General features: G+C 47.0%; 2 protein-coding genes across 10 annotated transcripts; both read left to right on the forward strand.

Annotated features, from left to right (window-relative positions):
- The first annotated feature begins 52,717 nt into the window (after positions 1–52,717).
- On the forward strand, positions 52,718–318,709 carry LOC147114887 (oxygen-regulated protein 1). 9 transcript variants are annotated; one of them, XM_085992954.1, is made up of 17 exons: positions 54,338–54,861; positions 80,629–81,335; positions 103,165–103,336; positions 140,878–141,041; positions 203,376–203,462; positions 207,169–207,301; positions 223,368–223,519; positions 241,521–241,599; positions 244,334–244,412; positions 258,079–258,155; positions 258,292–258,323; positions 258,508–258,637; positions 271,130–271,233; positions 279,459–279,635; positions 294,985–295,197; positions 297,574–297,751; positions 318,422–318,583. In XM_085992954.1, the coding sequence occupies exons 2-17, from the start codon at positions 80,691–80,693 to the stop codon at positions 318,559–318,561; spliced, it is 2,562 nt and encodes an 853-aa protein (XP_085849080.1). In that variant the 5' UTR covers positions 54,338–54,861; positions 80,629–80,690; the 3' UTR covers positions 318,562–318,583. The 9 variants fall into 9 exon arrangements, with proteins under 9 accessions (XP_085849079.1, XP_085849078.1, XP_085849077.1 ...); XM_085992955.1 differs by lacking the exon at positions 318,422–318,583 and having other exon boundaries at positions 54,340–54,861; positions 297,581–297,717; XM_085992956.1 differs by lacking the exons at positions 80,629–81,335; positions 140,878–141,041 and having other exon boundaries at positions 54,327–54,861; positions 318,422–318,709.
- An 85,341-nt stretch (positions 318,710–404,050) lies between these two features.
- LOC147114888 (lipoxygenase homology domain-containing protein 1-like) lies at positions 404,051–446,063 on the forward strand. Its single transcript, XM_085992957.1, has 6 exons — positions 404,051–404,136; positions 407,899–408,037; positions 416,433–416,584; positions 443,813–443,970; positions 445,288–445,346; positions 445,966–446,063. Exons 1-6 carry the CDS (start codon positions 404,056–404,058, stop codon positions 446,046–446,048), a joined length of 672 nt encoding a protein of 223 aa, XP_085849083.1. The 5' UTR covers positions 404,051–404,055; the 3' UTR covers positions 446,049–446,063.
- Positions 446,064–576,716: the final 130,653 nt, after the last annotated feature.

The raw sequence follows: 576,716 nt of genomic DNA on the forward strand, positions 1-576,716 counted from the left end.
AAAGCGTCCTTAGTGTTGAGGAATGCCTGGTCCATCTGGGGTGTCCAGCCGATGGGGTCTTTACCTGATTTACCTTTTAGAACCTCGTACAACGGTTGCATTAACAGGACCGCCTTGGGGACGAAACGATGATAAAAATTGACTATCCTCAGGAATTCCTGGAGAGCCCTGACGGTCTGAGGATGTGGGAATGAGGTAACTGCCTCCACCTTCGTAGCCAGTGGAACGGCGCCTTCTGAGGTGATTCTGTGTCGCAGAAAATCAATGCTTTGTAAGCCAAACTGGCACTTGGCCGGGTTGATAATAAGGCCATGCTGGCTGAGACGAGAAAAAAGGGTGCGCAAGTGCGTAATGTGCTCTTTCTTGCTGGTACTGGCGATGAGGATGTCATCGAGGTAGACAAAGATGAACGGCAAATCGCGCAACACAGAATCCATGAGATGCTGGAAGGCTTGCGCTGCGTTCTTCAACCCAAACGGCATACGAAGGAACTCAAAGAGCCCGAAAGGCGTGATGACAGCAGTTTTGGGGACGTCCTGAGGATGAACGGGCACTTGATGATACCCCCGGACAAGGTCTACTTTTGAAAAGATGGAATTCCCTTTATGTGAGGAATCGGGTACCGATCTGGAGTAGTAGCTTCATTCAGGCATCTGTAATCGCCGCATGGTCGCCATCCGCCGCCTGGTTTAGGAACGATGTGTAATGGTGAAGACCAAGGACTATTCGATCGTCGAATAATTCCCAGGCGCTCCATGGTATAGAACTCCGTCTTTGCAGCTGCGAGTTTACCAGGTTCCAGCCTTCGAGCCCGTGCATAAACTGGGGATCCTGTCGTGGTAATGTGGTGCGCCACACTGTGCCTCGCGACTGAAGAAGAAAAAGTGAGCCTGGTGAGCTCCGGAAACTCACCGAGAAGATGAGAGAACTCATCTGGAGATGGGACTGCACAGGCAAATGACCAAGACACAGTGGTGCTGCGGTGGCAGGGGACCGAATGAAAGGTGGCCGCATTGATTAACCGTCAGTGCCGGACGTCGACGAGAAAACCATTGGCGCAAAAAAAATCTGCCCCCAGGATGGCCTGTGAGACTTTCGCCGTGATGAACTCCCAAACGAAATGCTGGCCGCCAAAACGCAACTGGACCCTACGCTTTCCGAATGTGCAGATGGCCGCACCATTGGCTGCCTCGAGGGAGGGACCATGACCGCCGGATTGAAGATCGAGCTTCGACGCTGGTAGGATACTGCACTGGGAGCCAGTATCACAGAGAAAACGTCGACCTGACAGGGAGCCTGTGATAGAAAGGAGTTTCCCTGCGGAACTGACGGCCATCGCAACTCCAGCATGTCCCTCAGGCCCTGTCGCCCTTCTCAGAAACCGCTGGTTTGAGGTAGGTTTTTTTGGGGGGGAAAAACTGCAGGGAGGGCGGCAGCATCGGGCTTTCACGCGAAAACGAGCATGGTATGCACACCAGCCTGCCGGCGGAGGAGTCGGCTTCACCCTTGTGGGGGATGGGCGCCTCGTGGTCGCAAAACATTGTTGCGTGACGGTGAAAATGTTATCCGCTTCTGCAGCGAGTTCAGCACAGTCCGTGATCGCGGAATTGGCCAAGGCCGTCTGTATTGGCTCTGGCAACTGGCAGAGAAACAACTCCCGGAACAGAAAACATTCCGATTCCGAGGCCAAGAGCGTGAGCATCTGGCTCATGAGCTGTGATGGCTTTGAGTCCCCGAGGCCGGGCATGGAGATAAGTCTGCGAGCGCGCTCCGACTTGGACAGACCGAAAACCTGCAGTAACCGTGTTTTTAAAGCTTCGTACTTGCCATCGTCCGGAGGACTCCCAAGGAGGCTGATGACCTGCGAGGCCGTGGCGCTGTCGAGGGTGGAGACCACGTAATAATAACGGGTCGAATCCGCTACTACTCCCCGGATTGCAAATTGGGCTTCCGCCTGGAAAAATCACGCGGCTGGTTGTTGCTCCCAAAATTGCGGCAGTTTGAGGGTGACGGCGTTCGTGTCCATGATGTAACTTCAACGAAAATTGTTCGAAGAAATCGGGGTCACCAATGTAGGAACGGAGGTTCCTAGCTGAAGAATTGAGATCGACGCAGAGAATCAAAAACAGTAAAATTTAATGAACAAACGAAGTTAAACAGTAAACTGCTGGATACAATGCAAATAGGTCTGGTCTGGTTGAAAGCCTCTCTAGAACTGCTAGAAGGTTCTGAGCACTGACGTCATGACGTCGTCACGTTCTTCCCGCTGTTGAGGGATCACGTGACGGGCGGCATGACGTCATCACGCGGAGTAAAGGAAAGAAGCCATAGTACAGTTAACAGATACATTAAAGGTGCAGCCCCCGGTTGCAATACATTGCTGTTAAAGGAATTATAAACAATTGTCCTGAATCCCCTGGTGGCTCCACCACAATATTATCAATTGATTTGATATTTTGACAATTTAGGGAAGCCTTAAATGGAATACTGTCTCTTTAAAGACACAATGCAATTACATCTGAAATAATTCTTCATTGGATGTACAGCTGTCAGTGTTGGGGCTGGTGATAGGCAGCTTGCGTGACAAGAATGCTCCTAATCTATCTCTTCTCTCCAGATCTGTGGCTTTTTAGTGAATGACAGGCACCATTCAGCATGTAGCATTTTTCTGTGGCAGCTTGCTAACAAAAACATGAGAGATCAGCCCTTCTGCTCTGTTTCCGCTGGCTGCTCACTGTGATTTATTTGAAATCCCAAGAACAGCTTATCAGCCAAGTTTGAGGAATGCAGACTTCGTGCCTACCTGTTTACTCTAGGCGCTGGGTCTATTGTTCTGTCATATGCCCTGAATGATTATGGATGGTTGACCTTGGCTGGTAAATTGTGATGATTTTACAAGTATCAACATGTTTCTAAGATAGTAAGCCATAGGTTCATTTACTGTTTATAATTTGTATTTTATGCTCACAGAAATCTGACTGACTGATTCTTTGATTTAACACTGATGTATATACTATTTGGAATTCAGATATATAACTCGGTTAAGTGTCTTGGGTGATGAACAGCTGAATTACTGCTGAGTTTTTTTTTATCAAGTTCGCTTGTGAATGTGGGATTATTGATGTAATACCCTACTGCTATTAAGAGATTTTTGGTTACATTTATTAATAACGTAACAGAAATGTCTTTTATTCAAAGAAAATTTTTGATATTAAGACCTAGAAATTGGTTCACAAAGGATACTGGCGCTAGAACGGGTAGGCCCGAGGAACACCTGATAGTGAGTCTTGGGATTCATCTTCTTGAGACCAGCGAACAGTAGATGCTTGCTGGGCTCCCCAGGCAGTTCGCCAATGAAGATGATTTCAATTCCTGGACAACGTGTCACCGGGAGTGGCCCTCAGATAGGTCCTCGGAGTGGGGAGAGGTGATCAAGAGGGTGGGGGCAATTGGGAGAGAGGTAGAAGATCAGCCATGATTTTCCTGAATGGCGGAGCAGACTCGAAGGGCCAAATGGCCTACTCCTGCTCCTATTTCTTATGTCCAATTGGAAGAGGGAGGGCTCACTATCAATACATAATGATCCTTCACCCATGAAACTATGCTGGATTCATGGCGGGGTTGGTGCAGTGGGTGGAAGTATCATCCTGATCCTGCAGGGTAAGATTAAGGGAAAACGCAACTGTTTCAAGGCACTTTTTGCCAGCAGTCACTATTTTTTAAATTTTTTTACTCAAGCTCCCTTTATTGGCACCAACGAGTTGGCCAATATGGATCCTCTGAGTTGACGTGTTCAGAGGAAGGAGGGAGGGGCTGTGGAGGAATGTCAAGCAGTACAGGCCGTCCAAGAGGAGGTACGCGTTCTCCTGCCACTAACTGGACCCTTGAATCTGTAGAGAGAGATAACATGCCTCACTTTAGCAGGCATTGGACTGGTCGGGGTTCCTTTTTCCGAAGAAAGTTCTGCCATCAAACCCTTGGCGGCATCACAATGAGATGTTAATGCCTGACTAATTGATATGCTGAAAGGTTATTCAGAAGCACCTGAATCAGAACATGCCATGCTTTACACTGTACTGTACAGTAGTGTCAGCTTTGGCTCAGTGGGTAGCACTCTCTAGGTGGGAGGGGCTAGGAGTGAGCCAGGTGTTACTGGTTGCCTGATTGCAGCTGGGAGTTGGAGGGAGTTTTGTAAAAAGTTGGTGGTGGGTTTTGGGGTTTGGTTTTCAGGTTTTAGGGCCTTTTGGGACCACAAAAACAGCCAGATGGCTGCTGAGGGGTCCGGAGTGCCGGGCCCCTCAGAGGACAATGTTCCCGAGAGGAATTTAATTAGGGAAGAAACTGTGGTGGGAAAGGAAAAAAAAAGGCCCAAAGATTTGGGCTGGGACCTCAGGAGATTTGGTGAAGAAAACACGGTGGTGGTGCAGTGTGAAGAGAAGAAGATTCGAGCTTGGGATAATATCCAGGCGGTTCATGAGGACTGTGGCGAAGGAAGCTGCTTTGCCTGCCGACCTAAGCCAAATGTGGGATTCGAAGTGACGGTCAGTGGTCGTGAGGAGGTGGAAAGACTGTTACTCAGTCTGAAAGTTGGTGAGAAATTCTTGGAGGTGACTCTGCTATATTCAGAGGAGGTGGTGGTTTCATTTTTAAACTTGCCAGTTTAAATTGAGGGTGAAGTACTAAGTGTTGGATCCGTGATTCAGAGGATATGCTGTTATTAAATAATCACACGGATGCTGTACATTAACAATAAACAGGTCTTTACTGGAGGAGGGTAGTCTCAAGACTGGGGGTACAGGGGCATGCGCAAAGCTTATATACCGGTGTGGTCACTGCCGGTACTACAGTATACAGGAGCTGTAAAAGTAGTTCTGACTTAAAGGCACATACACTACAATTCCTCCCCTTTTAGATTAGTAGTACCCGTAATATTCAAATAACAATTAACATTTCAACATGTACATTAAACAACAAAAGTCCATTTATAGATTCAGTCTTTGGGGCGGCTTCCTGACCCTTTCGGGATAGCGCCTTTCCGGAGGTTCTTGTTCTTGGTGCAGAGGCGATTCTGACCCCTTTTCATCGGGTAGTTCATTGGGTTCCACTGCTACTGGGTCTGAAGTAGATGCTACCGGTGTGTCGGGTTCATCCCCAGGTACTCGAGACATGGGGTTGACGCGTTCCTGCGACGCTAAGATCTGATCGACGTGGCGTCCCACAATGTTCTCCCCGACATCCACTGTGTACATTAATGGCCCCTGCCTTGTACATATCGTTCCGGGTTGCCATTTCTCTGTTCGATAGTCACGGGCCAAGACTGGTTGCCCTACATTGAAGCTCCTTGTCGGCTTCTCATTGATGTGCTGGAATTGTTTGTCCTCAACATTTCTTCGCACATTTGGTCTGAGCAAGTCCAGACGAGATCTCAACCTTCGGTTAAAGAACATCATGGCCGGGGTCTGGTTGGTAACTGCATGTGTCGCGTTTCGGTAGGCTAATAAGAAATTGTCCATCTTATGCTGTAGTGGAATTTCATCATCGCACATGGCCTTTATCGCCTTCTTAAAGGTTTGTACAAACCTCTCAGCCAATCCATTTGTGGCTGGATGATACGGGGCGGATGTGTAATGCCTTACCCCATTCCTATAAATTTTTGGAACTCGTCGGACACAAACTGTGGTCCATTATCAGAGCAAATCTGCTGTGACAACCTGTTTCTGGCAAATATGGTCCGTAGGACTGCAACCGTTTTCTCTGTAGTGGTTGAAGACATTTTTATCACCTCAGGCCGCTTTGAATGAGCATCCACTGCTATTAAGAACATTGAGTCCATGAATGGACCAACAAAATCAATATGCACCCATTGCCATGGAGAGGATGGCCACTCCCATGGGTGTAGAGGGGCATGTGGTGGTGCATTTTGGACCTTCTGGCATCCTAAGCAGCACTTAGTTAGGTCTTCGATTTGTTGATCGATTCCCGGCCACCACACATAAGCCCTAGCTAGGCTTTTCATTTTACTCCCCCCAGATGACCTTCATGTAGCTCATTTAGCACTCTCTCCCTTAACTTGGGTGGAATCACCACTCTGGATCCACACATCACTGTCCCCTGGCATACTGACAGCTGTTCTCTTCTGGGTGAGAATGCTGGCAACAGTGAGTCGCCATGTGTTGGCCATCCCCTCACCGTCAATTCATATACCCATGACAGCGTCGGATCATTGCGGGTCTTGTTCTCTATATCCGCGTTTGTTACTGGCAATCGTTCAATTATTGGCGAATAAAATATCTCGACAGGGTCCACTGCTGGTGCTTCCTCCACAGTAGGCAGTGGCAGGCGCAATAGCCCATCAGCGTTCCCATGCTGTTTCGTGCCTTTATATTCTATTTCATATTGATTCACCCCTAGAAACAGGGACCATCTTTGTAACCGCTGTGCAGTCATCACTGGAACGCCCTTCTTAGGATTAAAGATGGAGACAAGTGGTTGGTGGTCAGTCAGAAAGGTGAACTTCTGCCCATGCAGATAGTGGTTGAATTTTTTTACTCCCCATACTAGGCTGAGGGCCTCGCTGTCAATCTGGGCGTAGTTGCGCTCGGCTGAGGTTAGTGACCGAGACGCAAAGGCTAATGGCCTCTCCAACCTGTCTGGGAATTTGTGCGACAGCACCGCTCCAATACCATAGGGTGATGTATCACATGCCAAACGAATTGGTAGTGCTGGGTTGAAATGGGCCAACACCTCTTTTGATGTGATCAATTCTTTACACTTCTGGAAAGCTCGTCTACGTTCGTCATCCCACTTCCATGGTACCCCTGTTTGCAGTAGGGTGTTCAGTGGGTGTAATACCATAGACAAATTTGGTAAGAACTTGTGGTAGTAGTTTACCAGCCCGAGGAACGACCTCAGTTGTGACACATTTTCCGGTGCTGGAGCCTTCACTACTGCCTCAATCTTGTCAGGGGACTTATGTAACCCCTCATCATCGATGACGTGGCCACAATATGAGATCTGTTTCTGGAAAAACTCGCACTTGTGGCGATTAGCTTGTAGCCCATACTCCTTTAATCTGGTGAGCAACTTCTCCAAGTTGGCGAGGTGATCACAGTCATTTTCGCCCGTGACCAAGATGTCGTCCAAATAACACTGGGTCCCTGGAATCCCTTGCAGGACTAGATCCATTGCCCTTTGCCAAATAGCCGGAGCTGATGCTACTCCAAACACCAGCCAGTTGTATTGATAGAGACCTTTATGAGTGTTGATCGTAAGGTATTTTTTCGAAGCTTCTTCTACCTCCATTTGCAAGTACGCCTGGGCTAGATCAATTTTGGTGAAGCGTTTACCTCCAGATAGCGAAACGAAAATATCCTCAATTCATGGAAGCGGATATTGTACCGTGTGAAGGATTGGGTTCACTGTCACCTTAAAATTCCCACAGATGCGGACCTTCTTTGGTTCCCCAGGCGTATTACTCAACGACCTCTTCATTACAGGAACGATGGGTGTAGCCCACTCGCTCCAGTCCACTTTGGACAGTACTCCTAAACGTTCCAACCCTTCCAGCTCTGCTTCAACAGCTGGTCTGATCGCATAAGGCACTGGTCTGGCCTTCAGAAACTTTGGGCTTCCATTTTCCTCTATTTTAATCATTGCTGTTATTCCTTTTAGTGTTCCTAGTCCCTCCTGGAACACTTCTTTTGCGTCAGTTAGCATTTTTGACAGTCGTCCAGGTGTGACGTCGTCATCCTTTTTGGCCTCAACCTTCAGTGCCTGTATGGAATGCCAATCTAATTGTATCTTCCGGATCCATTCACGTCCTAGCAGTGGTGGTCCTCCATCTGGCAATACATATGTATCCATTTGAAGTATTTCCTGGACTTTATATGTCACTTTCACCCTTATTTTTCCTTTGGGGTAGACTTTTTGCCCCGTATATGTCTTCAAGACAATCTCTGTAGCTTTCAAGGGTATGTGTGAAAATAACCGCTTGTAGTCTCTTTGATTTATGACTGTTAGAGCTGACCCTGTGTCCAATTCCATTTTCACTTGGACTCCGTCTATCTTGAGTGTAACCCAGATAGTTTGGTGATCCTCCATTTCGGTTACCTTATGTAGTTTCAGACAACCCAGCTGCTTGCTTCCGGAGTCTGTGTCACTTTTCTGTTCGTCTGAACCACTGTCCATCACCTGGTGTACCTTTTTGTACTTCTCCTGTGGAGATTTCTTACTGTTGGTTTTCTTCCCAGACCTGCAGACTCTTGCTATGTGTTCTGCTTTCCCACACTGTCTGCACACTTGGTCCTTGAACCAACAATCTTTCTGGTCGTGTGTTGTTCTGCTGCAGCGATAGCACTTCCCTGTTCCATAGGACATTTCATTGGTGCCATGTTCTTGCAGTCTCCGTTGTATCTCTGCAGCGCCCCTTGCGGCTGCTTTGTGTGATACTGCCATTCTGAAAGCTTTGTCCAGCGTAAGATCTTTTTCCGACAGAGGCCATTTCTGGGTTCCTTCACTCTGTAGCCCACACACAAACTTGTCCCTTAACGTATCTGCTAGTCCCGCTCCAAACTGGCAGTGTTTCGATAGCTTGCGCAGTTCCGTTAGGTACTCAGCATTGCTTTCGTCTTTGTGTTGGTTCCTTTTATGGAACGTAAATCGTTCTGCTATCAGCAGCGGTGTGGGGTTTAAGTGGTCCTGTAGGATTTCTGCTATGCTTTCAAAATTCTTGTTTACCGGCTTCTCTGGGGTTATTAGATTTCGCAGTAACCCATAAGTTTTTGCACCATTGGAATTTAACAGAACCAGTGCTTTATTAGCATCTGGCACTTCATTCGCCCTGCAGTACACCTCAATACGTTCCACATATGTTGCCCAATCTTCGACTTCATTGTCGAACGTAGAGATACTGCCACTCTTCGGCATCCTTGGGTGTGAGTTAACTGTCAAAAATGGCACCTCCCACGCTTCCCCTTCTTCTCCACTGGCACGAAATGCGTCTCCCGCGCTTTCCTTCCTTCCTGCGCTCACCCTTGTTCTCCACTGCGGCTTCTAAAAATGGCATCTCCCGCGCTCTTCCTTCTTCTCCGTGGCTCAATGGCATCTCCCGCGCTCCCCTTTCTTCGCCCCGTGGACCCTGTTCAGCCCGTGAGCCCTGGCTGTGCTCTGCGCGTTCTTCTTTTTATATTTTTCGACGCCGCTCAGTCTAGAACCCGACTGTTTCTTTACCCTCTCTCTCTCCGGTTTGTTTTCTTTTTCTCGACGCCGCTCGGTGTTCAACCCCCGGCTGCGCCCTGCGCTCTTCACCCTCTGTCTTACCCCGTCGACGCTGCTCGGCTTTCTCTCCGCCGTCGGTCGGCTCCAGCCGCCGCTGCTCGGGAAGTGTCTGCGCTGGACCTGTCGTCGGACTCTTGCTGCTCGTCGTGGCTGGGGAACCAAGCCCGGCTCTCCACACCCTCCCCTGTGAAGTTCAATCTCTGCCTGACGGCTGGGCGGTTGCTCATGTTCGACGCCCATGTTCCTGGCCTCGACTATTTTTTTTTTTATGTTGCAGGTAGATTCGAATCGACACTCGTCGCCACTGTTGGATCTGTGATTCAGAGGATATGCTGTTATTAAATAATCACATGGATGCTGTACATTCACAATAAACAGGTCTTTACTGGAGGAGGGTAGTCTCAAGACTGGGGGTACAGAGGCATGCGCAAAGCTTATATACCGGTGTGGTCACTGCCGGTACTACAGTATACAGGAGCTGTAAAAGTAGTCCTGACTTAAAGGCACATACATTACACTAAGCATCAGAAGTTGGAGTCGTGGGACATAAAAATCTGTTCTGCAATAAAGAGGTATTATCCGGGAACACAGGTAGCAGACGGAACCCGGTATGTAAAGGTGCGGTTCCCAGAGTGGGTGAGGTCATTGCCGTACAGTATGAAGTTCAAGACACTGGAAGGAGTGCAGTACTTTCGTGTGCTGCATGATAACCAAGTAAAGGTGTGCTATTATTGTCTTGGACATGACCATCTCGTAAGAAACTGTCCAGATCTGTATTGTTACAATTGCGGTGAGTCGGGACACATTGCTCGGAGCTGCAAGGCGGAGAGCTGTGGGGTGTGTCACAAAGGCCCCACCTGCTGTGAGTGTGTGGCAGAAGGGAGCGATATGAGTGATGAGGAGATGGGAGAAGGAGCAGGAGATGAGTGTGGAACAGCCGGAGGAGCGGTGCAGTCGGAGGACACAGCCGGTAAAATGAAGGAGAAAGGAGCACAGGAAGAGGCAGAGGATGGCGGAGCGGAGAACGGGATGGAGATGGCGGAAAACACGCCGAGTGCTGTGAAGGTGAAAAAAGACAGCAGCGGGCAGCAAGGGTCGAGTGCAGACTCGAGCCTTAGTGCAGTTCGGCTCCCCCTGGGGAGTCTGGTGTCTGCGGGGGGAGAGGAGGCGGGAGCGGGGTGTATGGTGGGTGTGGGTACTCCGGTGAGAGGCGGGGAGTCGGATATCTTGGTGAGTGGGAGGGGGCAGGACGGGGAGAGGGTGCAAGAGGCAGGAGCCTTAAAGGGGCAGGAGGACGGGATCGGTGAGATAGAGACATCAGAAGAGAACAATTTAGGTGCGCCATTGTCCCATGGAGTGAGGGAACAAGGTGTAAGGGTCAGAGGTGGAGATGTGGTCGAAGGGAGCAGCACAGTGGGAGAAACTGCCATAGCAGGAAGACTCTCTATGGGAGATGAAGTATCTGACGGGGAGCAGGATTATGTATCTGACATGGAGTAGGCACAGGGGGTTGCAGAAGAGCTTGAGTGTGAGGAATTAGAGGGGGGCAGAAACATGGAAGTCAGGGGTGGGGTGGCATCATGTGGAAAGCGAAATGTTAGTGACGGGCAGAAGGAGGGAGAAAGGGCAGCTCCTGGGCCCAAACTTAATGCAAGGAAGAGGCTGAAACAGCAGGGAGGGGTCAAACAGGAGGTGAAAAAGAGCCGGAGGCTGCAGGAAAAAGCAACAGCTGCCCAAAAAGTTGAGAAGGAGCATGAGAGGAGGGAGGAGCCAGAGATTAAATGATGGTGAGATTATCGGGCATAATTCCCTTCTTTGGAGCCATGATTACATTGGTCTCGATTAATGTGAACGGACTGAGGGGTGAGAAGAAATTGCAGCAGTTGTTGCAGGGTTTTAAAGGTTTGGACTTGTTGGCCCCGATTTTCGGCTTGTGTGGGAAATGGTCGGGTTTCCCTGAATGTGGGGTTTCTGACACACATAAAAAAGTGTCAGCCAGCTCCATGCAATTTTCCCTTAATTGGCCAATTAATTCCCAGCATGTGAGAAGCCTTGCTAATTGTCCAATTCGAGTCAGAAATCCCCACAGTATGATGTCATCATTCGTGGTGCTTTCAAGGTCCATAGCAAGTACTGCATCCTCTGAAGGCTTCCAAATGAACCATACAGGATGGCAGAGGAGCCTGCAGCAGCTGTGGCCAGTGCCAGACCCCGAGCTGCCTTCAAATTCGACGAGGCTTCATTGCAGGCATTATTGGATGGGGTTAGGGCCCACAGGGAGGTCCTCTTCCCTAGGTCAGGGAGGAAGAGGCCTCCCACTGAGACCAATGCTGCATGGATGCAGGTGTCAGCAGATGCCAACTCGCTGGGAGTCACCAGAAGAACCTTGGCATTATATCTCTAACTCCTTCCTTTACTCCCCCACAGTACCATCCAGAGCCCCCGTCCTCACTGTGGAGGAGGAAGAGGCTGTGCAGCCAGACTCCTCAGAGGAAGCTCCAACTTCTGAGGGCACAGCGTCAGCAGAAGTAAGTGCACCCAGCACTAGCGCAGGCACTCACACCTCGGGGGGGGACCATCGGGACATAGAGTAGTGTTGTCACCTGATGTTTCACAGCTCACAAGTGAGCCTCAGCAGATTCTGGAGACAGGGACAGCAGTGGAGAGTCCTCGTCGGAGGGCGCAGGACTCTGCCAGCTCAGCTCAGCTGCACTGCATGTCGACCCTCTGCCTCTGGGTCCATCCGCAAGAGAAGAGGTGATGGATCTCCATGCACAGATGCCGGAGTCTCTGGCATGCTTTGTCTCCAGGGTCGCTGCGAGTGTGGAGTGAATGGAGAAGTCCATAGTGACCATGAGCAGAGCCTTTCTGGAGTCATTGGCGCATGAACGCATCACCATGGAAAGGTTGGCAACCTCCATGGAGGAGATAACTCGCCAGGGTACGGAAAACATGGTGAGTGCTCATAAGAGAATGACATCTCTTGAGGAGTGTTGGCCATCTGTTGAACAGAGTTACCAGATCTTCATGGAAGTCCTTCTGAGTACGACTGCCAGTGCAGAAATGGGTCCCCATGGCCCCCTAAAGCGCAGCAAGGTGCACTCAAGCTACTTCCAAGCGCTGGCCCCTTCTGGCCTGTGCAGCTTCAGGTGAGTGAGCAGCAGCCTGGTGCTCCTGTTGCTGATCCTGCTGTTCCTGGTTCTGCTGCTGCCGCCTCTGCTGCTGGAGATCCTCTAATGGCAAGAAGGGAAGGAAAAAAAGGCGTCCCATGCTTCTCGTAGATGCCTCCGCTGAGGAAGCGCTGAGTGAGGGTGGCGAGAGGGGCTTCCCAGGAGATCATAGAAACATAGAAGATAGGAGCAGGAGTAGGCCATTCGGCCCTTCGAGCCTGCTCCGCCATTCAATGTGATCATGGCTGATCATCCAAATTCAGTACCCTGTCCCTGCCTTTTCCCCATATCCCTTGATCCCTTTAGCCTCAAGAAATATATCCAACTCTTTCTTGAATATATTTAATGAACTGGCCTGCACCGCCCTCTGTGGCAGAGAATTCCACAGGTTCACCACTCTCTGGGTGAAGAAATTCCTCCTCATTTCAGTCCTAAATGGCTTACCCCTTATCCTTAGACTATGACCCCTGGTTCTGGACTCCCTGGCCATCAGAAACATCCTTCCTGCATCTAGTCTGTCCAGACCTGACAGAATTTTATAGGTTTCGATGAGATCCCCTCTCAATCTTCTAAACTCCAGTGAGTATAAGCCCAATCGAGAAGTTGGGAGAAGTGTGTGAGGCTCCAACCTTCCACAGCTGTGCCTAAGCCTTGAAGAAGTAGCCCCAAACCTGCAACAACAATGTACTTCAACATACAAGTGCTGGCCCTTTAAATCTCAGCTTCTCCTGACCTGCAGCTGACAGCTAGCAAGCCGGCAAGCTTCACGCCAGCTCTCAGCAGCGGGGTTCCCCGCAGGCGTGTTTGATGTGGGGAAAGCCCCAAATTTGCAACGGCCCCGGAAAATCGACTTCAACGAGTTAATTATTGATAATTAGTGTGCCAACGACCAGTCCCGCCAGCGGCGGCCGGGACTGAAGCGGGGCGTGGGGAAACGACGGTCTGAAAGTCGGACGGGGCGGGGAATCAGGTGGGGGGGGTCCCGACCCGCTTTTTCGCCGATTTTCGACCCCCGGCTGCATCAAAAGCCGCCCGACGGTGTTATGTTCATAAATAAATAGACGTTTTCATTATGAACAGCTAGCTTGAGCTAGTCATTTATTCAGCCATGTGGACTAGTGTACAGGCATCCATCTTGACTACTGCCTTGTGGGTAGCCCACTACTGAACATACAGCTCCACCTAGTGTACCATTCTAGAATGACATGTTACTGATCATTACATCCCCCTTCCTTAGAGGTTAAACAAAATCAATATCAATCAATCATAACGACATAAACATCTTCACAACAGTCAACATATTTTCAAAGCTTTACTTTATGAACTCTAAGCTTTTCATTCTTTTATTATAGTTTTCTTTGTACTCAAAGATGAAGTCTATCAGACTTTTTTACTTCACGTGTGGATCTTCTCAGCACAGGTAAGTCTGATGTGTTTTCATGAGAGCCTATATGTGTGTTGGTGTTAGATTGTTCTGGTGGTGAGTGACAAGATTCAGTTGCGGCATTGTCATCGATTTGCTCTTGGATTGTTTCTTGTGTTTTCAGGAGGGAACGGCGGTTCCTCCTGAGAATCTGTCCTTCCTCAGTTCTAACAGTGTATGACCTTGGTCCTACTTCCTCAAGAACTGTAGCTTTCCTGTTCCATGCATCTAGATCCTCAATCCTGACATCATCCCTTGTCAATGGTTTCAGAGTTTTGGATGACTTGTCATAGTTTGATTTCTGTTTCAGCTTTAACAGTTGAAGTCTGTCTCAGTTCCTTACTCTGCTTTTCTTTTGCACAGCAGGGTAGCGTGGTGCGCAACTTGCGACCCATTAGGAGTTCAGCAGGTGAAGAACCACTGTCTAAAGGGGAGGCTCGGTAGCTCAGCAGGGCGAGATAAGGATCAGACTTGCTTTCTGTTGCTTTCGTCAGTAGCTGTTTGAGAACTTGAACACCTTTCTCTGCCTTACCATTCGACTGAGCATACAGAGGACTGGATGTGATGTGTTGAAAGTCATAATGTGCTGCAAACTGTTGCCACTCCTTACAGTTGAAGCACGGACCATTGTCGCTAACGGCAATCCTGGGAATTCCATGTCTGGCGAAGATGGATTTAACATGCATTATGACACTGCTTGCTGATGTGCTTGAGAGCAGTGCCATCTCAGGATAGTTAGAATAGTAGTCAATCACTATTAGATAGTCTTTACCATTCAAATGAAAGAGGTCCATACCAACCTTTCGCCATGGTGCTGTTGGTAAGTCAGCTACTATCATTGGTTCCTTTGCTTGTTTGTTTTGGTGTTTCTGACATGTCTCACATATGCCTATCATGTTCTCAATGTCCTTATTTATGCCAGGCCAATAAACAGTGTCTCTTGCTCTCGTTTTGCATTTTTCAATTCCGAGGTGTCCCTCATGAATCCTTTTGAGCATGTCTCAACGTAGAGCCTGTGGAATGACTATTCTGTTCTGTTTTAGTAATAGTCCACTTGCGACACTCAACTCTGACCTGATGTGATAGTACTTTGGGCAGGAACCTTTTGGCCAACCATGATGAATGTTCTCTATTACTGTTTGTAACACTGCATCTTTTACTGTTTCTTCTGCTATTTGCTTTGATTTTGTGTCTGGCACAGGCAGCGCAGCAGTGACCATACTCACATGAACATCCACGTCTTCCTCAGTAGAGCTCACATGACTCATTGTGGGTGCTCGGGATAGTGCATCTGCTAACACTATGGGCTGGATTTTGCTACGGGGGCGGGTTGGGGTCGTGTTCCCCACATTTCGTGTTTCCCACACGAATCCTGAACGATGTGGGAAATTGATGCAATTTTGATTTTATAGCCCAATTGATTCCCCACGTGTGGGAACCCCTAGCCAGTGAGCTTTTCAGGTGGGAAGCTCGCCTCCGATGACATCATCACTGCTGCTTCATTTAAGGGCTTCCACAAGCCTTGCTCACTTCAGCAGACTGCCAAGCTTCTGGCCCTGGCAGCTGCTGCTACCATCATCAATCATGGCGACACATCGGAGTAAGGCATCCCCCAGATTTGACGAGGCAGCCCTCCAGGCATTGGTGGAGGGATCGACAGAGAGCAGGGAGGTGCTCTTCCCCTCCTCGGGGAGGAAGAAGCCACCCCAGCAAACCAAGGCTGTGTGGCTGAGGGTGACAGAGCAGGTGAACGCCAGCTTGAATACCAGCAGAACATGGATCCAGTGTCGGAAACGCTTCCATGACCTTCTGCGCACTGGAAAAGTGAGTATGATGTTCCCATCACTCTTAATCTGATCCCCATTGCCTTTCCTCACCAGCTCTCAGCTTTACCAATCTCTTCCTCCACATCCCACTTGACACTGACATCCATGCACCCTTTCCCACTCCCTCTCTCTCTATGGTCACATTCACCTAACTAATGGACTATGCAGCCCTCACACTCCCTATCACTGTCATGCTATGAAAACAACTTACATCACATAGGGAGGGCCCTTGGTCTTGCCATCTCACTCCATCTTTCTCTCCTTCTAAGCATCTATGCCATCGATTCTCTACACTCACTCCTTCATTCTCGCTCAAACTCCACTTGTCTCCCCCATTGCAGGAAAAGAGAGCTCACAACCGAAGAGAGCGAGCCAGGACAGGGGGAGGGGCAGCCTCCTTAACCCAGCTGACCCCATGGGAGGAGGCGATCCTGGAGATCGTCGGCATCCAGGATGACACACAAGTGGGGGACGGAGAGACCGGTGCAGCAGAGCAAGCTGGTGACAGAAGAGTTTTCCAACTCTCTCAATTGCATTGCATGACTCGCTGATAATGACTTGGAAGCTCTAGCAGATGGACCTCTGATCATCTGCAATAAGCACTGTGCAGGTAACCCTGGCCTCTCATCTCTGACACTTTCCTTTACTCCCCCACAGGACCATCGCAAGCTCCCGTCTCCAGGACGCAGGAGGAGGTTCAGCCTCAGCATCCAGACTCCTCAGAGGAAGCTGCAACCTCTGAGGGTGCAGCGTCAGCAGAAGGCAACGCACCCAGCACCAACGCAGACACTCACACCTCGGTTGGACCTTCGGGACATAGAGTAGTGTTGTCACCTGGTGTATCACAGCTCACAAGTGAGCCTCAGCAGATGGTGGAGACAGGGACAGCAGTGGAGAGTCCTAGTCGGAGGGCGCAGCACTCTCCCAGCTCGGCTCAGCTGCATGTCGACCCTCTGCCTTTGGTTCCATCCACAGTATCAGCGGTGATGGCACTCCAGGAAAATATGCAGGAGTCTCTGGCAGGTTTTGTCTCCCGGGTTGCTGCGAGTGTGGAGCGAATGGAGGAGTCCGTCGCTAACATGAGCAGAGCCTTTGTGGAGTCATTGGCGCATCAACGCATTACCACGGAAAGGATGGCAACCTCCGTGGAAAGGCTGGCTACGGCCATGGAGGAGATAAGTCGCACGAGTGTTGAAAACATGGTGAGTGTTCAGACTAGACTGACATCTCTGGAGGAGCGATGGGCAGCTATTGAACAGAGAAACCAGACCTTCATGGCAGTCCCTCTGAGAAGGACTGCCAGTCCCGACACGGGTCCCCATGGCTCCCCTGATGTGCAGCAAGATGCTCTCTCGCCACTTGCAAGCGCTGAGGGGGGCCTGACCCATGAGAGGGATGATGGTGGCAGGGAACAAGGAGGTGGGGGCTCCTCTCCAAGCGCTCAAACTTCCATGCCACTGACAAGTCCTCGGTCAGAGCCCCACCTGAGTCAGCACCCAAGTGAGATCAGCGTCTCAACCCCTGCACAGCCGCAGGAGCAGCAGACTGTTGCGCAGCCCTTACAGGCTCGCAACCCCAGAGGACGCCCGCCAAAGGTGTCCAGACAGGAGCAGCAAGGAAGTGAGCAAGGGGCCTCCACATCTGCTGATGCCACTGGGGAACCACTACGTAGGAGCACGCGTAAGAGAAAGAAACTGCACAAATAGTCACAAGGGTAGTCACTTGGGTGGAATTTAATGTGTTACGGTTGAAAGCCATCAGAATAATGGTAATAAATCATCTGTTGGCTACTGCTGTAGTTGTGGCGTGTGTCATTTCACGAATGGGACTTTCACTTTGAGGTCAGTATGGTGGTCACATCGCTAGAAGTCAGCTGGTTCCTGGCTATTGTCAGTGCTCAGGTAAAAGGATGCGAGGCAATAGTCCCTCATGGGCGAGGCTCAGCAAATCTGCCCAATATGAGCGCGTTCCTTGCATGCCGGCCACCAATGTTCTCGTGCACTGCTGCCGCTGGTTGATGAGCCTCTGCAAGATGTTCGTCTTCGCTCTCCTCCTCCCCCTCCTCCTCCTCCTCATCTGAGGAGGATATGTCAGGAGCCACTTGGTCCTCGGCCATCTGCAAGCCACGACGCTGTGCCATGTTGTGAAGCACACAGCAAACCACAACGATTCTGGAGACCCTGGCTGCTGAGTATTGCAGGGCTCCACCTGATCTATCCAGGCATCTGAAGCGCATCTTCAGCAGACCAATGGTCTGCTCGATCATGGCTCTGGTGGAAAGGTGGCTGGAGTTGTAGTTCTCCTCAGCTGCGTTGGATGGGCTCCTCAGCGGCGTCAATAGCCACATCCTCAAGGGATAGCCCTTGTCTCCAAGTAGCCATCCGTTAAGTTGGTGTGGCGGACTGAATAGCGGAGGCACAGTAGACTGGCGCAGTATGAAGGGGTCATGGCAACTGCCAGGGTACTTGGCACAAACATGCAAAATTTCCTTCTTGTGGTCACACACCAGCTGAACGTTGAGGGAGTGGAAGCCCTTGCGGTTGACAAAAATACCAGGATTGCGATGGGGAGCCTTAAGGGCCACATGTGTGCAATCAACGATGCCCTGCACCCTTGGAAAGCCTGCAAGATTAGCTAATCCAACCGCTCTCGCCATGACACTTGCTTGATCCTGGGTGAAATGGATGTGATTGTGCGCGATGGCAAAGAGGGCATCGGTTACCCGCTTGATGCAGGTGTGTGCGGCCGCCTGGGAGATGCCGCTGATGTCTGCTGCTGATCCCTGGAATGAGCCTGAGGCAAAAAAGTTGAGTGCGATGGTGACTTTGACGGCCACTGATAAGGGGTGTCCAGCTGCTCCTCTGGGCTCCAGGTCTTGCTGCAGCATTGCGCAGATGTCAGCCACTATCTCTCGCGAAAGTCGGAGCCGCCTTTGGCACTGCTGCTCAGACATGTTGAGGTAGCTGACCCTGCGTCTGTAGACCCTGTTTGGGGGGTATCTCCAGCACCGATGGCCTTCCATGCGCTGGCCCCTTCTGGCCTGTGCATCCTCAGGTGGGGCAGTAGCAGCTTGGCGCAACTGTTGTTGCTGCTGCTGTTGGGCGGCCTCATGTAATATCCAGAAGGGCAGGGCAAAAATGGCTCCCATGCTTCTGGTAGATGCCTCAGTTGAGGAAGCGCTCAGTGAAGGTGGTAAGAGGGGTTTCCCAGGAGGTCACACTGGAGATGGTTGTCAGGCTGCAAACTTCCAGAGCTGTGGGTATGCCTTCTGAAAGATCCCCCAGACCTGAGAGAGCAAAGTTATGCCACCTGCAATTAAAGCCTGTTCAAATCTGCCATTTAATGGTTGAGCTGCAGCTGCTACTCCGCAAGCCAGTTGTGCTCCCGCCAGGTTTCAGATGTGTGTTTCCCACCAGGCGTGTTTCACGTGGGAAAATGAGTAAACTTGCAAGTGGTTAGGAAAATGGGATTATAGAGCCAATTGAGGGCTTGTTAAGGGCCTTAAGGGCTTATCTCGCCTCCTGGAGGCGGGACGGAGTCGGGACCAGCAGACACGAATTTAGGAAAATTGCGTGGAGGCGGGATGGAGGCGGGTTTGGGCCCGCACGCCAGTTTTGCGATTTTTATCCCCCACACGCCTCCAATCCCGCCTCCCCGGCCCTAGCAAAATCCAGCCCTATGTGTTTGCCTGGTGTGTAGATCAGTTCAAAGTCATATCTTTGCAGCTTCATCATGAGTCGTTGAATACTTGGAGACATCTCATTCAGGCTTTTTTTTTATGATGGCAACCAGTGGGCAGTGGTCTGTCTCAACTGTGAAGGTGGGAAGTCCATATATTTAGCCATGGAACTTTTCTAGTCCAACTACCAAGCCTAGACATTCCTTTTCAATCTGGGCGTATCGACACTCAGAATCAGTCATAGACCTGGAGGCATAGGCAACAGGCTTCCAATCTTCACCCTCTGCTTGTAGCAAGACCGCACCTAGGCCATCTTTTGATGCATCCATTGACACTTTGATTCTCTTTGTTGGGTCAAAGAAGGTGAGTACAGGTATGGTTGTCAGCACTGTTTTGAGGTTCATCCACTCTTGTTCATGTCTTTCTGTCCATGCGAACTCATTTGTTTTATGTAGCAGGTCTCGCAGACAGGCTGTCTTGGCTGACAAGTTAGGAATGAACTTTCCAATTAAGTTTATCATCCCCATGATGCGTAGCACTCCTTTTTTGTCAGTGGGTCAGGGCATGTTGAGTATGTCGTTTACTTTTTCCATATGTGGCTCTATTCCTTTACCAGATAGATTATCTCCTAGGAAAGTGACTTCCTGGACGCCAACCTGACACTTGGCTTTGTTGAGCTTCAGTCCATTCCGGCGTATGCTCCATAGCACTTTAGTCAGTCTCTCATTGTGTTCTTTCAGTGTGGAGCCCCAGATGATGATGTCATCAACATAGACCCGAACTCCTTCCAGACCTTCAATTGTGTGTTCCATCGCTCTATGAAAGATTTCAGATGCAGATATTATCCGGAAAGGCATTCTGAGGAAGCAATACCTGCCAAATGGTGTGTTGAAGGTACAGTATTTGGTGCTCTCTTCATCCAGTTTTAGTTGCCAAAATCTTTGTGAGGCATTGAGCTTTGTGAAGTATCTGGCACCTGATATTTCACTGGTGATTTCTTCTCGCTTGGGAATCTGGTAGTGTTCATGTTTTATGTTTGCATTTAAGTCCTTTGGATCCATGCATACTCTTAGATCATTGTTCTTTTTCTTTACACATACCATGGAGTTAACCCAGTCTGTTGGCTCTTCGACTTTCCTGATGACTCCTAGCGTGGTCATTCTGTCCAGTTCTTTCTTGAGTCGGTCACGCAGGGGTGCTGGAACTCTCCGTGAAGCATGTACCACTGGCTGAGCATCCTCCTTTAGCTGGATCTTGTAAGTGAATGGTAGAACTCCAAATCCTTTGAACATATCCTGGAAATTACTCACTACAGAATCCACTGAGTGATCTGGTCTGCTTATGGCACAGTTTATACGGTAGACTCTCTTGACCAGTTCTAAGTCCTCACAAGCTTTTTCATCTAATAGTGAATCAAGTCCTTCAGCAACAACAGAAAACATGAGATGATGCACTTTGTCATTGACTGTCACTTTGAGTGTGCATACACCTAAGCTATCTATTTTCTGTCCATTATAGTTCTTCAGTAGTACTGACTTTTTCTGTATTTTGGGCTTTTCTTTCATATTTTTAATGTCACTCATACTGATTAAGTTTGCTTTTGCCCCAGTGTCTAGTTTCAATGTAACTAATGCTCCATTTACCTGCAGTGGCATCATCCATTTGTCCTCTTTTACTGCATTAACTTTATGTTCAGCATTGTCCATTCCTGAGGGCTGCACATTTTCTGTATCCTTTTCGATATTGTCATATGACACCATTCCTACAAAAAATGTCTCACTTAAATCAGTGTCCTCTATCACATTGACTTGTTGCCCTTTCTTTGTTTTTACTTTTGAAAAGCATTGTTTGGCAAAGTGATTCTGTGCACATTTTCCCAAACGCAGGGCATTGTCTTGACTGGTGCTGGTAACCACAGCGTTTACAATTAAAAGTTCCATCCTCTGATTGCTTTGCATTTCTGTTCTGCCCATGTTTCTTCCCCTTGTAGGACACAGCACCGACAGCAGCACAGTCATTCACTACAGTCGCATTATTATTAATTTCACTGAAAGTCTTTGCGTGCTGTTGAGCTAGTTCACTGGCATGGCATATTTTCACAGCATCCTCCAATGTTAGTTCGGTTTCTCTCAACAAACGTTCCCTGACTTTTTTATCATGAATACCAAACACAATCTGGTCACGAATCATGGATGATTTCAGTTCAGAGAAATTACATGTCTGTGCTTTCAGTTTCAGATCGGTCACAAAGCTATCAAAAGTCTCATTTTGCTGCTGTGTCCATGAATGGAACACGTACCTCTCATAGGTCTCATTTGTTTTGGGAGAACAATGTGTATCAAACTTCTTTAGTACATCGTCCATTTTTTCTCTGTCCTCCTCTTGATCAAATACAAATGTATTAAATACCTCTATCGCCTGTGGGCCTGCAACCGTGAGCAGCAACGCTATTTTCCTTGCGTCTGGCTTTGTACCGAACCCGATGGCAGCAATATAGAGTTCGAATTGTTGTTTGAAAGTCCGCCAATTGCAGTCGACATTCCCCGTGAGTTTCAAACCCTCCGGTGGCTTCAAATTCTCCATGTCGCATTTCACAATATTCAGCAGATATTACCAATCCTGGTACCATGTTATGTTCATAAATAAATAGATGTTTTCATTATGAACAGCTAGCTTGAGCTAGTCATTTATTCAGCCATGTGGACTAGTGTACAGGCATCCATCTTGACTACTGCCTTGTGGGTAGCCCACTACTTAACATACAGCCCCAACTAGTGTACCATTCTAGAATGACATATTACTGATCATTACAGACGGCGGCCAGAAAATTGACCCCGTTGTGTCTGCAAGAAACCTTTTGGAATGAGGAGATCCTAGAAAGTGTTCAGAAGGTTTGTAAGGGAGAGGTGTTTGCAAGTTGTGCAAACAATAACCATAGAGGGGTGGCTGCTTTGGTGTGTCCGTCCATAAAAGAGAATGTTGCCTTGGTGGACAAGGACACTGAGGGGAGATTTTTACGGCTAAGGGTAAAAATGGAGGGATTTAATTGCGATCTCTTTAATATCTATGCACCGAACGACCATTGCAAGTGTCGCGAGTTTTTTCAGTGGTTATTCACTGAAGCGGCAGAGGTGGAAAATCCTTGTATAGTGGGGGATTTTAATGTATTTTTATCTCGGATAGACATTTCAGCCCAGATGACCTTTAAGGATGATAACTCCAGAGGGATGATTGTAAAAATGATGGCAAATTTAAATTTGAGAGACTTATGGAGGGACCGGAACCGCATAAAAAGGGAGTTCTCCAGAGCAGGTTGGGTGAGTGATGTTTTAAAACAGAGCCGAATAGATTTTGTGTTAATGCGGGAAGGGTTAAGTTCGGAGGTGATGGAGATTTATTATAAAAAAGTATTTTTTAGTGATCACTCGGCTTTGGTTCTTAGAATTAGGAACAGCAGAGTTAAGATCGGTTTAGGGGTGTGGATTTTAAACAATCAATACCTGAAAGAAATTGCTTATAAAAAAGGGATTATAAATATAATAAAGAATGCTCGGAAGGAACCTTTGTACTTGAAAGAAAGAAGAGTTTGGTGGGACAATTTCAAATATGAGGTAAAAGTTTTTTGGTACGTTATGGGAAAAAGAGGTCAGCAGCTAACCGGCATCGAGAAGAGAATATAAACAAAAGGTTTATGGATGTCTGTAAAGCAGTTGACGGAGGGGATAAGGGAGCTGAGACTAAGTTCCGGGTGCTAAAGGAAGAGTGGGAATTATTGCAAGCTGAAAAATGCAAGGGGGCCATTCTCCGTGCAAAGGCTAGAGATGCATTGGAGGGCGAAAGATGCACTAGATATTTTCTAGAGCAAGAGAAGCTGTGACAGAGATTATCGTTAATTGAAGAGTTGAAGGTTGGGGAGAAGATCATTCATGAAAGTGGGGAGATTTTAGAGGCGGCTAGCAGCTTTTATCAAGAGTTATATACAAAAGAAGACATTTCCAATTTGGCGATGGAGAAGGTTACTGCTTTTATTGAAGAGGGTTTAAAGGAGGATGAGGGAAGCATGTGTGACAAAGAAGTAGGATTAGCAGAAATAAAAGTAGCAATAAGTGGAATGAAGGGGGGGAAAAGCCCAGGGTCCGATGGACTAAGTGCAGAATTTTATAAAGAATTTTTCGAGATTTTAAGTCTATTGCTCTTAGAAGTTTTTAAGGAAGTTAAAATTGAGGGAAGCCTGGCCCCATCTATGAGGAGAGGTATCATAAGCTTAGCTTATATAAAAATAAAGGGGATAGACGGGATCTGAAGAATTGGAGGCCCATCACATTATTAAATGTGGATTATAAGATCTTGGCGAGGGTTATGGCAAATCGTTTGAAGGAGGTGTTATCAGAGATCGTTCGGCCCTCTCAGTCCTATGGAGTCATAGGCCGGGACATCGCAGACTCTGTGGTCTCAATCCGAGATGCGATGGAGCTCATGGAAGAGAGTGGGAGGGAGGCTTATGTATTAAAGATAGATCAAGAGAAAGCCTTTGATAGGGTCTCTCATGAGTTTTTATTGAAGGTTTTAGAAGCATTTGGTTTCAAAGAAAATTTCATTCAGTGGATAAGGATTTTTTATTCAAACATATTTAGCTGCGTTAAATGTAATGGTTTTTTATCCAAGTATTTTCCGATACAGAGATCAGTGAGACAGGGTTGTCCCCTGTCCCCATTGTTGTACACATTGGTAGCAGAACCATTAGGTTACATGATGTGAAAGAAACAAGGTGTAGTTGGGATTGTGGTCCCCAGTTCTGGGCTGGTGTCGGTGATACACCAATATGCAGATGACACAACCTTAACATTGAGAAATGGGGAGTCAGTGAGGAAACCTATGGATGTAGTGGAGGAATATTGTAGAGCTTCAGGAGCCAGAGTGAATTATAGTAAGTCCCAATGCCTGGTTGCAGGGAGGGGTAGGGGGGAATGGTTGGGGGAATGTCCCTTTAAGGTGGTGGAGGTTTTGGAAGTTCTGGGGGTACATATGGGGTGCAACAAAGACAGGGATGAAGTGGATCGATTAAATTGGGAACCAAAGGTTATGAAAATTAAAAAGATTTTGGGAAGATGGGAAAGAAGGTGGTTGAAAGTGCAAGGAAGAGCGACAGTGTGTCTGCTCTCCTGCTATCTAAGCTATGGTACTTATTGACAGTGGATGATATTCCTGAGTGGGCAGAAAAGTCCATCTGAGAGGCTTGTGTGACGTTTTTATGGGAAGGGAAACCAGCCTTGGTGGCATACAATACCATCATTGGATGGAGAAATCAGGGAGGACTCAATTTTCCAGATATTGATTTGAAGAAGAAATCCTTTAGAATCAAATGGGTGAAGAGATTTCTTCAGAAGTCAAATACAAGTTTTTGGAAGAGTTGTTCTGAGCATTTTTTTAAACGAAGTGGGATAGGAGGGCAGGGGAATAACATGTTTTTGAAATCGATTAAACTTCTCCCTAGGTTTTATAAGGGGGTTGTAGAGACTTGGGCCCAATTTTTAAAGGGTGTGCAGTTTATGCCCAAGGGGGCTGAGGAATTTTTAGAACAGCCCTTATTTTTGAACAGGTGGGTCAACATCGAAGGAGAGGTTTTATTTAATCAAGCTTTTATAAAAGCTGGGATTATATCTGTGAAAGATGTATTATACGAGGTAATTCCAGGTTGGTTGCCGGAAGTGATAGTGAGGGACATGGTGTGGGAGGAGGATCAGGAGGTAGAAGGAAAAGCAATAGGAATCATGTATGAGAAGATTGTGAGGGCAATGCCACAGGATTGGATGGAAGAAATAAATGCGGAAATCTCCAAAGGAAGTAAAAAGTGTCCTGCTTTTCCAAGCTTTGTACTGGAGAAATGGAGAGAGTTGGTCCAATTTGACAACTGTAATACTCGAGATTTCTGAGGTATTCAGAGAATGGAGATTCAAGACACCTGCTGGTCAGGGGTTTTGGCAGAGTATATACCCACAGCTGGACTTCAACAGGATTTGGAAGGGAGTGTGGGTGAATTTTAAATGCCCAGAATGGATTGAACTGGATTTCAAATTGGCTCATAACCGGATTTTTACCATGACGGTCTTGTGCAAGATTGGACGAGTGGAGGCGGCAACTTGCCCAATGTGTGGGACACGGGATGAGACTCTGTCCCATTTACTGGTGTTATGTCAATTCAATTCAATTTTATTTGTCATATATGTAGCAGACGTGTGTACTGCACAATGAAATGTTGATTTTTACGAGTCCTCCGCAGTTAAATGACTTTAAGTACTATGTTCGATAGTTGTGTGAAGCTTTTCTGCTGGGTGGGGACCGAAGAGCGAGAGTGGGAATCCTGTGGGACTCAATTTTGAGATGGGGATTGCAGGAGAGTCTGCCAGAGTCTAGCGGAGTGGCAATTAATTTAATGTTCAGTTTGGCTAGATTCGTGATTGTGCAAAGAAGGAATGCTCCTCTTTTTAAGGGGAGGAGAATCAAACTAAAAGAGTATTTTAAATATAAGCTAAAAGATCATTATAAGGCGCTGTGGATGTTTTATTCAGAAAGGAATTTAAGGACAGTATTTTACAACCAATTTTTAAAGTACAATTGATTAAAATATGTTACAGGTGACAAATTAAACTTAGGGTTTTGATGTTAAAATGTGGTGGCGGAATGTCTGTGCAGAGCGGTGGAATTGATTTGTATCATACAATGTAATGATCACGATGTTGTAAATGTTCTTAATGTTCAATAAAGTATAATATTTTTAAAAAGTGGGTAGCATACTCGCGTCTGAGTCAGAAGGTTGTGGGTTCTAGTCCCATTCCAGGGACTTGAGCACATAAAGCTAGGCTGACATTCCAGTGCAGTGCTGAGGGAGTGCTGCACTGTCGGAGGTGTCGTCATTCAAATGAGACATTAAACCGAGGCCCGAATGTACTCTCAGGTGGACGTAAAAGATCCCACGGCACTATTTTGAAGAAGAGCAGGGGAGTTATCCCCGGTGTCCCTCAATCAACATAACAAAAACAGATTATCTGGTCATTATCACATTGCTGTTTGTGGGAGCTTGCTGTGCGCAAATTGGCTGCCGCTTTTCTCGCATTACAACAGTGACTACACTCCAAAAAAGTACTTCATTGGCTGTAAAGTGCTTTGAGACATCCGGTGGTCATGAAAGGCGCTACATAAATGTAAGTCTTTCTTTTACTGTGTGAAAGAAGGTATACCAGGGTCATCTGGAGCCTGTTTGGCCATACCTGCCAGGAGGCAACCAGCCATTTCTGTAGCCTGTCAAAACTACCTGGGAATATACATGGGAACCTGCCACCTCAGGGTCTGGGTCAGTAAAGGAGCAGATGCCAAGTTGTACCATTTCCTATAAGAACACTTCTGGCTACATAGGAACATAGAAGATAGGAGCAGGAGTAGGCCATTCGGCCCCTCGAGCCTGCTCCGCCATTCAATGCGATCATGGCTGATCATCCAAATTCAGTACCCGGTCCTTGCTTTCTCCCCATACCCCTTGATTCCTTTAACCTTAAGAAATATATCCAACTCCTTTTTGAATATATTTAATGTATTGACCTCTACTGCCTTCTGTGGTAGTGAATTCCACAGGTTCATCACTCTCTGGGTGAAGAAATTCCTCCTAATTTCTGTCCTAAATGGCCTACCCCTTATCCTTAGACTGTGACCCCTGGTTCTGGACTCCCCGACCATCGGGAACATCCTTCCTGCATCTAGTCTGTCCAGTCCTGTCAGAATTTTATACGTTTCAATGAGATCCCCTCTCATTCTTCTAAACTCCAGCGAGTACAAGCCCAATCGATCCAATCTCCTCATACATCATTCCTGCCATCCCAGGTATCAGCCTGGTGAATCTTCGCTGAACTCCTTCCATGGCAAGAACGTCCTTCCTCAGATAAGGCGACCAAAACTGCACACAATACTCAAGATGTGGTCTCACCAAGGCCCTGTATAACTGCAGCAAGACATCCTTGTTCCTGTACTCACCCTCTCGCTATGAAGGCCAACATACCATTTGCCTTCTTAACTGTCTGCTGCACCTGCATGCTTACCTTCAGCGACTGGTGCACAAGGACACCCAGGTCTCGTTGCAGTTCCCTTTCTCCCAATCTATTGCCATTCAGATAATCTGCCTTCCTGTTTTTGCAACCAAAGTGGATAACTTCACATTTATCCACGTTATATTGCATTTGCCATGCTTTTGCCCAATCACCCAACCTGTCCAAATCATCCTGGAGTTTCTCGGCATCCTCCTCACAGCACACACGCCCACCCAGCTTTGTGTCATCTGCAAATTTGGATATATTACATCTAGTTCCCTTGTCTAGATCATTAATACATATTGTGAATAGCTGGGGTCCGAGGACCGATCCCTGCGGTACCCCACTAGTCACTGCCTGCCACTCGGAAAAAGACCCATTTATTCCAACTCTTTGCTTTCTGTCTGTCAACCAGTTCTCTATCCAAGTCAATACCTTGCCCCCAATCCCATGTGCCTTAACTTTACATGTTAATCTCTTATGCGGGACCTTATCGAAAGCCTTCTGAAAGTCCAAATACACCACATCCACTGGTTCTCCCTTATCTATTTGACCAGTTAAATCTTCAAAAAATTCCAGTAGATTAGTCAAGCACGATTTACCTTTTGTAAATCCATGTTGACTTTGTCCGATCCTGCCACTGTTTTCCAAGTGCTCTGCCATTACATCTTTTCTAATGGACTCTAGCATTTTCCCCACTACCGATGTCAGGCTTACCGGTCTGTAATTCCCCGTTTTCTCTCTACCACCTTTTTTGAATAGTGGGGTAACATTAGCTACCCTCCAATCCATGGGTACTGTTCCAGACTCCATCGAATGTTGGAAGATGATCAGCAATGCATCTACTATTTCTAGGGCCACTTCCTTAAGTACACTAGAATGTAGATTATCAGGCCCTGGGGATTTATCGGCCTTCAATCCCATCAACTTCCCTAACACCATTTCCCTACAAATACTGATTTCTTTCAGTTCCTCCCTTTCATCAGACCCTATGTTCCCCGACATCTCTGGGAGGTTATTTGTGTCCTCCTTTGTGAAGACAGAACCAAAATATGTATTTAATTGGTCCACCATTTCTTTGTTCCCCATTATAAATTCCCCTGATTCTGACTGCAAGGGACCTACGCTTGACTTCACCAATCTTTTTCTCTTCACATATCTATAAAAGCTTTTACAGTCAGTTTTTATGTTCCCTGCAAGCTTACTCCCATACTCTATTTTCCCCCTCTTAATTAATCCCTTTGTCCTCCTTTGTTGAATCCTAAACTGCTCCCAATCCTCAGGTTTACTGCTTTTTCTGGCCAATTTATATGTCCGCTCCTTGGATCTTATGCTATCCCTAATTTCACTTGTTAGCCACGGTTGAGTCACCTTTTTTGTTTTATTTTTATGCCAAACAGGGATGAACAAATTCTGTAGTTCATCCATGCGGTCTTTGAACGTTTGCCATTGCCTAGCCACCATCAACCCTTTTGAGTGACATTCCCCAATCAATCCTACCCAACTCGCGCCTCAGACCATCATAGTTTCCTTTATTTAAATTTAGGACCCTAGTCTCTGAGTCGACTACTTCATTCTCCCATCTTAATGAAGAATTCTATCATATTATGATCGCTCCGACCCAAGGGGCCTCGTACAACAAGATTGCTAATTAATCCTTTCTCGTTACATAATACCCAGTCTAAGATGGCCTGAACTCTGATTGGTTCCTCGACATATTGGTCCAGGAAATCATCCCGTAAACACTCCAGGTATTCCTCCTCCACAGTATTGTTACTAATTTGGTTAGCCCAATCTATATGTAGATTAAAGTCACCCATGATGAATGCTGTGCCCTTATTGCACGCTTCCCTAACTTCCCTTTTAATGCCATCCCCAACCTCCGCATTACTGTTTGGAGGTCTATATACCACTCCCACTAACGTTTTCTGACCCTTGGTATTTCTCAGTTCTACCCATAGAGTCCACATCATCAGAGCTAATATCCTTCCTTACAATTGTGTTAATCCCTTCTTTAACCAGCAATGCTATCCCACCTCCCTTTCCTTTTAGCCTATCTTTCATGAATATTGAATACCCCTGGATGTTGAGTTCCCAGCCTTGCCACCCTGGATCCATGTTTCCGTAATCCCAATCAAATCATATTCGTTTACCTCTATTTGCGCAGCTAATTCATCCACCTTATTACGAATGCTCCTCGCATTAAGACACAAAGCCTTCAGGCTTGTTTTTTTAACGCTCTTAGACCTATTAGAATTATTATTTACTGTGGCCATGTTTGATTTAAACCGTTGATTTCTCTGACTGCCACTTTTGTTTTTCTCCTTCCTATCTTTTGCTTTTATCCTTGTTTCCCTTTCCTCTGTCCCCCTGCTCAGGTTCCCAACCCCCTGCCATTTAGTTTAACCCCTCCCCCAGAGCACCAGCAAACACTCCCCCTAGGACATCGGTCCCAGCCCCGCCCAGGTGCAAACCATCCGGTTTGAACTGGTCCCACCTCCCCCAGAACCGGTTCCAATGTCCCAGGAATTTGAATCCCTCCCCTTTGCACCATTCTTCTCGCCACGTATTCATCCACGTATACCATCCAACATGGAATCTGCATATATGCAGGGACAAAAATGTTCAGTTGTGTTCTGAAACTTGGCTGCACCTTTTGCAGGCATGCTACAGTGCTGGCTTACCAGTGGTGTCATCCTTAGATCCATCTGAGTTTGCAACTGTAATTGTGAATTAGGCCCTGAATTTCCAAAGGGTTCTCCCAACCCTGTAATTTTGCCAGGAGATCAGTGGAACTCTTGGTGGTCGATTTTCCCGAAGCTGTCGGGAAGAAAGCCTGACTACAACTTTCGGGTTTTAGACCCGCCTACATCGACGTCCGGCCAATCCGCGCGATTTTCCCTTGATTGACTTTGTTGTGCCCACCCAGCGGGCTCAGCAGGCCAATTAAGGGCCACCCGGCAACAGGTGATGTCACAGACTGCAATTTCATCTGTCAAGAGTTCTTGACAGATGAAATATCAGTGTTTCACAGCTGTTTGAAGCTGCCAAACACTGACAGTCTGAGTTCTAACATGCATCCTTCTGCACAGACTCAGTTAGAACTCTCAGCAGCACTCAAAGTTGAAGGCTGTCACTTTTCACAGATCGCAGCCATTCAGCTTTAAGTGACGGCTGAGTGATGCGCTCCCGACGCCTAAAGGAAAAAAGGCTATTAAGGTAAGTACAGGTAAGTAAAAGTTCTTTACACACTTTAGACACACCAAACACACTTACCTTTGCACTCATGCACCCATCACTCACGTGAACACCGACATCGCGACCCCTTCAACTCCTTCAACCCGACAGCCCGCCTGCTCTAACCTGGCGTGGTTTGGAGCCATCTGGAATACCACACGCCACCCCTCAAAATAGGGATTAGGCTAAAAACTGCCTGTTAACTACCTGTTAACAGGCAGTTAATTGGCACTAATCCCTTCCCGCCTGGGGTCGGCGGGTCCCAGTGGGGGTCGGGTACCCGCCGCCTCTGAAACTGCCGTGGAGCGGGGTTTTGGGCGGGATGGTGTCGGGACCCCCGATTTCGGGATTTCCCCCCCCCCCCAACGCCTGAAACCTCGCCTGTCGGCTCCAGGAAAATCGACCCCTTGGTGTAAATGGCAATTTTTTAGCCATTTATGCCATTGCTTAGAGGGGTCCACTGATCTCCTGGCAAAAGTTCAAGGTGTAATTATGCAATTGAGTTTAGAGCTGAAAATTGATTGCTCCCTGCACGAGATTCAGGTGGGTTTTAAAGCAGTGCAAACCAAATTAGAATTGATTTGTAACTAAGCATTTACTTTCATGTTTCGGAAGGTCTGGCTTGGAATTATGAGCAGAAGATTTCTCAATGTAGGATAGGACCTGGATGTGTACAGAGAATAAAGGTTCAGTTGAATCCTAGCACAGCTTGTAGTTTTTATTAACTTGATGTGTGAGATTTTGCTTTGGGCAAAGTAAAAATTAAAGGCACAGCCCCTGAAGAGTTTAGATTTAATTTTGAAGTAATTAAAGCTAAAGGAGCTGATTTTAGGTAAATTTAGAACTTTATGCATTTCCAAAAAAAGTAAAATATTTTTTTGTCATGTCCTTCTTTTGTTGCATATCAGAGGTTCTTAATGGCCTGCTTTTACAGAATGTTTTGAAAATTTGAAACAAGGATGGCAACTGTTCATGTTAGAATCTGAAGTCAGTCATTTGATGCATAAATAGTGCTCATCAATCACTGCAAAAGGATACAGCCTTTACAATGTTTAAACCCTTTTGTAGAGGGTTGACAAAGCCATGTAACAATTCTTCTGAAAAGAACAAAGATGTTTGAGGAAGAAACTATGAGGAAAAGAGGTCTATACGTAGCCAGATCCAGTAGTGTGGGGTAACTTGAATGGTATCCGGTAATGCAAGGATTCAATAATAGAGTTGGAGAAAAATGAACTGATGATCAGGTATGCCGACAGTCTTTTTATAGAGACAGCAACAACCAACCAGGTGTTGAAAATAACTTTGTCATCACGGTTTTCAAATTTCCCACCTGATTCCCTCGGACCAATAAGACAGATTCCTGCAGTGTATTAAGAATGCAGAAAAAATAAGGAATACTTTCCAGTGGTTGAAAATCAAAACTTGGATTCTCAAATTTTTTTGCAGATCCATTTTCCTCTTCATCAAGCCAAATGCAGTTTCTCAAGAAAAAAATTGTGATATTCACAACTAAAAGGCAGATCCTGTTTGACTAATCTAATTGAATGTTTTGATGAAGTAACAGAGAGGATTGATGAAGGGAATGCAATGGATGTTGTCTACATGGATTTTTGGAAGGCGTTTGACAAAGTACCACATAGAAGGCTGGTTAACAAAATTGAGGCTCACGGAATAGATGGGTCAGTGGCAGCTTGGATAAGGAATTGGCTTAAGGACAGAAAACAGCGAGTTGTGGTAAATGGCTGTTTTTCAGTTTGGAGGATAGTAGACAGTGGTGTTCCCCAAGGATCAGTGCTGGGGCCACTGCTTTTTTTGACATATATATAAATGACCTGGATATTGGAATACAGGGAAGAATTTCTAAATTTGCCGATGACACTAAACTTGGGGGTGGGTGGCAAACAGTGAGGATGGTACCAATCGACTGCAACAGGACATAGAAAGGCTAGCAGAATGGGCAGACAAGTGGCAGATGGAATTTAATACAGAGAAGTGTGGGGTAATGCATTTTGGCAGAAGGAACAGGGAGAGGCAAGATACACTTAATGGCACAGTTTTAAAGAGTGTGCAGGGACAGAGGGACCTGGGAGTTAATGTGCATAGATCCCTGAAGGTGGCGGGACATATTGAGAGAGTGGTTAGCAAAGCATATGGGCTCTTGGGCTTCATAAATAGAGGTATTGAGTACAAAAGTAGAGAAGTTATGCTGAACCTTTATAAAGTGCTGGTTAGGCCACAGCTGGAGTATTGCGTCCAGTTCTGGTCACCACACTTTAGGAAGGATGTGAAGGCCCTTGAGAGGGTGCAGAGGAGATTTACCAGAATGGTTCCGGGGATGGGGGATCTTGGCTATAAGGACAGGTTGGAGAAGCTGGATTTGTTTTCATTAGAGCAAAGAAGGTTGAGGGGTGATTTGATCGAGGTGTACAAGATTATGATGGGTTTGGATAGGCTAGATGGGGAAACGACGTTCCCACTAGTTGAAGGAAGAAGGACTAGGGGACACAGATTTAAGGTTTTGGGCAAGAGATACAGGGGGGACGTGAGGAAAAACTTTTACGCAGCGAGTCGTGAGGACCTGGAATTCGCTGCCGACGGAAGTGGTGGAAGCGGAGACACTCAATGTTTTCAAGGGGAGACTGGATAGGCATTTGAGGGCAATAAACTTGCAGGGCTACGGGGATAGAGCGGGGGAATGGGACTGACTGAATTGCTCTACAGAGAACCGGCATGGACTCAATGGGCCGAATGGCCTCCTTCTGTGCCGTATGACTCTATGACTCTCTGACTATGTAAGCAATTATTGAAAGAGTGATTTTATTATTTGCAAAAGAAATATTAAGCTACTATTTCTGTACAATTAAAACTAATCTGCCATGTCAATAATCTTGAAATTTAAAATGTTTGTCCTAGAGAGAATGCAAGCAGTCTGGGTACATTGGTCTCGCTTTAGCTGGCCCCAGGCACTAGGAATGTGATAATTTCCTCTTCTATTTGATAACAATTTCCTGGTCTCATACCTTACATAAATGTTAAGTGCATAAAATAATGGAGGTGTACAGGGTCAGCAGAATTTGGAAGTGTACGGCATGCCACAGGCATTTGCTTAGGTCATTAGGCTAGCAGTAAGTGGTTTGTTTCAATAACGTTTTTTGTAAGAAGTGATTCATTCAAGAAGAATGAACAAAATTTATTTCTGTTGCGATAATTATAAATTACAATGAACATGAGGAACACTTTTACAATCATTCAATACTAACTGCAAGTAATTATGCATCTTCCTGTATTAATGCCTCTATTCTAATTAATTCATTAATGTCCTTAGTTGTTTAAACTCAGGCACATGTTTGGGCAAAAATACTAACCGATTCACTTGACCTCAGCTTTACGGTGTTTGAATGGTTACAACTTGGGCAAATACTTATGGTCAATTCAGTACTAAAGACATGCCATTGAAACAAAATAAACTAGCACTAAACCACAATGAGACTTGAGAACAGCAAAGAAGCATCTTGGGAGTGAGGGCGGGGGAGGAATATGGAATGAATACGGAAAAGAGGAAAAAGGGGGAAGCAGAACTAGAGCTTCTTGCTTTGCCCCATGTACATTCGCTCAAAAATACATTTTCCTCTCACATAGATGGGATTTTCTATGATCTAGGCCTAGAAATTGGTTTGCCCCCGAAGACAGGCATGGAGATCGTGATGCGCGATCAACCCGCGCCTGTTCAGAGGAATTCAGGCAGCACGCAAACTTTGTGCTGCCTGCTCGCTTCCATGATTGTAGTGTTCAAACCAGCGCTGAACAAGCTGCTGAGTAGCTGAATGCTCAGCAGGGGGCCCAAGTTTGTGCAAGGCTAGCACCACTTAAAGCTAGCCTGCACTACTTAAAGGAAGTCTGCATCTCTTAAAGGGAGGTGCATTTTGCCTGTAGCAGTTCATTGAACTGGCTGGGGAAGACAATGAAAAACAACTAATGACGGCACAACAGGGGAGACAGCGTGTACCAAGATTCTTGGATACAGCACGGGAGGTCTTGGTGCAGGAGGTGGATAGGAGGAGAGAGGTCCTCTTTCCACAGCGGGTCAGGAGACCCGCCAACCAACAGTGTAATGTGCAGTGGGAGCATATAGCCGCCTTGGTGAATTTCAGCAGTGTAGCCCCGAGGATGTGGACGCAGTACAGGAAGAAGTTTAATGACCTCACATGAGTGATCAAGGTCAGTGAATTCATCCTCAAATACCATATCCCACCATCTGCACCACTAGCCTCACACACTGCTCAATGCACAGCAACCCCATCACTTGCCTACCAACAATCTCTACCAAACATGACTCATACCTCACATTCAAAGCTTCATCTCATCCTCACACACGTACCACTGCTGCAAGCCCCACACCTTGCGCACACACTGCCAGCTATTCAATCATGACAGGCACATCACCCAAACACATTGCGCTACACTCACTGACACACTTCCCTTTCTTTTGCAGAACAAGGTGGTTTATTTATAAGGTTGCTTAGCACCTAACTGGCGGGGGACAGGCATGCCTGCATAACCTCACCCCCATGGAGGAAACGGTGCTGGCCATTCTTGGGAGGGACATGGCTGAACCCATGGCCAGCGGCGGGGCTGAAAGAATACAAGTTGCTAGTATCCTCCATATTTAATCCTCCTTCTCACATCCTACTTCCCCCTCATCCCACAAACTCTTCTGATTTACAAGATGCACATGGTATAAGCATGCACCTCTTGCTTTCTCCCCCTTCCCCTCACCACAACCCTACCCTTGTGACATTCTCATTTCGGAGACCCAAGAAATCCAGCCTGCCCAGCCAGTGGTGCAAGAACAAGAGGGAGAGGAGAGTGATGATGAAGGAAAAGCACTGTCACTTGATCTGACACTCGCAGCCACCAGCTCAGATACTGGCACTGCGCAAAGTTTAGAGGATAGCTTAGAGGTGGGATCTGCACATGGTGAGTCACCGGACACAAGTGGGCTGCAACCAGGGTGATGGGCCTTCAATAACCACAAAACTAGAAGTTATAGACAAACAAGTTGGCTTTTAATCACTAAGATCAGAGCTAACATCTCAACACGCCGACTGGTTCACAGGAATGAGTCATACAGATCCTGGGATCTTTATGTAAGAGAAGTCAGGGGCGGAGCCAAGAGCCAAGACCTGGAACCTCCCAGGTTAGTCGAGAAAAAGGAAGTGAAACTATACACAGTGGGGGAGGGTAATATACATGAGTGCAAAACGAATACAGGATCAAGACAAACAGATTTCATTACATTCACCCCTTCTATAGATTTAGTCCATCGGGGTGATGTTTCTTAAAAGTTGGTATAAGTGGGTCTGTCAGGAGGTTTTGCAGTTCTCAGTGATCGGCGCAAAGCCGGTTGGGGTGCCTCTAGGGGAGTGGATTCTGGTTCCTCCGCTGTCCGGGCCTCCGCAGTGTCTTCCAGGTTATCTGCAGTGTCCTCCAGGTTAAAGTTGGGTATTGATACCTCTGGGCGTCCTGTCTCTTTGTAGTGTAGTTCTTCATCGGGTAGTCTCCCATCGTTCTCTCCGCTCCCTGAGGGAGCGAGGTCTTTTATGGAAACAGTGTCCTCTCGCCCGTCAGATTATTCGATATAGGCGTACTGAGGGTTTGCATGGAGGAGCTGTACCTTTTCCACAAGGGGGTCCATTTTATGGCCTCTCACGTGCTTCCGCAATAGTACTGTCCCCGGAGACGTCAGCCACGCGGGTAGAGATATGCCCGAGGTGGATTTCCGGGGGAAAACGAACATCTTTTCGTGAGGGGTAGTGTTAGTGGCAGTACATAACAGAGACCTTATGGAGTGGAGCACATCTGGGAGGACTTCCTGCCAGCGGGAGGTCGGAAGGCCTTTTGACTTTAAGGCTAACGTGACAGCCTTCCAAACAGTAGCATTCTCCCTTTCCACTTGCCCATTACCCCGGGGGTTGTAGCTAGTGGTTCTGCTAGTGGCTATCCCCTTCGAGAGCAAGAACTGGCGCAGCTCATCACTCATGAATGACGTCCCCCTATCGCTGTGTATGTAGTTCGGCATGCCAAACATGCAGAATAGATTACAGAGACACTTGATGACCGTGGCACTGGTCATGTCTGGGCAGGGAATGGCGAAGGGGAAGCGGGAATATTCATCAATGATATTGAGGAAGTATACGTTACGGTCAGCAGAGGGAAGGGGTCCCTTGAAGTCCAGACTTAGGCGCTCGAATGGCCGTGTGGCTTTGATAAGGTGTGCACGGTCAGGCCTGTAGAAACGAGGCTTGCATTCCGCACAGATGCGGCAGGCTCTGGTCATTGCCCTGACCTCCTTGATGGAGTGGGGCAGATTGCGGGACTTTATAAAATGGTATAGTCGGGTGACCCCTGGGTGACAGAGGTCGTTGTGGAGACCCTGTAATTTGTCCGTATGAATGCTGGCACACATTCCCCGCGATAGGGCGTCTGGGGGTTCATTAAGGGCTCCCGGCCTGTACATAATATCATAGTTGAACGTGGATAGTTCGATCCTCCACCTGAGTATTTTGTCATTCTTGATTTTCCCCCTTTGTTTGTTATTAAACATGAAAGCCACCAACCGCTGGTCGGTGAGCAGGTTGAAACGTTTGCCGGCTAGGTAGTGTCTCCAGTGCCACACTGCCTCCACTATAGCCTGTGCCTCCTTCTCGACAGAAGAGTGCCTGATTTCAGGTCCCTGAAGGGTTCGGGAGAAGGCCACAGGTCTCCCAGCCTGATTGAGGGTCGCAGCTAAGGCAAAGTCTGACGCATCGCTTTCGACTTGAAAGGGAATGCATTCATCCACTGCACACACTGCAGCCCTTTCAATGTCCTGTTTAATACTGGTGAAAGCCTCCCGAGCTTCAGCTGATAGTGGGAAGGACGTCGATTTAATGAGGGGTCGGGCCTTATCAGAGTAATTGGGCACCCATTGGGCATAATACGAAAAAAATCCCAGGCACCTTTTTAAAGCTTTGGGATTGTGTGGCAGGGGCAGTTCCTTTAGGGGGCGTAATCGGTCAGGGTCCGGTCCAATTACCCCATCTTCCACCACACAGCCGAGGATACAGAGACGGGTTGTGTTGAAGACACATTTGTCTTCGTTGTAGGTTAGATTCAGCTTTAGGGCAGTTTTTAAAAATCTCGCAAGATTTAGATCGTGGTCTTGCTGGTTGTGCCCGCAGATAGTGACATTGTCCAGATAGGGGTAGGTAGCTTGTAGTTTATTCTCGTCAACCATGCGGTCCATCTCACGTTGGAAGACCGAGACCCCATTTGTTACTCCGAAGGGCACTCTGAGAAAATGGTAGAGGCGCCCGTTCGCCTCGAAGGCGGTGTATGGGTGGTCCTCCGTTCTAATGGGGAGCTGGTGATACGCGGATTTGAGGTCGATAGTCGAGAAGACTCGGTATCGCGCAATCTGGTTGACCATTTCTGATATGCGGGATAAAGGGTGGGCGTCCAGCTGGGTATAAATATTAACAGTCTGGCTGTAGTCAATTACCATCCGTTTCTTTCCGCTATTTTTAACTATGACTACTTGGGCATGCCACGGGCTGGTACTGCATTCAATAATGCCTTCCCGCAGGAGTCTGTCCACTTCCACCTTGATAAAGTGTCTGTCTTCCAGACTGTACCGTCTACTTTTGGTCGCTATGGGCCTACAGTTCGGAGCGAGATTAGCGAATAAAGAGGGCGGGCTGATTTTTAAGGTTGATAGGCCACAGACTGTGAGTGGCGGCTGGGACCCGCCATATGCTAGCGTGACACTTTCGTGGTGGCACTGGAAGTCCAGGCCCAAGATTACATTAACACAGAGTTCTGGCATCACGAGGAGTTTAAAATCCTTGTAGTCCGTGCCTTTTACAGTCAGTGTTACCACGCAGTAGCCCAAAATGTCCGAAGTGTGGGGCTTAGCAGCCATAGCAATTCTGCTCCGTGTAGGGGTTACTGTTAATGAGTGCCGCCATACCAGGCTAGGGTGGATAAAACTCTCGGTACTCCCACAGTCAATTAAACATTTCGTTAAATTCCCGTTTACCTGTATGTCCATCATGGATTTTGTCAACGGGTGTGACCTGGATTGATCCACCGTGATCGAAGCCACTGTTGGGCCCTGGGCGGCCGTTGAGTCGGGAAAAGATGGCGGATCCCAAGATGGCGGCCCGCACGGCACGCACGAGGCGGTGACGGAGTTGGAAATCGGATTCCCCCTGCAGACTTTGCTAAAATGCCCCTTTTTCTTACATTTGAAGCATGTAGCGTCCTTCGCTGGGCATCGTTGTCTGGGGTGCTTGGCCTGGCCGCAGAAGTAGCATTTCGGGCCTTGAGACATTGCCGCTGTAGTAGGACTCCTGGGTGAACTTCTGTGTGGGGACTCCGGTGGCGTAGAGCTGGTCTGAGACCTGGATGGGGAAGATGGCTGATTCCAAGATGGCGGCCCCCTCGGCGCGCACGAGGCGGTGAGGGCCGCATGGCCGGAAGAATAAGAGTCAGCGTTTTTCTGGGCCACGTCCAGCGATCGCGCAGTGGCCACTGCCTTTTTTAAGTCCAGGACCTCCTTCTCCAGCAGTCTCTGCCGGATATAATTCGATTTGAGGCCCGTGATGAAGGAATCACGGACCAATTCGTCAGAGTACGCGTTGGCCATCACGGCCTTGCAGTTACAGTCCCGGACCAGGTCCTTTAGGCCCTGTAAGAAATCGTCCATTGATTCCTCTGGTCGCTGCCTGCGTGTAGCCAGCAGATGTCTGGCGTACACTTCGTTTACCGGCCTCTGGTATTGGGCCTTCAGGATAGTGATGGCCTCCGTGTAAGAGGTGGCGTCCCGGATGAACGAATAAATCCGATGACTTACGCGAGTAGTCAGTAGACTCAGTTTATCTACCTCACTAGCGGATGAGGCCCCAGCGAAGAGTTCGAAGCATTTGAGCCAGTGTCCAAATTGATTTGATGCTTTAGCAGAATGTGGATCCAAGTCCAGACGCTCTGGTTTTAGGAGTCGATCCATCCTAGTATTCTTTAGTGATTAAAATTGATGGGCCTTCAATAACCACAAAACTAGAAGTTATAGACTTAAACAAGTTGGCTTTTAATCACTAAGATCAGAGCTAACATCTCAACACGCCGACTGGTTCACAGGAATGAGTCACACAGATCCTGGGATCTTTATGTAAGAGATGTCAGGGGCAGAGCCAAGAGCCAAGACCTGGAGCCTCCCAGGTTAGTCGGGAAAGAGGAAGTGAAACTATACACAGTGGGGGAGGGTAATATACATGAGTGCAAAACGAATACAGGATCAAGACAAACAGATTTCATTACACAGGGCAAGGGGAAAGGGTAGCACAGGTGCCAGCTCCGTGGAAGGCAAGTTCGCACACATGTTCTGCTGCAGAGGACTCGGATGAGGACTTTGATGGGGTGGCCTACAGAAGAACGCTGATAGGTAAGCACAATGAAATGCTTGGTGTATTAGCAGGCCTGCCAGAAAGCCTGAGTGCAATGTCAAGGAGCATGGAGGAGTTCAGCACCAACCTTGCACAGGGCTTTGCGCAGAGCTTGGAGCCCATGATTTCCAGCATGGAAGGGGTGGGCAGATTCATTAACACACTGCTGACATTCACCAAGGTGGCTATATGCTCCCACTGTACTTTACACTGTTGGTTGGCGGGCCTCCTGGCCTGCTGTGGAAAGAGGACCTCTCTCCTCCTATCCACCTCCTGCACCAAGACCTCCAGTGCTGTATCCAACCATGATGCAGTGTCTGATGGCCGATATCTCGGCTTCCATTGGAGCACAAGCTCGGGAATTTAAATTCAGTTAATTAAATAAATCAGGAATAAAAAAGCTAGAATCAGTAAAGAAACTATCGGATTGTCGTAAAAACCCATCTGGTTCACTAACGTCCTTTTAGGGAAGGAAATCTGCCATCCTTACCTGGTCTGGCCTATGTGTGACTTCAGACTCTTAACTGCCCTCTGAAATGGTCTAGCAAGCCACTCAGTTGTAATAAACCGCTATGAAACACAATAATAAGAATGAAACCGGACGGCCCACCCGGCATTGACCTCGGCACCAGCTATGGACATGGCAACGGCACACCCAGCCCAGTCGAACCTGCAAAGTCCTTCTCACCAACATCTGGGGACTTGTGCCAAAATTGGGAGAGCTGTCCCACAGACTAGTCAAGCAACAGCCTGACATAGTCATACTCACAGAATCATACCTTTCAGCCAATGTCCCAAACTCCTCCATCACCATCACTGGATATGTCCTGTCCCACCGGCAGGACAGACCCACCAGGGATGGCGGCACAGTGGTATACAGTCGGGAGGGAGTGGCTCTGGGAGTCCTCAACATTGATTCCTGACCCCATGCAGTCTCAGGGCATCAGGTCAAACATGGGCAAGGAAACATCCTGCTGATCACCACCTATTGACAGCCGTGGCTCAGTTGGAAGCACCCTCGCCTCTGAATCACAAGGTTGTGGATTCACAGTCCCACTCCAGAAACTTGAGCACAAAAATATAGTCATTGTGAAGACGAAGTCCTGTCTTCACACTGAGGACACCCTCCATCGTGTTGTGTGGCGCTACCACCGTGCCTCATGGGATAGAATCAGAACAGATCTAGCAGCTCAAAACTGGGCATCCATGAGGTGCTGTGGGCCATCAGCAGCAGCAGAATTGTATTCCACCAGAATCTGTAACCACATGGCCCGGCATATCCCTTACTGTACCATTACCATCAAGCCAGGGGACCAATCATTGTTCAATAAGGAGTGTAGAAGAGCATGCCAGGAGCAGCACCAGGCATACCTAAAAATTAGGTGCCAACCTGGGGAAGCTGCAACACCAGACTACATGCATGCTAAAAAGTGGAAGCAGCATGCTATAGACAGGGCTAAGCGATCTCACAACCAAAGGATCAGATCAAAGCTCTGCAGTCCTGCCGCATCCAGTTGTGAATGGTGGTGGACCATTAAACAACTAACGGGAGGAGGAGGCTCCATGAATATCTCCATCCTCAATGATGGTGGAGCCCAGCACGTGAGTGAAAAGACAAGGCTGAAGTGTATGCAACCTTCTTAGTCATAATGGCACAGAAGGAGGCCATTTGGCCCTTCGAGTCCATGCCAGCTCTCTGTAGAGCAATCCAGTCAGTCCCATTCCCCCACTCTATCCCCATTGCCCTGCAAGTTGATTTCCCTCAAGTGCCTATCCAGTCTCCCCTTGAAAACATTGAGTGTCTCCGCTTCCACCACTTCCATCGGCAGCGAATTCCAGGTCCTCACCACTCATAAAAAAGTTTTTCCTCACATCCCCCCTGTGTCTCTTGCCCAAAACCTTAAATCTGTGTCCCCTAGTCCTTGTACCTTCAACTAGTGGGATCAGCCTTTCCCCGTCTAGCCTATCCAAACCCATCATAATCTTGTACACTTTTATCAAATCACCCCGCAACCTCCTTTGCTCTAATGAAAACAAATCCAGCTTCTCCAACCTGTCCTCGTAGCTAAGATCCCCCATCCCCAGAACCATTCTGGTAAATCTCCTCTGCAACCTCTCAAGTGCCTTCACATCCTTCCTAAAGTGTGGTGACCAAAACTGGAAGTAATACTCCAGTTGTGGCCTAACCAGCGCTTTATAAAGGTTCAGCATAACTTCTTTACTTTTGTACCCAATACCTCTATTTATGAAGCCCAAGATCCCATATGCTTTGCAAACCATTCTTTCAATATTTCCCACCACCTTCAGGGGCCAATGCACATTAACTCCCTCTGTGCCTGTACACTCTTTAAAACTGTGCCATTAAGTGTATATTGCCTCATCCTGTTCCTTCTGCCAAAATGCATCACCTCACACTTCTCTGTATTAAATTCCATCTGCCATTTGTCTGCCCATTCTGCTAGCCTTTCTATGTCCTGTTGCAGTCGATTGGTGTCATCATCACTGTTTGCCACATCCCCAAATTTGGTGTCATCGGCAAATTTAGAAATTCTACTCTGTATTCCAATATTCAGGTCATTTATATATATATTAAAAAAAACTGCAGTGGCCCCAGCACTGACCCTTGGGGAACACCACTGTCTACTATCCTCCAGTCTGAAAAAGAGCCACTTACCACAACTCACTGTTTTCTGTCCTTAAGCCAATTCCTTATCCAAGCTGCCACTGACCCATCTATTCCATGAGCCTCAATTTTGTTAACCAGCCTTCTATGTGGTACTTTGTCAAATGCCTTCCAAAAATCCATGTAGACAACATCCATTGCATTCCCTTCATCAATCCTCTCTGTTACTTCATCAAAAAATTCAATTAGATTAGTCAAATATGATCTGCCTTTTACAAATCCATGTTGGCTCTCCTTAATTAGCTTAAACCTCTCCAAGTGCCCATTAATTTTTTTCTTGACTATTGTTTCTAAAACTTTACCCACCACTGATGTTAAACTGACTGGCCTGTAGTTACTAGGATTGTCCTTACACCCTTTCTTGAACAATTGTGTCACATTTGCCACTTTCCAATCCTCGGGCACCACCCCCACGTCTAGGGAAGATTGGAAAATTATGGCAAGTCCTTCCGCCACCTCCTCCACCAATTCCCTAAGCCATCTGGACCAGGCGACTTATCCACTCTAAGCATGCCCAGCCTTTCTAGTACATCCTGTCTATCAATTTTCACCCCTTCCATTGCTTCTACCTTTTCCACTTCTACTGATATTTTGTCAGCATCCACCTCCTTAGTAAACACCAATACAAAGTACTCATTGAGTATTCTAGCCTTGCCCTGCACCTCTAAACATATATCACCTTTTTTGTCCCTAATAGGCCCCACCCCGCCTCTTACTACCCGCTTACTGTTTACATGCCGGTAGAAGATTTTTGGGCTTCCTTTTATGTTAACTGCTATTCTACTCTCATATATTCTCTCTTTGCCAATCTTATTTTCACCTTCACTTCCCCTCTCAACTTATTGTATTTGGTCTGGTTCTCCCTTGAAGCATTAACTGACATTCATCATACACCCTCTTTTTTTTTGTTTCATTATCTTCTCTATCTCCCTCGTCATCCAAGGAGCCCTTGCTTTGGTTCCCTTACCCTTCCTTCTTGTTGGAATATACCAAGCCTGTACTTGGAACATCTCCTCCTTAAAGATCTCCCATTGTTCCGTTACAGTTTTTCTTGTCAGTCTTTGGTTCCATTTTACTCCGGCTAGATCCTTTCGCATCCCATTGAAGTTAGCCCTATTCCAGTTTAGAAGTTCCACTCTAGATTGTTCCTTGATCCTCTCCATTGCTAATCTAAATCTTATGATACGATGATCACTCATACCCAAGTGTTCTCCCACAGACACTTGGTCGACCTGGCCCACCTCATTCCCCAGCACCAGATCCAGCAATGCCTCCTTCCTAGTTGGGCCAAGAACATACTGGTCAAGGAAATTCTCCTGAACACATTTCAGAAATTCCTCCTCCTCCTTTCCCTTTACCTTAGCATTATCCCAATCGATATTTGGGTAATTAAAGTCCCCCAATATCACCACTCTATAGCTCTTGCATATCTCTGCGATTTCCCTGCAGATTTGCTCCTCTACCTCCCTCTCACTATTTGGAGGCCTGTAGAATACCCACATTAGAGTGATCATACCCTTTTTGCTCCTCAACTTTAACCAAATGGATTCTGTCCTTGTCCCCTCAAGAACATCCTCCCTTTCCAACACTACACTGTCTTCCTTAATCAGCATTGCCACCCCACCTCCCTTTTTTCCTTCCCTATCTTTTCTGAACACCTTGTACCCTTGAATATTAAATGCCCAGTCCTCACCGTTTTTAAGCCACGTTTCCATTATTGCCACATCATATTGCCACACGACTAATTGTGCTTGTAGCTCACCAACTTTATTCACCACACTTTGTGCGTTTACGTACATGCATTCTAAACCCATTTTTGAATTTTTCTTAGTCTGCTCCTATCTAATATGGTACTACTTCCGCCTTCTACAGCCAGAAGTGCTGAGTGGATAATCCATATCGGCCTACTCCTGAGGTTCCTACCATCACAGAAGCCAGTCTTCAGCCAATTCGATTCACTCCATGTGAAATCAAGAAATGGTTGAGCGCACTGGATACAGCAAAGGCTATGGGCCCCGACAACATCCCGGCTATCATGCTGAAGGCTTGTGCTCCAGAACTAGCCGCGCCTCTAGCCAAACTGTTCCAGTACAGTTACGACACTGGCATCTATCTGACAATGTGGGAAAACTGCCCAGGTATGTCCTGTCCACGAAAAGCAGGACAAATCCAACCCGGCCAATTACCGCCCCATCAGTCTACTCTCAATCATCAGCAAAGTGATGGAAGGTGTCATCAACAGTGCTATCAAGCGGCACTTGCACACCAATAACCTGCTCAATGATACAATAGCAAAATACTGCGGATGCTGGAAATCCAAAATAACAACAGAAAATGCTGGAAAAACTCAGCAGGCCAGGGCAGCATCCGTGAAGAGAGAAACAGAGTCAATGTTTCAGGTCAATGACCTTTCGTCAGAACTGGAAAAAAGCAGGAAATGGAAAGCAGGTTTAGGGGCTGGGAAAAGGGGGAGGGGATGAAAGAACAAAAGGGAAGGGCAGTGATAGGATAGAAAGCAGGAGAGATTAAGAGACATTGAGAGACATTAAGAGATATTCAAGGCGAGAGGTGGTGGTAATAGGATAGGTTAAGGAACAAAGGATGGCTCTAGATGGGGTGTGAATTGCACTGGCAGAATGAAGGACAGCTGCCATGTGGGAGGGAAGAAGAAAGAAGGGGGGGCCAAACAAAAATTGTGGATAAAAAAAAGAAAGTATGTATATGTGATAGGGGCCGAGGTTATGATCTGAAATTGTTGAACTCTATGTTGAGTCCGGAGGGCTGTAGAGTGCCTAATCAAAAGATGAGGTGCTGTTCCTCGAGCTTACGCTGAGCTTCCGTGGAACAGTGCAAGAGGCCGAGGACGGTGAAGTCTGAGTGGGAATGGAGCGGAGAATTAAAGTGACAGGCCACCGGGAGCTCGGGGTCCCCCTTATGGACTGAACGGAGGTGTTCCACAAAGTGGTCACCCAATCTGTGTTTGGTCTCCCCAATGTAGAGGAGACCACATCGTGAGCAGCGAATACAGTATACTAAATTGCAAGAAGTACAAGTAAATCGCTGTTTCGCCTGAAAGGGGTGTTTGGGGCCCTGGACAGTGGGAAGGGGGAAGGTATAAGGGCATGTGTTGCATATCCTGCGCTTGCAATCCCTCTACACCTCCATCCCCCACCAGGAGGGCTTGAGGGCGCTCCGCTTCTTCCTTTAATAGAGGCCCAACCAGTCCCCAACTGCCACCACCTTCCTTCACCTGGCTGAACTTGTTCTCACATTGAACAACTTCTCCTTTGACTCCACTCATTTCCTCCAAATCAAAGGTGTTGCTGTGGGTACCCGCATGGGTCCTAGCTATGCCTGCCTTTTTGTGGGATATGTGGAACACTCTTTGTTCCAGTCCTACTCGGGTCCCCTCCCTCACCTCTTTTTCCGGTACATTGATGACTGTATCGGTGTCGTCTCCTGCTCTCGCCCTGAACTAGAAAATTTCATTCACTTTGCTTCCAATTTCCACCCTTCCCTCACCTTCACATGGTCCATCTCCAACTCTTCCCTTCCCTTCCTCGACTTCTCCATCGCCATCCCTGGGGATAGGTTATTGACTAACATTCACTACAAGCCCTTGACTCCCACAGCTACCTGGACTACACTTCCTCCCACCCTGCCTCCTGTAAGGACTCTATTCCATTCTCCCAGTTTCTCCATCTCCGCTGCATCTGCTCCGACGATGCCACCTTCCATACCAGTGCTTCCGACATGTCTTCCTTTTTGCTCAACCGAGGATTCCCCTCTACTGTGGTTGACATGGCCCTCGACCGTGTCCGTTCTATCTCCCGCACTTCTGCCCTCACCCCGCTCCTCCCTCCCGGAACCACCATAGAGTTCCCCTTGTCCTCACCTTTCACCCCACCAGCCTCCACATTCAACGGATCATCCTCCGCCATTTCCGCCACCTCCAGCATGATCCCACCACCAAACGCATCTTCCCCTCTCTGAAGGGATAATTACAGTCCTAGCCCTTTTGGGCTATCCCAGATCAGGCATATTCCCCAGACGTTCACCCTCAACTTAAGTTAGAGATAACCGAATTGCATAAGACGCTTAAATGGGTCTAAAGGTTCAGGCTATCTCTCCCTAAAGGAAAGGAACGACTGAAGATATTACCGTCCTCCAGATAGTACTTATAATAAGTTGAACTAGACTGTAACCTTCCGGATATTATGAGGGTCTGGAATACCCCCCAGAATTCTGCAACTCCTTACAAAAGAGTGTACAGAATTTGGGTTCGCGAGTTTATACAGAATTACTCTTTGAGACAATTCTAAAAATATATTGTTTTATTTAACAGCCGACATTCATTTAACATCTGCTGAATCAGTTGCAACATTAACAATTCAAAATGCAATTAGCTTACATTTCTTATTACTCAGAGATCCTTATTCTCAAATCTTTACTTCATTACATTTCTTATTTCTTACTTATTTCTAAATCCAGAACATCCACCAAAATCAATCACTTTGACTGCCCGAGACTCATAGTTAAAGACTTACAGAGATGCCTCTGAAGAGTTGAGAAACGCTTTGCCCGTTCAGCGAGTTCTGCCTTTCTGTTAAAAAGGTCTCTGTTTTATACTCTTTTGGCAGTGGTTTCTTCTTTGATGTTCTCTGCTGATGTCAGCTAATTTGTCTTTATTGATTCCTCTGTTTGAATGCTTTCTATTTTACTGTCTATTCAACGATTGTATGCATAATTATTTCTCTACCTTTTAGGTGTTCCAAAAACCATCATAAAAACAATGACAGCAATGGTTTCTGTTTGATGTCATTCTTATCGAAGATTCTTCATTCAATTCTTAATATTGGCTTTACTGGTTTTTAGCAGACATTGTGACTCTCCTTACTGCTCCAAGTTCAATACAAACACAATGTAATTGCTTGGTGCATCTATTGAAGTCATATTTTCAAAGCCTTCTTGTTGGTATTATATTTACAATATGTAAATCAAAACCACTTTAACTGTGTTTACTTATTTTCTAGCTATCTCAATTGGTTGCATATTTAATCTTATGGTTCCTGACTCCCAAGTTTAACATAAAAACTATTTGACCAGCAGGTGTTTCTTTTACTTGATGTCATTCTTTCAAAAGCATGTGCCTCTTTTAATGTTTGTGTTTCTGTTTTATGTGTTAGTTTTTATTACTTTAAACTGGGCATTCTCATTGTGTTCATTGCAAACCATAGACCTTTCGGAAGCACCAATGGTTTGCTTCAATCTTTCATTGTTTTAGTATATTTAACTAATTCCCATTTCAAAGCTTGTTTACAACTTTGTTATCAACTGATCTTTATCTCAGGAGCCTGTATTCTGTTTGCAGCCTGTATCTCCGAGGCTTTCCAGACCTTTAAACCCAGTATATCATGTATTAATATTAGAAATCTGTTCATGGTATTGTGTATTTCTCTGAATCATGGCTATTCCTTCACATCACCTCCCCTTTCAGCATTCCGTAGGGACCGCTCCCTCCGCGACACCCTTGTCCACTCCTCAACCAGCCCCAGCACCCCTTCCCCTTTGTTCCGGCACCTTCCTGTGCAAGTGCAGGAGATGTAACACATGCCATTATACCTCCCCCCCCTTCCCACTGTCCAGGGCCCCAAACACCCCTTCCAGGTGAAACAGCGATTTACTTGTGCTTCTTGCAATTTAGTATACTGTATTCCTTGCTCACGATGTGGTCTCCTCTACATTGGGGAGCCTAAACGCAGATTGGGTGACCGCTTTGCGGAACATCTCCATTCAGTCCGTAAAGGGGACCCCGAGCTCCCGGTGGCCTGTCACTTTAATTCTCCGCTCCATTCCCACTCAGACCTCACCGTCCTCGGCCTCTTGCACTGTTCCACGGAAGCTCAGCGTAAGCTCGAGGAATAGCACCTCATCTTTTGATTAGGCACTCTACAGCCCTCTGGACTCAACATAGAGTTCAACAATTTCAGATCATAACCTCGGCCCCTATCACATATATATATTTTCTTTTTTTTAATCCACAATTTTTGTTTGGCTCCCCCCTTTTTCTTCCCTCCCACATGGCAGCTGTCCTTCATTCTGCCAGCACAATTCACACCCCATCTAGAGCCATCCTTTGTTCCTTAACCTGTCCTATTACCACCTCCTCTTGCCTTGAATATCTCTTAATGTCTCTCAATGTCTCTTAATCGCTCCTGCTTTCTATCCTATCACTGACCTTTCCTTTTATTCTTTCATCCCCTCCCCCTTTTCCCAGCCCCCAAACCTGCTTTCCATTTCTTGCTTTTTTCCAGGTCTGATGAAAGGTCATCGACCTGAAACGTTAACTCTGTTTCTCTCTCCACGGATGCTGCCCTGGCCTGCTGAGTTTTTCCAGCATTTTCTGTTGTCATTACCTGCTCACTGATGCTCAGTTTGGGTTCCGCCAAGACCACTTGGCTCCTGACCTCATTACAGCCTTGGTCCAAACATGGACAAAGGAGCTGAATTCTAGAAGTGAGGTGAGGTGAGAGTGACTGCCCTTGACATCAAAGCAGCATTTGACCGAGTGTGGCATCAAGGAGCCCCAGTAAAACTGAAGTCAATGGGAATCGGGGGGGAATAACGCTCCACTGGCTGGAGTCATACCTAGCACAAAGGAAGATGGTTGTGGTGGTTGAAGGTCAATCATCACAGCCCCAGGACATTGCTGCAGGAGTTCCTCAGGGCAGTGTCCTAGGCCCAACCATCTTCAGCTGCTTCATCAATGACCTTCCCTCCAACATAAGGTTACAAATGGGGATGTTCGCTGATGACTGCAGAGTGCTCAGCGCCATTCACAACTCCTCAGAAAATGAAGCAGTGCATGCCCGCATGCAACATGACCTGGACGACGTTCAGGCTTTGCGCAACAGAAATGCCAGGCAATGACTATCTCCAACAACCGAGAGTCTAACCACCTCCCCTTGACATTCAATGGCATTACCATCACCGAATCCCCCACCATCAACATCCTGGGGGGTCACCATTGACTCGGAACTTAACTGGACCAGCCACATAAATACTGTGGCAACAAGAGCAGGTCAGAGTCTAGGTATTCTGCGGCAAGTGTCTCACCTGATTCCCCAAAACCTTTCCACCATCTACAAGGCACAAGTAAGGAGTGTGATGGAATACTCTCCATTTGCCTGGATGAGTGCAGCTCCAACAACACTCAAGAAGCTCGACACCATCCAGGACAAAGCAGCCTGCTTGATTGGCACCCCATCCACCACCTTAAATATTCACTCCCTCTACCACCAGCATACCGTGGCTGCAGTGTGTACCATCTACAAGATGCACTGCAGCCACTCACCAAGGCTTCTTCGGCAGCACCTCCCAAACCCGCGACCTCTTCCACCTATAAGGACAAGGGCAGCAGTTGCATGGGAACACCACCACCTCCAAGGTCCCCTCCAAATCATTCATCAGCCTAACTTAGAAGTATATCGCCGATCCTTCATTGTCGCTGGGTCAAAATCCTGGAAATCCCTACCTAACAGCACTGTGGGAGTACCTTCACCACACGGACTGCAGCGGTTCAAGGCGGCGGCTCACCACCACCTTCTCAAGGGTCATTAGGGATGGGCAATAAATGCTGGTCTTGCCGTGACACCCACATCCCATATAACTAATTTAAAAGAAAAGCAGATGACGTTTGAGTGCTCTGGTGCACGCTTAGGCGGAAAAATTCAGTTCGCTGGGGCACTACTTTTAGCGCCCCGAAAAGGTTATCACCCCTATGCCATAAATTCAGTGGTAGCGCCCCAAGCAGGAGGCAGGGCACTACTGGAAGCGCTCCCCCTCCTTCCTGGGGCGCTACAAGTGAATATCATGGGGCTACTTGCAACAGCGCCGCGTGTGTCAGCGCAACAGCGCCGCGTGTGTCAGCACATAGCGCCCCTCGAGGAGTGCCGGGCTGAGCGATTGTGGCCGGCATCCCGAATAAAACAGGGAAAGGGGGCTGGTGCTGACGCCGCGGCGGCGGCAAAAACTCCACCCTGACCCTGTCGGACACATCGTCCGACGATAGCTCAGGGGGCGCAACTGAAGCTTGCGGCCGGGCGGGAGCAGGGCGCTGCACACGGCGATGATGTCATCATCAGCGACGCAGCGCCGTTACTAACCTCCCGCTCAAATTGGGTTGCTTTGCGCCCCTTTAGCGCCCTCGGGGGTGCTAAGGGAGACACAACGCAACCCAATTTTTCCCTCCTAGACTTCTGTCATGCAAACTCAGACTGCTCTCATGCAGGCTCAGCTTGCTGCCGCTGTGGCTGCATTTACCAGTGGGGAAAGGGGCTTGCAGGATGACACAGCAGTCCAGCAGTCTGTCCTCCAACAGAATGCTAGGAATGCTGAGGTGCTGCCCCGGGGGAGTACCAGTGGCATGGAGCAAGAACCTGCTGTCCTCTCTCAGGATCACAGTATTCATCGTCCCACCACTGTGAAGAGGGCAAAAATTGGATTGGAGGGAAATGAACAGGAAACCTTGAAAGTGATGAGTATGGAGCTGATGACACAATCGAAGACTGAAGTTACATCGACCAATCAGCTGGCTTTAAAACAACACTTGGCCTACTTGTTTTTTTTGAACAACATATATAGAATCAATCTGGACAGCATCCTAATATGCATAGTTATATCACTATGGTGCCATAATATGTTATTATAAGATCAGAAACTGAGAATTTCTTGTTGGTCTTAGTCTCAGCAAATATAATCATATCATAAAGCTGTCGCATGGAATCACAAAACAGCTTAAATGTTGTCCTTCAGTCTCCAGATTTATTTTGAAAGTAAATTTTAACTCGTTTGTGATGACATTGTTTCTTTATTACATTGGTGTGTTGCGTTGGTGCAAGGAGATTTTTGTGCTGCACTGATCCAAGATGAATATAACTAGTCAAACTTTTCTGAGCTTTGCATTTGGAAGTTTGGTAGTGATGCGAGAACAGATGAGGAGTGTAATTTGCCAGTATTTTGGCTAAAATGCACCTGATTAGTAATAAGATGTATTTTGAAATTTTAATGCTAAGATTCAATGGATCAGCTGCACTTTAAAAAAAATAAAAAGCTGGTGGGATAGTCAATTATTTTCTAAAATTAGAGACTTCAACATTTCCCTGTCACTTGGGAGTTGAAGGGCAGAACTCTTTCCCTGATTGGAGATATATATGAGCATGATTATAACTTAGTGGCATATATTTTGCATCACAAGGACGGTCCAGATTCAGCTTAACCACCTCAGAATTCACAGACCTGCTGTCCTTTTGTGTAAAAAAAAGTAACTTCTGTGTGTCACTGTAAAATAAATAACATTAGCCCTAGTTACTACAACAAATTTACAATGTCACTGTTTATTCTTTAAAACATATACAATTAACTCACCCTTTCCAATTGTATGACCCTAATAATAGTCAGAGTCTACTCTACTTCTAAGACTTCCCTCTTCATTTAAATAAAACACAAAAGAAATGCATCTTTTAGAAATCTGAAACAAAAACAGAAAATGCTGGACACACTCAGAAGTCACAGTAGTTGTTGGCAGAACAAACAATAACTTGCATTTATATAGCGCCTTTAACGTAGTAAAACCTCCCAAGGCGCTTCACAGGTGCGTTATCAAACAAAATTTGACACTGAGCCACATAAGGAGATATTGGGGCACTTGGCTAAAGAGGTAGGTTTTAAAGAACGTCTTAAAGGAGGAAAGAGAGGCGGAGAGATTTAGGGAGGGAATTCCAGAGCTTAGGGCCTTGGCAGCTGAAGGCACAGGGCAATGGTGGAGCGATTAAAATCTGTGTACACGAGGCCAGAACTAGAGTAGCACAGAGATCATGGAGGGTTGTATAGCTGATGGAGATTAATTACAGCGATAGGGAGGGGCGAGGTTATGAAGAGATTTGAAAACAAGGATGAGAATGTTTAAATCGGGATCCAATGTGGGTCAGCTAACACAGTGGGTGCTGGGGGAATGGGATTTGGTGCAAGTTAGGATACCGGCAGCAGAGTTTTGGATGAGCTGAAGTTTACGGAGGGTGCAAGGTGGGAAGGCTGGCTGGGAGAGACAAATTAACCTCTCGGGTATAATAATCCTTTATCATAAGCGTCGAGGGACCTGCAACGTTAACGTCTGTTTCCTTCACAAATGATGACAGACTCGCTGACTGTTTCTAGCATTTTCCGTTTTTGTTTCCTACCTGATTGGTTGCGAGGGCTTCCTTAGTAGGTTCAACTTTTTTTTCTGGGCTGTTACCTTTGCTGCATTGCAAGAAAGTTGAAAGTCAAGGCCTTGTATTGTTGAGGAGAAATAACCCCTCCCCTCGTCTCGTCTCGGCTGCACATTGTGAAGTCACAGTGCCGCGTGCCGGAGTGACAATGGGAGCCTGCAGAGCGTGACCCGGGCCAATGTGCCCGCGCTTTCACCTGGCTCCAGGGCCCGACCGTCAGTTCTCTTTCATGGCAGCTGGGCATTCTCCGAAAACAAAAGCAGCACTGCCGCTTAGTTACTATGGTGAGTCTATCGAGTATGTTCAGCCACCTTAGCTCCATTTCCAGAGAAACCGGCGAAGCTTCAATATACACGCTGAAAAGTAATCATAGAGGCACACAACAAATGGTTTATATGGTTCATGCAGTACAAAATCTTTATTAGTGTTGAACAGAAGATAGACTTATGTGTTTATTTTATAATGTATTTAACTTCTAATAACTTATAGTTGGTACAATTCACGCATTTAAAAAGTACTGCATTCATTTGCGAACACATAATATACAGTGATGTGAATTGTGTAAAAATACATCATTGCTTCTTTCGGGTGTGAGATTACCGTGATGGAAGTGTTGTACTGCTCTTCTGGTTCTCTTTCCAAACAAAAGAGGTTTGTCAAAACACCCTTTCATGAAAAGAATACCCTTGTACGAATTATAGTATATGTATATATAAATAATTCTTTAAATCAAATTAAAACATATGTACATGTACTACAGACCATGTGCCAAAGTATACTAATGATGTACACCTCTGCTACAATAAATACCTACATCAAAAGTGGGCGAAAAATATGACAGTGATTAACATTCTTGATGTCCAGTAGATATTGTATAATAACAAAGTAAGAAAGCCATATGGTGTGCATTGCCTTTTTCTGAAGGATATTCTAAAGTAATACTCTGTAATCCTGATTAGTAAAAATGCAACAAAGCAGATTACAGTCTTCAGAGTAATTCAACATCTGCTGTTCAGACCGACTATAGCTTTTTTTTTTACTGCCAAAATAATGTGCGGCTACATTAAATGTTGCATCAAGAGTAAATGATGGCTGGGATTATGTTACAGTCAGTCAGAAATACAACCAAGGGTTTTGGATAAAATCATAACCAGTAAGCACTTTGAACAGTGGTTTACAGAGTCATCCAAACCTAAAGTAGGTATTATAGCTTTGTTCACACTCTGAAGTGGAACTTATTTACATTTTTGAAATTCTTCTGTTTTAGATTTGATATTGGTGTTTATATCTTTCATTACTGACACTGATTGTAAAGCATACCACGTGATAAGAGTAGAAGGAATGGTTTAAAACTTGTGTTGCTATAGTCCAATTATTTAACAACGTCATGAACCAGTTTAAAATAAATATATTAATGCCTCTTAAAATAGCAAACAAATGAATTTGATATGAATCTATGAAGTGTTTGTACAGTACTATTGCATAGCAACATTTTCAGGCCGTAGAGTTTTAGGACAGTGTATATGAGCTTTAGCTGTCGAGATTAGTTTGAGACTGGATTAAGCAAATTAATTTTGTTGTTTCTTGGACTGTGAACCTTGAAATAAATCTTTCAGAGCAATCATTCAAGATGACACTGGGTATTCGACTGTAGTTACCAAGATTCCGTATAAGAATCGAAAAACAATGTTAAATGTATTGGACTCCAAGAGTGTCTGTTGATTGCAGTGTTGTGTTGGGTAAGCACCTGCATTTAAAAAAAATAAACTGAATGACTGAACTGAATTTCTGGCACTGTGAATGGATAATATAATGTACATATGAACGATGTTATTAGTAGCATTTGTATTTATTTATTATGCTTTAATGAGTTAAACAAACAAGGTTTATATTGAAGGGTTGGTCATAGTGCCTAGTTTCAGTGTCATGTTTACCTCGGTATCAAGCAGCCTGTAAAATGCTATATGTTGAATTATAAATGACTAAAAAAAGCCTTTGCTCGTATTAAATCTATAACTGCAGTTTCAAAGTAAATTAGGTTTCTTTAGCTCAGTCACTGTTCAGAGTGGCAATTATTAACAATGATATCACTCCGCATTTTTCAACTGCTAATAATACTTTATAGTATGTGATTCCAGAAACTTGCGTATTTTACCTTCTATATTTTTCTGGTCCACTATCAGATATTTTACTACATTGTGTGGTGTAAGTGGTAAAAATCAAATGACTAACTCTTTTATGTAATTGGTAACTTGACTGTCAAATTTGGTCATTTAAATTGAAAGAATAGCGGTGCTGCAAGGATCAGTGCTTGGGCCTCAGCTATTTACAATCTATATTAATAACTTAGATGAAGGGACCAAGTGCAATGTATCCAAGTTTGCTGATGATACAAAGCTAGGTGGGAAAGTAAGCTGTGAGGAGGATGCAAAGAGCCTGCAAAGGGATATAGACAGTTAAGTGAGTGGGCAAAAAGGTGGCAGCTGGTGTATAATGTGGGGAAATGTGAGATTATTCACTTTGGTGGGAAGAATAAAAAAAACAATATTTTTTAAATGCTGAGAAACTAATAAATGTTGGTGTTCAGAGAGATTTAGGTGTCCTAGTACAAGAAACACAGAGTTAGCATGCAGGTACAGCAAGTAATTAGGAAGGCAAATAGCATGTTGGCCTTTATTGCTAGAGGGTTGGAGTACAAGAGTAAGGAAGTCTTGTTAGAATTGTACTTCTTAGGCAGTCCCTTGGAACCGAGGATGACTTCCACATTAAAAATGAGTTCGCAGATGACTGATTAGTCCAATGCGGGACCTACAGTCTCTGTCACAGGTGGGGCAGACGGTGGTTGAAGGGGCGGGTGGGTGGGGTGCTTGGATTGACGTGCGCTCCTTGCGCTGAGTGCGCTTGGCTTCCGCTTGCTCCCGGCGAAGAGACTCGAGGTGTTCGACGCCTTCCCGGATGCTTCTCCTCCACTTTGTGCGGTCTTGGGCCAGGGATTCCCAGGTGTCGATGGGGATGTTACACTTTTTCAAGGAGGCTTTGAGGGTGTCCTTGAAGTGTTTCCTCTGCCCACCTGGGGCTCTCTTGCCGTGCCGGAGCTCCGAGTAGAGCGCTTGTTTTGGGAGCCTCGTATCGGGCATGCGGACAATGTGACCCGTCCATCGGAGCTGATTGAGCGTGGTCAGAGCTTCGATGCTGGGGATGTTGGCCTGAGCAAGAACACTGACGTTGGTGCGCCTATCCTGCCAATGGATTTGCAGGTTCTTGCGGAGGCAGCGTTGGTGGTACCTCTCTAGTGCTTTGAGGTGCCTGCTGTACATGGTCCATGTCTCTGAGGCATACAATAGGGCGGGTATCACTGCTGCTCTGTAGACCATGAGCTTAGTGCCGGGTTTGAGGTCCTGGTCTTCAAACACTCTCTTCCTCAGGCGACCGAAGGCTGCACTGGCACACTGAAGGCGGTGTTGGACTTCGTCGTCTACATCTGCCCTTGTTGACAGTATGCTCCCGAGGTATGGAAAGTGGTCCACGTTGTTCAAGGCCTTGTCATGGATTTTGATAATCGGGGGTCAGCACTGTGTGGCGGGGGCAGGTTGGTAGAGGACCTTTGTCTTACGGATGTTTAGTGTAAGGCCCATGCTCTCATATGCTTCGGTGAAGGTGTTTACGATGGTTTGGAGTTCGACCTCCGAGTGAGTGCAGACGCAAGCATCGTCTGCATACTGTAATTCGACAACAGAGGATGGGACGACCTTGGATCTGGACTGGAGGCGACGGAGGTTGAACAGTTTCCCGTTTGTTCTGTAAATTAGCTCCACTCCAGGCCTTTGATGAGACCACACCTGGAATACTGTGCACAATTTTGATCTCCTTATCTAAGGAAGGCTATACTTGTCTTAGAGGCAGTGCAATGAAGATTCACTAGATTGATTCCTGGGATGAGAGGGTTTTCCTATGAGGAGAGATTGAGTAGATTGGGCCTATACTCTCTGGAGTTTAGAAGAATGTGAGGTGATCTCATTGAAACATATCAGATTTTGAGATTGATAGGGTTGATGCTGAGAGATTGTTTCCCCTGGCTGGAGAGTCTAGAACTGGGGGACATAGTCTCAGGATAAGGAGTCAGCCATTAAAGACGGAGATGAGGAGGAATTTCTACACTCAGCAGGTTGTGAATCTTTGGAATTCTCTGCCCCAAAGGGCTGCGGATGTTTACTGGTTGAGTATTTTCAAGGCTGAGATACATAGATTTTTGGACTCTAGAGGAATAAAGGGATATGAGGATAGAGCAGGAAAGTGGAATTGAGGTCGAAGATCAGCCATGATCTTATTAAATGACGGAGCAGGCTCGAGGGGCCACATGGCCTCCTCCTGCTCCTAATTCTTATGTTCTTTACAAACAGGTAAGAAACTCTCGGAAGCCCCAGAGGCCTGATGTAACTGAGTCCCCTTTTGTTTTCTGGGGGTTCTGCTGGTGTTCCACAGGAACCCTTGAGGAATTTTGTTCCCTCAACATTGATTCACACAATCGGGAAAATACATTTCACCTCATTTGTTACTAAATATATGATAATAGGCATAATTTCCACTCTAGCCCTAGGGAGATACTAGATGGTGTTATTATGGAAACTGTATAGAGTGTGGTATGACAGGTGACAGTGTCATAACAGTGTGTAGTGAATAGTAAGAATTAGTAGGGCAGGGTTCTATTTTCAATAGGCTTTTACATTTTTTTTTACATACTTTTCTTCTGAAAAAGGAAATGTTAATGCAAATATAAATATTTGATAGAAGCATAAGGAAAAAAGGAGCCAAAGAAGGAGAGATTACGTGGGTGACCAAAAGCTTGGTCAAAGATTTACAGAGTTACATCCTGTTACATAGAGACTACAGCACAGAAACAGGCCATTCGCCCCAATTGATCTATGCTGGCGTTTATGCTCTGCACGAGCCTCCTCCCACCCCTTACCATCTAACCTTATTAGCATCTCCTATTCCTTTCTCCCTTGTGCTTATCTAGCTTCTCCTTAAATGCATCTATGCTATTCGTCTCAACTACTCCCAGTGGTAGCAAGTTCCGCATTCTTACCACTCTTTGGGTAAAATAGTTTATCCTGAATTCCACATTGGATATATTGGTGACTAGCTTATATTTATGGTCCCTAGTTTTAGTCTCCCCAACAAGTGGGAACATATCTACGTCTACCCTATCAAACCATTTCATAATCTTAAAGACCTCTATTAAGTCACCTCTCAGCTTTCTCTTCTAGAGAAAAGTGCCCCAGCCTGTTCAACCTTTCCTGATAAGCATATGTTTTCAGTTCTGGTATCATCCTTGTGATTTCATTATTGCACTTTCTCCAGTGCCTTTATATCCCTTTTTATAATATGGAGACCAGAACTGTTCACAGTACTCCAAGTGTTGTCTAACCAAGGTTCAATACAAGTTTAACATAACTTCTCTGCTTTTCAATTCTATCCCTCTTAGGGTTGCAAAATTCTGGGAATTTTTAAAAGAGGAAACTTTCCATGGGAATTTATGGGAATTTTGAGTTTTTTTGCACACTGATGGTTTTTGTCTCTGACCCTTATATTATCTTTGTCGTCAAAATAGACATACTGTTCCATACAAATAAAAACAGGCTTTCAAAACTTTATTTAGGTTATAATTTTGAACTTTATTGAACCCCCACAAAAAAGACCCATCTAAAATAAAATAAAAAGAGCGTCAGCTTATTTAGCCTGTAATTTGTCCTTATTTTGTCCCTTTGAGTCTTCTACTCATGAGTCTTCTGAGTCTTCTACTCCTCATTGCTCCTCCTGATACTCTGGCTCTGACGTGTCCATTTCCTCCTCTGTGTCAGTGTCTAGCTGTGTGGTGGACACTTCTGTATCTGGCTCAATAAGTTGTAGGTTTGCCCGGATAGCCACCAGTTTCTCCACTCTCTTGTTAGTCAGCCTGTTGCGCACCTTTGTATGCATATTCCCAAAAAGTGACCAGTTTCGTTCAGAGGCCGCTGATGAAGGTGGGATTTGGAGTATCACCGATGCAATAGGTGACAGGGCCTCAGATGCACAAAGTCCCTTCCACCAGGTATGTGCACTGATATGCTTGCATGATTCCCATATCCCATCCCCATTCCAAAGACCTTGCTTGGTAGAGAACTTTGCCAGACTTCCCAGAACTTTGCCCACATCCAGATTGAGATGGTGTGAGAGGGTAGAAATCACACTGTAAGCGCTGTTGATCTGTTCTCCAGAAAGTATTGGTCTCCCAACATGCTTTGGGTCCAGCATGTATGCTGCAGCATGAATCGGCTTGACACAAAATTCTTGACGCGTCTGTATGAATTGAACAATTGCCTTCTCCTCTGCTTTGAGCAGCAGGGATGTGGGTAGGGCAATGCTGATTTGTTCTTTTAAATCAGTAAAAAGCCTGAGAACATCTGACAAGACAGCGTCATCTCTCTTTCAATCTGAGCAATTGCAGATGCTACTGGTGAGAGTAGTTTAAGGCTGCTAACCACTCCCAAAACACATCATCCAGCAGTATTTTCTTGATGGTGGTTTCCATATCCCCAGACTGGGATATTGCCATTTCTTGCAGCGACTCCTTACCCTCCAGAAGGCTGTTGTACATTATGACAACACCACCCCATCTAGTGTTGTTGGGCAGCTTCAGTGTGGTGTTCTTGTTCTTTGTCATTTGCTTGGAGTTGTAGGTTGCTGCAACTACCTGTTTTCCCCTGACATACTTAACAACTTGCTTGGCTCTCTTGTACAGTGCTTCCATGGTTCTCAAACCCATGATGTCCTTGAGGAGCAGGTTAAGCCCATGAGCTGCGCACTCAATAGATGTAATATGAGGGTAGGCCTCCTCCACTTGAGCCCAAGCAGCCTTCATATTCGCAGCATTGTCAGTAACTACTGCAAAGACCTTTTGTGATCCAAGATCGTTGATGACCGCTTTTAGCTCCTCAGCAATGTATGTGCCTGTGTGTCTGTTGTCCTTCGTGTCTGTGCTCTTGAAGAACACTGGGAGAGGAGTGGAGACGATGTAGTTTGCGATGCCCTCCCCTCGTACATTTGACCACCCATCTGAGATAACTGCAACACAGTCTGCCATTGCTATTGTTTCTTTGAGCTTTCCTTGGACTCTGTTATACTCAGCCTCCAGCAAATAAGTAGACAAAGCATGTCTGGTGGGAGGACAGTATGCAGGGCGAATAACATTGAAAAATCTCTTCCAGTACACATTGGCTGTGAGCATGAGGGGTGAGCCTGTTGCATATACAGCTCGAGCAAGGCACTCATCTGCATTCTTCTGGCTATGGTTATCCATTGTATCAAAGAACCTTCCAAGTGGGCCAGGAGTTGCTGATGATAAGGAGCCTGATACTGAATGAGAACCATCATCTTCTTGAATGGAAGCAGAGGAACTCTGGGCTGACTGCTGTGAGCTTTGAGTGAAGTTGTTGCATTTGGATAAATGCTGCTGCATCTTTGTGGCATTCTTTACATATGGCTTTCTACAGTGTTTGCACATGTACACAGTCTTTCCATCTTTAATGCCTGGGGTAAAATGCTTCCACACATCCGACGGTAAACGTGGCATTGTTCTATGCAGAGAAATAAAGGACATTCATCTCTGTCGAACTGCGGTCGATCAGCACGATTGCAACAGGGTGAGTACATTTTTGCTGATGCTCCATGTGATGGAAGCATGACCTGTACACACATGACGCTACATCACCAATAGTGTATTATTTTGTATATTTTAAATTGAAGGACAACAGAGTTCAACAAGTAACTGGTTTATTTGGTATAAAGTCTGATTTACTTACTGCATCATCACAACATCAGCAGAAAACAAAATGACTTCCCTCAGGACCCCTAACCTGGATCTTAAAAAAACTATAGCAGTCTTACAGATGCCTGCAGGCCAATCACAATTTGATATGCAAATATTACAAATAGAGGGAGCTAATCGCTCATCCACCCAATCAGGACACATTTGTTCACAGTCACACACAAAACTTGTAATTATTAAAACAAGCCAAGTAAGAAGATAAACATATATTGATTAAGAAATTCCTTAATAATTAAGATTCCATCTCTTAGTAATTTTAAGAGAGGACCTGTGGGGGAAAAAAAAGAAAGAAATACAAAAAAAACAATATTATGCTAGCATGTGCTTTTTTGGGCAAAATTCCCAAGCTAAACTTCCCGTGGAAAATTTCTGGAAATTTACCGGAAACTTTCCACCCCTTTGCAACCCTAATCCCTCTAGAAATGAACTCTAGTGCTTGGTGATGTAAGAAAACTACTAGGCACTTGGTCTGAGTATTAAACAAGGTTTTAATCAACTGTTTTTCAACATGTAGATCCAGTTGTGTCGTTCACTAGTTTCTGTTAAAGAATGTCCTGAGCAAGCTGGGCCCATGCCTGAGTATTTATACTCTCCCTGGACAGCGCCATCAGCAGGCCGCCCAGTATTACTTCATAAGTCATTTCCACATGAATGACAAGATTCCTGTCACTTGGTTTGCCTTTTTTTATGGCCTTATTGACCTGTGTCACTACTTTTAGTGATTTGTGCATCTGTACCCCAGATCCCTTTGCTCCTCTAGCCCATTCAGACTCTTATTATCCAAGCATTATGTAGCTTTCTTATTCTTCCAACCAAAATGTAATACTTCGCACTTATCTGTATTGAAATTCCTTTGCCAATTACATGCCCATTGTGCAAGTGTATTAACGTTGTCTTATATTTTCTTGCAGTTTTCCTCAGTATTCACTGTACACCCTACACCCAAAATCAAGATGTACAATCAGTCTGGGTGGAGCTAAGAAGCACCAAGGGGCAGAAAACATTGGTGGGAGTTGTATATAGGCCTCCAAACAGTAGTGGTAATGTAGGGGACGGCATCAAACAGGGAATTAAAGATGCATGTAACAAGGGTACTACAGTAATCATGGGTGACTTTAATCTACATATAGACTGGCCAAACCAAATTAGCAATAATACTGTGGAGGATGAATTCCTGGAGTGTGTACGAGATGTTTTTTTAGAACAGTACATTGAGGAGCCAACTAGGGAACAGGCTATCCTAGATTGGGTATTGTGCAATGAGAAGGGGTTAATTAATAATCTTGTTGTGCGGGGTCCTTTAGGGAAGAGTGACCATAACATAATAGAATTTTTCATCATTAAGATGGAAAGTGAAGTAGTCCAATCCGAAACTAGGGTCCTAAATCTAAACAAAGAAAACTACGAACGTATGAGGAGGGAGTTGGCTATGATAGATTGGGGAGCGTCATTAAAAGGCATGACGGTTGATAGGCAATGACTAACATTTAAGGAACGAATGCATGAATTGCAACAGTTATACATTCCTTTCTGGCGCAAAAACACAAAAGGAAAAGCGGCCCAACCATGGCTAGCAAAAGAAATTAAGGGTAGTATTCGATCCAAAGAGGAGTCATATAAAGTAGCAAGCCTGAGGATTGGGAGCAATTTAGAATTCGGCAAAAAAGGACCAAGAGATTGATTAAGAGGGGAAAAATAGAGTATGAGAGTAAACTTGCAAGGAACATAAAAGCGGACTGTAAAAGCTTCTATAAGTATGTAAAAAGGAAAAGATTAGTAAAGACAAATATAAGTCCCTTACAGTCAGAAATGGGAGAATTTATAATGGGGAACAAGGAAATGGCAGAGCAATTAAACAAATATTTTAGTTCTGTCTTCACGGAAGAGGACACAAATAACTTCCCAGAAATGCTAAGGAACCAAGGGTCTAGTGAGAAGGAGGAATTAAAGGAAATTAGTATTAGTAAAAAAAATAGTGCTGGAGAAATTAATGGGACTGAAAGTTGATAAATCCCCAGAGCCTGATAATCTCCATCCCAGAGTACTAAAAGAGGTAGCCATGGAAATAGTGGATGCATTGGTTGTCATCTTCCAAAATTCTATAGATTATGGTACAGTTCCTGCAGATTGGAGGGTGGCAAATATAACCCCACTATTTAAAAAAGGAGGGAGAGAGGAAACCGGGAACTACAGACCGGTTAGCCTAACATCAGTAGTAGGGAATATGCTAGAGTCTATTATAAAGGGTGTGATAACAGGACACTTAGAAAATATCAACAGGATTAGACAAAGTCAACATGGATTTAAGAAAGGGAAATCATGTTTGACAAACCTACTAGAGATTTTTGAGGATGTAACTGGTAGAATAGATAAGGGAGAAGCAGTGGATGTGGTGTATTTGGATTTTCAGAAGGCCGTTGATAAATCCCACATAAGAGGTTAATGTGCAAAGTTGAAGCACATGAGATTGGCGGTAATATACCGGCATGGATTGAAAATTAGTTAACAGACAGGAAACCGAGATTAGGAATAAATGGGTCTTTTTCGGGGTGGCAGGCGGTGACTAGTGTGGTACCGCAGGGATCAGTGCTTGGGCCCCAGCTATTCACTATATATATCAATGATTTGGATGAGGGAACCAAATGTAATATTTCCAAGTTTGCTGACGACATGAAACTAGGTGGGATTGTGAGTTGTGAGGAGGACGCAAAGAGGCTTCAAGTCGATTTAGACAAGTTGAGTGAGTGGGCAAATACATGGCAGATGCAGTATAACGTGGATAAATGTGAAGTTATCCATTTCGGTAGGCAAAACAGAAAGGCAGAGTATTATTTAAATGGTGATAGATTGGGAAATGTTGATGTACAACGGGACCTGGGTGACCTTGTACACCAGTCACTGAAAGCAAACATGCAGGTGTAGCAAGCAGTTAGGAAGGCAAATGGTATGTTGGCCTTCAATGCCAGAGGATTTGAGTACAGGAGCAAGGATGTTTTACTACTGTTATACAGGGCCTTGGTGAGACCACACCTGGAGTACTGTGTGCAGTTTTGGTCTCCTTACCTAAGAAAATATATACTTGCCATAGAGGGAGTGCAGCGAAGGTTCACCAGGCTGATTCCTGGGATGGCAGGACTGTCTTATGAGGAGAGATTGGGTTGACTAGGCCTGTATTCACTAGAGTTTAGAAGAACGAGAGGGGATCTCATTGAAACGTATAAAATTCTGACAGGGTTAGACAGACTGGATGCAGGGAGGATGTTTTCCCTGGCTGTGGGGTCTAGAACGATGGGTCACAGTCTCAGGATATGGGGTAGGACATAAAGAGAGAGAGACTGGGGGGGGGGAGAGAGAGACGGGGGGGAGAGAGAGAGAGAGACTGGGGGGGGGGAGAGAGAGAGAGAGAGACTGGGAGAGAGAGAGACTGGGGGGGAGAGAGAGACTGGGGGGGAGAGAGAGACTGGGAGAGAGAGAGACTGGGGGGGAGAGAGAGAGAGACTGGGGGGGAGAGAGAGACTGGGGGGGGAGAGAGAGAGAGAGACTGGGGGGGAGAGAGAGACTGGGGGGGAGAGAGAGAGAGAGAGAGAGAGACTGGGGGGGAGAGAGAGAGGCGGAACTAGGCCAATATCCATTAATAATCACTATCCAAAAAAGAGCCACCAAATTTTGGAATCACCTACAAATGAGCAACCCCCAATGCTATCACTACGACGCCCTGAAATGCCAAGAGCTGACCATAAAGAAGAATACCCTCAGTCAACTAGTCCTGGGACTCAGTGAAGTAACTACTAACAATACTAACAACAACCAGCCCCAGGACAGTGACAGGGTAACACACAGAATTCGACCCAACACAATCGTCGCTAAGCAAAAGGAAAAATATCTGACATATTGGGCAGAAACAACAAAAACCCAAAGCAAACTCAATTGCTACTTGGCCCTAAACAGACAATACAACATAGCTGATTACCTGACCATGGTAAAGGATAACAAACTGAGCAGAACCTTGACAAGGTACAGACTTAGCGAACATAGCCTAGCGATCGAAAAAGGCAGACACAGGCAGACCAGGCTGCCAAGAGAAGACAGGATATGCTCTCACTGCAGTCAGGGAGTAGTGGAGACAGAGATGCACTTCCTCACAGCCTGTGGAAAATATCAGGGCATCAGGGAGAATTTCTACCAAAAATTCTCACAAATATGCCATGAATTCAGAAATCTGAATGACAACCAAAAACTCCCATACCTACTGGGGGAGGAGAGAAGCTGTGTAACACTGGCGGCACACTATGTTACAGCTTGCCATGAACAGAGGGACAACCAGTAAACTAAGAAAAGAGTATATATAAATAATGCGATTGTATATTTATACACTCAGGGATATACCTGTTTATACACTGTATGAATAGAACTGCGTTTATGTGTTCAACCATAAATGTATTTTGATGCTTTGGCAACATAAGATGTACCTTATCACGCCAATAAAGCGATTTGAATTGAATTGAATTGAGAGAGAGAGACTGGGGGGGAAAGAGAGAGAGACTGGGGGGGAGAGAGAGAGAGAGACGGGGGGAGAGAGAGAGAGAGACGGGGGGAGAGAGAGAGAGAGACTGGGGGAGAGAGAGAGAGAGACGGGGGGAGAGAGAGAGAGAGACTCGGGGGGGAGAGAGAGAGAGACTGGGGGGGAGAGAGACTGGGGGGAGAGAGACGGGGGGAGAGAGAGACTGGGGGGGAGAGAGAGAGACTGGGGGGGAGAGAGAGAGACGGGGGGGAGAGAGAGAGACTGGGGGGGGAGAGAGAGACTGGGGGGGGGAGAGAGAGAGACTGGGGGGGGAGAGAGAGACTGGGGGTGGGAGAGAGAGACTGGGGGGGAGAGAGAGAGAGAGACTGGGGGGGGGAGAGAGAGAGAGACGGGGGGAGAGAGAGAGAGACGGGGGGGAGAGAGAGAGAGACGGGGGGGAGAGAGAGAGACGGGGGGGGGAGAGAGAGACGGGGGGGAGAGGGAGAGAGAGAGAGACGGGGGAGAGAGAGAGACTGGGGGGGAGAGAGACTGGGGGGGAGAGAGAGACTGGGGGGAGAGAGAGACTCGGGGGGAGAGAGAGAGAGAGACTGGGGGGGAGAGAGAGAAATGTCTTCACTCAGAGTGTAGTGAACCTGTGGAATTCTCTACCACAGAAGGCAGTGGAGGCCAAGTCAATGAATATATTTAAGAAGGAGATAAATAGATTTCTAGATGCAAAAGGCATCAAGGGGTATGGGGAGAGAGTGGGAATATGGTATTGAGATAGAGGATCAGCCATGATCATATTGAATGGTGGAGTAGGCTCGAAGGGCTGAATGGCCTACTCCTGCTCCTATTTTTCTATGTTTCTCTATCCCCCCCCACCCCCAATTTGGTGTTGTCTGCAAATTTTTAAATTGTACTTCTGAGTCCAAAGCTTTAATGTAAATTGTGAACAACAGTGGTTCTAACACCGATTCTTGTGGAACACCAGTTCCCACCTTTAGTCAGTCTGAGTAGCTACCCTTAAACCCTACTCTCTGTTTTCTGTTCTGTAACCAACTTGCCATCCATTCTGCTACTTGTTCCCTAACTCTACATGCTCTGTGTTAACTTATCAAAGGCCTTCTATCTCAGTGGCCCAGAAATTCGGATCGTGGGCTTCCGGGTGGAAGCCCCCGACCTGCACTTACCTTGCGCGCCGGCCATTGAGCTGTGGGCCCGCGTGGAATTCCGATCCTGGGCCTGCTCCAACTGCCGGCGTGCAGTGCTTGTGTATCCCAGGGGCGCAGTTAGTCCGATACGTCCTCTGGGATCACGTGAGCCATGGAGAGCCAATCGGAGCAGGGAATGCTTCATTCATAAGTTTGACAGGAAGGGCTGTCAAAACTTATAAATACTACGGGCCCCAAAACATCACTAAATCTTCAAATAAATTTTTTTTAAAGTCACATTTTTTAAATAAACTATAAATTACATGAAATAAATATTTTAAACAATAATTTAAATTATTGAAAAAAATAATTTTATTTTCTAACGGGGCTAAAAATAAACTTACCTTTCTTTAAAGTATTTAAAAATAATAAACCTGTGGAAAAAATGTTTTAATTTTAATTAATTCACCACTTACCTTGTAAAAAGCAGGCCTTGTGACTGCTTTTTATGTATGTAACTTCTGGAGACTTACCCTCCTGGGAAAACCTGCAAAAACAACGTAAGTTCGATGCGCACACGCAGCCTCTCCTGCGCACGCGTTCGAACTCTGAACCCCTTTGTTCAGGGGAACGGAAGTGCCGGTTTCCCGTGCATGCGCAGTGCATGCAGGAAACCTGCACTTCCATTGGGCTTACGGGTGAGTACCCCGTGCGTACTCACCCGTGGAGACCCGAAGTTCTGGGCCATTGTCTTTTTATCTTTTTTAATAATCTCTTCTAATGCAGTGCCACCTTGTTGGTCTCCCTGGTAAATACTGAGGTGAAGTAACTATTCAATATTTCTGTAATTTCACTGTCATTACCTGTGAGTTTATCTTGTGTGTTCCTTAGTGGCCCTATCCCTATTCTGATTTTTCTTTTGTTATATTTATGTTTCTGCAGAATACTTCACTAATCTCTTATATTTCTTGTTAATTTAGTTTTTTAGTTCCTCTATGCTTTCCTAATTTTTTTTGACTCCTTTCCTAACCTTCCCTTTTGTCATCCTCCTTTATTGTCTATGTACTTAGTGTATGCCTTTTTATTTAGTTTCAGTGTTTCCCTTATCTCTTTATTTATCCATGGGCCCCGATTTTCGGCTTGTGTTGGAACTGGTCGGGTTTCCCCGAATGTGGGGTTTCTGACACACAAAGAAGTGTCAGCCAGCTCCATGCAATTTTCCCTCAATTGGCCAATTAATTCCCAGCATGTGGGAAGCCTTGCTAATTGTCCAATTCGAGTCAGAAATCCCCACAGTATGATGTCATCATTCGAGGTGCTTTCAAGGTCCATAGCAAGCACTGCATCCTCTGAAGGCTTCCAAACGACCCATACAGGGTGGCAGGGGAGCCTGCAGCAGCTGTGGCCAGTGCCAGACCCCGAGCTGCCTTCAAATTCGATGAGGCTTCACTGCAGGCATTATTGGATGGGGTTAGGGCCCACAGGGAGGTCCTCTTCCCTAGGTCAGTGAGGAAGAGGCCTCCTACTGAGACCAATGCTGCATGGATGCAGGTGTCAGCAGATGCCAACTCGCTGGGAGTCACCAGAAGAACCTTGGCATTACCTTTCTAACTCCTTCCTTTACTCCCCCACAGTACCATCCAGAGCCCCCGTCCTCACTGTGGAGGAGGAAGAGGCTGTGCAGCCAGACTCCTCAGAGGAAGCTCCAACCTCTGAGGGCGCAGCGTCAGCAGAAGTAAGCGCACCCAGCACCAGCGCAGACACTCGCACCTCGGGGGGACCTTCGGGACATAGAGTAGTGTTGTCACCTGGTTTTTCACAGCTCACAAGTGAGCCTCAGCAGATTCTGGAGACAGGGACAGCAGTGGAGAGTCCTCGTCGGAGTGCGCAGGACTCTGCCAGCTCAGCTCAGCTGTGCTGCATGTCGACCCTCTGTCTCTGGGTCCATCCGCAAGAGAAGAGGTGATGGATCTCCATGCACAGATGCAGGAGTCTCTGGCAGGTTTTGTCTCCAGGGTCGCTGCGAGTGTGGAGCGAATGGAGGAGTCCATAGCGACCATGAGCAGAGCCTTTGTGGAGTCATTGGCGCATGAACGCAGCACCATGGAAAGGTTGGCAACCTCCATGCAGGAGACAACTCGCCAGGGTATGGAAAACATGGTGAGTGCTCATAAGAGAATGACATCTCTTGAGGAGCGTTGGCCATCTGTTGAACAGAGAAACCAGATCTTCATGGAAGTCCTTCTGAGTAGGACTGCCAGTGCAGAAACGGGTCCCCATGGCCCCCTGAAGCGCAGCAAGGTGCTCTCAAGCCACTTCCAAGCGCTGGCCCCTCCTGGGCTGTGCAGCTTCAGGTGAGTGAGCAGCAGCCTGGTGCTCCTGGTGCTCATCCTGCTGTTCCTGGTTCTGCTGCTGCCGCCTCTGCTACTGGAGATCCTCTAATGGCAAGAAGGGAAGGAAGAAAAGGCGTCCCATGCTTCTCACAGATGCCTCCGCTGAGGAAGCGCTGAGTGAGGGTGGCGAGAGGGGCTTCCCAGGAGATTGCATTGGAGAAGTGCGTGAGGCTCCAACCTTCCACAGCTGTGCCTAAGCCTTGAAGAAGTAGCCCCAAACCTGCAATAACAAGGTCCTTCAACATACAAGTGCTGTCCCTTTAAATCGCAGCTTTCCCTGACCGGCAGCTGACAGCAAGCAAGCCAGCAAGCTTCACACCAGGTCTCATCAGTGGGGTTCCCCGCAGGCGTGTTTGATGTGGGGAAAGCCCCAAAGTCGCAACGACCCCGGAAAATCTTCTTCAACAAGGTAATTATTGGTCATTAGTGTGCTGACGACCAGTCCCGCCGGCGGCGGCCGGGACTGAAGCGGGTCGCGGAGAAACGGCGGTCCGAATGTCAGACGGGGTGGGGAATCAGGCCGGGGGGGGTCCCGACCCGCTTTTTCGACGATTTTTTGGCCCCCGGCCACCTGAAAAGCCGCCCGACGGCAGCCAGAAAATTGACCCCATGGTGTTTCATTATTGGATAGTTTGTACTTGTTTTTTTAGCGGAATATGTTTCTCCTGCTGTTCTATCTTGTCTGTCACTTCTTTTCAGTTTACCTTCCCTAGTTCCATTCTCATCTCCTCAAAATTAGCCTTTTCCCAATCCATTACTTTGGTCTTTGTCTTAATTATGTCTTTCTCAGTCATCATTTCAACCTTATTATGTTATGATCACTATTGCTTGGATGTTCCCCGACACTTACTTCTCTTATCTGCTCTGGTTCATTTCCCATTACTAAATCCAGCAGTGATTCCTCTCTTGGGCTTCTTACGGACTGCGTAAGAAAGGATTCTTGAACACACTGTAAAAACTCTCTTCCCTTTTCCATTTTCCCCTTTCACTACTTCTTGCCAGTTTATTTGCGGGTAGTAGAAATCTTGCATCCTTATTATTAAGAACATAAGAAATAGGAGCAGGAGTAGGCCAATCGGCCCCTCGAGCCTGCTCCGCCATTCAATAAGATCATGGCTGATCTGATCCTAACTGCCAATCCACTATCACAGAACCATCTCCTGCATCTAACAGAATTAGACACACGAAATAGGAGCAGGATCAGGCTACACGGCCCCTGGGCCCGCTCCGCTACCCACAGGGCCATGACCGATCCGAACCTAGACTCATGTCCAAATTCCTGCCCTTTCCCCGTAACCCTTAATTCCCTTTACTTCTAGGAAACTGTCTATTTCTGTTTTAAATTTATGTAATGATGTAGCTTCTACAGCTTTTTGGGGCAGCATGTTCCATGGACCTACCACCCTCTGAGTGAAGTAGTTCCTCCTCATCTCAGTTTTGAAAGAGCAGCCCCTTATTCTAAGACTATGCCCCCTAGTTCTAGTTTCACCCATCATCGGGAACATCTTCCCTGCATCCACCCGATCCAACCCCTTCACAATCTTATATGTTTCAATAAGATCGCCTCTCATTCTTCTGAACTCCAATGAGTAGAGTCCCAATCCACTCAATCTCTCCTCATACGTCCATCCCCTCATCCCCGGGATTAACTGAGTGAACCTTCTTTGTACTGACTCGAGAGCAAGTATGTCCTTTCTTAAGTATGGACACCAAAACTGTATGCAGTATTCCAGGTGCGGTCTCACCAATACCTTGTACAACTGAAGCAATACCTCCCCTATTTTTATATTCTATCCCCCTAGCAATGAAAGCCAACATTCCATTGGCCTTCTTAATCACTTGCTGCACCTGCATACTAACCTTTTGAGTTTCGTGCACCAGGACCCCCAGATCCCTTTGTACTTCAGAACTTTCCAGTTTCTTGCCATTAAGATAATAACTTGCTCTATTATTTTTCCTGCCAAAGTGCATAACCTCACACTTTCCAGTATTGTATTCCATCTGCCAAATCTCTGCCCACTTACTTAGCCTGTCTATGTCCCCTTGAAGGTTTTTTATGTCCTCCTCACACTACTTTCCCCCCCATCTTAGTATCATCTGCAAACTTTGATATGTTACACTCGGTCCCCTCCTCCAAATCGTTAATATAGATTGTAAAGAGTTGGGGACCCAGCACTGACCCCTGCGGAACACCACTAGTTACTGATTGCCAGTCTGAGAATGAACCATTTATCCCAACTCTCTGCCTTCTGTTAGATAGCCAATCCTCTATCCATGCCAGAATATTACCCCCAATCCCGTGAGTTTTTATCTTAAGCAATAATCTTTTGTGTGGCACCTTGTCAAATGCCTTTTGGAAGTCTAAATACACTACGCCCACTGGTTCCCCTTTATCCACCCTATATGTTACTTCCTCAAAGAACTCCAGCAAATTTGTCAAACATGACTTCCCCTTCATAAAACCATGCTGACTTTGTCCTATTAAATTATGATTATCCAAATGTCCTGTTACTGTCTCCTTAATAATGGACTCCAAAATTTTACCTACCACGGATGTTAGGCTAACCGGTCTATAGTTTCCAGCCTTCTGTCTACTGCCCTTTTTAAGTAAGGGTGTTACATTAGCAGTTTTCCAGTCTGCCGGGACCATTGCAGAGTCCAGGGAGTTTTGGAAAATTATTACCAATGCATCCACAATCCCTACCGCCACTTCCCTCAAGACCCTAGGATGTAAGCCATCAGGTCCAGGTGATTTATCCGCCTTGAGTCCCATTATTTTACTGAGTACCACTTCCTTAATGATTTTGATCGTGTTTAGCTCCTCCCCCCCCCCCTTTAGCCCCCTGTTTGTCCAATGTTGGGATATTCTTAGTGTCGTCTACTGTAAAGACTGATATAAAATATTCATTCAGTGTTTTTGCCATCTCCATATTTCCCACCATTAATTTCCCGGTCCCATCCTCTAAGGGACCAACATTTACTTTAGCCACCCTTTTTCTTTTTATATAACTATAAAAACTCTTACTATCTGTTTTTATATTTTTTGCTAATTTACTTTCATAATCTGTCTTCCCTTTCTTAATCAATCTTTTTGTTATTTTTTGCTGTCTTTTAAAGTTTTCCCAATCCTCTATCCTCCCACTAGATTTGGCTACCTTATATGCCCTTGTTTTTAGTCGAATACTATCCTTAATTTCTTTACTTAGCCACGGATGGCTGTCTTTTCTTTTACACCCTTTTCTTCTCAGTGGAATATATATTTTTTGGAAGTTGTAAAATAACTCCTTAAATGTACACCACTGATCATGTATCGTCTTACCCTTTAATCTATTTTCCCAATCCACTCTACTCAATTCCGCTCTCATACCTTCATAGTCTCCTTTATTCAAGCTTAGCACGCTTGTTTGAGATCCAACCTTCTCACCCTCTAATTGAATATGGAATTCAACCATGTTATGGTCACTCATTCCAAGGGGATCCTTTACTAGGACATTTTTAATTAATCCTGTCTCGTTACACAGGACCAGATCTAAGGTTGCTTGCCCCCTGGTCGGTTCAGTTACATACTGCTCAAGAAACGCATCCCTAATACACTCAATGAACTCATCCTCAAGGCAGCCCTGCCCAATTTGATTTGTCCAATTAATATGATAGTTAAAATCCCCCATAATTATAGATGTTCCCTTATTACAAGCCTCAACTATTTCCTGATTGATACTCCATCCAACAGAGTTGCCACAGTTCGGAGGCCTATAGACTACGCCCACTAGTGTTTTTTTCCCCTTATTATTCCTTACCTCCACCCAAACTGTTTCATTGTCCTGATCTTTTGACCCAATATCCTTTCTCTGTATTACAGTGATTCCTTCCTTTATTAACATAGCCACCCCACCTCCCCTTCCTTCCTGATCATTAAATAACCTGGTATGTTTAATTCCCAGGCATTGTCACCCTGCAGCCATGTTTCTGTAATGGCCACAAGATCATACCCATATGTAGTTATTTGTGCCATTAACTCATCTATTTTGTTACGAATGCTACGTGCATTCAGATAGAGAACTTTCAAAGATGTTTTGTGACACTTAGTTCCTGTTTTTGCCCTTTTTATTACTTTACCTTTTACTCCATACCTTCTGCCCCTTCCTGACATGCTCTGGTTTTTAATTTCCCCACTGCTACCTAAGTCTATGACCTTCTCTGTTGTCATTTGTATTATTTGCTCTCTAGGAACCTCCCCCCCCCCCCCCCCCCACTAGTTAGTTCAAAGCCCTCTCTACAGCCCTAGTTATATGATCCGCCAGGACTCTAGTCCCAGCACTGGCCAAGTGAAGCCCGTCCCAACGGAACAGCTCCCTCCTGCCCCAGTACTGGTGCCAGTGCCTTTTACTCATTTCATATATTTGTCTACATATTTTTTCCTCCACTGCCCTTCACTATTGCGTGGTCTGTAGAATAACTCTATTAACGTGATTGATTCCTTCTTATCCTTTGTTTCAATCCATATGGAATCTGTTTCTACCTTTAATGTTAGTTCTGTCCCTTTTTTCTACTGCCATTATGTTGTCTCTAATCAGTACAGCTACCCCACCCCTCCTTCCTTCCCTATTCTTTCTAAATACATTATATCCTGCAGTATTTAACTGGCGGTCCTGTTCTTTATGTAGCCATGTTTTAGTTATCTCTACCACATCTGGCTTCTCGCTATGAATTATTGCTTCCAGTTCCCCTCTTTTGTTTCAGATGCTGTGCACATTGCTGTACAGGCAATTTAATTTGTTTTTATTAATTGTTCCCTCACTTTATTTTTAACAGTCATTTATATTTATGTTCTATAACTGTATTTGTTCCTTGACCGTTTAAACTCCTATCTGCAGTCCTAGTCATCCTTTCCGCTAAGACACTGGTCCCATTCCGGTTCAGATGGAGCCCACACCAACGGTACGGCTTCTTCCTGTCCCAGTAATGGTGCTGGTGTCCCAGGAAATGGAACCCCTCTTTCCCACACCAGTCTTTTAGCCCCACATTCACCTTCCTGATCTGTCTATCCCAATGTCAGTTAGCACTTGGCTCGGGTGGTAATCTATCCCCCTAATTATCAAATCCCTTATGAATAAAACTGTTCTATTCTACTGAACTCCCACTTGGACTGCCTCCTGCTCCACGGTCTCATGTTGGAGCAGGAGGGTTTCAAGGGAGGTCTTAAAAGAGGGGAGTGAAGTGGGAAAATGGAGAGGTATATGGACAGTATGCAGCTTTCGGGGACCAGGAGCCAAAATAGGTCAATAATGAGAGAGTGTGATTTGGTGTGCAGCAGCATTTTGGATGAGCTGAAGTTTATGGCGGGTTGAGGATAGTATTGTAGTAATCAAGCCTGGAGGTAACGGAGAATTGGACGATGGCTTCAGCGTTAGAAGAGCTGAGGTGGGACAGAGGCGATGATATTACAGAGGTGGAAGTAGACAATCTTTATAACAGAGAGGATATGGGGTCAGAAACTCGGCTTGAGTTGAATGGAAATTTGAGGTAGCAATTATTCTGTTTCAACCTGGGAAATTGGCCTGGGAGAGGAATGGAATTGGCGGTGAGGGTAGAGAGTTTGTGGCAGAGGCCAAAGAAAATGGCTTCAATCTTCCCACTGTTTAGCTGGAGGAAGTTACAGCTCATCCAGGACTGCATGTCAGACAAGCAGTCTGACAATACAGATGCTGTGATGGAATTCAGAAATTTTCTGACTGATGGCAATTTTGAAAGGTAGGGGAACAGTGCCCGAGAAGGGGGAACCATTTACAACATTGGATAAAATGGAGGCCAGGAAGGGTAGTTGGCTGATCAGGGGAGAATGAAGTGGATCTCATGGATGAAATGTGCTTGGAAAGGGCAAGGGAGGAGATGGGGGAGAAACTAGAGAGAGATGAGAGTTCAGGACTTTTGTGGGGATAGGAGTAGGGGGAGGTTGCCCTAGTGGACAAGGGGAAAGGAGGAAGCAGCAAAGGCAGCTGAATCTTGGTCTCTATTTTGGAGATGACAAAATCTCTCAGCTCCTTGCACTTGTTGGAGTTGTAGGTCGAGTCAGAGGGGCGGAGTTTAAGGAGATGATTGGTTAGAGGGAAAGAGACCTCCAGGATGATCCTAGAATAGTGGGTCATTTTGACAGCTAAGCGAGGTTGGGTAGAGTTTGATGTGGTCAAGCCAGATCTAGCAATGGATGACTAAGATAGTTCTGCAGCTGGTATGCACAAGTTTGCCCTTAGATTTCATGGACAAAGATGAAGGTCATACAAGGGCAATGACAAGGCTGGGAAGTGGTAAAGGATGTTCTGGGGAGAAGGGCATCGAAGGTGGAGATGGAGGAATGAGGAATTTCAGCCAATGTCCCAGATTCCTCCATCACCATCCCTGGGTATGTCTTGTCCCACCGGCAGGACAAACCCACCAGAGGTGGCGGCACAGTGGTATACAGTTGGGAGGGAGTGTCCCTGGGAGCCATCAACATTGACTCCAGACCCCATGAAGTCTTATGGCTTCAGGTCAAGCACGGGCAAGGAAACCTCCTGCTGATTACTACCTACCGCCCTCCCTCAGCTGATGAATCAGTACTCTTCCATGTTGGACACCACATGGAAGAAGCACTGAGGATAGCAAGGGCACAGAATGTACTCTGGGTGGGGGACTTCAATGTCCATCACCAACAGTGGCTCGGTAGCACCACTACTGTCAGAGTCCTGAAGGACATAGCTGCCAGACTAGGACTGCAGCCGGTGGTGAGAGAACCAATACGAGGGAAAAACCTACTTGACCTTGTCCTCACCAATCTACCTGTCGTAGATGCACCAGTCCATGACAGTATTGGTAGGAATGACCACCACACAGTCCTTGTGGAAATCCCATCTTCACACTGAGGGCACCCTCCACCGTGTTGTGTGGCACTACCATTGTGCTAAATGGGATAGAGTCAGAACAGATCTAGCAGCTCAAAACTGGGTACAGGAAACTTTGTGATATCCGGCACCGCGGGGCGGAGCTGTTGCCGATCTATCAAAACTGCCGGACATACAAAGTTAATGTTGAAGCATACGGAGGTTTTCATCTCCGTATCTGACAACAAACACTGTTGCTTAGCAACAGCTTCTAAACAGTCGGCTGCAGCTGCAAGCGTCTCTAGCTGAAGCTGTTGCTATAGCTACAGACCTTGGAGTGCCTGACTGGGGAAAAAAAAAGCAACGAGACCTAAAAAGACTTATAGAAAATGTCTCCTGACTTTTGCCGTTAGATCGAGTATTCCGGACATATAACCTCCGGATAAACCAAAGTTTCCTGTATCCATGAAGCACTGTGGGCCATCAGCAGCAGCAGAATAATATTCCACCACAATCAGTAACCTCATGGCCCGACATATCCTTCACTGCCACTATAATCAAGCCTGGTTCAATGAGGGGGGGTAGAAGAGCATGCCAGGAGCAGCACCTGGCATACCTAAAAATGAGGTGCCAACCTGGGGAAGCTGCAGCACAGGACTACATGCATGCTAATTAGCATGCTATAGACAGAGCTAAGCGATCCCACAATCAACAGATCAGATCAAAGCTCTGCAGTCTTGCCACATCCAGTCGTGAATTGTGGTGGACCAGTAAACAACTAACGGGAGCAAAGGGTATGGGCCCCGACAACATCCTGGTTGTCGTGTTGAAGACTTGTGCTCCAGAACTAGCCGCACCTTTAGCCAAGCTGTTCCAGTACAGCTATAACACTGGCATCTACCCGACAATGTGGAAAACTGCCCAAGCAGGACACATCCAATCCGGCCAATTACCACCCCATCAATCTACTGTAACTCATCGAAAGTGCTATCAAGCGGCATTTACTCACCAAAACCGACTCACCGATGCTCAGTTTGGGTTCTGCCAGGAGCACTCGTCTCCAGACCTCATTACAGCCTTGGTCCAAACATGGACAAAAGAGCTGAATTCCAGAGGTGAGATGAGAGTGACTGCCCTTGACATCAAGGCAGCATTTGACCGAGTGTGGCTTCAAGGAGCCCTAGTAAAATTGAAGTCAGTGGGAATCGGGGGGGGGGGAAACTCTTCACTGGCTGGAGTCATACTTAGCACAAAGCAAGATGGTTGTTGTTGTTGTTGGAGGTCAATCATCTCAGCCCCAGGACATCAGGGCAGTGTCCTAGGCCCAACCATCTTCAGCTGCTTCATCAATGACCTTCTCTCCATCATAAGTGGGGATGTTCGCTGATGATTGCACAGTGTTCAGTTCCATTCGCAATGCCTCAGATAATGAAGCAGTCCATTCCCGAATGCAGCAAGACCTGGATGACATTCAGGCTTGGGCTGATAAGTGGCAAGTAACATTCGCGCCACACAAGAGCCAGGCAATGACTATCTCCAACAAACGAGAGTCTAACCACAGCCCCTTGACATTCAATGGCATTACCATCACCGAATCCCCACCATCAACATCCTGGGGGTCACCATTGACCAGAAACTTAACTGGACCAGCCAGATAAATACCGTGGCTACAGAAGCAGGTCAGAGGCTGGGTATTCTGTGGGAAGTGTCTCGCCTCCTGATTCCCCAAAGCCTTTCCACCATCTATAAGGCACAAGTCAGGAGTGTGATGGAATACTCTCTTCTTGCCTGGATGAGTGCAGTTCCAACAACACTCTCAACAAGCTCAACACCATCCAGGACAAAGCAGCCTGCTTGATTGGCACCCCATCCACCACCTTAAACATTCACTCCCTGCACCGCCGGTGTACCATGGCTGCAGTGCGCACCATCTATAAGATGCACTGCAGCAACTCATCAAGGGTTCTTCGGCAGCACCTCCTAAACCCGTGACCTCTACCACCTAGAAGGACAAGGGCAGCAGGCGCATGGGAACACCATCACCTGCAAGTTCCCCTCCAAGTTACTTACCATCCTGACTTGAAAATATATCGTCGTTCCTTCATCGTCACTGGGTCAAAATCCTGGAACTCCCTTCCTTACAGCACTGTGGGAGTACCTTCACCACACAGACTGCAGCGGTTCAAGAAGGCGGCTCACCACCACCTTCTCTAGGGCAATTAGGGATGGGTAATAAATGCCCACATCCCAGGAACAAATATTTAAAAAAATGGCTAAACAAATCAACATCTGCAAAGTATTGTGGCGCATGGAAGGCTAGGAAGTACATAGTTCAAGACCGTGGTTGTAAGTACATGTGGGGGATGCAGTGGATACAGAAGAGGGAGAGTTGAAGGAGAGTATGGGGATGTGCGTGGTCAAGGCTACAACAAAGTGGACAGAGACAGCCTTGTCAGTGATCAGGACCATAGGGGTAGAGAGGCCTTGGGAGATGTCGAAGTCTAGGCCAAGGAGATGACCGTGAATATGGGTAGGAGAGGTTGAGGAGTAGTTCAGTGTAGAGGCTGAAGGAATAAAGAAGGGAGGATATCTTGAGGAGAAACTTAAGGTGGGACTTGGGGGCAGTCGATAAGAGGATTTTAGAGGAGAGGCAAGAGGAGTAGAACTGAGTGAGGTGCATTAAGGAGGAGGCGGTGCCTAAGGAGTAGTGGGTGGAGGTATGATTTGGTGATGAGGGCAATGCTGTAATTAAAGCATGTTAGGTGGTGGAAGGTATATCCAGATGGGAATCTTCAGTAAAGGGCAAGATGTTGCCACCTATGAACCAGGTTTCAGTCAAAACTAGGATGTCATTTTGATCATCCACATTGAGGCTGTTGCTAGAAAGGGCCTTGTTCACTATTGAATGGACATCCTGGAAGGAAATGCAGAGAAAAAGAAAGACTTGCATTTATATTGCGCCTTTCACGACCACTGGATGTCCCAAAGTACTTTACAGCCAATTAAGTACTTTTGAAGTGTAATCACTGTGGTAATATAGGAAACACGGCAGCCAATTTTGCGCACAGCAAGCTCCCACAAACAACAATGTAGTGATGGCCAGATAATGTGTGAGTGAGAAATAAATATTGGCCAGGACACCGGGAATAACTCCCCTGCTCTTCTTCGAATAGTGGCATGGGATCTTTTACGTCCACCTGAGAGCAGACAGGACCTCAGTTTAATGTCTCATCTGAAAGATGGCACCTCTGACAATGCCGCACTCCCTCAGTACTACACAGGAGTTTCAGCCTAGATTTCTGTGTTCAAGTCTCTGGAGTAGGACTTGAACGCACAACCTTTTGACTCCGAGGCGAGGGTGCTACCAACTGAGACACAGCTGATGCTGTGAATGCAGTGAATGTTAATTCATTCACAGAATCCCGGTGGGTAGATTGAGTTGGTCGGGAAGAAAGTTGGTTAGGTTAGTCCCCAGTGGGTGTGCTAGGCAGGAACATCAGGGAGAGAGGTGGAGGGAACAGTTGCTCGTATGGAGGCTACAGAGAATACTAAGAGAGGAACGGAGGGCAGGTGTGGGCTTGTTCAAGGGGTCTCAAGCCTGGTATGGTAAGAAAAAAGAAAGGCTGAGGAGTAGTGAAGAGTTTGCGATGCCTGTGTTGTTGGGGGAGCACTCATATTCCTCCTGGCTCCAGACAAAGGGTTTGAAATTTTTTTATTTTTTTTTAACTTGCCTTTAGCTGGCAGCTGTGGGGGCTGCTGAAGAATCTTGAGCAGGGCAGGCCCGATGCCTGCCTTTCTCATTGATAACTAATTTTGTGAAGGGGTCATTCAACAGGACCGGGAAACCTTAAAAAATGGACCCCATGAATTTAACAGTGGGGAACAATGCCTGCGCAAATTGGGCGCAGGCCATCCCACTGCTAATTAGGTATGCTTTGTGCTTGTTTTACACCCGAAAAATGGGCGCAATGCATACCAACTTCTATGACAGATTACTAACCAGCTTTCAAGGGGAATAAATGTGATAGCTGGGAGGTTATGAAACTCTGGGACCAAGAGTAGCATTGATAGTGGAGCCAGGATATGGTGAAAGATAAATCCAAAGGATCAGCGCCACAGAACAAAACATTAGAATATTTGGTCATCACCAGAGCTCATTATTCTGTGAAATGCCCAAACAGAAAGCTCCAGCTTTCATTTATAATTTTATAAAATCTTCCCCTCTTTCATGAATCAAATACAATTATTTATAAACCAAATTGTGCAATATCGAACTATACAATACTTAGTAAGATATTTCAACATACTGACCATTTCATTGTACAACTATGCATGGAACATTATTGAATTTTTGGGCTGAAATATTGAAGGTGACAAACTTGAAAACAGTCATATTTCAATAGGCGCTACTGTTGCCTAAAATATCAGCAAGTCACCTTCAGTGAGTGGTGTAGTAGCCTGCAGAATATGACACTGTTGACAATTGTATAGTCTTGTTAGGTGTCATATCTGTAGGTTGTATTCTTTTGCAAGATTCTTATTTTAAATGCCATTTTAATAATTAAAAATTGCTGTGTGCTGGTAATAGTTCTTATATTATGTGGCCTCTTATCAGTTTTGGACTTAAGGCAGTGTAAGACAAATAGCAGTCACCTGCAAAGACATTTGACCTAAAATGTTTGTACTGTTACATAATCAATATGCAATACTGAAGTAGAATCTCTTATATTATAGGAAACGTTTGACCCGTGGATTTTTATTTTATTACTGTATTAGAGTGCATCGATTAGTGGAAAATGGATGAGCAACAATCTTCACATCATTCACTTGAACAGGCCCAGATCTCTAAAACTGAGAAGTCTACTACTGCACATCAATTCCAAGTTCCAAGTCTTGTTACATCAAAAAAGATTTACTTTTATAAAAGTGGAGACCCACAGTTTTCTGGGATTAGGATGGCTGTCAACAGTCGTACATTTAAGACATTTGATTCCTTATTAGATGATTTGTCTAATAAGATTCCATTGCCATTTGGGGTACGAACAATTACCACACCTCGTGGTAGCAATAGTGTGACTAGTCTTTCAGATCTTAAAGATGGACAATCTTACATTTGCTCTGACCAACGGAAAGTGAAGCCTATTAACCTTGAGCTAGCTAACCGGAAACAAAATCCCTGGTTTATTAGCAAGCCATTTAATCCTGAACAACTTGTCTCACAACAGACCAGACAGAAAGTCTCCAGATCACTTTACGAGGACCTATCACAATCCACAGGCATTCCAAAGAAGCTTGTTGTCTTCAGAAATGGTGAACCTAGTTTCAAACGTAATTTAATTTTGAACAGGAACACAATGCAGAGCTTTGATGTACTACTGAATTATATTACTGAGTTGATGCAGTTTCCTGTAATAAAGCTGTACAGCAAAGATGGGAAAAGGGTAAGTAAGTTCTTTATATTGATAAGATCTGTAAAGTAATCTGTGCACAGTTTGTAATACACAATTTTGGTGCTTTAGGAGTTTGTGGGAAACTCAAAAGCTGCAGAGACTGATGTGTAGTAACAACCAACACTTATCCCAGTCATAAAAGAAAAGGAAATATTCTATTTAGCAATACATATAATTACTGAACTTCTTACTGAACCAATAACAACCTCAAACAGCATCATATGAGAATATAATTTCTACAGTTCCACCATGTTACAAACATAAAAAAGTGGGACAAGAAAAAATGATTGACTGGTCTATCTAGCCAATCCCATCCTGACATAGTGCAGCCCATGTGCACCATCAACCCATACCCAAGTACTGCAACTTCCTGAGAAAGGCAAAAATAGATTAAAACCTTAGGCTAATTTAGGAAAAAGTGTATTCAGTGGATATTCTTATTGCTACCATTCATGGATTAATATTTAATTTCATCTGCATAATTTGTCAAGTAACATTCAGGTATGCATTTTCAATTCATCAAAAGGCATACAGTAGCGAAGTGTTTCTCAAAAGTAGAGATGGACTACTGTTTCACAAATAAGTGTTAAAATTATATTTGATCAGAAAATTTACTTGGCAATTTACTATTCTCTGAGAACCATATGATCCATTCATTTTTTTTAAAGATGGGATGGGTATGCCTGAATGTTGTATCAATATAAACAAGGTCTGGATCAGTTTATACAATTTATAAAACTTATACATTAATTACAGCAGAACAAGATAAAATAAGTTTGGTTTTATTGAATTTTATTTTGAGAGACTAAGTTTAAAAAAAATAAAGATCTAGTTGATTGTAAAGTGTAAGGGAGTTACATTGAATTCAATAATTCACTGTTGCTTTAGATACATTTCAGTTATTTAATATACAGCTTCTTTGATTTCTAGTATATTTTTGCTATGCAAAGGACAAAATATCTGAGGTTTTATTTTAAATCACTTAGATGAGCTAATAATGATAAAATAGTTCTGCTTTTAATTTAAAAAAATAAAGTTTTGTAATAATAGTGGTAACATAATATGACAATGTTAAAGAACAGAGATGAGGGCTGGGGAGAACTGCTCTGGTCACCATAGGTAGCAAAATCATAGCTTCACCACATTAAACTTTACAGTATTGCTACACAAACAATTCTTCCCCATGATTAGCAATATCCTAATGATTTGAGCCTGTACACAACCAACCACAGTATGATAATTAAACCTTTAACTCAAGACCATAGATGATCAGCATTAAGATTATAATCAGTATTTACATATTCATAATATTTGCAATACTTTCACCTCAAAGGCTAGTGTAAACCTGTGTACTTTGTACTTAAGACTATTTGAAGTTGATGGGGCCCAGGTAAATGTTATCTTGGATCTAATTATTCTGTTGTACTTACGATTATTACTGTACTTTTAAACTGTTATTATACTGCACGTTTGGTATGAAAGACAGCAAGTTATTAACTGGAAAATAATGCTGATGACAGCAGATTACCTTGGATCATATCTGAATAAGGAAGTTAAGAAATACTGCAGGGTAAAGATCCCACAATTGCTTTATCCAAAGCGTATTTGTTATTAACGTTAATACTTTTTGACATGCAATGGCATAAATAGAACTGTATGCTTGGGAGCAGTAGGATATGGACGTAATGCATCTTATGTGACTTGGCAGCGTACAAGTCTTTTATTCTTTGTGCCCATGGAACACATATTCCTAACATCATTTAGTGGATTATTTTCCTACTGATAAGTCTTTAAGAGCGTCACACAGGATGTTCAGTCAAATATGTAATTATTGCAGATTTTGGAGGTATTTATCTAGATTAGGCAAGTTAATGCATTTGGTCAGTTCATTCCTTGGAAAATAGTAGCTTGATTACTTCAGTAATAAACCACAATGGTCTACCTGCAAAAACATTATCAATCTGGAAATAGTGGAAACAGGATTTGTTAGTCATTCATAATGTCACAGAGAGTACTAGATAAATGTGAGGTATCCAATTAAGGATTTGAATGATATCATCAACTGTGAAGGGGAGATGGATCATTGAAAACTTGAGATGGGATTAGATTCTTCAAATCACTCCAACTGATTTCAGTGGAGCAGTAGGAGTGAAGCTAAGCATTGTCACTTTTTATTTGTTAGTTTCTGGGATGTGAGCGTCGCTGGCAAGGCCAACATTTATTGCTCATCCCTAATTGCCTTTGAGAAGGTGGCGGTGAGCCGCCGCCTTGAACAGCTGCAGCCCGTGCAGTGAAGGTACTCCCACAGTGCTGTTAGGGAGGGAGTTCTAGGATTTTGACCCAGTGACAATGAAGGAACGACGATATACTTCTAAGTCAGGATGGTGTGTGACTTGGAGGGGAACTTCCAGTTGAAAGCCTTGGTGAGTTGCTACAGTGCATCTTGTAGATGGTACACACTGTATCCACAGTGTGCCAGTGCTGGAGAGAATGAATGTTTAAGGTGGTGGATAAGGTACCAATCAAGAGGGCTGCTTTGTCTTGTATGGTGTCAAGCTTCCTGAGTGTTGTTGGAGCTGCACTCATTCAGGCAAGTGGAAAGTATTACATCACACTCCTGACTTGTGCCTTGTAGATGGAGGAAAGGCTTTGGGGAGTCATGAGCTGAGACACTCCCTGCAGAATACCCAGCCTCTGACCTGCTCGTATAGCCACAGTATTTATGTGGCTGGTTCATTTATGTTTCTGGTCAATGATGATCCCCAGGATGTTGATGGTGGGGACTCGGCGATGGTAATGCTGTTGAATATCAAGGGGTGGTGGTTAGACTCTCTCTCTTGTTGGAGATAGTCATTGCCTGGCACTTGTGTGGCGCAAATGTTACTTGCCACTTATCAGCCCAAGCCTGAATGTGATCCAGGTCTTGCTGCATGTGGGCATTGATTGCTTCATTATCTGAGGAGTTGTGAATGGAGCTGAACAGTGTGCAGTCATCAGCGAACATCCCCATTTCTGACCTTATGATGGAGGGAAGGTCATTGATGAAGCAGCTGAAGATGGTTGGGCCTAGGATACTGCCCTGAAGAACTCCTGCAGCGATGTCCTACTACAGGTTTGTCAAAAAGAACATTTTTGGTTGATTATCAGGAAATAGTATAAAAAGTCTATGTAATAATGCATTTATTATTAATCATGATTGGAGTATTTTTAATTATGTAATTCTGACAGCAAAAACTAGATTAACCTTTGATTTCCTGCAGAAATACTATAGGGAGGTTTTTTCCCCACTTTGCCTCTGAGGCGAGCAAAGCAGAGGCTAAATTCCAGCATGTGAGTAGCTTTCTTCCGCTTTTGCGGGTCTCCGGTCAGGTGCAATCTGTTCCAATAAAAACACAGTTGCCAGGTATGAGTATGCTGCTAAGGAGGCAGTCTGAGGCCTATGTGCCCTGTTGCAGGAGGACATCTGTCAGTCACCAAGTAACTGATGCCCTTTTCCAAAGTACCAACACCTACATCAAGTTGCTCATGGAGCCCAGTAAGCAACAAACCCTAGCTTCTAAGCTTTTTAAGCACAGCAGGTTTCTCAAAGTGCAGGGAGTTACAGATGGGACACATAGCCTTTTGTGCTTCTTCTGATCCCCTAAGTGAATGGCAAGAGCTATCATTCCTTAATTTTCAAGCTGGTGTACGACTAACTGCATCGTATCCTGCAAGTGACATCCATATTCCCAGGCAGTTATCATGATACATTTATTCTAGATCAGTTTTCCATACCGCTGATTTTCAGTGAGTGAAAAACTGACTAAATGACATCTGCTGCTGAATTGGTTGATGACCCCTCTTTGACATCCTGACGCACCAGCTGAGGGCAGATATGGAGAGCCCATGCCTCCACCAGGGCAAGAATAGAAAACACCATTGGCATTCTCGAGCAATGCTTCTGGTGCTTTGACAGGTCAGAGGGTATCCTGCATTACCAACTTGCCAGAGTATTCCAAATTGCTGTGGTTTGCTACGTGCTCCATAACATAATTATAGAAAGAGGGATCCACTTGGAGGAGCTCCAACAGGAGCCCAGAGAAGATCAGCTTGAGCACAAGGCTTGGGAGGCAGAGGAAGCTGCACGTACCTTGATTCAAGAAACATTTACATGAACACACCAAGAAACCTCACCTCACCACTCCAAGCAATGTCTTCTGCTGCCAGAAATGATAATCCCCAAGATTTATTAAGAACACTCTACTGCTCTTCCATTATCACCATTCCTCTTCTATGCACATTTCTTGATCATAGATTCCCAAATGAACCTCTTCAAATGCAACAACTGTTGTGCTCAAAATCATTTATTTCTCAAAGTGTGAAGTGTCTCTGTATCTAGTTCTTGCTACCATGCTGTGTCCTCTTCCTATCAGTTGATGTGAGCTGTGCTCCACTACATATTCTGCTGCTTCTTCACAGTGAAATCTCTGTGACTGGAGCCTATGAGGTATTTTCCAGCTGTGTTGGGATTGAAGTGTCTCTTCATCTGTTTTATCATGAGCCTGCTTTAGGCTGCATACTTCTGTTTTGTTGGGGCAATGTGGCCTTGATTGCTTTCTGGTTCCTGGGAAGTCATGGGGAATGTGGGGAGAGTCAGACTGTTGTAGATGTATTGCCATTGGGAAAGACAGCAACATCTTTCCTTATTAGCACCAGCGGGCTCATGCTCCAAGTCGCCATATTACTATTCCTGCTTTTTAAAAATTCATTTTCGAGATTTGGGTGCTGCTAACAAGACCAACATTTATTGCCCATTCCTAGTTGCCATTGAGAAGGTGGTGGTAAGCTTTCTTCTTGAACTGCTGCAATTCATTTGGTGAAGGTACTCCCACAGTGCTGTTAGAAACGGAGTTCCAAGATTTTGACCCAGCAATGATGAAGGAATAGTGATACATGTCCTGGTTGGGATGATGTGTGACTTAAAGGGGAGCTTGGAGGTGATGGTGTTCCCATGCACCTGCTGCCCTTGTCTTTCTAGGTGGTGGAGGTCACTGATCACACCCCATTGCACTAATGACATCACGGAAGCCCATACAGGCAGAAACCCTCATCACATTTAAAACGTACTTGGATATACACTTGAAGTGCCGTAACATGCAAGGCTACAGACCAAGAGCAGGAAAGCAGGGATTAGGCTGGATAGCTCTTTTTCGGCCGGCACAGACACGATGGACTGAATGGCCTCCTTTCTCAGTGTTCCCTGAAAGCTGAGCGGCTGCGCACTGCTCCAGGGAACCCGTGCAGCCGGCTTACTGGCATTTCAATGTAAAAACCACCCATGTGCGGTATTTTGAATGGTCTGCGCAGTCCCTTAAAGGGGCCGCGCAGGGTCAACATTTTTTGTACAGGGAACATAGCTCCTTCTGTGTCGTAAATTTCTATGATTCTATCTCTTGTTCCATTTAGTCAACAACAACAACTTGAGTCAATCTATTCTGCTCAATAAGGAGATGTGATTGAACCCCAAACCTGTGTGGCAGTAGTCTTGAGAGATGCAAAGACTGACATAATGTCCTCTGCCATAATAGGTTGCGCTGTAAATGGCCCTGGAGCTGCCACTTGTTCCAAGGCTGCCGCTTGCTTTTGATGTCTTTCCTCAAAAAGTACCTCACAAAAGCGGGTGATGGAATCCAGCACTCTAGCTGCCATGTGTTGGAAGCTGCTAAGCACACAATCCAATGGTGCCAACAATTTCTGGTGCTTAGAAAGCATTCTTCTTTTAAAAGCTATTCCAAAGGGATCAGGATCTCTGGCCTCATCAACTACAGAAGGAACTGACTCCACTTCCTGCTCTGCTTTCACCACCTCCACCTGCTCCTGTTCATTTATATGCAGCCCTCCATTTGACTATCTTATTCCCCTGGGTGGATGGTTCTGTGCTGGTGCTCACCAGACTGAGTTTGAATGACAAGGTGCCGGTTGATGTACCAGGTGACTTCTGGTGCGAGGACTGCAGTTATTTCTGCCATACTGGGGATTGAGACAGAATGAAGAAAATTAGGTGAAATCCTCAGAATGACTTATTGGAGAGCTGCCTATGCTAAGTAGTTGGTATGATGCTGTTAATGTGTGTCAGCTTGTGTATCAGTGCTTGTGGGCATATTTAGGATGTGTGAGGGAAAGCGCATTGTAATTGAAATCCTGAGCTGAGGCCAAGCCTCTTGCTTTCCCATTTCCTACCCCCTGCTGCATGTCTTGGTCCTGAATCTGCAGGGCCCACTCCCCAAATAAGTTTAGGTCATGGAGCTGAGCTGTTCGTCCTCCAGTTGCGGAACTTCTATTTTGTGTTTTGCATTGCTTTCTCCTACGAAGGAAGAAGGATAGATAAGATATAAATGTCTGCAGGGATAGTACCTTCCCCCATGTGTGAAGGTGCACTCAGTGGGCTTTGTGAAGACAGAAATATGCAGATGCAGATCAGGGAAAGACTTATCAGTGGGTTGTTCTGGATATGCTTGCACAGAAGGAAAGTGGTGTGGACAAAGAAAGTGGTGGCAAGTGCACTGTAGAGCCTCGTGGGCAAGGTAGAGAGAAAATGAAGGAATGTGTTGGTGGGTGGTAAGAGATCATGCTAGCAGTATGCATAAATAAGAGGTAAAGTGGTACTCACCTACCTTGCTCCTCCTGGTGAGGTTTGTGAATTTCTTTCAAGACTGCAGCTACACTTTCTGAGCATTGGTGCTGGCACTCAGCATGTCAGACACCTTCTGCCAAGATATTTGGTTACACTTTTGATAACTTTTCAGCCATGGTGAGAGAAGTTATTGTTTCCTCCTCTGCTCCACTTCCTGCAGCAAGATCTTTATGGCATCGTCCTCCGAGCAGGAGGCCCTGCTTCCCCCTCCCAGTACCAGCAGACATTTCCCAGGAAAAGAAAAACATTTACAAATTTTAGGCACCTAAAGCCCCAAAAAAATTAAGACATAGCAGGAAAAATGCCTCATGGGCAAGGTAGAGGGAATGCAAGCCTTGTAAGAATGAGCATCTGCCCACCTCAAAACACACCATCATAAGGGAGTGAGACCAAGGGTGAGGACTCACTCCTGCATCCTAGGGCCTCAAAAGGTATGATTGGTGGAAGTATTCCTAGTCAGATTAGATATACCTTCCTAACAACTGGTGGTTTTAGGGTGACCTGGGGGTCTAAACCGGGATTGTGGATTGGATCCCGGAAGAAAGATGGAATATTTTTAATTAACATTTTTTAAAGTGGCCCATTTGTTGGGGGTACCTATGTTGTTTCTGAAGGGCCCCAACATCTCCCCACCCCAAGTCTAGGCACTTCCTCCGGACTTTCCAACATGTTTATAATGGCGGGTGCCCTAGATGCACCTGCAATTTGCAGGTAAATTAAGGGACCTTTGGTGGGTTAAACAATTGCGGTCCCAGACAGATGCTTCTCGGTACTTATGCTGGTATATGCTCCCTCCTCTACGATTTTCAGGGCCAGTGTCTTTAAGCCATGCGCGCCTTTAACCAGTACCTCCTCTCAATTGTGGGAGTGAACCCAAGGACAGAATGCAGTGCATGTCTGGTGTATGCCCACTGGATGCAAAACCTTTGAACACGGAAATGGAGGAGGGTTCAGGTGCACCCTGACAGGGCGCACTTCCAGTGATATCCATATGCCGCGCACCTGGCTGCAACAGCCCCAGTGTAATCAGCCCTTAAAGCTTTTCCTTTCAGTAACAGTTTTAAGTCCTCTGCTCTTTAAGAATTTAAAAGTTAAGCAAGCAGTAATGAATATGATCAAAAATATTCTAAGCCTCATTAATAGAAATATTAACAATCTTATGCCATTTTTATTTAGTCAGTTCAACAATTACGAGCAGCCTCTGCCACTCCTGAGTTTTCTGAAGGATATTTAATTAATTTATTCCCATGCATACTCAATTCCCGACCCAATCCCCCTCTCCAAGGCCACATTTCATTTGTTACTTTATGAAAACCCCACATTTCCTGAATTATTTATTAATTAACGAGCTCAGTAAATTCCACTCCTGACTTGGACACGAGAAACAAGAAAGGCGAATGAATTTTAATCTGATTCATCCCAATTTTTCTTTCTCTAAAGCATTTACTTTGCATGAAGCTCACTTTAATTAATTGATTTACTGCTAGATTTATTTTCGATTTGAACTATTGTCATTCAGACCCAATTCGTGAACTGAATACTCTTTCTTCAAAGCTGTTTTTAATTTAATACTTTGCAGAATTTATTTAATCAATTTATTGCCATGTATATCTGATTTCCCCAACAAATTCCTCTTTCTCTAAGCCACTTTTAATAAATTATTTAGCAAGAACCTTGACTTTATTTAATTATTTTATTGATTACAAAATGTTATGTATAGAATTATATAACATTTACAGCACAGAAACAGGCCATTCAGCCCAACATGTCTACGCCAGTGTTTATGCTCCACACGAGCCTCCTCCCACCTTACTTCATCTCACCTTTTAGCATATCCTTCTATTCGTTTCTCCATCATGTACTTATCTAGCTTCCCCTTAAATGAATCTGTGCTATTCACTTCAACCACTCATGTGGTAGTGAGTTCCACATTCTCACCACTCTGAATAAAGAAGTTTCTTCTGAATTCCTTATTGGATTTATTAGGGACTATCTTATATTTATGCCCCCTAGTTTTAGACTCCCCCACAAGTGGAAACATCTTCTCTACATGTACCCTATTGAACCCCTTCATAATTTTAAAACTCTCTATCAGGTCACCTCTCAGTCTTCTCTATCCTAGAGAAAAGAGCCCCATTGTGTTCAGTCTTTCCTGATAGTTGTATCCTCTCTGTTATGGTATCATCCTTGTAAATCTTTTTTGAACTTTCTCTGGTGCTTCTATATCATTTTTTGTAATATGGAGACCAGAACTGTGCACAGTACTGTTACTGTTGTCTAATCTAGGTTTAACTTTAACACAACTTCTCTGCTTTTGAATTCTGTTCCTCTATAAATGAACCCCAGTGCTTTGTTTGCTTTTTTTTATGGCTTTGTTAATCTCAGTTGCTACTGTTAATCATTTGTGAATCTGTACTCCTAATTTCCTTTGCTCCTCTACCCCCATTTAGACGCTTATTTTCCAAGGAACAGGTGGCCTCATTATTCCTCCACCCAAAATCCACCACCTCACACCTATCTATATTGAAAGTTATTTTGCCAGTTACATGCCCATTCTGCAAGTTTGTTAATGTCTTCTTGTATTTTGTCGCAGTTATCCTCTTACATAGGATATGCAGCACAGATTTAGGCTATTCGACCCAATCAGTCCACATGCTCTGTGGGACCCCATGACATTTCCTGCCCTCACAATGCCCCCTACCCCTAACAACTCGGTTAATGCTGCTAAAGTGGTGCAAAACAAAGGAAAATGTATCTAGCATCCAGTGCAGGCAGGAGCTTCTTCGCAGGAATGTAGAGAAAAATCAGATGGGAAATGGGTCTATAAAACTCTTATAATTTCATGTTATACATTGCATATATGACTCAATGTTGACGTCTTACCGAAAAGTAAATTTTCAGATTGTTATTTTCAAATGGCTACTGGGTGTCGCCACTGGTGGAGGGACAATCAGTGCGGATGGAGGTGGACACAGGCGCGACTTATGCCAGGCTTATCTACAAATGCATGTCGATGACAAATCAAAGGAGCTGCTGACAATTGTGACACACAAGGGGCTATACAGGTACTGCCGCCTTCGGTTTGGAATTACGCCGGCCCCTGCTCTATTCCAAAGGGCAATGGATCAGATTTTGAGTGGACTGCCAGGAGTCCAGTGCTACCTGGACGACATCCTTGTCACTGGGACAAATGAGGAGGATCATCTTCTGAACTTGGATGCAACACTACAGCGACTAAAAGAGTACGGACTCAGAGTTCGTAAAGACAAATGTGAATTCTTTCAGTCTTCAGTCGAGTACCTGGGGCATGTGATTGACGCTACTGGCCTGCATAAGGCACCGTCAAAGGTCAAGGCGATCGTGGAGGCCCCAGCACCCCAGAATGTGAGCCAGTTACGTTCATTTCTGGGGCTACTTAACTACTATGGGAAGTTTATTCCAGACTTGGCAACATTGCTGAAGCCGTTACATCAGCTGCTATGTCAAGGCAAAACATGGAAATGGACTGAACTGTGCAACGAAGCTTTCGCCCAAGCAAAGAAAGCATTGCTGAAGTCGGCGGTCCTGACACACTTGGACCCAAAACTACCCGTGCAGCAAGCATGTGATGCATCACCATATGGTGTGGGAGCAGCCATATCCCACATCATGCCTTCTGGGGAAGAGAAACCTATCGCCTTCGCATCACGCACCTTGAACAAGGCCGAGAGTAACTATGCGCAGATTGAGCGCGAGGCCTTGGGAATCGTTTTTGGAATTTGAAAATTTCATCAGTACCTGTTTGGGAGAAGGTTCACACTCCTGACGGACCACCGTCCATTGACTTCAATCTTCGGGCCCCACACCGGAATTCCATCTCTTGCTGCAAGCAGGATGCAAAGGTGGGCTTTACTGTTGTCAGGACACACATACGACATCAAATATCGCAAATCAGACTTGCACGGCAACGCAGACGGTCTCTCGAGGCTGCCCTTGCCTGTTACTCCCCCAGAGCCTCGTCAGATAGACATCTTCTACTTTAGACAAGTGGAGGGAGCACCTGTCACTGCAGTTCAGGTGCGAAGGTACACCCGCAACGATCCAGTCCTGTCTGAGGTAATGGATGATGTAATTCGAGGGAGAGCTATAGGAGATTCTCCTAGTTTGAAACCTTACGTTTAAAAAAGAAATGAACTCTCTGTCCAGGCAGGTTGTCTTCTTTGGGGACGCTGTGTCATCATTCTGCCACCTCTGAGGGAACCTATACTGCAACAACTTCATACAGGCCACAGTGGGATGGTTCGGATGAAGGAAATGGCAAGAAGCTACTTCTGGTGGCCAGGTCTCGATGGAAATATCGAGGAGAAAGCCAAAACATGTTCCCCATGTCAAAGGGTCCGGAATGTTCCACAGCTGGCAACCCTACACCCCTGGGATTGGCCTGAAGAAGTGTGGCAGCGAGTACATGTGGACTTCACCGGTCCTTTCGAAGAGAAGATGTTTATGGTGGTTGTGGACGCTCGTAGCAAGTGGCTGGAGGTCGCTGTGATGCGGTCTACCACGGCAGAGAAAACAATTGAGAAACTTGGTGAGATGTTCAGCCGTTATGGCTCACCGGAACAACTCGTAAGTGACAACGGTCCACAATTTGTATCACAGGAGTTTGCAACCTTCCTGCATGTGAATGGTGTCCAACACATCAGGTCTGCGCCCTATCATCCCTCTACTAACGGCCTGGCAGAAAGGTTCGTGCAAACTTTGAAGCACGCCTTGAAGGCATCGCAAGGTCAGGGCTCAATCCACCAATGTCTGAACAGCTTCCTGTTGTCCTACAGGAACGAGCCGCATGCCACAACCAAAACTTCCCCCGCTTCGCTCATGATGAAGAGGCAGTTGCGGACAAGTTTTGACTTACTCAAACCTCCAAGGGCAGAGCAGGTTGTCCATCGTCAACAACAAGCTCAAGTTGAAAAGAGAGAGAAAAGAGCCAAGGAGAGACGGTTTCATCCTGGAGAGCACGTCCTAGCTCGAAACTACAACACTGGACCGAAATGGGTTCCTGCTACGGTGATCACGCAGACAGGCCCTGTGTCTTACCCTGTTGAGACTGCTGAGGACGTCGTCTGGAGAAGACACACAGATCAACTGTTGCTAGGAGCAGAGACAGCCACAGAGGCTCCAATGACTGGTTGGCCTGAACTGTTTCCGGAGGATACTGCAAACCAGCATCCTTTGCCACAGTGCTCTTCTCCAACACAGGAAGTCAAAGAGACTGTTCCACCTGTACAAACTCCTGACTTTCGACTGACATAGGCACCTTCTCTATCTAGGCCTGTGTCAATGCCTACTGCTGTGGAAGCCAGCGATGACCGCCGGTATCCTGTCAGAGAGCGGCGGCCCCCCAAGACGCTTGGATCTGTAGGCTTAGCGACTTAACTGGGGCAGAATAAACCCCAGGGTAAAGTCAGGGTTTGAGGCAGTCTACCTCTACCCTTGGTTAGTTGAGTGCATTGAAAGTAACATACCTGTTGAGGAATAATGTGGACCTTTCACTTAAGAGGGGAGGAATATGTTATGTATTGGGTGTTCTCCTCCCACCTGCGGTGGTGCTGTCACAGCAGACAAATGGTTGGGGTTGTTCTCTTGGTTAAGTTTTAGTTCTCTTTGTTCGGTACTCTCCAGAACTTTCTTTTTGAATAAAGCACTTCATGTTTGAATCTCTGAGTTCTGAGTCCTAAATTGTGTCTAGGTAGAAAGGTACAGACACAACACAGATGATATCACATAGTGGAACTTTTTCATGTTATGGTTATAATTTTTGTAATCTGACAGTGCTTGGTGATTTTTTAATTTGGCAATCCAGCACTAACCATTGCTTATCCTGTATATATTAAATTAACTCAATCCTCCTCAAAGTTCTTTTCTCCACAGTCCACCTCCATATGCTTTCATGGTCCCACACCTACCTGTCACATTGTAGATATTACATGGCCTCCAACAGCTTCTCTTCCCATGCCCACCCAGTTATGTTTGGTGTACCTCAGGGCTCTAACATCGGGCCTCTCCTTGTGTGCCCCTGCCCACAGCCCCTGCGTGATGTCCTTGCCAGTCGCCACGCTTCCACCATCCACAAACTGCAGCTCATCTAGAATGTCACGGCCACATAATCCCCCACACAAAGGATTGCCCCGCCCCCTGTCCTTGATGCGCTCAACTGGCTCCTCCTGCTCCATTAACTTTAAGATTCTAATACTTACCATCCAATTCCTCTAAGGCCACATTCCATCCTTAGTCAGTGATATCCTCCATGCTGACATTTCAGTGCTTACCTTCTGCTACTTCAACATCAATTTAGTTCTCATTCCCCATTTGCGCTGCTCCACTATTGGTAGTTTCTTTTTCAGGAATTATGTGTCCTCCCTGCCTCAGCTTCTTTGCCTTATTACTAATCTTCCTGCTTTCAATGGTTCACTAAAATCTTTCTTTTCGACCGTGCTTTCTGCAGTGCATTCGTTCCTTACTCCCTCCTGCTCAATGTTTATTATTTTGTCTACTGCCCTATAAAGTACCTTGTTTCTGAGTAGCATTATAGCAATTTAATTCAATGTTCTTTATATAGTGCAGCAATGTAATTCAGAAACCAACAACAAAATTCACCACACCAAGTGCTTCCTATATCTTTTTGTCCCTTAACAAAAACCTTTCAATTCCACTTCTGATGTCAGACTGTGCATTAGTCCAGACATACAGTTTTCCCTCATTTATTATTTATTCATTATTTTAAATTACCAACACTTACGCCATCTGCTGAGCTAAGTGGTTTTTTTCTTATGACATTCTGCTCATACGCCTCTATTAAATTTCTCAAAAGACTATAAATATGTTGTATACCATATAAAATAACAGGTGGATGGGAAGGGCTTTGTTAGCTGCAGATGATAAGTTTGTTTTGGGTTCCTTAATACGACTGTTTTGTAAATTGAAAACCAAAAAGAAGCTACAACCATCTTAGAAATAATCACTGAATAAGGTAAAACCTGTACAAATGGACACCCCATATATGCTAAACAGCAGAAGCAGCATGCTATAGACAGCTCCTGAGGGCCCCACCATCAAAGAAGCCAGTCTTCAGCCAATCCAATTCACTCCACGCAGTATCAGGAAATGGCTGAGCGCACTGGATACAGCAAAGGTTATGGGCCCCGATAACATCACGGCTGTCTTACTGAAGACTTGTGCTGCAGAAGTAGCTGCACTTACGTGCTGTACACAAAAAGCAGGACAAATCCAATCCGGCCAATAACCACCGCACCCCCACTGCCGCGCCACCATCAGCTTGCTCTTAATCATCAGCAAAGTGATGGAAGGTGTCGCAACAGTGCTATAAAACGGTACTTACTCACCAATAACCTGCTCACCAATGCTTAGTTTGGGCCAGGACCACTTGGCTCCAGACTGCCTTGATCCAAACATGGACAAAAGAGTTGAATTCTCGAGGTGAGGTGAGGTGAGACTGACTGCCCTTGACATCAAGGCAGCACTTGACTGAGTGTGGCATCAAGAAGGCCTAGTAAAATTAAAGTCAGTGGGGATCAGGGGAAAACTCTCCATTGGCTGGAGTCATACCTAGCACAAAGGAAGATGGTTGTAATTGTTGGAGGACAATCATCTCAGCCCCAGCATATCACTGCAGGAGTTCCTCAGGGCAGTGTCCTAGGCCCAACCATCTTCAGCTGCTTCATCAATGACCTTCCCTCCATCATAAGGTCAGAAGTGGGGATGTTTGCTGAAGATTGCACAGTGTTCAGTTCCATTCACAACTCCTCGGATAATGAAGCAGTCTGTACCCGCATGCAGCAAGACCTGGATGACATTCAGGCTTGGGCTGATAAGTGGCAAGTAACATTTGTGCCAGGCAATGACCATTTCCAGCAAGCGAGAGTCTAACCACCTCCCCTTGACATTCAAAGGGATTACCATTGCCGAATCCCCCACCATCAACATCCTGGGGGTTCACCATTGATCAGAAACTTAACTGGACCGGCCACATGCATACTGTGGCTACACAAGCAGGTCAGAGGCTGGATATTCTGCAGCAAGTGACTCACCTATTTATTCCCCAAAGCCTTTCCACCATCTACAAGGCACAAGTCAGGAGTGTGATGGAATACTCTCCACTTGTCTGGATGAGTGCAGCTCCAACAACACTCAAGAAGCTCGACACCATCCAGGACAAAGCAGCCCACTTGATTGGCACCCCATTCACTACCTTAAACATTCACTTCCTCCACCACCGGTGCACCGTGGCTGCAGTGTGTACCATCTACAAGATGCACTGCAGCAACTTACCAAGGCTTCTTCAACAGCACCTCCCAAACCTGCAACCTCTATCACCTAGAAGGACAAGGGCAGCAGGCGCATGGGAACACCACCACCTCCAAGTTCCCCTCCAAGTCACTCACCATCCTGACTTGGAAATATATCGGCATTCTTTCATCACCCCTGGGTCAAAATCCTGGAACACCCTCCCTAACGGCACCGTGGGAGTACCTTCGCCTCACGGACTGCAGCAGTTCAAGATGGCGGCTCACCACAGCCTTTTCAAGGGCAATTAGAGATGAGCAATAAATGCTGGCCTCGCCAGTGATGCCACATCCCATGGATGAATTAAAAAAAACTCACACCTGCAAAAAATGGTCAAGTCTTGACAGTCCTCAATAACTTACATTATAACAGATACAAGCTGCACCATACAACCACAGACACTCGCAAATTATGAACTATGTTCAATGCAGAGCATTTATAACTGTAAACACAGAACACACAGGCAAGTGCGAAGGGGTAACGGGTGAAAAAGCGGCTTTTGTGTAATGGAGATTTATTTACCAAGCATCCATAGCGGTCGAAAAACTGCTCCATCCTTGGGATTGACTGCTTGCACGGCTGTCCCAGGGACAAAGGGGAATCTCTGCCGCTATGCATGCTGGGTAAAGAAATCCACTTTCCACAAAAGCTGGGAATTGCACCGGAATGACCGGTATTGTTGCTCAATGGGGCATGGGTCTTCAGCGCGCTGCCTCTAGATTATTTATGTGGCAATCATTACATTACATTTCCCGCTGCAGTGTGCCCACCCGCTCAGTGCCGTCACCTAATCACTGCCAAGGAAAGCGCTGTGATCGCATGGAGCGCAGTCGGAGCGGGTTGGAAAGTCGGCATTCAGGGTGGTGGGGAGGTCTCCACCTTAGGTGGGTGTCTCAGCATTTTCGGGGGGGGGCTCGGCATGCGGTGGGGGTCTTGACATTTGGGGGGGGTCTCAGCATTCGAGGGGGATTTGGAATTGGTGGAGGGTGGGGTGCTCTGAAATCGAGGATGGCTTGGAAATTAGTTGCGGGAAGAGATGGATACTGGGGAATGGGGACTCGGATGGAGAGATGAAGAATAGGGGCTTGGGAGAGATGGGAATGGGATCTTGAGCGAAGGAGAAAGGGAAGAGAAGGGGACTATGAGTCGGGAGGTTGGGGCTCAAGGGGGGTGGGCACCATCATTTTCTGCAGAGCCAGGAGCAGCAGCAACAGCATGGAGTGGGAGCAGCCCTGAGAGAAGATTCAAGATTCAAGATTCAAGATCATTTTATTGCCATATGTAACTAGTACAATGGAATGCTTACTCCCCACTCACTCCCACAATACAAGCATATAATATAAAAGCAAAAACATAAAAACAAGTATAAATAAAAACAATAAGCAAATAAGCAAAAAGTATATAGCAATAAGTCCAAGTTGCAGGATATGATGAATAGTACAAAAAAGCCTCAATTACCACTGGAAATAATAGTAATGTAATATGATAAATATATGGTAATATGAATATAATATATATATTTACATAAACATATAACTATAATATATGGGGCAGTGCGATTAGCAGTTCAGTAGGCGCACTGCCTGTGGATAGAAACTGTTCTTAAACCTGCTGGTCCTGGTTCGGATGCTGCGGTACCGACGTCCGGACCGCAGGAGGGAGAACAGTTTGTGCCCAGGGTGATTGGGGTCCTGGATGATGGAGCGGGCCTTGTTCCGGCACCTGGTCTGAAAGATCTCCTCGATGGACGGAAGTGCGCACCCGATGATCTTTTCTGCCGTATTCACAACTCTCTGGATGGCTTTCTTGTTCTGTGCAGTGGTGTTACCATACCACACATTGACACCACTCGTCAAGACACTATGGTGCCGCGGTAAAAGTTCACAAGCCACTGTGTGCTTATGCCGCATTTCCTCAGGCACCGTAGAGGGTAAAGGCGCTGGTGTGCCTTCTTCAGCATAGCCTCAGTATTATGGTTCCAGGCCAGGTCATCAGAGATCTGCAGACCCAGGAATCGGAATCAACTGACGACTTCCACTGGTGTCCCGTCTATGCTGATGGGGCGATGGTCCCCTTGGTGGCTTCTGAAGTCCACGATGAGCTCCTTAGTTTTGCCAACGTTCAGGGCAAGGTTGTTGTCATTGTACCATCTCCTCAGCTGGACTATCTCATCTCTGTACTCCGTCTCGTCATCGTTGCTTATCAGGCCAATTACTGTGGTGTCGTCAGCAAACTTGATAATCCGGTTATTGCTGTGTATGGCTGTACAGTCATGTGTAAACAGAGAGTACAGCCAAGGACTGAGGCAGCAGCCTTGTGGTGCTCCGGTGTTGAGAACCAGAGTGGATGAGGTGTTCCCTATTTTCACCACTTGAGGCCTACCAGTCAGGAAATCCAGAATCCAATTGCAGATGGGGGTGCCCAGGCCTAGGTCCCTCAGTTTCAAGACCAGCTTGGAGGGAATAATAGTATTAAATGCAGAACTGTAGTCAATGAACAACAGTCTGACGTAAGTGTCCCTCCTGTCTAGGTGTTCCAGGGCAGTGTGTAGTGTTAGGGAGATGGCATCGTCTACAGACCTGTTCGCCCTATATGCGAACTGGAACGGGTCCAAGGAATCGGATATGATGCTGCTTATGTGTGTCATGACCAGTTTTTCCAGGCACTTCATGGTTATAGATGTTAGAGCCACGGGACGATAGTCATTGAGGCCTGTTACCTTGGTCTTCTTAGGTAACGGCACAATGGTTGTCTCCTTGAAGCACACTGGTACAACAGACTGCTGCAATGAGATGTTAAAAATGTCCGTGAACACAGGAGCCAGCTGGTCTGCGCAGGACTTGAAGACACGGGGTGAAACCCCGTCTGGGCCGGCTGCCTTCCGTGCTTTCACCCTCCTGAAGGTTCTCCGGACCTCGGATTCAGTCAGCTGTAATGTGTAATCCTCTGGGTGGCTGGGGGTTTTAATGGCCGGCTCAGTGTTCTCCCTCTCAAAGCGAGCATAAAAAGTATTCAGTTCGTCTGGTAGGGAGGGATCGGTGTTGGTGACTCCCGCTGAGCTCCCCTTGTAGTTGGTGATGGCCCTTAGTCCCTGCCACATGCGTCTGGCGTCAGAGCCCCTGCCGTACTGAGACTCTAGTTTGTTCTTATAGTCTCTTTTTGCTGCTTTGATAGCCTTTCTGAGGTCATACTTGGTCTTCTTGTAGAGTTCGGTGTCCCCTGATTTGAAAGCGGTACGCCATTCTCTTAGTTTGTTGCGGATGTCTAAGTTCATCCATGGTTTGCAGTTCGGAAATAAACGGAAGAGTAAAGTAAAGCCAGTAAAGTGGAAGAACCAAGGGGGAAGGGAGGAGGAAGTTTCTTAAACTGAGGGCTATTAGACCTTGAGATGCTTCACCACATGTAGCTATTGAGGTAGAGCCTAATATTTAATATTAACGGGAAGGGGATAAATATCTGAAAAGGAGGAATAGAAAATAATCTAGGGGTTAGAAGAGAGGGAGCATGCACTGGGGGATGAAGGCCTGCTCCCGTGATGTAATTTCTCAGTTTACCCTCTTCTCCTGCTCACGGATGGCCTCCTGGTTCTTGAAACTTCTCGCACAACATAGCAGATTCTAGAATCAGGACACCCCTCCCTCAGTGGAAAAGGACTCCAGGATGGCAATGAACTGGGAAACCCCAACGAACAAAAAATAGAACTGAAATCACATCCTGCTGGCAGGGCTCCAGAATTAGGCACGATCTGAGGGGAGATCGAAAAAAAGAAGGAACACTGCAGAAGATACAGCCAATTCCTGGATATTTGGCTCATCCGATTTACTGTACATAACAATGACCATTTTGAAAATAAGGACACCTGCAAATAAAGGACACCTGATGCAAGTCCCTTAGGTGTCTCTAATTTACAGGTTTCACTGTATCTGGGAGTTTGGTACAACATGCAATAGGTTTAGAGATGTATTTTAATAATTTTGAATCACTGCAGAGCAGAGAATATACAATCTATATACTTTTGTGCCTTTATAGATCGCACTTCACAGACTGGCTACAGCAGTAATCTAGATTTGTAAAAATCATAGACCCATACAGCACATTTATTTTGATATGATGTATGAATGAATGAACTATATAAATGAACCGAGTTGAGATATAACTAGGGGAGATCACTGCGCTACGTTAGGGCAAGACCATGAAGAGATTTGAAAGGGTAACAAAGAACTTAAAGTCAATTTGCTGTGGTATAGAAAGCCAGTTGGTCCTGGTGAGGATAGGGTTGATGGGGGTGTGGGCATTTGTACAGGTGAGAAGGTGGATCATTCTGGATAAGTTTAGTTTGTGGAGAGCGGGAACGGCACAGGCCAGAAAGTGGGCAGTGGAGAAATTCATCCTTGAGGTGATTCGTATTAGAGTTTTAACAGCATAAAAAAGGAAGAGTGGGTGGGGCTGTGGGCTTCATTTTAGAGATAAAAGGGGTCTTTGTAACAGATTGGGGAAGGAAACTGAGTTTAGGGTCGAGGTCAAAAAACTATGGGAGAAAAATTCGTGGCCATCACGAGAGAAAATGGACAATGCGCTACTAGAGAAAAATTTGCGCTGGGGGCTAAAGACTTTTAGCCCAGCGCTAACTTACTGTGTAATGCCCTCCTGGTGGCGTTAGCGCAGGCATGGAAGTCGAAGTTCCCGTCCTGAAGCAGTGTTCCAGCTTCTATCAGTCTCTGGAAGCGAGGCTATGGAGTTCGCAAGGATTAAAGGGCAATGCCTTCAGAAGTAATCAAAATTAAAATGAAGTGAAAAAATGCAGTTTTCAGGCCTCACTGCCTAACATTAAAAAGAAGTCCCTAATGGGAGTCTTCAGCTCTTAAAGTTGAATTCCGTTCTGAACCTCAAAAACTGGGAAAAGTGCTTCAGCACCAACATAAATGGCTCAGCAAGCCAAGGAAGGGGTACCCAGGGTCTCACATGCAGCACTCCAACTTTGCGTAGGGTGTCAACATTGCAAAAGAGGTCCTCTACCCACAAGGGCTGGGAGGACCTCCAGAAAGAAGGATGTGGGACTATATCACAGAGACCGTCACTGCCAGCAGTGTCACCCCCACCACCTGGCTCCAGTGCCCAAAGAAGCTTCATGACCTCAGACCAGTGGTCAAGGTCAGTGAATGTATCTTCAAAAGCTGTCTCCTACCAATTATACCACTAGCCTCACACTGCTCAATGCATGACTCCCCCTCGCCCCCCCACTAACCCCAATCACTCACCTACCAACAATCTGCACCAATCATGAGGCACATTTCCCATTCCTAGCCGCACCCCTTTGGAGGAGACGGTGCAGGCCATTCTTGACAGGGGCATGCCTGAGCTCTTGGCCACTGGCTCGGCAGAAGGGATGCAAGATGCTGGTATCCTCATACGTTATCCTCCTTCTGGCATGCACATATTGCTTTCCCGCCCTCCCCTCACCACAACTGCACTCTTCGTGCCTTTCTTACTTCACATGCCCAAGAAATGCAGCCTGCCCAGCCAGTGGTTGGCCAAGAAGAGGGAGAGGAGAGTTAAGAAGACGACGAAGAAGAAGAAATACCGTCACTCGATTTGACACTCCCAGCCACCAGCTCCTCAAGGTTGACCAGCAAGGCCATTTGCAGTGTTTCGCAGTGAAAGTCAGCAGCCTTCCACCAGCCATGCTGCAACCACTGGGGTAGCACTGCGTGACAACAGTAGGATAGGCAAAGGCACACACATGGCAGTCACTAAGCGAATGCATACAGGTGATGAGTTGATTTCTTGATGTCATATTGGATGGATAGATGTATAAAGTTGGATTGGAAAGTTTGCTTTGTGGTTACTTTTATTTCAGCATTGCTGCCAAGAGGACGCTTTGATGCTCAGGAACAAAGGGAAGGTAAGGTATGTGACTAATGTTGAAAGGGAAATTGGGGTGTGGTCACTGGTACTGCAGGCAGCTGATTCCATCTCGGATATCCCGGCCAATAAGTGGCTGTCTGGGTTGAATCCTTCCTTCTGCTTCCTCCTCTTCTGTGTCTTCCTCTTTCCTCTGCGAGCGGATGCTGTAAATCTGAAATGACAGCATAAAATGCTGGAAATACTCAGCAGGTCAGGCAGCATCTTGACCTGAGACATGAACTCTGTTTCTCTCTCCACGAATGTTGCCTGACCTGAGTATTTCCAGCTTTTTCTGTCTTCTCAGAGGCCTTCCTTTACCATCCGAGGCCTTGCAAGGGCCCCGCAGCACTCCTTACACACTTAAAAACTTTTAACATCTAATGCAGCAAGCTACTACTTCAGTAAAGTCAAAAAAACTCAGTCCAAAAGCTTAAATTCAAACTTACCTGAAAGATGTGTGTGTCCCTTTAAGAGGTGCTGACAGTGTCTCTAGGAGCCTGCTTGCAAGTTGGGTTCACCTGGCGAGCTTAGGACCCAGCGCTGAACACAGCGCAAATGTCAAAGTTTGCCATGGTGACGTTAAGTCTGCGTTGCACGATGACTAACGTCACCACTCCCATTTTACTTTGCAGGGTGATGGATTTTACTGGCAGTGCTGCCGGGCCTGGGAATGGAGGACGCCACGGGACCCGCTACCAGCTGGCTGCCGCCTTTTTGCTATTTTTTGACAGTAACGGGTGGTGTAAAGCCCTGAAATTTTTAGCCTTATACTTGCTATGTATCTTTGACCATCCTTCCTGCTCTATAGTACTGGATGTATAAAAGTAAATGTTATGTGTTATCCTTACAATTCTTACATATTGTATATGTGTTAAAATGTTTCTGCTTCGATTGTTTCAGATTGATGCTCTTTACCCGCTGAAGTATAAATTTGAGTCTGTTGTTGCTGCTGGTCGAGAGGGTTTTAAGCTTAGAAAATACAATGATTCAAAATTATTGCTCCCTGGTAAATTACCAGCCATCTCAAATCGTGTTCAGCCCAAACCTCTCAGCAAAACAGAAAAGAAAAACCGTAAGTCTCTTTTCCATTAATAAATAGAGAATACACTAGTGTTACAGATAAGCATTTTTATTCTATTTTTATTTTTTCTCCCACCTCATTACAATGATAATTTCTACAATCAGGCGAGCAGGATTCTCCACAAATGTCATCAATACTGCCTCTCGGCTTATCTACCAGGAGAATTTATTGCATAGTTTGCATCTTCTTTGTTTGTTGCTAGGTGATCTGACAAAGTGGAGAAATTCACCGTCTAGGGGAAGCATAATAGCAAACATTGGCCAAGTCATTCATCACAATGTCCCACTTGCAATGCTAATGTTACAGTGAGTGGCCACCTTGAAAATTGTATGTTTATTTAAATATTCATGCATTTGATATATTTTAATTACCAAGCTTGTGAATCTCCTGTTATATTCCTCACAATGAATTGGAAGATATGAGGGCAGATTTTCCTGGGTCTGCACCCAGGCACATTGGATCACTTGCGTATCAGAAAATTGGTTGGGTTGGAACACATATCTGCCAAAGAACCCACCCAATTTACCTCTATTATTTTAAATGTAGGAAAATCAGGTTGGTTCCTTTATAAGCATGCTCTCCAACCTGCCCGATTTTCTAATATTCATTTTGCTCAGGGTGATAAAATCAGGGGAACCAAATAACTTTGATACATGCTTGAACACGTGAATGTACTGCGAAAGACAATTTTAACATTTATTGTTTTTAACATGTTTTACTTGTTTCATGAGAGTATTTACAATGTTGCTGTTATTAATTGTGATGGAATCTACAAGTTGTGCGAAATGGTATGATTTCATTCTTCAAAAACATGCCAGTTTTTAAAAAAAGTTACCCAACTGATTGATTAAGGGATTAATTTTCTAAATTTGGATTGGTGCTGGGGAACAATTTGCCAGTAGCACATACTGGAAAATCACAAGCAGCGCACCTGTGATTTCCTGAGATATGCTGCTGGTGGGCAAGCTTTTCCACTGCCAGCATGAACTCGGAAAACTAACCCCCATAGCGCTACATAAAAACAATTGCTATTTTGGTACAGTAATCCATTATATATTACAAACACTGAACAGTGGCAACATTCCAAAGGTATTGCACTGAAGGTGATACTGTGAGCAAAACATTATATGACCTAATGTGATGTGATGGGTCCACCTAAAGCAGAAAAGAGAAACTCACTCTTGGAATCATGCCAAAATTCTGGTTTTAGATAGTCAAAATATCTAAAGAAACAGATTGGAAAAGTCTTCAAGAATAATAAACTGGAAAAGAAATAATAAAATATGTAGTATAATAAGATGAAAGGCAGTTGTGGTTAGCTCCCGACGAACATGATATAACAGAAGATGGTGCTGAAAATTAATTTGCAAAATGTGGAAGACCTGGAGCTCACAAGACAAACCAAAAACATGCACCAACGGTGGACGAAGAATTGAAAAAGCTGGAAAAAAGCCAGTTGCGGCAAAAAAAAAATCACATACACACCCAGGCTTTGAGGTATTAATCAACTTTGGGACCCACAGTTGAGGCAGAAATCGGCTAACAAAACCCCACTGATTGAGAAAGGAAACAGACTCTTCTATAATCTCCGACATAGAGGCAAACTCCTCATTCTACCTCTCCTCTCACCTCATCTCCCTTTCCTCTGATCTGCATCTGTTTTCCTCCTCGCTCTACCCTCATCCTTTCTTGTCCCCTCCTTCTATCCTCCTCCTCCCCTTCCCTCCTGTTCCTCTTCTTGCTCCTATTCACTCTCTCCTCCTCATGTTCTCTCTGCCCACCATGGTACCCTCCCTCCCACTCTCCCTCTCCTAATTTGCTCCCTATCTCCATCCCTTTCCTCCCTCCCCTCTTTCCCTGTGTTACTCTCCCCTCCTCTCCTTTCCCCCCTTGTCCCCTCTTCTCTCCTCATTCCCTCCTCTACCTCTCTCCTTTTCTCCACCTCCTGGCCTTACCTATTCTCCTCGTCCCTCCTCCCTCCGCTCCTCTGCTTTGCCTTTCACATTCTTCTCCTCTCCCCTTTGCTCCCTGCTCCCTCCTCTGCCCTCTTCTTTCCCACCCTTTCCTCCTTTCTCCTCACCTTCCCTCTTCTTCCCCTATCCCTTTCCTTCTCGTCCCCACTCTTTTATACTCATCTGCTCCACTCCCTCCTCCTCCCTCCCTCTTCCCCTGTCTCTTCTCCTCCTACCACTCCTATTTCTCCTCTCACCCCTTTCCTCCCTCCCCCTTCTCACTCTGTTCTTCCCATCCCCTCCTCTCTGGCAGCCTTCTCCCCTATACACTCATCCAATTCCTGCTCCTTGACTCCTCCCCCTCTCTTTCTTCTCTCCTTTCTTCCCCTCATGTTTCCCTTTTCCCATCCCACAATACTCTTTACCCCCTTTCCTCTCCCCCCATTGCCCCTCTTCTTTCATTCCTCTTTGTCCCCTTTGCTTCCTCCTGCTCTCTCCCAATATTTCTCCTCTCCTCCCCTCCTCTCTCCCTTCTCCAACCCATTACCCCTCTAGCTCTCCTTACCTCCTCCCCCTTTCCCCTTGCACTCTAACCCTTTTCCCTTGCCCTACCCCATCTCCTTCATTCCTCCTCCCTTCCCCATCTCCATTTTGCTTTTTGAATTCTTCTTGCCCTTCTCTTCCTGCTCCCTCCTCTTCCCTCTTCTCTCCCACCCTTTACTTCCTGTCCCCTCTTCTCTCCTGACTCGCTCTTCACCATCTCCTCTCCTCCCCTGTCCATTCTCCTCCTCTTCCCACTCCTTCTTTCTCCCCATTCCCCTCACCCCCTCACTCCTCTCCCAAATCTCACCACCTCCTTCCTTCTCACTTCCCCTTTCTTTATACCCTTCTTCTCTGCCGGCCCCTCTCCCCTCCTCTCCTGTTCTCTCACTCTCTTTCCTGTCCTCAACTCCTCCCACTCCTCTTCCTTCTCTTATCTCACCCTATGCCTCTTTAATTCTTACCCCTTTCTTTCCTTTCATCCCTTCTCCCCCTTCCCTCCTCCTGTATCTCCCTCCCCTCTGACCCAGCTTGACCAGAAAAGTGCCTTGGCCTTGACTCCCCATGTGCAATACAATGGGAGATTGACTAGTTGTTTAAAAACATAAAAAGAGCTTTTAAATTGACGCTAAAAATTATAATCATAATATCTATGGTGTAAGTTACCAATTTGTCATCTTCGAGTAGTTTCTTTTCCATGAAAAAGTTTTAAAAATAGTGAGTTTTAACAAATAATTTTTCAGTAGAAAGTTACATCGGGCAAAGGAATGGGGATTGATGCTGGATCTCCATCTCATTTTCTAGCTATCTGAAAATGAAATTACATTACACTATTCTTTGATATTCTGTCTTTCATGATGCTTTGTGTTTGTTCTTCATCTAAACATTAAATTAGTATTATAAATGTTATAATTTATTTACATAATTTCGTTTCTGACATTTCTTATTATTTCTACCTTTTCTCTTTTTTTTACCTTCTGTTGTTCTTCCTCTCGGTCTGATGTAATTTGGCACTGGGAATCACCTTCATCATCTTTGCCTCATCTCCTTTGTGTGCAGACAAGATAAAGTCAGGGAGAAGACAATGGTTGATTAACTCAATATCTCCTTCTAGCTCAAAATCTCAAGTTTACTCCACATCTTCTGATAAATTGTATGTGAATGACAGTAAAAACCTCTTAGGAAGCAGTTCCTTTATATCCGAAAATGAAACAGGCTATTATAAGAATTACATTTACTCAAGAGAAGATAAGTCTGTGATGCCATCAGAAGATGATATTGAGAAGTCCATTTATATGAATGAGGATGGCAGTATGACAGTAGAAATGAGAGTACACCTTCAAATAAAAGAGGAAGAGACAATACAATGGACTACTACAATTAGCCGTTCTGGTATATGTAACAAAAAATGTAATGCTTGCAATTCAAAACTGGAATCTAATGTTGAATCGGCAGATCTGATTAATGCGCACTCTCATCATAATTCAAAAACAATGCATTTTGAGGACTTAAGCCATGAGCAAGAATTTGATGATCTTTGTACACCACAAGAATGCACAATGCATATAGAACAGGATAAAGGACATTATGACATCTGGCAAAATAGTTTTTCAAACACTAATGAAGATCTTCCTGAATCGGGGATAGAATTCAAACCATTGTATAGTTGCAAGGGAAGTCCTGGTCATGGAAAGGTAAGGCAGGACCAGGCATCTCTGGAAAGCATAACTGCAAAGTCTGACACAGAAACTAGTGCAACTATAGTTCAATTTTCAAACCTACAGGAGACAGGACTTGAAGAGAACATAATGGAGCACTGTACTGAACTTTTTTCAATATCAAATGAAAAACAATCTTGTGAAAGAAGTAGTGGTGCAGCTTCTGGGGAGCTACAAACATGTGAAGAGATGAATGTAAATACTCCGGGAGAAGGAAAAACAATCCTAGATAAAAGCACCTCTTTTGTTGGGAAAGACTCCTCCTCAAAGTATTCGGGATCATACTTTGAAGATCAATTAGTTGTACAAAAAATGATCAACTCCAGCAATGAAAGTACAAATGCAACAAATATTTTCTCTCAGTATTGGGAAAAAATTGGATGTGTTGACACAGATATTAATTTAGCAAAAATAAATTTGAGACCTTCTTCAGCAGATCCAACATACTCCATTTCAAAACGAGGAAAAAGAGATGTAAGGAGACCAATGAGTGCTTCATTCAGGTATTCTAGATCTTCTGTATCAATTCCTAATGAAACAAGTAGCTTGTCATCTAGAATGGTGTGTTCACTCACATCCACAGAAAGAAAACAAAGAACAGATGTAAACACCAACTGTACTTACAGTTCTGAGTTTTGTGAAGCCAGAATGTCTCTATTGTTGGCAAATTTAAGCAGTGTTTCAAAGTGTTCACAAAGCTCTATTGTGAGGAATCAGGACTGCACTAAAACTGCTAATAAGGTTGAAATGCCAATTAATACAGATTCAAATGATTCATCATGCACAAATACAGAAGAAACAGCTGAAGAGATAAGTCCTGTTAACAATGACTTAGCTTTGTCTTCAAGAATGAATGAGCAAAAATTCAGAAAACATACAAGTGAGAACACAAAGCTTCACCCAGAATATGGCAGTCATTCACAACCAGTTCAATTACTAGGCCAGCTTGAAAAAACTGAAGTTTTGAGTGATAATTGCACTACTCCCAGTGGTGGTCAAAGATCAGTAGAAATGGTTGACACTGACAAATGTCAAAGTACTGAATTTAATACTGTTGCGATGTCTAATGAAAGCAAAGTGACATTCCATATTGGAAGTGGTGGTGATAGTTCTATATCTCATAGCTCAACTGACTTGATACCTCCTAAAGAAGAAACTGACTCTAGTCTTTCTCAATTAGTAATAGCTTGTCCACCAGAAAAAGCACCTAGTAGTAGAGAGTCACTGGATAGTAGATTACAAAGAATGAGGGACCAAGACGCTATCACCATCAGCAACAGCTCTGTAACATCCATCAGGTCTGAAAATGTATCTGAAGTAAACTTTTGCCAAGATAATTTTTCTGAGCATAAACAGACCACTTTAATAATAGCTTGCACAAAAGAAGTAAATCTGTACCACGAGGAGGGCGTTCATTGCAGTGCAATTACCACTGAGGGAAATTCTGATTTGCCAGACAGTTCCTTACGAATAATAGAATTTGAAGCTGAATTTACTTCAGATGGAAATAAAAAACAAATTACAGGCATTAACAATAGTTCAACTGAAAGTGACATCCAGCAATGTTCTTCTAATCCTAGCAGGAAAAAATGGAAAAATCAGGGAAATAAAAACAACAAAATACTTAATATATCTGAAGCTGAAAAAAAAGATTTCAAACATGATGCTCGTTGTTTAGAGCTTTTTTCTACGTTGTTACAACAAGAGGAACAGGAATTCTATAATGCTGATATTCCACAAACTCAAAATTTTGTGCAAAACTGGCCAAGACGAATATCACCCACTTCTGATATGGTGCGCTGTGACTTAAACCTTAGATCTCACCCACCAACACAATTTGAAGAGGAAAAGACAGTTGATGATTTGGCTAGTGACATTATAGAAGAAGCAAATTACTTGCCCGATGATGATTCTGATTTCATTAATCAAACCAAAAGACATAAAGCTGAAACCGATGTTCTAGCTGAACACAAACTAATACAAACATCAGCCAAAACTGTAAGTAAAATGAAAAGGGTAGATGAAGTGCCAGAAGACTGCAACAGTGATGAGTCATTGCAAAGTCAAGTAAGTGTTGCTAAAGGAGAGATTAAACCTGCACCCATCTCAAATGAGATTCAGTACCGTACTGTTACAAAAATGACTGATATCAAAAGTAATATTATTGAATTTAAAAAAGAAACTATTGACATTGCAATTCAAGCTGATATTGGGGTAGGTTCTGAAACAGCTCATGAGACGGACTGTATTGGTGAACAGGACCTAAGACAGGTGTTATGCAAGCTGCAATCAACCGTTGATATGATCAAGACTAACTCTCATCACAGACACAAGCCATGTCTAGAGAAGTATTATGGAATACCATATGTGTCAGAACATCCTGCCGCCACATTGAGCACATCTTCAAAGGTCCTCCTTGCTTGGTTAGCAATTATGAACCTAAATGTTAATGTTCCAGCTTCACCTGACAGTGAGAATGTATTGATGAATAATTGTAGATGTTCTGAGATATTAACATTTTTGCAGTCTATACGACATCTTATTGAGGTTCAAGAAACTGATAGTTTAAAGCAAAGTATTTCAGATCTACAGAAGTGTGCCTCTCATTTAGTAAAGGTGTGGAAAAATGATCATAAAGAAGAATGTAGTTATGTTTTTGAAAATGATCCTAAAACTGAATGTCCTCTACATACTAGAATTTCGGGCAATGAACAAACTGCTTCATTTGATGCTCCTCAACGAATTAATGTTGTTGAAAGTGAAAAATGTTTTGATATACAAAATTTAATTGAACAGCTGGACCAAGGGGATGAAGCAGAGGCAAAGAAAGAAGTAAAATATAATGCTAACATCCATTCAAATAAAGAAGGTAAAACTGAAGAAGCTGGTAAAGCACAAGAAATGGGTGACAAGGAACCTGAACTACTCAGTTCGGAAGACAATTCAATTTTTGCAGACATTTTAGAAGATCAAATAACAACTGACTCCTTGCTTCAAAATGAAGGCACAGTTGAAGAAACAACAGTTATGAACAAGGAATGGGCTGAGAAAGAAACTGTTGAGAGAGCTAACTGTACAGAAGGCTGTGATCTTATAGAGGAGTTTGCAACTTTGCAACACATTGAAGATGTGAGGCCAGAAGACATTGCTAAAGATAAGGAATTCCTTTATAACAACTGCACGGATAATAATGAAAATAGACACTCGGAAAAGCTGAGTGGCAATGAAACTAATAATCACTTTACATGTGCTAATGGCACAGAAAATACAGATGAATTGTCAGCAGCTTCAGCTACAGTGCATCTTCAAAGATTCATGCATCATAAGTCAGTTTTGGCAAATGATAAGTGTGCATCAAATCACAGAAATGTTTTTTGTCAGGGGGAAGGCATGAGCAGAAGCAATAGTGGTGAAATACCTGTTAGACTGTCAACACCTGCTTCTGTAGTTTCTAACAGTGATTTTCAGAATGGAAATAAGACTGACAGCAAACAGCTGGCACAAATAAAAGAAATCTGTGAGAACCCTTTTTTTGATGGTAAAGTTGATGATCAGGAATTATTGCCATGTACATGGCCATCTGTACCATTAAATCATAATGTCAAACAGTGTTTAAAAAGACAGCAGACATCTGACTTGTCTGAAGAGGATCAAGAGTGTGCTAATAGTATTGCAAGTGATTACAATTCTCAAGCATCAAATGAAATGACTACGGAGGGAGAGGAAGATGTGTTTGTAAAAACAAAACATTTCTCTACAAGCTTCGTTAGAAAAGCTACTGAGAGACTGTATGGTAAATCACACGTTGCATTGAAAGATCTTTCACATGACCAGCCCTCAGCGGTGTGTGCAGAGACAGAACTCCATACTAGAAGGATCACAGAAAGCACATCTTTTAAAATATCCCCATGTAGTGACAAATCAACCACTGCTAGAACTTGTGGCATCGACAATGAATTGTTAAATATTTCTGACATAGATAAGCACCATACATTTCAAAAACCTCAAGGCAACAATGCACAATCTGAAGAAGATGGTGTGTTTATTGAAAAAGGGAGATGGCTTCTAAAAGAAAACCACTTAATAAGAAAGTCTCCACCTTTAAACATGGGAATGTATGGAAACCTGGATACAACATCAGTCGATACAGCGTTTGACAACACAAGTGATGATACTGCATACCCACATGTTAGAACTATGCATTCAGGTCCTCCACTGACTGAGTTGTCATCATCAGAAATTGAGGAAATGATAAAACCAGGGCCTATGTTTAATTATTTCAGCATGCCTCATGGGAGTGATTCAGAACCATTCCCAGACTTAATCGGTCTGAAAAGTAAGTGTGGCCATGTTTGCAGTGGTTCACATCTTACCAAAAAGAATGAAAGCAACAAACAATTAGCTAAAGCTTCTGTTGAGCCTCCACAGATATGTACTGAAGTTAATGACAACGATTCATCTTTTGCATCAGTGGAATTTCATATGTTTGACAACAAAGTTAGTCCTCTGCCACAGCCTTTAGCTGATGGGACTGTTGTAGAGCAACCCACTAGAGAAACTGCCAGGACCAACAGAACGCTTCAAAATCCAGACTCCCTAGATAAGCTTCATTTTATATGTGGTCAGCACTGCCCAATTCTGACAGCTGTCATTGAACCAACCAATGAGGAAAGCAGAAGATTTGTATATCAGAAAAAATCAGATCCAGAGAATCAATGGATGCTACATTCAGAAAATGAAGAAGACATTTATACCATTAGGAAATACAATGATTTAATAACTGAAAAAGAAAATTCCTCAGTATTAAACAAAAATTTAATTGATGACATTATCAGTGACATAACTGATTGGTTTAAACCCCAAAGTATTGAGAATGACATTAAAAGAATTAAATTGAGTCTTGATGCAAAATATTTGGGTGCTAATTGTAAAATCTTAAAAGTACCTTTGTACACTGAAGAAGCAGAGTTCAAGCATACAGACAAGCCATTTATTTCTAATGTAAATATTCAAGCTAAGAAAGTATATATAAAAAGCATAGTAGAACAGTGGCTCACGAAACAGGCAGTAGAAAACAATATCAAAGCAGTCAAAGTAAGGAATAATGGCTTGTCATTTCAAGCACAGAAAGTGGAAGATTCTTCAAGTAGACAGACTGATCCTTACCTTCTTAGTACAAGAAGGAGCACAGACAATAATAAAGTTACTATTCCTTTACTGGGAAACAAAGTAATAGGCCTAACCATGCCTTCTGAGAATGTCAGTATAAATGAGACTGCAGTGAATTCTGAAAAAGAACTAATCTGTGACAGACACGAGGCAATGCTTGAAAAACACAATTAATAAAAGAAAATGTGGTGAGGGGCATTATTCTGAACAGTTACAAATATTGTGATACTTATAAATGGAAAGTAGGTGAAATAAAGAATTCAGCTGGGATAATGTCATGGGATCGATGCCAAAACAAAGTCTAGCCTTTGGAAAACAAAATTACATGGAAGAAAAATACTTCTAATACTAGAAAACTGTTAAACTATGAACAAACCATGCCTTTTAAACAAAAGGTGAACTGTATAAGCTGTTAGGATTGACAATTTGGGGAACGTATTTTCTTGAGTTTTAGAACAGGAGCAACCCATCATCATACAGTATTAACTACAAAATTGTATTTTAACTTGCACCTCTCAAATTAAATTTCAGGTTGAAAATGTAATACCATAATGCTAATTTTGTGCTTTAAGCTGTTCAAAGCTGTATTTTTGTAAATGCTTATAATTATTAACAGTAGAATGAATAGTTTAAACAGTGAAGCTTGTTTGCAACCTCCAAAATATGTATACTTTCTTTGCTCTATAGCTCCAGCAAACAAGGTTTGAACTTGTTTAATGTTTGAGTAATTGCAACTTGTAGAGCCATCAACATTTCTTCATTTCACTTAATATTTCTGTATGATTTATACATAGTGTTAAGTAGTATCAGATCTGGTCATTTTCGCACCTGTCCAATGAGTATGTTGCTTTTCAATTTGGTACTTTAGGAAGGACCCAAGATATCCAAATGGGATGTCCAGTTAATATAAAATCAGTAACAAAAATTAAAAGGCTAAGGCATTGAGACACTGCCATAAAATGTTACTTGTACCCTTATTATTACCAAAGTACATTTATAAATCATGCTGAAGACATCTAAAGAGTATTGTAACTGCACCAATGTTTTCTTTCCTGTTTGACTTCTTGAATCCAGTATTGAATGCTGAACTCCTGAAAATTGAATGTGGGAGAATGATTGTAGCACTATTTTCAAGATCCTAGATATGAAAATGATCCTCTTTAGATTAAGTAGTTGATAAATGGTGATCAGGGATTTGCTGGGAGATAATTATCCAACCAGCATCATCAACATCATGTTGGAATATGGATTTCCATAGTCCTCTTGCACTTAAAAAATTATCTGGTCTAATGTTAGGGTGGTTTGAGAAATAAAGCTAACAATCTAAAGTGCTGGTGCTTCATGTAAACTCAATTGGCTCAAGATCAGGTGATATCACATTCACTTCCAAGCAGAAAATAAACACTCATAGATAAACTGTTGGAGCATGGTTTGCACATGTTCAGAAAATAATGTCATAATAACCGGTGACTGCACTCAATCCAGTGTAAACTGCAAATGCCAAAACAGAAATGAGGCAATAGCATCAGAACAGTGAATGTAGTAGAAGATTATATTTTACCCAAAATGTGTTACAGGTTTAATTAGGAATAATTTATAGCAAGACTCACGAGTAACGTCCATAATATAGGAGTAATGGAAGCTTTGGGAACAATTTGATTACATTTAAGATTAACTGACAAACTAAAAAGAAAGGGCAGAACAAAAAGTCAAATTTCAAACGAATGAGGGATAAACTAAAAGAAATTAAACTGGGAAGTACTGTTGGAGGATATCTCAGTCAAGGAAAAGTAGAACGCTGTTGTTCTTTTATTATGAGTTGTAGGCCTAATCTGCTTCAATGTGCATTTGCAAACCAACGTGATGGGGTGTACTTTGAGCATTTGAGCCTCTATATGCAATGCGTGCAAGGGTGTTTAAGGCCTCTTTATATGTAAATTTGGGAAAAACCTCATTTATAATGGACATAAAATCCTGCTGAATCTCCACACCTGAATTCCTGATGGGAATGTGAATTCATAAAATTTACCCTTAAAATATCTATAGCAGCTATTGAGGCAGAACTACAACAATATTTAAAAGGGAATTGGATAAGTTGAAAAAGAAGATTATGAAAGGATGTGGAGAAAAAGCAGGGAAATAGGATTAGAGTAGATAACTACAGTTGAAGAGCTAGTGCTGGCACAGGTACAACAGGCCCAATGACCTCCTTCAGTGTTATGATTCTACCAGAATAAATATTTAACCAATATTTTCAAAAAGATCACAGTGATTTTTTTTCACAAATTATTATGTTACTCTTTCAATCACAAAAAACATGCCTTTGGAGTGAGAAAGAAGAGAGCGAGTTTCTGCATGATGGAAATTGTGTTAATAGTAAACCTGGAAATAATATCACCATCTCGTCTCGTTTTGAATACCTCTTAATGGCTCTTCACTTCTCTTTTGTTCTCTCCCAGCCTGGCCTCTTAATCTATTTCATTTCCTGTGCTTCTTTAGTCTTGAAAAAGGGTTCACCCGAAACATTGACTCTATTTTCTCTCCACGGATGTTGCCTGGCCTGCTGAGTTTTTCCAGCATTTTCTGTTGTTATTCTGGAAATAATATTGTTGCATTGTTTTACATATTTTTCCTTTGGGAATATGTATTGTAAGTTTCTGCCAACTATTTCTGACATAGAAAAAGGGTTGTCAAAGCCTTCAGCAAATGACAACTAATGGGGGAAGAGGGTGATTAGTAAAAGTGGCAATATTGTGGTTTTCACATACGTAAAGGACCACAAGTACAACTTTGAGTTAATACTCGAGGTAGAAACTTAGCCAAATTCAATAAAAACTGAAAACTGATTTTTTTTCCTCTTAATGTGGCTGCCATTAGGAACAGAGTAACAAAATATATTGACGATACCTCTGCAGAACATGTGAACAGGAACATAGGAACAGGAGTAGGCCATTCAGCCCCTTGAGTCTGTTCCGCTATTCAATGAAATCATGGCTGATCTGCGACCTAACTCCGTATATCCGCCTTGTCCCATATCCCTTAATACCTTTGGTTAACAAAATCCTATCAATCTCAGATTTAAAATTGTCCTTTCAGATGGGGAGAGGGATGAATGGAAGGCAAGGCAAGGCACTAAGGAACTCTCCTGGGAAGACCATAGCCCAAAGAGAGGGTTTACAGGGCCATAATATATGCCTTGGGGCTGATAAAGAAACAGTATCTGAAAAGGTTAAGGCTTTCCAGGAAGACAGTTATCAAATGATGTAATAAAAGAGCAGATGGCACAAGCATCTCCTCCTTTACTATGAAGATCACAGCTATTGTAAACTTTTTTGTCACTGTATCATTACAATCATCTACACTGGATATCTTGAAAATAGGCTGCTTGTTAGGTGATTTGAGCTTTACTCAATCCACAGACAACAATGGGACAAAGACAAACAGCACACAAAATAATATGTTATCACTGAAAAAACAATTGCGTAAAAATCAGTGATTACAGTGCCCATCTAATTGTAGATATTCTTACTGTTCACAAGGAATGTGGAGAGATAATTGGAGTATTCAATAACAACAATTTGCATTCATATAGTGCCTTTACTGTAGTATAGTATCCCAAGGTATTTCACAGGAGTGTTAGTAAACAAAATTTGACACCGAGCCACATAAGGAGATATTAGGACACGTGACCAAAAGCTTGGTCAAAGATGTAGGTTTTAAGGAGCATCTTAAAGGAGGAGAGAGAGGCGGAGAGGTTTAGGGAGGGAATTCCAGATCTTAGGGCCTTTGGCAGCTGAAGGTCCAGCCACCAATGGAGGAGCGATTAAAAATCAGGGATGTGGAAAAGGCCAGAATTGGAAGAATGCAGAGATCGCGAAAGGTTGTAGGGCTGGAGGAGGTTAGAGAGAGCGGGAGGGGCAAGACCATGGAGGGATTTGAAAACAAAGGTGAGAATTTTAAAATTGAGGCATTTACCTGACCGAGAGCCAATGTAGGTCAGCAAGCACAGGGGTGATAGGTGAACGGTACTTGGTTAGAGTTAGGATAGGGGAAGCAAAATTTTGGATGAGCTCAGGTTTAGGGCGTATGCATCGTGGGAGGCCAGCCAGGGAAGCATTGGAATAGTCAGGGTTAAAGATAACAAAGGCATGGATGAGGGTTTCAGCAGCAGATGAGCTGAGGCAGGGGCGGAGACGGGTGATGTTATGGAGGTGGTGGAAGTAGGTGGTCTTGGTGATGGGAAGGATATGGGATTGGAAGTTCAGCTCGGGAAATAGGACGCCAAAGTTGCGAACAGTCTGGTTCAGCCTCAGACAGAGGGAAGCAGCAGAGGCAGCTGAACGGATGGTCTCAATCTTAGTGACAAAGAAGTCCATGAGCTCTTTGCCCTTGATGTTGGAGGTGAGGGTAGAGGGGGCAGAGGAGAGGGGTTTAAGAAGACAGCTTGTACTGGAGAAGAGAAGCCGTAGGGTTATCTTTGTATTCCAGGATGATCCTGGAGTAGTGAGCAGTTCTGGCAAGGGAAAGCAGGACCCAGTAGTGCTTTATGTGGTCCAGCCAGATCTGGCGGTGAATGTCTAAACCAGTTGTCCACCAGAAATATTCAAGTCTGCGCCCCTTGAATTTAAGGGAGCGGAGATGGGGAACGTACCGGGGGACTGACCAGGTTGAGAGAGAGTAGGGGTTATACTGGGGACAAGGGCATCAAAGGTGAAGGTGAGGGTGTGATTGAGCAGATAGGTAGCTACAGAAATGTTGTGGCGAATGGAGGGTCAAAGGTTAAACAGTTGGGACTATGAAAGTGGGGTTGGGTAGGGGAAGGAGGATATGAATGTAGAGGAATACAAAGAAGTGATCAGAGATGGCTTTATCTGTGATTGACACAATGGGAGTAGAGAGGCCACGTGAGATGTTGAGGAATACCTCGAACAATTGCTGTGGAGAACTCGCTGCTACTTCAGTGGAATATCAGAAGGATTGTGGCTAGGGCTCTGTGCCATCAGAGATAGGCTGCTGTTGGAACTTCCAAACTCCATTCATATTCTAGCACAGACACTATAGGCTGAATGACCTCCTTCTTTGTTATAAACTTCTCTGGTCCCATGCTTCTACTTAAGCAATTTGTGGTGGCACTCATTGTAGCTGGCAGTGATCTGTCTAGACAGAACAATGTGCATAGTTGACTATATTATTTCTCCAAGGCTATATTATCTTTATTATAGGGTTCTTGAGTTATAGATCTAAGACTCAGCAACTGTCGTAGAATTTTGGAGTGAAGCCATTGATAGAGATTTTCTGGCTAAGCTTGGATAGGTGAAATTTTTTCAACCAAGGCCCTGTAGTCTCTAACTAACACATTTGTATAGGTGAAGAGTTCATTTTTATCAGTTAAAAAACTAATTTCCTGCTTGTCATGTGCTGAGCTGTAACATTGGCTAGTCTGCTGTAATTGATAATGAGTTGGGAGAGAAAACTTTAGCATTCTATGTGTTCATAGGTTTTTCGCATTATACACCAAACAGCTCCCCTAGAAGCCCAAATTTCCAACATTCAGAAACTAACCTTCAGTGTACTTCAACAGGAGGTGAATGAACTAAATAGTATTCAAGATTAATATTGGTATGTTATATCTGATACTAATGCATTTAGCAACAAAACCATGACAGAGGAGTTGTGGCTGAGCCAGTGACTGAATTTCAATTCCGGTATATGTTTATTGCTGTGCTTTCACCTGTACAAACCACCTCCAGAAGAGCACCTGTGTATTTTTAAAGTGCTAGCCTTGGGATGTTCAACTGTGTTAAATGTGCTATATGAATGCAAGTTGTTATTGTTGTAGTTGTTATTGTTGTAGTGGTATATTTTTACTTTCTATCATATTGGTGAGGCCAATACTGCTTTTTAAACATTAGAAACTCCTGTCAGTTCCTGTTTCTGCTGTCTGGTTTATAATGCAAGCTTAATTTTAAACCCTGAGCTTTTATTCCTATAATGGACTTGTTTGTTTTGTTATCATGTACAGTAAATTAAGAACATATGATGTGTTTGCTGTGATTTCCAAACATACAAATTGCTTTTTATTTCTTTCAACTGTTGTCCTCTGGGCAGTTGTATTCCTCTGATTTGGATTGTGTATTAAATGGTGTACAATAAAAAATTGCTTGTTTTTTTGGCATGAATATATTTTTTATCTATATGTGACTGTGGCATATTGTTATGTGAAATACTATATTCAGCATAGTTACATTATATGGCTGCATGCTAAAATTTTGACTAAATCCTTCAATGGTTATGTAAAACTTTGGTGTATTAATTGTGATGATTAATACTGTAGCCTTGAGACTCTGGGTAAATCTAGCTATAGCAATGCATTGTGGCCCAGGTATGGGAATGTAACAATTACTTTGGCAAAGGATTTTGCTTTCTTGTTGACTATTTTCTGTGGTTGGGATGTTTGTAACAGACCAACATACTTCAAAATCAAGTCCGCTACAACTTAAGCACACTAGAAATGGAAGTTGTCATGATGATTTAATCAAGAAAATAGATGGCTCAGAAACACTCCCAATAAAATTCTGATCCATAGCACCCTTCTTTTGGGTGCCACGAGCCCTTAAAGGTCCAAAATGGCATCCGTGGCGCGCGTGCATACTTGGGCGAATCGTGCCGGACGCCATATTGGTGAGGGCTTTTGCACGCGTGCAGTGAATGCCCGCCGGAAGTATGCAGAATAGGCATATCATGGCGTCAATCAGTGTCTAATGCTGATTTGTTGCCAGCGCTGCCATTTTGGAGCTCAACGCTCCAGCTAACGCTTGCACAGCTGAACACACGATTAGCAGGAAGGACCCCCCACCAGTGCTATTTAAAGGGATCATCAACTACATACAGGTTAGTTGCTGATTGATTTCTTCATGCTGTTGAAACATGTCTACAAGTGGTTGGTGCTTTCTATGGTGTTTAAAGTTCCAAAATATACAGGGAGTGGTTTTGCAGCTGCTGAAGGACATTTTCCTGAGTTCAAGGCTTCTGGACAAACCACTTGCTGCTGGACATGGGTGCACTAGTAGGAAGTCCCCTTGGAATTCAGCATGACTTGGAGAATGAGCAGAGGGCACGCAGAGCAGGACAAGCGGCTGGAAGAGGGAGGAGGAGAAGGGGTCTCACCAGGAGGCCATATTCTCCCAGGATGTTCAGGGAGCAATTATCCTACCTGAACCTCAGAGAGGAACAATTTGTGAGACGTCTGCGTTTCAGTAAGGACGTCCTCACTGAAATCTGCCACCTGCTGCAGCCACAGCTGCAACCTCAGAGCAAGACTGCATTGCCAGTGGTTGTGAAGGTGACCGTGACGATTAACTTTTATGCATTTGGCTCCTTCCAGGCTGGAGCTGGAGATATTTGCAACATCTCGCAGATTGCCATCCACTGCTGTGTAAGGGAGGTTACAGAGGCTCTCTATTCAAAGATAGCTGACTACATTTCATTCTCTCTTGCCAGAGAGCAGCACATGGAGCGAGCAAAACATAGAAACATAGAAGATAGGAGCAGGAGTAGGCCATTCGGCCCCTCGAGCCTGCTCCGCCATTCAATGCGACCATGCCTGATCATCCAAATTCAGTACCCTGTCCCTGCTTTCTCCCCATATCCCTTGATCCCTTTAGCCTTAAGAAATATATCCAACTCCTTCTTGAATATATTTAATGAATTGGCCTCTACTGCCTTCTGTGGTAGAGAATTCCACAGGTTCACTACTCTCTGGGTGAAGAAATTCCTCTTCATTTCTGTCCTAAATGGCTTACCCCTTATCCTTAGACTGTGACCCCTGGTTCTGGACTCCCTGACCATGGGGAACATCCTTCCTGCATCTAGTCTGTCCAGTCCTGTCAGAATTTTATAAGTTTCAATGCGATCCCCTCTCATTCTTCTCAACTCCAGCAAGTATAAGTCCAATCGACCCAATCTCTCCTCATATGTCATTCCTGCCATCCCAGGTATCAGCCTGGTGACTCTTCGCTGAACTCCTTCCATGGCAAGAACATCCTTCCTCAGATAAGGCGACCAAAACAGCACACAATACTCAAGATGTGGTCTCACCAAGGCCCTGTATAACTGCAGCAAGACATCCTTGTTCCTGTACACAAACCCTCTCGCTATGAAGGCCAACATACCATTTGCCTTCTTAACCACTGGCTGCACCTGCATGCTTACTTTCAGCGACTGGTGCACAAGGACACCCAGATCTCGTTGCACTTCCCCTTCTCCCAATCTATTGCCATTCAGATAATAATCTGCCTTCCTGTTTTTGACACCAAAGTGGATAACCTCGCATTTATCCACGTTATATTGCATCTGCCATGCTTCTGCCCAATCACCCAACCTGTCCAAATCACCCTGGAGTTTCTCGGCATCCTCCTCACAGCACACACGCCCACCCAGCTTTGTGTTGTCTGCAAACTTGGAGATATTACATCTAGTTCCCTTGTCTAGATCGTTAATATATATTGTGAACAGCTGGGGTCCAAGGCCCGATCCCTGCGGTACCCCACTCGTCACTGCCTGCCACTCGGAAAAGACCTGTTTATTCCAACTCTTTGTTTTCTGTCTGGCAACCAGTTCTCTATCTAAGTCAATACCTTGCCCCCAATCCTATGTGCCTTAACTTTACACGCTAATCTCTTATGCGGGACCTTATCGAAAGCCTTCTGAAAGTCCAAATACACCACATCCATTGGTTCTCCCTTATCTATTTTACCAGTTACATCCTCAAAAAATTTCAGTAGATTAGTCAAGCACGATTTACCTTTTGTAAATCCATGTTGACTTTGTCCAATCCTGTCACTGTTTTCCAAGTGCCCTGCTATTACATCTTTTATAATGGACTCTAGCATTTTCCCCACTACCGATGTCAGGCTTACCAGTCTGTAATTCCCTGTTTTCTCTCTACCACCTTTTTTGAATAGTGGGGTAACATTAGGTACCCTCCAATCCATGGGTACTGTTCCAGACTCCATCGAATGTTGGAAGATGATCAGCAATGCATTTACTATTTCTAGGGCCACTTCCTTAAGTACCCTAGGATATAGATTATCAGGCCCTGGGGATTTATCGGCCTTCAATCCCGTCAATTTCCCTAACACCATTTCTCTACAAATACTGATTTCTTTCAGTTCCTCCCTTTCATCAGACCCTATGTTCCCCGACATCTCTGGGAGGTTATTTGGGTCCTCCTTTGTGAAGACAGAACCAAAATATGTATTTAATTGGTCTGCCATTTCTTTGTTCCCCATTATAAATTCCCCTGATTCTGACTGCAAGGGACCCACGCTTGACTTCACCAATCTTTTTCTCTTCACATATCTATAAAAGCTTTTACAGTCAGTTTTTATGTTCCCTGCAAACTTACTCTCATTCTATTTTCCCCTTCTTAATTAATCCCTTTGTCCTCTGTTCAATCCTAAACTGCTCCCAATCCTCGGGTTTACTGCTTTTTCTGGCCAATTTATATGTGCTCTCCTTAGATCTTATGCTATCCCTAATTTCCCTTGTTAGCCACGGTTGAGTCACCTTTTTTGTTTTATTTTTATGCCAAACTGGGATGAACAAATTCTGTAGTTCATCCATGCGGTCTTTGAATGTTTGCCATTGCCTATCCACCGTCAACCCTTTGAGTGACATTCCCCAATCAATCCTACCCAACTCACCTCTCATACCATCGTAGTTTCCTTTATTTAAATTGAGGACCCTAGTCTCTGGCACGCAGCTTTGCAAGGATTGCAGGCTTTCTCATGGTCCAGGGTGCCATTGACTGCATACACATTGCTTTGCGGACGCTGCATGTCAACTCTGCCATGTACCAAAACCGGAAGGGATTTCACTCCCTTAGCATCGAGCTGGTATGTGACCATAGGCAGCGAATCATGCAGGTCAATGTTCGGTATCCTGGCAGTCATGGTGCCTTCATTCTGCGGTAGTCCATTGTGCCATCTGCATGAGCCACCACGGCAAACCAAAGGGTGGCTACTAGGTGACCAGGGCTATCCGCTGCCAACATGGCTGATGACTCCGGTGCGCAACCCAGGCACACATGGGCAGCATGCACTATGCTGGCACATGAAATGTGATAGAGCAGACTATTGGCGTGCTGAAACAATGCTTCCGCTGCCTGGACAGCTCTGGAGGAGCCCTGTAGTACTCGGCAGAGTGCGTGCCAAGATTCGTGGTGGTCTGCTTCATGCTACACAACCTCGCCATCATGAGAGCACAGCCTTTGCCACCAGTTATACCCTGAGCAGCTGAGGAGAAGGAGAAGGAGGAGGAAGAGAAGGAAGAAGCGCGGAGACAACCTAGGCACCCTTTTTCTGGCCAGGCTATCAGTGAAGAACTCATCTGAGTGTAATCCCGGTAACCGCAACTCCAATTCCCCATTCACCGACAATCCCAGACTTTACCTTCCCTTTCTCACTGACCATCACTTCGTCCACTTGGCCACAATGCAAAAATAAAAGCCTCCAAACCAAATTTATAAATCAAATCATATCATATTGCATACAAACATCAACTAAGCACCCTTGTTCATTCCCTTAATGCCCGTCTTCTGTGTGCCTTTGCCTGTCCTTGTGTTCTTATGCAGTGCTACCCCAGTGGCTGCAGCATGGCTGGTGGAAGGCTGCTGACATTCACTGTAGGAGACTGCAGATGGCCTTGGAGGACAACCTCGAGCAGCTCTGGGCCTAGAAGGCCTGGCTGTGGACTGTACCATCTTGGCATGGGCAGCAGCAGTCTGGGTTGGCTGGCTGACAGGCAACAGCAAGGGCATTGGTGGAGTAGCAGTGGTGGGAGACAGGACAGCAGGTTTATGCCCCACAGAACCACTGCCACTCCCCTGGGGTGGCGTCTCGGAAATCGAAATAACCTGTTGGAGGACAGATTGTTGGACTGCTGTGGTACCCTGCAAGCCCCTTTGAACACTGGAATCCAGAGCCATGATGGCAGTACTCCGACATTGGGTGGCTGCTGCTTGTGCTGCAATGGAAGTTGAGACATCGGCCATCAGACGCTGCATATGGTTGTGTCCACAAGGGTGCTAATGAAATGAAAACAGAAAATGCTGGAAATACTCAGCAGGTCAGGCAGCATCTGTGGATAGAGAAACAAAGTTAACATTTCAGGTCTAATTTGTTTGCACGGTCCCTTTAAATTTGCTGTGTGGCCGTGCACGTGTGGTAACTTCAAGCAGCAGCAGCTAGTGGCTGTTTGGGTGCGAGGGCTGTGGGAGAGCCTGTGTGGGACCTCCCGATTGGTGCACGGCTGCATACCTTAGAGGGAACATTGATTGCAGCCATGTCCTGGGAACTAAGCTGCTGACATTGATATCCTCATGACCTCTTCCCACTGGTGGTGGAGCTGTTGCTTGGAGGGCTTCCTGACTGCCGCGCCACCCCCCCCCCCAACCTGAGAAGTACAGGGGCTCCTTCCTCCTGTGGACAGCCTCGACCAATGCTGCATCCGTGAACCTGGGTACCCTCCCTGTACCTCTTCCAACCATTTTAGCCCTTTCATGATGTTTCCCTGCTGTCTGCAGCCAGAGTGCACCTTTCCTTTAAGAGGTGCTAGTTGCCTATAAGTGCCATGAGTGAAGCCCAATAACTCTCCCATGACCCCCCCCTCCCGCACCCAAACAGGCAGGAGCCAAGAAATAGTGCTGGTATCACTGACTGGATGCCTGATTCATTATAATAAGCTACCAGCACCAATTTCCCATGGTTCCTGTGACCATGTGAATAGGCACGTATAGCGTGCGCGCCAACCCCCGCCCACCTGTTTTCAGGCACGATCGAATTTCTAGGCCTATAACCCCGTATCTCACCAACTATATGTAATAAGTATATGAATTTGCAGAGAAACAAGTAGCGTTACAGCACGTACTCCATGCTATACTTTCTATTCTTTTTGCTTACATTGCTAAAGCACCAAACACATCAGCCTTTACGCATCGTTCTTAACCTTTATTAACCTTTTATCTCTCAGGTGGTACACCTTTCATATTTCTTGCAGGAGCTTGAAAATACCAGCAAATAACTGAAACTCAAAACATATGGAATCAACTAGAAATGCTAATTAGCGTTTGCTATAAGGAATAAAACATGAGCACACAACAGGCAGTATTTGGATTGAAGGTTTCTGATAACATAAACTGCCTTGTGCAACAATAGTTGATGCTGACTGTTTGATTTTTCCTTCCTGTGGGAAATCGCCTGGCTTCTGCTTATTGTCTCTGCGTGATGTTGTGGCTAGAATCAATAGTTCAGTGTGAGGAATCTGTATATTAATTAAATAATTTGAGTTGGGCTGACAGAAATGTTCTCAAATTAATGTTAAATTATGGAATTCTTATACAAATTTCAAGTAGCTTTTGTAAAATCCATCTCGAAGTTTATAACTTCTTCGAAGCAACTCAATTATTCAATTGTATTTTTCTACTGATAATCTCTTTTCATGTATATCCCTGTTAAAATTTACAGAAGATAAAATAGTCTGATGCATGGATGGATTGAGAGTAACATAGTGGTGATAATGAGCTATGATGATATCTAACACAAAGAAAGAAAGCCCAGAACTCCATTGCGATGGTGTGAATTATTCTGTACTATGCAGCTTGTGGTGTCTCGAAGTTACTTTTGTGATACCACCATCTGATGTTATCCATTAAATGGTGTTTCAGTATATGCATGATGGCTTTTGATATTCACACATTGGAAATATTGATTCTGTGTGTAGTGAAACTACATTCTATACCAATATACTATTCAAAATAACTAGTAATGTGACAAGTACAGCAGTTCTGCCTTGTTACTTTTTTTTAAATAAATGCTTAAAAGTTATGGTTGTCCAAATTCAGCTCACTTTCTTCAATCTAAAATGGTTGTTCAGCAACACATTTGTCAGTCAGGATAGCAGTGGAAACAGTGGAGGACCGGGCAGTGAGGCCGCCCATTTCTTGTCTGCCGCAGCTAAAAATCACCAGAGGAAGATCCCAACTTTCTATCCCAGTGCAAATCTTACACCTGTCAAAATCCCTCAGGGCTCATTTCCATAGTTGCACTGATCAAGTACACCTACGTTTCCTAGGTTTACATCGCACCTGCAATCTATGTAACTTCAAACGGTTTAACAGCTCTGCCCAGCATTTCAGGCACGTGTGAGTGAGGAATTAATGAGCTGAAGAGGCACTAATTTCAATTACTGATTACAGGCTTTCGAGGAACTTAAAAAAAAAAAATCCTTTCCTTCACATTTTTAATCACTGACACCTAAACTTTCTTTTACTGTAGTGCTTTCTTGCTACCCAGAATTTTTTTTGTGACCCCCCGACTTCCTCTGTCCCAAACCCACACGCAGATCGACTTTCCCCATGGGCATGCCACTCTATGCCATCATAATGGAGGACGAGTTGCAACAACAGCGTGTCAAGGTCAGTGGAAGTCCATCAGGTACAACCCTCCCCAGCATGTGTATGGGTCACACAGGTCCTAGACTCTCCAGGAGACAGTTCAATCACGACTGTCAACGCGTACAATACCGGAACAATATTAGTGCAAGGCAACCTCGACAAATTTGCAATGGCCTTCAGGACACTGAAAAGATCAACTACGAGGGGAATGAACAGCCCCAGAGTGGCCCGCACTCCCCCCAACATTGACAACTTACCAGGAGAAAATCTGCATGGTCAAGGGATGAACGAGCCACACAGTTCAAACCAGACACTAACCCCGGGGAACCACAGCCACACGATACAACTGACAAACCCCAGCATAACTACCACGGAGGAAGCCACATATAGTTCCCCTACCATTCCCAGCCCACCAAGAGAAGAGCAGCATAGCCAGGAAGTGAGTGAGCCTTCCAGGGCCGACCAGCTTAGCCAGGAAGTGAGTGAGCCTTCCAGGGCCGACCAGACACATACCCCGCGATCACACAGCCAGATACAACCAAAAGATAAATGTAATCAATTAGAGATAGAGATGGTTAAACTTAGAGAGGAGGTCCTCAAATTGAATGACAAACAAAAGCAGGAGAGGGAGAGACACAAGAGAGAGCTGAATAGACTTGATAACCAGGTGAATCTACTTAAGAATCAGGTGAAAGAGCTGCAGGAAAAAGAAGAGAGCCATAGAGGAGAGAAAACACCATTAGACCAGCAACCAGAGACTAGAGATAAGACAAGACAGAGCCGGACGGAACGGCTGCACTCCCACACGGAACAAAAGCAACAGACACACAATACAAGGGGTGCCACACAGACCGACCAGCATACTGACTCGCAATCTTCCCCCACCACCATGGAACCACAAGCGAGCCGCTCACAAGAGGTACACACACACCAGACACCCCAGCCCAGCACACACACTATGAGTCCAGGCGAAAGCCACCAGACAGTAAACACAAACAAGGCTGACATCGTAATACTCATAGACTCAAATGGGAAATTTCTATGGGAGAAAAAGCTCTTCCCTAGAAGTAAAGTAGAAAAGATTTGGTGCCCAACAACAGACAGAGCCATGGGATGGCTGACCAAAGCCAGATTAGGCTCCCCCTAACACATAATAATACACACGGGCACAAATGACCTAAAGGCCAAACAGAAAGAGGTAGCAACATCGCTCAGAGCAATGATTAGGAAGGCAAGCAGTACATTTCCAAACACTAGAATCACTGTTTCCACAATATTGCCGAGAACAGACTTCAACAACAACACAATTCATGAGATAAATGCCAGCATAGCAACAGAATGCGAATGAAACCACAACGTACACCTGGCCCAACACCCCACCCTCGATGAAGAATGTCTTTACGACCACGTCCACATCCAAAGGCAAAAAATATCGATCTTTGCTAAAGCCCTGAAGGACGTCGCTTTTAACCGGGTCCATACCCAGACTCCAAGAGAACCCCCCCCCCGACCACCAGAGATCAGCGGGGTACATATCAGGAACACTACAAAGACCACCACCACACCAACCGAGACCGGAGAGGATCCCCATGCAAAACAACATTATCAGACCTGCACCACTCCTGTCCCACAGGGGAATAGGACCGCTACCAGCCAGACAGAGGGAGAGATGCACAGGACGTACGCAATACCTCAGACAGAAACAATCCATTAAGAGACAATAAGCAGATGTGCATCAGCATCTACTTCCGCCTTATGGATCAAGGACTAATTAATAGAAAGAACTGTAACCAAATTGTATTAACTTTTGTAGACAACTGGGGTGATCTTTTTTTTCCCCACACTTAGACACGACAAACACGTACCACTCTTTAACCTATCATAGAAAAAGATAAAACTTAACATGAAATCCTTATATATTTCGACCTGGAATATCCAAGGTCTACGCTCCTCAGTGCGAGAAGTGAAGAGTAGGACCCCAGAGTTCATAGAGGAAACTAAAGATCTAGATATTATCATTTTACAGGAAACTTGGTATAAAGGAAAAGGACACACCGGCTGTCCCCAAGGGTACACTGAGCTAGTGGTCCCCTCCAATAAATTACCAAGTGTAACCCAAGGCAGAGACTCCGGAGGCATACTGATCTGGTTTAAAACAGAACTTAAGAATTACATCAAATTTATAAAAAAGGGCGAAAACCATATGTGGCTCAAACTTGAGAGGGAGATTATCTCAAACACCCAAGATGTTTACATTTGCGCACTTTATATCCCTCCAATCGATTCCCCGTACTACAAAGAGGACACCTTCTCCAACATGGAGGGGGAAATTATCCAATACCAGGCCCAGGGGAACGTGTTGATCTGTGGGGACCTCAATTCAAGAACGGGCGAAGAACCAGACTTCACCAATAATCAGGGAAACAATTACGTATTCGGGAATAACTACTTTGACATCCCTTCCCTTCCATACAGGCATAACTGCGACAAGCAGTCAAATACCAACGGTAAACAGCTACTACAGCTCTGTCGAAACCTGGGTCTGTACATTGTCAATGGTAGGTTCATAGGAGACCTCCTAGGAAGATCGACCTACTGCTCACCTCTTGGCTGCAGCACAGTAGACTATATGATTACAGACTTGGACCCATCCTCTTTCAGAGCATTCACAGTCAAACCACAAATAACACTGTCAGATCACAGCCAAATTACTATGTTTCTCAAAAAGACAGAAACAAACAACATAGAAACACAACCCAGTAAACTGTACAACACCAAAAAATCGTACAGATGGGCCAAAAATGACACGGAAAAATACCAGAAAACAATTAGCAATGCATCAACTCAAGCTCTCTTAGACACCTTTCTGGATAACATATACACTCACAATAAAGAAGGCGTAAACCGGGCAGTTAGTAAACTAAACAATATTTTTGATAATTTGGCAACAAATGCAAACTTGAAAGCTCGCAAGAACAAACCCAAAACAAAAAACTATGAAAAATGGTTTGACCATGATTGCCATAACATGAGGAAAAAACTTAGAAAACTATCAAACCAAAAACACAGACATCCAGAAAACGAGGAATTACGCCTTACTTATTGTCAGACGCTAACACAATACAGAAACACACTCAGGACCAAAAAAGAGCAATTTATTAAGAATACACTCAACTCCATGGAGGAATCCATTGAGTCGAATTGTTTCTGGGACAACTTGAAAACACTACACAAAAAACAACACGACGATTTGTCCATTCAAAATGGGGACACATGGGTAAACCACTTTGAAAAATTATACCAGAAAAACACACTAAGACCAGAGCAACACCAAATACGCAAAAAACTAGAAAAGCTTGAAATGGCCATAAAAGATAACCAAAACCCGCTAGACGCCATAATAACAGAAAAAGAACTTCTTGAAAAACTCAAGGACCTGCGACCAGGAAAAGCTTGCGGGACAGACGGCATACTAAACGAGATGATTAAACACGCAGACGACAAACTGAAACTGGCTATCCTAAAACTCTTCAACTTGGTTCTGAGTGTCGGTTATTTCCCTGACATCTGGAACAAAGGACTCATAACACCCATATACAAAAGTGGGGACAAAATCGACCCAAACAACTATCGAGGCATCTGTGTAAACAGTAACCTGGGGAAGGTATTCTGTAGCATCATAAACAAAAGACTTATAAACTTCCTTGAAGAGCACAATGTCTTGAGTAAAAGCCAAATTGGATTCCTGCCAAACTATAGAACATCCGATCATATCTTCACCCTACAGACCCTAATTGACAAACACGTTCACCATAACAAAAGCAAAATCTACGCATGCTTTGTAGATTTCCAGAAGGCTTTCGACTCCATCTGGCATGACGGTTTATTCCTGAAACTTATCGAAAGCGGGGTAGGAGGGAAAACATATGATGTAATTAAATCAATGTATACAAACAATAAATGTGCAGTTAAAATTGGAGACAAACAAACAAAATACTTCCCACAGGGGCGGGGGGTGACGCAGGGCTCGCCAATCTCACCGACACTCTTTAATATTTACATTAATGGATTGGCAAAACTACTTGAACAATCTACAGCACCCGGCCTCACCCTATATGAATCCAAGGTTAAATTCCTCCTCTATGCCGACGACCTGGTTCTGCTGTCACCAACTAAGGAGGGTCTACAGCAGAACCTGGACCTGCTGGAGTCGTACTGCCAGACTTGGGCCCTGACAATAAATCCCCAAAAAACCAAAGTCCTTGTGTTCCAGCAAAGATCCAAACAACATGGACCCACAATAAATTTCACAGTAGGAACAACCAAAATTGAACAAACCACTCACTACACATACTTGGGCTTAAAAATCAGTTCTACGGGAAACTTCAAACTGGCTGTGAATGAACTGAAAGAGAAAGCAAGAAGGGCTTTCTATGCCATCAAAAAATCAATCCAAATAGAAATCCCAATTAGCATTTGGCTCAAAATTTTCAAATCAGTAATTGAACCAATTGCACTCTATGGCAGTGAGGTCTGGGGATCACTAACACAACAAGATTTTGCAAAATGGGACAAACACCCAATTGAGATCCTACATGCGGAATTCTGTAAAAGTATCCTCCGGACTCAAAGGAAAACAGTAAACAACGCATGCAGGGCGGAACTAGGCCAATACCCATTAATAATCACTATCCAAAAAAGAGCCACCAAATTTTGGAATCACCTACAAATGAGCAACCCCCAATGCTATCACTACGACGCCCTGAAATGCCAAGAGCTGACCATAAAGAAGAATACCCTCAGTCAACTAGTCCTGGGACTCAATAAAGTAACTAATAACAATACTAACAATAACCAGTCCCAGGACAGTGACAGGGTAACACAAAGAATTCGACCCAACACAATCGTCGCTAAGCAAAAGGAAAAATATCTGTCATATTGGGCAGAAACAACAAAAACCCAAAGCAAACTCAATTGCTACTTGGCCCTAAACAGACAATACAACATAGCTGATTACCTGACCATGGTAAAGGATAACAAACTGAAAAGAACCTTGACAAGTTACAGACTTAGCGAACATAGCCTAGCAATCGAAAAAGGCAGACACAGGCAGACCAGGCTGCCAAGAGAAGACAGGATATGCTCTCACTGCAGTCAGGGAGTAGTTGAGACAGAGATGCACTTCCTCACAGCCTGTGGAAAATATCAGGGCATCAGAGAGAATTTCTACCAAAAATTCTCACAAATATGCCCTGAATTCAGAAATCTGACTGACAACCAAAAACTCCCATTCCTACTGGGGGAGGAGAGAAGCTGTGTAACACTGGCGGCACACTATGTTACAGCTTGCCATGAACAGAGGGACAACCAGTAAACTAAGACAAGAGTATATATAAACAAGGCGAATGTATATTTATAAACTCAGGGATATACCTGTTTATACACTGTATGAATGGAACCGCGTTTATGTGTTCAACCATAAATGTATTTTGATGCTTTGGCAACATAAGATGTACCTTATCATGCCAATAAAGCGATTTGTATTGTATTGTATTGCTGTGAATCCAATGGCTCGCCTCTCTAAGGATGACACTGGGCATCTTTGCCAACTTTTGCATGAAGATTTGCAGACTCACTCCACTGCCACAACTGCTCTGTCCATGTCAATGAAAGTGATAACAGCCCTCAACTTTTAGAAGTCCTGTCCTGATCCTTCCAGGCTGTCACAGGGTATCTGTGTAACATTAACCAGGGAGCTGTCAGGGCATATATCCAGTAGATGACGGATGCCCTCTTTCATAGAACAACAAATTTCATCTACGTTGGCATCGCCCACAGGCATCAGAGGCACAAAGCCAGGGACTTCTGCTGAATAGCTGAATGAGCCAAATGAGCCAATGACTTATGTGAATAGGAAGGGGTTTCATTCCCAGAATGTCAAGCTTGTCTGTGATGCAAACCAGGCCATCTCCTCACTTGCCACTGCAAGCACTATCAGAGGGCACATTCTGCAGGACATCCTCATCAACTGATCGACTGCAGAGCCAGCACCTCAGCCTTCCCTTGTTCTGCACACCCTACTAGATGACACCAAAGACCTCTTTAGCCCAGCAGGACCTTGCCAGGAATCCTCACCTGTGTGAAGAAATCTGAATCTGCTGAATGGTCTATTTCCTGGCACTGTAATATTCATAAATACCCTTATCCAGAGTAGAGTGTGAGACTCAATAGCGTGAGTGTTGCTTTAAGGGTGAAGAATGCAGTGATTGCCAGGGTGTAAATAGTGTTGTGACATGCTACCCTGGCCTATCCTCATGAAGTATTTTCACTTTGTTCTGACTGTTGATCATTCTTGGGTATGAGGAAGTTGAGGTCAGTGCCAGTGCCAGCTCCCTGCAGTTAGCACAACTGATGTTGGTATCCAGCTTGGTGAGAAGTGTGAGGCTCCTGTCTTGTACCCCTTGGAGAAGGGCTTGGAGGTCATCATCAAAGAAGCCAGTTTGGCTTCTTCTACCTGCTGTCCTGGCATGGGGCCCAGTCAGCACAACTGGGAATGATAATGCCAATATGGACTGATGCTGTGAGTGAGAGATGCCATTGAGTGATTTGGTGCTTACCTTGTTGGCCAGTGTTCTGCTACTGCCGGCATCTGTAGTCCGCTTTTAGAGAGTTACATTGTTACATAGGATTACATAGGATACTAGCTGGAGTGCCCGGCGGTGCCGAGGGTATTTTGAGGGCATGTTGTTATGAAAAGTAGAAATAATTTTTATATATATATAAATGAGTTTGTCTGTCTGTCTGTCTGTCTGTGTGGGAAGGAGAGAGAGAGAGAGAGAGAGGGAAGGAGAGAGAGAGAGAGGGAAGAGGAGAGAGAGAGAGGGAAGAGGAGAGAGAGAGAGGGAAGGAGAGAGAGGGAAGGAGAGAGAGAGAGAGAGAGGGAAGAGGAGAGAGAGAGGGAAGAGGAGAGAGAGAGAGGGAAGGAGAGAGAGGGAAGGAGAGAGAGAGAGAGAGGGAAGGAGAGAGAGAGGGAAGGAGAGAGAGAGGGAAGGAGAGAGAGAGAGGGAAGGAGAGAGAGAGAGGGAAGGAGAGAGAGAGGGAAGGAGAGAAAGAGAGGGAAGGAGAGAGAGAGGGAAGGAGAGAGAGAGAGGGAAGGAGAGAGAGGGAAGGAGAGAGAGAGGGAAGGAGAGAGAGAGAGAGGGAAGGAGAGAGAGAGGGAAGGAGAGAGAGAGAGAGGGAAGGAGAGAGGGAAGGAGAGAGAGAGAGGGAAGGAGAGAGGGAAGGAGAGAGAGAGAGAGGGAAGGAGAGAGGGAAGGAGAGAGAGAGAGAGGGAAGGAGAGAGAGGGAAGGAGAGAGAGGGAAGGAGAGAGAGGGGGAAGGAGAGAGAGGGGGAAGGAGAGAGAGCGGGAAGGAGAGAGAGAGGGAAGGAGACAGAGAGAGAGGGAAGGAGACAGAGGGAAGGAGACAGAGAGAGGGAAGGAGATAGAGAGAGAGGGAAGGAGACAGAGAGAGGGAAGGAGAGAGAGACAGAGAGAGAGAGAGAGAGGGAAGGAGAGAGAGAGCAGGAAGGAGAGAGAGAGAGCGGGAAGGAGAGAGAGAGCGGGAAGGAGAGAGAGAGAGCGGGAAGGAGAGAGAGAGCGGGAAGGAGAGAGAGGGAAGGAGAGAGAGACAGAGGGAAGGAGAGAGAAACAGAGGGAAGGAGAGAGAGAGACAGAGGGAAGGAGAGAGAGACAGAGGGAAGGAGAGAGAGAGAGAGAGGGAAGGAGAGAGAGAGGGGAAGGAGAGAGAGAGAGAGAAATTCCTGAATCAATACTAATGAATGAACAATTTCTTCACCTCCATTACCATTTTTTTAGCTTCAGGCCTGGCCGGTCTTTAATGGCCGCCACTCACCTCAGCTCAGCTCCCGCTCGGCAGTTTGAAGGATTAGGCCCCACCCACAAATGCCATGAAACACCCCCCAATTGGTCAACCATCACGTCACTCAACGCTAATGAGCGGTAGGATTGGTCAACCGCTAATGAGCGGATTTTGTCCATTTTTTGAACGTTTTTTGTATACTGTCCGAACAATTTTTGTCTGACCAAAAAGTAAATACACCTATGAGACTCCCCTAATCATAAGCTTTCTTTTGATATAACATATGTGTAGTTACGCTCTATAACTTTTGAGTGATGCCCCAGACAGACAGACAGACAGACACCACGATCCTTTTTTATATAGATACGGCACAGAAACAAGCCATTCAGCACAACCAGTCCATGCCGGCGTTTATGCTCCACTCGAGCCTCCTCCCGTCTTTCCTCTTCTAAATCTATCAGCATAACCCTCTATTCCCTTCTCCCTCATATGCTTGTCTAGCCTCCCCTTAAATGCATCTATACTATTCCCTTCAACCACTCCCTGTGGTAGTGAGTTCCACATTTTCACCACTCTTTGGGTAAAGAAGTTTCTTCTGAATTCCCTATTTGTTTTCTTGGTGACTATCTTATATTGATGGCCTCTAGTAATGCCCTCCCCACAAGTGGAAACATTGGGGGAATTTTGCCAGCCCTGGGGAGGTGGGTTTGGAGGTGGGACTGCCGGGAAAATGGCAGAATCTGGGGGTGGGTGCCCATCCACAAGCAGTTAACAGGCAGTTAAGAGGATTATCCCCATTTCACCCCTGCAAGTGCGGGCTTCCCGACGTCGGTTTGAAATTGTTGTGTTTGTGCCTTTAAGAGAAGAACTGATTCTATACTGCAGTACCGGCATTGACCACCCCTGTATATAAAGCCATAGCAGGCTTCTGTATTTCAGTCTTGAATTACTCGCTGTTCAGTAAATACCTGTTTTATTGTTCTCCTACAGTCTGAGTATTATTGATCCTCGGACACTACACTGGCGACGGGCAGGTTTCAACTCACCTGCAGTACTGCATCACCTCATGGGGATCTTTTCCCTGAAGAGAAGCTTCTTGGAGGTCGAAGTCAGAACGGCGGGCGTCGACCGCGGGCAACTGCCCAGGGATCCATCGGAGAGTTGCAGGGGAGGCTGTGGAAAACTGGGCCTGGCTCCCCAGTCGAGGTGTTCCAGCAAGTCGTGCTGGTAGCAGGTAGTGCGCTGACCCTTCCGGACTGCAGCGGGCTCGGGCTCGATCGAGCGGCTCTGCAAAGGGGCCGTGCAGCGTCGTCGGGAGGAAAAGAGAGAGAGAGAGATTGGAGCGGACAGGGCGCGGTCGGTGCTCAAGAACAGGGCAGCGTGGAGAGGATAGAACGCGGGGAAGGAAAAGTGAGACGCGCCGAAGCCGCGGGTCACCGCCATTACCCTGTAGAACGCTAGGAGCAGCGTGGCAGCAAGGGGAAGAAGAAAAAGCGCGGGAGGCGCCATTTTATTCCATTGGGGAAGAAGGAAAAGCACGGGAGGCACCATTTTAATCCATTGGGGAAGAAGAAAAAGCGCGGGAGGCGCCATTTTAAACCACCCAAGATGCCGAAGAGTGGCAGTATCACTGCTTTCGACAACGAGGTAGAAGACTGGACCACGTATGTGGAAAGAATTGAAGTGTACTGCAAGGCAAATGAGGTGGCCGATGGAAAGAAGGCATCGGTATTATTAAATTTGATGGGTGCGAGAACGTACGGCCTATTGCGGAATTTAATTACCCCAGCTAAACCAATGGAGAAAGGTTTTGAAGAGATTGTTAATATCTTACAGGAACACCTAAACCCTACACCGCTGCTGATAGCAGAAAGATTCAAGTTCCATAAAAGAAACCAGCACAAAGATGAGAGCAATGCTAACTATCTTATGGAACTACACAAGTTATCGAAGCACTGCCAGTTCGGAGCAGGACTGGCAGACACCTTGCGGGATAAGTTTGTCTGCGGGCTCCGGAGTGAAGGAACCCAGAAACGACTACTTTCGGAAAAGGACCTGATGCTAGAACAGGCTTTCAGCGTGGCAGTATCCTACGAAGCAGCAGCACGGGGAGCTGCGGAAATACAACAGAAACCACAGGAATACAGCGCTAACAAAATGGCGTATGGAGCAGAAAAGTGCTACCGCTGCGGCAGAACAACCCATGATCAGAAGGACTGCTGGGTTAAGAACAAAGTACGCAGGCAATATGGGAAAATGGGACACACAGCAAGAGTCTGCAGGTCGGGAAAGAAAACCAACACTACAAGAACTACTAAGGAAAAGTACAAGAAAGTAAAGAAATTGACAGACAGTAGTTCGGAAGATCAGGACAGTGATAAGGACTCCGGGAGCAGGAGACTAAGTTGTCTAAAGTTACACAATGTGATCGCAAAGGAGGATCACCGAACCATTTGGGTCAACCTCATGATAGCAGGGTCCCCAGTAAAGATGGAATTGGACACAGGATCAGCCCTAACTGTCATGAATCGACAAGACTATGAGCAGCTATTCTCACACATACCCTTGAAGGACACGTCCATTGTATTGAAGACATACACGGGGCAAAAAGTCTACCCCAGAGGAAAAATAAGGGTGCCAGTTGAATACAACGGCAAGGAAACACAGAAACTGTATCTATATATACTACCAGATGGAGAACCACCATTATTGGGACGTGAATGGATCCGAAAAATACAATTGGATTGGCATTCCATTCAGGCGCTAACTGTGACTGATAAAAAGGATGATGACGTCACACCTGGACAACTGTCAAAAATTCTAACTGATGCGAAAGAGGTGTTCCAACAAGGACTTGGGACTCTAAAAGGAGTAACGGCAACGATAAAAATCGAAGATAACGCAAACCCAAAATTTTTAAAGACCAGACCGGTACCTTACGCGATCCGCCCAGCTGTTGAAACAGAGCTGGAGGGTCTGGAGCGTTCGGGTGTGCTGTCCAAGGTGGACTGGAGCGAGTGGGCCACACTCATCGTTCCTGTAATGAAGAAATCATTGGGCAGCACGCCTGGGGAACCGAAGAAGGTTCGCATCTGTGGGGACTTCAAGGTAACTGTGAACCCAGTCCTGCACACAGTACAATATCCACTTCCACGGATAGAAGATATTTTCGCCTCACTATCTGGAGGGAAACGCTTTACAAAGATTGATCTGGCCCAAGCGTATCTACAAATGGAGGTGGAAGTAGCTCACTATAAACACTCACAAAGGCCTTTACCAGTACAATCGACTGGTATTCGGGGTAGCATCAGTCCCGGCTATTTGGCAGAGGGCGATGGAACAAGTCCTGCAAGGGATCCTGGGGACCCAGTGTTATTTGGACGACATCCTGGTTATGGGCAAAAATGACAGTGAACACCTTGCCAACCTGGAGCAGGTGCTCACGAGATTACAGGAATATGGGCTACGAGCCAACTGCCCCAAATGCGAGTTCTTCAGGAGACAAATCTCGTATTGTGGCCACATGATTGATGAGGAAGGGTTGCATAAGTCGCCGGACAAGATTGAGGCTGTAGTCAAGGCTCCAGCACCGGAAAATGTGTCGCAACTGAGGTCGTTCCTCGGGTTGGTGAACTACTACCATAAGTTCTTGCCGAATTTATCTACAATTCTGCACCCACTGAACGCTCTACTGCAAACTGGAGTAACATGGAAATGGAGTGATGAGTGTAAACATGCGTTTCAGAAAAGTAAATGCCTAATCACTTCAAAAGAAGTATTGGCCCACTACAATCCAACACTACCGATTCGGTTAGCATGTGATGCGTCTCCCTACGGCATCGGAGCGGTGCTGTCACACAAATTCCCTGACGGTTCAGAGAGGCCAATAGCCTTTGCGTCATGCTCGTTAACCTCAGCCGAGCGTAACTACACCCAGATTGACAGGGAGGCCCTCAGCCTGGTGTGGGGGGTGAAGAAATTCAATCACTATCTGCACGGGCAGAAATTCACCCTACTGACTGATCATCAGCCCCTGGTCTCCATTTTTAACCCAAAGAAGGGCGTTCCGGTGATGACGGCGCAACGGCTGCTAAGATGGTCACTTTTTCTAGGGGCACATCAGTACGACATAGAGTACAAGGGTACGAAACAGCATGGAAACGCTGATGGGCTGTCGCGCCTACCGTTGCCTACGGTGGAGGAAGCACCTGCAGTGGACCCTGTTGAGATATTCCATGCGGCCATAGTCGAATGTCTACCTGTTACAAACTCAAGTATAGAGAAGGAAACCCGAAATGACCCGACACACTCTCGGGTCTATGATTTGACGGTGACGGGATGGCCAGCACATGGCGACTCACTGTTGCCAGCATTCTCGACAAGGAGAGAACAGCTATCAGTGTGCCGGGGGACCTTGATGTGTGGATCCCGAGTGGTAATTCCACCCAAGTTGAGAGATAGAGTGCTCAATGAGCTTCATGAGGGTCATCTGGGAGGGTAAAAATGAAGAGCCTAGCCAGGGCGTTTGTGTGGTGGCCGGGAATCGATAAAGAAATCGAGGATATGACCAAGAGATGCACAGGATGCCAGAAGGTCCAAAACGCTCCACCACAGGCCTCGCTACATCCATGGGAGTGGCCCTCATCTCCATGGAAACGGGTACACATTGATTTTGCTGGTCCATTTATGGACTCAATGTTCCTAATCGCTGTGGACGCCCATTCGCAATGGCCAGAGGTCATCAAAATGTCCTCCACCACCACGGAGAAAACTATTGCAGTCCTACAGACCATCTTTGCCAGAACAGATTTGCTCCGACAATGGGCCACAGTTTGTGTCAGAGGATTTCCGGAGGTTTCTGAGGAATAATGGGGTGAAGCATTACACATCTGCCCCATATCATCCAGCCATAAATGGATTGGCTGAGAGGTTTGTTCAGACCTTTAAAAAGGCCATAAAGGCAATGCATAATGACGACATACCACTACAACACAAGGTGGATAATTTCTTGTTTGCTTACCGGAATGCGACACATGCAGTCACCAACCAAGCTCCAGCCATAATGTTCTTCAACCGAAGGCTAAGATGTCACCTGGATTTGCTCAAACCAAACATAAGACGAGATGTTGAGGATAAGCAATTCCAGCACATAAATGAGAAGCCAACCAGGAGCTTCAAGATAGGGCAACCAGTCTTGGCCCGCGACTACCGAACAGAAAAATGGCAGCCAGGAACGATATGCACACAGCAGGGACCACTAATGTACACAGTGGACGTTGGAGAGAGCATCGTGAGACGCCATGCTGACCAGATTCTAGAGTCACAGGAACAAGCCAAACCCATACCACGAGCAGGTGCACCTGGTAATCAACCCGAAGTACAGATTGCGTCTACCTCAGAAGCAGTGGTATTGGAAGCTGACGAACCAACCAATGACAATGAGCCAGAATCAACTCTGCCGCAAGAACAGGATACTCGAGAAAGGCGCTATGCAGTCAGGATCAGGAAGCCTCCTCAAAGACTGAACTTATAAATGATTATTTCATTGATGTATATAGTAGAGAAAATTGTAATTGTAATTAGTTATTATTTAGTTGTTAAATGAATGTTATGTACTGTTTATCTAAAAGGGGAGGAATTGTTGTGTATGTGCCTTTAAGAGAAGAACTGATTCTATACTACAGTGCCGGCAGTGACCACCCCTGTATATAAAGCCATAGCAGGCTTCTGTATTTCAGTCTTGAATTACTCCCTGTTCAGTAAATACCTGTTTTATTGTTCTCCTGCAGTCTGAGTATTATTGATCCTCGGACACTACAGAACTTAGATTTTTTTTGCAGGTTTTCCCGGGATCGTAAGCCTGCAGTAGTTAGAAATGTAAAAAGCAGGCGTTCGGCCTGCTTTTTACAAGGTAAGTGGTCAATTAATTAAAATTAAAACATTTTTTCCACAGGTTTATTATTTTTAAATACTTTAAAGCAAGGTAAGTTTATTTTTAGCCCCGTTAGAATATAAAATTATTTTTTTCAAAAATGTAAATTATTGTTTAAAATAGTTATTTAATGTAATTTATAGTTTATTTTAAAAGTGTGATTTAAAAAAAAAACTTATTTGAAGGTTTACTGCTATTTTGGGGCCGTAGTATTTATAAGTTTTGACAGGTCTTCCTGTCAATCTTATGAATGGGCTTTTCCCTCCTCCGATTGGATGCCCATGGCTCACGTGATCCCAGGGGACGCATCGCACTAACTACGCCCCTGGGATACGCAAGCACAGCGCGTCGGGAGCTGGGCCAGGCCCTGGATCGGAATTGCACGGGGCTCTACAGCTCAACTGCCGGCGCACAAGGTAAGTGCAGGTCGGGGGCTTACACCCGTGGGAAGGCTCCGACTCGAATTTCGGGACCATTGTAACTGACATTAAGAAAATTAGGGGTCTATGGCCAGGAAATTTCTCAGAGCTTCTCTTGCTCTGCTGATGTTACTTCGCTGAAAGTCTCACGTTCCTTCTACAGGCTTTTGCAGGCCAGGTTTGATGTCACCTAATCACTACTTATTGAATTACTAGCTCTCCTATCCAACTTTGTTGCGTCTTGTGGTGTCCAGTACTATGCGGCATGGTCATTCATCTTGCCTTCTCAACATAAAAATGTTTTATCACTAATAGCTATAATTGATAACTATAAATAATTGGCATCAAGACTGAAAGTAACCATAGTATAGGCAAATATGTTAATCATAAAGCAAAATCAGATTAATTATACACAGCAAAATATTTTACATTTGCATTACATGTTTTACTTTCCTGCAAACATTAATTATGTTCCTATTTTCACCATAGGAGGTAAATGGAAGGTAACTATTCTCACTAGTGACCTACCATCTGCAGGTACAACTGCTCAGGCTCACATCACATTCTATGGTGACGAGGGAAAGTCGAGATCTGTTGTACTTCATGGAAATTCTGAAGAAATGTTTCAGAGTGGGCACAAAGACATTTTCACTGTATGTATTGATTAACTGTGGTCTGTTAGTGTGTGGGGTACAGAAAATAATTGAAAAGGTTTTTTAATGTATATTGTTCATCTTATAGTAAATATGTTATTTTTTTTGAGATTTTGGAGCTTCTGTAGATATCATGCAATGTACGTTCCTGGGATGTTGGAACAGCGTTGCCATATTTTTAAAAATCATTTTGGAGTTCAAATCAGATCAGTATTTCTTTTCAATGCCTTTTCAATGGAGCATGTTCCTAATATCACACTTTAGTATGTTTTGATGGCAAGCTAATTTTTATATATTTCATTCTTACCTTCAGTTATGTACAAAAAAGTTCAATCCAGTTCCTTTATTTTACTTATATTTTAATAGGCACTATTAGGTAAATTTTGCTAATGAATCCTCCAGGGATGGAGTCGTAACTGCTGGAAGCTCATATAATGAAATTGCAGTAATCGCAATACAATTAATGGGCAGAAAATTGTACGAAGCATCCTAGTGATTTACTGCTATGTGCCAGGAGCACACATTTGTAAAATGTATTCTTATATATTAGTGTTTTTGCCCTATATGCAAATATTCTTTTAAGTCACAATTATTTTACTGATCATTTACCCCAATGCATAAGTCAATTATATAGTTACTGACAAAGTTGAATATTTCTGACATTTTAGAAGTTCTCTGCTTCTGGAAAGTCTCGAGACTGCCTCATATGCTATAGAATTGATCAGCTAATAATCAATTTAGAATTAATCATAAGAATTTAATAGAAATCTTGGAATGGGAAAAGAACAATTGGTCTGTTTGTTCTATCATGGACTCTGCCACATCTTTTTACTATCTTGAGAGAACGTTCTGTATAAATACTTCCTGATTCCCAAAAGTAATAAAGTAAAAATCCAGAATATTAATCTCTGCTATTCAAACCTAGCCAACTGCCCTCCACAGACAATGTTCACTCTCCTCCCCAGGACTATCAGGAAAGGACCATCATGTCCCATGGAATATTTGATTATCTTAGTCTATACCTATCCCTATAAACTTTAACCTCATTCCCAACCAGATACTTTTCCAGCATATGTTCTACATATCCACTGCTATGTGGGGAGAATAAAATCTTCTAATCTCTTGTCTCGGTTGAAATTTATTAATCTTAAGCCTGTGCCCTCTTATTCTGAGCTCACTCAAGCAGCACACTTATATCTACATCATCTCCCTCTCAGTATTTTAAAGAGCTGTATCATGTCTCCCTCTATATTCCTTTCATCAGTGAAAACATGATTCTTCTTTGAACATTCTGCATCTACCATCGCATTAAGGCCTAGCTTGATTGGTTCTAGGGAGACAATGGAGCAATTTTCAACTGCCAGCTGTCTGTTTGCCACCTGTCCAACGGGCAGTCGGTAGCTGAAAATTTGGTGGGGGCACCTCAGCTGTGCCATTGATGCCCAAGGCCTGGTTGATGTAATTTTCAGGTGGGCCTGTAAATGGATGAGCAGCCCGCTTGCTTATTTTTGGCAGGAGGCTGCTCAAATATGCAACTCCAGGGTCCTATGCCACTTGTCGGATCCCTGCTACAATTTTCAGGTACAAATGAGCAGAATGTGCACCACGATTGCTCTGCCCATTTGTACCAGACACTGAGCAGCCGAACCAGCAGCTCTTAAAGGGACCACTGGAGGCTGCTCAAAAAATGGTTGGAAAAATGTTTAATATTTATTTTGTGGGACTAGGAAGAACAGGAATGCTATCCCTGAGGCCACAAAAAAGCTTCAGCTACCAGACTGTGCAAACATCTCCCCCTCTGGATTGCTTTCTTCCACAGGCCCGACCTGACAGCTGGCTCATCATGCGAGCCAGCTGATTTCCTGCTATCCCACAAGTGAGCTGCAGCGGAGTGCGACAGCTAGCTGGTGGCATTTAAATGATGGGTGACTCTCTTGATCACACTTCTGGCAGACAGACTCTCAGAATTACGGGGCCCTTCAGTACATCTCCTCCGAGCTCTGAGCCTTTATTTAGTTCAGTATTCTAATATAGTCTAACTAATCATTTGTATGGGCTTAATATTACCTTTTTTACCTATACCTGTGCTTCTATTTATTTAACCTGGAGAATTTTTTTACGCCTTTCAACTATCCTCTCATTTTTATGTATTTTTCTTTATTCATTCATGGGATGTGGGCGTCACTGGCAAGGCCAGTATTTATTGCCCCTCTCTAATTGCCCTCAAGAAGGTGGTGGTGTACTGAGTGGCTTGCTAAGCCATTTCAGAGAGCAGTACAAGAGTCAACCACATTGCTGTGTGTCTGGAGTTACATATAGGCCAGACCAGGTAGATTCCCTTCCCTAAAGGACATTAGTGAACCAGATGGGTTTTTACAACAATCCATTACTGATACTAGGGGCAGGAATTTAACTCAGGAGTCGGGACTACAACTTTCGGGGTTGTAGTCCCGCCACCATCGAGATGCGGCCAATCCACACGATTTTAACTTGATTGACCTTGTTGAGCCCGCCGAGCGGGCTCAGCAGGCCAATTAAGGGCCATCTGGCAACAGGTGACGTCACAGACTGAAATTTCATCTGTCAAGAGATTTTGACAGATGAAATATCAGTGTTTCACAGCTGTTGGAAGATGTCAAACACTGACAGTCTTACTTCTAACCTGAGTCCTTCTCCACAGACTCAGTTAGAAATCTCTCCTGCACAGGAAGCTGCAGGCTGTCACTTTTGATAGTTCGCAGCCATTCTGCTTTCTGTGCCGGTGAGATGAGGGACTCCCGGGACCTAAAGGAAGGAAGGCTGAAAAGGTAATTTACACTTCTTTAATCACTTTAGACACACCAAACACACTTACCTTTGCACTCATGCACACATCACTCACCTGAACACCGACATCTCGACCCCTCCACGTCCTTCAACCTGACAGCCCGCCTCCTCTAACTTGGCGTGGTTTGGAGCCGTCGGGAATCCCACACTTCAACCTTCAAAATAGGGATTAGGCTAAAAACTGCCTGTTAACAGGCAGTTAATTGGCACTAATCCCTTCCCGCCTCGGGTAGGTGGGTCCCAGTGCGGGGCGGGTACCCGCCTCATTTGAAACTTACATGGAGGCGGGTTTGGGTGGGGACCCCTGATTTCAGGATTTTAACCCCCCGCACATCTCCAATCCTGACTCCACGGCACAATGAAAATCCTGCCCTAGCTTTTTATTCCAGATTTATTTAATGAACTGAATTTTAATTCTCCAGCTGTGGGATTTGAACTCATGTCTCTAGATCATTAGCCCAGGCCTCTGGATTACTAGTCCAGTAACATAACCACTATGCTACTGTTCCCATGTACTCCTAATAATCTCTGCTCTTTTAAAGTTTTACCATTTATTGTGTATATTTCCTCCCAAAGGGGAGAATTTTAACCCCCAAAAATGGGTGGGTTGGGGTCAGGTGGGAGGTTAAAGAGTTAAAAAACTGAATCCCGATGCCAACCCACCTCCAAACCACCCAATTCCAGTTTTAATGGAGACAGGACAGAGGACGGGAAGCCAACCCGCTCACAGGTGGCGAGTTGGCACTTTAAATAATATAATGAGGCTGCGTGCCTCATGGTGATCTACCAGTTTAAATTTAACTGTAGATGGGCGGATTTCCTGGGCCACTGGGAACCTGCCAGCTAAAGGAAGGTGAGGACTCCTGGATCCAGGAGGCACGTGCTTTTCCACTTGCCTGTTCGATCCAGCGTTCCTGCCCCACCAACTCCCAGCGTTCAGACACCCTGCTGACCCTGTGCAGTGGGCTGCACAGAGTGATCCTAAATGGAGTGCTTCTAGACAGAGTGTTAAATTGGGAATTTGGAGTGAGTGGAAGTCTCTGGTAAGTACTAGGTAAGTAGTAGTTGTAAAAAGTGGAATTTAGTTGAACATTTTGAATTTAACCTAGAACTTTAAAAACTGTAGTTAACAGAAACTGCCTGCCAGTGGCAGTTAACTGCCAGTCAGCTGTAAGTGTTTGCCTTGAATAGGTGCTAATTACTGTAAGCAGGGAGCAGGGAGCTGAGACAGCACTTGTAACTTGGTGTGGCTCCAAGTGTATAAAAGTAAACAGTAAATAAAAACAGAAAATGCTGGAAATACTCAGCAGATCAGGCAGCATCTGTAGAGAGAGAAACAGAATTAACGTTTCAGGTCGATTATCCTTTGTCAGAACTGGAAAAAATTGGAGATGTAACAGGTTTTTAAGCAAGTGTAGTGGGGGCGGGGGGGGGAGGAAAGAACTAAAGGGAAGGTCTGTGATAGGCTGGAAGGCAGGAGAGATTAAGAGACAAAAGGGATGATGGTGCAAAGTTAAAGAAGATGATAATGGGACAAGTTAAGAAACAAAAGATGATTCTAGATGACGTGTAAATGACAATGGCAGAATGATCGACAGCTGCCATGTGTAACTGCTGACGCATAGTGGTTGCACAGAGTGATCCTAAACGAAGTGCTTCTATACAGAGTGCTAAATTAGGAATTTGGAGTGAGTGGGAATTCGGAGGATAGAGCAAAAGGAGCGGCCGGAAATAAAGGTAGGTCCGAGAGCCTGGAGGGAGTGCGAGCCTGAGGTAAGTGACGTAAGCATAAGGGAAGGAGCTAAAGAGAAATAAAATCAAATTGGTGATGTTGTGTATGTACCTTTAAGAGAGAACTGACTTTATACTGTAGTACCGGCAGTGACGACACCTGTATATAAAGCCATAGCAGCCTTCTGTACTTTCAGTTTAAGTTTACCCTCTGTTCAGTAAATACCTGTTATTATTGTTCTCCTGCAGTCCGTGTATGATTGATACGCGGACACTACACTGGCGACGAGCAGGTTCGAACTCACCTGCAGTACTGCATCACCTCACGGGGATCTTTCCCTGAAAAGAAGCTTCTTGGAGGTCGAAGTCAGAGCAACGGGCGTCGGCCGCGGGCAACCGCCCAGGGATCCATCGGAGTTCGGAGAATTGCAGGGGAGGCTGTGGAGAGCTGGGCTTGGCTCCCCAGTCAAGGTGTTCCAGCAAATCGTGCTGGTAGCAGGTAGTGCGCTGACCCTTCCGGACTGCGGCGGGCTCGAGCTCGATCGAGTGGCTCTGCAAAGGGGCCGTGCAGCGTCGTCGGGAGGAAAAGAGAGAGAGAGAGGGTGGAGCGCACAGGGCGCGGTCGGTGCTCAAGAACTGGGCAGCGTAGAGAAAATAAAAAGAGGGGAAGGAAAAGTGAGACGCGCCGAAGCCGCGGGTCGCCGCCATTACCCTGTAGAACGCTAGGAGCAGCGTGGCAGCAAGGGGAAGAAGGAAAAGCGCGGGAGGCGCCATTTTATTCCATTGGGGAAGAAGGAAAAGCACGGGAGACGCCATTTTAATCCATTGGGGAAGAAGAAAAAGCGCGGGAGGCGCCATTTTAAACCACCCAAGATGCCGAAGAGTGGCAGTATCACTGCTTTCGACAACGAGGTAGAAGACTGGACCACGTATGTGGAAAGAATTGAAGTGTACTGCAAGGCAAATGAGATGGCCGATGGAAAGAAGGCGTCGGTATTATTAAATTTGATGGGCGCGAGAACGTACGGTCTATTGCGGAATTTAATTACCCCAGCTAAACCAATGGAGAAAAGTTTTGAAAAGATGGTTAATATCTTACAGGAAAACCTAAACCCTACACCGCTGCTGATAGCAGAAAGATTCAAGTTCCATAAAAGAAACCAGCACAAAGATGAGAGCAATGCTGACTATCTTACGGAACTACGCAAGTTATCGAAGCACTGCCAGTTCGGAGCAGGACTGGCAGACACCTTGCGGGATACGTTTGTCTGCGGGCTCCAGAGTGAAGGAACCCAGAAACGACTACTTTCGGAAAAGGACCTGACGCTAGAACAGGCTTTCAGCGTGGCAGTATCCTACGAAGCAGCAGCACGGGGAGCTGCGGAAATACAACAGAAACCACAGGAATACAGCGCTAACGAAATGGCGTATGGAGCAGAAAAGTGCTATCGCTGCGGAAGAACAACCCATGATCAGAAGGACTGCTGGTTTAAGGACAAAGTATGCAGGCGATGTGGGAAAATGGGACACATAGCAAGAGTCTGCAGGTTGGGAAAGAAAGCCAACACTAAAAAAACTACTAAGGAAAAGTACAAGAAAGTAAAAAAAATGACAGACGGTAGTTCAGAAGGTCAGGAGAGCGATAATGACTCCGGGAGCAGGAGACTAAGTTGTCTAAAGTTACACAACGTGATCGCAAAGGAGGATCACTGAACCATTTGGGTCACCCTCATGATAGCAGGGTCCCAAGTAAAGATGGAATTGGACACAGGGATCAGCCCTAACTGTCATGAATTGGCGAGACTATGAGCGGCTATTCTCACACATACCCTTGGAGGACACGTCCATTGTATTGAAGACATACACGGGGCAAAAAGTCTACCCCAGAGGAAAAATAAGGGTGCCAGTTAAATACAATGGCAAGGAAACACAGAAACTGTATCTATATATACTATAAGATGGAGGACCACCATTATTGGGATGTGAATGGATCCGAAAAATACAATTGGATTGGCATTCCATTCAGGCGCTAACTGTGACTGACAAAAAGGATGACGACGTCACACCTGGACGACTGTCAAAAATTCTAACTGACGCGAAAGAGGTGTTCCAACAAGGACTTGGGACTCTAAAAGGAGTAACGGCAATGATATAAATCGAAGATAACGCAAACCCAAAATTTTTTAAGGCCAGACCGGTACCGTACGCGATCCGCCCAGCCGTTGAAGCGGAGCTGGAGAGTCTGGAGCGTTCGGGTGTGCTGTCCAAGGTGGACTGGAGCGAGTGGGCCACACCCATCGTTCCTGTAATGAAGAAAGCATTGAGCAGCACGCCTGGGGAGCCGAAGAAGGTTCGCATCTGTGGGGACTTCAAGGTAACTGTGAACCCAGTCCTGCACACAGTACAATATCCACTTCCACGGATAGAAGATATTTTCGCCTCACTATCTGGAGGGACACGTTTTACGAAGATTGATCTGGCCCAAGCGTATCAACAAATGGAGGTGGAAGATGCGTCTAGGAAATACCTCACGATAAACACTCACAAAGGTCTTTACCAGTACAACCGACTGGTATTCGGGGTAGCATCAGCCCCGGCTATTTGGCAGAGGGCGATGGAACAAGTCCTGCAAGGGATCCCGGGGACCCAGTGTTATTTGGACGACATTCTGGTTACGGGCGAAAATGACAGTGAACACCTTGCCAACCTGGAGCAGGTGCTCACGAGATTACAGGAATATGGGCTACGAGCCAACCGCCCCAAATGCGAGTTCTTCAGGAGACAAATCTCGTATTGTGGCCACATGATTGATGAGGAAGGGTTGCATAAGTCCCCAGACAAGATTGAGGCAGTAGTCAAGGCTCCAGCACCGGAAAATGTGTCGCAACTGAGGTCGTTCCTTGGGTTGGTGAACTACTACCATAAGTTCTTGCCCAATTTATCTACAATTCTGCACCCACTGAACGCCCTGCTGCAAACTGGAGTAACATGGAAATGGAGTGATGAGTGTAAGCGTGCCTTTCAGAAAAGTAAATGCCTAATCACTTCAAAAGAAGTATTGGCCCACTACAATCCAACACTACCGATTCGGTTGGCATGTGATGCGTCTCCCTACGGCATTGGAGCGGTGCTGTCACACAAATTCCTTTATGGTTCAGAGAGGCCAATAGCCTTTGCGTCGCGCTCGTTAACCTCAGCCGAGCGTAACTATGCCCAGATTGACAGGGAGGCCCTCAGCCTGGTGTGGGTGGTGAAGAAGTTCAATCACTATCTGCACGGGCAGAAATTCACCCTACTGACTGATCATCAGTCTCTGGTCTCCATTTTTAACCCAAAGAAGGGCGTTCCGGTGATGACGGCGCAACGGCTGCAAAGATGGTCACTTTTTCTAGGGGCACATCAGTACGACATAGAGTACAAGGGTACGAAACAGCATGGAAACGCTGAGGGGCTGTCGCGCCTACCGTTGACTACGGTGGAGGAAGCACCTGCAGTGGACCCTGTTGAGATATTCCATTCGACCATAGTCGAATGTCTACCTGTTACAAACTCAAGTATAGAGAAGGAAACCCGAAATGACCCGATACTCTCTCGGGTCTATGATTTGACGGTGAAGGGATGGCCAGCACATGGCGACTCACTGTTGCCAGCATTCTCGCCAAAGAGAGAACAGCTATCAGTGTGCCGGGGGACCTTGATGTGTGGACCCCGAGTGGTAATTCCACCCAAGTTGAGAGATAGAGTGCTCAATGAGCTTCATGAGGGTCATCTGGGAGGGGTAAAAATGAAGAGCCTAGCCAGGGCGTTTGTGTGGTGGCCGGGAATCGATAAAGAAATCGAGGATATGACCAAGAGATGCACAGGATGCCAGAAGGTCCAAAACGCTCCACCACAGACCCTGCTACACCCATGGGAGTGGCCCTCATCTCCATGGCAACGGGTACACATTGATTTTGCTGGTCCATTTATGGACTCAATATTTTTAATCGCCGTGGATGCCCATTCGAAATGGCCAGAGGTCATCAAAATGTCCTCCACCACCACGGAGAAAACTATTGCAGTCCTACGGACCATCTTCGCCAGGAATAGCTTGCCAGAACAGATTTGCTCCGACAATGGACCACAGTTTGTGTCCGAGGATTTCCGGAGGTTCCTGCGGAATAATGGGGTGAAACATTACACATCTGCCCCATATCATCCAGCCACAAATGGATTGGCCGAGAGTTTTGTTCAGACCTTTAAAAAGGCAATAAAGGCGATGTATAATGACGACATACCACTACAACACATGGTGGATAATTTCTTGTTTGCTTACCGGAATGCGACACATGCAGTCACCAACCAAGCTCCAGCCATAATGTTCTTCAACTGAAGGCTAAGATGTCGCCTGGATTTGCTCAAACCAAACATAAGACGAGATGTTGAGGATAAGCAATTCCAGCACATCAATGAGATGCCAACCAGGAGCTTCAAGATAGGGCAACCAGTCTTGGCCTGCGACTACCGAACAGAAAAATGGCAGCCAGGAACGATATGCACACAGCAGGGACCACTAATGTACACAGTGGACGTTGGAGAGAGCATCGTGAGTCGCCATGCTGACCAGATTCTAGAGTCACAGGAACATGCCAAACCCATACCACGAGCATGTGCACCTGGTAATGAACCCGAAGTACAGATTGCGTCTACCTCAGAAGCAGTGGTATTGGAAGCTGACGAACCAACCAATGACAATGAGCCAGAATCGACTCCACCGCAAGAACAGGATACTCGAGAAAGGCGCTATCCAATCAGGATCAGGAAGCCTCCTCAAAGACTGAACTTATAAATGATTATTTCAGTTGATATATATAGTACAGAGAAAATTGTAATTGTAATTAGTTATTATTTAATTGTTAAATGAATGTTATGTACTGTTTATCTAAAAGCGGAGGAATTGTTGTGTATGTACCTTTAAGAGAGAACTGACTTTATACTGTAGTACCGGCAGTGACGACACCTGTATATAAAGCCATAGCAGCCTTATGTACTTTCAGTTTAAGCTTACCCTCTGTTCAGTAAATACCTGTTATTATTGTTCTCCTGCAGTCCGTGTATTATTGATACGCGGACACTACAGGTGAGTAGCTGATGATTGTTCTTTTATTTATTTTATTTCTGTTAATAGATTAACTAACTTAAGTAGAGGCATGGCAGGGCACCTCAGTCCCATGGAATGCACATCCTGTTCCATGTGGGAACTCTAGGACGCTTCCAGTGTCCTGGACAACCACGTGTGCAGGAAGTGTCGTCAGCTGGAGGAGCTCAAGCTCCAGATTTTGCAGCTTGAGAAGCAGCTAGCATCACTGTGGTGCTTCTGTGAGGCTGAGAGCTACATGGATAGCACATTTCAGGAGGTGGTCACCCTGGAGCGTAAGGGTGTGCCGGCAGACAGGGACTAGGTGATTGTCAGCTAGACAAGGAGGACCAGGCGGGTAGTAGAGGAGTCCCCTGAGTGCATCACGCTCTCCAACCGGTATTTACTGAATATAATTTACTGAGTATACAGAGCGGGAGGTTCTGTGAGTATACAGAGCGGGAGATTCTGTGAGTATACAGAGCGGGAGATTCTGTGAGTATTCAGAGCGGGAGATTCGCTGAGCATACAGAGCGGGAGATTCTGTGAGTATACAGAGTGGGAGATTCACTGAGAATACAGAGTGGGAGATTCGCTGAGTATACAGAGCGGGAGATTCTGTGAGTATACAGAGCGGGAGATTCGCTGAGTATACAGAGCGGGAGATTCACTGAGTATACAGAGCGGGAGATTCGCTGAGTATTTGGTGAGTCTTTCTCTTTCTCTTTTTTCTCTTTTTCTCTAAACTATGGCATTGGTTTGAGTTAAGAGCCGTGATTATTATAGATTAAAACTATATACAGACAATTGAGTGATATTCCAAAACAGGAAAACCTAATTAGTTAAATAAAATACAATAGAGATGACAGGGCAGTGGATGTGTTGCAGCTGTAGGATGTGGGAGCTGGAGGACCCTAGTGTGAGCCACAGTGACCACATCTGCAGTAAGTGCCTGCAGCTCGAGGAACTTCGGCTCAGAGTTGATGAGCTGGAGTCCGAGCTTCGGACACTGCGCTACATCAGAGAAGGAGAAAGTTACCCGGATACTTTGTTCCAGGAGGCAGTCACACTCCTTAGGTTATATACTTCAAATCTGCTCTGTGGTCAGGGACAGGAGGGTGTGACTGCGAGTGAGGCAGGTATGGGGATCCAGAAGGTAGCTTTGGAGGAGCCTCAGCCCTTGCACTTGTCCAATAGGTAGAGGTTCTTGAAGCCTGTGTGGACGAGAGCAGGGACTGCAGGGAGAATGAGCAAACTGACCACAGTACCATGGTACAGGGGGCCATTCAAGTTGGGGGAGTAAAAAGGAATGTAGCAGTGGTAGGGGACAGTATAGTTAGGGTGATAGATACTATTCTCTGCAGCCGAGAGCGTGAGTCCCGAAGGCTGTGTTGCCTGTCCAGTGCCAGGGTTAAGGACATCGCCTCGGGTCTGGAGAGGAACTTGGAGTGGGAGGGGAAAGATCCAGTTGTCGTGGTCCACGTAGGTATCAACGACATAGGTAGGACTAAGAAAGAGGTTCTGCTGAGGGAGTATGAGCAGCTATGGCCAAATTAAAGAGCAGAACCACAAAGGTAATAATCTCTGGATTATTACCTGAGCCACGAACAAATTGGTGTAGTGTCAATAAGATCAGAGAGTTGAATGCGTGGCTCAAAGATTGGTGTGGGAGAAATGGGTTTCGATTCATGGGGCACTGGCACCAGTACTGGGGAAAGAGGGAGCTGTTCATTTGGGATGAGCTTCACTTGAACCATGCTGGGACCAGCGTCCTGGACAATTGAATAACTAGGGTGGTAGATAGGGCTTTAAACTAAATAGTAGGGAGGAGGGTTCTGGTGAAGGGGAATTTAGAAAGTCAAAGAGAAAGGAGAAGGAAATAGTGCAGGGTAGCGATAGGGGTAATGATAACCAGAGTGTGACAGGAGGAGACAGAGCGTATGAACATAAGCGTGCACCAGCAAATAGAGTCAGAGTAGGGAAAAATGGTAAAAAGACAAAATTAAAGGCAATTATCTGAATGCCCGCAGCATTCATAACAAGATAGATACGTTGCCGGCACAAATCGAAATAATCTGATAGCCATTGCAGAGATGTGGTTGCAAGATGACCATGGCTGGGAAATGAATATTCAGGGGTATTTGACATTTCGGAAGGATAGGCAGAAAGGAAAAGGAGGTGGGGTAGCTCTGTTAATAAAGGATGAGACCAATGCAATGGTGAGAAATGATATTGGCTCAGAAGATCAAGATGTAGAATCAGTTTGGGTGGAGATACGAAATAGTAAGGGAAAGAAGTCACTGGTGGAAGTAGTCTATAGGCTCCCTAACAGTAGCTACACTGTAGGACAGTGTATAAATCAAGAAATAATAGGTGCTTGTAAGAAAGTTACTGCGATAATCATGGGTGATATTAATTTTCATATAGATTGGACAAATCAAATTGGCAGGGGTAGCCTTGAGGACGAGTTCATAGAATGTATTTGGGATGGTTTCTTAGAACAATACATTGTGGAACCAACCAGGGAGAAGGCTACTTTAGATCTGGTAATGTGTAATGAGAAAGGATTACTTAATACAAAAGCAAAATACTGCTGATGCTGGAAATCTGAAATAAAAACAAAATGCTGGAAATACTGCACAGGTCAGGCAGCATCTGTTTCTCTACAGATGCTACCTGACTTGCTGAGTATTTCCAGCATTTTCTGTTGTTATTTCAGGATTAATTAATGATCTCATAGTAAAGGATGCTCTAGGGAAGAGTGATCATAGCATGATAGAATTTCAAATTCAGTTTGAGGATGAGACACTTGGGTCTGAAACTAGTGTCCTAAACTTAAATAAAGGCAATTACAAAGGTATGAAGAAAGAGTTGGCTAAAGTGGACTGGGAAAATAGATTAAAGGGTAAGATGGTAGATCAGCAGTGGCAGATATTTAAGGAGATATTTCATAACTCTCAGCAAAGGGTAATTCCAGTGAGAAAGAAAGACTCTATGAGAAGGATGAACCATCCGTGGCTAACTAAGGAATTTAAGGTATCAAATTGAAAGATAAGGCATACAATGTTGCAAAGAATAGTGGTAGGCCAGAGGATTGGGAAATTTTTAGAAACCAGCAAAGGATGACTAAAAAATAATAAAGAGGGAGAAGAGATAGATTATGAAAGTAAACTAGCAAAAAATATCAAAACAGACAGTAAGAGCCTCTACAGGTATATAAAAGGGAAGAGAGTAGCTAAAGTAAACGTTGGTTCCTTAGTGGATGAGACTGGGGAATTAATAATGGGAAACATGGAAATGGCAGAGACTTCGAACAAATATTTTGTATCGGTCTTCACGGTAGAAGACACTAAAAGCATCCCAATAATAATTGATAATCAAGGGGCTATGGGGAGGGAGCAACTTAAAACAATGACTGTCACTCGAGAAAAAGTACTAGGCAAACTAATGGGATTATAGGCTGACAAGTCCCCTGGACCTGATGACCTACAACCTAGGGTCTTAAAAGAAGTGGCCGCAGAGATAGTGGATGCATTGGTTGTAATCTACCCAAATTCCCTGGATTCTGGAGAGGTCCCAGCAGATTGGAAAACCCTATTCAAGAAAGGAGGGAGGCAGAAAGCAGGAAACTATAGGCCAGTTAGCCTAACATCTGTCATTGGGAAAATGCTGGAATCCATTATTAAGGAAGTAATAGCAGGACATTTAGAAAATCATAATACAATCAAGCAGAGTCAGCATGGTTTTATGAAAGGGAAATCGTGTTTGACAAATTTACTAGAGTTCTTTGAGGATGTAACGAGCAGGATAGATAAATGGGAACCAGTAGGTGTCGTGCATTTGGATTTGCAGAAGGCACAAGATAAGAGCTCATTGGGTTGGGGGTAATATATTAGCATGGATAGAGGATTGGCTAACAGAAAACAAAGAGTCGGGATAAATGGGTCATTTTCAGGTTGGCAAACTGAAACTAGTGGGGTGCCACAGGGATCTATTTACAATTTATATTAATGACTTGGATGAAGGGTCCGTGTGTACTGTAGACAAATTTGCTGATGATACAAAGATAGGTGGGAAAGCAAGTTGTAAGGAGGACACAAAGGCTGCGATTTTGCAACTGGATGTGGTTTGGGAGCGGGTCAGTTGGTTTCTGGGTTCCAGTCCCGCCCTCAACTGCATCCGACCAATGGATGTGATTTTACATCAATTGGCCTTGTTAAGCCCGCCCTGCGGGCTTGCCAGCCAATTAAGAAGAACCTGGTCAGATGACGTCATTTGATGATGCATCATCTGCCAGTTTTCTTAAAGGGACCACACACAATTTTTATTTGCCAGCTCATTTCTCAGTGTTTGATGGCATTGAGGTGCTGCAACCACTGACAATGACTGTTCACAAGTGAGCCCTTGCCCCCAGGCTCTCCAATGACTCCCTCCTTAGACTAGAACAGATGGCAGCTGCAGGTGAGGTTACAGAAGCGATCTGTCACTGATGAGAGAGGTTCTCCCAATGAGGCGGGACTAGAGAGCCAATTCAAAACTTGTTATCTACAGAAAAGAGTAAATACATTAAAAATGATTTTCCCAACATTTTGTTACCTCTGAAACTCACCAGTGCACCATTGGATCCTTCACACCACTTCTGCAGCTGCCATCAATGCAGAAACATTACAGCAGACTCACAACACCCCACACTTACCTGGCGTGGTGTCCGGACATTGGTGAACCCGAGGCAGAAGCGGCAAAATTGAAAAAGAGCCTGTTAACAAGTATCAAGTACCTGTTAACAGCCAGGTAAGTGGCTATAATCATCATCTCACCGCTAGGTGTTGGGTCCGCGTGCAAATCGGGGACCCGACACTTGGGAAGATTGATTGGAGGCGGGTTGACGGCGAGTTTCCTGCCCGCTCTCAATCTTTGCGATTTTGACAGCGGTCCCGCCTCCAATCCCGTACTCTGAGGACCGGCAAAATTCCGGCCGAAGAGTCTGCAAAGGGATATAGATAGGTTAAGTGAGTAGGCAAAAATTTGGCAGATGGAGTATAATGTGGGAAAATGTGAGGTTATCCACTTTGGTAGGAAGAATAAAAAAGCAAATTATTATTTAAATGTAGAGAGACTTCAAAATTCTGCAGTACATGGGGATCTGGGGGTCCTTGTACATGAAACACAAAAAGTTAGCATGCAGGTACAGCAAGTAATTCAGAAGGCAAATGGAATGTTGGCCTTTATTGCAAGGGGGATGGAGTATAAAAGTAGGAAAAAGTACTACAGCTGTACAGGGCGCTGGTGAGACCATGCCGTTTTGGTCTCCTTATTTAATGAGGGATATACTTGCATTGGAGGTAGTTCAAAGAAGGTTCACTAGGTTAATTTCTGAGATGAAGGGGTTGTCTTATGAAGAAAGGTTGAGCAGGTTGGGCCTATACTCATTGGAGTTTCAAAGAATGAGAGGTGATCTTATTGAAAAATATAAGATTCTGAGGGGGCTTGACAGGGTAGATGCAGGGCGGATGTTTCCCCTCATGGAGGAATCTTGAACTAGGGGGCATAGTTTCAGGATAAGGGGTCATCCATTTAAAACGGAGATGAGGAGGAATTTCTTCTCAAGAGGGTCGTGAATCTTTAGAATTCTCTACCCCAGAGAGCTGTGGAGGCAGAGTCATTGAATATATTCAAGGCAGAGATAGACATATATTTGAGCTACAGGGGAGTCGAGGGTTATGGGGAGCGGGCGGGAAAGTGGGGTTGAGGCCAAGATCAGATAAGCCATGATCTTATTGAATGGCGGGGCAGGCTCGAGGGGCCGAATGGCCTACTCCTGCTCCTATTTCTTATGTACTTCTGAGGATGATGGTTCCTCTGGGGAGTACAGCCAGACCCATTTCCATGGCACCACGGGTGGCTCAGCTGTACGGGGGTGGGGGAGGAGAAGATCAGGAAAACGATAGTTGTAGGGGATTTGATAGTTAGGGGAACAGACAGGCGTTTCTGCAGCCACAGACGTGATTTCAGGATGGAATGTTGCCTCCCTGGTACCAGCGTCAAGGATGTCACTGAGCGGCTGCATAACATTCTGAGGGGGGAGGGTGAACAGCCAGAGGTTGTGGTCCACATTGGTACCAATGACATAGGTAGAAAGAGGGATGAGGTTCTTCAGGCAGATTTTATGGTGCTAGGAAAGAGATTAAAAAGCAGGACCTCAAAGGTAGTAATCCCTGGATTACTCCTGCCACGAGCTAGTGAAAAAAGAAATAGGAGGATAGAGCAGATGAATGTGTGGCTGGAGAGATGGTGCAGGAGGGAGGGCTTCAGATTGCTGGGACATTGGGACTGGTTCTGGGGGAGGTGAGACCTGTACAGGCCAGATGGGTTGTACCTCAACAGAGCCGGAACCAGTATAGTCATGGGGCAGTGGGGGGGAGGGGATGTTGCTAGTACTGTTGGGGAGGGTTTAAACTAATTTGGTAGGGGGATGGGCACCAGGATGTAGTATTAGAAAGGAGAAACAATGTGCGCAAAGGATTGGGAGAGACACATAGCACTAGAGTAAGAAATAGTAAGGTATTAGGTGGGGTCAGACTAAGAGAGACAACAAGAAGTTATGAGAGGTTTACAGTGCATGTGTGTAAATACATGAAACATGGTAAATAAGGCTGGTGAGCTGCTAGCGCAAATAGCCACATGGGAATATGATGTTGTGGCGATATCTGAGACCTGGCTCAAAAAAGGGCAGGATTGGGTTTTAAATATTCCTGGATATAAGGTGTTCAAAAAAAGATAGGGAAGGAAAGAAAGGAGATGGTGTGGCAGTATTGGTGAAGGAGAGAGAGGATGTCCTGGAGGGGTCAAGGACAGAATCTATTTGGTTATAGTTGAGAAAAAATAGAGGTGTCATTACACTTCTAGGTGTATTCTATAGGCCACCAACTAGTGGGAAAGATATAGAGGAACAAATTTGCAGGGAAATTACAGGGAGGTGCAAGAACTATAGAGTAGTGATAATGGGGACTTTAATTATCCTAATATAGGCTGGGACAGAAATAGTGTAAAGGGCAGAAAGGGGGAAGAATTTGTGAAGTGTGTTCAGGAGAACTGTCTTGATCAGTACGTTTCCGGCCTAGCGAGGAAGAAGGTATTGCTGGATACAGGAGCATTAAAGCAGTAAAGCATGGCAGAGAAGCACTACTGGCACAAATTCATGAACTAATTTCTCTTATCTGGAAGGAGGAGAGCATGCCAGGGGATCTCAGAGACGCCGTAATTGTGACCATCTTCAAGAAAGGTGACAAGTCCGATTGCGGTAATTACAGAGGAGTTTCCCTGCTGTCTGCCACAGGGAAAGTCATCGCAAGAATCCTCCTCAATCGCCTTCTCCCAGTGGCCGAAGAGCTCCTCCCAGAGTCTCAATGCGAATTCCGCCCACTAAGGGGCACAATGGACATGATCTTCACCGCACGACAATTACAAGAGAAATGCAGGGAACAGCACCAACCACTGTACATGGCCTTCTTTGACCTCACAATGGCCTTCGACACTGTCAACCGTGAGGGATTACATAAGAACATAAGAAATAGGAGCAGGAGTAGGCTATTCGTCCCTTCGAGCCTGCTCCCCATTCAATGAGATCATAGCTGATCTTCTGCCTCAACTCCATTCACTGGCCCTATCGGCATATCCCTTGATGCCCTTACTACAGGAAACTCTTTTTTATCCGGCACCGACGGGACTGGCGTGCTGCCGGTTGATCAAAAAGTCCGGATTACAGAGAGATATACCTACTAAGGTACGAGAGCCCCGTACACGGCCACAGATCCAGGCGTCCCTGTTGCATGGCAACAGATCCAGGACCCCCGGTTACACGGCCACTAATATGAAGTAAAACTTACCTGAACCTACTCCTGAATTTTGCCGGTTAAGAGAGATTTCCGGTTATTTAGGTGCCAGTAAAAAAAGAGTTTCCTGCAGTCAGAAATCTATCGACTTCTGTTTTGAATATACCCAATGACTGAGACGCCACAGCCCTCTGGGGTAGAGAATTCCAAAGATTCACCACCCTCTGTGTGAAGAAATTTCTTCTCATCTCAGTCCTGAATGGCCTACCCTTTATCTTGAGGCCGTGGCCCCTGGTTCTAGGCTCCCCAGCCAAGGGAAACATTCTCCTAGCATTCATCCTATCAAGCCCTGTAATAATTTTGTATGCTTCAATGAGATCCCCTCATTCTTCTGAATTCAAGAGAATACAGGCCTAGTTTACTCAATCTCTTCTCATACGACAGTCCCGCCATCCTAGGAATCAATCCCGTGAACCTTTGTTACACTCCCTCTATGGCAAGTATATCCCTCCTATGGAGTGTGACGTAAGAAAACTCACTAAGCACTTTGTGTGAGTATAAAGCAAGGCTTTAATCAACTGTTTCACAACCATGAGATTCTAGTTACATCACTAGTTTCTGGTTACAAAAACGTCCTGGGCAAGCTGGGCCTACGCCCGAGTATTTATACTCCTTGGACGGCGCCACCAGCTGGCCGTCCAGTGTTATTTCATGAGTCATTTCTTCATGAATGATAAGATTCATGACATTCTTCCCGCTTGAAAGATTTGGAAGTCCGACGACTTCCTTCTAGTGGATTAGACGGACCACGAATAGCCGCAGTCTTTTAGATCTTTGTTTGTGGCTGGAAGGCACGTCTCCTCGGACTGTGTCTTGGTCCCTGGGTCGCTTGGTCCGTACTGGTAGATCGACAGGGCCCGTGTCACCTTGATCGAGCTGAGGGAGACTGGGGAGATCGTGACTCTGGGTGCAGGTCCCCACAGGCTTCATCTTGTTTTGTAGCCGGGGATTGACTGGCGTCCTGGCCTCGGGTGGCCATTCCATGGGGAGCGCTCGGCTCCCCGAGTTGATCCGGTGGAGTAGCCGGCAGATCCCTTGATGTCCCAGGTACAGCGTCACCCTCAAAGGAGCGCAGCGTGTCAGCATCATTACTATGGGTCCCTCTATCAGTTGGGTCCGTGGGACCGGTTGGACAGGGAGCCAGATCTCTGAGTGAAACGGTGGACTCCCGGCCATTAGGGTACTGCACATGCGCATATGTGGGATTAACGTCAGTTAGTTCCACCTCATCGACGAGGGGATCGTTTTTGGCAGATCGGACGAATCTTCGGAGCAGCACGGGGCCGGGAGCTGCCAACCATGACGGGAGGGACGTCCCATGAGCGGAGCGACACTGGAACCTGAAGAATCGCTCGTGATGAGTGACATTGGTGGATGTAGAAAGAAGAGACCTGATGGAATGCAACACGTCAGGGAGCACAGTTTCCCACTGTTGGTCTGGTAGGTTGCGTGACCTCAGTGCAAGATGAACAGCGTTCCAAATGATAGCGTTGTATCTCTCAACCTGTCCGTTACCGATGGGATGGTACGGTGTCGTTTTACTTGTGGCGATTCCCCGTTGGGAAAGATAACTTTTGGGTTCGCTTGACATGAAGGAGGGACCTCGATCAGAGTGGATGAAATTGGCTGTACCGCAAAGGGGAAAGACTTGATCCAGGCATTTGATCACTGTGGAAGTAAGCATATTGGGACAGGGGAAAGCAAAGGGAAAGCGTGAATATTCGTCCATCATAGTAAGTAAGTAGGTGTTTCGCGTTGAGGAAGGCAATGGCCCTTTAAAGTCAATGCTGAGTCGCTGCATAGGCTGTATAGTGTGTATGAGCGAGCCATCCGATGGACGGAAGAATTTTGATTTTAATTCCGCACAAATTCTACAGGTGAAGCATGTTCTTTTCACGTCTTCCGTAGAAAATGGGAGCTTTTTAGATCGCACAAAGTGCAACATACGGGTAACGCCAGGATGGCATAAGTCAGTATGAAGATCCGCAAGAGTCGAAGTTGACATGGAAGAGCAGAATGCCCGCGTGAGGGTATCCGGGGCCACATTCTCTTTGCCGTGTCGAAAATGTGTGGTGTAGCCAAAGACGGCCAATTCCATCCTCCAGAGTTGTATTTTGTTATTCTTGATCTTAGTGCGTTTCCGGTTATCCAGCATAAAGGCCACGGAGCGCTGATCGGTTATAAGCGTGAAATGGCGACGAGCGAGAAAATGACTCCATTTATGTACAGCTTCGACGATAGCCGTAGCCTCCTTCTTGACAGGAGGATAATGGAGCTCGCTACCCTGCAAAGTTCTGGACAGAAATGCAACGGGTCGACCACCTTGATTCAAGGTAGCTGAGATTGCCACCTCTGATGCATCGCACTCGACCACGAAAGGAAGATTTTCATCGATGGAACGAAGCGTGGCTTTTTCCAGTTGTCGCTTGAGGAGGTTGAAAGCTCAAATAGGCGTTGCCTCCAACGGAAATGACTTCGCGTGAAGCAGCGGCTGGATCTTGTCGGAGAAGTGGGGTATCCACTTTGCATAATAGGCGAACATGCCGAGTGCCCGACGAAGAGAGCCGAGATTCGTAGGGGGAGGGAGCTCCTGAAGCGGACGAAGTCGCTCTGGATCTGGTTTGGTAACACCGTTGCCCACCCAGTAGCCAAGGATGCTGATTGATGGTACTGATTTCACAGATTTCGACTCATTTAAGGTTAAGTTGCGATGACGGAGAACGTCAAAAAATTTCTGGAGGTTGGCATCATGCCCAGCAATGGTGATATTATCCAGATATGGAAAAGTGTCCGTTAAGTTCTCCTGTTTGACTAGGCTGTCCATTGCCCGTTAAAAGACGGCCACCCCATTGGTGACCCCAAATGGAAGGTGACAAAACTGTTAAAGCCGACCATTGGCCTCAAAGGCCGTATACTTTTTGTCAGAGTCCTTTAATGGTACTTGATGGTATGCGCTCTTTAAATCAAAAGTTGAAAATACCTTGTAGTTGGCAAGGTTATTGTCCATGTCATTGATGCGTGGTCGTGGGTAGGCATCCAGGTCGGTATACTGGATAATAGTTTGCGAGTAATCGATGCAAAGACATTTCTTGTGTTGCTTCAGATGATTTTTAACAACAACGACTTGAGCCCGCTAGGGAGATGAACATGGCTCAATGATACCGTCAGCTAGAAGGCGAGAGATTTCTGCCTCAATAAAGGATAGCTCATCTTGGCTGAAACGTCGTGATTTAGTGACTATGGGCTTACATCGGGGGGAAAGATTGGCAAACAAGGAGGGCTCATCGAGCGAAGCCACCGAAAGCGCACAAAATGGTACTTTGGAAATAGTAAGCTCCGGCTTTGACTCTCCAAACTCGAAAGTGAGTCTTTTGTGTTGTTTCTGGAACTCCTGTCCCAGGAGCACATCACTGCATAGGTTTTTGAGCACCCCGAGCCGGGTGGAGAAATAAGTGCAGCCATTGAGAATAAGGTCGACAAGACAAAAGCCAGAAGAGTTGGTGGTCAGTGTTGTCAGAGCCATTGCAATTTCCCTGTCCGAGGGGTAAATACGCAGTTTTGATTTACTGACAGCCTGCTCACTAATGAAGCTGTCAGAGCTGCATGAGTCGATTAGTGCACTCAAAATGTGTCCATTTACCAAAACCTTTGTGGCTGCATGGGACAGACTTTGTGGAAAAACAGCTGTGATGGGAGGAGGAACAGTTTTACCCTTGACAGCTGTAACCTTAGTAGTGGTTCTTGGGGGAGGAGCAGTTTTATAGATAGCAGCTGTAACCTTAGTAGTGGCTCTTGGGGGAGGAGCAGTTTTATAGATAGTAGCTGCAAAACTAACAGGGGCTCTCGACCGGTGTACCTTAGAAAAGTGGCCTTTCTTACTAACAGAGGCTCTTGACTGGCATACCTTAGAAAAGTGACCTTTCTTACTGCAATGATTTCAGGTTGCGTTACGAGCAGGACAAAATTTCCTATAGTGGCATGCACCTCCACAGAAGAAACACTTCCTTCCAGATTGCCAAGATGCAGCTAGGGCAGTGTTGTCATCAGTGAAGGCTTCTAGGGTAGGATTGTCATCGGCTAGGTTAGAGTCATCATCAGTGAGGGCTTCCGCCTGAGACCTATCGAAGGAGTCATTAAAAGTGATAGCAGCAGCCCGTGCATGTGGTAAAAGATAGGTATCTGCATTCCTCTTTACTAAGTCCAGAGAACATGCATGGTCATAGGCAGCCTGTAACTCGGGGTTTTATTCTCCGCCAGACACTGGCATATGAAGGGAGCCGCAATTCCGTTAATAAAAGAATCACGAATTAACTCCTCCTGGTACTGCTCAGCTGTGACAGCTTTAAGATTACAATCCTTGCTGAGCCTGTAAAGCTTTTGAAGGAATTCGTCAAGTGATTCCCTGGGTTGTTGTCGAGTTGTGGCCAATAGATGCCGAGCAAAAATTTTGTTTGGGGCCTTAACATAAAGTTGTTGTAATATTAGGCTAGCGGAGTCATAGTCTACACAGTCTTCGATATAGTCAAACACATGAGGAGATACATAATTGGCAAGTATCTCTAATTTATCAGGTACATTCTTACCGACACACCCTGAGGAAGTTGCTGAAGGTACGATACCAATGTTTCCATACCTTGGCAGTTGTAGGTGAATTCAGGTCCAGGTCAAGACGGACAGGTCTGAGTAGTTTGGCCATGATGGATTGATTACTACGTCGGAGTTCCCTTCTACAGTTGAAGTCGTAGCTAGCTGTTCCCGAAATCACTCAGAGCGTGGAGCCGATATTCAGTTGATTAAATTGACGTAAGAAAACTCACTAAGCACTTGGTTTGAGTATAACCCAAGGCTTTAATCAACTGTTTCACAACCATGAGATTCTAATTACATCACTAGTTCCTGGTTACAAAAACATCCTGGAAAAGCTGGGCCTACGCCCGAGTATTTATACTCCTTGGACGGCGCCACCAGCTGGCCGCCCAGTTTTATTTCATGATTCATTTCTTCATGAATGATAAGATTCATGACAAGAGTGTCCTCAAATTCGGCTGCCCTCAAAAGTTTGTCACCATCCTCCGCTTGCTTCACAATGACATGCAAGCCGTGATCCTGACCAATGCTTCCACCACAGACCCAATTCACGTTCGAACCGGGGTCAAACAAGGCTGTCATTGCACCAATGCTCTTCTCAATCATCCTTGCTGCATTGCTCCATCTCACCCTCAGTAAGATCCCCACTGGAGTGGAGCTAATTTACAGAACAAACGGGAAACTGTTCAACCTCCGTCGCCTCCAGTCCAGCTCCAAGGTCGTCTCATCCTCTGTCGTCGAATTACAGTATGCAGACGACACTTGCGTCTGCGCTCACTCGGAGATCGAACTCCAAACCATCGTCGACACCTTCACCGAAGCGTACGAGCGCATGGGCCTTACACTAAACATCCGTAAGACAAAGGTCCTCTACCAACCTGTCCCCGCCACACAGTACTGCCCCCAATTATCAAAATCCACGACAAGGCCTTGGACAATGTGGACCACTTTCCATACCTCGGGAGCCTACTGTCAACAAAGGAAGACGTCGACGACGAAGTCCAACACCACCTTCAGTGTGCCAGTGCAGCCTTCTGTCGCCTGAGGAAGAGAGTGTTTGAAGACCAGGACCTCAAACCCGGTACTAAGCTCATGGTCTACAGAGCAGCAGTGATACCTGCCCTGCTGTATGCCTCAGAGACATGGACCATGTACAGCAGGCACCTCAAAGCACTGGAGAGGTACCACCAACGCTGCCTCCACAAGATCCTGCAAATCCATTGGCAGGATAGGCGCACCAACGTCAGTGTTCTTGCTCAGGCCAACACCCCCAGCATCGAAGCTCAATCAGCTCCGATGGACGGGTCATATTGTCCGCTTGCCCGATACGAGACTCCCAAAACAAGCGCTCTACTCGGAGCTCCGGCATGGCAAGAGAGCCCCAGGTGGGCAGAGGAAACGTTTCAAGGACACCCTCTAAGCCTCCTTGAATAGTGTAACATCCCCATCGACACCTGGGAATCCCTGGCCCAAGACCGCACAAAGTGGAGGAGAAGCATCCGAGAAGGCACGGACCACCTCGAGTCTCTTCGCCGGGAGCAAGCGGAAGCCAAGCACAGGCAGCGCAAGGAGCGCACATCAACCCAAGCACCCCACCCACCCGCCCCTTCAACCACCGTCTGCCCCATCTGTGACAGAGACTATAGGTCCCGCATTGGACATCAGTCACCTGCGAACTCATTTTTAATGTGGAAGCAAGTCATCCTCGGTTCCGAGGGACTGCCCAAGAAGAAGAAGATTGCTGGATCTGGCTCTGGGGAATGAGGTGGGTCAAGTAGAGCAAGTGTCCATAGGGGACCATTTAGTGAACAATGATCATAGTATCATAAGGCTTAGATTAGCTATGGAAAAGGACAGGAAGCAATCTAGAGTAAATATACTTAATTGGAGGAAGGCAAATTTCAGTGGGTTGAGAACGGAACTGGCCCGGGTAAATTGGAATCAAAGATTGGCAGGCAAAACTGTAATCGAACAATGGGCTGCCTTTAAAGAGGAGCTTGTTCGGGTACAGTCGAGGTGCATTCCTACGAGGGGGAAAGGTAGGGCAACTAAAACCAGAGCACCCTGTATGACAAAAGGGATAGAGAGTAAGATGAAACAGAAAAAGGGCATGTATGACAGATTGAAAATCCAAGTGAGCATCAGGCTGAATATAGAAAGTTCAGAGGAGAAGTGAAAAAGAAAATAAGAGGGGCAAAGAGAGAGTATGACAATAGATTGGCAGCTAACTTAAAAGGGAATTCAAAAGTCTTCTATAGGCATACAAATAGTAAACGGGTCATAAGAGGAGGGGTGGGGCCGATTAGGGACCAAAAAGGAGACCTTCGCATGGAGGCAGAGGGCATGGCTGAGGTACTAAATGAGTACTTTGCATCTGTCTTCACCAAGGAAGAAGATGCTGTCAAAGTCACAGTGAAAGATGAGGCAGTGGAGATACTGGATGAGATAAAAGTTGACAAAGAAGAGGTACTAGAAAGGCTGTCTGTACATAAAGTTGATAAGTCACCAGAACCAGATGGGATGCATCCTAGGATGCTGAGGGAAGTTAAGGAAGAAATTGCAGAGGTACTAGCCATAATCTTCCAATCCTCTTTGGATATGGGGGTGGTGCCAGAGGACTGGAGTATTGCAATAGTTACACCCTTGTTCAAAAAGGGGTGTAAGAATAAACCCAGCAACTACAGGCCAGCCACTTTAACCTCGGTAGTGGGGAAGCTTTTAGAAATGATAATCAGGGACAAAGTTAACAGTCACTTGGACAAGTGTGTTTTAATTAAGGAAAGCCAGCACGGATTTGTTAAAGGCAAATATTGTTTAACTAACTTGATCGAGTGTTTTGATGACGTAAGAGAGGGTGGGTGAGGGCAATGCGGTTGATGTGGTGTACATGGATTTCCAAAAGGCAATTGATAAAGTGCCACATAGTAGGCTTGCCAGCACAGTTGAAGCCCATGGAATAAAAGGGACAGTGGCAGCATGGATACAAAATTGGCTAAGTGACGGGAAACAGAGAATAGTGCTGAATGGTTGTTTTTCAGACTAGCGGACGGTATACAGTGGCGTTCCCCAGTGGTGGTACTAGCACCACTGCTTTTCTTGATATATATTAATGACTTGGACTTTGGTGTACAGGGCACAATTTCAAAATTTGCAGATGACATAAAACTTAGAAGTATAGTGAACAGTGAGGAGGATAGTGATAGACTTTAAGAAGACACAGACAGACTGGTGAAATAGGTGGACACCTGGCAGATGAAATTTAATGCAGATAAGTGCCAATTGATACATTTTGGTAGGAAGAACTAGGAGAGGCAATAGAAACTAAAGGGTACAATCCTAAAGGGGGTGCATGAACAGAGCGACCTGGGGCTATATGTGCACAAATCATTGATGGTGGCAGAGCAGGTTGAGAAAGCAGTTAAAAAAGCATACGGGATCTAGTGCTTCATAAATAGAGGCATAGGACAGGATTTTCATTGGGCCGTGGAGGCGGGATTGGAGGCGTTTGGGGGGTTAAAATCCCGAAATCGGGGGGCACAAACCCATCCCGCCCCCAACCCGCCTCCATGCCAGTTGCAAAGGAGGCAGGTACCCGACCCGCACTGGGACCCACCTCCCCGAGGCGGGAAGGGGATTAGTTCCAATTAACTGCCTGTTAACAGGTAGTTAACAGGCAGTTTTTAGCCTAATCCCTATTTTCATTACTGAAGTGTGGGCTTCCCGACGACTCCAAACCACGCTAAGTTAGCGAGGCGGGCCGTCGGGCTGAAGGGCTTGGAGGGGTCGAGATGTCCGGTGTTCTGGTGAGTGATGGGTGCATGAGTGCAGAGGTAATGTGTTTGGTGTGTTTAAAGTGTTTAAAGAAGTTTTACATACCTTTACAGCCTTCCTTCCTTCAGGGTTCGGGAGTCCCTCATCTCACTGGCACAGAAAGCAGAATGTCCGCGATCTGTCAAAAATTGCAGCATTCAGCTTTCTGTTCCAGAGAGATCTCTAAATCATCCTGAGAGGAAGGAATTAACTTGGAGTACAGATTGTTAGTGTTTGACAGCTTCAAACAGCTGTGAAACGCTGATATTTCATCTGTCAGAAGGTCTTGACAGATGAAATATCAATCTGTGATGTCACCTGTTGCCGGGTGGCCCTTAATTGGCCTGCTGAGCCCGCTGGGTGGGCTCACCAGGGTCAATCAAGTCAAAATCGCGTGGGTTGGCTGCAACTCGATGGAGGTGGAACTACAACCCCAAAAGTTGTAGTCCCGCCTCCTACCCGCCTCCTCAGTGAAAATCCAGCCCATAGAGTACAAAAGCAAGGAAGTTATGATGAACCTTTATAAAACACTGGTTCGGCCTCAACTAGAGTATTGTGTCCAATTCTGAGCACAGCACTTTTGGAAGGATGTGAAGGCCTTAAGAGAGGGTGCAGAAAAGATTTAAAAGATTAATTTCAGGGATGAGGGACCTCAGTTACGTGGATAGACTAGAGAAGCTGGGGTTGTTCTCCTTAGAGCAGAGAAGGTTGAGAGGAGATTTGATAGAGGTGTTCAAAATCATGAGGGGCCTAGACAGAGTAGCTAGAGAGAAACTGTTCCCGTTGGTGGAAGGGTCGAGAACCAGAGGACACAGATTTAAGGTGATTGGCAACAGAACCAAAGGTGACATGAGGAAAACTTTTTTACCCAGTGAGTGGTTAGGATCTGGAATGCACTGCCTGAAAGGGAGGTGGAGGCAGACTCAATCGTGGCTTTCAAAAGGTAATTGAATAAGTATCTGAAGGAAAACAATTTGCAGGGGTACGGTGAAAGGGCGGGAGAGTGGGACTTGCTGAAGTGCTCTTGCAGAGCACTTCAGCTAGTCCCACAGGCTTGATGGGCTGACTGGCCTCCTTCTGTGCTGTATTCCTTCAATGATTCTATGATCTCCCCCCGAGGCCCCCGACCGTACCCCCCCACCCCGAGGCCTCCAGTCTCCGATTCCCCCCTCCGGCCTCCAGTCTACGATCCTTCCTGTCTGACCTCTGTTGTACAGCCCCCGACCCCTTCCGAAGATCCTCCAGCCCCGATCCCGCCGAAGATCCTTCAGCCCCGATCCCGCCGAAGAGCTGCAGCTCCCGGAATAGGTGTAACTGGGGTTTTAGCAGTATTGACTGCTGGACTTTGCCGCTCCACTTACTTTAACTACGACGAGCTGAGCAAGTGCTGACAAGCAGGAAGGAGGCTACCGCAGCAGTAATTAAAGGGATCATCAGCAATCATTTGCACCTGACATGTTTCTGCAGTTTGAATGGCTCTGTGCAACTTTCTGCGATTCCAGCAGCTTTATTAACTTCTTTCACGGTTTTAAGATAACGGAGTGTTGTTGCAAGTGGAGAACGCCTTCATTCTTATTTAAAGGCTTCTGCTCACAACACTTGCTCACAGTCAAGGGGGCTCTACTTGTAGTCCACCTTGTGCTCGAGGATCTTCGGGAGAGGGAGCGGAGGCAGCGAAGCAGTCGAGAAAATGCGTGCCGAGGGAGGAGGTGGAGGGCCAGGAGGACTCTCAACAAGAGCCCTTACCCACCTAAGGTCTTCTGAGAGTACTTCTCTTACATCCATTTGAGCAAGGAGCAGTGCATTAGGAGGCTACACTTCACCAAGGAGGTGGTCACAGAGCTCTGCCACCTCTTGCAACCAGACCTGCAGCCTGAGAGCAGTCAAGGTTACCGTGGCCCTCAATTTCTTCGCCAGCGGATCCTTCCACTCTGCAGCAGGAGGCATAGCTAACATCTCCCAGTTCACGGTCCATCGCTGCATCCGAAAGGTCACTGAGGCTTTTTACACCAGGAGAAGGGACTACTTTGTCTTCCCTCTGAGCAGAGAGAAGCAGAACGACCGCGCATGTGGCTTTGCCAGGATAGCGTGCTTCCCCATGGTGGAGGATGCCATTGACTGCACACGTGGCTTTGCGGGTGCCACATAATACAAAGGCTACCACTCACTTAATGTGCAGTTGGTGTGCGACCACACACAGCGAATTCTCAATGTCAATGCCTGCTATCCTGGCAGCAGCAATGATGCCTTCATTCTGCGCCAGTCCAGTGTGCCAGCAATCCTCCAACCACCACAGAAAACCCGAGGGTGGCTGCTCGGAGACAAGGGCTATCCGCTCTGCACCTGGCTCATGACTCCCCTCCGCAACCCCACCACTCGTGTTCAGCACTCATATAATGAGAGCCATGCTGCCACCAGGAACATCATTGGGCAGACCATCGGGCTACTGAAGCAACCTGCTTGACTGCTCAGGAGGAGCCCTCCAGTACACACTGGAGCAGGTGCCACATTTTGTGGTGGTCTGTTGTAGGTTTCACAACTTGGTCATCATGAGAGCGCAGCCCTTGCCACCAGTGATTGTGGAACAACCTCAGGAAGAGGACGAGGGAGAGGAGGCGGAGGAGGAGGAGGAGGAGGAGAAGGAAGAGGACGAGGAGCAAAAGGATGAGGACGGAGGGAGGAGGCAGGCAGCCAATCCCCCTTCTGAAAGGGCTGCCCTTGAACGGCTCATCAGACCCCAATTACAGTGAATGAAACCCCAGATCCCCATTGCTCACCACATCCCCATTATACCATCTCTCTGTCATGGAATATCACAGTGTTGGCCTGGGCACAAATCTGAAATGAGAACCACCACAAAAGATTCCAAACAAAATTAATAGATTGATCAAAAATCACCACACATATTTACACCAAGAATATGAACTAATCACCCTTGTGCAATCCCTTAGTGCCGGTCGCTCATGTGCCTTTTCCTACTCTGGTGCTCCTACGCAAATTACAGGCCATTAATAAGACCAGTGGTTCTAATAGTAACCCCAGGGAATGTATTTCCTAATGTAGTGACACACTAGTACCTTGTTCTTTTGCTGACAATTTTAAACTTTTGCCCTCTGGTTACTGATTCACTGACCAATGAAAATATGTTTTCTCTGTTTACCTAATCAAGGGTTTCATGATTTTGAACACCTCTTAATCTTCTCTGCTCTAATGAAAAGAGTCCCAATTGCTCTAGTATTTTCTGATAACTAAGGCATCTTCTCCCTGGTGTCATCCTAGCGAATCTCTTCATACCCTCTCCACCCTTCCTAAAGTAAGAAGCCTAAAACTGGATGCAATATGCTACCTGAAGCCTAACCATTGATTTATATAGGTTTAGAATTTCCTCTTTGCTTTTGTACCATTTATTATTTATAAAAGCTAGGATGGCAATTTTTTAAAACAGTTCAAAGATTTAAGTATATTGATTTTCAAAAGGTCTTTAATAAGGTGCTGAACAGACAGTTTGTTAATAAAATTAAGTATCATGATATTAAAGACGTTGGCCGCGATTTTACCGGCGCTCAGAGGACGGGTTTGGAGGCAGGTCAGAGGGTAAAATTGCAAATATTGACGGCGGGGTCCAATCCTGCCGTCAACTCTCCTCCAGCAAATGCGAGCTCCCAGACTCCCACCAAGCGGTGGGAGAGGCCCTTAATGCAGTTAACAGCTTGTTAACTGCCTGGATAAGTCTATTTTACCAGTGGTTTTTGATTTTTCCACATTTTCAGCGAGTTCCACGCTGTTCCCAAACCACGCCAGCTGATTGTGTCGGGTTCACCAAGTGGCTGACTTCTTGATAGCTGCAGCTGCAGCATAAAAACGGAGCTCTAACATGGCTCACTTACAGATGACAGAACTTTGTTTTTTCAGGTCTTGGAAATATTTTTGCAGGTCTACTGATCTTGTAAGTGCTGAAGCTGAGATCCATCTCCAGTGTGACCTCCTGGGAAAACCCTCTCCCCACATTGACTGAGCGCTTCCTCAACTGAGATATCTACCAGCAACATGGGAACCATTAAAACCCTGTCATCCTGCTCCTCAGATTCAGAGGAAGAGCAGGCACAGGCACAGCAGCAGCAGCAGCAGCAACAACAGGAGCGCCAACCTCCTCCTCACCCACCTGATGCTGCAGAGGGCGTCAGCGCAGGCCTGCACGTCGCTGCAGGAGATAACCCCAACACAGGGTTTACAGGCCGAGGATGTCCTTCCTCAACATGACTGAGCAGCAGTGCCAAAGGAGGCTGAGATTTTCGCGAGAGGTAGTCACTGACATCTTCGCAATGCTACACCAACACCTGGAGCCCAGAGGAGTGGGTGGACACCCTTACCAGTGGCTGTCAAAGCCACCACCGCACTCAATTTTTTTGCTTCAGGGTCCTTCCAGGGCTCATCAGCGGCATCACCCAGTCGGCCGCACACACTTACATCACTCAGGTTACCGATGCCCTCTTTGCAAAGGCGCACAAGTACATACACCTCTCCACGAATGAAGCAAGTGTAACCATGCGTGCAGTCGATTTTGCAAATATGGCAGGCTTGCCAAGGGTGCAGGGCTTCGTTGACCACACACATGTGGCCATTAGGGCACCACATCACAACCCAACTGTTTTTGTCAACCACAAGGGCTTCCACTCCCTTAACGTCCAGCTGGTGTGTAACCACAGGAAGGACATTATGCATGTTTGCACAAAATACCCTGGCAGTTGCCATGACTCGTTCATCCTGCGGCAGTCTAGTGTGCCTCCACTCTTCAATCTGCCAAGACAACTTTCCGGATGGCTACTTGGAGTCAAGGGCTATCCTCTGAAGATGTGGCTAATGCCGTCGATGAGGAGGCCATCGAATGAAGCTGAGGAGCGCTAAAATGCCAGCCACATTTCTACCAGATCCATCATCAAGCAAACCATCGGCTTGCTCAAAATGCTATTCAGATGCCTTGACAGATCAGGCGGAGCCCTACAGTACTCACCAGCCAGGGTCTCCAGAATCATCGTGGTCTGCTGTGCACTGCACAATGTCGCACAGCATCGTGACTTGCAGCTGCCTGAGGAACAAGTGGCTCAGTGCATAGCCTCCTCAGATGAGGAGGAGGAGGAGGAAGACCTTGCGGAGGCGGATGAGGCAGCTCCAGCAGCATGCGACCACATTGCTGCCCGTGATGCAAGGGATGCACTAATCTTTGCCAGGTTCGTTTAGTTGACGAATCAAACACATGTGGCTGGCACCTTCTTATCACACCATACACAATATACAAGAACCTATGGGTTCCTATCACTCTCCCCACCATCATTACAAATGCAAGTCGCCCTGAGCCCTCAATGTGCAACCTCCATTTCCCAGAACACAGAGGCCAGACCTTCAACTGTTTGCCATGACTTTTGTTTTATACATGCACAATAGGTTGACAATGCCAAAAATTGAACACAACAGAAGACAACATAACAGAACACCCAAGTGACTACCCTTGTGACTAATTGTGCTTTATCTTCCTCTTACGCGTGCTTCTATGTGGTGCTTCACCCATGGCTTCAGCAGATGTGGAGGCGCCTTGCTCAGTTTCATGCTGCTCCTGCTACGACACCCTTGTTGCGCGTCCTCTGGGTTTGCAAGCCTGTGAGGGCTCGGCAATAGTCTGCTCCTCCTGCGGCTCTGCAGGGGCTGAGACGCCCATCTCAGTTAGGTGAGGACTCTGGTGGGTTTCTGACTGAGGGCTACACAGTGGCATAGGAGTGTGAGCGCTTGGAGAGGAGCCCACACTTCCTTGTTGCCTGCCACCAACATCCCTCTCCTGAGTCAGCCCCACTTCAGTGCTAGCAAGTGGCTTGACAGCACCTTGCTGCACACCAGGTGGGCCATGAGGACCCGTATCTGCACTGGCAATCCTCTTCAAAAGGACTTCCATGAAGCTCTGGTTTCTCTGCTCAATAGCTGCCCATCGCTCCTCAAGAGGTGTCAATCTATTCTGAACATTCATCATGTTTTCCTGACTCCATGACCGTAGCCATCCTCTCCTCTACCGTAGCCATCCTTTCGACAGAGATAACCATCCTTTGCACGGAGATAGCCATCATTTCGACGGAAGTTGCCATCCACGGAGGTTGCCATCCTTTCCGTGGTGGTGCGTTCATGCGCCATTGCCTCCACAAAGGCACTGCTCATGTTAGACATGGACTCATAGCAGTTGTACAGGGCCTTGGTGAGACCACACCTTGAGTATAGTGTGCAGTTTTGGTCGCCTTATCTGAGGAAGGATGTTCTTGCCATGGAGGGAGTGCAGCGAAGATTCACCAGACTGATACTTGGGATGGCAGGAATGACGTATGAGGAGAGATTGGGTCGATTGGGCTTATACTCGCTGGAGTTTAGAAGAATGAGAGGGGATCTCATTGAAACTAACAGGACTAGACAGACTAGATGCAGGGAGGATGTTCCTGATGGCGGGGGAGTCCAGAACCAGGGGTCACAGTCTAAAGATAAGGGGTAAGCCATTTAGGACAGAGCTGAGGAGGAATTTCTTCACCCAGAGAGTGGTGAACCTGTGGAATTCTCTACCATAGAAGGCAGTTGAGGCCAATTCATTAAATATATTCAAGAAGGAGTTAGATATATTTCATAAGGCTAAAGGGATTAAGGGATATGGGGAGAAAGCAGGGACAGGGTACTGAATTTGGATGATCAGCCATGATCTCATTAAATGGCGGAGCAGGCTCGAGGGGCCGAATGGCCTACTCCTGCTCCTATCTTCTATATTTCTATGTTTCTATGAATCCTCCATCGTCTGCACACTCGCATTAACCCTGGGTGCAAAAACCTACCAGAGACTCCTGCACTTGTTCCTGGAGTTCCAGCACCGTTCTCTTTCTGGATGGCCCCAGAGGCACAGGGTCCACATGCAGCTGAGCAGAGCTGGGAGTGTCCTGCAGCCTCCGATGCGGACTTTCCACTGCTGTCCCTGTCTCCAGAATCTGCTGATGCTCACTTGTGTGCTGTGATACACCAGGTGACAACACTACTCTATCTCGCGATGGTCCCATCGAGGTGTGCGTATCTGCGCTGGTGCTGGGTGCGCTTAATTCTGCTGACGCTGTGCCCTCAGAGGTTGCAGGTTCCTCTGAGGAGTCTTCAGGCTCAGGCTCTTCCTTCTGGACAGTGGGGAGGGGGCTGTCGATGGTCCTGTGGGGGACTAAAGGCATGAGTTAGATATGTTAGATATGAAGATTCACCAGGCTGATACCTGGGATGGCAGGAATGACGTATGAGGAGAGATTGGGTCGATTGGGCTTGTACTCGCTGGAGTTTAGAAGAATGAGAGGGGATCTCATTGAAACTTATAAAATTCTGACAGGACTGGACAGACTAGATGCTGGAAGGATGTTCCCGATGGTCGGGGAGTCCAGAACCAGGGGTCACAGTCTAAGGATAAGGGATAGGCCATTTAGGACAGATATGAGGAGGAACTTCTTCACCCAGAGAGTGGTGAACCTGTGGAATTCTCTACCACAGAAGGCAGTAGAGGCCAATACATCTATCTATATATATAAATAAATCGGTCGATCTGTCTGTCTGTCCGTCTGTCTGTCATCACGTGTGCGTCTCTGTCCGTCTGTCTGTCATCGCGTGTGCGTCTGTCGGGCTATGCGCTCGAAAGTTACAGGGCGTTCCTACGCGCGCGTTACCTCCAAAGAAAGCTTACGCTTCCGAGACGGTTTTAAGCGTATTTACATTTCGGCCAGGCTAAAATCGCGCCCGCGGTATCTGAGAAACCTTCAACATTCCGCTCATTGGTCGACCTCGAGGTCACTCTGTCGCTAATCGTACGGCGGCTTGCTGCCGCGTGTGGCCGGGCCCTCCTACGGTCGAGTGATGGGACGATTGACCAATCCTACGCTTTGGTGACCTGACGGTCGACCAATCGGTGCGTGTGTGGGCGGGCCTTATCGTTCTGAACCGAGGTGAGTGGCCGCCATCTTGCTTCCTTTCTTTTTCCTGCTTTCTGCGTCTTTCTTTTCAAATATACATTTCCAGCAAAATAAAATTCAATTTATTAAATTCTTTTAAAATAAATCACTCATTTGTAAATATTTTATCTAACCTGAACATTCTTTTTCCTACCTTTGCCCGTTTTTTTCTTAGGCCTGAAAGCCTGGGCCTTTCTTGCCCAGCCAGGCCCGAGCTAGGAAACTGGGCTGCTGCTTAGCTCCTCACCACCCCCCCCATGTCACGTTACCCGGGGCAACGGCGTCAGCCACGAGGGTCAGGGTGCGCGCGCAGCAGGAGCAGGTGAGACTCTGTTCCGCGCTGGGCTCGGGCGGGGGGGGGGCGGGGCTCTCGAGAGTGCGGATCTCGGCCTTGGTGAGCGGGAGGGGTTACCCCGGCAACGGGAGTGCGGGCCGGCTGGGGCTTGGAGAGCGGGGCTCTCGGGAGTGCGGGGTGGGCTCGAAGAGCGGGGCTCTCGGGAGTGCGGGGCGGGGCGGCTGCGGCTTTGAGAGCGGGGCTCGCGGCGGGGCGGGGCGGCGCGGCAGGGTTACCCCGGCAACCGGGCGTGGCCGTGGCCGTCTCTCAGCCTCAAGCCCTCCCTTCCTCCCTCCCTTCCCCCCCCTCCCCCCTCCCCCTCCCTCCCCTTCCCCTCCCCCTCCCCCCCTTCCCCTCCCTTCCCCCCCTCCCCCTTCCCCCCTCCCCCCCTCCCTTCCCCCTCCCTTCCCCCCCTTCCCCTTCTTCCCCTCTCCCCTCCCCGCTTCTTCCCCTCTCCCCTCCCCCTTCCCCTTCCTCCTCCCCCGCCCTCCCTTCCCCCCCCGCCCTCCCTTCCCCCCCCTCCCCCCGCCCTCCATTCCCCCCCTCCCCCCGCCCTCCCTTCCCCCCCGCCCTCCCTCCTCCTGCCCTTCCCCCCTTTCCCCCCCACCCTCCCTTCCCCCCCGCCCCCCCCACCCTTCCCCCCCCGCCCTCCCTCCCTTTCCCCCCGCCCTCCCTTTCCCCCCTCCCTTCCCCCCCGCCCTCCCTTCCCCCTCCCCCGCCCTCGCCCTCCCTTCCCCCCTTCCCCTCCCCCTCCCCCCGCCCTCTCTTCCCCCCACCCACCCTCTCTTCCCCCCAGTCTCTCTCTCTCTTCCCCCCAGTCGCTCTCTCTCTACCCCCCAGTTGCTCTCTTTCTTCCCCCCCCAGTCGCGCTCTCTCTCTCTCTTCCAACAACAACATGCCCTCGAAAAAGCCTCGGCACCGCCGGGCACTTCAGCTAGTCTATATATATAAAAGAGTTTGTCTGTCTGTCTGTCCGGCTATACAATCAAAAGTTATAGAGCGTACCTACACATATGTTATATCAAAAGAAAGCTTATCATTAGGGGAGTCTAATAGGCATATTTACTTTTTGGCCAGACAAAAATTGTTCGGACAGTATACAAAAAGCTCCAAAAAATGCACAACTGTGCTCATTAGCGTTGTGTGACATGATGGCTAACCAATCGTACAGGGGATAGCGTTGAGTGACCTGATGGTTGACCAATCGGTGCGTCATGGGGGGCGTTTCATTGTGTGTGTGGGCGGGACTAATCCTTCTGAGCTGAGGTGAGTGGCCGCCATCTTCATTCCCACTTTCTGTGTGTTTATTGTCTGGGCGGGGCCTAATCCTTCAGAGAGAATAAATAAATTACTTTAGCCTTCTTTCCTCAACAAAGAGACGGACACCGGAGCGAGTGCACGTGAGCGAGTTGAAGGAGGATTGAGAAGTGAGTGAAATTTCGGGTGTTGTAGTTAGCACTTTAAAAAAAAAAAAAAAAATTTTGCCTGTTGTAGTTAGGAGCACTTTAAAAAAAAATAAAGACATTTCGGGGAGAAGTGAGTGAAATTTAGAGTTTGTAGTTAGGAGCGCTTTTTAAAAAAAATAAAGAAATTTCGGGTGTTGTAGTTGGGAGCACTTTAACCACTTTTAAAAAAAACAAAACAAATTTCGGGTGTTGTAGTTAGGAGCACTTAAAAAAAAATAATAAAGTCATTTCGGGGAGAAGTGAGTGAAATTTAGGGTGTTGTAGTTAGGAGCGGTTCACCCAAAATGGCGTCCGCCCTTCTTCACCCGCCGGCCTCCCAACAACAAGCCCCGGAGGCACGCGCACCTCCACCCAGGGCCGTTGAGGAGAACATCGGCGAAGGAGCCGGCGGGCACGTCCCCTAGCAACAGTAACCAGGGAAGCTGATTGACTCTTCGAACTAAAGGCAGGTGCTTCCCTCTCTGTCTGTGTGTCTCTCTCTGTCTCTCTCCTCCTCCCCCCCTCCCCCACCCCCCTTCCCCCCCCTCTGCTCCCGTTTCATGGCGTGTGTGGGCGGGAGAGAGGGTGAGTGTCAGGTGTTGCTTGGGGAGCAGAGAGAAGGGGAGGGGGAGGGGCTACGGTGCGACCAATCGGCTCTTTCTCCTCACGACCTCTAGCAACAGTAACCAGGGAAGCTGATTGACTCTTCGAACTAAAGGCAGCTGCTTCCCACTCTGTCTGTGACACACTCTCTCTCTCTCTGTCTCTCTCCCCCCCTCCCCCTCTCCTCCCCCCCCGTCCCCCCCTCCCCTCCCCCCCCCCCAAGCTCCCGTTTCATGGCGTGTGTTGGCGGGAGAGAGGATGAGTGTCAGGTTTTGCTGGGGGAGCTGAGAGAAGGGGAGGGGGAGGGGCTATGGTGCGACCAATCGGCTCCTTCTCACGTCCCCTAGCAACAGTAACCAGGGAAGCTGATTGACTCTTCGAACTAAAGGCAGCTGCTTCCCTCTCTGTCTGTCTCTCTCTCTCTGTCTCTCTCCCCCCCACTCCCCCCCCGTCCCCCCCTCCCCCCCCCCCCAAGCTCCCGTTTCATGGCGTGTGGGGGCGGGAGAGAGGGTGAGTGTCAGGTGTTGCTGGGGGAGCTGAGAGAAGGGGAGGGGGAGGGGCTATGGTGCGACCAATCGGCTCCTTCTCCTCACGTCCCCTAGCATCACTAACCAGGGAAGCAGATTGACTCTTCGAACTAAAGGCAGCTGCTTCCCTCTCTGTCTGTCTCTCTCTCTCAATTCAATTAAATTCAAATCGCTTTATTGGCATGACAAGGTACATCTTATGTTGCCAAAGCATCGAAAAACATTTATGGTTGAACACATAAACGCAGGTCTATCCATACAGTCTATAAACAGATATATCCCTGAGTGTATAAATATACATTCATATAATTTGTATATACTCTTTTCTTAGATTTAATGGTTGTTCCTCTGTTTATGGCAAGCTGTAACATAGTGTGCCGCTAAGGTTACACAATTTCTCTGTTCCCCTAGTAGGTATGGGAGTTTTTGGTCATCATTCAAATTTCTGAATTCAGGGCATATTTTTGTGAATTTTGGGTAGAAATTCTCCCTTATGCCCTGATATTTTCTACAAGCTGTGAGGAAGTGCATCTCTGTCTCCACCACTCCCTGACTGCAGTGAGAGCATATCCTGTCCTCTCTTGGTAGCCGGGTCTGCCTGTGTCTGCCTTTTTCGATGGCTAGGCTATGTTCACTAAGTCTGTACATTGTCAAGGTTTTTCTCAGTTTGCTATCCTTTACCATGGTCAGGTAATCAGCCATGTTGTATTGTCTGTTTAGGGCCAAGTAGCAATTGAGTTTGTTTTGGGTTTTTGTTGTTTCTGCCCAATATGACAGATATTTTCCCTTTTGCTTAGTGATGATTGTGTTGGGTCGAATTCTCTGTGTTACGATGTCACTGTCCTGGGGCTGGTTATTGTTAGTAGTAACTTCACTGAGTCCCAGGACTAGTTGACTGAGGGTATTCTTCTTTATGGTCCTCTCTTGGCATTTCAGGGCTTCGTAATGATAGCAGTGGGGGTTGCTCATTTTTAGGTGTTTCCAAAATTTGGTGGCTCTTTTTTGGATAGTAATTATTAATGGATATTGGCCTAGTTCTGCCCTGCATGCATTGTTTACGGTTTTCCTTTGAGTCCAGAGGATACTTTTACAGAATTCTGCATGTAGGATCTCAATTGGGTGTTTGTCCCATTTTGCAAATTCTTGTTGTGTTAGCGGTCCCCACACCTCACTGCCATAGACTGCAATTGGTTCAATTACTGATTTAAAAATGTTGAGCCAAATGCTATTTGGGATTTCTATTTGGATTGATTTTTTAATGGCACAGAAAGCCCTTCTTGCTTTCTCTTTCAGTTCATTCACAGCCAGATGAAAATTTCCTGTAGAACTGATTTTTAAGCCCAAGTATGTGTAGTTAGTGGTTTGTTCAATTTTAGTTGTTCCTAGTGTGAAATTTATTTTGGGTCCCTGATGTCTGGACCTTTGCTGGAACACAAGGACTTTGGTTTTTTGGGGGTTTATTGTCAGGGCCCAGGTCTGACAGAACGACTGTAGCAGATCCAGGTTCCGCTGTAGACCCTCCTTAGTTGGTGACAGTAGAACCAGGTCATCTGCATAGAGGAGGAATTTAACCTTGGATTCATATAGGGTGAGGCCGGGTGCTGTAGATTGTTCAAGTAGTTTTGCCAATTCATTTATGTAAATATTAAAGAGTGTCGGTGAGATGGGCGAGCCCTGCGTCACACCACGTCCCTGTGGGAAGTATTTTGTTTGTTTGTCTCCAATTTTAACTGCACATTTATTGTTTGTATACATTGATTTAATTACATCATATGTTTTTCCCCCTACACCACTTTCAATAAGTTTCAAGAATAGACCGTCGTGCCAGATGGAATCGAAAGCCTTCTGGAAATCTATAAAGCAGGCAAAAATTTGGCTTTTGTTTTGATGAACATGTTTGTCAATTAGGGTCTGTAGGGTGAAGATATGATCTGATGTTCTATAGTTTGGCAGGAATCCAATTTGGCTTTTACTCCAGACATTGTGTTCCTCAAGGAAGTTTATAAGTCTTTTGTTTATGATACTACAGAATACCTTCCCCAGGTTACTGTTTACACAGCTGCCTCGACAGTTATTTGGGTCAACTTTGTCCCCACTTTTGTATATGGGCGTTATGAGTCCTTTGTTCCAGATATCAGGGAAGTAACCGACACTCAGAACCAAGTTGAAGAGTTTTAGGATAGCCAGTTTCATTTTATCGTCCGTGTGTTTAATCATCTCGCTTAGGATGCCGTCTGCACCGCAAGCTTTTCCTGGTCGCAGGTCCTTGAGTTTTTCAAATAGCTTTTTCTGTTATTATGGAGTCTAGCGGGTTTTGGTTATCTTTTATGGCCAATTCGAGCTTTTCCAGTTTTTTGCATATTTGGTATTGCTCTGGGCTTAGTGTGTTTTTCTGGTATAGTTTTTCAAAGTGGTTTTCCCATGTGTCTCCGTTTTGAATGGCCAATTCGTTGTGTTGTTTTTTGTGTAATGTATTCCAGTTGTTCCAGAAACAATTGGAATCAATGGATTCCTCAATGGAGCTGAGTGCATTCTTAATATACTGCTCTTTTTTGGTTCTGAGTGTGTTTCTGTATTGTGTTAGTGTCTGACAATAAGTAAGGTGTAATTCCTCGTTTTCTGGCTGTCTGTGTTTTTGGTTTGATATTTTTCTGAGTTTTTTCCTCATGTTATGGCAATCTGGGTCAAACCATTTTTCATAGTTTTTTGTTTTGGGTTTATTCTTGCGAACTTTCAAGTTTGACATTGTTGCCAAATTATCAAAAATATTATTTAGGTTATTCACTGCCCGGTTTACGCCTTCTTTATTGTGGGTGTATATGTTTTCCAGAAAGGTGTCCAAGAGAGCTTGAGTTGATTTATTGCTTTCTGGTATTTTTCCGTGCTGTTTTTGGCCCATCTGTAGGATTTTTTGGTGTTGTACAGCTTACTGGGTTGTGTTTCTTTGTTGGTTGTTTCTGTCCTTTTAAGATACACAGTAATTTGACTGTGGTCTGACCGTGTTGTTTGTGGTTTGACTGTGAATGCTCTGAAAGAGGATGGGTCCAAATCCATAATCATATAGTCTACGGTGCTGCAGCCAAGAGGTGAGCAATAGGTCGATCTTCCTAGGAGGTCTCCCATGAACCTACCATTGACAATGTACAGAATCACAGAATCACAGAAACCCCACAGTGCAGGTAGAGGCCATTTCGGCCCATCGAGCCTGCACCGACACATATCCCACCCGATCCCCGTAACCCCTACACCAACACATATCCCACCCTATCCCTGTAACCCCACGTATTTAATCCCCCCTAACACTAAGGGTCAATTTATCATAGCCAATCAACCTAACCCGCACATCTTTGGACTGTGGGAGGAAACCGGAGCACCCGGAGAAAACCCACGCAAACACGGGGAGAATGTGCAAACTCCACCCAGACAGTCGCCCGAGGCCGGATTCGAACCCAGGTCCCTGGTGCTGTGAGGCAACAGTGCTAACCACTATGCCACCGTGCTGCCCAGGCTTCGGCAGAGCTGCAGGAGCTGTTTTCCGTTAGCATTTGTCTGTTTGTCGCAGTTATGTCTGTATGGATGGGAAGGGATATCGAAGTTGTTATTCCCGAATATGTAATTGTTTCCCTGATTATTGGTGAAGTCTGGTTCTTCGCCAGTTCTTGAATTGAGGTCACCACAGATCAACACGTTCCCCTGGGCCTGGAATTGGATAATCTCCCTCTCAATGTTGGAGAAGGTGTCCTCTTTAAAGTACGGGGATTCCATCGGGGGGATATAGAGTGCGCAAATGAAAACATCTTGAGTGTTAGAGATGATGCCCCTCTTAATTTTGAGCCATATGTGGTTTTCGCCCTTTTTTATAAATTTGATGCAATTCTTAAGCTCTGTTTTAAACCAAATCAGTATGCCTCCAGAGTCTCTGCCCTGGGTTACTCCTGGCAATTTATTGGAGGGGACCACCAGCTCTGTGTACCCATGGGACGGCCAGTGTGTCCTTCTCCTCTACACCAAGTTTCCTGTAAAATGATAATATCCAGATCTTTAATTTCATCTATGAACTCTGGGGTCCTACTCTTCATGTCGAGCACAGAAGAGCGTAGACCTTGGATATTCCAGGTCGAAATATATAAGGACTTCATGTTAAGTTTGATCTTTTACTATGATAGGTTAAAGTACGATATGTGTTTGTCGTGTCTAAATGGGGAAAAAAAAGAACATTTCAATTGTCTATAAATGCTGATACTAATTGGTTACAACTCTTTCTAGCAACTAGTCCTTTTTTTTTTCTTTTTCTGATCCATAAGGCGGAAGTAGATGCTGCTGCGCGTCTGCATTATGTCTCTTAATGGATTGTCTCTGCCTGAGGTATTGCGTACGCCCTGAGCATCTCTCCCTCTGTCTGGCTGGGGGCGGTCCTGTTCCCCTGTAGGACAGGAGTGGTGCAGGTCCGACATTGTTGTTGTGCATGGGGATCCTCTCTGGCCCTGGTTGGTGTGGTGGTGGTCTCTGTAGTAGTCCTGGTCTGTACCCTGTTGGTCTTTGGTGGTTGGGGGGGGTCCTCCTGGAGTCTGGGTATGGACCCGGTTAAAAGCGACATCCTTCAGGGCTTTAGCAAAGATCGATATTCGCTTCCTGTGGATATGGACGCAGTCGTGAAGACATTCCACATCGAGGGTGGGGTGTTGGGCCAGGTGCACGTTGTGTTTTAATTCACAGTCTCTTGCTATGTTGGCATTTATCTCATGGATTGTTTTGTTGTTAAAGTCTGTTCTCGGCAATAGTGTGGAAACAGTGATTCTAGTGTTTGGGAATGTATTGCTTGCCTTCTCAATCACTGATCTGAGCGATGTTGCTACCCTTTTCTGCTGGACCTTTAGGTCATTTGTGCCTATGTGTATTATTATGTGTTGGGGGGAGCCTAATCGGGTTTTGGTCAGCCATTCTAGGGCTCTGTCTGTTGTTGGGCACCGGATCTTTTTTACTATATGTCTAGGGAAGAGCTTTTTCTCCCATAGAAATTTCCCATTTGAGTCTATGAGTATTACGATGTCAGCCTTGTTGGTGTTTACTGGCTGGTGGCTTTCGCCTGGACTCATAGGTTGTGTGTTGGACTGGGGTGTGCGCTCCTCTTGTGAGCGGCTCGGCTGTGGTTCCACAGTGGTAGGGGAAGACTGAGTTTCAGTATGCTGGTCGGTCTGTGTGGCACCCCCTGTATTGTGTGTCTGCTGCTGTTGTTCAGTGTGAGAGTGCAGCTGTTCAGTCGGGCTCTGTATTGTCTTATCTCTAGCCTCTGGCTGCTGGGCTAATGGTGCTATCTCTCTCCTATGGCTCTCTTTGTCTTTCTGCAGCTCTTTCACCTGATTCCCAAGTAAATTCAGCTCTCTCCTGTATCTCTCCCTCTCTTGCTTTTGTTCATGTTTCATTGTTAAAATGCTGTTTTCTTGGTCGGTTTTCAGTTTAAGGACCTCCTCTCTAAGTTTAACTAGCTCTGTCTCCAGCTGGTTAAATTTCTCCTTTAGTTGTATCTGGCTGTGGGATCCCAGGGTGTGTGTCCGGTCGGAGCTGGAGGGCTCACTCCCTTCCTGGCTAGGCTGCTCTTCTCTTGGTGAGCTGGAAGTGGTAGGGGGAGTATGTGTGGCTTCCTCTCTGGTAACTACGCTGGGGTTGGTCAACTGTACCATGTGGCTGTGGGGCCCCGGGGTGAGTGTCTGGTTAGAACTGTGTGGCTCGCTCACCTCCTGACCAGGCTGATTTACTCCTGGTGAGTTGTAAATGGTGGGGGGGAGTGTCTGTCGCTTTTTCCCTGTTAGTCACTCTGGGGCTGTTCCTTCCCCTCTCAGTTATTTCTTTCAGTGTCTTGAAGGCCGTTTCAAAGTCGTCGAGGTTGCCTTGCACCAATATTGTTCCGTTACTGTACATGTTGACAGTCGTGGTTGCACTATCAGGGTCCCCTGATTTCTTTATTTTCAGTTTGGACCCATTAGCGGTTTTTTCATGCTTAACCCTGGGATAGTGTATGTTTATTGCTCTGATCCAAGCCGCTGACTGATCTGAGTAAAAAATGAGATTACACATTTTCCCACTTTTGTACCAGTCAGCAAAAAGAGTTTCTGGTTTTGCTCTCAGCTGCTGTTGCTTGAGCGATTTTTTAGCATTTTTTTTTGGTGTTGGGGGGAATCTGGAAGAGGTTGCTCTCAGTGCGCCTCGGGAGCTGCTGCGGCACCTCTGATTCGCTCATTTTTTGTTATTTTTTTTTAGTGTAGAGGTAAAAAATATTGTTGACCTTAGAATAAGCTTTTCTGGGGCCCCGGGTTTGATGTTTCCCTCTCCCGGCTCGCGAACTTTCCCAGGCCCTGGACTCGCTCGCTCTCCAGGCCCTCCCCAGGCCCCGTACTCACTTTCCTGGTCTGCGTCTGGGAGTTGCTGTTTCCCGGTGTCTCCCGGCTGCTCCACTCCCCCTCAGAGGTCTCTGAGCCTTTGTCTTGGCCCGGCTCCTCTCTCTGTCTCTCTCCCCCCCCCCCTCTCCCGTTTCATGGCGTGTGTGGGCGGGAGAGAGGGTGAGTGTCAGGTGTTGCTGGGGGAGCAAAGAGAAGGGGAGGGGGAGGGGCTACGGTGCGACCAATCGGCTCCTTCTCCTCACATCCCCTAACAACACTGTAAGAGCCATAAAAGCTTAAGAAAATACTTTAAAATAGTGGCTAAATGGCATAATACAGTTAATTTACCTGAACGACTTATTGTATTAAGAAACACCCTATTTTCTTGCTCCAGTGGTATAGTCCGACACCCCCTTCATTCTTGCCACAATGGAACAGTCCCTAAGCCACACATGGGTGCAGCCATCTTACAGTTTTAAACTGCACGTGGTGAAAGAGGCAGAAGCTGTGAGGTTTGGAGCAGTACAGTTTTTGACCGTGTTCGTTTATACGTGTTTGCTTTGTAATTCTGTTTGTTAAGTGTTATAGTAAACCGTTTAAAAGACAAAGCTACGTTTGGGAACGTTTTATTTCGACACGCGTCTACTCGATGTTAAAAGCCCCACAGCCCAGTGGCCTGCCTGTTTGGAAACTAAGAAGCACCACTACATTAGTCAAAAACTAGCTCCCTAAGAAGGAAGGGATGGAATCGTCGGCGAACGTATACATGAATGGTCACGGAGCCAGACGACAATTTAAGAAAGCGAAGGTACAGTGACTGTTACTTGCTTTGTTCATTCTGTTGAGAAGCTAAATAAGAGCTGCGGGTAAAATGGCCGAGGCCTTACGGAGCCAGGAGCTTCCCCCAGCCAGAAGGATTGCTGGCCAAAAGAGGGAAATAAAGCTCACCCCAAAGGCAAGGGAAGAGAAGTTACATAGAAGCATAGGTGCAAGGAGGGCTAAATTAGTTCAGATAACTGGAAAAATGAAGATAATTGATCGTCTCATGGAAGATAATGCTAATATTAAGAAAGCTGAAGACATGATCTATTACGATTTCTCCAAGCTGCATGAAGAATTTAATATACTCAATGAAGATGCATTAGCACTTCTGTCTGAAGAAGAGGGAAACACTGATCAGCACGACTGGTTTGATCTTAAGTCAACCAGCATTAAGGACTATATCAAGGCCACGGAGCAGTGGATGTTAAAAATTCGTCAAGATGCTGATACAGCAGAGAAAGATAAGGTTGACGATGAAGTCGGACCAGACGATAGCATTTCAGAGACTTCCGCCAGACCGAGCAAAAATCGAAAAGAAGGTAGCTCTGTTTCTGGACGCAGGTCAGTCGCTTCTACCACAAGTTCGGCGCGACGCATGAGAGCGGAGGCTGAACGGGCGGCGTTGATGGCGCGCGCAGCATCTTTAGATGAGAAGCAAGCTCTTGAACGGGAAGAGGCCCAACTGCAGGTCCAAGAGGCCCAACTGCAGGCCCAACTGCAGGCTCAACTGCAGGCCCAACAGGCCCAACTGCAGGCCCAAGTGCAGGCCCAACAGGCCCAAGTGCAGGCCCAGCGGGCCCAGGTGCAGGCAAAGAAAGAACGGCTGGAGATGAAAACAGCTATCGAGGTCTCAGATGCCAGGTTGAGTGCATACGAAGATTATGAAGGCTCACGGGACGGCGGGAGCCACTGCCAGTCAACGTTGCCACATAGAGTTGGATCCAGGGCACCTTCAAGAGTTACAACAGAGCCCGAAAGCAATTCCCCGGCATTACAGCGTGGAAGAGTGGCCTCTCCACTAACAGGAGCACGTGATGCTACCCCAGACGTCAGACGGTGTAGACTAGACCCTGCTGATGACCACCAGAGGCCTGAAGACACAGGGAGAAGCCTATACCGAGTGATGCAACGTCAGAACGAAATTACAGAGATGCTTGTAAAACAACAGAATCTGTTTCGACTCCCTCAAAGAGACATACCAGTGTTCCAAGGCGACCCACTCAAGTATAAGCCCTTCATCAGATCCTTTGAACAAGCCATTGACTCCAAAACAGAGAGCAGCAGTGATAAGTTGTACTACCTGGGACAGTACACCAGTGGTAAACCACAAGACCTGGTCAGAAGCTGTGAACACATGAGACCGGACCGGGGATACATAGAAGCCAGGAAGTTGCTGCAGGAGCACTATGGTAACGAGCTGAAGATAGCCACTGCATATATCGAAAAGACTACCAAGTGGCCACAGATCAGATCGGAAGACGGAGAGGCATTGAACGCATATGTTCTCTTCCTCATAGGATGTCGCAACACCATGGAGGATGTTGAATTCATGGAAGAGATGGACAATCCTACGACTATGAGAATCGTCATCTCTAAGCTTCCTTACAGGATGAGAGAACAATGGAGAAGAACAGCCTTTGAGATAATGGAGAGACGGAAAAGTAGAGCCAGGTTTGCAGACTTAGTGAATTTCATAGACAAACAGGCTAAAATTGCTAGGGACCCATTGTTTGGAAACATCCAGGATGTCAGCCCGACCACCGATGGAAGAGTGAAAGCCAAGCCTGCTGAATCAAAGACTCTCAGGAAAGGTGGTTCCAGGGGAAGCAGCTTTGCAACTATCGTCACTCAGGCCGAGGAAGAAAGGCCCCAGAACTCATCTCCCAAAAAGAGCAGCCCAGTGACGCCTGCTAATGCCTTTCAGAAGCCATGCTTATTCTGCCAGAAGAATCATACATTGGATTTCTGCAGCGACATCAAAGCACAGCCACATAAGGACAGAATCGAATTCCTGAAGTACAACGGCCTATGTTTTGGATGTCTCTCTCAGGGGCACCTGAGTAGAAACTGTAAGCAAAGAACAACATGCAGAGAGTGCACTCGGAAACATCCCAGTCTGCTGCATATCCATAAAGAAGAACAAGTCTCTAAGAAGAGTGAAGAAAACAATACTGACGAGAAGGTTGTTTCAAGTGCTCTGGTGTCGCTAGAACCAGAGACTTGTGGACTCACTGGGGCCGGTGACAGTGACCGTATTCTTGCCATCGTACCAGTAAGGATCAAGTCTAAGAGGAGTGAGAAGGTTGTGGAGACTTACGCCTTCATGGATCCAGGTAGTTCAGCAACGTTCTGCACAGAATCACTCATGCGACAGCTGAACGTTAGAGGCAGAAGAACAGAAATCCTATTACGCACCATGGGTCATGAGAAGTCAATGCAAAGTTATATCCTGTCAGACCTAGAAATGTGTGGACTTGAAGAGAAGGACTTCATAGACCTGCCTAATGTTTTCACACAGAGGGAGATTCCTGTTAGAATAGGGAACCTAGCCCTGCAGAAGGATGTGGATAGATGGCCCTACCTAGAAAAGGTGCGTCTCCCATACATTGAAGCAGAAATTGGCCTATTAATTGGAACCAATGCCTACAAAACTATGGAGCCATGGCAGGTGATAAACAGCAAGGATGATGGACCCTACGCCGTCAGGACAGTCCTTGGATGGGTAATCAATGGACCGGTAAGGAGAGATGATGGCCACAAGTCGAACAAGGAGGAACGACAAAACGTCACAGTTAATCGCATCTCTATCGCAAGCATTGAAGAGCTGTTGATACAGCAGTTCAACGCAGACTTCTCAGAACGCAGCTGTGAGGAAAAGACAGAGATGTCACAAGAAGACCATCAGTTCATGGGTTTGATGACAAGGTCTACACAGTTCATTGATGGCCACTATCACATTGGTTTGCCACTGAGAAGACAGACCGCGAAGATGCCGAACAATCGCTGCACAGCAGAGCAACGCGCCATCAGTCTAAAGAGAAAGCTGAACAAGAACCCCGAGTTTCACGAAGACTACAAAGACTTCATGAGAAACATCATAGCGAAAGGCTATGCTGTAAAAGTGCCCGAAGAACAGTTGAACAGAGACGATGGAAGGGTCTGGTACATTCCTCATCACGGGGTGCATCACCCAAAGAAGAAAAAGATCCGTGTAGTGTTTGACTGCGCCGCCTCATTCAGAGGAACTTCATTGAATGACCAGCTGCTTCAAGGTCCTGATCTTACTAATACCCTCATTGGCGTCTTGACTAGGTTTAGACAAGAGCTCGTTGCCATGATGGCAGACATAGAATCAATGTTCTACCAAGTCAGAATCCCTGACGAAGATGCTGATCTTCTGCGTTTCCTTTGGTGGCCAGATGGCGACGTTAGTGAAGCGATGGTGGAATGTAGAATGGCCGTACACCTGTTTGGAGCCACATCATCTCCCAGCTGTGCAAGCTACGCTCTCAGAAAAACTGCAGAAGATGGCAAGGGCAAAGCACCATCCGAGGCTGTGGAGACAATCTTCAGAAACTTTTATGTCGATGACTGTCTGAAGTCCGTGTCAACAGAAGACGATGCCATCGCACTGTCAAGAGACCTTAGAACTCTGTGTTCGAATGGAGGATTCCATCTGACTAAGTGGATAAGCAACAGCAGAGCAGTTCTAGCTTCTATCCCAGAAAAGGAAAGAGCCACTGAAGTCAAAGATCTGGACCTGAGCCACGATGTCCTTCCTATCGAGAGAGCTCTTGGTGTACAATGGTGCATCGAGTCAGACACGTTCAACTTCAGGATAATGGTGAACGAAAGACCATCCACAAGACGAGGGATTCTCTCCGTGGTCAGTTCCATCTACGACCCTCTCGGATTCCTGGCACCACTCATTCTGCCGGTGAAGCTGATGCTACGAGAGCTGTGTAGAGACAAGAGAGGATGGGATGAAGATATCCCAGAAGGTCAAGCTCAGAGATGGCACAGATGGCTGACAGATTTGCAACAATTTTCTAGCTTCAACGTCAGTAGATGCATCAAGCCCGCGAGTTTTGGAGTTACAAAGACGGCTCAACTACATCATTTCTCGGACGCCAGTGAGGACGGCTATGGCACGGCTACCTACCTCTTGCTGACAAATCAACAGGGCCAGAAACATTGTGCCTTCCTCATGGGAAAATCCAGGGTGGCTCCGCTGAAGCAGGTCACCATCCCGAGACTGGAATTGACGGCAGCGGTTGTTGCAGTTAAAGTTGACCAGGTGATGCGTAAAGAGTTACAGCTCCCATTAGAAGAATCTGTCTTCTGGACGGATAGCACGACGGTGCTGAAGTATATAGAGAATGAGAAGATACGCTTCAAGACCTTCGTAGCAAACAGAATCTCATCCATTAGAGAAGCTACACAACCATCTCAATGGAGGTATGTAAACACCTCATTAAACCCAGCAGATCAAGCCTCACGGGGATTGAAGGCTGAAAACTTCATGAGGAGTGAAACTTGGATACATGGCCCAAGTTATCTGCTGGAAACAGAGAGATCATGGCCAGAAAGACCAGATATGCCAAGTCAGATTACTGAAGACGACGTCGAAGTCAAGAGATCAGTCACAGTAAATTTCATAACTACGAAAGAGAACTTTGACACAGTGAACAAGCTTGTTAACCATTTCTCAGGATGGCACCAGTTGAGGAAAGCAGTTGCATGGTTTCTAAGGTTGAAAGAGTTGCTGCTACACCTGAGCGGTAAGAGAAAAGAGTACCGAGCCACTATCAGTCAGTCTGAAAGTAACCCTGATAAGCAGAGAATGCTTCTACAGCAGTATATGCATCAGCACAAGACCACATTGAGCAAGAATTCATTGACCGTGGAGGATTTGGCCAAGGCTGAGAAGGAGATAGTTTGCTTCAGTCAAAGGCAAAGATACCCAGAAGAAACCGAAGCTCTACAGCAAAATACTCCAATCAAGAAAGGTAGTCATATCTACAAGCTGGACCCTACACTGCAAGATGGAGTACTGAGGGTGGGAGGGAGACTAAACAAATCTGCTATGCCAGAGGAGGCCAAGCATCCTGCTATCCTTTCTAAGGACCTCCGGGTTGCTACTCTCATTCTTCAGCATATACACCAGAGTATTGGACACAGTGGGAGGAATCACGTGCTTGCGAAGCTAAGACAAAGATACTGGATTCCAGGAGCTAATTCCGTAATAAGAAAAATACTCTCTGAATGTATTGTTTGCAGACGGTTACACGCTAGAGCTGGGGAGCAGAAAATGGCAGACCTGCCTGAAGACCGTTTGTTACCAGACAAGCCCCCATTTACAAACGTAGGGGTGGACTATTTCGGGCCTTTCGAGGTAAAGCGAGGACGGAGCCTTGTCAAGAGATATGGTGTGCTTTTCACTTGTTTGACCATCAGAGCAGTTCATATCGAGGTGGCACACACGCTTGACACTGATTCCTGTATTAACGCCTTGCGGCGCTTTGTCTGTAGAAGAGGACAGGTGTCCATTATGCGTTCTGATAATGGCACTAATTTCGTCGGAGCGGAGAGAGAACTACGGGAAGCTATTGAAGGTTGGAATCAGCTTAAAATACAGGAAGCCATGATGCAAACAGGAATTAAGTGGATCTTCAATCCTCCGGCTGCATCCCACCACGGAGGTGTCTGGGAAAGACAGAGACGCACCGTAAGAAAACTACTCAGTTCTGTACTGAAGCAGCAAGCGCTGGATGACGAGGGACTCCAAACCGTTCTGTGCGAGGTCGAAGCCATCATTAATGACCGACCGATAACTAAGACATCAGATGATCCCAATGACCTCGAAGCCCTGACTCCGAACCACCTGTTGTTGTTGAAAACACAGCCAGCCATGCCCCCGGGAGTCTTCAAAAAGGAAGATCTGTATGCCCGTCGGAAGTGGAGGCAAGTTCAGTATATGTCAGACCTCTTCTGGACCAGATGGACAAGAGAATACTTACCTCTGCTACAGGAGCGTCAGAAATGGTCCAAAATAAAGAGGAACTTCATCGTCGGAGACATTGTCTTAATTGTGGATGATTCAGCCCCCAGAAATTCTTGGTTGATGGGAAAAATAATTAAGACCATGCCAGACTCCAGAGGCGTCGTTCGTCGCGTCTGATTGCAAACCAAGACCAGTACCCTGGAGAGACCGATCACAAAGCTCTGCCTGCTACAAGAAGCAGCGTGAAAAGCTCCTGAACGAAAGAAAAAAGTGGACACTTGTATTGTAAATATGTTGAACTCATTAGTTTATGACTCTTAATGTTTGAGTAATTGATATGCTTCATGTGCCTAGTCAATTAGGGGTCGGAATGTAAGAGCCATAAAAGCTTAAGAAAATACTTTAAAATAGTGGCTAAATGGCATAATACAGTTAATTTACCTGAACGACTTATTGTATTAAGAAACCCCCTATTTTCTTGCTCCAGTAGTATAGTCCGACACCCCCTTCATTCTTGCCACAATGGAACAGTCCCTAAGCCACACATGGGTGCAGCCATCTTACAGTTTTAAACTGCACGTGGTGAAAGAGGCAGAAGCTGTGAGGTTTGGAGCAGTACAGTTTTTGACCGTGTTCGTTTATACGTGTTTGCTTTGTAATTCTGTTTGTTAAGTGTTATAGTAAACCGTTTAAAAGACAAAGCTACGTTTGGGAACGTTTTATTTCGACACGCGTCCACTCGATGTTAAAAGCCCCACAGCCCAGTGGCCTGCCTGTTTGGAAACTAAGAAGCGCCACTACAAACACTAACCAGGGAAGCTGATTGACTCTCGAACTAAAGGCAGCTGCTTCCCTCTCTGTCTGTGTGTGTCTCTCTCTCTGTCTCTCTCCCCCCCTCTCCTCCCCCCCTCCCACTCTCCTCCCCCCTCCCCCTCTCCTCCCCCCTCCCCACCTCCCCCCTACCCCTCTCCTCCCCCTCCCCCTGTCTCTCTTCCCCCCTCTCCCCTCCCCCTCTCTCCTCCCCTCCCCCTCTCTCCTCCCCTCCCCCTCTCTCTCCTCCCCCTCGCTCCTCCCCCTCTCTCTCCTCCCCCCTCTCTTCCCCCTCCCCTCTCTCCTCCCCCCTCCCCGCTGTCTCTCTTCCCCCCTCCCCCTCTCTCTCCTCCCCTCCCCCCTCCTCTCCTCCCCCCTCTCTCCTCCCCCCTCTCTCTCCTCCCCCCTTCCCCCCCTCCCCCCTCCACCCCCTCTCACCCCTCCTGCTCCCCCCTCCCCTGCTCCCCCCCTCCTCCTGCCCCTCCCTCCTCCTGCCCCTCTCCTTCCCTCTGTCTCTCCTTCCCTCTCTCTCTCCTTCTCTCTCTCTCTCTCTCTCTCCTTCACTCTCCCTCTCTCTCTCTCTCTCTCTCCTTCCCTCTCTCTCTCTCCTTCCCTCTCTCTCTCTCTCTCCTTCCCTCTCTCTCTCTCTCCTTCCCAGACAGACAGACAGACAAACTCATTTATCTATATAAGTAATAAAAAAAATTTAAAAAATTTCATAACGGCATGCCCCCAAGAAAACAAAGCAGACTTACACCCAGCACTTCTGATGTGTCCCAAAAAAAGGCTAAAAGAGCCTCAGAGTCTCCTGACCAGACTCAAGCACGTCAAGGTGATGACCGGACGAGACACGCCCAAGCCAGAGCCTCAGAGACTCCTGACCAGACTCAGGCACGTCAAGGTGATGACTGAACGAGACATGCCCAAGCCAGAGCCTCAGAGACTCCTGACCAGACTCGGGCACGTCGCCAGGCCGACAATGGACGCAGGGGCATTGCCAGAGCTGACATTTGGAGTCATTGGCTCAGAGCAGCCTTCTCCTATACACCCACCATCAATTATGAAGCAGACCCCACAGTCATCATTGGCAAGATGACCATCATTTGCCCTCACTGTGGCGCTCTGAAGTGGGAAGGAGAAATTGCTGGGATATGCTGCAATGGAGGAAAGGTTAAACTTCCAACACTAACAGCTCCGCCTGAACCCCTACACTCACTTCTGTTCGGCCGAAATCCAGCTTCAACACATTTCCTCACTCATCAGAAAGTACAACAACCTCTTTTGGTGCAAAGAGAGTGCGTGAATCAGGATTTTGCCCAACTTTTAAAGTTCATGGACAGGTGTACCATACAGCTGGCTCACTACTTCCTTTACCAAACGAAAGACCTCAGTTTCTGCAAATCTACTTCTTGGGTGATGACGAAGAGCAAGCCAATCACTGCAGGGAAGCTGCTGTTCTGCCCGCACAACAACGCCAAATCAAGCTTGAAACTTTGATTGAGTTACAGCACATGCTTCATCACCAAAACACATATGTTAAGAGTTTCAAAACAGCCATCGAAAAAACAACAAATGAAGACCTCAAAGTTGTTATCAAAGCTGACAAGACTCCTGCAGGTGAACATGAGCGACGCTTCAATGCTCCGACCACCAAAGAGGTAGCCATTGTCATTGTGGGCCAAGAATTTGAACAACGGGACATTGTCTTGCATATGAGAGGTGGTCCACTCAAAAGAATTTCTGAGCTTCACAGGTCATATGATCCTCTGCAATACCCGCTTTTGTTTTGCCATGGGGAAGATGGATACGATGCCTATAACAAGATCCCACATGTTGACCCCAAAACTGGTGTGCCACCTACAGCCCAAAGGCAAAAGATGGTTGCTGCCATGGAATTCTATTCATACAGGCTGATGGAATGACAAACTGCTTCAAACCACCTGCTTCAGTGTGGACGACTTCTCCACCAGTTCCTCACTGACATGTATGCAAAAATAGGAGAGCGGCTTCATTGGTTCCGGAATAACCAAAATCATTTGAGAGTCACAGACTATATACACTTACGAGATGCTGTGGCCAATGATGGCAACACTGAGGACATTGGTCAACTGGTCATCCTACCATCCACCTTCGTTGGAGGTCCTAGGTACATGCATGAGCACACGCAAGATGCCATGACCTATGTCAGAAACTATGGCAGACCTGACCTCTTCATCACCATGACTTGCAATCCCCAATGGCAGGAGTTCCCACCCAAAGCTGGTACTGAAAGGCATGAGCTCATAGCACCGGTCTTCAACCTCAAAGTTAAAAAACTGCTCAAACTCCTGACTGTGGGCAAACTTTTTGGTGCACACAATTGCTACATGTACAGCATTGAGTGGCAGAAGAGAGGACTTCCTCATGTTCATTTGTTACTCTGGCTTCAGGCAAAGATTCACCCCAATCAAGTTGATTCCTTCATCTCTGCAGAGCTACCCGATAAGGACCAGGATCCTATCCTCTTTTATGTTGTTGTAAAAAATATGATTCATGGTCCTTGTGGGCGACACAACCCTTCTTCTCCCTGCATGAAAAACAATGCATGTACAAAAGGGTACCCAAAGCCACTACGCGAAGAAACTCAGCATGGGGATGATGGCTATCCTTTGTACAGGAGAAGGGGCAAAGAGAGTGGAGGTTTCAGCACTGAGATAAGAATGCGAACTAAAAAATCTAGCCACTCAAGTCAACCTGGTCCGTCAAATCAGACAACACAGCAAAGACAGACATTGGAAGTTGACAACCGTTGGATTGTTCCTTACTGTCCACTCCTATCCAGGCTCTTCAAATGTCACATCAATGTGGAGTACTGCCACTCAGTTAAGTCTATCAAATATGTGTGCAAGTACATACATAAGGGCAGTGACCAAGCTGTCTTTGATCTTCAAGCGGCTGGACAGCAGAATCAAAATGATGAGATCACCACACATCTGATGGGCCGTTACATCTGCAGCAATGAGGCAGCCTGGCGAACTTTTGGATTTGACATCCACAACCATTACCCCACTGTCACTAAATTGGATGTTCACTTGGAAAATGGACAAAGGGTTTTATTCCGACCTGCAAATGCCAGCCAACGTGCCGAGGAACCTCCAAAGACAAAACTTACAGCATTCTTTGAGTTGTGCCAAACGAATGACTTTGCCAAGACACTTTTCTATCATCAGGTGCCCAAGTCTACACCTGGCAGCCAAACAAGACATGGCGGGCTCGGCGCCCTGGAGCAGGTCAGAAGGAAGTTCCTGGTCATACAGGGGTGTACTCATCAGATGCACTTGGCAGAGTCTACACGGTCCATCCAAACAACACAGAGTGCTTTCACCTTCGCCTACTCCTCCATGACGTTGCTGGGCCAACATCATTTAATGACCTCAAGACTGTCGCTGGCCAACTCTGTGACTCCTTTCAAGAAGCTTGCCGCAGGAGAGGACTCATTGAGGATGACATTCATTGGCATGCCACGATGACAGAAGCTGCTGTGTCTTACTCCCCCAATAGGCTACGAAATCTCTTTGCCATTATAATTGCCCTCTGCAGCCCTTCCAACCCGATGCAGTTGTGGGAAGATCACAAAGACAGCCTCACAGAAGACATCTTACACCAACTCAAGACAGCCAACCCCACAATGACGCTGAACTTCACTGATGCAATGTACAATCAGGTATTGATCCTTTTGGAGGACAAGACTTTGGCATTGGCTGGCAAATCTCTGACTAAGTTGAACCTTCGACCTCCCAATAGGAATGATTCTCCAGGTCTCAGCAGAGAGGTCCTCAGGGAAACCACCTACAATGTTGAGGGACTGACCTCCTTTGTCACCGTCACTGAACCTAAATTGGTTCCAGACCAGAAAGAGACATACAGGCTGGTTGTGGATATGGTGGAAAACAATGCAGGTGGCATTATCTTCCTCGATGCACCTGGTGGAACAGGAAAGACATTCCTGATCAATCTTTTACTGGCCATGGTTCGCTCTAAAAGACACATTGCACTGGCTGTTGCCTCATCAGGAGTCACTGCAACTCTTCTCCAAGGAGGTCGCACTGCCCACTTAACCTTTGCTCTCCCTCTGGATCTGACAACACAAGAACACCCAGTGTGTAACATTAGCAAAGGAACTGGTGCTGCTGAGTTGCTTCAAAAGTGCAGACTCATTGTGTGGGATGAGTGTACAATGGCCCACAAGAGGGCACTTGAAGCACTCGACAGAACTCTTCAGGATCTGAGAGGCAACAATAGGCTGATGGGTGGCACCACCCTGTTGCTGGCAGGTGATTTCCGCCAAATCCTGCCAGTTGTACCCAGAGGAACTCCAGCAGATGAACTCAATGCTTGTCTCAAGGCATCCCATCTGTGGCCAAATGTGCAAACAGTCCATTTGACCACAAACATGCGTGTTCATATGCATGGTGACGAGATGACAGAATCCTTTGCGCAACTTTTGCTACAATTGGGAGAAGGAAAATTGCCAGTTGACAGCAGTGGTCAAATCACCATTCCTCCAGGCTTTGGCAGTCAAGTCAAAACAGTTGATGAGTTGATCTCACAGGTGTATCCAGACCTCCTTAATCACTTCAAAGATTCAAAGTGGCTGTGTGAATGGTCAATACTTGCACCCAGGAATGATATTGTCAAACACATAAACATGCTCCTTCGTCAAAAACTCCCTGGCCAAGAGCAAATGTACAAAAGTGTTGATACTGTTTGTGACAGTGCTGATGCGGTACACTACCCCACTGAGTTCCTCAACTCATTGCAGCCTTCAGGAACTCCTCCTCACAAACTGGTACTGAAGGAAGGCACCCCCATCATGCTCCGAAGAAACATATATCCGCCAAAGCTGTGCAATGGAACCAGACTGGCAGTCAAAAAGCTCATGCCAAATCTCATTGAGACTACCATCATCTCTGGCTGTGCCAGAGCGGAGGATGTTCTCATTCCTCCAATTCCAATGATACCAACTGACTTGCCATTTCAATTCAAATGGCAACAGTTTCCTGTGACAATTTCTTTTGCTATGTCAATCAACAAGGCACAGGGGCAGACTTTGAAGGTTGCTGGCATCAATTTACTCACGCCCTGTTTTTCACATGGCCAGTTGTACGTGGCATGTTCAAGAGTTGGTGCATCAAGGAATCTGTTTATTTTAACACCCTCAGGAAAAACAGAAAATGTTGTCTATCAACGGGCTCTCCAATAATGCAGACTGCTCTCACCTTCGTCTACTTCTCCATCCAACATCATTTAATTACCTCAAAACTCTGACTGGCCATCTGTGTGCCTCCGTTATAAAAGCTTGCCGCAGGAGAGGACTCTTTTTCAGGACTCTTCAAGATCTGAGAGGCTGCATACCTACTACAAGATTACAAAATCACTCTGTGCAATACCAACCCTCTTGGGTTTGCAAACCTTTACCAGAGGGAATATTCACTCAGTCTTTGGTTGTAACTCCAGCATATTGTCAAATGCTCTATTGTTCTACATTGTTGCAATAAATGTTCACGTTGATTTCTAAACTGACCTCTAAATGCCTCACATAGAATCTTTTATTTCCCTATCAACTCATACACTGAAACTTTGTGAATAATGTAATATCACTCCTGGGTGCTTAGGAAGAGTTCTTCAATCCCACCAGTTTAAAAAACTGTTTTATAAACATTCCACAGGGTTCTTCAGTTCCCTCGGCACTTCAGCTAGTTAAATATATTCAAGAAGGAGTTGGATATATTTCTTAAGGCTAAGGGGACCAAGGGGTATGGGGAGAAAGCAGGGACCGGGTACTGAATTTGGATGATCAGCCATGATCGCATTGAATGGCGGAGCAGGCTCGAGGGGCCGAATGGCCTACTCCTGCTCCTATCTTCTATGTTTCTATGTTATATTAATGTAGCATGCACATGGAATTGTGCAGATGATCATAGGGCATCTGATGCTCAAACAGATTGACTTATCAGTCACTCATGCAATGTAAATGAGAGAGATGCAAATCTATTCTGTCACCAGCTTGCTCTGCTGTGCCCGACTGACCGTCCCCCACTTCCAGATCCTCATCACCTCCAATGATTTCGAGTGCCACCTTTCAGCATTGGTCATATTGGAAAAGGAAGGTGGCCCTCCTCCTGTCCTCGCCCTGTCCCTCTTATTGTGGGCTCTCTTTTCCTGCAATGAGGGACACAAGTGGAGTTTGAGTGAGAATGATGGAGTGAGTGTGGAGAATCCATAGCATAGATGCTTAGAAGGAGGCAAAAATGGAGTGCGGTGCCAATACCAAGGGCCCTCCCTGTGTATTGTTAGTTGTTGGAATTGCATAACAGTGATAGCGAGTGTGAGGGCAGCATAGTTGAATAGTGAAGTGATTGTGTACATAGAGAGAGAGGGATGGTTAAGTGTGCAAGGGACGTAAGGGTAAAGTGGGATGTGCAGGAGTAGGTTGACAATGCAGAGTGCTGGTGATGCGAACAGATTGAGGGCAAGTATGATGTTATACTCACTTTTCCTGAGTGTACAAGGTCATTAAAACTTTTCCTGCACTGCACCCAGGATCGAGTGCACAACGATCTGGCGCCGACCTCCTGAGCAATTTGCAGCCAGGCTGCTTTGCTTTGCTGTGGAGGCTACCTCCTTCCAGCGGATGGGAAGAGAACCTCCTTGCGCCCTCTGACTCCCTCCACAAGAGAATGGAGGGAGTCATCATCAAAACAGGGTGAGGCCTTGACCCTTGAAGTCATGGCAACAGTTGGTAGGATAAAATCCAGCATCAAAAAATAAGAGAATGAAAGAAGGCTGCAAGGGCCCCTTAAATGCAGCTGGCTAACTGACTTCAGTAGAGGCGGGACCAGAACCCGCCGACCACCTGACCCACACCCACCCCGTCACCAATGATAAAATCGCGGCCAATGTGGCAACATAAGAACATAAGAAATAGGAGCTGGAGTAGGCCATTTGGCCCCTCGAGCCGGCTCCACCATTTAATGAGATCATGGCTGATCTGATCTTGGACTCAGCTCAATTTCCTTGCCCACTCCCCATAACCCATCACTCCTTTATTGTTCAAAAATCTGTCAATCTCCACCTTAAATATATTCAGTGACCCAGCCTCCACAGCTCTCTGGGGCAGAGAATTCCACAGATTTACGACCCTCTGAGAGAAGAAATTTCTCCTCATCTCAGTTTTAAATGGGCTACCCCTTATTCTGAAACTATGCCGCCTAGTTCTAGATTACCCCATGAGGGGAAACATCTCTGCATGGGTAGGAACTTAGCTAAAGAACAGTAAACATAAAGTAGCAGTTAATGAATGAATGGTTTTTTTGAACTGAAGGGAAGTGAACAGTGGTATCTATCAATTTGTACTGGTTGGTGAATTGGTAAGTAGAAGACTTAAACTTAAAATCACCAGGAAAAGAATGAAGGCAACATTAGGGCATTTTGTTTATCTTAGCTACTCTACATAATTCTTTTATGTTGTGAGTAGTTGGGATATGCAATGCCCTACAAGAAACATTAATGGAAGCAGAATCCATATTCACTTTCAAAGAAGGAAGTGGATGAATATTTGAAAAAGAAGAAAATTAAAAGAAGAATGGGGCTAAGTGGCTAGCTTTTTCAGAAAGCTAACACAGGCACAATGCTCTAAAGTGGCTTCCTTCTGTGATGTAAAATTCTATGGGTAAATTTGCAACTTTGGCGGTAGCAGATTGGTGGCCCCTATTACGTTTTACACCCCGCCTGATTTTCCTTTTCATCGACTCTGGAAGGGCTGGCTTGGTGCTCCAAAAAAGGTGGAATCAGGATTGGAGGGATTTAAACAAGGAATAATGGAAAAGGTGGGAAGCAACAGCATATTTGATAACCTTGAAGACGAAAAGGAGGCTGAGGATAGAAACATAGAAGATAGGAGCAGGAGTAGGCCATTCGGCCCCTCGAGCCTGCTCCGCCATTCAATGAGATCATGGCTGATCATCCAAACTCAGTACCCTGTTCCTGCCTTCTCTCCATATCCCTTGATCCCTTTAGCCTTAAGAAATATATCCAACTCCTTCTTGAATATATTTAATGAATTGGCCTCTACTGCCTTCTTTGGCAGAGAATTCCACAGGTTCACCACTCACTGGGTGAAGAAATTCCTCCTCAGCTCTGTCCTAAATGGCTTACCCCTTATCCTTAGGCTGTGACCCCTGGTTCTGGGCTCCCGACCATGGGGAACATCCTTCCAGCATCTAGTCTGTCTAGTCCTGTTAGAATTTTATAAGTTTCGATGAGATCCCCTCTCATTCTTCTAAACTCCAGCGAGTACAAGCCCAATCGACCCAATCTCTCCTCATACGTCATTCCTGCCATCCCAGGTATCAGTCTGGTGAATCTTCGCTGCACTCCTTCCATGGCAAGCACATCCTTCCTCAGATAAGGCGACCAAAACTGCACACCATACTCAAGATGTGGCCTCACCAAGGCCCTGTACAACTGCAGCAAGACATCCTTGTTCCTGTACTCAAACCCTCTCGCTACAAAGGCCAACATACCATTTGCATTCTTAACCGCCTGCTGCACCTGCATGCTTACTTTCAGCGACTGGTGCACAAGGACGCCCAGGTCTCGTTACACTTCCCCTTCTCCCAATCTATTGCCATTTAGATAATAATCTGCCTTCCTGTTTTTGACACCAAAGTGGATAACCTCACATTTATCCACGTTATATTGCATCTGCCATGCTTCTGCCCAATCACCCAACCAGTCCAAATCATACTGGAGTTTCTCGGCATTCTCCTCACAGCACACATGCCCACCCAGCTTTGTGTCGTCTGCAAACTTGGAGATATTACATCTAGTTCCCTCGTCCAGATCATTAATATATATTGTGAATAGCTGGGGTCCAAGGACCGACCAAGATGGGCCAATGGTTCGAGGGTATGGATGCGTGGAGGGTGGATTGTTTTGAGGAAAGGGAGTGATGATGACAATTTTGAAGGAGATAGATTAGTGCCGGAGAAGAAGGAACCATTGTTAAACTCATCTCTTTGACCAAGATTTCAGGCACTCTTCCTAATCGCTTCCTTCCTGGTTTGGTATCCTTTTCCTTCCATCTATTTGTGAAGTGATTTGGGACACTTCTTTCTGTTAAAGGCACTGAATAAATGCAAGTTTTATTTATTCTGGCTCCTAGGAGACAACACACCATTCAGGACTTTCTGCTGAAGGCACAAACCTGCCTTTCTATTTTTCAGATTGTGGAATCTCTATTACTGATGTGTCACTTCCCCTCTTCCTTAGCAATGGCCTGCTCCACGGTGCCCTCATTGATGCACTCCTCTGAGTTGTTGCCATTTTACTAAGCACGTATCTCTTTGTTAATTCAACAGTCACAGAGGACTGCCTCCTGTTTCCTCTATACTGCCCCAATGGATGGTCACCCAGTTTTCTTTTTTAGTAAATCTCTCTACCTATATAGACATGAGTAAACTAGTAGAAACCAGTATCAGACTTTTTTTGTACTTTTTGCTGCTACTCCCATTCTTGTTTTATGCTAAAATATTGTTACAAATTGTAACCCAAAAACAAAACTGCTTGTTAAGGTCTAGTTAAAGGCAAATCATGAGAAAATCATGTAGCATTGCCTGACTGAATTGTAAGTAAAAATTGAATTCTGAATTCTAGGTTATAGATGTCCTTCATCTCTATGTTAAGGTATGTTGGTAATCTTGCTTTTTCTTTGTATTCTTTTCACAACTTAATACTGCAGGCAACTGTTGAGACATTATTCTGGTATAAAATATTTCATTCAGTGGTTGCCACCTATGGCATTTGGTTGACCCTTGTGGCATTCCTTTTCTGTATTCTGTGGATATTTGAGGCGTTTTGAAATGTGTGGAAGTGTTTTAGGTGATCTCTGTAACTTTCATTCACCACTGGAGAGTTGAACCCTTCCAGATTATGAGACTATCACACATTTGGGCTGTTGATGTACAGCAATTTTTTATGATTTCTTGTTCACATTTTTATGGAAGATAATCTAAATAGCTTTTGTCATTAACTATTCAATAGAGAAATTGAGTAATGTAATGAAATAAATAACTTCACAAACTAGAGTCTATTTCATAGAATGGAATCACAGAAATTATAGCACAGAGAACATCTATGCTGGGGTGCCATCTCTTCAGCTGGAGATATCTGTTCAGTCCCATTTTCTTGGCCTTTTCCCATATCTTTTACTATTACTCCTTTTCAAATATTTATCCAGTTCCCCTTTAAATGATGCTAGTCTTTGACTCAATAGCTCTTCTGGTAAAGCACATTCTAAGAACCCTCTGTGTGGAAAAAAAGCTAGTAACTTCCTCCAGAGTCTATGCACTCTTGTTACCAATTCACCAACCGGTAGAAACAATCCTTCTCTATTTACCCTATCAAAACCTTTCATAATTTGGAAAGATCCCCAGCATAACCTTCTCTGTTCAAGTGGAAAATGCACAATTTTCCAGCTTTTCTTCCTAAGTATAATCACTCAGTCCTGATATTATTCTAGTATATTTTTGCAGTCCCCTTTCCAAGGGGTGCATGTTGCTTCTCAAAGGGGCAGATCTAGGCCTACCAAATCTTTTTAAAGAAATGAGGCAGAAGGAGATGTGCTATGTCTTGCACCTCACCTTCCTGTGGTGTTATCAGAAAGGCACACATTTCCAGGTGTGCCCAGAGAAGCTGGAAGTGGGCCTTGGACTGCTCAGTCTGAAGGTGCCAGGGAGGTCTGAAAAGTTTTTCCTTACAGCCTTACTTTTCCTTACAGCCTTTCAAGTGATCTTTCTCCAAAAGCAGCCAGAAGGTTCTGGAGCCAGCAGCTAGTCTCTCAGGACTGCAGCTGTGCTTCTGTTTCTGCTCCCACTTCCCAGCACACGGCCCTGCGCAGCGGTGCGACCAAGCCATATGAAAACCTCAGCCCATCAAATCTGGGTTCTCAGGCAATGAGAAGCGCAATCTGGTGCAATCTGCCTGCCCATCACCAAGACAAGCCCTTCTGCAGTCGGCTGCATTCATCTGTAAAGGGGCATTAAAGCATTGTCTAACATTTGCTGTACAAAACATTACATCATCCATAAAGTTTTAGAAAGTATCAATGGATTAATAGGTTGCAGAGGCCAGTATTATTTCTTCCCTCTTCAGCCTGTAGGAATAAAGGAGAAGTCCATGCAATCTCACAGTGGTTCCATTGATCTTGATAAATGTCAACATTTCAGACCAGCCTAAGAATTGATCCAGAGCTAGGACCCAGAATATACAACAGTACCTAGACAGTACTTTTTTTTGTCCAATATCATACCTATTTACGCCATTTATTCAGGTTCAAATTGAAAATGCAATGTGTTCTGTAACAATGAAAACAAAGAGGAATGAGAACAATTTATTTATTTATATATTAGGTAAACACAAGGAATATTGGCAAATTATACAAAATCCGTATTGGACACAACAACGACGGTGAATTCCCGGGTTGGCACTGTGAATCGGTAAGGGCACTGAATGAACAAACTTACTTATTTTGTTTTACGCATTCATACAGTAGAACAAAGAGAAATGAATTTGACAGGGAGTACATGTGTTGACAAAATACTTTTGAGGAGAATCAATTATCCTTTGCATTATGTAAATGTCATTTATATTGTATAGAATATATTTTCCTCTGCTCGCTGCTGTTAGCATGAATACAAAGTGGGGAGATCTGCAACTTCATCCTTCCAACCTCAGATGAATGCTGAAAAAAGAACAGAACTGTTACGCTTGTAGGCTTTCCTCTGTAATTTCTCTTGTTCTTTGCACCAAAGATCACTCCTGTCTCTCTTAGGCAGTCCCTCGGAACCGAGGATGACTTGCTTCCACATTAAAAATTAGTTCTCAGGTGACTGATGAGTCCGATGCGGGACCTACAGTCTCTGTCACAGGTGGGGCAGACGGTGGTCGAAGGGGCGGGTGAGTGGGGTGCTTGGGTTGACGTGCGCTTCTTCCGGTTGGCTTCCACTTGCTCCCAGCAAAGAGACTCGAGGTGTTCGACGCCTTCCCGGATGCTTCTCCTCCACTTTGTGCCGTCTTGGGCCAGGGATTCCCAGGTGTCGGTGGGGATGTTGCACTTTTTCAAGGAGGCTTGAAGGGCGTCCTTGAAGTGTTTCCTCTGCCCACCTGGGGCTCTCTTGCCATGTCGGAACTCCGAGTAGAGCGCTTGTTTTTGGAGTCTCGTATCGGGCATGCGGACGATGTGACCCGTCCATCGGAGCTGATCGAGAGTGGTCAAAGCTTTGATGCTGGGGAAATTGGCCTGAGCAAGAACACTGACGTTGGTGCGCCTATCCTGCCAATGGATTTGCAGGATCTTGCGGAGGCAGCATTGGTGGCACCTCTCCAGTGCTTTGAGGTGCCTGCTGTACAGGGTCCATGTGTCCGAGGCATACAGCAGGGTGGGTATCACTGTTGCTCTGTAGACCATGAGCTTAGTGCCGGGTTTGAGGTCCTGGTCTTCAAACACTCTCTTCCTCAGGCGACTGAAGGCTGCACTGGCACACTGAGAGCGGTGTTGGACTTCGTCACCGACATCTGCCCTTGTTGACAGTAGGTTCCCGAGGTATGGAAAGTGGTCCACATTGTCCAAGGCCTTGTCGTGGATTTTGATAATCGGGGGGCAGTACTGTGTGGTGGGGGCAGGTTGGTAGAGGACCTTTGTCTTACGGATGTTTAGTGTGAGGCCTATGCTCTCTTACTTTTCAGTGAAGGTGTTGATGATGGTTTGGCGTTCAACCTCCGAGTGAGCGCAGAGGCAAGTGTCGTCTGCTTACTGTAATTGGACGACAGAAGATGGGACAGCCTTGGATATGCACTGGAGGCAACGGAGGTTGAACAGTTTCCCGTTTGTTCTGCAAATTAGCTCTACTCCAGCGGGGAGCTTACTGAGGGTGTGATGGAGCATTGCAGCAAGGAAGATCGAGAAGAGCGTTCGTGCGATGACACAGCTTTGCTTGACCCCGGTCCGTACATGAATTGGGTTTGTGGTGGAACCGTTGGTCAGGATCACGGCTTGCATGTCGTCGTGAAGCAGGCGGAGGATGGTGACAAACTTTTGAGGGCAGCCGAATTTGAGGAGGACATTCATAATCCCTCACGGTTGACAGTATCGAAGGCCTTTGTGAGATCAAAGAAGGCCATGTACAGCAGTTGGTGCTGTTCCCTGCATTTCTCTTGTAATTGACGCGTGGTGAAGATCATGTCCATTGTGCCCCTTAGTGGGCGAAATCCACATTGCAACTCTGGGAGAAGGCGATTGAGGAGGATTCTTGCGATGGCTTTCCCTGTGGCAGACAGCAGGGAAACTCCTCTGTAATTACTGCAATCGGACTTGTCACCCTTCTTGAAGATGGTCACAATTACAGCGTCTCCTGAGATACCCTGGCATGCTCTCCTCCTTCCAGATAGTTCATGAATTTGCACCAGTAGTGCACCATCATGCTTTAGTGCCTCGGCAGGGATTCCATCTGCTCCTGAGGCCTTGTTGTTCTTCAGTTGTCGGATGGCCTTTTCAACCTCATGCTGGGCTGGGGTTGTGCTGAGATGGTGGTGGGTAGTATGCTGCGGGATGGAGTTGAGGATGCTCACGTCAAAGACAGAGTGTCGGTTAAGGAGATCATCGAAGTGCTCCTTCCAGTGGGCACTGACTGCCTCTCTGTCCTTGATGAGTACCTCTCTGTTCTTGGCCCGCAGTGGGGTAGGACTTTGGGTGCTTGGGCCATAGATGGTCTTGACTGCGCTAAAGAATCCACACACGTCATGGTTGTTGGCTAGCTGCTGGATCTCCTGCGCTTTCTCCACCCACCATCTGTTCTTTAGGTCGCGAGTTTTTTGTTGGACCTCGGCCTTCAGGCGTCTGTAGAGCTGCTTTCTTGCTCTCGAGTTGTGTTGCTGTTTCCAGATCAGGAATGCCTTGCGCTCGTGGCTTATTAGCTCCTGGATCTCCTGGCCGTTCTCATCGAACCAGTCTTGGTGTTTCCTGGATGTGAGTCTTTGCATGTCACAAAATGGAGTGTGATGTTTGTGAACAGTATCTGGTTATGTAGTGTTGCATAGGTGTTGCGCAGAAACACTTGTTACTATAATAGCTTACTGAATTGACACAAGCACCTTCTAGTCTAGATAGCAGAGTAATAAACTACAAATCAGGTTTATTAAAAATAACAATTGGACAATAACAGGAAATCAAGACAACAGATTTCACTTATAACAAAAAGTTTAATGTACAACTCCTCAGATATTCAAAAATAATTTAAAAAAAGTTATGAGACTTTGTCAACTATCAGTAATATTAATGCTTGTAACATAGGCCGGAAATTTCCTTACAAGTGCTCCACCACCGTATCGAGAGCAACATTGAGGGAATTCCCAGCCACAAACAAATAAATGAGATTTTGTTTAACCACTTAATCTTTAGCTATTCATGTCTATCTTCATGAACCCAAAATAAGCAGTGAAGAGGGGAAATCTGTTCCATATGTCCTTCATTATCGATAGACTCTGGCTATGCGTTATCCATGAAGAGGACTTGAAAGTATCAGGACCCTCACTCTCAGAAATCTGTCTCAAGATCTCCACCAGCTTTCTTTATTGTGAAGATTGAACTGAAGCAAATTAAGTCAAAACATTACTTTACAAAACCAAATACAGATGTCCCTCATGGCACATCTGTAATCAAGGAGTTCGTTTCCCACAATCTGCATCCAGTTAATCAAGGTGAGAAGCTGCAATTAAAATGAGGGGTACAACTTATCACCTCTGACCCCGCTGCCTTCCTGATGGGTCTGAATATTAACCTGCTCTTTTGAATATATTTTGTAGACTGATGAAAAATTAGCATTTTAACATTTTCTGTTTCCCTCTATACTTTTTATGAAGACCACTTGTCACCATGAACTCTTCTGCAGCAGAAGGATGGAAGTACATGAGCCTTGGACGACTCTATGATTTCCATCAATGCTACTCCATAAAATTCCAGCAGGAGTTGTACTTGTGAGGGAGCTTTTGAGAAAAACAGGAAGCATGTGCCACTTACAATCTCCTGTTGAGAATGCATCAACTATTCAATCTTAAAAAAACACATACTTTAAGCAGAAATTTGTAAAGGGCTTGATTTTGTTTGTGTATCCCAGCTTACTGTATCTTTCTGTTGGTATGTTTTAGATCCATTTACAGAATATTTCCTCACGTAAAGAGTACCACTTTGCTGTTAATAGCTGGATGGATCGGAATCAAGATGATGGAGAGATCTGCAGAGAAGTGCCTATTATGGAGAATGGTAAAGAAGTTTTCCCAGGTAAGTCTTTTTGAGAAGAAGCAGTTCTTTTTTAAGGGTATTGTTTGTCTTGGATTTTTTGCACATGTCCAGGACGCAGGTTTTTGGTTTGTCAGCCCCACTAAGATGTTCTACTGACCATGAACTAAAAATATTCATTGTCCTTATGTTTTTAAAGTAATGCATTTATAACTTTTCCTAAGTGCTCTGAATGTCATATCCTAGTTATAATGCACATTTGATGTTGGTGTGATGTGATCTTTGCATCGCACTGATGACAATCATACAATAAAACTTGAAAATCCAGGCCTCTATGTTTCGTTGTATTTATAATACTGTTGACTATCCCTCATATTAAATAAAGAATTGGCTGGTAAAACCTCATTAAAGTCAAAGCAAAATAAATATCTCAACCTAGAAATTCCACCCGCCTCTTTGGTCCCATCATGATCCCATCACAAATCCTTATGATAGGTAATTAACGGCCCAGTAATTCCGTTCCAAACGCGTGAGTACGGTCGGGGTACTCACGCGTCTGGCCGGAGGAAATGCCGGTTTTCGGCATGCACAGCGCATGCGGGGAAAACTGGCATTTCCTGTCCTCTGAACGAAGGGGTTCAGAGGCACAGCGCGTGCGACTGCACAGACAGCGCGTGCGACTGCACAGGCAGCGCGTGCGCAGTGAACTTCGGCGATTTCATTCATGGATTCAGTGAGGTTAAGTCCTTACAACTTACACATGAAAAAAGCATGTGTAAAGTTGCTCCAGAGGCTGCGGAGGAAGATATATTTTATCGTGGAGCTTCTGAAAGGCAATATTTTTGTTTGGGAAAGGGAGGAAAGTTATTTTAAGAAATGCTGAGGTAAGTTTTAAAGTTTAATTATTTTTTTTAAAACGGGTTTTCAGTACTGTAGGTAGAAGGAGCAATTGTGGCTGTGTGAATTGAATTTGCTGTGTTTATTAAATGTGAAAATGACTGTTCTAAAATGAGTAATGTAACATTTCCAACATTTTTAAGAAATAAACTTTTCATCAGTAATATATTCTTTTAAGTAATTATGTATGTATGTCCGTATATATTCCTTTACGTATATGTATGTATGTATATATTCCTTTACTTATGTGTATGAATGTATGTATTTAATTATGATTTTCCAATAAGTTACTTTCTCTGAAAGTCATAATTAAATACATACATTCATACACATAAGTAAAGGAATATATACATACATACATATACGCAAAGGAATATATACAGACATACATACATAATTGCTTAAAAGAATATATTACTGATGAAAAGTTTCTTTCTTAAAAATGTTGGAGTCATTTTCACATTTAATAAACACAGCAAATTCAATTCACATAGCCACAATTGCTCCTTCTACCTACAGTACTGAAAACCCATTTTAAAAAATAAAAATAAACTTTAAAACTTACCTCAGCATTTCTTAAAATAACTTTCCTCCCTTTCCCAAACAAAAATATTGCCTTTCAGAAGCTCCACGATAAAATATATCTTCCTCCACAGCCTCTGGAGCAACTGTACTCATGCTTTTTTCATGTGTAAGTTGTAAGGACTTAACCTCACTGAAAGCATGAATGAAACCGGCGAATTTTACTGCGCACGCGCTGCCTGTGCAGTCGCACGCGTTCTGCCTCTGAACCCCTTCGTTCAGAGGACAGGAAATGCCGGTTTTCCCCGCATGCGCTGTGCATGCTGAAAACCGGCATTTCCTCCGGCCAGACGCGTGAGTGCCCCGACCGTACTCACGCGTTTGGAACGGAATTACTGAGCCAACATTTTATATGTCAATAAAATGAAAAATTTAACAATTGCACAATTTGCCCCCTCGCATCTGCGACTGAGGGTCCAAGGAGGTGCATTGCGCAAGAGGTCATCGTCGCACGTATCCTCACACTGTTCCCTTTCGGGAACTGTATGAAGTGGTGGAAGGATTTCTGGCCACGTTAACGCTCCTTCCGTGACCATAACCATCTTCATACCAGCCATTAGGGTGGTTAGTCCTATGGCGTGAGGGTTTTACGGGCTCCCACAACCCATCTGAGGGGGGGGGGGGGGCACCCACACCCGCGGACGCAAGTATCCCGCTGGATGTCCACCCAGAATTTATAGTTGGAGCTCCGACTCCACTTGCCGGGACTGTCTGGAGCGGGGTTCGAAACCCTACTCCTTCTGGCCCAGCGGCGGGGATGCTTACCGCTACGCAAAAGGCCCACTCCGCGCAAAAGGTGACACCCATACATTTCCTGCGCCTTTTCCCTCCCCGTGACTGGAGCCCTATGCTGCCACTTGAAAGACCAAGCTATCATCTGTCCTTTTTGCGGCGCCTTGGACTTCTCATTACCAATGATGAGCAGACGCTGCGCCTCCACCTCGTTGAGGAGATTGCTGAGGTCATCATCAGTTCAATTGTGAGTTCTTTTAATGCCGTGAATTGTGCTCATTCCAGCCATTTCACGTTGCTAATCGGAGTGGGCCTTTGGCGTAGCGGTAGGATCCCCGCCACTGGGCCAGACGGGGTAGGGTTTCGAACCCCGCTCCAGACAGTCCCGGCAAGTGGAGTCGGAGCTCCGGCTCTAAATTCTGGGTTGACATCCAGTGGGATATTTGCGTCCGTGGGTGTGGGTGGCCCCCCCCTCCTCGTATAGCTTGTGGGAGCCCGTAAAATCCTCCCGCCATAGGACTAACCACCCTAATGGCTGGTACAAAGATGGTTACGGTCACGGAAGGAGCGTTAATCACGGCCATAAATCCTTCCACCACTTCATACAGTTCCCCAAAGGGAACAGTGTGAAGACACGTATGACGACGATGTTGCTAAATAAATAAATGGAATGAAAAAATTCTTTCAGGGCTTTTAAAAGTCATTAAATTGCTTTAATTCTGTTTAAAACTACTTCAGATTCTTCAAAATAATGTAAACGTTTTTAAAAGTTTATAAAAGTTACCAAAAGCTTCATAAAAATACCAAAAACCTATTTGAAATGCTGCTCTGCATGTAAAAATGCTTTGCAGCTTGTGAGAAACATTGGGGGCGCGTCCTATTAAACTGAGACCTCAAGGCGCGTGTCTCAGTTGCACAGCGCGCTCCAGGCTTCGCGCTGGCTGCACTCCTGGGCGGCGTGACGTCAGACGCTGCCCGGGATTCTTCTCTTTCAAAAAGAAATTCCAGGCGTCCCTGGAGGTGAACGGCAGGCGCGTCGGGTAAGTGCAGATCGGGGGCTTGCACGCGCGGCAAGCCCCCGATCCGAATTTCTGCCCCAACATATTGGGGATGGGCACCTGTACAAGTAGCAGCACCACAGGGACATACACCCAACGGAGCAAACCAAATCTTGCTGCTCTGAGAGGGGGTTCCACAGGCGTGCCTGAAAAGTGGGCAAATTTACTTGTTGGTCACCTCCTCAATAGTAGAACCAGAGTCGAGGATAATTGATCTCTCTGAGATTGATTACAATCCAAATTCTTCCCGGTTGGGTCTACATGCGGCCCAGAATGGAATCTAAGCCCGAATGCCTACAGCCATGCCCCAAACTGAATTTGTGAGAGAAAGCTTCTGCTCCTCCCTGTCAGAATTTGCTATGGATGTATCCATGGGGCAGAAACTGGTTTTTATTTTGGGATTTCCCTTTAACCATGGGTGCAGTAGCATAGTGGTTATGTTACTGGACTAGTAATCCAGAGGTCTGAACTAATGATCTGGAAACGTGAGTTCAAATCCCAGCATGGCAGCTGGGGAATGTAAATTCAGTTGATTAAATAAATGTGGAATCAAAAGCTAGTATCCATAATGGTGACTATGAAACTACCGGATTGTTGTAATTAACCAACAAAATCTGCCATCCTTACCTGGTTGGCCTATATGTGACTCCAGACCCACAGCAATGTGGTTGACTCTTAACTGCCTTCTGAATGACCCAGCAAGCCAAACCGCTGCGAATAAAACAGGATGGACCGCTCGGCAGCGACCTAGGCACTGGCTTCAGGCACACCCAGCCCAGTCGACCCTGCAAAGACCTCCTTACTAACATGGGGACTTGTGCCAAAATTGGGAGAGCTGTCCCACAGATTACTAAAGCAACAGCCTGACATGGTCCTACTCACAGATTCATACCTTTCAGCCAACATCCCAGACTTCTGTATCACCATCCCTGGGTATGTCATGTCCCACCAGCAGGACAGTGCTGGCCAAAGAGGAATAAGTGGGCAAATTTACTTGTTGGTCACTTCCTCAATGGTAAGTCCAGGACAATTGGGGGGAAATATTCGATCGCGCCCCAAAGCTAACTTCGCCGGGGCACTACTTTTAGTGCCCTGAAAAAGTTAACGCCCCCGCACCATAAATTGAGTGGTAGCGCCCCAAGCAGGGGGCAGGGCACTACTGGAAGCGCTCCCCCTCCTTTCTGGGGCGCTACCATTCAATATCGTGGCGCTATGTGCAACAGCGCCATGCGCATCGGAATGTAGAGCCACGGTATTACAGGCCTCCCTCCCCTGGTTAAAAGGGAGGAGCCAAGCGCAGCAGGCACCGGGGCCCTGCTGGACCACTGGGGGGCGGGGTGCCGGGAAACAGCCCAGCACTCGAGGAGTGCCGGGCTGACTGATTGCGGCCAGCACCCCACATGAAGAAGCGGGAGGGGGCAGGTGCTGGCAGGCGGCCCAAAAAGAAATGGCAGCCTGGCACCTGCCCTTTAATTAGCACCCTGAACCTGTCGAACATATCGTCCGGCAGTAGGTCAGGAGGCACGCCAGGAGTTCGCGGCTGGGGCGCTGTGCACGGCGATGATACCATCGCCAGAGGCGCAGCGCCACAGGGCGCTACCAGCTACAGCCACCGCTGAATTTTGCGGGAGGCGTCAGCGGCGCTGTGCCCTGGCGCTAGAAGCTTTGTGCCCCGTTAGCGCCCCAGTGGGGGCGCTATTGGGAGGTGCAAAGCAACCCAATTTTTTCCCCTTGATCTTTCTGGGATTGATTGCAATCCAATTTCTTCCCAGTTGGGTCCACATGCAGTCCAGAATGGAATCTATGCCTGAATGCCTCCAGACACTCCCCAAACTGAATTTGGGATGGAGGGGGAGCAGTGAGAGAAAGCTTCTGCTCCCCCCTTTCAGAATACAGTAGGGAGGGAGTGGCCCTGGGAGTCCTCAACATTGACTCCGGACCCCATGAAATCTCATGGCATCCGTTCAAACATGTGTAAGGAAAACTCCTGCTGATTACCACCTACCGCCCTCCCTCAGCTGATGAATCAGTACTCCTCCATGTTGAACACCACTTGGAAGAAGCACTGAGGGTAGCAAAGGCACAGAATGTACTCTGGGTGGGGGCTTCAATGTCTATCACGAAGAGCAGCTCAGTAGCACCACTACTGACTGAGCTGGCCAAGTCCTGAAGGGCATAGCTGTCAGACTGGGCTTGCACAGGTGATGAGAGAACCAACACGAGGGAAAAACCTACTTGACCTCATCCTCACCAATCTACCTGTCGCAGATGCATCTGTCTATGATAGTATTGGTAGCAGTTACCGCTGCACAGTCCTTGTGGAGACGAAGTCCCATCTTCACATTGAGGACACCCTCCATCGTGTTGTGTGGCACAACCACCGTGCTAATTGGGATAGATTCAGAACAGATCTAGCAGCTCAAAACTGGGCATCCATGAGGCGCTGTGGGCCATCAGCATCAGCAGAATTGTATTCCACCACAATCTGTAACCTCATGGCCTGGCATATCCCTCACTCTGCCATTACCATCAAGCCAGGGGAACAACCCTGGTTCAATGAGGAGTGTAGAATGCATGCCAGGAGCAACACCAGGTGTACCTCAAAATGAGGTGGCAACCTGGGGAAACTGCAACACGGACTACATGCATGCTACTCAGTGGGAGCAGCGTGCTATAGACAGAGCTAAGCGATTCCACAACCAGTGGATCAGATCAAAGCTCTGCACTCCTGCCACATCCAGTCGTGAATGGTGGTGGACAATTAAACAACTAAAGGGAGAAGGAGGCTCCATGAACATCCCCATCCTCAATGATGGTGGAACCCAGTACTCGAGTGCAAAAGACAAGGCTGAAACGTTCACAACCATCTTCAGCCAGAAGTGCCAAGTGGATGATCCATCTCAGCCTCTTCCTGAGGTCCCCACCATCACAGAAGCCAGTCTTCAGTCAATTCGATTCATTCCACGTGATATCAAGAAACGGCTGATCACACTGGATACAGCAAACTCTATGGGCCCCAACAACATTCCGGCTGTCGTGCTGAAGACTTGTGCTCCAGAACTAGCCGCGCCGCTAGCCAAACTGTTCCAGTTCAGTGACAACACTGGCATCTACTTGACAATGTGTAAAACTGCCCAGGTATGTCCTGTCCACAAAAAACAAGACAAGTCCAATCCAGCCAATTACCGGCCCCATCAGTCTACTCTCAATCATCAGCAAAGTGATGGAAGGTGTCGTCGACAGTGCTATCAAACAGCACTTACTCACCAATAACCTGCTCACTGATGCTCAGTTTGGGTTCCGCCAGGACCACTTGGCTCCAGACCTCATTACAGCCTTGGTCCAAACATGGACAAAAGTGCTGAATTCCAGAGGTGAGGTGAGAGTGAATGCCCTTGACATCAGAGCAGCGTTTGACTGAATGTGGCATCATAGAGCCCTAATAAAATTGAAGTCAACGGGAATCGGGGAAAACTCTCCACTTGCTGGAGACATGCTAGCATAAAGGAAGATGGCTGTGGTTGTTGGAGGCCAATCATCACAGCCCCAGGACATCGCTGCAGGAGTTCCTCAGGGCAGTCCTAGGCTCAACCATCTTCAACTTCTTCATCAGTTCCTCAGATAATTAAGCAGTGCAAGCCCGCTTGCAGCAAAACCTGGAAAACATTCAGGCTTGAGCTGATAATTTGCAAGTAATATTTATGCCACACAAGTGCCAGGCAATGACTATCTCCAACAAGAGAGATTCTAACCACCGCCCCTTGACATTCAATCGCATTACAATTGCCGAATCCCCCACCATCACCATTGACCAGAAACTTAACTGGACCAGCCATATAAATACTGCGGCTACAAGAGCAGGTCAGAGGTTGCTTATTCTGCGGCGAGTGTCTCACCTCCTGACTCCCCAAAGCCTTTCCACCATCTACAAGGCACAAGTCAAGATTGTGATGGAATATTCTCCACTTGCCTGGATGAATGCAGCTCCAACAACACTCAAGAAGCTCGACACCATCCAGGTCAAAGCAGCCCGCTTGATTGGCACCCCATCCACCACCTTAAACGTTCAATTCCTCCACCACCGGCACACCCTGGCAGCAGTGTGTACCATCTCGAAGATGCACTGCAGCAACTCGCCAAGGCTTCTTCGACAGCACCTCTCAAACCTGTGATACCTCCCACCTAGAATGACAAGGGCAGCTGGCGCTTGGGAACATCAGCACCTCCAAGTTCCCCTCCAAGTCATACACCATCCTGACTTGGAAGTATATCGCCGTTCCTTCATCGTCGCTGGGTCAAAATCCTGGAACTCCCTCCCTAACAGCACTGTGGGAGTACCTTTACCACATGGACTGCAGCAGTTCAAGAAGGCGGCTCACCACCACCTTCTCAAGGGCAACTAGGGATGGGTAATAAATGCTGGTCTTGCCAGTGACGCACACATCCCAGGAACAAATTAAAAAACAGAACTATGGCCCTGATTTTCCCCCAGCCGTCGGACGGGTTTTCAGGCGGGCGGGGACCGAAAATCGCAGAAATGGGGGTCATGACGCCCCCCGCCCGATTCCCCGCCCCGCCCGACTTTCGCCCCCGTGTTTCAGCGCGACCCGAATCAGTCCCGCCCGCAGCAGGCAGGAATGGTCGGCGGGAGCCTAATGATCAATAATTGGCATGTTTAATCCTATTTTCAGGGTCCCTTGCAATTTTCAGCCTTTCTCCACGTAAAACACGCCTGGTGGGAACACCGCTGATGAAACCTGGCGTGAACAAAGTTGGCTTGCTTGCTTTCAGCTGCAGGTCAATCAGGACTGAAGAGATTTAATTAGACAGCATTTGTAGGCTGCAGGACCTTGTTGCTGAAGGCTTGGGGCAACTTGTTGAAGGCTTAGGCACAGCTGTGGAAGGTTGGAGCCTCACACACTTCTCCAGTGTGAGCTCCTGGGAAGCCCCTCTCACCACCCTAACTCAGCGCCTCCTCAACGGAGGCATCTGCCAGAAGCATGGGAGGCCTTTTGTTCCTTCCCTTCCTGGCATTAGAGGATCTCCAACAGCAGAGGAGGCTGGAGCAACTCCAGCAGCAGCAGCACCAGCAACAACAGCAGCACCAGCAACAACAGCAGCACCAGCAGGAGCGACAGGCTGTGGCTCAGCCACCTGAGGCAGCACAGGCCAGAAGGGGCCAGCGCATGGAAGGCCGTCGGCGCAGGAGATACCCCCCAAACAGGGTCTACAGATACAGGGTGAGCTACCTCAACATGACTGAGCAGCAGTGCCAGAGGCGGCTCCGACTTTCGCGAGAGGTTGTGACTGACATCTGCGCAATGCTGCAGCAAGACCTGGAGCCCAGAGCACCAGGTCCACACTCCTTACCAGTGGCCATCAAAGTCACCACCGCACTCAACTTTTATGCCTCAGGCTTCTTCCAGGGATCAGCAGCAGACATCAGCGGTATCTCCCAGGCGGCCGCACACACTTGCATCAAACAGGTCACCGATGCCCTCTTTGCCCTCGCGCACAATCACATCCATTTCACCAGGGATCGCGCAAGTGTGAGGGCACGAGCGCTTGGATTAGCTCAGCTGGCAGACTTTCCAAGGGTGCAGGGCGTCATTGACTGCACACATGTGGCCCTTAGGGCACCCCAGCGCAATCCAGGAGTTTTTGTCAACCGCAAGGACTTCCACTCCCTTAACGTTCAGCTGGTGTGTGACCACTAGAAGGTGATTTTGCATGTTTGTGCCAAGTATCCTGGCAGCTGCCATGACTCCTTCATACTGCGCCAGTCTACTGTGCCTCCACTATTCAGTCCGCCAAACAAACTTCAAGGATGGCTACTTGGAGACAAGGGCTATCCCCTGCGCTCTTGGCTAATGACGCCGTTGAGGAGACCAGCCAGCGAAGCTGAGGAGCGCTACAACTCCAGCCACATTACCACCAGATGCATTATCGAGCAAACCATCGGATTGCTGAAAATGCGCTTCAGATGCCTCGATAGATTAGGCGGAGCACTACAGTACTCATCAGCCAGCGTCTCCAAAATCGTCGTGGTATGCTGTGTGCTTCACAACATGGCACAGCGTCGTGGCTTGCCGATTCCGCAGGACCAAGAGGTTCCTCACAGAGCCGCCTCGGATGAGGATGATGCTGAGGATGATGCTGAGGAGGAGGAGGAGGACGGAAACGAGCATCCTGCAGAGGCCCGCCAACCAGCGACACCAGTGCGCGAGAACATTGCTGGGCAGAATGCAAGGAACGCACTCATCCTGGGCAGATTTGCGTAGCCTGGTACATCAAACACTGCAGCCTCACTGCTTCTTAACTGACCATGGACAGTGGCCCATGCCTGCACATTCCTACCTACTTGACCAGCTTGCTCACATCTGCAAGTTATCCTAAGGCCTCTATGTGATATCCCCATTCGCCAAATGACAGACGCCATAACTGCAGCAGTTGCCACCAGATTTTTTATGTACAGGAAACTGATGGCATTAAAACTATTTACAAGACTTTTCACCCAAGTGACTACCCTTGTGATTAGTGATGCTTTATTTTTCTCTTACACGTGCTCCTCGTAGTGGTACCCCTGTGGCTTCAGCAGATGTGGAGGCCCCTTGCTCACTTTCCTGCTGCGCCTGTCTCGACACCTTTAGCGGGCATCCTCTGGTGTGGCGAGCCTGTGAGGGCTCGCCAGCAGTCTGCTGCTCCTGCGGCTGTGCAGGGCTTGAGACTCCTATCTCACTGGGGTGTGGACTCCGGCGGGGCTCTGACCGAGGGCTCTGAAGTGGCATGGAAGTGTGAGCGCGTGGAGAGGAGCCCCCACTTCCTTGAGGTATGCCAACAACCTCCCTCTCATGGGTCAGCTCCCCCTCAGCACCTGCAAGTGGCTGGAGAGCACCTTGCTGCACATCAGGGGGGCCATGGGGACCCGTCTCAGCAATGGAGGTCCTGCTCAGAGGGACTTCCATGAAGGTCTGGTTTCGGTGCTCAATAGATGCCCATCGCTCCTCAAGAGATGCCATTCTATTCAGAGCACTCACCATGTTTTCGATACCCTGGCGACTAAGCTCCTCCATGGCCGCAGCCCTCCTCTCCTCGGCCACAGCCCTCCTCTCCTCGACCGCAGCCCTCCTCTCCTCGGCAGTAGCCAGCCTTACCACGGAGGTAGCCAACCTTTCCGTGGTGATGCTTTCATGCACCAATGACTCCAATAAGGCTCTGCTCATGGCCGCCATGGACTCCTCCATTCGCTCCACACTCGCAGCGACCCTGGAGACAAAACCTGCCAGAGACTCCTGCATCTGTGCATGGAGATCCATCACCTCCTCTCTTGCGGATGGACCCAGAGGCATAGGGTCGACATGCAGCTGAGCTGAGCTGGCAGAGGCCTGCGCCCTCCGATGAGGACTCTCCACTGCTGTCCCTGTCTCCACACTCTGCTGATGCTCACTTGTGAGCTGTGATACACCAGGTGACAACGCTACTCTATGTCCCGAAGGTACCACCGAGGTGTGAGTATCTGCGCTGGTGCTGGGTGCGCTTACTTCTGCTGACGCTGCGCCCTCAGAGGCTGGAGCTTCCTCTGAGGAGTCTGGCTGCAAAGCCTCTTCCTCCTCGGCAGTGGTGACGGGGGCTCCGGATGGTCCTGTGGGGGAATAAAGGAAAGAGTTAGAGACGTGATGCCAAGGCTACTTGCACATTGGATTTGGCAGATGCTCATAAGTCCAAATGATGTGGCTTCAGAATCATATCAGCAACTCATGCTATGTCAATGAGAGAGATGGGGAACTATTCTGTCACCAGCTTGCAGGCTTGCTCCTGTCTCTCCTTCCCCAGCTTCCGCAGCCACGTCCGTCCCAACAATCTCCATCACTCCTTCCTCCCAGGGGGTCAGGTGGGCGATTGAGGGTGGTCCTCCTCCAGTCCTCGCACGCTCTCGTCTATTATGAGCTCTCTTTTCCTGCAATGAGGGAGACAAGTGGAGTTTGAGTGAGAGTGCAGGAGTGAGTGTAGAGATTGCATAGCATAGATACTTAGAAGGAGACAAAGATGGTGTGAGGCTGCAAGACCAAGGGCCCTCCCTGTGTGTTGTCAGTTGTGTTCCAAGCATCAGAGTGAGAGGCAGTGTGAGGGCTGCATGGTGGAATAGTTATGTGAATGTGAGCATAGAGAGATAGGGAATGGGTAAGGGTGCATGGATGTGACTGTGAAGTGGAATGTGGTGGAAGAGATCGCTGAAGCTGAGTGCTGTTGGGGAAAGGCAATGGGGATCAGGTTGAGGGTGATGGAACCTTCGTACTTACTTTTCCTGTGTGGTGAAGGTCATGGAAGCGCTTCCTGCACTGCATCCAGGTCCGACGGGTGACTCCCAGAGAGTTGACCTCTGCAGCCACCTCCATCCAGGCAGCCCTGGTCTCTTTGGGAGGCCTCTTCCTCCCTGAGCTAGGGAAGAGGACCTCCCTGTGGGCCCTAACCCCATCCACCAATATCTGCAATGAGGTCTCGTCAAATTTGGCGGCAGCTCGGCCTCTGCCGCTGGCAGCAGCTGGTGCAGGCTCCTGTGCCATTCTGTCCGACTGGTTGGGAAGCCTGCAGAGGTTGAGAAGCTTGCTGGACACTTTAAAAGCACCACAAATGATGACATCATAATGTGGGGCTTTCTGACTGGAAATGGACACTTAGCAAGGGTGCCCACACGCTGGAAATTAATTGGCCAATTGAGGGAAAATTGCTTGCAGCTGGCTGACCCATTTAGATTCGGGTCAGAACCCGACATTCGGGGAACCCAACAATTCCCCGCACCTTCGGGAAAATCAGGGCCTATGGCTTTGAACAATGAATAAAATTTAGGGTTATGACAGCAGTGGCTTCTTCTGATGCAGTATCACCATGACGATAATAGTTGAGGTGATACGAGTGTACTGTGTTGGCAGTCCTGACGTGTGCACCACAGATGGTGTAGGCACATATCAGGAGAATAGTGAAGGGGCTGTGTTTGAAACTGCTTGCAACACAAACAGAAAGCGAGAGTATGGAATTGTAGTCCTTTGGACTCACAGTTAAAACAAATGAAAGAGTCACAAGAGGGGACAGCCTCAGTTTAACTTGGTGAATTGCAATTTGTTGCAATCAAATGAAATTCCATTTAAAACAAATAGATTTGTATGATGTGGGTTAGGTTCATTACTAAAACAAGCAATCAACATTTGTTGATTTCTGGACCTTAATCCTTCCCCACAACAATGTTCTTCATTTTCCTCTCACCTGAAGGTGTTGACTCTTCGTGGGTATGATTCTGTGGTAGTTCTCCAGTACTTTGCCCAAGTGTTCATTCTTCAGCCTGTGTGAGCCTAAGCAGTGAGTGTTAGCAGTCTGTTAAACCTTGGAGGGCATCACCTTGAGCTTAATCCTGTTTTACACATGCGCATTAACAGCAGATTGAATGAAAGGAACAATAGAAACAGGAGCATTGGCTGTTTTTTCCCTCCCTAACACATGGGTGTTGAGATAAATTGGAGGACCTGTCCTGGCCAAAATCAGCTAACTCAGCATTGAACCTGATTTATATAGCTTAATAATGCAACACTGGGCAATATTCATAAGACCATAGTGGCAACTTCACCTAATACTTCGAAAATAAAATTGGAAATACAATATTGTAATCCATTGATAATTTCTTATGATTGTGAAGACCAAAACAAAAAGCATAGAAATTATATTCCAACAAGTTTCTGCCCCTAATTTGGTTCCTACATGAACATCTTTTGCTTGGCCTCCTCCCAAGGTTAATATAACTTTTGGGTGCTGCATTTCCATGATCTAAGATTCTCCTGGAAATTGCATCAGTTATGTCTCTTAATGGCCAGCAGTAAGTACACCTGCATGAAACCGGCATACTTGCCATACGGGGCTATATGTGGGCCCCACAATACTTTTCTCAAATGGCAATCGATCAAGATTCCATTTGCACATGAGGCGTACCAGCGAGGGAGCAGCAGCGAACTAAATTTTTGGCCATCAGATCCTCAGCCAGACCGACCTGTACTCCCCATCAGAGCAGCAAGGTGGCACTCCGAAGTCAGTGGCATTAATGCTTCAGTAGTCCCATTACTGCCGCGATGTCTGCCCCAATGGATAAATGACCTTCTTGCTGTGATTTGGGGCGCGGTCAAAGACAGGCCAAATGGAACAGGTTCCAACAGAATCCACCGGGTTCTAGTAATCTTCCTATCTGAAGTTTTGAATGTGCTCTGATCAGGCAAAGCTCTGTACCAGGAGCATAAGTTTGTCAAATTTACCCTCACCTGTTGACCCCAGCATAGCACCCCCCACCACCCGCAAAAAAAGAACAGAATAAAATACTACAATAATAAGCTACTAGGGCTATCAAATTGACCTTAGTTGGAATTGAGATTTATTTCGACCTGAGTTTACTCCAGCTCCTCAAACTAAATCTCCGATACAGATCTAAGCCACCTAATGTGAGGTTGCAGTCTGCCATGCAGATCAAGGGGTCTCTGTGCTAAATTCTTTGATAGTTTGTGATGAATAGAAAGCACCTGAATCCAGATGAGTAAAGCACAGTTGGATGATTAACGTGGAGGGAAAGTGGCTAACTTTTAGGGTCTGGTAATGCTAGTGCAATTCTCTAAGAATTGTCTGAACTTATTTCTGTTCTTCATAGATATGATTTGATTTTGACACAGTATTGAAAGCTGGCATTAATGCCATTGAATCACTGGCCAAAACTTGTTAATACGTTACAATTATTTGCATAAAGCTAGCATAACAAACTGAAATTAGCATAGGTAATAGTTTAAAAGGAGTGAGAAATTCAACTTCTTTTCTGTTTTTAAACCACTTTCTTTCCTCAATTCCCATTTTCCTGCCCCTCCATCCCTCACCTCCAATTCCAAATGCAAGTAGTTCAAGGATTTCTCCATCTCTAAGGTCAAAACTGTCCATTCAGCCTCCTCTGCCCTTTTCCTCCCCTTCTCCTCCCTTTCTGTCCCCAATTTCCCTCCAGCCTTCTACCACACTAGACCTGAACTCTTGGCACTTTCCAGTTTCTCCCTCATTTCCCTCAGCCTTTCCAAACTCACCTTGTGTTCCTTTGATCTTCTCCCCACTCTGCTGTTGATCATTCAACTACCCCTCCCAACTCCCATGACATTAACAGTTCCTTTTCCTCTGGCACCTTCTCTTTTTTGTTCAAAACCGCCTTATTTCTAAAACTTCCTTTTTCCTTCTAAGGTCCTCAAGCACTTCATCATCTCCCAGTTCCATGCCCATCTCTCTTGTAACATCCTGTTTGAATCCATCCAGTTCAGTTTCCACCCATCTCACAGCATTGAAATGGCCCTAGCCAAAGTCATGAATGATATTCTCTGTGACTGTGACCATGAAGCATTATCCCTCCTTGTTCTCCTCAGCCTCTCCACAGTGTTTGATGCAGCTGACCATGCCATTCTCCAACACCTTTTCTCCATTACTCATGTCCATGGCACTGCCTTTGCATGGATCCACTCCGACCTATCTGGTGAAGTGCATTTCCAGCAATGGCTTTTCCTCTCTTCCCAGCATCGTCACCTCCAGAATTCTCCCAAGGTTCTACCTGTGGTTACCTCCTCTTCCTCATCGATATGTTGCCCATCGGTAACATCATCCATAGGCATGCCAGCTTCCATATGTATGCTGCTGACATCTAGTTCTAACACTTCACCATTTATCTTGATTCCATTACCACTCCATGCTATTTGACTGTCTATCTGACATCAAGTTTTGAATGAGTCACAACCTCCTCTCGCTGAACATCAAAAGACTATTGGTTTTAGTGTCTGCCATAAATTCAGCTTTCATGTCACTGATGCCATCCCCATCCCTGATCACTTGTTCAGACAAAATAAAACATGTGTGCAGCCTCAGCATTATGTTTGACCTTGATACTTCACATCCTCTACATCACCAAATCTGCTTACTTCTAACTCTGCAACATTGTCCGTTTCTGTCTCACCGCTGAAATCTTTACCCATGCTCTTACTGCTTCATACTCAATTACTTCAATGTTTTCCTTGCTAGCCTCCAATCCTCCATAAATTTCAACTTGTCTAAAATGCAGCTAATCACATCCTATCCCACACGAAGTCTGGTTACTCATTATCCTGTGTACTTGCTAATTTATACCTGTCCCCTTAAGCATCAAATTAAAAGTCTGACCAGTTCTGACGAAAGGTCATCAACCTGAAACGCTAACTTTGTTTCTATCTCCACAGATGCTGCCTGACCTGCTGAGTATTTCCAGTATTTTTTGTTTTTATTTCAGAATTCCAACATCTGCAGTATTTTGCTTTTGTAAAAGTCCTTATCCTTGTCTATAAATCCCTCCATGGCCTAGCACCTCCCTACCTCTTCCAGCCATGCATCCCCTTCTCTCCCATCAACTCACAAACTCTGGCTTTCTGTGCATGCCCACACCCTTTGTCCCCACCATTAATGAGACAGCTTTGAGTCATCTCAGCCATACCCTTCCTAAATCCCTCTGCTTCTTTGCTTCTCTGTCTTCCTTCAACTCATGTTTTGACATAGCCTTTCAGTCACTTCTCCTAACCCCTCTCTCCCATGGCTTCGCATCTGTTCCTCATTTCTCAGAAAAGTGCCTTGATCTTCTAGTGCATATAAGTACAATTTACTGTTGTTTTGGTTCATCCCTAGCTCTTAAGTATGATTGATAAATTATTTGTAATTTGTCTCTGTGCTAATGTTAGAGTTTCTGTTAATTCAGTAAATAAGTTATGAAAAGAAAATTGATGTGCAAGACATTAATCTTAAGTTTTTACTTTCAGTGACTCAGTATGAGATCCTTGTTGTAACTGGAGATCTTTGGAATGGTGGCACAGTAGCTAATGTCTTCATTATCATATATGGCAGAAGAGGTGACACAGGCTCAAGGCAGCTTATCAGATCAAATAATCCATTGAAGTTTCGGAAAGGCCAGGTTTGGAATTTGAATTTTAAAATGTACACACTATCTTACTATCTAGATACTGTGGGCTAGATTTTCCTATTATCAGTAAATAGGTATATTACTGTGATTTTAATTTGGTTATAGTGAGCAAAATGCAATGTTTGTGATTTACCCATCATTTCCCCAATGCTAATAGAAGTGGGGGAAACACCACCACCTCCAATTTCCCCTTCAAGTCACACACCATCCTGACTTGGAAATACATTGCCGTTCCTTCGTTGTTGCTGGGCCAAAATCTTGGAACTCCTTACCTAACAGCACTGTGGGAGTACCTTCACCACACGGATGCAGTGGTTCCAGAAGGAGGCTCAACACCACCTTCTTTCTCAAGGGTAACTCGGGATGGGCAATAAATGCTGGTCTTGCCAGCGACGCCAACATCCCGCAAATGAATTTTTTTTAAAAACTCAGGCTCAAGGAAGAGAGCAGATTTAAAAGTGTGCAGGTCAGCAGTGCTGTAGACACACAATCTGCTGTTTGAAGTAGGATGGTAATGCAAGTGGCAGTGGAAATCAGTGACCTGCTATTCCTTGTATTTTTGCTGTAACAATGACATATGTGCAGCGTAGTGCCGATTTTTAATGAGAGAACTCATGTGCAAGTGATTTCCGCTGCTTTTGTATTGAAACATCACAACATGTGAGTTCCCTTGCTCTTTTTAGCTGGTTTTACCACTCACCCTTAAAAACCCTGTACCGCTCATTTCCATAGTTCTTCCTCTCCCGCTCCCCCCCACCCCTATCCACTGGTGCAGCTGATGGGCAATCCCTGATTTTACACCCGGATATAAGAGGAGCAGCATGCCCCCCGTCACCTAATTTGGATGTATCTGAAGAGCTGGGCACTGAAGAGTCCCCAAAATTTTTTGCTGAATTTCTGCAGTTTACTTGCAAGCTTCCGAGTAATTTTTTTTTAAAGGTTTTCTCAGTGAGACCTGCACTATACATTACTACAGTACTGTCAGTCTCACTACATCCGAGATTTCAACCCAAACCCCCTGCCCACGATCTACATGACTAAGCACCGGGTATGGGCTATCCAATCAGCATACCACTACTGTTTTATAATGGAGGAAGAGGAGCCGCCAAGAGAAGAGGCTATGAGAGTGAGGCATCATGGCAGAGGGCAGCATCCCACTCCCTACTACCCCCTCTCAAGAGAGTGTTCAGGCAGCACAGGTCATACAAAACCTTTCTGAGGAGCTATAATCAGTAGACTGCGCTTCTCCAAGGAAGCTGTAGGCCATCTGTGTGACATTTTAGAAGAATACCTCAAGCCACAGTCTGCATGCACATCATTATCTGTACAAATGAAGCTGAATTTTTATGGATCCAAAGCCTTCAAGTAAGCTATGGAGGGCCTATGCAATAGCCAGGGGCTATAAGGGTCTGCATTCGCCAGGTGACAAATGCTCTTTACTGAAGAGCACCTGACCATCAACTATGGCATGATGCACAGAGAGACAGAGCCCATTAGCTCTACAGCCTCGCTTGTTTCCCTTGGTGGTGGGGGCTATCCACGGTAATCACGTGGCTCTAAAGGCACCAACTTGGAGGTCACTGTCCAACATCAACAGGAAGAAGTTCCACTCGCTGAATGTGCAGATTGTTTGTGATGCAAAGCAATGGACACTGCACGTCAACACAGCATGCAGGAAGCTGCCACGACATCATGCATTGGGCAGAGCACAGAGCACCGCGAGAGAGACCTGAGGAGATTTAAACAGCAGTGGCAGAATCGGCTGAGCACGTAAAACAAACACCGAGGGAATTTGAGAAAGTGACGTCACAATAAACACGGATGTAGGAAGTCACACAACACCAGGTTATAGTTCAACAGCTTTATTTGAAATCACAAGCTTTCGGAGCGCTGCTCCTTCGTCAAGTGAAGTGAAGAGAAGCATACAGGCACAGCTTATATAGTCAGAGAAAACTGCCAGATGATTACAGGTAATCTTTCTAACTGCCCTTTATCACACCTCGGCAGAGAGATAATCACAGCAATCAAAGGTGTGAATGGTGTCCAAACAGGTCAGTCAGGAAAACATTACATCAAAAAACAATGAGGTGGGGTCACAAGGGGTCAAATGTTGCAGATGCTGGGGTCTGTATGAAAAACAGAAAAAAAACAAAAACCTTTGCTGGAAATCACAGCAGGTCCGGCCACATCTGTGCAGAGAGAACAAGCCAACGACGACTCGAGTCTGGATGACTCTACGTCAGGTGGGGTTACATGTAGCGTGACATGAACCCAAGATCCCGGTTGAGGCCCTCCTCATGAGTGCAGAACTTGGCTTATCAGTTTCTGCTCGACGATTTTGCGTTGTCATGTGTCTCGAAGGCCGCCTTGGAGAATGCTTACCCGAAGATCGGAGGCTGAATGTCCTTGACTGCTGCAGTGTTCCCCGACTGGGAGGGAACACTCCTGCCTGGCGATTGTTGTGCGGTGTCCGTTCATCCGTTGTCGCAGTGTCTGCATGGTCTCGCCGATGGGGCATCCTTTCCTGCAACGTATGAGGTAGACAACGTTGGCCGAGTCACATGAGTAAACACGGAGGTGGTGGCGTAAGTTACAGGTAAATATTAATTTAACCTATCTATAACTTAAACTAGACTAAGTAATTAATTAAAAAATATAAGCGAAGTTGATTTAAATACATAGGGGGAAAAATTCAATTGCTTTGCGCCTCCCGTTAGTGCCTTAAGAGGGCGCTAATGAGTCGCAAAGCAACTGGCGCCCGGGCGCGGCGATGTTTGCGCCGCTCGTGAAATTAACTAGACATTTTGCAGCGGCGCAAAACACTACCGCCACGATCTCCTGCGCCCGCAGATCATGACGTCAGTCGAGCGTGTAGCACCCCGGACCGGATATTGAGTGGCGCCCCCTGCCTTTCCACCTGCTGCTAGCAACAACAGGTAGAGGGGAACGTTTTGCAGTCGGGAAGAGACTGGGAGAGCGCTATTTAAAGGCGACCGCTTCCTGCCTTTTTTTGTCGGCGACATTTTTGCACCACGCATTCTGAGAGAGAGAAAGAGAGACTTCTGGAGAGATTCAATGCTGTGTGAAGGAGTTTTGGGATCTGAGTAGCATTTTGCAGGTTCATTTTGATTTGACCTTCCTTGCATCGATTTAGAAGAGACTATGGGGGCTGCACTCTGAGCTCTTTCCCTGGGCCTCTCCATTGTTCTTGCCAGCAGATTTGATGTACAGGTCTCTCCAGGCCGAGATTCAAGGCTGCAATTAGCAGGGTGTGGATGGAGAGCAAGATCAACCCCCCCCTTTAAGAACTGGCTGACGGTGCCAGTGTGTCTGTGTTCCATTGCTGACTGACATCACATGAGCTTCACCAGCGCTCTGAGGTAGCGCCTCGCTCCTCGGCGTTAGCGCCTTAAGAGAGATGTGTAGCACCTGATTTAGCGCTCCAATCACCTCCAGGTGCAATAAAAGCCAAGTTTGCAGTCGGAGGCGATAATTAGCGCCAGGCGCTAATCTTTGCACCCGGCCAATAATTGCACCCCAAATGGGGCGATACCGAATTTCTTTCCCATAAACTTTAATTAATTAAACAAATAAAAAAGGTTTTATAGGGATGGCAGTGCAGGTGGTGTGCCGCAACTGCAGCATGTGGGAATTTGTGGAGAGCATTGAGAGTAAGGCCCCGATTTTCGGCTTGTGTGGGGAATGGTCGGATTTCCCCGAATGTGGGGTTTCTGACACACACAAAAAAGTGTCAGCCAGCCCCACGCAATTTTCCCTCAATTGGCCAATTAATTCCCAGCATGTGGGAAGCCTTGCTAATTGTCTAAATCGAGTCAGAAATCCCCACAGTATGATGTCATCATTCGTGGTGCTTTCAAGGTCCATAGCAAGCACTGCATCATCTGAAGGCTTCCAAATGAACCATACAGGATGGCAGAGGAGCCTGCAGCAGCTGTGGCCAGTGCCAGACCCCGAGCTGCCTTCAAATTCGACGAGGCTTCACTACAGGCATTATTGGATGGGGTTAGGGCCCACAAGGAGGTCCTCTTCCCTAGGTCAGGGAGGAAGAGGCCTCCCACTGAGACCAATGCTGCATGGATGCAGGTGTCAGCAGATGCCAACTCGCTGGGAGTCACCAGTGGAACCTTGGCATTACATCTGTAACTCCTTCCTTTACTCCCCCACAGTACCATCCAGAGCCCCCGTCCTCACTGTGGAGGAGGAAGAGGCTGTGCAGCCAGACTCCTCAGAGGAAGCTCCAACCTCTGAGGGTGCAGCGTCAGCAGAAGTAAGCGCACCTAGCACCAGCGCAGACACTCACACCTCGGGGGGACCTTCGGGACATAGAGTAGTGTTGTCACCTGGTGTTTCACAGCTGACAAGTGAGCCTCAGCAGATACTGGAGACAGGGACAGCAGTGGAGAGTCCTCGTCGGAGGGCGCAGGGCTCTGCCAGCTCAGCTCAGCTGTGCTGCATCTCGACCCTCTGCCTCTGGGTCCATCCGCAAGAGAAGAGGTGATGGATCTCCATGCACAGATGCAGGAGTCTCTGGCAGGTTTTGTCTCCAGGGTCGCTGCGAGTGTGGAGCGAATGGAGGAGTCCATAGCGACCATGAGCAGAGCCTTTGTGGAGTCATTGGTGCATGAACGCATCACCATGGAAAGGTTGGCAACCTCCATGGAGGAGATAACTCGCCAGCATACTGAAAACATGGTGAGTGCTCATAAGAGAATGACATCTCTTGAGGAGCGTTGGCCATCTGTTGAACAGAGAAACCAGATCTTCATGGAAGTCCTTCTGAGTAGGACTGCCAGTGCAGAAACAGGTCCCACTGGCCCCCTAAAGCGCAGCAAGATGCCCTCAAGCCACTTCCAAGCGCTGGCCCCTTCTGGCTTGTGCAGCTTCAGGTGAGTGAGCAGCAGCCTGGTGCTCCTGGTAATCATCCTGCTGTTCCTGATTCTGCTACTGCCACCTCTGCTGTTGGAGATCCTCTAATGCCAGGACGGGAAGGTGCCAAAGGCCTCCCATGCTTCTAGCAGATGCCTCGGTTGAGGAGGTCCTGAGTTAGGGTGGTGAGAGGGGCTTCCCAGGAGCTCACACTGAAGAAGTGTATGAGGCTCCAACTTTCTGCAGCTGCTCCTAAGGCTTCAAATAGTTCCCCAAGCCTTGAACAACAAGGTCCTGCAGCCTGCAAATGCTGCCTCTTTAAATCTCTTCAGCCCTCAGCGACCTGCTGCTGCAAGCATGCAAGCCAGCTGTTTTCACGCCAGCTCTCATCGGCAGGGTTCCCCGCAGGCGGGTTTCAGGTGGGGAAAGCCCCAAAGTCGTAACGGCACGGGAAAATCGTCCTTAACAAGGTGATCATTGGTGATTAGTGCTCCGATGAGCAGTCCTGCCAGCGGCGGGCGGGACTGAAGCGGGGCGCGTGGAAACGGCGGTCCGAAAGTCGGACGGGGCGGGGAATCAGGCGGGGGGGGTCCCGACCCGCTTTTTCCGCGATTTTCGGACCACGGCCGCATGAAAAGCCGCCCGACAGCTGCCCGAAAATCGGGGCCTAAGTGTCTGCATCTCGAAAAACTTCAGCTCAGAATTGTTGAGCTGGAGTCTGAGGTGCAGACATTGTGGGGCATCAGGGAGAGGGAGAGTTACCGGGACACTTTGATCCAGAGGCAGTCACACCCTGTGGGTCTGGTTCCTGGTCAGAGAAATGAGAGTGTGACTGCAACTCAGGCAGGTAAGGGGATCCCAGTTGCTGTGTTGGAGGAGCCTCGACCTTTACATAAGAACATAAAGACGTAGGAGCATGAGTAGTTCATTTGGCCCCTTGAGCCTGCTCCACCATTCAATAAGATCATAGCTGATCTGATCTTGGCCTCAACTCCACTTCCCTGCCCGTTCCCCATAACCCTTGACTCCCTTTACCCTTATCCAACAGATGAGGGCAAAGTCTGCAGGGTGTATGAGCAAACTGACCACGACACCGTGGTACAGGAGGCCATTCAGGTGGGAAGAGTGAAAAGGAATGTTGTTGTGGTAGGGGACAGTATAGTCAGGGGATAGATACTGTTCTCTGCAGCCATGATCGGGAGATCCGTAGGCTGTGTTGCCTGGGTTAAGGATATCTCCTCGCGGCTGGAGAGGAATTTAGAGTGGGAGGGGGAGTATCCAGTTGTCGTGGTCCAGGTAGGAACCAACGACATAGGTAGAACTAGGAATGAGGTTCTGCTGAGAGGGTTTGAGGAGCTAGGGTCCAAATTAATACGCAGAACTTCAAAGGTAATAATCTCTGGATTGTTACCTGAGCCACGTGCAGATTGACATAGGGACAAGCAGATCAGAGAGTTAAATGTGTGGCTCAAAGAGTTGTGTGGGAGGAAAGGGTTTCGATTCATAGGGTACTGGCACCAGTACTGGAAAAAGAAGGAGCTGTTCCATTGGGACGGGCTCCACCTAAACCGGCTGTGACCAGTGTTCTGGCGAATTGAATAACTAGGGCTGAAAATGGGGCTTTAAACTAAAAAGGGTGGTGGGGGGAGGGGTCAGGTGAGAGGAAATTTAGAAATCTAAAGAGAAAAATCAAGGCAATGCAGCAGTGTAGCGATTTGGGTAAAGATAGGCAGAGTGTGACAGGAAGGGACAGGGGCCTAAAACTTTGTAGCCGTTATGAAATCTGCCGGTGCCACCCCGGCCGTGGGTTAACAGCTGCCGAAAATGGTGGTGCGGACAGGACTGAAAAATTGGCGCTGGGGACCCAGCACTAAACTTACCGTATAATGTCCTCCTGGTGGCATTCGTCCCAGGATCAAGCCCCAATGTGGCATCCAGAAGCGGCGCTGCAGCTTCGCACAGCCTCTGAAAGTGAGGCTGTGATTTTGCAAAGCATTGTGGGATCTTAAAAGGGCAATGCATTGTCGTTTTCTTAAAAGGGCAATGCCTTCTGAAATAACAAAAATAAAAATGATGTAAAAATATGCAGTTTTCAGCCCTTACAGCTTAAGGCATGTATACCCTTTCTTAGATGATAAGACAAAAACTGTGCACAGTACTCCAGGTGTGGTCTCACCAAAACCTTGTACAATTTCAGTAAGACTTCCTTGTACTCCAACCCCCTTGCAATAAAGGCCAACATGCATTTGCTTTCCTCATTGCTTGCTGTAGCTGCATGCTAACTTTCTGTGTTTCCTGTATGAGGACACCTAAACCTCTCTGAACACAAACATTTAATAGTTTCTCACCATTTAAAAAATATTCTGTTTTTCTATTCTTCCTACCAAAGTGAATAAACTCATATTTCCCCACATTATACTCCATCTGCCACCTTATTGCCCACTCACTAAACCTGTCTATATACCTTTGCAGAATTTTGTGTCCTCCTCACAGCTTACTTTCCCACCTTGCTTTGTATCGTCAGCAAACTTGGATACATTGCACTCGGTCCTTCATCGAAGTCATTAATATAGATTGTAAATACCTGAGGCCCAAGCACTGATCCTTGCGGCACCCCACTAGTTACAGCCTGCCAACTGGAAAATGACCCATTTATCCCTACTCTCTGTTTTCTGTCCATTAACCAATCCCCTATCCATGCTAATATGTTACCCCCCAACCCCATGAGCCCTTATCTTACGTAGCAACTTTTTATGTGGCGCTTTATCAAATGCCTATTGAAAATCCAAATACAGTACATCCACTGGTTCCCCTTTATCTACCCTGCTAGATACATCTTTAAACTCTAATTTATTTGTTGAACATGATTTCCCTTTCATAAAACCATGTTGACTCTGCCTAATCAGATTATGATTTTCCAACTACCCAGTTACCACTTCCTTCATAATGGATTCCAGCATTTTCCCAATGACTGATGTTAGGCTAACTGGCGTGTAGTTCCCTGTTTTCTCTCTCCCTCCTTTCTTGAATAGCGGGGTTACATTTGCTACCTTCCAATCCGCTGGGACTGTTCTAAAATCTAGAAATTTGGGAGATCAGTCAATGCATCCACTATATCTTGGTCTCCTGATCTGTGGAAGGATATACTTGCCTTAGAGGCAGTGCAAGGAAGGTTCACTAGATTGATTCCTGGGATGAGAGGATTGTCCTATGAGGAGAGATTGAATAGATTGGGCCTATACTCTCTGGAGTTTAGAAGAATGAGAGGTGATCTCATTGAAACATATAAGATTCTGAGGGGGATTGACAGGCTTGATGCTGGGAGGTTATTTTCCCTGGCTGGAGCGTCGAGAATGAGGGGTGTAGTCTCAGGCTAAGGGGTAGCCATTTAAAACTGAGATGAGGAGGAATTCCTTCACTCAGAGGGTTGTGAATCCTTGTAATTCTCTATCACAAAGGGCTGTGGATGCTGAATCGTTGAGTATATTCAAGGCTGAAATAGATAGATTTTTGGACTCTAGGGGAATGAAGGGATATGGGAATCGGGCGTGAAAGTGGAGTTGAGATCGAAGATCAACCGTGATCTTATTGAATGGCGGAACAGGCTCGAGGGGCCGTATGGCATACACCTGCTCCTAATTCTTATGTTCTTAAACATCTTGTAGCATTCAGCCATCACACAGCTATTCAAGGAGCTGAATGGACGGATAGATCCTGGGGGACAAAGCATATCGTATATTTTCTAAAATGACGATTCAGGTGCCTGGACAAGTCAGTAGGTGTCTTCCAGTACGTGCCAGTTGGGATGTCAAAAATAATTGTGGCCTGCTGCATACTTCACAATTTTGCATTACAAGCAAGGCTCAGTCTGGGCATACCTGGCAAGGAGGCCATTGCACCAAAAGATCCTGAGCTGCAGGCCCCGGAGCCCGTGGATGATGCCTGCTCAGATGTGTTGTCACTTGAAGCTGTCAAGACTGTCAGAGGGTGGCTGATTACAGAGGTCTTCAGTACCTAATTACCTTCACCTACAGAATGCAGCTTTCTCACCTTTTCCTACACTTGCTAATAAAGATTATCTGAAACCAATACCCACCCAAGCACATGACAACACATCAGTCCTCTTTGCTCTGATATCACTATGCCAATTGTCATCACCTGGGTGAATAAGTATACACTGAGTGAGTGCACCCTTTCCTGTATGACTGAGCTCGATGATTAACAAACCAGAGAATAATGACTCAAAGTTTGGAGGCTTTACGCCACCTGTTACCTGCAAAAAATGGTGGGTTCCATGGCGTCCTCCATTTTTGACGTCCCCATTGCGCTGCTGGTAAATAGTACCACCCTGCAAAAAAAATGGTGGATTGGTAACATCGCACACCGACTTGACGTCACCACACCCAACTTCAACCCTAGCGTTGAGTTCAACGTTGGGTCATAACCACGCCAGAGAAACCCAGCGTGCAAATAGACTGTCGGAGGCGCTGTCAGCCAAAGGGACACACACATCTTTCAACTAAGTTTGCATTTAAACTTTTGGACTGGTTTTTTTTGATTTTATTAAAGTAGTGGCTTACTGCAATAGATGTTAAAAGTTTTTTTAAGTGTGTAAGAAGTGCTGCTGGACTCTTGCAAAGCTTCGGATGATAAAGGAAGGCCTCTGAGTAGACAGAAAATGCTGGAAATACTCAACAAGTCAGGCAAAATCCATCTCAGGTCAAGATGCTGCCTGCCTTTCTGAGTATTTCTAGCATTTTATGCTGTCATTTCAGATTTACAGCATCCGCTCGCAGAGGGAAGAGGAAGAAACAGAAGAGGAGGAAGCCAAAGAGGAGGAAGCAGAAGAGGAGGAAGCAGATGGAAGAATGCATCCCAGACAGCCCCTTTGTGGCCGGGATATCTGGGATGGAATCATCCGCCTGCGGACCCAGTGACAACAACCCCAATTCCCCTTCCAACATCAGTCCCACACCTTACCTTCCCTCTGTTACTGACCATCACTGGTCATGATGCTGAAATAAAAGCCACCACAAAGCAGACTTTCCAATCCAACTTTATACACCTATCCATCCAATATGATAGCAAGAAATCAACTCATCACCTTTATGCATTCTCTTAGTGACTGTCTTGTGTGTGCCTTTGCCTATCCTACTGATCATGTTATGCAGTGCTACCCCAGTGGCTGCAGCATGGCTGGTGGAAGGCTGCTGACTTTCAGTGGGGGACACTGCAAATGGCCTTGCTGGTCGACCTTGAGAAGCTGGTGGCTGGGAGTGTCAAATTAATCTTCCATCTTCTTCTTCCCCTTCTTCCTCCTCCTCCTCCTCCACCTCCTCCTCCTCCATCTTCCTCCTCCTCCTCCATCTCCATCTCTTGGGTGTGTGAAATGAGGAAGGCACAAGGGTAGAGTTGTGGTGAGGGGAGGGCGGGAAAGCCGGAGAATAACGTATGAGGATACCAGCATCTTGTAGCCTTTCAGCCCTGCTGTTGGCCAAGGGCTCAGCCATGCTCCTGCCAAAAATGACCTGCACTGTCTCCTCCAAGTGGGTGAGCTGAGGCTAGGAATGGGAAATGTACCTTGTGATTGGTACAGATTGTTGGTAGGTGACTGATTGGGGACAGGGAGTTGTGCATTGAGGAGTGTGTGAGGCTAGTTATGAAGTTGGTAGGAGATGGCTTTTGAAGATGCATTCACTGACCTGGACCACTGGTCTGAGGCCATGAAGCTTCTTTGGGCACTGGAGCCAGGTGGTGGGGTGACACTGCTGGCAGTGACAATTTTGGTGATGTGGTCCCACATCCTTCTTTCTGGAGGGCCTCCTGGCCCCTGTGGGTAGAGGACCTGTCTTGCAATGTTGGCCCCTTGCACAAAGCTGGACTGCTGAGTGTGAGACCCTGGGTGCCCCTTCCCTGGTTTGCTGAGCTATTTGTGTTAGTGCTGAAGCACTTTTCCCATTTTTTGAGTTTCGGAAGGAAATTCAGCTTTGAGTGCTGAAGAATCCCATCTGGGACTTCGTGTTAATGGTAGTTTTTTATTGAATGGCAGTGACGTAATAAAACTCACTACACTCTTGGTTTGTGCATAAAGCAAGGCTTTAATCAACTTGTTTCAGAACATGGAGGTCTAGTTGTACTTCACTAGTTCCTTGTCTTACAAAATGTCCCTGGAATGCTGGGGCCGACGCCCGAGTATTTATACTCCTTGGACAGCACCACCAGCTGGCCGCCCACCATTATTTCACGAGTAGTTTCTTGATGAATGATGAGATTTATAACAGGCAGTAAGGGCTGAAAGCTGCAATTTTCAATGCATTGTAATTTTTATTAGTTTTGAACGCATTGCCCCTTTAATTCATAACCCTTTTAATTGCCCACAATGCCTTGCAAACTCCACAGCCTCACTCCCAGAGGCTGTAAGAAGCTGCAGCGATGACTGTGGACGGGAACTTCGGGTCGGAGGCGTTGCTCCATATGTTAGCACTGTCCTACACGTCACCAGCACTAGGCACGAATTTTTGCCCAGTAGCACTGTGGCCATTTTCAGCGGCCGTTAACTCGAGTTGCCGGTGACACCGACAATTCTCTTGGTGTACACGAATTTTTCCCCCTAAGTCAACGTTAATACAAAAAATGCTAAAATATAAGCAAGTCTCCATAGAACAGAGTAAGTGTACATTGAAGCTTAATGCAGTGGCCAAAGGCAAACAGGCCTCCATCAAAAGCTTAGAACAGAATAAGTGCAAGGTCAAACCATAGTACAGTTATGGCAATGTACAGCACAGCCTCCCTAAATAACTGCAAAAAAATTAAGTGCATTTGAACTTGACATGATCAATGGACAGATGCATCCAAACAGTCACCCTACTGTTTCCTAACATTGTGCATTCCCCTGGTGCCTCGATTTGTCTTTCTATCAGCTATGCTGGTGCTCCGTCAACAGTGCCATGAGGGCCAGGAAGGTGGGAAGGGGTGGGCTGCTGATACTGGACTGAACAACAACTTGTATCATAAAATGTCCCAAGGCGATTCAGAGTAGTGTTATCAAACAATATTTGACACCAAGCCACGTAAGGAGATATTAGGACAGATGACCGAAAGCTTGGTGAAAGAGGTAGGTTTTAACATAGAAGATAGGAGCAGGAGTAGGCCATTCGGCCCCTCGAGCCTGTTCCGCCATTTAATGAGATCATGGCTGATCATCCAAATTCAGTACCCTGTCCCTGCTTTCTCCCCATATCCCTTGATCTCTTTAGCCTTAAGAAATATATCTAACTCCTTCTTGAATATATTTAATGAATTGGCCTCAACTGCCTTTTGTGGTAGAGAATTCCACAGGTTCACCACTTTCTGGGTGAAGAAATTCCTCCTCATCTCAGTCCTAAATGGCTTACCCCTTATCCTTAGGCTTTGACCCCTGGTTCTGGACCCCCCCGCCATCGGGAACATCCTTCCTGCATCTAGTCTGTCCAGTCCTGTTAGAATTTTATAAGTTTCAATGAGATCCCCTTTCATTCTTCTAAACTCTAATATAAGCCTAATCGACCCAATCTCTCCTCATACGTCATTCCTGCCATCCCAGGTATCAGCCTGTTGAATCTTCGCTGCACTCTCTCCATGGCAAGAACATCCTCCCTCAGATAAGGTGACCAAAATTGCACACAATACTCAAGGTGTGTTCTCACCAAGGCCCTGTACAACTGCAGCAAGACTTCCTTGCTCCTGTACTCCAATCCTCTCGCTATGAAGGTCAACATACCATTTGCCTTCTTAACCGCCTGCTGCACCTGCATGCTTACCTTCAGCGACTGGTGCACAAGGACACCCAGGTCTCGTGGCACTTCCCCTTTTCCCAATCTATTGCAGTTCAGATAATAATCTGTCTTCCTGTTTTTGCCACCGAAGCGGATAACCTCGCATTTATCTACATTATACTGCATTTGCCATGCATCTGCCCAATAATCCAACATGTCAAAATCATACTGGAGTTTCTCTGCATCCTCCTCACAGCACACATGCCCATGCAGCTTTGTGTCATCTGCAAACTTGGAGATATTACATCTAGTTCCCTCGCCTAGATCATTTATATATATTGTGAATAGCTAGGGCCCGAGCACCGATCCTTGCCGTACCCCACTAGTCACTGCCTGCCACTCGGAAAAAGACCCATTTATTCCAACTCTTTGCTTCCTGTCTACCAACCAGTTCTCTATCCAAGACAGTACCTTACCCCCAATCCCATGTGCTTTAACTTTGCATGCTAATCTCTTATGCAGGACCTTATCGAAAGCCTTCTGAAAGTCCAAATACACCACATCCACTGGTCCTCCCTTATCTATTCTACCAGTTACATCCTCAAAAAATTCCAGTAGATTAGTCAAGCATGATTTACCTTTTGTAAATCCATGTTGACTTTGTCAGATCCTGTCGCTGTTTTCCAAGTGCTCTGTTATTACATCTTTTATAATGGACTCTAGCATTTTCCCCACTACCGATGTCAGGCTTATAATTCCCCGTTTTTTCTCTACCACCTTTTTTAAATAGTGGGGTTACATTAGCTATCCTCCAATCCATGGGAACTGTTCTAGAGTCTATAGAATTTTGGAAGATGACCAGCAATGCATCTACTATTTCTAGGGCCACTTCCTTAATACCCTAGGATATAGATTATCAGGCCCTGGGGATTTAGCGGCCTTCAATCCCGTCAATTTCCCTAACACCATTTCCCTACAAATACTGATTTCATTCAATTCCTCCCTTTCATTGGACCCTATGTTCCCCGATATCTCTGGGAGGTAATTTGTGTCCTCCTTTGTGAAGACAGAGCCAAAGTATGTATTTAATTGGTCTGCCATTTCTTTGTTCCCCATTATAAATTCCCCTGATTCTGACTGCAAGGGACCTATGCTTGACTTCGCTAATCTTTTCCTCTTCACATATCTATAGAAGCTTTTACAGTCAGTTTTTATGTTCACTGCAAGCTTACTCTCATAATCTATTTTCCCCTCTTAATGAATCCCTTTGTCCTCCTTTGCTGAATCCTAAACTGCTCCCAATCCTCAGGTTTGCTGCTTTTTCTGGCCAAATTATATGTCCTCTCCTTGGATTATATGCTATCCCTAATTTCCCTTGTTAGCCACGGTTGAGTCACCTTTTTTGTTTTATATTTATGCCAGACAGGGACGCAGCATCATAAAGGAGGAGAGAGGTGTTGAGAGGTGAAGTGGCTTAGGAGGGAATTCTAGCTTTGGGTCAAGACAGCTCACAGCATAGCCGGCAATAGTCGTGTGATTAAAATAGTGGATGTGGAAGAGGCCAGAATTGGAGGAGCGCAGAGAGCTCGGAGGGTTGTAGGGCTGGAGGAGCTTACAGTGATAGGGAGGGCTGAGCCCATGGAGGGATTTCAAGACAAGGATGAGAATTAGAATTGTCATGGAACTGAAGTGGTGCTCAACTCATGGCAGCTGGCACTTGGCATGAGGCTGCTGCTGGCCACATCTCTGGAGGAATCTCCTGGGCAGCCTGGTCTCACCTGACAGATTTCAATAGCATAGTGCTGTAGAAACATAGAAAAATAGGAGCAGGAGTAGGCCATTCGGCCCTTCAAGCCCACTCTGCCATTCAATATGATCATGGCTGATCCTCTATCTCAATACCATATTCCCGCTCTCTCCCCATACCCCTAGAAATCTATCTATCTCCTTCTTAAATATATTCAGTGACTTGGCCTCCACAGCCTTCTGTGGTAGAGAATTCCACAGGCTCACCACCCTCTGAGTGAAGAAATTTCTCCTCATCTCAGTCCTAAATGTCCTAACCTGTATCCTGAGACTGTGACCCCTCGTTCTCAACCCCCCAGCCAGAGGAAACATCCTCCCTGCATCCAGTCTGTCTAGCCCTGTCAGAATTTTATATGTTTCAATGAGATCCCCTCTCATTCTTCTAAACTCTGGTGAATACAGGCCTAGTCGACCCAATCTCTCTTCATACAACAGCACTGCCATCCCAGGAATCAGCCTGGTGAACCTTCGCTGCACTCCCTCTATGGCAAGTATATCCTTTCTTAGATAAGGAGACAAAACTGCACACAGTACTCCAGGTGTGGTCTCGCCAAGGCCCTGTACAACTGTAGTAAGACATCCTTGCTCCTGTACTCAAATCCTCTTGCAATGAAGGCCAACATACTATTTGCCTTCCTAACTGCTTGCTGCACCTGCATGTTTGCTTTCAGTGACTGATGTACAAGGACACCCAGGTCCCTTTGTACATCAGCATTTCCCAATCTATCACCATTTAAATAATACTCTGCCTTTCTGTTTTGCCTACCGAAGTGGATAACTTCACATTTATCCACATTATACTGTATCTGCCATGTATTTGCCCACTCACTCAACTTGTCTAAATCGCCTTGAAGCCTCTTTGCATCCTCCTCACAACTCACATTCCCACCTAGTTTTGTGTCGTCAGCAAACTTGGAAATATTACATTTGGTTCCCTCATCCAAATCATTGATATATATTGTGAATAGCTGCGATCCAAGCACTGATTCCTGCGGTACCCCACTAGTCACCTCCTGCCACCCTGAAAAAGACCCATTTATTCCTACTCTCTGTTTCCTGTCTGTTAACCAATTTTCAATCCATGCCAATATATTACTTCCAATCCCATGTGCTTTAATTTTGCACACTAACCTCTTATGTGGGACTTTATGAAAGGCCTTCTGAAAATCCAAATACACCACATCCACTGGTTCTCCCTTAGCTATTCTACCAGTTACATCCTCAAAAAACTCTAGTAGGTTTGTCAAACATGATTTCCCTTTCATAAATCCATGTTGACTTTGTCTAATCCCGTTGATATTTTCTAAGTGTCCTGTTATCACATCCTTTATAATAGACTCTAGCATTTTCCCTACTACTGATGTTAGGCTAACTTCCTTGTAGTTCCCCGTTTTCTTGCTCCCTCCTTTTTTAAATAGTGGGGTTATATTTGCCACCCTCCAATCTGCTGGAACTGTTCCATAATCTATAGAATTTTGGAGAATGACAACCAATGCATCCACTATTTCCATGGCTACCTCTTTCAGTACGCTGGGATGCAGATTATCAGGCCCTGGGGATTTATCAGCTTTCAGTCCCATTAATTTCTTCAGTGCTATTTTTTAACGAATATTAATTTCCTTTTATTCCTCCTTCTCACTAGACCCTTGGTTCCCTAGCATTTCTGGGAAGTTATTTGTGTCCTCTTCCGTGAAGACAGAACCAAAGTATTTGTTTAATTGTTCAGCCATTTCCTTGTTCCCCATTATAAAATCTCCTGTTTCTGACTGTACGGGACCTACATTTATCTTCACTAATCTTTTTCTTTTTACATACTTGTAGAAGCTTTTACAGTCTGCTTTTATGCTCCTTGCAAGTTTACTCTCATACTCTATTTTTCCTCTCTTAATCAATCTCTTGGTCCTTTTTTGCTGAACTCTAAACTGCTCCCAATCCTCATGCTAGCTACTTTTTCTGGCAACTTTATATGACTCCTCTAATGGGAAGGCCAGTCCTGGCATGTGCTGCTGTTCTGACAGGTATCATCAGACACTTGCGACTACAACTGCCATCTTCCACTTGGCTCTGGGTCTGCAGTCCTAGTCATCAGCTGGATGATTGGTGTGATGGGAGCCACCAATCCTTGTGTCCCAAAAGCTGGTGGTGAGTCTACTGGGTCTGAGAGAGCACATCAGCAAGGAGAAGGCAGCCAAAGTTTCCTACCTTTTAGCGCTGGACACAATTGGCTGGAATTTTCTGAAGTAAGAGCAGATTGGTTGGAGGTGTGGGGGGAAATGTAAGTTGAAAAAATGTGAACCCTGACCCCCAGCCTGCCTCTAATCTGCCCACTTTCACGTTTCGCTCGGGGGGTGGGGGACGGTGGGGGGGGGTGGCTGCCAACCCACTGCAAAGAGGCGGGTTAGCAATTTAAATATTATAATGAGGCCCGAAGCCTCTACTTTAACCTGCTTTGCAGGTTTTACTGCAGGCGGCTGGGGATCCCGGGGCTCGGGATTCCTGGCAGTTGCAACGAGGCAGCCTCAGCCTCGGGGAGCAAGTCTTGTGGGCCAGGAGGAGCAGGAAAGCTTCCTCCTCTCCCCCCAAGCTTCCCCACCTGCAGCCTGACCCTTCCCGGGTTCGGGGAGCCGACCTCTCCAGGAATCGGGCCTGGAACACCCCCGCCCCCCAGGATTGCGATTCGGCCCTGGGGTCAGGGATCGGACAGCCCCTCCCTGGGGGATCGGACACCCCCCCCATCCTGGGCCCAGCACTTCGCTGTTGCTGCGGTCTCCTGGTCCGCGTTCCCCACATGACTGGAAGCCAGCCTGTCAATCGGGCTGACTTCCGGGCGGACAACCTGCCCCTGACGGCGCACGTATGCTGTGGAATTAAAACTCCACAGCGTGCTGGGAAACCCGACCTTCCAGGTTTCCTGCTGGGTGGTGCGGGTGGAACCCGGGAAAGTCCAGCCCAATATGTTTTGGTGGCTAGAAAGCATTAGATTCCCATACAAAAATTGACCTATTGAACAAATATGTTCTTTTAAATATGGCATTCTTATGCTGTGGCAAGGTGCCATAATGAGTTTTCTCTCGGTCACCAGAGACAGGCACCTCAGTTGTGCTATAATTGGAACAGGTGCACACCAACGTCATGCAATTACCCCTGATCCAAGGATTTGGGACCGGGTCAGTGGTGCATACCTAAAAGTCTTTCCCCAGAATTTTAGCCACAGCAATTCTAAAATGGAACAATTTGCTACATGTTTACCAAAAGGCTGGTCTTATCTCCATCATAATGTGTTATTTGTCTATCTCAGGAATCCCTTGCAATCCATAAAGTTTGTGCTATGTCCTTAGTATTGAAAAATCAGGGGAAAGTTAAGGAAGACGATTCTGTTACTCAGACAACAAATGGCAATTTGTTAACCAGTGGTGGCTTTAGAAATGGTGAATCATGTGTTTTATTATGCTTGTATTACTTTCAAAATGTATTATGATTGATTATCTATATTTTAATTTTCTTATGATAGTATGTATAACATATTTCCATTTAATTCGTTATAGACTGATATCTTCTCATTGAAAGCTGTACACCTTGGCAAGCCACAAAAGCTTGTCATTGCCCATGATGGTTTAGGTGCAGGTCAGAAATTTTGCTTGGTTTTAAATTTTTAACTTTGACAGGTGTTTGTATTTCTATCAGACGTAGTTTGCAACTGGGCAGTCTCTCTCAGAGAAGTCAAAAGGATGGCTGGTGTTCTTCTGAGATTTGGGCTTAAAAGCAGAGAAGTGTTTCAATTTTTTGAAGTTGCGAGGCATTTAAATTAATAGGGCATTGGATAAGATCATTCACTAGAAATGTAGTACTATTTGTTTAGAGGGAAAAGAGGCAGGTGATAATAAAACTTACAGGTAAGGAACAACAGCCCAGTGGTTATGTTACTGGATGAGTAATGCAGATGCCTAGACTAATAATCCAGAGAGCTCAACCTCCCCCCCACCCCCCCACCACCACCACCATGGCAGTTTGAGAATATAAATTCAGATTAAAAAATCTGGAAATAAGAAACTGTTTTGTAGTAAAAGTGACCACGAGGTTGTCGTAAAACCCCACATGGTTTATTGATCCTCTAGGAAAGGAAACCTGCGGTCTGGCCTTTATGGGACTCCATTTCCACATCAATGCTTAACTGCCCTCTGAAGTGGCCTAGCAAGCCACTCAGTTGTATCAAACTATGAACAGTTACTTTAACACCATGGTACTACTTACCACAAATAACTTTCAACGTGCAGCAATTTGTATAGAGTTTTTTGTTTCTTATCATTCTGTTTCCCTTTGGTGACTGTGCATTCTGTCATTAACTCTTTTCTGCTGCTCCATCTAGGGGCAAACTGAACGATAGGGATGCTTAGAGGTGTTTAGCTATGCTGTAGGAACATTAGCCTCTTGAGAACAATGTGGCCCAGGTTTTGGGGCTGCAGATTATAATTTTACAGCACAGAAGCATGCCATTCGGCCCAACAGGTCTATTCGCGTGCCTCCTCCCGCCTTACTTCATCTCATCCTATTATCCTTCTGTTCCTTTCTCCCTCATGTAGTTATCTGGCTTTCCCTTAAATGAACCTATGCTGTTCGCCTCGACCACTCCATGTGGTAACAAATTTCACATTATCAGTACTCTCTGAGTAAAGGAGTTTCTCCTGAATTCTTTATTGGATTTATTATCTTATATTTATGGCCAATGTTCCCTCTAAAATGTTGCTGTTGTGCACGGCCAGTTTTTACAATGCGTGGCACCTTTAAATTTTTTGCAGCGGCTGCGCACCTGCAGTATTTGAGGGCTTGTGAGCGGTCTACATGGTACCTTCAAGATTGCAGCGCGCACGGCTTAAAGGAAACATTGTTTATGCCCTCTAGTTTTAGACTCCCCCACAAGTGGAAACATCTTCTCTATGTCTACCCGATCAAACCTCGTCATAATTTTAAAGATCTCTATCAGGCCACCTCTCAACCTCTTTTCTAGAGAAAAGAGCCTCAGTCTTTCTTGATAGTTGTACCCTCTCCATTCTGGTATCATCTTTGTAAATAACATTGGCCCGTATTTTCCGATCGGAGGTTTCCTGCTTGCGGAAGCCTCCGATCTGGAAAAAATCTACACCCTTACCTGAGGGCTCCGGAGGTCCAGACATTTCTGCTCCTGGGCCTATCCTGGTCTGCGCGTGCAGAGGCCCAGGTATCCCAGGGGCGCATGCAGTTCGCAAGCATCCCTGGGATCACGGCCATGGGGAAACCAATGAAAGAAGGTTAGACCTGTCAAAAGTATGAATGGGGATCACTCAAAAAACACATCAAAACATTAAATAATTTATTTTTAAATCACGTTTTTAAAATTAGTTAAAATTACATTAAATTAAATATTTTAAACAAAAATTGCAAGTTTTTTACAGGGCTAAAAATAAAATTACCTTTTTTTAAAGTACTTTTAAATTATAAAAATACATATATATATTTTTTACTTTTTTAAACTCTTATGCTGGTAAAAGCAGGCCTTATACCTGCTTTTACCAGGCGTAAGATTTTTAAGGATTTTCAGTGGGCGGAGGTTCTGAAGAAAGCAGAGCTCTCTGCCCGCAGAGGAGAGGCCCTTCTCCAGGGCAGGCGGAGGATCTGTCAGGAGGATTCTTGACAGATCAGAAGTGCCGATTTTCAGCGCATGCGCTTCGCATGCCTGAAACCGGTACTTGCGAGGTCCCTACGGGTGTGTACACATGGGGGTCGGAAAATACGGGCCATTGTGACATAGGCAAGTACATATTGAATGGTTATTTCCTCCTTGCTAGTGTTGAAGAATTATCTTTTATTGGCATTCAATTTCCTGTCATTTGCTTTATACTGTAGTGGGGGGAATGCATTAGGAAATATTTAATTAATATTACTGGGTTTTTTTTAGGTTCAATATTAAATTGAAGCTATTTAATTAATTTTATGGAGGATTGGAAAAATGTGTCCCCTTGCTGGTCAGAGCTGAGCAATATCTTTGTCCTTTTTATTCAGCTAGTTTGATTTTGTTTTGCGTGTGTGCATGGTGATTGCCGCTGATTTATGTAGTGTTAGAGTTCTTGTTCATTTGTATGTATAAACTAAAAGAGGGAGATTGTTATTCCTTGTGCTGATGTTAGTTCTAATATATTAGATATAAAGTCAATTATATTTAGTGTAAAAAATGAAGGGAAGATTCAAGTTTTTTCATGTATCATTCTTCAACCATTTCAGATTATCTTCTATGCTATTTTGTAAATTTTCCACTAACATGAAAAGGCATGATTATACACTGCTGCACTTACAACCAGTCTTACAGCTTCCTTTTATTTCACAGGAAATGGCTGGTTTCTGGAGAAGGTTACAATAACAGACTCAGTTAAAGACAGCAAAGGATTTACTTTTCCATGCCACAGGTTTGATTTAACTATGTATGCATGCATTTATTTTTCTCTGTCATCAAAATGTACAACTTTTTGTACAAATTAAAATATACTACAGTACTACAATACTTTAGGTTCACATTTATTAACTGCAAAGTATCTGATACTACACCACAAAGTCAAAGTTGTAGATAAGTATGACTTCAGTTTTGGAGACTGGGTGGTGCAACAGCGTAAAACAGTGCCATTTTACTTTCGGAACTTAGGTTTGCATCCAGCTCAGATTGATGAGATAAAAATCTTCTCTATCTGCTGGTAAAGAAAGACTTGCATTTATAACATGCCTTTCACGGCCACTGAACATCTCAAAGTTCTTTACAGACAATTAAGTACTTTAAAAAAAAAAGTGTAGTCACTGTAATGTAGGAAACGTGGCAGCCAATCTGCACACAGCAAGCTCCCACAAACAGCAATGTGACAATGAACAGATAATCTGTTTTAGTGATGCCGATTGTGAGGTAAGTATTGGCCAGGACGCTGGGGATAGCTCCCCTGCTCCACTTTGGAATAGTGCGATGGGACCTTTTACGTCCACCTGAGAGAGTGGACGGGGCCTCGCTTTAACGTCTCACCCAAAAGACCGCACCTCCAACAGTGCAGAACTCCCTCAGTGCACTGGAGTGTCAGCCTAGATTTTTGTACTCAAGTCTCTGGAGTGGGACTTGAACCCACAACCTTCTGACTCAGAAGTGAGGGTGCTACCAACTATGCCACTGGATTGCTAGCAGTTATGGGACCGCAACGCAAAACTAACACTGTGGAATATATTTTGCTAAAACTAGGGCTATATTTGCAATCATACTGTCTGAGGCTTCAAGGTGTGGTAAAATGAAAATATCACACTCATGCAGAAGGGATGGTCTCTTGGACCCATGGCCCCATGGGTCAACCTGCGGTTGACTGCTCCTCCTTCACCTCCCTGAATCCACTGCATGATCCAGTTTCATTCTCTTCCAGTACCTCTGCTGGTATTCTGCTTCAATGTTGGCTCTTTGATCTACCCCTTTCTTCTCCTGACTCTGAACGTGGACTTCTCTCTTTCACTGGTCAGTGCCTGCTTCAAGCTCTCCTCACTCCATCTACAAATGGACTGCAGCCCACTGCAGCTTCTTGGCGCTCAGGCATCAATTCTGGACTGATTACTTTTCTCCTTATTAAAACTACTACCTGCTTTCATATAATCTCTGCCATGGCCATGATATTTGCGGGAAGGGAGTGAGGGAGTGTGTACTGGCCTCGCTAGACGTGCTCCTATCTAGTTATCCAGCAAGTTAAACACTTATTCAAATAATTCCTCGTGAAGTCGTTTCGCTGTTTGAAGCTTTACTTGAACAAATTTGTGAAACTGTAAACAAAGACAAAGTATGTTTTGTACATAAACTGAGTACTATACATTCGATATTACATAAGATATAAACATATTTACAACAGTAGAATAGACTAATTGTATAACTAACTAACATTTGGACTGTACTTCTGTAAATATCAAATATTACAGGGATAGGGTGGGATATGTGTTGGTGCAGGCTCGATGGGCCGAAATGGCCTCTATCTGCACTGTGGGGTTTTCTGTGATTCTGTGATTAACCTTTTATAAACATGGTGTTATCAAAATACTACGCTGACAAAGTTACTATCATGCTAATAGACAAAGATACTCACAGATATTGCGCCTGGCCTAACATATGAGGCCAGATTACATTGGATTGAGAATCCCTCATGGCAGATTCTCCATTGCTCTGCTAGGTTCTTTCTGGAATTCTACTTCCTGGGTCACACAGGAAGAAAGGTAGAAAGGTCAAAGGACCTCTGCTACATACAAACACTGCTAACACAATAACCACCACCAGAGGGTGCTATCTGCATGTAAAATGTCCGTAATGTCCATAAGTCCAGAACACTCCCCGCTATACAATAGCTACCAACAGAGGGTGCTATCTGCATGTAATAAGTCCAGAACACTCCCCGTCTGGGGTCGTTAACAACTCCACATAGTCCGAACTCTACTTGTCACTGGAGTTCTCTGGCGACAAAAGAAGAACCACCTCAGAGACAGTCCGTCGGTGTCGACGATAGGGTGCAGCTTCCGTAGACTGCTGTGAGGGGGCAGGTTGCATTCTGCTGCGCACAGTCCCAATCTGGGTATGGTGAGGTCTGGCTGGGGCGCCAACTTGCCCCTATCAAAGACGAAGCCGATTTTGCTTTGTCCATCTTGAGTGGTGACCTTCAGATAAGCCACACTTGCAATGGCCTTAGCGGATGCGTCTGCAAAGACACAAAGCTCTTTGAATTGGGCATTTAAGGGAGAGAAAGACGTATAGCAGCGAGGTATTCGGATCTCCTGTAAGTCTTGGAGTGAGTCTCTCCATCTGTCCCACCCTGCTTCCATCTCTTCAGGGAGAGATGAATCCCACTCTTCAGCGCGTGTGGAGAGTTCCCTGAGGAGCAGCCTGCCTTGTATGGTGACAGGGGCTTAGAAGCCGAGAGGGTCGTATAGGCTGTTGACTGTAGAGAGCACTCCTCTACTTGTGAAGGGTTTCTTGGCATCTAAGACTTGGAACGTGAACGTGTCTGTTGCTATGTTCCAAGACACTCCTAGGCTACACTGTAGGGCGAGGTCATCCGTGAAGAGGTCTAGATCCTTGACGTCCTTAGCATGATCTTCAGGGGGGAATGCCTCCATCACTGCTGGTCTGTTAGAGGCTATCTTGTACAGCCTGAGGTTGGATAGTGCAAGTAGTTCCTGAGCTCGTCCGAGGGTACTGATGGCCTCTGCTTCGGTCGGGAATGACTTCAGTGCGTCGTCGACATAGAACTCTCGTTCGATGAACCCTCTCACATCACTGCCAAAGTCGTTGTCTTCTTCCTTGGCAGCCCTCCTCAGTCCGTATATGGCGACAGCAGGGGACGGGCTATTCCTGAAGACATGGACACGCATTCTGTAGTCCACAATGTCTCTGTTGGGGTCATTGTCCCGATACCACAGGAAGCGGAGGAAGTCTCTGTGGTCTTCTCTCACCACAAAGCAATGAAACATGTGCTGGATATCGGCAGTGATGGCGATGGGCTCTTTCCTGAATCTCATGAGTACTCCCAAGAGGCTGTTGTTAAGATCGGGCCCCGTGAGGAGTACGTCGTTGAGAGAGACTCCCTGATATGGTGCACTGGAGTCAAACACCACGCGGATCTGTTTCGGCTTTTTGGGGTGATAGACTCCAAAGGAAGGGAGGTACCAACACTCTTGGCCTTCCTGGAGTGGAGGAGCTATCTCTGCATGATCATTGACAAGCATTTTCTTTACAAATTCTAGGAAGTGTGCTTTCATCTTTGGCTTCTCTAGTGTGCGACGAAGTGAGTTAAGACGATTATAGGTATACTCCCTGTTGTTTGGCAGCCATCGGCTGGGGTTCTGGAAGGGTAAGGGTGCAACCCAGCTGTTAGAGCTGTCACAAGAGACCTCATTGTCCATAATCTGGAGGAACCTCATGTCGTCGATCGCTGGAGCAAGTTTGTGGTCGTTGGTGGTGCGACAGAAGACTGACTGACCCGGGTTCTGTCCAGTGAGCATCATCTGTGTGCTGTCTGTGGAGATCAGCGCTGGGGTTTTCTGAGGCTGAGCCGTATGACTGAACTTCTCTGTCACTTGGATCTGACTACTGCATGGGGTAAGGTAGCTTGGACGACCATTCTCCAAGATGGAAGTCTTGAGTGTGCTCACCTGAGATGGCTTGTGAGCGCCCTTGAGGCACACGTCTCCAACAACGACCCAGCCAAGGTCTAGCCTTTGGGCAAAAGGGGCGTCATGTGGACCGTTGATCTGTTTCCTTATCTTATGTACCCTCAGGATGTCCCTTCCCAACAACAGAAGTATGCCTGCATCTGGATCAAGAGGTGGGATCTCGCCTGCAATGCGTCTCAGATGATGGTGATGACGAGCTGCATTCGGAGTGGAAATCTCAGAACGGTTGTCGGGGACTTGATTACATTCGATGAGTGTAGGAAGGGGGAGGCTAATCTTCCCGTCGGCTGACTCAACAACATAACCGCAGGCCCTCCTGCCGGCTGTCTCTGAAAGTCCAGTGCACGTCTTCAGCGTGTAAGGCGATGGACTTCCTTTGACCTTGAAGATGTTGAAGAACTCAGATCTTGATAGAGAACTATTGCTTTGTTCGTCTAGTATGGCATACATCTTCTCAGATTCTTGGCGACATCCTACAGGGTACACATTAACGAGGCATATCTTGGAGCATGCTCTTGCGCTCACTCCTTCTCCACACACCTCGGTGCACCTGGATGTAATCTCCGGACCGGCAGCTCCCTCTCTCTCCCCGCCGTGCTCTGAGGCAGGAGGAGGCGACTCTGATTTCCAAGGAGCTGGGCCTGGGTGGAGTGCTGAAATGTGCCGATCACTTTCACATTCTGTGCATTTTACATCTACCTTGCAGTTCTTGGGCGAGATTGCTCGTGGAAGAGCAGCACTTGAAACATATAAAGTTCTCTTTAAGATATTGTTTCTGATCTTCCAGGGACATCTCCCTGAAGCCTCTGCACTTCTTTAAAGGATGGGGCTTGTTGTGGATAGGGCATTGTTTGCTCATATCCTCAGGTTTCTTCTGAATCTTTGTGTTCTCAGTTGAGGACACTTGCATTTTGTGGACAGATATTGGTGTCTTTCCATGTCTGTCAAACATGTCTCTTCTGGCAAGTGCTGGGTGGGAGGAGAGGAGGTTGAAGCTGGGATCGTTCCTGGCTTTGGCTTCTTTACGGATGAATTTGGCAAACGCAGAGAATGGTGGGAAGGCCACGTTGTGCTTTAGCTTGAACTTTGATCCAAACGTTATCCACTTCTCCTGCAGGTTAGATGGAAGCTTCTCAATGATGGGACTTACCCCTCTGGAAGTGTCTAAGTACGATAGACCGGGTAGGTAGCCGTCCTGCTTTGCGGCTTCGAGTTCCGACAGCAGATCTCCAAGGTCGCGGAGCTTCTGGGGTTCCTTACTCGTCAACCTCGGAAAGTTCTCCAACCTGTCAAAGAGAGTCCTTTCAATGGCTTCAGGCGAGCCGTAGCTTTCTTCCAGCCTCGCCCAAGCCGTCTTCAACCCCGCTGGCAGATGTCCCACATTGGCCGCTTTTATCCTGCGTGCCTGTCCGGCGGACTCTGGGCCGAGCCATTTGATAAGGAGGCCGAGCTCTTCTCCTGCGGACAGGTCTAAGCCCGATATGGCATCGTGGAAGCAGGACTTCCAAGCCCGATAATTCTCCGGCCTGTCATCAAACTTGGTTAACCCTGTAGTCACCAGCTGGGTGCGTGCAAGGTATTTGGCAAGGTCGTAGGTACTGGGTAGGGGTTGTTGCTGAATAGGGGTTCTGTTGGGGATCTCAAGGAAACGAGAGGGGGTTCGTTGCTGACTTTCGCTATCCAGCGTTCTATTCCTCTGCACCGTGTCTTCCGTCCTGCTGGGGGAGACTCTGCGGCTTGAGGCACGCTGTCTACTTTGACCTTGGTTGGTAACTTGTGGCACGTTCTATGAGGTGCTTGCGTCTGTAGAGATGTGCGGGCCTTCATCCCTTTCTCTTGTAAACTGTATGTCCACATGGTCGCTCATGTAATCTATGGTGCGCTGTCGTCGACTCTGCCGCGAAACGGGGATCAAAGGTTTGTAAGCTGTCTCGGGATCAGCTCCCTCCAAAATTGCCTCGAATACTTGTGTCTCAGCTAATGCAGCATCTATCTCCTTTTGTTGCTGCAGAGCATCTAATGTGGCTTGGAGACGGGCCTGTTCAGCCTGGCGTTCCACTTGGTGACGGGCCTGTTCCGCTTGGAATTCAGCTTGGAGTCGGGCCTGTTCGGCTTGGAGTCGGGCCTGTTCGGCTTGGGGTTCAGCTTGAAGACGGGCCTGTCTTACTTTTATTTCTATTTCACTCTTAGCATGCGCAGCTCTGGCTTGAGCTACTACTAGCTTAGCCCGTGCTCTGGCGATGGTCACGCTTACTCTAGAACCACCTGATGACCGTGAACCAGCTTGCGATCTGACGTAACCGGAGCTTATAGACCGATTGTCACCTTCTACAGTTTCGTCTGCCTGTTTAAGGTCTTCTCCTCACTGCAAAGCATTTTTGTTATTATCTTCTGACATGTTGATGTGAGGTAGGTGTGGTCTACGAGGTTAAGGCTCACTCTGAGTTCCTGCTGCTCCACTCTTCACAGCTAGCCGTATTGCTCTCTTTTCACTGTACTGGCCTCGCTAGACATGCTCCTATCTAGTTATCCAGCAAGTTAAACACTTATTCAAATAATTCCTCGTGAAGTCGTTTCGCTGTTTGAAGCTTTACTTGAACAAATTTGTGAAACTGTAAACAAAGACAAAGTATGTTTTGTACATAAACTGAGTACTATACATTCGATATTACATAAGATATAAGCATATTTACAACAGTAGAATAGACTAATTGTATAACTAACTAACATTTGGACTGTACTTCTGTAAATATCAAATATTAACCTTTTATAAACGTGTTATCAAAATACTACGCTGACAACGTTACTATCATGCTAACAGACAAAGATACTCACAGATATTGCACCTGGCCTAATATATGAGGTCAGATTATATTGGATTGAGAATCCCTCATGGCAGATTCTCTATTGCTCTGCTTGGTTCTTTCTGGAATTCTACTTCCTGGGTCACACAGGAAGAAAGGTAGAAAGGTCAAAGGACCTCTGCTACATACAAACACTGCTAACACAATAACCACCACCAGAGGGTGCTGTCTGCATGTAAAATGTCCGTAATGTCCATAAGTCCAGAACACTCCCTGCTATACAATAGCTACCACCAGAGGTTGCTATCTGCAGGTAATAAGTCCAGAACAGTGTGTGTTTGCTGGGGTGGGGGGGATACCCGGAAATCCTGGGAAGGCAGAAAATCCGGCTGGACCTCTATCATTTTTTTACTCCATTTCCTCCCCAGCAGCAGGAAGAAGGCTGCAGCTGGGGACCATAGGAGGCCAAGAAAGATTGTGGGGGTGTGGGGTAGGCGGTAGTACCGGCAATCAGGAGGGAGGGGGAACTGAGAGTGATCGCGGGGTTGGTGGCGGGGAGGTCGAACGGGAAATTGGGATGGAGGGGGCACCAGGAGAGATTGTGGGGTTGGAGGTGTGGGGGGGGGGTGGGGTTGTGTCAGATCAGCAATCAGGAGGGAGGGGAGAGCGGGAGAAATCATGGGGTTGGTGGTGGCAGGGTATCAGCTCAGGTAGGTTGGGGGGGCGGGGGGTTGGACTGGCAATCAGGAGGGAGGGGAGACCCGGAGAGATTGCAGGTTTGGAACGGGAGTCAGCCGATCGTGACAGATTTGTTTGAGAGCGTTTTTATTATATTTGTTCCTGGGATGTGGGCGTCGCTGGCAAGGCCAGCATTTATTGCCCATCCCTAAATGCCCTTGAGAAGGTGGTGGCGAGCCGCCTTCTTGAACCGCTGCAGTCCGTGTGGTGAAGGTACTCCCACAGTGCTGTTAGGGAGGGAGTTCCAGGATTTTAACCCAGCGACTATGAAGGAACGGCGATACATTTCCAAGTCAGGATGGTGTGTGACTTGGAGGGGAACTTGGAGGTGATGATGCTCCCATGCACCTGCTGCCCTTGTCCTTCTAGGTGGTAGAGGTCATGGGTTTGGAAGGTGCTGTCCAAGAAGCTTCGGCGAGTTGCTGCAGTGCATCTTGTAGATGGTACACACTGCAGCCACTGTGTGCCGGTGGTGGAGGGACTGAATGTTTAATGTGGTGGATGGGGTGCCAATCAAGCGGCTGCTTTGTCCTGGATGGTGTTGAGCTTCTTGAGTGTTGCTGGGGCTACACTCATCCAAGCAAATGGAGAGTATTCCATCACACTCTTCACTTGTGCCTTAGATGGTGGAAAGAATTTGTGGAGCCGGGAGGTGAGATACTCACCACAGAATACCCAGCCTCTGACCTGCTCTTGTAGTCACAGTATTTATGTGGCTGGTCCAGTTAAGTTTCTGGTCAATGGTGACCCCCCAGGATGTTGATGTTGGGGGCTTCAGCGATCGTCATGCAGTTGAATGCCAAGGGACAGTGGTTAGATGCTCTCTTGTTGAAGATAGTCATTGCCTGGCACTTGTGTGGCACGAATGTAACTTGTCACACATCAGCCCAAGCCTGAATGTCGTCCAGATCTTGCTGCATGCGGGCACGGACTGCTTCATTATCTGAGGAGTCGCGAATGGAAATGAGCATTGTGCAATCATCAGCGAACATCCCCACTTCTGACCTTATGTTGGAGGGAAGGTCATTGATGAAGCAGCTGAAGCTGGTTGGGGCTGAAGATGGTTGGGCCTAGGACACTGCCCTGAGGAACTCCTGCAGTGATATCCTGGGGCTGAGATGATTGGCCTCCAACAACCACAACCATGTTCCTTTGTGCTAGGTATGACTCCAGCCAGTGGAGAGTTTTCCCCCTGATTCCCATTGACTTCAGTTTTACTAGGGCTCCTTGATGCCACACTCGATCAAATGCTGCCTTGATGTCGAGGGCAGTCACTCTCACCTCACCTCTGGAATTCAACTCTTTTGTCCATGTTTGGACCAAGGCTGTAATGAGGTCTGGAGCCGAGTGATCCTGGCGGAACCCAAATTGGGCATCAGTGAGCAGGTTATTGGTGAGTAAGTGCTGCTTGATAGAACTGTCAACAACACCTTCCATCACTTTGCTCCTCCTGTCCCACAAGCAATGCTGTAAAAAACACTTACTGCTGGATTTAGCTGCTCCTCTTTCCCTTTAACTGCCTGGTTTCCCTAACCCTGGGAAACGCGTGCAGGTACATTTAATTTCAAATCGCTGCCAAAATATCAGGAACGCAGCCTCATTTAAATATAATTATGGACCCACCTCTCCAGAGCGGGTTACTCAGACTCCCCGCTATCCACTGCGGTTAAAATGGGATCAGGTGCGTGCGCGGCGGTTTGACGTTTTAACCCTTCCCCTCCCCCCCCATGACCCACTCCTGCTTGTTGTGTGCATTCTGATGCACGTTTTGGCAATCACCCTGAACCCAAACTCACTATTTGCTTTGTTGCCTTCCTGACTGCCTGTTCTCCTTTCTCCTAATTTTCCCCTCACCTGCCATGCCACCTTTCCTCACTCCCCTATTAGGAATTTTGCACCCAAGGTTTTCTTTGACAAGATCACTTACAGTTTAATCATAACTTCCTTGATGTATACTCTGTTGTATTTGGATGGTCAGGCTTTTTTGTGTCTTGATCATTTCTGGATATGTTAAGTGCACCTCCAGCACCCTCAGTCACCTTCGCACTCAAGTGCTGACCACCCAGCTCCTCTTCCTTGCCCCAAGTTGTCTGACATTGTCAGTGCTTCCGTCTCACTCAGTCATCATCCCTCTCCTCTTCAAAACTGTTGTTATTACCCTGTCCTCAAAAAACACCTGCTCTATCCTTCCATTACCAGCATCTCCAACCTCTCTTATTTCAAATTTCTTTGAACATGTTATTATCTCCCAGCTCAATGCCCATTTCTCCTGAAACTCCCGTCAGTGTAGTTTCTTCCCATCTCCCAGCACTGAAGCTGCGCAAATCAATGCCATGAATGACACTCTATATTACCATGGTGATTTATCCCTCCTTGTCCTCCTCAGCCTCTCTACAGTGTTCAACACAGTTGACTACAAACCTCCTCCAAAGACTCTCCTCTGTTGTCCAGCTCTGTTGGACTCTTACCTATCTGTACCTGGCCAGAGTATCTCTAGCAATGGCTTGTCTACCCTCCCGTGCGCCATCACCTACTCAGACTGTCAAAGATTTATCTTTTCTTCCTCATTTATCTACTGCACCTTGGTAATATCATCACAGATGTGGAGTAGCTTTCATATGTATGGCAACGATACCAAGCTCTACATCTTCACCGCTTCACTCGACCCCTCAATTCCCTCTATGCTGTCAGACTGCTTGGATGACTGCTTCTCGCACACCATCCTGACTCGGAAATATATTGCTGTTCCTTCATCGTCGCTGGGTCAAAGCCTTGGAACTCTCTACCTAACAGCACCGTGGGAGTACCTTCACCTCACGGACTGCAGTGGTTCAAGAAGGTGGCTCACCACCACCTTTTTAAGGGCAATTAGAGATGGGCAATAAATGCTGACCTTGCCTGCAATGCCCATATCCCGTGAATTAATAAATAAAATTCCCTCCAACTCAACATCTGGAGGACTGAAGATTGCACAAGCCTCACCACAAACTCCACTCCCTTAGCACTGATTTGATCCTTCTCCACAACCATTCTTTAAGGCAGAATCAGATAGTTTGCAAGCTTGACGTCCTGTTTCACCCTGAGCTGAGCTTTAGACGCCATATTCTCTCTGTTACGAAGACCACTTTCTTCCACCTCCATTGCCTCCCTGCACCCCACCACAGCCACTCCAGTGCTAATATCCTTATACATGCCTTTTTTACAAGTAGACTCAATTACTTCAGTGCTCTCCGTGTGGCCTCCCATGCTCCACCCTACATAAGCTCCAACTTGTCCAAAATTCTGCTGCAACTATACTGTCCCACAGTAAGTTCTGCTCATCCATCGACCCTGCCCTCTATTGGCTTCCTATTTCTCCATAGCCTCACACTTCCCTATCTCCACTCTGTCCTCCAACTCTTTATTCCTCCCCTAACCTGTCTGTTCCTCTTAAACCAGCCTCGAGTGCACCCCCTCTAATCGCCCCACCATTGATGACAGAACCATTAGCAGCCTAGGTTCTACTCTCTGACATTTTCCCTAAACCCCCCTCCACCTTTCCACTTCACTTCCCTTCTTTAAAAGCGTCCTTTAAACCTGTCTCTCCAACCAAGATTTTGGTCACCCCTCCTAATCTTTCTTTTCCTACCTCAGTGTTTATTTCTCATACACCATCTATGAAGCAACTTGGGTTGTTTATACATTGAAGGTATTATATAAATGAAAGCTGAAGCGTGTGGATATTGATTCCAGTGGCAGGGGCACCGATCAAGCGAACTGCTCTGTCCTTGAGCTTCTTGAGTGTTGTTGTGACTGCACGTATCAAGACAAGTAGTGAGTATTCCATCACACTCCTGACTTGGGCTTCATAGACCATGGAGAAGCTTTGAGGGGGTCAAGAGGTGAACCACTTATTGCAGAGCACTGAGTCTCTACCCTTCTCTTGAAGCTACAGGGTTGATATGGTTGGTCCAGTTTAGCGTCTGATCAGTGGTGACCCCCAAGACTGACGGTGGGGGACTCGGTGATTGTGGTGCTATTGAAGATGAGGGGGAAAAGCCTAAGGGAGATGGTCATTGTCTGTCACTTATGTGGTGCAAATATTACCTGACACTTGTTGGTCCAAGTCCTGCAGTAGGTTGGCATGGGCTGCTTCATTATTGGAGGAGTTGTGAATGGAGCTGAACACTATGGAATTTTCAGTAAACTCCTGACCTTATGATGGAGGGAAAGTCATTGTGATGCTGTTGAAGTTGGTTGGACTGAGGAAGCTTCCCTATGGAACTTAAAGTGATGTCCCAGGCTGTAATGACTGACCTGTGACAAACATAAGCATCTTCCTTTATGTCGGGTATGACTCCAGCCACTGGAGGGTTTTTCTTTTGACTCCCATTGATTTCAGTTTTACCTGTGGATTTTAGGCCACATAATATCAATTGCATTGCCTCTATCCATTACTACCAGAACAGTTTTTAAAAAACTAGCAGGTAATTAAAAATGACTGCCTCGAAACGCACGAGTCCTGCTCTGCAACTGTAATCATGGCAGATTGGGACTTCGTCTGCTGGCCTTATTTGATTTTGTGAGGTATGGGGAATTTACATAAGGTGCAAGTGCCTATATCAATATTGGTACAGGTATGGCACCCACTATGGGAGTTGGGGTAGAAAGAGGAATTTTGCTGCAGCGGCCACAGGACTGCATGAAGAAGCTTCTTTCTGACAGTAATTGGCCCTTTTGAGCAAGGCTGGTACCCATATTACAGCCAATCGCACCACAGCCAGCTGTATAAGAAAACCAGCCTTTCAAAATCTAATGGAACCCACTTCTGCCAGGATGTAGTCATGGCAAGTAATTTCTGTCTGCTTCATGCAAACATACATTACACTGGGGGCAGCAGAGGCAGAAATGGTGGGAATTCTGATGGATGCTGTCATTCCACAGTCTCGCCTCTTTTCCTCACATCATGAGTAACAGGGCAGGTGTAAGATGAAGTTGCTCCCACTGCCTGAGGAAACTGGCATATGTCAAACAGGGCGGATCCCCGGCAGAATCGATTCCCTCCCAAAATCTGCTGCCACTCAGATCCACAAAAAAGATTGTGGATTTTCAGCCCCAACTTTCCTTTCCTGAATCTATGCTGTCTATCCTTTAACAAGCCAAGCGTTTCCAAGTGATTACCTAGTAGATCTGTAAAGATCATTTTAAAGACTTTTTCTACAAATGTGAAACTTGGTTATAATTTCCAGGGATGTCGCTTGCAAGTTTTTAAAAATGGCGTTTCTGTTAGGAACTCACAATCCTAAGGAAACTGTCTCCAATTTATCAATCTTACAAGAATGTCAGCTAAAGCTTTACTGGTTTCATTACCTATCCTTAAGATTTAAGGCTAGAAATTATCTATTATCTATTTCAAGAGCATTTAAACTTCTTATAACCTTCTTATATTCTTTCTTATTTGCATTTTGTCCAGTTCCTCCTGTTGTTCCTGGAAATCTGACACCTGTTTTCATTCCTCTTCCTGAGCAAAGATAGATGTAATAGAATTATTTAATGATTCTACTGTCCCTGGATTTGAGTTTCCCACTATAATTTTTAAATGAACCAAAATTTTCTTTCATCTTTCATTTACTGTGATTATATTTGGAATGTATTTGCTATCTGCGACGTTCTCAACAGTCATTTGGGTTCTCCTAATTTTTTCTCTTGCTTTTACTTGTCTTTATAATTTATCCAATGTTTCTGTCTACTGGATTCCTTGGAAGCCTTTTGGTTATCCTAATATTACATTCTATATCCCTACTTAAGATGGGTCAAAATTAGTCGATTTTGATTTGGCTGAAACAAATTTTGATTGTAATCTCATCAACAATTTCTTAAACACTTTCCATTTTTCTAATGTAATTGCTGCCATTATTTTTTTCCAATTTTTTAAGTTCATTTTGCATTCTCTCAAAGTTTGCTCTTTTTAAAAACAATGTTTTGTGTCACTCATGAGTATTTCAGTTTGAATAATATTATTATCACTGTATCCCAGGTGCTCATCTGCTTCTACCTTATCTACCATACCTGGAAAATTACTAAAGATTAGATTTAAAAATCTAAAATCTAAAAATTTCAAACAGTTTTTGGGAGAGGGTTTATAATTTATGCATACTTTGCTCCCCTTTCCATCAAGTTTTCTTATTTTGTTCATGGATCTACTCATATTATACTGGTTTGGTGGTAGAGCAGGAAAAAAATGATTAATGTGTGATGGACATGTTATATATTTGCCCCATTACATTTTTTCAACTGCCCTACAGATTACTATCCTTCTGCCAGATGTTAATTTTAACACATTGCAAATAGTGTATAGTATATAATTTTCTTTTGACAGATGGCTGGATCAGGGAGAGGATGATGGCAAAATTGCACGGGAACTATACGTTGCAGACAACTTCACCTTTCCGGCAAGTAAGTGCCTAGACAATCCAGTACCAACTTCACCAGATGGCTTCTTTTGTGAATAAGCAGTGCTCTGTTATCATTATGAACAGACGCTTCTGCATTTTGCTTAATGGAAACTGATGTCATCTTTTTATCTTTACAGAACATGAGCTGGAATTCAGAAGAAAGGAAATTGTAAGAAACCCTTTTTCCCTTTCATGAAATAATTTCACGTAAACATGTTGAAAGCCCATTAGATTTTGCAGAAGCATCAAACAGTTAAACACAGATTGTATTTTTAAAAGTCCGTGTTTGTTGACTTAAATCTTACTTCCCTGATTGGCCCATAAATTAGTAGTGCTTTTATCTCTCTAATCAGTGGGCTGCTGAGAGGTGGAAGTTCAAGGCAGGGAGGATTTTGCAGTTTTACTGCAAACCAACAGGAAAGTTCATACGTCTGATGCCAGATGGCACTGTGGATGCTATTGCAGAGAAGGATGATCACAATGGTATGAAAGATAAGAATGCAATGTTGCTATATAATTGGTAATGGAGCATGCTGAATTTTTATTAACATTTTATCAATTTCCCCTTACTCTGAGTGGTAAGGAATGAACAGTATCAAAATACCAAATTACAAGAAGTTATATACTATTTATATTCTGAGTTAGCAAAATAATTATAAGACTTGCCAGTAGTTACATCAATTTCCTAATGTAAACTAATTAATGTACCTGTCAACAGTTTGGAATAATAACATTGACTCATTCACAGTAAAAAATGTCTGAAATTCCCAACACTCATTTCATTATTCTGTTATTACAAATTTTACAGCTCATCTACAAATTAGACATCGTTAAAATCAAAGTTACTCAGCTATTGATCTTCTTAAAAATCTTTGTGCAAAACAAGATAAAATATAAAATACTATTAACATATTCCCACTGCAGAAGTATTACATGTGTACAACCATAGAATTATATATTTAGTAAATGCCATAGCATAGAAATTACTGTTTGTGATAAGATATGAATAGCTAACATTTTAAACATTTGTAAATTAAACAAGTTTATTTCCTGTTGGTGCTGATCACAGATTTATATATTCTTATACCTCTCCCTGGTGCTGAACAGTGCGTACCACATCGTAATTAAAAGTTCAGCAGTATCATTAGTTGATGGGACTCTACAGCACTACATCACACATTTACATCGACACAATTTCTCAGGTCTTGGGGTAGAGTGCTAGTTTCAAAGAGGTGCGAATAGACAGATGAGGATGGGAAATGAGAAACAGCAGGCTTCCGCCCCGAAGATCTAAGTCTGAGAATTCCTGCTAGGGGCAGGAACAGTGCGATGGAACTTACATTCACCTGATTAAAAAACTGATGTGTAAAAACAAGGTAGAGCCGACGGGATGTCATCATCCATGGATCCCTCACTGCTTCCATTTCCTCTGCCCTGAGTGTGCAGGCTACCGGCAAAATACTGGCATTCAGTTCAATGGCAGAAGTGGGTCCCACAGGGGATGTCTCGGCCAGGGTCATAGGCCTGGAACACCCCAGAAGAATAAAATGGGCCTCTGATACAGCGGGTCGATCTCATCAATTGTGGCAGTTAGAAAATCATGCTGCATCCTTATCACTTAGGCAGTTTTTCTGCACTACATCCTGCTGCCCAGCACCCCCTCTCCCAGCTGATGGCTAGGGTTCATACTGGCACGGGTGTCCACCAGATTTATTTAAATTTCCTGACCCTACTTTGACCCTGGATATTCCAGCACAGTCAGGTTCTAAGTACACTGTGGAGCGTGATTGCCACTCTGCCATAGTTATGGTGGTGGAGTGGGGTCATTGGTATTTGGCCTCAAGTCTTTAATTCCTGTGGGTAGGTAGACCTATCCAAACAGTATACTGTGAAAGAGGTCCCATAATAGTTTATTTTCTAATTTCTCATCAGTGCACCTAAACCTGTCAGCCATCAAACAGGGGTTTTGAGTCCCGCACTACTTCAACACTTGCTCCTTATTTGATTGGTTGCATAGTGGATATGCTATTGCATGAGGTGGCTGAGAGGAGAATTACTCTTTATGGCAATCCAGGGTACTCTCCTCCGAGGACAGCAGTGGCAGGAGGTGGCTGTTTTTAGTGCCTGCAGGATCTGGGAACAGATGCAGAAGAGAGCAAGTTTAAGAAAGCAGCTAAGATAGAGCTACCCAACCCAGGTAGATTGCCCAATTATGTATGCCACAACGTGTTGCTCGTCAACCTGTTACTCATTTACTGCTGGTGCAAGCAAAGCACTCAAGACAACCTTACTATTCTTTCCATTGCTTATCATACAAGGGATACATCCAAGCTACAACCTACACTTAAGCCCTTGGCACATGGATACGGTAAAAGGGTTCCATACAACAAATCATTCTATTATAACTAAGCTGCATCATCACTTACAGAAACACAGGATGAGCTACAGGTTGGTATGTGCTGTTGCAACTTGCAGCGTCTCAAGACTATTGCACGTAATACAAGAACTGGAGGAGGCCCAGAAATTAAAATCCTTTAACTCCCTTTGAGGAGCTCACCGTGGACACCTTGTCTGTAAGAGCACTGAGGCAATAGGGGAAGATGAAGATTTAGGCCTGTCCAATCTCAGGGTTGATGCTGTCCGTTTCTTGTTATGATTTGTCTACTCACTGACAAACAGGAATATACAGAACGACAAAAATATCACGCACATTATCATACTTTTATATGGAGCAAGCCTTTCAACATTTGAAGGGGGCAAAATTTGGTAGCCCCTGAAAATGGGTGCGGGGATCACGATGCGTGATTAACCCGCGGCCGTTGCTTCCAATGTAGGCAATACGCCAACCTCGTGCAGCCTGCTAAGTAACATGATTGCAGCGTGCAGCCAGCGCTAACCACGCTGTTGAATGGCTCCACACCTCAGCAGGAGGCACAAGATTGTGTGAGGCTAGCACCAGTTAAAGCTAGCCTGCACTACGTAAAGCCAGTCTGCACCTCTTAAAGGGGAAGTGCATTCTGGCTGGAGCAGGTGCTGGAACTGTTTGTGGAAGAGAGTCTGAGCAGGAAGAAGAGTGAATTATGGCACAACTGGGGAGAGAGCACGCTTTAAGGTTCTCTGGTGCTGCACTGGAGGCCTTGATGGAGGAGATGGAGAGGAGGAGCAAGGCCCTTTATCCACAGGGGGCCAGGAGGCCCTCCAGACAAACTCTGCGAAGGCAGTGGGAGCAGATAGCCGTGGCGGTCAATGTCAAGAGTCAGTCCCAATGACCTGGATGCAGGGCTGCAAGAGGTTCAATGACCTCACACAAGTGGACAAGGTCAGTGAATATATCTTCAAATGCCATATCTCACCAACTGCATCACTAGCCTCAGCAACTGCTCAATACACCACACATCCATCACTCAACTACCAACAATCTCTATCAATCACAGCTCATACCTAACATTCAAAGCTTCACCACTCTCACACTTAGCACTGCTGCAAGCCTCACACCCACATCTCACAGCTTTCACACACTCCCAGCCATTCAACCATGACAGGCACATCACCCAAACAGATTGTACCACACTCACTGACACACTACCCGCTCTCTTGCAGGGCAAGTTGGCGCACAACCGGAGGCAGCCGGAGCTAACCGGCAGGGGACAAGCACGGCTGCATGTCCTTACCCTGATTAAGGAGACAGTGGTCGCCATCATTGGAGTGGCCATTGCTGAGCCCGTGGCCAATGGTGGAGCTGAAACCATTGATGATGATGGTATTCTCCTCATACCTCACTTCCCCCAATCTCTTCTGATTTACAAGCTGCAGATGGTGTAAGCATGCACCTCTTGCTTTCCCCCCCTCCCCTCGCCACAAAGCTACTCTTGTGTCTTTCTCCTTTCAGATACCCAAGAACTGCAACCTGGCCGGCAGTGGTGAAAGAGCAACAGGTGGAAGAGCAGGGAGACAGTGATGAAGAGGAAACACCGTCGCTCGATTTCGCACATGTAGCCAACAGCTTGGATAGCTTAAAGGAGGGATCTGCACGTGGTGAGACACCGGGCATGAGTGGCCTGCAGCCAGGGCAGGGGACAAGGGTAGCGCAGGTGCCAGCTCGCCGAGGGCAAAGTCGCACATGAGTACTGCTGCAGAGGACTCAGATGAGCACATCAGTGGGGTGGGCTACAGAAGAAGGCTAATGGGTCTGCCCAATGAAATACTTGGTGCATTGGTAGGCCTGCAGGAAAGCCTGCGTGCAATGTGAAGGAGCATGGAAGAGTCCGGCACCAACTTGGCACAGGGTTTTGTACAGAGCTTGGAGCCCATCCTTTCTAGCATGGAAGAGGTGGCCAACTCTGTTAGCACACTTGTGGACTCAACCATGATACAGCGTTGGATGGCCAATGTCTCAGCTTCCATTGCAGCACAAGCAGAAGTCACCCAACATCTGGGTGCTGCAGTGGAAGCTCAGACTTCTGTCATGCAAGATCAGCTTGCTGCCACGGAAGCTCAGGCAGAGTGGCGGGCTGATCAATCGTGGGCAGGAACCCGCGGAAAAAACGAGAACAGGAAAGGCAAGTTTTTTTTCCCACTTACCTTGGCCAACTCGCCTTTAATCACCGCCCCTGAAGCGGCCGGCTGCCCGATGCATGCCGCCTGCAGCTGTCGGTGTTTTCGCCCAGTACTGTGCATTTCGAGTCAATTTCAGGTCCAGGGCGATGCGCACGGCGATGACGTCATGATCAGGGGGTGCTAATGGGAGGTGCAAAGGCACCCAATTTCACCAACTAACACTTTAACCTCCCACCCGATCCCAACCCAACTGTTTTTTGGAGTTAAAATTTCTCCCACAGTTCCTCACTGAAGTTCAGGTAGGAAAATTGCTCCCTGAAAAGCCTGGGCAGATATGGCCTCCTGCTGGGAGTGTTCTCTCTCTCTCCTCACTCTGCTAGCATCTTGTCATGCTCTGTGTCATTTCAGCTCATTCTCCCTGTCATGCTGTAGTCCAAGTGGAATGCCTAATACTGCACCCATATCTGGGAGCAAGTGATTTGTGCAGAATCCATTAAGTCAGGACTAAGTCCTTCAGCACCTGCCACACCATTCCCTGTAGACTTTAGAAACTTTAAAGAACTCTAGAAACCACCAAACACTTCTACAATCATAGCAACAGTCAGTACAAATTAGTCAGCAACTAACCTGTAAGTAGTTGATGACCCCTTTAAACAGCGCTGGTGAGGGGGGGGGGGTCCTTCCTGCTGCTGAACACATGTTCAGCTGTGCGTGTTTAAGAGAGGGTGTTTGCTGGAGCGTTGAGCTCCAAAATGGCAGCGCTGACCTCAAATCAGCGTGACGTCACGATCTGCTTACTCTGCATACCTCCAGCGTACACTCCCTGCGCATGTGCTAACGCCCTCACCAAGATGGCGTCCAGCACGGCTGGCACCAGAAGCGCACCGCGGACACCGTTTTGGAACCTAAATGGCACTCATAGCATCCAAACAACATGTGCTACGGACCCGAATTTTGTAGCCGAAGTCAATGGAAATGAAACTCGGGAGATGTGCATGATGCTGGCAAGGCAGCATTTATTGCCCATCCCTAGTTACCCTGTGGACATTAAGGGCTGGATTTTGTCAATGGGGAGCTTTTGGCAGCGGGACTCCCACATGTTGGGTTTTAGCCCCGCCTCCATCGACTTGTGGCCAACCCACGCTATTTTCCCTTGATTGACCTTGTTAAGCCCGCCCAGCGGGCTTAGCAGGCCAATTAAGGGAAAGCCAGTTACAGGTGACGTCAGTGACAACCAAAAACTCCCATTCCTACTGGGGGAGGAGAGAAGCTGTGTAACACTGGCGGCACACTATGTTACAGCTTGCCATGAACAGAGGGACAACCAGTAAACTAAGACAAGAGTATATATAAACAAGGCGAAAATATATTTATAAACTCAGGGATATACCTGTTTATACACTGTATGAATGGAACCGCGTTTATGTGTTCAACCATAAATGTATTTTGATGCTTTGGCAACATAAGATGTACCTTATCATGCCAATAAAGCGATTTGTATTGTATTGTATTGAGTGCCGTTTCATCTGTCAAGAGCTTTTGACAGATGAAATGTCATTGTTTGACAGCTCTGTGAAGCTGTCAAACACTGACAATCTGTCTTCTAAGTTGTGTCTTTACTCAAGACTCAATTAGAAAGCCTTCCTGACCAGAAAGCAGAAGGCTGCAGCTTTTCACAGTTCAGCGGCCATTCTGCTTTCTGTGCTGGTGAGCTGAGGGACTCCTAAGACCTGACGGGAGTAAGCCTGCAGGAAGAAGTAAAGGTAAGTAAAACTTATTAAAACACTTAACACACACCTCACACACTTACCTCTGCACACATGCACCCATTACTCACCTGCACACTGGACATCTCGGCCCCTCCGACCCCCGCAGACGGACGGCCCGCCTCACTGACCCTGGTGAGGTTCGGAGCCGTCGGGAAGCCCACACTTCAGGGCTCAAAATAGGGATTAGCCAAAAAAAAACTGCCTGTTAACTACCTGTTAACAGGCAGTTAATTGGCATTAATCCCCTTCCCGCCTTGAGGAGGTGGGACCCGGCGCGGGTCGGCTACCTGCCTCCTGGCAAGATGGCATGGAGTCAGGTTGGGGGCGGGTTGGGCATCCGCCCCCAAATTCTGCCATTTTCCCGGCAGTCCCGCCTCCAAACCCGCCTCCCCAGGGCTGGCAAAATCCAGCCCTAAGAGTCAACCACATCATGTGGGGCTAGAGTCACGTGTAGACCAGACCAGCTAGGGCATAACAGGTTCCCTTCCCTGAAGGACTTTAGTGAATCAGTTCGATTTCTATGACAATCGAGCAGCTTTTTTGGTCAATCAATGGAATTTTCCCATTTTAAAAACTACTGTTGAGAGCCCACTATAAAGGATTATAATCCAGTAAATAAACTAAAATACTGTAGTGTAATTACCTTCATAGTCCATGGACCAAAAATAAATTCCATAGCTGCATTACAGTATATTCTGTGTTTTAATTTCACATCAAATACTATTAAGACCTCAGATAGGTCCATTGCAGGATCAAAATATGTCAGTAGAAGATAATTGCCTGTAATTTCCGATAGGAGGCTTCCTGCGTGTGGATGTCTCCTATCGAAAAAAAATCTACGAACTTACCTGAGGGCTCCCGAAGTCCGGACACTTCCACTCCTGGGCCTCTCCACAGTCGAAATGCGCAGGGTCCACGTATCCCAGGGGCGCATGCAGTTCGCAAGCGTCCCTGGGATCACGTGGGCCAGGCCAACCAATAGGAGAAGGGAATCTCCTTTCATACTTTTGACAGATAGACCTGTCAAATCTATGAATGGAGATCACCCCAGAAACACAGTAAAACATTAAATATATTTTTTTTAAATCATGTTTTTAAAATGAGTTAAAATTACAATAAATTAAATATTTTAAACAAAAATGTAATTAAAAAAAAATAATAATTAAAGTTTTTAACTGGGCTAAATATAAACTTACCTTTTTTAAAAGTATAAATTATAAATGAGTGAAAAATATTTTTTTTACTTTTTTTCAACTCTTATGCTGGTAAAAGCAGGCCTTACACCTGCTTTTACCAGGCGTAAGATTTCTAAGGGTTTTCTGCAAGCGGAGGTTCTGCAGAAAGCGGAACACGCCACCCTCAGAGGCCCTTCTCTATAGCAGGCGTCCGATCTGTCAAGAGCATTCTTGACAGATCGGAAATGGCGGTTTTCAGCACATGCGCTTCGCATGCCTGAAACCGGCATTTCAGTTGTCCCCACAGGTGTGTACACAGCCCGTACACACCCGTAGGCATCAGAAAATACGGGCCAATACTTATAAACTTAATTCAAACTATGTAGTGCATCAGATTGGTACATTAAGGGTCATTTATCTACTTTGCACATGCTTGAATTTGTGATATGCGCTGCCACTAGGCAAAGCTTCCTCCCAGCAGGGCAAAGTTGGAAAATTGCCCATGCTGTCCTCACTGCTGCAACCTAAGATTGAACCTAACTCAGACTGAGGGGTGATTGTCACTGTCATTTGGCTGTAACAACACTATGTAATGGAGGCAACGCAGTTCCTCACGGGAACCTCACTCTGAAAGGCCACAAGGATTGTGGGTTTGAGACGTGAGAAAGAAGTGTTGCAAAAGATGCCATGGGAGTGATCTGTAATTGGGGCTTATTGTCGGGGCAGAGTAGATGGATCTTTACTCTGTATTGTGGCGACACGCCACCACTGGACACAATCCGCTCACGGCGGTACGGACAGTTTAAGCAGACGCCCCCAACCGGGGGCCCTTTCCTCCAGCAACTTGTTTCCCACAGGGACAGGCTGCCGGGAGCACTTCCTGTCTGGGGAGTATTTAAGTCAGGCGCGGGCTCTTCCAGTTCCTGTTTTGCCATGAGGCTGAAATAAAAAGCTGTTCTGTTTACTAGCTCTGGTCTCGACTCCCACGTTTGCCGCGGTATCTCAACACTGGTGACCCCGACGCTCAGGACGAATCCTAAGCTAGCATGGCGGATACAAACGCAGTCACGGTTAAATTACCAGACTTTTGGGAAAACTTGGCCGAAGCCTGGTTCGTTCAAGCCGAGTCCAGATTCCGGCTGAAAGGCATCACAGGCGACACCATGAAGTACGACTACCTCGTCTCCTCGCTCACGTACGCTACCGTCCCCAAAGTTTGGGCAGCGCTGCAGGACCCACCACAGACTGGCAAGTACGAACATCTGAAGGCTGCGCTCCTTAAAAAATTTCAAACGTCCTCTTACCAGCGCCACTGCCAACTCCTTGACCTCCCCGGTCTCGGTGACGCTTCACCATCAGACCTGCTTTCCCACATGCTGTCCCTCGCAGACGACAAGCCCCCCGGCGCCCTCTTTCGCACGCTTTTCATTCGGCAACTTCCCGCCAGCATCCGCCCGCTCATTGTGGAGTCCGGCTCCACGGACCTGAATGACATAGCAGAAAAGGCCGACCGGCTGCTCTCTGCACAGTCCGCGCGCGACGTCACGCCCGACCTCGCGGCAACGACCACGCGGTCTCCCCGGCCCACCAGGCCCGCCCGCCCTACCACTCCGGGCCACTGTTACTACCACACCCGTTTTGGCACTAAGGCCCAACGCTGCACGCCACCGTGTACCTTCAATTCCCCCCCCGTACTGGCCCCCGCGATGGCCGTGGGGCAAAAGGGGCCTCTACTGTACGTCACTGACGACAGAACCAACCGCCGATTTCTGTGCGACACAGGGGCCCAGCACAGCATCACCCCCGCCTCCGCCCTCGAAATCCAACGCGGCACACGAGGTATCACGCTGGCCACCGCCAATGGCTCGGACATCCGCACATATGGCACCCGCATGGTCACGCTCGACCTCGCGGGCCGCCGCTACCGCTGGGAGTTCCTCACCGCCGAGGTCCTCTGCCCACTCATCGGCGCCGACTTCCTACGCGCCCACGGCCTCCTTGTCGACATTCCGAGGCACCGCCTCGTCGACGCCAACACTATGGCCACCATCCCCGGCGCCTTTACCCCGGACCGTTCGGCCGGCCTGACGACCTACTGCCTCGCCAGGGCCGTGGACGACTACTCGGCACTCCTAGCCGAGTTTCCCGCCCTCACCAACCCGACCTTTTCGGCCAAAGCCGCCAAACACGGGGTGGAGCACTATATCCCCACCACTGGCCCTCCAATTTCTGCCCACGCCCGCAGGCTCAACCCGGCCAAGCTGGAAATCGCGCGGGCCGAGTTCACCACCATGGAACAACTCGGCATCATCCGCCGCTCCAGCAGCCCCTGGGCCTCGCCCCTCCACATCGCCCCTAAGCCCGGCGGAGGCTGGCGCCCTTGTGGGGACTACCACCGCCTTAACGACGCCACCACCCCCGACCGATACCCGGTGCCTCACATCCAGGACTTCTCGGCCCGACTGGCCGGACGAACCGTCTTTTCCAAAGTCGACCTGGTGCGCGGTTACCACCAAGTCCCCGTACACCCCGCGGACATCCCCAAAACGGCCGTCATCACCCCATTCGGCCTGTTCGAGTTCCTGAGGATGCCCTTCGGCCTCAAGAATGCAGCCCAGGCTTTCCAACGCCTTATGGACTCGGTCCTGCGGGACCTGAACTTCCTATTCGTCTATCTAGACGACATTCTCGTGGCCAGCTCCTCCAAACAGGAACACCTCGAACACCTTCGCGTCCTGTTCGGGCACCTAGCCCAACACGGGCTCATCCTCAGCCCGGCGAAGTGCCAATTCGGCCTAACCGAGATCGATTTTCTCGGTCACCACATCACCCCTGCTGGGGCCGTCCCCCTGCCCAACAAGGTGCAGGCCGTCCAGCAGTTCCCCCGCACCACAACCATCAAGGGCCTCCAGGAGTTCCTCGGGATGGTGAACTTCAACAACAGGTTCATCCCCAGAGCTGCAGCCCTCATGAAGCCCCTATACGACTCCCTCCGAGGTAAATCCGGCAAGATGGCCGTAGCCTGGACCACTGACACGTCAGCCGCCTTCGATGCCAGCAAAAATGCGCTCGCCGACGCCACTCTGCTCGCGCACCCGAGGGCCGACGCCCGGGTCGCGCTCACCACCGACGCCTCCGACCACGCGGTCGGGGCCGTGTTTGAGCAGTGGGTTAATGGCGCGTGGCAGCCACTTGCCTTCTACAGCCGCCAACTGCGCCCCCCGGAGGTCAAATACTCCACTTTCGACCGCGAGCTTCTCGCGCTCCACCTGTCGGTCCGCCATTTCAGGTTCCTCCTGGAAGGCCGCCCCTTCACCGCGTACGTGGACCACAAGCCACTCACATACGCGATGGCCAAGCACACCGAACCCTGGTCCGCTCGGCAGCAATGCCAGCTCGCGGCCGTGTCCGAGTTTACCACGGACATCCAGCATGTCTCCGGTAGAGACAACGTTGTCGCCGACTGCCTTTCCCGTCCCGCCATCTGCGCGAATCACCTCGCGGTCGACTATGCGCAACTAGCAGCGGCCCAGCTCACGGACCCAGACCTGCTCTCGGCGGCTACCAGCCTGCCAGGGCTACGCCTAGCCAAGGTCGCGCACGGGCCCGAAGCCACGGCAGTTACTTGCGACATCACACTCAGCCAACCCAGGCCGGTCGTCCCTGAAACCTGGCGCCGCCGCGTCTTCGACGTGCTCCACGGGCTCTCCCACCCGGGTTCCCACGCGTCCGTCAAACTCCTCTCCCAGCGTTTCGTCTGGCGCGGCCTCAGCAGAGATGTTCGGACTTGGGCCACCTCCTGCCTCGCCTGCCAACGGGCTAAGGTACAACGGCATACAAAAGCACCCCTGGGAGACTTCGAGGTACCCAGCCGCCGCTTCGACCACGTACACGTCGACATCGTCGGGCCCCTGCTGCCATCGCAAGGCCAGACTTATCTCCTCACGATGGTCGACCGCTACACACGCTGGCCTGAGGCAGTGCCGCTGACCTCCACCACCACAGCCGACATCGCCAGGGCGTTCGTTAACACGTGGGTAGCGAGGTTCGGCGTACCGGCCGACATAACCTCCGACAGAGGCGCCCAGTTCACCTCCGAACTCTGGACGGCCACAGCACGCAACCTCGGTGTGATGCTCCACCAAACCACGGCGTACCACCCGCAGGCCAACGGGCTTTGTGAACGCTTCCACCGGTCACTCAAGGCCTCACTCCGCGCCGGCCTGCAGGACAGTACCTGGACTGACCGCCTACCGTGGATACTACTAGGCCTACGCACCGCGGTCAAAGAAGACCTCCAGTCCTCGGCAGCGGAGTTAGTCTACGGACAACCGCTGCGCGTCCCAGGCGAATTCCTTCCGGAGGCTACCACGCCTTGGTCGGCCGACTAGCAGCGGCTCAACTTTTTCTCTTCCACTCAGCAGTTCGCCCCACTTCCGGTCAACCGACACGGCGAACTCGTACCTCACGTTCCGCCAAATTTACAGCAGGCGCGCTTCGTCTTCGTGCGACACGACGCGCACCGCGGACCCCCGTACGACGGACCGTACGAAGTACTACAAACCGGGGACAAGGTCTTCAAGCTGCGACTTGGCGACAGGGTCGAGACAGTCTCCATCGACCGGCTCAAACCAGCACACACAGAACCAGGGGAACAGGTCCCCGTGGCCCGGCCTCCAACTAGAGGCCGTCCCGCCAGCAAGCCAGCACAGCCGGCGGCGACCCGCCAGGCCCCGCCAACTAGACCAGCGATCACGCAGAGCCGCTGCGGCAGAACCATCAGACCACCGTCACGACTCGTCCACTCCTCCTAAGCGGATTCTGGGGGGAGCTCTGTGGCGACACACCACCACTGGACACAATCCGCTCACGGCGGTACGGACAGTTTAAGCAGACACCCCCAACCGGGGGCCCTTTCCTCCAGCAACTTGTTTCCCACAGGGACAGGCTGCCGGGAGCACTTCCTGTCTGGGGAGTATTTAAGTCAGGCGCGGGCTCTTCCAGTTCCTGTTTTGCCATGAGGCTGAAATAAAAAGCTGTTCTGTTTACTAGCTCTGGTCTCAACTCCCACGTTTGCCGCGGTATCTCAACAGTATACTACATACTAACCATAGTTTGTATATTGCACTAAGCTGTGCACTATAAATGCTCTTCCGTTTTTCTCATTTTCTTTTCATGCATTCTTTATTGCTTCCTCTTTTCTTCTCACTTTTCTTCTCTTTTTATTCTTCTTTCTCATTTTTACTTTCTTTACTTTTCTTCTCATTTTCTTCAATCCTGAGTGTAATTGTTGAAAAGTTAAAGGGCCCAATTTAATCAGCCTAGCTAGTTAGAACTGAATCCACAGGCAGCCGCTGGGCTCAAAGACACTACGTGACTCCTCTTAGCAATGAAATCTATTGACAAGTGCATTTTGAATCTTTTCTGATCTTTATGATTTGACTATATTAACATAATTTCACTTTGTTTTTAAGCTCTTTTTGAAGTTTCTGTCAAAAAGAAAGGCATTCAAGTATTCAGCAGTGTGGTTAACCCAACTCTAGCTCTTGCTATTGATCATAATCGAGTCAATGGTTCGGTAAGAAAATTCAAGACATTTAGCCATATTGTATCAGTGATTAGTAAAGCAGAAGACAATAAATTGTAATCCAATTTCACATGTTTTGGGAAGGTCATTTAGGGTAGGAAGGCAGAGAAAGCTGAAAGGTCGATAATGCAAGAAATTATCGACCTACGCTTGACTGATTTATTTGTGTTTTTCGGTCACATTTTGCGTTGGAGCCCCAGCTGTTTTGCAGGCAAAAGTTGTATAACTGTTCTGTCAGAATTTGAGTCAGAACCATTCCTACAGATTCTGTAAATGTGCAGCTGCTTAAATATTTGCATGTATTCATTAACAATTTGCATTTATGTAGCAGCTTTAACATAGAATAACACCCAATGCACTTCACATAGACATAATCAGATGCTAAGCCAAAAAAGGAGCTATTAGGAGGGAAGAGGTGGGTTTTAATGAGGGTCTTAAAGGAGGAGAGGGACATGGGGAGATAGATGGGCTTAGGTAGGGAATTCCAGAGTGTGGGGCCTATGTAGCTAAGAGTATGGTTACCTATGGTGGGACAAGATGGGCGGGGGAGGGGGTGACAAGAGGCCAGAGTCAGAGGAGTGGAATTTAGGGGCTTGTAGGTATAGAGGAGGTTACAGAGATAAGTAGGGCAAGGCCATGAAGGAATTTAAACATGAGGATGAAAATTTTAAATTGGAGGCATTGTATGTCAGGGTTGATAGGTGAGTAGGACAGTGCGGGATATGATATGGACAGCAGAGTTTTGGATGAGATGAAGTTTATGGGGGGTTGGGGGGGGTGGAGAGTGTTGGAGAATGGGAGGCCAGCCATGAGTGCATTGAAATAGTTGAGTTTTGAGGTGATAAACGTGTAGATGAGGGTTTCTGCAGCAAATGGGCTGAGTTAGAGGCAGAGGTAGGCAATATAACAGAGGTGGAAGTATGTGGTCTTTGTGATGGAAAGGATATTTGGAAGCTCAGCTAAGGGGCAAATAGGATGCATAGGTTGTGAACAGTTTAATTCAACTTGAGACAGTGGCTGGGGAATGGATATGTTGCCATTAACAAGGGGATGGAGTTTGTGGCAGGAAACAAAGTTAATGGCTTTGGTCTTCCTAGTGTTTAAATGGAGGAAAATACGGCTCATCCAAGACTGGATGTCTGACAGCACAGAAGCAATGGATGGGTCGGGAAAGGTGGTGGAAAGATAGAGCTAGGTGTCGTCAGTGTATGTGTGGAAGCTGATCCAATATCTACAGACGATTTTGCTAAGTGTTATGTAGATGAAGAAGAGGTGGGGGCAAAGGATAGGTCCTTGGGGGGATTCTAGAGATAATGGTGTGGGGATGGGAAGAGAAGCCATTGTTGGAGAAGCTCTGGCTACGATCAGATAGGTAAGAGTGGAACCAAGTGAGGGTAGCCCCATTGACCTGGACAACGGAGGAGAAACATTGGAGGAGGATGGTGGGATTTATCATGTTAAAATCTGCGGAGAGTTTGAAAAACATAAGGAGGGATAGTACACCACTGTTACAGTCAGAGGCTGTCATTTGTGACTTTGGTTAGTACTGTTTTGGTGCTGTTGAAAGGGCTTAAACCTGATTAGATAGATTCAAGCATAGAGATGTGGAGGTGACAATGCATTCACGGACTTGAGAGAAAATGGGGGTTGGAGTTGGGGCAGTAGTTTGCAAGGTCAGAGGGGTTGAGCGTGGATTTTTTGATGGCGCGTAATGATGGCAATTTTGAAAGAGAGGGGGACAGTACCTGAGGAGAAGAACCGTTTACAATGTCAGCTAGGGCTGTTAGGTGGGTCAGTTTAGTGGAAAAAGGGTCAAGGGAGCAGGTGGTGGGTCTCATGAGCAAGGTGATGTTGGAGAGGGCATGAGGAGAGATAGAGAAACTAGAAAAGACATGGGTTGAGGGCTGGGCAAGGGGGAGCTTGGGGGGAGGTTTGGTTAGGTGGACATAGGGAAGGGAAGGAAGCAGCAGAGGCAGCAGAACAGATGGTCTCAAAGAGGTCCATGATCTCCTCGCACATGTTGGAGGTGAGGACCGAGAGGGCAGGTGAAAAGTTTTTAAGGAGACTCAGATTAATAATTCATAAGTGCAACCGTAACATTACAAATTTGGAACGTACATTTATTGTGAAAATAGCAATAACAGATTGTATTGATATGAATTTGATCTGTTTTGCATGTGCAAATTAGGTAAATGCTTAACTTTGCCCAATAACTCAAAACTTACTAGTCCTATATTTGTGGAATGTAGACAATTATTAATTATGCTGAAAGCATAGATTTGAAGTATGATAATTAAATCTTGCGTGCACAAATTAGCTTAATTGCTGATATATTTTCTCCATCTCATAAACTATAGGTCTTATCTTAGGTACTCACCATATTAAAAGGGAGCCAAGTTAATATACCAAGTTATATTACATTTAATTTGAGTGTGCAAATTAAACTAAATATAAAATACTTTTAACTGTCTTACCAAAAGTTGCTGCTACTTGTAGTGTATGTAACCGTCCACCTTTAAGAGAACTACTTTAGGTGTTGCACTACTTTGTTGGCTTCTGTATACTGTAATACCGACGGTGACCACACCGGTATATAAGTGCTGTGTCAGGATTTATTGGGCAGATTCGCCCTGACCTTCGAATAGTAAAGTCCTGTTTTAAGTTACTCTGGTAGTCTGTGTATTAATTAACTAAACAACCCACAGACTTTACAGTGGCGACAAGTCCGATCGTACCCTGCGGCAACAATACTTCCGAAGCAGTTAACGAGCGTCGAGAAGAGGCAACCGCCCTCGTCATTCTGCTGGGAGAAAACTCGAGTCTGCAGAGCTGGAAAGGAGGAAGAATTCAGAGACAAAGACTTCCATCAGCAACAGGCACTGACTGTCCCTTCTGCCACGGTGAGGAGTGAGCCGATCAGCACGAGAAGCAAGCCGGCCACGGTGACTGTGAGTAAGGGAAAAGTAAAAAGAATAACCGGAGGATAAGGGCGGTGCACTCGACCACGGTCGAGGGGGAAAGGAGCCGGACAGAAGTCAGGCCCAGAGGCGCTGAGACTGGGGCAGTGTGGAACAAGGAAGCCGCGGTACAGACAGGCTGGGGACGCAACGGCGTCGTGAGACAGCTAGACCGCGACCGGCGAAAAAGGCCGGGCAGTGACCGAAGCCACGAAGCGCTGCGACCGGGAGCGTAGGCGCGGGAAGATATAAAAACTCAGCCGCAGCCGGGGAGGGAAGCACCGGACTGCGAGAGGGCTGGGAGGCGCGATTGGGAGCCGAGCGAGCGGGAGAGGCAGAGCCGACCAAGGGAGACTGAGCGAGAGCCAGTCCAGCGGCTGAAACTGTTCGCCGTCAACGGGGTGTACCCAGCGCCGGTAGAGCCGAGCGAGCGGGAGAGAGACAGAGCCCGAGCAAGGGGAACCGAGCGAGAGCCAGCCCAGCGGCTGAAACTGTTCGCCGTCAACGGGGTGTACCCAGCGCCGGTTGCCCTGCCGAGAAAAGGGAAAGCACTGAAGCCGACGCGCAGGCTGTGAACCTGAAAGCCAGCGGCCGTCACCCGTGGGGAAAGTGTACCCCTCCCGCCAGGGGAAGAAACGCGGGAAGCCGCCATTAGGCGGAGAAGAAGACAGAAGCGGGGAACCGCCATTGAAGTGGGCGGGGAGAGAAGATAAGCGCGGGAAACCGCCATTTTCGCGGGAACCGCCATCTTGAAAAAAAAAAGAAAATTTAAAGAAATAATCCGTGGTGTTATCAGGAAGAGAGGAAGATGCCTAAGCGTGGTAACATCAACGATTTTAATTCCAAGGTAGAAGACTGGGCCACGTATGTGGAACGCATTGAGATCTATGGTGAGGCCAATAAAATAGAAGAAGATGACAAAGCTATAACCTTGCTAAACTCGATGGGCGCGAAGACATACGGGCTCTTGAAGCATCTACTAGCACCAGCTAAACCGGCGGATCAGACTTTCGATGATATTGTTGCTGTCCTGAAGGATCATTTTAACCCCGCACCACTGATGTTAGTGGAACGATCCAAATTTTACGCGAGAACGCAACGGAAAGAGGAAAGCAACGCGGAGTACCTGATTGAACTGCGTAGGCTAGCGAAACACTCAGTTTAGGGAAAATCTGGCAGAGGCACTCAGAGACAAATTCGTGTGCGGAATATCGAAGGAAGAAACGCAAAAACGACTGCTCGAAGAGAACGATCTTACACTTGATAAGGCTGTCCTTATTGCTGCATCGAACGAAGCCGCAGCGAAAGGAACGGCGGAAATGCAGCTAAAGGCAGCGGCACTCAGTGTGCAGCAAATTACTTCGGGTACAACGAAATGCTATCGTTGTGGGAAGACAACACACGACCAGAACCAATGCTGGTTTAAAAACCAGGAATGTAGGAAATGTGGCAAGCTCGGTCACATAGCTAAGGTATGCCGGTCAGGAAAGAAGACCAACAATAATGAGTCACCACAAAAGAGGTACAGAAAGGTACATGAGGTGACTAGGAAGAGTCCGGAAGAACAGAATTCGGACTCACACTCCAACTGCAAGGAACTGGATAGTCTGAGAATTCACAATGTGAGTAATGAAGCTGACCGACAAGCTATCTGGATCACACTACAGATTGCAAAAGTCCAAGTGAAAATGGAAGTGGACACCGGATCGGCGTTGACGGTCATGAATAAGCATGATTATAAAAAGTTATTCAAGCATATTCCCCTACGGGATACGGAACTAGTATTGCAGACATACACGGGGCACAAAGTATACCCCATCGGAAAGATAGAAGTCAAGGTGAGATACAAGGACAAAGATCACCAAAGGATGGACCTGTATGTGTTGCCTGAGGGAGGTCCACCACTTCTGGGACGGGAGTGGATCAGGAAAATAAAGATAGACTGGCATTCACTAAACACCATGACGGTAGATTCCGGAAAGGAAGATGTCAAACCTGAACGGTTGTCCAGAATATTGGACGAAGCTAAAGAGGTATTCCAGCAAGGACTGGGAACACTGCGAGGAATTAAAGCAAAGGTTAAGATTGCAGAACATGCAAGCCCAAAATTTTTCAAAGCCAGATCGGTACCTTACGCGATACGACCTGCTGTGGAGGCAGAACTGGAAGAACTTGAATGATCAGGGGTACTGTCAAAAGTGGACTGGAGTGAGTGGGCCACGCCCATTGTTCCCGTCATGAAGTCTTCACCAAGTAACAAGCCAGGGGGACCGGGGAAGGTCCGCATCTGCGGAGACTTCAGTGAATCCGGTGCTTCACACGGTACAATACCCGCTTCCACGGATTGAAGATATCTTTGCTTCGTTGGCTAGAGGGAAACACTTCACCAAGATAGACCTGGCACAGGCATACTTACAAATGGAAGTCGAGGAAGAGTCGCGTCAGTACCTCACCATCAACACACACAGAGGCTTGTATCGTTATAATAGACTGGTTTTTGGGGTAGCTTCGGCTCCAGCAATTTGGCAGAGGGCCATGGAGCAGGTATTACAAGGAATTCCAAGCACGCAGTGTTACTTAGACGATATCCTGATTACGGGAGAAGACGAGGAAGAACACCTCACAAATTTGAAACTGGTGCTCACTAGGTTGAAGGAATATGGCCTTCGAGTTAATCGCAAGAAATGTGAGTTCTTCCAAAAACAGATCTCGTACTGCGGTCATGTCATTGACCGAGAGGGGCTGCACAAGTCACCTGACAAGATAGAAGCTGTCGTGAAGGCCCCCGCTCCGGAAAACGTATCACAGTTAAGATCATTCTTGGGGTTGATTAATTATTATCACAAGTTTCTGCCGAATCTATCCACGGTGCTGCATCCGCTGAATGCTCTGTTGCGGAAAGAAGTACCATGGAAGTGGAGTGAGGAATGTAAGAAGGCCTTTCGCAGAAGCAAGGCGTTGATTACCTCTGAAGAAGTGTTGGCTCATTTCAACCCAACGTTACCTCTTCGTCTAGCTTGTGATGCTTCCCCCTATGGAATTGGAGCAGTACTTTCACACAAGTTACCAAATGGCTCGGAAAGGCCAGTGGCATTCGCGTCCCGATCATTGACCTCCGCGGAGCGAAATTATGCTCAAATAGATAGGGAGGCCCTCAGCCTTGTGTGGGGCGTAAAGAAATTCAATCATTACCTGCAGGGCAAGAAGTTCACATTACTGACAGACCACCAGCCGTTGGTGTCCATATTCAACCCTAACAAGGCCGTTTCCACCATGACAGCGCAAAGGTTACAGAGGTGGTCCGTGTTAGTTGGGACACACCAATATGACATCGAATACAAAAGGTCCAAACAGCATGGAAATGCTGATGGGTTATCGCGCTTGCCATTGCTGATAGTAGAATAAGCGACTACAGTGGACCCAGTAGAGATGTTCCACTCATCCATAGTGGAATGTCTACCAGTAACAAATTCGATGATCGAAAACGAAACAAGAAATGACCCGACTCTCTCACGAGTCTATGATTTAACGGTGGAGGGATGGCCAGCACAGGGCGAACCAACGCTGCCAGCATTTTCGCAGAGAAAAGAACAGCTGTCAGTGTGTCGAGGAACCCTGATGTGTGGATCTAGAGTGGTGATTCCACCCAAACTTCAACAGAAGGTGTTAAAGGAGCTGCACGAGGGACATCTGGGTGGAGTGAAAGTGAAGAACCTAGCAAGAGCGTTCGTGTGGTGGCCAGGCATTGATGGGGACATCGAAGAAATCACTAAGAGCTGTCTAGGATGCCAGAAGGTCCAAAACGCGCCACCACAGGCTCCACTGCATCCATGGGAGTGGCCCTCATCTCCTTGGCAAAGGGTACACATCGACTTTGCTGGTCCATTTATGGACTCAATGTTTCTAATAGCGGTGGATGCACACTCCAAGTGGCCGGAGGTAATAAAGATGTCCACCACCACCACGGAAAAAACCATCACAGTGTTAAGGACCATGTTTGCTAGGAATGGACTGCCGGAACAGATCTGTTCTGATAATGGACCGCAATTTGTGTCCGAAGAATTCAAGAAATTCTTAAAGAGCAATGGGGTTAAGCACTACACGTCAGCCCCATACCATCCCGCCTCCAATGGATTGGCTGAAAGGTTTGTCCAGACCTTCAAGAAGGCCATAAAGGCCATGGGTAATGAAGCCATTAACTTACAACATAAGGTGGATAGCTTCTTGTTGGCGTACAGGAATGCAACACATGCGGTCACAAATCAAACTCCCGCCATGATGTTTTTTTAATAGACGACTAAGATGCCGGCTGGATTTGCTTAAGCCAAACGTCAGAAGGGACGTAGAGAACCGGCAATTCCAGGGCATGAATGAAAGGCCAACTAGATCTTTTCAGATAGGTCAACAAGTTTTGGCCCGGGACTACCGTACCGAGAAATGGCAGCCTGGAACTATCGGAAAAAGGCTAGGGCCGTTGATGTATACGGTGGACATTGGGGACAGTATAATAAGGCGCCATGTTGACCAGATCATAGGGTCAGCCACAAATGGCCAACCTACTCCACCACCTTACACGGTTAATGTTGAGACAGAGATACCCAGAACACCTACCTCCGATCTGGTAATACTGGAATCAGATGAACCTGACACTGTCCTTCAAGCCGAATCGACCTTGCCAGAAGCACCTGCTACCCCGCCGGGAGTTACGACACCACCGAGGCGTTATCCGGACAGAGTCCGGAAACCTCCAGAGAGACTGAATCTGTGAACTGTCTTGCATAAAGTTGTATATATGTTATAATGTATGTTTAATGGGGAATCAGTATGTTGTAAGCTAAAAAGGGAGGATTGTAGTGTATGTACCCGTCTACCTTTAAGAGAACTATTGTATGTAACCGTCCACCTTTAAGAGAACTACTTTAGGTGTTGCACTACTTTGTTGGCTTCTGTATACTGTAATACCGACGGTGACCACACCGGTATATAAGTGCTGTGTCAGGATTTATTGGGCAGATTCGCCCTGACCTTCGAATAGTAAAGTCCTGTTTTAAGTTACTCTGGTAGTCTGTGTATTAATTAACTAAACAACCCACAGACTTTACACTACTCTAATTTATATCAAGAGAGAGTGAGAGAGAAAGAGACTATCATCCATTTTGTATATTCCTGTGCCATATATTGTATAACTTTTAATACTCTATATTAGAAATGTACTTCAAGGGTCAAACTATCATACTGATCAAATATGTTGTGCTGCAGGAGAAAACTGGACCTCTTTGTGAATTGACAGTTCACCCAAAGACCAACCGCTCTGTAATACTAGAGTCTGTTCAAATTCCGGGACAGATAATTGCATTCAACTCAGAAGGAAGGCCTGCTAATGCATCATCTAAGGAGTATTCAGAGATTATCAAAGATTTTGTTGTCCATGTTAAGGTACTGGTGAAAATCAGAAAGTCTTGATAATGTTATTATTAATATCAAGTATAATGAAGATAGTATGAATAATTAAATAATTTCACAACCAGAGGTGGTAGTTTCCTTGAAGTCACTGATGAATTTATCAGTAGTGTCACGAATAGTTTTGTGCAAAAACCTGAATTTTCCTTCGGTGGTAGAAACATAATTTGATATGCAAATAGTCATTTTACTTTCTAAACAACCACTTTGAGTTGCACTAGTAGTTAGAATTTTGAGGTGCAAGAGGCCAGGGGAGTGTGAAAAGCCAGAAGAATGTGCAGTTTAATGAGAATGATTGTGACATAAATATTGACATTTTCATTTACTGTATATATTTTACTGTGTTTTGAATTTAAATGTATTTTAATTTACTTAATTTTAACTGTTCAAAACCAGGCACTGTTTATAGTTTTTTATTTGGTGTCTTAATTAAGAACTGTTTTGAAACATAGAAACATAGAAGATAGGAGCAGAAGTAGGCCATTTGGCCCCTCGAGCCTGCTCCGCCATTCAATGAGATCATGGCTGATCATCCAAATTCAGTACCACGTCCCTGCCTTCTCCCCATATCCCTTGATTCCTTTAGCCTTAAGAAATATATCCAACTCCTTCTTGAATATATTTAATGAACTGGCCTCCACCGCCCTCTGTGGCAGAGAATTCCATAGGTTCACCACTCTCTGGGTGAAGAAATTCCTCCTCATCTCAGTCCTAAATGGCTTCCCCCTTATCCTTAGACTATGACCCCTGGTTCTGGACTCCCCGGCCATCGGGAACATCCTTCCTGCATCTAGTCTGTCCAGGCCTGACAGAATTTTATAGGTTTCCTTCCATAAGTAATTAATAGGCTATAAACGAAGTCTATTTAGCTGTTCTATGATTAGCAGTTTTTTCCTGTGACAGTTGGGCTATAAAACAGTATAAATTTGAGCTGAGTAGAGACTGCTCAAACTCAATCTATGAGAGGCTGGTGTAGTATGAAAGGCCAGAAGAGTGTGTAGTCCTGCTCCTATCTTCGATGTTTCTATGTTTATCTTCAGCAAGCATTCAGCCTTAGAGGCAGCTCAGCGTTGAATTGTCATTGGACAGGAATTTTTCCCCCCTAGAATTAGTATTTGTGTGAAGTGAGTAGGCGGAATTTAACTCTTGTGAATATGGTTCTAATGAGAGTTCAAGCTAACATTATCTATATTTTTAAAGTTAAATACAAGAATATCAGTGGAAGGAAACCTATTGCTATGTGCAGTTTGCAAAACGTGGGCCGTAGAATTCTATGATTCTATCACGGATCCCCAGTTTATTCAGGGGCAGCACATTTGCATTAAGCATCAGTAAATTGAATCTCAAATTGGAGCAGCAATTTTCCACACTCTGCAGCATTAGTTAGGATGGGCGGTTTCTGTAACATAAGCCGCGATTCTGTTCGTGGAGGTGGGTTGGCGATGGGAACGGAGCTCAGCGGATTCCGGACCCCCTGCCGGCACCAGCCGGCCTTCTGACATAATTTTGGTTTAATTGGGCTAATTGAGCCCACCGTGTGGGTTACCCGCACTCATCATAAGATGCGCGTCTGTTCAGCTGCTCTGCTGGTGCGTGTGCAGCCGGAGTAATGAAGGGGGCCATTCCATGGTTACACCTGAAATCATTTATGCTGCTCCTGACTGCTGCTGGTCCTCAATATGTCTGCAGAGAGACAGAAGGCAGCTCCCCGGTTCAATGAGGAATTCCTGCATGTTCTTGTTGAGGGTGTCAGAGCTCGTCGTGAGGTCCTGTACCCGGGAGATGGAAGAAGGAAACCTCCTCAGCAGACGAAGGCAGCCTGGCTGTGAATAGCTGGGGAGGTCAGTGCTAGGTCAATGTAAGACGCACCTGGATTCAATGCAGGAAGAGGTTCAGTGATCTCCGGCGCACAGGAAAAGTGAGTATAAAAGCACAATTCCCTTAATTCTGCTTTGCCTGCCATCACATCCCCATCACTGCATTGTCAACCCTACTCCTGCACATCCTAACCGAACCCAACATCACTTGCACCATCAACCTTCCCTCTCTCCCTATGTACAGAATCACTTCCCCATCTAACTATGCACCCCTCACACCCACCCTCAAGGTTATGCAATGACAACAACTAGCAACTCAAAAGGAGGGAACTTGGTAACCCCATCGTAGTCTCCCTCCAAACATCTATCCTATCCATTCTATACACTCATTCCATCACTCTCACTGAAAATCCAATTCTTTCCCTCATTGCAGGAAAAGAGAGCCCGCAATAAGAAATGTCTTCACTCAGAGGGTGCGGAGCCTGTGGAATTCTCTACCACAGAAGGCTGTGGAGGCCAAGTCACTGAATATATTTAAGAAGGAGATAGATATATTTCTAGACGCAAAAGGCATCAAGGGGTATGGGGAGAGAGCGGGAATATGGTATTGAGATAGAGGATCAGCCATGATCATATTGAATGGCGGAGCAGGCTCGAAGGGCCGAATGGCCTACTCCTGCTCCTATTTTTCTATGTTTCTAAGAGGGAGACGGGGAGAACAGGAGGAGGACCACCATCTGTGGCGCAGCTGACCAACGCTGAGGAGGCGGCTCTAGACATTGCTGGAGGTCCTGAGGAGCTTGAAGTGGGGGACGGAGAGACAGGCTCAGTAGAGCAACCTGATGACAGAATTATTTTCCAGACATCTGATTTGGCATTCATGAGTGACAAATATGGGATCTGATGTTCATGTTAATGTAGCCATGATCATGTGCAAAATGTGTCTGCAATCTACATATCACATGTGTAACTCATGTCTTTAGTCTCCCACAGGACCAGCCCCCTCCCTACTGTCCAGGAAGAAGAGCAGGAGGACTCCTCAGAGGAACATCCATCCTCTGAGGGAGCAGCGTTAGCAGAAATGAGTGCACCCTGCACCAGCGCAGAGACGCAATCCTCGGTGGGTAGTTTGCGACATAGAGCAGTATTGTCATCTGGCGTTTCACATCTCACATGTGAGCAAGAGCAGATGGTGGAGACAGGGACAGCAGTGGAGAGTCCTCGTCGGAGGCCACAGGATGCTCCTAGTTCTGCTCAGCTGCATGTAGATACAGCCTCTGGGGCCATCCAGAAAGAGAGTGGTGCTGGACCTTCAGGAACAAGTGCAGGAGGCTCTGACTGGCTTTGCAAGCACAGTGACTGCAAGTGTGCAGAGAATGGAGGAGTACATCTCAAACATGAGCAATGCCATGGCACACGCAATGGCGAATGTGGGTTCTGCAATGGAAAGGAGGCAACCTCCATGGAGGACATCATTCACCAGAATCAAAACAACTTGGTGACTCTTCTAGATAGATTGTCCACTATGGAGCATAGAAGGGCATCTATTGTGGAGAGGAACCAGAGGTACATGGACATCCCCATTAGGAGGATGTCAGTACAGAGATGGGTCCACATGGCCCCACTGATGTGCAGCAAGTTGCTATCCAGCTACTTGCTAGCAGAGAAGTGCGAGTGCCCCATGAGAGGGATGATGGTGGGAGGGGACATGCAAGTGAGGGCTCCTCTCCAAGCGCTCAAACTTCCATCCCCTTGCCAACCCCTCGGTCAGAGTCCCAGATGAACACCCAAGCAGTGATGGCCGAGTCTGCCTCTGTGCAGCCACAGGAGGAGCAGACTTTGGCGGGGCCTTCACAGGCTCCAAAACGTAGAGGACGACCGCCAAAGGCATCTAAGCAGGCGCAGCGGGGAGGTGAGCAGACTGTCTCTACATCTGCTGAAGGCACAGGGGAAGCACAACATAGACGCATGCGTAAGAGAAAGATGACACATTAATAAGCACAAGGGTTCTCACTTGGTTGTTCTGATAGATTTAATTGTGAAGTTTCTGTTCTTTTCTTACGTTGGAATAAATTTATGTTGAATGAAGGTTTGCCATCGTTGCCATTTGTGTGCTGACAATTTGAGGTGGCACAGTGAAGGGTAAGTGCACCTTTAAAATCCAGCAATGCAGGTGACAGTGGATATAGAGTGAACACCACATACTTGCAGCCTAAACACAGAATGTGTCTACCAAATTGTTCAATTACCAACCTCTGACATTTGAAACTGACCAGATTTGAGAGTGCAGCTTTTAGACTGCAGTTGCAGCTGTGAAGTTTCCAGCTCGTTGATGTTCCCAACACACTTGCCTGGTGTGTTCTCCAAAAAAGTAGGAAAATTGAAAAATTGTGTCAAAATAGCTTTAAAGAAGCACTTAACAAGCCTTTAATCCTCTACCCGCCGCTTGGTGCGGGGTCTGTTTTTAAATCGCAGACCTGACACTTGGGAAAGTGGCGTGGAGGCGGGTTTGCAGCGGGTTCGGAACCTGCCATCAATCATTTCGGATTTAACCCCTGATCCGCCTCCAAACCCACCCTCTGAGCGCCGGCAGAATCGTGGCCATAGACTCCAGAATGCAGTCATACAAGAAGTATAAACATTTAGCATAACATCCTTGCTTTTGTACTCTATTCCTCTATTTATAAAGCCAAGGATTCCGTATGCTTTTTTAACAGCCTTCTCAACTTGGCCTGCCACCTTCAAAAATTTGTGTACGTACAGCCCCCCAGGTCTTTTGTTCCTGCACCCCTTTAATATTGTACCATTTAGTTTATATTGCCTCTCCTCATTCTTCCTTCCAAAATGCATCACTTCACACTGCCCTGCATTACATTGCATCTAGTATGTGTCTGCCCATTTTACTATGTCCTCCTGAAGTCTGTTACTATCCTCATTGTTTACTATATTTCAGAGTTTCGTGCAAGCTTTGAAATTATGACCTGTATACCCAAGTCCAGGTCATTAATATATATCAAATGAACAGTGGTCCTAATACCAACCCTTGAGGAACATCACTGTATACTTCTTTCCAGTCTAAAAAACAACTGTTCACCACAAATCTCTGCTTTCTGTCATGCTTTTTGCATGTAGTCAAAGTAGACTGCTTCCTTGCTCAGTAAATTTTGAGTTCAGCAAGGAAATAAGAATTGTTTTATTTAGTTGTTGTAAATTAAGTGAGGCAAATATGTGAGAGTAAGAGCAATTGGGAAATAGTGACTACAACGTAGTTAGAAATGACAGCAAATCTAGAGCCGTCTTTTGTCTCCACTAGTCCTATCACCATCTCGTATCGTTTTGAATACCTCTTAATGTCTCTTCACTTCTTTTGTTCTCTCCCAGCCCTGCCTTTCGATCTATTTCATTTCCTTTCCAGTTTTGAAAAAGGGTTAGACCCGAAACGCCGACTCTATTTTCTCTCCACGGATGTTGCCTGGCCTGCTGAGTTTTTCCAGCATTTCCTGCAGTTAGAAATTACTATTGAAGAGCCAACGATAAGGCTGCTGGACTAGAAAAAGGCAACATTTTTACATAAAAGGGGATCTGGCCCAAATGAATTGGGCAGAAAAATGATCAAATAGGCCAATAGATCATCACTGCAGAATATTCAAATATAAGATACATGGAGTGCAAAATAAATAATTTTTTATAAGGTGAAAAAGTGATGCATCAAAAAATAGAGTTCCATAGATCAAAAGTTTGGCCTAACAGTATTAAAGGTAATTGTGAAGAATATAGAAAGTGTAATGGAGTGGTGAAAAGGGAGATTAGGCTAAAAGGGAATATTTTTTAAAAAGCAGATAATATACAAATAATTAGTAAAGACTTTTATAAGCATATAAAAAGTAAACAAATAGTTAGAGAGGATAGGACAACTCCAAGATGAAGAAACCATTGTGTCTTTTAAGAACAAATTGGAAAATTTAAAGCAGAGGAAGATACAGAGCTATGGGGAGAGTGCAGGGCACTGAGATTATTTTTGTACTGTTCTAGCAAAGAACTGGCACAGGCACAATGGGCTGAAAGACCTCCTTCTGTGCTGTAAGCTTCTATGGTTGTATATATATATACAGTATTTCATCATTTTATAGAAGTACATGTAAAATTAATAGTATGCTTGTTTTATGCCTTCATCAGTGGATAGTTTATACTTCTTGACAGAGAAAAATCATAAGCTTGATAAATTGCACCACTAATTCAAACATTCCTCCATCATAAATTGATATGTGGTATCAGTAGCAATATTCTTTGCTGTGATATCCAACAACATTCCTCACTGCAGATGCCTGTTTACAGCTCATATATGATCACTCCTTAGCAAATCAGGATTAATCTCCCAGCCCAAAGATATAACAAACAAGTAATATTGATACTGGGCTTTTAATTTTGGTTTTTATTGTGAGGTTGGAGACTCCACACCATTAATGATACAGCAAGAATTAAGTAGCTTTGCTTACAACACTGAGGCAGGAGTGACTATTTTTCTGCATTTTATTAACAGTTTTTCCCTTTGATGATTGAATCTCATTTTAATGCTGTATGTGGTTTGAATATTACCATCTACATTGACAGCAGTACGTGCTATTGTAAACAGAACAAAAATATATTTAAATGTCAGAATCTCAGCAAAAAGATCTTGGCCTAGAAATCTGATAATGCGGGAAAATGGGCGGTGCCACCACGGAGCGAAGTTAACTCGCACCCGTTAAAAGAGCATAGCCAGCACCATTAGTTTGGTGCTGTGTGCTGATTTAAATGATCGCAGAACCTACCATGCAACACACTGTTTCAGGTGGTACGCTCAGCAGGAGACCTATGTAGTGTGGCCGTACCGTCCCTGGAGTGAGGCAGCGTTGTCTTAAAGCTGGGCTGTCATTTTAGTAAAGCAGTCTCAAGCCCTTAAAGGGCAACTGCCTTCTAAAATGATAAAAATGAAAATCATTTAAAAATAGGCTGTCTTTAGCACTTACAGCTTAACTGCCTTCTGAAAAAAAGCATTAAAAATAATTCCAAAATGGCAGTCTCCAGCTCTTAAAGCTGAACTGCCTCTGCATGTAAAAAATGGTAAAAGTGCTTCACCACTAACACAAATGACTCAATAAGCCAGGGAAACGGCACCCAGGGTCTCTCACGCAGCACTCCAGTTTTGTGTAGGGGGTCAGCACTGGAAGCGAGGTCCCACAGCGGGCCAGGAGGCCCTCCAGAAAGAAGCATGTGGGACCAGATCACCGAGGCCATCACTGCCAGCAGTGTCGTCCCCAGGACCTGGCTCCAGTGACCAAAGAAGTTTCATGACCTCCGACTAGTGGCCAAGGTCAGTAAATGCATCTTCAAAAGCCATCTCCTACCAACTGCATGACTAGCTCAATGCACAACCACCCCACCCCCCATCACTCACCTATCAACAATCTGTAGCAAACACGAGGCACATCTCACATTCCTAGCTTCACCTCACTCCCTTGGAGGAGATGGTGTTGGCCATTCTTGGCAGGGGCACAGCTGAGCCCTTGGCCAGCGGCGAGGCTGAAAGAATGCAAGTTGCTGGTATCCTCATACGTCATCCACATTCTCACATCCCCTTCCCCCTCATCCCACAATCTGTTCTGATTTAAAGCTGCGCATGGTGTAAGCATGCAGCTCTTGCATTCCTCCCCTCCCCTCACAACAACCCTACCCTTGTGTCTCCCTCATTTCAGACACCCAAGAAATCCAGCCTGCCCAGCCAGTAGTTGACCAAGAAGAGGGAGAGGAGAGTGAAGAAGAAGAAGAAACACCATCACTCGATTTCACACTCCCAGCCAACACCTGGAGAGGTCATTCTGCAAAGCCATTTGCAGTATTCCCCACTGAAAGTCAGCAGCCTTCCACCAACCATGCTGCAGCCACTAGGGGAGCATTGTGTGACATCAGTAGGATAGGCAAAGGCACACATAATGCAGTCACTAAGAGAATGCACAGGGGTGATCAGTTGATTTCTTGATGTCATATTGGATGCATATATGGATAAAGTTAGATTGAAAAGTTAGCTTAGTGGTGGCTTTTACTTCAGCATTATGACCAACCAGACACTGTGATGGTCAGTAACAGAGGGAAGGGAAGATGTGGGACTAATGTTGAAAGGGGAATTGGGGTTGTGGTCACTGGTACTGCATGCAGATGATTCCATCCTGGAAATACCAGCCAGAAAAGGGCTTGTCTGGGTTGCATCCTTCCTTCAGCTTCCTTCTCTTCTGTGTCTTGTTCTTCTGCTTCTTCCTCTTCCCTCTGCGAGCAGCTTGTCCCCTTTGCTGCCCCTGTTTCATCTCCATGTGCCTCCCCCCACGCCCCCACCCACCCCAGGACTGTGAGCAAGTGGTCTTCTCAGATGCAAAATACTGTGGATGCTGGAAATCTGAAATAAAAGCAGAAAATGTTGGAAATACTCAGCAGGTCAGGCAGCATCTCGAACTGAAACGTTAACTCTGTTTCTCTCTCCACAGATGCTGCCTGAGCTGCTGAGTATTTCCAGCATTTTCTGTCTTCTCAGAGGCCTTTCTTTACCATCCAAAGCCTTGCAAGCATCCAGCAGCACTCCCTGCACATTTCAACAACTTTTTAAAGGTACCCCATAATAGACTGATGAACAAGGTCAGAGAATGCGGAGTCAGGGGACAAGTAGCAGAATGGATAGCTTGCTGGCTTCAGTAGAGATGGGGTAAAAGGTAGCTATTCACAGTGGCAGAAGGTGGGTAGTGGTGTTCCACAAGGATCAGTGCTGGGACCACTGTTGTTCACAATTTATATTAACGATTTAGACTTTGGAATCAAAAACACAATTTCTAAATTTGCGGATGACACCAAATTGGGGTGGATAGTCAATACTGAGGAGGACTGCAACAAATTACAGGAAAACATTAATAAACTTGCAGAATGGGCATATCATTGACAAATTAAGTTCAACACAGATTATTGTGAGGTATTACATTTTGGTAGGAACAATAGGGAGGTCTCTTATTCCTTGGAGGGTGCAAGTCTAGGTGAGGTAGAGGAATAAAGGGATCTCAGGGTATAAATACACAAATCACTAGAAGTGACACAGGTTAGCAAGGCTGTAAAAAAAAGCAAACCAGGCACTAGGGTTTATTTCTAGAGATATAGAATTGAAAAGTTGGGAAGTTATGCTAAACCTGTATCAAACCTTGGTTAGACCACACTTGGAGTACTGCATACAGTTCTGGTCGCTATATTATAAAAAGGATACAGAGGCACTGGAGAGGGTACACAGAAGATTTACAAGGATGATACCAGAAATCCAGGGGTATACATATCAGGAGAGGATGAACAGGCTGGGTCTCTTTTCTCTTGAAAAAAGACTTAGGGGTAAACTAATAGAGGTCTTTAAAATTATGAAAGGTTTTGATAGAGTGGATACAGAGAGAATGTTTCCACTTGTGGGGAAGAGCATAACTAGAGGCCATCAGTATAAGATAGTCACCAAGAAATCCAGTAGGGAATTCAGAAGAAAATTCTTTACCCAGAGAGTGGTGAGAATGTAGAACTCGCTACCACAGGGAGTGGTTGAAGTAAAAAGTATAGATGCATTTAAGGGGAGGCTAGACAAGCATATGAGGGAGAAGGGAATAGAGGGTTATGCTGATAGATTTAGATGAGGAAAGACGGGAGGAGGCTCGAGTGGAGCATAAATACCATCATGGACTAGTTGGACCGAATGGCCTGTTTCTGTGCCGTATATCCTTTGTAATATTATGTAATTGTATTGCACCAAGACAGTACGTGAATAAAACAGTCCAAAAGTTGAAATTCAAACTTACCTAAAAGATGCGTATTTAGGACAGGATGTTATGGCGTGCAAGAATCTCCAAAATAACAGTCATGGCGTCAAATCAGGCGTTGCACGCCAATTGACGTCACGATCTGCTCATTTAAATTTGAGAGGCCAGCACCGGCAACAGCAGCGCTATGGCCCTCACCAAAATGGCGAACGCTGTGTCCCACGCCAGAAGTGGACGGAAGCGAGGTGGCTGCCATTTTTCAACAAAACCGGCCTTAACATCTGGCGCTACAACGGAGAATTTCTAGGCCCTTAAATTTAAAATTATTGAATTAATTGAACAATCTACCTAGCCTGAAAAATTAATCTAGCAGTTATTCTGATACTTAGCTGGAAAGATTAGAAACAGACGGGTAATAGAGACAAAACTATGCCCAGAATCATAATATTTATTGATTATTGCTGGAACTGCTATATTAAGATAGCTGTTGGTTTTTTGACATTTTGAGAATAATCTTAGCGCCTGGAGTGTATACAGGATGGTTTCCTGGACCAATATGTCGAGGAACCAAATAGAGATCAGGCCATCTTAGACTGGGTAATATGTAATGAGAAAGGATTAATTAGCAATCTTGTTGTGCGAGGCCCCTTGGGGCGGAGCGATCATAATATGATAGAATTCTTCATTAAGATGGAGAGTGAAGTATTTGACTCAGAGATTAGGGTCCTGAATTTAAATAAAGGAAACTACAATGGTGTGAGGCACGAGTTGTCTAGGATGGATTGGGGAACGTTACTTAAAGGGTTGACGGTGGATAGGCAATGGCAAACATTTAAAGATCGCATGGATGAACTACAGAATTTGTTCATCCCTGTTTGGCATAAAAATAAAACAAAAAAGCTGACTCAACCGTGGCTAACAAGGAAATTAGGGATAGCATAAGATCCAAGAGAGGACATATAAATTGGCCAAAAAAAGCAGCAAACCTGAGGATTGGGAGCAGTTTAGGATTCAGCAAAGGAGGACAAAGGGATTAATTAAGAGGGGGGAAAGAGAGTATGAGAGTAAGCTTGCAGGGAACATAAAAACTGACTGTAAAAGCTTCTATAGATATGTGAAGAGAAAAAGATTGGTGAAGTCAAGCGTAGGTCCCTTGCAGTCAGAATTAGGGAATTTATAATGGGGAACAAAGAAATGGCTGACCAATTAAATATATACTTTGGTTCTGTCTTCACAAAGGAGGACACAAATAACCTTCCAGAGATTTCGGGGCACATCGGGTCTAATGAGAGGGAGGAATTGAATGAAATCAGTATTTGTAGGGAAATGGTGTTGGGGAAATTGAAGGCTGATAAATCCCCAGGGCCTGATAATCTACATCCTTAGGGTACTTAAGGAAGTGGCCCTAGAAATAGTAGATGCATAGCTGGTCACCTTCCAAAATTCTATTAGACTCTGGAACAGTTCCCATAGATTGGAGGGTAGCTAATATAACTCCACTATTCAAAAAAGGTGGTAGAGAGAAAACGGGGAATTATAGACTGGTAAGCCTGACATTGGTAGTGGGAAAATGCTAGAGCCCATTATAAAAGATGTAATAGCAGAGCACTTGGAAAACAGTGACAGGATCAGACAAAGTCAACATGGATTTACAAAAGGTAAATCATGCTTGACTAATCTACTGGAATTTTTTGAGGATGTAACTGGTAGAATAGATAAGGGAGAACCAGTGGATGTGGTGTATTTGGACTTTCAGAAGGCTTTCGATAAGGTCCCACATAAGAGATTAGCGTGCAAAGTTAAAGCACATGGGATTGGGGGTAAGGTACTGACTTGGATAGAGGACTGGTTGGCAGACAGGAAACAAAGAGTTGGAATAAACGGGTCTTTTTCCGAGTGGCAGGCTGTGACTAGTGGGGTACCGTAGGGATCGGTGCTAGGACCCCAGCTATTCACAATATATATTAATGATCTAGACGAGGGAACTAGATGTAATATCTCCAAGTTTGCAGACGACACAAAGCTGGGTGGGCGTGTGTGCTGTGAGGAGGATGCCGAGAAACAGGTTGGGTGATTGGGCAGATGTATGGCAGATGCAGTATAATGTGGATAAATGCGAGGTTATCCACTTTGGTGTCAAAAACAGGAAGGCAGATTATTATCTGAACGGCAATAGATTGGGAGAAGGGGAAGTGCAACGAGACCTGGGTGTCCTTGTGCACCAGTCGCTGAAGGTAAGCATGCAGGTGCAGCAGGCGGTTAAGAAGGCAAATGGTATGTTGGCCTTCACAGCGAGAGGGTTCGAGTACAGGAGCAAGGATGTCTTGCTGCAGTTGTACAGTGCCTTGGTGAGACTACACCTTGAGTATTGTGTGCAGTTTTGGACACCTTATCTGAGGAAGGATGTTCTTGCCATGGAGGGAGTGCAGTGAAGATTCACCAGACTGATACCTGGGATGGCAGGAATAACGTATGAGGAGAGATTGGGTCGATTGGGCTTATATTCGCTGGAGTTTAGAAGCATGAGAGGGGATCTCATTGAAACTTATAAAATTCTAACAGGACTAGACAGACTAGATGCAGGAAGGATGTTCCCAATGGCAGGGGGGTTTAGAACCATGGGTCACAGTCTAAAGATAAGGGGTAAGCCATTTAGGATTGAGATGAGGAGTAATTTCTTCACCCAGAGAGTGGCGAACCTGTGGAATTCTCTAGCACAAACGGCAGTTGAGGCCAATTCATTAAATATATTCAAGAAGGAGTTAGATATATTTCTTAAGGCTAAAGGGATCAAGGGATATGGGGAGAAAGCAGGGACAGGGTACTGAATTTGGATGATCTCATTAAATGGCGGAGTAGGCTCGAAGGGCTGAATGGCCTACTCCTGCTCCTATCTTCTATGTTTCCATCTTTTGCTCTCCCTTCCTGTTGTCTGTACCTCGGATGTTTTCCTGCCTGCTCAATGTGTACTTCATTGATAAAAGTTTGAAGCAGATATTTAGCAACCAGGAATGATGAGACATAGTTCGGAGATCAGAGCTGGAGAAATCAGGTGGCGAACTGGATTGAACTGAATTCAGAGGGATGGGGGATTCTTACAGAAGGGAAAATCGGAGCTAGAGGTGTAAAGGAAGGTCATAGAGACTGGAAAGGGATAATAATTTATAGGGTGCAGAGATGAGGGGGACTCACAGAAATGCAGAGATCTGAATTTCTGCTCCAGTTTTCAGGTGCAAAGTACTGCCAGGGGGGTGGACATGTGCCTGGGATACATCGGCCTGATTTAAGTGAACTGAGCCCACTAATATTGGCAAGTTCAGATCAGGTCAGGGCATGCTTACTTCAGTTTTGCTCCACCTGAATTGCACCTATACAGAAGGTGGGGAAGAAAATTAGTCCATATGTCTGTGATCTTGTCATGTATTTCTCCACACCTTCTTCTGTATTCTATAAATGTGTGAATGATGGAGGGAGACAGTGAAAGACCAGGAAAAGAGAGAAGAGGAAGAATCTTCATCTAATTACAAATTGGAAAGTAGCACACTAGCTATATTTATTTTTCTGTTTATAATTTTATGTTAACAGCAGGGGGCACTCACTACGTATAAGAATGAAAAGCTGAGGTTTTTTCAATATAGATAGTGGTTCTCAGTATCAGTGGAAGAACACTCCCACTAACCAGATGGCTGAGAACTCTGACATACTATCACACATGGCTGCAGACTGAACACAGCCTGTGCCAGGATTCGGACCTGTATGTTGTGCTTCCATACTTTTCTAACGATATGCTATGAGGGAACTTGCTACCACATGTAACATTGAACCTACTAGTTTTGAATGTGTGATCAAATGCAATATGTTGAAAACTTTTCAAGCAATATTTGTAATATAATAGTAAAGTAAATATATATTTATCTTGTAGTTTAGCTCCATGAAAAGCAAAGACAACTGTTAGAGTTCAAAGAGCAGTAATACGATTAGGAATATTTTCTTGTCAAACACTAATATCTTGACAATAATTTGTCTCAAACAGAGACAAATATAACGAGCCGGATTTTGCGAGCGAATAATGCCTGTCGTTCATTGCACTTGCACTGGCCCAGACTTTATCAGATTTTGCAGTGGAACTTACTGTAATTAGAGAGCCAAAACACCGTGATGCCCTCTATAAGAGATCTGAGACTTGTGTAAACAGGGCAAGCTACTGTGTATTTCCTTAACCAATCATATTGAAAAATTATTAATGAGCAGTGCAGAGTTTGAATCAGGAAATGTCCGTTAGAAGATTTAATCCAATGCCAAATATGTACAGAAAGCAAATTAGAGAGGTAAAGAAAGATGGGATTAAGAAAGAGAGACAAAAGAGACAGAAGAAGTAAAACAATACAGGTTGACTATCCTTTATCCGAAAACCTCGGGACCAGCCGTGTTTCGGTTTTCGGAAAATTTCGGATTTCGGAAGGTATTTTATAAGACTGGGAAATTCGGCGGGGGTCCGCGGGGGGGTCGGCGGGGGGTGGGGGTCGGCGGGGTCGGCGGGGGGTCGGGGTCGGGGGGGGTCGGCGGGAGTCGGGGTCGGCGGGGGTCCACGGGGGGTCGTCGGCGGGGGTCGGGGTCGTGCGCACGACTTACGCTGACCCTCTGCTCAGCGTAAGTTGTGCGCCACTCTGGTCATGTCGTGCGCACGACTTACGCTGAACAAAAAAACCTTCGGTTTTTAGAGGGTTTTGGTTTTCGGAAGTTCGGATAAAAGGTAGTCTACCTGTATTTATTTTAATTTAAAACATTTTTTTAAATCTCCAACAAAAATTAAAATCTGAAGGAATGAGTCACCACACTTGTACAGGTTCATTTTCAGTGCTGGAGAGGTTATCATGCCTCTTTACTGTTCCTGGGACTAGGGACAGGGTCACTGGCTAAGGCTTGGAAGCTAAGCAGAGCCAGGCCTGGTTAGTACCTGGAGGGGTGACCATCAGGGAAGATCAGGTGCAGAAGGTCACGGAAGGAGCCCTGAGGAGGGGCGGTTGGTGAGAAGGTCACGGAAGGAGCCCCGGGAGGGGCGGCTGGTGAGCAGGCCTGGGCGTTGGGCTGAAGATTGTCGGACAGGAGGAATGGTGGAAATGGAATGGCGGCGCGCACAGACGCAGCGGCTTTGCTTCTCCCAGGACAGTGCTATTTACGTTTAATGTTAATGTTATTTGTACTGGACTCATGGGAGCTTGCAAGATCACATTTTGTTGTTCATGTACTTGTGCAATGACAATAAAGTTGAATTATTATTATTATACTGGAATGGACAAGCACTAACCTTTTCTGGCAAGTTTAGTGGGTATCACGTTAGTACAGCAACTTCATACCGTTCTATATATTTCAATGCCGAGTCTCTCGGTGAGATACTGTTATAACAAAGCTTCTGGAGGAGCAGGGCAACTTGGACAGTAATTTCCTGATTTATGCGTTTAACTGCGCATGAGTGGTTGCTGGAAGTTGCTGTTGGATTTACTCTTTAATAATGGTGAACACTGTTAGCTCACCATTATTTCTAGAGCAAAATCCGTCACAATATAACAACTCTACAAAATAGGATTTTTTTTCATCTTGAGATTTATTAATATCTACTATTTTGGGCTGAACAGTGTTGTATACCAGTAATATTTTCTACTTTTATCATTCACTCTTCTCTTTATTGACTTTAAGGATGCATTTAAAAATGGTGCCGTAGTTTTGCTGAATACTAGTCTTTACCAGAGTCTGTACATCACTTCTGATGGAACCTGCTTAGGAACAGGAAAGCAGTTTCAAATGTCTTATTTGCGGGTGCATGAAGTCAGTCCTAAGGTTTACATGTTTGAGAGTGTACAGAATCCACAACAGTTCATTCAAATCAGGGATGGCAAATGTGATGGACTGGTGAGCATTTATTTTTACATATTTTTAAGAATGCATAAGTTAAGCTGATATATTTGTAAAATTTGAAGTTGTGTGGTCAGAAAACTTAAGTGTGAAGGTTGAAATTATGTGTGTTAGTAATAAAAAGGCTTGCCCCGATCATCCGTGGGTCTTTCATCCAGACAAAAGTGCTGGGATCCACCCGCTAGGGACCCCTACCGCTGATCCTGCCAGAGAGTCTGGGGAAGTTTCCTTCATTTAAATGAAACTGGTGGGTGCCGCTGCCAGAATGGGTGCATCTTGGATGCCTGCCTGCGCAAAGGCCGGGAGGAGTAACATTGCTGAAATACTCACTGCTACGTCCGCAGTCCCAGCCCACCAACAATTTCTCCCTGTTAATACGATGCTTTCTCCCATCTATTGCCTGTGTTTTGGAGTCCAGGGTAGAACCCAGGCCTCAACCCTACACAAACCCCACATCTACCAGCTGGGAGTCCAAAATGCCTGCTTTCTCTATTTCCCACATGGCAGAATCAAGATCAACGCTGAAGGAACTCCCGGACTGGAAGTTCCCTCCTCCTAACCATGCTCCGCTGGCCTAGGTAACCATTTTTTGGGGCATACGGAGCTTTCACCCCAAATAGACCACCCAGAATTAATGGCCTAGAGATAGGTTGATGCCGTACCCATTTTACAGGCATAAAATGGGCAGCAAAGCATCCAATATGACAGGTGGATTGCACACACACGTTCCATGGTGGAAGTGCATCGCCCACCATATTAGTTAAGGCAGAAAAGGGCACGCACCTGAAACAAGCATTATATCGGTTGTGCCTCTGGCCTACCCTTCCCGGCACAGGGATTTCTATGCCAATGAGCGCAGACCGGGCTCTGGTGTTTCTAGGACCCAGCCTAGTTCATAGACCCTCCATAACACTCCCAGGGACTTACACCAGGAATGTATTGCATTGGTCGGTAGATTTATGGGGTACTTAACTCATTTGTATTAAATTCACTTCTGCCCTATTTAATGAAGGTACTAGATGTTGGATTAACTAATTTGCTACTAGTATATCATATAATGGGGGAGAAATTGAGTATAGCCCCGTTTGGGGCGCCAGCCTAGCCAGGGCGCTAAAAGTAACGCCCTGGAAACATTCACGGCCGCCCACCGGAAATGGAGTTGTTGCGCCCCAAAGGGAAGCGCGGTGCTCCGCATCCCTCTTGGGGCGCTGCGAGTGAATATCGTGGCGCATCGTGCCGCAGCGCCACACGCTGCGGCACATCGCGCTGCGGTATTGCAGGCCTTCCTCCCCTTCTTAAAGCGGAGGGGCCTTGTGCAGCGCGATCTGGGGCCCGGCTGGGCCCCCGAGGATCGGGAGTGCCGGCAAAAGAGCCCGGCACCGAAGAGAAGTGCCGGGCTCTTGGAACGCAGCCGGCACTCTGCGGGGGGTTCAGGAGGCCGGGGACGGGAGCGCAGGCACGTGCTGGCAGGCGGCCAACAACAAAAATGGCCGCCCCGCACCTCGCCTTTAATTTGCGCCTCCCCGGCCGCAGGTAGGCCCCCCTGAACCGGTCGGACATAGCGTCCGGCGGTATATCAGGGGGCGCTGCCAAATATCGCGGCCGGGGCATCAGCGGGGTGCTGTGCACACCGATTACGTTATCGGCAGCGGCGCAGTGCTAACGGTTAGCGCCACCACTAATGTCCCGCGGAATTTAACGGGAGGCGTGGGCAGTGCCGCGCCGGGTGCGAGTTGGCTTGCGACCCACTTAGCGCCCTCTTAAGGCGCTAACGGGTGACGCAACCAACTGAATTTCTCCCCCAATATATCTTCAAACTGGTAGTGTTACAGACAAACTGGGTCACTCCACATTGACAAAGTCATCGTGGGCGGTAATGCAAACTGGGCAATAGCGAAACGTCAGCCTGTTTTACACAGCCCAAATTTCTTTTGAAAATCAGATGGAGTAAATCAGGCTGCTGATTCGCTATCACCCTTTTTGCACTACCACCCAAAACAAATTTCACCCCTAATGTATGATGAATTCATTTAAACGTCTTTGTTTTATGCACTTGAATTATTGCCACTTATATCTGTGAATTTTTTGTTCAAGGAATAATTATTGCCTTTGTTTTTATGTGTAATTGTACAATTTGTTTTGGCAGAACTAGTTTACAAAGTGTCTAGAAAATGGATTATTAAATATATTAAGGCGTTTCCATTTCGTGCCGACATAGGGCAGGCAGCAGACCTGCCGGTTAATTAAATGAAAAGAAAGGCAGTCTGTTCTTTGAAATTAAAATACATGAAAAATTGATTCCAACACTAACAAAGCAAAAAGTGCAGAAATTAATTAAGGACCTGTAGTTTATTGAGTTTTTTTTCTGCAAAGGGCACAGGAGATGTCTACTGTCACTTTAAGGTGCAAAGAAATTTAGAAAATGCAACTGTAAGCCTGGAATCTGTGAAAAGCCCAGGAATGTATCTCGGACTTCTCTTAGATGGACATGCAAACCCATTCGCACACACTGGAGAAAGCAATGTCATGTTCTACCCGCAGGCTATCAACAGTAAGTAACTAATAGATATAAATACAAATAGCAATCATATGATAATATTTCCAAAAATAATATTTATTTCCTTCTTTCTGGGGAAGCCCACTAGATGAAGGGGCTAATGATGTGGTTCCACCGCAGTGGCAACAGGAGCACTTCTGCTTGGTTGCCGTGTGCATCGCCAGCTGATTTCATCAGCTCATTAACATTTTAGCTGCTGATCCTGGTGCACAGTGCATTATGTGCTGGGAGTGTAGAAGGGAAAAGAAGAAGGATTTGATGTGAAATGTCTCTGAAAAGCCTGTTGCTCTCTCTGTGCTGCAAAAAAAAGAGAGAGAAATGGCAGCAACGCACCCTATGCACTAGGGAAGCACTGGGCGACACCTGCACCAAAACTATTAGGGACCATAAAAAGTCGAATCACTGATACTATTCCATCTGCTGACAGCTGTTTTGCTATATAGCAAATTAACTTAGCTGGTGAGAAATGCTATTGTACTCCGAGGCCCTGATGTAAGGCTGAGGCACCGTCATCAGCACTTAATTCAGATTGGATTTTGGACGCATGGGAAAAGAACTGTTGTGTGCTAATTGAATCCTGTAGTTAGTTGAAAGTGTCATTAGAGACTATTATTACTCCAACTAAGTAGTGGCTTATTTAGGCAAACATATCTTCTGGCTGTTGCTTGGGGTCACTTTCTGCGATTGATTTATGTCACATGTCTTCTGTAGGCCCCTTTGCATGGCGAAGTTGTGTAAAGTGCAGGAGGCTGTAATAATTTTGGATACCTTTGTCACTTCGTACTGCAGCACTACTCTGATCTATTAATGCATCTGATCTTTTTATGACAATCCATCAGTTTAACAATAGTAACATTGGGTACGGTAGCATAGTGGTTATGTTACTGGACTAGTAATCAATCCAGAGGCTTGGACTAATGATCTGGAGACGTGAGTTCAAATCCCAACACGGCAGCTGGGGAATTTAAATTCAGTTAATTAAATAAATCTGGAATAAAAAGCTAGTATCAGTAATGGTGACCATGAAACTTTCGGATTGTCGTAAAAACCCATCTGGTTCACCAATGTCCTTTATGGAAGAAAATCTGCCGTCCTTACCTGGTCTGGCCTATATGTGACTCCAGACCCACAGCAATGTGGTTGACTCTTAACTGCTCTTTGTGGTTCAAGAAGGCAGCTGACCACCATCTTCTGAAGGGCATTTCGGGATGGGCAGTAACAGCCACATCCTATGAACGAATAAAAAAACCACAGCATACAACCAAACTCTGCCTGTAGATTATATTATAGTAAATAGTCCAGTGAGATGCTCGGGAATGTGGTGGCGGTTAGCACACCTGGTGAGGTCATTGAATTTCAGGTGCTGGGGTACATGCTGCTGGCAATGGCATGCTATGCAATCTCCTGCCAAGACCATTCCCCATCTTGCAGTGAGACATACCAACCATCCAAGGAGAAGAGAATGTCCCTCTTTTCCCCAATTTCCTCCACCAAAATATCTATGACTGTGTCCAAAACCTAGGTGTCCTGCCCCACAACTGCCAGCAGACATGTTTCATGCCTCCTTCCTGCTGTTGCCAGATAAAACTGCATTGACTGTTTCAGATGCTGCAGGTTTTTAAGACCTGATTTCCCATCCCCAAATAGGCAAGCTGTCCTGCTTGTAGTCAGCCCAAATTATGTTAAGGTGTGCGATCGAGGAAACTGCCAAATTCACCTGTTCATCACAGCAAGCCCACCTCTTGTTCAAGTTTTACTCATAGGAATAAAACTGGCCCCATAATCTTTCTTTCACACAACAAGACATATTGGGCTGGATTTTCCTGTTCTTGGCAGTGTAACAATAGAGTGGGACCTCAGCCGACCATTTGCAAACCCAACATAAGAACATAAGACGTAGGAGCAGGAATAGGTCATTTGGCCCCTCGAGCCTGCTCCGCCATTCAATAAGATCATGGCTGATCTGCTCTTGGCCTCAACTCCACTTCCCTGCCCGCTCCCCATAACCCTTGACTCTCTTGTCAAAAAATCTGTCTATCTCCACCTTAAATATATTCAATGACCCAGCCTCCACCGCTCTCTGGGGAAAAGAATTCCAAAGATTCACGACCCTCTGAGAGAAGAAATTCCTCCTCATTTCTGATTTAAAAGGGTGCCCCGTTATTCTGAAATTATGCCCCTTAGTTCTAGATTCCCCCACGAGGGGAAACATCCTCTCTGCATCTACCCTGTCAAGCCCCTTCAGTATCTTATATGATTCAATAAGATCCCCTCTCATTCTTCTAAACTCCAATGTGTATAGGCCGAACCTGCTCAACCTTTCTTCATAAGACAACCCCTTCATCTCCGGAATCAACCTCGTGAACCTTCTACTTGTCTCCAATGCAAGTATATCCTTCCTTAAATAAGGAGACCAAAACTGTATGCAGTACTTCAGGTGTGGTCTCACCAATGCCCTGTGCAGTTGTAACAGGGATTCCCTACTTTTATACTACTTTCCCTTTGTAATAAAGGGCAACACTCCATTTGCCTTCCTAATTACTTGCTGTACCTGCATGCTAACTTTTTGTGATTCATGTACAAGGACCCCCAGATCCCTCTGCACCTCAGCATTTTGTAATCTCTCCCCATTTAAATAATAATTTGCTTTTCTATTTTTCCTACCAAAGTGGATAACCTCACATTTACCCACATTAAACTCCATCTGCCAGATTTTTGCCCACTCACTTAGCCTATCTATATCCCTTTGGCGTTTCTTTGCGTCCTCCACACAATTTGCTTTCCCACCTATCTTTGTATCATCAGCAAATCTGGCTACATTACACTCAGTCCCTTCATCCAAGTCATTAATATAGATTGTAAATAGTTGAAGCACTGATCCCTGCGGAACCCCACTAGTTACAGTTTGCCAACCTGAAAATGACCCATTTATCCCGACTCTCTGTTTTCTGTTAGTTAGCCAATCCTCTATCCATGCTAATATATTACCCCCAACCCCATGAGCTCTTGTCTTGTGTAGTAACTTTTTATGTGGCACCTTATCGAATGCCTTCTGGAAATCCAAATACACCACATCCACTGGTTCACCTTTACCCACCTTGCTCATTACATCCTCCAGCAAATTTGTCAAACATGATTTCCCTTTCATAAAACCATGCTGACTCTGCTTGACTATATTATGATTTTCTAAATGTCCTGCTATTACGTCCTTAATAATGAATTCGAGCATTTTCCCAATGACAGATGTTAGGCTAACTGGTCGATAGTTGACTTCTTTCTGTCTCCCTCCTTTCTTAAATAGGGGCGTTACATTTGCAGTTTTCCAGTCCGCTGGGACCTCTCCTGAATCCAGGGAATTTTGGTAGATTACAACCAATGCATCTACTATCTCTGCAGCCACCTCTTTTAAGACCCTAGGATGCAGGCCATCATGTCCAGGGGATTTGTCTACCTTTAGTCCCATTAGTTTGCCTAGTACTTTCTCTCTAGTGATAGTGATTATTTTAAGTTCCCCCCCCCCACCACCCCAATAGCCCCTTGACTATCCATTATTGTGATGCTTTTAGTGTTTTCTACCATGAAGACCAATACAAAATATGTGTTCAAAGTCTCCGCCATTTCCCTGTTTCCCATTATTAATTGCCCAGACTCATCCTCTAGGGGACCAGCGTTTATTTTAGCTACTCTCTTCCTTTTTATATACCTGTAAAAGCTCTTACTGTCTGTTTATATATTTCTTGCTAGCTTACTCTCATAAGTTATCTTCTCTCTCTTTATCATTTTTTTAGTCATCCTTTGCTGGTTTTTAAAAGTTTCCCAATCCTCTGGCCTTTTACTATTCTTCGCAACAACGTGAGTCACGGGATATTTGCCATACAGCGCGGACTGCAGGCAGGATCCTGGCTACTAAGATGGAGCATGCCATGCCATTCAGCAAAATCCCAGTGGCACCGCGGTGGGACTGATACTGCAGCAGCAGAAGAGACAACTAGGCATTTAAACTGGCAGAACAGTCCTAAAGAGGAGAAGGCAAAAATGTTTTTTAGGTTTTGGCCTGAGACCAAGACCAAAAAGGCTTTAGGGCCAAAATAGAGTGAGAGGAGGTCTCTACTACACCCTTAACATCCAGCAGAAGATCTTGGGGTCATTCCTGCCACTTCCCTAAGCCTACCGCCATCTTCCACTAGGCAGCCCTGGGGGGAAGTGATAAGAAGGGTGGGCGGGAGGGAAGGGAGCCACTGGGCCATGCTTCCCTGGTGGCATTTACATGAGGCAGACAAGGATGAAGTGGCCAGCAGTTGTCTAGCAAGTTATTAATTAATTAATTAAGATGGGAGACCAGGCAATGTGTTGTTGCATGTGGGAGCTGGTGGACACCACTAAGGTCCAAGGCAACCACATCTGCAGCAAATATTGGCTGCTCAAGGAAATTCAGCTCAGAGTTGATGAGCTGGAGTCCGAGCTTCGGACACTGCGACGCATTAGGGAGGGGGAGCGTTACCTGGACGCTAAGTTCCAGGAAGCAGTCACACCCACTAGAGTAATTACTTCCAATTTGGCCCATGGTCAGGGACAGATGGGTGTGACTACAAGCGAGGCAGGTATTGGGATCGAGGAGGTAGTGATGGAGGAGCCTCAGCCCTTGGTCTTGCCAAACAGGTACGAGACTCTTGCTCCCTGTGTGGACGAGGGCAAGGACTGCAGGGAGGATGAGCAAACTGACCACAGCACCGTGGTACAGGGAGCCATTCAAGTGGGGGGAGTAAAAAGAAATGTTGTAGTGATAGGGGACAGTATAGTTAGGGGGATAGATACTGTTCTCTGCAGCCGAGAGCGTGAGTCCCGAAGGCTGTGTTGCCTGCCCAGTGCCAGGGTTAAGGACATCTCCTCTGGGCTGAAGAGGAACTTGGAGTGGGAGGGGGAGGATCCAGTTGTCATGGTCCACGTAGGCACCAATGACATAGGTAGGACAAAGAAAGAGGTTATGCTGAGAGAGTATGAGCAGCTAGGGGCTAAATTAAAAAGCAGAACCACAAAGGTAATAATCTCTGGATTACTACCTGAGCCACGAGTGAATTTGCATAGGGTAAATAAGATCAGAGAAATGAACGAGTGTCTCAAAGACTGGTGTGGGAGAAATGGGTTTTGATTTGTGGGGCACTGGCACCAGTACTGGGATAAGAGGGAGCTGTTCCATTTGGACGGGCTTCACTTGAACCATGCTGGGGCTAGAGTCCTGGTGAATCGAATAATTAGGGCTGTAGAGAGGGCTTTAAATTAAATAGTGGGAGAGAGGATCCAGGTGAGCAGGAATTTAAAAAGTCAATGAGAAATGAGAAAACAATAGAGCAGGATAGAGATGGGGGAAATAATAACCAGTGTGTGACAGGAAGGGACAGAATGTTTTAAAATAAGAATGCAACAGAAAATGTGGCCAAAACAAGGAGAAATGGCAAAAAGACAAAGTTAAAAGCTCTATATCTGAATGCACGCAGCATTCGTAACAAGATAGATGAGTTGACGGCACAAATAGATACAAATGGGTATGAACTGATCGCAATTACAGAGACGTGGTTGCAAGGTGATCAGGGCTGGGAACTGAATATTCCAGGGTATCTGACGATTCCGAAGGACAGACAGAAAGGAAAGGGCAGTGGGGTGGCTTTGTTGGTAAAGGACGGGATCAGTGCAGTGGTGAGAAGGGATATTGGATCAGAAGATCAAGATGTAGAATCGGTTTGGGTGGAGATAAAAAATAATAAAGGGAAAAAGTCTCTGGTGGGCGTAGTCTACAGGCCCCCAAACAGTAGCAATACTGTTGGACAGAGTATAAATCAACAAATAATGGAGGCCTGTAAAAAAGGAACAGTAATAATCATGGGTGATTTTAATCTCCATATTGATTGGACAAATCAAATTGGCCATGGTAGTCTTGAGGAGTTCATAGAGTGCATCCAGGATGGTTTCCTAGAACAGTATGTAATGGAACCAACCAGGGAGCAGGCTATCTTGGATCTGGTACTGTGTAATGAGACAGAATTAATAACTCATAGTAAAGGATCCTCTCGGAAAGAGTGATCATAGCATGGTTGAATTTCAAATTCAGTTGGAGGGTGAGAAAGTTGTATCTCAAACCAGTGTACTGATCTTAAACAAGGGCAATTACAATGGCATGAGGGCAGAACTGGCTAAAGTGGACTGGAAAAATAAATTAAAGGGTAAGACAGTTGAAATGCAGTGGCAGACATTTAAGGAGATGTTGAAGGGATAATTACTAGTCCTAGCCCTTTTCGGGCTACCCCAGATCAGGCGTATTCCCCAGACGTTCACCTTCAACTAAAGTTAAAGATAGCCGAATTCCATAAGACGCTTAAATGGGTCTAAAGGTTCAGGCTATCTCTCCCTAAAGGAAAGGAACGATGTGAAGATGTTACCGTCCTCTGGATAGCACTTTTAATAAGTTTAACTAGACTGTAACCTTCCGGATATTATGAGGGTCCGGAAAGCCCCCCCCCCCCAAGAATTCTGCAACCCTTTACAAAAGAGTGTACATAAATTGAGTTTGCGAGTTTGATACAGAAATACTCTGAGACAATTCTAAAAATATATAGATTTATTTAAGAGCCGACATACAGTTAACAGCTTGTGAGTCAGTCGCAACTTTAACAGTTCAAAAACAAATAGCTTACATTTCTTATCCTCAGAGATTCTTATTCTCAAATCTTAACTTCGTACATTTTTACATTTCTTGTTCTTAATTCTAATCCAGAATATACACCAAAATCAAATTAAAAGTACCTTGAGCCCCAAGACTCAGAGTTAAAAACTTATAGAGCATGCCTCTGAAGAGTGAGAGATTTGCTTTGCCCCTTTCCAGCAACTTCTGACTGTCTATCTGAAAGGCTCTATTTTTATACCTTTTTTTTAGTGGTTTATCCTTTGAAGTTTTCTGCTGATGTAAGCTAATTATCTTTAGTCATCTTCCTGTTGACTTTCCTCTATACTTACTGCCAATTCAACTGTTAGTTTGCAGACTTCTGTCTGTTGTTTACGTGTTTCAAAAACTTATCATAAAACACAATATGACAGTCGTATTTATTTGATGCCATTCTTATCGAAGAACTTCCATTCAATTCTAAAACCACCTTAACTGGTTACAACCACAGACTCCTGCCTCCATGGTGCTCCAAGTTCAATACAAACACCATGTGATTGCTTGGTGCCTCTGTTGAAGTCATTTCTTCAAAGTATTCTGTTGGTATCATATTTACAACATGTAACTTAAAGACACTTCAACTAGGGTGTTTGTTTTCCTAGCCATCTTAGTTGGTTATATTATATCATGGTTCCTGTTTCATTTGATGTTACTTTTACAAAGACACATGGGCCTAGAAATTCAGTATAGCCACATTTGGGGCGCTACAGCATGGCGTTCGCTAACTTCTGCGCCCGGCGCAACTTAGCGCCACCTTCGCCGATATTCAGTTGCATCGCCCCAAGAGGTTGCTGCTGCGCTAAAGCAGGCGATGCACGACTATCATTAGGCGCTAAGCCGGCGATCCGGGGCGCAAACACCGAAGGCGGGCGCAGCGCAGGTGCGGCGAGTTGCTCATTGAGGGCAGACAGTCAGGCGCCGGTCAGCACTTAAAGGGGGAGGGTGGAATTGCTTGGCTGCCACGCCCTGCACACTGCAGCCCTAAGGCAAGGCCTGAACACTGCTTCTGGAACAGCTCCACGCCCAGGAGAATGGAGAAGGCCAGGGAGAGAGCGCAGTGCTTCGGCGAGGGTGACCTGAGGCTGCTGGTTGGCGCAGTGGACCGCAGGCGCCATATCCTCTTCCCTGAGGGTGGCAGGAGGCCGCTGCCCGCCGAATATCGGAAAGCATGGAGGGATGTGGCAAACCGGGTCACGTCCAACAGCGTGGTTGGCAGGACACCAACCCAGTGCCGGAAAAAATTCAACGACCTCGCTCGGGTTGTCAGGGTGAGTACCCTTTCCAGTATCCTCCTCATCCCTGCATGTGCACCTCACTTTATGGCCAAACAGGTCTGAAAGCCCTAATGGCCAGCCCTCATCCAGCAGCTATGGGACTGTCATGAAAAGCACTTGCGCAATCTGGACTTTAGACACTGTCAGGGCTATTCGACCATGGGAGGCAGTGCGGGCAAGATCAGGGCTTGACACTGTCAGGGCTAATCAAACATGGGAGGCAGTGCGGGCAAGATCAGGGCTTGACACTGTCAGGGCTAATCGAACATGGGAGGCAGTGCGGGCAAGATCAGGGCTTGACACTGTCAGGGCTAATCGAACATGGGAGGCAGTACGAGCAAGATCAGGGCTTGACACTGTACTTAGAGGCGGTCCTTTCTCTTGCAGGCCAAGCTGTCACATAACAGAAGACAGCAGCGACAGACCAGGGGAGGCCGTCCTGACCTGAAACAGCTGAGCGACCTCGAGCAGCGAGTGGAGTGGATCATGGCAGGCCGGCTGAGTGGCCCCGTCGCCACTGGAGATGCTGACCCTGTTCTGGGCACCAATGGTAAGGTCATCACCTTTTTGACCTCTCCCTTTCCACTTGCGCCTCACACCAGCATCCTTTGCCACAATCGAACCAATGCAGTGCACAGCAGCACTCATGCCTCCCTCGCTGCCGCCCTGTCCTCACTCTAAAGCAACTCTTGTGCCTCCCTGCTTTCAGATGGTGACTCGCCAGGTGAGGAGGTGGCCCCTCAAGCTGGCACTATGTCCGAGTCAGACATAGAGGAGGAGGAAGAGGAAGCCAGCCCATCAGGGACACCCTCAGCCGAGGCAGCCCATGGCCATGATGGTGACACGTCTTCCCTGGAGGGGAGCAGGGGGAAGGGTCGGAGGATAGTGAAGCTCCGGGGACCAGCGGGCTGCAGCAACGCGGGAGGGGTGGGGAAGCTCGGCGGCCTTCTCCCTGGAGGGTGAGTGCGGCCTCCAGTCCTGCTACGGTGAGCGCAGAGGAGGTGCGGCTCCTAGCGGAAATGGGCGCCCAGGCTGAGCGCAGGCACACTGAGCTCATGGCTGCAGTGGCAAGGATGCCTGACTCCATAGAGTCACTGGCAAGGAGTGTGCAGGAATTCGGGGCAGCACAGGCCAGGAGTCTGCAACAATTCAGTGCAGCACAGGCCAGGAGTCTGCAACAATTCAGTGCAGCACAGGCCAGGAGTCTGCAGGACATCGCGGCAGCACAGGCTAGGAGTCAGCAGGACTTCGCTGCTTCACAGGCGGCTTCTAGCCAAGTGCTCAGTCGTGCCGTGCATTCACTGGCTGCTGTCATGCAGACACAGACCAGGGCCCACGGGCACTAACTGCTGCCACACTCGCTGGATCGGCCAGGCATCGCCGGGGCACTCACTGTGCCGCAGCGGCCCAGCAGTCTGTGCCTCAGCAGATTGCTGCGCATGCTGCAGTGCTGGCCCGTGCACGTGCCAATGTATCAGCCGACCAGGGAGTGCCTGTGATCTGTCAGGTTGGCAGCATTCCTGCAGCCAACACTGTCACTCCTCCATTGCAGCTGCCACCAGCTGTTGGACAGACTGCTGCCGCCCAAGCAGAGTTGGAGCAGTCAGCAGCCGGCCCCTCCAGGCCCAGAGCTGGTCCAGGCCGACCCCCAAGGGCATCTGCCGTCTCACCATCTGACCCTCAGCAGCCTTCCCCCAGCCTTGCTGCAGCCACTGGGGTCCCATTGAGGAGGAGCTGCAGGGCGGGTAGGGGCCAGTCACGGAAGCGAAACGGATCACCCTCGCAGGGGAAAAAGTAGAAGGTGTGGCCAAATGTTTTGTTTTACTTATAAAAGCCGAGACTGGTGTATTTGTTTCATATATAAAAGCCGAGACTGGTGTATTTGTTTCATATTTAAAGGCCGAGACTGGTGTATTTGTTTCATATTTAAAGGCCGAGACTGGTGTATTTGTTTTACTTGTAAAGGCCGAGACTGGTGTATTTGTTTCATATTTAAAGGCCGAGACTGGTGTATTTGTTTCATATTTAAAGGCCGAGACTGGTGTATTTGTTTCATATTTAAAGGTCAAGACTGGTCTATTTGTTTTACTTGTAAAGGCCGAGACTGGTGTATTTGTGTTTTTGGGGGGGGTTTCTCTCCATTAGTTTCTCATGTGGGAAGGGCACAGAGGTATCATAGTAAAAAAAATTCTTAAATCGCACTGTCCATGCTTTCTTTTGGAAGTCCCGGTTGCCCTGCTCGGCTGAGGGCTTGTGGAGCGGCTACATTCATCTTCTGCCATTGGCACAAGCCATTCCGTGAGAGGGGGCCTAGAACCGACTTGCAATAAGCCGCCGGCGGGCGGCCCTTGCACTTTCTGCCTCTGTTAAGTCTGTGTGTTCCAGTTGTATTAAGATTAATTACTGACACAGACTACAAGAATAAAGTTCAACAGGTCTTTACTAGTTGGAGGTCAGGACTATACTAAATACAATATCACTACACAGTACTTATATACCGGTGGTCACCACCGGTATTACGTATACAGCAGCCAGAGAAAGTAGTACATCTCTTAAGGTGGAACAGGCTTAAGTTCTCTTAAGGTGGAACAGGTTACATACACCACAGCCTCCCTCCTGTGCTGGTCCTCCTCCTCCTCCTCCTCCTCTGGTGGTCCTCCAGTGTCTGCTGGCAGTGGCTGAGTCCTGCGGATAGCCAGGTTGTGCAGCATGCAGCACACGACAACGAAATGGGAGACTCGCTCAGGTGAGTACTGTAGGGCTCCTCCGGAACGATCCAGACAGCGGAACCGTTGCTTCAGCACGCCGATTGTTTGCTCAATGATGTTCCTGGTTGCTTGATGGCTGTCATTGTATCCCTCTTCAGCAGGGGTGCTGGACGCACGGAGCGGGGTCATCAGCCAGGTGCACAAAGGATAGCCTTTGTCCCCAATAAGCCATCCTCGTGGGTGAGGCTGGGCAACGAACATGTCTGCCACAGAAGTCTGGCGCAGGATGAAGGCATCGTGGCTGCTGCCTGGAAAGCGGGCATTGACAGCTAGGATGAGCTGCCTGTGGTCACACACTAACTGCACGTTGAGCGAATGGTAGCCCTTCCGGTTGCGGTAATCCTCGGCATTCTCTAGAGGTGCCCGCAAAGCCACATGCGTGCAGTCAATGGCGCCCTGCACCATGGGGAAGCCCGCTAATGCTGCAAAGCCCATTGCATGCTGTTGCTGCTTGCAAACGGTCATGGGGAAGGAGATGAACTGACGTCTCCTTCTGAAAAGGGCATTGGTCACCTGGCGGATGCAGCAATGTACCGCAAACTGGGAGATGTTGGAAATGTCCCCAGTAGCGGATTGGAAGGAGCCGGTGGCATAGAAGTTGAGAGCCACCGTCACCTTCACTGCCACCGACAGAGACGTCCTGCTCCTCAGCTGTGGCTGCAGATCTCCGCAAAGCAGGTGGCAGATCTCAGTGACCACCGCCCTTCTGAATCGCAGCCTCCGAACACACTGCTCCTCAGACATGTTCAGATATGAGAACTGCTGGCGGTATACCCTGGGTGGGTAAGGCCTCCTTTGCCGACGCCTGTTGCCCCTTCTCCGTCTGGCCATGACTGGCCCTCTCTCACGTCGTCTCTGAGCCCTTTGAATGCAGTGGAGAAGCCCAACGTTTCCACCCATTGCAGCCCCCATTATATGTTTCCAATCAATGCTATGACTCTGAAGTTAAAGACAAGTGCAAAGCTGTGGCCTGAAGCCACAAGTACCTGTGCGAGTGTTGAGCCAAACCAGAACGCTCTCTACCTTTGTCTCTCTCCAAAGATCCGTCTCTCACAAAGAAGGAGTGGTGCAAAATGGCTGCCATTTATACTGCAGGAGGAGTGCCCTTTAATTAGCGCGCCCCGCAGCGACTGGGAACCGTTCCCCTCTACCAGTCGCTAGGGGCGCCAGGCGCACAATAGGCCGGCGCCACTGAATTTCCGGTTTGGGGTGCACAAAGGGCGTTGCACCATAAAATGACGTCAGGATCTGCGCGCGCAACTGAGCGCACACAAGGGTTTTGCGCTGCCGCTAAATCTTAACTGAAGTTCGTGAGAGGCGCAGATCGCGCTGCACCCGGGCGCTAGCCGCTTAGCACCCCACTTCTCCTCCTAAGGCGCTAGCGGCTGGCGCAAACAGCTGAATTTCTAGGCCATGGTTTTTTAATATTCTGTCTTCCTGTTCGAAGTGTTAGTCTTTAACACAATGGTCATTCCATTGTGTTTCTCCCAAACTCCAGACCTTCTGGAAGCGCCAAACTGCTATTTCAATAGGGCCATTGTTTTACTATTTTTAACCAATTCCCATTTGAAAAGCTTGTGGTGTTTACAACTTTTGTGTTATCAAACCATCCCATCTCAGAAGCCTGTTTGCACAGCTTGTGCCGTTGAGACTTTAGATTTTTAAACCCAGTATATCATGTATTAATAAAAGCAGAATTCTGTTGATATGATGGTGTACTTTCTGAAATATAGCTTATTCTTTCACAAAATTTCATAACTCTCAGCAAAAATATATTCCAGTGAGAAAGAAAGATTTTAAGAGAAGGGAGCACCATCCGTGTGTAACTAAGGAAGTAAAGGATGGTATCAAATTGAAAATGAAAGCATACAATGTTGCCAAGATTGGTGGGAGACCAGAGGATTGGGAAATCTTTAAAAACCTGCAAAGGATGACTAAAAAAAAATAAACAGAGAGAAGATGAATTATGAGAGAAAACTGGCAAGAAACATTAAAACAGATAGTAAGAGCTTCTACAGGTATATAAAAAGGAAGAGGGTAGCTAAAGTAAACGTTGGACCCTTAGAGGATGAGACTGGGGAATTAATGATGGAGAACGGGGAAATGGCAGACTCTTGACAAATATTTTGTATCTGTCTTCATGGCAGAAGACACTAACAACATCTCAAAAATGTATAATCAAGGGGCCACAGGGAAGGGGGAACTAAAGACAATCACTATCACTAGGGAAATAGAACTTGGTAAAATAATGGGACTAAAAGATGACAAGTCCCCTGGACCAGATGGCCTGCATCCCAGGGTCTTAAAAGAAGTGGCTGCAGAGATAGTGGATGCATTGGTTGCAATATACCAAAATTCCCTGGACTCTGGAGAAGTCCCAGCGGATTGGAAAACCACAAATGTAACATCGCTATTTAAGAAAGGAGGGAGACAGAAAGCAGGAAACTATAGACCAGTTAGCCTAACATCTGTCATTGGGAAAATGCTGGAGTCCTTCATTAAGGAAGCAGTAGCAGGGCATTTGGAAAATAATAATACAGTCAAGCAGAGTCAGCATGCTTTTAGGAAAGGGAAATCATGTTTAACAAATTTGCTGGATTTCTTTGAGGATGTAACGAGCAGGGTGGACAAAGGTGAACCAGTAGATGTAGTGTATTTGGATTTCCAGAAGGCATTCGATAAGGTGCCACATAAAAGGTTACTGCATAAGATAAGAGCTCACGGAATTGGGGGAAATATATTAGAATGGATAGAGAATTGGCTAACTAACAGAAAGCAGAGAGTCGGGATAAATGGGTCATTTTCCAGTTGGCAAACGGTAACTAGTGGGGTGCCACAGGGATTGGTGCTGGGGCCGCAACTATTTACAATCTACATTAATAACTTGGATGAAGGGACTGAATGTAATGTAGCCAAGTTTGCGGATGATACAAAGATGGGTGGGAAAGCAAGTTGTGCAGAGGACTCAAAGGGCTCGATTTTCATTGAGCCGTGGAGTCGGGCTTGGAGGCATGTGGGGGTTAAAATCGCAAAAACTGGCGGGCGGGGGCGGGACCCCCCCCGACCTGGTTCCAGACTCCGAGCAATTTTAACTCAGGCGTGTCTGATGGTCCTGACTCCGTCCCGCATCCAACAGGCGGAACTGGTCTTTAAGGCCCTTAATAACCACTAAATGGCCTCTATAATCCTATTTTAACAGGCCCTTGCAAATTTAACCCTTTTCCCACGTAAAACACTCCTGGTGGGAAACACAAATGTGAAACCTGGTGGGAGCACTGTTGGATTTCTGACTATCAACTGCAGGTCAACCATTAAAGAGGAGATTTGATCAGCCATCATTTGCAGGTGGCAGGACTTAGTGGTCTCAGGTCTGGGGCAACTTTTAGAAGGCTTAACCACACCTCTGGAAGGTTGGAGCCTCACACCCATCTCCAGTGTGGCCTCCTGGGAAACCCCTCTCGCCACCTTCACTCAGCACATCCTCAACAGAGGCATATACGAGAAGCATGGGAGCCATTTATTTCCTTCCCATCTGGGCATTAGAGGAGCTTGAGCACCAGCTGCGGCAGCAGCAGAACCAGGAACAACAGCAGCAACAGCAGCAGCAGCAGGAGGGCCAGGCTGCTGCTCACCCACCTGAGGCTGCACAGGCCAGAAGGGGCCAGCGCCTGGAAGTGGCTGGAGAGCACCTTGCTGCACACCAGGGGGGCCCGTATCTGCAATGGCAGTCCAACTCAGAAGGACTTCCATGAAGGTCTGGTTTCTCTGTTCAATAGATGCCCATCGCTCCTCAAGAGATGTCATTCTATTCTGAACAATGACCATGTTTTCCATACCCTGGCGACTCAGCTCCTCCATGGCCGTAGCCATCCTCTCCTCTACCATAGCCATCCTCTCCTTTATGGTAGCCAGCCTTACCACGGAGGTAGTAACCCTTTCCATGGAGGTAGCCATCCTTTCCGTGGTGATGCATTCATGCGCCAATTACTCCACAAGGGCTCTGCTCATGTTCGCTATGGACTCCTCCATTCGCTCCACACTCACAGCGAACCTAGAGACAAAACCTGCCAGAGACTCCTGCATCTGTGCCTGGAGTTCCATCACCTCTGATCTTATGGATGGACCCAGAGGCACAGGGTCAACATGCTGCTGAGCCGAGCTGGCAGAGTCCTGCGCCCTCCGACGAGGACTCTCCACTGCTGTCCTGTCTCCACAATTTGCTGATGCTCACTTTTGAGCTGTGATACATCAGGTGACAACACTACTCTATGTCCCGAAGGTCCCACCGAGGTGCGAGTGGCTGCGCTGGTGCTGGATGCGCTGAATTCTGCTGACGTTGCACCCTCAGAGGTTGCAGATTCCTCTGAGGAGTCTGGAGGCTCCGGCTCTTCCTCCTGGCTAGTGGGGACGGGTGCTTGCGATGGTCCTGTGGGGGAGTAAAGGAGTCAGAGATGTGATGCAAAGGTTACATGCACATTGCATATTGCAGATGATCATAAGTCCAGCTGTTAGAGCTTCAGAATCATTATCAGCGACTCATGCAATGTCAATGAGAGACATAGAAAACTATTCTGTCACCAGCTTGCTGTGATGCACCCATCTGTCCGTCCCCCACATGCGCATCGTCCTCCACTCCTACAATCTCCAGGACCGCCTCCTCCCAGGGGGTGAGCTGGGCTACTGAGGGTGGCCCTCCTCCTCTCCTCGCTCTTTCTCGCTTATTGTGAGCTCTCTTTTCCTGCAATGAGGGAGACAAGTTGTGGTTGAGTGAGAATGAAGGAGTGAGTGTAGAGATTCCATAGCATACTTAGAAGGAGACAAAGATGGAGCGGGGTGGCAAGACCAAGGGCCCTCCCTGTGTGTTGTCAGTTGTTTTCATAGCATCACAGTGATAGGGAGTGTGAGGGCTGCATAGTTGAATAGTTAGATGAATGTGACCATAGAGAGAAAGGGAATGGGTAAGCGTGCATGGATGTGAGTGTCAAGTGGGAATGGGAGGAAGAGATTGCTAAATCTGAGTGCTGGTGAGGAAAGGCAATGGGGATCAGATTGAGGGTGATGGGAAATTCATACTGACTTTTCCAATGCGCTGAAGGTCATGAAATCTTTCCTGCACTGTATCCAGGTTCTGCGGGTGACTCCCAAGGAGTTGACCTCCTCAGCCACCTGCATCCACACTGCCTTGGTCTGAGTGGGAGGCCTCTTCCTCCCTGATGAAGGGAACAGCAACTCCCTGTTGGACCTAGCCCCATCCACTAATGCCTGCAGTGCCACCTCGTCAAAGCGAGGAGCTGATCTGGCCCTCCCGCTTGTCATATTTGCTGCAGCTCCCTCACACTGCACAGTCAAGAAGCTTGGCAGTCTGCAGAAGAAGCAAGGCTTGCTGTGGACCTTAAATGCTGCAGCAATAATGACGTCATTGGAGGGGACTTTCAGTCGTGAAAAACCCATTTGCAAAGGCTTCCCACATGTTGGAAATCAATTGGCCAATTCAGTTAAAATTGCGTCAATCTCCCACATCCATTTAGATTTGTGTGGGAAACACGAAATTCGGATAACACAACACCATCCAGCACCTGAGTTAAAATCCCCCCCAAATAATCTGCATAGGGATATAGACAGGCTAAGTGAGTGGGCAAACATTTGGCAGATGGAGTAAAATGTGGGAAAATGCGAGGTTATACACTTTGGCAGGAAAAAGAAAAAAGAAAATTATTATTTAAATGGAGAGAGATTACAAAATGCTGCAGTACAGAGGGACCTGGGGGTCCTTGTGCATGAAACACAAAAAGTTAGCATGCAGGTACAGCAAGTAATCAAAAAGGCAAATGGAATGTTGGCCTTTATTTCAAGGGGGTTGGAGTATAAAAACAGGGAAGTCCTGCTACAACTGTACAGGGTTTTGGTGAGACCACACCTTGAGTATTGAGTACAGTTTTGGTCTCCTTATTTAAGGAAGGCTATACTTGCATTGGAGGCAGTCCAGAGACGATTCACTAAGTTAATTTCAGGGATGAGGGGGTTGACTTATGAGGAAAGGTTGAGCCGGCTGGGCCTATACTCTTTGGAATTTAGAAGTATGAGAGGTGATCTTATTGAAACATATAAGATACTAAGGGGGCATGACAAGGTAGATGCAGAGAGGATGTTTCCCCTCGTGGGGAAATCTAGAACTCAGGGGCACAGTTTTAGAATAAAGGGTCGCCCTTTTAGAACTGAGATGAGGAGGAATTTCTTCTGAGGGTCGTAAATCTGTGGAATTCTCTGCCCCAGATAGCTGTGGAGGCTGGGTCATTAAATACATTTAAGGTGGAGATAGACAGATTTTTGAAAGATAAGGAAGAGAAGGGTTATGGGGAGCGGCCAGGGAAGTGGCTTTGAGCCCAAGATCAGCCATGATCTTATTGAATGGCGGAGCAGGCTCGAGGGGCCAAGTGGCCTATTCCTGCTCCTATTTATTATTGTTCTTATGTATGTGTAAAGGGTAACAAATCCAGGTCTTGGCAGGGAAGCATTGGTAGGCCTCATTGGCCCATTTTCTAGCTATTTTTACCACTACCTGATTTGGAGTGGGATAGCAGAGGAAAATCTAACCCATTCATTCAAACTAGTGTTGAATGTTGTTCAGTAATAGAATAGATATCTTTATTTTGTTTGATAATCAGTATAGCACTGCAGAAAGAAATTTGATAAAATTCTGGGAAAATTGGTGTTCTCTGATAGAATCCCACAAGTTACTTCATTCTCATCCTAAAGTACCCACCATCTTTATAAATTTTATCATTCCTATACACAAACCATCCCCAGAATATTAGAGATTAATAATAACTAGTAATCAAGCCTACTTATTAATGTATGATGAACTATAACTAAATTAGAAACATCAGAGCCAATTTTGATGTCCATTTTGCCTAATCTGTGCCTGTTTTTATTTCTGCCTGATTCCTGCCCATTTTATACTTTGCAAAATCTTGCAATGAGTCTGAGACAGGTGGTAGAAGCAGCTGGACTCAAATACCATGAGATGATGGCCTCCTCAATGCCAAGATTCTTATTGTCATAGTTTGCAGCCAGTCACCTCACCTTTAGGTAGCATCTAGAAGGATCCACTAGAGTAGGACTCAGGACATCATGCAGTGGCACTAAGGGGAAGCATAGTGACAGGAAACAGAATGGACTGTAATGACAGGAGCGGGGTTGAAATAAACATTGGCCCGTATTTTCTGATCGGAGGCCTCCGATCTGGAAAAAATCTACGCCCTTACCTGAGGGCTCCGGAGGTCCAGACAATTCTGCTCCTGGGCCTCTCCACTACGAAATGCGCAGGGCCCAGGTATCTCAGGGGCGTATGCGGTTCGCAAGCATCCCTGGGATCACGTGGGCCATGGGGAACCAATGAAAGAAGGGAATCCCCCTTCATACTTTTGACAGGTCTCTCAGCTGAGACCCATCAAAAGTATGGATGGGGAGCACTCTAAAAACACATCAAAACATTAAATTATTTTTTTTTAATCACATTTTTTTAATTAGTTAAAATCACATTAAATTAAATATTTTAAACAAAAATTTAATTTTGGGGAAAAAAATTTACGGGGCTAAAAATAAACTTACCTTTTTTAAAGTATTTTTAAATTATAAATGAGTGAAATTTTTCTTTAAACTTTTTTTTAAACTCTTATGCTGGTAAAAGCAGGCCTTACGCTTGCTTTTACCAGGCATCAGGTTTTTAAAGGATTTCAGCGGGCGGAGGTTCTGCAAAAGGTGGAACTCTCCACCCGCAGAGGCCCTTCTCCAGGGCAAGCATCCGATCTGTCAAGAGGATTTATGACAGATCCGAAGTGCCGGTTTTCAGCGCATGCTCTTCGCTTGCCTGAAACCGGCACTTGTGAGGTCCCTACGGGTGTGTGCACAGCTTGTACACACCCGTAGGGATCGGAAATTTTGGGCCATTATGTTGCATATGAAGTTGGTGTGGTTGATATGAATGTCCCTTTCTAGTTTTTGAACTCTTTCGGATGTAATAGCATGAAACTGAGCTGTCTGATCTGTGGAGTGAGCAACATAGTGTTCTGAAATGAAAACAGAAAATGCTGGAAACACTCAGCAGATCAGGCAGCATCTGTTCTGGTTGGACATAGCTGAAAGGAAGTCAGTATATGTTCGGAGCACTCTTTTGGCAATGGGAGAATGCTAGTTGCTGGCGAAGACTTCCCTATTAATCTGGTTATGTACAGCTCTTGCAGCCTTCAAGAAAAGGCAGTTGGCCTCCTTTTCCTGCTGATGCTGGTCTGAGTGTGACTCCTGTGGACCTGGTTCGTCTTCCTCCAATGCATTCCCTACAACCAGGTCTCTTTGTAGGGCAAAAAGTTGCAGTATAAGGGACATGAATGGCCAAATGCCTGCCATCTATCACACCCTGTATTGTGGGAAAGCCAACCCATTAGTAGAACTGAATAGCTCTCTCATGCTGCTGCCAATGGGACATTCCAGAATTTCTGAATTGACTTGCCTTTGCAAATGAGGCACCAGTAACCTGTTGGTTGGATGTGTGCGTGCACTGTGGATTGGCTGATGTTCGTAATGTCCCATGTTTCAGCCTGGAATGATCCTGTGGCTTAGAAATTCAGGGTTGTGATGACTTTGACGATCACGCAGTGTGGTCTAAACATTGGAGGTGAGCTCGACGTCTGGTTCGAGGAGGTGGCACAACTGATCCAGGACTCCCCAGCTGAAGGGCAGCCTCCTCAAACAAAGCTCCTGGCCCATTTGTAGATAGGAATACCAAGGTATTTACACTTTGGTGGGTGCTGATGGGAGGGTCTCATCCTCCTCCTATGTTGTCGAATTAGTCTGCCTTCCCTGCGTTCTCCCTTATCTTCTTCTGAGAAACAGGGAAATTCTCATAGGAAACCTGTGCTACCTTGACAGTGGATTAGAGTCAAAAAAATTGAAGGCCTATAGCAGTTTCGGTAAAGGAGGAAGATGAAAGCATAAGTGAAAAGCAAAAAACTAAATAAATCAGTTGAAGCAAATACAAGGATTTATCAAGCAAATGTACTTTTGCTTGTCTGGTCCCTCTAAACACTACTTTCTCCTTGACAAGCTGATCCTAGCAAGCAAACATGCCTGCTTTATAAAAGCACAAGTAGCATTGAATGCAAATGAAGTGGAAACGATGAGAATATGGACTTTCTCTGTTCATTAATAATATCTATAATCTAATGTTAATAAGAACTGGGAGCTGCAAATCTGAGGCCCTTCTGGCAGGATTGCAGCAGAAGGGCCAAAATTAAGCTAGGATGTGGCACATCTGTGTCCCGGCCTTCTTTGCCAATTTCCACAGAGCCTCCTCCATTCCAAACATGGTTACCTGTGTGAGAGGGGTCGTGGCCGTGGAAGGGACTTTTGTCCTTGAAATAAGTGCTACCAGGCTCCTGGCCACTGCAAGTGCAACTGTGTCCTGGCCTGGAAAAATTAACGATTTAAAAAGTTCATGTTTTTTCCAGCTCATTTAGGGAGCCAATGGGGCAGAATCTATGTAGAAGCCTGTGCCAGAATTCTCGCCACCCTTCTCCTCTCTCACCAACTGGCAGGTGCCTGAGATGTACCGCAGTAGCACAGGTGTCTGGCATTGATATTTTAATGAGGGAACCTCTTCCTGACCCAAGAAAGTGCAGCGGGATCAGGAGCGGAGTTTCCTGATGGCCATTTGCAGCACTTACTGACCAAAGGCCCACAGGTTTTTGGGGCCCTAATGTATAAGCACACACATACATAGATAAAAAGCTGGTCATCAGGTTAATTAGCCTTCATACAGAATGAAAAGGATATTTTAATCATTATTAGCTATATACATTAATAATTGTTTCAAGTAACTAATTAACGTTGAATCTCATGTCTAATGCAGTGAAAAAGAAGAATCTTCAGAAAAGTATAAGTTTGCTGAGCCTTTCAGATCGCATTCAGGAAACACCAAAAATAAGGAAAGCTGTCAGTAGTAAGTATTACATAAAACCGGAAATGGTGGAAATGCTCAGTACACAGTAGATTTACACAGAGCAATACAAAATGTAAGTTCTCTTCACTATTGACGTGTAGATTGAGAAATTCGAACCTCAGCCACACCGGGCGCCAACTTGTAAAAGCAACTGTTCTGTATGCCGGCCTGAGGCCCGAGCCAAATTTGGTATTGGTCCTCCTTTTAATGGAACCAGTGAGCTTTGGGTGACTAAAGTTCGTTTTCATAAAAGGCTTGATAAATTCGGTCCGACTCCAACACCAAGCCAGCACGCATGGTAGGTCCTGGGATCAGGGAAGGTGAAGCCAAGTGGGTGAGCCTGGGCCAGCTACGTCCTGTGGTATTTGTTTTAGGATTGCTCCTTCTGGTTCCACAAAAATATGGGGGAGAAATTCTGTACCTTAGTACATCGAGTTAGCATCTGGCGGGGGCGCTAACGGGGCAGTAGTGCCGTGGCAAGGCGAATCCAGCGATGCACGCCAAATGAGCAGCACTGTAGCCCCGGGGACTTCAGCACCAGACAGATCATGACGTCAGTGAGCGTGCAACATTCACTGGGCACCCGATCAGCGAAATTGATTGTCGCCCCTGCCTTAGCGCCTCGCCCCGACAGCAACAAGGAGAGGAAGCGTGAAGCAGTTGGTAGCCGGCTCCAGGGGCGCTACTTAAAGGGATCATGAGTAATGAGTTGCAGCTCTCAGGTTAGTGCTGGTTCACTGCTTCCTTGTTAGTTTGACATTGTGCAACAGTTGAAATCAGTCATTTAAAGGTTGTTTAGTCTCCGGAGTGTTGTGGCTACTAAAAATTAATTACATTTATTCTCACAACATATCAAAGTGTTACACTTCGTTGCATTAATGGGGGCTGTACTGGCAGTCGACTTCACCCTCCAGGATCTACAGTGGAGGGAGCGGAGGCAGCGAGAAAGACTGGAACATGTGGCCAGAGGGAGGAGGAGGCCATCAGGGCTCTCAACAGGAGGCCTTACCCTCTGTGGGTATTCTGACAGCACTTCTCCTACATTCAATTAAGCGAGCAGCAGTCTATTAGAAGGCACTGCTTCACCAAGGAGATGGTCACAGAACTCTGCCACCTCCTGCAACCAGACCTCGGGCCTCAGATCAGGATGACCAAAGCTCTCAGTTGCAGTCAGGGTCACCGTTGCCCTCAATTTCTTTGCCAGCGGATCGTTTCAGTCTGCAACAGGTGACATAACTGACATCTCACAGTTCGCCGTCCATCGTTGTATCTGGGAGGTCACAGAGGCGCTCTACAGTAGGAGAAGGGACTACATTTCCTTTCCCAGCACCAGAGAGAAGCAGGATGAATGTGCACGTGGCTTTGCCAGGATAGCGGGATTCCCCATGGTGCAGGGCGCCATTGACTGCACCCATGTGGCTTTGTGGGCACCGCCTAATAATCCTGACATCTTCCGTTACCACAAAGGCTACCACTCACTTAATGTGCAGTTGGTGTGCGACCACCCACAGCGAATTCTCAATGTGAATGCCCACTATCCTGGCAGCAGCCACAATGCCTTCACCCTGTGCCAGACTGGTGTGCCAGCACTCCGCAACCCCAACACTGCTGCCCAGCACTCTTATAATGAGAGCCATGCTGCCACCAGGAATATCATTGAGCAGACCAGCGGGGTACTCAAGCAATGGTTCCGCTGCCTTGACTGCTCCAGTACTTGGCTGAGTGGGTGTCCCATTTCGTTGTCGTCTGCTGCATGCGCCACAATTTGGCTATCATGAGGGCCCAGCCCTTGCCACCAGGGATTGTGGGACCACCTCAGGAGGAGGAAGAGGGAGAGGAGGAGGATGAGGAGGAAGAGGAAGACGAGGAACTGGAGTGAGGGAGGAGGCAGCCACTCAATCATGGCCTTCCAGAAGGGCGGTCCATCAGACTGCAGTTCGAATGAATGAAACCCCAGATCCCCGTTGCTCACCACATCCCTATTATTCCATCACTGTCGCAGGCCATTTTGCAGCGCAAAGCTGAAATGAAAAACACTACAAAATAATCCAAATTGAATTAATAAATTTATCAATAATCATTAACACGTATTTACAACAACAATATTAACTATTCACCCTTGTGCAATCCCTTAGTGCCTCTTGTTATAGTCTACTCTAGTGCTCCTACACAACTGGTGGAAGGCTGCTGAGTGTCCATGCAGGAGACTTCAGATGGCCTTGCAGGACGCCCTTGACCAGCTCTGGGTCTGGTAGGCCTAGCTGTAGACTGCACCACCTCAGCATGGGCGGCAGCAGCCTGGGCTGGCTGGATGACAGGCAGCGACAAGAGCAATGGCAGAGTGCCAGCGGTGTGAGCGGGAATGCTGTCATCCTGAGAGAGTACAGCAAGTTCCTGCTCCACTGACCCCCGGGGCAGCACCTCAGCATCCCTAGCAATCTGTTGCAGCACAGATTGATGGCCTGCTGCGACACCGTGAAAGCCCCAGTTGATGGTGGTAGACCCAGCCACGATGGCAGCAGCCAGAGCTTGCGTGGCATCAAGCTGAGACTGTATGAGAGCAGTCTGAGATTGGATGCCGCCAAGCATAGACAGCATTACAGCACTAAGACATTCCGTCTCTTCTGCCTGTGCTGTAATGGAAGCTGCCAGATCGCCCATCACACGCAGCACCAGGTCTGGGTCGCTACTGTCACTCTGAGAGTTGACCGTCCTTTCCAGACTGTAAATGTTGGGCTCCATGGTGTGCACAGAACTTTGTGCAGTGTTGGAGGGGGACTCCTCCATGTTCCTTACCATTGGCGAGAAGCTCTCTGGCACCCTTGCCATTGCACCTATCATCTCCGTGTGCATGCCCATCACCCTTCTTCTAAAGGCCTCCCCATTGAGGTCCTCATCCGAGTCCTGTGCAGCAGAACTCGCTGTCCGAGGAGCTGGCCCCCGAGCTACCCTTTCCCCCTCGCCTTGCTGCAGTCCACTCGTCCCCGGTGCATCACCCTGTGCAGATCCCGCTATTGTACTAGCCTCTGAGCTGGTGCCTGCGGGTGAGACATGCAGTGACGCGGTGTCGTCTTCCTCCTCCTCTTCTCCCGCCTCGCTCTCAATGATGCCTTCAGGGACAGGCTGCTCAGCTGCTTCCTCATTATCTGAAAGCATAAAGGCACAATAATCGGGTTGAGGTGAGGGGAGGGGGGCAGGAAGGGAGTAATGCATGCATACAGCATGGTTACATAGAAACATAGAAGATAGGAGCAGGTGTAGGCCATTCGGCCCCTCGAGCTTGCTCCGCCATTCAATGAGATCATGACTGATCATCCAAATTCAGTACCCTGTCCCTGCTTTCTCCCCATATCCCTTGATCCCCTTAGCCTTAAGAAATATATCTAACTCCTTCTTGAATATATTTAATGAATTGGCCTCAACTGTCTTCTGTGGTAGAGAATTCCACAGGTTCACCACTCTCTGGGTAAAGAAATTCCTCCTCATCTCAGTCCTAAATGGCTTACCTCTTATCCTTAGTCTGTGACCGCTGGTACTGGACTCCCCCTCCATCGGGAACAGCCTTCCTGCATCTAGTCTGTCTAGTCCTGTTAGAATTTTATAAGTTTCAATGAGATCCCCTCTCATTCTTCTAAACTCTAGCGAATATAAGCCTAATCGACCCAATCTCTCTTCATACGTCATTCCTGCCATCCCAGGTATCAGTCTGGTGAATCTTTGCTGCACTCCCTCCATGGCAAGAACATCCTTCCTCAGATAAGGCGACCAAAACTGCACACAATACTCAAGGTGTGGTCTCACCAAGGTCCTGTACAACTGCAGCAAGACATCCTTGCTCCTGTACTCAAATCCTCTCGCTATGAAGGCCAATATACCATTTGCCTTCTTAACTGCCTGCTGCACCTGCATGCTTACCTTCAGCGACTGGTGCACAAGGACACCCAGGTCTCATTGCACTTCCCCTTTTCCCAATCTATTGCTGTTCAGATTAGCGGAAAAGTGCGAAAAGCTTGTGGGGTGAGGGGAAGTGGGATGTGAGAAGGAGTAGGGATGAACATACCGTTGTTGTCCCCAAGGGGGTCAACGTCGCCAGTAACCATGGTGCCCACCACCTGGCACCCAATAATCTCCAGCACTCTATTTTCCAGTGTAGACAGTGGTTGACTGTCAGCTTGTCCCCCACCTATGTGCTCCTGCTCCCTCCTGTTGTGAGCCACCTTGACCTGCAAGAGAAAGAAAAGTATGTGAGTGAGTGTAGAGCAATGTGTTTGGGTGTTGTGCCTGCCATAGTTGAATAGCTGTCATTGTGTGCAAGGTGTGAGATGTGGGTGTGAGTGTTGGTAGGTAGAGATTGTTGGTGGGTGAGTGTCGGGAGTGTGGTGCTTTGGCCAGTGTGTGCAGACTGTGGTTCAAATGGTGGTATGTAGCATTTGGTGAGGCATTGACTCACCCTGACCACCCGAGTGAGGTTGTTAAATTTCTTCCTGCACTGTGTGTGGGTCCTGGGGACCACAGTGCTGCCTGCTGGGCAACCTCCCGCCACATGGCATGGAAGATTTGCAGCAAGGGCCTCCTGCCACTTGCTAAATAGAGCACTGTCCACATCTCTCCACAGCGGACACCATCTCCTCCAATGCTTGGTCCGAAAAACTGCGGGCTCCCTCCCTGGGGCGTGGATCTACCATCATGACACCTGCTTGAGTTGTCCGGCTCCTTGGGCTTGGCCTGCTCCTGCTTGCTGACACAGGTTCTGCAGCATCAATGTACCTCCCCTTTAAGAACTGGAAAGAGCCTGTGGCAATGATGACTTGTGATTAGACTGCACCTGATATTGGTTTATGCTTTGAGTGTAGCGCCACTGAGCTAGGCCATTAGCGCTTAATCCTTTCTTTGAGCGATGATACTTAATTTTGCGTGCAGCGTGATTCATTAGCGCCTGGCGCTAAATCTCAAACTTTTTTGAAATTACCGCCTGTTCCTGGGCTTTAAGGAATTTCTCCCCCTATAAATATAAGGTTTCGTGGCCATTTTTTGAGTGGCTTCTAGCAGCCCCTTTATGGATCTCTGGTTAGGCTGCACAAACCTGGTTCAGCTATGCAGAGTTCCTCCATTTTGCCTAATCTTTGCTTGTTTATATTTCTGCCTGATTCCTGCCCATTTTACAGATTGAAAAATTTTGCAGTGAGTCTGAGACAACTGGTAGAAGCAGGTGGACTCAAATACCATGAGATGATTGCCTACTCCGTGCCAAGGGTCTCATTGTCATAGTTTTCAACCAGTCACCTCTCATGACCTTGACCTTTAGGTATCATCTGGAAGGATCCACTAGAGTAGGACTCAGGATGTCATGCAGTGGCACTAAGGGGAAGCATAGTGACAGGAAACAGAAGGGACTGTAATGACAAGATGGGGTGAAAATAAACATTATGTTGCATATGAAGTTGGTGTGGTTGATATGAATGTCCCTTTCTAGTTTTTGAACTCTTTCGAATGTAATAGCATGAAACTGAGCTGTCTGATCTGTGAAGTGAGCAACATAGTGTTCTGAAATGAAAACAGAAAATGCTGGAAACACTCAGCAGATCAGGCAGCATCTGTTCTGTTTGGACACAGCTGAAAGGAAGTCGGTATATGTTCAGAGCACTCTTTCGGCAATGGGAGAATGCTAGTTGCTGGCGAAGACTTCTCTATTAATCTGGTTATGCACAGCTCTTGCAGCCTTCAAGACAAGGCAGTTGGCCTCATTTTCCTGCTGATGCTGGTCTGAGTGTGGCTCCTATGAACCTGGTTCGTCTTCCTCCAATGCATTCCGTGCAACCAGATCTGATTGTAGGGCAAAAAGTTGCAGTATGCAACACATAAGCAATATTTAGGTGATCCTAGCTGTTATGTATTGCACAGACCCATCAAAACCATCCAGGTACCTTAATCTACCTTTGAGCATTCCGATAGAGTGCTCAATTATGATTCTGGTGGCAGCATGGGCACCAGTGTAGCATTGCTCTGCAGGTTTTGGGAATGCGCAGAGGTGTCATCAGCCATGACTGCAGTAGGTGTCCTTTGTCCCCAAGTAGCCTCCAACACACTTGTCTGTCTGGATGAAACAGTGCTGACATGGTAGACTGCCTTAAGACAAAAGTATTGTGGTAGCTGACAGCATTGAAATGCAGGGTCCTATATGATAGAATGGGTATCCTTTCCCATTGATGTATTGAGTTGGATTAATATAGGGGACACAAATGGCCAAATGCCTGCCATCTATCACACCCTGTATTGTGGGAAAGCCAACCCCTTAGTAGAACTGAATAGCTTTCTCATGCTGCTGCCAATGGGACATTCCAGAATTTCTGAATTGACTTGCCTTTGCAAATGAGGTATCAGTAACCTGTTGGTTGGATGTGTGCGTGCACTGTGGATTGGCTGATGTTCGTAATGTCCCATATTTCAGCCTGGAATGATCCTGTGGCTAAGAAATTCAGTGTTGTGATGACTTTGACGATCACGCAGTGTGGTCTAAACATTGGAGGTGAGCTCGATGTGTGGTTCCAGGAGGTGGCACAACTGATCCAGGACTTCCCAGCTGAAGTGCTGCCTCCTCAAACAAAGCTCCTGGCCCATTTGTAGATAGGAATACCAAGATATTTGCACTTTGGCGGGTACTGATGGGAGGGTCTCATCCTCCTCCTATGTTGTCGAATTAGTCTGGCTTCCCTGCGTTCTCCCTTATCTTCGCCCTCCAAATAATTGAGAAACTGGGAAATTCTCATAGCAAAACTGTGCTACCTTGACAGTGGATTAGAGTCAAAGGGCTGGATTTTACCAGACCTGAGGAGGTGGGTTTGGAGGCGGTATGCTGGGAAAATCCCAAAAAATCGGAGCGGGTCTCAAACCCACTCCCAACCCGCCTCCAACCAATCTTCCGGGGAGTCGGTTCCCTGATTTGCACAGGGACCTGTCTTGTTTTACACACTTTGTATAAAACTAATAAATTGCAGGACAACGGAGTATTACAGTTTAACTCTTTTATTAAGCATTAGGTCTGACGGTCTTACTCATATCAGCAGCGTAGGGAAAAAGATGGCGTTAGGACCCCTAGCCTGGGTCTTCAAAACAATAGTAGTCCTTACAGATGCCTGCAGGCCAATGACAACTCAGCATGTGATCACATGTGAATATAATAGGTATTCCTTACAGATGCCTGCGGGCCAATGATAATTCAATATGCAAATGTTACATCCCCTTTCTTTTAAAAGAAAAATGTTATGCATTACTTTTAAACCTTTCTTCTACATAATGTTCTCAGTAGCATAAACATATAAGTAAACTCAGCATTTAACTAGCACTGAAAACATCTCAACGTTTCAATAACAATGTACAGTTTTTTTTAGGGCAGCGATCCGCCTACATCCTTTGACAGTTCACAAGTCAAGGATAACTCTAGGCTTGACCTCTCGTCCCGACCTTGTGTGGTATGGAACTGAGCATGCTCCTGAATCAGCCAACAAATCAGGTTCAGGTTTAGGTTCAGGTAAGTATGATGTGTTTTGTGTATTGCTCTGTTCATCACACTCTGTTGAACTGATCCTCTCGTTGGAATGACGGTGTTGTTCCTTGGTGTTCAGGAGGTGCCTGCGATTGCAGTGGTACACCTGTCCTTCTGGGGTGCGGACGTGATACGATCGCTCAGTGTCAGCTGGCTGGATGACGACTGCTGGCTTCCAGTAGTCATGCTCCTGGATTCTGATGGATTCTCCATTGTGCAGTGGCGGCAGTAGTCTAGCTGACCTGTCATAGTATCTCTTTTGGTGTTGCTGTCTCTGTACACGTTTTGCATGCACTTGCTTGCAGCTGACGACCTCTGGCTGCAGCTGCTGGTTGATGCTTGGAAGGATTGAGCGAAGTCTGCGGCTCATCAACAGCTGTGCTGGTGACTTGAAGTTGTCAACCGGAGTGTTGCGGTACTCAAGGAGACTGATGTAGGGGTCTCTTTTGTCCACTTTGGCTTTGTCCATGAGTGTTTTTGCAATCTGGACAGTTTTTTCAGCAAGGCCATTACTTTGAGGGTAATGTGGGCTTGATGTGACGTGTGAAATCCCATGCCTTGGCAAACGATTCAAACTCTTTTGATTTGTATTGGGGGTCATTGTCTGAGACTAAAGTCTCTACCATGCCATGCCTGGCAAAGGCTGCCTTTAGCTTGTGGATCACAGCTGGTAAATGGTAAACGCAGAAATCGGTACCGTCTAAATGGTGTGTTGAACGTTGTTAGCTTAGATGACTCTTCCGTGAGCTTGATAGTCCAGCATCCTGATCGTGCGTCCATTACACTGAAGTAATGTGCTCCCACTAGCTTGGGTGTGATGTCATCTAGCGTTGATAGAGGGTAGTGAGGGCATTTGATAGCCTTGTTCAAATCTCTGGGGTCGAGACAGACTCTGAGCTTGCCTGTACGTGGTTTCTCAACCACTACTAACGCGTTGACCCACTCTGTCGGTTCTGTTTCCTGGACGATGATCTCTGTATTCTCCATGCTCTGCAGCTCCTCCTTCAGGCAACTACGTAGAGCAAGGGGTATCCTTCTCGGTGGGCAAACCACAGGGGTTGCTGCTGGGTCAAGGTGAATAGTGCATTCACCTGGGAATAGTCCGATTCCTTTGAAAACATCAGCAAACTCCTCCATGACTGTCTGCTTCTCAACTGGTGCTGTCAATGATAGCACTAGCTTGACGAGGTCCATGTCTAAACATGCCTTTAGACCTAGCACTGGAGGTGCTCGAGTGTCAACAATGTAAAAGTCCAACATCATGTCGCTTTCTTTGTACTTGCATTTCATCACGCATGTGCCTTTTACAATGAGCTGCTCACCCCCATAGCTGGTCAGTCTGCGTGAGGTGGGCTGTAGCTCACACTCATCCTTCAAGCTGTGATACTCACTCAGAGGAATTACATTAACCTGAGCTTCAGTGTCTAGTTTAAACTTAAGCTCTTTGCCCTGTTTTCCTATCTCAATATCGACAAAGGCTTGCTCAGTCTCTGAAATCTGTTTTTTCTGTGACACAGAATCAATAAACAGTTCCTCTGCATTTGGCTCTCTATCTGGCATTTGGCTGTCACTCACTGTGTGTACTGTTTTTCCAAAAACAGTCCTGCAAACTTTAGCAAAGTGGTTCCGTTTACCACATTTAGTACATTGCCTTCCTTTGGCAGGGCATTGCTCCTTTTCCCCATGCACCTTGTTTCCACAATATCCACAGTTTTTGAAGCGTTTTATGTCTGTGTCGCTCATTTTTAGAACTCTGTTCTTTCTGTTCTGAAACACGCTCTCTGGGCGGTGTTCTTTGGTGTGTGTCTATTAACTGCGTGCACTGTCTATTCACTCGAGCTGCTCGTGGCACCGGTTATGGTTTTCAACTGTGCTTGGGCTATCTCGTGCAATCTAGCTATGTCCATAGCTTTGTCCAGCGTTAGCCCGGACCCAACATTCAAAAGTTTCTCTCTCACTTTAGCTGAATGTATTCCAAACACGATGCGGTCTCTGACCATCTCATCTTTATCTGCATATTCACAGTCTTTTACCAGCAGTTTTAACTCAGTCACGAACTGTTCAAACAACTCACTAGCTCCTTGTACTTTCTCCTGAAACTTGTACCTAGTGAATATCGTATTTGTCTTGGGCATCACATATGATTCAAAACGGTCAAAATAACTTTTCAGTACCTTTGCTTCATCCGCGGTGAGAGACCATGTGTTAAAAATGTCTCTCCCTTTTTGTCCGATCCACAGGAGTAGGTAGCTGCATCTTTCTTCCTCCCCTTTGCTTTTCAGCGGACCCGAGAACATCAACTCCACGTATTGTTTGAACTTGCGCCATTCTCTATGTAAGTTCAAAGATCCCCAATCGATTCGAGGCAAGGGAGCTCCAACGATGTTCATTTTCAATCCCTGTTCTGACACCATGTCTTCTTTTACGCACTTTGTATAAAACTAATAAATTGCAGGACAACGGAGTATTACAGTTTAACTCTTTTATTAAGAATTAGATCTGATGGTCTTTCTCATACAGCACCATGGGGAAAAGATGGCGTTAGGACCCCTAGCCTGGGTCTTCAAAACAATAGTAGTCCTTACAGATGCCTGCAGGCCAATGACAACTCAGCATGTGCTCACATGTGAATATAATAGGTATTCCTTACAGATGCCTGCGGGCCAATGATAATTCAATATGCAAATGTTACAGGACCCGACTCCTAACAGCGGGAAGAGGATTATAGCCACGTAACTCCCTGTTAACAGGTAGTTAACAGGCAGTTCAGAGGCTTTTTCCCATTTTACAACTTCTGCGGGCTTCCCGATGCCGGGGAACCCCGACAGGGTAAGTGAGGCGTGCTGTGGGTCTGTTGTTATGTTGGTCTTTGGATGACAGCTGCAGAGATGGTGTGAAGGATGCAAAGGGACACTGGTTAGTATCAGAGGCAAGGACATGTTGTGAAAGTAATTTTTAATGTGGTTAGATATTTCTGCAGGTGACAAGCTGTGAAGTGTTTGTGTAGCCTCATCTCATCGGTAGAAGCGACAGATTGCTTCTGCAATCTCAGCTGCAGCTGCCATCTGTTTTATCCTAAGGAGAGAGTAATTGGAGAGTCTGGGTTCAAGGGCTCACCTTTGGACAGTGATTGTCAGTGTTTGACAGCACCTCAACGCTGTCAACCACTGTCAATTCATCTGTCAAACAAGTGTGGTGCATATGCCTTTAAGAAAACGGGCAGATGAAGCGTCATCAACTGACGTCATCTGACACTGGCTTTCCCTTTGACTCCACTCATTTCTTCCAAATTAAAGGTGTTGCTATGGGTACCCGCATGGGTCCTAGCTATGCCTGCCTTTTCATGGGATATGTGGAACACTCTTTTTTCCAGTCCTACTCGGGCCCCCTCCCTCACCTCTTTTTCCGGTACATTGATGACTGTAATGGTGCCATTTCCTGCTCTTGCCCTGAACTAGACAATTTCATTCACTTTGCCTCCATTTTCCACCCTTCCCTCACCTTCACTTGGTCCATCTCCGACTCTTACCTTCCCTTCCTAGACTTCTCCGTCTCCATCTCTGGGGATAAGTTATTGACCAACATTCACTACAAGCCCACTGATTCCTACAGCTACCTGGACTACACTTCCTCCCACCCCGCCTCCTGTAAGGACTCTATTCCATTCTCCCAGTTTCTCCTTCTCTGCCGCATCTGCTCCGACGATGCCACCTTCCACACCGGTGCTTCCGACATGTCTTCCTTTTTCCTCAACCGAGGATTCCCCTCTACCGTGGTTGACACAGCCCTCGACCGTGTCCGTTCTATCTCCCGCACTTCTGCCCTCACCCCTACCCCTCCCTCCCGGAACCACAATAGGGTTCCCCTTGTCCTCACCTTTCACCCCACCAGCCTCCACATTCAACGGATCATCCTCCACCATTTCCGCCACCTCCAACGTGATCCCAGCACCAAACGCATCTCCCCCTCCCCTTTCAGCATTCCGTAGGGACTGCTTCCTCCGAGACACCCTAGTCCACTCCTCTATCACCCCCAGCACCCCTTCCCCTTCGCCCGGCACCTTCCCGTGCAAGCGCAGGAGATACAACACCTGCCCTTATACCTCCCCCCTTCCCACTGTCCAGGGCCCCAAACACCCCTTCCAGGTGAAACAGCGATTTACTTGTACTTCTTACAATTTAGTATACTGTATTCGCTGCTCACAATGTGGTCTCCTCTACATTGGGGAGACCAAACGCAGATTGGGTGATCACTTTGCGGAACACTTCCGTTTAGTCCGTAAGGTTGACCCCGAGCTTCCGGTTGCCTGTCATTTCAATTCACTGCTCCATTCCCACTCAGACCTCACCGTCCTCGGCCTCTTGCATTGTTCCACGGAAGCTCAGCGTAAGCTTGAGGAACAGCACCTCATCTTCCGATTAGGCATTTTACAGCCTTCCAGACTCAATATCGAGTTCAACAATTTCAGATCATAACCTCGGCCCCTATCATATTTTTATATATTTTTTATCCACACCTTTGGTTTGTGCCTTTTCCTTTTTTTTTCTCTCTCCCACATGGCAGCTGTCTTTCATTCTGCCAGCGCATTTCACACTTCATCTAGAGCCATCCTTTGTCTCTTTACTTCTCCTATTACCATCTCGTCTCGCCTTGTATATCTCTTAATGTCTCTCCACTTCTCCCAGGCCTTCCCTTTTGTTCTTTCATCCCCTCCCCCATTTCCCAGCCCCCAAACTTGCTTCTTACTCTATTTCATTTCCTGCATTTTTCTCAGACCTGACGAAGGATCTTCGACCTGAAACGTTAACTCTGTTTCTCTCTCCATGGATGTTGCCTGGTCTGCTGAGTTTTTCCAGCATTTTCTGTTGTTATACTGGCTTTCCGTTAATTGGCCGGCAAGTCCACAGGGCGGGCTTAACAAGGCCAATCAGAGAAAAATAGCGTCTGTTCGTCAGACGTTGCTGGGGGCGGGACTGGAACCCGAAAACCAGCAGTCCCGCCTCGAACTCGGCCTGGAAGGTAAGATTCCACCCAAAAAATTTGAAGACCCATAGCACTTTCGGTAAAGGAAGAAGATGAATGCATAAGTGAAAAGCAAAATACTAAATAAATCAGTTGAAGGAAATACAAGGATTTATCAAGCAAATGTACTTTTGCTTGTTTGGTCCCTCTCAACACTACTTTCTCCTTGACAAGCTGATCCTGGCAAGCAAACATGCCTGCCTTATAAAAGCACAAGTAGCATTGAATGCAAATGAAGTGGAAACAATGAGAATATGGACTTTCTCTGTTCGTTAATAATATCTATAATCTAATTTTAATAAGAACTGGGAGCTGCAAATCTGAGGCCCTTCTGGCGGGATTGCAGCAGAAGGGCCAAAATTAAGCTAGGATGTGGCACATCTGTGTCCCGGCCTTCTTTGCCAGTTTCCCCAGAGCCTCCTCCATTCCAAACATGGTTACCTGTGTGAGAGGGGTCGTGGCCGTGGAAGGGACTTTTGTCCTTGAAATAAGTGCTACCAGGCTCCTGGCCACTGCAAGTGCAACTGTGTCCTGGCCTGGAAAAATTAAAGATTTAAAAAGTTCATGTTTTTTCCAGCTCATTTAGGGAGCCAATGGGGCAGAATCTATGTAGAAGCCTGTGCCAGAATTCTCGCCACCCTTCTCCTCTCTCACCAACTGGCAGGTGCCTGAGATGTACCGCAGCAGCACAGGTATCTGGCATTGATATTTTAATGAGGGAACCTCTTCCTGACCCAAGAAAGTGCAGCGGGATCAGGAGCGGAGTTTCCTGATGGCCATTTGCAGCACTTACTGACCAAAGGCCCACAGGTTTTGGGGGCCCTAATGTATAAGCACACACATACATAGACAAAAAGCTGATCATCAGGTTAATTAGCCTTCATATAGAATGAAAAGGACATTTTAATCATTATTAGCTATATACATTAATAATTGTTGCAAGTAACTAATTAACGTTGAATCTCATGTCTAATGCAGTGAAAAAGAAGAAACTTCAAAAAAGTAGAAGTTTGATGAACCTTTCAGATCGCATTCAGGAAACACCCAAAAAAAATAAACCTGTCAGTAGTAAGTATTACATAAAACCTAAAATGGTGGAAGTGCTCAATACACAGTACACAATGTAAATTCTCTTCACTATTGACATATTGAGGGGGGGGGGATTTTGTTACTGCAAAGGGCAAGTGGGTTTGGGAGCGTGTGGGTGGTTAAAAGTGCTGAAATTGACAGAGCGTCAGGAACTTGGCTCCAACCTGTCAATTTGCGCATTTAACTAGAGCGCGTTCGGCTGCGTGTGAGTAACTGCCTCAGGAGAGGAGGATTGCCAGTTTAAATATGTTAAGAGGTAATTAACAACTTTTTTAACAGATGTTTTAAACATTAACTGTGGCTGCACTGGTTTCCCAGACTTCATGGACCTCGCCATTGAAAGCAAGGCGAGAGCACAGCGGCAATTGAGGGGGCTGAACAAATGACAGGCAGAAAATCCCATGAGTACTAAGTCCTCACACCTGCTTCCTTGTCTAAGTGAAAGGCTTTTGCTCACAGCATTTGTTCTGAGAGTTTGCTTTCAGCACTTTGCCGATGATTTCTACTACCTTGAAGGTGGTTTCTACTACCTTGGAGGTGAATCCCACTACTTTGGAAGTTTGTGCATCTGATCTCCACTTTCCATCTGTTATATATCAGATCAGCATGGGTGCCATTTATGGTGTTTCACCTTGGACCTCAGATGTGGACCTTGGTGAGCCCCATCAGCAACAACACCAGCAGGAGCAGGAGCAACGGCAGCCTTCTCCACACAGACCTGCCGCTCCATCGAAGAGAGGGGATGAGCACAAGAGGTGCAGCTCGCAAGAGGAAATACCCACAACACAGGGTATATAGGCAAATGATCAGCTTCCTAGACACGACTGAACACCAGTGCCTCAGGAGGCTCAGGTTATCGTGTCAAGATCTGGCAGACATTTACAGCCTGCTGGAACAAGACCTGCTGCCAAGTGGACCTGGTGGCCACACTTTACCAGTGGCAGTCAAAGTGACCACCACCCTCAACGTCTTTGCTTCAGGCTCCTTCCAGAGATTAGCAGGAGACATTTGCAGGATTTTGCAGTTGGCCGCCCACAGATGCATCACACAGGTGACTGATGCCATGTTTGTCAGGGCAGTTAATTATGTACACTTTGCCACTGATGAAGCCAGTCAGAATGAGTGGGCGCTCAGGTTTGTGGCTCTGGCTGGCTCCCCACAGCTGCAGGGCATCATTGACTACACCCATGTGGCAATCAAGGCACCCTCCAGATCATCCAGTTGTGAAAGTAAAGGCTTCCACTCCATCAATGTGCAGCTTGTCTGCAACCACAAAAAGATCATTATGCAGGTCTGTGCAAGATTCTGAGGGAGCTGCCATGATGCATTCGTCGTCCGCCAGTCCACCCTCCCTGAGCTCTTCGCACCTCCAAACAGAATTATCGTCTGGTTGTTTGGAGACAAGTGCTATCCACTTAAAACGTGGCTGATGACACTCGTGAGGAGCCCAAGCAAGGAGGCCCAAGAGCGCTACAATCAAAGCCATATGATGACAAGATGCGTCATTGAGCAAGCAATCGGGATGCTTAAGATGCAGAATGTCCGTTCACTTGCGAACAAGGCCCTTGCCACCCATGAGCTTATTGAAACCTGGCTGAGGGGTGACGACACCTTCTCCCTAAATGAAGCCTCCCCACCTGACTATACCTTCCACCACTTGCCCCGCCCAGACCATCGCGGTAGCGGTGCAGCTCTTATCACCAAATCACATCTTGGTCTGTCCCTCTACTCCTCTGGTACTTGTTCCTCCTTTGAGCATCTCACCTTGTTCCACCCCTCTAACCTCTCATTTAAAATCCATGTTCTCTACCGCCCATCCAAGTACCATAAAGATTTTCTCACCGAGGTATCTTTATTGCTTTCCTCCCTTAGTCTCTGCACCAGGCAACTTCTTATCCTCGGTAACTTCAGCCTCCATCTCAATTCATTATGCGCTCTCTCTCAATAATCATGGGGGACTTTAATCTTCATATCAACTGGGCAAATCAAATTGGCAAAGATAGTCTGGAGGACGAGTTCATGGAATGCATTCAAGACAATTTCCGAGAAAAATACGCCATGGAACCAAACATAGAACAGGCTATTTTAGATCTAGTATTGTGTAATGATACAGGGTTAATTAGTAATCTCATAGTAAAGGATCCTCTAGGGAAGAGTGATCACAATATGATAGAAATTCACATACAAAAGCAAAATACTGTGGATGCTGGAAATCTGAAATAAAAACAGAAAATGCTGGAAATACTCAGCAGGTCAGGCAGCATCTGTGGAGAGAGAAACAGAGTTAACATTTCAGGTCGATGACCTTTTCTGATGAAGTTCTGATGAGTTCTGATGAAGGGTCATCGTCCTGAAACGTTAACTCTGTTTCTCTCTCCACAGATGCTGCCTGACCAGCTGAGTATTTCCAGCATTTTCTGTTATGATAGAAATTCACGTTGAGTTTGAGAGTGAAATACTTCTGTTGGGAACGAGAGCCTTAAAATTAAATAAAGCCAATTACATAGGTATGAGGGGTGAGTTGGCTAAGGTAGATTGGGAAATTAGATTAAAAGGTATGACGGTAGATAAGCAGTAGCAAACATTTAAATAAATATTCCAAAATTCTCAATGAATATACATTCCATTGAGAAATAAAAACTCCACGGGAAAAGTGATTCATCTGTGGCTAACTAAAGAAGCTAACGGTAGTATTAGATTAAAAAAAGAGGCTTATAATATTGCAACGAATACTAGTAAGCCTGAGGATTGGGAGAGCTTCAAAAACCAGCAAAGGATGACCAAAAAATTGATAAAAAGGGAGAAAATAGAATGAGAGTAAACTAGCAAGAAATATAAAAACAGATTGTAAGAGCTTCTACAAGTGTGTAAAAAGGAAGAGAGTAGCAAAAGGAAGCATTGGTCCCTTAGAGGCTGAGACAGGTGAAATTATAATGGGGAATAAGGAAATGGCAGAGACTATAAACAAATATTATGGGCTGGATTTTTTGAATGGAGACGAGTTGGAGGCGGGACAGCTGTTTGTTGTGTCAATGTCCCACCCCCATTCTCTCCTGACCAACCAGAGGGATTTTCCCCTGATTGAGCTTGTTAAGCCCGCCCTGCAGGCTCAGCAGGCCAATTAGGGAGGAAGTCACTGACAGATCACGTCTACATCAGACCCGCTATCTGTCAAGACTTCCTCAAAGAAGAAATGTCAGCATTTTTAAACACTGGCATTCTCTTTAGTTTGATGAGTCCTTGTGTTCAGGACTCATCAAACCTTTCAGATTTGTAAATTTCACATGGCTGTTGGTACGGAGGTTCCATCAGCCAGTCTGTGAGATTGACAAGGAGGATGTTGGCTCTCCCGATCCACCGTGGCTAAAGGCCGTAGAAAGAAAACAAAGTAAGTGAACACTTTTTTAAACTTATCACTCGCCTTGCATACTTAGCACCCCACACTTGCACCCATCACTCACTTCTACACTTTACTTCCAGGTGCCTCCGACCGCCGCAGACCTCCTCCATGGCTCCTCCAACCCAGCGGGGTTCTCTGAGGTCAGGAAGCCTTCACCTGTGAAGGTAAAATGGCATTAATCCTTTTTTCTGCCTGTTAACTACCTGTTAACAGGCAGTTAAAAGGATTAAATGCCTTTCCCGGGCAAAAAGGCATGGAGGTGGGATGGGGGCGGCTTTGCCATCCGTCCCCACTTTCTCCGAGTTTACCAGCTGTCCCGCCTCCATGCCCGCCTCCTCGGGGTTTGGAAAATCCAGCCCTATGTGGCTGTAGAAGACACAAAAAGCATATCAGAAATAGTGGGGAACCAAGGGGCTAATAAGAGTGAGGAACTTAAAGTAATTAATATCAGTAGAGAAAAGGTACTTGAGAAATTAATGGGACTAAAAGCCGGCAAATCCCCTGGACCTGATGGCCTACATCCTAGGGTTCTAAAAGAGGTGGCTGCAGAGATAGTTGATGCATTGGTTATGATCTTCCAACATTCCCAAAATTCTAAAACGGATTGGAAGGTAGCAAATCTAGCCTCGCTATTCATGAAAGGAGGGAGAGAGAAACCAGGGAACTACAGGCTAGTTAACCTGACATCAGTCATCGGGAAAATGTTGGAATCCATTGTTAAGGAAGTGGTAATAGGGCAATTAGAAAATTATAATATTAGGCAGAGTCAACATGGTTTTATGAAAGGGAACTCGTGTTTAGCAATTTATTAGAGTTTTTTGAGGGTGTAACTAGCAGGGTAGAAAAAGGGGAACCAGTGGGTGTAGCATATTTGGATTTCCAAAAGGCATTTGATAAGCTAGCACATAAAAGGTTGCTATGCAAGATAAGAGCTCATGCAGTTGAGGGTAATATATTAGCATGGATAGAGGATTGGCTAACGGACAGAAAACAGAGTAGGGATAAACGGGTAATTTTTCGGCTGGCAGATTGAAACTAGTGGGGTGCCGCAAGGATCAGCTATTTACAATCTATATTAATGACTTTAGATGAAGGGACTGAGTGCAGTGTATCCAAGTTTGCTGACGATACAAAGCTAGGTTGGAAAGTAAGCTGTGCGGAGGACACAAAGAGCCTGCAAAGGAATATAGACAGTTTAAGAACATAAGAAATAGGAGCAGGAGTAGGCCAATCGGCCCCTCGAGCCTGCTCCACCATTCAATAAGATCATGGCTGATCTGATCCTAACCTCAAATCTTCTATCACTGTGCATCCACCCGAACCCATGTGATCTCCCGGGAGAGGCGAAAAACCAGATAAAGACCCAATGGCCAATTTGGGAGAAAAAAATCTGGGAAATTCCTCTCCGACCCATCTAGGCGATCGAAATTCTTCCAGGAGATCACTCTGTCCCTATATTTTCTACAGTACTTACCTTCTGTAAAGGCGATCTCCACCCCAGCCAGGAACAGGAATAAAACCATCTCCTGAAATCTAACACAGAATTAGAATACAGTAGGAGCAGAACCAGGCTACACGGCCCCTGGGCCCACTCCACTACCCACAGGGCCATGACCATTCTGAACCTAGACTCATGTCCAATTTCCTGCCCGCTCCCCGTAACCCTTAATTCCCTTTACTTCTAGGAAACTATCTATTTCTGTTTTAAATTTATTTAATGATGTAGCTTCCACAGCTTTCTGGGGCAGCAAATTCCACAAACCTACCACCCTCTGAGTGAAGAAGTTTCTCCTCATCTCAGTTTTGAAAGAGCAGCCCCTTATTTTAAGATTATGCCCCCTAGTTCTAGTTGCACCCATCATTGGGAACATCCTCACCGCATCCACCCGATCAAGCCCCTTCACAATCTTATATGTTTCAATAAGATCGCCTCTCATTGTTCTGAACGCCAATGAGTAGAGTCCCAATTTACTCAACCTCTCCTCATATGACCACCCCCTCATCCCCGGGATTAACCGAGTGAACCTTCTTTGTACTGACTCGAGAGCAAGTATGTCTTTTCTTAAGTATGGACACCAAAACTGTATGCAGTATTCCAGGTGCGGTCTCACCAATACCTTGTACAACTGCAACAATACCTCCCTGTTTTTATATTCCATCCCCCTAGCAATAAAAGCCAACATTCCATTGGCCTTCTTGATCACTTGCTGCACCTGCATAGTAACTTTTTGAGTTTCGTGCACCAGGACCCCCAGATCCCTTTGTACTTCAGTGCTTTCCAGTTTGTTGCCATTAAGATAATAACTTGCTCTACAATTGTTCCTGCCAAAGTGCATAACCTCACACTTTCCAGTATTGTATTCCATCTGCCAAATCTCTGCCCACTTACTTAGCCTGTCTATGTCCCTTTGCAGGTTTTTTATGTCCTCCTCACTCACTACTTTCCGTCCCATCTTTGTATCATCTGCAAACTTTGATATGTTACACTCGGTCCCCTCCTCCAAATCGTTAATATAGATTGTAAAGAGTTGGGGACCCAGCACTGACCCCTGCGGAACACCACTAGTTACTGGTTGCCAATCTGAGAACGAACCATTTATCCCAACTCTCTGCTTTCTGTTAGAGAGCCAATCCTCCACCCACGCCAGAATATTACCCCCAATCCCGTGATTTTTTATCTTGAGCAATAATCTTTTGTGTGGCACCTTGTCAAATGCCTTTTGGAAGTCTAAATACACTACGTCCACTGGTTCCCCTTTATCCACCCTGTATGTTACTTCCTCAAAAAACTCCAGCAAATTTGTCAAACATGACTTCCCCTTCATGAAACCATGCTGAGTTTGTCCTATTAAATTATGTTTATCCAAATGTCCCGTTACTGTCTCCTTAATAATGGACTCTAACATTTTACCAACCACAGATGTTAGGCTAACAGGTCTATAGTTTCCAGCCTTCTGCCTACTACCCTTTTTAAATAAGGGTGTTACATTAGCAGTTTTCCAATCTGCCGGGACCTTTGCTGAGTCCAGTGAGTTTTGGAAAATTATTACCAATGCATCCACAATCCCTACCGTTACTTCCCTCAAGACCCTAGGATGCAAGCCATCAGGTCCAGGGGATTTATCCGCCTTGAGTCCCATTATTTTACCAAGTACCACTTCCTTAGTGATTTTAATCGTATTTAGTTCCTCCCCCCCTAGAGCCCCCTGTTTGTCCAGTGTTGGGATATTCTTAGTGTCCTCTACTGTAAAGACTGATACAAAATAATTGTTCAGTGTTTTTGCCATCTCCATGTTTCCCACCATTAATTTCCCAGTCTCATTCTCTAAGGGACCAACATTTACTTTAGCCACCTTTTTTCTTTTTATATAACTATAGAAACTTTTACTGTCTGTTTTTATATTTTTTGCTAATTTACTTTCATAATCTATCTTCCCTTTCTTAATCAATCTTTTTGTTATTTTTTGCTGTCTTTTAAAGACTTCCCAATCTTCCATCCTCCCACTAGATTTGGCTACCTTATATGCCCTTGTTTTTAGTCGGATACTATCCTTAATTACTTTACTTAGCCACGGATGGCTATCTTTTCTTTTACACCCTTTTTTCCTCAGTGGAATATATATTTTTTGGAAGTTGTAAAATAACTCCTTAAATGTACACCATTGATCATGGACCGTCTTACCCTTTAATCTATTTTCCCAGTCCACTCTAATCAATTCCGCTCTCATACCTTCATAGTCTCCTTTATTCAAGCTCAGCACGCTTGTTTGAGATCCAACCTTCTCACCCTCTAATTGAATATGGAACTCAACCATGTTATGGTCACTCATTCCAAGGGGATCCTTTACTAGGACATTTTTTATTAATCCTGTCTCATTACACAGGGCCAAATCTAAGGTTGCTTGCCCCCTGGTCGGTTCAGTTACATACTGCTCAAGAAACCCATCCCTAATACACTCAATGAACTCATCCTCAAGGCTGCTCTGCCCAATTTGATTTGTCCAGTTAATATGATAATTAAAATCCCCCATAATTATAGCTGTTCCCTTATTACAAGCCTCAACTATTTCCTGATTAATACTCCGTCCAACAGAGTTGCAACTGTTCGGAGGCCTATAGACTGCACCCACTAGTGTTTTTTTCCCCTTATTATTCCTTATCTCCACCCAAACTGTTTCACTATCCTGCTCCTTTGACCCAATATCATTTCTCTGTATTATAGTGATTCCTTCCTTTATTAACATAGCCACCCCAGCTCCTCTCCCTTCCTGCCTGTCCTTCCTGATTGTTAAATAACCTGGTATGTTTAATTCCCAGTCATGGTCACCCTGCAGCCATGTTTCTGTAATGGCCACAAGATCATACCCATATGTCGTTATTTGTGAGTGAGTGGGCACGAAGGTTTCAGATGGAGTATAATGTGGGGAAATATGAGGTTATTCACTTTGGTAGGAAGAATAGAAAAACAGAATATTTTTTAAATGGTAAGAAACTATTAAATGTTGGTGTTTAGAGAGAATTAGGCATCCTCGTACAGGAAACTCAAAATTAGCATGCAAGTACAGCAAGCAATTAGGAAGGCAAGTGGCATGTTGGCTTTTATTGCAAGGGGGTTGGGGTACAAGAGTAAGGAAATCTTACTACAATTGTACAGGGCTTTGGTGAGACTACACCTGGAGTACTGTGCACAGTTTTGGTCTCCATATCTGCGAAAGGACATACATGTCTTAGAGACAGACAAGCGCAGGACTCGATAGTGCTTTATGTGGTCCAGCCAGATGTGGCGGTGAATGGCTAAATCACTTGTCCGCCATATCCGTTCAAGTCTTTGTCCCTTGGATTTAAGGGAGCGGAGATGAGGGCCATACCAGGGGGAATGGTCAGGGTGAGAGATAGTAATGGTTTTAACGGAAACTAGGGCATCAAAGGTGGAGGTGAGGGTGTGATTAGAAATGACGTGGTGAATGGGCGGCCAAAGGCTGGACAGTTGGGATTTTGTAAGTGCAGTTGGAAAGACCGAAGTCATTGTCTTTGGTCCCTGCCACAAACTCCCTTCCCTAGCCACCAACTCCATCCCTCTCCCTGGCAACTGCCTGAGGCTGAACCAGACTGTTTGCAAGCTTGGAGCGATATTTCACCCCAAGATGAGCTTCTGACCACATATCCATCATTAAGACCGCCTATTTCCACCTCCAGAACGTTGCAAGACTCTGCCCCTGCCTCGGCTCATTCATTGTTGAAACCTTCATCCATGCCTTTGTTACTTCTAGATTTGATTAATCCAATGCACTCCTAGCCAGTCTCCCACGTTCTACCCTCCATAAACTTGAGGTCATTCAAAACTTTTCTGCCTATGTCCTAACTCACAACAAGTCCCGTTCACCCATCACCCCTGTGCTCGCTGACCTACATTGGCTCCCTGTTAAGCAGTGCCTCGATTTTAAAATGCTCAGCCTTGTATTCAAATTCCTCCATGGACTTGCCCCTCCCTATCTCTGTAATCTCCTCCAGCCCCACAACCCTCTGAGACATCTGCACTCCTCTAATTCTGGCCTCTTGAGCATCCCCAATTTTAATCGCTCAACCATTGATGGCCGTGCCTTTAGCTGCCAAGGTCCTAAGCTCTGGAATTCCCTCCCTAAATCTCTCCGCCTCTCTACCTCTTCTTTTTCCTTTAAGATGCTCCTAAAAACCTACTTCTTTGACCAAGCTTTTGGTCACCTGCCCTAATGGCCTAGAAATTTTATTAGGCCTGAAAATGGGCGGTGTCACGGGCCAGTGCAATTTGCATACGCCCGTTCTATGTCGTTGAGGCAGCATGCACAACCAAGGGAGCGAGTACGAAGGTTTTCGGATGCTGCACTGGACACGTTGCTCATGGCCATACAACAAAGGTGGGCTGCCTTGTACCCGCAGTGTGGCAGGAAGCCATCCAAGGCCACTTCCAGAAGGCTTTGTGAGGAGATAGCTGACTCCGTCACAGCCACCAATGTGGTCCTAATGACCTGAATCCAGTGCCGATAAAAGTTTAATGAGTGAAGGCTTCAGCAAATGCCATATCCCACCATCTGCACCACAAGCCTCTCACACTGCTCAATGCACAATGCCCCCATCATTCACCTACCAGCAATCCCTAGCTATCACCACTTAAACCTTACAATCGTGGTTTCACGTCACCCTCACAATCTTACCACTGCTGCAACACTCACACCCACATCTCACACCTTGCACACACTGATAGCTATTCAACTATGGCAGGCACATCAACTATGGCAGGCACATCATCCAAGCACATTGCACTGCATTCACTGACATACTTCTCTTTCTTGCAGGCAAAGGTGGCACAGAACAGGAGGGAGCAGCAGCAGATGGGAGGCGGCCAAGACGCAATACAGAACCTCACCCACCTGGAGGAATAGGTCCTTGACATCATTGGAGGGGCAGTAACGGAGTCCGTGGCCACCGGAGAAGTTGAAGCCGATGCTGATAATGACGATATGGTCATACCTAATCTTCTCACATCCCACTTCCCCCTCATCCCACAATCTCTTCTCACTTACAAGCTCTGATGGTGTATGCATGGATATCGTGCTTTCCCCCCTCCCTTCACCACAACCCGACCTTTGTGCCTTTTTGTATTCAGATACTCAAGATCTGCCTGCAGGCCAGCCTGTCTCTGAACTTGTGGAGGAGAGTGATGGAGGAGAAGAAGACACATCGGCACTGCATCTGACACTCGCAGACTGCAGCACAGAAAATGGCACTGCGTGGAATTTAGAGAGTAGTCTAGAAGCGGGATCTGCACATGAGTGGACTGCAGGCAGGCCAGGGGAAAAGGGTAGCTCAGGTGCCAGCTCCCCACATGAATTCTGCTGCTCACGACTCAGAAGATGACGATGGGGCAGCCTTTAGAAAAAGGGTGATGGGTATGCACATGGAAACGCTAGGTGCAATGGCAGGCCTGCCAGAGAGCCTCTTGTCACTGTCAAGGAGCATGGAGGAGTCTGGTTCAAACATTGGATGGGGTTTTGTGTAGAGCTTGGATTTCCCATGATTTCCAGGATGGAAATGATCGACAACTCCACTAGAGACCTTGTGGATCCAGCCATGATGCTGGGTGTGATGGGAAATGTCGCAACTTCTATTGCAGCACAGTCGGAAGCGACCCAACATCTCACTGCTGCAGCGGAAGCTCAGACTGCTGCCATCGTCACTGGGTTTATGAATCTTGAAAGGAGCTTACAGGGTGTTGCAGTAGGCTAGCAATCTGTCCTCCAACAGATTGCTAGGAATGCTGAAGCGCCACCCCAGGGGAGTAGATGTGGGTCTGTGGAGCAAGAATCTGCTGTCCTCTCTCAAGAAAACAGCATTCCTACTCCCACTCCTGCCACTCCGTCATTGCCCTTACTGCCGCCTATCAGCCAGCCAGCCCAAACTGCTATTGTTCATGTTGAGGTGGTACAGTCGACAGCTAGGCCTTCTAGGTCCTCAGTTGATCAACGTCGACATGCAAGGCCATCTGCATTGCCCCTCAGTGAAAGTCTGCAGCCTTACACCAGCCATACTGCAGCCACTTGGGGTGCACTGCATAGGAGCACTAGAGTAGGTAAAGGCACACGAACGAAAGACACTAAGGGAATGCACAAGAGTGATCAGTTGATTTTGTAATGTTTATTTGATTTGAATAAATTTATGATTTTTGTTTGCAATGTGTGTTTTGTGGTGTTTCTCATTTCAGCTTTGTGCCTAGGAGGAAAGAGACAGAGGGATGGTATGATGGAGAAGTGGTGAGTAACCGGGATCTAGGGTTTCATTCACTGGAATCGGAGTCTGATGAGACGTTCATGGACAGCCGATCTGGGACAGGCATTTTCTGCTTGCCTTCTCCCTCCTCTTCCTCGTGCTCATCCTCTTCCTCTTCTTCCTTCTCCTCCTCTTGAGGTGGTCCCGCAATCCCTGGTGGTAAGGGCTGCGCTCTCATGATGGCCAAGTTGTGGAGTATGGAGAAGACCACCACGAAATGGGACACCTGCTCCAACGAGTACTGGAGGGCTCCTCCCGAGCAGTTAAGGCAGCGGAATTGTTGCTTGAGCACCCCAATTGTCTGCTCAATGATATTCCTGGTGGCAGCATAGCTGTCATTATATTAGTGCTGAGCACGAGTGTTGGGGTTGCAGAGGGGAATCATCAGCCAGGTGCAGAGCAGATAACCCTTGTCTTCGAGCAGCCACCCTCGGGTTTGACATGGTGGCTGGAGGATTGCTGGCACACTGGACTGGCGCAGGATGAAGGCATCATGACTACTGCCAGGATAGCGGGTATTCACCATCATGATGCGCTGGGAGTGGTCGCACACCACTTGCACATTAAGTGAATGGTAGCCTTTGCGGTTATGGATAATTTCAGGATTGGTATGTGATGCCCGCAAAACCACGTGTGTGAGGTTGATGGCGCCCTGCAAGTAGAACCCGATAGCTGTGAGCAGAAGCCTTTTAATGAAAATGAAGGATTGCATCAACACTCCCTATGACCTCAGGAATTTTAAACAAGTTTAGAAAGCTGCAAGAGTTGTAGAAAGTTAGACAGAGCCAAGAAAACTGGGAAACCATGTCAGCTGCAAGTTGTTGATTGTGATCCCTTTAAATAGCGCTGCTGGGGGGCTCCTTCCTGCTGCTGAACGCTTGGTCAACTGGTTGTGATTCAGAGAGGATGGTAAGTGGAGTGGCAACCTCAAAAAAGGAAGATTGTGCGTCAAATCAGCATTGCACGCTCCTTGATGTCATGATGTGCCTCATTTCCATTGCTACAGCGAGTGCTGACAACAGCAGCGCTGCCGACTTGCCCAAAATGGCAGCTGCCACAGGACCCAGCTGCCATTTTTTCTTCAGATCGGGCCTTAACGGCTGACATTAAACCCCCGAATTTCTAGGCCAATATCTCCTTATGTGGCTCGGTGTTAAATTTTGTTTGATAATGTTCCTGTTAAGTGCCTTGGGATGTTTTACTACATTAAAGGCCCTATATAAATATTAGTTGTTGTTGTTCAGGTGCCACAACAGATCTGGAGGTGCCCTTCAATATGCACTAGCCAGGGTCTCCAGAATGACCATGGTGTGCTGCGCTCTGCACAACACAGTGCAGCAGCGAGGTTTGGAGCTGCAAGAGGAGCAAGGCGCAGAGCCAATTCAGAGGAGGAGGAGGAACGTCATGTGGCCGTGGCATCAGCAGTGGCACACATTGCCTGGGATGGCCTCATAATGGCAAGATTTAGTTAGGTTGCACCAGTACACCCATCTGGCAGTCATATGCTGAACCCACCTCCCCCCGCTCTCCACCCCCTCCAGCATAAAACAGTCCTCCACTTAGCAAAGCATCCCCTTCGCAGATACCCATTGTTCAGATTTAAGGAAATTAGAGAAATTAGTAAAAAAACATAGAATAATAATCATGGGGGATTTCAACTACCCTGATATTAATTGGACTGAAGAGGTAGGTAAAGGGGATAAGGGAATGGAGTTCCTACAAGAGTCCTTTCTAACCCAATATGTAAAAAGCCCAACAAGGGAGGATTTGCTATTGGATCTAGTAACGGGGAATGAACCAGAGCAGATAAGAGAAGTTAAAGTAGGGGAACATCTAGGTAATAGTGACCATAATATAATACGCTTTAAAATAATAATTGAGAAGGACATAAGTATGACAAAGACCAGGGTAATATATTGGAGAAAAGCTGATTTTGTGCGGCTGAGAATAGAATTTGGGAAAATAAAATGGATATCAATATTGGCAAACAATGATGTAGAACAGCAATGGGAAACATTTAAAACGGTGTTCAACAGAGTCCAGGAAAAAAATATTCCGCTAAAAAACAAGAACAAGCTAAACACTAATGAGACACCATGGATGAATAAAGCCATAAGGGAAAAATTGAGGGTAAGGAAAGAGGCATACATTAAGTACATGGACAGCAGGGGAGAGCATGATAATGGAAAATGCGAAGAGATTAGTAGAGAAATCAAAAAAACAATTAGGAAGACAGCGGAACTATGAAATTAAATTATCAAGGAACATAAAACAAAATAGTGAAATATTTTACAGCCACATCAATAAAAAAAGGAAGGTCGGGCTGGGAATAGGGCCACGAAGGGATGGACAGGATAATACCACAGGTAGTGATAGAGAGATGGCAGAAATATTAAATAATTACTTTGCTTCAGTATTTACCAGGAAGATAGAACAGGTGCACATGACATTGGATCATGAGATTAGTAATGAAATAACTGCATTTAAAATAAAAAGAGGAGGTATCTATATATATAAAATATGGTATGTCTGTCTGTCTCTCCGCCTATACAATCAAAAGTTATAGAGCGTACCTACACATATGTTATATCAAAGAAAGCTTATCATTAGGGGACTTTCATAGGCGTATTTACTTTTTGGTCGGACAAAAATTGTGCCGACGGTATCCAAAAAACGTTCAAAATTCCGCTCATTATCCGCTCATTAGCATCGAGTGACGTGAAGGTTGACCAATCGTACAGTCGAGCGACCCGACGGTCGACCAATCGCTGCGTCACGGGGGCGGGTTCATTGCGTGTGCGGGCGGGCCATCCTAGAGTCGAGTGACGTGACGATTGACCAATCCTACAGTTCAGTGACCTGACGGTTGACCAATCGGTGCGTGTGTGGGCGGGCCTAATGCTTCTGAGTTGAGGTGAGTGGCCGCCATCTTGATTCCAAACTCTTCATTTCTTTTTCCCACTTTCTGCGTGTTTCTTTTCAAATCTAGATTTCCAGCAAAAAAAAAAGTTGCTTTTAAAACACAAATTGTTTTTAAAAAAAGTTAATTAATTTGTAAATCTTTTCTCTAACCTCTATAATTTTCCTACATTTCACCATTTTTGCAGGCAGGCCTCAAAGCCTGGGCCTCTGTTGTCTAGCCACGCCCGAGCTACGCACCTCCCATCCCGCTGAACAAGTGGCCCGCGATCGCCGCCATCTTTCTAAAGGCTGGCGGCACGGGACTGAGGCGAGCGTAGCCATCGCCGCCATCTTAGTAAAGGCAGGCGGGGCTGGAGTCAGCGGTCTTGAAGCCGGCTCGGGCGGGGCTCGGGAGGGCGGGAAGGGTTGGGGAAGGGTTACCCCGGCAACCGAGCCTGGCCCTCTCAAGCCGGCTCACACCCGTTCCCGGGGTTTGGCTCCAGCGCAGACCCAGCCGCAATCGGCGGTCTTGAAGCCGGCTTAGGAGGGCGGAGAGTGGGGCTCGGGAGGGCGGGGGCGGGTCTCGGGAAGGGGGGAAGGGCTACCCCGGCAACTGGGCCCGGCCGTCTCTCACAGCCTCAAGCTGGCTCACGCCCGTTCCCAGGGCTTGGCTCCATTTGCGGCCGCGGGCCACTCACCCTCTCTCCTTCCCTCTGTCTCTCTCTCCTCCCCTCTCCCCCATCCCCTCTGCCCCCCTCCCTCTCCCCCCTCCCTTCCACCCTCTCCCTCTCTCTCCCCCCTGCCTCACACTCTCTTTCTCTCCCCCTCTCTCTCTCTCTCTCCCCCCTCCCTCCCCCTCTCTCTCCCCCCTCCCTAAGAACATAAGAAATAGGAGCAGGAGTAGGCCAATTGGCCCCTCGAGCCTGCTCCGCCATTCAATAAGATCATGGCTGATCTGATCCTAACCGCCAATCTACTATCACAGAACCATCTCCTGAATCTAACAGATTTAGACACACGAAATAGGAGCAGGATCAGGCTACATGGCCCCTGGGCCCGCTCTGCTACCCACAGGGCCATGTCCGATCCGAACCTAGACTCATGTCCAAATTCCTGCCCGCTCCCCATAACCCTTAATTCCCTTTACTTCTAGGAAACTCTATTTTTGTTTTAAATTTATGAAATGATGTAGCTTCTACAGCTTTTTGGGGCAGCATATTCCATGGACCTACCACCCTCTGAGTGAAGTAGTTCCTCCTCATCTCAGTTTTGAAAGAGCAGCCCCTTATTCTAAGACTATGCCCCCTAGTTCTAGTTTCACCCATCATCGGGAACATCCTCCCCGCATCCACCCGATCCAACCCCTTCGCAATCTTATATGTTTCAATAAGATCCCCTCTCATTCTTCTGAACTCCAATGAGTAGAGTCCCAATCTACTCAACCTCTCCTCATATGTCCATCCCCGGGATTAACCGAGTGAACCTTCTTTGTACTGACTCGAGAGCAAGTATGTCTTTTCTTAAGTATGGACACCAAAACTGTATGCAGTATTCCAGGTGCGGTCTCACCAATACCTTGTACAACTGAAGCAATACCTCCCTATTTTTATATTCTATCCCCCTAGCAATGAAAGCCAACATTCCATTGGCCTTCTTAATCACTTGCTGCACCTACATACTAACCTTTTGAGTTTCGTGCACCAGGACCCCCAGATCCCTTTGTACTTCAGTACTTTCCAGTTTCTTGCCATTAAGATAATAACTTGCTCTACGATTTTTCCTGCCAAAGTGCATAACCTCACACTTTCCAGTATTGTATTCCATCTGCCAAATCTCTGCCCACTTACTTAGCCTGTCCACGTCCCCTTGCAGGTTTTTTATGTCCTCCTCACTCATTACTTTCCCTCCCATCTTAGTATCATCTGCAAACTTTGATATGTTACACTCGGTCCCCTCCTCCAAATCGTTAATATAGATTGTAAAGAGTTGGGGACCCAGCACTGACCCCTGCGGAACACCACTAGTTACTGATTGCCAGTCTGAGAATGAACCATTTATCCCAACTCTCTGCCTTCTGTTAGATAGCCAATCCTCTATCCATGCCAGAATATTACCCCCAATCCCGTGATTTTTTACCTTGAGCAATAATCTTTTGTGTGGCACCTTGTCAAATGCCTTTTGGAAGTCTAAATACACTACGTCCACTGGTTCTCCTTTATCCACCCTATATGTTACTTCCTCAAAGAACTCCAGCAAATTTGTCAAACATGACTTCCCCTTCATAAAACCATGCTGACTTTGTCCTATTAAATTATGATTATCCAAATGTCCTGTTACTGTCTCCTTAATAATGGACTCCAAAATTTTACCTACCACAGATGTTAGGCTAACCGGTCTACAGTTTCCAGCCTTCTGTCTACTGCCCTTTTTAAATAAGGGTGTTACATTGGCAGTTTTCCAGTCTGCCGGGACCTTTGCTGAGTCCAGGGAGTTTTGGAAAATTATTACCAATGCATCCACAATCCCTACCGCCACTTCCCTCAAGACCCTAGGATGTAAGCCATCAGGTCCAGGTGTTTTATCCGCCTTGAGTCCCATTATATTACCGAGTACCACTTCCTTAGTGATTTTGATTGTGTTTAACTCCTCCCCCCCCCCTATAGCACCCTGTTTGTCCAGTGTTGGGATATTCTTAGTGTCCTCTACTGTAAAGACTGATACAAAATATCCATTCAGTGTTTTTGCCATCTCTATATTTCCCACCATTAATTTCCCAGTCTCATCCTCTAAGGGACCAACATTTACTTTAGCCACCCTTTTTCTTTTTATATAACTATAAAAACTCTTACTATCTGTTTTTATATTTTTTGCTAATTTACTTTCATAATCTATCTTCCCTTTCTTAATCAATCTTTTTGTTATTTTTTGCTGTCTTTTAAAGTTTTCCCAATCCTCTATCCTCCTACTAGATTTGGCTACCTTATATGCCCTTGTTTTTAGTCGAATACTATCCTTAATTTCTTTACTTAGCCACGGATGGCTGTCTTTTCTTTTACACCCTTTTCTTCTCAGTGGAATATATATTTTTTGGAAGTTGTAAAATAACTCCTTAAATGTACACCACAGATCATGTATTGTCTTACCCTTTAATCTATTTTCCCTATCCACTCTATTCAATTCCGCTCTCATACCTTCATAGTCTCCTTTATTCAAGCTTAGCATGCTTGTTTGAGATCCAACCTTTTCACCCTCGAATTGAATATGGAATTCAACCATGTTATGGTCACTCATTCCAAGGGGATCCTTTACTAGGACATTTTTAATTAATCCTGTCTCATTACACAGGACCAGATCTAAGGTTCCTTGCCCCCTGGTCAGAAACCCGTCCCTAATACACTCAATGAACTCATCCTCAAGGCAGCCCTGCCCAATTTGATTTGTCCAATTAATATGATAGTTAAAGTCCCCCATAATTATAGATGTTCCCTTATTACAAGCCTGAACTATTTCCTGATTGATACTCCGTCCAACAGAGTTGCAACTGTTCGGAGGCCTATAGACTACGCCCACTAGTGCTTTTTTCCCCTTATTATTCCTTATCTCCACCCAAACTGTTTCATTATCCTGCTCTTTTGACCCAATATCATTTCTCTGTATTACATTGATTCCTTCCTTTATTAACATAGCCACCCCACCTCCCCTTCCTTCCTGCCTGTCCTTCCTGATCGTTAAATAACCTGGTATGTTTAATTCACAGGCATTGTCACCCCGCAGCCATGTTTCTGTAATGGCCACAAGATCATACCCATATGTAGTTATTTGTGCCATTAACTCGTCTATTTTGTTACGAATGCTACGTGCATTCAGATAGAGAACCTTCAAAGATGTTTTGTGACACTTAGTTCCTGCTTTTGCCCTTTTTATTACTTTACCTTTTACTCCATACCTTCTGCCCCTTCCTGACACGCTCTGGTTTTTAATTTCCCCACTGCTACCTAAGTCTATGACCTTCTCTGTTGTCATTTTTATTATTTGCTCTCTAGGAACCTCCCCCCCACTAGTTAGTTTAAAGCCCTCTCTACAGCCCTAGTTATATGATCCGCCAGGACTCTAGTCCCAGCACTGGCCAAGTGAAGCCCGTCCCAACGGAATAGCTCCCTCCTGCCCCAGTACTGGTGCCAGTGTCCCAGGAAGTAAAACCCATTTCTCCCACACCAGTCTTTGAGCCACGCATTTAACTCTCTAATTTTATTTGTCCTAGCCAAATTAGCTCATGGCTCAGGTAATAATCCAGATTATTACCCTTGAGGTTCTGTTTTTTTATTTGACCCCTAGCTGCTCATACTCCTTTAACAGTACCGGCTTCCTAGTCCTATCTACGTCGTTTGTACCAACATGGACCACGACAACTGGATCCACCCCCTCCCACTGCAAGTTTCTTTCCAGCCCAGAGGAGATGTCCTTAACCCGGGCACCGGGTAGGCAACACAGCCTTCGGGACTCTCGCTCTTGGCTGCAGAGAACTCTTATCTATCCCCCTAATAATACTATCCCCTACCACTACAACATTTCTATTTACTCCCCCCTCTTGAATGGCCCCCTGTTCCACGGTGCTGCGGCCAGGTTGCTCATCCTCCCTGCAGTCCCTGCTCCTGTCCCCACAGGGAGTAAGAACCTCGATCCTGTTGGACAAGAGCAAGGGCTGCGGCTCCTCCAGCTCTACTTCCTGGATCCCCGTACCTGCCTCACTCGTAGTCACACCATCCTGTCCCTGACCATGGGCTACATCTGAATTAATTAACTTCATAGGTGTGACCACCTCCTGATACACAGAGTCCAGGTACTTCTCCCCCTCCCTGATGTGTCACAGTGTCTGAAGCTCAGACTCCAGCTCATCAACACGGAGCTGGAGTTCCTGTAGCAGCAGACACTTGTCACAGATGTAATCACCGTGAGCCTCAATGGGGTTCACCGGCTCCCACATCTCGCAACTGTAACACATCACCTGCTCCATTCTATGTAATTAATTAAATTTTTTATTGTTAGTTATGGACACCCTCTGCCTGATTTTAGATGCTAGTATCCCCTTTAATTAATTAGATTTAAATTAAATCAATCCCTCTAGTTATACCGGTTAAATGGTTTACCAACAGTCACTCTGCACCAGAAAGGCCTTATTAACTACAGCCCACAGAGTTAAAGTTTGAAAAGAGCACCTAACACCCCACTTACCCTAACTCACACTTACCCAAACTCACAGCACCCTTTGATGACTCGCACTCAGTGCTTGCTCGCACTCGGACTGGTCTTTTTATACTGTTTGTTTGTTTACAGCCAAATGAGTCACCCCTGCTGATTGGTAAGAAAACTGGTTTCCACTGCCTGCTGTGCCAATTTACTCCTACTGCAGTGTAACCTTGTTTTACTCTTCTTAAACCAACAGAATCCCAAATATTTAACTTTTCCCCTTTACTTAAACTGCTTAAGTAATCTTATCAAGAATGATTTAAAGAGAAATAACAATTAAAGAACTCTCACACTTACCCAAACTCACAGCACTCTTTGATGACTCCCCCCAGTCCCTCCCCCTCTCTCTCTCCCCCTCCCTCCCTCTCTCTCTCTCCCCCTCTCTCCCTCCCCCTCTCTCTCTCCCCTCCCTCCCCCTCTCTCTCCCCCCTCCCTCCCCCACTCTCTCTCCCCCTCTCTCTCTGCCCCCTCCCTCCTGCTCTCTCTCTGCCCCCTCCCTCCCCCTCTCTCCCTGCCCCCTCTCTCCCCACCCCCTCTCTCACCCTCTCTCCCCTCCCTCCCCCTCTCTCTCTCCCTCCCCCTCTCTCTCTCCCTCCCCCTCTCTCTCTCCCCCAGTCTCTCTCTCCCCTGTCTCTCTCTCCCCCAGTCTCTCTCTCTCTCCCCCAGTCTCTCTCTCTCTCTCCCAGTCTCTCTCTCTCTCTCCCCCAGTCTCTCTCTCCCCCAGTCTCTCTCTCTCTCTCTCCCCAGTCTCTCTCTCTCTCCCCCAGTCTCTCTCTCTCCCCCCAGTCTCTCTCTCTCTCCCCCAGTCTCTCTCTCTCTCTCTCTCCCAGTCTCTCTCTCTCCCCCCAGTCTCTCTCTCTCTCTTCCCACCCCCAGTCTCTCTCTCTTCTCCCCAGTCGCTCTCTCTCTTCCCCCCAGTCACTCTCTCTCTTCCCCCCAGTCACTCTCTCTCTTCCCCTCAGTTGCTTTCTCTCTTCCCCCCAGTCGCTCTCTCTCTTCCCCTCAGTCGCTCTCTCTCTTCCCCCCTGTCGCTCTCTTCCCCCAAGTCGCTCTCTCTCTTCCCCCCAGTCACTCTCTCTCTTCCCCCAGTCACTCTCTCTCTTCCCCCCAGTCGCTCTCTCTCTTCCCCCCAGTCGCTCTCTCTCTCTCTCTTCCAACAACAACATGCCCTCAAAAAAGCCTTGGCACCGCCGGGCACTCCAGCTAGTATTAAATAAACTAATCAAACTCAAAGAGGAAAAAAACCCTGGTCTAGATGGATTACATCCGTGCATTTTAAAAGAATCTAGAGAAGAGATAGCAGAGGCGTTACTACACATCTTTAATAAATCATTAGAAAAAGGTGTAGTGGCAGAGGACTGGCGGATAGTCAACATAATACCTATATTTAAGAAGAGAGATAGACCATGTCCAGGGGAACTATAGACCAGTCAGCTTAACATCGGTGGTAGGAAATGTGGTGTATGTGCCTTTAAGAGCAATTATGGTGTATGTGCCTTTAAGAGCCCCAGGTGTGCGTAATGCCGGTAATTGCCACTTGGGCTATATAAGCCTGTGTATTGTGTATATCCTTTAGAAACCCCCCCCCCAGACTTGCTTAGTAAATACCTATGAACCAACTCCTGTCTTCAGTGTCTTTATCTACACACGAACACTACAGTGGCGACGAAGTGGAAACGGACTTACCTGCAATTCGGCAGCACCTCAAGGACATCGATTCCTCCAGCGTCCAGAAGACTCACGGAAGTAAGAGAAACTGTGGTTTCACCAGCTGGCCAAGCTGGTGACAGGTACTGCGCTAATCCTTCCTGGGCGTCAGGCTGGAGCTCCAGCAGCGGGCTCTACAGCTGAGACAGGCAGCGAAATCGGAGGCAAGCAATAACGGACTGGGAGGGTGCACTCGAGAGACGGCCGGCGCGACAAGCAGGTCAGCGTTTAGACCTCCGTCGGGAACGAGTCTCCAACAGTGAATAAACAGAAACCACAGTAAAACAGCGTTGTTATCGGTAGCAGCAGCGGGAAAGCGCGGGAAGCGCCATATCTTTGCAACAGAGAGAGAAAAAGAAAGCGCGGGAAGCGCCATATCTTTTCTGAAATGCCTAAATCTGGTAATATTGAGGCTTTTGATGGCGAAATAGAAGATTGGACCACATACGTGGAAAGAGTAGAGGTTTATTGCACTGCAAATGGAATAACAGATGAAAAAAAAGCTTCAGTACTTCTGAACTTAATGGGCGCGAAGACATACGGGCTGTTACGAAATTTAATCACTCCAGCCAAGCCAAAGGACAAGACTTTTAAAGAAATTGTTGATACCCTGCAGGAGCATTTAAACCCAACACCGCTGCTGATAGCGGAACGATTCAAGTTCTTCAAGAGAAATCAACACAAGAATGAAAGTAACACTGATTACCTAACCGAATTAAGAATGCTATCAAAGTACTGCCAATTCGGAGCAGGACTATCGGATTATCTTCGAGACAAATTTGTTTGCGGTCTCTTAAGTGAAGGAACACAAAAAAGACTGCTTTCTGAAAAAGATTTAACATTGGACAAAGCTTTCAGTATGGCTGTATCATACGAAGCAGCAGCAAAAGGAGCTGCAGAGATACAACAAGAAACACAGGACTTCGGCACCCATAAAATGACACAGGAGTTCGGAAGATGTTATCGCTGCGGCAGATCCACCCATAACCAGAGGGACTGCTGGTTCAAGGGCAAAGCATGCAGGCAATGTGGTAAGATTGGACACATTGCACGGGTATGCCAATCTGGACAAAATAAATCCACTGACAGAAAACAAAAAATCAATAAAGAAAAGTACAGGAAGGTACAAATGATGACGGACAATAGCTCCGAAGACCAGAATAGCGATAGCGACTCCGGAAACAAGAGACTAAGCTGTCTCAAATTACATAATGTACTTGCCAAAGAGGATTACCAAACCATTTGGGTTACCCTCACAATAGCAGGGTCCCCAGTTAAAATGGAGCTAGATACAGGATCAGCTCTAACCGTAATAAATCGACGAGATTACGAGAGGCTATTTTCGCATATACCTCTAAAAGACACATCCATTATCTTAAAAACATATACGGGGCAGAAAGTCTACCCCAAAGGAAAAATAAGGGTGCCTGTGGTATACAACGGCAAAGAAATACAAAAGTTGTATTTATACATTCTACAAGATGGTGGTCCACCATTGTTGGGACGTGAATGGATAAGGAAGATACGTTTAGACTGGCACTCCATTCAGGCACTGACGGTGACCAGTAAGGAAAAAAACAATGATGACATCATACCTGCACGATTAAAAGACATCTTGGCCAACGCCAAAGAAGTGTTTCAAGAGAAACTAGGAACCTTGAAAGGCATCACCGCCTCAATAAAAGTGGAAGATACAGCAATTCCAAAAGATTTTAAGGCAAGACCGGTGCCATACGCAATACGTCCGGCAGTCGAGGCAGAGCTGAAGAATTTGGAAAAGGCAGGCGTATTATCCAAAATAGATTGGAGCGAATGGGCAACACCCATCGTTCCAGTCATGAAAAAAACATTGAAAAATAACTCTGAGGAACAGAAAAAAATTTGCATCTGTGGGGACTTTAAGGTGACTGTAAACCCGGTCCTTCACACGGTACAGTATCTTCTTCCGAGGATAGAAGATATTTTCGCCTCACTATCCGGAGGGAAACGTTTCACAAAAATTGACTTGGCACAGGCATATCTACAGATGGAGGTTGAGGAGACCTCTAAAAAGTATCTCACAATAAACACACACAAAGGCCTGTACCAGTACAATCGACTGGTTTTTGGAATAGCATCAGCTCCAGCTATCTGGCAAAGAGCTATGGAGCAAGTCCTGCAAGGGATTCCGGGGACTCAATGCTACCTAGACGACATCCTTATAACAGGAGAAAACGACAACGAGCACCTTGCCAATTTGGAGCAGGTGCTCACTAGGCTGAAAGAACGGGGCCTACGAGCAAATCGCCCCAAGTGCGAATTTTTCCAAAATCAGATATCATATTGTGGCCACATAATTAATAAGGAAGGGTTGCATAAGTCACCTGAAAAAAATTGAAGCAGTTATAAAAGCCCCAGCACCTGAAAATGTTTCACAATTGAGGTCATTCCTGGGATTAATAAATTACTATCATAAATTTTTACCGAACTTATCAACTATTCTACACCCTCTTAATGATCTTCTACAGACAGGAGTGATTTGGAAATGGAACGAAGACTGTAAACGTGCCTTCCATAAATGTAAAGACTTAATCACATCCGAGAAAATTTTGGCTCATTACAACCCATCATTACCAATCAGACTGGCGTGCGATGCATCCCCTTACGGCATAGGAGCGGTATTGTCCCATAGATTCCCTGATGGCTCGGAACGGCCGATAGCTTTTGCGTCACGCTCATTGAACTCAGCTGAGCGTAACTATGCCCAGATAGACAGGGAAGCACTCAGCCTGGTATGGGGAGTGAAGAAATTCAACCATTACCTACACGGACAAAAATTTACCTTGCTGACTGACCATCAACCCCTCATCTCCATATTCAACCCTAAAAAAGGTGTCCCCATTATGACGGCACAAAGACTACAGAGGTGGTCCCTTTTTCTAGGGGCACACCAATACAACATTGAATACAAAGGGTCAAAACAGCATGGGAATGATGACGGTTTATCACGCCTACCGTTGCCAACGATAGAAGAGGCACCTACAGTAGACCCAGTAGAGATATTCCACTCTACCATAGTGGAATGTCTACCGGTGACAAATTCTGCCATTGAAAGGGAGACAAGAAATGACCCTACTCTCTCACGGGTCTATGATTTAACAGTGAAGGGATGGCCAGCACATGGCGAACCACTGTTGCCAGCATTCTCGCAAAGAAGAGAACAGCTGTCAGTGTGCCGAGGAACCTTGATGTGTGGATCCAGAGTGGTGATTCCACCCAAACTCCAGGATAAAGTGCTAAAGGAGCTTCACGAGGGGCATCTGGGTGGAGTGAAAATGAAAAACCTAGCTAGGGCGTTTGTATGGTGGCCAGGTATCGATGGAGACATCGAAGACATGACCAAGAGCTGCCTAGGATGCCAGAAGGTCCAAAATGCTCCGCCACAGGCCCCTCTACATCCATGGGAGTGGCCCTCATCTCCCTGGCAAAGGGTTCACATCGACTTTGCTGGTCCATTTATGGACTCAATGTTCTTAATCGCAGTTGATGCACACTCCAAGTGGCCGGAGGTAATAAAGATGTCCTCCACCACCACGGAAAAAACCATCACAGTATTAAGGACCATATTTGCCAGGAATGGGCTGCCGGAGCAGATATGTTCTGATAATGGACCGCAATTTGTGTCCGAAGAATTCAGAAAGTTCTTAAAGAACAATGGGGTAAAGCACTACACGTCCGCCCCATACCATCCCGCCACCAATGGGTTGGCTGAAAGGTTTGTCCAGACCTTCAAGAAGGCCATCAAGGCCATGGGTAATGAAGACATAAAACTTCAGCACAAGGTGGATAACTTCTTATTTGCATATAGGAATGTAACGCATATGGTTACTAACCAAACTCCCGCCATGATGTTCTACAATAGAAACCTAAGATGCCGGCTGGATTTGGTCAAGCCCAACATCCGAAGGGACATGGAGAACCGGCAGTTTCAGGGCATGAATGAAAGGCCAACTAGGGCCTTCCAGATAGGCCAACCGGTTTTGGCCCGGGACTACCGTACCGAGAAATGGCAGCCTGGAACTATCTGCACACGATTAGGACCACTGATGTATACCGTGGACATCGGAGACAGCATAATAAGGCGCCATGCTGACCAAATCATCAAGTCATCCGAAAAGGGACAACCTACACCACCACTCTATACATCTAACGATGAAGTAGAGATACCCATATCTACCTCCGATCCGGCGATACTGGAGCCCGATGAACCCGACACTGGCCTTCAAGCCGACTCAGCCTTGCCAGAAGAACCTACTACACCACCAGAAACTACTACACCCCCGAGGCGTTATCCGGACCGAGTCAGGAAGCCTCCTGAGAGACTAACTTATAATTAATTAATACAGCAATGTATATTATTTTGCATATAACATGTAATTAATAATTACTTAAAATATGATGTACTAGTTAGCTAGAAGGGGAGGAATTGTGGTGTATGTGCCTTTAAGAGCAATTATGGTGTATGTGCCTTTAAGAGCCCCAGGTGTGCGTAATGCCGGTAATTGCCACTTGGGCTATATAAGCCTGTGTATTGTGTATATCCTTTAGAACCCCCCCCCCCCCCAGACTTGCTTAGTAAATACCTATGAACCAACTCCCGTCTTCAGTGTCTTTATCTACACATGAACACTACAGGAAAAATAATGGAATCCCTACTAAAGGAAAAAATAGAAAAAACATCTAGAAGCCAAAAACATAACAATGAATAGTCAGCATGGATTTCAAAAGGGAAAGTCTTGCTTGCCCAACCTCATTAAAATTTTTGAAGAGGTAACAGAGCAATTAGACAAGGGTAATGCAGTAGGTGTAATTTATCTTGATTTTCAAAAAGCCTTCAATAAGGTACCACATAATAGACTAATGAATAAGGTCAGAGTATGTGGAGTCAGGGGACAAGTAGCAGAATGGATAGCTAGCTGGCTTCAAGACAGAAAGCAGAGAGTAGTGGTTAAGGGTAGCTATTCACAGTGGCAGAAAGTGGGTAGTGGGGTTCCACAAGGATCAGTGCTGTTCACAACTTATATTAACGAATTAGACTTTGGAATCAAAAACACAATTTCTAAATTTGTGGATGACACCAACTTGGTGATAGCTAATACTGAGGAGGACTCCAACAAATTACAGAAAGATATTAATAAATTTGCAGAATGGGCATATAATTGGCAAATCAAATTCAACGCAGATAAATGTGAAGTATTACATTTTAGTAGGAAGAATAGGGAGGTCACATTACTTGGAGGGTGCGAATCTGGGTGGGGTAGAGGAGCAAAAGGATCTAGAAGTACAAATACACAAGGCCATAAAAAAGCAAACCAGGCAATGGTGTTTATTTCTAGAGGGATAGAATTGAAAAGTAGTGAAGTTATGCTAAACTTGTATTGAACCTTGGTTAGATCACACTTGGAGTACTGCGTACAATTCTGGTTGTCATATTATAATAAGGATATAAAGGTACTGGAGAGGGTGCAGAGAAAATTTACAAGGATGTTACCAGAAATGCGAGGGTATACCTATCAGGAAAGGATGAACAGGCTGGGTCTCTTTTTGCTTAAAAAAGAAGGCTGAGGGGTGATCTAATTCAGGTCTTTAAAATTATGAAAGGTTTGATAGAGTTGATACAGAGAAAATGTTTCCACTTGTGGGGAAGAGCATAACTAGAGTCCATCAATATAAGATAGTCACCAAGAAATCAAATGGGGAATTCAGAAGAAACTTCTTTGCCCAGAGAGTGGTGAGAATATGGAACTCACTACCACAGGGGGTAGTTGAGGCAAAGAGTATAGATGCATTTAAAAGGAGGCTAGATAAGCATCTGAGGGAGAAGGAAATAGAGGGTTATGCTGATAGAGATAGATGAGGAAAGACGGGCGGAGGCTTGAGTGGACTGGTTGGGCCAAATGGCCTGTTTCTGTGCCGTATATCCTATGTAAGACTTGTCTTATTATTCATCACGAGTGAGAAGGCCCCTTGCCAGGCAGCATGCAAAATTGGGCAAGACAGGAAAGTGATGCAAAGAAATAATATCTATGTGGCTCAAAATTTAAACAGAAACTTAACAATGTAACATTTTGTAACTCACCCATGTGCATACCCTTGTGCAACTACAAATCTCTGATCTTCCTTTTTCTGCTACTCTTACATCATGCAACCCCGTGACTTCAGCAGAAGTAGAAGCTGCTCAGATCCCTGTTATGACTGCTGAGAAGCTCTTGGCCAACGTCTTCTGGGTTTTAAAGCCCATGAGAGCCCTCCCAAAGATTGCTCCATCTGCACCTATGCAGGGACAGACTAGGCCATCAAGGCACGAGGCAGCATGCTGGACACTGACTGGGGGGTGGGGAGGGGCAACAGATGATAAGTGGAAGCACTTTGAGCATAGTTCGCACTTCCATGTCCCCTTTGCCATCTTCCCTCATGACCCACCCGCATTTCCCTTCTAGCAATGAACTGGACAGCACTTTGCTGCACATCAGTGGGGTGCTGGCCGGCTAAGGCTAAGGTTTCATCAATCCTATCTAAGGCAGCATTCGGAGTGTGCAAGCCATTGATGAGGGCCAGCATGCACTCATTTGACTGCATCGTTTGATGCTCCAATCTCCAATCTCTCTGCAAGCATGCATAGTGCGGCTGGAAAGCCTGTCAGTACCTCACACATTTTTTGCTGCTGCTCCAGAATTATCCTTTTCGTCGATGGCCACTGAGGTTCTGCGTCCAGTTGAGCAGAGCTTGAGCAAAGAGTCCTGCACCTTCAACGCAGACTCTCCATCACTATTCCTGTCTCCACCATCTGCTATTGCTCACTTGTGGGGGGTGATTTTACCAATGGGGATGTGATGGAGGCGGGACTGCTGCTTGTCGGGTTTTAGTCCCCCTTCCATCGACGTCTGGCCAGCCCACATTATTTTCCCTTGATTGACCTTATTAAGCCCACCCAGCAGGCTTAGCAGGCCAATTAAGGGAAAGCCGGTGACAGAGAACATCAGCGTATGACGTTTCATCTGTCAAAAAATGTTGATAGATGAGTTGTCATCGTTTGACAGCTTTGAGAAGCTGTCAAACACTTACATTCTCTGTTGTTTGGTAAGTTCTTGTACTCAAGACTCATCAAACCTATTTTCTGAGCAGAAAGCAGATGACTGTTGCATCGGAGAATGCAGCAGCCATTCTGTTACCTCTGCCATGGAGATGCCGGAGCCTCTGGATCCCCAAAGATTGAAGCCTGCAGGAAGAAACAGAGGTAAGAAAACTTTTTCTAACACTTTTCACCTCCACAGCGCATTTTTCGACCCCTCTCACCCCCGCAGACCAACTGCTCGCCTCGCTGACCCTGGCGGGGTTTCCCGACGTCGGGAAGCCCGCACGTCTGTTGGAAAAATGGGGATAATCCTCTTAACTGGCTGTTAATTAAAACGGCATAAAAATAAAACAAAAAAGATGAATCAACCGTGGCTAACAAGGGAAATTAGGGATAGGATAAGATCCAAGGAGAGGACACATAAATTGGCCAGAAAAAGCAGTAAACCTGAGGATTGGGAGCAGTTTAGGATTCAACAAAGGAGGACAAAGGGATTAATTAAGAGGGGGGAAAGAGAGTATGAGAGTAAGCTTGCAGGAAACATAAAAACTGACTGTAAAAGCTTCTATAGATATGTGAAGAAAAAAAGATTGGTGAAGTCAAGCGTAGGTCCCTTGCAGTCAGAATCAGGGGAATTTATAATGGGGAACAAAGAAATGGCAGACCAATTAAATACATACTTTGGTTCTGACTTCACAAAGGAGGACACAAATAACCTCCCAGAGATGACAGGGAACATAGGGTCTAATGAGAGGGAGGAACTGAAATAAATCAGTATTTGTAGGGAAATGGTGATAGGGAAATTGACGGGATTGAAGGCCGATAAATCCTCAGGGCCTGATAATCTGCATCCCAGGATACTTAAGGAAGTGGCCCGAGAAATAGTAGATGCATTGCTGGTCGTCTTCCAAAATTCTATGGACTCTGGAACAGTTCCCATGGATTGGAGGGTAGCTAATATTACCCCACTATGCAAAAAAGGTGGTAGAGAGAAAATGGGGAATTATAGACCGGTAAGCCTGACATCGGTAGTGGGGAAAATGCTAGAGTCCATTATAAAAGATGTAATAGCAGAGCACTTGGAAAACAGTGACAGGATCGGACGGTAGGCGTCTAGTTGGGTCTAGTTGGGTATAGATGTTGACTGTTTGACTATAGTCAATCACCATCCGCTTCTTCTTGCTGCCCCTCACCACCACCACTTGGGCACGCCACGGGCTGTTGCTGCGTTCAATAATGCGCTCCCTCAGGAGCCTGTCTACCTCGGTCGCGATAAACTGCCTGTCCTCCCAGCTGTACCTCCTGCTTTTGGTCGCTATTGGCCGGCAGTCGCATAGTGGTTAGCACTGTTGCCTCACAGCGCCAGGGACCCGGGTTCGAATCCAGCCTCGGGTGACTGTCTGTGTGGAGTTTGCATATTCTCCCCGTGTTTGCGTGGGTTTCCTCCGGGTGCTCCGGTTTCCTCCCACAGTCCAAAGATGTGCGGGTTAGGTTGATTGGCTATGATAAATTGACCCTTAGTGTTAGGGGATTAAAATATGTGGGGTTACGGAGATAGGGTGGGATATGTGTTGGTGTAGGGGTTACGGGGATCGGGTGGGATATGTGTCGGTGCAGGCTCGATGGGCCGAAATGGCCTCTATCTGCACTGTGGGGTTTCTGTGATTCTGTGAAAGTCAACATGGATTTACAAAAGGTAAACCGTGCTTGACTAATCTACTGGAATTTTTTGAGGATGTAACTGGTAAAATAGATAAGGGAGAACCAGTGGATGTGGTGTATTTGGACTTTCAGAAGGCTTTCGATGAAGTCCCGCATAAGAGATTAGCGTGTAAAGTTAAGGCACATGGGATTGGTGGCAAGGTACTGACTTGGATAGAGAACTGGTTTGCAGATAGGAAGAAAACAGTTGTAATAAACGGGTCTTTTCCTGAGTGGCAGGCAGTGACTAGTGGGGTACCGCAAGGATCGGTGCTAGGACCCCAGCTATTCACAATATAAATTAATGATCTAGACGAGGGAACTAGATGTAATATCTCCAAGTTTGCAGATGACACAAAGCTAGGTGGTCGTGTGTGCTGTGAGGAGGATATCGAGAAACTCCAGTATGATTTGGACAGGTTGGGTGATTGGGCAGATGCAGTATAATGTGGATAAATGCGAGGTTATCCACTTTGGTGGCAAAAACAGGAAGGCAGATTATTATCTGAATGGCAATAGATTGGGAGAAGGGGAAGTGCAATGAGACCTGGGTGTCTTTGTGCACCAGTCGCTGAAGGTAAGCATGCAGGTGCAGCAGGCGGTTAAGAAGGCAGATGGTATGTTGGCCTTCGTAGCGAGAGGGTTCGAGTGCAGGAACAAGGATGTCTTGCTGCAGTTGTACAGGGCTTTGGTGAGACCACATCTTGAGTATTGTGTGCAGTTTTGGTCGCCTTATCTGAGGAAGGATGTTCTTGCCATGGAGGGAGTGCAGCGAAGATTCACCAGACTGATACCTGGGATGGCAGGAATGATGTATGAGGAGAGATTGGGTCGATTGGGCTTATACTCGCTGGAGTTTAGAAGAATGAGAGGGGATCTCATTGAAACTTGTAAAATTCTAACAGGACTAGACAGACTAAATGCAGGAAGGATTTTCCCGATGGCCGGGGAGTCTAGAACCAGGGGTCACAGTCTAAGGATAAGGGGCAAGCTATTTAGGACAGAGATGAGGAATTTCTTCACCCAGAGAGTGGTGAACCTGTGGAATTCTCTACCACAGAGGGCAGTTGAGGCCAATTCATTAAATATTTTCAAGAAGGAGTTAGATATATTTCTTAAGGCTAAAGGGATCAAGGGATATGGGGAGAAGGCAGGGACAGGGTACTGAATTTGGATGATCAGCCATGATCTCATTGAATGGCAGAGCGGGCTTGAGGGGCCGAATGGCCTGCTCCTGCTCCTATCTTCTATGTTTCTATGTTAACAGGCAGTTAAGTGGCTGTAATCCCCTTCCCGCCTTGAGGAGACGGGACCCGGCGCGGGTCAGTTACCCGCCTTCTGGGAAGATGGCATGGGGGGGGATGGGTACCCGCCCCCAGTTTCTGCCAATTTCACGGCAGTCCCGCCTCCCCAGGGCTGGGAAAATCGCCTCTGATTTGTGACACACCAGGTGAAAACGCAACTATCTGCCTGATGTAACTGATGTAGGACCCCGATTTGCATAATAAAGCAGCTTTATGCTTGTTTCAGGTGGGTGGTCTGATTGCCCATTCATAGACCCACATAATTTGACATCAGGCCATTTCTCAGGTTCAAAATGGACAGCCGTGACTTTAATTTCCATGCCAAATTACAGCAATATTTGTGTTTTATACAGCCAAAAAAATGTATGGGGGAAAAATTGGGTTGATTAGCGCCTCCCTAAGAGGGCGCTAACGGGGCGCAAAGCAACTAGCGCACGAGCACGCCGATGTTTGCGCTGCTCGTGAAATTGACCAGATATTTTGCAGCGGCGTTAAACACGACCGCCACAATCTCCTGTGCCCGCAGATCATGACGTCAGTCGAGCATACAATGCCCCGGACCGGATATTGAGTGGCACCCCCTGCCTTTCCGCTTGCCGCTAGCAATGACAGGTTGAGTGGAACATTTTGCAGTTAGGACAGTGCTGAGGGAGCGCTATTTAAAGGCAGCCACTTCCTGTCTTTTTTGTCAGCAACATTTTTGCACCACGCATTCTGAGAGAGAGACGTCTGGAGAGATTCAACGCTGTTTTGGGTACTGAGCAGCACTTTGCAGGTTCATTTTGATTTGACCTTCATTGCAATGATTTAGAAAAGACTATGGGGGTGCACTGATTTGGGGCATCATCCTGCACCTGCAGAATCGGAGGCAGCAGAAATGCAGAGAGAGAGTGGCAATCATGGCCAGAGGGAGGAGGGCCAACAGGCCTCTGCACAGGAGACCTTACCCTCCCAGGGTATTACGGGAACAATTCTCCTACGTTCATTTGTCTGAGGAGCAGTGTTTGCGCAGGCTGCGCATCAGCAAGGAGGTGGTCATTGAGCTCTGCCATCTGCTGCAACCAGATCTGCAGCCTCAATTGAGGACCAGGAAATCTCTGTCGGTGGCAGTGCAGATGACAGTGGCTCTGAATTTTTATGCCAGCGGCTCCTTTCAAGCATCTACTGGGGATATCGCCAATATCTCCCAGTTCGCTGTCCATTGTTGTACCCGGGAGTTGACAAATGCCCTGTATAAAAGGAGACGCCAGTCCATCTCTTTCCCCATGACCCAGGCCAAACAGCATGAATGCGTATGTGGGTTTGCTAGGATAGCGGGCTTCCCCATGGTGAAGGGCGCAATTGACTGCATGAATCTGGCATTGCGGGCACCGCTTGAAAATGCAGAGGCATTCCAAAACCGCAAGGGCTACCACTCCTTAAATGTGCAGTTGGTCTGTGACCACAGACAGCTCCTACTCGTCGTCAATGCCCACTATCCTGGCAGCAGCCACGATTCTTTCATCCTGCGCCAGACTGGTGTGCCAGACCTTTTCCAGGCACCGCATCACCCAAGTGGATGGCTCCTTGGGGACAAGGGTTATCCACTCTGCACCTGGCTGATGACACCGCTCCGTAACCCCAACAGCCCTGCCGAGCTGCGGTATAATGAGAGCCATATTGCCACCAGGAGCATAATTGAACAGACAATCGGCATGCTCAAACAATGGTTCCGCTATCTGGACCACTCAGGAGGAGCCCTGCAATACTCGCCTGAGTGAGTCTCCCTCTTCATAGTTGTGTACTGCATGCTTCACAACCTGGCAATCCTGAAGACCCAGCCAATGCCACCAGGGATTGGTGCACCACCAGAGGAGTATGAGGAGGAGGATCAGCAGTAGCACCAACGTGGGAGGGAGGCGCACAATGTTGCCACTGCAAGGGCCATCTGTGAATGGCTGATAAGAAGCCGCTTCTATGCCCCTACTCAGAAGATGGCTTCTGGCATGGAGAACAACATCATGGAAAGCAACCCGCACCCACTATTGCCGGCCAAAGCTGGAATGATTCCAAAGGGCAAAAATGTAAATTCTGAAGACAACAACTTTTTTCTTTAACAAACTCTGTGTGTGTCATTTGTTCAGGACAAACAATTAGGAACGAACACAACAAATCATGAATTAACAACTGGTTCTCACAAGATGGAGATAAATGGCAAAACAGTAAACAAATGTAATCACACAAACCTCAACCTTTACTACAAACATTCCCACCATTTACTTAGACCTTCTACTGTTTGCCCTTCGATGGTGATCTCCGTCCCCTGTGAACTTCCCCCTTTCCCACCCTACTGCTCCTCCATAAAGTGGCCACAGTGGCTGCAGCAAGGCTGGTGGAAGGCTGCTGAATGTCAGATGCTGAGACTACAGATGCCCTTGAAGGACGCCCTCGACCAGCTCTGGGCCTGAAGGCCCCGGCTGCAGACTGCACCAACTCTGCATGGGCAGCAGCAGTCTGGGCTGGCTGTGTTGCAGGTGGTGGCAAGTGCAGTGGGGAAGTGCCAGTGGTGGGAGCAGGAATGCTGTCATCCTGAGAGAGGACCGCACCTTCCTGCTCGACCGACACACTGGCACTCCCACAGGGCAGTACCTCAGCATCCGGAGCAATCTGCTCGAGCACAGATTGCTGGCCTGCTGTGGCACCATGAGAGCCCCGGGGCAATGTGGCCGACCCAGCGAGGATGGCAGCAGTCAGTGCTTGCGTGACATCAATCTGAGACTGCATGAGAGTAGTCTGAGACTGGATGGCACCAGCCAATGACTGAATTGCAGCACTAAGTCATTGTGTTTCATCGGCCTGTGCTACAGCAGACTGCTCCACACTCCTAGCCAGTCCATCAATGCTTTCGGGCACCCTTGCCATTGCACCCACGAGCTCACTGTGCATGCTCAAGGCCTGGCTATTCATGGCCGTGATGACGTGGTCCCTGAGTCCAGTGCAGCAGGACTCGCTTGCCTACTCACCCTCCAGGGAGATGGTCTCTGAGCTTCCCTACCCCCATGGCATTGCTGCAGCCCGCTGGGTCCCGAAGCTTCGCCATCAGACCCTAACCCCCTGCTCCCCTCCAGGGAAGGCGTGGTCCCAGTGTCGGCATGGGCTCCCTCGGGAGATGTTGGCGGTGAGGCTCCGGCTTCCTCTTCCTCCTCCCCTGGGGCATCGCTGCCACTGGTAGGTTGAGGGACAGGCTGGTCAGCTGGTGGTTCACTATCTGAAAGGAGGGAGGTACAAGAGTGGCTTTAGCATCAGGACAGGGGGGCAGTAAAGGAGCAAGGACTGGAGACATTTAGTAAGTTGGATTGCAAGTGTAAAAGGCTGGTGTTGTGAGGGGCAGGTGTGTAAGGAGATTTGTCTCGGCGTGTGTGCCCAGTCAGCTCTGCCCCTGACTGTCTCTGAGCGGTTCGAATTGCTCCACACCCCCTGGGTTCTAGACACCAGACTTAAGTACAGGCGGCAATACAGAAAATCGAGTAGACAAGTGGTTTGGTGCAAGAAAACCAAATTTTATTAAAAGGCTGAATAAAACACAATGGGCTAGATTTTCAGTTGCTTGCGCCAGCAGTTAGCGCCTTAAGAGAAGTGATTTCCGGGCGCTATGCGTGTAGCGCCCGGGCGCAGCGCAGTTTGCGCCCCGCCCCAAATTAAGTTGCCCGTTAGCGCCGGCGCAAAGTTTAGCGCCCGCCCGGATGCGCGCGCAGAAAATGACGTCACATCCTCGTGCAACGCCCTTTGGCCGCCCCGATTGCAAACTTCAGTCGGACCGCCCCATTGTGCGGCGGGCGGCCGGAGCGTTTGGAAAAAGGAACGCAACACAACCAGCGCGGGCCCCGGGGGGCGCTAATTAAAGGGAACGTCCTCTCCAGTATAAAGGCCATCCATTATTTCAGAAAACAGTCTTGTGCAACGCATTTCTGGAGACACAACAAGGAGGATAGCTAACTGGTTTCAAGCAGCAAGAGCCAGGTATTTTTGGACTCAGGCAACAGCGCTGCAAGTGGCCATTTGGAAATTAGAGTGTTTTCCAGGATTTGATGGGGGTTGCATGGGGTGCCAACGCGGAGCTGCAGCTCCATGTCTGTAGGGCTCGCAGACGCATTGTGAGAGGGGCAGCCCTGGCTAGAGGCAGAGGGGGCTACAGGCGTCGGCCACGTAGGCCTTACCCAGTCAGGCTATACCGCCAGCAGCGCTCCTACCTAAACATGAGTGCCGCGCGATGTGTTAAAAGGCTCCGATTCCGGAAGGGGGTGATTGCAGAGATCTGCCACCTGCTTCGCCGAGATCTGCGGCCAAAGCTCAGGTGCAGGACGTCTCTGTCGGTGGAAGTGAAGGTGACAGTGGCATTGAACTTCTATGCCACCGGCTCCTTCCAATACGCTGCTGGGGACATAGCAAACATCTCCCAGTACGGCGCGCATCGCTGCATCCGCCAGGTGACCGAAGCACTGTTCAGAAGGAGAAGCCAATTCATCTCCTTCCCCATGGCCCTGGAGAGCCAGCATCAGCGCGCATTGGGATTTTCCAGACTCGGGGAATTCCCCTTGGTGCAGGGCGCCATTGACTGTACGCATGTGGCTTTGCGGGCCCCTCTGGAGCATGGCGAGCAGTATCGCAACAGGAAGGGCTACCATTCTCTGAATGTGCAGCTGGTCTGTGACCACAAGCAGCGCATCATGGCAGTCAATGCCAGCTTCCCAGGCAGCAGCCACGATGCCTTTATCCTGCGGCAGAGTACTGTGCATGACATGTTCCAGGCACAGCCTCCCCCAAGAGGATGGCTACTCGGGGACAAAGGCTATCCTTTGTGCACCTGGCTCATGACCCCGCTCCGCGCGCCCAGGACCGCTGCTGAAGAGGCCTACAACGAGAGCCATCAAACCACCCGCAACATCATCGAGCTAACTATTGGGGTCCTCAAGCAGCGGTTCCGCTGCCTTGATCGCTCCGGAGGAGCTCTCCAGTATTCGCCGGACCGGGTCTCCCAATTTGTGGTGGTTTGCTGCATGCTACACAACCTGGCTATCCGCAGGACTCAGGCACTGCCACCTGACGTTGGACCAGCACCTCAGGAGGAGGAGCAGGAGGAGCATGAGGAGGAGGAGGAGGAGGAGGAGGAGGAGCAGGAGTACGTTCCCAGGAGGGAGCGACCAGGGCCAAGGGCCGCACGACGCCACCTTATTACACGGTACTTCTAAGCCCCCTGTCAGGGAATGGCCAGGGGCCATGAGGGAAGATGAATGCAGCCGCTCCGCAAGCCCTCAGCCGGCGAAGCCAACAAACACTAAGAAGAACAACCATGGAGACTGCATGAATAAAGATAATTTTTTATTACACAAAAATGAAAAGCCCTTCCCACATGAATCCCCAAAAACAATAAACGGGCCCCACAAAAAGCCCAACAAACGACTCACTCCCACAAACTGGGGAGGAGCCACTCCACCTTTATTGAAACCGGGCCTCAACGTCGGCCTAACGCAAAAAAAAAGCCCTCCAAAAGCACAACCATGGGCAAAATAAAGATGGCCATGCCATATTAAAGGAAAGCTGGCCACACCCTCTACTGAGTGGCCCGCGAGGGCGAGACCTTGGCCAGCATTTTGCCTCCCCTGCCCTGCCTGCTGCTCCTTCGCAAGCTCTGCCCAGTGGCTGCTGCGAGGCTGGGGGAAGGCGCCTGAGGCTCAGATGCCCTTCCGCCAGATGCCGCTGGGGGGCGGCCTACACGGCGTTTGGGCCTCGAGGGGCCGTCTCCTGAGTGGCGCACCTGAGCCTGGCCACCATCAGCTGCAGCCGCTTGCCCTTGACGGCCCAGAGGGGGAATGGCGGCGACGGATGGCGCAATGTGGGCCAGCAGGCGTCTGGGATGCGCTGGCTGGTGCTGTGGCGCGGTGGCACTCGGCCGGGCCCGCACTGCAGGATCCGCAGCAATCAGCCGACGGCCGGCTTGCTGGGATGGTCCAGCGCGGCGCCTGCCCTGGCGATGCCTGCCTGAGACAGCGCGTGTGGCAGCAGTGAGTGGCCCTGTGGTCCTGGTGTGCGCGCGCATCACATCCGCCAGGGTCCTGACGGCATCAGTTAGCATGCGGCCAGTCGCAGCAGTTGCTGCCCCGAACTCGCGCACACTGGTCGCCAGCGACTCGATGGCCTCAGGCATGCGCCCCACCACGCTCATGAGCTCCGTGTGGCGCCGGTCCGAGTCGTCGGCCATCTGATCGAGCTTCCGCACCTCCTCCGAAATGAAGGTGTCCGGACTGGAGTCGCGACTCTCCCGCTGGGGAGGAGGGGGCCGAACTAGGGGACCCTTGCCGCGTTGGTGACGGCGAGTGTGCCGAGCAGCAGCACTCCCCTCTGATCCTTCCCCCCTTTGGGGGGAAGGCCGTGGGCCACGCGCACGGCTGCTGGGTGGCTGGACGCCACTGGTCCCAGAAGCTGCATTGCCCTGCGACAGTTCCTCCAGGCACTCGTCCAGTGAGGAGGTGTCGAGCATTTCCTCCTCTCCTGCGGGACGTGACTGTTCCCCCGAAGGTCCGGCTTGCTCCTCCTCCTCCTCCTGGTTGGAGGTGCTGTCACTGGCAGCCTCAGGGTCCTGGTCGTCACCAGCTGAAAGCAGGAATGCACAAGAGTAGCTTCAGAGTGAGGAGACGGCGTCAGCGAGGGAGTTAGGACTGGTGGGATTCAGCGCATTGGTGGGACAGTGGCAAAGGAGGTAGCTCGGATGGGCCAGTGCGACGCGAGAGGGCCAAAAGGCGAGGTCCTTACCATTGCCGGGCAGTGGAGGGTCGGATACACCGCACTCTGTGGGGACAATCACACGTGCTCCCATGAGCACACACACGCGCTCCTCCAGCCGAGTGAGCTTCTGCAGCTTGGCGCGGCCACCCCTGGCACGGGCCTGGCGATTAAACGCTACTTTAGCCTGCAAGAGAAAGGACGGGCTGTAAGTGCGCAGTGAAGCCCTGATGTAGTGTGCACTGCCTCCCATGGTGGAATAGCTTGGACAGAGTGAAGCCCTGATGTAGTGAGCACTGCCTCCCATGGTGGAATAGCTTGGACAGAGTGAAGCCCTGATGTAGTGTGCACTGCCTCCCATGGTGGAATAGCTTGGACAGAGTGAAGCCCTGATGTAGTGTGCACTGCCTCCCATGGTGGAATAGCTTGGACAGAGTGAAGCCCTGATGTAGTGTGCACTGCCTCCCATGGTGGAATAGCTTGGACAGAGTGAAGCCCTGATGTAGTGTGCACTGCCTCCCATGGTGGAATAGCTTGGCCAAAGTGTAGAGTGCCGAATGGCCATTTGATGCTCATGACTGTCCCAATGCTGCTGGCTGAGGGCTGGCCAAAAGGACTTTCAGGTCCCTTTGCCCATCATGTCAGGTGTACATGCAAGAATGAGGAGGAGACTGGAAAGGCTACTCACCCTCACAATCCTGGTCAGATCGTTGTACTTCTTACGGCATTGTGTGTGGGTCCTGGGGGCCTCGCCGGTGAACGTCACCCTCTGGGCGATCTGCTTCCAGGCTTTGGTGTAGTCGTGGTGGGTTGGATTCCTCCCACTGTCTGGAAACAAGATCTTGCGCCTCACCTCCAGAGCTGTGAGCATGATGTCCAGATCACCCTCTGAGAAGCGCAGGGCACGCTGACGGGCCTTCTCTGGCGTTGCCATGACTCCCTGGGGCTGAGCAGTAGTGTTGAGGCCTCTTTGCAAGGCTGCAGTGTGCAGGGCGTGGCAGCAGACCAATTCGTCCCTTCCCCCTTTAAGAGCTGGTCGGCACCACGGGGTCTGCTGTCAGTGCAAAAATGACCGCACCCGTGCTGCGCCCCGCCTGGGCGCTATCCCTCTGGACCGCCGGCTTAGCGCCTAAAGAGAGTAGTGGAACGCCTCTTTTAGCGCTCCACCAACCTCTTAGGGCGAAGCCACTGAATTCCCGGCAATGGGGCGCTACTTTGGGGCGGGCGCTAACTTCGGGCGGGCGCTAAGGTTAGCGCCCCAAAACTGCCTATACTGAAAATCTAGCCCATAACTACTGAGAATTAATGGTATAGTTACAGGCATAAAACAGTTAATACACTTATATGGGAATGGGGAACACACGGCACATCGAGGGAAAGAAATACATTAAAAATCCCCTTATCCTTATCCCACCCCCTGGCCTAGAAATTCAGTTGCGTTCGCCAGCCGTTAGCGCCATAAGAGGAGTACATTTCGAGCGCTAGGCACTTAGCGCCCGGGCGCAGACTGATCTGCGCCTACGCCCAACTTCAGTTGACATTTAGCGCCGGCGCAAAGTGTTTGCGCCCGCTCAGCTGCGCGCGCAGCTTATGACGTCATTTCGTCGTGCAACGCCGTTTGTGCGCCCCAAACCGGAACTTCAGTGGCGCCCGCCCAATGTGGGCGTGGCGCTGTTAAGAACTGTGAAGTGGAACGCAGCAGAGGCCCTGCGGGCCTCGGGGAGCGCTAATTAAAGGGCACTTAGACTGAACTATAAAGGCCAGCCATTTTGCTGCAATGACTTTAGTGCTACGGATTTCTGGACAGAGACCAAGGAAGAGACCTTCCTGATTTGGGCCAACACAGGAGAGGTATTTTTGGCTTCTGGCCAGAGCTTGGAAATTTGACTCATTGTGATTTCACTGTTTGCAAGTATATTATTGGGGCTGCATGGGGTTCCAACCCTCAGTTCCAGCATTATGTGCGAAGGGCTCGCAGACGCTGTGTGAGAGGGGCAGCCATGCCTAGACGCAGAGGGGCCATCAGGCGTCGGCAACGTAGGCCTTACCCACTCAGGGAATACCGCCAGCAGGTGTCCTATCTCACCATGACTGCCGCGCATTGTGTTAAGAGGCTGCGCTTCAGAAGGGAGGTGGTTGCAGAAATCTGCCAGCTGCTTCACAGAGATCTGCGTCCACAGCTGATGTGCAGGACGTCTCTGTCGGTGGAAGTGAAGGTCACGGTGGCTCTGAACTTTTATGCAAGCGGCTCCTTCCAAGCCGCTGCTGGGGACATAGCGAACACCTCCCAGTTCGCCGTGCATCGCTGCATCCGGCAGGTCACCGATGCCCTTTTCGCAAGGAGACACCAATTCATCTCCTTCCCCATGACCCTAGAGAGGCAGGAGCAGCGTGCAGTCGGATTTGCGAGGATCGCCGACTTCCCCATGGTGCAGGGCGCCATTGACTGCACGCATGTGGCTGTGCGGGCACCTATCGACAATGCTGAGGATTACCGCAACCGGAAGGGCTACCATTCCCTCAATGTACAGCTGGTGTGTGACCACAGGCAGCGCATCCTAGCTGTCAATGCCCGCTTTCCAGGCAGCAGCCACGATGCATTTATCCTGCGCCAGACTACTGTGGCTGACATGTTCCAGGCACAGCCTCCCCCAAGAGGATGGCTTATCGGGGACAAAGGCTATCCTTTGTGTACATGGCTCATGACCCCACTCCGCGCGCCCAGGACCCCTGCTGAGGAGGCATACAACGAAAGCCATCAAGCCACAAGGAACATCATAGAGCAAACGATTGGCGTCCTCAAGCAACGGTTCCGCTGCCTGGATCGTTCCGGCGGATCTCTACGGTATTCACCGGATAGAGTCTCCCAGTTCATCGTCGTTTGCTGCATGCTGCACAACCTGGCTATCCGCAGGACTCAGGCACTGCCACCTCACGTTGGACCACCACTTCAGGAGGACGAGCAGGAGGACCATGAGGAGGAGGAGGAGGAGGAGGAGGAGTACCAGCCCAGGAGGGAGCCACAAGGTCCAAGGGCCATCCGTCGGCGGCTTATTGAACGACACTTCTAGGCCCCCTGTCAGGGAATGGCTTGTGGCAATGAAGGCACATGAATGCAGCCGCTCCGCAAGCCCTCAGCCGGTTAATGCAACAACCACTTGAAACATCACACATGGACAAGCTGAATAAATAAAAAGCTTTATTGAACAAACTCAGGGCCCTTCCCACATGAAACCCAAAATCAGACAAGACCCCCAAAAAACAGTCAAAAACATATCTCACTCCCACAACCTGGGGAGGAATAACAAAACTTGTCCATCCAAATGGCCTTCATCCTCGGCCTTACCAAGACAAACCCCCCCATACAGAACACAAACACCCCCATATAAAAAAACATTTGCCTTCATCTTCGGCCTTACCAAAATAAACCCCCCCCATACAGAACACAAACACCCCCATATAAAAAAACATTTGGCAACACACTCTACTTTGTGTGCCGAGAGGGCGAGTCCTTGTCCAGGCCTTTCCGGCCCCTGGCCGACCTGCTGCTCCACCTCAACCTGGGCCCTGTGGGTGTTGCAAGGCTGGGGGAAGGCTCCTGAGGGGCACAATGCGTGACGGCAGATGCCCTTGGGGGTCGGCCTAGACGAGCTCCGGCCCTGGAGGGGCCGGCTGCTGACTGCTGCAGCTGTGGCTGGGCAGCATCAGTCTCTCCAGCAGCTCGTCGCAGCTTTGCTGGGGGAGTGGCAGTGGCGGCTGCAGCAATGGGGGCAAGCTGGCTGATGCCAGGCGCTCGCTGGCCGCCAGAGACACTGGCAGTCGGCCGGGCTGGCACTGCAGCAAGCACAGCAATCTGGTGAAGGCCAGACCGCTGTGCTGCAGCAGCGCGGCGGGTGCCCTGGCGATGCGTGCGTGACACAGCGAGTGTGGCAGCAGTGAGTGCCCGTACTGCCCTGGTCTGTGCCCGCATCAGACCAGCCAGTGACTGCACGGCACCACTCGTCAACTCTCCACTCGCTGCCTGTGCTGCCCTGAATTCGGACCGACTCGCGTCTTGTGATGCCCTGAATTCTGCCCGACTCGCGTCCTGTGATGCCCCGAATTGTTCGAGACCCCTGGCCTGTGCTGCCGCGAGTTGCTCGAAACCCCTGGCCTGTGAGGCCCCGAAATCGGCCACACTATGAGCCAGGGACTCAATGGCCTCAGGCAACCGTCCCACAACCCCCATGAACTCGGTGTGGCGACGATCCGAGTCCGCGGACATTTGATCAAGGAGGTGCACCTCCTGGGCGAGGACCGTCTCCGGACTGGAGGCCGGACTCTCCCTCTGGGGAGAAGGCCGCTGAGCTGGCCGACCCTTCCCGCGTGGCTGGACGCCACTGGGCCCAGCAACTGCACTCCCCTGCAACACTTCCCCCCTCTGGGGAGAAGGCCGCCGAGCTGTCCGACCCTTCCCGCGTGGCTGGACGCCACTGGGCCCAGCAACTGCACTCCCCTGCAACACTTCCCCCCTCTGGGGAGAAGGCAGCCGTGCTGCCCGACCCTTCCCGCGTGGCTGGACGCCACTGGGCACAGGAGCTACACCCCCCTGCAACACTTCCCCCTGGCTCTCCTCCAGGCAAGACGTGTCCCCTCCATTGCCATCCCCTGGCGCGGATGAGGGTTCCCCCGATGAGCCGCCTTCCTCTTGCTCCTTGTCGTCCTCCTCTTCCGAGGGACTGACACTCACAGCTTCAGGGACCTCCTCCTCACCAGCTGAAAGCAGGAAGGCACAAGAGTAGCTTTAGAGTGAGGACAGGGCGTCAGCGAGGGAGGCATGAGTGGTGGCATTATGCGCATTGGTCGGACAGTGGCAAAGGATGTAGAGCTGAAGTGCAAGGGGAACGAGAGAGGTCCAAACGGTCATGTCCTTACCATTGGGGCCCAGCACAGGGTCGGCATCTCCAATTGCAACGGGGCCAATCACCCGGGCACCCATGAGTCGACCCACGCGCTCCTCCAGGTCACTGAGCTCCTGGAACTGGGCACGGCCTCCCCCGGTGACAGTCCGGCTCTTCAGATTCTCGGCCAGCTTGGCCTGCAAGAGAAAGGACGGCTTCTAAGTACAGTGTGGTGCCCTGTTGTTGTGTGCACTGCCTCCCATGGTGGAATAGCTTGGCCAGTGTGGTGCCCTGTTGTTGTGTGCACTGCCTCCCATGGTGGAATAGCTTGGCCAGTGTGGTGCCCTGTTGTTGTGTGCACTGCCTCCCATGGTCGAATAGCTTGGCCAGTGTGTAAAGTGCAGAAAGTGCTATTGATGTTCATGCCAGTGCCATAGCTGCTGGAGGAGGGCTGGCCATTAGGCCTTTGAGGTCCCTTTGCCCATAATGTGAGGTGCACATGCAAGGATGAGGAGGACACTGGAAAGGGTACTCACCCTGACCAACCGAGTGAGGTCGTTAAACTTTTTCCGGCATTGGTCACCAGTCCTGGGGACATCGCTGTTGGCTGTGACCCTCTGGCCGATTTCCCTCCAGGCTCTCCTGTACAGCCTCTTGGGAGCCTTCTTGCCACTGTCCGGGAACAAGATATCTCTTCTCCTCTCCAAAGCCCGAACCAGCACCTTTAAATCATGGGCAGAGAAGCGCTGCGCTCGCTCACGGGCCCTCTGCATCCTTGCTGGCACTATTTCTCTCCAGCAGCAGTGTTTAGGCCTAGCTGGAGGGCTGCAGTATCCAGGGCGTGGCAGCAGACCAAGTCGACCCTTCCCCCTTTAAGAGCTGGCCGGCCAGGGTGTCTGCTGTCAATCAAAACATGACCGCACCTGCGCTGCGCCCGGCCTCGGCGGTATCAGTCTGCACCGCCGGCTTAGCACCTAAAGATAGGGGTGCAACGCCAGTTTTAGCGCTCGAGCAAACTCCTTGGCCAAAGCTACTGAATATCGGCGAAGTGGCCTCCACTTTCCGGCGGGCGCAAACTTTAGCGCCCGCCCGACTTTACCGCCCCAAACGTGGCTATACTGAATTTCTAGGCCCCTATACCTAACTAGATTAAGCTATGAGGGGCCAGGAATTCATGCTCACCAATTCAAAACCTGTCGCTTTAGATGGTGGGGTTTGAGGTCCGCTCTTCCTGCCCTTTGGGGTATCCCGTCGCCACGTGGTCACAGGGCGCGGCGCTGAAGTTGTTTGTGCAAAGGCACCCTCCCTTTTTCTCCGTTAATGTCTTCGTCGAGTACTTCATCGCAATGGGCCTTCTTCTCCTTTGGGCGGTCGCCGATGGTATTGCTGTGGTCGGGGGTCGGTTGGCGGTTTTTACCATCTAATGATTTTGCTACCCAAGCTTCGAACACCAGCTTATTCTTCCACTGGGCTATTACTGTCCATGTGACAAACGCCAGCTTATAACTAGGCCGTTTGTCTAGATTTTGCTACCCATTCTTCGAACACCAGTATATTCTTCAATTGGGGTTTTACTGTCCATGCATGTAACGCCAACTTATTCACAAAACGCCAGCTTATAACTAGGCGTTTGTTCCCCAACACGTCTTTCACTGCCCTTCTCTGCTCTTATCGGTTTACCGTATTCTTCGTCTCGTCTCGTCTCGTCTGCCCATTTGTGGCCTGTGTGTCCTGTGTTGTTTCGAACTCGGGTCTCGTTCTCCTCCCGCGTTGGACCCTCGGTGTAATGGATGTCCTTGGCGTTGAGCGGCGTGGGGAGCGAGAAGAGAGCCCGCTACGAGGCCAGGGCATGAGAACGAGCGGCAGCAGACCAAAAGCCAAACGATAAGAGGCCAGAGCCAGAGAGCCTACAATTATACCCGATTCTTCATTCCTTATCTGCGTGCCAAATCAGTTCAGTCCTTTGTCTAACTTTTGGCGGGCTCGTTTAAACTGATTACAGCCATTTGCTTTAACGACTCCTGAAATGGCTGTCTCTGTGTTATAATGGTTTTGATGTCCTGGCTGTTGGTTATGTATGAAACTTAATCGGGTTTTCCTGACTTGATGGCTTCTGTGAGCTGTTACCGATAAAATATGCAGAAACCTGATGGCCTTGATTGCGGCCCATTCTAACCTGATCTGTTTCAAGGCGAATGGAATGCATATTCTGTGTTTGCACTGTCTGGCCCCACAGAGTCTATTCACAGGTCTATGCATTTTAAGTTTCGTTCCAGGCTTGAAAAAAAGGTGTCTGCCTGCTTGCAGAGCCTTGCTTTTAAAATCCTGTCCTTTTGATCACGAGGTTGCAGAAGCCATTTTGGGCACCCTGCCTTCTCATAACTTGTCCAAGCAGGGTCCCTTTATCCATAACTTTGGGGAATGTGGGAATTTTGAGAACCCTACAAGTGGAATGAGAGAGGAGATAAAACTGATGAACATACCATTGCTGTCCCCAAGGGGGTCGACCTCTCCAGCAGCCACGGCACCTATGACCTGGCTGGCAACGATCCTGTGTACACGCGCCTCCAAATCGCTGAGGGTGTGTAGGTCAGCTGGTCCTCCTCCCGTGCGTTGCTGCTGCCGCCTGTTATGAGATAGCTTGGCCTGCAAGAAAAAGGATGGCATCTGCGTGAGTCTGAAGCCATGTGCTTGCCTGATGTGCCTCCCATAGTTGAATAGCCCTTAATGTATGTAGCCATGTGCTTGCCTGATGTGCCTCCCATAGTTGAATAGCCCTTAATGTATGCAAGGTGTGGAATGTGCCTGTGTGTTTTGTGAGATGGCCATAGGTCTTGGATGAGTGCTGGGCATTTGGGGTTTTTAAACCCTCTGGGCACAGAGTGAAGTTGAAATGGAGGGATATAGAGGTATTGAAAAGCAGCCACTCACCCTGACTACCCAAGTGAGGTCGTTGAACTTCTTCCGACATTGGGTGTGTGTCCTCGGCACCAGGCTCCTCGAGGAGACGTGCTGAGCCACTTCCCTTCAGACTCTTCTGTATTCACGGGGCAATGGCCTCCTGCCACTCTGTGGGGAGAGCAATGCCAGTCGCCACTCCACAGCACCAACCAAAGCCACCAAGGCCCGGTCGCTGAAGCGCTGAGCTCTTTCCCTGGGCCTATCCATTGGTGGTTCCAGCACAATTGATGTACAGGTCTCTCCAGGCCGAGATTCAAGGCTGCAATAAGCAGGGTGTGGCTGGACAACAACATCGACCTTCCCCTTTAAGAACTGGCCGGTGCTAGTCTGTGTTCCATTGCTAACTAACATCATCTGAGCTGCGCCAGCGCTCTGAGTTAGCGCCTTGCTCCTCAGCGTTAGCGCCTTAAGACAGGTGTGTAGCATCTGATTTAGCGTTCCAATCACCTTCAGGGGTGATAGAAGCCAAGTTTGCAGTCGGAGGCGATAATTAGCGCCCGGCGCTAAACTTTGCGCTCGGCCGATAATAGCGCCCCAAACGAGGCAAAACCGAATTTCTCCCCCTATATGTTGTAAATCTGTTTTGGTAGACATTATAAGATAGAACTTAAAAATGCATAACCGGGAGGCAGAGGCTCTACCTGCCCCAAACAAGGACAGTGGCATAAAAGAGATTGGATTCCTCGGTTGTTTTTTTTCCCCATTTTTCACAATTCAGCAAAGCAGCTGTCTTATCCCTTCCTTTGTTATTTTTCCTCATCTTTTGCTGCTAAAAGAATGATGAAGTGTCCTAGAACAGAACAGCAAGTTCCAGTCAGTCTACCATGCCTCCTTTCTCAAGGCAGCTTGAGTAATAAACAAGCACATAATACTTTTCGATTTTGGTCAAGCTGACAATGATGTCCCAAAGGCCTTTGATCAATTGGTGTTTTGCTACAAACAACCTGTTCCTCGATACGCTATCATTAGTCTACCTGTAATTTTGTTTCGATTGCATTGGCTGCATATGAGTTATTCTTTCTTTGCTCCTCATAATTAAACCCATTATGCTCTTTTGCCAAGTATTCACCTGCTAATCCAGGATTTCAAGCCCATTCCTTTATCCATCTCACTGTTCCTGGACAAGTGTTGCTCCGACAGTTACTGCTCCACAGTCATTACTTAGCCCTCCTTAAGAGCAGGCACCAAAAAAGTCCATATCAAAATGCTCAAAATCCATCAGGTGGAAGATTTGAGAGAACTGTTGTAAAATGTGCATTTCAAAACCATCTAAGGCATACTATACAAAAGGTAAATACTGCGGATGTTGGAAATCTGAAATAAAAACAAAATGCTGGAAATACTCAGCAGGTCAAGCAGCATCTATGGAGGGAGAAACAGAGTTAACATTTTAGGTCATAGAAACAGGAAAAATAGGGGAAGGAGTAGGCCATTCGGCCCTTTGAGCCTGCTCCGCCATTCAATATGCTCATGGTTGATCCTCTATCTCAATGCCATATTCCCGCTCTCTCCACACTGTAAGGGGTCTTTTTAACGAGCTTGTGGTGTGCGAGATCGATTCTTGATTTCACACTGCTCGTGAGCGGTTTCGAAGCGCTCCCCCCTCACTGATTCTAGACACTGGACTTATTGCCAGACTACCTTGATGTGTTGGCCCAACTTGTGACTCGGAAGACAAATGGATCAGGTGAGACAAGGTAAGTTTTAAAATTAATGGTTTATTTATTTATAAGGAGAATAAAAACACAGGGAACAAAGAAACAACACAGACAAAATCATTAACACGCCTCCCAATGGGAACTAAAATTTAACACACAAGAATTACTTTGACTATCTTAAAATACATCAATTCATTAGCTGCGGTACAATAAAACGGGGGTGGGGAAAGCGCGCGGTACAACGAAGGATAAATAACACTCCCGATTACAAAGCCCTTAATATTAAAACCCTCCCGTCTCTAAAGTATCCCTCTACTAGGTCAGCTAGGTGGAGTTGGGCCTCTATGCTCACCAGGGTTTTAAAACTGTCCTCGACCTTGGTGCTCCTGTAGCTTCCGGGATTCCCGATTGATCTTCCTTCTGGGACGGGCTCCTGAGCCTACTCTCCTGCTTGAACTTGTAGAACCTCCGTGCTCCTCGAACCGTAATCGAACCTCCTAATCGGACCTCTCCACTTGAACCGTTCAACTTAACCTTAACCTCTCGTTGTTCTCTGCCTCCGATCGTACCTTCTGCCCGTCGATTTTCCCCCAACAGTTATACCGTTTCCTTGCCCTTATCTTTGGCGCCAAATCAGGGGTTTTCTTTTGTCAAAGTTTTGGGCCGGCTACTTTGACAAAAGCTGGTACTTTAGTTTAACGACTTTAATCGTGGCCGAAACCAAACTGATGGGTTATGTCCCGTGTCCCGCTGAGTTTGATGCAGATAATGGGTCTTGTCTGTGCTCTGTGATTTCAGTGATGGGTTTACGTTTATCTGGCGATTAACATGACCTTTTCAAGTGCAAGTCCTTTGTTTTTGACTTCGTTACTGCTGCTACCTTTATTACTGTGATGAAATATTCCTTTCACCACTGCCTGTGACTGAGATCGGTTTCAGTGTCATTTCCCTTCCCCCAGACCTCATTGTATTGTGTACTGGAATGTGCTGTATTGTATACTGGAATGTGCTGGAATGTGCTGTGTGTAGGGCTCCGCCCATACCTGGCCCCGTTTGTAAGCTAGCTTCAGTCTGGCCTCAGTCCCCAGAAGGAAGACATCTCTCTCTCTTACGTGTTACTTTCTAAGTTAATAAAAGCCTTGTTTTTGTTCTGCTAACTTCGAGTCTCGGAATTATTGAGGCACATCAATTTTATTAACTTATTTTTCAACACTATGGATCAACTCCTGAAACCCGAACGTTTGGATTTGGATCAACATGCTCCGGACGCATCAGCACACTTCGGACACTGGTTTGAGTGTATGGAATTCTTCCTGGACAATTCCGCAGCCGTCAAAGACGCTACGGACGCTGCGAGGATGAGACTCGGAATTCTGCGGAATTGGGTAAGCCACCGGGTTTACCCCCTCATCCAAGACGCCGAGACGTACCTGGCCGCCTGCGACATCTTAAAGGCGCATTACCAGCAGCCTACGAATGAGGTGTATGCTAGGCACCTGCTCGCTACCCGCGCACAGCGACCTGGGGAATCGGTGGAGGAGTTCCTAAGCACCCTGAAAATGCTTGGCAAAGACTGCAAGTGCCGAGATGTAAAAGCCGCAGTGTACACTGACGAGCTTGTTCGCGATGCCTTCATCACAGGCCTCAGCTCCACTTACATCCGGCAAAGACTGCTGGAAAAAACGGGGTTGGACCTGAAACAGGCTGCGGACACCGCGCGATCCCTGGATGTGGCCCAGAGAAACTCGGACGCCTACTCTTCAGCCCGCGCCGTCCACGCCGCCACGTGTGCACCGAGGGCGCCGCCACCTTGGAAGGCATCTTCCCTGCCCGACAGCCCGACACCGGCTGGGCCCCGCTCTCCCCCCAGAAGCCCTACGACAGCCGCGACGCGTCAGGGACCCAACTGCTACTTCTGCGGGCAGCCAAAGCACACCAGAAACCTGTGCCCGGCGAAAGGCACCACCTGCTTTAAGTGCGGTAAGAAGGGGCACTTCGGGAAGGTGTGCAGAGGGAACCCCGCCGGAAAACCAACCGCCGGAAAACCAGCCACCGCCGCGTGTGCGCCGTGTGAGTGGCCATCTTGGACGCCATCTTGCCCGACCTCGTGGGGTCCGCCATCTTGTGAGCAGACAGCGTGGATGCCATCTTGTATCGATCAGGGCCCTACAGTGGCATCGGTCACAGTGGACCAGACCAGGCCGCACCCGCTATCCAGATCAATGGTGGACACCGAGGTAAACGGGTGCCGGGTTAAATGCTTAATTGACAGTGGAAGCACGGAGAGCTTTATCCACCCAGAACTGGCACAACAACTCTCCCTAAAGGTTGTCCCTACTCAGGGTACCATCTCTATGGCTGATAAAACCCAGACATCGATCATTCTGGGTTACTGCACGGTACAATTGTGCGTTAACGGAACTGTATATGATAATTTTAAAGTATTAATCATGAAGAACCTATGTGCGAGCCTGATCTTGGGCCTGGATTTCCAGTGCAACCACCAAAGCATCACGCTCAAGTACGGTGGGTCCCAGCCGCCCCTCACAGTGTGCGGTCTGGCTACCCTGAAGGTAAAGCCGCCTTCGCTATTCGCGAACCTTACCCCTAACTGCCGGCCGGCCAATAGCGACCAAAAGCAGGAGGTACAGCTGGGAGGACAGGCGGTTTATCGCGACCGAGGTAGACAGGCTCCTGAAAGAGCGCATTATTGAACGCAGCAACAGCCCGTGGCGCGCCCAAGTGGCAGTGGTAAGGGGTAGCGAGAAGAAACGGATGGTGATCGACTATAGTCAAACGATCAACAGGTACACCCTACTAGACGCCTACCCGCTACCCCGCATATCAGAAATGGTGAAGCAAATCGCCCAATACCGGGTGTTCTCCACCATCGACCTCAAGTCAGCGTACCACCAGCTCCCTATCAGACCAGAGGACCGCCCGTACACCGCATTCGAGGCGAACGGACGCCTCTACCAATTCCTCAGAGTCCCCTTTGGGGTGACGAATGGGGTCTCGGTCTTCCAGAGGGAGATGGACCGCATGGTCGATGACCACCACTTGCAGGCAACCTTCCCCTACCTCGACAACGTCACCATCTGCGGTCACAACCAGCAGGATCACGACTCGAACCTTGAGAGGTTCCTGAAAACCGCACAAAAACTCAACCTCACCTACAACGAGGACAAGTGCGTTTACAACACCACGCGCCTCTGCATACTAGGCAGCGTGGTGGAGAATGGGGAAATCGGGCCAGACCCCGACCGATTGCGCCCCCTACGGGAGCTGCCCCTGCCCAACACTCCCAAAGCCCTGAAAAGGTGCCTGGGGTTATTTTCTTATTATTCCCAATGGGTCCCCAACTACTCCGACAAAGCCCGCCCCCTCTTGAAAGCATCCTCTTTCCCGCTCTCTGCTGAGGCCCACGCCGCCTTCAAAAGCATTAAGCAGGATATTGAGCGGGCCACGCTACAGGCAGTGGACGAGAACACTCCATTTCAAGTGGAAAGTGATGCGTCTGACTTCGCCTTGGCGGCCACCCTCAACCAGGCGGGGCGGCCCGTAGCTTTCTTCTCGAGGACCCTCCAAGGGCCCGAGATCAGACGCTCCTCCGTGGAAAAGGAGGCCCAAGCCATCGTGGAGGCAGTGCGCCACTGGCGCCACTACCTAGCCGGCAAACGCTTCACCCTACTTACCGACCAGCGGTCGGTAGCGTTTATGTTCAATAATAAACAGAGGGGGAAGATTAAAAATGATAAGATTCTTAGGTGGCGGATCGAGCTCTCCACCTTCGAGTACGACATCATTTACCGGCCAGGGGCCCTTAACGAATCCCCTGACGCCCTCTCACGAGGGATGTGTGCCAGCGCCACCGGGGATCGGCTACAGACCCTCCACAACGACCTCTGCCACCCAGGGGTCACGCGGCTGTTCCACTTCATAAAGTCCCGTAACTTACCCTACTCGATTGAGGAAGTTCGGTCCCTGACCAGGAACTGCCGCACTTGCGCTGAGTGCAAGCCTCGGTTCTACCGCCCAGATAGAGCCCACTTAATCAAAGCTACACGGCCCTTTGAGCGGCTCAGCTTAGATTTCAAGGGCCCCCTCCCGTCCGTCGACCGCAATGTTTACTTCCTGAACATTGTGGACGAATACTCCCGGTTCCCATTCGCCTTCCCCTGCCCAGACATGACCAGCGCCACGGTCATTAAATGCCTCAACAGCCTGTTCTGCCTGTTCGGTATGCCGAGCTACATCCATACGGATAGGGGGGCGTCCTTCATGAGTGAAGAGCTACGCCAGTACATGCTGTCCAAGGGGATCGCCACGAGCCGTACCACCAGCTACAACCCCCGGGGTAACGGCCAAGTGGAGCGAGAGAACGGGACAGTATGGAAAGCAGTCACTCTAGCTCTAAGGACCAAGGGCCTCCCTATCTCCCGCTGGCAGGAAGTCCTCTCGGATGTGCTCCATTCGATACGGTCGCTATTGTGTACGGCCACTAATACCACGCCTCATGAACGAATGTTTGTCTTTCCCCGGAAATCCACCTCAGGCGTATCCATGCCGTCATGGCTCTCCACCCCAGGTCCGGTACTCGTGCGAAGGCATGTGAGGGGCCACAAGACGGACCCTCTCGTGGAGTCAGTACACCTACTCCACACCAACCCCCAATACGCATATGTCCGGCACGCCGACGGAAGGGAGGACACCGTGTCCATAAAAGACGTCGCCCCAGCCGGCATCGACAACAACCACGGCAATAGCGGCAACGACGATCACAGCAACTCTTACCCACCCACTACTCTTTCATCACCCCCGGAAGAACACCGACCAACGGCACCCCCACCAACTACCCCTCCAACAACCCTGGCGGCACCCCCGGCAGAGACCCAGGAGGCTACCGGGGACACCCAGCCGACACCCGCGGCACAGCAACAGCCACGTCGGTCGCAGAGGACTATCAAACCCCCGAACAGACTAAATCTATAGAAGGGGTGAATGTGATGAAATATTCCTTTCACCACTGCCTGTGACTGAGATCGGTTTCAGTGTCATTTCCCTTCCCCCAGACCTCATTGTATTGTGTACTGGAATGTGCTGTATTGTATACTGGAATGTGCTGGAATGTGCTGTGTGTAGGGCTCCGCCCATACCTGGCCCCGTTTGTAAGCTAGCTTCAGTCTGGCCTCAGTCCCCAGAAGGAAGACATCTCTCTCTCTTACGTGTTACTTTCTAAGTTAATAAAAGCCTTGTTTTTGTTCTGCTAACTTCGAGTCTCGGAATTATTGAGGCACATCAATTACCATATCAATTGCAGTCAGTCTGGAATTTTCCAATCGGTGGTGACTCAGGTTTCTTTAAGGTATTGCAGTGGTATGTCCTTCTGAAATGAGTCATGTGATCTGCCGACTCCATCTTGTGCTCTTAAAAATGTGGCCATTTCAGGGGTTTTAAAATGTAGGCTGTATTTTCCTGGATTTTGCGAATCCTACAGCACACCCCTTGATGCCTTTTGTGCCTAGAAATCTATCTATCTCCTTCTTAAAAATATATAAGTTGATGACCTTTCCTCAGAACTGGTAAAAGTTAGAGATGTAACAGTTTTTAAGCAAGGCAGGGAAAGGGGGGAGGGGAGGAAAGAACAAGAGGGAAGGTTTGTGATAGGGTGCAAGGCAGGAGTGATTAAATGACCAAAGGTATGATTGTACAAGGCAAAAGGAGATGGTAATGGGACAAGTAAAGAAACAAAAGATGAGTCTAGAAGAGGTAAAAATGGAAATGGCAGAATCATCAATAGCTGCCACGTGAAAAAATAGGGCCAGAGTTTATGGTCTGAAATTGTTGAACTCGATGTTGAGTCCAGAAGGCTGTAAAGTGTCTAATCAAAAGATGAGGTGCTGTTCCTTGAGCTTACGTTGAGTTTCATTGGAACAGTGTAAGAGGCCAAGGACAGAGGTCAGAGTGGGAGTGGAGCGGAGAATTAAAATGACAGGCGACCAGAAGCTCTGGGGTCACGCTTACGGACTGAATGGAGGTGTTCCGCCAAGTGGAAAGTGGAGGGGAGGGAAAGGTGAGGACAAGGGAAACCCTTCCGATATGTCTTCCTTTTTCCTCAACCAATGATTCCTCTCTACTATGGTTGACATAGCACTCGACCGTGCCCATTCCATTTCCTGCACTTCTGCTCTCACCCCTTCCCCTCCCTCCCTGAACCACGATAGGGTTCCCCATGGTCTCACCTTTTACCCTATCAGCCTCCACATTCAATGGATCATCCTCCGCCATTTCCGCCACCTCCAGCGTGATCCCACCACCAAACGCATCTTCCCCTCCCCTTTTAGCATTCCGAAGGGACCGCTCCCTCCGTGACACCCTGGTCCACTCCTCAATCACCCGCAACACCCCTTCCACTTCCCATGGCACCTTCCCGTGCAAGCACAGGAGGTGCAACACCTGCCCTTTTACCTCCTCCCTTTCCCCTGTCCAGGGCCCCAAACACTCCTTCCAGGTGAAACAGCGATTTACTTGTACTTCTTGCAATTTAGTATACTGTATTCGCTGCTCATGTTGCAGTCTCCTCTACATTGGGAAGGTCAAACACAGATTGGGTGATTGCTTTGCGGAACACCTCCGTTCAGTCCGTAAGCATGACCCCGAGCTTTCGGTTGCCTGTCACTTTAATTCTCCGCTCCCACTCCCTCTCTGTCCTCGGCCTCTTACACTGTTCCAACAAAGCTCAACGTAAGCTCGAGGAACAGCACCTCATCTTTCGAATAGGCACTTTACAGCCTTCTGAACTCAACATCAAGTTCAACAATTTCAGATCATAACCTCTACCCCTATTTTTTCACATGGCAGCTGTTGATGATTCTGCCATTCTCATTTACACCTCTTCTAGACTCATCTTTTGTTTCTTTACTTATCCCATTACCATCTTGTTTTGCTTTATACCATCATACCTTTTGTTATTTAATCACTCCTGCCTTCCACCCTATCACAGATGTTACCTTTTGTTCTTTTTACCCCTCTCCCCTTTCACTGTCTCTGCACTGGCTTAACACCTGTTACATCTCTAACTTTTTCCAGTTCTGACAAAAGGTCATCAACCTGAAACATTAACTCTGTTTCTCTCTCCACAGATGCTGCCTGACCGGCTGAGTATTTCCAGCATTTTCTGTTTTTATTTAATGCATATTATACTTGGTTTTGTCAATAATGAAATAACAAAATTCAGAATGTTCAATTTCACTCTAAGGTAGAAAGTGAAGCATTGTTCATGCTCACCTAATATCTTACTGTGCAGTATTTTTTTCGCTTTTACTGAGGTAGAAGTTAGGCTCAAAGACTTACATTTGGTTGACTTTTTGTTAGATTGGGTATTGTGCAATGAGAAGGGGTTAATTAATAATCTTATTGTGCAGGGTCCTTTAGGGAAGAGTGACCATGACATGTTAGAATTCTTCATTAAGATGGAAAGTGAAGAAATCCAATTCGAAACTAGGGTCCAAAATCTAAAAGGAAATTACGAAGGTATGAGGAGTGAGTTAGCTATGATAGTTTGGGGAGCTTCATTAAAAGGCGTGACGGTGGTTAGGCAATGGCTAACATTTAAGGAATGAATGCATGAATTGTAACAGTTGAAATGGGGATGTTCGCTGAAGACTGCACAGTGTTCAGCGCCATTCACAACTCCACAGATAATGAAACAGTCCATGCCCGCATGCAACAAGACCTGGAGGACGTTCAGGCTTGGACTGATAAGTGGCAGGTATCATTCGCACCACAGAAGTGCCAGGCAATGACTATGTCCAAGAAGCAAGAGTCTAACCACCTCCCCTTGACATTCAATGGCATTACCATCGCCGAATCCCCCACTATCAACATCCTTGGGGTCACCATTAACCAGAAACTTAACTGGACCAGCCACATAAATACTGTGGCAACAAGAGCAGGTCAGAGGATAGGTATTCTGTGGTGAGTGTCTCACCTCCTGACTCCACAAAGCCTTTCCACAATCTACAAGGCACAAGTAAGGAATGTGATGGAGTACTCTCCACTTGCTTGGATGAGTGCAGCTCCAACAACACTCAAGAAGCTCGACACCATCCAGGACAAAGCAGCCCGCTTGATTGGCACCCCATCCACCACCTTAAACATTCACTCCGTCTACCACCGGCGTACCATGGTTGCAGTGCGTACCATCTACAAGATGCACTGCAGCAACTTGCCAAGGCTTCTTCGGCAGCACCTCCCAAACCCGCGACCTCTTCCACCTAGAAGGACAAAGGCAGCAGGTGCATGGGAACACCTCCACCTCCAAGTTCCCCTCCAAGTCACACACCATCCTGACTTAGAAGTATATCGCCGATCTTTCATCGTCGCTGGGTCAAAATCCTGGAACTCCCTACCTAACAGCACTGTGGGAGTACCATCACCACACAGACTGCAGCGGTTCAAGAATGCAGCTCACCACCACCTTCTCAAGGGCAACTAGGGATGGGCAATAAATGCTGGCATTGCCAGCGAAGCCCTGATCCCATAAATGGATATTAAAAATATATATATACATTCCTTTCTGGCGCAAAAACACAAAAGGAAAAGCAGACCAACTATGGCTAACAAAAGAAATTAAGGATAGTATTGGATCCAAAGAGGAGTCATATAAATTTGCCAGAAAAAGTAGCAAGTATGAGGATTGGGAGCAGTTTAGAGTTCAGCAAAAAAGGACCAACAGATTGATTAAGAGGGGAAAAATAGAGTATGAGAGTAAACTTTCAAGGAACATAAAAGCGAACTGTAAAAACTTCTACAAGTAGGTAAAAAAAAAGGATTAGTAAAGACAAATGTAGGTCCCTTACAGTCAGAAATGGGAGAATTTATAATGGGGAACAAGGAAATGGCAGGGCAATTAAACAAATACTTCGGTTCTGTCTTCACAGAAGAGGACACAAATAACTTCCCAGAAATGCTAAGGAACCAATGGTCTAGTGAGAAGGAGGATTTCAAGGAAATTAGCATTAGTAAAAAAATAGTGCTGGAGAAATTAATGGGACTGAAAGCAGATAAATCCCCAGCACCTGATCATCTGCATCCCAGAGTACTAAAAGAGGTAGCCATGGAAATAGTGGATGCATTGGTTGTCATCTTCCAAAATTCTATAGATTATGGAACAGTTCCTGCAGATTGGAGGGTGGCAAATGTAACCCCACTATTTAAAAAAGGAGGGAGAGAGAAAACAGGGAATTACAGACCGGTTAACCTAACATCAGTAGTAGGGAAATTGCTAGAGTATTATAAAGAATGTGATAACAGGACACTTAGAAAATAGCAACAGGATTAGACAAAGTCAACATGGATTTATGAAAGGGAAATCGTGTTTGACAAACCTACTGGAGTTTTTTGAGGATGTAACTGGTAGAATGGATAAGGGAGAACCAGTGGATGTGGTGTATTTGGATTTTCAGAAGGCCTTTGATAAAGTCCCACATAAGAGGTTAATGTGCAACATTAAAGCACATGGGATTGGGGATAATATACTGGCATGGATTGAAAATTGGTTAACAGACAGGAAACAGAGAGTAGGAAATAATGGATCTTTTTTGGGGTGGCAGGCAGTGACTAGTGGGGCACCGCAGGGATCAGTGCTTGGGCCCCAACTATTCACAATATATATCAATGATTTGGATGAGGGAACCAAATGTAATATTTCCAAGTTTGCTGACAACACAAAACTAGGTGGGATTGTGAGTTGTGAGGAGGATGCAAAGAAGCTTCAAGGTGAGTTAGACCTGTTGAGTGAGTGGGCAAATACATGACAGATGCAGTATAATGTGGATAAATGTGAAGTTATCCACTTCGGTAGGAAAAACAGAAAGGTAGAGTATTATTTAAATGGTGATGTACAAAGGGACCTGGGTGTCCTTGTACACCAGTCACTGAAAGCAAACATGCAGGTGCAGCAAGCAGTTAGGAAGCTAAATGGTATGTTGGCCTTCATTGCAAGAGGATTTGAGTACAGGAGCAAGGATGTCTTACCACAGTTATACAGGGCCTTGGTGAGACCACACCTAGAGTATTGTGTGCAGTTTTGGTCTCCTTACCTAAGAAAGGATATACTTGCCATAGAGGGAGTGCAGTGAAGGTTCACCAGACTGATTCCTGGGATGACAGGACTGTTGTATGAGGAGAGATTGGGTAGACTAGGCCTGTATTCACTAGAGTTTAGAAGAATGAGAGGGGATCTCATTGAAACGTATACATTTCTGACAGGGCTAGACAGACTGGATGCAGGGAGGATGTTTCCCCTGGCTGGGGGTTCTAGAGCGTGGGGTCACAGTCTCAGGATACAGGGTAGGACATTTTGGACTGAGATGAGGAGAAATTTCTTCACTCAGAGGTTGGTAAACCTGTGGAATTCTCTACCACAGAAGGCTGTGGAGACAAAGTCACAGAATATATTTAAGAAGGAGATAGATAGATTTCTAGACACAAAAGGCATCAAGGGGTATGGGGAGAGAGCGGAATATGGTATTGAGATAGTGGATCAGCCATGATCATATTGAATGGCAGAGCTCGAAGGGCTGAATGGCCTGCTTCTGCTCCTATTTTTCTATGTTTCTATATCACAAACTCTGAAATGTTTCTGTAATTAGCTTGGTTCAAATTGTTGTTAATCCTAAAATGGAACTACGTACAGTTTTCAGCTAATGGCCCATATTTTCCGATCGGAGGCTTCCTGCGTGCAGGGGCCTCCGATGTGGAAAAAATCTACGCCCTTAACTGAGGGCCCCAGATGTCCGGACATTTCTGCTCCTGGGCCTCTCCACTACGAAATGTGCAGGGTCCAGGTATCCCAGGGGCGTATGCCATTCGCAAGCATCCCTGGGATCACATGGGCCATGGGGAACCAATGAAAGAAGGGATTCCCCAGGGAAGGCCTCAGACCGCGGGTGTCGGTGGGAGGCGCGAGCGGGAAGCTTGAAAAAGCTTCAGAGACCCAGGTAAGGCCTCAGACTGCGGGTGTCAGCGGGAGGCGCGAGCAGGAAGCTTGAAAAAGCTTCAGAGACCCAGGTAAGGCCTCAGACCGCGGGTGTCGGCGGGAGGCGCGAGCGGGAAGCTTGAAAAAGCTTCAGAGACCCAGGTAAGGCCTCAGATCATGGGTGTCGGCGGGAGGCGCGAGTGGGAAGCTTGAAAAAGCTTCAGAGACCCAGGTAAGGCCTCAGAGCGCGGGTGTCGGCGGGAGGCGCGAGTGGGAAGCTTGTCAAAGCTTCAGAGACCCAGGTAAGGCCTCAGACCGCGGGTGTCGGCGGGAGGCGCGAGCGGGAAGCTTGAAAAAGCTTCAGAGACCCAGGTAAGGCCTCAGACTGCGGGTGTCGGCGGGAGGCGCAAGCGGGAAGCTTGAAAAAGCTTCAGAGACCCAGGTAAGGCCTCAGACCACGGGTGTCGGCGGGAGGCGCGAGCGGGAAGCTTAAAAAGGCTCCAGAGACCAGGTAAGGTTTACCAATCTCCAGTCTTGGACCTCAGAGGGAAGGAGAGAGGTAAAAAGTAATCCAAGTGTGACATCACTAGAAAGCGGGTAAGTGATTGGTTGGTGAGTATTTCTCCCTTTTGAAGCTTAAACTCTGTGGTTTATCGTTTCTAAGGTGCGATATTCATCATCTAGAATCGGGGCAGAGGGTATTTAAGAATAATATTAATAAATTTAATTAATTACATAGAATGGGAGATCAGGTGATGTGTCGCTGCTGCAATATGTGGGAGCTGGTGGACACCATTGATGCTCACAGTGATCACATTTGCAGTAAGTGTTGGCTGCTCGAGGAATTCCGGCTCCGTGTTGAAGAGCTGGAGTCCGAGCTTCAAACACTGAGACACATCAGGGAGGGGGAGAGTTACCTGGACTCTGTGTATCAGGAGACAGTCACACCAATTAGATTAATTAATTCAGATGTAGTCCGTGGCCAGGGTCAGGATGGTGTGACTAGAAGTGAGGCAGGTACGGGGATCCAGGAGGTAGTGTTGGAGGAGCTGCAGCCCTTGCTCTTGTCCAACAGGTGTGAGGCGCTTACTCCCTGTGAGGATGGGAATGGGGACTGCGGGGAGGATGAGCAACCTGGCCACAGCACCATGGAGCGGGGGGCCATTCAAGTGGGGGGAGATAAAAGAAATGTTGTAGTGGTAGGGGATAGTATCGTTAGGGGGATAGATAGAGTTCTTTGCAGCCGAGAGCGAGAGTCCCGAAGGCTGTGTTGCCTGCCCGGTGCCAGGGTTAAGGACATCTCCTCTGGGCTGAAGAGAAACTTGGAGTGGGAGGGGGAGGATCCAGTTGTCGTGGTCCATGTTGGTACCAACGACATAGATAGGACAAGGAAGGAGGTTCTGCTGAGGGAGTTTGAGCAGCTAGGGGCCAAATTAAAAAGCAGAACCACAAGGTTAATAATCTCTGGATTACTACCTGAGCCACATGCAAATTTGGCTACGGTAAATAAAATTAGAAAGTTAAATGCGTGGCTCAAAGCCTGGTGTGGGAGAAATGGGTTTTGCTTCCTGGGACACTGGCATCAGTACTGGGACAGGAGAGAGCTGTTCCGTTGGGACGGACTTCACTTGGCCAGTGCTAGGACTAGAGTCCTGGCGAATCGAATAACTAGGGCTGTAGAGAGGGCTTTAAACTAATTAGTGGGGGGGAGGTTTTAAGAGAGTGAAAAATAAAAATGACAGTGGAGAAGGCAATAGAGCAAGGTAGCAGTGGGCGAATTAAAAACCAGAGCGTGTCAGGAAGGGACAGAATGTATAATGATAAAGGTAAAGTAGTAAAAGGGGATAAAGCAGGAATAAATTGTCAGAAAACATATTTGAAAGTTCTTTATCTGAATGCACGCAGCATTCGTAACAAAATTGATGAGTTGACAGTACAAATAACTACACATGGGTATGATCTGGTGGCCATTATGGAAACATGGCTGCAAGATAATCATGACTGGGAACTAAACATACAAGGGTATTTGACAATTAGGAAGGACAGACAGGAAGGAAAGGGAGGTGGGGTTGCTATGTTAATCAAGGATGGAATCACTGCAATAGTCAGAAATGATATTGGGTCAAAGGATCAGGATAGTGAAATAGTTTGGGTGGAGATAAGGAATAATAAGGGGAAAAAGTCATTAGTGGGCATAGTCTATAGGCCTCCTAACAGTTGCAACTCTGTTGGTCGGAGTATAAATCAGGAAATAGTTGGGGCTTGTAATAAGGGAACAGCTATAATCATGGGGGATTTTAACTTTCATATTGACTGGACAAATCAAATTGGGCATGGCAGCCTTGAGGAAGAGTTCATAGAGTGTATTAGGGATGGGTTCCTTGAGCAGTATGTGACACTAAAAATATCCCAACACTGGACAAACAGGGGGCAATGGGGGGGGGAGGAGCTAAAGATGATTAAAATCACTAAGGAGATGGTACTCAGTAAAATAATGGGACTTAAGGCGGATAAATCCCCCAGACCTGATGGCCTACATCCTAGGGTCTTGAGAGAAGTGGCGGTAGGGATTGTGGATGCATTGATGATTATTTTCCAGAACTCCCTGGACTCAGGAAAGGTCCCGGCAGATTGGAAAACTGCTAATGTAACACCCTTATTTAAGAAGGGAAGTAGACAAAAAGCTGGAAACTATAGACCAGTTAGCCTAACATCTGTGGTTGGCAAAATGTTGGAGTCCATTATTAAGGAAACAGTAACAGAGCATTTGGATAAACATAATTTAATAGGAAAGAGTCAGCATGGTTTTATGAAGGGGAAGTCATGTTTGACAAATTGGCTTGAATTCTTTGAGGATGTAACATACAGGGTGGATAAAGGGGAACCAGTGGATGTAGTGTATTTGGACTTCCAAAAGGCCTTTGACAAGGTTCCACACAAAAGATTACTGATCAAGATAAGAAATCACGGGATTGGGGATAATATACTGGCATGGGTGGAATATTGGCTATCTAACAGAAAACAAAGAGTTGGGATAAATGGTTCATTCTCGGGCTGGCAATCAGTAACTAGTGGTGTTCCACAGGGGTCAGTGCTGGGACCCCAACTCTTTACAATCTATATTAACGATTTGGAGGAAGGGACCGAGTGCAACATATCCAAGTTTGCTGACGATACAAAGATGGGAGGGAAAGCAATGAGTGAGGAGGACATAAAAAACCTGCAAAAGGACATAGACAGGCTAAGTGAGTGGGCAGAGATTTGGCAGATGCAATATAATGTTGGAAAGTGTGAGGTTATGCACTTTGGCAGAAAAAATCAAAGAGCAAGTTATTATCTAAATGGAGAGAAACTGCAAAATGCTACAGTACAAAGGGATCTGGGGGTCCTGGTGCATGAAACACAGAAAGTTAGTATGTAGGTGCAGCAGGTGATCAGGAAGGCCAATGGAACCTTGGCTTTTATTGCAAGGGGGATGGAGTATAAAAACAGGGAAGTCTTGCTGCAGTTATACAGGGCATTGGTGAGGCCACACCTGGAATACTGCGTGCAGTTTTGGCTTCCATATTTAAGAAAAGATATACTTGCTCTCGAGGCGGTTCAGAGAAGGTTCACTCGGTTGATTCCAGAGATGAGGGGGTTGACGTATGAGGAAAGGTTGAGTAGGTTGGGACTCTACTCATTGGAGTTCAGAAGAATGAGAGGCGATCTTATCGAAACATATAAGATTGTGAGGGGGCTTGATCGGGTGGATGCAGGGAGGATGTTTCCACTGATGGGTGAGACTAGAACTAGGGGGCATAATCTAAGAATAAGGGGCTGCCCTTTCAAAACTGAGATGAGGAGAAACTTCTTCACTCAGAGGGTAGTAAATCTATGGAATTTGCTACCCCAGAGAGCTGTGGAAGCTGCAACATTAAATAAATTTAAAATGGAGATAGACAGTTTCCTAGCAGATAATGGAATTAGGGGTTACGGGGAGAGGGCAGGGAAGTGGACGTGAGTCTAGATTCGGATCAGCCATGATCCTATTGAATGGCGGAGCAGGCCCGAGGGGCCGTATGGCCTACTCCTGCTCCTACTTCTTATATTCTTATGTTCGTATGTTCTTATACTTTTGACAGGTCTCTCAGCTTAGACCCATCAAAAGTATGAATGGAGATCACTCCAAAAGCACATCAAAACATTAAATAAAATGTTTTAATTCACTTTTTAAGAATTAGTTAAAATGACACTAAATTAAATATTTTAAACAAAAATATAATTTTTTGAAAATAAAAATAAAGTTTTTTATGGGGCTAAAAATAAACTTACCTTTTTTAAAACTACTGTATTTTAAAATTATAAATGAAATTTTTTTTTTTACTTTTTTAAAATTCTTATGCTGGTAAAAGCAGGCCTTACGCCTGCTTTTACCAGGCATAAGATTTTTAAAGGATTTCAGCAGGCGGAGGTTTTGCAGAAAGCGGAAATCTCCACCCGGAGCGGTCCTTCTCCAGGGCAGGCGTGCAATCTGTCAAGAGGATTCTCGACAGATCGGAAGTGCCGGTTTTCAGCGCATGTACTTCGCATGCCCAAAACTGGCACTTGCGAGATCCCTACGGGTGTGTACACAGCTCATACACATCCGTAGTGATCGGAAAATACGGGCCAATAATTATTCCAGTACATTAGCTGCTTGATTGAGCTGAGAATAGTACTGTAAGTATTTCCATGACTACTTATTTGAACTATTAATTAGAAAAGGACACAGAAATAAGCTCTATTATGATGAAAGTAACCATGAAGATTTTAATACTTTAACATCATAGTTACATAGGAACAGGAGTTGGCCATTCAGCCCCTCAAACCTGTTCAGCCATTCAATTAGATCATGTCTGATCTGTATCTTGACTCCATCTAACCATCTTAGTTCCGTAACCCTTACCACCCTTGCCTAACAAAATCTATCAATCTCAGTTTTGAAATTTTCAATTAACCTAGCCTCAACAGCTTTTTGGGGGAGAGGGTTCCAGATTTCCACTACCCTCAACAAGACTGAGGTTCTAAGTCGGCTTGAGGGGTCAAAATGGGCAAATCCCCATGGACAGGTGATATCTATCCCATGTTGGGGAGGTGCCACTAGATTCAAAATAAGTTAACAGTACCCATATTCAAAAAAGGGGACAAATCTAATTCAGGGAACTAAAGACCCATTAGTCTCACATCAGTGCCTGGTAGAATAATGGAGTCAATCAGGAGAGAACTTGAGGAGTACCTTTATGATAGCAATCTAATAAATAATAACCAACATGGCTTTTAAAGGGGAAGATCCTGTCTGATGAACCTTCTTGATTTTATTGAAGAACTGACATCCCAAGTGGATGTGGCGGAATTTAGATTTCCAAAAATCCTTTGATAAAGTTTTTCCTCAAAGACTGCTACTGAAACCAAAATCAGTTGGGATTCAAAATAACAACTAGGTATGGATAAGGAACTGGCTTAAGGAAAGAAAACAGGGATATCTATTAGGATAGTGATGTCAGGGTGAGGAGGAAGTATGAGTGGATAGCCATAGTGTTCAGCCCCTATTTTTAGTTTACCTTATAGACAGATCTCGAAACCTATTACAAATGGATAAAGTTTGCAGATGATATTAAACTAGGGGTGAGGGCTATTGAGATGGCCAAACCATCCAGCCTACAAAAGGAGCCAAATAAAATATGAAATTGGGGCAATCAGTGGAAGATACGAATAAGTATAAAGTAAGTGCAGAATAGATGACATAAGTATACCCTGGATGGTATAGAAATAGCTAAAAGACAAATTAAAAAGAATCTGGTGTGATAGTAAATTAGAATTAACATCTTAAGTTCCTGTGCAGCACTTTAAACAAAGCAAACAGAATGCTTAAATATATTGCTTAGATCAGTTGAATTACAAGATGTGATGTTAAAACATTACCGTATTCTGGATAGACCATACCTTGAATGCTGTGCTTGTTTTTAGTCACCAACATTTAAGGAAACATTCAGTCCATGGAGGTGGTAAAAAGAGTCACGGGACAGTTCCCTAGCATCAAAGATTTGAGTTATGTGGAAGTACTATCAAAACTGGGGCTATTTATCTTTGATAGGAGGTAACCTAGAGAAGACCTTATTGAATCATATCAGATATTAAGAAACACTGTTTCAAGGTACACCCATGTACCTCAGTGGGCGAGTGCCCCAAACAAGGGACATAGAGTAAAACTGGTGAAAGGAAAGTTTAGGACAGATAACAGGAAGAATTCCTTCACACACAAAGTGATTAATACTTGTAATGATCTTCTAGGTAGGATATTGGATATGAAATCCTTAGACTCATTCAGGAGATAGTTAGAAGACAGTATGGAGAAACTGTTAACTTTTAGATTCTGGATGCATGGGCTAAATGTTCTTTATATTTTGGTCTTGGTGCCTCTTAAACATGTTAATTAATCAAAATAACAATGTCATTAGATATTATGAGGCTGCAAATCTATGTCTTTTCCGGCACACTCCAAGCATAATTTCAGCATGAGTACCAGAAATTCACTACTGGGATTGCAGGGTGGTCTCTTGAGGGTGAAGCATCGACTCATCCCAAAAAAAGCCATCACTGTAAGGGGATGACGGGACTACCAATGTCGGGAGTTCCCACTTTCTCGTCCCTAAGAGGGACCCAGCATAGGTTGGAAGTGGTATGCCTGGTGTCTACCTGCTAAATAGCGGAAGTGGGGTCCACCTGCAGTCCAGGCTAGGATTGTGACCTGGTACGCCAATGTGGAGCTGTTTTTAAAAAAAACAATTTGACCCCCTTACTAGGATAGTTTACATATGTTATGGGGAACTTTACTGCTGAACTTTACGGACTGCTCGGTAGGCAGATGCCACAAATATGGCCTTATGGTCCCCCACATTCCCCCCCATTGCCAGAGGACCTCTGTCAAGACCACGAGCATTGGTGGGGTTAACAATGGAAAGCCCAGGCAGGTGCACCTTGACAATTATGCTGGGATGAGTTTCACCTTCCCGCCTCCCCCTCACCCCGCCCGAAGATTTTCAGGGTCTCTTTTTCAGCTGCACATAATGACACTACTATCCCGACCAGAGTGAAGATGATTGGGTAATTGCCCCATCAATCACACCCAGAGATCGCACTGCTGTAAGTGACTGGGATTGATTTTATGCACATAATTTGTATTATGTAGCTATCCTCCACTCACTGCAGTTTGCTGGAGAAATAATCAAGTTGTAATTTGTAACTGTCTTCCACTCAATGCATTTTCCTGGAGAAATCACCATTCTTTTATCGGAAGAAGTTGCTGCAGTTTTGGTCGGGCATGAGTTCTGTTTACTGCAGTTTGTCGACTCTTTTTAAATAGATTCTATAAATAGACTTTGTTTGCTTTGTTGTTTGCTGAAAAATACACTTGTTGACTGTAAGTCCCACCCCGCCTCAAACGCATTGGCTGACGCAGTGGTGTCAATAGACGCTCTGCTTTTTCTTATGTTATGCTTTTTTCAGTTTTGCTGTGTCTTAATCAAAAGGAAAATGTATAAAAAGTTAGGGATGTGTATTAACCAAAATCAGTTAACGTTACAGTATAAGTAAATTGACCAATCGTACCATTAAAATGCTTGAATTGTAAAATATCTAAATAGCAAAGCAATGAATCAAATTTAAACAGAGGCTTAATTGAGCAATCTGCCAATAATCACATTACGCCAAGACTATCTGCTGTATACGATGTCCTCTACCATTTCTTCAACCAGTACATGTGAGAAAATCCGTATGATTGTTGAGGAAAGGGTCTGGAGGATCTATTTGATTCCAAATTGAAGAGAAACGTTTCTCCATGGGTTATGAGAGCTGCTTCAGCATCCTATACCTCCTGAACAAATAGAAATACAATTCACGGCTCAGGTCTGTGCACCAGAGAGGTTTAATTTCCTTACTGACACAGACTTCATTATTGAGATCAGAGATATGAATATGGGCTAAAATTCTTTAGTTGAAATATGAAAAGAAACCTTTGGATACATAAATGTCATGTTGTGGCGGAGCCACCAAGGGTCTCAGAACAATTAGTAATAATCCCTTTAACTACAGTGTAGTGCAGCCGCGGACTGCACCTTTAAACTGCCTGTTAACTGTACTGTATTGTGTTTTCCTGCACTCCACGTGATGACGTCATGACGCCGATCACGTGACCGCCAGTGGCGCGAAGAACGCGATGACGTCATGACGTTAGCTTCCAGAATCTTCCAGTAGTCGTCGAGTGCCAAGCAAGCTGAGTAGACCTGTGTACCGTTTCTCCTGTAGTTTCCCTGTTAACTTCGTTGTTCATTAAAACCTGTTAATTTGATTCATCGAGTCGAATACCTTATTCAGATAGGAACCTCCGTTCCTACATTGGTGACCCCGATCTCGTCGGACAACTTTCGTTGAGGATGAACACGAACGCCGTCGCCCTTAAACTGCCGCAGTTCTGGGAACAGCAGCCAGCAGCATGGTTTTTCCAGGCAGAAGCACAGTTCGCTCTCCGGGAGGTCACAGCGGATTTGACTCGTTATTATTATGTGGTTTCCACTCTCGACAGTGCCACGGCCTCGCGGGTCGTCAGCATCCTTGGCAGTCCACCGGAGGAGGGCAAGTACGAAGCGCTTAAAGCCCGTTTGCTACAGGTATTTGATCTTAATAAGTCGGAGCGGGCACGCAAGCTTATTTCCATGCCCGGCCTCGGGGACTCAAAACCATCAGAACTGATGAGTCAAATGCTCACGTTGTTGGGTGCGGAACCCCAATGTTTTTTATTCCGTGAACTTTTCCTCTGCCAGCTACCCGACCCGGTGCAGGCAGCCTTGGCCAACACTGCCATCACAGACGGTGCTGCACTCGCTGCAGAGGCAGACAAGATATTTACTGTTACTCAGCAATGTTGTGCAGCCACAAGGCGCCTGTCCCCCACGCGAGCGAAGCCCAGCCCTCCCCCAGCAGGATGGTGCGCGTACCACGCCCGTTTTGTCGCCAAAGCTCGATGCTGCCAGCCTCCTTGCAGTTTCCCTCAAGAAAAAAAAATAACTCCAACAAGCCTGCGTCCTCCCGGACGGACGACAAGGTCTGAAAAGCATGGCAAGTTAGCTATGGCGGTGGGCTCAGCGGGCAAACTCATTTACGTTACGGATTCCGTTACGGGCCGACGATTCCTGTGCGACACTGGTTCACTGCAGCATCCTGCCAGCTTCGAAACTGGACCTACTATCCGGCGGCCATGGGCCTTCCCTCGTGGCAATAAACAGCGCTGCCATGCGTACGTTTGGCAAACGGATGGTAAACTTAACCTTCGCCGGTCAGTGTTTTGTCTGCAACTTTATTACAGCTAAGGTCTCAAAGGCCATCCTGGGAGCTGATTTATTCTGTGCCAACGGTCTGCTGGTCGACGTCCAACACTGCCGACTCATTAATGCGTCCACTTTCCACGCGGTGCCCTGCCAGCGCAGCACCGCCGTGTCCTGGTCGGTGGCCTGTGCGGTTCCGTCGCAGGACGGGTTTACGCGCCTGCTCGGCAAATTTCCGGAGCTCACCAGGCCTACTTTTTTGGCTGCAGTCACACGGCACGGGGTGGAGCACCATATCTCCATGACCGGAGCACCCGTTTACGCTCAGGCGCAGCGATTAGAAGCCGGCAAGCTGGCAGCCGCAAAGGCTGAGTTCCAGACCATGGAGCGCCTCGGGATCATCCGGCATTTGGACAGCCCTTGGTCCTCCCCACTGCATATAGTACCCAAACCAGGCGGCGGATGGCGACCTTGCGCTGATTACAGACGCTTAAACGACGCCACGACACCGGACAGGTATCCTATTCCCCACATCCAAGATTTTTCAGCACATCTGGCTGGCAACTCTATATTTTCTAAAGTGGATCTCGTTCGTGGATATCACCAAGTTCTGGTGCACCCTCCAGACGTCCCCAAAACGGCAGTCATCACTCCGTTCGGCCTTTTTGAGTTCCTCCGCATGCCATTCGGTCGGAAAAACGCAGCTCAAGCATTCCAGCGGTTGATGGACTCTGTCTTACGAGATCTGCCCTTCATTTTTGTATATTTGGACGACATCCTAATAGCCAGCAAGGATACGACAGCCCACATGGCCCATTTACGTACACTTTTCGCCCGGCTCAGCCAACATGGCCTTATTGTCAATCCGGCCAAATGCACGTTTGGAGTATCCAGTATTGATTTCCTGGGACACAGGATTACCCCAGAAGGCGCCGTCCCGCTAGCCACCAAGGTAGAGGCAGTTACCGCATTCCCGCGGCCTCACACAGTCAAACCCCTGCAAGAGTTCTTGGGGATGGTAAATTTTTATCATCGTTTCGTCCCCAAGGCGGCCCGGTTAATGCAACCTCTGTACGAAGCACTGAAAGGAAAGTCGGGCAAGGATGTTCTCACTTGGACACCGCAAATGGACCAGGCGTTCCGCGATACCAAGGCGGTGTTGGCGGATGCAACTATGCTAGCACACCTACTCCCGGGCGCGACTGTTGCCCTCACTACGGATGCCTCTGACTACGCCATCGGAGCAGTTCAAGAGCAGTGGGTCGACGGGGGTTGGCAGCCGTTAGCCTTTTTCAGCCGCCAACTGCGCAAGAACGAGCGAAAGTATAGCACTTTTGACAGAGAGTTACTAGCCCTGTTTTTGGACATCCGGCATTTCCGTTTCCTTCTAAAAGGCCGTCCGTTCACTGCATTCGTGGACCACAAGCCGCTCACCTTCGCCATGGCCAAAACGGCGGAACCTTGGTCAGCTCGGCAGCAGCGCCACCTCACGTTTATATCCGAATTCACAACGGATTTGCGGCACGTGTCAGGCAAGGATAATCTCGTGGTGGATTGCCTTTCCCGGGTTCCAGTCCAAGCAGTACACCTGGGCATCGATTTCGTCAGACTGGCAGAGGACCAACTGGCAGACCCAGAGGTACAAGCGTTTAGGACCACGCCTTCCAGTTGGCAGGTTGCAGATGTGCCGTTTCAAGCGGCGGGAACCACGCTCTTGTGCGACACATCCATGGGAGTGCCCCGGCCCATTGTTCTGGTCGAATGGCGCAAGAAATTATTCCAGGCAATCCACGGGTTATCTCACCCGGGGATGCGGGTTTTTCAACGGCTAATGTCCCGCAAATTTGTGTGGAAAGGCATGCACCTGGACATCCGGGACTGGACAAACAATTGCGTCGAATGTCAAAAATCCAAAGTCCACCGTCACGTCAAGGCTCCGGTAGCCAACTTCCCGGTGCCTGAGCGCTGTTTTGACCACATTCACGTGGATTTAGTAGGTCCCCTTCCCAGGTCACGTGGATTCACACACCTCCTGACAGTGGTAGACCGGACCACCAGGTGGCCAGAAGCGATTCCCTTGGCCGCTACCACCGCAGCAGATGTTGCCAGGGCGGTTCTTTTGTCGTGGGTGGCTCGGTTCAGGGTGCCATCGGACATCTCCTCGGCCCGCGGTCCGCAATTCACATCAGAGCTGTGGAACGCAGTGGCACAAGGCCTGGGTACCAAGCTGCACCGTACCACCGCGTACCATCCGCAGGCGAATGGTCTGTGCGAAAGGTTCCATCGGTCTCTCAAAGCGTCCCTCCATGCCAGCTTGAGGGGACCCAACTGGGTGGACAGGCTCCCATGGGTGATGCTGGGCCTCCGGACAGCCCCAAAGGAGGATCTTCAGTCTTCATCGGCTGAGCTGGTTTATGGCCAGACACTCAGAGTGCCAGGTGACTTTCTCCCTCCACACACCGAACCATGGTCTGCAGCTCAACAGCTCCTACTACATCAGGAGGCGGCTAGGAATTTCCTGCCCATCCCAACCTCGCAGCATGACCTGCAGGGGCCTCACATCCCGACAGAGCTCATGAGTTCGGACTATGTCTTTACTAGACAGGACGGGCACAGAGACCCGCTCAAGCCGCCGTATACCGGACCTTTTCATGTCATCGCATCAGGGGAAAAGTTTTTCACAGTCGAAGTCGGTGGAAAGTCCGATACCATCTCTATCGACCGGCTCAAACCAGCCCACCTAGATCGGAGTGAGCCTGCCGTGGCTGCCCAACCGCCTCGCCGCGGCCGACCGCCGTTGGCCGCCAGACCAGCCGTGCACCAGCCCACCGTCGAACAGCCTGATTCGGCCTCAGACGCGCCTGCACCTCAGTCTACCATTTCTGCCTCGCCCGAGACGCCGCTTCTGCCGCAATCTGGCACTGGTTCGTCTACTAACGCCCCGTTTCCGCTGCCTGAGTTTCGTCGCCATTCGGCCAGGATCATTAAACCTCCTGCTCGGTTGACAATGGCCGTTAAAGTGGATTCTGGGGGGGCACCTGTGGCGGAGCCACCAAGGGTCTCAGAACAATTAGTAATAATCCCTTTAACTACAGTGTAGTGCAGCCGCGGACTGCACCTTTAAACTGCCTGTTAACTGTACTGTATTGTGTTTTCCTGCACTCCACGTGATGACATCATGACGCCGATCACGTGATCGCCAGTGGCGCGAAGAACGCAATGACGTCATGACGTCAGCTTCCAGAATCTTCCAGTAGTCGTCGAGTGCCCAGCAAGCTGAGTAGACCTGTGTACCGTTTCTCCTGTAGTTTCCCTGTTAACTTCGTTGTTCATTAAAACCTGTTAATTTGATTCATCGAGTCGAATACCTTATTCAGATAGGAACCTCCATTCCTACAATGTTCCTAATCAAATTGATTTTCAGCCATAGCAAACCTTCCTGGTTGTTCGCGCTTTGTGGAGGCTTAACGCAGATAATAAAACAAATTTGTATGCAGTTTTTGTGTGCAGCTCTATTTTTCATAATTCTCGCAATTTATCTGTTTAATGTCTTCTCTTTAGATTATATTGCTATACATGCAGAATAAAACATTGCTTAAGTTGATTCATATATGCCATGTAACAATTTTTTTTTGTTTTTGTGAGCTATGAAAATGCTTCTTACAAGAAACGTGTGTTTTCAGAATTTTGTTTTTGTTAATTACTGTTTATTTTTAATGTTCCTTGTGATAGGAGTCTCTAAAATGAATTATACTTCCGAGAAGTGGAAAGTGGTGATAAGGACAGGTGAGGCAGGCACAAAAGCCAAAGTTTCCATGTGGGCTTATGGTGACCAAGGTATGACAGGACCAATGCGTCTTCAGAAAAGCAACAATACAAATGCCTTTCTTTCCAATCAGAGTGATGAATTTCAGGTAACCTACATAACTCTTTTTCAGTTTCTTGCTCAAAGATTTTCTTGTTTGTAGTTGCTAGAAGTAGTTACTATTTCCTTGAAGAGATGATCAAAATGCATTTAAATTGTTGTAATGATAGAAATATATACTGTTATGCCAGAAGTTCCTACAGTGCTATGCTTTATGGCTTATAGGTCAAAAATTTTCAAGTATTCTGTTTTTAATCTTTAGATCAATATGAAAAATGTTGGTCAGATCTATAAGATTCGCATTGCACATGATGACTCAAGCAAACAACCACACTGGAAGTTGGAAAAGGTACTCATTTTTATATGTATACAATAAAGTTTGGGCCTGGCAGTTAGTGGAATGTTTTCTACAATTATCTTAGTAATTATAAGATGCCTGTATAATTGTTCAGATAAAGATAAAGGGGGAAAAATTCAGTTAGATAGCGCCTCCACTTAGCGCCTGGCAGGGGCGCTAATGGGGTGCTGATGCAGCCGTGCCAGGGCGAGGCAAATCCGGCCCCCCATAGCACTGCCACTACGAATTAATGCTGGGGACCTCAGCGCCAGGCAGATCGTGACGTCAGTGAGCGTGCCCCGCCCCGACAGCGACAGGGAGAGGAGGCATCAAGCAGGTGGATGCTGGTGCCAGGGGTGCCACTTAAAGGGATAATGAGTAATGAGCTGCAGCTGTCAGGTGAGTGCTGTTTCATTGCTTCCTTGTCAGTTTGACATTGTGCAACATTCAGTCGTTTAAAGGTTGTTTAGTATCAGGAGTGTTGTGGCTATTAACCATTAGTTACATTTATTATCACAACATATCAAAGTTCTACACTTGGTTACATTAATGGGGGCTATACTGACAGTCGAACTCGCCCTCCAGGATCTGCGGTAGAGGCAGCGAGAAAGATTGGAACATGTGGCCAGAGGGAGGAGAAGGGCCATGAGGGCTCGCAACAGGAAGCCTTACCCTCTGAGGGTATTCTGAGAGCACGTATCCTACCTCCAATTAAGTGAGGAGCAGTGTATTAGAAGGCTCCGCTTCAGCAAGGAAGTGGTCACAGAACTCTGCCACATCCTGCAACCAGACCTCGACCAGTGATACAAAAATTGACTGTGTGGTTGAGAGTGAGGAAGAAAGCTGTAGACTGCAGGGAGATATCAATGGACTGGTCAGGTGGCAGAAAAGTGGCAAATGGAATTCAATCCGGAGAAGTGTGAAGTAATTTATTTGGGGAGGGCTAACAAGGCAAGGGAATACACAGTAAATGGTAGGACACAGAGAAGTATAGAGGAACAGAGGAGAGACCTTGGAGTGCATGTCCACAGATCCCTGGAGGTAGCAGGACAGGTAGATAAGGTGGTTAGGAAGGCATACGGGATACTTTCCTTTATTAGCTGCAGCTTAGAATATAAGAGCATGTATAGAACACTAGTTAGGCCACAGCTAGAGTACTGCGTACAGTTCTGGTCACCACATTACAGGAAAGATGTGATTATATTAGCGAGGGTACAGAGGAGATTTACGAGGAATTTGCCAGGACTGGAGAATTTTAGCTATGACGAAAGATTGGATATGCTGGGGTTGTTTTCTTTGAAACAGAGGAGGCTGAGGGGAGACTTAATTGAGGTGTATAAAATTATGAGGGGCCTAGATAGAGTAGATAGGAAGAACCCATTTCCCTTAGCAGAGAGGTCAATAACCAGGGGGCATAGATTTAAAGTAATTGGTAGAAGGATAAGAGGGGAGTTGAGGAGAACTTTTTTCACCTAGAGGGTGGTGGGGGTCTGGAACTCACAGCCTGGAAGGGTGGTAGAGGCAGAAACCCTCATCGCATTTAAAAAGTACTTGGATATGCACCTGAAGTGCTGTAACCTACAAGGCTACGGACCAAGAGCTGGAAAGTGGGATTAGGCTGAATAGCTCTTTTTTGGCCAGCATGGACACGATGGGCCGAATGGTCTCCTTCTGTGCCGTAAATTTCTATGCTTCTTGATTTAAAAGGCTCATAAGCTTGTGGTTTGAGGGGCTGGCTGTCAAAACATAAACAATATTGGCAATTTTTGGAGGTGTGAGGGCGGCGGAGCACAGGGGGCATACCACTCCCAACATTGCTTATTTGTCAGCCACTGACATTGCCAGCCTGATCTGGCCCAACTTCTATGCAATCTGAAGAGCATCATGGACAGCATGCCATTATCATTGAAGTGCACACTGAGCCTTTAGAAAGTACTGCTGTACATGCATTTCATTTATAACTTTGATAATTTAACACTTCTAACTTCAGGCTAGTTTGTTTTTATGAAAGCATAGGTATATTTGGCAAATTAAGTTGCAAATTTCTATTACTTGCACTTGTGAATGAAGGTGTTCCCATAAGCTGAATGAATGAAAAGGTCATAGTTCAGCCATGCATTGCTATGATACTATGAGATTAATTGTTACATTGTAAGATTGTCAGTCATTTTTGGCTTTTTAAAGGCATATTTTAGAAGCTATTAAAAGAACAAGATGTGCCAAAATACTTTGTTGTTAGTGAGCGCACCCACAGCAGTACTTCGTGAATTTTAAGCTTGCTATTCTGATAGTTGAATGTGCTCTCCAAAGATTTTGAAGGAACTGGGATAGGTTAGGTCTGCAATGTCAGCGACTGACAGGTGTGTATTCTCAGCAGTGAGATGCCTGCATTTCCTTCAGTCTGTCGCTCACTGCTTCAATTAGTTTTCTGTTGGAAGCTGTTCTGGTGAAAGGATAAATCCTGGCCAATTGCAATGCATAGTATACCATGGTAGTATTTATTTCCCCCATGGAACACAGCATCTGTCAGCATGACAGTTCATTAACAACCCCTTAATTGTCCTTAATAAGCAGTGAGTACAGATTGAACAGCTGGTGCAAACTAGTACATTTTTGAGATTACAAAAATATTATAGATGAAGATTAGGCCATCCACCTAGAAAGACCCTACATTCCTACCTTTGCACCATCTAATTGTTTCTTAAATGATTCCATGTTTTTTTTGTCTCCTCTGCTATATCTGGAAGTCCATTTCATGCACCGATTAATCTTTGAGTAAAGGAGACTTTCATGATATCAGTTTTTTAAATTTACCTTAAACTGTGAACCATTGTCCTATTCTCACAATTTAATTTAAATTAGTATTCTGGTTTTACCTGTTCCATTCCTTTAATTAGCTTGTATACTTCTGTAAAATCACCTCCTGGACACCTATTTTCCAGCCAGGCTAAAAACCTGAAGTTTCTCTGGCCTTTCTTCATAACCTAGTCCTTTTACACTCAGGATCAGTTTTGTCGCTCTTTTCTGCGCTACTTCCAGCACTTGAATGCCTCCCCAAGTCTCTCAACAAAGATAGAAAGCTGGAAGTATTAGGGAATACGCAGGACAGAGGCTACGCCAGCTTTTTTCCTAGATTTGTGCTCATTTCTATTCGAAGATGAGCAGGGAAGTTCTTCTGGTGTCCTGGCCAATATTCATTCCTCAACCAACATCACTAAAACAAATTATCTGGCCATTATCTCATTGCTGCTTGTGGAAGCTTACTGTGCACAATTTGGCTGCCGCGTTCCCTACATTACTACAGTGACTACACTTCATTACTACTTCATTGGCTGTAATGTGCTTTGGATGTCCATCGGTCAATCTGGCCGGCTACTGGGTGGGAAACGGAGTAAAGAAATGATAATGAGATCCTACCATTAAATTCAACAGGACCTCCACGTTTCCGGCATTTCCAGGTTTTACCCCCGCAAACACCGATTCCCGTTTCCTCCCTGGCTCCCTGTAAATATCGGGGTCTGCATTTCTACCTGGAAGGATATGTTGGGGTAGAAATACCACTTCTGTAGTCATCAACCCACAACTTTCCCTCCATTTATGTGAATTGACAAAAAAATCACAGCTGGTAAACACAGAAAAGGAATTTCTACCCCATTGTTTAATAGTCCACAGCTCACCATTGGTAGAATGTTGGGAAAGCGATTTTATATTATTATATACAGGACTAATTTTGTATATGCAAATAATTCTGCAAAATGTAAACTTTTCTTGCAGGTATTGATGAAACAAGAAAATAGTGGACAGATTTTGAAATTTAATGCAGGAAGGTGGTTATCAAGACAGCACGATGATGGAGAAATTGTGCGTGAAATTCCTCTTGCAAGAGAACATGATGGGAAGCCAGTCTACCCAGGTATAGAAATTCCAGTCTAAAAAGGACAAGCTGCTAAACAGCCATCAGTGGTACACTAGCCAGGGTAATTAATGAAAATACCAGTTGTTTGAGAATTACAACAAATTCCACACAAGCTCCATACCATAACAGATCTTAATTCCCACTGTATGGAATCACAGACAAATGTGCAATTATTACATGCCTTATTATTATATGCATATAATGGCCCAGAAATTCGAGTCGGGGGCTTCCCGCGGGTGCAAGCCCCCGATCTGCACTTACCTTGTGCGCCGGCCTTTGAGCTGTGGGCCCCCGTGGAATTCCGATCCGGGGCCTGCTCCAGCTGCCGGCGCGAAGTGCTTGCGTATCCCAGGGGCGTAGTTAGTTCGATGCGTCCCCTGGGATCACGTGGGCCATGGAGAGCCAATCGGAGCAGGGAATGCTCCATTCATAAGTCTGACAGGAAGTGCTGTCAAACTTAGAAATACTATGGGCCCCTTCTTCTTACAAAACATCACTAAATCTTAAAATAAATTTTAAATAAACATCACATTTTTTAAATAAACTATAAATTACATGAAATAACTGTTTTAAACAATAATTTAAATTTTTGAAAATTTTTTTTAATTTTCTAACGAGGCTAAAAATAAACTTACCTTGCTTTAAAGTATTTAAAAATAATAAACCTGTGGAAAAAATGTTTTAATTTTAATTAATTCACCACTTACCTTGTAAAAAGCAGGCCTTACGCCTGCTTTTTACATTTCTAACTTCTGCAGGCTTACCTTCCTGGGAAAACCTGTAAAAAAAAATGAAGTTCGATGCGCACGCGCAGCCTCCCCCGCGCACGCGTTCGACCTCTGAACCTCTGCTTTCAGGGGAACGGAAGTGCTGGTTTCCCGCGCATGCGCAGTGCATGCAGGAAACCGGCACTTCCATTGGGCCTACAGGTGAGTACCCCATGCGTACTCACCCGTGGAGACCCGAATTTCTGGGCCTATATATATATATATATATTATTATTATATGCATTTATTACATGCCTGTAACTAGCCAGCTACTGAATAGTATCAAACCTTAATTGGCCTCCTCTCTTTGTACCATCATTATTCTTTTCAGTGGTACCATGAAGAGCTGAATTTTAACGTGGTGGAGCAGGTGGGTTTGGGCACAAAACCAGGGAAATTGACTGTGTCAGAAAGCCGGCTCCAACCCACGACTTCTAGGTTTCACTCCAGTTTGTTAGGCTGCATGCGTGCAACCACCTTGGGAGAAGCAGGTTGTCCATTAACATATGCTAATCGCTCAATTAGAGTGATATTGACACAGATGTTTGTCTTTAACATCGGGTTTCCTGGGCTTCCTGAAACTCGCTGGTGAAAGTAAGGCGAGTACTCAGTGGCAATTGAGGGGGCTGATTCAATCTCAGAGAAATGTGACAATAAATACTTAGTACTCACAGCTGCTTTCTTACCTGCTAGTGGGAAAGGGGGTTCACAGCACTTTTGCTGAGAGTTGACTTTCTATACTTTGGAGGTTTTTTCCACACTTTGGAGATTTGATCTATTGCATCAGGATAGGTGCTGCTTATGGTGCCTTAGACTGGACCTCAGATGAGGCGCAACATGACCAGCACCAGCAGCAGCACCAGCAGCCTGCTGGTCACAGACCTGTAGCTGCACACCAGAGAGGGCAGCAGCAGAAAGGGGAGCAACAGAGAGGTACAGCTTGCAGGAGGCACTACCCGTGAAACAGGGTGTACGGGCAGAGGCTGAGTTTCCTTGACATGTCTGAACAGCAGTGTGTCAGGAGGCTCAGGATGTCACGTCAGGTGGTGGCAGACATCTGCAGCCTCCAAGAAGAAGACCTGCTGCCTGCTGGACTTGGTGGCCACACATTACCAGTGAATGTCAAAGTCATTACCACCCTTACCTTTTTTTGCCTCCAGGACCTTCCAGGGCTCTGCTGCAGACAAATCCAGGATTTCCCATTCAGCAGCCCACAAATGCATAAGACAGGTGACTGATGGTTTGCTTGCCAGGGCCGGCAATTATGTCAGCTGCACCTGCGATGATGTCAGTCACAATGAGCGAGCTCTTGGATTTGTGTCTCGGGCTGGCTTCCCACAGGTGCAGGGTGTCATCGACTACACACACGTGGCACCCCCAGAACAATCAGAAGTATTCGTCAACCGCAAGGGCTTCCACTCCATCAATGTGCAGCTGGTGTGCAACTACAAAAAGATCTTCGTGCAGGTGTGCACAAGATTCCCAGGCAGCTGCCTTGATGCTTTTGTCCGGCAGCAGTCCAAGCTCCCTGATGTCTTCGGACCTGCAAGCAAACTTAAAAGCTGGCTGCTGCACGATGATACACTTGACTCCTGACACCCATCAGAAACCCGACTACTGAAGCCCAGCAGTGCTACAATGAATGCCATATCACCATCAGATGTGTAATTGAGCAGACCATCGGCATGCTGAAGATGCACTTCAGGTGCGTATACAGATCTGGAGGCACCTTTCATTACGTACCATCCAGGGTCTCCAGAATGGTCGTGGTTTGCCGCGCTGTGCACAACATTGCACAGCAATGAGGCTTGGACCTGCAGGAGGAAGAAGGCGAAGAGCTCAGATCTTGTTCGGACGATTCGGAGGGGGAGGAGGAGGGAGTTGAGGACAATGCATCCCCAGCTGCTCACATTGCAGGCCGGCATGCCAGGGAAGCCCTTATTAATGCAAGATTTACCTAGTTTGTACCAGTGCACCCATGTCAGCAGGAAATGCAATGGCCACTATTCTCCCCCTGCCCGTCCACCACCCCCCCTGCCCCCTGCCCCCATGCCACTGATACAAACCAATCCTTCAACCAACTAACCACCCCTTGAACATCCCCTCATTGGTCCCCATCAATTCATGTCTTTCTGTTCATCATGAAACAAGTTAAAAGGCCCCTTACCACCCAGCACCCAAGAATGGACAAGATGGGAAAATGGTGAAAAACAATAACATTTATGTGAACTAAATAAACAACAGAAACTTATCAACACAACATTTTCGAAGACCCCCATGTGCATTCCCTTGTGCAACTACAAAGCCTTACTCATTTTGCTACTCCTACATGGTGCAACCTCCGTGGCTTCAGCATAAGTAGAGGCAGGCTGCTCAGATCCGTGCTCTGACTGCTGAGATGCTCTTTCTCGACGTCCTCTCGGTTTTGGGGTTCTTAAGTGCCCCACCAAAGACTGCTCCACTCGGCCATTGGGAGATGAAGGAGCATGTGGGCTGCAGACTGAGTGATGGGCTGAGGGTGAGAAGTGAAAGTGCCTTGAGTGGAGTCCCCATTTCCATGACCCCTTTTGCCTTCATCCCTCTCATGGCCCAGCTGCATTTCACTGCTACCACTGTGCCAGAGAACACTTTGGTGTAAATCAGTGTGGCTCTGTAAGGCCAGGCTAAGGTATCTGTCAACTTATTTAAGGTAACAGACATGTTGGCATCCAGAGTCTGCACGATGATGGTCAAGATGTGCATTGACTCATTTGATTGGAGCGTTTGATGTTCCACGGCACTGGCCACTCTTGCCATGGAAAAACACATCGGGCAGGATTTTAACTCAGGAGTCGGGTTGGAGGCGGGACTACAACTTTCGGGGTTGTAGTCCCGCCTCCATCGAGATGCAGCCAATTCACGCGATTTTAACTTGATTGACCTTGTTGAGCCCACCCAGCGGGCTCAGCAGACCAATTAAGGGCCACCCGGCAACAGGTGATGTCACAGACTGAAATTTCATCTGTCAAGACATTTTGACAGATGAAATATCAGTGTTTCACAGCTGTTTGAAGTTCTAACCTGTGTCCTTCTCCACAGACTCAGTTAGAAATCTCTCCTGCACAGTAAGCTGAAGGCTGTCACTTTTGACAGTTCGCAGCCATTCTGCTTTCTGTGCCGGTGAGATGAGGAACTCCTGGGACCTAAAGGAAGGCTGAAAAGATAAGAAAATGTAATTTAAACTTCTTTAATCACTTTAGACACACCAAACACACTTACCTTTGCACTCAAGCACACATCACTCACCTGAATACCGACATCTCGACCCCTCCAAGTCCTTCAACCCGACGGCCCGCCTCCTCTAACTTGGCGTGGTTTGGAGCCACCAGGAATCCCACACTTCAACCTTAAACATAGGGATTAGGCTAAAAACTGCCTGTTAACTACCTGTTAACTGGCAGTTAATTGGCACTAATCCCTTCCCATCTCGGGTAGGCAGGTCCCAGTGCGGGGCGGGTACCCGTCTCCTTTGAAACTGGCATGGAGGCGGGTTTGGGTGCAGGATGGGGTCGGGACCCCTGATGTCAGGATTTTAACCCCCCCCCCAACGCCTCCAATCCCGACTCCACGGCCCAATGAAAATCCTGCCCATCATCTCATTAGCCTGCGACATCAACCCACTCATGTTTGAGGTGTACTCCTCCATTCTCTCTGCAATCATGGTCAGTCTACTTTGAAGGCCTGTCACAGCATCACAGATTGTCTGTTGCTCAATGATTCTCGATGGCTCTCGAGGTACAGCATCTGTGTCCAGCTAAGCAGAGCTTGGAGAGGGCTGTGCCTTCCGACGCGAACTATTCACTGCTGTCCCTGTCTCCACCATCTGCTCTTGCTCACTTGTGAAGTGCGAGTCACCAGGTGAAAACCCAACTATCTGCCTTACTGGTCCACTGAAATGTGAGTATCTAAGCTGATGCATGGTCTGCATGAGTCCTGTGACGGTGCACCCTCAGAAGGACTCCTCTGAGGATTCGTTGTTGGCCCCCGCCACCGACTTCTGCTGCATGCATGAAGGCCCTGTCGGAGATAAAACACATGAATTAGTCCTGGCAAGGTAACAATATGTTGCAAGTTATTATGAAGATGATCATATTTCATTCGCTGTCGAAATCAAGTCAACATGACTGAGTGCCGTATGATATGTGGCTGGCTTTTATTTAATTGTGGCACCAGGTTGCTGGGAGGTCCCTGACTCGCCATCTCCGACAGCCAGGGATGCTGAAACTCCACTGATTCCCGGTGCCTTCTCCGTTGCATTTGTTAGCTGTGAGATCTGTGGAGATCCCCCTCCAGCTCTCCCCCTCTCCCTGGTGTTCTGTGCTCTCTTCTACAAGGAGGGAAAGAACAGACCTATGAGTGAGTGTAATGGAGCACATTTGGTGAGGGAGAGGCATGAAATTGCATAAGGATGAGGGTGAGTGGCAGTGGGTGGTGGATAGTTGGGGATGTGAGGCAGTGAATAAAAAGAGAAGGGAGGGTAGGTGGGTGGGTGGGCGTGCAAGGTAAGTGGGTGTGAGGAGTGATGTGATGGAATAGGCTTGAGAAGAGAGAGTGGCGGGGGGTGGGGTGGTGGGGAGTGTTGTGCATAGCAGGATGTAGGTGAATGTGTAACGATACTCACCTTTCCTGACCTGGTTAGGTCATTGAACCACTTCCTACACTGAATCCAGGAGCATGGCACCACGCTCCTGCTGCTGACCTGCTCTGCAAACTCCAACTACATCTTCTTTGTTTCAGCTGCAGGCTTCTTCCTCCCATTGCTAGGGAAGAGTATCTCTCTCCCACTTCTCACAAACCCCAGCAACACATCAAGGGAGGCATCAGTGAAGCGGGGGCACCATACTACTCCATTGTAATACTTACACTTCTCTTCCTGCCAATTCTCTTCCTGCCAATTCCAACTCCTTCAACTTGCATCTTTGGATTATCACTTTAAATACTGGAGTTGAGATTATGCCATGGGGGTTCATATCACATTGGCTGACACTGATTGGAAACCCAGAAGTAAAATTATTATGAGGTGGCTGCATTAAAAAGCCACTGACAGACGCGCTGAACTTACTTCTGGGTTTCCCGCGCGATATCGGATTCCAGCGTGTCTCCCAATTAATATTGGGGTCGATGATTCCAAACTGTATTTGCGTACAACATAAGTACCAAATAAGCTTAGAGAAGGAGAATTATTTGAATTTAACCATCAGGAAAGGTTAACTGACGCCAAGTGCAACAGCAAGTGGATGCAAAGTTCCGATTTTAACTTGGGGCGAGCCTCTGACTTGCCCCGGCTCCACAACATGGAGCCAGGCCATTTTAACTCCAGGGTCTTATTTAAATATAAAGGGCCTAACTGCTCCCCCCGAACCCGGCATCAATGATGCGAAGCTGAGGGTGGCAAGAGGCCACTGCTGGAGACTCACAGGAGCAGTCCCTGGTGCTAAGGTAAGTTGATTAGGAGGAAGATGGAGGCGAGTGGGAGGGGAGGAGAAACCCAGGAAGGGGAGGTCCTGGGACCACAAGGAAACACGGAAAAAAAAACTCACTGTTATAAATCTCATCAAGAAACTACTTATGAAATAACGCTGGACGGCCGTCTGGTGGCGCCGTCCAAGGAGTATAAATACTCGGGCGTCGGCCCCAGCTTGCCAGGGACATTTTGTAAGACGAGCTAGTGAAATACAACTAGACCTCCATGTTCTGAAACAAGTTGATTAAAGCCTTGCTTTATGCTCAAACCAAGTGCGTAGTGAGTTTTATTACGTCACTCACCTTCTCCGCCCTCTTCTGGGTCTGCTGCTCCTTGGCACCATTCTCTAGCAAGGCCAGCACCTCACTGAGAATTAGTTAAAATTGCATTGCGGTCTGAATGACGTCATCAGACCCCGATTTTTGCCTTTCAATGATGACCTCGCATTCTGCCCAAAAAGTGCCTGTTAAAATGGCGCAGAAGGCGAGTGTGGCATGGACAAGGTGACTGTCACACTACTGATATTTTAACCCCTTGCACACCCCATTATCATCAGGTACAGGGGTTAAAATTGGGGCTTTAGATTCTACACGGTAGGAACTGAAGGTGGAAGGCTTTTCAGGAGAAACCAGAAAAACCAGTAGGAAACAGAACCATCATTTTTGGAGAGACCTGGGAGTCCAGTTGCAGGTGGAGCTACCTAGCCAGTCCACAGTAAACAAATCACAGTCATAGCAACAGAGTACCACAGAATAAAACATTAAGTCAGCACAATAACTGGAACCTCTAAGGGAAAAGCCAAGTTTAAAAGTGATTGCTGCCTAGTCATTTGACTGTGCGCTGGTGATCTTATAGAAATTGTGCTGGCACAGTGGACTGCTGCAAAATGAAGGCATTGTTGTTGCTGCTGGGGTACCACACATTCACTGAATTAATCTGATCCTGTGGTCCCATACGGTCTGTGCATTGATGGAATGAAAGGCTTGCCTAATTCATATATGCCACCGGATTATTCTTAAGGGGCTTTGATTGCTACATGTGTGCCATCAATGAGGCTTTACCGCCTGGTTAAAAGGCTACACTCTCTCATGCTGTTGCATCCTTTGGGTGCACTCAACACAGCCTCAGCACTCTTTCTCACACCAAAGAACTTCTTTTTCATTTGCTTCCATGACCAATGAACATAGGAGAATATATTAACATGAGTGACTACCTCCTGCCATGCTCACTGCATTGGCTCATATGGAAGAGTTTCCCTTGGCTCAAAAAAATGGCCACTTTCTTGTGCTGTACCTTTTCCAGCAGCATATCCAGGCTTTCTTTGGTGGCGGGGCAGTCCTACCATTTGCTCCTGTAATGATCTTTCTGCCAGAGAGTCAGGATCCAAGAAAAAGTGAACTTTAAATTCTGCTGGATTCCCCTGTTACCATAGTATCGCCCTACACTCTGGGAAATACACAGGAACTGTGTCTAAAATATTTAAGTTAGATGACCTCACTGAATTCAGCAAGCTCTGCATGACATTCTGCAAACATAAGGATGCAAGTAAGCGCTGTAATTGCAGCTGCTTTTACCCTACAGCCGGGGAAACCAGCCATTCAGTGATGCCCAGTTTTACAAAAGGAAGGTACAGCCTTTTATTCCTCAGGTAAAATTTTCAGCTGGTCTTGCACAAATTCGTGTTGAACCTATGAGTTCTTTGAAACTCAGGTTTCTTTTAGTCAGAGCTTTACTACCTTAATCTCAGCACAGAGGGTGAGTGAACTATATTCATTGACAAAAACTTTCCTAATCTTCTTTGACAGAGAATTACATCTGAACTTCATTTGCCTCAGGAAATCTCAATACTAAAGTTTTTTTTTCCACCTCCTCATGCTTGAAATAGGGAAATTTCTAATTCAGTTGGAAGTAGAGGGATTGGTTCCAGTTGGGGAAAAATTCTTTCCCAGAGCTTGAGGAAAGGTGCACTAGTCAGATTGAATAGCCTTTGCTATTTTATGTTTTAGGTACAACATTTTACTTAATTAGTCTATGCTTTCTGGTCTGCCATTCATTAAGTTCAGTTTCTATTAATACTACAATAATTGTAATTGGCTTTACATTCTTGTGGTGCATTTGACAGTGGTGAAATACCAAGTACGTATCCACACTGGGCATTTGGAAGAAGCTGATTCTTATCTTCCCATCTACATCTGTATCTATGGGGATAGAGGAGACACTGGACTGCGTTATCTATACAAATTTGACAAATCTGCCCAGTTCAAAGAGAGACAGGTAAGCTTGTGAGCAGAAGCTATGGATTGTTTTTATTGTTGAAAAATAGGTTAAAACATTTTTTCCATATATTTAGTGACCAACAAGCCAAATGACAGTGGATGCACATGACTTAGCTATGGGTGATTTTGTGAAGCACAATTTTGGAATGGCAGAAAAGATATCAATTATGATACACCTCTAATAATCACCCTTTAGTGGTTTTCAAAGGAGCTAACAAGTTGCTTAAGTGACATTGAACATAATATATCCAGCTGTGGAGTACACAAAACATTTAAGAGGTGGCTCAGGAGCAAATTTGTTAAGACCATTTTACTGATTGAGCCATGAAAGTCCTTGGTGACTGTGAATGGAGAACTGGGAGGACTCTTTCGATCTGGGAGAATGGCTTACAAGCGTGCTCCAGAGGAAAGCTGTGTGATCATACATCATAGATCAAGCAAACTTGTGCTAGCGAGAGATCCAGGAGAATTTTACCACCTTTGGAAAAAGAGCATCAGCATAGGAAGAAAATTACTGTAAAGGTCAGATAGAAAGATGAAGCTAGCTGGTAGTTATGGATATATGGAAAAGAACTGTTTTCACACAAAGCTGTTTAGCAAGGTACATAATACAAGTGAAGCTAGCAAGCTAATACAGATTACTTTCTAAATGCCATCAATGCAAACAGATGAACTGGAAAAGATAATTTGCATAGGACAAGTTACCGAATCCCCAAGTTTCATGTCTGGTTATGTAGGTAAAGCAGTAAACTTGTGTAACCTGTGCATGTGGTGAAGGAAGTTTCAAGTGGTACTTCTGGAATTTTCCACCAGAAGTAGCATTTGAGTTGTACAATACCTCTGCCCAAATATGAGGATGAATATTTTACTAAGAGACTAATGACAGAATACATCATATGACATATTTCCTAACATTTGTCCCTAGAAATGCTGGGCATATAGGACACCTCTGGACCCCTGGTGTCCAGCATTGCAATGGGCATTAAATTTGAAATAGACAGTTTCCCTGCCAAATTTCAAACCACCTCCACCCCACCTCAGGCAGGCTCCTTAGTGACACCATAAATAATCCCGGTATCCGTGCAAAATATTTAAATTTCCCCGACCCCGAAATATCGGAGGCAATTTTAATCCTACCCACCTGGTGGAAACTGGGTGAACATAAGAACATAAGAACATAAGAAATAGGAGCAGGAGTAGGCCAATCGGCCCCTCGAGCCTGCTCCGCCATTCAATAAGATCATGGCTGATCTGATCCTAACTGCCAATCTACTATCACAGAACCATCTCCTGAATCTAACAGAATTAGACACACGAAATAGGAGCAGGATCAGGCTACACGGCCCCTGGGCCCGCTCCGCTACCCACAGGGCCATGACCGATCCGAACCTAGACTCATGTCCAAATTCCTGCCTGCTCCCCGTAACCCTTAATTCCCTTTACTTCTAGGAAACTGTCTATTTCTGTTTTAAATTTATGTAATGATGTAGCTTCTACAGCTTTTTGGGGCAGCATATTCCATGGACCTACCACCCTCTGAGTGAAGTAGTTCCTCCTCATCTCAGTTTTGAAAGAGCAGCCCCTTATTCTAAGACTATGCCCCCTAGTTCCAGTTTCACCCATCATCGGGAACATCCTCCCTGCATCCACCCGATCCAACCCCTTCACAATCTTATATGTTTCAATAAGATCGCCTCTCATTCTTCTGAACTCCAATGAGTAGAGTCCCAATCTACTCAACCTCTCCTCATATGTCCATCCCCTCATCCCCGGGATTAACCGAGTGAACCTTCTTTGTACTGACTCGAGAGCAAGTATGTCTTTTCTTAAGTATGGACACCAAAACTGTATGCAGTATTCCAGGTGCGGTCTCACCAATACCTTGTACAACTGAAGCAATACCTCCCTATTTTTATATTCTATCCCCCTAGCAATGAAAGCCAACATTCCATTGGCCTTCTTAATCACTTGCTGCGCCTGCATACGAACCTTTTGAGTTTCATGCACCAGGACCCCCAGATCCCTTTGTACTTCAGTACTTTCCAGTTTCTTGCCATTAAGATAATAACTTGCTCTACGATTTTTCCTGCCAAAGTGCATAACCTCACACTTTCCAGTATTGTATTCCATCTGCCAAATCTCTGCCCACTTACTTAGCCTGTCTATCTCCCCTTGCAGGTTTTTTATGTCCTCCTCACTCACTACTTTCCCTCCCATCTTAGTATCATCTGCAAACTTTGATATGTTACACTCGGTCCCCTCCTCCAAATCGTTAATATAGATTGTAAAGAGTTGGGGACCCAGCACTGACCCCTGCGGAACACCACTAGTTACTGATTGCCAGTCTGAGAATCAACCATTTATCCCAACTCTCTGCCTTCTGTTAGATAGCCAATCCTCTATCCATGCCAGAATATTACCCCCAATCCCGTGATTTTTTATCTTAAGCAATAATCTTTTGTGTGGCACCTTGTCAAATGCCTTTTGGAAGTCTAAATACACTACGTCCACTGGTTCCCCTTTATCCACCCTATATGTTACTTCCTCAAAGAACTCCAGCAAATTTGTCAAACATGACGTCCCCTTCATAAAACCATGCTGACTTTGTCCTATTAAATTATGTTTACCCAAATGTCTTGTTACTGTCTCCTTAATAATGGACTCCAAAATTTTACCTACCACAGATGTTAGGCTAACCGGTCTATAGTTTCCAGCCTTCTGTCTACTGCCCTTTTTAAATAAGGGTGTTACATTAGCAGTTTTCCAGTCTGCCGGGACCTTTGCTGAGTCCAGGGGGTTTTGGAAAATTATTACCAATGCATCCACAATCCCTACCGCCACTTCCCTCAAGACCCTAGGATGTAAGCCATCAGGTCCAGGGTGTTTTATCCGCCTTGAGTCCCATTATTTTACCGAGTACCACTTCCTTAGTGATTTTGATCATGTTTAGCTCCTCCCCCCCATAGCCCCCTGTTTGTCCAGTGTTGGGATATTCTTAGTGTCCTCTACTGTAAAGACTGATACAAAATATTCATTCAGTGTTTTTGCCATCTCCATATTTCCCACCATTAATTTCCCGGTCTCATCCTCTAAGGGACCAATATTTACTTTAGCCACCCTTTTTCTTTTTATATAACTATAAAAACTCTTACTATCTGTTTTTATATTTTTTGCTAATTTACTTTCATAACCTATCTTCCCTTTCTTAATCAATTTTGTTGTTATTTTTTGCTGTCTTTTAAAGTTTTCCCAATCCTCTATCCTCCCACTAGATTTGGCTACCTTATATGCCCTTGTTTTTAGTCGAATACTATCCTTAATTTCTTTACTTAGCCACGGATGGCTGTCTTTTCTTTTACACCCTTTTCTTCTCAGTGGAATATATTTTTTTTGGAAGTTGTAAAATTACTCCTTAAATGTACACCACTGATCATGTATCGTCTTACCCTTTAATCTATTTTACCAATCCACTCTACTCAATTCCGCTCTCATACCTTCATAGTCTCCTTTATTCAAGCTTAGCACGCTTGTTTGAGATCCAACCTTCTCACCCTCGAATTGAATATGGAATTCAACCATGTTATGGTCACTCATTCCAAGGGGATCCTTTACTAGGACATTTTTAATTAATCCTGTCTCGTTATACAGGACCAGATCTAAGGTTGCTTGCCCCCTGGTCGGTTCAGTTACATACTGCTCAAGAAACCCATCCCTAATACACTCAATGAACTCATCCTCAAGGCAGCCCTGCCCAATTTGATTTGTCCAATTAATATGATAGTTAAAATCCCCCATAATTATAGATGTTCCCTTATTACAAGCCTCAACTATTTCCTGATTGATACTCCGTCCAACAGAGTTGCAACTGTTTGGAGGCCTATAGACTACGCCCACTAGTGTTTTTTTCCCCTTATTATTCCTTATCTCCACCCAAACTGTTTCATTATCCTGATCTTTTGACCCAATATCATTTCTCTGTATTACAGTGATTCCTTCCTTTATTAACATAGCCACCCCACCTCCCCTTCCTTCCTGCCTGTCCTTCCTGATCGTTAAATAACCTGGTATGTTTAATTCCCAGGCATTGTCACCCTGCAGCCATGTTTCTGTAATGGCCACAAGATCATACCCATATGTAGTTATTTGTGCCATTAACTCGTCTATTTTGTTACGACTGCTACGTGCATTCAGATAGAGAACTTTCAAATATGTTTTGTGACACTTAGTTCCTGCTTTTGCCCTTTTTATTACTTTACCTTTTACTCCATACCTTCTGCCCCTTCCTGACATGCTCTGGTTTTTAATTTCCCCACTGCTACCTAAGTCTATGACCTTCTCTGTTGTCATTTTTATTATTTGCTCTCTAGGAACCTCCCCCCCCCACTAGTTAGTTTAAAGCCCTCTCTACAGCCCTAGTTATATGATTCGCCAGGACTCTAGTCCCAGCACTGGCCAAGTGAAGCCCGTCCCAATGGAACAGCTCCCTCCTGCCCCAGTACTGGTGCCACTGTCCCAGGAAGCAAAACCCATTTCTCCCACACCAGTCTTTGAGCCACGCATTTAACTCTCTAATTTTATTTGTCCTAGCCAAATTCGCTCGTGGCTCAGGTAATAATCCAGAGATTATTACCCTTGAGGTTCTGTTTTTTAATTTGACCCCTAGCTGCTCATACTCCTTCAACAGAACCGGCTTCCTAGTCCTATCTACATCGTTTGTACCAACATGGACCACGACAACTGGATCCACCCCCTCCCACTGCAAGTTTCTTTCCAGCCCAGAGGAGATGTCCTTAACCCTGGCATCGGGTAGGCAACACAGCCTTCGGGACTCTCGCTCTCGGCTGCAGAGAACTCTATCTATCTCCCTAATAATACTATCCCCTATCACTACAACATTTCTATTTACTCCCCCCTCTTGAATGGCCCCCCGTTCCACGGTGCTGTGGCCAGGTTGCTCATCCTCCCTGCAGTCCCTGCTCCCGTCCCCACAGGGAGTAAGAACCTCGAACCTGTTGGACAAGAGCAAGGGCTGCGGCTCCTCCAACACTACCTCCTGGATCCCCGTACCTGCCTCACTCGTAGTCACACCGTCCTGTCCATGACCATGGGCTACATCTGAATTAATTAACTTCATAGGTGTGACCACCTCCTGAAACACAGAGTCCAGGTACTTCTCCCCCTCCCTGATGTGTCGCAGTGTCTGAAGCTCAGACTCCAGCTCATCAACACGCCCAGGTTATTTTCTCGCCTTGGAGGTACCAGGAAATAACCAACTGTTCCCAGTCCTAATCTATTCTACTGAGCAGTTGGGAAGGCCACCAACCCAAAGCCTACAGAATCCTTTTGTACATACGCATATCGGGTCCCAATTACTTCATTGGGACCAATGTTCCCTTTAAGCTGCGCGGCTGCGCCGCTTGGCACTCTGCAGCTCCTGCGCAGCTGGCTCACCAGTTTTTAAATAGGAAAAGCTGCACATGCGCTGTATTTTGAATGGGCCACACTGCCCCTTAAAGGCATCACTCACCCAAAAAAAAATTAAAGGGAACATTTGTAAAGTCTGTGGGTTGTTTAGTTAATTAATACACAGACTCCAAGAGTAACTTAAAACAGGACTTTACTATTCGAAGGTCAGGGCGAATCTGCTCAATACTTCCTGACACAGCACTTATATACCGGTGTGGTCACCGTCGGTATTACAGTATACAGAAGCCAACAAAGTAGTGCAACACCTAAAGTAGTTCTCTTAAAGGTAGACGGGTACATACACTACAATCCTCCCTTTTTAGCTTACAACATACTGATTCCCCATTAAACATACATTATAACATATATACAACTTTATGCAAGACAGTTCACAGATTCAGTCTCTCTGGAGGTTTCCGGACTCTGTCCGGATAACGCCTCGATGGTGTCGTAACTTCCGGCGGGGTAGTAGGTGCTTCTGGCAAGGTCGATTCAGCTTGAAGGACAGTGTCAGGTTCATCTGATTCCAGTATTACCAGATCGGAGGTAGGTGTTCTGGGTATCTCTGTCTCAACATTAACCGTGTAAGGTGGTGGAGTAGGTTGGCCATTTGTGGCTGACCCTATGATCTGGTCAACATGGCGCCTTATTATACTGTCCCCAATGTCCACCGTATACATCAACGGCCCTAGCCTTTTTCCGATAGTTCCAGGCTGCCATTTCTCGGTACGGTAGTCCCGGGCCAAAACTTGTTGACCTATCTGAAAAGATCTAGTTGGCCTTTCATTCATGCCCTGGAATTGCCGGTTCTCTACGTCCCTTCTGACGTTTGGCTTAAGCAAATCCAGCCGGCATCTTAGTCGTCTATTAAAAAAACATCATGGCGGGAGTTTGATTTGTGACCGCATGTGTTGCATTCCTGTACGCCAACAAGAAGCTATCCACCTTATGTTGTAAGTTAATGGCTTCATTACCCATGGCCTTTATGGCCTTCTTGAAGGTCTGGACAAACCTTTCAGCCAATCCATTGGAGGCGGGATGGTATGGGGCTGACGTGTAGTGCTTAACTCCATTGCTCTTTAAGAATTTCTTGAATTCTTCGGACACAAATTGCGGTCCATTATCAGAACAGATCTGTTCCGGCAGCCCATTCCTAGCAAACATGGTCCTTAACACTGTGATGGTTTTTTCCGTGGTGGTGGTGGACATCTTTATTACCTCCGGCCACTTGGAGTGTGCATCCACCGCTATTAGAAACATTGAGTCCATAAATGGACCAGCAAAGTCGATATGTACCCTTTGCCAAGGAGATGAGGGCCACTCCCATGGATGCAGAGGAGCCTGTGGTGGCGCGTTTTGGACCTTCTGGCATCCTAGACAGCTCTTAGCGATTTCTTCGATGTCCCCATCAATGCCTGGCCACCACACAAACGCTCTTGCTAGGTTCTTCATTTTCACTCCACCCAGATGTCCCTCGTGCAGCTCCTTTAACACCTTCTGTTGAAGTTTGGGTGGAATCACCACTCTATATCCACACATCAGGGTTCCTCGACACACTGACAGCTGTTTTTTTCTCTGCGAAAATGCTGGCAGCGTTGGTTCGCCCTGTGCTGGCCATCCCTCCACCATTAAATCATAGACTCGTGAGAGAGTCGGGTCATTTCTTGTTTCGTTTTCGATCATCGAATTTGTTACTGGTAGACATTCCACTATGGATGAGTGGAACATCTCTACCGGGTCCACTGTAGTCGCTTCTTCTACTATCGGCAATGGCAAGCGCGATAACCCATCAGCATTTCCATGCTGTTTGGACCTTTTGTATTCGATGTCATATTGGTGTGCCCCAAGTAACACGGACCACCTCTGTAACCTTTGCGCTGTCATGGTGGAAACGGCCTTGTTAGGGTTGAATATGGACACCAACGGCTGGTGGTCTGTCAGTAATGTGAACTTCTTGCCCTGCAGATAATGATTGAATTTCCTTACGCCCCACACAAGGCTGAGGGCCTCCCTATCTATTTGAGCATAATTTCGCTCCGCGGAGGTCAATGATTGGGACGCGAATGCCACTGGCCTTTCCGAGCCATTTGGTAACTTGTGTGAAAGTACTGCTCCAATTCCATAGGGGGAAGCATCACAAGCTAGACGAAGAGGTAACGTTGGGTTGAAATGAGCCAACACTTCTTCAGAGGTAATCAACGCCTTGCTACTGCGAAAGGCCTTTTTACATTCCTCACTCCACTTCCATGGTACTTCTTTCCGCAACAGAGCATTCAGCGGATGCAGCACCGTGGATAGATTCGGCAGAAACTTGTGATAATAATTAATCAACCCCAAGAATGATCTTAACTGTGATACGTTTTCCGGAGCGGGGGCCTTCACGACAGCTTCTATCTTGTCAGGTGACTTGTGCAGCCCCTCTTGGTCAATGACATGACCGCAGTACGAGATCCGTTTTTGGAAGAACTCACATTTCTTGCGATTAACTCGAAGGCCATATTCCTTCAACCTAGTGAGCACCAGTTTCAAATTTGTGAGGTGTTCTTCCTCGTCTTCTCCCGTAATCAGGATATCGTCTAAGTAACACTGCGTGCTTGGAATTCCTTGCAATACCTGCTCCATGGCCCTCTGCCAAATTGCTGGAGCCGAAGCTACCCCAAAAACCAGTCTATTATAACGATACAAGCCTCTGTGTGTGTTGATGGTGAGGTACTGACGCGACTCTTCCTCGACTTCCATTTGTAAGTATGCCTGTGCCAGGTCTATCTTGGTGAAGTGTTTCCCTCCAGCCAACGAAGCAAAGATATCTTCAATCCGCGGAAGCGGGTATTGTACCGTGTGAAGCACCGGATTCACTGTGATCTTGAAGTCTCCGCAGATGCGGACCTTCCCCGGTCCCCCTGGCTTGTTGCTTGGTGAAGACTTCATGACGGGAACAATGGGCGTGGCCCACTCACTCCAGTCCACTTTTGACAGTACCCCTGATCGTTCAAGTTCTTCCAGTTCTGCCTCCACAGCAGGTCGTATCGCGTAAGGTACCGATCTGGCTTTGAAAAATTTTGGGCTTGCATGTTCTGCAATCTTAACCTTTGCTTTAATTCCTCGCAGTGTTCCCAGTCCTTGCTGGAATACCTCTTTAGCTTCGTCTAATGTTCTGGACAACCGTTCAGGTTTGACATCTTCCTTTCCGGAATCTACCGTCATGGTGTTTAGTGAATGCCAGTCTATCTTTATTTTCCTGATCCACTCCCGTCCCAGAAGTGGTGGACCTCCCTCAGGCAACACATACAGGTCCATCCTTTGGTGCTCTTTGTCCTTGTATCTCACCTTGACTTCTATCTTTCCGATGGGGTATACTTTGTGCCTCGTGTATGTCTTCAATACTAGTTCCGTATCCCGTAGGGGAATATGCTTGAATAACTTTTTATAATCATGCTTATTCATGACCGTCAACGCCGATCCGGTGTCCACTTCCATTTTCACTTGGACTTTTGCAATCTGTAGTGTGATCCAGATAGCTTGTCGGTCAGCTTCATTACTCACATTGTGAATTCTCAGACTATCCAGTTCCTTGCAGTTGGAGTGTGAGTCCGAATTCTGTTCTTCCGGACTCTTCCTAGTCACCTCATGTACCTTCCTGTACCTCTTTTGTGGTGACTCATTATTGTTGGTCTTCTTTCCTGACCGGCATACCTTAGCTATGTGACCGAGCTTGCCACATTTCCTACATTCCTGGTTTTTAAACCAGCATTGGTTCTGGTCGTGTGTTGTCTTCCCACAACGATAGCATTTCGTTGTACCCGAAGTAATTTGCTGCACCCTGAGTGCCGCTGCCTTTAGCTGCATTTCCGCCGTTCCTTTTGCTGCGGCTTCGTTCGATGCAGCAATAAGGACAGCCTTCTCAAGTGTAAGATCGTTCTCTTCGAGCAGTCATTTTTGTGTTTCTTCCTTCGACATTCCGCACACGAATTTGTCTCGCAACGCCTCTGTCAGATTCCCTCCAAACTGGCATTGTTTCGCTAGTCTACGCAGTTCGACCAAGTATTCTGCGTTACTTTCGTCTTTCCTTTGCGTTCTTGCATAGAATTTGAATCGTTCCGCCAACATCAACGGTGTGGGGTTCAAGTGATCCTTCAGAACAGTCACAATCTCATCGAAAGTCTGATCCGCCGGTTTAGCTGGTGCTAGTAGATGCTTCAAGAGCTTGTATGTCTTCGCGCCCATCGAGTTTAGCAAGGTTGTAGCTTTGTCATCTTCTTCTATTTTATTGGCCTCACAATAGATCTCAATGCGTTCCACATACGTGGCCCAGTCTTCTACCTCGGAATTAAAATTGTTGATGTTACCCCGCTTAGGCATCTTCCTCTCTTCCTGATAACACCACGAATTATTTCTTTAAATTTTTTTTTTTTTCCAAGATGGCGGTTCCCGCGAAAATGGCGGTTTCCCGCGCTTATCTTCTCTCCCCGCCCACTTCAATGGCGGTTCCCCGCTTCTGTCTTCTTCTCCGCCTAATGGTGGCTTCCCGCGTTTCTTCCCCTGGCGGGAGGGGTACACTTTCCCCACGGGCGACGGCCGTTGGCTTTCAGGTTCACAGCCTGCGCGTCGGCTTCAGTGCTTTCCCTTTTCTCGGCAGGGCAACCGGCGCTGGGTACACCCCGTTGACGGCGAACAGTTTCAGCCGCTGGGCTGGCTCTCGCTCAGTTCCCCTTGCTCGGGCTCTGTCTCTCTCCCGCTCGCTCGGCTCTACTGGCGCTGGGTACACCCCGTTGACGGCGAATAGTTTCAGCCGCTGGACTGGCTCTCGCTCAGTCTCCCTTGGTCGGCTCTGCCTCTCCCGCTCGCTCGGCTCCCAATCGCGCCTCCCAGCCCTCTCGCAGTCCGGTGCTTCCCTCCCCGGCTGCGGCTGAGTTTTTATATTTTCCCGCGCCTACGCTCCCGGTCGCAGCGCTTCGTGGCTTCGGTCGCTACCCGGCCTTTTTCGCCAGTCGTGGTCTAGCTGTCTCACGACGCCGTTGCGTCCCCAGCCTGTCTGTACCGCGGCTTCCTTGCTCCACGCTGCCCCAGTCTCAGCGCCTCTGGGCCCGACTTCTGTCCGGCTCCTTTCCCCCTCGACCGTGGTCGAGTGCACCGCCCTTATCCTCCGGTTATTCTTTTTACTTTTCCCTTACTCACAGTCACCGTGGCCGGCTTGCTTCTCGTGCTGATCGGCTCACTCCTCACCGTGGCAGAAGGGACAGTCAGTGCCTGTTGCTGATGGAAGTCTTTGTCTCTGAATTCTTCCTCCTTTCCAGCTCTGCAGACTCGAGTTTTCTCCCAGCAGAATGACGAGGGCGGTTGCCTCTTCTCGACGCTCGTTAACTGCTTCGGAATTATTGTTGCCGCAGGGTACGATCGGACTCGTCGCCACTGTAAAGTCTGTGGGTTGTTTAGTTAATTAATACACAGACTCCAAGAGTAACTTAAAACAGGACTTTACTATTCGAAGGTCAGGGCGAATCTGCTCAATACTTCCTGACACAGCACTTATATACCGGTGTGGTCACCGTCGGTATTACAGTATACAGAAGCCAACAAAGTAGTGCAACACCTAAAGTAGTTCTCTTAAAGGTAGACGGGTACATACACTACAACATTGATTGGGACCCCACTGCAATTTTAACTGGATGGCCTGAGTGGCAAGCCGCAGTGGCTTTTCAGCCAAGTGAAGAGAGCGGGGTAGAGTAATAAGGCCAGAAGAGACCAGAATAGGTAAATTTTTTCTTACTTTACTTGCGGAGGTAGGAGGAGCCTAGAATCATACAGCACAGAGGAGGCCATTTGGCCCATTGTGCCTGTGCTGGCCTTTTGAAAGATCTATCCCATTAGTCCCACTCCCCTGCTCTTTCTCCATAGCTCTACAAACTTTTCCTTTTCAGGTATGTATCCAATTCCCTTTTGAAAGTTTACCATTGAATCTGCTTCCTCCACCCTTTCAGGCAGTGCATTCCAGATCAAAACAACTAAAAAAAGCAATAGTGTTCCGCCAGGCCCCACAATGAAAGCTTAGGTCTCCCCTGCCACAGACCACCGCCCCCCCACCCCCCCTCCGTCCTTCCCAATCGTAAGTCCCTCATGAGATGGCAGCGGCAGCTGATTTTGCTACCTACCTGTGTTGGCCACGTAACGATAAAGTATCTTTGCGTGATACTGTTAATGCCAATACAGTATTCAAATAGATAAGTGTGTTTGTTTACTCAGATTTTTGTCTTCAGCGCCCAGGTGTAACAGTTTGGTCCACTGGGGAGTTCCTGTAACAAATTTGGGCACAAGTTGCTCATGATTTTCCACCTATTAAAATTAATAGGCAGAAAATTATGAACAGCTTCTGTCTGAATTTGCAATAGACATTCCAGGCAGATGTTTATTTGAAAATCTGGGTCTTAGGGAGAAAAATTCAGTGTCACCGCCTTTGGGGCGCTAACATTGCCGTGGCATTAATTTTAGCGCCCTAAAAAAGTTAGCACCCCTGTGCTGTAAATTCAGTAGTAGCACCCCAAGCAGGAGGCGGGGCGCTACAGGAAAGCGCGCCCCCTCCTTCTTGAGGCGCTACCAGTGAATTTCACGGTGCTACATTCAACAGTGCCATGCGCGGCGACACGTAGCACAGCGTCATTGCAGGCCACCTCCCCCGGTTAAAGGGGAGGAGCCTAGCGCTGCACGCACCGGGGCCCTGCTAGGCCACTGGGGAGTGGTGTACCGGGAAAACAGCCCGGCACTTAAGAGGAATACCGGGCTGAACGGTCGCGGCCGGCACCCGGCATACAGAGGTAAGAAGGAGCAGGTGCTGGCAGTCGGCCAAAAGACAAATGGCCGCCCGGTACTTGCCCTTTAATTTGCTCTACCACTGCTGCCAAAACGCCCCCTGAACCGGTCGGACATATCGTCCGGCGATAGGTCAGGGGGCACAAGGGAAGTTTTCGGCTGGGGTGCTGCACACGGCGATGATGTCATCGTCGGCGTGCAGTGCCGCGGGACACTATTGGCTGCCGCCGCCACTAACCTCCCGCTGAATTTCGCGGGAGGCGTTAGCGGCGCCACACCTAGGCGCTAGGGGATTGTGCCCCGTTAGCGCCCAGGGGCGCTAACAGGAGGCACAATGCAACCTAATTTTTCCCCCAATGTCTTATCTATCCTTTTCACAGAGCAAGGAGAAGAAAGTGGCCTAGAAATTGGATAAAGCCCAAAAACGGGCACGGGCAGTGAGAAGCGCTATCTGCCTGCACCTGTTCAAAATGGTGCAGACAGCACCTAAAATTCGTGCTGCCTGCTCATTATAATGATTGCAGTGCTACTACCTGCTGCTGATTGACTTAGCGCTGAACAGGGGGACCAATATCGGGTGCAGTCTAATGGCCAATAAAGGTTGGCCTAGGCTCTCTGCACTATTTAAAAGGGAGGTGCTTTGTTGCAGTAGCACCTCATTCCCATTGGTCTGGATTTTGCAGTCAGCTGCATAACTAAGGATTATGCCGCTGGCATCCGAAAGGAATGCGCACTTACCTGCTGGGAACCCTCCTTCAAGAAGCTGCTGTCAGACACTGCGGGGTTGAGTGCAGTGTAGTGGCCTATGGATCCCAGGAGCGCACCATATATGTTAGCGTACCTGGGAACACGTGGGCCGGTGCGCCAACCAGCAAACAGAAGGTCCCTCATTCACCCCCAGTCTCTCTCAAACGGGCCAAGAGGGTATAAGTTTCAACGAGGGAAATTCTTGAGATTTTTCTCCAGAATCGTATTCTTTACATTTCCGGGAGAATCAACGATTAATACTATTAGAGATCATCTTTGTGTGCTGTGCCAAAACATGTTTTTTTTGTCTCCGATTTCCACTTTTTCTCTTGCAATAAAGAAGTGCAGATCCAATATGTAGTTCGTGATGCTGATTTATGAGTAGTCTTCCTTCCAAAGCGATAGGAATGTAGGGGGCTAGGCAATGAAATGGTTTAGCTGCGCTTTTGGTGCCGCAGTCCATAACGCTATCAAAATAAAGTTTGTAAGTATGAAAAGCCAGAAATGTGGAGGTTTTAGGTTGAGCCCAGGCATGGAAATTCTGCCAAGTAAATTGCCAGTCCAACGCATTAACTTGGATTTGTCAGGAGTAATTGTGGTTTCATTGTCGAAGCGGATGATCTGTCAAGTTGGAACTTGACAGATCGCAAGTTCGGGATTTGCGCATGAGGAAATCACGAACTTGCTGTCCATTTCAAAGGCGGTGTGACAGCATAGTCTGAGAGTATGCTGTCATATCGACTACAAATTTTGCCCCATTGTGTAGAAAGCAAATGCCCTACAGCCAAGAGAAACGATGAGGAGATTTTCAGGTGCGGCATTAGAGGCCTTGGTCCTGGGTTTTCTTTGGGGAGTTCAAAGACACCGTCAGGTTCCTCTAACCACAGGGGGACAAGATGCCTTCAAGGAAGAGCAGTAGAAGGCTGTGGGAGGAGATCGCTGAAGCTGTCACTGCGACGAGTGTTGGCCCCAGGACCTGGATTCAGTGCCGCAAAAAGTTTAATGACCTCACACGAGTGGTCAAGTCAGTGAATGCATCATCAAATGCCATATCCCACCATCTGCATCACTAGCCTCACACACTGCTCAATGCACCACACCTCATCACTCACCTACCAACAATCTCTAGCAATAACCACTCATACCTCACAATCATAGCTTCACTTCACCCTCACACACTTACCACAATGCAAGACTCACACCCACATTTCACACCTTGCATACGTTGCCAGCTATTCAACCATGGCAGGCACATCACCCAAACACATTGCACCACACTCATTGACACACTTCCTTTTCGCTTGCAGGTAAAGGTCGCTCATAACCGCCGGGAGCAGCAGCAGACAGGTGGGGGGAAACAAGTCTGCAGAACCTGACGGAGCTGGTGGAAACAGTGTTGGAGATCATTGGCGGGGCACTTCCGTGGCAAGTGAGGAAGTTGAAAGCATTGCTGATGATGACGATATGGTCATACCTAATCCTTCTTCTCGCATCCCACTTCCCCCACATCCCACAATCTCTTGTCACTTACAAGCTGCTGATGGTGTATGCATGGATATCTTGCTTTACCCCCCTCCCCTCACCACAACCCGACCCTTGTGCCTTTCTCCTTTCAGATTCCAAGAAGTCCCATCAGCACAGCCAGTCCCCGAAATAATGGAAGAGGACAGTGAAGGAGTGTCACTGTATCTAACACTCGCAGGCACCAGCTCAGAAAATGGCACGGCGTGGTCTTTAGAATCATAGAGGAATCATAGAAATTTATGGCATAAAAGGAGGCCATTCAGCCCATCGTGTCTGTGCCAGCCCAAAAAGAGCCATCCAGCCTTCCAGCTCTTGGTCCGTAACCCTGTAGGTTACACCACTTTACGTGCACATCCAAGTATTTTTTATATGTGATGAGGGTTTCTGCCTCTACCACCCTTTCAGGCAGTGAGTTCTAGACCCCACCACCCTCTGGGTGAAAATGTTCTCAACTCCCCTCTAATCCTTCTACCAATTACTTTAAAACTATGCCTCTTGGTTGTTGACCTCTCTACTAAGGGAAATAGGTCCTTTCTATCCACTCTATCTAGGCCCCTCATAATTTTATACACCTCAATTAGATCTTCCCTCAGCCTCCTCTGTTCCAAAGAAAACAACCCCAGCCTAATAAATCTTTTCTCATAGCTAAAATTCTCCAGTCCTGGCAACATCCTCATAAATCTCTGTACCCTCTCTAGTGCAATCACAGCTTTCCTGTAATGTGGTGACCAGAACTGTACGCAGTACTCTAACTGTGGCCTAACTAGTGTTTTATACACGTACGATAGCAAAATACTGCAGAGGCTGGAAATCCGAAATAACAACAGAAAATGCTGGAAAAACTCAGCAGGCCAGGTAACATCCGTGGAGAGAAAATAGAGTCAACGTTTCGGGTGAAAACCCCTTTGTCAAGACTAAAGAAGCACAGGAAATGAAATGGATTAAGAGGCCAGGCTGGGAGAGAACAAAAGCGAAGAAGAGACATCAAGAGGTATTCAAAACGAGACGAGATGGTGCTGTGAAACCGAGTCTTGGCAGATACCTGATCAAACACAAGAAGGGAAACTGAAAGTAATGAAGATGAACAAGGTTGAAGAGCCAAACGGAGGCCCCGTCGAAGAGAAGAGCAGAGCTTCTTCAAGGTAGGCATTCCTAGAAGAGGTGTGGCAGTGAACCAAACACTAGTATGATAGCAAAATACTGCAGATGCTGGAAATCCGAAATAACAACAGAAAATGCTGGAACAACTCAGCAGGCCAGGCAACATTCGTGGAGAGAAAATAGAGAACGTTTCGGGTGAAAACCCCTTTGTCAAGACTAAAGAAGCACAGGAAATGAAATGGATTAAGAGGCCAGGCTGGGAGAGAACAAAAGAGAAGAGACATTAAGAGGTATTCAAAACGAGACGAGATGGTGCTGTGAAACTGAGTCTTGGCAGATACCTAATCAAACACGAGAAGGGAAACTGAAAGTAATGAAGATGAACAAGGTTGAAGAGCCAAACGGAGTTCACCAACGGGCATCTCCGACACCTCCTCCTACCTCCACCTGGACCATGACCCCACTACCGAACATCAAACCACCGTTTCCAAGACTGTCACTGACCTCATCTCCTCTGGAGAGCTTCCCCCCGCGGCCACCAACCTCATAGTTCCCCAACCCCGCACAGCCCGCTTGTACCTCCTTCCCAAGATCCACAAACAGGACTGCCCTGGTAGACACATCGTTTCAGCCTGTTCATGCCCCACGGAACTTATCTCTTCCTATCTCGACTCTGTCTTTTCTCCCCTTGTCCAGTCTCTTCCCACCTACATCCGCGACTCTTCGGACACCCTCCACCACTTTAACAGTTTCCAGTTTCCTGGCCCCAACCGCTTCCTTTTCACCATGGACATACAATCCCTCTACACCTCCATCCCCCACCAGGATGGCCTGAGGGCGCTCCGCTTCTTCCTTGAACAGAGGCCCGACCAGTCCCCATCCACCACTACCCTCCTCCGCCTGGCTGAACTTGTTCTCACATTGAACAACTTCTCCTTTGACTCCACTCATTTCCTCCAAATCAAAGGTGTTGCTATGGGTACCCGCATGGGTCCTAGCTATGCCTGCCTTTTCGTGGGATATGTGGAACACTCTTTGTTCCAGTCCTACTCGGGTCCCCTCCCTCACCTCTCTTTCCGATACATTGATGACTGTATCAGTGCCGTTTCCTGCTCTCGCCCTGAACTAGACAATTTCATTCACTTTGCCTCCAATTTCCGCCCTTCCCTCACCTTCACATGGTCCATCTCTGACTCTTCCCTTCCCTTCCTCGACTTCTCCGTCTCCATCTCTGGGGATAGGTTATTGACCAACATTCACTACAAGCCCACTGACTCCCACAGCTACCTGGACTACACTTCCTCTCACCCTGCCTCCTGTAAGGACTCTATTCCATTCTCCCAGTTTCTCCGTCTCCGCCGTATCTGCTCTGATGATGCCACCTTCCACACCAGTGCTTCAGACATGTCTTCCTTTTTCCTCAACCGAGGATTCCCCTCTACCGTGGTTGACACGGCCCTCGACCGTGTCCATTCTATCTCCCGCACTTCTGCCCTCACCCCTGCCCCTCCCTCCCGGAACCACGATAGGGTTCCCCTTGTCCTCACCTTTCACCCCACCAGCCTCCACATTCAACGGATAATCCTCCGCCATTTCTGCCACCTCCAAAGTGATCCCACCACCAAACACATCTTCCCCTCCCCTCCCCTTTCAGCATTCCATAGGGACCGCTCCCTCCGAGACACCCTAGTCCACTCCTCTATCACCCCCAGCACCCCTTCCCCTTCGCCTGGCACCTTCCCGTGCAAGCGCAGGAGATGTAACACCTGCCCTTATACCTCCCCCCTTCCCACTGTCCAGGGCCCAAACACCCCTTCCAGGTGAAACAGCGATTTACTTGTACTTCTTGCAATCTAGTATACTGTATTCGCTACTCACGATGTGGTCTCCTCTACATTGGGGAGACCAAACGCACATTGGGTGACCGCTTTGCGGAACACCTCCGTTCAGTCCGTAAGGGTGACCCTGACCTTCCGGACGCCTGTCATTTTAATTCACCGCCCCATTCCCACTTGGACCTCACCGTCCTCGGCCTCTTGCATTGTTCCACGGAAGCTCACCGTAAACTCGAGGAACAACACCTCATCTTCCGATTAGGGACTTTACAGCCTTCCGGACTCAATATCGAGTTCAACAATTTCAGATTATAACCTCGGCCCCTATTACATTTTTACTTATATTTTTTATCCACACCTTTGTTTTGGCCTTTCCCACCCCCCCCCCCCTTTCTTTTTTCTCTCTCTCTCCCACATGGCAGCTGTCTCCCATTCTGCCAGAACATTTCACACCTAATCTAGAGCTGTCTTTTGTCTCCACTAGTCCTATCACCATCTCGTCTCGTTTTGAATACCTCTTAATGTCCCCTCTTCTCTTTTTTTCTCTCCCAGCTTGGCCTCTTAATCCATTTCATTTCCTGTGCTTCTTTAGTCTTGACAAAGGGGTTTTCACCCGAAACGTTGACTCTATTTTCTCTCCACGGATGTTGCCTGGACTGCTGAGTTTTTCCAGCATTTTCTGTTGTTATTTAGTGTTTTATACAGTTCAGGAATAACCTCCTTGCTTTTATATTCTATGCCTCGACTAATAAAGGAAAGTATCCCATATGCCTTCTTAACCACTTTATCCACTGGCCCTGCTACCTTCAAGGATCTGTGGACATGCACTCCATGTTCCTCTTCACTTCCCTGTATCCTACCATTTATTGTGTATTCCCTTGCCTTGTTAGCCCTCCCCAAATGCATTATCTCACACTTCTCCGGATTGAATTCCATTTGCCACTTTTCTGCCAACCTGACCAGTCCATCGATATCTTCCTGCAGTCTTCAGCTATCTTCCCCACTATCAACCACACAGCCAATTGTTGAAGCACATGCAAACTTCTTAACCATGCCCCCTACATTGAAGTCTAAATCATTGATATATACCTGTGGTAAACCACTTTTATCGTTACACTATAGTTATCACTGTTGTATTGTTATCACCGTTATCACTGTTGTATCACGATACGAGGTCGCCTCTTGTCGCGCTGTTATACCTGGGCTGACCACCTCCGACTCCGCCCATGGCTCCACCTACCTGCCCAGGTATAAAGGTAGTCGACTGGCTGGTATTCCTCCTTGTTGGACCCGATCACCCACGAGGGTGGGCTCTGTTATTTAGTCAATAAAAACCTTTAGTTACGTTCCTAACTCGTCGCTTTTTATTGGACGAATTGATAGGTATATCAATTTTATTGACTAAATTTTAAGGATGTCTACTACTGGCCAGCCAGAAGCCCTCCCAGAAGCACAGCCACACCAGCCGGCTTGGCTGCAAGCCCTCAAACCACCGTACCTGGATCTAAACCCACAGGCAGCAAACGCAGCCCTCAACTTCAAACACTGGCTGGACTGCTTCGAATCCTACCTGGAAGAATCCGGCGCCCCGCAGAGATCCAAACTAAGACTTCTGAACGCCCAAGCGAGCCCGAGAGTATACGCACTCATACAGGACACGACTACGTACGAGGCCGCTATCAACCTACTGAAACAGCAGTACCGCAGCCCGGTAAATTACATGTACACCAGGCACCTCCTAAGATCCCGCCCGCAACAGCCAGGAGAGTCTGTAGCTGAATTTTTACGGGCGCTAAGAGCACTCGGCAGGAACTGTGACTTTAAAGCGGTGACGGCTGTTGAAAATACGGAAGATAATATCCGCGATGCCTTTGTGAAAGGCCTACGGTCCGACTACTCACGGCAAAGACTGCTTGAAGCTAAAGACCTCGACCTGGACAAAGCTGAAGCCCTCGCTCTCTCCCTGGAGGTGGCCCATCAGGACCAGGAGGCATTTTCCAGGTACTGCTCGCGACCCTGGGACTCGGGCCCGACCCCTACCGCAATACCCTTCGCAGCGCCGCCCCCGGGACCTACCTCAGCGTCGGTGTCCCGGACCCGACCGGGCCCGCCACCCCCGGTACCGGCTCCGACATCGGGCACCCGCGATCGGGCCGCCGGCTGCTTCTTTTGCGGCCAGGAGAAGCACCCGAGGTCGCGCTGCCCAGCCAGGAACTCTACCTGCACAACCTGCAGGAAGAAAGGCCACTTCTCTAAGGCCTGCAGGAGCGGATCTTCAGAGGCCAGCAGTGCCTCATGCGAACTGTGGGGGCGGCCATCTTCTTTCACGGCAACTGAGGCCAGTATCCCCACACGTGAGTCATGGGGGCGGCCATCTTTGATCAAGGCAACCGACCCCAATAGTGCCTCATGTGAGTTATGGGGGCAGCCATCTTCTCCACCATTTTGTCCTACCTCGTGGGAGACGCCATTTTACCCACCACACCCGACTGCCACCGGGCCCCCGGACCCGACGACCGCCTCGCCCGCAGACGACAACGACTCGCTTACCTACACGCTAGCCTCCGTCACTCTGGATCAAGCCCGCCCACACCACCTGTCCAAGTCGATGATGGACATCAAAGTAAACGGCCACGCCACGACCTGCCTGTTCGACAGCGGAAGCACGGAGAGCTTCATCCACCCAGACACGGTGAGCCACTACTCCCTCCCTGTCCTGCCAACGCGCAACCGAATCTCGATGGCATCGAGGTCCCACGCCACGGACATTAACGGCTACTGTGCTGTGACCTTGTCGGTTAAGGGTACAGAGTATAAAAACTTTAAACTCCTCGTCCTCCCCCAGCTCTGCGCTGCCGTCCTACTAGGGCTGGACTTCCAATCCCACCTCCAAAGTGTAACCCTAGCATACGGTGGACCCCTCCCCCCACTCACAGTCGACAACCAGCGAAGGTTAAACCGCCCACCGCGTAACACCTGCAGCCTATCCACCCTCAAGGTGCCGCCACCTTCCCTGTTCGCTAACCTCACCCCCGACTGCAAACCCGTCGCTACCAAGAGCAGGCGGTACAGCGCTGGGGACAGAGCTTTCATTAGCTCTGAGGTGCAGCATCTCCTGAAGGAGGGCATCATCGAGGGGAGCAACAGCCCCTGGCGTGCCCAGGTCGTGGTCGTTAAGACCGGCGATAAAAATCACCTGGTCATCGACTACAGCCAGACCATAAACAGATACACCCAGCTGGACGCATACCCCCTTCCCCGCATATCTGACATGGTCAATCAGATTGCACAATACCGCGTATTCTCGACCATCGACCTTAAGTCGGCCTACCACCAACTCCCTATCCACCCCGAGGACCACCAGTACACCGCCTTCGAGGCGAATGGGCGCCTATACCACTTCCTTAGGGTCCCCTTCGGTGTCACCAACGGGGTCTCGGTCTTCCAAAGGGAGATGGACCGGATGGTTGACCAGAACGGACTGCAGGCCACATTCCCCTACCTAGATAACGTCACCATCTGCGGCTGCGACCGGCAGGACCACGACGTGAATCTGGAGAAATTCCTCCGTACAGCCCAACGGCTGAACCTCACCTACAATAAGGAGAAATGTGTGTTTAACACCTCGCGCCTTGCCATCCTTGGCTGTGTAGTAGAGAACGGACTCATCGGCCCCGACCCCGAAAGAATGCGCCCCCTCATGGAGCTACCCCTCCTCCACTGCCCTAAGGCACTTAAGAGAACCCTGGGGCTCTTCGCCTACTATGCCCAATGGGTGCCCAATTATGCGGACAAAGCCAGACCCCTCATGAAGTCCACATCCTTCCCCCTTACGGAGGAAGCGTGCGCAGCCTTCTCCCTCATTAAGGGAGACATTGCCACGGCCACTATGCACGCAGTGGATGAGTCCATCCCCTTCCAAGTCGAGAGCGATGCATCCGACTTCGCCCTTGCCGCCACCCTTAACCAGGAGGGGAGACCGGTGGCCTTCTTGTCAAGGACCCTACAGGGCCCTGAGATCCGACACTCGTCGGTCGAGAAGGAGGCCCAGGCGATTGTGGAGGCGGTACGACGCTGGAGGCACTACCTGGCAGGCAAACGATTTACCCTCCTTACCGACCAACGTTCGGTCGCTTTTATGTTTAATAACAAGCTGAGGGGCAAAATCAAGAATGACAAGATCTTGAGGTGGAGAATCGAGCTCTCCACCTATGATTATGATATCTTGTACCGGCCAGGTAAGCTGAACGAACCCCCCGATGCTCTGTCACGAATTACATGCGCCAGCGCGCAAAGTGATAGACTTCAGACCCTCCACAACGACCTCTGCCACCCCGGGGTCACCAGACTTTACCACTTCATTAAGGCCCGCAACCTGCCCTACTCCATCGAGGAGGTCAGGACCATAACCAGGAACTGCCAGACCTGCGCCGAGTGCAAACCGCACTTCTTTAGGCCGGACAGAGCAAGCCTGATCAAGGCCACCCGCCCCTTCGAGCGCCTGAGCATCGACTTTAAGGGGCCCCTCCCGTCCTCTGACCGTAATGTGTACTTCCTCAACATTGTTGATGAGTACTCCCGTTTCCCCTTTGCCTTCCCCTGCCCAGACATGACCAGTACCACGGTCATTAAATGCCTGAACGACCTCTTCGCCTTGTTCGGGTTCCCAAACTATATACATAGTGACCGGGGCTCCTCTTTCATGAGCGAGGAACTCCGTCAGTTCCTACTAGCGAGAGGTATTGCAGCAAGTAGGACCACCAGCTACAACCCCCAAGGGAACGGCCAGGTGGAAAGAGAGAACGCGACGGTATGGAAGGCCGTCCTCTTAGCCTTAAAGTCTAAGGGCCTCCCAACCTCCCGCTGGCAGGAAGTCCTCCCGACAGCGCTGCACTCCATCCGGTCACTACTTTGCACTGCCGTTAACGCCACCCCCCATGAACGAATGTTTGTTTTCCCCAGGAAGTCGACTACGGGAACCACTCTACCAACCTGGCTGACCTCTCCGGGGCCCGTCTTGCTGCGAAAGCACGTGAGGGCCCATAAAACAGACCCCCTGGTCGAAAGGGTGAACCTCCTGCACGCCAACCCCCAGTACGCCTACGTGGCTTACCCAGACGGGCGGGAGGACACTGTCTCCTTACGAGACCTCGCACCCTCGGGCACTCCGGAGACACCACCTTTACCCCCCCCCACCACCCCCCCAATTCCAGCCCAGGTAGACGGCATGCCGGAACCCCACGAGCCTTCGCCGACCACGCAGACACCAGCACTAACACCGGATAATGCAGCACCGCCGCTGCGACGATCGGAGAGGCTTACGAGGCCTCCGGACAGACTGACATACCAGAACTGGTAGTACACTTCACCCCGCCGGACTCAAATCTAAACAAGGGGTGAATGTGGTAAACCACTTTTATCGTTACACTATAGTTATCACTGTTGTATTGTTATCACCGTTATCACTGTTGTATCACGATACGAGGTCGCCTCTTGTCGCGCTGTTATACCTGGGCTGACCACCTCCGACTCCGCCCATGGCTCCACCTACCTGCCCAGGTATAAAGGTAGTCGACTGGCTGGTATTCCTCCTTGTTGGACCCGATCACCCACGAGGGTGGGCTCTGTTATTTAGTCAATAAAAACCTTTAGTTACGTTCCTAACTCGTCGCTTTTTATTGGACGAATTGATAGGTATATCAATACCACAAAAAGCAAGGGACCTAGTACTGTGCCCTGCAGGACCCCACTGGAAACAGCCTTTCAGTCACAAAAGCACCCATCGACCATTTCCCTTTGCTTTCTGCCACTGTGCAAATTTTGGATCCAACTTGCCACTTTCCCTTGGATCCCATGGGCTTTTAGTTTTCTGACCATGTGGGACCTAATGATAGTATAGAGGCAGGATCTGCACGTGATGAGTCACTGGGCACGAGTGGGCTGCAGCCAAGCCAGAGGGAAAGGGTAAATCGGGTGCCAGCTCCCCGGAGGGCGAGTTCACGCACAAGTTCTGTTGCATAGGACTCAGATGATGACCTCGATGGGGCGGCCTTCAGAAGAAGGGTGATGGCCTGCACACAGAAATGCTGGTGCGATAACAAGCCTGCCAGAGAGCCTCTTGTCAGTGGCAAGGAACATGGAGAGGTCCAGCTCCAAAATTACATGGGGCTTTGCGCGGAGCTTGGAGCCTTGTGGACCCAGCCATGATCCTGCATGTGATTGGCGATGTCGCAGCTCCCATTGCAGCGCAGGCGAAAGTGACCCAATGTCTCAGTGCTGCAGTGGAAGCTCAGACTGCTGCCATTGTGGCTGTGTTTACGAGTGTAGAAAAGGGCTTACTGGGTCTCACAGCACTCCAGAAATCTGTTCCCCAACAGATAGCTAAGAATGCTGAGGCACCGCCCCAGGGGTGTGGCAGTGGCTCCGTGGAGCAAGAACCTGCTGTCCTCTCTCAGAATGCCAGCATTCGTACATCAACACTGCCACCCTGTCAGTGCCGTTGCTGCTGCCTGTCATCCACCCAGCCCAGACTGCTGCCGCCTATGCCGAGATGATGCAGTCTCCATCGGGGCCTTCAAGAGCCAGTGCTGCTTGAGGCTGTCCTGCAAGGCCATCAGTAGTTTCTCCCACTGAAAATCAGCAGCCTTCACCCAGCCATGCTGCAGCCACAGGGGGAGCACTTCATAGGAGCACCAGAGTAGGCAAAGGCACACGAAAGACAGACACTAAGGAAATGCACAATGGTGATTAGTTGACTTTGTTCTTTTGATTTGAATTTGATAAATTTATAAATTGTGTTTGGAATGTTTGTTTTGTGGTGGCTCTCATTCCAGCTTTGTGCTGAGGAAGACACTGTGATGTTCCATGACAGAGGGATGGTAAGATGGGGAATTGGTGAGCAACGGGGCTCTGGGTTTTCATTCACTGGAACTGGAGTCTGATGAGGCGTTCACGGACGGCCCTTCTGGAACGGGGATCTGCTGCCTGCCTCCTCCCTTCCTCCTCTTCCTCTTCCTCTTCCTCTTCCTGCTGAGGTGGGGCCGGAATCCATGGTGGCAAGGGCTGATCGTTCATGATGGCCAAGTTGTGGAGCATGCAGCAGACCACAAAATGGGACACCCGCTCCGGTGTGTACTGGAGGGCTCCTCCCGAGCGGTCAAGGCAGCGGAACCATTGCTTGAGCACCACGATGGTCTGCTCAATGAACTTCCTCATGGCAGTATGGCTCTCATTATATGAGTGCTGTCCATGAGTGGTGGGGTTGCGGAGGGGAGTCATCAGCCAGCTGCAGAGCAACCACCCTCTGGTTTGACATGGTCGCTGGAAGATTGCTTGCAAACCGGCCTGGCACATGATGACTGCTGACAGGATCACCACACGGACTGCAGCGGTTCAAGAAAGCGGTTCACCACCACCTTCTCAAGGGCAACTAGGGATGGGCAATAAATGCTGGCCTTGCCAGCGACGCACAGATCCCATAAGCGAATAAAAAAAATACACCAGGCATTCACCATCATGATGCGCTGGCGTGGTCGCACACCAACTGCACATTCAGTGAGTGGTAGTTTTGCATTTATGGAACATTTCAGGATTGATATGTGGCACCTGCAAAGCCACGTGTGTGCAGTTGATGGTGCCCTGCACCATGGGGAAGCCTGCTATCCTGGCAAAGCCATATGCACGCTCCTCTTGCTTCTCTCTGATCAGAGAGAAAATAATGAAGTCCCTTCTCCTGGAGTACTGAGCCTCTGTGACCTCCCGGATGCAACGATGGATGGCGAACTGGGAGATGTTTGCTATGTCTCCTGATCCAGACTGGAAGCATCCATTGGCGAAAAAATTGAGGGCCACGGTGACCTTGAGGGCCACTGGGAGAGCTGTTATCGCCCTGCTCTGAGGCTGCAGGTCTGGTTGCAGACTTCTGTGACCACCTCTTTGATGAAGCTCCTGGCTTAGGTGCAGGTAGGAGAAGTGCTCCTTGAAGACCCTAGGTGGGTAAGGCCTCCTGCTGAGAGTCCTCCTGCCCTCCTCCTCCTCCCTCTGTGAGGATCTTGGCATATATATCTAGAGGATGTTGCAACAACATGGGTATTATTAAAATAAATGGGTTAGCAACTGTCTAAAAATAGAGCACAGAGGAATGTAGTGTGAGCGTGCTAAGCATTCTCACCTGAACTTCAGCAATTGGAAAATATATCCATGCACTGTGTTGAGCAGTGACTTACTTTCACGCACACGGCTTGCAAAATTGTATAACTATGTTGGATTAGTGCTCATCTGCACTGGAGCAACAACTTGGCAACTGCTGTAGCAACCTCATTAGCACAGGCCATAAGGGCATTTTTCATGAATACCCCCTGATGCTATGGCTATTTTAAGGCTCAAACTCCAAGAAGCCCTCATGGCCATCTCGCATGGAAAATATTTACAATCATGAGGTGAGGGAGGTTGAGAGGATCCAGCCATCAATCCTTCCTTTTCACTCAAAGAGTTGTGTCATATTTGATTGCCTTAGAATGAAAGCATATGCCCCAGGTGGGAGCCTTGCATTGAAGTGCAATATTTTTTTTAATAGTGGTAGCAAACCATTTTCACAATGATGCTCTGTACCATGGAAAATCCAACAATTTGGAAAACCAGATGCTCACTGCTGAAGCGTATGTAACAGTCTGCACGTTGGTACTTAGCTCCAATTACCTCTCTAATAGAGCTACATACATCAAGGTGGCCAGCTCCTGAGGTATCCCTTGTGGGTACAGGAAGATTCCTGTGGTATAAAGGTTGAAGGTAATTCTGCCCTTCATTGTTAGTGGTAATGAATTCCGGATAGCTGGCTGTTTTCTTGCACCGTGTGGCATACCTCTAACACTACCTAATTGCTAATCCTGTATCTCTTCTATTATCCCGCCATCTTGCCCAGGTAACTTACTCTGTTATGGTAAACACACTACCTGAACAGTGCCTATTGCAAGTTGTGAGTGTATGTCCTCTTATGCACCTCCTCCAATGTTAAAGCTACCCAGCAATGACTGCTGTACCCAAGCTCTCTTTGATAAGTGGGTATTTAGGTCCAGGTGAGACTGCACCAATGCCAGATCTGACCTGGAGCTAAATATTAACTTTTCGACCAACCTGTAATCTTGGCGAGTTGATAAACAAAAAATTGTTTTCTTCTTAACAATTTGCTAACATTTGTTGATGCATCTTTGGCAGGGCAGGAATCCTCAGGGCAGAGAGGAGGAACAGCATTCTCTACCGTTATTCCATCAGTTTTCACTCACCTTTACTTTGTTGCTAAAGAAAAGCCAGAAATTTTGGCTCCCATTTTTTAATATATGTTTTTGACTACAATAACCATTATAAAATTTGCTATTTGCAGTGGCCATTTTATTAGTAAGCCCTACTGGTTGAGGCACTGAATTCTGGTGTCTGAATCTCTAGCTGAACAAACCTCATTGAACTAAAAAGAAAGACTAACATTTATATAGCGCTTTTCACGACCACCGGACATCCCAAAGCGCTTTACAGCCAATGAAATGTAGTCACTGTTGAAGGAAATGCGGCAGCCAATTTCCGCACAGCAAGCTCCCATAAACAGCAATGTGATAATGACCAGATAATCTGCACAAAATGAAAATAAAATATTTCAAGGAGTTGTTATTACTAATCTACACAGTGCGGCGTGCATGGAGTTGATCTTAACTAAAATGTACCTTCATTGACACTTGCTCTGTAACTTTTTCTTCAAGCCTGGACTTTTCCAATTGGAGGCTGTGTCCTTGGGCAAGCTACAGAAGGTGCTCCTACACAGTGAAGCGGATAAAAAATCCCAGCGTTGGTATTGTGAAAAAGTGGTCATTAAGGAAGAGGGTAACAATAAATTAGAATATATCTTCAACTGTGACAGGTAACAATTATGTTGAAATCTTATTAGACAAAAATATAGGTTTTTGGAATATCACACTTCCTAGTGTTTTACAATAATATTAAATGAATGCCAAATATATATGATATTATATATAGGATATTCTGCTGATTCTTTATAAAATCAAATAAGTCATGCTGAGTAATGCTATTTTTCAGTTTTACTAATTGTGATGTAATGCATATGCAGCACAGGCAACTTAGATCAAACAGTCTTAATTTAATTGTGCTGTTACTAGTAGTTCAGTAATCAATTTCTATTTAAAAGAAAGCCAGGCTAAATTTGCATAAACAAATAAAGGGGTAAATTTCTCTTGGCAATAATTTCAGTGAAGATGTCAGTATGAATTTTGTACTGACATTGACTTTTTTGATAAAATTATCAATGAGTTATTTTAGTGCATCCTTGGTTTAAATTCACTCGCACTTGTAGCAGAATCTGAAAGAGGGCACAAATCTAGGATGAGTCAATATCTTCTGGAGAAGAGACAAAGGAAAATAATTGCAAGAAAAAAAACTACCAACAGAAATAATTCATCAAACTCATAGACAACACGGCTAAAATTCCTCAAAGGTTCTGCCTAATTTTTTCCATAACTTTTACGGATACTGGCAGACTCTACCCCCTCTTTGGAATATGGCAGAAACCTCATTGCAACAGGCCTCTGCCATTTCCGGGTGGTTCCGACTTACCTTATAAGGGATGGAACCTCTGCCCTTTAGAAGGTAAATGTTGAAAGGTAAAAGTGGGAAAGCGGGTTGGACTTCTTATTTCAAGAGTTCTCACTACAGTGGCTCAGTCAGGACCCGGCGTATCTGGTACCCCCAATAAGTGAGGCATAACAGACTCCTGATGGGCGGATTTGATTTCCACCAGTGGGGTCAATGAAACTGAAAGTTAAAAAAAAAAATTTTTTACCACAAAACGTGATCAGCAGGTCAAGAGGAACGTGGCCAGGATTGGGATAAGGAGATTTGGGTAACCTTCCTCAAATGCCGGGTGAGTGCCAGGCCCTCCGACTGCATGGGGCAGGCATATACCTGAGATGCACCTGTAATGATGTTTGCATCCACCTGCCCAATACTAATTAGGTGCTCTCACTGACTCTGCAAACTCCAGCGGACTCACTTCGGCCATAACCACCGGGATCACGTCCCAAGGAATTTAAGCCTCAGTATATATCAGAAAGGGTGTAAAGGACTTTTTCTAATCAAATTAGACTGATTTGCCTCGTCGCTCAGAAAAGTACAGTAATAGTGTGATATCTCTATGTAACATATGGGATTATGTTTATTATAGGTGGTTTCCGTATATCTTAATGGATGTTGTTCAAACAGATGTAGAGATCATACTTTCTGGTGAGAACACTTAAAATACTTCAAAATGGTATTGTGAAAAATGATTACTGCATTCAATATAAAACACAGATCCAATCCGGCTCAAGTAGTGAACATTTATTAAATGCTTTTGACCACAGTAAAGTTTTTAAAGATAGCGTCAGAAAAAGAAATTGTGCATACTTTGGCTTTACTATTGTATCAGCTGTGATGTATATTAAGAATGTACTGTTTCAGAGTAGACTTTTTGTTATTTTCCATCACATAAATACACTACCAGACTCCAGTGTGATACTAAATTTATTACATGGTATTATAACTGCACTGAGAAGACTGTTCCTCTAAACAGTTGAGAAATGTTTCAGATCATGGCCTCCAGCACCTCATACCTGCCTGAAATATTACTGATCTGTTTGAAGCTTTCCCTTCTTACATTCTCAACCGAACAATCCTACCCAAAAAACATATTGAATCTCAGAAAGAATGAAATGAAAATGGATTCTGAACAAATAGAAACGCCAGCAAAATGAGGGAATCGCAGCATGGAGCGAGTGCCAAAGCTCTTAATCCATATTTAAAAAGGCTGACTATTGTTCTTTTATGTGCATGAGAATATAAATGGTTATTTTTGTATTTTCAGAAATTCATGAAGAGAATTCTAGCACACAAGAAATTGCTCAAGGCAAGAACATATTGACTAGACCTCACTACCACTTCTGTTAATTATAAAAATGCTAATTTAAATTGATATCATCCTAGTCTTCAGTTATTTGTCTCTTGGTAAGAGACACAATTTTCTCCATTAAGGACAAGCAGTCACCAATGTCCATACTTGCAACAATGCCCCACTGAACCAGTCAGCAGAGGGCATGCAATAGTGGGTTGACAGCCTCCAATATCTCTATTCACTTCCTCATGGGAAGCATCTGGATAGAAAGTCCCAGCTTGGAACTCCCTGTGCAGTGTTTCAGCTACCAGAATCCTGCTTTACAGAAGCATAGCACATTGTGCCACTGGCATCAACAATCTAAACAAGAATGCCCATGTTTGTAAGAAGTCATTTTCTGGAGTTACATAGTTACATTGAAAGAGAATTAGAATAGGCGATTGAGGCCTGAAAAATGGGTAGAGATTGCTCTCATTACATTTCTGCCCATTGCGCACTGCTCATGATCTTCCTGCCAGGCTTTTAATGCTAGTCAGAAAAGAATTAATAAAGGTGTGATTACCTGCTTTTATTGCAGGGAATGCACTGTGTGCACATATAAACCTCAAGTTCATTTCAAGCTACCACAGGAAGCATCAGCAATATCTTTGTCAAAACCCCTCACATGAAGACCTAATTTAAACACTTTAAATCTGATAGATAGAACTGGTCTTGGGTGTCTGGAACATTAAGGTTGTTGTCGCAATGCAAGCTGCCCCGTGTAGGTCCTTTCACCACACTGAAGGTAGATATATCTATATATATAAAAGGATCGTTCTGTCTGTCTGTCTGTCTATCTGTCTGTCTGTTTGTCTGTCTGTCTGTCCTTCGGTGAGTCTGTCCGGCTATACACTCTAAAGTTATAGAGCGTACCTACACGTGCGTTACATCAAAAGAAAGCTTACGATTCCGGAACGGTCATAAGCGTATTTACGTTTCGGCGAGACAAAAATTGCGCCCGCGGTATCCAAAAAACGTTCAAAATTCTGCTCATTATCCGCTCATTAGCATATAGAGTGACATTAAGGCCGACCAATCGTACGGTCGAGTGACCCGACGGTCGACCAATCGCTGCGTGGTGGGGGCGGGTTCATCGCGCGTGCGGGCAGACCCTCCTAGAGTCGAGTGACAGGACGATTGACCAATCCTACGCTTCGGTGACAGGACGATTGACCAATGTCCTGTCCAATTGACCAATGCGTGTGTGGGCGGGCCTTATCGTTCTGAACCGAGGTGAGTAGCCGCCATCTTGCTTCCATTCTTTTTCCTGCTTTCTGCGTGTCTCTTTTCAAATCTACATTTCCAGCAAAAAAAAACTGCTTTTATTAAACTGTTTTTAAAAAAAGTTCATTCATTTGTAAATATTTTCTCTAACCTGATGATTCTTTTTCCTATCTTTCCCCGTTTTTGTAAGGCCTCAGAACCTAGGCCTCAAAGCCTGGGCCTCTCCTGCCCAGCCACGCCCAACCTCTCTCACTTTCTCTCTCTCACACACTCCCAGTCAGCACCAACCAGATCGCTCACCGCCATCTTTGATCATGGCAGCACTTCAATGTGGGGAAACAACAGCGCCATATTTGATCCTGGCGGTATGACAATTTCCTCCTGACGCCATCTTTGATCATGGCGGCACTTCAATGTGGGGAAACAACAGTTCCATCTTTAGTCTGGGCTGCCCGGTTTCTTCCTCCTTCCCTCACTCTCTCCTTCTCCCTCCCCCCTCCCTTCCCCCCTCCTCCCCCCTCCCCTCCCCCTCATTCCCCTCCCCCCCTCCTCCCCTCCCCTCCCCCTCCCACCCCCCCTCCTCCCCCCACCCCTCCCCTCCCCCTTCCCCTCCTCCCCCCTCCCCTTCCCTTTCCCTCCCCCTCCCCTTCCTCCCCCTTCCCCCCAGTCGCTCTCTCTCTTCCCCCCAGTCGCTTTCTCTCTTCCCCCCCCAGTCGCTCTCTCTCTTCCCCCCCAGTCGCTCATTAGCATAGAGTGACATTAAGGTCGACCAATCGTACGGTCGAGCGACCCGACGGTCGACCAATCGCTGCGTGGCGGGGGCGGGTTTGTCGCGCGTGCGGATGGGCCCTCCTAGAGTCGAGCGACAGGACGATTGACCAATCCTACGCTTTGGTGACATGACGGTCGTGTGTGGGCGGGCCTTATTGTTCTGAACCGAGGTGAGTGGCCGCCATCTTCATTCCAAACTCTTCATTTCTTTTTCCCGCTTTCTGCGTGTTTCTTTTCAAATATACATTTCCAGCAAAAAAAAAGTTGCTTTTAAAACACAAAGGCCTAGAAATTCAGTATAGCCACTTTTGGGGTGGTAAAGTCGGGCGGGCGCTAAAGTTTGCGCCCGCCGGAAAGTGGAGGCCACTTCGCCGATATTCAGTAGCTTTGGCCAAGGAGTTTGCTCGAGCGCTAAAACTGGCGTTGCACCCCTATCTTTAGGTGCTAAGCCGGCGGTGCAGACTGATACCGCCGAGGCCGGGCGCAGCGCAGGTGCGGTCATGTTTTGATTGACAGCAGACACCCTGGCGCCGGCCAGCTCTTAAAGGGGGAAGGGTCGACTTGGTCTGCTGCCACGCCCTGGATACTGCAGCCCTCCAGCTAGGCCTAAACACTGCTGCTGGAGAGAAATAGCGCCAGCAACGATGCAGAGGGCCCGTGAGCGAGCGCAGCGCTTCTCTGCCCATGATTTGAAGGTGCTGCTTAGGGGTTTGGAGAAGAGAAGAGATATCTTGTGCCCGGACAGTGGCAAGAAGGCTCCCAAGAGGCTGTACAGGAGAGCCTGGAGGGAAATCGGCCAGAGGGTCACAGCCAACAGCGATGTCCCCAGGACTGGTGACCAATGCCGGAAAATGTTTAACGACCTCACTCGGTTGGTCAGGGTGAGTACCCTTTCCATTGTCCTCCTCATCCTTGCGTGCGCACCTCACATTATGGGCAAAGGGACCTCAAAGGCCTAATGGCCAGCCCTCCTCCAGCAGCTATGGCACTGGCATGAACATCAATAGCACTTTCTGCACTTTACACACTTGCCAAGCTATTCGACCATGGGAGGCAGTGCACACAACAACAGGGCACCACACTGGCCAAGCTATTCGACCATGGGAGGCAGTGCACACAACAACAGGGCACCACACTGGCCAAGCTATTCCACCATGGGAGGCAGTGCACACAACAACAGGACACCACACTGGCCAAGCTATTCCACCATGGGAGGCAGTGCACACAACAACAGGGCACCACACTGGCCAAGCTATTCCACCATGGGAGGCAGTGCACACAACAACAGGGCACCACACTGTACTTAGAGGCCGCCCTTTCTCTTGCAGGCCAAGCTGGCCCAGAATCTGAAGAGCCGGACTGTCACCGGGGGAGGCCGTGCCCAGTTCCAGGAGCTCAGTGACCTGGAGGAGCGCGTGGGTCGACTCATGGGTGCCCAGGTGATTGGCCCCGTTGCCATTGGAGATGCCGACCCTGTGCTGGGCCCCAATGGTAAGGACATGAGCGTTTGGACCCCTCTCGTTCCCCTTGCGCTTCAGATCTACATCCTTTGCCACTGTCCGACCAATGCGCATAATGCCACCACTCATGCCTCCCTCGCTGACGCCCTGTCCTCACTCTAAAGCTACTCTTGTGCCTTCCTGCTTTCAGCTGGTGAGGAGGAGGTCCCTGAGGCTGCGAATGTCAGTCCCTCGGAAGAGGAGGACGACGAGGAGCAAGAGGAAGGCGGCACATCGGGGGAACCCTCATCCGCGCCAGGGGATGGCAATGGAGGGGACACGTCTTGCCTGGAGGAGAGCCAGGGGGAAGCGTTGCAGGGGAGTGCAGTTGCTGGGCCCAGTGGCGTCCAGCCACGCGGGAAGGGTCGGGCAGCTCGGCGGCCTTCTCCCCAGAGGGGGGAAGTGTTGCAGGGGAGTGCAGTTGCTGGGCCCAGTGGCGTCCAGCCACGCGGGAAGGGTCGGCCAGCTCAGCGGCCTTCTCCCTAGAGGGAGAGTCCGGCCTCCAGTCCAGGAGGTGCGCCTCCTTGATCAAATGTCCGCGGACTCGGAACGTCGGCACACCGAGTTCATGGGGGTTGTGGGACGGTTGCCTGAGGCCATTGAGTCCCTGGCTCATAGTGTGGCCGATTTCGGGGCCTCACAGGCCAGGGGTTTAGAAGAACTCGTGGCAGCACAGGCCAGGGGTCACGAACAATTCGGGGCAGCACAGGCCAGGGGTCACGAAGAATTCAGGGCATCACAGGATGCGAGTCGGGCCGATTTCAGGGCAGCACAGGCAGCGAGTGCAGAGTTGATGAGTGGTGCCGTGCAGTCACTGGCTGGTCTGATGCGGGCACAGACCAGGGCAGTACGGGCACTCACTGCTGCCACACTCGCTGTGTCAGGCAGGCATCGCCAGGGCACCCGCCGCGCTGCTGCAGCACAGCGGTCTGGGCTTCACCAGATTGCTGCGCTTGCTGCAGTGCCAGCCCGGCCGACTGCCAGTGTCTCTGGCGACCAGCGAGCGCCTGCCATCAGCCAGCTTGCCCCCATTGCTGCAGCCGCCACTGCCACTCCCCAGCAAAGCTGCGACGAACTGCTGGAGAGACTGATGCTGCCCAGCCACAGCTGCAGCAGTCAGCAGCCGGCCCCTCCAGGGCCGGAGCTCGTCTAGGCCGACCCCCAAGGGCATCTGCCGTCACGCATTGTGCCCCTCAGGAGCCTTCCTCCAGCCTTGCAACACCCACAGGGCCCAGGTTGAGGCGGAGCAGCAGGTCGGCCAGGGGCCGGAAAAGCCTGGACAAGGACTCGCCCTCTCGGCACACAAAGTAGAGTGTGTTGCCAAATGTTTTTTTATATGGGGGTGTTTGTGTTCTGTATGGGGGGGGTTTATTTTGGTAAGGCCGAAGATGAAGGCAAATGTTTTTTTATATGGGGGTGTTTGTGTTCTGTATGGGGGGGGTTTATTTTGGTAAGGCCGAAGATGAAGGCCATTTGGATGGACAAGTTATGTTATTCCTCCCCAGGTTGTGGGAGTGAGATATGTTTTTGACTGTTTTTTGGGGGTCTTGTCTGTTTTTGGGTTTCATGTGGGAAGGGCCCTGAGTTTGTTAAATAAAGCTTTTTATTTATTCAGCTTGTCCATGTGTGATGTTTCAAGTGGTTGTTGCGTTAACCGGCTGAGGGCTTGCGGAGCGGCTGCATTCAGGTGCGTTCATTGCCACAAGCCATTCCCTGACAGGGGGCCTAGAAGTGTCGTTCAATAAGCTGCCGACGGACGGCCCTTGGACCTTGTGGCTCCCTCCTGGGCTGGTACTCCTCCTCCTCCTCCTCATGGTCCTCCTGCTCGTCCTCCTGAGGTGGTGGTCCAACGTGAGGTGGCAGTGCCTGAGTCCTGCGGATAGCCAGGTTGTGCAGCATGCAGCAAACGACGACAAACTGGGAGACTCTATCCGGCGAATACTGTAGAGATCCGCCGGAGCGATCCAGGCAGCGGAACCGTTGCTTGAGGACGCCAATCATTTGCTCTATGATGTTCCTTGTGGCTTGATGGCTTTCGTTGTATGCCTCCTCAGCAGGGGTCCTGGGCGCGCGGAGCGGGGTCATGAGCCATGTACACAAAGGATAGCCTTTGTCCCCGATAAGCCATCCTCTTGGGGGAGGCTGTGCCTGGAACATGTCAGCCACAGTAGTCTGGCGCAGGATAAATGCATCGTGGCTGCTTCCTGGAAAGCGGGCATTGACAGCTAGGATGCGCTGCCTGTGGTCACACACCAGCTGTACATTGAGGGAATGGTAGCCCTTCCGGTTGCGGTAATCCTCGGCATTGTTGATAGGTGCCCGCATAGCCACATGCGTGCAGTCAATGGCGCCCTGCACCATGGGGAAGTCGGCGATCCTCGCAAATCCGACTGCACGCTGCTCCTGCCTCTCTAGGGTCATGGGGAAGGAGATGAATTGGTGTCTCCTTGCGAAAAGGGCATCGGTGACCTGCCGGATGCAGCGATGCACGGCGAACTGGGAGATGTTCGCTATGTCCCCAGCAGCGGCTTGGAAGGAGCCACTTGCATAAAAGTTCAGAGCCACTGTGACCTTCACTTCCACCGACAGAGACATCCTGCACATCAGCTGTGGACGCAGATCTCTATGAAGCAGCTGGCAGATCTCTGCAACCACCTCCCTTCTGAAGCGCAGCCTCTTAACACACTGCGCGGCAGTCATGGTGAGATAGGACACCTGCTGGCGGTATTCCCTGAGTGGGTAAGGCCTACGTTGCCAACGCCTGATGGCCCCTCTGCGTCTAGGCATGGCTGCCCCTCTCACACAGCGTCTGCGAGCCCTTCGCACATAATGCTGGAACTGAGGGTTGGAACCCCATGCAGCCCCCATAATATACTTGCAAACAGTGAAATCACAATGAGACAAATTTGCAAGCTCTGGCCAGAAGCCAAAAATACCTCTCCTATGTTGACCCAATTCAGTAAGGTCTCTTCCTTGGTCTCTGTCCAGAAATCCGTAGCACTAAAGTCATTGCAGCAAAATGGCTGGCCTTTATAGTTCAGTGTAAGTGCCCTTTAATTAGCGCTCCCCGAGGCCCGCAGGGCCTCTGCTGCATTCCACTTCACAGTTCTTAACAGCGCCACGCCCACATTGGGCGGGCGCCACTGAAGTTCCGGTTTGGGGCGCACAAATGGCGTTGCACGACGAAATGACGTCATAAGCTGCGCGCGCAGCTGAGCGCGCGCAAACACTTTGCGCCGGCGCTAAATGTCAACTGAAGTTGGGCGTAGGCACAGATCGGTCTGCGCCCGGGCGCTAAGTGCCTAGCGCTCGAAATCTACCCCTCTTATGGCGCTAACGGCTGGCGAACGCAACTGAATTTCTAGGCCAAAGGCCTAAAAATTCAGTATAGCCACTTTTGGGGCGGTAAAGTCGGGCGGGCGCTAAAGTTTGCGCCCAGCGCAAAGTCGATGGCACTTCGCCGATATTCAGTAGCTTCGCCCTAAGAGGTTGCTTGAGCGCTAAAACTGGCGATGCACGCCTATCTTTAGGCGCTAAGCCGGCGGTGCTGAGGGATAGCGCCGAGGCCGGGCGCAGCGCAGGTGCGGTCATTTCTTGATTGACAGCAGACACCGTGGCGCCGGCCAGCTCTTAAAGGGGGAAGGGTCGACTTGCTCTGCTGCAACGGCCTGCACACTGCAGCCTTCCAGCTAGGCCTGAACACTGCTGGTGATCAGAAGGAGCCATGGCAACGGTACAGAAGGCCCGTGAGCGTGCCCTGCGCGTCTCAGCCCATGACTTGAAGGTGATGGTGAGGGCCTTGGAGAAGAGACAGCACATCTTGTTCCCGGACAATGGCAGGAAGCCTCCCACCAGCGTCTATAGGAAAGCCTGGAGGGAGGTCGCCCGCTGGGTGTCGGCCACCGGCGATGCCCCCAGGGACAATGTTCAATGCCGGAAGAAGTTTAATGACCTGACCAGGATTGTCAGGGTGAGTACCCTTTCCAGTCTCCTCCTCATCCTTGCATGTACACCTGACATGATGGGCAAAGGGACCTGAAAGCCCTAATGGCCAGCCCTCAGCCAGCAGCTATGGGACAGTTATGAACATCAATTGCACATTCTGCACATGGGAGGCAGTGCACACCACATCAGGGCTACACACTGGCCAAGCTATTCCACCATGGGAGGCAGCGCACACCACATCAGGGCTACACACTGGCCAAGCTATTCCACCATGGGAGGCAGCGCACACCACATCAGGGCTACACACTGGCCAAGCTATTCCACCATGGGAGGCAGCGCACACCACATCAGGGCTACACACTGGCCAAGCTATTCCACCATGGGAGGCAGCGCACACCACATCAGGGCTACACACTGGCCAAGCTATTCTACCATGGGAGGCAGCGCACACCACATCAGGGCTACACACTGGCCAAGCTATTCCACCATGGGAGGCAGTGCACACCACATCAGGGCTACACACCGTACTTACAGGCCGTCCTTTCTCTTGCAGGCAAAACTTGCCAACAACCGAAGGCACCAGGAGCAGACCGGGGGAGGCCGCCCCCAGGTCCAGGAGCTCACTCCCCTGGAGGAGCGCGTGAGTCGCCTCATGGGACCCCGGGTGATTGGGCCCGTCGCCTGTGGAGATGCCGACCCTCTTCTGGGCCACAATGGTATGGACATCACCTTTTGGACCTCTCTCGTCGCACTTGCGCATCCGATCTACCTCCTTTGCCATTGTCCGACCAATGCGCTGAATGCCACCAGTCATGCCTCCCTCGCTGACGCCCTCTCCTCACTCTAAAGCTACTCTTGTGCCTTCCTGCTTTCAGCTGGTGACGAGGAGCTCCCTGAAGCTGCCAGTGACAGCCCCTCCGAGGAGGAGGAGGAGGAGGAACAGGAAGGCGGACCATCAGGGCAGCAGTCAGGTGCGGCTGCAGATGCCAAAGTAGTGGACACGTCTTCCCTGGAGGAGAGCCTGGAGGAAGTGTCGGAGGGGAGTGTAGCTGCTGGGACCAGTGGTGTCCAGCAACCCAGGAGGGCTGCGGTTGGTCCACGGCCTTCCCCCCAGAGGGGGGAAGGATCGGAGGGGAGTGCAGTTGCTGGGCCCAGTCGCCGCCGGCAATGTGGCAAGGGTCGGCCAGCTCTGCCCCCTGCTCCCCAGCGGGAGAGTCCGGACTCCAGTCCGGCCACGTTCAACTCAGAGGAGGCGCGCCACCTCGATCAAATGGCCCAGGATTCGGATCGCTGGCACACCGAGCTGATGGGGGTAGTGGCACGGATGCCTGAGGCCATCGAGTCCCTGGCTAGTAGTGTGCGCGAGTTCGGGGCCTCACATGCCGCGAGTGGCCGGCTGATTAGTGATGCCGTCCAGACAGTGGCTGCTCTGTTGCGGTCGCAGACCAGGGCAACAGGGGCACTGACTGCTGCCACACGCGCTGCGTCAGCCAGGCATCGCCTGGACACCCGCCGCGCTGCAGCAGCACAGCGGGCTGCCCTTCAGCAGATTGGTGCGCATGCTGCAGTGCGGGCCCGTGCGAGTGCCAGAGTGCCACATCACCAGCCAGGGCCGACCATCCGCCAGATTGCACACATTCCTCCAGCCGTCACCGCCACTCCCCCAGTGGCGCCTCAACGGCAAGCGGCTGCGAATGATGTTGGCCAGGCACAGCTGCGCCAATCACCAGCCGGCCCCTCAAGGGGCAAACCCCGTCTAGGCCGCCCCCCAAGGGCAATTGCCGGAAGGACATCTAACCCTCAGGAGCCTTCCCCCAGCCTCGCAGCAGCCACTGGGCAGAGCTTGCGGAGGAGCAGCAGGCCGGGCAGGGGCTCCAAAAGGCTCGACAAGGTCTCGCCCTCGCGGCCCAATAAGTAGACGGTGTGGCCAAGTGTTATTTTATATGGTGATGCCTATGTTTCTTTTGGGGATGGCTGTTTTGTTTCTGGGGATGTTTTTTGGGTTAAGGCCGAGGATGAAGGCCATTTTTGTCCAAATGTTCAGTTATTCCTCCCCAGGTTGTGGGAGTGAGTCATTTGATGTACTGTTTTTTGGGGCCGTTGAATGTTTCTGGGTTTCATGTGGGAAGGGGTTTCATTGGTCTAAAATAAAGATTTCTCTTTATTCAGAGAGTGTCCATGTTTGTTGCTGTAAGTGTTTGTTGCCTTCGCCGGCTGAGGGCTTGCGGAGCGGCTGCGTTCATGTTCCTTCATGGCCACAAGGCATTCCCTGACGGGGCTTAGAAGTGACGTTCAATAAGCCGCCGACGGACGGCCCTTGGACCTTCTCGCTCCCTCCTGGGATGGTACTCCTCCTCCTCCTGCTCCTCCTCCTCATGCTCCTCCTGCTCCTCCTCCTGAGGTGGTGGTCCAACGTGAGGTGGCAGTGCCTGAGTCCTGCGGAGAGCCAGGTTGTGCAGCATGCAGCAAACAACGACGAATTGGGACACTCGGTCCGGGGAATACTGCAGAGATCCGCCGGAACGATCCAGGCAGCGGAACCGCTGCTTGAGGACGCCAATTGTTTGCTCGATTATGTTCCTGCTCGCTTGATGACTCTCGTTGTATGCCTCTTCAGCAGGGGTCCTGGGCGCGCGGAGCGGGGTCATGAGCCAGGTACACAAAGGATAGCCTTTGTCCCCGAGAAGCCATCCTCTTGGGGGAGGCTGTGCCTCGAACATGTCACGCACAGTTGTCTGCCGCAGGATAAAGGCATCGTGGCTGCTGCCTGGAAAGCGGGCATTGACAGCTAGGATGCGCTGCTTGTTGTCACACACCAGCTGCACATTGAGGGAATGGTAGCCCTTCCGGTTGCGGTAATCCTCGGCATGCTCCACAGGTGCCCGCAAAGCCACATGCGTACAGTCAATGGCGCCCTGCACCAAGGGGAAGGCCGCGAATCTTGCAAATCCCAGTGCACGCTGATGCTGCCTCTCCAGGGCCATGGGGAAAGAGATGAATTGACGTCTCCTTCTGAAAAGGGCATCGGTCACCTGGCGGATGCAGCAATGCACGGCGAACTGGGATATGTTAGCAATGTCCCCAGCAGCGGATTGGAAGGAGCCGGTGGCATAGAAGTTCAAGGCCACCGTCACCTTCGCCTCCACCGACAGAGACGTCCTGCTCCTGAGCTTTGGACGCAGATCTCTGCGAAGCAGATGGCAGATCTCTCCAACCACCTCCTTTCGGAATCTCAGCCTTTTTACACATCGCGCGCCACTCATGTTGAGGTAGGAGCGCTGCTGGCGGTATGCCCTGACTGGGTAAGGCCTATGTTGCCGACGCCTGTTGCCCCCTCTGCGTCTAGCCAGGGCTGCCCCTCTCACACCGCGTCTGCGAGCCCTACGGACATGATGCTGAAACTCAGCGTTGGCACCCCATGCAGCCCCCATAATATGCTGCCAAACAGTCAAATATCCAAGAGGCCACTTGCAATGCTCTGGCCTGAAGCCAAAAATACCTGAGCTAGTGTTGGCCCAAACCAGAAAGCTGTCTTCCTTGGTCTCTCTCCAGAAATCCGTTGCACAAGAGTGTTTGCTGCAAAATGCCTGCCCTTTATAGTGCAGGGTAAGTGCCCTTTAATTTACGCTCCCCGGGGCCCGTGTCAGCTCTGTTGCGTTCCACGAAACAAGCGTGCGGGCCGCCGGCCGCACAATGGGGCGGTCCCACTGAAGTTCTGGATCGGGGCGCGCAAAGGGCGTTGCACGAGGATATGACGTCATTTTCTGCGCGCGCAGGTGAGCGCGCGCTAAACTTTGCGCCAGCGCTAAATGTCTACTTAATTTGGGGCGAGGCGCAGATCGCGCTGCGCCTGGACGCTACACGCATAGCGCCCGAAATTCACTTCTCTTAAGGCGCTAACGGCTGGCGCAAGCAACCGAATTTCTAGGCCAAATTGTTTTAAAAAAAAGTTAATTAATTTGGACATCTTTTCTCTAACCTCTATCATTTTCCTACCTTTCACCGTTTTTGTAGGCCTCGAAGCCTGGGCCTCTCCTCCGCACCCACGCCCGATCTAGGCACCTCCCGGCCCCAGTCAACAAGCGGCCCCCAATCGCCGCCACCTTTGTGAAGGCTGGAGGGGCGGGCCTCAGCCAAGCGTCGCTACCGCCGCCATCTTAGTAAAGGCTGGTGCGGCGGTGGCGGCACGCAGCTCCGCGGAGCAGGTGCGCGGCGGCTCTCACTCTCCCCCCCAGTCTCTTTCTCTCTCTCTTCCCCGCGCCTCCTGAATGCGCGGGGGAAGAGGCCCGGGGCACCGGGGCCGCTTTCAGAGACTTCAACTCCGTGACAGGTGAGGAGGGTGTTTGTTGTTCACGTTGGGCAGCGGGTGGGTTCCCCGGGTGCTGATCCCTGGCGGTGTGGGTGTGGGGCCGGAGCCCGGCTCTTACCTTGCCCCGGAGAGCAGGCAGACAACGGGGCCTGGAGTAGCAAATCAGGCACCGTCGCCAAGATGATTTCCATACAGAGCCTGAGCGGCCGGCGAGCTCGCAGACAAAAAACGGCAGAAAAACTGAGAGCGGCAGAGGGGAACAGTCAACAGACATACATCAGAGAGACAGAGAAATAGGGAGGGAGGAGAGGGAGAGGACATGGAGAGGGAGAGGGAGAGTGAGGAGAGGGGCAGGGAGGGAGAGAGGAGAGGGGCAAGGAGGGAGAGGGGAGAGAGAGAGGGTGGGGGAGGGAGAGGGTGAGGAGAGGGGGAGGGAGGGAGAGGACAGGGGGGAGAGGGGGAGGGTGGGAGAGAGAGTAAAGCAGGGAGAGACGGGGAGGGAGAGAGGGTGAGGGAGGGAAAGAGTGAGGGGGTGGGACAGGGAGGGAGAGCTTACCTTCTTCTTTTGTAGGGGTCCATCGGGCCACTTTCCCCCATCTCTCTCTCTCTTCCCCCCCCGTCTCTCTCTCTCTTCCCCCCCCAGTCGCTCTCTCTCTTCCCCCCCAGTCGCTCTCTCTCTTCCCCCCCAGTCGCTCTCTCTCTACCCCCCAGTCGCTCTCTCTCTTCCCCCCCAGTCGCTCTCTATCTTCCCCCCCCAGTCGCTCTTTCTCTTCCCCCCAGTCGCTCTCTCTCTTCCCCCCCAGTCGCTCTCTCTCTTCACCCCCCAGTCGCGCTCTCTCTTCCCCCCAGTCACTCTCTCTCTTCCCCCCCGTCGCTCTCTCTCTCTCTTCCCCCCCAGTCGCTCACTCTCTCTCTTCCCCCCCAGTCGCTCTCTCTCTCTCTTCCCCCCCAGTCGCTCTCTCTCTCTCTTCCAACAACAACATGCCCTCAAAAAAGCCTCGGCACCGCCGGGCACTCCATCTAGTAGTATATATATATAAAAAAGGATACTGGTGTCTGTCTGTCTGTCCGGGCATCACTCAAAAGTTATAGAGCGTACCTGCACATATGTTATATCAAAAGAAAGGTTATGATTAGGAGGGTGTCCTAGGCATATTTACTTTTTGGTCAGACAAAAATTGTTCGGACAGTAGACAAAAAACGTTCAAAATTCCGCTCATTAGTGGTTGGCCAATCACACGGGGGAAATCCGCTCATTAGCATTGCCTGACGTGAAGGTTGACCAATCCTATGGGGGGTGTGCGCTGCATCACGGGGGGTGTTTCATGGCGTTTGTGGGCGGGGCCTAATCCTTCAAACTGAAAAGCAAGCGGCGGCCATTGTTGTTTGTGATGGAGCAACTCTGCCTCTGTCTGACCATGGGCCCCAGTCCCACCCTCACCCTCCTCCTTCTCTCTGCTTTCTCCCCTCTCTCCTGTCACCCCGGCCTCACCGCTCGCGGGTTGTTTGCATCCACGGTGGATGAGCTGCCTGCAGGCCTCAAAGCCTCAGCCTCTCCTTGCCAGCCACGCCCGAGCTAGGCACCGCCAGTCCCGCTGGGCCCGATTCCAAACCAGCGGACCGCCATTGCCGCCATCTTGGTAAAGGCTGGCCTCCTCCTTCTCTCCACTTTCTCCCCTCTCTCCTGTCACCCGGGCCTCTCCGCTCTGCAGGATGTCACTGCCGAGCTCTTCAGATCGGAGGGAGCGGGAGCTCAGCTCAGGTGACTCGGGCCGGGCCTCAGGCACTACGCCGCCCACGGGGTCTCTGCCGCTTTCTCCCCTCTCTCCTGTCACCCCGGCCTCGCGGAAGTAGGAGCAGCGATGATGGGCCGGCGGGGATGGAGCTGCTGCTCGGGGCCGCGGTCGCTGCCCTTTGCCCGGAGGTTCGCCTACTTTGATGGCCATTCCGAGCGGCTGTGCCGGCGCCGGCTGCCCGCCTCCGAGCCCGAGTGGCACCGGGTGCTGGAGCCTCTGCTCCGCTGCGGGGCTGCACCAACCGGCGCCCGAGCTCGCTCTCGCTCGGGCCGCCGCACCATGGCGCTGTGCATTAAAATCCAGATAATTGGGGAAACAGTTTATCCACAGTCGAGGTTCTGTATTTAAGTGTTGTGTTTGGATCAGAGATTCCACACAACAGGGGTGAATGGGGTGGGGAGAGGAGGACTGCAGCTTCTATTGGAATTATGCTTGGACAGCGTCTGAGTTCATGAAGCCAGCCAAAGATAACTGTGTTCCTTAAGAATATTTCTTATTTGAAGATATTACTGTTGGATTTTTCTAATTTTTGAGAAAAACATGTTCATAAGTTAAAACCAGACTCTGTTTCCACAGACCCTAATTACAAGAAAAATTGGGCCTATCAAGGAGCCAGTTAAAATAATCTTGACGTGTGTCTTCATTAATTCCAATTCTTCTCAAAATTGGGGTTTGTTTCCCCAATTTTCTCCTTTTACTCTCCTGAAGGCACTAACTCCTGCTGGAGCACAGAGCCATAGGCACTCTCAGTGCTGCAATGAAGTGGCTCTACTTCACGTGTCAGCCTTGACATTGAGTTTCATCAGGCTATTCAGTTGTGAACTGTATTGAGCCCGAGCCTGAGCCCCTTTCCTCCCCACACCCCCCTTTCCCCCCACCCCCCCCCTTTCCCCCCAACACCCTTTCCCCCCCACCCCTTTTCCCCCCGCCACTCCTTTCCCCTTTCCCCCACCCCTTTCCCCCACCCCTTTCCCCACCCCTTCCCCCACCCCTTCCACCCACCCCTTTCCCCCCCACCCCTTTCCCCCCCACCCCTTTCCCCCACCCCTCTCTCTCTCTCCTTCCCTCTCTCTCCTTCCCTCTCTCTCTCTCCTTCCCTCTGTCTCTCTCTCCTTCCCTCTCCTTCCCTCTCTCTCTCTCTCTCCTTCCCTCTCTGTCTCTCTCTCACCTTCCCTCTCTGTCTCTCTCTCCTTACTTCTCTCTCTCTCTCTCCTTCCCTCTCTCTCCCCTTCCCTCTCTCTCTCTCTCCTTCCCTCTCTCTCTTTCCTTGCCTCTCTCTCTCTCTCCTTCCCTCTCTCTCCTTCCCTCTCTCTCTCTCTCTCTCTCTCCTTCCCTCCCTCTCTCTCTCTCTCTCCTTCCCTCTCTCTCCTTCCCTCTCTCTCTCTCCTTCTCTCTCTCTCTCCTTCCCTCTCTCTCTCTCCTTCCCTCTCTCTCTCTCTCTCCTTCCCTCTCCCTGTCTCTCTCTCCTTCCCTCTCTCTCTCTGTCTCTCTCTCCTTCCCTCTCCCTCTCTCTCTCTCCTTCCCTCTCTCTCTCCTTCCCTCCCTCTCTCTCCTTCCCTCTCTCTCTCTCTCCTTCCCTCTCTCTCTCTCTCTCCTTCCCTCTCTCTCTCTCCTTCCCTCTCTCTCTGTCTCTCTCTTCTTCCCTCTCTCTCTCTGTCTCTCTCTCCTTCCCTCTCCCTCTCTCTCTCCTTCCCTCTCTCTCCTTCCCTCTCTCTCTCTCTCCTTCCCTCTCTCTCTCCTTCCCTCTCTCTCTCTCTCTCCTTCCCTCTCTCTCTCTCTCCTTCCCCCTTTCTCTCTCTCTCCTTCCCCCTCTCTCTTTCCCTCTCTCTTTCTCTTTCCCTCTCTCTCTCTCTCCTTCCCACACAGACAGACAGACAGACAAACTCATTTATATATATAAAAATTATTTGTACTTTTTTCATAACAACATGCCCTCAAAAAACCCTCGGCACCACCGGCACTCCAGCTAGTAACAGATAAAGACACTCAGGCTGCAAAATTGGAGTCTTTAGCACCGGTCGTTAAGGCCAGTTTGGAAGAAAAATGGTGGCCACCTCGCTTCCGACAATTTTGGCGGGTACCGCGGTGGCCGCCATTTTGGGAAGGTCAGCAGCACTGCCGTTGCCTGCGCTCGCTGCAGAAATGGAAATGAGGCAGATTGTGTCATTACTGAGTGTGCAACATTGGTTTGACACACAATGTGCCATTTTGGAAGTCACCACTCCATTTAACACCCTCTCCTAATCACAACCAGCTGACCAAGCATTCAGCAGAAAGGACCCCCTTCAGCGCTATTTAAAGGGATCATCAACAACTTGCAGCTGCCTTTTTTTTCATTTCTATTGGCTCTGTGTAAGTTTGTTCAACTGTTTGGAGCTTTCTAGAGTTGTTTAAAGTTGTTGAGGTGACAGGGAGAGCTGCTGTTTCTCTTTTAAAGGGTTCTGCTCACACCACTTGTTCCAATCTCAGGAGCTCTACCTGCAGTCACTCTCGCGCTCGAGGATGACAGGGAGATGGAGCGGAGGCAGCGAAGAAGAGGACAAGATGCTCTCAGAGGGAGGAGGAGGGGCAGGAGGGTTCTCAGCAGGAGGCCTTACCCACTTAGGGTCTTCCAAGAATACTTCTCCTACTTGCACTTAAGCCAGGAGCAGTGTATTAGAAGGCTCCACTTCACCAAGGAGGTGGTCAGAGAACTCTGCCAACTCCTGCAGCCAGACCTGCAGCCTCAAAGCAGGGCAGCGACGGTGCTGCCAGTTGCCCTCAAGGTCACCGTGGCCCTCAATTTTTTTGCCTCCGGATCCTTCCAGTCTGGAGCAGAAGACATAGCTAACATCTCCCAGTTCACTGTCCATCGCTGCATCCGGGAGGTCACAGAGGCCCTGTACTCTAGGAGAAAGGACTTAATTGTCTTACTATTGAACAGAGAGAACCAGGTGGAGCGTGCATATAGCTTTGCCAGGATATCGGGCTTCCCCATGGTGCAGGTCGCCATCGACTGCACACATGTGGCTTTGCAGGCACCGCATACCAATCCTGAGATGTTCTGTAACCGCAAAGGGTACCACTCACTTAATGTGCAGTTGGTGTGCAACTGCTCTCAGCGCATCATGATGGTGAATGCCTGGTATCCTGGCAGCAGTCATGATGCCTTCATCCTGCGCCAGTCCGGTGTGCCAGCAAACTTCCAGCTACCACGTCAAACCCGAGGGTGGCTGCTGGGAGACAAGGGCTATCTGCTCTACACCTGGCTGATGACTCCCCTCCGCAACCCCACCACTCATGGCCTGCACTCATAGTGAGAGCCATGCTGCCATGAGGAACGTCATCGAGCAGACCATCAGGGTACTCAAGCAACAGTTCCGCTGCCTTGACCTCTTGGGAGGAGCCCTCCAGTACATGCCAGAGCAGGTGTCCCATTTCATGGTGGTCTGATGCATGCTCCACAACTTGGCCATCATGACAGCGCAGCCATTGCCACCACGGGTTTCGGGACCACCTCAGGAGGAGGAGCAGGAGGACGAGGAGGAGGAGGAAGGGAGGAGGCAGGCAGCAGGGCCCCATTCTGGATGGGCTGACCGTGAGTACCTCATCAGACTCCAGTTCCAGTGAATGAAACCCGAGATCCCTGTTGCTCACCACTTCCCCATCTTACCATCCCTCTGTCACAGATCATTACAGCGCCTTCCTGGGAACAAAGCTGAAATGAGAACCACCACAAAACAAACACTCCAAACATAATTTGCTTATGTATCAAATCAAAATCAAAAGAACAAAGTCAACTAATCATTTCCTTAGTGTCGGTCTTTTGTATTGCTTTTCCTACTCTAGTGCTCCTGTGAAGTGCTCCCCCATTGGCTGCAGCATGGCTGGTGGAAGGCTGTTGACTTTCAGGGGTGGAACCTGCCTGGCTGTAGACTGCACTACCTTGACATGGGCTGGCTGGATGACGGGCAGCAGCAAGGGCACTGGCGGAATGCCAGTGGTGGGAGTACGAATGCTGTCATCCTGAGAGAGGACAGCGGGTTCTTGCTCCACGGAACCACTGCCACTCTCCTGGGGTGGCACCTCAGCATTCCTAGCTATCTGTTGGGGAACAGATTGCTGGAGTGCTGTGAGGCCCTGCAAGCCCATTTCCACACTCGTAAACCTAGCCAAGATGACAGCAGTCTGAGCTTCCACTGCAGCACTGAGACATTGGGTCACTTTCACCTGCACTGCAATGGGAGCTGTGACATCGCCGATCACATGCAGGATCATGGCTGGGTCCACAAGGTCTTTCATGGAGTTGCAGATCATTTCCACCCTGGAAATCACTTGCTCCGAGCTCCACGCAAAACCCCGTGCAATGTTGAACCCGACTCCTTGCCATTAACAAGAGGCCCACTGGCAGGCTTGCCATTGCACCTAGCATTTCTGCGTGCATGCCCATCACCCTTCTGAAGGCCGCCCCATCGAGGTCATCATCGGAGTCCTGTGCAGCAGAACTTGTGCATGAACTCGCCCTCTGGGGAGCTGGCACGCGAGCTACCCTTTTCCCCTGGCCTGGCTGTTGCCCACTTGTGCCTGGTGACTCACCACGTGCAGATCCCGCCTCTATACTACCCTATAAAGTCCGCGCAGTGCCATTTTCTGAGCTGGTACCTGCGAGTGTCAGATGCAATGGCGGTGTGTCTTCTCCTCCTTCACTGTCCTCCTCCATGACTTTTGGGACTGGCTGGCCAGGTTGGAGTTCTTGGATATCTGAAAGGAGAAAGGCACAAGGGTCGGGTTGTGGTGAGGGGAGCGGTACAAAGCCAGATATCCATGTATACAACATTAGCTTGTAAGTGAGAAGAGATTGTGAGATGAGGGGGAAGTGGCATGTGAGAAGAAGGATTAGGTATGAGCATACTGTCATCGTCAGCAATGCTTTCAACTTCCCTGCTCGCCACGGACTCTGTGACAGCCCCTCCAATGATGTCCAGAACTACTTCCTCCAGCTCCACCAGGTTCTGAAAACAGGCTTTCCCTCCTCCCGTCTGCTGCTGCTCCCAGCAGTTATGAGCGACTTTTGCTTGCAAGAGAAAAGGAATTGTGTCAGTGGGTGTAGTGCATGTGTTTGGGTGATGTGCCTGCCATGGTTGAATAGCATTGAGTAGTGTGTGAGGCTTGTGGTGCAGATGGTGGGATATGGCATTTGATGATGCATCCACTCACCTTGACCACTCGTGTGAGGTCATTAAACTTTTTGTGGCACTGAATCCAGTTCCTGTGGACAACATTTGTTGCATTGATGGCTTCAGTGATCTCCTCCCAAAGCATTCTGGTTTTCTGCCTTGAAGGCCTCTTGCCTCCCTGCCAGTAGAGGACCTGACGGCGTCTTTGAACCCCCAGGACCAAGGCCTCCAGTGCTGCATCTGAAAATCTTCTCGCCCTTTCCCTTGGCTGTTGGGCCTTGGCTCTCGCCACAATGACAATGAAGTGCTTCTGCAACTAAGCACCTCCCCTTTAAGAAGTAGAGTGCCTAGGACAAACTTATTTGGCCAGTAGACTACACCCGATATTAGCCTCCCTGTTCAGTGCTAAGCCAATCAGCAGGGCATTTAGCGCTGAGATCAGAGCGGCAGTCATTATAATGAGCAGGCTGCATGAATTTTGCTGCCTGCACCTGTTTTCGGGCCTTATCCAATTTCTAGGCCTCAGACTTCACACAAGAGCTGCTGTAAGACAAAACCTGAGGCCAGACCTGAGAACATATGCTTCTATAATCAAGGGTTTGGTGGATACCGTGATTGGATGGCAGAGAGGCAAGCAGCTGCTGCCAAAGCTCCACAGCTCCAACTCGTAGAACCACTATTAGATTGGATATGCTGTGTTGGTGGTAATGCATTTATACATTTTATAGTGGGTTGTGCTGTTTACCATGCCATTTGTGACGAGCTCCCAGTACCTTGTATCCACCTGTTATGAGATGATATCTGCTCTTGTCCATCATCTACTAACTAACTTGTGATAGGCCTCTTTGATAGAAGCAAGTTGGTCCTCTGTGGCTGACTCAGTAATCCAATACCTGAGGCAAGCGGACCCACAGTATTCCAGGGCTTGCTGATGAGTGACCCACAGGTTGGCTGACTAATGGAATCTAGAGGGATATATCTGACATTTGAGATTCTTTCCACTTGACATGCTGCTCTCCAATTCAGTTATTTCAGCGCTGGGAATGGATAATTGTCCCATTAGAAGCATAGCTTACAGCACAGAAGGCAGCCATTTGGCTTATCATGTTTGTGCCAGCTCTTTGTTTATGCAGGCTAAACTAATCCCACTGCCCTGCTCTCTTCCAATAGCCCTGTAAATTCCTCTGCTTCAAATGATCATCTATTGTGTCCTGAATTTAAAGACTATAAACTTTTATTAGTTAACATCTGCAATGAAAAACAATAGTATAAGGATTTACAAGATTTTTATGCTTCGATTCATTGGGACTATACTAGGATATAAAAAAGTGCCCTGATGAAATCTCTATAAATCAAAGCAAGATTTTCCAAAGCACCATAACTATGGGATTCTAGACATTGTTGGCGTCACCAAGGGGAATCATGTGTGAAGTTCCATCACCTCGTTAAAAAAACAGAAGGGCCAATGATGATTGTTATTTCAGCAGCAGCCTTATTTATTGAAATGCTGTGGTCTTGTCTTGTTCAAAATAATGAAAATTATGAGCTTATATTTCTCTCTTTTAATATGCAGGAGATAAATGGGAGGTGATAGTCACCACTGGAAACTTTCGTCTAGCTGGCACCGACGCTACTGTCATCATCTGTGTGTATGGGGACAAAGGAGCATCAGGCCCAATTATTTTAGGCACTGGAAAACAACAGCTATTCAAAGCCAGTAACACAGATATATTTAAGGTATCAAGTAAGGCAACATGGTTGCCCAGAAGTGAGAAAGCATTTGCATGTGCAAAGTAGTTAACACATATAAAAATAAATTTGACAATCTAAAGCAAAATCAAAAACACAAAATACAAGGAAGAAAAAATTGACAAAATAAGATACAAATTATTAAAAAGTAGAAAGTGAGAAAAGTATTGAACATGAAGTAGCAATAAATATCAAGAAGTGCTGAATGCATGAAATTCATAAAATGATAGATATAAAAGTGAATAAATTAAAACAATAAAAATACATGTATAAGGTTTGCAAAACCTATAAGGGAAAAAATTCAGTATTGCCCCGTTTGGGGCGCCATTATCAGCCCTGCGCAAAGTTTTGCGCCTGGAGCTAATTATCGCCTCCGACGGCAAACTTGGCTTTTATCGCCCCTGGAGGTGATTGTAGCGCTAAATCAGGTGCTTCACACCTGTCTTAAGGTGTAATGGCCGAGGAGCGAGGCGCTACCTCAGAGCGCTGGCAAAGCAAGGAAGGGCAAATCAAAATGAACCTGCAAACTACTGCTCAGTACCCAAAACTCCTTCACACAGCGTTGAATCTCTCCAGAAGTCTCTCTCTCTCTCTCAAAGCGTGGTGTAAAAATGGCAGCAACAAAAAAAGACAGGAAGCGGTCACCTTTAAACAGCGCTCCCCCAGTCCCTTTCTGACTGCAAAACGCTCCCCTCAACCTGTCGTTGCTAGCGGCAGGCGGTAAGGCAGGGGGCACCACTCAATATCCGGTCCGAGGCACTACCGGGGCATTGCACTCTCGACTGACGTCATGATCTGCCGGCGCAGGAGATCGTGGCGGTACTGTTTAGCGCTGCCGCAAAATGTCTAGTTAATTTCGCGAGCGGCGCAAACATCGCCGCGCCCGGACGCTAGTTGCTTCGCGCCCCATTAGCGCCCTTTTAAGGCGCTAACGGGAGGCACAAACAACTGAATTTTTCCCCCATAATAAATATCCACAAGTAACTTAACAGAAGTAGTTTTCTGCAACAAAAGTAACATTTTAGCCCATAAAATTGTACTTTTCATTTTAGCAACACAAATAAATGGACATTTATTTAATGATGCAAATTAAAAAAATAGCAGTGCAAGCAGTAATGAAGAAAAAACCTAGGGCGAAAAATTCTGCTCCATAGCACCGTTGCTGTTTTGTGCCGAAAATGGCATTCGTGCCATGCGCGCACACTTTTGCGTGCCATGCCAGATGCCATCTTGGTGAAGGCAGTAGGGTGGGTGTTAGGAGTGTGTACCGTAAGTATGCAGAGTACGCAGATCCTGACATCACGCAGATTTGATGCCAGCACTGCCATTTTCGTTGTCAACGCTAACGCCCTGTGTTAACATGCGTTCAGCATCAGTAGGGACCCCACCACCAGCAATATTTAAAGCGATCAGCAACCACACTAAAGTTAGTTGCAGATTAATTTCTACTGGCTCTGTGTAAGTTTGTTTAGAGCTTTCTAGAGTTGTTTAAAATTGGTGAGGTGACAGGGAGTGATGCTGCATGTGGAGAAGGCCTTGCTTCTGACTTCAAGGGTTCTGGTCAGACACTTGCTCCCAGTCATAGGTGCTCTAGTTGTCATCCCCCTTGGCCTGCAGCATGACAGGGAGATGGAGTAGAGGCAGCAAAGAGGATAAGCTGCTCGCAGAGCGAGGAGGAAGAGGGGGAGAAGGGTTCTCAGCAGGAGGCCTTACCCACCTAAGTCTTCTGAGAGCAATTCTCTTACCTCAGCCTGAGCCAGGAGCTGTGTGTGAGGCATCTGCGCTTTATGAAGGAGGTGCTCACAGAACTCTGCCACCTCTTGCAACCAGACCTGCAGCCTCACACCAGGGCAACGACAGCGCTGCCTGTGACTGTGTAGGTGACCGTGGCCCTGAATTTCTTTGAGTCGGGATCTTTCCATGGCTTGAGCAGGCGACATCTGTAACATCTCAGCTCGCTGTCCACCAGTGCATAAGAAAGGTGACAGAAGCTCTTTATGCCAGGGGAGGGGACTTTATTGTCTTCTCTCTGACGAGAGAGAAGCAGACGGAACGTGTTCGTGGCTTTGCCAGGACAGTGAACTTCCCCATGGTGCAGGGTGCCACCGACTGCACACACGTGGCTTTGCGGGTACAGCATCTAAATGCTGAGATGTACCGTCCCCGCAAAGGTTTCCACTCGCTGAATGTGCAGTTCGTGTGCGACCGTGCTCAAAATATCATGATGGCGAACGCCTGATATCCTGGTTGCAGTCATGCTGCTTTTATTCTGCGCCAGTCTGCTGTTCCCTCAGTCTTTGAGCCACCTCATCAAACCAGAGGCTGGCTGCTGGCCGGCAAGGACTTGACCACCTGGCTCATGACTCCGCTCCGCAATCCAACCACCTGAGGCCAGCATGCGTATAATGAGAGCTATGCTGCCACACAAAACATCATAGAGCAGACCATTGAGGCGCTGAAATAATGGTTCTGCTGCCCCCTGCAGTACTCACCAGAACATGTTTCAAGATTCATTGTGGTCTGTTGCATGCTCCACAACATCACCATCATGAGGGCACAGCCCTTGCCACCAGGCATACGGCGACCAGCTGAGGAGGAGGAGAAAGCGGAAGAGGAGGAGGAGGAAGCAGAAGAGGAGGAAAAGGAAGGAAGGAGGCGACCCAGACAGACTCTTTCTGCCTAGGCTGTCCATGACTAATCCGGCTGTGGTTTCAGTGAACACAACCCCAATTCCACATTCACCAATAGTGCCACACCTTACCATCTCTCTGATACGGACCATCACAGTGTCCTCATGGCCACAATGCTGAAATAAAAGCCACCACAAAAGAAATATTCCAATCCAACTTTGTACATGAATCCATCCAATATATAAAAAAGTCAACTAATCACCCTTGTGCATTCCCTCAGTGCCTGTCTTCCCTGTGCCTTTGGCTATACTAGTGCTCCTACAAAGTGCTACCTCAGTGGCTGCACCATGGCTGGTGGAAGGCTGCTCACTTGCAATGGGGGAGACTGCAGATGGCCTTGCAGGATGACCTCAAGCAGATGTGGGCCTAGAAGGCCCGACTGTAGACTGCACTACCTCAGCCTGTGCATCAGCAGTCTGAGTTGGCTGGCTGACAGGCAACATCAAGGGCACTGGCGGAGTGGCAGTAATGGGTGCACGAATGCTGCCATTCTGAGAGAAGACAGCAGGTTCTTGCTCAATGGGGCCACTGCCACTCCCCCGGGACGGCGCCTCAGCAGTCCTAGTAATCTGTTGGAGGACAGATTGCTGGACTGCTATAACACCCTGCAAGCCCCTTTCCACACTTTTGTTCATGGGCTGTGGACATCGCTGGCAAGGCCAGCATTTATTGCCCACCCCAAATTGCCGTTGAGAAGGTGGCGGTGAGCTGTCTTCTAGAACCGCTGCAGTCTATCTGGTGAAGGTAGTCCCACAGTACTGATGGGGAGGGAGGTCCAGGATTTTGACCCAGTGACTATGAAGGAACAGCGATATATTTCCAAGTCAGGATGGTGTGTGACTTGCATGGTATTCACTGCAGCCACGGTGCGTCAGTGGTGGAGCTAGAGAATGTTGAAGGTGGTGGATGGGGTGCCAGTCAAGCGGGCTGCTTTGTCCTGGATGGTGTCGAGCTTCTTCAGTGTTGTTGGAGCTGCATTCATCCAGGCAAGTGGAAAGTATTCCATCACACTCTTGCATTGTGCCTTGTAGATGGTGGAAAGGCTTTGGGGAGTCAGGAGGTGAGACACTTGCCGCAGAATACCCAGCCTCTGACCTGCTCTTGTAGCCACAGTATTTATGTGGCTGGTCCAGTTAAGTTTCTGATCAATGGTGACCCCGAGGATGTTGATGGTGGGGGATTCGGTGATGGTAATGCCATTGAATGTCATGGGGCGGTGGTTAGGCTCTTGCTTGTTGGAGATAGTCATTGCCTGGCACTTGTGTAGCACGAATGTTACTTGCCACTTATCAGCCCAAGCCTGAATGTCATCCAGGTGCTGATGCATGCGGGCATGGACTGCTTCATTATCTGAGGAGTTGCAAATGGAACTGAATACTGTGCATCTCCATTTTTGACCTTATGATGGAGGGAAGGTCATTGATGAAGCAGCTGAAGATGGTTGGGCCTAGGACACTGCCCTGAGGAACTCCTGCAGTGATGTCCTGGGGCTGAGATGATTGGCCTCCAACAACCACCACCTTCTTCCTTTGTGCTAGGTATGACTCCAGCCAGTGGAGAGTTTTCCCCCTGATTCCCATTGACTTCAATTTTACTAGGGCTCCTTGATGCCACACTCGGTCAAATGCTGCCTTGATGTCGAGGGCAGTCACTCTCACCTCACCTCTGGAATTCAGCACTTTTGTCCATGCTTGTTCCAAGACAGTAATGAGATCTGGAGCCGAGTGGGTCCTGGCAGAAACCAAACTGGGCATCGGTGAGCAGGTTATTGGTGAGTAAGTTCCGCTTGATAGCACTTTTGATGACACCTTCTATCACTTTGCTGATGATTGAGAGTAGACTGATGGGGCAGTAATTGGCCGGATTGGAATTATCCTGCTTTTTGTGGACAGGTAATACCTGGGCAATTTTCCATGTTCTCGGGTAGATGCCAGTGTTGTAGCTGTACTGGAACACCTTGGCTATAGATGTGGTTAGTTCTGGAGCACAAATCTTCAGCACTACAGCCGAGATGTTGCCAAGGACCGTAGCCTTTCCTGTATCCAGTGTGTTCAGCTGTTTCTTGATATCACATGGAGTGAATCAAATTAGCTGAAAACTGGTTTCTGTGATGGTGGGAACCTCAGGAGGAGGCCGAAATGGATCATCCACTCAGCACATCTGGCTGAAGATGGTTGTGAACGCTTCAGCTTTGTCTTTTGTACTCAGGTGCTGGGCTCCGCCTTCATTGAGGATGAGTGTGTTCATGGAGCCTCCTCCTCCCATTAATTGTTTCATTGTTCACCACCATTCATGACTGTATGTGGCAGGACTGCAGAGCTTTGACCTGATCTGTTGGTTGTGGGATTGCTTAGACCTTTCTATAGCATGCTGTTTCAGCTGTTTAGCATGTATGTAGTCCTGTGTTGCTGCTTCCCCAGGTTGGCACCTCATTTTTAGCTATGCCTGGTGCTGTTCCGGGCATGCTCTTCTACACTCCTCATTGAACCAGGATTCATCCGCTGACTTGACGGTTATGGGGGAGTAAAGTATGTGCCAGGGCCGTGAGGTTACAGATTGTCGTGATATGCTGTTGCTGATTTCCCACAGTGCCTCATGGATGCCCAGTTTTGCACTGCTAGATCTGTTCTGAATCTATCCCATTTAGCACGCTGTTAATGCCATCAAGCACGATGCAGTGTGTCCTCAGTATGAAGATGGGACTTTGTCTTCAAAAGGTCTGTGCTATGGCCATTTCTACCAATACTGTCATGGACAGATGCATCTGCGACAGGTAGACTGGTGAGGACAAGGTCAAGTAGATCTTTCCTCATGTGGGTTCTCTCACCATCTGCCACCGGCCCAGTCTGGCAGCTATGTCCTTCAGGACTCAGCCAGCTCGGTCAGCAGAGGTGCTATCGAGCTACTCTTGGTGATGGATATTGAAGTCCCCCACCCAGAGTACATTCTGTGCCCTTGCTATTCTCAGTGCTTCTTCCAAGTGGTGTTAAACATGGAGGAGTACTGATTCATCAGCTGAAGGAGGGCGGCACGTGGTAATCAGCAGGAGGTTTCCTTGCCCATGTTTGACTTGATGCCATGAGACTTCATGGGGTCCAGAGTCAATGTTAAGGACTCCCAAGGCTACTCCTTCCCAACTGTATACCACTGTGCCGCCACCTCTGGTGTGTCTATCCTGTTGGTGGGACAGGACATACCCAGGGATGGTGATGGAGGAATCTGGAACATTGGCTGAAAGGTATGATTCTGTGAGCTAGAAATTCATGTGGTTTATACCACAAGATGGCGCTAAAACGCCATTGACAGCTGTAAGGATAGCTCATGCCGGTTCCAGCACTGCACACCATATTGGTGGTGCCAGTCGTGCTGCCAGTAACCTCGCTCGCCAGGGAGCTCACCATGATGGACATTGTGATGTCAGTGAGTGTGCAATGCTCACTGGACACCCGATCTTCCAACTTCATTTTAGCCAAGGTACTTACTGGCTGGAGAAAGCAACGATAGCTTCAGGCAGCATGCAGCAATGCTATTCAAAAGGATCCTTACCAATCACTCGCACCTGTCAGGGTTTTGAAGTTTGGGTGGCTGTGTGCTAGTTCCTGCTACTGAAAGAGTTATCTTTAGTCATTTCAAGGTTCTTTGGTATCAGGGAGTGTTCTGCCAAGTATAAAACTCCCTCATTATTTTTGAAAGGCTTCAAAGTAGAACACTTGCTAAAAATCACTCACTCAATTAATGTGCAGTTGGTGTGCGACCACAGACAGCGAATCCTCACAGTCAATATCCGCTATCCTGGCAGAAGCCACGATGCCTTCATCCTGCGCCAGACCGGTGTGCCAGCACTCTTCCAGCCACCACATCAAGCTCAAGGGTGGCTGCTCGGAGACAAGGGCTATCCACTCTTCACCTGGCTCATGGCTGCCCTCTGCAACTCCAACACTCATGCCCAGCACTCATATAATGAGAGCTATGCTGCCACCAGGAACATCATCGAGCAGACCAGTGGCTTATTGAAGCAATGGTTCCATTGTCTTGACCGTTCGGGAGGAGCCCTCCAGTACTCGCCAGAGCGGGTGTCCCATTTCGTGGTGGTCTGCTGCATGCTCCACAACTTGGCCACCATGAGGGCGCAGCCCTTGCCAGCAGGTATTGTGGGGCCACCTCAGGAGGAGGACGAGGTAGAGGAGGATTAGAATGAGGAGGAGGAAGAGGACGAGAAGGAGGAGGAACAGGAGGGAGGGAGGAGGCAGCGAGACAATCGGCCATCCTGATGGGCTGTCCGTGACCGGCTAATCAGACTCCGATTCACATGAATGAAACCCGAGATCCCCGTTGCTCACCACATCCCCATCATATCATCCCTGTCTCACGCCATATTACAGCGTCCTCCTGGGCGCAAAGGTGAAATGAGAGAGACCACAAAATATTTTAAACACCATTAATAAATTTATCTATAAACATATCACACATATTACATGAATTCTAATTTCTAATGACCCTTGTGCCTGCCATAGTTGAATAGCTGTCATTGTGTGCAGTGTGAGATGTGGGTGTGAGTGTTGCTAGGTAGAGATTGTTGGTGGGTGAGTGCTGTGGGTGTGGTACATTGAACAGTGTGTGAAGCTTGTGGTACAGATGGTGGTGGTATGTAGCATTTGTTCAAACCTTCATTCACCTTGACTAACTGTGTGAGCTCGTTAAATTTTTTCCTGCACTGGATGTGGGATCTGGGGAGCACAGTGCTGCCTGTGATGTGGTGTGCCACCTCCCTCCACATAGTCCGGCAGACTTGTGGTGAGGGTCTCCTGTCAGTTGATACAGGACCGCCCACCTTCTCTCCACCGCTAAAACCAATGCCTCCATAACTTCATCGGAAAACCTCCAGGCTGTCTCTCCAGGGCAGCAATCTGTCATCGGGATTTGAAAATAAGTGCTCCTTCTCCTTGTCCTTCCTCTTATGGTTGTTGAGGCAGATGTACACCCAACAATGCTGAGAATGAGGTGCTGCAGCATCATTGAACCTCCCCTTTAAGTAGTGAAACAGCCCGTGGCAATCATTACTTGAGTTTAGACTACACCCGATATTGGTCCATCTTTTCAGTGTAACGCCAATGAGCTTGGGTTTTTAGACTAGAATCATGACTGCAATCATTTTAATGAGGAACGAGGATGAATTTTGCGTGCAGTCTAGATGATTTTCACCTGGCGCTACTTTAACATTTTTAGTCGAAACACTGCCCATTCCTTGGCTATAATGAATTTCTAGCCCACATGTAAGTATGACTATGTCAGGTTGTTGGGACTGCTCTCCCAACTTTGGCACAGGTCCCCAGACGTTAGTGAGAAGACTTTGCTGAGTTGAATGGGCTGCGTATGTCTTTGCCGTGTCCAAATCCGGTGCTTAGGGCAATGCCAGGTTGTCCGTTCAGTTTTATTCTTAATGTTTTTCCTAGCGGTTTGATACAACTGAGTGCCTTGCTAGGCCATTTCAGAGGGCAGTTAAGAGTCAACCACATTGCTGTGGGTCTGGAGTCACATATATGCCAGCCTGGGTAAGGACGGCAGATTTCCTTCCCTAAAGGGCATTAGTGAACCAGATGGGTTTTCACGGTCACCATTACTGATACTAGCTTTTTAATCCAGATTTATTTAATTAACTGAATTTTAATTCCCCAGCTGCCGTGGTGGGATTTAAACACCTCTGGATCATTCTTCCAGGCCTCTGGATTACTAGTCTAGTAACATAATCACTATGCTACCGTTCAGCAAATTTCAACCAGTTTCACATCTTTCAACAAAGATGGCCATCTCAATTCTGTTTCTGCTTCAGGGTATGGCTATACTGCTCATACCATCACTAATGGCGGTGTTGTTAGAATTCGGGTTTGAAATGGTAATGAAGGGCAATAGCACAGAGACCTTTGCCATGGCCGCCCACCTCCATTTACATGCAGCAAGCCGGGCTCCTGGCCTATTTATCTGGGCTGGCTTTTTTTAGGAAAAGAATTTGGGTGAGAATTTATGGGGTAGGATTGTGATGGTAAGTCACACTGTCTCAATGTGGCCATAAAACTGCCCCAGAACCGGTGGTTTCAGGAAGAAAAAAAATCCAGCTCCAGCTGTCTTAATCAATCAAAGGACAATTTGGTTACAATTAATCCTTTCTCACACAAACTTGCCTTCAAAAGTTATAACTCTCAGTCCTTGGAAAATTTAGCAAGATAGCATGCTATACTGATAACAGAGTCCCTAAGATTCCTTACACAATGCCTTCAGTCACAAGACCACCTGGTTCATCATTTTTATCCAAGGTCCAAGACCATTTGATCATAAGTAGAAAAATCCTTCTTTGTCTGGTCGACACTACTTGGACTGAATTGCTATTTTGTCTGAATTCTGAAATCACATAATGGAGGAAATTAATCCCTTTGAATAGCCTACAGCAATTGTGAGAGGTATGTGTGGGGGTAGCTTGTTAGTCTTCACCACCTCAGGTAATGTGGTGGAGTGGATTGCCCACCTCTTACAGAACCCATTTTCATTACATTGAAATCAATGAATCCACCCCATGTTATTTTAACTTGTATATTCATGCGTATTTATCTTCAAAAAGGTAAAACATGTTACAGTAAAATTTAAAATTAGTAGGTGATCTTCCATGCTGAAAATCATGAAGGTTGCAGATTAAAATCAGAGGAACCTGCATGAAGAGAGCAGGACCTTAGCAGGTAAGCACCACAGGTGATTTTAATGCCCACCAGCCCAGTTTCTGCCCAGTAATCATCTCTATGGAAATTTCTTTTTACCTGGAGAAGGGGGAATAGAGGAATTCTAGCAAATTTGGGTTACATCATGTGCTGCTCACCATTAATCTCCCAGGTGCAAATATGGGTGACAGATAGAGTCATAACTTACACCCTGGAACATAGTCCTGGTTCTTGAAGGCCAACCATCACAGGCTCAGGACATCATTGCACGAGTTCCTCTGGCCAGTGTCCAATGCCTGACCATCTTCAAGTGGTAATTCTATATCCTTCCTTCTACCATAAAGTCAGGAATGGGGATGTTCACTAACAATTCCACAGTGTCTGCCACCATCAACATCCATAGGGTCATTATTGACCAGGAGCTTAACTGAACCAGCCATATCAACACTGTGACTAGGGCAGAGCAAAGCTTGGTACTCTGAGACAAGTGGCTCACTCCCTGACCCCTCACAGTCTCTGCACCATCTACAGATCTCAAGTCAGGCGTGTGATGGAATGCTCACATGCAACTGGATGGGTGCAGTTGCAACAACACTCAAAAATCTCGACATCATTCAAAGCAAAGAAGTTCACTTGTGCGCGCCTTTGCCACTGGATTCAATAACCACTCTCTCCATCACTGGCACACTGTGGTTGTCATATGTACTGTCTACAGGATGCACTGCAGCAAATCACCAACTTTACTTAAACAGGACTGTGACCTCTACCCCTGAGAAGGTCAAGAGCAGCAATATCATGTGAACACCATCACCTCCAAGTTCCCCTCAATGTCATACACCATCCTGACTTGGGCATATATTGCTGTTCCTTCATCATTGCTCATTCAAAATTCTGGAATTCCCTACCTAACAGCACCATGGAAGTACCATCAACATTGCAACAGTTCAAGGAGATGGCCCACCTTCTCAGCAAGTTGGGATGGGTAATGAAGGTGGGCCATCTCCTTGAACTGTTGCACCCCAGCCTGCAGCCTGGACCATTAAACAACATTGTTGGAATTAATATGCTTGCCACCTCTGTCCAGACACACTTAACAACTGTCTCGCCACCTAACAAACATCTGTCGGAAGAAGGAGCTCTTTCCTATAACACACTTATTGCAATATTGCCCCGGAATTTGCGGCCAATGGCAAAGCAAAGGCATTCACCGCTGGCCCCGAAGAAAGCTGCCCACATCTCACGATCTCTGTGGTGAGAAGTTTGCCTTTTTCAATGTACAATTGAGATCAGTGTAATGTAATGGGAATCCCGTAGCACAATCTGCTGTGATGTCAACAAGCTATCTAAGCAGCCAATCACAATGCAGAATTTTCACAGACAGGGAAGCAGGAAGTGAAGAATTTTCTTTTATTCTGACCTTTTAAAAATGTTACAGGGAGCAAAACAAAGATTGGGGTCTCATATGGGGAAAAGGTAAACCTGAAATAAATACGAACGAACTTTTAAAAAATATAGGGGGAAAAATTCAGTTGGTAGCGCCATCCGTTAGCGCCTTAAGAGGGTGCTAAGTGGGGCGCAAACCAACTAACGCCCGGGCACGGCGATATCTGCGCCTCTCGCGAAATTGACCGGACATTTTGCGGCGGCGCTAAACACTACTGCCACGATCTCCTGCGCCAGCAGATTGTGACGTCAGTCAAGTGCGCAACGCCCCAGTAGCACCCCAGACTGGAAATTGAGTGGCGCCCCCTGCCTTAACGCCTGCCGCTAGCAACGACAGGTTGAGGGGAGCGTTTTGCAGTCGGGAAGGGACTGGGGGAGCGCAATTTAAAGGTGACTGCTTCCTGCCTTTTTTTGTTGGTGACATTTTGCACCACGCAGTCTGAGAGAGAGAGAGGCTTCTGGAGAGATTCTACACTGTGTGAAGGAGTTTTGCATACTAAGCAGCACTTTGCAGGTTCATTTTGATTTGCCCTTCTTTGTATCTATTTAAAATAGCCTGTGGGGGCTGCACTCTCAGCTCTTTCCCTGGGTCTCTCCATTGTTCTTTCCAGCAGATTTGATGTAAAGGCCTCTCCAGGCCGAGACTCAAGGCTGCAATGAACAGGATGTGGATGGAGACCAAGATAAACCCTCCCCTTTAAGATAAAAACAGAAAATGCTGGAGAAACTCAGCAGGTCAAGCAGCATCTGTGAAGAGAGAAACAGAGTTAATGTTTCAGGTTGATGACCATTCATCAGAACTCCCCTTTAAGAATTGGCCGGTGCCAGTATGTCTGTGTTCCATTGCTGACTGACATCACATGAGCTTCGCCAGCGCTGTGAGTTAGCGCCTCGCTCCTTGGCCTTTGCGCCTTAAGACAGATGTGAAGCACTTGATTTAGCGCTCCAATCACCTCCAGGGGCGATAACAGCCAAGTTTGCTGTCGGAGGCGATAATTAGCGCCAGGCGCTAATCTTTGCACCCGGGCCGATAATTGCACCCCAAATGGAGCGATACCGAATTTCTACCCCATAATTTTTTTAAAGTTTCTTAAAAATTGTCATTTTTCATTGTAATGGAGAAATTTGACACTCCACAAAATGAAAATTAGTTTTTTTCAGGGTCATAACCTTTGTTTAGCAGTCAATATGCTGTTAAAACCCTGGTTATACTTAATCCAACAAGGTCTAACATTTAATGGGACATTTTACTACGTTAAAGGCACTATATAAATACAAGTTGTTGTTATTGTATTTAACAGTGATATTACCACGGAAAAGCCCAAGTTTTCATCAGTTTCACTGATTTCCCTGATTACACTGATTGCCGGCTCTGTGGGGCGGGGCCACAGCGCAGCCAGTGTCGGAGCAGCGAATAACTGACCGCAACTTCAGGATTTCCGTGTTTAGAGGCGCATGCGCTGGATCCTGAAGTTATGGTCAATTTCAAAGGTGTAATAGCAGCGAATGCTGCTCATTTGCTGTTATTGCCCACTGCAAATTCCGGGCCAATATTTTTAGCGCCCCATTGGTAAATTGAGCAGTCCTGCTGCTGGACCATGTAGTAGTTTTGACCATGGGTGTGCTATAACAAGGTTCTTTACCTGCAAAAACAAACAGGACTATTTAAACAGCTGCAGGCCTACTAATGAGTGAACTCCTAATGAGAGGCATCGTTCACAGAAGGGAACTGCTTTTGCTCTCGCAAACTGCTAATTGTGCTGACCCCAGAAATATACACTGGGTCAGTACATGAACACTTAGGCTTGTGCTGATAGTGCACCAGTGCACCACCTGCCAACTAGTTATTCATTTTAATGACCAGAACATCATGAATGTTGTAAATCGGTATGCTGGCCTTCATACTTATTTTTCTATCTGTCTCCCCATCAAGTGAAGCTCCACACTGGGATTGATAACTCAAAATTATTTCTCTCATCTTGGAGCCTCTGAGCACTTCATTTCCTAGAATATTTAAAATCTTCTTTACTGTAATGTTGATTACCTGGCAGATTTCATAGTGGATAACTGTACTGCACAGCATGCAGTTAAATGATTCTGTTTGAAATAGCAGTTATTGAAGGATTAGTCGATTAAACCCGTAGTCAATATTATTATTTTTAAATGAACAAATATGAGCAAGAACAGGTTTCAGATCATTTATTTTGATTATGGTTCTATTCTGGTTAGATACACTAGATGTCGTACTTGTAACAATATGTTGTTGTGAGTAATGATAAGGATTTGATTCAAACGTCCAGAAGAGATTTTAAATCTATTTCTTTTACCTTAATAATTGTTAGGATGATTACAAAAATAATTTAAGCTGACAAAGCATTGCCATGTGATTGTAATGTAAATAGAGTGGCTTTCAACTGACAGTATTTAAAATGGCAAATAGGAAGGATAGCTATGAGCTTAGGAACATTTCATTAAGCATATACCACTGACATACTAATACAAAATGGGATCTGACATTGAGGCAGGTTGGCCAAATGCCAAAATCACAGACCTGCATGGAAGAGTCACGAGTAAATATATACAGTCTGTGTGCAGCCTTCAGCACCATTTAAGTTAGACATTTGTCTTATATAAGATTGACAATTAAGGATACATTTGTAATGGTAAACATTCATTAAATCCATACTTAGAACCTCACAACCGTGCTTTTAAATTATCACATATATTGGAGAGATAAAACTGATATTAAATAAATCATTTAATTTGTCAGAAATACTTCTATTAATTTGTGTTGCATGAAAATATGGCTGTATTTCTCCCCCTCAAATGTCAGTGTTTATTATGATCTCTTGACATCAGGCCACCAGATTCTCTGTAAACCTATAATCTCATTACGATTCTGCTGCTAGAATATGGCAAAATTTGTCAAATGTAAATACAAACAAGAAACTTATTGTCTGATATTAAAGAAACATGAATTTGGACAGGTGATTTGTTCAAAAGTTTCTAATAGATAAATCCATTGATCATTTAATTTGTAGTTCTATCTTTTGGTTGGCTAAAGCTTCAATCAAGTTATTGAAATCTAATATATTTTTCAATTATCACATTAAAAGAAAAAATACCCTATCTATGTAATCGTTTCTAAATCTAACCATTTTAGAATAATACAAGAAGGTCTTGTAAAATGACATAAAGCCATTGGCCACAAATTTCCATGGGCTTTGATCACAACATTTACACTGGGATCATATCAGCCAGTGCCCCCAGTGCTGACTCCACCAAAGTATGTGGAGCCAGGAGGAGGGCACCTAATTTACATAGGGCCAATGGACTCATCAGAAGATACAGGAAAAGGTTAGTAGGCTCAAACTAGACTATCCCCCTTTCAGAGGTCAAATATACCCTTCAATCATTTCAGTACCAAAAATGTCTCCACTTGTACCTTGAATACATTTTTACTGAATACTTCAGTGGCCTTCACTTGTAGTATATTCCATAACTTGAACCCTTTGGGGTAAAAAGTTCCACCTCACTTCCTTTCTTGCTAACTTGCTCATTTTAACCCTGTGCCTCCTCTCTTTTTGTGTGGTTCATATTTCCATTCTATTGTGATAAATGATTTATGCACACCGGCTGTTTCATGATTTGACCGCCTTCTCATAAACCCACAAAGAAAAATAAAGTGCTTTATCTGCATAGTACAAAGTGCCACATTGAATATTCAGCTAATAAATGACTTTTGTGCCAGATAGTCGCTGGGAACGATGGTCAGGTTCATAACAACCTGTACTGATGTATTATTAGTGCTGTATTCTTTAAAAAAAATTGACAAATATGCATAAACATTTTTTAAAATAAATACACACTGACTTCCCCATCAATATGAAAAACTTAAAAATGATTTCTAAGTGGGGACTGGGTTAATGCACGTACTTACAGGTCAGTCAGCTCACGGCCTGACCTAAAATAGTGGACTTGACCTATGTACCAATGAAGCAGCTGTTTTCTATTCCCAGTGGAGACCTCCAGTGGTTAGAGGTACCCCAGAAAAAACCTCTCAAGGGAAGACTTGTTGCGTCTGCAGCACCTACGTCATTTGTTTCCTTTACAAGATTGCCTCCAATAGCTACAATGCTGATAGTGGAAATCCTAAAGTAAAGGATGTTTCAGCAACAAATGCAAAGTATTACTATAGTTTATCCATTGGAAGTTGCTGACAACCATGCTTTAGGTAACAGACCTTTGAAAACTGCCCCTCATTGAGATATCACTAAAAGTTGAATTTACGATTTTGGCCTCAAGATCTTTTTACAGTAGTTTATGGAACTACTGGTAATACCAAGGAAGACATTCAGGCAGCATTATATTGGTTCAAACATCCTTCTAAGGTAGTGTTAGACACAGTCTTACAAATTGTTTTGTAGGTTAATTGAATGTTTTATTAGATGGTACTTTTCGTGTTTTGTTTGCTCAGATTAATCTAATTGATCTTGGGGAGTTATATAAAATTCGCATAGGCCATGACAATAGTATGGACAAACCTGGCTGGTTTCTAGACGATGTAAAGCTGAAGGAGCTTAATACTGGACGGGTTATCAGTCTTCCTGTAAACCGTTGGCTAGATGAGAATCAAGATGATGGAGATATATGGAGGGAATTTCCTATTGCCAAACCAGGAGAAAAGCACCTTCCAGGTAAGTGTCTCTGCCTTTGCTATACTGCTATTCCACTGCCCATAATATTGGCACTTGGATCACATAGATAAATACTTGAAGGAGAAAAATTTGCAGGGGCAGGGGAGTGGGAATAATTGGATAGCTATTTCAAAGCGCCGGCACAGGTACGATGAGCGATTGGCCTCCTCCTGTGCTGTACCATTATATGATTGTATCAGTACCCTCCAGCATTGACCCAGCTGGAGTTTATGGGGTCCAAAGAAGGACACTTAATTAACTTGGACTTTTGGGCACCTAAGCCACTGTAGGCACATCTCCGGTCTCCCCTTGCCTCACAAACTATAAAATATGACACCAGTTTCCTGTTCCGAGGAAGTGACAAGTTCTCCCAGAAAGCTTTGAAGAGCACCCAGCTCTGTAAGCAAACTGTGTTTATTTTTTTTTTTAAAGTTCTGCAAGTTTCATCAGGGTGCAGTCTATGATTCTAGTCTGTTACCCCCTTGTGGGGCCCACCTGCACCCTTCAGGAGGTCGGTACACCTCATTTAACACAGTGTAACCTTATCCAGATCCCTGTGAGGCTGAGGATACAGGAACTCCCAACATATGGAGTCCCCACCCTTGGCCTCTCTCCCAGTCCCACCCTCTCTGATGTGATGGCCTTGTGAAGGGTGGATGGAGGTTCCGCCACTTACTAGGCCCTAAAGAAATCTCAAAGTTAAGGCTTCGATCCTTTGTATCTGAGTCCCAGGAGAGGTTATTCCAGCAAATTCCTGCAGAAAATAGGATGGGAGTCCACCAGAACAGCTAAATAATTTCTATATTATTTAATGATAGTAGAGATGTAGAGTTCTCAATGAACAAGATGTCACAGAATGTAATAAGCGGATTCAGTATGTGATTTTTGCCACTTATATTTTTGGTTTTCCCTTTTTAATTACCTTTTCTTTTTTTTAAAATGGGACAGTGCTGCTTTATCATATCCATGTGTTTACTGGTAATAAACCTGGAGCAGAGACAGATGCTAATGTCTACATCAACATATTTGGTGAAAGAGGAGACATAGGCAAACGGAAACTGCACAAGTCTCAAAACAATCAGGGAAAGTTCCAAAAAGAGCAGGTAACACAACAAAATATCTATTAAATACATAAACAATTTATGTTCTCCAAGAACAAATGGTAAACCAGATATTTTCTTTTTATTGGTATGGCATGTTATTCTAATTGATGTAATGTAGAAATTACAGTACAGCATAATTTGTTCAAACACTCCATCATTCACTGAGTAGAAGGATAGAAATTTACAACACAGATGGAGGCCATTCACTCATCGTGTCTATGCCAGCTCTTTGCTAACTCAATCCAAAACTAAGCCCAATGCCTAGCCATTTCCCCATAGCCTTGTACCTTCTCTGCTTCAAATATTTATCTGATTTTCCCTTAAAATATGCAATGATCTCTGCCACAACAACTCCATGTAGTAAAGCACAGATGGTGAGTACAAAAGAAGGCAAGAAGCCTGTGTACAAGTTATACGCTAAATTCTTTGGGCCCCAATTTTTATACTAATTAGGTGATCACCTTGTAATACAACTTGAGTGCCTGAACAACAGTTCAGCATTTGTTCCAAAATTGTGGCCCACAAAAGTTCAGGCACTTCTGCCTGGTGCCCCCTTACATTCTTAGAATCGTAGAATGGTTACAGCACAGAAGGAGGCGATTTGGCCCATCGAGCCCGTGCCAGCTCTCTGCAAGAGCACTTCAGCTAGTCCCACTCCCCTGCCCTTTCCCCATAGCCTTGCAGATCCTTCAGGTACTTATCCAATTCCCTTTTGAAAGCCACGATTGAGTCTGCCTTCACCACCCTTTCAGCCAGATCCTAACCACTCGCTGCGTAAAAAAGTTTTTCCTCATGTCGGCTTTGGTTCTTCTGCCAATCACCTTAAATCTGTGTCCCCTGGTTCTCGACCCTTCCGCCAATGGGAACAGTTTCTCTCTACTCTGTCTAGACCCCTCATGATTTTGAACACCTCTATCAAATCTCCTCTCAACCTTCTCGGCTCTAAGGAGAACAACCCCAGCTTCTCCAGTCTATTCACGTAATTGATATTCCCCATCCCTGGAACCATTCTTGTAAATCTTTTCTGCACGCTCTCTAAGGCCTTCACATCCTTCCTAAAGTGCCGTGCCCAGAATTGGACACAATACTCCAGTTGAGGTCGAACCAGTGTTTTATAACGGTTCATCATAACTTCCTTGCTTTTGTACTCTATGCCTCTATTTGTGAAGCCCAGGATCCTGTATGCTTTTTTAACCGCTTTCTCAACTGCCCTGCCACCTTCAATGATTCGTGCACATACACCCCCAGGTCTCTCTGTTCATGCACACACTTTAGAATTGTACCCTTTAGTTTATATTGCCTCTCCTCGTTCTTCCTACCAAAATGTATCGCTTGGCCTCTTGGCCTCATGGCGCCAATGCTTTCTTGCCCAGTGCCCCCCTTCCCTCACCCTGCACTCCTTTTGCTGTACCCTCTCCTCCCTGTCCTGTACCATTTGTTCCACCATCAAGAAGGAGCTTGTCACACAACAGCCCTTCTTCACTGGCCGATAAAGCTCAACGTTGCAGCCCTGGCACTCCCTGCATGTCATGAGAGATGCACCTGGAGAGTCAATAAATTATGTGAATAGTCTGATGCATTATCTGGTGAGGTCTGCCTATTTGGCAGGGATACATGTAGCATCTGCAGAACACCAGTGTTAGTGGTGTGTCCAGCTTTTGGCTCTCCATTCATCATGACATTTCTGCAGCTACCGATTTGTGCAACCACACCCTCACCACCACCACCTTCGATGCACTAGTCCCTATTAAAACAATTGCTCTCTCTCACCCTGGCTGTTTCCCCAATATGGCCCTCATCTTCCCTGTCATAAGTCCAAGGGATGCAGACTTGAACGGATATGCTGGACAACTGGTTTAGCCATTCACCGCCAGATCTGGCTAGACCACATAAAGCATTATCGGGCCTGCTCTCGTCTGCCAAAACTGCTCACTATTTCAGGATCATTCTGGAATGCAAAGATAACACCTGGTTTCTATTCTCTACTGCTAACTGTCTTCTTAAACCCCTCTCCCCTGTCTCCTCCACTCTCACCTCCGACAACAAGTGCGAGGAGCGCAAGACTTCTTTGTCTCTAAGATTGACACCATCTGATCAGCTGCCTCTGCCACTTCCCTTCCTTTCCCTAGCCCACAGGGCCAAACTTCCCCTCTGCCCTAACCCTGAATTTGTATCTTTCTCCAGTTTCTCTCCGAACTCCCCTCATGACGTCTCCGCGCTCATCTTGTCCATGAGACCCACTTCCTGCTCCCTCTACCCTATTTCCACCAAACTGCTGACCACCCAACTTCCTTTTCTGGCTGACATTGTTAGCTGATATTATTAACGGCTCTCTCTCCTAAGTTACTGTCTCCCTCTCCTTTATACCTGCCGCCATCACCCCTCTCCTCAAAAAGCCAACCCTTGACCTCACTGTCCTTGCAAACTACCACCCCATCGCCAACCTTCCTTTCCTCTCCAAAGTCATTGAACGTGTTGTCGCCTCCCAAATCCATGCCCATCTTTCTTGGAACTCCATGTTGGAATCCTTCCAATCAGGTTTCCGCCCTGCCACAAGACCGAAACGGATTTCATCAAAGTCACAAATGACACCCTTTGTGACTGCAACAAAGGTAAACTATCCCTCCTCGTCTTGTCTGCAGCCTGTGGGCAGGAGTTTCATTGGGCTGTGGAGGTGGGATTGGAGGCGTGTGTGGGGTTAAAATCGCGAAATCGGGGGGCACGAACCCAACCCGCCTCTGTGCCAGTTTCAAAGGAGGCAGATACCCGACCTGTGCTGGGAGCCGCTTCCCCGAGGCGGGAAGGGGATTAGTGCCAATTAACTGCCTGTTAACAGGTAGTAAACAGGCAGTTTTTAGCCTAATCCCTATTTTCATTGCTGAAGTGTGGGATTCCTGATGGCTCCAAACCACGCCAAGTTAGCGAGGCGGACCGTCAGGCTGAAGGGCTTGGAGGGTTCGAGATGTCTGGTGTTCAGGTGAGTGATTGGTGCATGAGTGCAGAGGTAAGTGTGTTTGGTGTGTGTAAAGTGTTTAAAGAAGTTTTACTTACCTTTACTTACCTTTACAGCCTTCCTTCCTTCAGGTCTCGGGAGCCCCTCATCTCACCGGCACAGAAAGCAGAGTGGCCGCGAGCTGTCAAAAGTTGCAGCATTCAGCTTTCTGTTCTGGAGAGATCTCTAAATCAGCCTGAGAGGAAGGAATTAACTTGGAGTACAGACTGTCAGTGTTTGACAACTTCAAAGAGCTGTCAAACACTGATATTTCATCTGTCAAAAGCTCTTGACAGATGAAATGTCAATCTGTGACATCGCCTGTTGCCGGGTGGCCCTTAATTGGCTTGCTGAGCCCGCTTGGCGGGCTCAACAAGGTCAATCAAGTGAAAATCAAGTGGGTTGGCCACAACTCGATGGAGGCAGGACTACAACCCCAAAATTTGTAGTCCCGCCTCCTACACGCCTCCAGTATCAAAATCCAGCCCTTTGACTCAGTTGACCACTCCATTCTCCTCCAACGCCTCTCCACCGTTGTCCAGCTGGGTGGGACTGCACTCACCTCATTCCATTTTTATCTATCTAATCGTACCCAGAGAATCACCTGCAATGGCATCTCTTCCCACTCCCCTATCATTACCTCTGCTGTCCCCCAAGGATATGTCTTGGCCCCCTCCTATTTCTCATCTACATGCTGCCGCTTGGTGACATCATCTGAAAACACAGCGTCAGTTTTCACATGTATGCTGATGACACTCAGCTGTACCTCACCACCACTTCTCTCGACCCCGCCACTGTCTCTAAATTGTCACACTGCTTGACCAACATCCAGTACTGGATGAGCAGAAATTTTCACCAATTAAATATTGGGGAGACCAAAGCCATTGTTTTCGGTCCCCGCCACAAACTCAGTTCCCTAGCCACTGACTCCATTCCTCTCCCTAGCATCTGTCTGAGGCTGAACCACACTGTTCACAACCTTGTGTCATATTCGATCCTGAAATGAGCTTCCAACCACACATCCGCGGTATAACTAAGACCGCCTATTTCCACCTCCGTAACATCGCCCGTCTCCGCCCCGCCTCAACTCATCTGCTGCTGAAATCCTCATCCATGCCTTTGTTACCTCGAGACTTGACTGTTGCAACACACTCCTGGCTGGCCTCCCACGTTCTACCCTACATAAACTTGAGGTCATCCAAAACTCGGCTGCCCGTGTCCTAACTCGCAGCAAGACCTGTTCACCCATCACCCCTATGCTCGCTGACCTACATTGGCTCCCGGTTAAGCAATGCTTCGATTTCAAAATTCTCATCCTTTTTTTCAAATCCCTCCAAGGCCTCGCCCTCCCGATCTCTGTAATCTCCTCCAGCCCCACAACACCCACCCCAACCCCGAGATATCTGCGCTCCTCTAATTCTGCCCTCTTGAGCATCCCTGATTATAATTGCTCAACCAATGGTGGCCGTGCCTTCAGCTGCCAAGGCCCTAAGCTCTGGAATTCCCTGCCTAAACCTCTCCATCTCTCTACCGCTTTCTCCTCCTTTAAGACGCCCCTTAAAACCTACCTCTTTGACCAAGCTTTTGGTCACCTGCCCTAATTTCTCCTTAGGTGGCTCAGTGTCAAATTTCTGTCTTCTAATACTCCTGTGAAGCGCCTTGGGATGTTTTACTACGTTAAAGGCGCTATATAAATACAAGTTGTTGTGTGAAGCACAGGCCACCTCATTGGCCACTTTGTGAGAAGAGAAGAAATTGTTACAAAATCCGTCCTAAATTCACTTTTCACTTGTTTAAATCTGAGCCCCTTTATTCCACTGTTGTGGCTTTCCTTCAATTAATGCTTTGGATTTATCTTCTCAACACTGTTTAATATCTTGTATGATTTCAATATCTTGTATAATTCTAAGGTCCCCTCTCAACTAGCTTATTTCAAGAGCCACAGTCTCCAGTCTTCTTCCATAGCTCAGTTACCTGACCCCAGAGCTTGGCCACATGCTTCTTCTCTGCATTACTTCTGGTTCATAAATATTTCCTTTGTGTCTTGATTAAAACTGGATACTGTATTCAACATGTGGTGTGAGCCGAGCACTATAAAATGTTAGCATAAGCTCCTCTGATTTACAATCTGATTTTTTAATCCAGCTCAGCAATCTGTTTAGTTTGTTGATTGCTGCCCACATGACCTGACATGTTAATGGTCGAATCTGCTGACACCTCCCAATCTCTTAACGCCTCTCACCTTTAGATATTTCTACACAATCCATAGTGTATGCACCTTCCTATTTTTTTCTTCTAGTGTTCAGCACCTTACATTGCATTTGGCACATTTCTGTTAATTTACAAATCTCTTCTAATTTCTGTAGGTTCCTGGCTGCATCCTCTACACTGCTTCCCTTGCATTAGGTTTTTCAATCTGCCATTAATTTTGCAGGGAGCAGGGAGCAGAAGTCAATTTCAGGCCTGGGGCGCTACCGTGGTGATGTGCACGGCGATGATGTCATGATCTCCGGGCGCAATGCCGTAGCGCCGTCACAAAACTCCTGTCGAATATGGCAGGAGTCGATGTCAGCGCCGCGCCCGGTCGCAAACCCATTTGCGCCCGTTAGCGCAACGGGAGGCGCAAAGGCACCCAGTTTGGCCCCCAAATTGTTAAAAATCTGATTCCTCGATAGAACCTGCCTCCAACCCGCCCCTGACTGTTCCTGACCCCCTCCCCGTGCTGCTCCCGGACCCCGAATGTTCCCTTCCCCCCACCCCCACGCTGCCCCCGACCCTCGATTGTTCCCTACCCTGACCACCGTGCTGCTCCCAGCCCCTGATTGTTCCCGACCCCCCCAACTCCTCCGTTCCTCCCCATGCTCCTCTGGCCCCCCGTCCCCCATGCGATCCCTCCCCTCCTCCTCTCTGCAGCCTAGTGCCACAGGCCTACCCACCTGAAGCCAGCCGGCCTCTCAATCTGGCTGGCTGCGGGTGGGAAACAGGTTACCCATGCAAATTAGGTCCTGCTGTTAAATTCGGCAGCCCCCCACCCCCGCTCCCAACCCGTTCGCCCCATTTCTATTTAAGGAGAGTATGGAACTATGGAAACATTGAATATTTTAACGATTCTTTGTTTTTCCACATTTGCATCTCTGTCAGCATTGTTTAAGTGTTTTATCCCTTCCCATATAGCTAGGATCCATAGTTCAATTTTCGCAGCGAGTGGTGAGGACAAGGAACTCGCTGCAGACGGAAGTGGTGGAAGCGGAGACACTCAATGTTTTCAAGGGGAGACTGGATAGGCACTTGAGAAAAATAAACTTGCAGGGCTACGGGGATAGAGTGGGGGAATGGGACTGACTAGATTGCTCTACAGAGAGCCGGCACAGACTTGATGGGCTGAATGGCCTCCTTCTGTGCCTCTATGGGCACGATCTTGCCAGCCCTGGGGAGGTGGGTGTGGAGGCGGGACTGCCAGGAAAATGGCAGAATTTGGGGGCAGGTTCCCAACCCGCCCCCAACCCGCCTCCGTGCCATCTTGCCAGGAGGCGGATAGTCGACCCGCGCCACATCCCTTCTCCTTGGAGGCGGGAAGGGGATTTCAGCCACTTAACTGCCTGTTAACAGGTAGTTAACAGGCAGATAAGAGGATTGTCCCCATTTTGCCCACACAAGTGCGGGCTTCCCGAAGGCTGCGAACCCCGCCAGGGTCACCGAGGTCTGCAGGGGTTGGAGGGGTGCAAAAGTGAGCTGTGAAGGTAAGTGATGGGTGCAAGTGTGGAAAGGTGAGTATGTGAGGTAAGTGGAAAGTGATAGAAAAAGTTTACTTACCTTTGTTTCTTCCTGCAGGCTTCAAGAGTTGGGTATGCGGAGAGTCTCGCACCTCCGCAACAGAGATGACAGATGGCCGTTGCATTCTCCAATGCAACAACCATCTAATTTCTGCAAAAGAAAGAGGTTTGATGAGGTCTTGAATTTAAGAACTCATCAATAAACAGAGAATGTCAGTGTTTGACAGCTTCACAGAACTGTCAAACGATGACAATTCATCTGTCAAGATGAAATGTCATACGTTGACGTTCTCTGTAGCCGGCTTTCCCTTAATTGGCCTGCTGGGTGGGCTTAAAAAGGTCAATCAAGGGAAAATAGCGTGGGTTGGCCAGAAGTTGATGGAGGTGGGACTGAAACCCGACAAGTGGGAGTCCCGCCTCCAAAAGCTCCCCATTGGCAAAATCCAGCCCTATGACTCTTGCTATTGTAGTACTAGAAAAATTACTTGGAGTTTTGTTTACTATCTGTACATTTTAATTTCAGGATCCTCTTGAGATGGCTTGAAATGCTTTTTGAAACTTTCTAGAGACATTCAGAAATGTTATTCCCCAATAAATGACATTTCCATTTAAATCTGCATTCCTTTAAACTTCATTTGCACTGAATTTACCATCCCCACCACCATAGTATTCCCTCGCACCATCCAAATCTGCACCTGGTGCTCTGAATATTTATGCAAGGAGCTTACTCTGGGAAATTGAGTGCTATTTAACAATCAGGAAGGACAGGCAGGAAGGGAGAGGAGGTGGGGTGGCTATGTTAATAAAGGAAGGAATCACTATAATACAGAGAAATGATATTGGGTCAAAGGAGCACGATAGTGAAACAGTTTGGGTGGAGGTAAGGAATAATAAGGGGAAAAAAACACTAGTGGGTGTAGTCTATAGGCCTCCGAACAGTTGCAACTCTGTTGGACGGAGTATTAATCAGGAAATAGTTGAGGCTTGTAATAAGGGAACAGCTATAATTATGGGGGATTTTAATTATCATATTAACTGGACAAATCAAATTGGGCAGAGCAGCCTTGAGGAAGAGTTCATTGAGTGTATTAGGGATGGGTTTCTTGAGCAGTATGTAACTGAACCGACCAGGGGGCAAGCAACCTTAGATTTGGTCCTGTGTAATGAGACAGGATTAATTAAAAATGTCCTAGTAAAGGATCCCCTTGGAATGAGTGACCATAACATGGTTGAGTTCCATATTCAATTAGAGGGTGAGAAGGTTGGATCTCAAACAAGCGTGCTGAGCTTGAATAAAGGAGACTATGAAGGTATGAGAGCGGAATTAATTAGAGTGGACTGGGAAAATAGATTAAAGGGTAAGACGGTACATGACCAGTGGTGTACATTTAAGGAGTTATTTTACAACTTCCAAAAAAAATATATTCCACTGAGGAAAAAAGGGTGTAAAAGAAAAGATAGCCATCCGTGGCTAAGTAAAGTAATTAAGGATAGTATCCGACTAAAAACAAGGGCATATAAGGTAGCCAAATCTAGTGGGAGGATGGAAGATTGGGAAGTCTTTAAAAGACAGCAAAAAATAACAAAAAGATTGATTAAGAAAGGGAAGATAGATTATGAAAGTAAATTAGCAAAAAATATAAAAACAGACAGTAAAAGTTTCTATAGTTATATAAAAAGAAAAAGGGTGGCTAAAGTAAATGTTGGTCCCTTAGAGGATGAGACCGGGAAATTAATGGTGGGAAACATGGAGATGGCAAAAACACTGAACAATTATTTTGTATCAGTCTTTACAGTAGAGGACACTAAGAATATCCCAACACTGGACAACCAGGGGGCTCTAGGGGGGGAGGAACTAAATACAATTAAAATCACTAAGGAAGTGGTACTTGGTAAAATAATGGGACTCAAGGCGGATAAATCCCCTGGACCTGATGGCTTGCATCCCAGGGTCTTGAGGGAAGTAGCGGTAGGGATTGTGGATGCATTGGTAATAATTTTCCAAAACTCACTGGACTCAGCAAAGGTCCCGGCAGATTGGAAAACTGCTAATGTAACACCATTATTTAAAAAGGGTAGTAGGCAGAAGGCTGGAAACTATAGACCTGTTAGCCTAACATCTGTGGTTGGTAAAATGTTAGAGTCCATTATTAAGGAGACAGTAACGGGACATTTGGATAAACATAATTTAATAGGGCAAACTCAGCATGGTTTCATGAAGGGGAAGTCATGTTTAACAAATTTGCTTGAGTTTTTTGAGGAAGTAACATACAGGGTGGATAAAGGGGAACCAGTGGACGTAGTGTATTTAGACTTCCAAAAGGCATTTGACAAGGTGCCACACAAAAGATTATTGCTCAAGATAAAAAATCACGGGATTGGGGGTAATATTCTGGCATGGGTGGAGGATTGGCTCTCTAACAGAAAGCAGAGAGTTGGGATAAATGGTTCGTTCTCAGATTGGCAACCAGTAACTAGTGGTGTTCCGCAGGGGTCAGTGCTGGGTCCCCAACTCTTTACAATCTACATTAACGATTTGGAGGAGGGGACCGAGTGTAACATATCAAAGTTTGCAGATGATACAAAGATGGGACGGAAAGTAGTGAGTGAGGAGGACATAAAAAACCTGCAAAGGGACATAGACAGGCTAAGTAAGTGGGCAGAGATTTGGCAGATGGAATACAATACTGGAAAGTGTGAGGTTATGCACTTTGGCAGGAAAAATCAAAGAGCAAGTTATTATCTTAATGGCAAGAAACTGGAAAGTACTGTAGTACAAAGGGATCTGGGGGTCCTGGTGCACGAAACTCAAAAGGTTAGTATGCAGGTGCAGCAAGTGATCAAGAAGGCCAATGGAATGTTGGCTTTTATTGCTAGGGGGTTGGAATATAAAAACAGGGAGGTATTGCTGCAGTTGTACAAGGTATTGGTGAGGCCGCACCTGGAATACTGCATACAGTTTTGGTGTCCATACTTAAGAAAAGACATACTTGCTCTCGAGTCAGTACAAAGAAGGTTCACTCGGTTAATCCCGGGGATGAGGGGGTGGTCATATGAGGAGAGGTTGAGTAGATTGGGACTCTACTCATTGGAGTTCAGAAGAATGAGAAGCGATCTTATTGAAACATATAAGATTGTGAAGGGGCTTGATCGGGTGGATGCGGTGAGGATGTTCCCAATGATGGGTGAAACTAGAACTAGGGGGCATAATCTTAAAATAAGGGGCTGCTCATTCAAAACTGAGATGAGGAGAAACTTCTTCACTCAGAGGGTGGTAGGTTTGTGGAATTTGCTGCCCCAGAAAGCTGTGGAAGCTACATCATTAAATAAATTTAAAACAGAAATAGATAGTTTCCTAGAAGTAAAGGGAATAAAGGGTTACGGGGAGCGGGCAGGAAATTGGACATGAGTCTGGGTTCGGAATGGTCATGGCCCTGTGGGCAGTGGAGCGGGCCCAGGGGCCGTGTAGCCTTGTTCTGCTCCTACTGTGTTCTAATTCTGTTAGATTTCAGGAGATGGTTTTATTCCTGTTCCTGGCTGGGGTGGAGATCGCCTTTACAGAAGGTAAGTACTGTAGAAAATATAGGGACAGAGTGATCTCCTGGAAGAATTTCGATCGCCTAGATGGGTCGGAGAGGAATTTCCCAGATTTTTTTCTCCCAAATTGGCCATTGGGTCTTTATCTGGTTTTTCGCCTCTCCCGGGAGATCACATGGGTTCGGGTGGATGCAGAGTGATAGAAGATTTGAGGTTAGGATCAGATCAGCCATGATCTTATTGAATGGTGGAGCAGGCTCGAGGGGCCGATTGGCCTACTCCTGCTCCTATTTCTTATGTTCTTATGTTCTTACCATTATAATAAGATTTTTACTAGTCATAAACCATTTGGAACTGACTAATGTCAGTACGTGAAAATGGACTACATTACATTTCCAAGAAGAGACAAAACAGCATTTGGTAGACCAGCAGGCTCACAATACTTGTGGTCAACAAAGTATTTGATGGTTTATCGCCATCATCTAGGATCCATAGTTCAATTTCTTTCCACTTATTTTCTAATAATTATATTACAACTAATGCAAATCATATTTCTATCTCACAGATGGACACCTTCAGCATTGAGGCAGTTTCTGTTGGAATAATGAAAAAGATTGTAATTGGCCATGATGGTGTGAAAACAGGTACAGTATAATCAATTTACCTATATTTCAACTCTTGGTTATCATACAGGGGAACATCACAGGGACAGTAGTGATGATACCATTCCCAATGGTAAGGTAATTTTTATGCTGGTTTACTGCTGTCAGGTTACTGACGGTTTAGGCATTCATGCTACTTTGGGGACTAATGACAGACACTATTTGCAAATTTTGATATAAAGGTTTAATTTGTGTTCGCCAGAAAAGTTGCCGGTGTCATGGGGCATGGAGATTGGTGGCACAGCGCTTACCTTCTGTGCAACGCCGTCCTGGTGGCGTTGCTGGAGGCATCCGAGACGAAGTTCCTGTCCAGGTGCGGCGTTGCAGCTTCCCACAGCCTCTGGAATCGAGGATGTGGAGCTCACCAAGAATTGTGGGTAATGAAGAGGTCTGAAATTAAAGGGGCCATGCACATTGAAGCAATACAAATTAAAATGAAGTGAAATAATGCAGTTTTCAGCCCTTTCTGCCTTTTAAAAAATACTTAACATTAAAAACAATTCGCAAATGTGAATATTCAGCTCTTAAAGCCGAATTACCTTCCTAACCTCAACAAATGGTAAAACTGCCTCAGCACTAACACAAATAGCTCAGCAAGTTAGGGAAGGGGCACCCAGGGTCTCGCACGCAGAGCTCCAGATTTGTGCAGGGGTTCAACACTGAAAGACAGGCCCTCTACCCACAAGGGCCAGGAGGTCCTCCAGAAAGAAGGGTGTGGTGTACATCATTTTTCTTTCAGGGTGCTACCAGTTACCGGGAGCACAAAGGGGTTATGAATATGGCGACCGCCACAGGAGCCACCACCAGCTGGCGAAAGAGCGGCGGCCACCATTTTATTGCCATTTCGTGGCGCTACGGAGTGTCGGTAAGTAGATGAATTTCTAGCCCAATATGTTTAAAATGAATGGATTAATGACTGTGTTAAAACAGCACAGATAGGAAGTTAACATGAATATATTAACCAATGTGTTAAATAGTGTAAAAGGAAATTAAACTTAATAGTCCTTTGAATGATTTTTAAAAATTAACTCATCATACTGACTCTACCCCTCCAGATTAGAATAGGTTTTGGTCTTAGGTTAGTATATCACAGAACTATTCAAAATTTGAATCATGGCTCAAATTAAATGGTTTACCCCTCCCCTATAGTTGGATTCAGTCTACTGGCTTTATCATTATATACTCAACATATTGAACCCATGCCTGAATTTACACATAGTTGTAAATGCTACCCAAATGTGGCACCATGCTAAACTGCCATTTTTTGTTTGGTGATAAGCAATTAATTTACTGGCAGGTTAAAAAAAATCATGCCTTTAATTGCTTTAATCTAACTCGTATGTTTGTTACCATTAAGCTGAGGGACGGAACATGATTCAACTTTTGGCATTGTCAGGTTGGGTGTAATGGTGGGGGTGAGTTATAAATGAAGTTCCCTCAATTCTGCCACAGCAAAGCATGTTAAACTCAAACTTTAATTGCACCAGATGATTTTTTTTAACCATTTCCCACATAAGTATTCCTTTTGGTCTATGAGTGATATTGTCAATTCAGTACCAGCTAATGCCAAATTATGGACAGTTTTGCAGGCATGTCTGCAGGAGGGTGGGAAATTCAGTGATTGGGTGAGTAGGTTCATTGTTGCATTTGATGTTGTACCTAATACTAAATAACCTTGGATCACCGCAGGACTAATGAAATCAATAGTGTACTTACTATATGTAAATGGCATTACCACATTTTTAAAAATTAATTCTCGGGAAGTGAGCGTCACAGGCATTTATTGCTCATCCCTCATTGCCCTGAGTTGCTGATGGTGGGCCTTCTATGTGGAGAAGGTACTCCTACAATGCTGTTAGGCAAGGAGTTCTAGGATTTTGACCCAGTGACGTTGAGGGAACAATGATATATGCAGGATGGTGTTTGGCTTGGAGGGAACTTGTCAGTGACAATGTTCATATGCACCTGTTGCTTCTAGGCAGTACAGGTTGCAGGTTTGGGAGTTGGTGCTGAAAAAGCCTTTGTAAGTTGCTCCAGTGCATCCTGTAGATAGTACACCCTGCAGCCACAGTACTCCAGTGATGTAGGGGGTAGATGTTTAGGCTAGTGAATGAGGTGCTGATCAAACGGACTGCTTAGTCCTGCATAGTGTTGAGCTTTTTGAGTGTTGTTGCAGCTGCATCCATTCAGGCAAGTGTAGAACATTCGATCACACTCCCTGTATGTGGTGGGGAGGCTTGGGGAAGTCAGGAGCTGAGTCACTCTCTACAGAATACCAAGGTTCTGACCTGGTCTAGTGGCCATGGTATTTACATGGCTGACCAAGTTGAGTCTCTGGCCAATGGTGACTCACGACGATATTGGTGGTGATGGTAATGCCATTGTTAAGGGGAGGTGGTTAGGCTCTCTCTTGCTAGAGATGGTCATTGCCTGGTACTTGTATTGAGCGATTGTTACTTGCCACTTATGAGCCCAAGCCTTGATGTTGTCCAAGTATAGACTGTTTTATTATCTGAGGAATTGTGACTAGAGCTGAACTTTGTGCAACCATCAGCAAACAGCTCCACTTCTGACCTTATGATGGACGATAAGCAATTTTATTTTTCCTAAAGGTGCTACTGACCTTAAGAAAACAACCTGAAAAATTGAAACTGAAAATGGAAATAAATGTTGCTAAACATTGGGAAGACCGAAGTCATCGTTTTCAATATCCCCGCCATAAACTCCATACTGTTGCCACTGATTCCATTCCCCTCCCCAGCCGCTGCCTCAGGTTGAACCAGACCGTTCACAACCTCAGTATGAGCTTCCAACCCCATATCCACTCCATCACAAAGACCATCTGCTTCCACCTCCATGGCACCACCTATCTCCACCCCTGCCTCGGCCCATCGACTGCCGCAACCCTCATTCATACCTTTGTCACCTCCAGACTCACTATTCCAATGCTCTATTGGCCGGCCTCCTATCCTCCACCCTCCACAAATTCCAGCTCATCCAAAATTCTGCTGCTCATGTCCTATCCTGCATCAAGTCCTGTTCACCCATCTTCTTCTTCTTCTTCTTAGGCAGTCCCTTGGAACCGAGGATGACTTGCTTCCACACTAAAAATGAGTTCTCAGGTGACTGATGAGTCCAATGCTGGAATCTACAGTCTCTGTCACAGGTGGGGCAGACGGTGGTTGAAGGGGCGGGTGTTCTAGGAAGAGAAGAAGGGTGGGATGCACTTGGGTTTGTCACCATCCTCTGCCTGCTTCACGATGACATGCAAACCATGATCCTGGCCAACGGATCCACCACAGACCCAATTCAAGTATGGACTGGGGTCAAGCAAGGCTGTGTCATCGCACCAACGCTCTTCTCGATCTTCCTGGCTGCAATGCTCCATCTCACCCTCAGTAAGCTCCCCGCTGGAGTGGAGCTAATCTGCAGAACAAATGGGAAACTGTTCAACCTCCGTCGCCTCTAGCCCAGATCCAAGGTAATCCCAATCTCTGTCATCGAATTACAGTTTGCAGATGACGTTTGCGTCTGTGCACACTCTGAGGTCGAATTCCAAACCATCATCAACACCTTCACCGAAGCGTACGAGAGTATGGGCCTTACACTAAACATCCGTAAGACAAAGGTCCTCTACCAACCTGCCCCTGCCACACGGTACTGCTCCCCGATTATCAAAATCCATGACAAGGCCTTGGACAACGTGGACCACTTTCCATACCTCAGGAGCCTACTGTCAACAAGGGCAGACATCGATGACGAAGTCCAACGCCGCCTTCAGTGCACCAGTGCAGCCTTCAGTCGCCTGAGGAAGAGAGTGTTTGAAGACCAGGACCTCAAACCCAGCACCAAACTCATGGTCTACAGAGCAGTAGTGATACCCGCCCTCCTGTATGCTTCAGAGACATGGACCATGTACAGCTGGCACCTCAAAGCACTGGAGAGGTACCACCAATGCTGCCTCCGCAAGATCCTGCAAATCCATTGGCAGGATAGGCGCACCAACGTCAGTGTTCTTGCTCAGGCCAACATCCCCTGCTCACCCATCACCCCTGAGCTCACTGGCGTACATTAGCTGCTGGTCCTCCAATGCTTTGAAAATAAAATTCTCATCCTCAAGTTTAAATCCTTTCATGGCTTCGCCTTTCCCTATTTCTGTAAACTTTTTTAGTGCTACAACCCTCCAAGAACTTTGCATTCCTCCAAATCTGCCCTCTTGTGCATCCTCATTCTCTTCGCCCCACCATTGGTGGCCATGTCTTCAGCTGTGTAGGACCTAAGCTTTAGGATTCTCTCCCTAAACTTCTCTGCCTCTCCACCTCCCGTTTTAAGACCCTTCTTAAAACGGACCTCTTTGATGAAACTTTTAGTCACCCCTCTTAATAGCTCCTTCTTCGGCTCAGTGTTGATATTTATCTGATTGTGCTTCTGTGAAGTGCCTTGTGACGTTTTTCAACATTAATGTAACAGCAATATAAATGCACATTGTTTTTCTTGAAGATGGAACTTGATTTGCAATAGTGCAATTTTGAGAACTATAAAATGACGCTGTGGGAAAAATTCTACCGGGCGCTAGACCAGTATCACCAGGGCGAGGTGAATCCAGCGCTGCATGCCAAATCCGGCCCCTCCGTAGCGCAGCTGACAAGAGGTACCGCTGGGATTGTCAATGCCAGGTGGATTGTGCCGTCAGTGGCCGCCTGATTTGCTAAATTGATTCTCGCCACTTACCTCAGCGCCTGGAGTAAACACCGACAGGGAGAGCTCACGTGAAGCACCAGGAAGCCGGCTCCAGGGACATTATTTAAAGGGATCATCGGTAATCACTCGCAGCTGTCAGGTTAGTACAGTTTCAGTGGTTTCGTGTCTGTTTCACCACTGCAACAGTTTCATTCAGTAATTTCAAGATTCCTTTGTATCAGGAGTCTTCTGGCAACTAAAAAGTAGCTAAATTTATTCTTCAAAGATTCAAACTGCTGCACTTGGTAATATTAATGGGGGCACCTCACTCTCCAGGATCTACGGCAGAGGGAGCGTAGGCAGCGAGAAACATGGGAACATGTGCGCAGAGAGATGAGAAGCGATATCAAGTTTCTCAACAGGAGGCCTTACCCTCCGAGGGTATTCCGAGAGCACTTCTCCTACCTTCAATTAAGCGAGGAGCAGTATATTAGATGGCTCCACCTCACCAAGGAGGTAGCCATAGAACTCTGCCACCTCCTCCAAACAGACCTCCAGCCTCACATCAGGATGACTTAAAGGCCAGATCCCCTTTGCTCACCACATCCCCATCATTCCATTCCTCTCACAGGCCATATCACACTGCAAAGCTGAAATGACAGACAACACAATGGGAGATCAAGTGATGTGTTGCTGCTGCAATATGTGTGAGCTGGTGGACACCATTGATGCTCACGGTGATCACATTTGCAGGAAGTGTTGGCTGCTTGAGGAATTCCGGCTCCGTGTTGAAGAGCTGGAGTCCGAGCTTCAAACACTGAGACACATCAGGGAGGGGGAGAGTTACCTGGACTCTGTGTATCACGAGGTATTCACACCAATTAGATTAATTAATTCAGATGTAGTCCGTGGCCAGGGTCAGGATGGTGTGACTAGAAGTGAGGCAGGTACGGGGATCCAGGAGGTAGTGTTGGAGGAGCCGCAGCCCTTGCACTTGTCCAACAAGTTCGAGGCTCTTACTCCCTGTGGGGTTGGGAACAGGGACTGCGGGGAGGATGAGTAACCTGGCCACAGCACCGTGGAGCAGGGGGCCATTCAAGTGGGGGGAGTTAAAAGAAATGTTGTAGTGGTAGGGGATAGTATCGTTAGGGGGATAGATAGAGTTCTTTGCAGCCGAGAGCGAGAGTCCCGAAGGCTGTGTTGCCTGCCCGGTGCCAGGCTTAAGGACATCTCCTCTGGACTGGAGAGAAACTTGGAGTGGGAGGGGGAGGATCCAGTTGTCGTGGTCCATGTTGGTACCAACGACATAGATAGGACAAGGAAGGAGGTTCTGCTGAGGGAGTTTGAGCAGCTAGGGGCCAAATTAAAAAGCAGAACCACAAGGGTAATAATCTCTGGATTATTTCCTGAGCCACGAGCGAATTTGGCTAGGACAAATAAAATTAGAGAGTTAAATGCGTGGCTCAAAGACTGGTGTGGGAGAAATGGGTTTTGCTTCCTGGGACACTGGCACTAGTACTGGGGAAGGAGGGAGCTGTTCCGTTGGGACGGGCTTCACTTGGCCAGTGCTGGGACTAGAGTCCTGGCGGATCATATAACTAGGGCTGTAGAGAGGGCTTTAAACAAACTAGTGGGGGGGAGGTTCCTGGAGAGCAAATAATAAAAATGACAACAGAGAAGGTCATAGACTTAGGTAGCAGTGGGGAAATTGAAAGCCAGAGCGAGTCAGGAAGGGGCAGAAGGTATGGAGTAAAAGGTAAAGTAATAAAAAGGGCAAAAGCAGGAGCTAAGTGTCACAAAACATCTTTGAAAGTTCTCTATCTGAATGCACGTAGCATTCGTAACAAAATAGACGAGTTAATGGCACAAATAACTACATATGGGTATGATCTTGTGGCCATTACAGAAACATGGCTGCAGGGTGACAATGCCTGGGAATTAAACATACCAGGTTATTTAACGATCAGGAAGGACAGGCAGGAAGGAAGGGGAGGTGGGGTGGCTATGTTAATAAAGGAAGGAATCACTGTAATACAGAGAAATGATATTGGGTCAAAAGATCAGGATAATGAAACAGTTTGGGTGGAGGTAAGGAATAATAAGGGGAAAAAAACACTAGTGGGCGTAGCCTATAGGCCTCCGAACAGTTGCAACTCTGTTGGACGGAGTATCAATCAGGAAATAGTTGAGGCTTGTAATAAGGGAACATCTATAATTATGGGGGATTTTAACTATCATATTAATTGGACAAATCAAATTGGGCAGGGCTGCCTTGAGGATGAGTTCATTGAGTGTATTAGGGATGGGTTTCTTGAGCAGTATGTAACTGAACCGACCAGGGGGCAAGCAACCTTAGATCTGGTCCTGTGTAACGAGACAGGATTAATTAAAAATGTCCTAGTAAAGGATCCCCTTGGAATGAGTGACCATAACATGGTTGAATTCCATATTCAATTAGAGGGTGAGAAGGTTGGATCTCAAACAAGCGTGCTAAGCTTGAATAAAGGAGACTATGAAGGTATGAGAGCGGAATTGAGTAGAGTGGATTGGGAAAATAGATTAAAGGGTAAGACAATACATGATCAGTACATTTAAGGAGTTATTTTACAACTTCCAAAAAATATATATTCCACTGAGAAGAAAAGGGTGTAAAAGAAAAGACAGCCATCCGTGGCTAATTAAAGAAATTAAGGATAGTATTCGACTAAAAACAAGGGCATATAAGGTAGCCAAATCTAGTGGGAGGATAGAGGATTGGGAAAACTTTAAAAGACAGCAAAAGATAACAAAAAGATTGATTAAGAAAGGGAAGATAGATTATGAAAGTAAATTAGCAAAAAATATAAAAACAGATAGTAAGAGTTTTTATAGTTATATAAAAAGAAAAAGGGTGGCTAAAGTAAATGTTGGTCCCTTAGAGGATGAGACCGGGAAATTAATGGTGGGAAATATGGAGATGGCAAAAACACTGAATGAATATTTTGTATCAGTCTTTACAGTAGAAGACACTAAGAATATCCCAACACTGGACAAACAGGGGGCTAAAGGGGGGGAGGAGCTAACACGATCAAAATCACTAAGGAAGTGGTACTCGGTAAAATAATGGGACTCAAGGCGGATAAATCACCTGGACCTAATGGCTTACATCCTAGGGTCTTGAGGGAAGTGGCAGTAGGGATTGTGGATGCATTGGTAATAATTTTCCAAAACTCCCTGGACTCGGCAAAGGTCCCGGCAGACTGGAAAACTGCTAATGTAACACCCTTATTTAAAAAGGGCAGTAGACAGAAGGCTGGAAACTATAGACCGGTTAGCCTAACATCTGTGGTAGGTAAAATTTTGGAGTCCATTATTAAGGAGACAGTAACAGGACATTTGGATAATCATAATTTAATAGGCCAAAGTCAGCATGGTTTTATGAAGGGGAAGTCGTGTTTGACAAATTTGCTGGAGTTCTTTGAGGAAGTAACATATAGGGTGGATAAAGGGGAACCAGTGGACGTAGTGTATTTAGACTTCCAAAAGGCATTTGACAAGGTGCCACACAAAAGATTATTGCTTAAGATAAAAAATCACGGGATAGGGGGTAATATTCTGGCATGGATAGAGGATTGGCTATCTAACAGAAAGCAGAGTGTTGGGATAAATGGTTCATTCTCAGACTGGCAATCAGTAACTAGTGGTGTTCTGCATGGGTCAGTGCTGTGTCCCCAACTCTTTACAATCCATATTAATGATTTGGAGGAGGGGACCGAGTGTAACATATCAAAGCTTGCAGATGATACTAAGATGGGAGGGAAAGTAGTGAGTGAGGAGGACATAAAAAACCTGCAAGGGGACATAGACAGGCTAAGTAAGTGGGCAGAGATTTGGCAGATGGAATACAATACTGGAAAGTCTGAGGTTATGCACTTTGGCAGGAAAAATCGTAGAGCAAGTTATTATCTTAATGGCAGGAAACTGGAAAGTACTGAAGTACAAAGGGATCTGGGGGTCCTGGTGCACGAAACTGAAAAGGTTAGTATGCAGGTGCAGCAAGTGATTAAGAAGGCCAATGGAATGTTGGCTTTCATTGCTAGGGGGATAGAATATAAAAATAGGGAGGTATTGCTTCAGTTGTACAAGGTATTGGTGAGACCGCACCTGGAATACTGCGTACAGTTTTGGTGTCCATACTTAAGAAAGGACATACTTGCTCTCGAGTCAGTACAAAGAAGGTTCACTCGGTTAATCCCGGGGATGAAGGGATGGACATATGAGGAGAGGTTGAGTAGATTGGGACTCTACTCATTGGAGTTCAGAAGAATGAGAGGCGATCTTATTGAAACATATAAGATTGTGAAGGGGTTGGATCGGGTGGATGCGGGGAGGATGTTCCCGATGATGGGTGAAACTAGAACTAGGGGGCATAGTCTTAGAATAAGGGGCTGCTCTTTCAAAACTGAGATGAGGAGGAACTACTTCACTCAGAGGGTGGTAGGTCCATTGAATATGCTGCCCCAAAAAGCTGTAGAAGCTACATCATTACATAAATTTAAAACAGAAATAGACAGTTTCCTAGAAGTAAAGGGAATTAAGGGTTATGGGGAGCGGGCAGGAATTTGGACATGAGTCTAGGTTCGGATCGGTCATGGCCCTGTGGGTAGCGGAGCGGGCCCAGGGGCCGTGTAGCCTGATCCTGCTCCTATTTCGTGTGTCTAATTCTGTTAGATTCAGGAGATGGTTCTGTGATAGTGGATTGGCGGTTAGGATCAGATCAGCCATGATCTTATTGAATGGCGGAGCAGGCTCGAGGGGCCGATTGGCCTACTCCTGCTCCTATTTCTTATGTTCTTATCGTCTTAAAAGAATGGTAAGTGAATTAATAAATTTATCAAAAATCAGTGAACACATATTTACACCAAAAATATTAACTTTTCACCCTTGTGCAATCCCTTAGTGCCTGTTGTTACTGTGTCTTTGCCTACTCTAGTGCTCCTATGAAGTGTTTGCCCAATGGCTGCAGCAGGGCTGGTGGAAGGCTGCTGAGTGTCTGTGCGGGAGACTTCAGATGGCCTTGCAGGATGCCCTCGACCAGCTCTGGACCTGGAAGGCCCGGCTGTAGACTGCACCACCTCAGCATGGGCAGCAGCAGTCTGGGCTGGCTGGATGACAGACAGCGACAAGGGCAATGGCGGAATGCCAGCGGTGGGAGCAGGAATGCTCTTATCCTGAGAGACGACAGCAGGTTCCTACTCCACTGACCCACTGCCACTCCCCCAGGGCAACACCGTAGCATCTCTAGCAATCTTTTGAGTCCTGTGCAGCAGAACTCGTGTGGGAATTCGCCCTCCAGGGAGCTGGCACCCAAGCTACCTTTTCCCTCTGGCCTTGCTGCAGCCCACTTGTTACTGGTGCCTTACACTGTACAGATCCCGCTACTATACTAGCCTCTAAAGAACCCGTAGTACCAGTATCTGAGCTGGTGTCTGCAGGTGAAAGATGCAGTGACGCGGTGTGTTCTTCCTCCACCTGTTCTCCCGCATCACTCTCAACGGTACCCTCAGGGATAGGCTGCTCAGGTGCTTGCTGATTATCTAAAAGCATAAAGGCACAAGGTGAGGGGAGGGGGACAGGAAGGGAGAAATGCATGCATACAGCATGATTAGCTGGAAAGTGCAAAACGCTTGTGTGGTGAGGGGGAAGTGGGATGTGAGAAGGAGGAGTAGGGATTAACATACTGTTGCTGTCCCCAAGGGAGTCAACTTCGCTGGTGACCAGGATGCCCAACACCTGACGCCCAATGATTTGCAGCACTCGATTTTCCAGCGCAGACAGTGGTTGGTTGTTGGCTTGACCCCCGCCTGTGCGCTCCTGCTCCCTCCTATTGTGAGCCACCTTGGCCTGCAAGAGAAAGGAAAGAGTGTGAGTGAGTGGAGCAATGTTTTTTGGGTGATGTGCCTGCCATAGTTGAATAGCTGTCATTGTGTTCAAGGTGTGAGATGTGGGTGTGAGTGTTGGTGGGTAGTGATTGTTGGTGGGTGAGTGCTAGGGATGTGGTGCTTTGGGCAGTGTGTGTAGATTGTGGTTCAGATTGTGGTATGTAGCATTTGTTGAAGCATTCACTCACCCTGACTACTCGAGCGAGGTTGTTAAATTTCTTCCTGCACTGAGTGCGGGTCCTGGGGACCACAGTGCTACCAGAGACGTGCGGCGCTACCTCCCTCCACATGGTGCAGAAGATTTGTGGCGAGGGCCTCCTGCCACTTGTCGGGTAGAGCACCGCCCTCCGTCTCTCCACAGCGAAAATCAATGCCTCCAATGCTTCATCGGAGAATCTGCGGGCTCCCTTCCTGGGGTGTGGATCTGCCATGAGCACACATAGTTCAGTCCTCCGGCTCCTTCTGCTTGTTCTGCTTCTGCTTGCTGAGGCAGCTGCACAGCCAGCAATCGTGAGAATGAGGTGCTGGAGCATCAATGAACCTCCCCTTTAAGTAGTGAAAAAAGCCTGTAGAAATCATGGCCTAGAAATTCAGTTTGGGGCGCCCAGCTCGCCTGGGCGTCGGAATTACCGCTACACGCGGAGCCACTTGCGCCAGCGGGATATTCAGTTTCAGCACCCCAAGTGGAAGCCGGCCACTAAACAAGGGTTTCGGCGCCCCGCTTGGGGCGCTGAAACTGAATATCGGCGCGCAAAGTGCCGCAGCGCCACCCGCTGCGGCACGGCAGTCTGCGGTACTGCAGGCCTTCCTCCCACTCTTAAGGGAGAGGTGCCTGCAACAGCGCGATCCCCGCTCGCGAGTGCCGGCAAATGAGCCCGGCACCAAGGAGAAGTGCCGGGCTCTCGGGAAACAGCCGGCAATGCCGCGGGGGGTGGGTGTAGGAGGCCGGGGACGGAGGTGCGGGCAGGCGGTTGCCGAAAAAGCGGCCGGCCGCACCTCCACCTTAACTCGCCCCACTACCGCCACAGGTAGGCCCCTGTGTACCGGTCGCTGTTTGCGGCCGGCGCGGAGGAGGCGGCAGCGACCAAATATGGCCAGCGGGGCGATAGTGGGGCGCTGCGCACACCGATGACGTCATCGGTGGCGGCGCAGCGCTACAGGCTAACGCCGCCATTAGCGCCCCAGTAAATATCGCGGTGGTTGTGGCCAGAGGCGCAAAAGCCCTCTTTGGGCGCAAACTAGTGGCGCAGGCCACTGAATTTCTAGGCCCATGACTTGTAATTAGACTGCACCTGATATTGATCCACTCTTTGAGTGTAACACCTATGAGCTTGGGTTTTAAGACTTGAATTAGGGCTCCAGTCATTTTATTGAGCAGTGAGCATGAATTTTGCGTGCAATCTAAAGAATTTGCGACTGGCGCTAATTCTCCAACTTTTCTACCAACACTGCCCATTCCTTGGCTACAAGGAATTTTGAGCCAAGAATACCTCCAAGTTTAGAATGTTGTTTTTATATTGATGTCGATGAAGTTATCTCTGCTTTGGTTCTTGTGAGTCTTCGTACCAATTGTTGTAAAATATTTTGTTTTACTTCTAGCACCATTACTGGCACCAGTGAGTTTTCCAATGGGCATTATCCTATCTGGTGTGTTTATCAGAAGAGGAGAAACTGTGGAGGGTTGTTATACAGCTCTGACCACATGAGAAATGCGCTACGCCCACTCTTCAGTATTCTTCATCTACAAACATAGATAGCCAGATCTCATATTGACAGGTAGCTAATGCTGCTGGGGTTCTTCTTCCCACTGGAAGCTGGGTCAGCAGGTCCAGTAGTATCACTAAGATATGTCCACTTGATCTGCGTTCCTGTATTGAACTCCAGATCCACTCTCTCTACCAGTGCACTGTGCTGCAGTATGTACAATCGACAGGATGCACTGTAGCAATTCATTGAGCTTATTTTGACAACATATTGCAGCCCCGCCACCTCTACCATGAAGAAGGACAACAGTAGCAACACAACCTAGTCACATACCATTCTAACTTGGACATATACCACCATTCCATCATCATTACTGGATTAAAATTATAGAATTGCCTGCTTGAAATCATTGTGGGAGCATCATCACCACAAGGCGGTTGACAGAGAAGGCCCACCACTACGTTATCAAGGCAACTAGGGATGAGCAATAAATGCTGCCTTGCCAGCATTGCCCATATTCTGAGATCAATAAAAAATGTGAATCCTGACTAATTGTAATATTGGAGGCTTCTTTGAAAGCACTGAACTTACAGTAACGTTAGACTTTTAGTGGCACAACATAAAAGAAGACATGCTAGGATAACCTGATTGACCATTGCCACCAAGAAGCTACCAACTACTTTTACAGACATTGGTATACCTACTTGGCAATGACTGGAAAACTGTCTTCACAGGGTCTGCATCACCAGAGAGGCGACTACAGTGCTGTGCCACTGCTGTGAGGACAACTACAGCTACCACGCAGTATAACCTATCACATCTAGTGAAAGTAAGGGGAGAATTTTAACCCCCAAGGAAGCGTGGGTTGGGGTGGGTGGGAAGGTAAATATTGTAAAATTCTCAAACCCGACTCCAACACACCCATCTCTGGGTTTAACGGAGGCACGTTTGGCTGTGTGCGAGTAACCTGCTCGCCAGAGATGGGTCATAGAGTCATAGGCCTAGAAATTCAGTAGGCTTTGCGCCCACTTTTCGCCCAAAGAGGGTTTCTGCGCCAGTGTAAGAGGGTGCGCTGATATTCAGCGCTGCGGTAATGGCGGCGGTAGCCGGTAGCGCTGCGCCGACACCGATGACGTCATCAGTGTGCGCAGTGCCCTGGTTCCACCCCGCTTCCGGCCCAAACCCCATATTTAGTTGCGGCCGCCTCTTCTGCAGTGGCCGCAAACAGCGTTTGAAAAACGGGGCCGTACTGCTGCGCTACTGGGGCGCTTTAAGGTGGAGGTGCGGCCGGCCGCTTTTTCGGCGGCCGCCTGCCCGCACCTCCCTCCCCGGCCTCCAACACCACCCCCCCCCGCGGCATTGGTGGCTGATTCCCGCGAGCCCGGCACTTCTCCGTGGTGCCGGGCTCATTTGCCAGCAGAATCCAGCGGCGATCTCACGGCTGCAGGCAGCTCCTCCTTAAGAGAAGGAGGAGGCCTGCAGTACCCCAGCCTGCCGCACCGCATCGGGTGGCGCAGCGGCAGCTGGAGCGCTGAAATTCACTTTCAGCGCCCCAAGCGGAGGCGGGCACACCCTGGAACAGCGCCCGGTTCCGACTTGGGGCGCTAAAAGTGAATTTCTGGCGGGCGCAACTGGCTCCGCGCGCAGCGCTAACTTTTGGCCGTTAGCCTGCTGGCGGGCCTTAACTGAATTTCTAGGCCATAGAGTTATACAGCACAGAAAGAGGCTCTTCGGCACATCGTGTCTGCACTGGCCATCAAGCCCTGTCTATTCTAATCCCACTTTCCAGCACTTGGTCCATAGCCTTGTATGCTATGGCATTTCAAGTGCTCATCTACTGTAAATGCTTCTTGAATGTAGTGAGGGTTCCTGCCTCTACCACCCTTTCAGGCAGTGAGTTCCAGATTCCAACCACCCTTTGGGTGAAAAAGTTTTTCCTCAAATCCCCTCTAAACCTCCTGCCCCTTACCTTGAAATTATGCCCCCTGGTTATTGACCCCTATACTAAGGGAAAAAGTTCCTTTCTATCTACCCTATCTACACCCCTCATAATTTTATACACTTCAATCAGAACCCCCTCAGCCTTCTCTGCTCTAAGGAAAACAACCCCAGCCTGTCCAGTCTCTCTTCATAGCTGAAACGCTCCAGCCCAGGTAACATCCTGGTGAATCTCCTCTGCACACTCTCTAATGCAATCACATCCTTCCTATAGTGTGGCGACCAGAACTGCACACAGTATTCCAGCTGTGGGCTAACTAGCGCTTTGTACAGCTCCATCATAAACTCCCTGCTCTTATATTCTATGCCTCAGCTAATGAAGGCAAGTATCCCATATGCCTTCTTAACCACCTTATCTACCTGTCCTGCTGCCTTCAGGGATCTATGTACATGCACACTAAGGTCCCTCTGATCCTCTGTCCTTCCTAGGGTCCTACCATTCATTGTGAATTCCCTTGCCTTGTTAGTCCTCCCAAAATGCATCACCTCACACTTTTCAGGGTTAAGTTCCATTTGCCACTGTTCTGCCCATCTGACCAACCCGTCCATATCGTCCTGTAGCCTGCGGCTTCCCTCCTCGCTATTTACCACTCCACCAATTTTCGTGTCATCTGCGAACTTACTGATCACCTCCTACATTCATATCTAAATCATTAATGTACACTACAAGCAGCAAGGGACCCAGCACCGATCCCTGCGGTACACCACTGGACACAGGCTTCCGGTCACAAAAACAACCTTCAACCATCACCCTCTGCCTCCTGCCACTAAGCCAATTTTGGATCCAATGTGCCAAATTGCCCTGGATCCCATGGGCTCTTACCTACTTGACCAGTCTCCCATTTGGGACTTTGTCAAAAGCCTTACTGAAGTCCATGTAGAGTACATCAACTGCACTACCCTCACCCACACACCTAGTCACCCCCCTCGAAAAATTCAATCAAATTGGTTAGACATGATCTTCCCCTGACAAAGCCATGCTGACTATCCTTAATTAATCCTTGTCTCTCCAAGTGGAGACTAATTCTGTCCCTCAGAATTTTTTCCAATAATTTCCCTACCACTGATGTTAGGCTCACTGGCCTGTAATTCCCTGGTTTATCCCTATTACCCTTCTTGAATAATGGTACTACATTAGCTGTCCTCCAGTCCTCTGGCACCTCCCCTGTGGCCAGAGAGGTTCTGAAAATGTGTGTCAGAGCCCCTGCAATCTCCTTTGCCTCACACAGCAGCCTGGGATACATCTTGTCTGGGCCTGGGGATTTATCCACTTTTAAGCCCGCTAAAACCGCTAGTACCTCCTCCCTCTCAATGCTAATTTGTTCAAGTATATCACAATCCTCCTGCCTGATTTCTATGCCTACATCGTCCTTCTCCATAGTGAACACAGATGCAAAATATTCATTTAAAATTTCACCAATATCTTCCGGCTCTATACACAGATTGCCACTTTGGTCCCTAATGGGCCCTACTCTTTCCCTGGTTATCCTCTTGCCCTTAATATACTTATAAAACACCTTGGGATTTTCCTTTATTTTGCCCGCCAGTGTTTTTTCATGCTCCCTCTTCACTCTCCTAATTTCTTTTTTATGTACCCCCCTGAACTTTTTATACTCCTCTAGGACTTCCACTGTTTTTAGTCCTTTGTATCTGCCAAAAGCCTCCCTTTTTTTCCTAATCCATTCTTGTATATTCCTTGACATCTAGGGTTCCCTGGACTTGTTGGTCCCACCCTTGACCTTTATGGGAACATGTTGGCGTTGTACTCTCTCTATTTCCTTTCTGAATGACTCCCACTGCTCTGATGTGGATTTTCCTACAAGTAGCTGATCCTAGTCCACTTTGGCCAGATCCTGCCTTATCATATTAAAATCGGCCTTCCCCCAATTTAGAACCTTTATTTCCGGTCCATCTTTGTCCTTTTCCATGACTACCTTAAATCTCACTGAATTATGGTCACTGTATCCAAAATGCTCTGCTACTGACACTTCTACCACTTGCCCGGCTACATTCCCTAGAATTAGGTCCAGTACCGCCCCCTCTCTTGTAGGACTTTCTACATGCTGGCTCAAAAAGCTCTCCTAGATGCACTTTAAGAATTCCGCACCCTCTAAGCCTTTCACACTCTGACTATCCCAGTTAATGTTGGAGAAGTTGAAATCCCCTACTATTATTACCCATTATTTCTACACTTCACTGAGATTTGCCTATATATCTGTTCTTCTATCTTCCCCTGACTGTTTGGGGGCCTATAGTACACTCCCAGCAAAGTGCTTGCCCCCTTTTTGTTTGTAAGTTCTACCCATATGGCCTCATTAGAGGAACCTGCTAAGGTATCATCCCTCCTTCCTGCAGTAATTGACTCCTTGATTAATATTGCGACACCCCCTCCTCTTTTACACCCCCCTCTGTCTTGCCTGAAGATTCTATACCCCGGAATATTGAGCTGCCAGTCCTGCCCCTCCCTCAACCATGTCTCTGTGATAGCAACAATATCATACTCCCATGTGTTCATCAACACCTTCAATTCATCTGCCTTACTCGTAAGACTCCTTGCATTAAAATAAATGTCATCCAGCCTTGCCATACTCCCTTGTGCTGTTACATATTTGCTCTGCCTTCCAGACTGACTTGTTTTTTCCTCTATATTTGACTGTGCATCACCCCCTACTATAGCTCCACTCCGTATCCCATTCCCCTGCCACGTTACTTTAAACCCCCCCCAACAGCACTAGCAAACCTCCCCACAAGGATGTTGGTCCCGTTCCGGTTCAGGTGCAACCCGTCCGACTTGTACAGGTCCCACCTTCCCCAGAAACAGACCCAGTGATCCAGGAAACTAAAGCCCTCCCTCCTACACCAACTCTTTAGCCATGCATTCATCTGCTCTATCCTCCTATTCCTATACTCACTAGCATGTGGCACCGGGAGTAATCCAGAGATTACAACCTTTGAGATCCGGCTTTTTAATCTGCTACCTAGCTCCCTAAATTCTTGTTGCAGGACCTCATCCCTCTTTCTACCTATGTCGTTGGTACCAATGTGAACATTGACGTCTGACTCTTCGCCCTCCCCCTTCAGAATGTCCTGCAGCCGTTCAGTGACTTCCTTAACCCTGGCACCAGGGAGGCAACATTCCATCCTGGAGTCACGTCTGCAGCCGCAGAAACACCTGTCTGCACCCCTCACTATTGAGTCTCCTACCACTATTGCCCTTCCTCTCTTACTCCTCCCCCCTTGTGCAGCTGAGCCACCTACAGTGCCGTGAACTTGGCTCTGGTTGCACTCCCCAGAGAAACCGTCACTTTCACCGTTTTCCAGCACAGAAAAATGGTTGTTGAATGAGATGCACTCTGGGGCTTTCCTGACTACCTGCCTACCCCCCTTCTTCTGACTGCACTTTTTTAAGCTGCCAATCATTATCACATGCTGATGAGGTGCATTTGAAGAGATTTCAACAGGGATTTGAATTTAATTCCTCCAGCAAGTGTTACCTGGGGCTCGGGAAACTTCCCAATGAAACAGAGGCGAGATTGAGCAGCACACATAGAGGCCTAGAAATTCAGTTGGCGCCGCGCCAGGGCTTTAGCGCCGGAAATTTAGCGCCGGCGCTAAGTCCCCCTGCGCGCGCCAAAAATTCAGTAGCGCCGCGCCCAAACGGCTGCCGGCGCTACAGGAGGGTGTCAGCGCCTCGAAATGGGCGCTGACTGCCGCATTGCGGCGCAATTCCGGCGCTGCGGCACCCGATGCGGTGCGGCAGGCTGGGGAAGTGCAGGCCTCCTCCTTCAGTTAAGGAGGAGCTGCCTGCACCCGCCCGCTGGCCGTTGAAATCTTGAAAAAAATGAGCCCGGCACCTCGGAGAAGTGCCGGGCTCGCAGGCCAGACGCATCTGTTCCGCGGGGGGGGTGTGGAGGAGTCCGGGGAGGGAGGTGCGGGCAGGCGGCCGGCGGGAAAGTGGCCGGCCGCCGCGCGACCTTAATGCGCCGGCGCTAACTCGCGTAGGACTCTGCTGAAACATCGTTAGTTGCGGCTGCCACGAGCGAGGCGGCCGCAACTCAATTTCGGCGTTGGGGCCCGTCACCACGGCAACCGGGACGCTGCGCACACCGATGATGTCATCGGTGCTGGCGCAGCGCAACCGGTCTAACGCCGATGGCAGGGCCCCACTGAATTTACAAACCGGCCATAACTCCGGCGCTAGGCCCTCTAGCGCCTCAAATGGGGCGCTAACCCTACTGAATTTTCAGCCCAGAGTGTTTAAAGTTCTGATTGCCCAATATGAATAAAGGCTCAGTGCTTACAGCTGCTTCCTCAGTTTCCTGTGGCAAACGTTTTGCAGGGAGTTCTTGTGATCATAGACGTGTTTCAGAAGTTTGGAGGCTTTCAAATAGGCAACAGCAGGGTGGGGAGGGTGCCATGGATGCTGTTGATAAGACATTGGACAAGGAAGACAATCACCATCCATGGCAGCAATGTCATGTTATGGTGGGATCTGTAGGTAAACAACAGAGAGGTGCACAATACAGAACTGGACAACACAGATCTGAAGAACACAGATCTGGAGAGCAAAGTGGAGAACAGCAGAGTGGAGAACAGCAGAGTGGAGAACAGAGAGGAGAACAGCAGAGTGGAGAACAGCAGAGTGGAGAACAGCAGAGTGGAGAACAGAGAGGAGAACAGCAGAGTGGAGAACAGCAGAGTGGAGAACAGCAGAGAGGAGAACAGCAGAGTGGAGAACAGCAGAGTGGAGAACTGCTCTCAATTTCTTTGCCTCCAGCTCCTTCCAGTGCGCCACCTCAGACATCTCGAGGCTCTCTCAGTCAGCTGCACATAAATGTATAAGGCAGGTCATGGATGAATTGTTTGCCAGGGCGTCCACTTGTATCAGCTTCCCTTACGATGACAGTAGCCAGAATGAGTGGGCAGTTGGATTTGCATCTCTGGCTGGCTTCCCACAGGTACAGGGTGCCATCGATTGCACACATGTGGCAATCACAAGATGAACCAGGAGATTTTACCAACCGCAAGGGATTTCATTCCATCAAAGCACAGCTGGTGTGCAACCATGAGACGAGGTTCATTCAGGTGTGCTCCAGATTCCCTGGAAGCAGTCATGATCTTTTATACTGCGGCAGTCCAACATTCCTAACCACTTTGTACCAGGAAATAGAATTAAGGACTGGCTCGAAGGAGACAAGGGACACCCCCTTCAAACTTGACCCATGACACCTGTGAGGAACCCACCAATGAGGCATAGCAGTGCTGCAACAAGAGCCACATGACCACCAGGTGTGTCATCAAGCAAGCTATTGGCATGTTGATGATGCACTTCAGGTGCCTAGATAGGTCTGGAGGCACCCTTTAGTACTCGCCAGCGAGGGTGTCCAGAATGATATTGGTGTTCTGCATCCTGCACAACATTGCGCAGCAGAGAGGATTAGAGATGGAGGATGACCAAGGCACTCATCAATCATCTTATGAAGAGAACATTGAAGAAAAGGAGGACATAGATGACAAGCAATCTAAAAATGGGGCACTAATTGACAGATCAGCCATGTATATTGCTGCCAGGGATACCCTAAGAGCTTGAGGGTTCACATTAGAAAACAATGACATTCTCCGGCCCACTTCCACCACCACCACCCTTCCCTTTAACAAAACAGTCCTTCAACCAAGTATATACCCATTGCAAATCCCCCCAATGGGTCCCGTCATGTATTGATATTCATCATGAAGCAATTGAAAGGCTGAGTTGGACAAGACGGGGAAATGATGTGTTAGCATTCAACCTCATTCCTTCTATGGTTCACAACAACACGTTTCGAATAAGCACAAGACAGTTGATAGTAGAATATACAGAACAGACTTTATTATTGATATACAGCACAGCGATCGGCCTAACAGTACACAAAGAGAGCAGCTTTTTGGGTCCTCTGAAGAACTGTTGCAAACCATGCTCCTTTAAAAATCATATTCTGCCCACATCAAAGGTACATGTCACAGATAAGACCTCGGCCTAGAAATTCGGTATAGCCGCGTTTGGGGCGCTAGTCCTGGCGATGCGCAAAGTTTAGCGCCAGGCGCAATTTAGCGCCACCTAGCGCGATATTGGGTTGCAACGCCCCTAAAGGTGATTGCGGCGCAAAATCAAGCGCTGCACGCTACTCTTAAGGCGCTAACCCGGCGGCGCAACCCACATTCGTGGCGGCGGGGCGCAGCGAGGGTGCTGTCAATAATCACTTTCCCTGAGACACAGTGGCGCCGGTCAGCTCTTAAAGGAGCAGGTCAATTGGCATCACCAGACACACTCACTGCCTTGTAGGCCTTGAAAGCGGTGGGAGCCTACCTGTGGCGCACCAGCCTATCAAGACATGGAAAGGGTGAGGCAGAGGGCGGAACGCCTCACTGATGGGGCATTGGATGCTTTGGTTGGTGCAGTGGAATCAAGGCCAAGGAAGATGGTCGGAATGTGATTTATGTTTTGGACAGTCTCCCGGGTGTGAGAGGCAGTTATGTGTCAGTGTATTAGTTTTGCTTTCTGTTGCCATAGCTTTCTCATGTTTGAAGGAACCACATTTTGTGTAATGAAACACTTTCTTCATTTACAATGGCCATGCCTGCTATTTACATGCATCTTGCCCTTCACAGGCTTGGGGATATCAGACCGGTTCCATTCCTGTTCTTGGAATGGCAGCAAGCATTTCGTGAGAGGGGCCTAGAAGCTACTTCTGATCAGCCTCTGACGCGCAGCCTGAGAAGAGCCGCTCGCGTAGAAGTTCAGGCCAGCAGCCATCTTCTCAGCCACCGACAGAGATGTCCTGCACCTTATCTGAGGCTGCAGATCTGGCTGAAGCAGCTGGCACAGCTCAGTCACCACCTCCTTTCTAAATCGCAGCCTTGTGACACACTGCTCCTCTGGCATGTTTATGTAGTAAAACTGCTGTCGGATAACCCTGCCAGCGTAAGGTCTGCTGTGGCGACGTCTGTTGGCCCTCCTCCGTCTGGCCATGCCCGCCCCCCTCTCCCTGCGTCTCAGTGCCCTTTCCAGATGATTCAGCAGCAGGACGTTCCCCTCCAATGCAGCCCCCATAATAAGTGCCCACAGGAAGGATCCCCATTGTCAAGGCTCACCAACAGCAAGGTGATGGTCAGAAGGCTGAAGATCGTCTGCCTGCGCTGGCTCAGTGGTCAAATGGCTCTCAGTGTGCAGCTCAGCAACTCTTTGTAGCTCTCGAGGAAGTTGTGATCCAAAAATGGCTGCCGCTTTTAAACCACACCATTCCCCTTTAAATAACGCTCCTCCAGCCCGAGAGCAACTTGGTAAGGCCCAGGTAAGCTGTCACTATTAGCGCCAGGCGCTATGGAGGGGGGCGCCACTGAATTTCCGGTCTGGGGCACCCAAAAGGCATTGCACACTCAAATGACATCATAATCAGCCTGCGCCCATGAGCGGGCACTAAGATTTAGCGCCGGTGCTAAATGCATGCTCAATATGGGGCGAGGCGCTAGGCGCCTTGCGCCCACCCGGAAATTGGCTAACGCCCCAAATCTCGGGCTCTTTAGGCACTAATCGCTGGCGCTACCAACCGAATTTCTCCCCCCTCATGATGTATCCCAAGGGCTAGAAATTCAGTAGGCTTTGCGCCCAGTTTTCGCCCAAAGAGGGCTTTTGCGCCACTTGCTGAGCTTTTGCCGATATTCAGCCCCGTTTTCTGATCGCTGTTTGCGGCCGCTGCGGAAGAGGCGGCCGCAACTAAATATGGCGGCGTTAGCCAGTAGCGCTGCGCCGCCACCGATGACATCATCGGTGTGCGCAGTGCCCCGCTACCGCCCCGCTACCGGCGGGACCGCCATATTTAGTTGCGGCCGCCTCTTCCGCAGCGGCCGCAAACAGCGATCAGAAAACGGGGCCGTCCTGTAGCCTTAGTGGGGCGCTTTAAGGTGGAGGTGCGGCCGGCCGCTTTTTCGGCGGCCACCTGCCCGCACCTCCTTCCCCGGCCTCCTCCACCCCCCCCCCGCGGCATTGCCGGCTGCTTTCCGCGAACCCGGCACTTCTCCGTGGTGCCGGGCTCATTTGCCGGCACTATCCAGCGGCAATCTCCCCGTTGCAGGCACCTCCCCCTTAAGCGAAGGAGGAGGCCTGCAGTACCGCAGCCTGCCGCTCCGCAGCGGGTGGCGCAGCGGCGCCTAGAGCGCTGAAATTCAGTTTCAGCGCCCCAAGCGGGGGCGGGCACACCCTGGAATAGCGCCCGGTTCCGACTTGGGGCGCAAAAACTGAATATCTGACAGGCGCAACTGGCTCCGCGCTCAGCGCTAACTTTTGGGCGCACGCCAGCTGGCGGGCCCAAAGTGAATTTCTAGGCCCAAATCTTTTGAAGACAAACTATTCACGTAAACATTTGTAGTTGTTTATTACAAAGCTACTTCCCTCAAACAATGCTTCCTGACCGTACTGTTCACAACCTCTTTGAAGAACAGGCTTTATTAACCATTATCTTACTGTACTATAGCTATACCGCTACCTATGCGTTTTACCCTAGCCCCTAAAGTTACACTTACGTCTTTAATGTCACTTATTTCCTTACACAAGCACTCCTCGCTTCAGAAGACAAGCTATGCATTCCTCTCACGACACTGCAAAGCCATCCTGTTTATAATGGAAAACCTGTTGGTCCAAGATACAAAGAAGTTCGACTATTAACCCTTAACTCGTAACTCCCCAAGGTGTCCAACATGATGCAAATCATTAAATTTTATGTGCTGTTATAAAAGTGTGAGCACTTTGAATGGAGTTTCTACTTCAATGTCGCCTTTCACCATCATCCCTCTCCTGGCCCAGCACCAGATCACTCCTACCACTCTGCTGGAGAGCAGCTTGGTGTAGATCAGTGACAGATTGTAAAGCCACGGATAAGGTATCTGTCGTCCTGGTTAAAGCAGCAGACATCTCCTGCATGGCCGTGGTCATGGCCTGCATAGACTCATTTGAGAGCCTTGCTTGAAGCTCCATGGAGGTGGCTACTCTTTCCATTGGCAGACTTTTGGAGCTGAACTCCTCCATCCTCTCCATTATTGTGGAGAATGTGTGTGGCACGTCTTCCAGTACATCGCAAAGTTACTGCTGCACCTCTATCATTCTCCTTCTCAACAATGGCCCTCAGGGTTCAGCACCTGTTTCCAGCTGGACAAAGCTTGGAGAGGATTCCGCCCTTGACGTGGACTTTCCACAGCTATTCTTGCCACCAGTGTCTGCTCGTGCAAACTTGCAAATTGTGAATCACCAGCTGAAAATCCAACTAACTGTCTAACTGGACCCACTGAAGTGTGAGTATTTGCGCTGGTGCATGGCTGTACATCATGAAGGTGCACCTTCAGAAGGAATGAGGTCCTCTGAGGAATTATCATTAGGCATGTCCACAGACAGTTGCTATATGTATGAAGGCCCTGGTAGACAAAAGAAATGGATATGAATTAGTCCTGGCAAATTAAAAAACTTCACAATCACCATACTCATGCTTCTTATAGTTCAGTAATTGATAAAGTAAAGACAGCATGTGTGTCAGGGATATTTTTTAATTCTGTCACCAGGCATCTGCATGTTCCAAGTCTCTCCATCTGCAGCAGAGGTATGACCACTGACTTCTGAACCTTAAGACTGCTATCCAATACTGGAGGCAAAAGAACTCTCGTCCTGAAGATCTTTAGGGAATTGCAAACAAAAAGCTGCCACTTGCCTTTTTTGGTCCATAGCCTTGCTATGTGCCACTCTTAGATGCTCCCATCTGAGGGAGCCAGACACAAGGAACAGGCACCAACTTTTTTTGGGCATCCCTTCAAATGGGCGCCCACCTGGCAACCTGAGGAAAATGAAGCAGGAGACCCCGTCACATAGCTGTGTCTGCTTGGAGCTTAACCACTCTGCCTCTTCTTGAGGTAGCCTAAGAACATTCCTGTGTAAAATTAAAAGAATTGAAAATATCTAGGGCAGAAAGGAGAGAAAAATCAGGGACTTCCTTATTTCTCTAGTAATCTGAGCCCTTACATATAAATATAAATTACATATAAATATATATAAATATGGTCTCAGTTTAGTTTTACATTTTCCATGTCTGGAGAATGTCTTTAGTTGGAACAGTATATTCTGTACCTGCAGTTATTTATTACTTAATGATTAGTATCATGTTACTAATTCCATAATAGCTTAGAAGCCACCCACATAAGTAGGACTTCACACCATTATTAGTGCATTACAAAAGATATGATATGAGAAAGACTATTATTATGTTACTCATTTCTGTGGTCCTTGTGACTTGGATATTTCACAATGTATATTACAAGAATACTTTTACAAGTATATCATCGCCATACAACAAATTACACAAACACAAGATATATTGGGCCAGAAATTCGGGTTGGAGGCTTCCCGCGGGTGCAAGCCCCCGACCTGCACTTACCTAGCGTGCCGGCCGTTGTGCTGTGGGCCCGCATGGGATTCTGATCCTGGGCCTCCTCCAACAGCCGGCGCGTAGTGCTTGCGTATCCCAGGGACGCAGTTAGTTTGAAGCGTCCCCTGGGATCATGTGGGCCATGGAGAGCCAATCATTGCAGGGAATCTCTATTCATAGATTTGACAGGAAGACCTGTCAAATCTATGAAATAGAGATCGGCCCCAAAACATAACTAAAACTTCAAATAAATTTAAATTAAAAAAAATCACATTTTTAAAATAACTATAAATGACATAAAATAACTATTTTAAACAATAATTTAAATTTTTGAAAAAATTAATTACAGTTTTTAACGGGGCTAAAAATAAACTTACCTTTCTTTAAAGTATTTAAAAATAATAAACCTGTGGAAAAAATGTTTTAATTTTACTTAATTCACCACTTACCTTGTTAAAAGCAGGCCTTGCGACTGCTTTTTAAAAGCGTAGCTGCTGGAGACTTACCCTCCCGGAGAAACCTGTAAAAAAAATGGAAGTTCCAGGCGGACGCGCTGCCTCTCCGGTGCATGCATTCAACCTGTGAATTCCTTCTTTCAAGGGAACAGAAGTTCCGGTTTCCCGCGCATGCGCAATGCATGCACGAAACCAGCACTTTCGTTGGCCCTACGCGTGAGTACCCAGCGCGTACTCACCCGTGGGGACCCGAATTTCTGGCCCATTGTAAGAGTGATGGGTGCAGGCAGCCTCAACCACTCATTACCCAAACAAAAAGGTTAGATATAAGTATATAAGATGCTCCCTTAATGTATTTAATAATCACGTGACAATAAGCAGATCTAATCTGAAATATCTTTTTCTACAGTTAGTGGATGGTTCCTGGACAAAGCCATCATTAACTATGAAGAGAATAACTACGAGTATGAATACGTGTTCATTTGCAACAGGTACACCCTGAATTTAAAAATTGCCCTGAATTGCTGAATTAGGCACCAAATTTAAACAATATAACTAGTCTGGATAACCTTTGAGTTTATTTACTATACATTAATAATTAATTAAACTGACAGGTGGCTAGATGTGAATCGGGAAGATCAAAAAACTGAGAGAGAACTGATAGCAAAAAGTAAGTATAAGAATACATTTTTTTCTATCAGCATATGTAGTTACTGTTTGATGAATCATACTGTAAATTAACAAATGCTAAATAACAAGTTACATTTGTATAATGCCAGCCTTCATGAGGAGGGTGTCGATGGGGATTTGAACACCAAAAATGAATTGGGAGAAGAGCTAAGGGAGGTCATCAACAGTGAAGTTTGAAGGGGTAGGTTTTGAGGAGGTTCTTGATCCTCATTTGCGTATTAAAAGGGGCTTACTGTCTGAAATAATGGTAGGCCCCTTTCTGGCCTCTTCATCAGTTTTAAAGGGATGGTAAGGCTACCGGCTCCATTTTGAGGCCATTACTGCCCTGTTAATGTCAGCTGATAAAGTGAAAATTGACCCCAGAAAGTCAAGTTGAGATGTAATGTTGGAGGAAGTTGCAGAAGTAGGGTGAAGAGAAGTCATGTCACAAGTGAGAATTTTGAGATCAATGCTTTGGGAGATGGGGAGCCTGTGAAGGTTGAAAGGACAGGAGTGAAGGATGAGTGGAACTTAGTAGAGGATAGGATACAGGAGTCGTGGAGGAGTTGGAGTTTGTGAAGGGTGCAGCTCAGCACACTAGCATGAAGAACATTAGAGAAATCTAGTGCGGAGGTGACAGAGATGAGGGTGACATAGGCAATATTTTGGTCTTGGTGATGTTGGATATGAAGCTCAGGGCTGTTGGATTATTGGGTTTAGTCTGAATGGACAGCCAGTGAGAAGAATGTAATTGGAGGGTAGTGAGCGGAGTTTCTGGTGAGAACTGATCAGGATGGCTTTGGCCTTTCTGGAGGGAAGTGTGGTTCATTAATGATTTGAAATTGGATAGTCAACACAACAACAGCTATGAAGTTCAGGTCGATGATAGAGTTGTAAAGCTAGATATCATCAGCATACATATGGCAGAAAGAAAGGTTGGACAGGCAGAAAGGGAATGGGTGACCAACAGACAGAGTACTAGGCACAGGCAGGTAGTGCAGGGGTCCCCTGTGGACATCCCCCTCTCAAACAGATACACCACTTTGAGTACTGTTGGGGGGGATGGCTTATCAGAGGAAGGCAGCAGCAGCCAACTTCCTGGCACCAGGGGTGGCTCTGCTGCACAGGACGGGAGGAAAAAGAGCGGTAGAGCTATAGTAATAGGGGATTCTATTGTAAGGGGAATAGATAGGCATTTCTGCGGCCACAAACGAGACTCCAGGATGGTGTGTTGCCTCCCTAGTGCAAGGGTCAATGATGTCTCAGAGCGGCTGCAGAAAATCTTGGAAGGGGAGGGTGAACAGCCAGTTGTCGTGGTGCATATAGGTACCAACGATATAGGTAAAAAGTGGGATGAGGTCCTAAAAGCTGAATATAGGGAGTTAGGAGGTAAATTAAAAAATAGGACCTCAAAGGTAGTAATCTCAGGATTGCTACCAGTGCCACGTGCTAGTCAGAGTAGAAATAGAAGGATATTTCAAATCAATATGTGGCTAGAGGAATGGTGCAAGGGGGAGGGATTCAAATTCCTGGGACATTGGAACCGGTTCTGGGGGCGGTGGGACCAGTTCAAACCGGACGGTTTGCACCTGGGCAGGGCTGGGACCGATGTCCTAGGGGGAGTGTTTGCTAGTGCTCTGGGGGAGGGTTTAAACTAAAATGGCAGGGGGTTGGGAACCTGAGCAGGGGGACAGAGGAAAGGGAAACAAGGGTAAAAGCAAAAGATAGGAAGGAGAAAAACAAAAGTGGCAGTCAGAGAAATCAACAGTTTAAATCAAACATGGCCACAGTAAATAATAATTCTAATAGGTCTAAGAGCGTTAAAAAAACAAGCCTGAAGGCTTTGAGTCTTAATGCGAGGAGCATTCATAATAAGGTGGATGAATTAGCTGCGCAAATAGAGGTAAACAAATATGATTGGATTGGGATTACGGAAACATGGCTCCAGGGTGGCCAAGGCTGGGAACTCAACATCCAGGGGTATTCAATATTCAGGAAAGATAGGCTAAAAGGAAAGGGAGGTGGGATAGTGTTGCTGGTTAATGAAGGGATTAACACAATTGTAAGGAAGGATATTAACTCTGATGATGTGGAATCTGTATGGGTAGAACTGAGAAATACCAAGGGGCAGAAAACGTTAGTGGGAGTGGTATATAGACCTCCAAACAGTAATGCGGAGGTTGGGGATGGCATTAAAAGGGAAATTAGAGAAGCGTGCAAAAAGGGCACAGCAGTCATCATGGGTGACATTAATCTACATATAGATTGGGCCAACCAAATTAGTAACAATACTGTGGAGGAGGAATTCCTGGAGTGTTTACGGGCTGGTTTCCTGGGCCAATATGTCGAGGAACCAACCAGAGATCAGGCCATCTTAGACTGGGTATTATGTAATGAGGAAGGATTAATTAGCAATCTTGTTGTACAAGGCCCCTTGGGTCGGAGCGATCATAATATGATCGAATTCTTCATTAAGATGGAGAATGAAATAGTCGACTCAGAGACTAGGGTCCTAAATTTAAATAAAGGAAACTATGATGGCCTGAGGCACGAGTTGGGTAGGATTGATTGGGGAATGTCACTCAAAGGGTTGATGGTGGATAGGCAATAGCAAACATTCAAACACCGCATGGATGAACTACAGAATTTGTTCATCCCAGTTTGGCATAAAAATAAAACAAAAATGGTGACTCAACTGTGGCTAACAAGGGAAATTAGGGATAGCATAAGATCCAAGGAGAGGACATATAAATTGGCCAGAAAAAGCAGTAAACCTGAGGATTGGGAGCAGTTTAGGATTCAACAAAGGAGGACAAAGGGATTAATTAAGAAAGGGAAAATAGAATATGAGAGTAAGCTTGCAGGGAACATAAAAACTGACTGTAAAAGCTTTTATAGATATGTGAAGAGAAAAAGATTGGTGAAGTCAAGCGTAGGTCCCTTGCAGTCAGAATCAGGGGAATTTATAATGGGTAACAAAGAAATGGCAGACCAATTAAATGCATATTTTGGTTCTGTCTTCACAAAGGAGGACACAAATAACATCCCAGAGATGTCGGGGAACATAGGGTCTGATGAAAGGGAGGAACTGAAAGAAATCAGTATTTGTAGGGAAATGGTGTTAGGGAAATTGATGGGATTGAAGGCCGATAAATCCCCAGGGCCTGATAATCTACATCCTAGGGTACTTAAGGAAGTGGCCCTAGAAATACTGGATGCATTGCTGATCATCTTCCAACATTCAATGGAATCTGGAACAGTACCCATGGATTGGAGGGCAGCTAATGTTACCCCACTATTCAAAAAAGGTGGTAGAGAGAAAACGGGGAATTACAGACCGGTAAGCCTGACATCGGTAGTGGGGAAAATGCTAGTGTCCATTAGAAAAGATGTAATAGTAGAGCACTTGGAAAACAGTGACAGGATTGGACAAAGTCAACATGGATTTACAAAAGGTAAATCGTGCTTGACTAATCTACTAGAATTTTTTGAAGATGTAACTGGTAAAATAGATAAGGGAGAACCAGTGGATGTGGTGTATTTGGACTTTCAATAGGCTTTCGATAAGGTCCCGCATAAGAGATTAGCATGGAAAGTTAAGGCACATGGGATTGGGGGCAAGGTATTGACTTGGATAGAGAACTGGTTGGTAGACAGAAAGCAAAGAGTTGGAATAAACGGGTCTTTTTCCGAGTGGCAGGCAGTGACTAGTGGGGTACCGCAGGGATCGGTCCTTGGACCCCAGCTATTCACAATATATATTAATGATCTAGACAAGGGAGCTAGAGGTAATATCTCCAAATTTGCAGATGACAAAAAGCTGGATGAGCGTGTGTGCTGTGAGGAGGATGCCGAGAAACTCCAGGATGATTTGGACAGGTTGGGTGATTGGGCAGAAGCATGGCAGATGCAATATAACGTGGATAAATGTGAGGTTATCCACTTCGGTGGCAAAAACAGGAAGGCAGATTTTTATCTGAATGGCAATAGATTGGGAGAAGGGGAAGTGCAAGGAGACCTGGGGGTCCCTGTGCACCAGTCGCTGAAGGTAAGCATGCAGGTGCAGCAGGCGGTTAAGTAGGCAAATGGTATGTTGGCCTTCGCAGCGAGAGGGTTTGAGTACAGGAACAAGGATGTCTTGCTGCAGTTATATAGGGCCTTGGTGAGACCACATCTTGAGTATTGTGTGCAGTTTTGGTCGCCTTATCTGAGGAAGGATGTTCTTGCCATTGAAGGAGTTCAGTGAAGATTCACCAGGCTGATACCTGGGATGGCAGGAATGACGTATGAGGAGAGATTGGGTCGATTGGGCTTGTACTCGCTGGAGTTTAGAAGAATGAGAGGGGATCTCATTGAAACTTATAAAATTCTGACAGGACTGGACAGACTAGATGCAGGAAGGATGTTCCCGATGGTCGGGGAGTCCAGAACCAGGGGTCATAATCTAAGGATAAGGGGTAGACTATTTAGGACAGAAATGAGGAGGAATTTCTTCACCCAGAGAGTGGTGAACCTGTGGAATTCTCTACCACAGAAGGCAGTAAAGGCCAATACATTAAATATATTCAAGAAGGAGTTGGATATATTTCTCAAGGCTAAAGGGATCAAGGGGTATGGGGAGAAAGCAGGGACCGGGTACTGTATTTGGATGATCAGTGTAGTGGCGCTTCTTAGTTTCCAAACAGGCAGCCACTGAGCTGTGGGGTTTTTAACAACGAGTAGACGCGTGTCGAAATAAAACGTTCCCAAACGTAGCTTTGTCTTTTAAACTGTTTACTATAACACTTAACAAACGGAATTACAAAGCAAACACGTATAAACGAACACGGTCAAAAACTGTACTGCTCCAAACCTCACAGCTTCTGCCTCCTTCAACCACGTGCAGTTTAAACTGTAAAATGGCTGCACCCATGTGTGGCTTAGGGACTGTTCCATTATGGCAAGAATGAAGGGGGTGTCTCGGACTATACTACTGGAGCAAGAAAGTAGGGGGTTTCTTAATACAATAAGTCGGTCAGGTAAATTAACTGTATTATGCCATTTAACCACTATTTTAAAGTATTTTCTTAAGCTTTTATGGCTCTTACAATCAGCAATGATCGCATTGAATGGCGGAGCAGGCTCGAGGGGCCGAATGGCCTACTCCTGCTCCTATCTTTTATGTTTCTATATGGAAGTTGGCCTTATGCATTGGATCATATTACCTAAAATAAGCATATATAGAAACAAAAAGAGGGAGCCAAGGATGGAACCTTGTGTTATGCCAGAAATGCCAGAAGAGCCTTTACAGGCTTGCAAGGAGAAGTCATGAAAAAGAAGTGTTGACTATGATGGAACTCATAGGAACTAAACTCTGAAAGGACATAGGAGATGAACCATGGAGGAGAGGTGGTAGAAGACAACGGAGCTTGTAGTGTATGTACTTTGCTGAAGGAACTATATTCTGCAGCCCCTGTATACTGCAGTACCAGTAGTGACCACCCCTGTATAAAAGCCTGTGCAGTAACTTTGCATAGTAGTTCCAATTTTGTCTCCACTCAGTAAACACCTGTTGTAACCAACTCCTGCAGTCCGTGTCTCAATTACACACGGACATAATACTGGCGACGAGCAGATCCGAACTTACCTACAGTTCTGCACCACCTCATGGGGATCCATCCCTGAAGCGAAGTTGTTAGAGGTCGAGGCCAGAAGGAAGAAAGAAAAAAAAACAAACAGAAGAAACGGGCGTCGACCATGGGCAACCGCCTCTGATTCATCGGAGTTGAAGATTTGCAGGAGAGGCTGTCGAGAGCGGGGCTTGGTTATCCTGTCTATGGTGTTCCAGCTAATCAGGCTGGTGGCAGGTAGTACACTGATCCTTCCTGGGCTGCGGCGGGCTAGAGCTCGATCGGGTGGCTTTTCAACGGGGCCGAGCAGCGTTGTCAGGAGGAGGAGAGAGAGAGAGAGGGTGGAGCACACAGGGCGCAGCCGGTGCTATGAAGCCAGGCAGCGTACAGACCCGAGAAGAGGGAGGAAAGTGTCCCGTAGGGTTTGCTCTGATGACGGGAAAATAAAAGAAATTAGAAGTGCAGAAAGCCGCGAGGAGCTGCAGTTTGCCACGGGGACCGCGGAGAGCGGCGTTAGCAGCAGCGCGGGGGGGAACTGCGCGAAGACCATAGGGCATCGCCATCAAGGCATAAAAACGCCAGCAACAGCGCTAGCAGCAGCGGAGAAGACAGAAAGCGCGGGAGGCGCCATCTTAATCCAGCGGGGAAGGCGGCAAAGCGCGGGAGGCGCCATTTTGTTCAATCGGGGAAGAAGGCAAAGCGCGAGAGGCGCCATCTTAGATTTCCAAGATGCCGAAGACTGGCAATATCACTGCCTTCGATAATGCAATAGAAGACTGGACCACGTATGTGGAAAGAGTTGAAGTATATTGTAAGGCAAACGAAGTAGCCGATGAGAAAAAGGCATCCGTACTACTAAACTTAATGGGCGCAAGAACGTACGGCCTATTGCGGAACCTGATCACTCCAGCCAAACCGATGGCGAAGAGTTTTAACGAAATTGTTGATATCCTACAGGAACACCTAAATCCTACACCGCTGCTGATAGCAGAAAGATTTAAATTCCACAAGAGAAATCAGCATAAAGATGAGAGCAATGCTGATTACCTTACGGAACTATGCAAGCTATCAAAGCACTGCCAGTTTGGAGCAGGACTGGCAGATACCCTACGGGACAAATTTGTCTGTGGACTCCTGAGTGAAGGAACCCAGGAGAGGTTACTCGCAGAGAAAGAGCTGACGCTAGATAAGGCTTTCAGCGTGGCAGTATCATACGAAGCAGCAGCAAGGGGAGCTGCGGAAATACAGCAAAAGCCACAGGAATATGGCACCCATGAAATGACACGGGGATTTGAAAAATGTTATCGCTGTGGCAGAACAACCCATGACCAGAAGGACTGCTGGTCCAAGGACAAAATGTGCAGGCAATGCGGAAAGATGGGACACATTGCACAAGTTTGCAGGTCTGGGAAGAAGACTAACGACAACAAAAAGGCTACTAAGGAACAGTACAGGAAAGTACAAAAGATGACGGACAGTAGTTCCGAAGACCAGAAGCACGATAGTGAATCCGGGAACAAGAGACTAAGCTGTCTCAAACTTCACAACGTAATCGCAAAAGAGGATCACCGAACCATGTGGGTCACCCTCACGATAGCAGGGTCCCAAGTCAAAATGGAATTGGATACAGGATCAGCCCTGACCGTCATGAATCGACGAGACTACGAGCAGCTATTCTCACACATACCCTTGAAAGAGACATCCATTGCCTTGAAGACGTATATGGGGCAGAAAGTATACCCCAGAGGGAAAATAAGGGTGCCTGTCGAATACAACGGCAAGGAAATACAGAAATTGTATCTGTACATACTGCAAGATGGTGGACCACCGTTATTGGGACGTGAATGGATCAGAAAGATAAGTTTAGACTGGCACTCCATTCAGGCACTGACTGTGGCTGGTAAAAAGGATGACGACGTCACACCTGGACGATTGTCAAAAATCTTAGCTAACGCTAAAGAGGTATTTCAACAAGAACTGGGAACTCTTAAAGGCATAACCACCTCGATAAAAATAGAAGAGAATGCAATTCCCAAGTTTTTCAAAGCAAGACCGGTACCGTATGCAATTCACCCAGCCGTCGAAGCAGAGCTGGAGAAGCTGGAGAATGCAGGCGTGTTATCTAAGGTAGACTGGAGCAAGTGGGCGACACCCATCGTTCCTGTCATAAAAAAACGTTAAACAATAAGTCTGAGGAGCCAAGGAAGGTTCGCATCTGTGGGGACTTCAAGGTGACGGTGAACCCAGTCCTTCACACAGTACAGTATCCCCTCCCGAGGATAGAAGATATTTTCGCCTCACTATCTGGAGGGAAGCGTTTTACAAAAATTGACCTAGCACAAGCATATTTGCAGATGGAGGTTGAAGAATCCTCTAGGAAGTATCTCACGATAAACACTCACAAAGGTCTTTACCACTATAATCGACTGGTATTCGGAGTAGCATTAGCTCCGGCGATATGGCAAAGAGCGATGGAACAAGTCCTGCAAGGGATTCCGGGGACTCAGTGTTACTTGGACGACATCCTAGTGACAGGTGAAGATGACAGTGAACACCTTGCCAACCTAGAGCAGGTGCTCACTAGACTAAGAGAACATGGGCTATGAGCCAATCGTCCCAAGTGCGAGTTTTTTAAGAAACAGATATCGTATTGTGGCCACGTGATTGATGAAGAGGGGTTACATAAGTCCCCTGACAAAATTGAAGCGGTAGTTAAGGCTCCAGTGCCTGAAAATGTGTCGCAACTGAGGTCATTCCTCGGATTGGTGAATTACTACCATAAGATTTTGCCGAATTTGTCCACAATTCTGCACCCACTGAACGCCCTACTACAAACTGGAGTAGCATGGAAATGGAGCGATGAATGTAAGCGGGCCTTTCAGAAGAGTAAAGACCTAATCACTTCAAGAGAAGTATTGGCTCACTACAACCCATCACTACCGATAAGACTGGCGTGTGATGCGTCTCCCTACGGCGTTGGAGCGGTACTGTCACATAAATTCCTTGATGGTTCAGAGAGGCCGATAGCTTTTGCGTCACGCTCGTTAACTTCAGCCGAGCGTAACTACGCCCAGATTGACAGAGAGGCCCTCAGCCTGGTGTGGGGGGTGAAGAAGTTCAATCACTACCTGCACGGTCAGAAATTTACTCTACTAACTGATCATCAACCTCTTGTCTCCATTTTCAACCCTCAGAAGGGCGTCCCGATAATGACAGCACAACGGCTACAGAGGTGGTCTCTTTTCCTAGGAGCACACCAATATGACATCGAGTACAAAGGAACTAAACAGCATGGGAATGCTGATGGATTGTCGCGCCTACCGTTGCCGACGGTGGAAGAAGCACCTGCAGTGGATCCTGTGGAGATATTCCACTCGACCATAGTCGAATGTCTACCTGTGACGAATGCAAACATAGAAAAGGAAACACGAAATGACCCGACACTCTCCAGGGTCTATGATTTAACGGTGAAGGGATGGCCAGCACATGGCGAGCCACTGTTGCCAGCATTCTCGCCGAGAAGAGAACAGCTGTCAGTGTGCAGAGGAACCTTGATGTGTGGATCCAGAGTAGTAATTCCACCCAAATTGAAGGATAGAGTGCTCAATGAGCTTCATGAGGGTCATCTGGGAGGGGTAAAAATGAAGAACTTAGCCAGAGCGTTTGTGTGGTGGCCGGGAATTGATAGAGAAATCGAAGAGATGACCAAGAGCTGTACAGGATGCCAGAAGGTCCAAAACGCCCCACCACAAGCCCCTCTACATCCATGGGAGTGGCCCTCATCTCCATGGAAAAGGGTACACATTGATTTTGCTGGTCCATTTATGGACTCGATGTTTTTAATTGCGGTGGATGCACATTCAAAGTGGCCAGAGGTAATAAAAATGTCCTCAACCACCACAGAAAAAACTATCACAGTCTTACGAACCATATTCGCCAGAAATGGGCTGCCTGAACAGATTTGCTCCGACAATGGACCACAGTTTGTGTCTGAAGAGTTCCAGAGGTTCTTAAAGAACAATGGTGTTAAGCATTACACATCCGCCCCATATCATCCAGCCACCAATGGATTGGCTGAGAGGTTCGTTCAAACATTCAAGAAGGCTATCAAGGCAATGTGTAATGAAGACATACCCCTACAACACAAGGTGGATAACTTCTTGTTTGCCTACCGGAATGCGACTCATGCGGTTACCAACCAAACTCCAGCCATGATGTTCTTCAATCGAAGACTAAGATGCCGCTTGGATTTGGTTAAGCCAAACATCAGAAGAGATGTGGAGAACAGGCAGTTTCAGAATATGAATGAAAGGCCGACCAGGAGTTTTAAGATAGGTCAACCAGTTTTGGCCCGGGACTACCGCACAGAGAAATGGCAGCCAGGAACGATCTGCACACGGCAAGGACCTCTAATGTATACCGTGGATGTTGGAGAGAGCATTGTAAGACGCCATGCTGACCAGATTCTAGAGTCACTGGAAAACGTCAAATCCACACCACGATCCGCTACACCTGGTGATGAAACCGAAGTACCAATTGCATCTCCCTCAGAATCGGTGATATTGGAAGCAAACGAACCAAAGAACAACGTTGATCCCGAATCAACTTTGCCAGAAGAACCTGATACCCCAAAGAGGCGTTATCCAGACAGAATCAGGAAGCCTCCTCAAAGACTGAATTTAAAATTGCTTAACTTCAGCTAATGTGTATAGCAACTGTAATTGTAAATATGTTATTTGATTATTAATCGAATGTTATGTACTGTTTAGCTAAAAGGGGAGGAATTGTAGTGTATGTACTTTGCAGAAGGAACTATATTCTGCAGCCCCTGTATACTGCAGTACCAGTAGTGACCACCCCTGTATATAAGCCTATGTAGTAACTTTGCATAGTAGTTCCAGTAAACACCTGTTGTAACCAACTCCTGCAGTCCATGTCTCAATTACACACGGACATAATAAGACCCTTCAGAGTTATTCGGAGAATGGTTCACTTTGAACTGGTTTTCTTCGATGTACTATAGTTTTGATTGTTACTATTTTGTACTGTACAGAGAGATTCAAAATCAAACTGGAAACGGCCAAAGATTCAATGAAACCTGAAGACACTAAGACAGCTCTTGTGGTCTACGGTTCAAAGGGAAAAAGTGATGAAATAGTTCTGTCTTCAGACAAGCCAGAATTTCTCCATTTCCTTCCAGGAGCAGTTGATGAGTTTATTGTAAGATATGAAATATGTTTAGAGTTTGGTTGATTTAAGAGTATTATGCATAAGACCATATAATATGACCTACAAAGAGCTTATTGAGTATTACAATCATAAGTGGAATAATTATCTAATCCAATTACAATTGAAGGATTCAGGTTCTGTCTTTTAATTATTGTGCTCAAAATTATTTACAATAACTAAGTAATATTTTACTTTTTGGTTATTTTGAAGTAACAGAAATGATTTAAATAGATAAATGGTGGGGGGGGGGGGTCCAGGTGAGCGGGAATTTAAAAAGTCAATCAGAAATGAGAAACCAATAGAGCAGGATAGAAATGGGGGAAATAATAACCATCGTGTGACAGGAAGGGACAGAATGTTTAAAAATAAAAGTGCAACAGAAAATGGGGCCGAAACAAAGAGAAATGGTAAAAAGACAAAGTTAAAAGCTCTATATCTGAATGCACGCATTCGATAAGGTGCCACATAAAAGGTTACTGCATAAGATAAGAGCTCACAAAGTTGGGGGTAAGATATTAGCATTGGTAGAGAATTGCCCAACTAACAGAAAGCAGAGAGTCGGGATAAATGGGTCATTTTCCGGTTGGCAAACGGTAACTAGTGGGGTGCCATAGCGATCGGTGCTGGGTCTCAACTATTTACAATCTACATTAATGACTTGGATGAAGGGACCGAGTGTAATGTAGCCAAGTTTGCGGATGATACAAAGATGGATGGGAAAGCAAGTTGTGCAGAGGACACAAAGAATCTGCAAAGGGATATAGACAGGCTAAGTGAGTGGGCAAACATTTGGTAGATGGAGTATAATGTGGGAAAGTGCGAGGTTATCCACTTTGGCAGGAAAAATAAAAAAGCAAATTATTATTTAAATGGAGAGAGATTACAAAATGCTACAGTTCAGACGGACCTGGGGGTCCTTGTGCATGAAACACAAAAAGTTAATATGCAGGTACAGCAAGTAATCAAAAAGGCAAATGGAATGTTGGCCTTTATTGCAAGGGGGTTGGAGTATAAAAGCAGGGAAGTCCTGTTACAACTGTACAGGGTATTGGTGAGACCACACCTTGAGTACTGCATACAGTTTTGGTCTCCTTATTTAGAGTCATAGAGTCATAGAGTCATAGAGTAATACAGCACGGATAGAGGCCCTTCGGCCCATCGTGTCCGCGCCGGCCATCAAGCCCTGTCTAATCTAATCCCATATTCCAGCATTTGGCCCGTAGCCTTGTATGCTATGGCATTTCAAGTGCACATCCAAATGCTTCTTAAATGTTGTGAGGGTTTCTGCCTCCACAACCCTTTCAGGCAGTGAGTTCCAGACTCCAACCACCCTCTGGGTGAAAAAGTTCTTTCTCAAATCCCCTCTAAACCTCCCGCCCTTTACCTTGAATCTATGCCCCCTAGTTATTGACCCCTCTACTAAGGGAAAAAGCTCCTCAGCATCCATCCTATCTATGCCCCTCATAATTTTGTACACCTCAATCATGTCCCCCCTCAGCCTCCTCTGCTCCAAGGAAAACAAACCCAATCTGCCCAGTCTCTCTACATAGCTGAAGCGCTCCAGCCCTGGTAACATCCTGGTGAACCTCCTCTGCACCCTCTCTAACGCGATCACATCCTTCCTGTAGTGTGGCGACCAGAACTGCACACAGTATTCCAGCTGTGGCCTAACCAGTGTTTTATACAGCTCCATCATAACCTCCTTGCTCTTATATTCAATGCCTCGGCTAATGAAGGCAAGTATCCCATATGCCTTTTTTACCACCTTATCCACCTGTTCCGCCGCCTTCAGGGATCTGTGTACTTGCACACCCAGATCCCTCTGACCCTCTGTCTTGCCTAGGGTCTTTCCATTCATTGTGTATTCCTTTGCCTTGTTAGTCCCCCCAAAGTGCATCACCTCGCACTTTTCCGGGTTAAATTCCATTTGCCACTGTTCCGCCCATCTGACCAACCCATCTATATCGTCCTGCAGACTGAGGCTACCCTCCTCGCTATTTACCACCCTACCAATTTTTGTATCATCCGCGAACTTACTGATCATACCCTTTACATTCATATCCAAGTCATTAATGTAGACCACAAACAGCAAGGGACCCAGCACCGATCCCTGTGGTACCCCACTGGCCACAGGCTTCCAGTCACAAAAACAACCTTCGACCATCACCCTCTGCCTTCTGCCACTAAGCCAGTTTTGTATCCAATGTGCCAAGGCACCCTGGATTCCATGGGCTCTTACCTTCTTGACCAGTCTCCTGTGCGGGACTTTATCGAAGGCCTTACTGAAATCCATGTATACCACATCCACTGCGTTACCCTCATCCACACACCTAGTCACCCCCTCAAAAAATTCAATCAAATTAGTCAGACATGATCTTCCCTTGACAAAGCCATGTTGACTATCCCTGATTAATCCTTGCCTCTCCAAGTGGAGACAAATTTTGTCCCTCAGGATTTTTTCCAATAATTTTCCTACCACTGATGTTAGGCTCACTGGCCTGTAGTTCCCCGGTTTTTCCCTACTACCCTTCTTGAATAATGGTACTACATTAGCGGTTCTCCAGTCCTCTGGCACATCCCCTGTGGCCAGAGAGGTCCTGAATATATGTGTTAGAGCCCCCGCAATCTCCTCCTTTGCCTCACACAGCAGCCTGGGATACATTTCATCCGGGCCTGGGGATTTATCCATTTTTAGGCCAGCTAAAACCGCCAATACCTCTTCCCTCTCGATGTTAATATGTTCGAGCATATCACAGTCCCCCCGCCCTATTTCTATGTCTACATCGTCCTTCTCCATAGTGAAAACAGATGCAAAAAATTCATTTAGAACCCCTCCTACATCTTCCGGCTCCACACACAGATTGCCACTTTTGTCCCTAATGGGCCCTATTTTTTCCCTAGTTATCCTCTTACCCTTAATATACTTATAAAACTTTAAGGAAGGATATACTTACATTGGAGGCAGTTCTGAGACGATTCACACAGTTAATTCCAGAGATGAGGGGGTTGACTCATGAGGAAAGGTTGAGCAGGTTGGACCTATAGTCATTGGAATTTAGAAGAATGAGAGGTGATCTCATTGAAACATATAAGATACTGAGGGGGCTCGACAAGGTAGATGCAGAACTCAGGGGCATAGTTTCAGAATAAAGGGTCGCCCTTTTAGAACTGAGATGAGGAGGAATTTCTTCTCTCAGAGGGTCATAAATCTGTGGAATTCTCTGCCCCAAAGAGCCATGGAGGCTGGGTCATTAAATCCATTTAAAGTGGGGATAGACAGATTTTTGCAAGATAAGGGAGTGAAGGGTTACCGGGAGCAGGCAGGGAAGTGGTTTTGAGCCCAAGATCAGCCATGATCTTATTGAATGGCGGAGCAGGCTCGAGGGGCCAAGTGGCCTATTCCTGCTCCTATTTCTTATGTTCTTATATTCTTATATAATAAACACCACTAAGCTGCTTAAACATAATCTAGTTAAAATGACAAATAAAATGCATGAAGTAATACAATAATACTGAATTAATAAAGGCTGAAACAAGAACATGAGTGAAAGAGAGACAGATTGAAAGTAAGGTAGATATACTTGTTTATATAAGTGCTTTTAGTTTATAGTTTTACAATAAAAACATGTGTATAGCAGCAGATCTATGCATAGAAACACATTTCATGTCAGACTTCCAAAAGTAACATTTTGTCCTGGCCAACATTTTAATCTTTATTTAGATTTTTATTGAAGATGTGGGAGATATCTATAAGATTCGGATCAACGGTGAAGAGCTGGGAAACTATGTGGGTTGGCATTTAGTGTCAATCCTTTTGGAAGATTTGCAAACAAAACAGGTTTTCACTTTTAACTGCAACACCTGGCTGTCCGCTACCAAAGAAGACAAGGAGCTGGTGAAAGAATTTTCTGAAACAAAAGAAGGACTAAACATGTTACCTGGTAGGAATAATATAATCGCTGCAGAAATTAGATAGAAGAGCTTTAAAAATTGCTGTAAATTATTAACAAATATAAATGAAATTTGTATTTTATTTTATTTGCATTATTTTAAAACGGTTTTTGAACCATAGCTATTTGAAGTATAAATGTGCTGACAACATACAAATTTTATAGTTCAATGCCAAATATCTGTTTTCAGATTTTTGTTTTACCAAGAATATACTAAAACGAAGTAAGCAGGACCTTTACTATATTTCTATTTTAGAGTATTGTTTTCTTCCTCTCTTTTAAACCTTCTACGCCACACGCCATCCCTGTGAAGAAATGGCAAGCAAGTGACCGACTCCTAGGCCTCTGCCGATGCCAGTGCTACTATTAACCCACGTTTAATTGTTTGAGAGTAGCCCAGGCTGATATGGCTTATAATTTTAACATCTTCCGCTCATCTTTTAGAGAAACTCCAAGGGAGAAAAATTCAGTTGGTTTGCGCCTCCCTTTAGCGCCTTAAGAGGGCGCTAATTGGGCGCAAAGCAACTAGCGCCCAGGCGCGGCGATGTCTGCGCTGCTTGCGAAATTGACCAGATATTTTGCGGCGGCGCTAAACAATACCACCCCGATCTCCTGCGCCCGCAGATCTTGACGTCATTCGAGCGTGCAATGCCCTTGTGGCGCCCCGGACCGGATATTGAGTGGCGCCCCCCTCCTTTCCGCCTGGCGCAAGCAACGACAGGTAGACTGGAATGTTTCCCAGTCGGAGTGGGGCTGGGGCAGGGGCTATTTAAAGGCGGCCTCTTCCTGGATTTTTCTGTGGTAGACATTTTTGCACCACTCATTCTGACAGAGAGAGAGATTCTGAGAGAGAGAAGGAGAGACTGCTGTGTGAAGTCGTTTTGGCTACTGAGCATCACTTTGCAGGTACTTTTGTTTTTGACCTTAATTATATTGATTGACAAGATACTATGGGGGCTGCACTGATTCAGGGCGTCATCCTGAGTCTGCAGATTCAGAGGCCACAGAGACGCAGAGAAAGAGTGGCAATCATGGCCAGATGGAGGAGGGCCAACAGGCCTCTGTACATGAGACCTTACCCTCCCAGTGTATTTCGCCAACAATTCTCCTACATTAATTTGTCTGAGGAGCAGTGTTTGCGCAGGCTGCGCTTCAGCAAGGAGGTGGTCACTGAGCTCTGCCACCTGCTGCAGCCAGATCTGCAGCCTCTACTGAGGACCAGGACGTCTCTGTTGGTGGCAGTGAAGATCACAGTGGCTCTGAACTTTTATGCCACCGGCTCCTTTCAAGCAGCTACTGGGGACATCGCCAATATCTCAAAACACTAAACGAAAGTTTGAACACGAACCTCGGCCTTTAATAAAAAATTGACAAACATTTTGTCATACCGCCTACTTTTTGCCCTTCGAGAGTGATCTCCTTCCCTTACGCACTTCCCCCCTTCCCACCCTACTGCTCCTCCGTAATGGGACCCCAGTGGTTGCAGCAAGGCTGCTGATTGTCAGAACCTGAGACTGCAGATGCCCTTGAAGGACGGCCTTGACCAGTTCTGGGCCTGGAGGGCCCGGCTGCAGACTGCACCAACTCTGCATGGGCGGCAGCAGTCTGGGCTACAGGCGGTGGCAAGTGCAATGGTGAAGTGACAGTGGTGGCAGCAGGAATGCTGTCATCTTGAGAGAGGACAGCAACTCTCTGCTCAACCGACATGCTGGCACTCCCACGGGGCAGCACATCAGCATCTGGAGTAATCTGCTGGAGCACAGATTGCTAGCCTGCTGCGGCGCAGTGAGAGCCCCGGGGAAATGTGTCCGAACCAGCGATGATGGCAGCAGTCAGTGCTTGCGTGCCCTCAATCTGAGTCTGCATGAGAGCAGTCTGAGATGGGTTCATGGCAGTTAGTGACTGAATTGCAGCACTATTCTTTAGCGTGGCATCCGCCTGTGCTACAGCGAAGTGCTCGACACTCCTTGCCAGTGATTCAATGCATTCAGGCACCCTTCCCACTGCACCCATGAGCTCAGTGTGCATGTCCACCACCTGGGTGTTCATTTCAGCGATGAGCCACTCCTCCTCTGCGTCTAGTGCAGCAGGACTCACTGGCCTACTCTCCCTCCGGGGAGAAGGCCCCCGAGCTTCCCTACCCCCATTGCGTTGCTGCAGACTGCTGGGTCCTGGAGCTTCACCCTCATCAGACCCTTCCCCCCTGCTCCCCTCCAGGGATGGTGTGTTCCCAGTGTGGGCATGGGCTTCCTCGGGAGGGGGTGGTGCTGATGTTCCGGCTTCCGCTTCCTCCTCGCCTGCAGCTTCACTCCCACTGGCAGCTTGAGGGCCCATCTCCTCAGCTGGTGAATCACCATCTGAAAGCAGGGAGGTACAAAAGTGGCTTTAGCGTCAGGACAGGGGGGCAGTAAGGGAGGAATGAGTGCAGCGATTTAGTAAGTTGGATTGAAAGTGTCAAAGGCTGGTGTTGTGAGGGGCAAGTGGAAGGAGAGAGGACAAAAAGGTGATAGAAACATAGAAACATAGAAGATAGGAGCAGTAGGCCATTCGGCCCCTCGAGCCTGCTCCGCCATTCAATGAGATCATGGCTGATCATGCAAATTCAGTACCCTGTCCCTGCTTTCTCTCCATATCCCTTGATCCCTTTAGCCTTAAGAAATATATCCAACTCCTTCTTGAATATACTTAATAAGTTGGTCTCTACTGCCTTCTTTGGCAGAGGATTCCACAGGTTCACCAATCTCTGGGTGAAGAAATTCCTCCTCATCTCTGTCCTAAATGGCTTACCCCTTACCATTGCTGTCCAGAACGGGGTCGGCCTCTCCAGGGGAGATGGGACCGATCACCTGGCTTGCCACAATCCTCTGGATGCGCGCCTCAAGATCGCTGAGGGGTTGGAGCTGAGGCCACCCTCCACCCGTCCATTGCTGCTGTCTCCTATTATGAGATAGCTTGGCCTGCAAGAAAAAGGACGGCGTCTGAGTAAATATACAGCCATGGTCTTGCCTGATGTGCCTCCCATAATTGAATAGCCCTTACTGTATGCAGCCATGGTCTTGCCTGATGTGCCTCCCGTAATTGAATAGCCCTTACTGTATGCAAAATGTGGAATGTGCTTGTGTGTTTTATGTGAGGGCCATAGGTGTTGGATGAGTGTTGAGCATTGGGGTTTTAAGACCCTCTGACCATTGAGTGAGGTTGAGATGGAGGGATGGAGATTTATTGAAAAAAAGCCAATCACCCTGATAGCCCAAGTGAGGTCACTGAACTTTTTTCGACATTGAGTTTTGGTCCTGGGCATCATGTTCCTGGAGGAGACGTTCTGAGCCACCTCCCTCCACTCTTCTGTACTCGCGTGGCAAAGGCCTCCTGCCACTCTCAGGGTTAGTATAGATCTCCTGCGCTCCACCGTGCCAACCAGAACCTCCAAGACCCGCTCGCTGAAGCGTTGAGCTCGTTCTCTCACCCTCTCCATAGTCCTTGGCTGGAAGATTTAGGCACAGGTCTCGCCAGGCCAAGATTCAAGGCTCCAATGAGCAGGGTGTGGCTGGAGAGCAAGATCGACCCTCCCCTTTAAGAACTGTCCGGCGCCAGTGTGTCTGTGTTCCATCGCTAACTGACATCACCTGCGCTGCGCCCGCGCTCTGAGTTAGCGCCTCGCTCCTCGGCCTTTGCGCCTTAAGACAGGTGTGTAGTGCCTGATTTAGCGCTCCAATCACCTCCAGGGGTGATAAAAGCCAAGTTTGCAGTTGGAGGCGATAATTAGCACCAGGCGCTAAACTTTGCACACGACCAATAATCGCGCCCCCAAACGGGGCGATACTGAATTTTCCCCCCAAGTCTCTGCATGCCATGCCTCTCTATGACATTGTGACCAAGTTCATGAATTAATTGTGTGTTGAATTGCAAGTGCAAACTCTCCTCCATGCCAGGGCATCACACTGTCTATACCAAGAAAATATCTATATTATCACATCCAATTGCCAACCAATTCTTGATTGTTGGTAAAGTAGCTGGACATGTAAGAACAAGTGAATGAGAGTAAAGATAGACCAGAAATTAAAGGAAAAACAAACAAGTAAATACAGATATGCCCAGGGAGGCAATCGAGCTTGGTGAAATCAGTCAATTTTAAGAGGGAGCCGGACAGGTATTTGATGAGAAAATTAATTGAGGGATATAGGCAATGAACTGTATATTTTGTTTTCAAATTCGGGGCCAGTCAGATGGGCCAAACTGATCTTTTCTGGTCCTGCACATTCCAGTATTCTTATGTGTCGCCCAGAGATAAAAGGGAAAAGAAAATGAGAAGAGAGGCATAGTCATTGTAAGAAGGTAAAATAAACTATGAAAAGTAGCTATAGGAAGATGAACAAAGAGATGAGGGAATTAAAGATTCTATGACATTCCAAGATGAAAATAAACAATGTATTACTTTCAATCAGTAGTCTCACAAAAGTATGATTGGTGAGCTATATGAGATCAAAATGTTGACACTATCTGAATAATCTCTCATGGAATTGTTTACCTTGGAAAGTCTGAAGAGGTGAACAGAGCTGAAATGGATATATCTGCTGTCACAACAGTAAGTGCCTTTCCTCTTGTTATGCGCCATATTAGACAAGAAATGTTTATGTGATAAAAGTTAGCCTTTTTTATGGATAACATTATCTGTCTTGCAGTAAGCTCTGCCTGTCATTCTGCTGTCTTTTGTAAAGTTTCTGTCTGTCACACTTGGCATCATGAATAGTTTGAAGCAACCCAAGCCAATTTAATCTTTGCTTGTAACTTCTGTAAGTCCACTGTTAGAGGAGCTAAATGCAGTTTTATTTAATGAAAATGTCACTGCTGTCTTCTTGCTCATGCCCCCAGCTGCAGAATGCAACTTTACTTGATCGAAATGACAGTACTGTCTTCTTGCTCCTCATGGTCTCCTTTCCAAATCATTAGAATTTTCCTTCCCTCTGTCTTCTGTCATGATTCTTCAATTTGTAGCTGTTCTACAGAGAAGTCTAGCCTTTTTGGCTCACTTTTCTCCTCCAACTTTAATCTTGAAACCATAAAGAATTTCCATTGTTCCATATTGTTAACATTATGATCAATGTGAAAGGGTACATTTTCCACTTTTGCACTCCTGTATTAAAATTAATCAATGGCGCACCCACATAACTTTTTGTGTAGGATAAAAATTTACCCCTGTTTATTTTAGCCCCAAAAGATCTGTCAGATTCTCAATTCTCTGGACTCCAATAAGATGTCCTTAAGATGTGTGCCTCCAAATTATATTGGACTTGTCCTATGGCATTCCTTTAATCACTCTTAATTTCAATCCACCCTTTCATCTACTTGGAATTTTCTATCCTTAAAGAAAGTGCTTTCCTCTTGCCCTTCAAATTATATTGGTACTTTCTAAGGTAATGGAACCTGCTCTTAACTCTGAAATGGTCCATCCCCTTGAAAGTTCTGATATAACCCATGATTGACAGGATAGCTGCTCCTCTGGTGTTGCCTAAATTATGCACTTCTGAAACTCTGCTCCTGATGACTGTGGTGAATCATTGATCAATTCCTTGGTCCAGTGATTTAGTGGCAAATTTTAAATGGGTATACTGTACATTATGTACAGCATTTATTTTCCTAGGCAGGTCTGGGGGATTCTCCCCAGAATTTTTAAAAATTTTTGACACAGTTTCCAGCATTTTTGAGTAGACCTTTTATATTTTTTTTCTGCTGTGAATACAACCCCATTGTACTGAACCAAAAAATCTAATAGTGAACCACATATAATTAACAAAATACCTTACTTGGTTCGTAACTTTTATTTGTTGGTGTACCACTATACTTTTTTTCTGTCTGTTGGTGATATTTGTGTTTTGTTCCGCTGTCCCCTGTTTTAACTCCGGTATTAACCCATTTATTTTAAGCGGCGAAATACCTCTGTTTAAATAACAGATAAAGGAATGTTATATGAATGTGTTATGCTTTCGTCCACTTATATAATGAACAGCAATTTTTTGGCTTTGGTCTCAAAATGAATAACTGATACATTTTATTGTTTGGTATAAAACAAACTCTCCATTGCAGTAATTTCCAGAGCCTCACAATCTTCATCACAAGGCCTCATTCGCCTGGACCTTGTGTAAATTGAAATCTTTTGGAGCCAGAAGCTTAACCTCCACAAATAAAAAGTGCATGTACCCAGTTACAATACAAAAGGACTTAAAGGCAACTACAGTAAAAAGCAAATAAATCCATGTCCCAGCTGTAATGTATATACCTTTAAGTGAGGAACTATGTTTTACAGCTCATGTATACTGCAGTACCGGCAGTGACCACACCTGTATATAACACTGAGTAGTAATCTGTACAGTTCAGTTGCAGTGTGAGCCACGTTGAGTAAACACCGTTGTACCGTTCTCCACAGTCTGTGTCTGATTATTACACGGACGTAACATTGGCGACGAGGGAGGTTCAAACCTACCTGCAACTCTGCATCACCTCCCGGGGATTCGTTCCTGGAGATCAGTGGATTGGAGGTCAAGGCCAGAGACTCGGGCATCGACCACGGGCAACCGCCCAGTCATCCAGCAGAGACTCGAGAATTGCGGGGGAGGCTGTCGAGAGCCAGGCTTGGCTTTCCAGTCGAGGTGGTCCAGCGAAACGGGCTGGCAACAGGTAGTGCGCAGACCCTTCCCGGACAGCGGCGGGCTAGAGCCCGACCGAGCGGCACAGCAAAGGGCCGAGCAGCGTCGACGGGGGAGAGAGAGAGAGGGCAGAGCGCACAGGGCGCAGCCGGTGTTCAGGGGCCGAGCAGCGTCGGAGAGAGGGAGAGAGAGAATCGCGCGAAACCTACAGGGTGCCGCCATTGCCACGAGAATCGCCGGGAGCGGCGTCGGCAGCAGCGGGGGAGGAAGGAAAGCACAGGAGACGCCATTTTAAGCAATTGGGAGATGCCATTTTAAACCACACCCAAAATGCCGAAGAGTGGCAGTATCACCGCATTTGACAATGAAGTCGAAGATTGGATTACATATGTCAAACGAATAGAGGTGTACTGCGAGGCAAATGAGGTGTCAGATGACAAGAAAGCGTCGGTATTGTTAAATTTAATGGGTGCAAAGATGTATGGTTTATTACAAAATCTAGTAACCCCAACGAAGCCAATGGAAAAGAGTTTTGAAGACATAGTAACGATACTAAAGGAACATTTAAACCCCACACCGCTGCTGATAGCAGAAAGATTCAAGTTTCACAAACGGAACCAGCATAAGGATGAAAGCAATGCTGATTATTTAACAGAACTGCGCAAACTATCAAAACACTGCCAGTTTGGAGCAGGACTAGCAGATACCTTAAGGGACAAGTTTGTGTGTGGGCTTCAAAGTGAAGGAACCCAGAAACGGCTTTTATCTGAAAAGGACCTTACACTGGAAAAGGCTTTCAGCATTGCGGTATCATATGAAGCAGCAGCACAGGGCGCTGCAGAGATACAACAGAGACCGCAAGAATATGGCACAAACGAAATGTCATATGGAACAGAGAAGTACTATCGCTGCGGCAGAACAACACACGACCAGAATGATTGCTGGTTCAAAGACAAAGTGTGCAGACAGTGTGGAAAAGTAGGACACATAGCACGAGTCTGCAGGTCGGGAAAGAAAACCAGCAATAAGAAACCGGCCAAAGGAAAGTACAAGAAGGTACATAAGATAACGGAGAATAGTTCAGACGAACAAAAGAGTGATAACGACTCCGAAAGCAGGGAACTGAGTTGTCTGAAATTACATAATGTGATCACAACGGAGGATCACCGAACCATTTGTGTCACTCTCAAGATAGCAGGAGTCCTGGTAAAGATGGAATTGGACACAGGACCAGCCCTAACAGTCATAAACCAATGGGACTACGAGCGGCTATTCTCACACATACCCTTGAGAGACACAAAAATTATTTTGAAGACGTACATGGGGCAAAATGTCTACCCCAAAGGAAAAATAATGGTGACCGTTATATATAACGGTAAGGAAACACCAAAACTAGACCTGTATGTATTGCAAGATGGAGGACCACCACTACTGGGACGTGAATGGATCCGGAAAATACAACTGGATTGGCATTCCATACAGGCGCTGACTGTGGCTGACAAAAAGGATGACGATGTCACACCTGGGCGACTGTCAAAGATCCTAACTGACGTGAAAGAAGTGTTCCAGCAAGGACTCGGAACACTAAAAGACATGACAGCGATGATTAAAATTGAAGGAAACGCAAGCCCAAAATTTTTTAAGGCCAGACCGGTACCTTATGCGATCCACCCAGCCGTCGAAGCAGAGCTGGAGAGTCTGGAACGTTCAGGTGTACTGTCCAAGGTAGACTGGAGCGAGTGGGCTACACCCATCGTCCCTGTGATGAAAAAGTCGTTGAGCAGCACGCCTGGGGAACCAAGGAAGGTTCGCATCTGTGGGGACTTTAAGGTAACAGTGAACCCGGTCCTTCACACCGTACAATATCCACTTCCGCGGATTGAAGATATTTTCGCCTCGCTATCTGGAGGGAAACGCTTCACTAAGATTCATCTGGCCCAGGCGTATCTGCAAATGGAGGTAGAAGAAGCATCAAAAAAATACGTCACAATCAACACCCATAAAGGTCTCTACCAATACAACCGGCTGGTATTCGGGGTAGCATCAGCTCCGGCTATTTGGCAGAGGGCAATGGAACAAGTCCTGCAAGGGATCCCAGGGACCCAGTATTATTTGGACGACATCCTGGTCACGGGCGAAAATGACAGTGATCACCTTGCCAACCTGGAGCAGGTGCTCACTAGATTGCAGGAATATGGGCTCCGAGCTAACCGCCCCAAATGCGAGTTTTTTAGAAAACAGATCTCATATTGTGGCCACGTTATCGATAAAGAGGGGTTACATAAGTCCCCAGAGAAGATTGAGGCAGTAGTCAAGGCTCCAGCACCGGAAAATGTGTCACAACTGAGGTCGTTCCTCGGGCTGGTAAACTACTACCACAAGTTCTTGCCAAATTTGTCTACAATACTACACCCACTGAACACCCTACTGCAAACTGGGGTGCCATGGAAGTGGAGTGATGAATGTAGACGAGCTTTCCGGAAGAGCAAAACACTAATCACATCGAAAGAGGTATTGGCCTATTACAACCCAGCATTACCAATTCGGTTGGCATGTGATACATCACCCTACGGCATTGGAGCGGTGCTGTAGCACAAATTCTTGGACAGCTCAGAGAGGCCAATAGCCTTTGCGTCACGATCACTAACCTCAGCCGAGCGTAACTACGCCCAGATTGACAGAGAGGCCCTCAGCCTAGCGTGGGGAGTGAAAAAGTTCAATCACTATCTGCACTGGCAGAAATTCACCTTGCTGACTGATCACCAGCCTCTTGTCTCCATTTTTAATCCGAAGAAGGGCGTTCCGGTGATGACTGCGCAACGACTACAAAGATGGTCACTTTTTCTAGGGGCGCACCATTATGAGATTGAATATAAGGGCACGAAACAGCATGGAAATGCTGATGGGCTATCACGCCTGCCACTGCCTACTGCGGAGGAAGCACCAGCAGTGGATCCTGTCGAAATATTCCATTCGACTATAGTTGAATACCTACTGGTAACTAACGCTTGTATCGAAAAGGAAACCCGAAATGACCCGACACTGTCTCGGGTATATGATTTGACGGTGAAGGGATGGCCAGCACATGGCGACTCACTGTTGCCAGCATTCTCGACAAGGAGAGAACATCTGTCAGTGTGCCAGGGGACCTTGATGTGTGGATCCCGAGTGGTAATTCCACCCAAGTTAAGGGATAGAGTGCTCAATGAGCTTCATGAGGGTCATCTGGGAGGGGTAAAAATGAAAAGCCTAGCCAGGGCTTATGTGTGGTGGCCAGGAATCGATAAACAAATCGAGGACCTGAACAAGAGCTGCTCAGGATGCCAGAAAGTCCAGAATGCACCACCACAGGCCCCTCTACACCCATGGGAGTGGCCCTCATCTCCATGGCAATGGGTGCATATTGATTTTGCTGGTCCATTCATGGACTCAATGTTTTTAATAGCCGTGGATGCGCACTCGAAATGGCCTGAGGTCATCAAAATGTCCTCCACCACCACGGAGAAAATTATTGCAGTCCTACGGACCATTTTTGCCAGGAATGGCTTGCCAGAACAGATTTGCTCCGACAACGGACCACAGTTTGTGTCCGAAGAGTTCCGGAGGCTCTTGAAAAAGAATAGGGTAAGGCATTACACATCCGCCCCGTATCATCCAGCCACAAATGGATTGGCTGAGAGGTTCGTACAAACCTTTAAGAAGGCAATAAAGGCTATGTACAATGACAACATTCCGCTGCAGCACAAGGTGGACAATTTCCTGTTCGCCTACCGGAATATGACACATGCAGTCACCAACCAGGCCCCAGCCATGATGTTCTTTAACCGAAGGTTAAGATCTCGCCTGGATTTGCTCAGACCAAACGTACGAAGAGATGTTGAGAGTAAGCAGTTCCAGCACATCCATGAGAAGCCAACAAGGAGCTTCAATGTAGGGCAACCAGTTTTGGCCCGCGACTACCGAACAGAAAAATGGCAGCCAGGAACGATATGCACATGGCAGGGCCCACTAATGTACACAGTGGACGTTGGGGAGAGCATCGTGAGACGCCATGCTGACCAGATCCTAGAGTCACAGGAACAAGTCAACCCCATGCCTCGCCCATACATACCTGGTGATGAACCCGACGTACACGTCGCATCTACCCCAGAAACAGTAGCATCGGAAGCTGATGAACCAACCGACGACAGGGGGCCGGAATCGCCTCCGCACCAAGAGCAAGACACTCGGGAAAGGCGCTATCCAGAAAGGATCAGGAAGCCTCCCCAAAGACTGAATATATAAATAGTCTATTTTCAGCTAATGTTGCATGTTAAAAGTGTTAATTGTAATTAGTTTGATATTTAATTGTTAAATGAGTGTTATGGTACTGTTAATCTAAAAGGGGAGGAATTGTAATGCATATACCTTTAAGTGGGGAACTATGTTTTACATCTCATGTATACTGCAGTATCGGCAGTGACCACACCTGTATATAACACTGAGCAGTAATCTGTACAGTTCAGTTGCAGTGTGAGCCACATTGAGTAAACACCGTTTTACCGTTCTCCGCAGTCTGTGTCTGATTATTACACGGACGTAACACCAGCCAAATCCGATATATATGTTGTAAGGTCAGCTCAAACTGGTTTTGAATTGTTCGCTGGAAGGGAGGATCCAAGCTACTTTTGAAAAAGTGCAGACTGTGATTCATTCAGTTAAAAGTATGAATCGCAATTATTTTGGGATCAAATGTCAATTATGAAAAGCTAAACAATTGCTGAAATGGGCCCTGAAATTCCATGCCATTTTTGGTGTTTTTGGGGCCTAAACTCAGGGCAACATTATTGACTGGCCAACAAAATAAGACAGATGCCATTTGCCCCAGTTTTCCATCCCAAAATCAATCCCCCCATGTTCCCAAACACGATTTGGCCCTTCCTGCGATCCACTCGCAAATTCCCATTTAAAATATATTTAATTATCAGTGGTGCTACAGCCCCAAATGTCCTATTTTATGCTTACAATATACTAGTGATAAGTTTGAATGAGAAATACAAAGCGCAGCAGTTGCCAGGGTCGGTTGAGACAGGCAGAAGAGGGGCTTTTAAGCCTGGACAACAACAACTTGTATTTATATAGCACTTTTAACGTAGTAAAACATTCCAAGGCATTTCACAGGAGCATTATAAAACAAAATTTGACACCGAGCCTCATATGGAGATATTAGGGCAGATGACAAAGAGGTAGGTTTTAAGGAGCGTCTTAAAGGAGGAAAGAGAGGTAGAGAGGCGGAGAGGTTTAGGGAGGGAAATCCAGAGCTTCGGGCTTCGGCAGCTTAAGGCACGGCCTCCAATGGTGGAGTGATTAAAATCGGGGATGCACAAAAGTCCAGAATTGGAGGAGCACAGATATCTTAGAAGGTTGTAGGGCTGGAGATTACAGAGATAGGGAGGGATTTGGAAACAATGATGAGAATTTTAAAATTGAGGTGTTACTTAACTGGGAGCCATTGTAGGTCAGCGAGCACAGGGGTGATGGATGAATGGGACTTGGTGCAAGTTAGGACAGGAGCAGCAGAGTTTTGGATGACCTCAAGTTTCGGAGGCTGGAGGGAGGCCAGCCGGGAGTGAGTTGGAATAGTCAAGTCTAGAGGTAACAAAGGCATGTATGAGGGTTTCCGCAGCAGATGAGCTAAGGCAGGGACGGAGTCGGGCGATGTTACGGAGTTGGAAATAGGCAGTCTTAGTGAGGGCACGGATATGTGGTCAGATGCTCATCTTGGGGTCAATACGACACCAAGGTTGAGTGTTGAGTGTTTCACTAGCGATTACTGCAACCGGAAATAACTTTCTGGAGATTTGAATACCACTTGCACACCCTGGAAGTGTTCTTTTTATACCCTTCTCATACTACTGGATAAGATGCAAGAAAAAGATAGTTGTCTGATAGGTGATCCCTCTCTCACATCTTGACCCTGAATTTCCATAGGGTTCTCCTAATCTCCTGCCATAACTTTGGTGGGAGGACAGCAGAGCCACCATAGAAATGACATAAATTGCCATCTACGCCAGTGTCCTGCTGGAGAACCCCTGAAGAAATTCCAGGTGCTAATCTCCAACCTCTTTCTCTCTTGCAACTTTTCTTGTCTTTCTCTATTTTATTAATAGTTTTTATTGAGTGCTCCTCTGAAATCTCCTCCTGCGGTTCCTTCCAAGCTCCAAATACACCATTCTACATATTCTTCCTCTTTCTTACATCCCCCACTGTGTTGAAATCAAGACACACGCTTCCTACTTCAATATTCTTCCCCATTGCCTGAATACTGTGGAATTTTGCACCTCTTACTTCCCTTAGTCTTCTCTTCTTCCTGCAATCTGTGGACTTTTAAGACCCCATATTAATGTCAGTTAATCACTGCTTTCTGATTTATCTCATTGCTTTTACTTTTGTCAATATTGGTAGTATCCTGCACTATAGACTTTGGTCCTTCACCTTAAAAAGTACATTCAAGCAATATTGTGGACTCACATACTTCACTTATAAAATAACTAATTATTATCTGTTTCCATAGAATAACCTGGAGCATTAACTGAATTACTAGCAGCAACAGAAGACAATCAAAAAGCTACCATTAATTTACCAGGCATCAGCATAGAGACAGAGCTGGATTCACCTCCGCAACACAGCAAATCTCCATCACAGGAGAGCACATACAGTGCATGGAGTTGATAGGCGATGCATGAGCTGAAAGTGATCTCGAGAGATGATTACCTCATTCTCTGACATCCATAATGTGCTAAACCAATAGTGGGCTGAAAGGTATACCTCATTGACCCAGGTAATGAGCAATACAGGGGCACTGCACCACAAAGCAGCATACCCCCGTCACCCCCACCCCCCGCAACCCCACAGCGATTATTTGAAGCATTATCCCTTCTGATATGCCGTCTTTTGTGACCCTCACAGCAGAGGAGGCTGCGTCGTAAGTCTCAGGAGTGGCTGAGCAGCTGGAGGTGGGAGACGGAGAGAGGGGGACATCTCAGCAACCTGGTGACAAAATTACATTTCATACAGCTACATGGCATACATCAGTCACTCATATGGGGACTGATATCATCAGCCACTGAATGGTCATCATGTGCATAATGGTATGTGCACCCATTCGTCATATGGCATATCTAACTCATCTCTTTACTCTCCCATAGGTTAATTAAGAAACCCCCGCCCCAACTGTCCAGGAGGAAGAGCAGGACGACTCCTCAGACGAACCTCTAGCATCTGAGGGCGCAGTGTCACCAGACATGAGTGCACCCAGCACCAACACAGAGACGCACACCTCGGTGGGTCCGATGCGAGATAGAGTAGTGTTTTCACCGGGGTCGTCACTAGTCACAACTGAGCAAAGCAGATGTTGGAGACTCCTCGCCAGAGGACACTGGACACTCCCAGCTCTGCTCAGCTGCATGCAGGTGGTGAGCCTTGGGGCCATCCAGAAAGACGGTGATCCTGGAGGTGCAGCAAGAAGTGCATGAGGCCCTGACAGGCTTTGCGAGTGCGATGTCTGCAAATGTTCAGAGAATGGAGGAGCCATATGAGTGTACAGTGTAAAGTTAAGTAAATCTGGCCATGATGAGGCCATCCCTGGTCTCCCGGGCAGCAATGTGCTCGGGTGCTGATGCCCTCTGTTCTGTGCAGCATCAGGTGGTTGTGGAGAAGGTTGTGGTGTTGTAAGTGCTGCCGCTGTGCCTGGTGCTGCTGGTGTTGGGCTCATCGTGGTCAGATTCTGAGGACCAAGGTGAGATGGAATAAATGGCACCCCTGCTGATGGAATAGATGGCAGGTCAAGTAGAGTTGACAGAAGCCATCTGTCATTGGTGAGAGTGGTTCTTCCAATGAGGTGACACTGGATGGAAACTTTGCTGGAAATACTTGCAGCCTGCAGAAAGTTAAATTTGTGCTGGCAATGTAGTCAGCAACAGCTTCTGCCTGAGGAAAGTGATCAGCTGTGAGGTCAGAGCTTTTATAGTACATTTCACACTGTCAACTAATCAGCTGGAGCAATGGCCACTCAACTCCCGTCTCAGGTTGACAGATGTAGTTCCTGAGCTGCGAGAATCCCGTGGCCATGCTGGGAAATTTGAAATGTAGGGGGGAAAAGGCTCTTAAGTGTCTGACAGCAAGATATAATGATTTCAATTAGGTTGCCCGCCTCTGCTGGTCTGGTCGCTGGCAAACACGCCCGAGGGAAAGGCTTGTGGCGGCGGGATGGTGACGGGTTCCCGACCTGCTCCGACTTCTTTCAAATTTCCCTTCCGACCCACCTCCGATCGTGCCTGCACGGACCCCAGAAAATTGCGGCCGTAATTTTAATGGCCTCTATCAGTTCACCTCTCAGCCTTCTCTTTTCTAGAGAAAAGAGCCCCAGCCTAGCAAAAATCTATCGATCTCAGATTTAAAATTATTAATTGAGCTAGCATCTACATTGTGTAATGTTTGTTATGATTACAAAGTTGTTTCCATGGGTGTGAAAGTGTAACCTGGTATCAGCTGGACTGAGGTTATTTGCTTTGGCATGGGAGTTTCTCTTAACTGAAATTGGGGCCATGTGAGTTTAACGGCAGGACCTCATTTAAATTTTCTGACTCAGTTTCCCGGCTGGCAGCCAGCCAGATTGAGAGGCTGGCTGGCTGTCAGGCGGGAAGGACTGTGGCACCAGGCTACAGTGGAGAGCGAAGAGGAGGGAGAGAGAGATTGTGGACTTGGGGGACATCGTGGAGGGCCTGGAAGGATATTGGGGGGCGGGCGGATTAGTACATTGGGGGGGGGGAGGGGAGCATGGAGAGGACATGGGGGGGCATGGAGAACACATCACGGGCCGTGAGTAGATCGATGGGGGGGGGGAGGGGGCGGGGCGGGGAGTGCAGGAGAGGAGATCGCATACATCGGTGTTGGGGTGCGATCGCCAGAGGGTGGGTCGGTTCACGGGAGGGAGGGTCAGAGGATTGTGGGGAGGGAAGCAGGTTACCTTGTGGGGCCGGGGGGAAGCAATCCTGCCCCTCTTGACCCACAAGCAATGCTGTAAAGGACTTACCTGATGGATCCGGCCCTTCTCGCCTCCCTTTAGTTGCTGTGTTCCCGAGCCCTGGGCAATCTGGCCCGCAGGCGTTAAAAGTAAAAGTTTGGTCAAATTTGAGGCACGCAGCCTCATTAAAATATTTAAATGACAAACTTGCCTCTGGAGAGCAAGTTAGTCACCCCGCCCCCGCCCCCCCCCCCCCCGACTCCAGTAGCAGAGTTTTGGATGAGCTCAAGTTTACAGAGCATGGAGGATGGGATGCTGGCCTGGAGAGCATATAAAAAGTCAAATCTGTAGGTGACAAAGGCATGGATGAGAGTTTCAGCAGCAGATGGACTGACACAAACATGTTGTTTTAGTGCCAGTGCCACTTCCCTCCAGATGGTATGAGTGACACTTCTAGCAGGTCTCCTGCCATGGACACCCAACCGTCTGTGGTCTAGTAATTTGGGGGTTTAGCGCTGGGCGTTACCACCCAAATCAGGAAAAAAATGGCAGCCACTGCATTTCCGCACACTGCCGGCAGGTCCCGTGATGGCTGCCGATGTCCGCGCTCGCTATACTTATGGAGATTATGCAGATCGTGACATCAGTGAGTGTGCAATGTCCGATCTGCGATTTTCCAGTTCGCCTCGCCACTTACTGGCCTGTCTTAATTGCGACCAGCTGAGCAAGCGTTGACAAGCTGCTAGGAGGTTCCAGCAGTGGTACTTAAAGGGATCATCAGCAACAACTTGCAGCTGACATATTTCTTCAGTTTGACTGGCTCTGTGCAACTTGCTGCAACTCCAGCAGCTTTATTAACTTTATTCAAGGTTCCAAGGTAACAGGGGGTGTTGGTGCAAGTGGAGAATGCCTTCATTCTTATTTAAAGGCTTATGCTCACAACACTTGCTCACAGTCATGGGGGATCTACTGGCAGACCCCTCATGCTCGAGTATCTTCGGGAGAGGGATTGGGGGCAGCGAAGAAGAGGAGAAGTTGCGCACAGAGGGAGGAGGAGGAGGGCCAGGTGGGCTCTCAACAGGAGACCTTGCCCATCTAAGGTCTTCCGAGACCACTTCTCTTATATCCACTTAAGCGAAGAGCAGTGTATTAGGAGGCTTCGCTTCACCAAGGAGGTGGTCACAGAACTCTGCCACCTCCTGCAACTAGACATGCATCCGGAGAACAGGGCAACAACAGCTCTGCCAATGGCTCCAAAGTTCACCGTGGTCCTCAATTTCTATGCCAGTGGATCCTTCCAGTCTGCAGCAGGAGACATAGCTAACATGTCCCAGTTCTCCGTCCATCGCTTCATCCGAGAGGTCACAAAGACTCTCTACACCAGGAGAAGGGACTATGTTTTCTTCTCTCTGAGAAGAGAGAAGCAAGAGGAGTGTGTATCTGGCTTAGCCAGGATTGCAGGCTTCCCCATGGTGCAGGGCACGATCAACTGCATCCACATGGCTTTGTGGGTGCCGCATAACAATCCTGAGACCTTCCGTAACCGCAAAAGCCACCACTCATTTAAGGTGCAGTTGTTGTGTGACAACATCCAACATTTCCTGATGGTCAATGCCCGCTATCCTGGCAACAGCCATGATGACTTCATCAAATGTGCCGGCAATCTTCTAGCCACCATATCAAACCTGAGGGTGGCTGCTTGGAGACAAGAGCTATCCTCTCTGCACCTGGCTCATGACTCCTCTCCACAACCCCAACACTCGCGCCCAGCACTCATTTAATGAGAGCCATGCTGCCACCAAGGACATTATCGAGCAGACCATCGGGCTGCTGAAGCAACGGTTCCGCAGCTTTGACCGATCGGGAGGAGCCCTCCAGTACTCGGCGGAGCGGGTGCCCCATTTTGTTGGGGTCTGCTGCATGCTTCACAACTTGGCCATCATGAGGGCGCAGCCCCTGCCAGCAAGGATTGCGGGACCGCCTCAGGAAGAGGAAGCGGGAAAAGAGGAGGAGGAAGACGACGAGGAAGGGAGGAGGCAGGCAGAAAATCCCCCTTCGGCATGGGTTGTCATGAACGCCTCATCAGACTCCAATTCCCTAAATGAAACCCCAGTTCCCCATTGCTCACCACATCCTCATCAACTATATACCCACCATACCATCCCTCTGTCACAGAATATCACAGTGTCCTTCCGGGCACAAAGCTGAAATGAGAGCCACCACAAAACAAACATTCCCAACAAAATTATTAAATTTATCAATAATCAATTCACACATACTATATCAACTAATCCCCCTGGTGCAATCCCTTAGTGCCTGTCATTCGGGTGTCCTTTCTTGCTCTAGCATTCCTACGAAGTGCTGCCTCAGTGGCTGCAGCATGGCTGGTAGAAGGCTGCTGATTTTCCGTGGGGACGACTTCAAGTGGCCTTGCAGGACAGCCTCGAGCAGCTCTGGACCTTGAAGGCACGGCTGTAGACTGCACCGCCTCAGCATGGGCGGCAGCAGTCTGGGCTGGCTGGCAGACAGGCAGCAGCAAGGGCAATGGTGGAGTGGCAGGTATGCTGTCATCCTGAGAGAGGATAGCAGAATCCTGCTCCACAGACCCATTGCCATTTCCCCGAGGTGGCGCCTCAGCATTCCTAGCAATCTATTGGAGGACAGATTGCTGGCCTGCTGTGACATCCTGCAAGCCCTGTTCGACAGTGGTAAACCCAGCCATGATTGCAGTAGTCTGATCTTGCGTGGCAGCAAGCTGAGACTGCAGGACAGATGTCTGCACTTCCGCCTGTGCTGCAATGGCAGCCGCGACATCACCCATCACACACAGCATCATTGATGGCTCGACATGGTCTCTCCTGGAGTTTTCCATCATTTCTAACCTGGAAATCCTGGGCTCCAAGCTCTGCGCAAAGCCCCAGCCAATGTTGGAGGCAGACTCCTCCATGCACCTTGACATTGCCAAGAAGCTCTCTGGCAGGATTGCAATTGCACCTAGCAATTCAGTGTGCATGCCCATCACCCTTCTTCTGAAGGTCGCCCCATTGAGGTCCTCATCTGAGTCCTGTGCAGCAGAACTCGCACGCGAACACGCCCTGTGAGCTACCCTATCCCCGGCCTTGCTGCAGCCCACTTGTGCCCGATGCCTCATCTTGTGCAGATTCCGCATCTGCACTACACTCTAAATTATGTGCAATGCCACTTTCTGAGCTGGTGTCTGCGAGTGATAGATGCAGGGATGGTGTGTCTTCTTCTCCCCCCTCGCTCTCCTCCATTGCCTCGAGGACAGGCTCTGCTGCTGCTTGTTCTTGGGGTTATCTGAAAGCAGAAAGGCACAAGAGTCAGGTTATGGTGAAGGGAGTGGGGCAGGAAAGCAAGATAACCATATACACAGCATCAGCAATGTGTAAGTGAGAAGAGATTGTGGGATGAGGGGGAAGTGGAATGTGAGAAGAAGGATTAGGAATGATCATACCGTTGTTGTCCCTAAGGGTTTCAACTTCACCCATTGCCACGGCCTCAATGACGTCCCCTCCAATGATTTTGAGCATGCTCTCCTCCAATTGGCTCAACCTCTGTATCACAGCTTGCGCCCTGCCTGTCTGTTGCTACTGCCAGTGATTGTGCCAGCCTTGGCCTGCAAGAGAAAGGGAAGTGTGTCAGTGAGTGTGGCGCAATGTTTTTGGGTGATGTGCCTGCTATAGTTGAATAGCTGTCAGTGTGTGCAAGGTGTGAAATATGGATGTGAATGTTGCAGCTGTGGTAAGGTTGTGAGGGTGAAGTGAAGCAATGATTGTGAGATCTGAATAGTGTTTGGTAGAGATTGTTTGTAGGTGAGTGATGGGAGTGTGGTGCATTGAGCAGTGCATGAGGCTTGTGGTGCAGATGGTGGGATATAGCATTTGCTGAAGCCTTCTCTCACCTTGACCTGCCGTGTGAGGTCATTAAACCTCTTGCAGCATTGGATGGAGGACCTGGGGACCACTCTGTTGGCCGTCACATAATCAGATATCTCCTGCCACAGCCTTCTGCACGTATTGGCCGATGGCTTCCTGCCAGCTTTCGGGAAGAGGACAGCCCGCCTCCTCTCCATGGCCTACACCAGTGCCTCCAGAGTTGCTCTCTTCCTCTGCTGCCATTCCGCCATCTCTTCCTAGTTGGTTGTTCTTCTAAATGGTGCTCCAAATGGAATGACAATAAGGTGCTGTTGTATCAATGCACCTCCTCTTTAAGTATTGGATAAAGCCTAGGCCAAACATGATTTGGAATTAGACTGCACCCGATATTGGCCCACCTGTTGAGCGGCAAGCCAATGAGCAGCAGTTTTAGTGCTGAGATCAGCACTATAATCATGTAAATGAGCACTAAACATGAATTTTGTGTGCTACCTAGACCACTTTGACCTGGCGCAGCTAAATAGCGCTGGGCCATGACACCGCCCGTTTTCGGGCCATATCCAATTTCTAGACTTGTGTCTGCTGATCTCAATTTCCTCAATGATGGTTTGCAGGTAAGACTGTGAAACTGTGGCAGCTTCATCTCTGCCTGTATGTCCAGGCCCTGTTGCCTTGTTTGGCTGTGTGTGCCAGCTGCTCCTTAAGTAGATATTTTTGAAAGTGGCCGAAAAAAATTCATGAGACATGCAATTAAGTTAGCTGACAGTGAGGTGAGTGAGCCAAGCACTGTTCCTTACTTACCTTCTGGTCCCCAGTCTACTATTGTAATATTCAGATAGTATCATTTTAAATGTTGAACTCTAATTTTGATGCACTTTAGCAGATTAAACCTATTTTACATGGGATTTATGCCAATGGCTACTCCAGTGGATATGCAAATAAGTTGACCCAGCAAACTCTTGTGTAACCTCTCCAGACCATCCGCAGACACAGACATTTATTTCAATGGCAAAAAAGTGGTGCAACTCACCATGTGGAAATTCACTCCCAAAATGCTCATGGTGGCAATATTGGGGGTAGTTTTCAACTTTGCCATCTGGTTGGTATCCTGGTGGAAAGAATCACCTGCCATTTATAAATCCCGCCCGATTTTTGTTCCATTGATTTCAGGTTACCAAGCAGGCGGCAGAGTTGCAAATGATCCCCATTATGTCAGTAATAAGCTAAATGTTGCTTTTCAAATAGCAATTATAAAATAGAGAGATTGCAAAGATATTTTTATGGTGTTTTAGTTTTATGGTTTTCCTAAATGAGTAGAAAGACTGATAGTATAAAATCAGACGGATTTTATGACCTTTGAAACTGGTGCTGCAATTTATTTAGCAGTGTAAAGTGTTCTTTTGTTGCTCAGACACCCATCATAAAAATGTTATACCTATTTTATGGCCCATAATCTTAAGTTGCACTTGGAATTCTCACATATTTGACCATTTCCTTTAGAAACAATTTAAACTTTGAATCTGAACTTGAGCCTTTGAATATTAAATGTAACATGCAATTTTTAAAATATTTCTTCATTTTCCACATGCAAAATGCACAATATTTTTCATTAAGTGAGGGGCCCAAAACTTAGATGTGCATTATAAGGATAATTTTGCAAATTTGATCTCCCAGTGTGGAGAAAGCTTCCAGGTGGAAGAGCAGAATGGTAAAATTACCTCTTATATTTATTTTTATATTATTTTGCTCTAACATTTGGAGAGAGAAAGAAAAGTGCACATTACAGGGATAATTTTACAAATGCACCCTACTGGTGGGGAACCTCTCTCCATGCATGTTGGTAAAATCAGTCATTCGGAGATCCAGGCTGCTTGCCTGGACTGCATCCCACAGTGGGGCCCCCTTCCACCCATCTCGAGGCCAGTACGCCATCTCATATGATGTACCGCCCTCCAGTACTTCGCTGAGTCCCGAATGAGGCAGAGAAGCAGGAATTCCAGGTGGAGATAGTCCTTGCCACTGCTTACTGACAATATTTGCCACGTAAGTGGCTGGCAGAGGTTATGCCAGCTCGTACTCGGACATTGCAGGAACAGCAGAGACTTGGTCTAACTAGGTCCTTGACTTTTTCTGGTGGGTTCAGCCAGTCTGCTGACAGTGTTATGGCAGGAGACTGGCAGAACTCCTGAGGATCTTTGGAGTCTGGGTGTTCGACCATGGTGCACTTATGTAACCTTTTTATTTTATAGTGAACAACTACCTTGTTGATGTGCATACTGGTGATTGTTGGGGAGCTGAAACTTATGCTAATGTATTTGTTACACTGCATGGGGAAAGAGGAGACACTGGAATTAGGAAGCTGGAAAAATCTTTAGTACTTGGAGAAAAGTTTCAACAAAACAAGGTACTGTACATTTATTGAACAGTTAAATCTGTTTTTAAGAAATGAAAATCAGTTGATGGAAATGGAAACACAATGGGAATCATAAAGCCCAGCGCAGCTGATCATATAATTAAATTTACCTGCACTTACAACATTTTCATCATAACTTACAGATTGACTCATTTTTGGTGAAGGCAGTATCTTTAGGCCAACTGACAAAGGTGATCATAGGTCACGATGGAGATGGCTATGGTTCTGGAATGTATCTGAAGATGATAATAGTACGCGAATCAAAGGATTCAAACAGAGAATGGGTGTTCCCATGTTGGAGCTGGCTGGATAACCACATTGGAAATAAACAAACTGTTCGCGAACTTACTTTGTTAGGTAAGCTTTGTATCTATAGTGATGCTTCAAATTATGAATGCATGACTCCACATCTGTACTCATTGAAGTCCTTGCTTAATTCTCCTTATAACGCTTATACAAGTTAATTCACTTAATAGCAAGCTCAATCCATGTACATTTTTTTTCTACAGTGCTAAATTGCAAATGCCTGTAAAAACAACCCATTTATTTTTTTCAATAAGTAATCGATTTCTTTTAATTTGAAGTTGCTTTCATTCTTTTGCAAGCAGAAATGCCTGTGTTGTTTTATTTAAATTGCTTAACTCAAAATACTGAATAGTTTGAATTTCTTTCAAGCTGAAAACAACTTTGAATTAGCCTGTAATTTGTATTTTTGGGGTTAAAATTCTGTTCCTGTCCACTGGCAGTACAAGTGCACACAGGTCTCAGAGGAGGCGAGAAACATGGGGCACAGGCCTTGCACCCAATTAGTGTTTGCCCTGGGCTTTCTGGAGGTGCAGGAAGCTTACACTGTTCTCTCGTGCGAGCCTATTATGGGGCACTAATTCTATAGATTTGGATGTAGTATTGCTGCCTCAGAAATTTCAGCGTGTGATCTTATAACCCTGTGCCTGCAGAAATTGCAATTGTGCACCCACCAGAGGTACCCTAAATGCAGCCTTGCCTCACGTTCTGCAGTCATTTAAAAGGGATTTTCCTCAGAGCTTCTCCCGCTCCACCACAGTAATTCTGATGTAAGTTCAGCAGCTCCTCTGGGCCCCACAAAAATGCTGAGGGCCACGGCTGTCTCAGGCTCGCCACCCCTGGGCCTGGTCTTATAGAAGCATAGAATCATAGAAATTTACGGCAAAGAAGGAGGCCATTCTTTCCCCCCTCAGCCACACATAAGTTAACATTGCCCGATTCTCTCACCAGAGACTCTTCTGAGCTTTGTCTTCTATACTTGCCCCTCCTCTTGCCCAGGAATGGGAGGAGCCACCATCTCACATGTGAGCTCCATCTCACACAGCCCAGTCCCTCAGCATTGTTACAGCTTTATAGAGAAGTTAATTTAAAGAGGCTTGTAAGAAGATTGTTTGCAAAAATTTTGGGCTATTTCTCAACTATTTTCCTGTTGTAATTTAGATGTTTAGATGCCTTTATGACAATTGCTGTGCAGGTGCAGCCTTTTTCACAACAGCTTACAATAACACCACTATGTGAGCCCATGGGACTCTACTTTAATCAATATCTATTGGAGGAACAAGAGGAGACTAACAGAGTGATGCTGGCTGTAATGATATCAGCAAATAGTGATGATATTTGTCTGTGTTTGATTACTTATGCCTTACAGCATATTTGTCTGTGTTTTTGATTACTTGTGCCTGACCAGCAGAGGTCATGTGAGAGACAAGCAGTCCAGAGGAGTTTTACTTTCAGTTTCATTCTAGATGCATCACAGCATAGTGTGTTCTGTAAAAAGCTGTAGAAAGTCTTGAACAAGACTTTAGATTAAACAACATTCTCTTTCAGAAATGAGTCTTTATTGAACCCAAAAAGAAATCAATACATGATGTCAGAAGTGGCTGAAAGAGAAAAAATCTGAAGTTAGCAACTTGATGGGACAGTGAAAGCAGTTGTGGCAAGTAAGCGAAATCAGCTCTCCACAGATTAGCAAGCCAAAAGAGAACATCGTTGCTTACCATTAGAGAATAGCTAACGAAGTGAAAGAATGGAAGGTTTACACCCACCGGCGACGCTTCAATTGACAGGTAATGTGGCTGAAAATTGGAGGAGATTCAAACAACGTGTAGGGTTGTATTTATCAGCAATCGGAGCTGATGAGAAAAGTAATAAACAGAAATCGTCACTGTTCTTACATGTCGTGGGTGATGCAGCGCTGGAGGTATATAATAATTTCATATTTGCCGTTGATGGAGACAAAATGAAGCTAGATAAAATAATGGAACAGTTTGAGGCCTACTGCATACCTAAACGCAACGTGACCTTTGAGAGGCACAAATTTTTCACATGTGTACAGAAAATCGGCGAGACTATTGATCAGTATGTGACTGAACTGAGAAACCGGAGCAAATCGTGTGAATTTGGGGGACTCACAGACTCGCTGATAAAAGACAGACTGGTGTGTGGTATTCGAGATAATGGTCTAAGGGAAAGACTGCTAAGAGAGCAAGATCTAGACCTGGGAAAAGCCATAGCATTGTGTAGGGCTACAGAGACTGTGAAGTTGCAGGCAAAGGAGCTGTTCAGTGACAGTAGCTGCAACGTGGATGCAGTGAGAAAGAACGGATACAAACCGTTTAACAAAGAGCGCGCCAATGTGAAAAAAGAGACGTGGCCAGCAAACGAAAATGAAAGGGACAATCGGAAGTCATGTAGTCGATGCGGTACACAGCATCCACCAAGAAAGTGTCCAGCATATGGTAAAACATGCAATAGATGCAACAAAAACAATCATTATGCCCGTTGCTGTAAGAACCAAGCGCAACAAAGCAAGGTCCATACAGTAGATGAAAGCGAGATAGAGGAATTCTATGTAGATGTGGTGTCTGAAAACAAAAAAGAAGAAAGAGACTGGATGTTGACACTAAAAGTGAATGACATACACATTCCATTTAAATTGGATACTGGAGCACAAGTTAATGTAATATCAGAGACCGATTTTAAGAGAATTAGACCCAGACCAAAGTTACATGGAATACAAGTGAAAGTGACCGGATACTCAGGTACTGATATACCAGTGAAAGGAAAATGCATTGTCAAAGTAACACACAAGGACAGAGAGCACACGCTAGCATTAATCGTGGTGCCAAAGGATGTGCAAGCCATACTAGGTTTAAAAGCCTGTGAGAGACTGAACCTGGTAAAGAGAGTCCTCGTTGTGGAAAGTGAAAGAGAGACAGTCTATGATGAACTGAATGTTGCGTACACACCGGGTAAGCTGATGTATACAGCAGACACGTTGTCCAGAGCTGTTGACCCAAGTGAGCCCGCAAACACCACAATGGATGAAAAAGTGAACGCCTACGTGGACATGATCACAAGTGCACTGCCCATAGCAGATGCAAAAATGGAGCTCATAAAGACTGAGACAAAGAAAGATGAAACAATGAGACGACTGAGAAAAAGCATCTTGGATGGATGGCCCAACATGAAGCAAGACTGCTCACCTGATATAGCAGAGTACTGGAACTGCAGGGCGGAACTATCAGTGGTCGAAGACATCATCTACAAAGGAAGTAAAATAGTTATCCCAAAGAGTCTGAGAAGAGAGATGCTAAAAAAGATCCATGGAGGACATCTGGGAATCGAAAAGTGTAAGAAAAGAGCACGAGAGGTGATGTACTGGCCACGAATCAACCAAGATGTGACAAATGAGGTGTCAAACTGCACAATATGCCTGAAATATCGAGCAAGCAATCCGGTAGAACCACTAAAGCCATACCCAGCACCAGACAGACCTTACCAGAAGGTAGGCGCTGACCTATTCATATGTCAAGGGAAGGACTATCTTGTCATCACAGACTATTACTCCCTGTATCCAGAGGTTTGTAGACTGTACACCACCACTGCAGAAGCTGTGATAAGAAGTATGAAAGCCATATTCTCCAGACATGGCGTGGCACGCGAGGTCTTCACAGACAACGGACCCCAGTTGAACAATGCAAATTTCCGACACTTTGCCAAAGAGTGGGACTTTGTCCACACAACGTCAAGTCCTCACTATCCACAGTCCAATGGACTAGTGGAAAAATCGGTCCAGACAGTGAAAAGACTGATGTACAAGGCAAAAGACAGTGGAACTGACTTCTACCAAAGCATGCTTGTATACCGCACAATGCCGCTCGAGTGTGGTATGTCACCAGCCCAACTCCTGATGGGACGTCGGCTAAGGTCAAACCTACCCATCCCGGAGAACCTCCTGAAAACAAAAGAGGGGGAGAAAGTGAGGAAGTTCAAAGAGCAACAGAAAGAAAAGCAAAAGTACTACTATGACAGAGGAACACAAAACCTACCTGAACTCCACACTGGTGACCAAGTAAGGTTGAAAGACAAAACAAACACATGGACTCAGAAGGGAACTGTCCTGAGTGAAGTTCAACCAAGATCATACACCATTCAGACAGATGAGGGTGCTGTTCTGAGAAGAAATCGTCGAGATCTTCTCATGGGACCAGCCACAGCAGGTCAAGAGACTGATACTGGTGAACAACCTGATCACACAGCTGAGAACCAATCATCTGAGGCAACAACTCAGATTCAAGGACAATCAATCAGAAAATCCTCAAGACACGTGAAGCCTCCTGAGAGACTCATTGAGCAAATTTAAGGACTATTGTTAAAGAAGGAAGTAATGTTATCTTATTCTTTCTTCAAGTTCTAGTGTATTGACATATTTCATGTGAACACACAAAGCAAGGGTAAAAAACCTTGATCATGATAATGATAATGTAAGTTCATTAAATGTTGTTGGTTAAAAGTAAAATACTTTTGTTTTAAGAAAGGGAGATGTAATGATATCAGCAAATAGTGATGATATTTGTCTGTGTTTGATTACTTATGCCTTACAGCATATTTGTCTGTGTTTTTGATTACTTGTGCCTGACCAGCAGAGGTCATGTGAGAGACAAGCAGTCCAGAGGAGTTTTACTTTCAGTTTCATTCTAGATGCATCACAGCATAGTGTGTTCTGTAAAAAGCTGTAGAAAGTCTTGAACAAGACTTTAGATTAAACAACATTCTCTTTCAGAAATGAGTCTTTATTGAACCCAAAAAGAAATCAATACACTGGCCAGGTCAGGTTGTACCAGAGGCATTCTGCACCCATCCACCAGTACCCTGCACCAGAACCTACAAACACAGATGCACAAGCCTCCACTTTTAAGCGGAGCAGTGGCTGCGGAACTTCAGTTTGCAAGGCATTGCCAGTTGCTGCCAAGGTCACAGCTTTGAGGCTTTGGGTTCATTCTAGGTTACTACTGGTGACATCACCAATGTGAGCCAAACAGCTATCCATTGATGTATAAAGCATGTGACCGATACCTTGGTCTAGAAATTCGATTAAGCCCGAAAACGGGCCAAGGTTAACGGCCGCCTGCAAAAAGAGCACAGGCAGCACTGGTATTTTGGTGCTGCCTGCTGATTTAAATGATTGGAGCGCAAAACCTACGATGTAACGGGCGGTAGTCTGAGCAGGAGGCCCAATGTAGCGTGGTTGTAGCATCCCTGGAGTGAAGCAGCTTTGTCTTAAAGCTAGCCTGTCATTTTAGAAAGCAGCACCAAGTCCTTAAAGAGGAACTGCCTTCTAAAACAACATTTTTTAAAAAATGGGCAGTCTTTAGCCCTTAGAGCTCAACTGCCTTCTGAAAAATAAAATATTAAAAATAATTCTGTAATGGCAGTCTTCACCTCTTAAACCTGAACTGCATTCTGCACGTAAAAAAATGTTATAAGCGCATCAGCACTAACACAAACACGAATGGCTCAACAAGCCAGAGAAAGGGCACTCAGGGTTTCGCAGGCAGCACTCCCGCTTTGTGCATGGGGGTCAACATTGCAAGAGAGGTCCTCTACCCACAGGGGCCAGGAGGCCCTCCAGGAAGAATGATGTGGGACCAGATCAACGAGGACGTCACTGCCAGAAGTGTCAGCCCCATGACCTGGCTCCAGTGTCCAAAGAAGTTTCATGACCTCAGACGAGTGGCCAAGGTCACTGAATGCATCTTCAAAAGCCGTCTCCTACCAACTGCACCACTAGCCTTATACATTGCCCATTGGGAATTGGGGTTGTGGTCACTGGGACCACAGGCGGATGATTCAATCCCGGATATTCCAGCCTGAAAGGGGTTGTATGGGATGTATTCTTCCTTCTGCTTCCTCCTTTTCTGCTTCTTCCTCTTCTGCGTCTTCCTCTTCTATTTCTTCCTCTTCTGCTTCTTCCTCTTCTGCCTCCTCTTCTTCTGCTTCCTCCTCTTCTGTGTCTTCCTCTTCTGCTTCCTCCTCTTGCGAGCAGCTTGTCCCCATTGCTGCCTCTGCTCCATCTCCATGTGCTCCCCAGGACTGTGAGCAAGTGGTCTTCTCAGAGGCCAAATACTGCAGATGCTGGAAATCTGAAATACTCAGCAGGTCAGGCAGCATCTCAACCTGAGACTTTAACTCTGTTTCTCTCTCCACAGATGCTGCCTGACCTGCTGAGTATTTCCAGCATTTTCTGTCTTCTCAGAAGCCTTCCTTTACCATCTGAAGCCTGAAAGATGTGCGTATCCTTTTAAGAAGCTCTGACAGCATCTCTGCAGGGCTGCTTCACGCACGCTTATCTGTGTGTATTCAGGACACAGCATTATGGAGAGTGAGAATGTCTAAATTAGTAGTCGGGGTGTCAACTCATGAGTTGCATGCCGATTGACATCACGATCTGCTTATTTAAATTTGTGAGAACAGCGCTGTCAACGGCAGCGCTATGGCCCTTACCAAAATGGCGACCGCCCTGTTCCGCACCGGAAGCGGGCGGAAGCGAGGCAGCCACCATTTTATCTACAAAACCGTCCTGAACAGCCGGCGTTACAGCATCAAATTTCTAGACTCTCTTTGTTCAAGCAAACAATTCACCTCCATTTTTATTGAAAACTGATAGCAACTTGAGAGAGAAGTGCACACTTAGAGTCGATGGATTCCTGAAGATCCTGAGAGTTATAGATCAGACTAACATGATGCTATGTGCTGCCTAACAATGCCACTACCAACATGAATGAGATAGGATTCCACTCGTGCAATGTATAGCTCACCTGTAGTCATCAGCACTACATTACTCATGTGAATGCTGATGTATAATGTGGTGCTGATGGCTGCAGCTGAGCTGTACATTCAGTGGGGTTAATTTTAACCTAATTTCTGATGAAAGGTCATCGACCTGAAACGTTAACTCTTTTTCTCTCTCCACAGTTGCTGCCTGACCTGCTGAGTATTTCCAGCATTTTCTGTTTTTATTTCAGATTTCCAGCATCCGCAGTATTTTGCTTTTGTATTAATTTTAACCTAATCCCTCTGGCTGGAAACGGACACCATCAGATTGGCCACCTGTTTTACACACAGCCTGTTGAATGACAGATCTCAGGAAATGATCTGCTGCATGTCTCAAGCTTTATTTAAAATATCAGCTTCCTTCTTTTAGTGCATGATGTTTATAAAAATCAATCCTATCGCTGTCTATATAGATAGCCCTATATATTTTTTATGAATCATCTCCCTGTCTTTCAGGAAACTGTATGTTTTTTAATTAAACTCAACAAACAAACTGTACACTGTACATGGGGATTAGGACAATATGATTACATTAACTCGCAGGTAAATTATAGCTGGGATTTTCCACTGGAGTACGCTGGATTCCCAGGGGTGGAAAATCAACAGAGAACCATTGTGCCAGCTCCCTGTGGGACTTGCCACCAAAAATGACATAAGAACATAAGGAATAGGAGCAGGAGTAAGACCTTCAGCCCTTCAAGACTACGCTGCCATTCAATAAGATCATGGCTGAACTTTTACCTCAGCTCCACCTTCCCACATTATCTCCAAATCCCTTGATTCCCTTAATATCCAAAAATCTATCGATCTCTGTCTAGAATATACTCAATGACTGAGCATCCACAGCTCTCTGGGGTAGAGAATTTCAAAGATTCACAATCCTTTGAGTGAAGAAATTTCTTCTCATCTCAGTCCTAAATGGCCGACCCCTTATTCTGAGACTGTGACCCTTAGTTCCAGACTCCCCAGCCAGGGGAAACATACTTCCAGCATCTACCCTTAAGAATTTTACATGTTTCAATGAAATCACCTCTCATTCTTCTAAATTCTAGGGAATATAGGCCTAATCTTCTCAGTCTCTCCCCATAGGACAATCCCGCTATCCCAGGAACCTCTGCTGCACTCCCCCTAAGGCAAGTATATCCTTCCTTACGTAAGGAGACCAGGGCCCAGAAATTGGGTTATGTAGTGTATGTGCCTTTAAGTCAGAACTACTTTTACAGCTCCTGTATACTGTAGTACCGGCAGTGACCACACCGGTATATAAGCTTTGCGCATGCCTCTGTACCCCAGTCTAGAGATTACCCTCCTCCAGTAAAGACCTGTTATTTGTTAATGTACAGCATCCGTGTGATTATTTAATAATAGCATATCCACTGAACCACGGATCCAACAGTGGCGACGAGTGTCGATTCGAATCTACCTGCAACATAAAAAAAAATAGTCGAGGCCAGGAACACGGGCGTCGACCACGAGCAACTGCCCAGCAGTCAGGCAGAGATCCAACTTCGCAGGGGAGGCTGTGGAGAGCCGGGCTTGGTTCCCCAGCCACAACGAGCAGTAAGAGACCGACGACAGGTCCAGCGCAGACCCTTCCCGAGCAGCGGCGGCTGGAGCCGACCGACGGCGGAGAGAAAGCCGAGCAGCGTCGACGGGGTAAGACAGAGGGTGAAGAGCGCAGGGCGCAGCCGGGGGTTGAACACCGAGCGGCGTCGAGAAAAATAAAACAAACCGGAGAGAGAGAGGGTAAGAAACAACCGGGTTCTAGACTGAGCGGCGTCGAAAAATATAAAAAGAAGAACACGCAGAGCACAGCCAGTGCTCACGGGCTGAACAGGGTCCGCGGGGCGAAGAAAGGGAAGACGCCATTGAGCCGCGGAGAAGAGGGAAGAGCGCGGGAGGCGCCATTTTTAGAAGCTGCAGCGGAGAAGAAGGGCGAGCGCGGGAAGGAAGGAAAGCGCGGGAGACGCCATTTTGTGCCAGCGGAGAAGAAGGGGAAGCGCGGGAGGCGCCATTTGTGATAGTTAACTCACACCCAAGGATGCCGAAGAGTGGCAGTATCTCTCCGTTCGACAATGAAGTCGAAGATTGGGCGACATATGTGGAACGTATTGAGGTGTACTGCAGGGCGAATGAAGTGCCAGATGCTAATAAAGCACTGGTTATGTTAAATTCCATGGGTGCAAAAACTTATGGGTTACTGCAAAATCTAATAACCCCAGAGAAGCCGATAAACAAGAATTTTGAAAGCATAGTAGAAATCCTACAGGACCACTTAAACCCCAAACCGCTGCTGATAGCAGAACGATTTAAGTTCCATAAAAGGAACCAACACAAAGACGAAAGCAATGCTGAGTACCTAACGGAACTGCGCAAGCTATCAAAACACTGCCAGTTTGGAGCGGGACTAGCAGACACGTTAAGGGACAAGTTTGTGTGTGGGCTACAAAGTGACGGAACCCAGAAACGGCTTCTATCAGAAAAGGACCTTACGCTGGACAAAGCTTTCAGGATGGCAGTATCACACGAAGCAACCGCAAGGGGCGCTGCAGAGATACAACGGAGACCGCAAGAATATGGCACCAATGAAATGTCCTATGGAACAGGGAAGCGCTATCGCTGCGGCAGAACAACACATGACCAGAAAGATTGTTGGTTCAAGGACCAACTGTGCAGACAGTGTGGGAAAGCAGGACACATAGCAAGAGTCTGCAGGTCTGGGAAGAAAACCAACAGTAAGAAATCTCCACAGGAGAAGTACAAAAAGGTACACCAGGTGATGGACAGTGGTTCAGACGAACAGAAAAGTGACACAGACTCCGGAAGCAAGCCCAAAGTTTCTGAAGGCCAGACCAGTGCCTTATGCGATCAGACCAGCTGTTGAAGCAGAGCTGGAAGGGTTAGAATGTTCAGGAGTACTGTCCAAAGTGGACTGGAGCGAGTGGGCTACACCCATCGTTCCTGTAATGAAGAGGTCATTGAGTAATACGCCTGGGGAACCAAAGAAGGTCCGCATCTGTGGGGATTTTAAGGTGACAGTGAACCCAGTCCTTCACACGGTACAATATCCGCTTCCACGAATTGAGGATATTTTCGCCTCGCTATCTGGAGGTAAACGCTTCACCAAAATTGATCTAGCCCAGGCGTACTTGCAAATGGAGGTAGAAGAAGCTTCGAAACATTACCTTACGATCAACACTCATAAAGGTCTCTATCAATACAACCGGCTGGTGTTTGGAGTAGCCTCGGCTCCGGCTATCTGGCAAAGTGCAATGGATCAGGTCCTGCAAGGGATTCCAGGGACCCAGTGTTATTTGGACTCTTGGTCACGGGCGAAAATGACGGTGCTCTCCTCGCCAACTTGGAGAAGGTGCTCACCAGATTAAAGGAGTATGGGCTACGAGCTAATCACCACAAGTGCGAGTTTTTCCAGAAACAGATCTCGTATTGTGGCCACGTCATCGATGAAGAGGGGTTACATAAGTCCCCTGACAAGATTGAGGCAGTAGTCAAAGCTCCAGCACCGGAAAATGTGTCACAACTGAGGTCATTCCTCGGGCTGGTAAACTACTACCACAAGTTCTTACCAAATTTGTCTACGGTATTACACCCGCTGAACACCCTACTGCAAACAGGGGTACCATGGAAGTGGGATGACGAACATAGACGAGCTTTCCAGAAGTGTAAAGAATTGATCACATCAAAAGAGGTGTTGGCCCATTTCAACCCAGCACTACCAATTCGTTTGGCATGTGATGCATCACCCTACGGTATTGGAGCGGTGCTGTCACACAAATTCCCAGACGGGTTGGAGAGGCCAGTAGCCTTTGCATCTCGGTCACTAACCTCAGCCGAGCACAACTACGCCCAGATTGACAGGGAGGCCCTCAGCCTAGTATGGGGAGTAAAAAAATTCAACCACTATCTGCATGGGCAGAAGTTCACCTTGCTGACTGACCACCAACCACTTGTCTCCATCTTTAATCCTAAGAAGGGCGTTCCAGTGATGACTGCACAGCGGTTACAAAGATGGTCCCTGTTTCTAAGGGCGAATCAATATGAAATAGAATATAAAGGCACGAAACAGCATGGGAACGCTGATGGGCTATCGCGCCCGCCACTGCCTACTGTGGAGGAAGCACCAGCAGTGGACCCTATCGAGATATTTTATTCATCAATAATTGAACGATTGCCAGTAACAAACGCGGATATAGAGAAGGAGACCCGCAATGATCCGACGCTGTCACGGGTATATGAATTGACGGTGAGGGGATGGCCAACACATGGCGACTCACTGTTGCCAGCATTCTCATCCAGAAGAGAACAGCTGTCAGTATGCCAGGGGACAGTGATGTGTGGATCCAGAGTGGTGATTCCACCCAAGTTAAGGGAGAGAGTGCTAAATGAGCTACATGAAGGTCATCTGGGGGGAGTGAAAATGAAAAGCCTTGCTAGGGCTTATGTGTGGTGGCCGGGAATCGATCAACAAATCGAAGACCTAACTAAGAGCTGCTTAGAATGCCAGGAGGTCCAAAATGCACCACCACATGCCCCTCTACACCCATGGGAGTGGCCCTTCTCTCCATGGCAATGGGTGCATATTGATTTCGCTGGTTCATTCATGGACTCAATGTTCTTAATAGCAGTGGATGCTCATTCAAAGTGGCCTGAGGTGATAAAAATGTCTTCAACCACTACAGAGAAAACGATTGCAGTCCTATGGACCATATTTGCCAGAAACGGTTTGCCAGAGCAGATTTGCTCTGATAATTGACCACAGTTTGTGTCCGACGAGTTCCAAAAATTCATGAAAAGGAATGGGGTAAGGCATTACACATCCGCCCCGTATCATCCAGCCACAAATGGATTGGCTGAGAGGTTCGTACAAACCTTTAAGAAGGCGATAAAGGCCACGTGCGACGATGAAATTCCACTACAGCATTAGATGGACAATTTCTTATTAGCCTACCGAAACGCGACACATGCAGTTACCAACCAGACCCCGGCCATGATGTTCTTTAACCGAAGGTTGAGATCTCGTCTGGACTTGCTCAGACCAAATGTGCGAAGAAATGTTGAGGACAAACAATTCCAGCACATCAATGAGAAGCCGACAAGGAGCTTCAATGTAGGGCAACCAGTCTTGGCCCATGACTATCGAACAGAGAAGTGGCAACCCGGAACGATATGTACAAGGCAGGGGCCCTTAATGTACACAGTGGATGTCAGGGAGAACATTGTGAGACGCCACGTCGATCAGATCTTAGCGTCACAGGAACGCGTCAACCCCATGTCTCGAGTACCTGGGGATGAAACCGACATACCGGTAGCATCTACTTCAGACCCAGTAGCAGTGGAACCCGATGAACTACCCGATGAAAAGGGGTCAGAATCGCCTCTGCACCAAGAACAAGAACCTCTGGAAAGGCGCTATCCCGAAAGGGTCAGGAAGCCGCCCCAAAGACTGAATCTATAAATGGACTTTTGTTGTTTAATGTACATGTTGAAATGTTAATTGTTATTTGAATATTAGGGGTATTACTAATCTAAAAGGGGAGGAATTGTAGTGTATGTGCCTTTAAGTCAGAACTATTTTTACAGCTCCTGTATACTGTAGTACCAGCAGTGACCACACCGGTATATAAGCTTTGCGCATGCCTCTGTACCCAGTCTAGAGATTACCCTCCTCCAGCAAAGACCTGTTATTTGTTAATTTACAGCATCCGTGTGATTATTTAATAATAGCATATCCACTGAACCACGGATCCAACAGGTTACTTACTGCCATCCGTTTGTGCCGCAATCCTGAAAAAATTGGTGGCCGGCATACTAACGCCTGCCTCTGGCATGGGACTTGGCAGCCTCCATTTTGGTGAGGCCCTTAGTGTTGCCACTAGCAGCACTGGCCCTGGACATGCAAATATGGAATGTGTGACATCACGCCGACTTAATGTCACACAGTGTGAATATGGAGCTTTGCGCTGAATTTAGCGCTGGGATCTAAGCTTGCTCTTAAAAGCGAGCTTGCAGCAGACTTACAGAGATGCTGTCAGCACTTCATAAAGGAACACACACACCTTTCAGGTAAGTTTGCATTTAATATTTTGCAGTGGGGAAGTTGTTCATTGAGAAGTGTGTGAGGCTAGTGATGCAATTGGTAGGAGACAGCTTTTGAAGATGCATTCACTGGTCTGAGGTCATGAAGCTTCATTGGGCACTGGAGCCAGGTGGTGGGGGGCGATACTGGTGGTGGCAGTGATGGCCTCAGTGATGTGGTCCCACATCGTGCTTTCTGGAGGGCCTCCTGGCCCCTGTGTGTAAGAGGATCTGTCTTGCAGTGTTGACCCCCTGCACAAAGCTGAAGTGCTGCATGTGAGACCCTGGGTGCCCCTTCCCTAGCTTGCTGAGCTTTTGTGTTAGTGCTGAAGCACTTTTCCCATTTTTTGAGGTGTGGAAGGGAATTCAGCTTTAAGAGCTGAAGACGCCCATTCAGGAATGTTTTTTCAAATGTAATTTTTTTTTTAAAAGACAGTGGAGCTGTAAGGGCTGAAAACTACAATTTTTACTTCATTTTTATTTTTAGCAGTTCAGAAGGCATTGCCCTTTTAAACAAAGGACAATGCATTGCCCTTTTAATATCCTGCATTGCCTTACGAACTCATAGGCCCCGATTTTCTGGCCGCCGTCGGGCGGCTTTTCATGCGGCCGGGGGCTGAAAATCGGCAGAAAAGCTGGTCGGGACCACCCCCCGCCTGATTCCCCGCCCCGTCTGACTTTCGGACCGCCGTTTCCCCGCACCCCGCTTCAGTCCCGGCCGCCGCTGACGGGACTGGTCGTCAGCACACTAATTACCAATAATTACCTCGTTGAGGTAGATTTTCCGGGGCCGTTGCGACTTTGGGGCTTTCCCCACATGAAACCCGCCTGCGGGGAACCTCGCTGCTGAGAGCTGGCGTGAAGCTTGCCGGCTTGCTAGCTGTCAGCTGCAGGTCAATAGAGAAGTTGCGATTTAAAGGGACAGCACTTGTATGTTGAAGGACCTTGTTGCTGAAGGCTTGGGGCCACTTCTTCAAGGCTTAGGCACAGCTGTGGAAGGTTGGAGCCTCACACACTTCTCCAATGTGATCTCCTGGGATGCCCCTCTCGCCACCCTCACTCAGCGCTTCCTCAGCGGAGGCATCTACGAGAAGCATGGGACGCCTTTTTTTCCTTCCCTTCTTGCCATTAGAGGATCTCCAGCAGCAGAGGCGGCAGCAGCAGAACCAGGAACAGCTGCTCACTCACCTGAAGCTGCACAGGCCAGAAGGGGCCAGCGCTTGGAAGTGGCTTGAGAGCACCTTGCTGCGCTTTAGGGGTCATTGGGACCCGTTTCTGCACTGGCAGTCCTACTCAGAAGGACTTCCATGAAGATCTGGTTTCTCTGTTCAACAGATGGCTAACGCTCCTCAAGAGATGTCACTCTCTTATGAGCACTCACCATGTTTTCCGTACCCTGGCGAGTTATCTCCTGCATGGAGGTTGCCAACCTTTCCATGGTGATGCGTTCATGCGCCAATGACTCCGCAAAGGCTCTGCTCATGGTCGCTATGGACTCCTCCATTCGCTCCACACTTGCAGCGACCCTGGAGACAAAACCTGCCAGAGACTCCTGCATCTGTGCATGGAGATCCATCACCTCTTCTCTTGCGGATGGACCCAGAGGCAGAGGGTCGACATGCAGCGCAGCTGAGCTGAGCTGGCAGAGTCCTGCGCCCTCCGACGAGGACTCTCCACTGCTGTCCCTGTCTCCAGAATCTGCTGAGGCTCACTTATGAGCTGTGAAACACCAGGTGACAACACTAATCTATGTCCCGAAGGTCCCCTCGAGGTGTGAGTGTCTGCGCTGGTGCTGGGTGCGCTTACTTCTGCTGACGCTGCGCCCTTAGAGGTTGGAGCTTCCTCTGAGGAGTCTTGCTGCACAGCCTCTTCCTCCTCCACAATGAGGACGGGGGCTCTGGATGGTACTGTGGGGGAGTAAAGGCAGGAGTTAGAGATGTAATGCCAAGGTTCTTCTGGTGACTCCCAGCGAGTTGGCATCTGCTGACACCTGAATCCATGCAGCATTGGTCTCAGTTGGAGGCCTCTTCGTCCCTGACCTAGGGAAGAGGACCTCCCAGTGGGCCCTAACCCCATCCAATACTGCCTGCAGTGAAGCCTCATCGAATTTGGAGGCAGCTCGGTGTCTGGCACTGGCCACAGCTGCTGCAGGCTCCTCTGCCATCCTGTGTGGTTCGTTTGGAAGCCTTCAGAGGATGCAGTGCTTGCTATGGACCTTGAAAGCACTACGAATGATGACATCATACTGTGGGGATTTCTGACTCGAATTGGACAATTAGCAAGGCTTCCCACATGCTGGGAATTAATTGGCCACTTGAGGAAAATTGCGTGGAGCTGGCTGACACTTTTTTTTGTGTCAGAAATCCCACATTCGGGGAAACCCGACCATTTCCCACACAAGCCGAAAATCGGGGCCATAGCCTCGCTTTCAGAGGCTGTTGGAAGATGCAATGCCAATTCTGGACACCACATTCAGCACTGATGCCTGGACGAATGCCACCAGGAGGGTGTTGCACGGTCAGTTTAGTACTGGGGTACTAATCTTTAGTCCCCAGCGTGAATTTTTCTCTCCTTTGGGACGTAGTGTCGCAGTCCAGTTTCTATGCCTGTGAGTTTGTTGAACGCTGGGTTTTCATGGCGAGCTTAGGACCCAGCGGTGAACTCAGCGCTAAGGTCCAAGTTTGCCGCAGTGACATTAGTCAGCATTGCACACCGACTGACGTCACCTCTCCCTAATTTAAATTTCCAGTGCCATCGCTCTTACTTGCAGCGCTGCCGGCCCTCGTAAAATGGCGGACACTGCGGAACCTGCCAAAAGAATGGCGGCGCCGTCTTTTCACTAAATTTTGACGGTAACGGGTGACATAAAGTACCCGAATTTTTAGCTCATGTTTCAAAAAAATTGTCTTTGGAAAAAATGCTTGGTAATTGAATTTGAATTTGCCTGTAGGCGAAAGACTTGTTGTCAGCCCCAATGGTTTATTGCAACAATCGTCAGATGTATGGATGATGAACATCTCAAGCTCAGATGTGAAAAGTAATCCCACTCTGGTGCAGATAATAATTACTATTTATGGGAAAGATGGCCAGAGGAAGTTCGCAGTTGGAATTGTCGATGAAACAACACAAGTAAAGGTAAAATACATATTTTTTCTCTCTTATAGAAACATAGGAACATAGAAGATAGGAGCAGGAGTAGGCCATTCGGCCCCTCGAGCCCGCTCCGCCATTTAATGAGATCATGGCTGATCATCCAAATTCAGTACCCTGTCCCTGCTTTCTCCCCATATCCCTTGATCCCTTTAGCCTCAAGAAATATATCCAACTCCTTCTTGAATATATTTAATGAATTGGCCTCAACTGCCCTGTGTGGCAGAGAATTCCACAGGTTCACCACTCTCTGGGTGAAGAAATTCCTCCTCATCTCAGTCCTAAATGGCTTACCCCTTATCTTAGACTGTGACCGCTGTAGTGTATGTAACTGTTCTACCTTTAAGAGAACTATTGTATGTAACCGTTCACCTTTAAGAGAACTATTTTAGGTGTGGCACTACTTTATCTTGGCTGCTGTATACTGTAATACCGACGGTGACCACACTGGTATATAAGTGCTGTGTCAGGATTTATTGGGCAGATTCGCCCTGACCTTCGAATAGTAAAGTCCTGTTAAAGTTACTCTTGTAGTCTGTGTATTAATTCGCCATAATACCTACAGACTTTACAGTGGCGACGAGTTCGATCTTACCCTGCGGCAACAATACTTCCGAAGCAGTTAACGAGCGTTGAGAAGAGGCACCCGCCCTCGTCGTTCTGCTGAGAGAAAACTCGAGTCTGCAGAGCAAGGAAGAAGGAAGAATTCAGACACGAAGCCTTCCATCAGCAACAGGCACTGATTGTCCCTTCTGCCACGGTGGTGAGTGAGCCGATCAGCACGAGAAGCAAGTCGGCCACGGTGACTGTGAGTAAAGGGAAAATAAAAAAATAACCGGAGGATAAGGGCGGTGAACTCGACCACGGTCGGGGGAAAGGAGCCGGACAGAAGTCGGGCCCAGAGGCGCTGAGACTGGGGCAGCGTGGAGCACGGAAGCCGTGGTACAAGCGGGCTGGGAGACGCAACGGCGTCGTGAGACAGCTAGACCGCGACCGGTGAAAAAGGCCGGGCAGCTACCGAGGCCACGAGGCGCTGCGACCGGTATCGTAAGGCGCGGGAAGATATAAAAATAAATAAACCGCGGGGAACTCAGCCGCAGCCGGGGAGGAAAGCACCGGACTGCGAGAGGGCTGGGAGGCGCGATTGGAGTGAAAAAGGCCGGGCAGCGACCGAGGCCACGAAGCGCTGCGACCGGGATCGTAAGGCGCGGGAAGATATAAAAATAAATAAATCACGGAGAACTCAGCCGCAGCCGGGGAGGAAAGCACCGGACTGCGAGAGGGCTGGGAGGCGCGATTGGAAGCCGCTGAGGGAGAGACAGAGCCCAAGTGAGCGGGAGAGACAGAGCCCGAGCGAGGGAGACTGAGCGAGATCCAGCCAGCGGCTGAAACTGTTCGCCGTCAACGGGTTGTACCCAGCGCCGGTTGCCCTGCCGAGAAAAGGGAACAACAGAGCCCGAGCGAGGGAGACTGAGCGAGATCCAGCCCAGCGGCTGAAGCTGTTCGCCGTCAACGGGTTGTACCCAGCGCCGGTTGCCCTGCCGAGGAAAGGGAACAAGGAACGCACTGAAGCTGACGCGCAGGCTGCGAACCCCGAAAGCCAGCGGTCGTCGCCCGAGGGAAAAGCTTACCCCTTCCGCCAGGGGAAGAAACGCGGGAAGCCGCCAGTAGGTGGGGAAGATGACAGAAGCGGGAAACCGCCATTTTGAAAGTGGGCGGGGGAAGAAGACAAGCGCGGGAAACCGCCATTTTAAAAAAAGTTAAAGAAAAATTTCGTGTTTGTTTCGCAGAAAGATAGTGAGAGATAGTGAAGATGCCTAAGCATGGTAACATCAACAACTTCGATTCCGAGGTGGAAGATTGGGCCACGTACGTAGAACGTATCGAGATATATTGTGAGGCCAATAAGATAGCAGATGATGATAAAGCTCTCACCTTATTAAACGCAATGGGGGCAAAGATATACGGGCTATTGAAGAATCTTCTATCACCAGCTAAACCGGCGGATCAGACTTTCGCTAATATTGTTGCTGTCCTGAAGGATCATTTGAACCCCACACCACTGATGTTGGCGGAACAATTCAAATTCTATGCGAGAACGCAACGGAAAGAGGAAAGCAACGCGGAATACTTGGTCGAACTGCGTAGACTAGCGAAATACTGCCAGTTTGGGGAAAATCTGACAGAGGCATTGAGAGACAAGTTCGTGTGCGGGTTGTCGAAGGAAGGAACACAAAAGCGTCTGCTAGAAGCGAACGATCTCACACTTGATAAGGCTGTCCTTATTGCAGCATCGCACGAAGCCGCAGCGAGAGGCACAGCGGAAATGCAGCTGAAGGCAGCGGTACTCAGTGTGGATCAAATTACTTCAGGTACATCGAAATGTTATCGTTGTGGGAAGGCAACACATGACCAGAACCAATGCTGGTTTAAAAACCAGGAATGTAGAAAATGTGGCAAACTTGGTCACATAGCTAAGGTATGCCGGTTAGGAAAGAAGACCAACAACAACAAAAAAAAGTCACCGCAGGAAAAGTACAATAAGGTACACAAGGTGGCTGAGAAGAGTTCAGATGAACAGAATTCGGATTCAGACCCAACCGTTCAGGAACTGGGTAGTCTGAGAATTCATAATGTGAGTAAGGAAGCTGACCTGCAAACTATCTGGGTCATGCTAAAAATAGCCGGAGTCCAAGTGAAAATGGAATTGGACACAGGATCAGCCCTATCAGTCATAAATCGAAGGGATTACAACCGGCTATTCTCACACATACCCTTGAGAGATACCAAGATCGTATTGCAGACATACACGGGGCAGAAAGTATACCCCATGGGAAAGATAAAAGTCAAGGTGAGAGACAGGGGCAAAGAACACCAAGGAATGTATTTATATGTACTACCTGAGGGAGGTCCACCACTTCTGGGACGGGAGTGGATCTGGGAAATAAACATGGAATGGCACTATTTAAAAGCAATAATGAGTGAGAACTCGGTGAAGACAATCAGCTCAGACTCTGAAACGGATGACGATAAGACCAGCCCAGGTGCGAAAGACAAGTTTAAAATGGACTTGCTGACTAAGGTTGGAAAAACGAAGGAATGCATAAATGCTTATGCTTCAGAGGAGAACAAAGTTTCAGAACAGAATTCCACTGAACAACAACAACATAGTTTGACAGAGAATTCTGAGTCTGTCCAGTTTACAGATATGCACAATTCTGAGGAACACCGGGCTCGAACTCAACTCCATTTCAAATTACAACAGCAATTAGAACAATTGAGTTGCCGTCTCGAACAAGAGATGAAAGCAATGAAAAAGTTCTGTGACACAGAGTGGGAGAACCTGGAAAGACAACAGAAACAGCTGATGGAGAAAAAGGAGCAGGAGCACACAAACCGTCGGGGCAAGGAGGCCAAACGAATCAAAGCTGATTCGGTTTCAGAAGGTGCGTGCTTTAATCTGGTGGAGCAAGAGGTTCAGCAACTGAAAGTGCTTGTTAGCGGATTGCAGGCAGAAAAGACTGATTTGGTCGCCATGAACTCCGAGCTCCTACTGAAGTTGGGTGCAGCATCACCGGACGATTCAAGTGGGGAAATTCGAATGGTGGAAGCTGTGGATGATGGCGAAG

Source organism: Somniosus microcephalus, chromosome 7 (assembly GCF_052327205.1).
Source record: "Somniosus microcephalus isolate GS21.2 chromosome 7, FLI_Smic_1.0, whole genome shotgun sequence".
Classification (NCBI taxonomy): domain Eukaryota; kingdom Metazoa; phylum Chordata; class Chondrichthyes; order Squaliformes; family Somniosidae; genus Somniosus; species Somniosus microcephalus.

Excerpts from the sequence above, each read along its gene's own strand:
- LOC147114887 (XM_085992953.1), top strand. The coding sequence starts at position 80,691 with ATGGATGAGCAACAATCTTCACATCATTCACTTGAACAGGCCCAGATC. Across the intron at positions 81,336-103,164 it reads ACAGCAAAGATGGGAAAAGG|ATTGATGCTCTTTACCCGCT; the intron begins GTAAGTAAGTTC and ends CGATTGTTTCAG. Across the intron at positions 103,337-106,896 it reads CAAAACAGAAAAGAAAAACC|ACAAGATAAAGTCAGGGAGA; the intron begins GTAAGTCTCTTT and ends CTTTGTGTGCAG.
- LOC147114888 (XM_085992957.1), top strand. The coding sequence starts at position 404,056 with ATGAAAAATGTTGGTCAGATCTATAAGATTCGCATTGCACATGATGAC. Across the intron at positions 443,971-445,287 it reads TATATCTTCAACTGTGACAG|GTGGTTTCCGTATATCTTAA; the intron begins GTAACAATTATG and ends TGTTTATTATAG. Across the intron at positions 445,347-445,965 it reads TGTAGAGATCATACTTTCTG|AAATTCATGAAGAGAATTCT; the intron begins GTGAGAACACTT and ends TTGTATTTTCAG.